A 464,473-nucleotide genomic window follows, 5' to 3' on the forward strand; every position below is an offset into this window, starting at 1 on the left:
ACATTGGCGAGTCCACACTTGGAATATTCTGTGTAGTTCTGATGGTCACACGCAGTGGCCGCGGAGCGTTTTTGGAAGTGGGGGGGAGGCTGAACGATCACTGATCACTGGCCTTGGGAGTACCCAGTAAGGGAGTGGAGTAACTGAATGGGGGGAGGATGTGGGAGGGGGCGTCCCCCCTCCCATGGTAGGGACTTTTTGATGTATTAAAATCATGTTTAAGTGCATTTAGAAGATATGATTTCAATGTTTTTTGTTTGAAGCATTTTTAAGAGGTAACTTTTTAAGGGGTAACTTTTTCCACACAAAGGGTGGTGGGTGTAGGGAACAAGCTACTAGAGGAGGTAGTTGAGGCAAGGACTATCCCAACATTTAAGAAACAGTTAGACTGATACATGGATAGGACAGGTTTGGAAGGATATGGACTCCCCCAACATCGGGAACATTTTTCCTGCAGTTACAGTAAGTGAAAATCTAGCAGGCAAGCAGGATGCTTTCTCCAACCACCCTCATTTGAGGGCCACTATCTTCCACCGCTTCTACCCAGTGCTTGGTACCTTGAGCCCCCCCCCCCCCCCCCCCCCCAGACTATACATATTACAATTGAGCTGTCCACAGTGTACAGATAGATGACAAAGAGAACAAAGGTTAGGTCTGGATCTGGATCTGGTTGTAGTACGCTGACAAGCTCTAGGTAGAGCATCACTCAACACTGGACAATTAAAAAAGATATTTTTATCAAGCCAATTAATCAAGCCAATTAACCTACAAACCTGTACTTCTTTGGAGTGCGGGAGGAAACCGAAGATTTCGGAGAAAACCCACGCAGATCATGTGGAGAACGTACAAACTCCACACAGATAGCACTCATAGTCGGGATCGAACCCGGGTCTCTGGCGCTATATTTTGCTGTAAGGCAGCAACTCTATCGCTCCGCCACCGTGACTGCCAAAATAAAATCCATTAGAATCTAAATAAAGATAGTCCGAGTGTCTCCAATGAGGTAGATGAGAGACAGGATCATTCTCAAGTTGTTGATAGGATGGTTCAGGCACCTGATAACCAAAGAAACTGTCCCTGAATCTGAAGATATGCGTTTTCACACTTCCACAATTCTCTGCAATTCCTTGCGGTCTTGGATGGAGCTGTTCCCAAATCCTGCTGTGATGCATCCGATGAAATGCTCTGTATGGCGTATGTGTAGAAGTTGGTGAGACTTTTTGGGGACATGCCAAACTTCCTCAGTCTTCTTAGGAAGTAGAGGCGTTGGTGTGCTCTCTGGGCCATTGTTTTGATATGGCTAGTCCAGGGCAAGTTGCTGGTGTTATTTACTCCTAGGAATTTAAAGCTTTTAACCATCTCTACTTTGGCGCCGTCAACCAGGGTATGTGTACCGCTTTGCTTCCTGAAGTCGATCAGTGTCCTTTGTCTTGCTGACATTGAGGGAAAGTTGTTGTCCTGACACCAGGTCATGAGGTTCTCAATCTCCTTCCTGTACTTCGTCTCGTTATTATTTGATAACGGTGGTGTATGCTGAGAAAGCATAATTGCAGGGCACTAGTGTTGCGGATTATCGTAGAAGATAATTTGTCCCCTATCCTCACTGATTGTGGTCTGTTGGTCAGGAATTCGAGGATCCTGGGAAGAGGCACACTTGGGTCTGTCTCCAGGGGCTTTGGTTTCCTCCTACAGTGTAAGACGTGAATGTTGGCAGATCAGTTGGCCACCATAAATTGTCCCCATTGTGTAGGTGAATGGTAGAATCTCACAGGGGTGGTTGGAGTGGAATTGATGGTGAGAATAAAGTAGGATTGATGCAAATGGGTGCATGATGATCAGTGGAGACTTGATTGGCTGAAGGACTTATTCCCATGCTACAAGACTACTAAAATTTATCCTACAACCTTTTCTCACTTCTATATGACTCCAAAGAGGCACTGTTTCCAACAAAGGAAAAAGGGTTCTGAAAAGCAGCGGGGACAATGGTACAATACTTTCATTTGACATTTTCTGAATTAGTTCCTACCAGTGGCAATACTAAACAACTAAATTGTTTCAGAACTTAATAGAAATTCTGTAAGAATATAGCAGATATGAAAAGACAACTTAATTCTAATGTACCACATTGTGGGTTTTAAATCTTGATATACCTGAAAATGCCGGGTCTGTTTGTGTACATGAGTTATAAGTCGCACGTTTTTGTTTTCCTGAAATATAAAATCAACAACATTTATAAGATTTATAAGAGAGAGAATTCTTATATAACAGAGGTATAGTTGTACAGCACAGGAATGAGTTATTTGACTCACCACATTCATGTTGACCTTTTTGCACATTTATACTATATCCAATTGCCCACTCTAGGATCATATCCAAAAATGCTTACCTATTTGTGCCTGTCAAAATGTCTCTTAAACAGAGCGATTAAATCCAACTCCGCCATCTCATCAGGCATTGCAAAAAACGTTTCCCTTAAATCCCCTTTCAATTATCCTTTTTCTCATCTTAAACCTACACCCTCTTGCTTTTTATACCCCTACAATGGGATAAAGATTCTAACTATCTATTGTATCAATGACACCTGAAATATTACCACGTGAAGGTCACCCCATTGGACTCCTTTGCTCTAGGGAAAACAAACGCAGCCTACTAATAATGTATTTCCCTTAACTAAAGTCCTTGAATCCAGGCAATATCCTATGATAGGATATAATGGAGAGGAACATTTATGGTTTATATTTCCAGTTATATCTCTGCTTTAAAAAAAAGGATTCATAGTACAGAAATGGGCCTCTTCAGCCCAATCTTATGTATGCTTTTGGTGTGCTGGCCTTTATAAATCAGAGCATTGAGTATAGATGTTGGGATGTAATGTTAAAATTGTACAAGGCATTGGTGAGGCCAATTCTGGCGTATGGTGTACAAATTTGGTCGCCTAATTATAGGAAGGATGTCAACAAAATAGAGAGAGTACAGAGGAGATTTACTAGAATGTTGCCTGGGTTTCAGCAACTAAGTTACAGAGAAAGGTTGAACAAGTTAGGTCTTTATTCTTTGGAGCGCAGAAGGTTAAGGGGGGACTTGATAGAGGTCTTTAAAATGATGAGAGGGATAGAGAGAGTTGACGTGGATAAGCTTTTCCCATTGAGAGTAGGGAAGATTCAAACAAGAGGACATGACTTGAGAATTAAGGGACAGAAGTTTAGGGGTAACATGAGGGGGAACTTCTTTACTCAGAGAGTGGTAGCTGTGTGGAATGAGCTTCCAGTGGAAGTGGTGGAGGCAGGTTCGATTTTATCATTTAAAAATAAATTGGATAGGTATATGGACGGGAAAGGAATGGAGGGTTATGGTCTGAATGCAGGTAGATGGGACTAAGGGAGAATAAGTGTTCGTCACGGACTAGAAGGGCCGAGTTGGCCTGTTTCCGTGCTGTAATTGTTATATGGTTATATGGTATGCTGTAGGAGTCATTCTTGCTTAGGCTAGTTACTGTTAGCATATTTTATTATTTTGTCTAGATATTTCTGGCAGAATAATCGTGTACGCTTGGGGGTGGGATTTTGACACGTAGATGGGCATGGCATACATCGGATGAGGCTAGCTAAACCACTGGGAGTGGTCAGATCGACTTGAGCGAGCAGGAAAGAAGGAATATAGTTTTTTACCAGTTCAGATAGAAAGAACGGAAAGCTCCAATTTGTATAAGAATAAAGGGGATCTGGTATGTTCACTTCTTTGTATTTACAATAACCAATTAAAATCAATGAAACTGGAAATAACGACTGCGTAAATTCGTTTCACTCCCCCTGCCTGCGTGGTGGTGACAATGGAAAAATTTGAAATTGCCATTACGCTAACTGTGATACCTCGCTGCCTTGATTCCATTTGTCTACATTAGGCTCAAATCCCTCCATGCCCTTCCTCTTCAAGTACCTGATCAATTGCTTTTTAAACATTATATTTGCAGCTGCCTCTACTACCTGTTCAGGTAAATTATTCCAGATAACCACCACCCTCTATCTGGGGGGAAAACATATCCCTCAGATTTCCTTAAATTTTTTCTCCCCCATCTTTAAACCTGTGCCCCATAGTTCTAGACATCCAGCCCAAGAAAAAAAGATTCTGACTCTCAAATTTATCTATGCCTCTCAGTTTTACAGATTCACCATTCAGCCTCCTATATGCTAGTGAGAACAAACCCAGCCCATCTAACTGCAGCACTCCATTCCAGGCAACATCCTGGTGAATTTCTTTTGCATGCTCTCTATTGCTACCATATCCTTCCTGTTATGTGGTGACAATAATTGTACACAAGAGAGGGCTAACCAATGTTTTATACAAGTCCCGACACACTCAATGGCTTGACAGATGAAGGCAAGCATACCAATGGCCTTTTCCATGACCTTATCTGTCTGTGTGATCACTTTCAGATGGGTGCTGACCTACTTCGCAAAGTGAAAAAATCAAAAACCTGCCTGAAGGCCATGTATATCACGACCACTGCTTTGCCTTCAATAATATTCTTTGCTACCATCTAAAAAAAATCATATTTTTGTTTGACAATCTGCACAAAACCATTCTGGCTCATTAAGCTGTCAGTCCTGTCCCTCTCATAGCCATATCCCAGCCATGTACCTCCCATAGCCATAACAGTTACAACGTCCCAGTCGCAAATACCTATCCACGCCTTGAGCTCATCTGTCTTACCAATCAAGCCTCTGGCATTAAAATAAATGCAATTCAATTCAATAGCCCTCCCTCGCTCCCTGACGTGTTCCTGCCTATTTTGTTCACTGAACCTCCTTTCATCACCTTACATTCCAACTTCCAGCCTCTTACCTGCCTTACTCCTGCTTGGAATGCCGCCCCCTCGTAAGAGGGAAAAATTTAATAGGAACCCGAGGGGCAACTTTTTCCACAGAGTGAGTATATGGAACGAGCTGGCAGAAGAGGTACTTGAGGCAGATACGATAACAGCATTTAAAAGATACTTGGACAGGTACATGGATATGAAAGGTTTTGGGTAAAATGGGCTATACGTGAGCAAATAGTTTAGGTGCGGTATCAGTAGGCATTGATGAATTAGGTCGAAGGGGTTGTTTCTGTGCTGTATGCATACATGACTATGTAAAATTAAGTGAATCTCCCACTGTGGGGTTGGAGGGGAGGAGGGGTGTATGTGGATGGGGGGGTGTAGGAGGGGGTGGAGAGGGTAGTGTGGGGGGAGGAGTGATGGGCGAGGGGGGTGTGTGGGCTGGGGGGGGAGAGAGTGGTGCGTGGGGGGGGGGGGGGGGGGGGGGGGGGGGGTGGATCACAAGCCTCTTACTTTCGCTTTCGCAAAGATCTCGAATCCCTGGTCAGCACAGCAGCAGCGCCATTTGGCTTACATTTCGGAATACACGACTTGTGTCCGGCACATTGCGGGGAAGAGCAACCTAGTTGCAGATGCATTGTCCAGCATCGCCATCCATGAGGTGGCTCCGGGTATTGATTATACTGCCCTGTGGGCTGCGCAGCGTGACGATGATGAAGTGCTCGCCTACCGCACTGCTATTTCTGGTTTGCTGTTGGAGGATGTACGTTTTGGTCCTGCTGGTGCCACAGTCCAATGTGATGGGTCGACTGATCAGCTGAAACCCGGTTCTGGGGGTCGTGTAGTTTCATCTGGTCGTCGGACCACTGGTTAATCGAACCCTCGTTCATCATATGGTAAGAGGCATATGTATGAGGGGCGGGGGTTAGAAAGGAAGTTGAGGGTGTGCCCTGCTTCAGTGATACGCAGTTACTCTGGGCTCAGCAACACTGCTCTTGTTTTAGTATTCTGTTTTTGTTTAATAAAGCTTGTCCTTGAGTTCACAATGTCTGACTCACTTTATCGCGCTTTAATATCATATTCTTTGTAAATCAATACAATCGTTCAAAGGAAGTAAGATGACTATCAAGTAAATCTTGCAGTTAAAATATTCTGCAAGTCAAAAGAAAAAAACCTAACATTTACCTTTCTTGGAGCATTTTTCTGTTTGTGTGCCTTTCTCACATAATATTGCACTTTCTTTTCCAAGAGCTTGTATAACTGAAATGTAAAATTAGCATAATTTAGGAATATTGTTTACTAAAAAAGCTTATTACAGCAAAAAGTTGGAAGACCTCAGAAAATGAAAACAACAGAGAAATTAGGAAAGCAAAGGAGGATATGAATAAATATCAGCAATAAAATAACAGAACATCTAACAATACTTATAAGTATATAAAAGCAAGAACATAACAAAGGAAAGAATGGAACAAATAATAGACCAACAACATAATGGACATGGAAGACATTGATAAGATTTTGTGAATCTTTTGATGTCTTCACAATAGGAGGGAGATAAAGGTAATGCTGCAATTAGGTGATTGAGAGATACGACATGGATTGTGAAAGACAATGTATTCATAGGTTTTGCATCTTGAAAAATTAGTATATCACCAGGCCCAGATGAAATATCATTGTCCACTGAGAGAAATAAAGCGTTGAGGCTTTCACTACAATTATTCAGCAGAAATGGCATCAGAGGTTTAAGATACTGCTAGCATTCCTGCTATTGCTTACAATAGATGGAAGAGATAACTAAAAAAATATAACTCATTTTGTTTAACTTTGGAGATGGAGAATTATTAGAATCTAAGGGACAGTATATCTCTTCAATTAGGAAGACACAGGTCTATCAAGGACAGTTCACACAGATTAGTCTAAGGAAGGTAAGGTCTGATTAACAAATAAATATTTTGAGTAGGTAAAATGTGTTTGATGCAATCTGCATGGATTTCATCAAGGCTTTTGTCAAAGTTTTACATGGCAACCAAAAATTGCCACGTATTTACAATGAAAGAGGAAAATTTTAGGCTGTAGGATATAGTCTGAATAATAATGCAGAAAAATGCCAAATAGAATTAATTACATCAAAGTGTGAGGCGATGCATTTGAGTAGTGCAAAAGCCAGAGAATATGTAATGGGAGGGTATTGAGTGGCATTGAGAAACGGAGAGACCTTGAAAAGTAGGTCCAGATTTCTTTCAAGGTATCTTTTTAAAGTTAGGACAGTTCAATAAAGTTGTTTCCTTTTATTAGACAAGATCCAGAATAAAAGAGGAGGGAGATTATGCTACAATGGAATTAAGTCTCGCCGATAGATAGGTGCACACCCGGAACAGCAGATACAGTAGATAAGGTTGGAGGAGGTGCAAGTGAAACCTCTGCCTCATCTGAAACGACTATTCCCTCCAAACTCCCTGGTTCACTCATCCCTTCTCACCCAAACAATCCTCTCCCCAGGTACTGCAACCGCAGGAGATGCAATACCTGACCCTATACCTTCTCCCTTGACTCCGTCCAAGAACCCCTACAATCCTTTCAGGTGAAAATATCGGCGAGACCAAGTGCAGACTGGGCGATTGTTTTGCTGAACACCTTCGCTCAGCCCGCCTGGGCCAACACAATCACCCAGTTGCCAAACATTTTAATTCCCCTTCCCATTCCCATATTAACCTTCCTGTCTGAGGCCAAATATAAATTGGAGGGATAGGAGCTCATATTTCGTTTGGGCATACTACAATCCAGTGGTATGAATATTGCATTTCTCTAACTTCAAGTAACCTTTGCTTTCCCTCTCTCTTTGCAACTCCCCCACCCTAGTTATCCTACTTGTTTCACTGTCCTCCTGATTAATTTTACTGTTTGTATGCCTTGTTGTCACCCTCCCCTCGGCAGACAATGAACTATTGTACATTTCCTCGATCGTCGTCTGCTTTGAAATGTCCTTTTCACACCATACACACTCTTTGTACCCTTCCATATCTCTAGTTTCCATCTCCATTGACTCTCGGTCCTTCCCCTCCTTCTCTATCTTTATTGTATCCTGCAGCATATAATAACAACACATCCTGTAAATATTAATTATATTGAACAGAGTCAGCATGGACTTTTGAAAGGAAACGCATTTTTGATTAATCTGTCAGAGTTCTTTGAGAACATAGCTATGAGAGGTGATAAGGAAAAAGTAGTGGATGTGGCATTTAGATTTTCAATTGGTCTCATACAAGATTTGAGCAAATGGAATTGGATGTAACACATTGATATAGAATATCAAAAGATATTGGTTATCAAAAGATAGCGAAAAGTGGGAATAATTAGTTCTTTCTCAGAATGGTGGTCTGTGACCAATGGGGTATCACAGGGTCTGGTAATTGGCCAAAGTTATTCATAATCTACATTAATAATTTGGCTGAGGTAAATGAACTATATTTGCAAGTTTTTCAGATCATATTAGATTAGATGGGGCTGTGATTGCATAGGAGCATTAAACAAGACTTCAAGGGATAGGCTGACTGGGTGGGAAAAACTTTAGCTGATGGAATATAATGTACAAAAACGTGAGGATTCTCAGTTTGGTGAATGCAACAAAGCAGCAGATCTTTTAAATGGTGAGAGAATTGGTAATGTTGATATTCAAATGGGTCTATGTGTGCTTCTACACATCACTAAAGCCAACATACTGATGTAGCAGGTGATTAGAAAAGCATATGGTGTGTTTATTACAAGAGAATTTGAACACAAGAAAATTAAGGAAGATTATTACATGATACCCTTACATAAGAATGGATATATGTGCCATTGAAGGAGTGCAAGACTCATTCCAGGTCTGATAAATTTGCCATACGAGGGAAGATTGAATAGATTAGGATTCTGTTTTCTTTACTTTGGAACAAATAGAGACCTCCTAAATTTACAACATTCTCATAGGGCTTATCTCGTTAGTTACAGGGAGGATGTTCCCCTGGCTGAGGAGTCTAGGATTGGAATTACAGGTTAAGAATAAGAGGTCAGCTGTCTAGGACTGGGATGAGAAATTTCTTGAATCAAAGGCAGGTGAACGTTTGGAATTTTCTATTCAGGAAGGCTGTGGAACCTCAGTAATTGTGTTCATTCAAATCAGAAATCAATAGATTTCTGGATATTAATGAAAATATAAATAATTGCAGGAGTATTGGAGTTCGCAGGGGAAGAACAATGGAAGTACTATAGAGACGAAATGTGTTACGGTCATATGTATCAAATGATAGATATTAAATGCTACAGAAAGATGAGGATGCCAACTGTTCATTTTGCAGACACAGCTCCATCTTGGGAAGCAAGGGAAAAATTGTGGGCTCCTGGCAGAAATATTTGTATCATTGGTAGCCCTGGGGAGTGCTAGAAGATGGGTGAATGGCTCAAGTTGTGCCTCTAATTACGAAAGTCTGCAAGGAAAAGCCTGATAACTGCAACCTAGCAAGCTTTACATAAGTGACTGAGGTGCCAGAAGTAGTAGTAGAGGCAGGTACAATTACAACATTTAATGGACTGTTAGATACGTAAATGGGTAAGAAGGGTTTGGAGAGATATGGCGCTGGCAGGTGGGACTAGCTTGGTGAAGCAACCTAATCAGCATGTACACGTTGGTATGGGATGCATATGCTGTATTGCTCTATATTCAGTTAACCACAACATGTTCAATGAAATAAAATTCTAAAACAAGTAATCATACTTTTTAAATTGTAATGATTAAAAAATGAAATGGTTGAAGATCGCTTTGTGGTTTACCTTTTTGAATCGACAGGAATTCCTCTTGTAAAGTATCAGTAAAAGAATTAAAACCTTTCAAGGATAATAACAATGTGCTCATTAATCTCCCGGATTAGCCAACATAGGTACAGTTAAATATTTTCCTTGCTAATATGATCAAAACACATTTTTCTAAATTCTGGAAAGTTAAAAAAATGTTTTTGTTTTTAAACAGTTAACTTAGTTCTAACTAAAAGACAAATATACCAGATTGCTAGTGAATGCAGATTCACAAAGGAACCTATTCACTATAATGCAAGATCAGTACTTTGCTATTTTATTATCCCCAGCTCATGACAATCTGGGGTTCTGCATTGGATATAGCACCTGAAGGTTTTCAGAGGTTCTGGGTTGACCTGAAAGGATAAAGTTATCACTGAGCTTAATATTAATTAATGAACTAGAGCTAATTTGGACCACAGGTAACAATGCAGGAGCTCCACCAGAAAGGTTTGCTATGACAGGTGCCTTTACGTCAAAAATTTGGGGGTTTTCATGTTACGTAATCTATTCCTAACAAAGCTGAAGATAATTGTCGAAATGTGACTTCACATAATTACAAAGTTTAACAATGCGTTAAGCTCTGATTTAATTTCCCTGTTCATTCACCAGGGAGGATCATAACAAATTACCAGGCCCCCTGTACACACAATAGTTGAAAAATGGATGCATTCATGATGCAGTACAGATATTACTTTCTCTGTGTATATTAGACATTATTTGAAGTTGTTTACTGGGTAATGGGATCCCAAATGACATGAACCTATGCAGCCAAATTAATTATATGACTGACATGAATAAAAAGAGTTTTGTATAATTAATGCAGAAATACAGTAAAACTTCAATAACTCACAATCCCATTATTTAGAAATTCTGCCAGTGCAGCCTTTGGCTCAATGGGTGTTGATTCCAGCACTCTCTTAGAAATATCTTGTCCATGATTTCTGCACTCCTTTGAAATTCTCCAGGGCCCCGTTTCCTGCACTCCCTTGAAACTTCTGTTTCTGTTTCCCATGCTGCCATTAATTTCGCCGACTCCCCTGTTCCCACAATCCCTTCAACTTAAAAGGTGCACATAAAAAAGTATTACACACTGTGTAATATCTTTTAAAAGTGACGAAAAAGTATGTTGCCATATAAAAGGGATTGCATCTAATAGACTGGAAAACCCGTCAGGTTTGGCAGATTAATGGAGTCTTACTGTATCACTACACCACGGATAATTCATCATGTCATTGTCAAATATATTGCACTAATGCTGCTTTCAGTTTATGCAAATCCAAATGTGCTCACCCCAAATTATCAGAATACTCAGAGAATTTGTAAATCGTTTTATTAAGAAACTGATGAAAACAGAAAAGGATTTGAGCACATGAGGAGAGACATATTCTTGCAATTATATGGAAACCTGGGCGAGAGTTTACCTGGAATATTATGGATGGGTCGCATCTCCCTACCCAAGGAAGGATATACTTACGATTTGAGGAGTGCACTGAAGATTTCCCAGATTGTTTTCTGGGGTGGAGAGTTTGTTATAAGGAGAGATTAAACAGACTAGGTCTGCACTCTGAAATAAATGCAGAAAACGCTGGGGTACTCAGGAGGTCAGGCAACATCTGTGGAAAGAGAAACAGAATTAACAATTCGGGACATAACCCTTCATCAAACTGGAAAGGTGACAAATCAAGCATGCTCTGAGTAGTAGATGAGGGGAGGAATAAAGAGAATAGGGAACGTCTGAAACATTTCCAAAGTTGTCTAGCTGACATTATTCTTTTGGTGTCTTTTACAAGAGCGTACAGAGCTGTCTGGAGGACTATAGGTGGAGGCAGATGAATGAGGTAAGGAGCAAAAGAAACAAAAATCAGACTAGAACTGTGCAATGTGGAACACAGCAGTTTTTGAAATTCTGGTTGTGGGAAATATTCAGATCAGGACAAAAAGAGAAAATCAGAGTTAATTTTTCAGATGGATGACTTCAAATCAGAACTGACCTAAACAGGAAAAGATGATTTCTGGAATAGGCTGAATTCAAAATTAAGTCCCCAGGCTGCTTGGATAGAAGATGAAGTGCTGTTCCTCAAGCTTACATTGGGTTTCACTGGAATAGGGTAGGAGGCCAAAAGCATTGTGGAGTGAAGAATTAAAATTACCCGTGACTGGAAGGTTAAGATTATCCTTGCAGTTTGATGGTGATAGTCTGTAAAGTGGTCACCCAATCTGTGTTTGGTTTCTCCAATGTAGGACGATCCATTTCCTGAGCACCAAATGCAAACATTGAATCTGAAGAAGTGCAAGTTAATTATTGCTTCACCTGGAAAAACTAGTATTATCTATCGTCTGCCCTTTCACCTTGCCCCTTCCCTTCATCTAGGAACCTAACCAGTCCTTCCAGGTGAAGCAGCATTTCACTTGTATTCATTCCAATTTAATGCATTGCATTCAGTGTTCATAACGTGGTCTCCACTACACTAGAAAAACAGATTTAGTGAACACTTTCTAGCCAATTCCATTCAGTCTGTGTGTCCCTGAACTTCCAGATACCCATCATTTTAATTCTCCAAACTAGTCCACACTGACCTTTCTGTACTTGTCCTTTAACACTCTTCCAATGGAACCACAAGTAAGCCCAAGGAACAGCTTCACATCTTCCAGCTGAGCATAATGTGGTCCTTGGGATTGAATATTGAATTCAACAATTTCCGGTAATCAACCTTTTCTATTTGTATCAACCTGGGCCAATTCTGTTGCAAGGTCATCCACCTTTAACAGTAACTCAGTTTGTTTTCCCTCTCTGCACATGCTCTCTCTTAGGATGCTTTTTTTGTGCATTCTTTTCTATTTCTGATTTCCAGTAACTGCTGTGATCTGCATCTCACACCTCCAGTGTGTATTTTTATCACTCTGCTTTCTCCATTGATCCTCCTCTAGTTACTTCCTACAGACAGATCAACTCCCTCACTGAGAAGGCAGAAAAGGCAACTGTGTCATCAGGGCAGCTTTTGGCTCCACCCTATAACAGACCTTCCCTCTTCCACCCTCTCTGAAAGTTAAGACACACTTGGTTTCTCACCATTCCAGTTTGATGAAGAGTCATTTACCTGAAATGTTAACTTAATTTCTCTCCCTTTTGAAGCTACCTGACCTGTTGCACATCTATTACAATTTCTGTTTTTATTTCAGATTTCAAGTATCTACAATGTATTTGCTTATGAATTCAGAATGTCACATGATCTCATTAAAATGCACACATTTCTTACTTTTTGATAGGGCTGATGCGGAGTTGATGTTTCTCATCGTTGGTTTGTCTAGAACCAGTCTCGGTATAGGGGTTAGTCAATCAGTTCAGAAATAGGACATCGCTTCACCTGAGAGTGTTGTATCCTTGAAATTCATTACCCAAGAGTGCTGAGGAGGCTTAAAGACTTGTGCTTAAAAAATGAATAAATCTTTGGGTAAGTAGTGGACGTGCGACTAATGCAAGTGGAAATTTCAGCCATAATCTTACTGAATGGACGAGCTGCACAAGGGGTCAAGCAATTTAATTCTGCTTCACTTTCTGAAAATAATTTTAAGAATTTGGATTGAAATGCTTTTGGAAATAAAACTACAAGCAACTTTGTAAACCATGCTGTAACTAATTTTAATTTTGGGGAAAAACTTTCACCAGTTGCTAATGAAATTCAAGGGAAATTAGTACTGTGAAATTAAAATAAATTATGTATTGTGTGCCTATAAATAGTAAGCTTATAATGCCTGTCCAGTTGCACCATGATATATTGAACCATGCCTTTGTGGAATATAAATATCCTGTTGAAAAACTGGTGCTTGAAACTTTATCATGAAAAATTGAAAAAGCACTAGAAAGCTGAGCTGGAAAACTGTTATTTTTTATCAAACTAGTCAAAAAAAACTGTTTGCAATTGCATGAAAGAAAATGAAGAATCTGTTGCAGAAATATTTGGAGTCTGATCTTTTCAAGGATTCTTGGTTGAGCTGAGAGAGAGAAATTACTATATATGACTAGACTAAGTGGGACCAGTTGGGTCCCAGCTTCACATGGGAGGGCTGCTCCCCCAACACAATATTCCACCTCTCCACCAATTCCAAGATTGCTGCCCAGTGTATGTGGGGGGGGGGGGGAGGGGCTTTCTGGAGTGCTAGCATGGGTGTTATGGGCCGAAGGGACCGGTTTCCAGTGAGCTAGTATGGACATTGTGGGCCGAATGGATTCTTGGGCTGGCAGCTCAGTTATTCAGGACTGGCAGCTCAGTCAAGCCTGGCAGGCTGGCAGCTCAGAAACTGCCAGAAAATCTGCCGAAAACAGGTGAGAGACTGTGAGAGAGAAGGGGGTGGACAATCAATTTTAGACATTTTCATCTTTTTTTACAGTTGCAAAAGGCACATAGTTGCAAAGGCACGCAGTTGCAAAAGACACACAGATGCAAAAGGCACACAGATGCAAAATGCACACACTTGCAAAACGCACACACTTGCAAAAGGCACACACTTGCAAAAGGCACATGGTTGCAAAAGGCACATGGTTGCAAAAGGCACACAGTTGCAATAGGTACACATTTCAATAGCCACACAATTGCAAAAGGCACAGTTTAAAAACACATAAAGGGCACTTACAGGTCAGTATTCTCAGTGTTCTGTAGATTTCCTTTTCAGACTGAGAGTCGTGACCGTCTCCCTCCCCCATCTTGCAGAGACTGAGCCATGCCCAAACTGCCGTGTTTTATAACTTCTCCCCCTCCCACTGAAGGGGTGTGGCCATGGCGTGATTGACAGAAGAGAGAATCGCAACATTTTTTAAACATTAATAAGTCTTTTATTTTTCATCGATGGGAAAAATCCGCTGGCCCTGACAGCTGGAGGGGGACTCTGAGTAAGGTGGCCACAAATCACGGCCGTAAGTGGTTACGTTATTTCTAAAATCAATATACAGTGCAAACAGGAAGTGGTCAAGTTTAGACTTTTAATTATATAGATGTGCAGGAAAGAACTGCAGATGCTGGTTTAAATCGAAGGTAGACACAAAATACTGGAGTAACTCAGCAGGACAGGCAGCATCTCTGGAGCGAAGGAATGGGTGACATTTCGGGAGTCTGGTCTCGACCTGAAACATCACCCATTCCTTCTCTCCAGAGATGAGGTACTCCAGCATTTTGTGTCTACTTACTATATATGATATTAAGGCCAATTTAGAACTGTAGCAACAGTGGCAAGGCTGCAGCAGGAACTTCTGCTGCAAGGGGTGCATTATTTCACAAAAGTGAGTGTGATTGTTATTTTTTATAAATTGTTGATTTAGTTGTACTTTAGTTGTGATTGTATAGACACTGAATGTCAATTCATTCCTTGTGAGCTTTTTATTAAAATAACCAAAACCGTACCCAATTATCAAAATACTAATAAAAACTGTAATAAACCTACTCTCAATGAACCAATGCAAGAAAGTCAAGCCTTAAAATAATGACCTACGACTTATGCACCACTATTTAATAGTATTTTATATGTACCTTGTTCAAATAATTCATCAGTTTCATCACGGCAAATAGCTTCTGGATCTAAAAAACATTAAATAAATAATGTAATTAGCCTGAGGCAATATAAAGTGAAATCATTTTCCTGCTTTAAGATTTGTTCACTGTCTGAAGTGATGGGGATGATATTCAACTTGCTACTCAGGTATAAAACCATGAATGCAGATCAAATGCCCATGTAAAATTGCCCATTTCCATCTCCATTTAAAATTAAGTTGATATGTTACAGAAAATTATATTCATCCCTTAACCAGGAGATTAGTTTGTATGCAAAACGCAGGATTCACATGCCATAATCACAATTTCATATGGAAGCAGTGGCCATTCTATATTGGTTATAATTTCTAACTATTTTTAAAGAAATCCACTGAATGTACTAAGCAGGCTGCTAACATAATTTTCATTTGTGTGCAGCCTGAAAATTATGAGCTGTTCTTCCATTTAGTCTTTCAACATGGGTGGCACCACTCTGTGGGAATGGAACTTTATTCCAGCGAATGTACCCTTCAGAGCTAGGCTAAGCAGGCCTGGTGCAGGTGTGGTCCAGAGAGTTCTGAAAACGTTTGCTAAACATAAAGAAGAGCTTGAGAACTCAGTCTACACCGAGATATCCTAATCTTCCTACGTAGATTAGGAAGTCTGTTTTTCAGTGGCAAGTTACTGAATGCTGGATCATAATAGTTAACACAAGAGCAATAGTTGGGTAGACCACCCATGCCTCCTACCGCTAGTAGCGCAGAAACGTTGCAGTAAGTGGGGGCTTATGATTGGCTTCGGAGAGGGGACTTGAAAGATGAGATAGAATAATGTCAAGATGCCAAGTACAATGTCAAGTCAAGTATTATGTTCGACTTGTATTAATCATCTGATGTTGAATAAGATTAACATAAACCAAAAGTATATTATGACTAATGAAATAATTGATACTCATGCAGTAGGTAGTAATAACCGGAAAACATATAGCCAAGGACGAAGTATATTTTCGTATACGCGTACCTCTAGATTCAGGGAATTTCTTCCCATCTGTTATCGGGCAACTTAACCAACCTATCACCAACTGGAGAGCAGTCACGGCCTATCATTTACCTCATTGATGACCCTCAGACTATTTTTAATTGGACTTTACTGCATATTATCTTGCACTAAAAAATTTTCTCTTTCAAAGGAGATGGGAATAGAACGGGTACATTTGATTTGCTGTGCCAGGTTCTGTATTTTTGATTGTCTCTGTGAAATTCTCATAATTTAACTGCACATTCGTCTTCCATATTCCTGAAATTATCTGGTTAACAGAAATCTACCAAATTCCTATTGAAAAATAACAATTTAACCATAACAGTAGAAGGGATGATTCTAAGTTTTAATCACCCTTTACCTACAAGTACTGTTCACGCAATGCTGCAAAGGTCAAAATATATTTTCTGAGCTGTTGGGTCCAGAATTGAATGAAATGAAGTGCTTGAGGTTTAGTTTAACCTAAGCTTTGTAAAGTTGCAGCACCGTTTCTAAAATCTTCTGTTCGGTTACAGTTGTTCTACTTCTGCTGCAGGTCACTGGGAATGCAGTGAAAAAAAGCATTTATCTGTATAAATTGAACAGTGGTAAAAGAAAGAGCGCTACAATTCCTGGCTTGATTCAAAAGAATTTGCAATTGTACTTAAACAGCCCACCTTGGCGTGAATGCATATTTTTCTAAATTATATGCAATACACTGGTTTGTTAACTAACAGAACATGATTTAAAACCAATGGATCAAAATGCTTTTAAAAACAAAACTCTTCCCTTTCGTTGATAATTAATTAACAAAAAAAATTTTAAACCTAAAATATCACTGGTTTATTTTCTAGAAAACAATATGGCAGACTAACGACTAATGTCCCACTTACGCGACTTTTTTGGTGACTGCTGGCACCCATCATAGGTCGTTGCAGGTTGTCGAAAATTTTCAACATGTTTAAAATACAGCGGTGACAAGAAAGATGCTACAACTCTTTGGGTGACTGAGGAGACTACTCACAACCATACAGGCAACACCCCGGCGACATCACTTGGGGTGAAGCCTGTATGGCCGTGAGTAGTTGCCCACAGAGTTTTACCTTGTTCTCGTCGCCACTGGATTTTCAACATGTTGAAAATTTTCGGCGACCTGCAACAACCTAAAGTCGCGTAAGTGTGTAAGTAAATGATTTTATCCCAGCTATTTGTGGATAAACAGCAATACAGCTGCCATTATAAAGGATACAGAGCAGCACCTCCTATAATACAGTACCAATGACAAGAAAATAGTTGATGTTAAATTAATCATTGTGCATCTACTGGCCTAACATGTAGACACATTTTATAAATACCTTGTTTTCTGTGAGCATCTTGAGGACCCTTTATCTCCAAAATACCTTCAATAAGAATTAATATTGTTAGTATAAACAATGGTTACGCAGCCTGCTCTCACTTTTTGTTCAGTTTCTCAATTTCTTTGAACAATAATGGTATATATTTGAACTTGCCTTCTGGGTTTCAAACTGGTTATTTAGATCAGATGTTCACTTTAAAAATCCCCATATCATTTGCATTCAATTATTCTGAAATGTCATTGTGTTTAGTTTAGTTTTGACATACAGCATGGAAACAGCTCTTCAGCCCACCGTTCGTCTGCACTGACAAACGATCACCCGCATGCTAGTTCCATGTTATCACAGTTTCACATCCTACATACTTGGGGCAATTTACAGAAGCCAATTAACCTACAACCTGAATATCTTTGGAATGTGAGAGGAAACCAGACCACCCACACACGGTCACAGGGAGAAAGTACAAACTCCGTACAGACAGCACCCATAGTCAGGATCGAACCCGGGTCTCTGGCGCTGTAAGGCAGTAACTCTACCACTGCGCACTGTGCTGCCTTAAACAATACAATGTAAACAATGTATATTGCAGCTTCACTACTAACTTTGGGGTGATCGTGGTTCTGAATTGGAGGCGACATTGATTGAACAGTTTCTTATATTGTTCTGTTCTGCCTCACCTCAATTGGAAACTTGAGGAAGCGGTAGATCATTGTGATGAGGTGCAGTCTGACATGATATTGGATCTATTGTGGATCTATTGGATCTATTGTGATTAAAATCATGGCTTGCTTTTCATCTTGAGCAAATTTATGATGATTTCCTATGAACAGCCAAAGCTGAGGAAGATACTCTACAGTCTCTCTCATCTGTCAGGTATCAAAGGCTACATTAAGTCGTTGATGCTGCTCCCAGCATTTATCTTAAAATTGTTGAAGATCATGTCCTCAGTCAAATTCTGGTGATGAACTTCCATGTGGCATGCAGCAGGGGGAGCCCTCAGCAGTTACAACAGCAGAAAATCAAAGCACTGGAGCAACTCAGCAGATTAGGCAACATCCTTCTTCAGGCCGAAGAAGGGTCCCAACAGAAATGTCTGTCTATTTCCCTCCCCAAATGTAGCTTGGGTGGATGAGTAAATACGGCAGTTTTTTTGCTCAAGATTCCATCATTTGTGGTCTCTTGTCACAGCAGTTATCACAGTTGGATATGTCTTGTTTCTTAACATCCCATGGCTAATTGGTTCATGCCCAGAGATGTATGCAGAAGGGGCAATTCCCATGCTACAAATTTCTGTTCAAATGGATAGCCATCATAAAGACATTCTTTCATAAAGACATTCAATGAATTATGATGTAATATGATAGGCTATCTGAAATAGCAATTCCACCGTATCATGTGAAGGTCACCAACAATTTCTAAAGGAACATTACAAAAACATGCCAGGGAAGAATGGCTGAAAGAGCTGGTGATTCAGAGCACCCTGGATAATCAGATTGGAGATTCTCATGGAAGTGAATCATGTGGAGGACAGAGGCACTGTACCCAATAAAGATATTGGCATCTCAAAGCTGCTTCTCCAATGGCAGCCTACTATGGAACAGGTTGCCACAAAAAAACTGGTGAAAATCAGATCTCTAAACTTCATCTTTGCTCAGCCCTACACATCTGTTAACCATCTTCAAATGCTCCCAACCATGCTTTCTGTCAATCCTCTAAAATATCTGTACCATAGTTGAAGCAACATTTGTATGCAGCTATTCCCACATTCTTGCACTGCTGTTCCATTGTCAACAGTCTCTGGTGACAGTGTTACTGTTTCTGCACTCTCTCTAGCATTATCACATACTTTTTCTAGGGAATAAAACTGAAACTTCTATTACAATATTTTAATTTTCTTGTGCACCTTCATGCCAATGTCTTACAACCTTCATACATATAATGACAAAAATGCTGGTCATATTTTCCTCAAACTTTATGATTCTTGCAGAACGCTAATTTTTATTTTTAATTTACTGAATCCAATCTCATAGTCCATGAACAAAATCATGTGCTATGTAATTTCTTGGCACATTAGTCCTAGGTGATGTCACAATGAATGTAAAGCCCATGTCCCACTTAGGCGATTTTTTCAGACTACAGGCGACTAGGCTTTCACATGGTCGCGGGGTGACGCCTGTATGGTCGTGAGTAGTCTCCTCAAGTCGCCTTAAAAAGTCGTAACGTTTTTCTGGTCACTGCTGGATTTTGAAATGTTCAAAACTTTTTGGCGACTGTGGGCTTAACGTAGCTTGCCTTCTCCTGTCGTAGGTTGTCGCCAGGGTGACGCAGGTTGTCTCCGGATGTTGACTGGTGAATTCCATTTGCGACTACCTATGTCAACCTACGTCAACCGGCGACAGGTACTGGTGACTTCATTATCTTCAGTTGTCGCTGACAAGGTTGTTGCTTATCAAAGCTTGTCACAGGTGGACGTAGGTTGACTTTGGTTGTCGTAGGTTGTCGTCTGTGTGGTCGTAGGTGGTCATAGATGGACGTCCTAATGGGTCGCCAGTTGTCGGTAGCTTGACATTGACTAGGTGGTAGGTTGTCGTAGACATTGTCGTAGGGGGGGTCCACTCGCCTTTTTCGGCGACCTGCTATGACTGTGACAGTCGCCGGCAGTCGCCAAAAAAATCGCCTAAGTGAGACAGGCCCTTAACACTTAATTTCACCAGTAGGAAATAAAACTGATTTAACTAATGAATGACAAAGGAATTGCACACTTATAATTATTCATGGAGAGACTGTAACACTCTCCTTTGTCAAACCAGTTGCACAGAAAGAACAGAGCACAGTTTCCTGGAAGATGATTAATTTTATAAATAAATAGAGGATGTAATACCAGTAACATGCAATGTAACACGCTAAATGTAAAAAGACATTTGATAATTACCTTGATGATAGCAACAAGGACCAATATCTGCAGTATGTTTACAAGTATCTTTAGAATCTAAAATATATGTAAAAAAGAATATATCAATATTAAATAAACTGGAATTACTCTTGACAAAGCACATCCTTTGGGAGTAAAGATAGAGGAAAATGTTCTCAATATAAAAATGAGTTCTGCCAGGCAATGACGTATGTCAGTACAGAATTGATGCAAATTATTTTAAGGGAAGAACGGAAGAGCCCTCAGATGAGCCTTGTGGTGTAGAGGGATTAGTGGATAAGTGAAAATCAGTAAGTGAAAATCGGTAAGCTGGAAGATGTCAAAGTGGTAGCGAACATCAGAGATGTAACAAATGTAAATCAAAAGGGACTGGAAGAGAGAAATAATGATGTCAAGGTGAGAACGAATAAGTCCTGTGGGGCAATACATTGAAACAATAACCTCAATTGGAGAGGCCCTGGTCAGTTCAACAACATTCCCCATAATTTCTGCTAACTACCCCCACCCCTTTTCCCGTTAGTATTATGAAGGAACCATTTATTCCCTGCCCAGTAAGACCAGACTCTTAACAAAATCTGTGCTGTTTGCCTTGATTAATCCGTTTTCCCGCAGATGGCCATTCGTCCTGTACCGAAGTTAAAATGAGTTACATGGGTTGATGAAGATATGCAGTTGCTGTGGTGTACATGGACTTCCATGGAAGGCTTTTGATGACAGTTAGGAACAGTTTTAACAACAATGCTGAAGTACATGGCATGAAAGAGACATTGATATCATGGGTACAATGTTGGCTATCTAACAGTCAACAGAGGCATGGTGAATGCTTGTTTTCAATTGGACAAAAATCAACCTTATTTTTTCCAGGGATCATGGGAGGGGCATTTCTTTTTTTGATCTGGGCTAATGACCTAGATTTGGATGCACAAGCCAGAGTTTCTAAATTTCATAATACCATGAATTGGAAAAAGCATTGCAGCAAGATGTAAAGGGACTTATTTATCCATATAAACAGAGCATTGTTTATATGGAGAAATGGGAAGTGATGCAATTTGGCAAAGAATAAGGAGATGCAATATAAAATCCCTCATTCCAGGAGGAGTGCAAGAGAGTGTCCCGAGGTATATGTGCACAAATCACTGAAAATAGCAAAGCAGGTCATCAAGAGTGTTTAATTGTCATATGTAACAACAATGGAAGAATGAATTTCTCACTTGCTGCAGCTTACTTAAACCAACAACACACAGATAATTATACAATATTCAGTAATACAATAATCTACAACAGTAGGTTTGTAGGTTAATCGGCTTCTGTAGATTGCTCCTAGTGTGTCGGGCGTAGAACTAGTGAACAGGTAATTGATGGTGAGCCAAAGGGCCTGTTTCCACATTGTACCTCTAAACTAAACTAATAATCAGTAGTACTAAGTAACAAGATCATAATAGTGCAAAATTGAAGTACATAGTACAATCAAAACAAAATCCATAGTAGATAATAGTTGCTGAACTAGGGTTGTGGTTACCGTTGTGCAGTGTTCAAGAGACTGATGGATGCCAGGAAGATTCTGTTCTTGAACATGGAGGATATGGTTCTTAAGCTCCTCTATCTTCTTCCAGGTGATAATTGTGAGATGAGCATGGCCAGATGTGAGTCTTGGATTATATTAGCAGCCTTTTGGTAGTGCCTCCTATAGATTCCTTTGACGGAAGGGAGTTCAGTACCAGTGACGGTCTGGGCAATGTCTACCATTTTCTGCAGCTTCCTTCATTGCTGTGTGTTCGAGTTACCAAACCAGGCAGTGAGGGAACTAGTCAATACGCTTTCTGACATATATCTGTGGAGGTTTTCTAGAGTTTCGGTGACATACCAAATCTCCTCAATCTTCTAAGGAAGCAGAGGCAGAAGATGAGATTTCTTAGCGATTGGATCGATCTGCAGAGCCCATGACAGAGCTTCAGAGATATACGTGCCCAGAAACTTGAAGTTGTTGACTCTCTCCACCACCGTCCCATCGATAAATGCTTTATTTATTTTAAAACTCTGACTCTGAGCTCTAGACTCTGTAGTCAGAAGAAATATTCTCCTTGTGTGTACAATGTGGTCACTTCTTATTCTTTTAAACTCTGTCGAAATGTGGTATAAACTACTCTATCTCTTAAATGATATTTAAGGAACCAGCATGATTAATCACTGCATTCCCTTTACAACAAGTATATCATTTTGTTTAGGTAAGGAAAACAAAATTGTACACAATACTTCAGATATTATTCCAGCTAGGCCCTGTGCAATATTTTTTTCCTGTACCTTAATCTATTAACTTTTATATTTTGTAAATAAAGACATAAAATGCTATAGTAACTCAGCAGGTCATGCAGCATCTCTGGCAAACATGTTGACGTTTCGGATTGGGACCCTTCTTCAGACTGAATGTGGTGTGGGGAGAGGGGGAGAAAGCAGGCACAGAGGTTGTAGGGAGTTCAATGCCTGGCAAGTGGTAGGTGGATATAGGTGAGGGTTTTTGATAGGCAGATGGTTGGACAGATGCCACCGATGAAGAGACAAAAAGTGGACAGAAGGGATGCAATTGTAAAACCAGCAGTGGAAGGGAACAGAGGAAGGGGGAAAGGGAGAAATGGGTGCAAATCCAGGTGTGGAACAGAGATGGGCAGGAGGGGGTGTTGCTAGTAGGTTTGTTACCTGAAATTGGCGAATTCAATGCTCATATCATTACTTTGTAAGCTACTCAAGCTATACAAGGTGCTAATCCTCCAGTTTGTATGTGGCTTCATTCTGGCAATGGACGAGACCCAGGCCAAAAACTTCAGCAAGGGAATAGGAAAGGGAGTTAAAATCTCCCAGAAACTGGGGGATCCAGTTTGACTTGGCTGACTGAGCGCAAATGTTCAGGGAAACGATTGCCTCGTCTAGGGTCTCGCCGATGTAAATGAGGCCACAGTGGGAATACCGAAGCAGTAGCTGAGGTTAGAGAAGGTGCATGTGAATCTGTCTCAGCTGGAAGGACTCCTCGGAATCACTGGATTGATGTGAGTGAGGAAGTATAGAACAGGTGTTACATCTCCAGTGCTTTCAGGGGAAAGTACCTGGGCAGAGGATGGTTTGGGATGAGTAAACCAAGGAGATTTGGAGAGAGAAGCCTCTGCAGGAGATAGAAAAGGATAGGAATGGGAATATGTGTTTGGGGTAGCATCACATTGAAGGTGGCAGAAATGTTGGATAATGGTATGCTGGATGCCGTATCTGGTGGGGTGAAAGGCAAGGACCAGGGGTATTAATTTAGTTTAAAGATACATTGGAAACAGGCCCTTTGGCCCACCGAGTCCGAACCCACACACTAACACTATCCTATACAAACTTGGACAATTTACAATTTTATTGATGCCAGTTAACCTACAGACCTGTACTTTGAAGTGTTGGAGGAAACCAGAGCACTCAAAGAAAACCCACGAAGGTCACGGGGAGAATGTACAAACTTAGTACAGACAGCACACGTGGTCAGGATCGAACCCCGGTCTCTAGCGCTGCAAGGCAGCAAGGTAACAATGAATATAAAATTTACGAAATTAAAGTTGACACTAAAGATGTTTTGCACTGCAGAATAAATTAATAGGAATACTGCACAGTAAATGGGAACTTTCTAATATTTATCCAATCGCTTACATAAAGAAAACATGAGATTGTCTTTTAGTTAGTTTAGAGATACAGCGCAGAAACAGGCACTTCCGTGCACCGAGTCCGCACCGACCAGCGATCCCTGCACGTTAACACCATCCTACAACAGGGATGATTTTTACAGTTATACCAAGCCAATTAACCTACAAACCTGTACGTCTTTAGAGTGGGAGGAAACCAAAGTTCTCAGAGAAAACCATTGCAGGTCATGGGGAGAATGTCCAAACTCCGTACAGACTAGCACCCGTAGGCAGGATCAAATCCGGGATTCAGGCGCAGTAAATGCTGCAAGGCAGCAACTCTACAGCTGTGCCACCGTGCCGCACCTTGAAATATAATTAAACTGATATACAAAGAATGATGTCAAATTAATGGCTTAAGAGTATAATGTACTAACGTATGCATACACTTTATAAATACCTTGTTGGCTGGAACCAAGATCTGTTCTAGCTTTGCAAGTGCCTTCTGCATCTAAAATATATTTAGGAAGTCAATTTTTGATAACTTATATTACTTAACATTGATAAATAACTCTTCCTGACTTCCATTTTATTTAGCCTCCCATTTTGGCTCACAGCAGCAACTTCACTTATGTAGATTAGGCTTGCATAAAATATTATTGTTGATTTTCAAGGTCATCCAGAATCAAACAAGCCACACAGACCAGCCCATTATTCAATTGACTCTACTTGAGTCTATTGAGTAAAAAATGGCTGAGACCACTGGACGCTGTAAAGGCTATGGGACATGGAAACCCAAGTAGTATTACAATAAGACGTACTGCAGAACTAACTAGACTTGACTACAATCCACCAGCATCCATCTAATAATGTAGAAACTTATGTTATCCTCAGAAGCTAGCAAAAGGGAAGATCTGTTTGCAGTTTTTGATAAATTGCTCCCATTGGTTACGTTTGGTATGTGAATGTTACTGACAAAACCAGTATTTACGACTAATAAACAATCATCTTACTTTTTGTTGGGCACTAAATCAACCAATGGGTTCATGCTTGATTCTCATTCACTTCATTTTTACCATTCACCGGGATCCACCGCCACCTCCTCTGCCTTGGAAGATGTCAGCGACTGCAGGGGAGAAAGAGGAGGAGGCAGCGGTGGTGCATTGTGGACAAAGTGACAACTGACAGGAAGAAGCAGCAACTGGTGAGAGAGGAGGGAGCCACATGGTGACTGAGTGTCTCCTGTCAATGGCAGCGGCCTGAAGAAAGCACTGTTGGCCAAGGGCTACAACATGCACTGCAACAATAGCTGTGTCAACCAGACGGTGCAGCAGCTGGTGAAGGGCCTACACCAACGGCTTCCGGACCCAGTTTGAAGGTGAAACGACACAAAGTGCTGGAGTTACTCAGCAGGGCAGGCAGCTTCTCTGGAGGACATGGTTGGGGACCAATGTTTCAGATCAGGTCGGGACCCTTCTTTAGACTGATTCAATCTGAAGATGGGTCCCGACACGAAACGGCACCTATCGATTTTCTCCAAAGATGCTGCCTGGCCTGCTGAATTTCTCCAGAACTTTGTGCCATTTTGTGTATTAATCAACATCTGCAGTTCTTTTTTTCTACCTAGTTTTAAGGAGATACTAGACCAAGTGCAGACCCGTTGGGTCTGTTTCCCCAACGGCGTTTGCGGGGAGGGGGAGGGGGGCTGCGGCTTCACACTAACCTTAACCACCCCCCAAACACACAGGTGGGGGGAGGGGGGGGGTGAGAAGAGGGGAGGGAGGGGAGAGGAGGAGGAGGAAAACGGGACCGATTTGGGAGAAAGGAGAGCGGGGTAGGGGGGGGAGAGAGGGGGTTGGGGAGAGAGATGTGGGGGGGGGGAGGGGGAAGGGGGGAGGGAGGGGAGAGGGGGGGGGGGGAGAGAGGGGGAAAGAGTGGGGAGGGGAGAGAGAGGGGGGGGGGGGGGGGGGGGGGAGAGAAGTGGAAGAGTGGGGAGGGAGGAGGAGAGGGGTAGGGGGAGTGATGGAAGAGGGACAGAGGGATAGGGGGAAGGGGGGGGGGGGGGAGAGGGGGAAGTGGGTGGGGGGGAGAGAGGGAGGGAGGGGTGGGGGGAGAGAGGGGAGGGGAGAGGGAGAGGAGTGAGGAGAGGGGGAGGGGGAGGAGAGAAGAGGGAGAGTGGAAGAGTGGGGAGGGGGGGAGGGAGGGGTAGAGGGGTAGCGGGAATGGTGGAAGAGGGACGGGGGGAGTGGTGGAAGAGGAACAGAGGGGTAGGAGGAAGGGGTAGGGGAAGGGAGGGGAAGAGAAAGGGGTGTGGGAGGGAGAGGGGGTGGGTAAGGGGAGAGAAGTGGAAGAATGGGGAGGGAGGGGTAGGGGGAGTGGTGGAAGAGGGACAGAGGGGAAGGGGGCGGGGGAGAGAGGGAAGGGGTGGGGTAGAGAGGGAAGGGGGGTGGGGGAGAGAGGGATGGTGGGAGAGGGAGCGGAGTGAGGAGAGGGAAACATAGAAAACATAGAAATTAAGTGCAGGAGTAGTCCATTTGGCGCTTTGAGCCTGCGCCACCATTCAATATGATCATGGCTGATCATCCAACTCAGTATCCTGTACCTGCCTTCTCTCCATGCCCTCTTATCCCTTTAGCCACAAGGGCCACATCTAACTCCCTCTTAAATATAGCCAATGAACCGGCCTCAACTACCTCTGTGCCAGTGAATTCCAGAGATTCACCATTCTCTGTGTGAAAAATGTTTTTCTCATCTCGGTCCTAAAAGATTTACCCCTTATCCTTAAACTTTGACCCCTTGTACTGGACTTCCCCAACATCTGGAACAATCTTCCTGCATCTAGCCTGTCCAACCCCTTAAGAATTTTGTAAGTTTCTATAAGATCCCCGCTCAATCTTCTAAAATCTAGCAAGTACAAGCCGAGTCTATCCAGTCTTTCTTCATATGAAAGTCCTGACATCCCAGGAATCAGTCTGGTGAACCTTCTCTGTACTCCCTCTATGGCAACAATGTCTTTGAGCATTGGGCATTGTGACATCACACGATGGAACGTTCACCAAGTGCTTGTGCTCCTGCAAAGGCATATATAAATGAATCCATTCTGATTGGACAAATGTGAACATTTGGCATTGTGACATCACACGATGGAACGTTCATCAGGGGCTGGGGCTGGTGCTGATTCTATGGGTGAGAAGCCAGTTTATTTTTGAAATATTGGGGAGGGGGGTGGGGGGGGGAGAAGGAATTGATTAAAAACGTGTACTTAAACACGACGAAATGTAATGAGGAGCGGATACTTAGAAAGAAAAGTGAAATCTCTACCGAAATGGAAAAGATGCCGGCGATTCTGCGTCTGGTTTCGGAGCTGCAGGGAATCAAAGGAAGAAAGGCGGCCGGCAGCCGTCCATGTAAATGATCCATTCCGATTGGACATCTGCGCGAGTATTGGGCATTGTGACATCACACGATGGAAACGAATCAAAAGGCAGAAAGGCAGCCGGCAGCCGGACGGACGGACGGCAGCCACAGACTTTTATATAATAACTAGACCAAGTGCAGACCCGTTGGGTCTGTTTCCCCAACAGCGTTTGCGGGGGGGGGAGGGGGGGGGGGGGGGGGGGGGGGGGGGGGTTGGGGAGGCTGCGGCATCACACTCACATTAACCACCCCCCAAACACACCGGTGGGGGGAGAGGGGAGGTGAGAAGAGGGGAGGGAGGGGAGAGGAGGAGGAGGAAACGGGACAGATTTGGGAGGGAAAGGAGAGCGGGGTAGGAGGTGAGAGAGGGGGATGGGGAGAGAGATGTTGGGGGGGGGAGGGGATGTGGAGGTAGGGGAGGAGGTAGGGGAGGAGGAGAGGGGTGGGGGGGTGAGAGGGGAAAGAGTGGGGAGGGAGAGTGGAGGGGAAGGGGGGGAGAGGTGGAAGAGTGGGGAGGGAGGGGGCGGGTGGTAGGGGGAGTGATGGAAGAGGTACAGAGGGGTAGGAGGAAGGGGGCGGGGGTGGAGAGAGGGGAGGGGGGTGGTGTAGAGAGGGAAGGGGGGTGGGGGGAGAGAGGGATGGGTGGGAGAGGGAGAAGGGTGAGGAGAGGGAAACATAGAACCATAGAAATTAAGTGCAGGAGTAGGCCATTCGGCCCTTCGAGCCTGCACCGCCATTCAATATGATCATGGCTGATCATCCAACTCAGTATCCTGTACCTGCCATCTCTCCATACACCCTGATCCCTTTAGCCACAAGGGCCACATCTAACTCCCTCTTAAATATAGCCAATGAACTGGCCTCAACTACCTTCTGTGGCAGAGAATTCAAGAGATTCACCATTCTCTGTGTGAAAAATGTTTTTCTCATCTCTGTCCTAAAAGATTGACACCTTATCCTTAAACTGTGACCCCTTGTTCTGGACTTCCCCAACATTTGGAACAATCTTCCTGCATCTAGCCTGTCCAACCCCTTAAGAATTTTGTAAGTTTCTATAAGATCCCCCCTCAATCTTCTAAATTCTAGCGTGTACAAGCCGAGTCTATCCAGTCTTTCTTCATGTGAAAGTACTGACATCCCAGGAATCAGTCTGGTGAACCTTCTCTGTACTTCCTCTATGGCAACGATGTCTTTGAACATTGGGCATTGTGACATCACACGATGGAAAGTTCACCATGGGCTGGGGCTGGTGTTGCTTCTATGGGTCTATGGGTGAGAAGCCAGTTTATTTTTGAAATATTGGGGGGGGGGGGGGGGGAAGGGGGAAGAAGGAATTGATTAAAAAACGTGTACTTAAACACAACGAAATGTAATGAGGAGCGGATACTTAGAAAGAAAAGTGAAATCTCTACCGAAATGGAAAAGATGTCGGCGATTATGTGTCTGGTTTCGGAGCTGCAGGGAATCAAAGGAAGAAAGGCGGCCGGCAGCTGTCCATGTAAATGATCCATTCCAATTGGACATCTGCGAGTATTGGGCATTGTGACATCACACGATGGAACAAATCAAAAGGCAGAAAGGCAGCCGGCAGCCGGATGACTTTTATATAATTACTACCCAAGTGCAGACCCGTTGGGTCTGCTCCCCCAATGGTGTGATTCCCCCAACCCAATATTCCACCATGCACCCGTCTCCTCCAATGGAACTGAAGCCGTTGCCAAATGTAAGTTTCCAGCACTCCCCTGCCTCCCTCAATTGCACCTCCCCTGCCTGCTGCAGCAAAAGTTCAGTGTTCTTGTCTTGCAACTTTGTTTCGAAGTGTGTTGGAAGCTGACAGGAAGGAGCAGCGAATCAAAAGGAAGAAAGGCAGCTGGCAGCCGGACGGCAGGCGGCAGCCACAGACTTTTATATATATACTAGACCAAGTGCAGACCCGTTGGGTCTGCTCCCCCAATGGTGTGATTCCCCCAACCCAATATTCCACCATGCACCCGTCTCCTCCAATGGAACTGAAGCCGTTGCCAAATGTAAGTTTCCAGCACTCCCCAGCCTCCCTCAATTGCACCTCCCCTGCCTACTGCAGCAGTGAAAAGTTCAGTGTTCTTGTCTTGCAACTTTGTTTCGAAGTGTGTTGGAAGCTGATAGGAAGGAGCAGCCGTCAACGAATCAAAAGGCAGGAAGGGATCCGTACTGCAGGCGGACGGATGGATTTGAGTTTTATATAAAAATAGAAGATAGATAGATAATAATAGAATAGATAGATAAGGAGGTATAATAGTCACAATTAAGAGTCTATTAGATAGGCATATGGGTATGCAGGGAATTGATCATGTTCAGGCAGATGACATTAATTTATCTTGGTATCATGTTCGATACAGACATTTGGGCCTGAAGGGCCTATTCTTGTACTCAATGTTTCCTACATCCTCAGTTCTAGGTATTAATAACAATGATCCAATATCCTTTAATTATATACAACAGAAGACAAAAATTCCCAAGTTTTATGTAATTTCAGAGAGAATGTAACAATTTAAGGTTGAAGAAAAATACTGAATTTGTCTTTGAGGTTCTCTTAAAGAGCAGAATAAATGACTAAAGCAGTGCAATCTCGTTTTCTTTACGGGGAGATAATGTCCACGCATATAACAGCATATAATGGTACTTACTTCCAATTTTATTACATTGGGAGGTCATGTTGCAGTTGTATAAGACGTGGTGTTCAGTTCTGGGCACCATGTTATAGGAAAGATATTGTCAAGTTTGAAAGGGTTCAGAAAAGATTTACGAGAATGTTGCCAGGACTAGAGGGTGTGAGCTATAGGGAGAGGTTGAGTAGGCTGGGTGTTTATTCCATGGAACTCAGGAGTATGAGGGGAGATCTTATAGAGGTATAACAAATCCATGAGAGGAATAGATCGAGTAGATGCACAGAGTCTTTTGCCCAGAGTAGGGAAATCGAGGACCAGAGGACATAGGTTCAAGGTGAAGGGGAAAAGATTTAATAGGAATCAGAGAGGTAACTTTTTCATACAAAGGGTGGTGGGCGTATGGAACAAGCTGCCAGAGGAGGTGGTTGAGGCTGGGACTATCCAATCGTTTAAGAAACTATTAGACAGGTACATGGATAGGACAGGTTTGGAGGGATATGGACCAAGCGCAGGCAAGTAGGATTAGGGTAGCTGGGACATTGTTGGCCGGTGTGGGCGAGTTGGGCTGAAGGGCCCGTTTCCACACAGTATCACTCTATGACTCTATGACACAAAAATTAAAAAATAATTCTAAATTCTAAATTAAAGAGAATAAGTTTATGCACTATAATGTACTTTATATAAAATTCATTTTATAAATACCTTTTTGAGCACGAAAAGGGGTAACACCTGTTATACATTCGCAAACATCTTCTGGCTCTAAAGTAGATTTGAAAAGTAATGCAAATCGTATTAGATAATGTAAAAAAGATGACAAATATTGTTTTACATTTTGGACAGATTCCATTTTATTAAAAAACATTAACAATATATATTTTATTAATGAATACGTGAAATACTGAGGTAGAATTTCAAAATCTGACTGTTGAAAATTTCTCATGCAGATCAGTTTACTAAAATTAAACCTCATATTAAATTTACCATATGTTTGCCTCCAGTAATATTATTGAAATGTTGCTGAAATATATTTCAATCTTTCATTAAAAGAATGATGTGCACTCACTTGTTTAAAATGTGTGGAGTAAATATTGCATGAAACCATTGATATGCCTTTGCAAAATTCCTGACAATATGATTTTCTTTTCCTATCAAATAAAATATGCTGTGCTATTCATGCTTAACTGACCTTTCATCCAGAAGTATATCAATGATAACCAGGTGGCGCCACCAGCAGTGACTGCCTCGCCAACAGTCTGTCTGTCCTTTCTTATTTTTATTATGTGTTTAAAAGTATGTTTTAGTGTTCCTTGGTTTGTTTTATGTGGGGGTGGGGGGAGTTGGAGTATTTTTTCAATCTCTTACCTCGAAGGAGATGCGATTTTTTCCGTATCGTATCTCCATCCCCACTGCGGCCTAACATTGTGGAATTGGCGGCCTTTCCTCATGTTTTTATGTGGGGGTGGTGGGAAACCGTGTCCAGTCACTACCACGACTTTTCTCCTAGTTGCATTTTTGCCCTCCCTTGCGGTCCAACAACTTGGATTGGCGCGGCCTTTCCCGGAGACTGGCCCAGAGCTTCAGCAGCAGGCACGGCGCGCACTTCTGCTCTAACTGCCGGCCTGCTGACGTTGTAAAGCCGCGGTGCTACATCGTGAAGCCGCGGTTTACGGAGCTTCTAGCAACAGGCGTGGAGCGGACATACCATCCCGGAGCCAGGGATCCCTTGCTGGGGATTGCTGGAGAAGAGCTCCGACCGCCGGCCTGCCTGCAGCCTATAACATTGAGAAGCTGCGGACTCCAGTAAGAAAGTGGCCGATTCGGGCACTCCAAGTGTGTTCCATCCGTCCCAACGTCGGAGCGTCAATCATACCGACGAGAGGGCCTGTACAATTGGGCTGTCCGTAGCGGCGACTAAGGAGGGTCAAGGCCCCAAACACGGCTGAACAAAAGGAGGATGACCAACTGAACTTTATTGCCTTTCATCATAGTGATCACTGTGGTGGATGTTTATGTTAATTTCTATAGTTCTTTTTAATTGTGTTGTGTTCTTTTAATTGTATGGCTGCATGGTAACTCAAATATCACTGTACCTTAATTGGTGCATGTGACAATAAATGTGAATGTGAATGTGAATCTGAGACCGACAGGCGCTCCAAGCAGCAGGACTTTAACATTGCGGAGCTTGCGATCGCTTTGCCGGGGATCGAAGCTCCAACCGTGGGGCTTGTGGACTTTAACACAGTGAAGCCCGTGTTCTCTGGCAAGAAGAGGCCGACTCGGGAGCTCCATGCCACGAAGAGAGTAACCGCCCCGACGAGGGTGTTTCGATCACCGCAAGGGGGGTTTCAATCGTCGGGGTTTTGATCGCCCTGTCTGCGGATGGTTTGACTGCCCTGACCGCGGGAGAACAAGAGGAAGAAGATTGAACTTTATTGCCTTCCATCACAGTGAGGAATGTGGAATTCACTGTGATGGATGTTTATGTTAACTTTTATGTGGTTGTGTGTCTTGTTGCTTTTTCACTTAGTATGGATGTTTGGTAACTCAAATTTAACTGTACCTTAATTGGTACATGTGACAATAAATTGACATTGAAACCATGAAAATTTTTGAAAGCACTTTGCAATAATTTTTAAGGAGAAAGGGTATCTTGGCTTGGTTGATAAAGTGCAGGGGACCAGAGTTAAATTGATAAAATGCACTTATAGGACAACACGGAGGCACAGCAGTCGAGCTGCTGTCTTACAGCGCCAGAGACACAGGCTCAATCCTGACTACTGGTGCTGTCTGTACAGAATTTGTAGGTTCTCCCTGTGACCGTGTGGGTTTTCTACGGGTGTGCCGGTTTCCTCCCACATTCCAAAGACGTACAGGTTTGTAGTTTAATTGGCTTTGGTAAGAATTGTAAATTGTCCCTAGTGTGTAGGATATTGTATGGGGATCGCTGATCAGCGTGGACTGGATGGCGCGGATCTGTTTCCACGCTGTATCTCCAAATTAAAGTAAACTTTTAGAGAGTGCATTTTTACAGTTGATGTTTTGTGGCCCCCTAATGTCCTAGCACATCACTGGTCGTTTTCGAAGAGGTGTCAAGTGAAAATAGGTCACTGACCAAATTAAGAGGCAGAATTGATATCAGGTTACTTTCCAGTCACAAGTAGAAAGAGGTGGTAAAAGGTCTCAATGGCAGGATTGGAGTTGGGGATGGCTGTGAAATAGAGATGTTCATTTCTTGACAGGGATTGTTCATCCCTCTAGCTGCTCCAGTTACTGCTCCAAATTCATAATCTTTCCCAATCCTGCTTCCTTTTGTCAAATCACTGCACAATTACTCACTCCTTCGTTTTAGATTTAGTTTTAGAAAACTAACGTGCGCGGAAACAGACCCTTCGGCCCACAGAGTTCGCACCAACCAGTGATTCCCGTACATTGGTGATAATTTTCCAATGTTCTATAGACTCAGGATCAGTTCCTGTGGATTGGAGGGTAGCTAATGTTATCCTACTCTTTAAGAAAGGCGGGAGAGAGAAAACAGGGAATTATAGACCAGTTAGCCTGACATTGGTGGTGGGGAGATGCTGGAGTCAATTATAAAAGATGAAATAGCCGCACATTTGGATAGCAGCAACAGGATCGGTCCGAGTCAGCATGGATTTGCGAAGGGGAAATCATGCTTGCCTAATCTTCTGGAATTTTTTGAGGATGTAACTAGGAAAATGGACAAGTGAGAGTCAGTGGATGTTGTGTACCTAGACTTTCAGAAACCATTTGATAAGGTCCCACATAGGAGATTAGTGGGCAAAATTAGGGCACATGTTATTGAGGGTAGAGTGATGACATGGATAGAAAATTTGATACAATAAATTGATACAATTTAAAATACTATATAGTTTGCATTATTCGAAGGCAAAATTAAATAGGATTTTCCAAATATTTCCCTTCTCTGCGATAAATGTAAATTTCCAGAAGCCAACCATTGTAACGTATAAAAATTCAAAATTTTTGGGCGGACATTTTAAAGATTATTTCTGAAGTTATCAATATCCAACTGGACCCAGATCCAAAATTAATAATATTAGGATTATCAGAACATAGCACAAACTTTACGATAAGTCAGAGACACTTTCTTGATTACAGTCTAATAACTGCGAAAAAATTAATACTAAAATTTTAGGAAAAAACAGCAGCCCCCAAAATTAAAATGTGGATTACGGAAATGACTGAGACCTTGTATTTGGAAAAAAATAAGATATGTCTTAATTGACAAACCAGAATTATTTGTTAGAATATGGTCTCCATTTATTGAATTCTTGAAAAAGTGAATTGGTTTAATACAAAATCAGGGTTGAAACCTGAGTTTGGGATTGGATGAATAGTAATACTCAACATTTCCTGGATCTATCACCACAATCTTGTTATTGGTAGTTTCCTTTTGCGTCTCCTTTTTTTCTCTATTAGATTATAGTTTCTCTCACCTTTTTCTCTCTATCTTTATTCTCTAAAAACATTTTTTAACTGAAACTATGTAAGAAATCTGTAATTAAATTGTCGCTTACTATTATTTGTATACATGCTTCTAATAACAATATTTTAAAAAAAAGAAAATTTGCTGGCAGACAGGAAACAAAGAGTAGGGATTAACAGGTCCCTTTCAGAATGGCAGGCAGTGACTAGTGGGGTACCGCAAGGCTCGGTGCTGGGACCGCAGCTATTTACAATATACATCAATGATTTTGATGCAGGGATTCAAAGTAACATTAGCAAATTTGCAGATGACACAAAGCTGGGTGGCAGTGTGAACTGTGAGGAGGATGCTATGAGAATGCAGGGTGAATTGGACAGGTTGGGGGAGTGGGCAAATGCATGGTAGATGAAGGATAAATGTGAGGTTATCCACTTTGGTAGCAAAAACAGGAAGGCAGATTACTTTCTAAGTAGCGTCGTTGGGAAAAGGGGAAGTACAACGGGATCTGGGGGTCCTTGTTCATCAGTCTATGAAAGTAAGCATGCAGGTACAGCAAGCAGTGAACAGAGCAAATGGCATGTTGCCCTTTATAACAAGAGGAGTCAAGTATAGGAGCAAAGAGGTCCTTCTGATATTGTACGGGGCCCTAGTGAGACCTCACCTGGAGTATTGTGTGCAGTTTTGGTCCCCTAATTTGAGGAAGAACATTCTTCCTATTGAGGGAGTGCAACATAGGTTTACAAGGTTAATTCCCGGGATGCCAGGTCTGTCGTATGCTGAGAGAATGGTGTGGCTGGACTTGTACACTCTGGAGTTTAGAAGGATGAGAGGAGATTTTATTGAAACATATAAGATTGTTAAGGGTTTGGACACGCCAGAGGCAGGAAACATGTTCCCGATGTTGGGGAAGTCGAGAACCAGGTGCCACAGTTTAAGAATAAGAGGTAAGCCATTTAGAACGGAGACGAGGAATCACTTTTTCTCACAGAGAATTGTGAGTGTGAAATTCTCTGCCTCAGAGGGCGGTGGAGGCCGGTTCTCTGGATACTTTCGATAGAGAGCTAGATAGGGCTCTTAAAGATAGCGGAGTCAGGGATATGGGGAGAAGGCAGGATCGGGTACTGATTGTGGATGATCAGCCATGATCACATTGAATGGCGGTCCTGGCTCGAAGGGCTGAATGGCCTACTCCTGCACCTATTGTCTATTAACACTATCCTACATTCACTGGGGACAATTTACACTTGTACCAAGCCAATTAACCCACAAACCTGTACGTCTTTAGAGTGTGGGAGGAAACTCACGCGGTCACAGAGAAAACGTACAAACCGAATGCAAGAACGATTTATACATGTAATACATAATATACATTTATACATTGTTAATTAACTGGTGTATATCATGTATTACATGTGCAAATCGTTCTTACATTCGGGAACATGGTTAATTAACTGATGGCATTATTTCCCTGTCACAACGGCCTTTGTTTTAGCCGGTGATTACATCGATTCCATCCCTCCCTCGAAAAGATGTGCGATTTCAATTTGAGTGCACTTGTTTGAATAGATGCAAGCAGCATGTCCAGCGTCTCTCCTGGGCGCGGAATACACAAAGCTGATGAAATGACACAACTGTCACACCAAAGATAGGCACAAAATGCTGGAGTAAACAGGCAGCATCCCTGGAGAGAAGGAATGGGTGGCGTTTCGGGTCGAGACCCTTCAGACGCACTCTGAAGAATGGTCTTGGTACGAAATGTTTCCCATTCCTTCTCTCCAGAGAAGCTGCCTGTTTTGTGTGTGGGAGCTTGGGTGCGTTCCGCAAACACAGAGACGGTAATAAATAAACCGTCTGTCCCCGCGGCCGGGGTGAATCACCTGGTGTGGGTGTCAAAGTCCGGGGGTCGGATGGGGGGGGGGGGGGGAGCACCCTGGTGTGGAGGTTGGGGTACGATGGCGGTGCATCGCGGTCAGTGACTGTGGGACGCTCTTGTGGGTGGAGGCGGAGGAATGAGAGAAGGGGGAGAGAAGGGGAGAGAGAGAAGGAAAAGAGAGTGGGGGGGAGGGGGAGAAGGGGTAGAGAAGAGAGAAGGGGGGGAGAGTGAGAAGGGGGGGAGAGAGAGATAGAGGGAGAGAGAGAGGGAGGGAGAGAGAAGGGAGAGAGATAGAGGGGAGAGAGATAGAGGGGAGAGAAAGAGGGGGAGAGAAAGAGGGGGAGAGAAAGAGGGGGAGAGAGGAGCGTGGGGTTCATTTTCCCACACAAGCCATAGGTGACTGGGCAGTCTGAACCCAAGCACCAAGTTGAAAGCGGCCGAAGGTGTGCATTCCTCGTGACAGCCCCCACTCTCCCACGGTCACCCTCTGCGGGCTGAGGATCGGGTGGAGCGGAGGATTGGGGCAATGTTCATGCCTTCACAGTGATGTGATGGACACAGGGGTCTGGAACAATCGCTGACAAATCCCGCCCCCCCGGCAACGTCAAGTCCGTTATTGGACTTTTCTGTTGAGCGGCAGTTGGTCCTTTGGCCTGTAGGCGACGCCGCCTTTCAGTAAGTTTGCTTTTAGGCGTTGCAGCCTTTCGGTTCGTTGGCTTTTAGACGTCCCGCCCTTTCGGTTAGTTTGCATTTAGGCGTCCCATCCTTTCGGTTAGTAGGCGTTTTGTCTTGGGACTCTTTCGGTTCATTACGTTTCGGCCTCGTTTCTATTCGGTTCTTTGGCTTCAGCTTCTTTGCTTCGGCTTCTTGTCTGATGGCGCTGCGTCCGCACACGGGATGAAAGATCCAGCTATCAACTTCAGGAAGGATAGTACATGCCCCAATCAGCATCAATGCTTATAAATGGGATATAATTGAGACTTCTTAGCATTTATATTACCAATAATCTGTTATGGACCACAACATTTAAGCAACAGCCAAGATGGCACACAAATACTTCAATTCCTGAGCAGACTGAAGAAAATAGGTACTTCTCCAATGACTCTGACAAACTTCCACAGATGTACCATTGAGAGCACATTGTCCAGATGCATCACAGCTTGGTTTGGGAAGATCTCTGCCCAAAACTGCAAGAAATTGCAGGGAAAGACACAAAATGTTAGAGGAACTCAGCAGTCAGGCAGACTCCCTGGAGAACATAGATATATGACTTTTCAGTTCGAGACCCTTCTTCAGACTGATTGCAGAGGTGGGAAGAAAAAAAAATAGAAGAGTGGGAAGAGAGTGGAGAAATTCCTGGATGTTTCCCAGTCCATCACACAAACCAGACTCCTCACCATTGACTTCATCTGCACTTCATGCTGCCTCAGAAAGCTTTGTTCAACCCAATCTTTCCTTCTTCTTCCCACTCCAATCGGGCAGAAGATACAGAAGCTTGAAAACATGTTCCATCAATGTCAGGAAAAGCTTCTTCTCATCTGTTATCAAGCTTCTGAATGGACTTTCCATAAGCTAGGGTAGCGTCCGATTAACCTCTACCCCATTATGGACATTGGACTTTGTCAGTGGAACTGGTGCACTACAATGCTGATATTCTGAACACCATATCTTCCTCTTTGCTCCACCGATTGTACTGGTACTTGAGTTGGGTTGATTGTATATATGTATACTATTATCTGATATAATTAGATATCATGTAATATAAAGTTTTTCACTGTACACACAACAATAATAAATATAAACCTAAACCTGATACATGATTTAAAGATCCACTTGCACTTTTACTTCCTGACTACCAATGAGATCATCAAAAAGATGACGGACTGCGGGGGTGATGCGCCGTTGTGTATGGTTGCTCCTCCTGCAGTCCGTCCTTTCACCCTTTTTTATTTTTATTTTTAGGCCTGTCCGTAAAAAATGTTTCTTGGAGGTCTTCTTTTATGTGGTGGGTGGGGGGAGGGGAAGGGGGAAACTATTTTAACCCCAGTCCTACCTGGTCGGAGATGCGGTTTTTCTCCGAACCGCATCTTCGTCCCCTCTGTGCAGCCTACCATCGAGCTGGAGCAGCGCTGGAGCGGCGTTTCCTGCCGGGACTACAGCTTCACCGGCGGTGCAGATGCTGGAACACCAACATGGAGCGGGCGATGCCTTACCGGGTCGCCTTGCGGTAAGCTCCGGGTCACTGTGACCGCCGACTGCGACATCGTTGAGCTGCGGCTACAGAGCGTCCAGCCGCGGGTGGGCGGCACTGGATTTACAGCACCGCGGAGCCTGGGATCCGAGATCGCCAGAGTCGGAGGTCCGGCCGGCGCGGCCTGTGAACTTTGGTCATTGCAGTCTTCGGGGAGGAAGCGGCCGCTTCAGTCCAAGCCGCTGAAGGATGTTCACCAGACGCCGATGATCCAGCTTCGCGGCAAGAGGGCCTGAAAACACTGGGTTGGCTGAGGAGGCCAGATATAGGCCCCGACCTCGGGTGGACTATGAGTGGGAGAACTGGATATTTTTAGTGCCTTCCCTCACAGTGAATTCTGCTGTGGGGGGACGTTTCATGTTGATTTCTATAATGTACTGTTCTGTGTCTTTTTCTCTTTTTCTCTTTTTTGTTTTGTATGGATTTATTGACATTTGATCTGTTCAATTAATTTAATCAATCTCTGTAAAGCACTTTGGTTCAAATACTGGTTTTGTTGAAAAGTGCTATATAAATAAACATTATTATTATTATTATTATTATCAGAGCCCTATTGCCATTTTAGAATTTGGCAACTGCTTAAAATGAGCATATCTGAGGTGCTCCTCAGCTTTAGCTGGAAAATTTGGATCTGGACTGCTGGTGGCAAAGGGAGCACTGCCATGGATGGGACCATGAGGAAGGAAGCATTAACATGCTTACTACTGGAAACCACACCTCTGGCTCTTCCTCCCCACACCACAGGCCTCAGTTTACAGTGAGACAGACTCCTATCCTGACCTCCCCACAAAGGACGACTAGCTCTTTGTTGTTTAAAATACATTTTACTCTCAATGTATTAATACAATACAATACAATACGGTTTTATTCGTCACATTGCACATAAAGTGCAAGTTAAATGAATTTGCCAGCAGCAGTACAATGATAAAGAACACACAGCACACAATAAAAATTTAACACAAACATCCACCACAGCATTCATCAATGTGGTGGAAGGCACAAAATTTGGCCAGTCCTCCTCCATTTTCCCCCGTGGTCGGGACCTCACCCCTCACCATATGGTGCCTAAGGCGTCGGGGGGCTGGAGGCCTTGCGGTGATTACAGGCGACTTAACGTGGTAACCACGGCCGATCGGTACCCGGCGCCCCACATTAAGGATTTCTCATCACACCTGGGGGACACTACCTTCTATTCGAATGTATAACCAGATCCCGGTCCACCCTGACAACAGCCACCATTACCCCGTTCGGCCTGTTCGAGTGGCTACGAATGCCGTTCGGCCTGAAGAATGCTGCTCAAGCGTTTCAACGGCTCATGGATCAGGTCGGGCGGGGTTTACCGTTTGTCTTAATTTATTTGGACGATATTGTGGTGGCCAGTAGTTCGCAGGCGGAGGAGGTTAATCACCTTTGCCTTTTGTTCGAGCGGTTGCACAAACAAGACTTTGTGATTAATCCTGCAAAGTGCCAGTTTGATTTGTGCTCCATTTGCTTCTTGGGGCATAGAGTCACCCCCCCCAAGGCGCCCAGCTGCTGACCGAGAAGGTCAACGCCATCCGACAGTGCCATCGGCTGCTGACCGTCAAAGGCCTCCAAGAATTCATCGGGATGGTGAATTTTTACCACCGATTCATGCCGTCTTGCGCCCACTTTTCCAGTGCCTTGCAGGTAAACTGTGGGACCTGGTTTGATTGGACGAGGTCAACGTGGCTTTTGAAGGGGCTAAGTAGCTAACGCGACTATGCTAGTGCATCAGAGGGGGTCTGCTCCCACAGCACTCACGGTCGAAACCTCAGACGTCGTGGTGGGCGCTGTCATGGAGCAGCGCATCGGTGACCGCTAGCAGCCACTGCCGTTTTTCAGCCGGCGAATGGGTTAGTTGAGCGTTTCCACAGACACCTTAAGTCGGCATTGAAGGCCCGGCTCACCGGGCCCGATTGGGTTAACCAGTTGCCCTGGGTCCTCCTGGGCATCAGAACTACGCCCAAGGAGGATCTGGACGCCTCCTCAGCCGAGCTCGTCTATGGCTCGGTTTTGCGGGTACCAGGGGATTTTCTGACCGCCACCCGTGATCAAGAGGTCCCGGCTTCGGCATATCTACACATTTTCATTTTACTTGTGCAGTGAGTTATTTAACTTACACATCTAACCTGACTACTGGTTTACAGATCCTGCCTGATCATCTAACAGTAACAGGTGTAACAGGTTTAGATGTTGACTCAACTGTAGGCTTGTCTGGCTCTGTTTTAGTACCCTGACTTTGACCAGAGGAATCTGTTTCTTTGTCTGTACTAACTAAACTTTGTGTTTCAATCACAGTGGTCTTTTCCAACTCACTTTTAGATAAAAACGCCGGGATTAAGACTTCATGCTCAGTTTTTGGTTCATCTTTGGCTAGAATCATTTGATCAACATGAACACTTTTGATCCTATCTCCAGCCAACTATGTTAAAGAAAGAACTGCAGATGCTGGAAAAATCAAATGTGGACAAAAATCCTGGAGAAACTCAGCGGGTGAGGCAGCATCTAAGGACAAAGGAAGAGGCGACTTTTTGAGTCAAGACCCTTCTTCAGACTAATCAGGTCTGAAGAAGGGTCTCGACCCGAAACATCACCTATTCCTTTGTCCATAGATACTGCCTCACCAGCTGAGTTTCACCAGCATTTTCGATACTTCAACTAAGTATCTTTTTGTTCCACACACTTCTACTATTTTCCCAAAATCCCATTTGTCTCGACTGGACTTGTTGAGAGGACTGAGAACACAAACTTGCTCATCTGGCTTGAAGTTCCTCTCCTTTTTGTGGGAGTCAAAATGGCGTATTTGACAACTGTTTTTGCTCAACTCTCAAGGCCAAATTGGGTTGAACTACTTAGGCGTATTCTTAGCCTTCTCTTCATCAACAGCTCTGCAGGTGAGTAGCCCTTTGTTGTGTGTTGTGTGGTTGTGTACTTCAGCAAGAAACTAGCCAAACGATGTTTAGAAACATAGAAAATAGGTGCAGGAGTAGGCCATTCGGCCCTTCGAGCCTGCACCGCCATTCAATATGATCATGGCTGATCATCCAACTCGGTATCCTGTACCTGCCTTCTCTCCATACCCCCTGATCCCACTAGCCATAAGGGCCACATCTAACTCCCTCTTAAATATAGCCAATGAACTGGCCTCAACTACTAGTTTCATGCTGAGCTTTGAACTACCCTGCAAAACCTGTTTCTTGAGAGCATCTTTGACAACTCTAAAAGGCTTTTCTGCTGCCCCATTGGAAGCTGGATGGTATGGGGGAATGTGTATGTTTTACACCATATCGCTGCATGAACTCTTTGAAGCATTATGAACGAAACTGAGGCCCGTTATCAGAAAGTTCCAGTAAACCATGGCATGCAAAAATTGATCTCAACTCATCTATGGTACACTCAGTAGTAGTGCTTGACCTCATATCCTTAACCTCAATCCATTTGGAATGACAATCTACTAGTACCAGAAAGAGATCATTACCCTTTTCTCAAAAATTAACAAGAACTCTCTGAAAAGGTCTACTTGGCCATGTCCAGGGTTGCAGTGATGTTTTTGGTGGATTACTCCAGCAATTTTGGCAGACGCTACATTTGCTCACCAGTGACTTGATGTCACTGTCAATACCAGGCTAATACACAAAACTTCTGGCAATTGACTTCATGCTTACTATGTCAGGATGTTCAGCATGAAATTCATTCATAATTTTGTTTCTCAAAGACTCTGGTACAACAACTCTGTAGCCCCACTTAATGCATCCCTGCTCACATGATAATTCATGGCGTTGATTATGGAAAGGCTTCTGAAGTTCAGTTCTGAAGTTTTATTCCCCAAAATGTTGCATTTGACATGCTTAGCTCAAGGACTTCATACAATTGCCAAGCACATACGTAGCTTGTTTTCAAATGCCGATCGCCTAGTTTCCAATGTCAAGAAAATCTTCCTCAAAGCACCGTCACATGTGCAGCTGTTCAAGAAAATAGCATCGGAGATTCCACTACCTCCTCAACCCGTTTTGACTAGGTGGGATGCATGGCTCTCTGCTGTACTCTACCATGCGGCAAAGTTTGAAAATAAATTGTCAACTGTTTTGAAGAAGAATCTGCTGCAGTCAGAATTGTCAGTGAAATCATGCAGAAAAAGTCCCTCCACCGCAATCTTGTGTTTATTGCTTCCAATTTTGCAAACTTCCCACAAGCTATCACTTCCCTTGATAAACTTGGCAAAATATTAGTGAATAACTTGCAGGTTTTCAACAAAGTAACTGACTATACTCGTAAAGTTCCTGGCGATGTAGGTAAAGACTTTAGTTAAAAAAGATCTTGAAGAAATACAAAACATAGCTAAAGTTCTCAAAGGTAGTTGTAATATACAAGATAGCGACATGAACATAGAGTCTATAGTTTGTTTCGGGTATGTACCAGTGACCTCAGCTGAGGCAGAAATAAGTTTTTCACAACTGAAGCATATTCTGTCTGACCGATGCATAATTTAACACCAAATAATTTGAAAAAATATGCTAGTAATTATGTGCAACCAGGCAACTTTGGTCATTGAATGTAGTACACCTTTATGATTATCATTTTTAACCATATTTTGGTGGTCGAAATAAATGCCTTTTTATACTTTTTTTGCTTTCGCAAAAGGACTTATTTGTTATTTGTTATTTCAGTTACTACTTCTCCTTCACCGCTAATCTCCATTATGTTGTTTGCCATGAAGAACATGTTTGCTCTCTCCATATCGGAGCCGAACGACTCTCTACTCTTGTCGAAAGTGCCAAGGTTTCCGATGTAGCCCGTGGACGCCGCCATCGTGTCCCTCTTTTTTTAAAAAGAGAACCCCGATTTCCAGTCTGTTCCGGTGTAGCAATTCACCTAAAACTTAGCTGTACAAAGGTTATACCAGCTTGAGGAACTCGACAAAAAAAACTCAGTCTAAAATCCTATACAACCCCATCCTCGTCACCAATTTTGTCATATTCCAGACGGCAGAATCAAGAACTAAATTTACACATTGGTTGTCTGCATCAATTGTGTTTTATTACCCAGCATCCCCTGCTTATATTGAACACCAACTCGTTAACTTACAACATGAATATGTATGAATACGTTACAAGGGGGGCTGAGCGATCACTGATCACCGGCCTCGGGGGTACCCGGCGAGGGAGCGAAGTGGCCGAGCAGGGGGAGGGTGCGGGAGGAAAAGGGTGAGGGTGTGGGAGACCAAGACCAGCCCCCTTTCCCTCGGTTCCGCAGCCCATGTACTGTTTCTTATCTATCGGAATACTTTCCAGTAAATTGCTTAGTACAAATGTTAGGCTGCATATAGTTCCAAGGCTTTTCCTCACAGCCCATCTTAAATAAAGGTAAAACATTAGCAATCCCCCAGTCTTCCGGCACCTCAACTGATGTCTAATGATGATTTAATTCAAAGCTCAACATTCCCAAAGTCTTTCATTGCTTCTTCCTTTTCTAAGCCCTGATCGATAACAACTAAGATCGTTTCCTCATTAACTTACTCTACGTGTAGCGCGTCTTCTCTACATATCTCCTATTTAAAGGTGTGCTCGAGCTGCTAAATTCAAATGCGCTGAACTCAAATGATGGCCTTCACTAATAATTTTTATACTTATGGTTAGTTATTGAAGTACATGCGAGTCATCAAGATTTCCTCCTTCACACAGACCTCTATTTTTTTCAGCAGTTTCCCTTCCACCAAACTAAACTAATACAAGATTTAATAGGACACAAAACGTCTGAAGAAGGGTCTCGACCCGAACTTTACCTCTCCATCTTCTCCAGGGATGCTGCCTGGCCTGCTGAGTTACTCCAGTTGTGCTATTTTGTCTATTAACCAGCATCAACAGTTCTTTTCCTTAAGATTTAAATCATTAGGTACAGTTTTAGACGATCCAAAACTACATTTAGAAGTCATCTAATTGTGACATCTCTGATTTTGAGACTGACATGGCAATTATCAAGACATTGTGTTCTTTTGTCAGAGTTCAAAATGAGAAATAATTATAAACAGGATGTCACCAATTATGACTGATATGATGAGAATTTCCTCAATTCAGCAGGCTGTATTTTTGTGGAATGTCCATTTAGTTCTCTGTTAAGTCAATTACAGGTTGAGTTTGATAGATATCTGAACACAAATGCTGGCAATGCTGCAAGATCTTTGAACATTCCAAATGTTTACAGAGAAGAGATGAAACATTTCTTCATGTCTTCATGTTCTTAAAGCAGTACCTAATCTACATCAGATTCAGAATGTTGTTTATTGTCATTTAAATATACAAGGTTCAAACGAAATTTTGTTCCTGCAGTCATAACAGAAAACCCCCCCAAAAAAACACACACAATTAACACAATTCCACACAAACCTCCATCACAGTGAATCTCCAAACATCTCCTCACTGTGATGGAAGGCAAAAGTCTAATCTCTTCCCAGTTCTTTATTCTTCTCCCGCAGTCAAGCAGTCAAACTGCTGCATCGAGCTGATCGAGGCTCTTGATGTTAGAGCCCCCGGCGGGCAATAGTAAGTCCCGCGGCCATTTAAGCCACGCCAGGCGATGTAAGGCCCCGCTCCTGGTCGAATTAAACCCCTCGATTTGGGCGGGCGAAGTTTGCCGTTGCGGGAGCTCCGAAAAGCGGTCTCCCACCAGGGACCCGCGAGCTCCCGATGTTACCGTCCACAGGGCCTGCAGCCGAAGCCTCCGAGCTCTGAAGTCGGGTCGCAGCCGCGCGCCACCACAACGCTCCGAAGTCAGTGAGTCCCGCAGGCTCTGCAACTGGAGCCCAGATCGATTCCGGTTGGAGGCCACCGGCTCCACGATGTTAGGCCCCAAGATGTTAGGCCCCAACGACAATGGAGACTCGACAGAGAAAAAGTCGGGTCCCCGTACAGGGAAGAGATTAAAAAGTTCCCCCACCACCCCACATATACACAGCTAAAAATAAAATAAAACTAAAACCAAAACATACACCTAACAGGCCAAAAAGTAAGAAAAGACAGATGGACTGCAGAGGCCGCTGCCGCAAGGCGCCGCCATCTCAGAAGAACATAATATGAACCTTAGGATATTGAGGTATTGCTTATCAGTGCCAGGAATAGTGACCCATCTTGCTTTGCTATATTCCTTAATGCCACTTCACTGTGTAGTTTTCCTCCCTTCAGATCCCTTCAGCCATTTAAAAGTATAATCCAGTGAATCCAATAACAATGGTTTTATTTAAGTTTTGTTCTTGTTCAGCAGTTAATAATTTGTTAGGCAATTAAATTCCAATTGTGGGCAAAACAAAAGAAACAAATATCAATCTGAAATAGAGGCCTGACCCAAAACCTCCCCCCACCCCCCTCCTCCCCACCACAACATTTTGTCTTTTTTTTTTTAATCCTACTGTAGAAGCTATAGTCAGTATTTTTTATCATGTCTGATATTTTAAGTTTTAGTTTTTTTAGGTGAGATTTGATACGGTGTGTTATTTTGTTAGAGGAGTCTGGCACAGACTCTCAGCTTAAAAATTTCAGTTTGGTGTCGGAGAATGAGGGGAAACAGTTTTCTACCATGATCACGACACACACATGTTACGAGACGACATACCATTATAGAAGAAGCTTTTATGTGATTTATATGATGTGAATGGAACAGTGATTACGAACGGAAAGTTATGAGTTATTTCTTTGTTTAGTATTACTTCAATAAAAAAAGCAATTAATCAAGAAACGACGTCTGGAAGATTCATCTTTGCTGTCTTATGTGTGTCGTGAGTGCATTAGGCACTCCAAATCGTCTCCGGTAATTAATAATTAATGGCTATCGAAGTTGGACTTTGAGAACGTTGTAAAAAGTGCCATTATACATACCATACATAAGTATAAACATTGGTGATATTACTATGAAGCTGCTACAATGTGCAGATGCAAGAAACTGCAACGCTGGAATCTTAAGCAAAAAAATAAAGTGCAGGAGGAACTCAATGGGTCAGGCAGCATCTGGAGAGAAAGGACATATGACATTCCTTCCCCAGATGCTCCATGTTCTACTGCACATTGTTTTTTACTTTAATGTGCAACAGTTTACTAACTACTTCTGTTGTGTAGGGAGGCCAAAGGAAAGCAAAATTATACAGGTGGAAAGGAACAGCAGTTGCTGGTTTATACCTAAGATAGACACAAAATGTTGGAGTAACTCAGTGGGACAGGCAACATCTCTGGAGAGAAGAAATGGGCGACGTTTCAAGTCGAGACCTGGGTCGAAGAAGTGCCTTGATCCGAAACGTCACCCATTCCTTCCCTCCAGAGATGCTGCCTGTCCTGCTGAGTTACTCCAGCATTTTGTATCTATCAAGCAAAATTGAACGTTATATTTAATAGATTTTGGGCAGGGAAGAAAATTTCAATTTCAGGAATAATTTTTAATATTTCTAAAAATAATTCCTTCTGGTTAATTTCATTTGAACCAACCAATGAAACAATATCAATTCATTTTCCAAATCCTTTTCATTCCTAAAGGTTGACATTTTTTGCTAAATGTATATAGTTTTCAGGCTGGATGTTTATGCATGTCCTTTCTTCAGGAGTTAACACCTTATCCTATAGTTTACTTTGTAGTCTCTCCAACCTATATTCCCAGCAAAATGGCTTCTAACTGGGCATAATTATGAAATTATTGATGGGCTCCCAATTATCCTAAAGTTATGGAAGTGCATCAATTCATTTTCAATATGTTCTTATGATTACCAATCTACTGAGAAATGCATTGGACATCTTACCACAAAATTAAAAATGCTTAGAAATGAAAACTGTCTTATCATCTTACTGGCAAGTCCATAAATGTGACACTAAAAAGATGTATTTAATAGAATATCAGCTTGCATTTATAAATTAAAATACTTTAAAAACATTGTTTACCCTTAGTCTTTTCAAATTCTGTTATTACTCAAGATAAACTGGTTTAAAAAAATTAAATCATACCAATAATGTAGCGACAAAGTGCTTCCACTGGTGTTTCAACTATAGGCGGTGTGAGTAATATAGGATAACTATCGTATTCCAAGTCCACAGCTGAAACAAATTTAAGTTACCATAGTCAACTCCAGATAGATAAAAACTTATACAAACTGTAATCTTGGTAAACTTTCTACTTATGTTTAGTTTTGCACAACCACAAAAAGACATAAAATAAATAGCTCCTTTTATAAATTAACAGTTAAAATGATCTAATATAATAACACAGTTGCATTTTTAGCTAATTGTTAAAGTAACATGCATCAAAACTACATTATGTCATTCAGTTGTTTAAGAAGGAACTGCAGATGCTGGAAAATCGAAGGTAGCCAACAAAAATGCTGGAGAAATTCAGTGGGTGAAGCAGCATCTATGGAGCGCAGGAAATAGGCAACGTTTCGGGCCGAAACCCTTCTTCAGACTGGAGAAGGGTTTTGGCCCGAAATGTTGCCTATTCCCATCGTTCCATAGATTATGTCATTCAGTTGTTACTCTTCGTATGCAGATGAAATGCATGAAATGTAAATGACAACTTGTGTAGGAATGAGAAATCATATTCTATTATTTGCTTAGTATCTTGGCTTGCTTGAATTGAAACAATGAAGGAAACAGATGCATGAAAAATTAGAATTTTCATTATTTACAATACAGTTAACAATTCTCATACATTCTATCACCAGAATATTTCAACACAAAATTTTAGAAATTCAGTTGAATGAGAAGTGTCATAAGGATACATAAAACATAAATTATTAATTACTATATTTTGTCACATTGTGAAAGGAGACTGCTTTACACAGAAAATGCAGACATCAAACAGTCTGTAGGGGAGGGGGGGGGGGGGAGAGGAGAGGAGGAGGGGAGGGAGAGGGGGAGGGGGGAGGGAGAGGAGAGGAAGAGGGAGAGGAGGAGAGAGGGAGGGGGAGAGAGGAGGGGGGGAGAGAGGAGAGGGGAGAGAGGAGGGGGGGAGAGAGGAGGGGGGGGGGAGGGGGGGGGGGAGGAGGAGGGGAGGAGGGAGTGAGGGGGGAGAGAGGGAGGGGGAGAGAGGAGGAGGGGGGAGAGAGGAGGGGGGAGAGAGAGAGGAGGAGGGAGGGAGTGAGAGGAGGGAGGTGGGAGAGAGAGGAGGGGGGGGGGAGAGAGAGGAGGGGGGGGAGAGAGGGGGGGGGGAGAGGAGGGGGGAGAGAGGAGGGGGGAGAGAGGAGGGGGGAGAGAGGGAGGGAGAGAGAGGGGGGAGAGAGGAGGGGGGGAGGAGGGGGGGGGGGGGAGGGGGGGGGGGGGGAGAGGGGGGGGGGGGGAGGAGGGGGGGGGGGGGGGGGGGGGGGGGGGGGGGGGGAGGGGGGGGAGGGGGGGGGGAGGGAGGGGGGAGAGAGGGGGGGGGGGGAGGGGGGAGGGGGGGGAGGGGGGGGGGGGGGGGGGAGGGGAGGGAGGAGGGGGGGGGGAGAGAGGGGGGGGGGGAGAGGAGGGGGGGGGGGGGGAGGGGGGGGAGGAGGGGGGGAGAGGGGGGGGGGAGAGAGGGGGGAGGGGGGGGGGGGGGAGGGGGGGGGAGAGAGAGGGGGGGGGGGAGGGGGGGGGGGGGGGGAGAGAGAGGGAGAAGGGGGAGGGGGAGGGAGGGAGGGGGGGGGGAGAGGGGGGGGGGGGGGGGGGAGGAGGGGGGGAGAGAGAGGAGGGGGGAGAGAGGAGGGGGGGAGAGAGGAGGGGGGGAGAGAGGAGGGGGGGGGGAGAGAGGAGGGGGGGAGAGAGGAGGGGGGGGGGAGGAGGGGAGGGAGGGGGGGGGGAGAGGAGAGGGAGGGGGGAGAGAGGAGGGGGGAGAGAGGAGGGGGGAGAGAGGAGGGGTGAGAGAGGAGGGGTGAGAGAGGAGGGGGGAAGGGAGGGGAGGGAGGAGGGGGGGAAGGGAGGGGGGTGAAGAGGGGAGGAGGGGGGGTGGAGGGGGGGGGGTACTGGGGTAGGGGGGATAGAGGGAGGCACGGGAGAGGGAGAGAGGGAGAGGGGGGGGGACGGGGGGGGGGGGGGGGAGAAAGAGGAGGGGGAGAGAGGAGGGGGTGGGAGGTAGCGTTTTCGAGGAGATGTGAATCACAGAAAAAGACAAGCAAACACACAACACATAAACATCCAAGATACTAGACCAAGTGCAGACCCGTTGGGTCTGTTCCCCCAACGTGTGGCTGCGGGGGAAGGGGGGTGCGGCATGCGGCATCACACAAACTAACCACCCCCCCCCGCACACACACACACTAACTAACCCCTCTAGATATATTAATATTATTAATTTGCTCCTTTTACCCCATAACCGTCCTATCCACTGACGCATAGCCCCCAACTTGCAGGTGCGTCTAGAGAGGGGGGGGGGGGGGGGGTAGGGGAGTGAGGGCAGAGGGAGAATGGGGAGAGACAGAGAAAGGGGCAGGGACAGAAGGGCAAGAGACAGAGGGAGAGGGAGGTGGAGGAGGGAGAGGGAGGGGGGGTGAGGTGGGAGTGTGGGGGAGGAGGGGTGAGATAGATGGGAGGAGAGAGAGGGGGAAGGAGAGAGAGGGGGAAGGGGGAAGGGAAGGGGGAGAGGGGGGAATGGAGGGGGAGAGGTGGGGCGAAGGGAGGGGGGGAAGGGAGGGAGAGTGGGGAGGGGATGGGGTGGAGGGAAGGGGGTAGGGGAGAGGTGGTGGTGGGGAGTGGGGAAGGGGGTTTGGGGAGGGGGGGGGGGGTGGGCAAGAGGAGGGGGGAGAGAGAGGGGGAGAGAGAGTGAGGGGGAGAGAGAGAGATGGGGAGAGAGAGAGAGATATGGGGAGAGAGAGAGATGGGGGGGAGAGAGAGAGAGGGGGAGAGAGGGGGGAGAGAGAGAGGGAGGGGAGAGAGAGAGAGAGAGATGGGGAGAGACAGAGAGGGAGAGAGACAGCGAAATGCAACCGTGCGTCACGCATTCAGAATGTTCTGGAAATGAAGCGTCCGCATCTCATGCACGAAAGCTGTCGGCAGCTCTATGGTATTCAGGGGAGGAACAGAACACACGCACACGCACGCAACAGGCCCGATCAAAGCTGTCAATGAAGACAGCAATTTTTTTTTTTTTTAAACTGTCTTTGAAATTAAAAGTTAATGTTAAAAATTAGTGATGTTAAGTGAGAAATAATTAAATTAAATTCAATGAAAAACAATGGAATCATCAACCTGGCAGGCTGGGAGGGGGGGGGGGGGGGGGGGGGGCAGAAAGCAGTTGGGCCAGAAAGCAGTTGGGCCAGGTGCAAAGGCATTGTGAGGTCAGCAGCTTGGCAACCTTAATTTTTTTTTAAATGTCAGTTGTGGTGATAAATATTAGTAAATATCTCGGGAAATAATCGACCAAATTTATAGAGGATTGGATTTTTGAAATCATAAGGAAATTTTCTACCAGAAGATGTAAAAATGTCACTGTTATTGTAACGTCAGCAGCTGGGCAGCGGTCAGATTTAAACAAAAGGTCAGATTGGTCAACAATTTTAATAAAAAAGTCAGGAAAATAATGTACCAATGGTACAGAGGAGTGTATTTCTAAACTCACAAGGAAAATCTCTACTGAAATATGTAAAAATGTTTCCGTTTCGGCGTCTGGTTTTCGAGGAGATACATTTCACATGCAAAATGACACACACACACACACACACACAGAGTTTTAATAGATATATGATATATGATATAGATGATATATGTAAATTATGTAAATTAAATGTGGTTTTGCAAACCAAACGGCCTACAGATCAAAGCACATCATTATTTTAACACAATCAAGTCACTTATAGATGCTATAGTGCATAAAAAGCTTTGTGTTTAAGAAGGAACTGCAGATGCTGGAAAATCGAAGATAGGCAAAAGTGCTGGAGAAACTCAGCATCTATGGCACGAAGGAAATAGGTAACGTTTCGGGCCAAAACACTTCTTCAGACTGATGTGGGGTGGGGGGGGGGGGGGGGGGGGGGGAGACGAAAGGAGAAAGGAACAGGAGGAGCCAGAGGAGCTGAGGGAGAACTGAGAAGGGGAGGAGACAGCAAGGTGGATGGGGGTGGACCAGAAATTAGAGAAGTCAATGTTCATTCCACTAGGGTGCAGGCTGCCCAAGCGGAATATGAGGTGCTGCTCCTCCAATTTCCGGTGGTGCGCACTCTGGCCATGGAGGAGGCCCAGGACAGAAAGATCAGATTCGGAATGGGAGGGGGAGTTGAAGTGCTGAGCCACAGGGAGATCAGGTTGGTTAATGCGGACCGAGCGGAGGTGTTCGGCGAAACGATCGCCAAGCCTACGTTTGGTCTCACTGATGCAGATCAGCTGACATCTAGAGCAGCGGATGCAATAGATAAGGTTGGAGGAGGTGTAGGTGAACCTCTGTCGCACCTGGAACGACTGCTTGGGTCCTTGATTGGAGTCGAGGGGGGAGGTAAAGCGACAAGTCTGGCATCTCTTGCGGTTGCAAGGGAAAGTGCCTGGGGAGAGGGTGGTGCGGGAGGGAAGGGAAGAATTGACCAGGGAGGTACGGAGGGAGCGGTCTTTGCGGAAAGCAGACGGGGGGAGATGGGACGATGTGGCGAGTGGTGGGGTCACGTTGGAGGTGGCGAAAATCACGGAGGACTATTTGTTGTATGTGACGGCTAGGGGGTGGAAGGTGAGGACTAGGGGGACTCTGCCTTTGTTACTGGTTGGGGGGATGGGGAGAGAGAGCTGTGTTACGGGGTACTGAAGAGACCCTGGTGAGAGCCTCATCTATAGTAGGGGAGGGGAACCCCCGTTCCCTGAAGAATGAGGACATTTCCGATGCCCTGGTGTGGAACACCTCATCCTGGGAGCAGATGCGGCGTAGACTTAGGAATTGGGAGTAGGTGATGGAGTCCTTACAGGAAGCAGGCTGGGAGGAAGTTTAGTCTAGATAGCCATGGGAGTCAGTGGGTTTATAGTGGATGTCGGTCAGAAGTCTATCACCTGCGATGGAGATAGTGAGGTCAAGAAATGGTAGGGAAGTGGTGGAAATGGTCTAGGTGTATTTGAGTGCCGGATGGAAGTTAGTGGTGAAGCGGATGAAGTCAGCGAGTTGTGTGTGGGTGCAGGAGGTAGCACCAATGCAATCGTCTGACTTTTATCTGCCATAAATAGCTTCAAAAAGATGTAATAGAGTCATAAGCACAGAAGCAGGCCCTTCAACCTAGTGTAGCCTTGTTGACAAGGTGCCTATTTAGGCTAGTCATACTTGCTTGCAGTTACCCATTTCTCTCTAAATCCTCCCTATCTATGTACCAATCCAAATGACTTTTAAATGTTATAGACAATAGGTGCAGGAGTAGGCCATTCGGCCCTTCGAGCCAGCACCAACATTCAATGTGATCATGGCTGATCATCCCCAATCAGTACCCCGTTCCTGCCTTCTCCCATTACCCCCTGACTCCACTATCTTTAAGAGACCTATCTAGCTCTCTCTTGAAAGTGTCCAGATAACCAGCCTCCACCGCCCTCTGAGGCAGAGAATTCCACAGACCTTTGTACCTACCACAATTCCAGTTTTGTACCTATCTCTACTTTCACCTCTGGTGGCTCTTACCATATACCTATCTCTTAGGTCCCTTTAAACCTTCCTCCTCTTTCCTTAAGTTTATGCCCACTAATTTTAGATTCCCCTACTGTGGGAAAATCTACCTTAGCTATGCCACTCATCATTTTTGTAAACAAATTAAGGGAATAGAAAATGAAGATTTCAGTTTAAAGTTTAAAGATTTGTTACAGATTTCAAAATAGATGGAAAGTTTGATGGCGATAATGGGATATATTGTGCCGAAGGAAAGATTAAAAATGGAATTAGGCTTGGTAATGTGACCTTGGCCTAATTAAAACTAGTTAATGCTACTTAACAGCAAAGTTGAAGACTGCTATTAACAATTGGCTGATAATTGGGTTAACTTGCCCTGTTGCACATCATAATTTTAGACTATAAGTTGGACAAGTCTTTCATTGTCACTGAGATGTCATTTGGGCCTGTAGCTTTTGATGTATCTTGAGCACAGCCACTTTGTAATATAACTCAAAATGAATCAAATTGGCTGAAAACAGGTATCTATGTCCCAGAAAAGGAGAGATGGTTATTTACTTACCACTTCTGAATAAACTGATTTCAATGCTTCTGAAATAGGCCTGTAAGCAAGACTGAGTAGGTAAAAATGGATAAGGATCCATTATTACTTTCTACAAGTCTCTATACCGTTTAAACAGACAAAGGAAAATTAATGTTTTTAATGTCAATAAAAAAGTATTTTTAATTCATCCCAAACAATACCTTGCAAATGGTGACAAGATCCAATGAGATCAAACTTCCCGAAAGATAAAACTGAAAAAAATATTGGAGAAAAATTGTGATCGTCAGTTTGTAAACCTTTACACTTAACCTTTGGGGTTTTGGGTTAATCAGAGATTTTCTTTGAAGGCAAGTGTCCTCCAATAAAACATAAAATTATACTTGATTAATTTTAGAAAGGTATGTGCAAATTCAACCCCAAATATACCTGTAAAATATTCAGAAGCTTCATAGAAATCCAACCCTGCATCTGAAAGACATTGAAGGATCACCGAAGTCAGCACAATTCCAGACATTTATATTTTGTTTTTTTCAGATTTTGTCAAGGTATAGATATCAAAATCAGTTTGATTTTATGAAACTGATATCATCATGTCTATGTACGTGAAGATGTGGTTCTATCCATGCTGTCTTAGCTGAATTTTATGAGTCAAATTCTTACCTTTCATTTTAATAAACCCTTTTCATTAGAACAAGGAAAGAGCCAAGTAGACAAGAAATGCTGGAGAAATAAATATAACTCCCACATTTTCAAGTCTAAAGCAAATGAGGAAAGACCAATGAAATATGACGCTATATGTAGATACCTTCAAGTAATTTATACTCAAGGCATGAACTCAATGTAACTTTTAATCTGCTGTACCTCGAAAGATTAACTTAAAAACATGCACAGAACGCTGAAGTAGATTTACCACAGTCCTGGAATTAAAAGCTGCATGTGAAAAAAGAAAAGTCCCTTTGCACCTCTGATTACAGAATCCTCTCCCCATTTCGAAAATAGTCTACATCTGTATTCCTATCCACACTTTCTTTATACTGCTATTTACTTCCTCAAAGAATTCCAACACTAGAGATCCACATCAGGAAAGATCTCCCTTTCACAAAACCATGCTGACTTCAGCCTATTTTATCATGTGCTTCTCAGTACTCAGAAACCTCATCTTTTATAATGGACTAAATCTTACCAGCCACTGAAGTCAAGCTTCCACGCTCCATCTTCACTGCCTTCTTGAATAGCGGAGTCAAATTTTCAATTTCCTAATCGTCTGGAACCACTCCTGACTCTAGTGATTCTTGAAAACTAATGCCTAATGCCTCCACAATCTCTAAAGCCACCTCTTTCAGAACCCTGGGGTGCAGTCCATCTGCACTAAGATCCTTCCCTGACTCTTTTGAATTTTCGGCACGATGTTGGTGTCTTCTACCGTGAAGACTGATGCACAAATATAATCAATTCATCTGCCATCATTTATTCCTCATTATCACTTCTCCAGCATAATTTTCCAGCAGTCCAATGTCCACTCTTGCCTCATTCTTACTGCTTATATATCTGAAGAAACTCTTACTATCCTCTTTTATATAATTGGCTAGCTTACTTCCATATTTCATCTTTTCTCCCTGTATTTTCTTTTTAGTCACCCTGTTATTTTTTAAAAGCATCCCAATCCTTTAGCTTCCCACTAATCTTTGCAATTTTACATTCCTTCACTTTTAATTCTATGCTGTCATTGACTTCCTTTGTCAGCCACGGTTGTTTAACCTGACAAAACTAGGCTGCTTGTTAAACAATTACTAATATCTCAATAAATGTGGCATGCTCATATATAAAACCAATCAAAATGTTTTTTTAGACAATTAAATGTAAGAGATGATTTTTATTTTAAATAAATAACTCTCATTCTTTTTAGCCATAAATAGAAAATAAGACAATGGCAAAGCTGAGCTTAGATGAGTGCTAACTCATACTATGATTTTATCCAAGTTGGCAGAGGGAGAAAGCTGATAAAGCAAGAAAACGATGGGACAAACACTGCAAAGTAATGGGTGACACAAGTGAGGAGGGGTCATTGGCACGGGTGGAAATGGTGATAAATGGTAGAGGTTGAGACAAAAGGGTGTCTGATAAGAAAGGGTGAAAAGTAAAGCCGGAGGGAGGGGTATGGATGAGAGGGTACAGGGGAGAGGGAAAGGAGCGGGTTTAAATGGAAAATGAGGAGCACAGAGGGGTGGGGGGTAGGAGATGAGTTGAAAGAAGAGAGCAAATCAACACGGTGATTTGGGTAGTGGGAGAAAAAGTATGTGCATTGGGAAGGGAAATGAGGGGGCCTGAGGGGTTTACTTGAAATTAGAGAATTCAACATCCATGCCATTGGGTTGCAGGCTACCCAAGAAGAACATGTGTTGTTATTCCAGTTTATATACAGCCTCACTCTGGCAGTAGAGGAGACAGAGGACAGAATGATTGGTATGAGAATGGGAAGGGGAGTTGAAATGGCCAGCAATTAGAAGCTTCACCAGCACTTGGCCTACAGAATACATGTGTTCGGCAAAATGGTTGAATAGGCCACTCTATGTCTCGCCGTTGTTGAGGCAGAAAGTATTCTTCATTTTTCATAATAGCTGTTACAAATCCGACAAAGGGACATTTCAAAACCAACAGCATAATGGACTGCAGAGTATTAAGATTACAGAAATGAATAAGAACACAAGAAAATAGTTGGAGAGTTCAGATACCTAGCCCCTCAAGCTGCCTTGCATAGTTCAATATGATTTGCCACAGGTCCCATCCCCTCCTCTGTGCTGGACCCATCGATCCATTAGTCTTTCAAAATAATTATCTACCTCCTCTCCAAATACGACAATTGATTTAGCCTCTACAACCCTCCGGGATAGAAAATTCCAGAGATCCACTATGCTCTGCAATAAATTCCTTCTCAACACTTTTAAATAATTGCCCCCTTATATTAAAACTTCCTTGTCTGAGACTCTTCCTCCATCTTCCACCATATAAATACCTCAACAACAATCTTGTGGTTCTTCCATAGGTTCTGACATGGTTAAATAAGATCATTCTCATTCTTACAAAGTTGAGAGAACATAGATTCAACTTCTTTAGTCATTCATACCAATAATTACCCTGATGAACCATTTTAAGATTGCCTCAAATACAAACATATTTTCTGAACTAAGAGCACCAAATTTATACACAGTACTTAAAGTACATCTTCCACCATATACACACATCTTCCACCACTACACCGCCCAACACGGACTTCCATTCCATCTGTATATATGTATATATGTATGTAGCGCCGCAGAATTTGTGCACCTATTCCCCCCCCCCATCTCCCTTCTGTTTTTTGTTTTTTCTGTTTCTTGTTTTTTGTGCTAAATTGTATGTATGCACTGAGTACAAGCAGCTTTCAGTTTCACTGTACATGTATAGTGACAATAAATGGCATATCATATCAAGTGTGGCCTCACTATGTACAATTATAACATAGAAACATAGCAAATAGGTGCAGGAGGCGTCCATTTGGCCCTTCGAGCCAGCACCGCCATTCATTGTGATCATGGCTGATCATACACAATCGGTAACCCGTGCCTGCCTTCTCCCCATATCCCTTGATTCCACTAGCCCCTGGAATTCTCTTTTAAATTCATCCAGTAAATTGGCCTCTAATGTCTTCTGTGGCAGAGAATTCCACACATTCACAACTCTCTGGGTGAAAAGGTTTTTGCTCATCACAGTATTATTCATGGACTGTGGCCCCTGGTTCTGGACTTCCCCAACATTGGGAACATTTTTCCTGCATCTAGCTTGTCCAGTTCTTTTATAATTTTATATGTTTATATAAGATCCCTTCATCCTTCTAAATTTCAACGAATACAAGCCCAGTCTTTCTAATCTTTCCTCATATGACAGTCCCGCCATCCCGGGAATTAACCTGGTGAACCTATGCTGCACTCCGTCAATAGCAAGGATGTCCTTCCTCAAATTAGGAGACCAAAACTGCATACATTACTCCGGATGTGGTCTCACTAGGGCCCTGTACAACTACAGAAGGACCTCTTTACTCCTATACTAAATCCTCTCGTTATGAAGGCCAACATGCCATTAGCTTTTTTCACTGCCTGCTGTACCTGCATGTTTACTTTCAGTGATTTGTGTACAAGGACAACCAGGTCTCATTGCACTTCCCTTTTACCCAATCTGACACCATTGAGATAATAATGTCTCCTTGTTCTAGCTGCCAAAATGGATAACCTCACATTTATTTACATTATACTGCATCTGCCATGCATCTGCCCACTCACTCAACCTGTCCAAGTCATCCTGCAACCTCCTAGCATCCTCTTCGCAGCTCACATTGCCACCCAGTTTTGTGTCATCTGAAATTTGCTAGGGTTACTTTTAATTCCATCATCTAAATCATTTATATTGTAAATAGTTGCGGCCCCAGCACCGAGCCTTGTGGCACTCCACTCACCACTGCCCTCCATTCTGACAGGGACGCGTTTATTCCTACTCTTTGTTTCCTGTCTGCCAACCAATTCTCTATCCATGTCAATATCCTACTCCCCAATACCTTGTGCTCTAATTTTGCCCACTAATCTCCTGTTTGGGATGTAATCAAAGGCTTACTGAAAGTCCAGATACACTACATCCACTGACTCCCCTTCATCCATTTTACTTGTCACATCCTCAAAAAATTCCAGCAGATTAGTCAAGCAGGATTTCCTCCTCATAAATCCATGCTGACCTGAACCAACCCTTTTACTGCTATCGAAATGCGCTGTTATTACTCCTTTAATAATTGACTCCAGCATCTTCCCCACCACCGATGTCAGGCTAACTGGTCTATAATTCCCGATTTTCTCTCTCGCTCCTTTCTTGGAAAGTGGGAAAACATTAGCTATCCTCCAATCCACAGGAATGAATCCTGAATCCATAGAACATTGGAAAATGATCACCAATGCGTCCACGATTTCTAAAGCCACCTTGAGTAACCTTGGATGCAGTCACCAGGCCATGGGGATTATCAGCCTTCAGTCCCATCAGTCTACCCAATACTATTTTTCATCTAATGCTAATTTATTTCAGTTCCTAGCATTCACTTACCTACTTTCAAAATCCAATCCCCTTGCAATAAAGAATTTATAATTGTTGTTAATAGTCTGTCTTACCAAAAAGTATGATCTTACATTTTCCCATATTAAAAATCTTTTGCTAGATTTTCACCCAGTTAATCTATCCATATCCTGTTGGAGAGTCCGTGTCCATCACTGCAAGTCGTCCTACCTATTTTTTTTATCATCAACAATCTTCCATGCATAAACACAGCCCTTTCTTCTAAATCATTAAAGTAGATAGTAAAGAACTAAAGACGAGGAACTAAACATTGAGGCACTCTATTAGATCCATCTAATGCAAGATCGCATGCCTTACTAACTACCAAGCAGTGGCCTTCATGATTATGAAGTACATTGAGAGGCTGGTTATGGAACACATTAAATCCAGCCAACCAAGCAACCTTGATCCATTGCAGTTTGCCTACCACAACGGGTCCATGGCTGATGCCATATCCCTGGCCCGACACTCATCCCTGGAACAGCAGGATAAGAAAGATACATCAGACTCCTATTCATAAAATACAGCTCTGCTTTCAATACCATTATCCCATCCAAGTTCATCTCCAAACTCATGGAACTTGGAGTCAGCACTCACCTCTGCAACTGGATCCTCGACTTCCTAACCAACAGACCACAATCAGTGAGGACAGGTCACAAATCATCTTTCACGATTATCCACAACACTGGTGCCCCCTCAGGGATGTGTTCTCAGTTCTCTCTTTTTCTCCTTAATCACTCATGACTGTGCAACCAAATACTAATCCAACTCAATTTACAAGTTTGTAGTTGATGACGAGATCATATGACGAGACGGAGTACAAGAGATACAGTTTAGAGATATAGCGCGGAAACAAGCCCTTTGGCCCACCGAGTCTGCACTGACTAGCGATCCCCGCATATTAACTCTATCTTACACACACCAGGGACAATTTTATACTTTACCAAAGCCAATTTTGGAGTGTAGGAGAAAACCGAAGATCTCGGAGAAAACCCACATGGTCACAGGGAGAACGTACAAACTCTACAGACAGCACCCGTATTCAGGATCAAACCCAAGTCCCTGGTGCCGCCCACTGCAACGGAATAAATATCACCAGCAATTTGTCCTGGACCAGCCACACCAACGCCTCTATTTCCTTAGAAGGCTTAGGAATTTCAGCATGTCCTCAACTACCCACTCTAACCTCTATGGATACACCGTAGAAAGCATATAATCAGGTTGCATCGCAGCATCGTTTCGGAACAGCTCCATCCAAGACCGCGAGAAATTGCCCCAGACTATCACACAAACCAACCTCCTTTCTCTTGGCTCCACCTGCACGTCACACTGCCCTGGCAAGGCCACCAGCATAATCAAGGACGAGTCTCGCCCTGGATACGCCCTCTTCTCCCCTCTCCAATCAGGCAAGAGACACAGACGTTTAAAAATGCATACCTCCAGATTCAGTGACAGTTTCTTCCCAGCTGTTACAAGGCAACTAAACTGTCCTCTCACCAACATGTTCTTCCATGTCAGGGTAGATAAAAGTGCTGGAGAATCTCAGCAGGTGCAGCAGCATCTATGGAGCAAAGGAAATAGGCAACGTTTGAAGTCTGAAGAAAGGTTTCGGCCCGAAACGTTGCCTATTTCCTTCGCTCCATTCGATTTTCCAGCATCTGCAGTTCCTTCTTAAACACTTGTTCTTTCATGTCATTTGAAACCTGCCCATCTGTTATTTTGTGGATATTTATAGCCTTTACCATGAAGGCCAATGCAAACATTGATACTGGAGAGACCATTCAGCAACCAAAGAGTTACTCAACCGAATTACAATTTTCAGCAATGGATCTGTAGGCCACAACTTTTCAAGTGCACATTCAAGTTTTTTTTTAATATCTTTCCATTTCTGTCTCCATCATGGTACTGTGCACTCCATAATATGTGGGACAAAGACCCATCATTTATTTATTTGCCTCTGTACTCCACAATTTGAGATTTGTAATAGAACAAAATCACATGTGGTTAAAGTGCACATTGTCACCTCTTATTAAAGGGAATTATTATACATTTTGGTTTCACCTTGTAGAAATTACAGCTGTGTTTATACATAGTCCCCACATTTCAGGCCACCATAGTGTTTGGGACACGTTGCATCACAGGCGTTTATAATTGCTCAGGTGTGTTTAATTGCCTCCTTAATGCAGGTATAGGAGAGCTCTCAGCACCTAGTCTTTCCTCCAGTCTTTCTCCATCACCTTTGGAAACTTTTATTGCTTTTTTTTATCAACATGAGGATCAAAGTTGTGCCAATGAAAGTCAAAGAAGCCATTATGTGACTGAGAAACAAGAATAAAACTGTTAGAGACATCAGCCAAACCTTAGGTTTATCACAATCAACTGTTCAGTACATCATCAAAAAAATAGAGCACTGGTGAGCTTACTAATTGTAAAAGGACTGGCAGGCCAAGGAAGACTCCACAGCTGATGACAGAAGAATTCTCTCTAGAATAAAAACACCTGTCTGAATGATCAGAAACACTCTTTAGGAGTCAGGTGTAGATTTGTCAATGACCACTGTCTGCAGAAGACTTCATGAACAGAAATTCAGAGGCTACACTGCAAGATGCAAACACTGGTTAGCCGCAAAAATAACATGGCCGGGATACAGTTTGCCAAGAAGTACTTAAAAGAGCAACCACAGTTCTGTAAAAAGGTTTTGTGGACAGATGAGATGAAGGTTAACAGGTCAGAGTGATGGCAAGAGCAAAGTATGGAGGAGAGAAGGAACTGCCCAAGAGCCAAAGCATTCCACCTCATCTGTGAAACATGGCCTGGGCATGTATGGCTGCTGAAGGTAATGGCTCACATCTTCATTGATGATACAACTGCTGATGGTAGTAGCATACTGAATTCTGAAGTGTTTTGACACATCCTATTTGCTCAAGTTAAAACAAATACCTCAAAACTCATTGGCCGTTCTACAGCAGCACAATGATCCCAAACATACTGCTAAAGTAACAAAGGAGTTTATCAAAGCTAAAAAATGGTAAATTCTTGAGTAGGCGTCAATCACACGATCTGACCCCAATTGAGCATGCCTTTTATAGAAACATAGAAACATAGAAATTAGGTGCAGGAGTAGGCCATTCGGCCCTTCGAGCCTGCACCGCCATTCAATATGATCATGGCTGATATGTTGAAGAGAAAACTGAAGGGGCTAGCCCCCCAAAAACAAGCATATGCTAAACATAGCTGCAATACAGGACTGGCAGAGCATCATCAGAGAAGACGCCCAGCAACTGGCGATGTCCATGAATCCCAGACATCAAGCAGTCATTGCATGCAAAGGATATGCAGCAAAATACTAAACAGACTACTTTCATTTACATTACATTGCTGTGTCCCAAACATTATGATGCCAAGAAATGGGGGGGGGGGTTATGTATAAACACTGCCTAATTTCCACATGGTGAGATCAAAATGTATACAAATCTGACGATGTGCAATTTAACCACATGTGACTTTTTTTCTATTACAAATCTCAAATTTTGGAGTATAGAGGCAAATAAATGTTGGGTCTTTGTCCCAAACATTACAAAGTACACTGTATTTACAAGACTAAATAGAAATAACCTATATCTCTTAGCAGGGTAGCCAACAGCCAGGGAACATAGATCTAAAATAACTAGAAGGATTAAGTGCAGATGAGAAAATTTTCTATCCAAAGATTGATACCAACCCATAGCCTAAAAGAACAATAGGGTCAGAGATCCTCATTACATTTAAACTATACTTGGATGGGTTCTTGAAAACCATGATCTGCAGGACTACAGAACTATAACTGAAAGGTGGTTTTAGATTACATATTCCTTTTAAGACAGGTACTGACAAAATGGACCAAATGACTCCTTTTGTGTTGTACATTTTTTGTCATCTGTGTTGAGCAAGCTCCCACAAATATGTAATGATAACCTGCTCATTTATTTCATTGTTGTTGAGTGAGAACAGAGGGGGTAAATTTCTGTCCTTAAAAGTAATCTAAGGGAACTTTTTACATCTACTTGAGAGACGAGGCTTCATTTTAACGTCCATCCAAAGGATTCCAAGTCCAACAGGGTAGTACTCTGAGTGGGATTTGAACCAGTCGAGTGCAACTACCCACAGATGACATTCAAAATGATAGCTCACAACCAGAAGATGACATTTAAGTAATGCATTTTGTTTCTGAGAGCAAAGAGGGGCAATATGTTTTTAATGGATGCAGGAACAGAATGAGCAGTGGATGTACTTATACAAATACAACTGGAGAATAAAAAGGCCTGAATGCTTAAAGATTACAAAAAAAAGACAGCAGGTACAAAAGTAGCAAGACTCAAAGAGCCAGGATTATCCTCCATAGGTCAGGGGAAATTAAAAACATGGTATAAACTGAGCACATAAAATCAAGGACCTAATTTTATGAAATTTGCCTACCATAAGTGTCGTTACTTGAGTTTTAGAAACTCAATTTTTTAGTTTCAAGGATAGTTTTCGGAACAGAAGATAAATCTAAAAAAACACTTACATATTTTATGCAAAATATACCTGCCATGGTGTCAGAAGGTCCAAAGAGAGACAATCCTGCTTTTTCTCCATCTGAAAGTCATTTAAGAGCCAACAACAGTCAACAGTTAAATTGATAACTTCTCTTGGCTCAATTCAAGTCCTACATTTATAAAAGTCTACTGTGGCTAAACACATTTTACATGTAACTATGCACTAAGAAAGATTAAGTAAGACTGTGAATGCAATAGGCAGTATTATCACCAGCATGCGAGTAAAGGAACGGAGTCATATATTCAGTTCATTCTAATCATTTCCACTATACCATCTACAATTATCAACGAAGATGAATTTATTCCAATATTTGGTGAGTTGATAGATAGAAATTGAATTTCAATGCCAATGTACAAGCATAGAGAAGGCAACTAATTTCTAATTTCACGGATCTTTGTCTTATGGTCCAAGGATGCCTTAGCAATGCTGCAGTCTTTCAAATTCCCTCAGTAGCAGTTGCGTTATATAGATATTAGGTTTACATTGCATTTACTGGCAACCTAATGTTTACCAGGATCACGGAAGAAAATGTGGCTCTCTGCTTTTGGTGAGATGTGGCCCAGGAAGCATCAATATTTAAAACTGAGTTTTAGTAATATAATTTATCTCACAAGGATTTAAGGAGGTCAGAAGTTATGCTTCTAGTCCCATTGCTTTCCTGACAAACATAGCTACCCACCTATCCCCATGTCCAGGACATGTTACCTTCCACTCCATTGGCACCCACGCAAGGCAATGATATTTTATTTTAGTATATATTAATGTTCCTCTTTCACGAAAATAATAAGAACATGATGGTGATCTTAAATAAAATAGGAAACAAGACATGTCACTGGTAATTCACGGTAAGGAATCCAAACACATGCCACCGTCCCTGCAAAAGTAGAAGAGAAAACTGACCTTGATTTCAGAATAAATCAGAATGTTTTAGAAACATTAAGCCTACTTTGTCTACTTTTACAGCAAAAATAGATATGACTATTTTGGAAAGAATTTGGAAGATTTTCAAGCAAGCCATCAACTTTGAAATTTACCCCAGCTAAATATGATGTGTTGGTTAGCCCAGGAAGACAAATGTTGGAATGGAGACAACTTGGCATATACCTGTTATTTCAAGAACCAAAGACATGATTAGAAGCCTGCTTATTAGCCCTTATATTAGTTCGACTTTAAATATAAGGAAAGCAAGTGTCAGCATGTTTTGTTTTTAGGTGGTCTCAATTGTGCACTTACCGTCTGAAATTCAAGTGATTAGCAACCCAATTTCTATATCATGTTCAAAAGTTATTAGAGCAGAATTAGGCCATTCGGCCCATCGTCTACACTATTCAATCATGGCTGATCTATATTTCCCTTTCAACCCCATTCTCCTGCCTTCTCCCCATAATCGCTTACATCTTACTAATCAAGAATCTGTCAATCTCCGCCGTTAAAATATCCATTGACTTGGCCTCCACAGCCTTCTGTGGCAATGAATTCCACAGATTCACCACGTTCTGACTAAAAGTATACCCTTTTATTCTGAGGTTATGGCCTCTGGCCCTAGATTCTCCCACAAATTGAAATATCCTCTCCACATCCACTCTATCCAGGCCTATCACTATTTGGTAAATTTCAATGAGGTCCTCCCTCATTCTCCTAAACTCCATCAAGTCCAAGCCCAGTGCTGTCAAACGCTCATCAAATGTTAACCCAATCATTCAAGATCATTTCAGTAAACCTCCTCTGGACCCTCTCCGATGCCAGCACATCCTTCCTCAGATATGAGGCCCAAAACTGCTCACAGTACTCCAAATGCGGTCTGACCAGTGCCTTAACATTACATTCCTGTTTTTATATTCTAATCCTCCCAAAATAAATGCAAGCATTGCATTTGCCTTTCTTACTACTGATTCGACTTGCAAATTAACTTTTCGGAAATCCTGCACCAGCACTCCCAAGCTCCTTTGCACCTCCGATTTCTGAATTCTCTCTAAAAGTTTATGTCTTTATTTCTATGACTAAAATGCATGACTCCACACTTTGCTACCCTGTATTCAATCTGCCCTCGCTACCGATCTGTCCAAGGCCTTCTGCCGAGTCCCTGCTTTCTCTACACTACTTGCTGCCGCCCTGCCCCCCCTTCCCCTCCCCCCGTTATTTTTTGTCACATCTGCAAACATGGCTACAAAGCATTCAATTTTAATCAATATTTGCACTTTTCCCATCGCCTGGAGTTCATCCGTTCCAGGTGACCTAACCATCGTCAGACCTTTCAGCTTCCCGAGTACCTTCTCCTTACATAATAGACAATATACAATAGGTGCAGGAGTATTCAGCCCTACAAGCCAGCACCACCATTCAATGTGATCATGGCTGATCATCCACAATCAGTACCCCGTTCCTGCCTTCTCCTCATATCCCTTGACTCCGCTATCGACAAGAGCTCTGTCTAGCTCTCTCTTGAAAGCATCCAGTAATAGCCACTCCACTAACGTCCACCCCCTGACTCTCTTGAATTTCAGGCACATTGCTGGTGTCTTCCATTATGACGACCAATGCAAATAACATATTAAATTAATCTGCCATTTCTTTATTCCCCATTATTACTTCTCCAGAATCATTTCCAGTTGTCCAATGTCCACTCTTACCGCTTTCTAATGGGCCTGTCCCACTTAGGCAATTTTTCAGTGGACTGCCGGCAGTCGCCTGAAAAACCGGGAACTAGAACAGCGACTGTCAGAGACACATCGCAAAGGCGGGGGCCAGGGCAAGCGGGGGAGCGCTGTCTGAAATTCACACGGTACAAAGCCAAGGTGATACAGACACACATCGCAATGAACAGGAAGGTTGCCGCTATAATTAAGATGGCTAACACAGTGTACAGTAAATCCTTTAAAAGAGGGGAGAAGAGGGGAGAGGGGAAGGGGAGAGAAGGAGTGGAGACAACTTTTAAGAAGCTAGACAACTTTTAATAAGCCAGAGATATACCGCTGTGAAGTTCGGCAGACATTTAGCATTACCGGTCGGTTATCCTTGGTTCTGAAAACTCCTGCTTATGTTTTTTTTCCCCAATGAGCCAATGAAAATGACCGGTCAGCAAAGGCGATTAACTGAAACTACCTATGACTACCCATAACTGCATGGTGACCCCACTACAATTGCACCTACGACTACAGGATTATCAATTTTCTCCATGGGGGTCCTGGTTCATCAGTCGCTGAAAGCAAGCATGCAGGTACAGCAGGCAGGGTAGAAAGCTAATGGCATGTTGGCCTTCATAACAAGAGGAGTATAGGAGCAAAGAGGTCCTTCTGCAGTTGTACAGGGCCCCAGTGACACCACATCTGGAGTATTGTGTGCAGTTTTGGTCAATTTGAGGAAGGACATTCTTGCTATTGAGGGAGTGCAGCGTAGGTTCACCAGGTCTGTCATATTGTGAAAGAATGGAGCGACTGGGCTTGTATACACTGGAATTTAGGATGAGAGGGAATATTATTGAAACGTATAAGATTATTAAGGGATTGGACTGGAGGCAGAAAACATGTTCCTGATGTTGGGGGAGTCCAGAACCAGAGCCACAGTGTAAGAATAAGGGGTAGGCCATTTTAAACGGAGATGAGGAAAAGCTTTTTCATCCAGAGATTTGTGAATCTGTGGAATTCTCTGCCGCAGAAGACAATGGAGGTCAATTCTCTGGATGCTTTCAATAAAGAGTTAGATAGATCTCTTAAAGATAGTGGAATCAAGGGATATGGGGAGAAGGCAGGAACGGTGTACTGATTGTGGATGATCCGGCATGATCACAGTGAATGGCGGTGCTGTCTCGAAGGACCGAATGGCCTACTCCTGCACCCATTGTCTATTGTTAAACTGACCAAGGCCTACTGGATCTCTCAGTTGCTAACCATTTTATGTGTCCTTCCCATTCCCACACTGATCTTTCTGTCCTGAACCTCCTCCATTGCTAGTGAGGCCACACAAAATTGGAGGAACAGGACCTCAAAATTTGCTTGGGTAGCTTACAACCCAGCGGCATGATGATTGAAATAACTAATTTTAGGTAACTTCGACATAGGCTCCCCTCATACGTTGCCTCGCTTTCCTTCCCTTGCGCCCCCCTCCTTCCTCCACTAAATGTCAGTTAACTAGGTCCACAATTCGCAGAGATATATCCCTCTTGAGATCACACTGTCCCTAACCAACACATTGCCTATCAGGGGTTTTAAATGTTTTCTACAAGCCTCCTCATATATAGGAAACCACTTCCCCTCATCCACATCCTCGTTCAACATCTGAGAATGTGGGTTCCTAGAGTCTTGACTATCTCCCTCTTAGTCACACAACACAGAAACAGGCCCTTTGAGCCAACTCACCATGTACCCCAAGGTGCCCAATCTACGCTTGTCCCATTTGCCCGAATCTGACCTATATTGATCTAAACCTTTCCAATCCATGTACTTTCCCATATGTCCCTTAAATTTTGGTATTGTACCTGCTCAAATTACTTCTTCTGGTTGCTTTTTCTATATATTTATTGCTCCCATGTGAAAAAGCTGCCCTTCAGGTTCTCATTAGGTCTTTTCTGATCATTTAACATATTTGAGAACATCTGTTTGTTGTTTCTGCAACAGAAGCACATGTCCCTTTTCTCAAATCTGGGCATTTTTCAGAGGCATGATTTTATTCCAGCCACTCATGCAGCAACTCGGTCCATAAGAATTTCTGACTACATGCTTGAACCTTAACAGTGATCTCTCAACATCAATGTCATGTGATTTATGCACACCCATTTTCAATTATACTCAACTTTCTCAGCCTTTGGGTTAATAGAAAGAAAATAATGTATAAAGCACTATAAATATGAGGGATAATAAGTCATAAAATATTAAAAGCATACCTGAAGAGGAATCAGATTGTTTAGCAGTCGCATTTACATATGTCTCAGATATTTCCAGTTCTAAAAGATATATATACATATATAATAATGTATTTGATTCCTAAAAATAGAAATGTTATTTTCTGCTTAAAATAATGTTAATAGTTACAGAAGGCAGTGGAACATCATAAGTAAATGGACAATTTAATAAATTGGAACTTTTACCATCAAATCACATTAAACAGTTATTAAAAATATCAAATGGCTCCTAAGGAACAAGTTTATCTCTTGTAAGTTATCAGGAATTACTAATAAATAAATAACAATTAAAGGGAAGAAAGACATGAAACTATAGGGAAGGCATGAGGAAATAACGAGTCACGTAGAAATTACATCACATAGAATTAACTTTGAAGCAATGTATGATCCAAGATTAATTTGGCCTAGAATACTTATTTTTTGTGTGATATCACAGCAGTCATTAAAGTCACACAGAATGAAAACAGGCCATTCACTCCTGGTGTCAGTGTAGGTCATCAAATATCTAATACGCTAATCCCATTCCCCAGCAGCAAATTATAGCCTTCTGTGCCAGAGCTTTTCAAGGGTTCATTGAAATGTTTCTTCAAATGTAGCTCAGAACTCCACGCTACAACTTTTAGAGAAAAGGTCTCATTCAAACTATGTGCACGGGATTTAATCGTGGCTTTTCTTATTTAAATATTCATTTTGCTGCCAACCAGAGACATGACTTGACAATTTTGTACGTTCATAAGTTCTAGGAGCAGAATTAATCCATTCGGCTCATCAAGTCTACTCCGCCATACAATCATGGCTGATCTATCGTTCGCCCTCAACCCCATTCTCCTGCCTTCTCCCCATAACACCTGACATATGTACTAATCAAGAATATGTCAATCTCCACCTTAAAAATATCCATTGACTTGACCTTCACAGCCTTCTGCGGCAATGAATTCCAGATTCACCACTCTCTGACTCAAGAAATACCTCCTCATCTACTTTCTAAAGGAACGTCCTTTTATTCTGAGCCTCTGGTCCTAAACTATTTCACAAGTGGAAAAATCCTCGCCACATCCACTCTATCTAGGCCTTTCACTATTCGATAAGTTTCAATGAGGTCCCCCCCTCATCCTTCTAAACTCCAGCAAGTACTGGGCCAGTGCCTTCAAACGCTCATCATATTTTAACCCAATCATTCCTGGGATCATTCTTGTAAACCTTTTCTGGACCCTCTCCAAAGTCAGCATATCCATCCTCAGATATGAGGCACAAAACCGCTCACAATATTCCAAATTCAGTTTGAACTGCCTTATAAAGCCTGAGCCTTACATACCTGTTTTTATAATCTAGTCCTCTCGAAATAAATGCTAGCATTGCATCTGCCTTCCTTACTACTGATTTGGCGAGCAAATTAACCTTTTGGTAATCCTGCACCACCATTTCCAAATCCCTTTGCACCTCCAATTTCCGAATTCTCTCATTTAAAAAATAGTGTACACCTTTACTCCCACTATCAAAATGCATGACTTCACACTTTGCTCCACTTTATTCCATCTGCCACTTCTTTGCCCACTCTCCCCATCTATCATTCTGCAGAGTCCCTGCTTTGTCCACACTACCTGCCTGTCAACTAATCTTTGTATTGTCTGCAAACCTGGCCACAAAGCCAATTCAGAAATAATTAAGCTGTTAAAATAAATTCCAGAGTCCACAGAGGGCATTAGAATTAACATTGTTTTCTCCAGCAGTTAGCTGTTGAGATACCCATTGAATGCGTGCCTCAGACGTATCACTACTGACAGTTCTTCATTACTGAGGATGTCATATGGGAAAAGCTGGAGACTGTGCACCAGGACTTTGGGGCAGAAGTCAAAATCATGAATGTCACAGAGCAACCCAGTTGCAGAGAGTCTTCAGAGACAAAAACCTTAACAAGACCTCTCTGAACAATTTATTCACTGGATCAAATTAACCAAGTTTGTCATAGAGAAATGTTACATACATATAAAGACATTCTATCTCACAACTAGACTGCTCACTTCATGGAGAAGGAAAATCATCTTTACTCTCAGTTTTATCACCACAGAATGATTCCAAGCAGCCACATTAATCTTGATCATTTGCTTTCAGTGCCACTTTAGCGAAGTGAACCTCAATCCATTAATTTGCAAATAGAACATATATCATAGAAAAGTACACCACGGGAACAGAACCTCGCCCACAATATCTGTGCTGAACATAATGCCAAGATATACTAATCTCAGTGAACACAGCAACTCATAAAGGGAGATGATAATTAAACAAAGTATCTGATATACAAAGGAGTATTAAGATTGTTCAAGCAAGATGCTCAGGTTGGTGTCACCATTGAGTTAGTTTTATCATATTTGTCATTTTGGTCCTTTATTTTAAAAAGCAGATTCTGAATATGGATTGTCATCTTATTATTGCCAGAGAGTTTGTCTGAAAAATGTTAATATCCTTCAACATAGAATTAAGAGCATATCGAAAACTATAACAAGGATTCTTAATATAACTTTTTAAGAGGGATGTGCAGGACATTAATTGCTGTGCAACTCATCCTCGCATCTGTTTCTGCATGGCTTCCAATCAGCCCACAATCTGTTCCATTTAGGCAAGTGATGTTTGTCTGATGGAACGTGCTGCTCTTCTCTGTTTTTTCCCCAAAAATAGTGGTCTTGAGATATAGCAATGTTGTGTGGATATAAACAGCATGTCTGTAGCATGTGGAGAAATCTCTATAAAAAAATACATTGTGGAGTCCAAGTCTGCTTCAGAATCCTTTTTTTTTACATAGCCTTATGGTGTGTTCAGTGATTATATAGTTGGTCTTTGCTTTCATGTACACATTGGTGTGCTGGGTGTGTGAAGTTATTTTGAACCATGTGTGTTGTAGATACCATCTACTTTTGTTTTAGTATGTGATGCAAAGGTGAAAAATTGGGTGAAAGTTAACTGTTGACACTGATCTGAGCATCTTTCATGAACAATCTTGATACGTCTTTGTATATCACATAGTTTCATTATCATTACCTTTAGAGCTGCTGTATAATATTGAGATTAGTATATCTTGGCATTAAGTTCAACTGCATTATGAGTATGATTTATCATTCTGTATTCATGCATAAAGAAATGCATTTGAAGCACTGTTACAGTAGCGACAAAAGCACCATTGTTAGACGAATTACGGATGATGGCGAGTCAGAGTATAGAAGGTAGATCGCCTGACCGAATGGTGCCAGAGCAACAACCTTGCTATCAACATCAGTAAAACCAAGGAACTGATTGTTAATTTTAGAAATAGAAGAGGCAGAGGATCCACAAACCTGTCTTTATCAATTGGACAGCAGTCAAGAGTCAAAAAGCTCAAATTCCTGGATGAGCATATCTCTGAAGATCTGTTCTGGACCCAAAAAATGATGCAATCATAAAGAAGCTCATCTACTTCCTTAGAAAATTGAGGAGATTTGGTAGTTGCCTACACTCTCTTGAAATCCTGCAGGTGTACAGTTGAGTGCTTATTGACTGGTTGCATTCCAGCCTAGTTCAACAACTCGAATGCCCAGGAATGAAGATTTAAAAAAGTGGTGAATACTGCCTAATCCATCACCAGTATGGGCCCCCTTCACCATCTAAGGGATCTACAGGAGTCACTGCCTCAAAAAGACAGCAAGCATCATCAGAGACTCATACCACCCTGGCCACACCCTCGTTTCACTCCTGCCATTGGGAAGAATGTATATAAGCCTAAAAACTGTAACGTCCAGGTTCAGGAGCAGCTTTTTCCCCAACAACCATCAGGCTATTAAACACTGCAACCTCACACGTTGACTTGCGGGCATGGTTTTTGTCATTGTGTTAATATTGTTTGTTTATTTAAACACTGAACTTCTCTTTTGTTTATTATTGTGTTTACAGAGTACTACGTTTACATTAGACACAAAATGCTGGAGTAACTTAGTGGGACAGGCAGCATTTCTGGATACAAGGAATGGGTGACGTTTCGGGTCGAGACCCTTCTTCAGTCTGAAGAAGGATCTCGACCCGAAACTCACCCAATCCTTCTAATCAGTGAAGCTGCCTGTCCCGCTGAGTTACTCCAGCATTTTGTTTCTGTCTTCGGTTTCAATCAGCTACTGCAGTTCCTTCCAACACACCACGTTTACATAGTTCCTGTGCTGCTTTCAAGTAAAAATGTCATTGTTCCGTTTTGGGAAATGTGACAATTAAACATTATTGACTTTTAAAATGAACTGACTACTTCCTGTGGGAGAACATATTAAAGTTATAAACTCTTCCAAAAAACTATGTATTACATACTACTCAATAAAATATTGTAAGGCTTGCAGAGAATAATAAATGCAATTTTGAAAATATACCTGAAGATAATCGAACAGGAGATGTAGAGAGTGAATCAACATCTATGTTTCCCACAGGAACTGTTGAATATAAAATATATTTAAAACATCATGTAGCAGCAGATGTAGAGACACTGTAATGTTGCCAGCATTATTGTCTACATGTCTCACTATAAAAATAAATAAATGCAAATTTGTCCTATATCCAGATTGTTAGGTCACTTTTGCTCTGTGCACTCTCATAACCCCAACAAGTGACATCTGCACCCGATGGTGATGCTGGAAAATTGATAATATCTCCAGCATATGTGGCTGATATCACAATTCCACAACACCAGCTTATTTATGTCACATCAAAATCAAAGAAATTAGAAGACACGAGGACCTGATGAAGTTGCTCCCTCTGCAACCCAATGATGATGTTAAAAAGTGAGAAATAAAAAAGTCATATCTTGCATCAAGAGATAAGTTGCTCAACAATGTGATGCCCTTTCCTCTAATCTGAAAATATATGCAAACATTCTCTTATTAATAATTGTTGAATGATCTTTACTATTCCTTGTAATCCTGCATGGAAGTCCTGGTGTGGGAACTTATCTTTTGATCCAAGACTCTTTAGTAAACCTTTTTGTTTCTCCGTAGAGACTAAGATCTCGGTGTGCAAAAGGCAGTGCTGGAATTCGGGTCGTGGTGTGTGAAAGGGAGTGTGGGAACTGGGGTCCTGCTCTTTTAGACATAGCAAAGTAACCTGCGCCCTTATGTGTGAAAGGGGGAATGGGAAAATGGGCCATCTGCCAAACCATTGGGTTTCCAAATATCAGAGTTTTACAGTATTTATATTTTGACCTGCAGCACTAACATCAATTTTTGGTTACTTAACTCACTCTGTGAGAAGCATACTGCATTGGAATAAGAGTTACTTGGATAGGGACTTTTAGATATTTGGATCAGAACTCTTAGATATTTCACAGATCATGAAGTAAATGGGCCTTTGTCAAAGGAGCCTTGAGGTAATACCCATCCAAGAAACAATAATTAGCTAATGGATGGATTTGAAACGTATTAGGGCGCCATACGATGGCTGCCTCGCCAACGGTCTGTTTTTTTCTCTGTGTTTTTAGTTTGTTGTAAAATGTAGTTTTCATTTATCTTTAGTTGTGTATTATGGGGGGAGGTGGGGGAAACTTTTTTCATCTCTTTCATCGACGGAGATGTGACTTTTTCCTGTGTCGTATCTCCATCTGCACTACGGCCTAATATCGCGGAGATGGTGACCTCTTGCTGGGACCTCAGGAGCTCCAACCGCACTTAGCACCGTGAAGCTGGCGATCCCTTTGCCAGGGATCGATCTCGTATCTCCAACCGTGGGAGCCTGCGGACTTTAACAACATGGAGTTCGTGGTCCCTGGTTAGCGACTGATTTCGGGAGCTCCAAGCCGTGGGATCTTCAACCGCCCGATCGCGGGAGCTTCGACTGGCCTGACTGCGGATGGTTCGACTCCCCCGATCGCAGGAGAAAAAGAAGAAAGAAGATAAGACTTTATTGCCTTCCATCACAGTGGGGAATGGGGAGAAAACACTGAGGTGGATAATAATGTCAAATTTTTATGTGTGTCTTGTTGCTTTTCTGGTATGACTGTATGGCAATCCAAATTCCTCGTATGTTGCAAAACATACTTGGCTAATAAATTACGATTATGATTATTTGGAATGTACATAATGGTTAAAAGTGTGAACTAAAAATTGGTGGATATACTAAAAGTGCAGAGAATAATCCAAAAATATTTACAGGTGAATTGGTTGTCCATGGAAAATTGTCATTATGTTAAAATAGTAATAATGCAAAGGCACCAGCAGGGTACAGAAGCCAGGAGAGGTTCAGAATAGTGCTGAAAACCAGATAAATCAAGGCTTGAACAACAAAGTAGTTGAGAAATCACAAGCCGTTCCATAATGTATATGGTGATAACCTCAGTTAAGACCCAAATAAACCAATTATTCAAATTAATAAATGAAAGATTGATTCCATGCATTAGTTTAAGGCTTAACTGTCACTATCTTATTTATAGAATCATGGAAATAGGTCCTTTGTCCCACAAAATACATTTCAACTATCAAGCACCTATTTTTAGGTCTACCCCAGTCCAGTTTATTTTCCCCATAGTTTCTTCAACTCCCCTCACCTGTCCAGATGCGACTGCTCAAAGGCAATTTACATTGGCCAATTAACCTACCAGCATGTTTCTGACATGGGGGGGAAATAGCTGTTGAACAATGCCTGTTATAGGATTCAGTTCATATATCCTCTACAATTCAATGAACTCCTTGTGAAAAAAAAATCTGATGATACAATTAAAATGTAACCATCAAATCTAAAGAATAAATGTACTCCTCAAAACTTTATAACATTCATAGATAAATGTTCAATCTTATTTTGAAACTATACCTGGAGATGTTCTGGAGACAAGTTCAGTATTCAAGTCAGCACCTGTACCCAATGAGGTAACCCTTATATCTAAACTATACACTATAAATTACATCACAACATACAGAAACTGTAATCTTTCCAATATTTATATTCATGCTCTGAAAAAAATGAATGGTGTCATTTGTGATGATAGCCAGGCAGCTGTTACTCTGTTTGTGTGCTGCAATATTCAACCACCACTGTAATATTTATCCTCTGCACAAAAATGATGATGGATGATCAATAATATTCTTGATTGAAGTTGTTTGGAACCATGTGTTGTCGATACTATCTACTTTAGTTTTAGAATTTGGTGCAAAGGTGAAAAAGTGAGTGAAAGTTAACTGTTGTGGAATAAAAGAATGATGACATTGATCTAAGTATCTTGCATAAACAATCTTGATACGGCTTTGGATACCAGATACTTTGAGTTTATCATCTCCCTTTAGAGCTGCTGGAGAACATTGAGATTAATATACACTTTTTCTACATTTTGTTGTGTTACAGCCTTACTTTAAAATTGATTACATTCTTTTTTTTTAATCATCAATCTACACCCAATACCCCAGAATGAAGAAGCAAAAACAGGTGTTTATACATTTTTGCAAATTAATTAAAAATAAATAACTGAAATATCACATTTACATAAGTATTCAGACCCTTTGCAATGACACTCAAAATTGAGCTTAGGTTCATCCTGTTTCCATTGATTATCCTTGAGATGTTTCTACAACTTGCTTGGAGTCCACCAGTGGTAAATTAAATTGATTGGACATGATTTGGAAAGGCACACACCTGTCTATATAAAGTCCCACAGTTGACAGTGCATGCCAAAGCAAAAACCAAGCCATGAAGATGAATAGACCTTCAGCCAAGAGATATTAGGTTAGACGAACTACGTACCAATGTCTGACTATGGGAGTGTGTAGGGGATCACCTGAAATTAATGGAATTGGGAGTCTGCCAGGTACCACCTGCTGCATGTAGTCCTGGGGGACCCCCAAGGGGCCAAAAAATGGGTGCTTAATAGATGAGTGAGGTACCACTTAAATCCACTACCATGGTGTGCTCATTGCCATACCTATATCAACAACCCAAACGGCAGACATTTTTCCGGCTGCAAAAGCCCCGCCAGACAAAGGGCCTAAAAATGGGCTAGCATATAGACGAGCAAGATACTACGCCAGACAAATAGTCCGCTGCACTACATGTATCACACACCCCAAAAATGGACACCCTAGACCCTGCTGTCCAACTAGGCTAGCCTAGATATTGTGGGTACCAGCTAAAACCCAGTTTAAATGATCTATCACACCTTGGGGGATATAAAATGACCTATGACAGAACAATTATCTGCTACTTTGGGTCTATCAGACTGCCTAAATGGGCCCTTGGTCATCTTGTATTCCCCAAGGTGAGATTGATCATTTAAAGCAAACATTTAGCCCCATGGCAAATATGTGGTCTAAAATTGACATTTTGGTCCCAAGCTCATTTGTATATAGTCTAATGTATTTTTAAAGATAATTATTAATGTACTTGTGTAAGGAATAATTCATTAAAGAATAGCAGACTCAAATGTTAACCCTACCCCTAAGGAAAATTTATTTTGTTATGCTACATAGTTACATTAAACCTTTAAATTCGAAAGATATTAACTCCAAATTGTGTAACATATTCTGTACTTCAATATGTTTACCTGAGAATAATTCTGAAAAGAAAACTGGGTCTACTGTTACTCAGTTCGTCATTATGGCCATTTCAAAACAAACAGTATGCACCAAAAACAGTCTGAAGCTGTCTGAAGCTCCAGAACAAGGGGGTCACAGATTAAGGATAAGGGGGGAAGTATTTTAGGACCGAGATGAGAAAAAAAAATTCACACAGAGAGTGGTGAATCTCTGAAATTCTCTCCAACAGAAGGTAGTTGAGGCCAGTTCATTGGCTATATTTAAGAGGGAGTTAGATGTGACCCTTGTGGCTAAAGGGATCAGGGGGTATGAAGAGAAGGCAGGTACAGGATACTGAGTTTGATGATCAGCCATGATCATATTGAATGGCGGTGCAGGCTCGAAGGGCCGAATGGCCTACTCCTGCACCTATTTTCTATGTTTCTATGTCATTAGAAAAATTGGCAAAAAGTGAACAGCTGGGACATTTTTTGCAATGAGAAAAACATTTGCTTGATAACTGTTTCTAACTTTTATATATGTTTTAATATAGATGATATGATCTTCACAACCATGTGGAAAATTTAGTGGGTTGCGCATCGAGATGTTAAGAAAAATCACAAATATGCCCCAAAATGCTCATTTTGGCATTTATTTCTAGCTCATTGCGTGCTACGATTTCACGGTAGTGTAATGGAATGGCAATTCATCATTACAGTTTACAAGTCCCTCCATGTACATTGTCTTACTAGTAGTACTAGCTAGGTTTGGTAATTTGCCCAGGATATTAGCCTGAGCTGTACTAAAAATCTTTTAATGGGAGAATAATGTGGACTAAAAATACTCTCCTTCAAAGCTTGTTCCTCCATTTGAAAGTAGAAAACTTTAAAAATCTAGGTCATCAAAGTATTTTTTTATTAGTTTGGTTCAGGGTGGTAAACCTAACAAACATAAATAACAAATTATCAGTTTGTGAATCACTAAAAAACAACAATATTGTAGCTATTATCTTCTTGATCGGTGATATAAGGTATGTAAATATTGCAAATGTTTCACTGTGATATATGATAAGTAAATAGTGCAAAAGTTCCAAAATTCATACTTACAATTTTAAACACGAGACTGAATGTAATGAATCTAAAGTACAGAACAAGTATCTTCAAATTATTTGCTGACCGTGCCACAGAAAAAAACATCCTATAATAGCACAAATTGAGCCTGACAATAAACAACATTATTGAGTTTAATATTTTAAGCATACACTCACTGCATCACTACTGATATTCCAATTATGTCCATACTATAGGATGTCTGATACGGCTTTCCGTAGTTTTTCTTAAAGACGGAAGATGACTCTGTAAGCCTATCAAATTTAAGTCCATCCCTATTTAAGATAAATCACCATCAAATAACATAATATTCCAGCTTAAATTGTACTTAGGCCTATATAGCATTGTTTATTGCACAAATTCCACAGGGCTTTTATATGCACTTGCAGATACTTGATCCTAATCACGTGTCAGTCATTGTACCTCTCGCAGCATTGCCCCATGGCAATGGTTTTAACATAAATTATCAAGTGAACATTATAACTGAATCATGCATGATATCCCTGAATTATAATAGCAAACTATAATTATGTAGTAAAGTAAAACAACTTACCTCAAACAGCCGTAAACAGTGATTCTTTACTGCAAAAACTTCCATCCAATCCGATGTTGATATATTGATTGGATGCAGCTAAGGAGAGCTTGTCACCGCATTCAGCCAAATGGCCAAATATATAGAAAGCCAAATAGGACACTCCAACAGGTTAACCTACTATTAGCCTCTTGTCCCTCTTTTCTCATTGAAATGGGTTGTTGCGGAAATGGTCGTCAAAGCAGTTAATTTTTTGACACGAGTCACTTTGTATTCACTAGCTGATGGTTGTGGTTGATCATATAAAACCGGTTCAGCTAATATCTTTAATGCCTAGACTTCTTGGGCCCAATGACATTAAGGGGGGGGGGGGGGGGGGGGGGGGGGGGTGGGTGGGGGGGGGGTGGGTAAGGTCAAGGTCAAATGGGTTATCATTCTGGCATAGGTCATTATGTATTTCCTAGGCTATGATTGATCATCTAAACCCGATTTTAGCTGGTACCTTTAATAGCTAGGCTAGCCTAGATTGGTCCAAGGGCCCATTTAAGGGGTCTGGTAGGCCCTGCTTTACTCACTCTATGCTCATGACTGCGTAGCCAGACATAGAGTGAACTCCATCATCAAGTTCGCCGAAGACACCACTGTTTTCGGATGAAGCACTGATAGTGACGAGTCAGAGTACAGAAGTGAGATCAACCGATTGACCAAATAGTGCCAGCACAATAACTAGCTCTCAGCACCAGCAAAACCAAGGAACTGATTGTGGATTTTGGAAGGGGTAGGATAGGGACAAAAGTTATTTTGTCCCAAAAGGTTATGTTAATCATAAATATTTAATTATCAATATGAGTATTTAACTTTGTTTTCACTTGATTCACAATAAAACTATTTAACCTATATGGAGTTTGTTAATTGCACTAGCTGCCTTCATATTATGTGATTGCCCTGCCATCTGTATGTCAGGATTTGAGGACAATTTCAGTAATTAGCAGAGAATTCCGTTTTTTTTAATGTCTCGATACCTGACTGAGAAGCTGCTTGCAACATGAGATTACTTTGGTGTCTTGACCAATACTTATTCTTTATTGAGCATCATAACAGAAATTTCAGGCGATTTAATTCATTGCTCTTTTTGGCACAAGGCCACAATGTTTGATATTTCAACAGAAATTTCCAATGTTACATATTGGAGGGCATTAAACAAGGAACTATCAAAGCAAGATCCAAGCAGTTTCATAAAGAATTAGATGATTACCTTGTAAATGTTCATTTTTACTTCAAACAGATTACAACACAAAAAATATTAATAAAGCATTAAAATCTTTATTTCGCCCAGGCGGGTGTGGTAGTAAACTCATACAGTATGTAAAATACAGACTATAGATTCACTCTATCCCCACACAAAGAGGTAATGTTCAATCAGATATATTTATACCCCAATAATCAGTAAGTCAGCAATACTTTATCTTACAGAGCATTGGGCAGCCTCTTGTCTGTTGGAATTGACAGGTTCTTCCGAGAGAGGAAATGTTGGCCCAAATATGGTTATGCCGAAGAAGCTTTCTGCAGATCAAGCACTTGGTTTTTTTACCGTGTTGACGCACATAACAATCTTATAGAGTAAGGAGTACCAGCCAAGTATCTGAACATTCTCCTGATGTTTATATCATAGAGGAAAACATTCATGTATTTGTGCTGTTATCTTGCTAGTGTTATGGAAGAAGGGTGAAAATATTTTTTGTTCTTATGCTGTAGCCTTGCTAGTGTAATAGGAGAATGGTTAAGCATTTCTGTTAGCCTTGTTAGTGTAATAGGAGAAAGGTTAAGCATCCATTTTATTGCTTCTAAATCAACAGCTGAATCAATTTTGTAACTTTAAAATCTTTAAACATTCTCAATCTAACATAAAGAAATGAATTTGAAGCACGTATTTACTAGTTTAGTATCAAAATATTTCATTTGAACATAACTAGTTGCTGGTGTGAACTACAAATGAATGATCACCTTCACAGAAAATGCAAAGTACAAAATAAATAAATTTACCAATCAACTAAATTGAGACCAATAGTCAACAGATGAATGAATTATTGAATCAAAAAGCAATGAAGCAAAGACTATAGATGCAAAGAAAACAAAAAAGTAGTGGAGACTGGAGGTGGCAAAGCCATTGTTGAGGGCTTCAACAACAAATTAGATAATAATTTCACACATCAAAGACCTTACACGCCCAGAGGAAGTCAGCGCTTATCTAAGAAATTCAACTTTTAGTTCTCAAAATCAACAAAAAGATGAACATGAAAAAAAGTCTCCATCAATGATAAAACAGGTTCACTCATCAATCCAAATTTAAGATTGTTTTGTCCTTTTTAAATTCCCAATAGTCTATTTTAATCTACTTAATGTACAGCATGTACTGATCACTTGAGCACCTACATTTTATTAATTTTTAATGCAGGAGGGCTGCCGTTGAACACACCCAGGAATAAAATGAAAGGAAAGGCATATTATACAGACTACAATTAGAAATTTAGTGTGTAAAGTTACAAACCGAGGAAATCATATCCTGAGAAAGTATGTTGGAAGTTGACAAAAGTACATAGCAAAAGCACAAAACCCAACTGTTCATGCATTACAGCTCGGCATTCAACACCATCATCCCCTCCAAACTGGTTAGCAAGCTCGGGGAACTGAGTCTCTGCGCACCCCTCTGCAACTGCATTCTCAACTTCCTCATCAATAGAACACAATCAGTACGAATGAGCATTCACACTTCCCCCTTGATAACTATCGGCATAGGAGCACCTCAATGGTGTGTGCAAAGCCCCCTGCTCAACAAACTCTGCCCCCTTCACCATGTAGCCACACATAATTGCAACTCCATCTTTAAATTCACTGACAAAAGCACCATTTTTGGACAAATTATGGATGATGATGAATATAGAAGGTAGATCGACTGCCTGACCGAATGGTGCCAGAGCAACAACCTTGCTCTCAACATCAGTAAAGCCAAGGAACTGACTGTTAATTTTAGTAGAAGAGGCAGAGGATCCACAATCCTGTCTTCAACAATGGGATAGTAGTCGAGAGTCAATAAGTTCAAATTCATGGATGAGCATATGTCTGAAGATCTGTTCTGGACGCAAACAAATGGATGCAATCATAAAGAAGCTCCTCTACCTCCTTGAAAAATTGAGGAGACTCAGTATGTTGCCAAATACTCTTTTGAAATTCTAAAGGTGTAGAGTAGAGAGCTTATTGACTGGTTGCATTCCAGCCTTGTTCAACAACTTGAATGCTCAGGAATGAAGACGTTTACAAAAAGTGGTGAATACTTCCCAGTCCATCACCGGTATGTTCCCCTTCACCATCAAAGGTGATCTATAGGGGTCACTGCCTCAAAAAGGCAGCAGGCATCGTCAGAGACCCATGCAACCCTGGCCACACTCTTATTTCACTTGTGCCATCGAGCCTGAAAACTGTAACGTCCAGGTTCAGGAGCAGCTTTTTCCCCAACAACCATCAGGCTATTAAACTCTACAACCTCCCACATTGACTTGTGGGAATGGTTTTTGTCATTGTGCTATTATTGTTGGTTTATTTCAACACTGAACTTCTCTTTTGCTTTTTATTGTGTTTACAGAGTAACTCAGCGGGACAGGCAGCATAACTGGATAGAAGGAATGGGTGATGTTTCAGGTCGAGTCCCTTCTTCTGTCTGAAGATGGGTCTTGCCCCAAAACTCACCCATTCCTTCTAACCAGCGATGCTGCCTGTCCCGCTGAGTTACTCCTGCATTTTGTGTCTATCTTCGGTTTAAACCAGAATCTGCAGTTCATTACTATACACTACGTTTACATACTTCCTGTGCTGCTTTCAAGTAAGAATTTCATTGTTCCGTTTCGGGAAATATGACAATAAAATTTCTTGACTTTTTAAATGGGGCGGGAGATTGCAACCTTCACGTGGTCCACTTGTTTCGACTAATGTAATCAACCCGACGTGCACAAACAAATATATCAAATAGAACAAGTTGACAACTTTAGGCTGTGCATGCCATACGCAAGAAGAAATTGAAGAGTTTTAAATGAACTGACTACTTCCTATGGGAGAACATATTAAAGTTATAAATAAACTCTTCCAAAAAACTATGTATGCATACTACCTGTACTCAATAAAATATTGTCAGGCTTGCAGGGAATAATAAATGTAATTTTGAAAATATACCTGAAGATAATCGAACAGGAGGTGTAGAGCCTGGATCAACATCTATGTTTTCCGAAAGAACTGTTGTATCTAAAATATATTTAAAACATCATGTAACAGCACATGTAGCGGAACTGTAATCTTGCCAACATTATGGTCTACAAAAATAAATTAATGCAAATTTGTCCGATATCCAGATAGTTAGGTCACTTTTGTTCTGTACACTCTCATCACCCCAACATGTGACATCTGTACCAGATGGTGACGCTGGAAAATTAATAATATCTCCAGCTTAAATGGCTGATATCACAAGTCCACAACACCAGCTCATCTATGTCAAATCAAAATCAAAGAAATTTGAAGACACGAGGAAATGCTGATGTTGGTTTACAAAAAACAAAACAAGTGAGTCACGCAATATCTCTGGAGAACAGTGATAGGCGACGTTTGGGTCAGGACCCTTCTTTAGACTAATTGTGGTGGGCGTAGTGAGAACAGACAATGTTACCTGGTCTGCACCTTTCATCCAGGGAGCAGCTTTTTCCCCAACAACCATCAAACTATTAAACACTACTACCTCCCACTTTGACTTGCGGGCATGGTTTTGTCATTGTGCTATTATTGTTTGTTTAATTAAATACTAAACTTCTCTTTTGTTGATTATTGTGGTTACAGGGTACTACGTTTACACTAGACACAAAGTACTGGAGTAACTCAGTGGGACAGACAGCATCTCTGGATCGAAGGAATGGGTGAAGTTTCGGATTGAGACCCTTCTTCAGTCTGAAGAAGGGTCTCGACCAGAAATTTACCCATTCCTGCTAACCAGTGATGCTACCTGTCCCGCTGAGTTACTCCAGCATTTTGTGTCTATCTTCGGTTTAAACGAGCATCTGCAGTTTGTTCCTCCACACTACGTTTACATATTTCCTGTGCTGCTTTCAAGTATAACAATAAAACTTCCTTGACTTTTAAAATATACTGACTACTTCCTGTGGGAGAAAATATTAAAGTTATAAATAAACTTCCAAAAAACTATGTATCACATACTACTCAATAAAATATTGTCAGGCTTGCAGAGAATAATAAATATCATTTTGAAAAAATACCTGAAGATAATCGAACAGGAGGTGTAGAGCCTGGATCAACATCTATGTTTTCCGAAGGAACTGTTGTATCTAAAATATATTTAAAACATCATGTAACAGCACATGTAGCGGAACTGTAATCTTGCCAACATTATGGTCTACAAAAATAAATTAATGCAAATTTGTCCGATATCCAGATAGTTAGGTCACTTTTGTTCTGTACACTCTCATCACCCCAACATGTGACATCTGTACCAGATGGTGACGCTGGAAAATTAATAATATCTCCAGCTTAAATGGCTGATATCACAAGTCCACAACACCAGCTCATCTATGTCAAATCAAAATCAAAGAAATTTGAAGACACGAGGAAATGCTGATGTTGGTTTACAAAAAACAAAACAAGTGAGTCACACAATATCTCTGGAGAACAGTGATAGGCGACGTTTGGGTCAGGACCCTTCTTTAGACTAATTGTGGTGGGCGTAGTGAGAACAGATAATGTTACCTGGTCTGCACCTTTCATCCAGGGAGCAGCTTTTTCCCCAACAACCATGAAACTATTAAACACTACAACCTCCCACTTTGACTTGCGGGCATGGTTTTGTCATTGTGCTATTATTGTTTGTTTAATTAAATACTAAACTTCTCTTTTGTTGATTATTGTGGTTACAGGGTACTACGTTTACACTAGACACAAAGTACTGGAGTAACTCAGTGGGACAGACAGCATCTCTGGATCGAAGGAATGGGTGAAGTTTCGGATTGAGACCCTTCTTCAGTCTGAAGAAGGGTCTCGACCAGAAATTTACCCATTCCTGCTAACCAGTGATGCTACCTGTCCCGCTGAGTTACTCCAGCATTTTGTGTCTATCTTCGGTTTAAACGAGCATCTGCAGTTTGTTCCTCCACACTACATTTACATATTTCCTGTGCTGCTTTCAAGTATAACAATAAAACTTCCTTGACTTTTAAAATATACTGACTACTTCCTGTGGGAGAAAATATTAAAGTTATAAATAAACTTCCAAAAAACTATGTATCACATACTACTCAATAAAATATTGTCAGGCTTGCAGAGAATAATAAACATCATTTTGAAAAAATACCTGAAGATAATTGGGTAGGAGATGCAGAGCCTGGATCAACATCTATGTTTTCCAAAGGATCTGTTAAATCTAAAATATATTTAAAATATCATGTAGCAACACATGTAGCGGAACTGTAATCTTGCGAGCATTATTGTCTACAAAATGTCTTACTACAAAAATAAATTAATGCAAATTTGTCCAATATCCAGATAGTTAGGTCACTTTTGTTCTGTACACTCTCATCACCCCAACATGCGACATCTGCACCAGCTGGTGACGCTGGAAGATTAATAATATCTCCAGCATAAATGGCTGATATCACAAGTCCACAACACCAGCTCATCTATGTTACATCAAAATCAAAGAAATTAGAGGACACGAGGAAATGCTGATGTTGGTTTACAAAAAAACCAAAGTGCTCTAGTAACTCAGTGAGTCAGGCAGTATCTCTGAAGAACATGGATAAGCGCCGTTTTGGGTCAGGACCCTTCTTTGGACTGATTGTGGTGGGGCGGAGTGAGAACAGATAGTGTTACCTGGTCCACACCTTTCATCCCACCAGCCACCGTATTCAACACATCATTCTCTGATATTTCCGCCACTTTCAATGTGATCTCACTACCAGTCACTTCTTCTCATCCCCGCCCCTTTTGATGCCTTCTGGAGGCACCGCTCCTTCTGCAACCCAATGCTGATGTTAAAAACAGAGAGAAATAAAAACGTAATATCTTGCATCAAGAGGCAAGCTGCTCAACAATGTGATGTTCTATCCTCTATTCTGAAAATATATGCAAGCATTCTCATTAATAATTGTTGAATGATCTTTACTATTCTTTTAATCCTGCATGGAAACCTTGGTGTGTTAATTTATCTCTTAATCCAAGACTCTTCAGTAAACGTTTTGTTTCTCTATAGAGACCAAGATCTCGGTGTGCAAAAAGGGAATGCTGGAATTTGGGTCATGGCGTGTGAAAAGGAGTGTTGGAACTGGGGTCCTGCTCTTTTAGACATAGCAAAGTAACCTGAGCCCTGATGTGTAAAAGGGGGAATTGGAAAATGGGCCTAGGTATGTTAGAAGGAGCGTGGGAATCGAGGTATTATGATGAAGGCAGGATAGGAATTAGAAACTATTGAGCCATCTGCCAAACCCTTGGGTTTCCAAATATCAGAGTTTTACTGTATTTATCTTTTGACCTGCAGCACTAACATCAATTTTTGGGTACTTAACTCACTCCGCGAGAAGCATACTGCATTGGAATAAGAGTTACTTGGAAAGGGACTTTTAGATATTTGGATCAGAAATCTTATGGGCCTGTCCCAATTAGATGATTTTTTAGGCAACTACAGGTGACTAGGCTGTCGCCACATGGTGTCACCTGTATGATCGTGAGTAGTCTCCTCAGTCACCCAAAGAGTTGTGCTGGATTTTCAACACGTTGAAAAATTGTTGGAGACAGTCGGTGACAGTGGGTTTGACGTCAATGAGCGTAGCTCGACTTCTCCTGGCGTAGGTGCTGTCGTAGTTGTCGCCAGGTTAACATAGGTTGTCGCCAGGTGACGTAGGCTGTTGCCGGTGCTGACCTTTTTTTTGTTGGTTAAGTAATGATTCTATTTCAAATCTTATATCGAAGGGGGGGTCCAGTCGCTGGTGTTTCAGCGACCGGCTACGACCATGACTGTGGCCGGCAGTCGCCTAAAAATAGCCTAATGGGACAGGCCCATTAGATATTTCACAGATCATGAAGAGTACATATGCCTTTGCCAAAGGAACCATTGAGGTAACACATATCCAAGAAACAATTAGATAAAGGAATGAACTAGAAACATATTAGTACCACCAGGGGGCGCCGTACGATAGTTGCCTCACCAGCGGTCTGATTTTTTCCCTCCGTGTTTTTAGTTTGTTGTAAAATATGTTTTAGTTTATCTCACTTAACTCACTCCGTAAGAAGCATACTGTTTTGGAATAAGGGTTACTTGGAGAGGGACTTTTAGATATTTGGTTGAAAGTATGAACAAAAAATGGTGGATACTGTGTAGGGCCGAACCACTTTGGTCTCGAACCGTCATTCGTCGTGCTCAGGCACTCGTGTGGACCTGCCGTCATCTGGGCCGACCAATCAACGCCGACCTGGGCGGGGTGCAGCGGACGATAGAGCTAGCCTTCACTTCACAGTCAACACGTTAACATACACACCTTGCCCTTTTGTACTAATTGTTGAGCTGTATCGTTTAAATATTAAACTGAGTGTATATACAACACGTGAATCTCTTCAGTGGTGATCCCGACGATCCAAAACGGCCTCTTTTGGATTTCATCATGTCTGGAGGAAACAATCCAGATCAGCAGAACCCAATTTCACTCAAACTGCCCACCTTCTGGACTTCACAGCCCCAAGTGTGGTTTGAACGAGCTGAAGCCCAATTCCACATCTGAAAATAACTGCCGACGTCACCAAGTACTGCTACAAGAAACCGCCGGGCACCACATCGATTACCTTCGCCAGCCACAAGCCGATAACAAATACGAAGGGATCAAGGACACATTCGGTCTCAGCCTCCGCAAAAGGGCGGCAAAACGCCTGCGCATGGATGGCCTTCGTGACTGCAAACCATTCGTGCTCATAAACAAAATGCTCACCCTGATGAATGGACATAAGACCTGTCTCCTTTTCGAACAGGTCTTCCTCGAGCAGATGCCTGAGGACATCCGCCTGCTCCTCGCGGATGACGATTTCACCGACCCCTGGCGACTGGCAGCCCTTGCTGTGCCAAGCCAAATAGCAGGGTGGAGCCATCATCAATCGGGTGGCAGCTGTGCCTCGACAGGTCATAGATTCCACGGAAGGAGCGGCAGTGATGTTGGCCACGAACGGCACCAGCAAGGACAAGTGGTGCTACCACCACCAAAGGTGGGGCTCCGAGGCCCGCCGATGCTGACCACCCTGCATGCATCCGGGAAACGCCTCGGCCGGCCGTCGGTGGTGGCAACAGTGGCCGGCCAAAAACATTGCCTCCACTACACCTGGGATTGACATTCGGGGTGGCGTTTTCTCTTTGACACAGGAGCGAAGGTCAGTGTTTTGCCCCCCTCGGGCACCGACACTCGTTCCGGAAAGCAAGGTCCTCCCCTGATCGCTGCCAACAGCAGCGACATCAGAACATACGGGGTCCGCACGATCCCGCATAACTTCAACTCCTGTCACTTCAATTGAACCTTTACCGTCGCTGACATCTCACTACCGCTGCTGGGTGCTGACTTCCTCCGGACGCACTCCCTGCAGGTCGACGTGAAAGGACAACGTCTCGCTAATTCTGTGACGTTCGAGTCAATCGCCTTGCGCCATTCTGAATTGACTCAGCCCCACCTCGGCTTGGTGACCTTCTCCGACGAGTATGCCAGGATTTTGACCAATTTCCCTGACATCATAACTCCCCAGTTCACAACGTCCAGCCCCAAGCATGTGCCGATGCACCATATCCCAACCACCGGACAGCCACCGCATGCACGCGCACGCAGGCATCCCCCGGACAAACTCCAACTAGCCAAAGACGAGTTCCGTAAGATGGAGGAAATGGGCATTGTGTGCCTCTCAGACAGCCCATGGCCATTCCCGCTTCACATGGTCCCCAAAGCGTCTGCGGGCTGGAGACCTTACTACCGCCATCTCAATGAGGTCACAACAGCTGACTAGTACCCTGTTCCTCACATCCAGGACTTCATGGTAAACCTGGACGGTGACAAGGTATTTTCCAAGATTGACCGGGTACGCGATTACTATCAGATTCTGGTCCACCCAGATGACATGCCCAAGATGGCCATCATCACCCAGTTTGGGCTCTTTGAATTCCTGCGCATGCCATTTGACCTCAAGAATGCCGTCGATGCTTTCCAACGGCTTATGGACATGGTGGGCCGTGGGCTGGACTTCGTGTTCATCCACCTCTATGACATCCTCGTCACCAGCCACTCTCACCAGGAAAACCGCGCACACATCCGGCAGCTCTGCAGGGGCTCAATGAGCATGGCCTGGCCATCAACCTGGCCAAGTGTCAGTTTGGCCTCACTTCCATCAACTTCCTTGGCCACCATATCAACCGGAACAGAACCATCCCGCTACCGACCAAGGTCAAGGCCATTCACCAGTTTGCCAAACCCTCTTCTGTGAAGGAACTCCACGTGTTTGTCGGCATGGTCAATTTCTATCACCGCTTTGTGCCAGCAGCCGCCAAGATCATGCAACCGCTGTTAGACCCTGGCCAACAAGCCGAAAGAGCTCATTTGGGACGACGCGGCCACGACCGCATTCGACAATGCCAAAGAGGCGCTGGCAAAGGCAACGATGCTGGTACATCCAGAGACCAATGCACCAACAGCTCTTACGTTCGACGCAACTAGCACAGTCGTAGGCGAAGTGCCTTAACAACTGATCAATGGTAGCTGGCAGCCCCTCGCCTTTTTCAGCCGTCATTTGAGACCCCCCGGGGAGAAATACAGTGCTTTCGATTGGTTACTCGCTCTCTTCCTGGCCATCCGGCACTTTTTAAGAAAGGCAGGAGAGAGAAAACAGGGAATTATAGTTTTTATTATGTCAATTATAAAAGATGAAATAGCCACACATTTGAATAGCAGTAACAGGATCGGTCCGAATCAGCATGGAATTACGAAGGGGAAATTATGCTTGACTAATCTTCTGAAATTTTTTGAAGATGTAACTAGGAAAATGGACAAGGGAGAGCCAGTGGATGTAGTGAACCTAGACTTTCAGAAAGCATTTGACAAGGTCCCACATAGGAGATTAGTGGGCAAAATTAGGGCACATGGTATTGAGGGTAGAGTGCTGACATGGATAGAAAATTGGTTGGCAGACAGGAAACAATGAGTAGGGATTGACGGGTCCCTTTCAGAATGGCAGGCAGTGACTAGTGGGGTACCGCGAGGCTCGGTGCTGGACCACAGCTATTTACAATATACAGTACATCAATGATTCGGATGAAGGGACTGAAAGTAACATTAGCAAATTTGTAGATGACACAAAGCTGTGTGGCAGTGTGAACTGTGAGGAGGATGCTATGAGAATGCAGGGTGACTTGGACAGGTTGGGGGAGTGGGCAGATGCATGGCAGATGCAGTTTAATGTGGATAAATGTGAGGTTATCCACTTTGGTATAAAAAACAGGAAGGCAAATTACTTTCTAAATAGCGTCAAGTTGGGAAAAGGGGAAGTACAACGGGATCTGGGGGTCCTTGCTCATCAGTCTATGAAAGTAAGCATGCAGGTACAGCAGGCAGTGAAGAAAGCAAATGTTATATTTTACAAGTTAATGACATTTAAAACTTTACAAAAACCTCTTTACAAAACCACTTTTCCACTTGCCCTGCAGCCGCGTTCGACGTCACAATAACGTCACAATGGGATCCCGAATTTAATTTACATTAAAATATTGCGATTTTCATTGACATTGATTTTATTCTAAAAAAAACTCCGTTAGCAGGTATGACGTCACAATGGGATATAATTTACATAACCTGTTTGTCCTGCCTGTGTTCCAGCCCACAATGACATTACAATAAGATCAGCAGCCCCCCCCCCCCCCCCCACCCCACCCCCCACGTGGGGACGATTGATTGGCTCCGTGGAGCGCCGATGCCACCCCCAAGTGAGGTTTCATTAATTTGTCCGTTTACTTGACTGACGTAAATCTTGACACAGGCCATCTGCGCGGCCTTTCCAGAATTTTCCTTCTCTTTTTCCTCGCTTCACAAATTCCATTTTACTGCTTCTCCAGCCCCCGCCCCGAGGAGCGGCACCAGACCCGCGACTTCCCCCAGCTCCACGCCGCTCAGCCCGTCCCCCGCGACATCCCCCGCCCCAAGAAGCAGCACCGGGTCCGCGACCAACCCCGGGTCCATGCCACTCAGCCCGTCTCCCCCGACAGCCACACCCCTAGAACTGAAATAATTATCTTGTGTTTACTTTTTTTTTTATCATTTCTAGCTACTTTCTTTCGAAAACATCCTTAAATATGGGACGACAGATGGCACAATGGGCTAAGTGTTCGGCTGGCGACCGGAAGGTAGCCGGTTCAAATCCCGCTTGGAGTGCATACTGTCGTTGTGTCCTTGGGGCAAGACACTTCACCCACCTTTGCCTGTGTGTAATGTAATGTAATTATGTGAAGCACTTTGGGGTCAATGCAAGTTGACTGAAAATGTGCTATATAAATAAGATTATTATTATTATTATTAAATATAATTACCTGCATAAAATATATGTACTTCATCTGTAAAAAAAAAAAAGACAAACATTTAACTTTTCAATAATCAAAATGCCAGTAGATGCAAATGCCAGAAATAAGAAATGAAACAGAATGCCAGAAACATTAAGCATCTAAAAATGGAGCAAAAGAGTCAGTATTTTAAATTAATGACAATTTATCAGAATTGAGATAAACTTGTTCTAAGTTGAAGACAGGAGGAACTACCCTTCAGAGCTCTAGTGAGCTAGATGCCAAACTAGCATGATTTCCAAATAATTGCTAATGGATTATTGGAGTACCACTGAAATAAACACCATTTAATAGTTTTTTTGAAAAGAAGTCTAAATACTTTTCTTCAAAAAAGTTTCTTGCATTTAATTAACTGAATAAAATTTATGCACACATTAATCCGTTTAAAAAAAAAAACTTTTCAACAATCAAAAGACCAACAGGTGCAAATGCTAGTACAGGGTAATCAGAATGTCAGAAATATGCTGCATTTATGAGGAGAGCAAAAGAGTCAGCATTTCAAGTCAATGACCCTTCAGAACTAAGTCAGTTAAAGGCCCAGCGAGAGGGACACAACTGCCACTCATCGTTTCAGGATTTTGATGTTTCAGAGATGATAGAGGGGGTGGGCAGAAAGATGCAGGAGTTGCTTTACTGTCAGGTGAAATGGCACAGTGGCTCTCATGGAAGACATATCGTATGATTCGTCCGCTGAGCCAAGCTTGGTCGAACTCAAAAATTTGAACGGTGCATGCACTCCAATGAGAATGTACGAGAGCCCTCCCCCCAATAGCCAGTAGGAGATGAGGAACGGAAATGTAGACAGACTCAAGAGAGTCAATGTTTAATTGTCATATGTACCAAAAGCAGAACAGTTAAATTCTTGCCTGCAGCAGCAGGTTGTACACACCACACAGTACTCATGAATAACATACTAAATATAAAGTAGGCAAATAAATTAAAACAAATATTAGTCCAATTAAAAAAAACTCCCATTCCCCCCTCCCCCCAAATAGGAAGGATCTCAAATGGGTGATCAGAGAGCCTAAGAGGGGTCACGATAGGTCAATGGCGAGTCAGATAAAAGGAAATCCCACGTTTTTTTCATATGTACACACAAAAACAAGAAGGCACCCAGGGAGAAGGTAGGGCCATTCAATAATAAAGAAGGGAATTTGTGCTGGGAATCAAGGGATGTAGTACTCAACTAGTACTTTGCATCTGTATTCACCAAGGAGAAAAACATGGAGGACTGAGAGCAGTGTGGAGAATACTAATATGCAGTTTGAGAGTAAGGAGGATGCATTGGGGCTCTTGAAGAACATGAAAGTGGATAAATCCCCAAGGGCTGATGAGAGCGGCAAGAAAGGAGAATCTTGGAGCCTAGACAAAGATCCTTGCAATTTTTCCAGCCACAGGCAAGATCCCCACCAACTGGAGAGTAATTTACCATGCAGTGTCACAATTAAAAAAGGACACAAAACACAACATAATTCAACACAGACATCCACCACAGCATTCTTCACTATGATGGAAGGCAATAGGAAGTCCTCCTTCAGACAGTCCTCCTCCTCCTCCTCCCTTGTTCACCGGTGGTCGGGGCCCTGACCCTCCGTAGTCGCCGCTACGGATGGCCCGATGTTCAAGCCCTCTGGTCGGGATGGTGGGAACGCCGACGTCGGGACACGTCGAGCACAGCCCGCGGCCCGGAGCTCCCAATCGGCCACCTCCTTACCGGAGACCGCGGCTTCCAGATGTTGTCAAGTCAAGTCAAGTCAAGTCAAGTCAAGTTTATTTGTCACATACACATACGAGATGTGCAGTGAAATGAAAGTGGCAATGCTCGTGGAACAACAAAACAACCAAACAAATTATAAACACAATCATAACACACATATTATTTTACATAATAAATAATAGAAGGAAAAACGTTCTGTACAGTTAGTCCCTGGTGAGAAAGAGCATGAAAAATAAATTAAATGAACTCCAAGTTCATCTTTGAGTAGGCATGGTTATTAGAATGGAGCCATGCCTGGGATTAGTCAAGTCAAGTCAAGTCAAGTTTATTTGTCACATACACATACGAGATGTGCAGTGAAATGAAAGTGGCAATGCTCGCGGACTTTTGTGCAAAAGACAAACAACAAACAACCAAACAAATTATAAACACAATCATAACACACATATTCTTTTACATAATAAATAATAGAAGGAAAAAAACGTTCTGTAGAGTTAGTCCCTGGTGAGATGGGCGTTTACAGTCCGAATTGCCTCTGGGAAGAAACTCCTTCTCAACCTCTCCGTTCTCACTGCATGGCAACGGAGGCGTTTGCCTGACCGTAGCGGCTGGAACAGTCCGTTGCAGGGGTGGAAGAGGTCCCTCATGATTTTGTTTGCTCTGGAGTTGCACCTCCTGTTGTATAGTTCCTGCAGTGGGGTGAGTGAAGTTCCCATAGTGCGTTCGGCCGAACGCACTACTCTCTGCAGAGCCTTCTTGTCCTTGGCAGAGCAATTCCCAAACCAGATGGTAATGTTCCCGGACAAGATGCTTTCCCCGCCGCTGCGTAGAAGCACTGGAGGATCCTCGGAGACACTCTGAATTTCCTTAATTGCCTGAGGTGGTAAAGGCGCTGCCTTGCCTTACTCACCAGTGCTGAGGCGTGTGATGACCATGTCATATCCTCAGAGATGTGGACTCCCAGATATTTAAAACAGTTCACCCTATCCACAGGATCCCCATTTATACTCAGTGGAGTGTACGTCCTCGGATGATGTGCCCTCCTAAAGTCCATGATCAGCTCCTTCGTTTTTTTGATGTTCAAGAGGAGGCTGTTCTCCTGGCACCAGAGTGCTAGATCAGCCACCTCCTCCCGGTAGGCCCTCTCATCATTGTCTGAGATCAGGCCCACCACCACAGTGTCATCAGCAAACTTAATTATTGAATTGGAGCTGAACCTAGCCACACAGTCATGTGTGTACAGGGAGTACAATAGGGGGCTGAGGACGCAACCCTGGGGCGATCCTGTGCTCAGGGTGAGGGACTTCGATGTATTCCCTCCCATCTTGACTACCTGGGGCCTGGCGGTGAGAAAGTCCAGGACCCAGGAACACAGGGAGGTGTTGAGCCCCAATTCCAGTAGCTTCCTGGCCAGTCTGGTGGGGACTATCGTGTTGAAGGCTGAACTGTAGTCTATGAACAGCATCCTCACGTAGCCCCCCTTCTGGCTGTCCAGATGGGAGAGAGCGGTGTGCAAGACCTGGGAGACCGCATCGTCCGTGGACCTGTTCGGACGGTATGCAAACTGCAACGGGTCCATGTTCCGAGGGAGGAAGGCGCAGATGTGATTCTTCACCAGCCTCTCAAAGCATTTCATGACTACCGAGGTAAGGGCCACCGGACGGTAGTCATTCAGGCAGGCTGGGGAGGCATTTTTTTGGTACCGGTACAATGATCGATTTTTTGAAGCAGGCAGGGACCACGGACTTGTCCAGGGAGAGGTTGAATAATGTAGTGAGCACTGGAGCTAGCTGCGTAGCACAGGACTTGAGTACTCGCCCCGAGATGCCATCGGGGCCTGCAGCTTTTCTTGTGTTCACCCGTGTCAGTGCCCTCCTCACGTCGTGCTCGGACAGCGAGAATGTGTGCATATTCCTCCCTTCAGCTTCGGTAGCCAGCTGTCGGTAAATACCGCTGTCGGTATTGTCGATAGTCGGCAGACCTGGAGTGGTGTTGCCCCTCTCGAAACGAGCGTAGAAGGAGTTCAGGTCGTCAGCTAGGGAGGTGCCGGCACATGCGGATGAGGGAGGGGTGCTCCGGTAGTTGGTTACAATCCGTAGCCCCTGCCACAGGCTTCTGGTGTCCTGCTGCTCCATCTGTAACTCCATCTTGTCCCTGTACCTTCTCTTTGCGTCCTTCACCGCCCTTCGCATTCGGTAGGACTCTGCCTTGTAGACGTCCATGTTTCCTGATGCCAAGCCCGAGTTGTAGGCAGCGGTGCGAGCATTCAAGGCCACACGAACAGATCTGTCTACCCAGGGTTTTTGGTTCGGGAAGGTGCTTACCCTTACCGTGGGGACGATGTTGTCGGTTATTGTTGCGATGAAGTCCATGACTGCTTCCGCGAACTCACTGACGTCACTGGAACTTGCTTCGAACATATTCCAGTCGACATCACTCAGTGCATCTTGCAGCATGGCCTCTGACTGGTCGGACCACCGCTTTACGTCCCTCGTCTCTACCGCTTCCCGAACTATCCTCTGTTTATACCCCGGCAACAGGAATATAGCAGCGTGGTCAGATTTTCCTAGGGGAGGGAGTGAAACGGCCTTGTAGCCTTTCCTGAACGGCGTGTAGCAGTGGTCCAAAGTTCTCTCCCCCCTGGTGGCACACGTGATGTGTTGGTAGAAGTTCGGCATGACCTTCTTGAGATTTGATTTATTAAAATCTCCAGCCACCACCATAGCCGCTTCCGGGTACTTGTTTTGATGTCGACATAGCACATCGTGTAGGGCCGATAGTGCCACGTCGGTGTCCGCCTGCGGTGGAATGTAGACGGCTGTGACGATCACTGAGCCGAACTCCCGGGGAAGGTAGAATGGGCGGCATGAGATTGTCAGGTGCTCCAGATCCGGCGAGCAGGAACGGGAAAGCATCTTGATATTTCCAGGGTTGCACCAGTTGTTATTGGTCATGAAGCAGACTCCTCCACCCTTGGATTTCCCAGATGCTTCTGTTCTGTCAGCACGGTGGACAGTGAAGGACTCGGTTGGGCAGATTACCTGATCCGGAATCAGTGAGGTCAGCCATGTTTCAGTCAGGCAGAGGATGTTGCAGTTCCTTATGTCCCGCTGGAATCTAATCCTCGCCCTGAGGTCATCCAGCTTGTTTTCCAGGGACTGGACATTCGCCAGAAGAATGCTGGGCAGAGGGGGAACGAAAGGCTTGGGCTCTCAGCCTATTCCGAATCCCCCCCCGCTTCCCTCGATGTTTTCTCCGGGTTTTCCTTGCAGCCGAGCTCCCTTTGTTGTTGCAGCAGCTTCTGTTGATCTCTGCTGGCCATGCTGGATCAGTGAGTAAAGAGTTTAAAAAGTCTCCGTTTGCCCTGGAGTTTAGATTTAAGAGGGTTTCCCTGTCATACTTTGTTAGTACTAGGGAGTTAGAACTTAGAAATAAGTTAAAAAGGAACATAAAAGTTAAAAACACACACAATTTTCGCGGAGCTGCCACAACGGCGACTGGACAGGGCCGCGCCATTTTTTTTTTTTTTTTTTTTTTTTTTTTACGCTGAAACTCTGGGCCCACGATGTTAAGGAACCGCTTGGACCGCCGCAGAAGCTCTGGGCCCGACTCCAGGAAAGGCCGCACCCACTGTAGGCCACAGGCTGGCAGTCGGAGCTCTTCTCCGGCATCCCCCGGCGAAGGATCGCCCGCTCTTCGATGGAAAGTCTGCTCCATGCCTGCTGCCAGAAGCTCCACAGACCAAGGCTCCAGGATGTTGTAGGCCACAGGCCAGTGGTCGAAGCACTTCTTCAGCAACTCCCGGCAAGGGGGTCCGCGATGTTAAAAGTCCCCGCTGCGCCGCCGCTGAAACTCTGGGCCCACGATGTTAAGGAACCGCTTGGACCGCCGCAGAAGCTCTGGGCCCGACTCCAGGAAAGGCCGCACCAAAGAAGCGACAAGGAAGAAAGTCACGTCTCCGTCGAGGTAGGTGCCTGAAAAACAGGTTCCTCCTATTCCTCCCTCACCACCCCTCATACAAGACATACAGAGAAACACTAAAACATACATTTGGACAAACTAAAAATAACATAAAAAGTCAAAATAACGAACCCACTGCAGGCGAGGTAGCCAACTTGCAACGCCACTAGAACTGGAACCGAAAAGTGATCAAAGAGGATAGGGGAAGAGGATAGGATGGTGAATGTCATCCACATGGATTTCAGTAAGGAATTTGATAAAGTCTCCCATGGCATCCAAAAAGATTAAGATGCCAGGATTCATATTAGCTTTGTTGTATAGATTCAGAACCGGCTTACTGCCAGAAGACAGAATGTTGTAGTGGAAGGAAGATACACAGGCTGGAGGTCTGTGACCAGTGGAGTTCCACAGGGTTCTGTGCTGGAATCTCTTGTTTGTGTTATATATATATATATATAAAATAACTTGGACATACTGTAAAATTGGATGAGTTGGTCATTAAGTTTGCAGATGGCACCAAGAATTTTGTAGTCACAGACTGCGAGGAGGGCTATAAAGCATACAGCGGGATATAGGTCAACAAAGAACTAGGTAGACACAAAATGCTGGAGTAACTCAGCGGGTGAGGCAGCATCTCTGGAGAGAAGGAATGGGCGACGTTTTGGGTCGAGACCCTTCTTCAGACCACAAAGTAGACAGAGAAATGACAGATGAAGTTTAATCTGAGCAAGTCAAGAAAGAGATAGTCAAGAGAGTTTAGAATGTTTTATTATAATATGTCCAAAAACAGAACAATGAAATTCTCACTTACAGCACCACGACAGGTATGTAAACATAATACTCAGTAGGTATCATAGAAACATAGAAAATAGGTGCAGGAGTAGGCCATTTGGCCCTTCGAGCCTGCACCGCCATTCAATATGATCATGGCTGATCATCCAACTCGGTATCCTGTACCTGCCTTCTCTCCATACCCCCTGATCCCTTTAGCCACAAGGGCCACATCTAACTCCCTCTTAAATATAGCCAATGAACTGGCCTCAACTACCTTCTGTGGCAGAGAATTCCAGAGATTCACCACTCTCTATGTGAAAAAAAATGTCCTCATCTCGGTCCTAATGATTCCCCCCTTATCCTTGAACTGTGACCCATAGTAAACAACAAGTAGTCTGGAGGTTGGTTTGATTGTCACACAAGTGTGATATCACTTGCTATATTGGTGGGAATCCCGGATCGGGAAAAAACAAAATCTCTCATTCTGGCTTAGTTCATCCAAAGACAGTGTATGTATTAACACTCAGAAAAAAGTTGTTTGTCACTTGCTTAAATTTGCATTTGGGCCATTACTCGCCAGCCAAAAAACTTTCTCATCTGTATTTCCCTTTTTACTCTGGATCAACCAATGAAATTATTTCAAGGGTGTTGGATAATTTGTCAGATAAAATAGCTTCTGGAAACTCATGGAAATGTATTAAAATTCCTTACCTGTCACTTGGAAGGCTCCAGTATTCCTTAAACCTACCCAACCAACTGCTACTTGTAAAAGGCATTATTTACCTGACGCTGATGAACGAACTTCTGAAAAATAAACATATGTAGCATTCCATGTTTTGTGTATCAAAAATGCTACCAATTATTATAAACAACACATCCGATGCTTCTCATAATTACATGCTTAATACAGATTATAATTGCGTACTCTAAATAAAGAACATAAACTGGGAGGAATCAAGAGTATAATGACAGGGAAACTTACAGCAATTAATATTACTAAAAAAAACTGGATAAAATAAGAGGGCTAAATCTAAAATATATCAATCAGGCTTTCACAAAGTACAAGCTCTTCTCACAAAGTCCAAAGGTATACAATCTAGCCCTGGTGTCCTATATATTCACAGGACTTTAATTCTATGATAATGTTACATTATATGTTACATTACAAAATATACATTTTCTGTAGAACCGAAAGCGCCACACAAAATATGCTCACTGACAGATAAAATAAAATATAATTATTCACAGCATACAGAATCTCAATATTTGGCAAAATGCTTCACTATCACTTAATTTGTTTTCTGAAATGTAAACATTTTGTAATGTGCCAAACAAACTTCATACATATAATTAGATAATAACATTTTAATGAAATAAAACGCAATATGGACAATTTACCTGATGTCAAAGAATCTTTTTTCAAAGGCATGTCCCCTTTTTTCTGACTAACATCCTCATCTGAAATATAACATAGAACTTGGTTGAAATTATGGTTTAATTGTCAAAGATGGCAATATTGTTTGAAAAATAAAACATTTTATTTTGTTATTTTTATTCTTAAGTGTGCAAACAATAGAAGCATAAATTGAAACATAATGACTCAATGGAAATCATTTTTTATAAAGACACAACAGCATTGACATCATTTCTTTTCCACCATTTTTCCCCAGTAATCTGCATTAGGGTTGACCATGCTTCAAAATCAAATGGAACTGAAAGTCAAATCCTGATCTCCCTGAGAGACAACCTCCATCCTCCATCTCCGATAGTTTCTTCAGCCTATAAATTCTTCTGGATCTCTCTCCTTGCATTCCTTTTGATCCCTCTCTATCTTTAGCAACAATCATCCACACTACTAGTTGCCTACCTTTTCAACATCTCTACTCTCAACAAAAACAGGCATTCATAAATTGTCACAGTGCAAGAAATGCACATTTTTCTGTGAAACTGAAGAACCTATCTACATTGATAACAATGTTATTCATGATACCAGGCTGCAGCAAATCACTTTGGTAATACATTTGATTGCAATGTGACAAGCAACATTCACACAAACAGAAAATTGATATGTTACCAAATAGTGACATTAGGAAATTAAGTTTACAATATTAATAATATACATTAAATTCAACCCAATTATGTTTATTTTCCTAAATAGCTTCCTTTTCAGAAATATTCAAACATATTTGGAGACAGATTTTGATTTATTGACTAAAACTCTTTCCACATTTTCAATTTTGAATTAAATTTGGAAAATAAATATAAAATGTCAGAGCAAACTCAATTGTTAGCATATTTCCCATCATAATGAACTATTTTCTCTCTATGGTACCCTGAGTTTCGCAAACCTCATAACTACAGAATCTCAACAAACTGAATACAGACCTGAAAATAAAAGTACAGATTTTTGCTGCCAGTTTTTCAGTGCAAAATCAGAAGAAGAAAAGAAAAGAGAAAATCAAGAGAGGCAGAAAAATGCAGTAGGTTTGCTCTGTTTTCATAATGTGAGGGGAAATTCTGAAGAAATTGTATCAATTGCAATGTTTTGCTGAATAAGGCAATATCCAGAATTTAATTGTCCGTGGTTTAAACAAATGCATTAAATTAGCACTGTCAATGATATTCCAAATAACAATCTTTAATTGAAAAACACCAAAACCTGTGACAAAATGGAGAAAGAAAGAAAGAAAAAAAGAAAATAATGGAGAAAGTTAAAATGAAAACAAATTATTGGAAGTGATTACAAATTTTATTTTTTCTATGAAACTGAAGAATTCATGCCAAAAAATGTAGTTTTTTTACATGACTCAAAGGTACCTGTGCATTTAGTGTGAATTCGCATCAGGTTTTCTGCAAAGAAAACTACCACACAGACCAAAATCTGATCTGAGATAATGATATGGTGACCCAGAGACAAGTGGTAACACAGAGAGCCAATTCCTATGGGACCTCACTCAGTTCACCAGAGCTCCAAAATATTGTACAGCAATCAAATAAGTGCACTCGATGTTACAATGATATATTCCATGTGTTGCGGGCTGCTCCCCAGTATGTGCTGCTACATATATTATGTCTGGGATGGAGAACACAGCAGCTGCAGGGGAGTGGTAGTCAGCTCCCACGTTCACTCAAAGGGACAGGCACGAGCAGATCAATCAGATACATTCCAGGAGCGGGTTCTGACTTTCAGAGGGTTAGAAGACTTGCCAAGCTCACCATAAGAACATGATAGATACAATATCAGTTCAGGTATCACTGTACCTTAATTATGACACGTGATAATAAAATACCCTATGAACCCTTTGAAATTTCTAGCATAATGAAGCCAATCAGCTAGAAATTTCATGTCTTTGTTTGTCAGAATGTAAGGTACGATAGTAGATCATACTCAGCGGATAGCAGATAGCAACTAAAGAATGATCTGCTCACCTTCCCAACTGATTAAGATGTTGTTGTTAACATAGATTTTTTCCCCTCACTATCTACTATAGCACCAATGTTGGTGTCATTTATAAATGTACTAATAATGTTAACTGATTCTGACTGTCTACCCTGTCTATGCCTCTCAGAATTTTATATACTCCAATCAGGTCTTCCAACAACCTCCGGTGTCCCAGAATAAACAATCCAAGTCTATCCAACCTCTCCCTGTGGCTAATATCCTCTAATCCAGGCATCCTTCTGCTAAAACTCATCTGCACCCTTTTCAAAACTTCCACATCCTTCCTGTAATGGAGCAACCAGAACTACACACAATACTCCAAATGCAGCCTAACCAAAAAAGGGGTTGTGCTGCTGAGGCCACCCCTGGTAAAATTACGTTATCATCTGGTCCACTTGCTCCTCGTTATCTTGAGGTTCAGCCTCATTATCCCACAGTTTCTATGTCAGTTTGTTGCTACCTTTCTGGCATTGGTTGCTATCTTCACTTTACATCATGCAGCAAACAACAATGAAGTTTCTACATTTGATTGGCATACCAGAGTGTACCCTGCACACGACAAAGTCATTATTTATGACACACCAATGATACTGTTTAAAGCAAATCATATAAGATGCTTTATTCATTTGCGTTATTAAAACACAGATTAAATTAATGCTATTGATATATTTAAACACAGTACCTAAGTTCTCCTGGCTTGAAACTTTACCATTTTCTGGAAGACAAAAATAATTTCCTGTTCATTCAAGAGAGCTATTGCTGATTGTTAGTTACATTTCAACATTTATTAATCTTGTGTCAAGCACATTGCAATGGAGCAATACACAGTGGAGTACCAACTTCAATTCTGTATAGATGAAATAGAATGTTATCATTTGACAGATAGTTAAATAAATTACAATTTCTAGCAATAGACCAAGTCTTTACTCATGTGCAGTATGATTTGACTGAATAGCACACAAGCAAAGGTTTTCACTGCTCGATGTAGGCGACATTAACAAACCATACTAATACCAAATTTAACAATTTGTATACATCTATGACTTGGACAGAAAGGAGAAAAAAAGTAAGATTTAAGAGGGTAGGAAAGACTTGGAACATTCACACTTTAAAAACAAAATTGTTCAATATAACTAGTGCTCAGTTACCCGATTAGAAGGTTTTACAAAGACATTTTGTAATATTTTAATACTTACGAAATGTCAGTGCGATTTGCCATAAAGGATCTTCCTTTTTCCTCTTGGTGAGTTTTAATTCAAAAGAACTCGGTTCCTCTGTAATAATTACTTCATAGAATGGCTGATTTGAATCCATATCAGTGCACTGAAATTTCATTTCCTAGAGCAGATACAAATTTTATTTGCTTCTACCAAACTGTATGATTTCAACATTTGCAGTCTTGTATATCTCTATTATTAGTAAAAACTGATAGAAATGAAAATAAGCAAAATAAAAAATGAAATTCAAAAATATTAATGTTAAATCCCAGAGAGAACAAAAAACTCTGCATATTCTGCAGAAATAGAAGCAAATGCAGTTTAACACGAGGAAATAAATATTCCCAAACATCAATTACGTGTGTGTTTTGTACAACACTGGGTATCAAAAGTGTGACATCATACATAAAACTGAAGTTCACATATAAATTACTTCAACATGATTCAGATTAATCAAAAACCCTCAGTGGCAGTACATGACAGGGGGAGGTGGTTCATGAAGTTTGAGTAAATTTGATTAATTAACAAAATTCATTATTTAACATGTGTTCTTATGTGTTTTTTTTTACACTTTATGTTTGGTTTCCACCATAACAACCATTACATGAAATTTAGAAAGCCTTTTTTTTTTCTAAAGCATGATAGCTGATTTCTTCACTTTTGCTGTTTTTCACATACAAATGTACTTTCTTGCTATAAACATGGAGTATGTGAGTACTTTCTTCTCATAATTTCATTATCTATTTTCTTCAAACTAGAACATTTTCAATCTCCTTGGGAAGTTCTTTGGTCTTAATTTACCATTGTGGTGTAACGGTGGCTACTCTAAACAGGGTGGACACCAAGAATAACCACCGTTACATTTTGAAATATGGCCATTCAGAGCACTTAATACCAAATTCATCAAAAGTTTTGCTTATTACTGTGCAACATGCATCTCTGCAAAGCAACAAACGTGAACATTTTTTGAATTATAATGAAATTAATGCAGAAATTGCCTCTTTATTTCATTGTGTCAAAGCATGTCACATTTTTGGTATCCTAAAAATTGATATTTTTGAGATATAAACTGGTTGAATCAGGGAATTAATTTAATTCCAAACGATTTTATCTCTACTATCTCTTGCACATTTGAGTAACGATCCCTGAAAAAAATAACACCATACTACTTGAAACAGTGAAGATATGACATTTTTAATGTTCTGTGCTAAAATCTCTCCAGTATTGTAAAAATACACATGTACATAACTTGAGTAAACTCTAGATGCAAATCTACCTCCTGGAAGACTCTTGAGCTGGGGCAAGATCTTCAGCTTGTTGCAGGAAACTTTACAAAGGACCACAGGTGGAAACAAGCAGAAAGTATTGAACAAGATGATGGTTGATCTCTTACCCCAGAATCACTACCTCTATATCAATTTATTCCCTTAATATTTAAAAACTTGTCAATCCCTCACTAAAGTATACTCAGTCACTGAAACCTGCCTCCATCGGATGGGGTATTAAGTACAAGAGTTGGGTTTAAGTTACAGTTGTACAAGTCCTTGGTGAGATCACACATAGAATATCATCTACAGTTCTGGTCGCCATGATAATGTGATTAAGCTGGAGAGGGTGCAGAAAAGATTTACAAGAATGTCGTTCGGACTGGAGGGCTTGAGTTATGAGGGGAGAATGGATAGCCTGCGACATTTGTTTCAGGAGCACAGGAGACTGAGGTGTGATCTTAGAGAGGGAAAGATAGATCAGGCTTAATTGAATGGCGGAGTAGACAATGGACCAAATGGCCTAATTCTGCTGCTATAGTGGGGGGAGGAGACAAATTGGAAATACAAGGATGGAGTTAAAGGGAAAGAGAGTATAGGAAAAGTTAAGAAAGACACCTGAATTAACGGGGCAGAAAGCTCACGAAGGGATAGGAGAGTCTGGCCAAGTGAAATCGACATGAAAGGTGATGTGGATTAAAAGTATCATATATGAACGCACGACGTATAAGAAGTAGTGGATGAGCTTGAGGCTCAGTTAGAGATTGGTAGATATGACATAGGATCTAGGGAGACAGAGGAATTGAAAGAAATTTGCATTAGGCGAGATTGGGTAGACTGATGAGACTGAAGGCTGATAAATCCCAGGGTTTGATGGTCTGCATCCCATGGTACTCAAGCAGATGGCTCTAGATATCGTGGACGCATTGGTGATCATTTTCCAATGTTCTATAGAGTCAGGATCAGGTCCTGTGGATTGGAGGGTAGCTAATGTTATCCCACTTTTCAAGAAAGGAGCGAGAGAGAAAACAGGAAATTATAGACTAGTTAGCCTGACATTGGTAAATTATTAAATAAGTAATAACGGCGCATTTGGATAGCAGTAAAAGGATTGGTCCAAGTCAGCAGGGATTTATGAAGGGGAAATCCTGCTTGACTAATTTTCTGGAATTTTTTTGAGGATGTGACAAGTAAAATGGATGAAGGAGAGCCAGTGGATGTAGTGTATCTGGACTTTCAGAAAGTCTTTGATAAGGTCCCACACAGGACATTAATGGGCAAAATGAGAGCACATGGTTTTGGGGGTAGGGTATTGGCATGGATAGAGAATTGGTTGGCTGACAGGAAACAAAGAGTAGGAATAAACGGATCCCTGTCAGAATGGCAGGCAGTGGCTAATGCAGTGCCGCAAGGCTCGGTGCTGGGGCCGCAACTATTTACAAAATATATTAATGATTTAGATGATGGGATTAAAAATAACACTGGCAAATTTGCAGATGACACAAAGCTGGGTGGCAGTGTGAACTGCAAAGAGGATGCTAGGTTGCAGGGTGACTTGGACAGGTTGAGTGAGTGGGCAGATGCATGGCAGATGCAGTATAATGTAGATAAATGTGAGGTTATCCACTTTGGCGGCAAGAACAAGGAGGCAGATTATTATCTCAATGGTGTCAGATCAGGAAAAAGGGAAGTGCAACGAGACCTGGGTGTCCTTGTACACTAGTCACTGAAAGTAAACATGCAGGCACAGCAGGCAGTGAAGAAAGCTAAAACCCCCTTTTCACGGTGCGACTTGACGCAAGAGGTAACCAGAGTTTGACATCGTGGGAACCTCGTGCGGTAACAGTACGGCATTCGTGGACCACCGTGGCGCTAACGGCATGTAATCGTGTACCTTGGGTACTCGGGAGAAAATTCAAACATGTTTGAATTTGTCCAAGAGAGACTTGTACACTTGTGGTTGAGCATTGCAACATTTTATGAACGAAGTGTCCCGTGCGATATCGGTAGTAACTCTTGCGGTCACCGTGGGAACTCCTGCCAACGGTGAACCCGGAAGTTGGATAGAGTGAATCCAGCCAGTTTGCTATTTACATACAAATCTAATAAAACTAGCTAAGCATTTCATTAATGTCAGTGTGTCTCTTTTTGTCTGAAAGATGGGGGTGTCTTCATTTACTGGCGGTGGGTGTCTGTCACTGAAACAGGCAGGTAAGATTTCGCATCCACCTTGTGTGTGCGTCTCTCTCTCTCTCTCTCTCTCTCTCTCTCTCTCCCCTCTCCGGGAGAGTGTGAAGAAGGCTCTCGACCCGAAACGCCACCCGTTCCTTCTCTCCAGAGATGCTGCCTGTCCCGCTGAGTTGCTCCAAGCAACTGGTGTCTATCTTCAAAGGACTGACCAGGACTGTCTCTCTCTCTCTCTCCCTCCCTCCCTCTCCCTCCCTCTCACACAGGCGTGAATGGATGAACTCCGCGGGCCAGGCAGCATCTACAGAGAGAAATGCTGGAGAAACTCAGCGGGTGCAGCAACATCAATGGAACGAAGGAAATAGACAACGTTTCGGCACCGCTGCACCCGCTGAGTTTCTCCAGCATTCGCGTGTGTGGGTGGGAGTTGGGGTGAGGGGGGGGAGAGAGACATAAGGCAGCCTGAAGAATGGGTCGTCTGTCCATTTCTCTCTGTAGATGCTGCCTGGCCCGCGGAGTTCATCCATTCATGCCTGTGTGAGAGAGAGAGAGGGACGGGGAGAGAGAGAGAGAGAGAGAGAGAGAGGCAGTCCTGGTCAGTCCTTTGAAGATAGACACCAGTTGCTTGGAGCAACTCAGCGGGACAGGCAGCATCTCTGGAGAGAAGGAACGGGTGGCGTTTCGGGCTGAAAGTTTCTTCAGGCTGAAAGTTTCACCTCTCAGTAGATCATAAAATAACACAATAATCACGGTCAATGTGAGATACAGTCTTTATTCATATTTGACAAAATAAAAAGACGACTTCTTGCACATATTGAGAGAAGGTGCATCACACCAAACAACATTTGTCTAAAAAAACAGATTATTCTTCAGCTCATTAAAGAGCTCGGGTGAAAAAAACGAATAGAGTGTGTGACAACAAAGTAACATCATTTGTGCCACGTGATTAACTACACTACAGTCCACGATGTTCATTCGGGAAAGATCGGGAGACGGACAAGTCACTCGCACAAATGACAGAATTGCCGAGTACCGTGGGAACTCTTGGTCTACCCCCCCGTTATATCGTGTGATATCGTGCTAGACCACGACCACTCCACTCTGGCTACATCTTGCGTCAAGTCGCCCCGTGTAAACTACCCATAATGGCATGCTGGCCTTCATTACAAGAGGATTTGAGTATAGGAGTAAAGAGGTCCTTCTGCAGTTGTGGTGAGACCACATCTGGAGTATTGTGTGCAGTTTTGGTCTCCTAATTTGAAGAAGGACATCCTTGCTATTGAGGCAGTGCAGCGTAGGCTCACGAGGTTAATCTCCGGGATAGCGGGATTGTCATATGAGGAAAGATTGGAAAGAGTGGGCTTGTATTCATTAGAATTTAGAAGGATGAGAGGTTATCTTATAGAAACGTATAAAATGATATAAGGACTGGACAAGCTCGATGCAGGAAAAATGTTTCCAATGATGGGGGCCAAAGTGTAAGAATAAAGGGGAGGCCATTTAAAACTTAGATGAGAAAAAACTTTTACACCCAGAGAGGGGTGAATTTGTGGAAGAGGCCAATTCACTGGATGTATTTAAAAGAGAGTTAGATAAGAGCTCTAGGGGCTAGCGGAATCAAAAGATATGGGGAGAAGGCAGGCACGGGTTACTGATTGTGGATGATTAACCATGAATGGCGGTGCAGGCTCGAAGGGTCAAATGGCCTCCTCCTGCACCTATTTTCTGTTTCTATGTTTCCATAACTTATGAATTTATAAAGACAAAGGCTGTGAGATAAGGCGCAAATGTGGTCAGAAGGGAGAAAGGTGGAAAGGTACAGGGGAAGGGGAAAGGTTGGTTACCTAAAATTGGAGAATTCAATGTTAATGTTCTGCTTGCAATCCAACTGTACAATTTCTCCTCCTCTCAAAAAAATTTAACTCTTAATGTTACCCTTGTAATGGCTCCGACATTGTAGCCATTTTTTTTACTTGTGCCATTAAAAAAGCTTTCACTTTTGACCTTTGTACCATTTTCCCCGATCTGACTCCAATTAGAAGATTGCTTGGAAATTTGTATGCCCTTATTCTTCCCGATAGACTTCGGTTAACTAACCATTTTGCTACCCTGAATTATTCCTAGTCTTTTCTCCTTAACTTTCTAAGTATTAGCAGATGAAATAAGTTAATCTTGGCACCATGTTTGGCACATACATTGTGGGCCAAAGAACTGTTCCTGTGCTTTATTTTTCTATGTCTATTTTATGGTGCAAATAGTTTGTTGGGAGTTGTCTCTGGGCTTCCAAATAGTTGTGGTCATTTTGCTGAATGAAACAAGAAATTAAAGAGGCATGCAGAAACAATACTACAATGATCATGGGCAACTTTACTTGATGATTTGTAAAATCAATTCAGCTATAAAGTGTGGAGGAAACATTAGTGGAGTGTGTACAATTTGACTTTTCAGACCAAAATGTTGAGCAACAAATGAGGGAACAGGTTATCAAAGGCTGGTTATTGTGCTTGGAGAAAAGGTTAGTTCATAATCTTGACCACTGAAGTCCACAAGAGAAGAATGATTCTAACATGTAATTTTAATTTTTGGTAGAAATGAAGTAATTCAATCTTAAACTAAGGTCTTAAATCTAAACAAAGGTATGAGGAATGAATCATTGTCATTAAGCGTGGAAACAGGCCCTGTGGCCCAACTTGCCCACATCAAGCAAAATACACGTCCCACCTGCCTGTATTTGGCCTTTTTCCTTCTAAACCTATCCTATCCATGGACCTGTCCAAATGACTTTTAAACATTGTGATAGTACGAGTCAACTACAATAGATTGTAAGGAGTGAAAGTAGATAGGGAATGGTTCATAGTTAAGAAGAAATGCAGGAACTTCAACAATTTTATGTTCCTGCCTGCTGTGAAAATAAAAAAAGAAATTAACCCAACCGAATTACTCTGAGATGTGCGAAGAAACACCAAGCTACACAAAAATTGATGGGAGTTGTCTATATGCTTGCATGCAATAGAGGTTATGTGGGGACAACATGAAGATTGAAAATTGGGAGCAGCTTCGATTTCACCAAAGAAAGTAAATGCAGAGAGAAAATGCAGAGAGAAAAAAATAGATTATCAGAGTAATCTTGCAGAGAATATATAATGATTTGAATATTGGCTTTGCTACATTTATACATGGCCTTGGTTAGACTGCACTTGGAATATTATATAGAGTTTGATTGTCTTATCATGGAAGGTTTACAACCAAGGTTCACTGGACTGATTCTTGGTGGTGTGGTCATCCATAATTATGCTGAATGACAGAACAAATTTGAAGGGCCAAAACCACCTACTTTTTATCCTATTTTTCTGTTTTAAATGTGGATTCAAGATCTATTCAAGTGAAACTCATCCCAACAGACAGCACTCCCTTAATCAGTACTGGTGCCAATGTTCCATGAATTGAAATTCATTACTTCCACACCCATCTTTCAGTCTATTCAACTCTATCAACTTGGTGACATTATAAGAATTTACTTGGCTATAGTTTTTTTTGCCACAGCCTGCAAAAATCTTTGATATGGCCACTGACAGGGATTCCTTCAAACTGTGGAAAGCTTTTGATATCTTTGGCTTCCTCTCAGAATACTAAATTATACAATGAAAAATCTCCTGGCTCATTTTCCTTCATGTGATGGGCCTGCACCCATTTCAGGTGTAGGAATGTCATAAGTGGATGTCAAATAGGATCTAGCAATGCTTAATTGATGTAGAAACCGGAACAAACTTTTTTTTTGGCTTTCTCCTGCCTGGGAAACAAACATTGCACAATCTGAACAAAGAGCAGTACTTTCACTATTGATATTCCTTAATGTTCACACAAGTAAATGCTCAGGGTCTGAAACAGCAACAAGAAAGAACCAATGTAATACAGTAGACAAGACAAAACATTTCTTCAAGACACATAATAGTGAGTTCTCAATGACTCAACATGTAGCTTATATCAGCTTGTCTATGGATTTAACATTTTACTTCCAAATTGCTCAACATAAAATACTCCCACAAAATAAAATGTTCTATAATAGTACAATTTCAACAACATGTATTGTTACTTACATCTGGCGCAATCTGCACTTTTGAATAACTTTTCACAGAATATTTCCTGCCAAAGTAAAGTGATGTTATCTGTGAAGGATGTTTAATCAATGTGGATTCAGATTCCTGCTTATGTACTGCCTGCAAAAGGGGAAGAAACTATTTTTGATGCAAAATACAATTAATAAAACGGCCTCAAAGCTATTAACAACCATCCGAATATTTAGATAATACCTGTATTACTGAGAAGTCATGTGGGACAACATAGATGTGGAGAACTGCAGCATCAGTATATTGAGTTTGATAAATGACTGTCAGACTATGACATGAGAACTGAGAAGTTTTATCAATTATGACTCCCAGAAGGGAAAATGTTGGCATCTGTAATTCAACGTGAGCCTCATGGACTTCTGATGGTTTCTGTACTCTGTAAGACTGTTCCCTCACGTAGAAAATTGCAAATATATTTTTCCTGTGTCGATCTGTAAAAGAAAAATATATGTAGAACATAATTGTAGCATTTTACTATCAAGCAGGTTGATAACAGTTAAATCTGGTCCTGAATCTCAATTCAGAAACATAACTGCTTGATCTACAATATTCCTTTGTGCTTTATATCTTGGTGTTCATTGATAGAAGACAAGAAATATGTTTTCCAATTGCCAAGATAGATTTCTGAATTGTTTATTTAATTTATTTTTTTCTGGGCATCTGCCCATCATTATGTGGTTAGTATTTATTAAACATACCTAATTTCTCTCTCTCTCTCTCTATCTCCCCCCCACCCAAATCCACTAGTTTCTCATTTTCACCCTACAAATAGCTAACAACGGCCAGTTTAATTTGTCACCGTTACTTTTTTGCATGTCTTTCATTCATTGTTCTTTATCTCTCCACATCACATTATCCCTTATCGTTTCCCTTATCCCTAACCAGTCTGAAGAAGGGTCTCGACCCAAAACATCACCCATGCCTTCTCTCCAGAGATGCAGCCTGTCCCGCTGAGTTACTCCAGCTTTTTGTGTCCATCTTCTTGCCCCTGATCTGCTCTTTTAGCTGCAGTGTTTGCATAGCTGGTCCAGTTGAGTTTCTGATCAATAGTGACCCACGTGAAGTTGATGGTGGAGAACACAAAGATGGTACAATAGAAAATCTTCAGTTTGAATTCCCTGGAACCAAGCAGTATTTAAAGATTGCATATCTTTGGTTTAAAGATATCAATATTTTTCAATCTTTAGCAGTGACATTTTTGTTTACCAAAAAACATTTTCTATTCAATTTGCTGACATGTGTGCCTTCCATTTGCTGTAAAGATTTGTTCACAATATTTTTGGAGGCAAGAGGAGCTGCAACACCAGTTTTGATTAATGGGACCTAAGCATCAGCAAATATTAAATGGGGGCAACAATTATGTGCTGCATGAATCATTTACACAGATGGCTCTTCTATTTGTGACACATACTTGAGATGAATTGGCAGAGATCATCTATCCTGCATTGGTTTATCACAGAGATTTCTTCTCGTGGGATTAATGGAAACACACATGAGCTGTTTTATGTGAGCTTGCTTCACTGATGCAGAATGCAACTATTTCACGGGTACTTAGACTAGCCTGAGATATTGTAGAGATTTTTTTTATTTCAACATGAAGTACCAAATATCTGATAACTCCTTCCAGATACTTCCTCAAAGATATCAGCATTAGTTTATCCATTTGTATACAACTGAAAACAATCTCTTTTGTGTTTATCATGGAAGAAGGTATGAAGACTGGGGAACTTGGGACATTTAATGGAAGTGTCTTGAGGATAGTCAGTACTACGGTCGAGAAGGTGCTGCTCATCCTAAGGCATATAAAGGTAGATAAATCTCCCAGGCCTGTGCAGATATATCCAAGGACACTGTGGGAAGCTAGAGAAGAAATTGCAGGCTGAGATATTTAAATCATCATTAGATACCGATGAAGTGCCAAAAGATTGGAGGACAGCTAATGTTGTGCTCCTATTTAAGAAGGGCTGCAAGGAAAAGTCTGCAAACAACAGACCAGTGAGCCTAACATCTGTGGAGGCAAGTTACTGGAGAGTATTCTGGGGAATACGGTATATTTGCATTTGGATAGATATGGGGTGATTAGAGATAGTCAGCATGGTTTGTACATCAGAGATTGTGTCTCATGAATGTGATTGTTTTTTTTGAAGAAGGAACCAAAAAGGGTGATTAGACTTCAACTCAGCATGGTAAACTGCTGTAGAAGGATAGATCGCATGGGATCTAGGGAGAACTAGCCGAGTGGATTGATAATTGGCTTCATAGAAAGAAGCAGAGGGTAATGGTGGTTAGCTATCTTTCAGCCTGTGGCTAGAGGTGTGCCTCATGGATTGAGGTAGGACCAATTGCTGAAATATATCAACGATTTGGGTGAGAATGTCGAAGGTTTAAATAGCAAGTTTGCAGATTACACTAAAGTGGTATCACAGATCAATTGGGCAAGTGAGGTGAGGAATGGTTCTTCTTCTTCTTCTTGTGCATGGCGTGCACAGCCTAAAGTTGTAAGAAAACCTGTTCTGTTTTATCTTCTGTTTGTGCATGCCAGGTTGATTGCATTTGTCGAAACAGGGTGGACCATGTGAAGGTTGCAATCTCCCACCCCGTGGAATGGTTAATAAAGTTTAATCCAGGTAAGTGTGAGGTGTTGCATTCTAGGACGTCAAACCAGGACTAGAGATTGACAGAGAACTGGGCTCTATTGGGCATTGTAGAGCAGAGGAATGTAGGATTAGGAAGCTTTTAAAAACTAACAGAAGGCAACTTAAAAAGGCAATAATTGGGAGAAAAGATTAAATATAAAGGGAAGATAGCCAATAATATAAAAGAGGATACTCAGATATAAAAGTTTCCTCAGATATATAGAGTCAAAGGGAGGCAAGAGTTTAGAGATACAGTGCAGAAACAGGCCCTTCAGCCCACCGAGTCCAGGCTGACCTGCGACCCCGCACAGTAGCACTATTCTACACACACTTGGGACAACTTATAATTAAAGAAAGCCAATTAACCTACAAACCTGTACATCTTTGGAATGTGGGGAGGATCCGGAGATCTCGGAGAAAACTCATGCAGGTCACAGGGAGAACGTATAAACTCCATACAGACAGCACCCATAGTCAGGATCGAACCATGGTTTCTGCCATTGTAAGGAAGCAACACTACCGCTGTGCCATCATGCTGCCGTGGACATTGGACTACTGGAAAATTACACTGGAGAAGTAGTCATGGGAAATAAAGAAATAGCAGACGATTTGCATATGTTTTTTGCGTCAGTCTTCACAGCGGAAGACACCAGCAACGTGCCGGAAATTCAATAAAGTCAGGGGGCGGAGGTTAATGGAGTTGCTATTACTAAGGAGAATGTGCTCGGGAAGCTGAAAGGTCTGTAGGTAGATAAGTTATCTGGACTAGGACTACACCCCAGTGTTCTGAAAGAGGTAGCTTCAGAGATTGTGAAGGCATTAGTAGTGATCTTTCAAGAATCACTGGAGTCAGGATTGGTCAACTGTAAAATTACAAATGTTACTCCACAGAACAAGAAGCGAGCAAAGCAAAAGAAGGGAAATAATAGGCTGGTTGACCTGACTTCAGTGGTAACTTAGATTTTAGAGTTCATTATTAAGAATGAGCTTTCCGAGTATGGACGCACATGAGAAAATAGGCCGCATGATTTTGTGAAGGAAAGATCTTGTCTGATAAATCTGTTGGAATTCTTCGAGGAATTAAAAAGCATGATCGACAAAAGAGAGTAAGTGGATGTTTTTAACTTGGATTTTCAGGCCTTTGATAAGGCCTTTGATAAGGTGCCATATGCGAGGCTGCTAAAGAAGATGAAAGCCTCATGGTATTGGAGGAAAGATACTATCATGGATAGGCGGTGGGCTGAATTGCAGAAGGCAAAGGGTGGGAATTAAAGGAGCTATTTCTGGTTGGCTTTTGATGACTGGCGGTGTTCCACAAAAGTAGTTGTTGGGTCCGCTACTCTTCACATTTTATATGATTTGGATAATGGAATTGATGGCTTTGGTGGCAGGTTTGTGGGTAACATGAAGATAGGTGGAGGGGCAGTAATATCGAGGAAGCAGGGAGCCTACAGAAGGACTTGGGACAGGTTTGGAGAATGGGCAAAGAAGTTACAAATGGGATACAGTATAGCAAAGTGTGCAGTCATTTAATTTGGTAATAGAAATAAAAACGTACACTTTCTAAATGGGGAGAAGATTCAGAAATCGGTGCAAAGGGACTTGAAGGTGCTGGTGCAGGATTCCCAAAAGGTTAATTTGCAGTTTGAATCCATATTAATGAAGGCAAATGCAATATAAAAGCAGGGATGTAATGCTGAAGCTTTGTAAGGCATGGTCAGACAGAATTTGGAGTATTGTGAGCAGTTTGGGGCTCCATACTAAGGAGGGATGTGCTGGCATTGGAGAGGGTCCAGAGGTTTACAAGAATGATCCTGAGGATTATTGGGTTAACATATGAGAGCCTGTAGCGTTTAACAGCTCTGGGCCTGTACTCGCCGCGGTTTAGAATTACGAGGTGGGATCTCATTGAAACTTACCAAAGAGTGAAAGGCCCAGATAGAGTGGATGTGGGGTGGGTGTTTCCACTAGTGGGAGATTTTAGGACCAGAGGGCACACACTCCGCATAAAAGGACATACCTTTAGAAAGGACACAAGGAGGAATTTTGTTAGCCAGAGGGTGGTGAATCTGTGGAATTCATTGCCATAGACGGCGTTGGCCAAGTCATAGGGTATTTTTAAAGCGGAGATTGACAGGTTCTTGATTAGTAAGGGCGTCAAAGGTTACGGGGAGAAGGCAGGAGAATGGGGTTGGAAGGGAAAATTAGATCAGCCAGTGACTCGATAGGCCAAATGGCCTAATTCTGCTCCTATGACTTTTGAACTTATTTGCGTAGGTACAGTTTCTTGAAAGTGGCATCACAGGTAGATGAGGTGGTCAAGTAGGCTTTCAGCACATTGGTCTTCATTAGTTAGGGTATTGAGTATAGAAGTTGGGATAGACACATCTGCAGTTTCTTCTTACACATAGAAGTTGGGATGTTATGTTACAGTTGTACAAGATGTTGGTGTGGCCACATTTGGAGTATTGCGTTCAATTTTAGTTACTCTGCGATAGTCATAGATAGAGGCATACAGTGTGGAAACAGGCCCATTGGCCCAAATTGCCCACACCGACCAACATGTCCCATCTACACTAGTCCCACTTGCCCATGTTTGGCCCATATCCCTCTAAACCTGACCTATCCATGTTTAAAAGATTTTTAAATATTGCGATAGTCACAGCCTCATCTACCTCCCCCAGCTGCTTGTTCCATATACTCACCAGCCTTTGTGTGAAAAAGTGACCTCTCAGATTTCTATAAAATGTTTCCCCCTTCACATTCAACTTATGCCCTCTAGTTCTTGATTCCCCTACTCTGGGCAAGAGACTGTGCGTCTACCAGATCTATTCCTCTCATGATTTTTACACCTCTATAAGATCACCCCTTATTCTCCTGCGCTCCAGGGGTTAAAGTCCCAGCCTGCTCAACCTCTCACTATAGCTCAGACCCTCGAGTCCTGGCAACATCTTTGTAAATCTACTCTGCCACCTTTCCAACTTGACAACATCTTTCTTATAACAAGGTGCCCAGAAATGAACACAACACTCTAAATGGAGCCTCACCAACGTCTTAGAAAATCTGACCTCCCAATTTCTATACTTAATACCCTGACTGATGAAAGCCAATGTGCCAAAAGTTTTTTTTACCTCCCCATCTACCTGTGACGCCACCTTCAAGGAACTATGCACCTATAGCAAGGGTATTGTTGAGCTTGAGGATCACAGCTTGAGGATCAGGGGGAAATCCTTTAAAACCGAGATGAGAAGAACTTTTTTCACATAGACAGTGGTGAATCTCTGGAACTCTCTGCCGCAAAGGGTAGTCGAGGCCAGTTCATTGGCTATATTTAAGAGGGAGTTAGATGTGGCCCTTGTGGCTAAGGGGATCAGAGGGTATGGAGAGAAGGCAGGTACGGGATACTGAGTTGGATGATCAGCCATGATCATAATGAATGGCGGTGCAGGCTCGAAGGGCCGAATGGCCTACTCCTGCACGTAATTTCTATGTTTCTATTGTTAAGCTGGAAAAAACGCAGGGAAGATTTACAAGGATGCTGCCAGGACACGTTGGCCTGGGCAGGCTAAAGCTTTATTCCTTGGTATGCAAGAGGATGAGGATACACGAGGATGATGTGGGATTTTAGAGAAATAGATAGGATAGATGCACACAGACTTTTATCCAGAATAGGGGAATCAAGAACCAGAGAAGTTAGATTTAAGGTGAGAGGAGAAATTCAACGGGAACCTGAGGGTGGTGGGTATATGGAACGAGCTGCCAGAGGAGGTATCTGAGACAGGTATTATAACACCATTTAAAAGACATTTGGACAGGTACATGGACAGGAAAGGTTTAAAGGGATATGGGTACCTGCGGGCAGGTGGAGCTTGTGTAGGTGGGGCATCTTTGTTGGCAAGGGCAAGTTGGGCTGAAGTGCCTGTTTCCATGATGTAAGACTCTGACTTTATATATTAAATATTGATACCTCAGGCATAAAGCAATCTGCAAATTTTATCATTGTATTTGGCTGGTAAATTCAGATGTCTTCGCGGTTGCCATTCTTTAATGCACCATACGAAGCATTACAATTGCATTGTACAAGAAAATCACTTAACAGCATACAACAAACATCCACGGTGCATATTTGTTGAGTGGTTGTATGAACCTTCACTTTGTTTGATATTCTGCAAGCTTACTTTTTGTCATGGAACCATCTTATATCATTTTTTTCTACGCTCTAACGCTGGAGGTTATCATCTTTTTACCTTTCACTTTGCAATACCAAGATATTTTTCCACACTAACATCCGTTCACATCTCCTTTAAACTTTGCCCCTCACATCTTAAATCTATGCCCTTTAGACTTTGACAATCCCACTCTGGGAGAAAAGTTCTGGCCGTCTACCTGATCTATACCTTTCATAATTTATACACATTTATCATGTCTCTCCTCAGCCTCTGATGTACCAGAGAGAACAATTTAGATGTATGCAACCTTTCCTTGTACCTTCAAATTCAGGCAGCACTCTGGTAAATTTCTTCTACACCCTTTCCACTTGACTCCTCTTGAAGGTGGACATAATTAAAGCATATAAATGACCTGGATATATATATATAAATGACTTGGATGTAAATATAAATGAGATTGAGTAGGTCTGCTGATGACACCAAAATTGTAAGGTGACAATGAAGAAGGCTGTCAAACAATACAGTGGATATAAATTAGCTGCAGAAATGGACAGAGAAATGGAAGCTGGAGTTTAACCCGAGTAAATGCAAGATGTTGCACTTGGGGAGTTTGAATATAAGGGGAAAGTATACAGATAGTAGCAAGACTCTGAACAGCATTGATGTGCAGAGGGATCTTGGGGGTCCAAGTTCATAGCTCACTGGATGTGGCAGCATAAATAAATAAGGTTGTAAAAAAGGCAAAAAGTATGCTTGCCTTCATTGCTAGGGGATTGAATATAAGAGTCAGGAAGTCATGATGCAGTTCCATAGGATTTTGATGAGGCCTCATTTGCAGCATTACATGCAGTTCTGGTCGCCCCATTACAAGAACGATGTGGAGGCTTTGGAAGGGGGCAGAGGAGATTTACCAGAATGCTGCCTGGATCAGAGGGTTTCAACTACAGGGAGAGGTTGTATGGACTTGGATTTCTCTGGAATATCAGAGGTTGCGGGGAGACTTGATAGAAGTATATAAAATCATGAGGGGCATAGATAGGGTAGACAGTCAGAACCTTTTTTCCAAGGATATAAATGTCCAACACTAGTGGGGGTATAAAAGGTAAGAGGTAAATATAAAAGGTGAGGGGGAAAGTTTAATGGAGATGTGCGGGGCAAGCTTTTTTACACAGACAGTAGTGGGGGCCTGGAACGCTTTGTCAGCAGTGGGGGTGGCGGCAGATATAATAGTGCCGTTTAAGAGGCTTTTAGATAGGCACATGGAAGTGCAGGGAATAGAGGGATGGATCATGTATAGGCAGATGAGATCAGTTGTAACTTGCCATCATGTTCGGCAAAAACATTGTGTGCCGAAGGAGACATTCCTGTCCTGTACTGTTCTATGCTTGATGTGATGTTCTTCCCTGACATCTAGATATGTCCTCTCTTACCAGATATTCACAATAACAAAGCACGACTTTCATTTCTTGCATTTGGAAAGTGACAGCATCTCTTTAAGAGAAAAAATAACTGCATTATTTTTACAAATAACAAGTACTATGTACAGAAAGTAAATTAGAAATAAATGTACCTTTCAAACAAACAAAATGAGGTAGATGAATTGCTGTGACAACGTTGTCCTCTGCCACAATGTTAAATAACGGACCACAATATTCTGTTTCCTTTATCACAATAATAGGGGCATATTCATTCCACGAGCAGTATCGGTAAGCAATTGTTATTGCACTTTTGATTTCCCATCTCAGTCCAGTTATAAAACATTCATAAAAACCTTCCTCAGGAAGGTAAATTCTAAACAAACATATAAGCAGTCATAAATTTTGAATACAGAATTTAAAATCTGATAATAATGCACTTTTATCCCAGTTTACCTAAAATGCAGATCACGCTCGGAGACTTGAGGTTCGACCACTCTCCATTTTGTTTCATCCTTAAACAAATAAAAATAAGAAGTAAAATGATAGCAAGAGATGGGACTGCATAAACAAGACCAGGTATAAAACCTAATTAACTTACATCTTTGAGTCCACAAATGTCGCAGGACTTTAAGCGGTTGTAACCAAGCTCTAGAAATCTGTTGTCGTGTCCTATGTTGAAAGGTCAAAAGATTCTGCTTGAAAGCTTAATATTTCAAATATATTTGAAAATATATTGTAATATTTGAAATATATGCACTATATGTATTCTTATGATTACATGATTCTACAGTAAAAAGTTTAGATTAACAATAGACAATAAAAAGTAATACACAAATGAAAAACAAAATTCCAGTGCCGAAAATAACTGAATAAAAATTTTTTTTAGATATCAATATTAAAAAAATAGTTTGATTATTTTAAACATGATAATTAATTTACTGAACTGCATATATGCTCTTGTAGTCTCAAAATGCTGGAGTAACTCAGCGGGACAGGCAGCATCTCTGGAGAGAAGGAATGGGTGATGTTTTGGGTTGAGACCCTTCTTCAGACTGAAGTCAGGAGAGTGGGTGGGACAGAGATAGAATGTAGTCAGGGAAAGTAAGACTGGTGGGAGAACTAGGAAGGGGGAGGGAATGGAGAGAGAGGGAAAGCCAGGGCTATTTGAAGTTAGAGAAGTCAATGTTCATACCACTGTAAGCTACCCAAGCGAAATAAGAGGTGCTGTTCCTCCAATTTGCACTGGGCCTCATTCTGACAATGGAGGAGGCCCAGGACAGAGAGGTCAGATTGGGAATGGGAGGGGGAGTTAAAGTGCTGAGCAATCGGGAGATCAGGTAGGTTAAAGCGGACCGACCGGATGTGTTCAGCGAACAATCGCTGAGCCTGCGCTTGGTCTCGTCGATGTACAGGAATTGACACCTGGAACAGCTGATACAGTAGATGAATTAGAGGAGGTGTAAGTGAACCTCTGCCTCATTTGGAAAGACTGTCGGGGTCCTTGGATGGAGTCGAGGAAGAAGGTAAAGGGACAGGTGTTGCATCTCCTGCAGTTGCAGGGGAAAGTACCTGGGGAGGGTGTGGTTTAGGTGGGAAGGGAAGAATTGACCAGGGAGTTGCGGAGGGAACGGTCTCTGCGGAAAGCTGAAAGGGTTGGAGATGGAAAGATGTGGCCAGTAGAAGATCCCGTTGGAGGTGGCAAAAAAATATTGGAGGATTACATGCTGTATGCGACGGCTGATGGGGTGGAAGTTGAGGCCAAGGGAAACTCTGTCCTTATTACGAATTGGGGGAGGGGGAGCAAGAGCGGAGCTGCGGGATTTCGAGGAGACCCTAGTGAGAGCCTCATCTGTAATGGAAGAGGGGAACCCCAGTTTCCTAAAGAATGAAGACATCTCCGAAGACCTGGTATGGAAATCCTCATTCTGGGCACAGATGTGACATAGACGGAGGAATTACAGAAAGCTGGATGGGAAGAAGTGTAGTCTGCATAGCTATGGGAGTCAGTGGGTTTGTAATAAATGTCGGTCAATAGTCTGTCTCCTGTGATGAACGGTGAGATCTAGAAACGGTAGGGAGATGTCGGAGATGGTACAAGTGAATTTGAGTGCAGGATGGAAATTAGTCATGAAGTTGATGAAGTCAGTGAGTTCTGCGTGGGTGCAGGAGGTAGCACCTATGCAGTCGTCAATGTACCGGAGGTAGAGTTTGGGGATAGGGCCCATGTACGCCTGGAACAGTGATTGTTCGACGTACCCTACAAAGAGGCAGGCATAGCTGGGGCCCATGCGAGTGCCCATAGCTACGCCTTGGATTTGGAGGAAGTGGGAGGAGTCTAAGGAGAATGCATATATGCTTTGCTAAAAGGAACTCAATATATTAGAATATTCTTAAATTGCCACAACACCTGAGATTGTAAGGTGATTTAAGATTAAAGGATTCAGTTGGCCAACTATTATACATTCTGGCCTTCCAAAAGAGTTTTGACCCACATCTTTCACATCTTAATAAAAAAATCACCAATAACACTTGGGAAGCACAGCAGTAACCTACCCGATGTGCGTTCGCTCTCTGTAGTGCTAGGTTCAAATGCTATCGATGTGGTCCAATCTAAAATGCATTTGAAAAAAAACTTTAGATGGCCACAATCAAGCGTCAAGTCAGAAAACAACACAACAATCCTTTTGTTTTCATCTCATATATAATGTCTAACCATATTACACAATGTCATTTAAAAATTGAGTCAGAGTTGTACAGTGAGAGGAGTCAAAGATTTGTGCCATCTCCAGCAATAGAGACCCATACACCATCCACTAATTTCACTCCTGCCATCGGGAAGATATAGGAGGCTGACTGCCAAAGATTGCTGAGCTGTAACGTTCAAGTTCAGGAACAGTTTCTTGCCTACAGCCATCAGGCTATTAAACACTACAACTTCCAAATAAGCTCCGAACTACATGGAGTTAGGGGCATTGGTTTTGTTTATTTGCACTATTATTGTTTGTTAGTTTTTATGTGAATGTTTCTATTATATATATATATATATATATTACATTATATTTATTATATATATTTATTATAGAATATATATAATATATATAATATAGATAACTTTTTCTTCTCATTTATTATATTGTTCACAGAGTACTATGTTTACATATTCCGTTCAGCTGCTAGCAAGTAAGAATTTAATTGTTCTGTCTGGGGCAGATGACAATAAAACACTTCTTTGTTTTAACTTAAAGAAAAAATGCCAATTTCTTGGTAATATTAATTTGAAATTCTGATGATTACCTGATGATGTACCTTGGGGAAACGTGCCAGCAACTATATAAAAAGAAGAAATTGAACAGTTTGCAAGAAGGTGTTCACAATAAAACACAAGATGACAGTAATGAAACATTTTATTGACAAAAATATTCTTTGATCATAATAAAAATCTCTAATATTCATTTTATTCTACTGCAGACAAGAGACAATAGGGGCAGGAGTAGGTCACCTGCTCCCATACGTTTGTCCCGTCATTTAATGCGTTTGTGGCTTCAACTCCTCTTCCACACCAGTTCACCATAACACTAAATTCCCTGATCTTGCAAAAATGTATCTGCTTTCACCATAAGTGTTTCTAAGATCTACTCTCCATAACCCTCTGGGTAGAGATTTCAGAAATTAACAATCCTCTTACAAAATAAATTTCACTGCTACTTTGGTTCATTTAACCACCCCTTTACCTTGAAACTAGGACCCTTCCTCCCAATAGACAAAGCATCATAACATCTACACTGTGCTGATCCCTCAGCATCTTATATATCCCGATATATCACCCCTCATTCTTCTAAACTCCAAAGAATGCAGGCCAAAACAGGTTCAGCCACTGCTCATAGGAAAATCCACTAATTCCTGCATCCTGCACAATTATAACTAAGCCTTCCTATTTTTGCTGTCAAATCCCTCTGCAGTAAAGGTCAAAATACCATTAGCGTTCTTAACCACTTGTTTAACAAGCCGATTAGCTTTCTGTAATTCATTGAATTTGCAATTAATTGTGGTCCTTCTTTACTCATTTGTGGGTTTGTTTTTCCATTTAGCAAAAAATCTGCATTTTGATTCCTCCTATCGAAGTCCAGTACTTCACATTTTACCACATTAAACTCTGCTTGCCAAGTTTTCGCTCTATCACTCCATCTTTCTATATTCCTTCTGCGGGGTCACAATATCTTCTCCACAACATATCCTTCCACGTATTTTTTCTGTCATTAGCAAACTTGGATTCTTTACATTTTGCCCTGTCCTCCAGGTTATTAATAGAAAGAGTAAATAATTGAGGGCCAAGAACAGATCCCAGCGTACTCCACTAGTTTGATTTGGCCAGCCCATAAAAGAGTAATTTATTACAACTCTTAATTTTCATTTTCTGCATGATAGCCATTTTTGTATTTGAACTGGTATATGTGGGGTTTTTTGTCCAAGAAATACGTTCCGCAAAATAATTAGTTATTATGATGATGCGCTATGATGAGATGATTAGATTTCTTCATAATTTGTGTGGTGCATCAGGAATTATTTTTTAGGGCAGCATTTTACAGATCCTATTTGAATACAGCCTATTTTAGATTTGATCATGCATAAAGTGGAAGGATTAATAAAAGATCTTCTTGATCTCTGAATGTGCATTGCAACTAGATAAGGTGGCAAGGAAAGTTCTGCATTGTTGCCTCAGTAGGGGAGGTTGGATAAACCTATCGAAGGTAGACAAAAATGCTGGAGAAACTCAGCGGGTCAGGCAGCATCTATGGAGCGAAGGAAATAGGCAACGTTTCGGGCCGAAGCCCTTTCTTTTCGGACAGTGCAAGCCAGCGAGGACGGTAAAATGTTCAACTAGTGAGTAGTGTTTTGACGAAGGTAGAAAGACACGCATACACACACATACATACAAGATGAGACTTTTGTAGGTATAGAGATAAATAGCACATTTCATTTATTTTAAAATGGGCATATCTACATCATCAGCATTTCTCTTTCTGGAGTATGTTTGAAAAATAATTATAAATATCGTCATGTTTTGAATGCAATGAGATACATATATTTAGAGTTATGTTATATGCACTTTCTAAATTAACAAGAAGGTAAAGTAAAACATTACTTGTGTAATCAATGGTTCCGGATCCATCTGGAGCTGTAAAACATAAGCAAAACATTGTGACCAATAAAGCTGTATGACATTAACTGATGACTGCATTTCTGATTTCCAATCTAATTCCTTTTACAAAATGTTTTGTATATTTTCATAAAATATTCAGTGAAATATTTCAAATAAAGCAGTTTGTCCAAGCAGCTCCTCAAAAACTGTTGAACTCCTATGCATGAAGTGGTTGTGTTGGGACTTCTGTTTGTGGTATACTGTATAGAATAGAATAGATTCGGACGTAAATGTCTATGGGTTGGTTGGCAAGTTTACAGATGACTCCAACATTGTTGTGGTCATGGACTGTGAGGAAGGCTGTCAAAGTAATCAAAGGAATATATATATAAGCTAGAGAAATGAGCTAAGAAATGGCTGATGGATTTTTATCCAAGCAAGTGTTGAGTGTTGCAATTTGGGTGGTTAAATGAAAGGAGAAAATATACAATTAATGGCAAGACCCTTAACAGCAGTGAAGTACAAAGGGATCTTGGGGTCAAGTCCATAACCCTCTGAAAGTGGCAACATAAGTAGATAAAGTGGTAAATAAGGCACATGGAATGCTTAAGAGACACAAAAAGCTGGATTAACTCAGCGGGTCAGGCAGCATCTTTGGGGAAAAGGAAAATTACATTTTGGGTCGAAAAGTCACCTGTTCCTTTTCCCCAGAGATGCTGCCTGACCCGCTGAGTTACTCCAGCTTTTTGTGTCTATCTTCGGTTTAAATCAGAATGGACAAAGGGGAAGTGCATCAAAAATGTAGGTGTCCTCAAATAAATTCCAGTAAATTTGTTTCCAAGCATTTGCAGCATTGTGTGCAGCACTGGTTGCCCATTACAGAAAGGATGTGCAGGTTTTGGAGAGGGTGCAGAAGAGGTGTACCCGGAACCTACCTGGATTAGAAGATATTAGCTATGAGGAGGGGATTTGGATTGTTCTCACTAGAGTGTCGGAGACTGAGGAAATGCTGATAGAATCTGCTAATAGAAATTTATGAGACACACGGATAGGGTAGACAATCATAAAGTAGAAATATGAAATTGCAGATGCTGGAAAGACATAAAAAGACACAAGGTGCTGGACTAACTCAGCAGGTCGTCAGCATGTCCTTTTAGGGCCTGTCCCACTTACGTGTCCTTGGCATGCAAATTACACGACCTCATGGTCACGTTGAGGCGCACGGGCATCATATGGCCGCGCGAAGCCGGTCACACTTAGAAGCGCAGAGGGGAATGTAGTTGTGCGCGACAACGCGCGGGGCTCCTAAATTTTTGTAGTGAACAAAATCTTCGTACGCCAACGGCCTGTCGCGGAACTGACAGCCAAAGTGGGACAGGCCCAAGACCCTGGCGCGACGCTACGTCTCACCTCCAACAGCAGCAGAAGCAGGCAAACGATCGCAGAACTCGGCCTGGGGCTCACGGCCGTTGCGGTCCGGATCCGCCCCCACCTCTACTCTCAGAGCAGGACCAAGAAAATTGAAGATAGACACAAAATGCAGGAGTAACTCCGCGGGACCGGCAGTATCCCTGGAGAGAAGCAATGGGTGACGTTTCGGGTCAAAACCCTTCTTTTCAGACTGAAGAAGAGTCTCGACACGAAACATCACTCATTGCTTCTCTCCAGAGATGCTGCCGGTCCCGCTGAATTACGCCAGCTTTGTGTCCATCTTCAAATGACGTCACGTGCTCCAGACGACTGTGCGTATGCATGTAATCGCGCCCGACCTTCGCGGGACCATCGCGGCTCAACGCGACCACTAGGTCGCGTAATTTGCGTGCCAATGACACGCAAGTGGGACAGGCCTTTTTGGCTCACACCTTCCTTTCATCGCTAACCTTTGTCCAACCATCTGTCTATCAAGAAACCACTCACCTGTATCACCCGTTACTTGCTAGGCTATCTCGCGCCCCTCCTCACTTCTAGCTTTTCCCCCCCCCCCCCCCCCCCCCCGCCCAATCAGTCTGAAGAAAGATCCCGACCCAAAACGTCGCTCATCCATGTTCTCCAGAGATGCTGCCTGACCCACTGAGTTATTCAGTATTGTCTCTTTTTTTAGATCGTCAATCTTTTTCCCACAGTGAAAACGCAGGCGGGCATAGGTTTAAGGTTAGCGGGGAAACGTTTAAAGTAGATGCTCGGTGCCCGGACCTTCACTGCCAAGGCAGAAGAGGGGCCAGATACAATAGTGACATTTAAGTGGCTTTTAGATAGGCACATGGATATGCAAGGGATTTATTGATTGCATCGGACTCACCACCTCAACTGACAGCGTCCCAGATATCAACAATTCTCAGTGTGATGTTCTCCTTAAATCACCTTTACAATGTCTTCCTCTTATCTTAAGCCAATACCATTTTACACTCCTACCATGGGATGACAATTCTACTGTCTATCCTATATTTTCCTCTTATAATTTTATATATCCCATCAGGTCATCCTTCAATCTATTTTGCTTATCATTCAGCCCATCAAATCTCTTCCCATAACTAAATTCCTCCAATCCAGGCAATATCTTGGTGAATCCCCTGTGCACACGCTCCAGCACAACCACATCCTTCCCACCAAGCCGCACGGCAGAAGGCTTACCGCCGAGCCACGTAATAGATAGCTTCCTGCTGAGCTGCAGTTGTGGCTAGCGGGTTGGAGCCCGCAGCTGATGGAGTATGGGTCAGTGGAGCCCACGGCCAATGGAGCCTGGGTCCGTGAAGCCCGCGGCCAATGGAGCCTGGGTCTGGGCCATAAAGGCCTCAGGAGGGGACACTGCAACGGTAGTGGAGAGATCAGTGCGGAGGTCAATGAGGGCACCGGTCGATGGACGAGGACGGACCACGCAGAGCGAGGACGCCGCTGCTGAGGGAAGGAACAAAGGAGGGTCTGCCATGGGGGGAACCGCTGTGAGGAAGGGGGAAGAACAAGGTCACTGGGTCATAGGGCTCGACGCACGGAGCCGCTAAATCCATCTGGAGGACATCCGTCACTTCCGCTATATGGTATTAATGCAAGAAACGCGTACTTTCCTACCTGTTTAAAACCGCCAAAATGTTGAATATCTGCGCTGAAAAAAATTGTGGTAGTCGGGGTAAGTGTGAGGGACATGTACCCAACTTCAGAATTCCAAAAGTGAAGCTAAATGAAGGTATAGAGAAGCGAGAACTGAAGGGAGAACAGCAGCTAAAGTGCCTAAACATTGGCCGTGCAGATATCGGAATTGAAAATATTGTGAATTATCGCGTTTGCTCACTGCATTTCATCAAGTAAGGCATTATTTGTGTTTTTTCTTGATTCCTTTGGTATCTAAAAATTCTCAGAAGTGATAAATCTGGCTGTAAATTTGTCTTCAGGTGCGTTTTCATTTTGTATGTAAAAACCCACTTGGGAACCATGGGCGATTTAAAAAAATTACAGCCAGATTTATCACTTCTGAAACTTTTTAGATGCCAAAGGAATCAAGAAAAAACACAAATAATGCCTTACTTGATGAAATGCAGTGAGCAAACGGCCAATATTCGCCAAGCACTCTGGCTGTTGTTATCCCTTCAGCTCCCGCTTCTATCTACCGTAATTTCTCATCATTTTTGGAATTCTGAAGTATGCTAAATGTCTCACACGCTTATCCCGATTTCCATAATTATTTACAGCGCAAAAATTGACAATTTCAGCGGTGGGTTTTAACGGGCCCGCTACGCTGGAATCAATGGTAAGTGTCTACCTGCAGTTCATCGCGTGTAATCCATTTGGAGTAGCGTAGCAACAGTATGGGTCGTGACCCGACTGCCGTGAAACCTCCCTATACATATCCAACTCCTATTTGACTTCCCAAAATAACATTGCTAATTCATACATTGCCATCAAATCGGACAACATCGTTACGTTTTATTAATTTGGAATATGTGATCCTTCCCAAATAAAACAGCCCGGAGAAGTAACCAACCAAAGGGGCACATACTTGTGTAATGTTGAACAATTGCAGACTCTGCCCGAAGTCCAGACTCTGCGACCGTGTCATCGTCGTTCAGTGGGAGGTGACCGGACGCCAAGGTGATGAGCTCGGGGCTCCAACGCCCCACCTGCCAGCTGCTGCCCTCGATCTCCGCGATCAACCTCTCCTTCACATCCTCGATCGTGTCGTCCGGCCTTACCTCCACCCTCACCTCCTTTCCATCGGCCAGCAAAACAGTTACTTCAAAGGAGTTCGATTCATCGCTGTCGTCGCTCATTGTTATTTACACCAGTAAAGAGCATTCGCTGCGAAGGAGAGGTGAAAAAAACCCGGACTGTTTGATTTACTTATGGCGCAGCGCTAAAGGACTGCCGCCGCCGCCGCCGCTGCCCATCCCCGCGCTCCCGGAGCGCACCTCGAGCGCGCGGCGACAGCAGCCACCAACGGTCGCGGGCCGGCAGTGCACGGCACGCGCTGGCTGTTATTCAAATGAAGGGGCCGCACTTGGTGGAGGCCTGCCATCTTGAATAGGGCAAATCATACATGACGGCAATAAAAGTTACAGGCAATAATAATTTAACCTTCATTGAGACAAATTGTGTTAGTTCATTTCTTCCCCTTCATCTGCTTTACACCAAAGGTTATAGAGCTCCTCTGTAATCTTGGCTTTACACCAATAGGGCGGGTTTCCTTAGAGCTGGTGAAGAGAGGTATGTGGGCAGCTCACCAGAGGTCAGAGCTCTGATTCCATCATTTCGAATATGCCCATTGAAGATGACATGTCCAGTTTGCTGCACACCCTATCACGTCCATATTTGCTGGAAGAGCACTGTTGCAATGTGAAATGAAATGTGAAGAATTGGCATGTTGCATCTTCCTGGGAGAATCACAGAGTAGCAGATTAATTCACTCTACGTTAGTTGAATATATCTGTCTTCACAAAAGACGAGTTAATAAAATAATCCAGCCAGATGATTTAGATGTCTATCCTACTAAAATTATACTATAGATTGAAAGGCCCTTAAATTATGAGATTTTAAATGTGCCAGATTTGAGTTGATCTTCAAAATACCATATCACAATGACCACAAGACAGTATCTCCCATCAGGAGCAGATTGAAAGAGGGTGTACTGTCATAATTTGAAGCACCACAGCCAATTATATGGATGATTGCCCCCTTACACGAAGAAATAGAGTGATTTTTAAAAAAGCCAGATGGCATAAGAGGCATAAGAATCAGGAAATCATTTCTAGTTTTATAAAACTTTGGTTCAGCCGCATTTGGAGTATTATATGCATTCATAGTCAAAGTTTGTGGTGGGGTTGGAGAGAGCCCTGAAGAGGTTTACAAGAATGCTGCCAGGATTGGAGGGTATTGGCTATAAGGTGAGGTTTGACAAACGTTGATTGTTTTCTCTGGAGCATCAGAGATTGAGGGATGTCTAGATAAAAATTACGAACGTCTTAGTCAGAACCTTTTTCCCAGTGTGAAAATATCATAGAGGGCATAAGTTTAAGGTCAGAGAGGGTAAGTTTAAAGGAGATCTGCAAGGCTTTCTTTTACACTGAGTGGTAAGTGCCTGAAACATGCTGCCAGGGGTGGTGGTGGAAACAGGCATAATAATGGTGTTTGAGATGCTTTTAGATAGGCATATGGATGTGCAAGGAATGGAGGGATATGGAACAGAGCAGGCAGAGGAGATTGGTTTAATTTGGCATCATGATTAGCATAGGCATTAGGGTCGAAGAGTCTTTTCTATGCAGTACCGTTCTTAAAGTGTATGACATCCCAGAGACTTTCATAAACATCTTCAAGAACCTTTAAAAAGGATCCAGTTGCTGCATCAAGGTTGATTCAGGAAACACAGAATTCATTGTCATTGTCACAGGGGTAAGACAAGGTTGCCTTCTATCCTCCTTACTGTTTATTGTCACAATGTCATGCGGAAGACAATGAACAAACCTGACTGGAATACCGTGGAGAACAGGTAGACGCCTCACAGACCTACATTTTACCAATGACATTGCACTACTAGCAGAGTCAAGACACACTCTTCAAGAGATGACAACCGCTCTGGAGAAGAATGCATCAAAGGTTGGATTAAAGATCAGCTGCCAGAAGACGAAGACCATGCAGACTGAAGACCAGCAGCCAATAGACCAACTGATAATCAATGAGGAACCTGTGGGAAAACGTCACAAGATTCACCTATCTTGGCAGCATGCTCACAGTAGATGGAGATGTAGAGATCAACATCAACTCCCGAATTGGTAAAGCTGCATCAGTCTCCAGACGAATGCAGCAAATATGGTCTAGTGGCATGATTACCAAGATGCTAAAAGTCAAGCTCTTCCAGTCCGTAGTCCTCCCTACAGTCTTCTATGCCAGTGAGACATGGAAAATCAATGTGAACATGGATGCATTCCCACAACGCTGCTTGAGGAAGATCCTAAAGACTAGCTTCAGAGACCGCATCACAAACGAGGGGATCTACTGTGAAATTGCAACAAAACCTCTCAGCCAGGACATTGAGATTCACAGGATGAAATTTGCAGGACATGTACTCAGAATGTCACCAGAACATGCACCTAAGATGGCAATGACATGGCAACCTGACGGAAGAAGGAAAAGAGGCCGACCAAAACTCACATGGAGGCGAACATTCCAGAAGGATTTGGAAGCTCTGGACGCAAGCCTAACAAGGGTGGAAGACGTTGCACATAACCGAACAGAATGGAGAAAGCTTGTTGCCCAATGCACTCAACAGTGTGGCAGGAACTAAGTCTAAGTAAGACTGTTATATGTTCTATATAATGGCATTGCTGATGTTTGAATGGTTGATTTACTGCTGCATAGTACGGAATTGGACAGCACTGTTCTTTGGACTATCAAGGAATTAACCATGAAACACAAAGGATAGTGAAAGCAATTGGATTACACAGACTTCTTCTCCAGAAGCAGTTGAGAGTTAATGACCTCAGGAAGACTGCAACGTTATGTGGTATTACATTAACAATAAGATGGTTAAATAAATTTAAAAAACAATGGATATGGCCTGGTTCAATAATCATGTTTATTTGACCAAGAAAATAAATCACTTGACAATACACATATCAATTCTCCTTGAGCCTTTAATATATGCTAGCACACTGAAGTCACTCATTATGAGGACTTTCTCCCCATTGACAATTACACAGTTTAACATTAAAAAATTATAAGAAAATCCATCTTATGAAAAACAATTATTCCATTTTGTGTTAGCTCTTGAGAATGGTACTTGGAATTTATAGACTTTGTAAACAATTGGCATTTTGATCCTGAAATTGTGGAGTAAATAACGTGAAATGTGTTTCCACGGCCATTTTCATAAATGTTTGCATTTTGCAAGGAAGATTTTCCATTTTGCAAGAGCTGAAAATTGCATGAATGCCAAAATATAAAAGCTGCAGTAGGCCAATTGACCTCTTAAGCCTGATCCACCATTCAATAATTAAATAAGACCATGGCTGACCCAATCTTGATAGCATATTATTTTCCCACTCTCACTCATAGCCCAAACTCTCCAGTGGCCTAAATGTCTGTGAAGTTCCCACCTTTATAGCTTTCTAGAATAAAGAGTTCCAGATATTCTAAACCCTCTCATAGAAGAAATTCCTCTTCTCTTTATGTATATATTGGATAGCTATCACAAGTAGCCCAACCCATAGGCTGGCTTGCCTCACAAGCACACCAACCCATTTGTCATTCTTGCCTGGTTCTTACAATCTGCAATCTCAACTTAAATACTTGATTAAATACTACCATTTAGTATAATTAATAAAGATCCATTGTACTTAAAAATCCAATGTAGAAAATAGTTTGCGGAATTAGTTTATGTTCAGTAGTTTAAAAAATCCAGCTAATTGTAAGTTTTTCACAGCAAATTCCACAGTTTCTGCAAAAGCACTTTTCTTCAAATAAAACAATTATCCATCTATTAAATGTTTAAGGAATACATAGAAAATTATGTTTGGATTTTGACAAGTCCATCATTTACTCTTTGAAGGATATTCTCTGAGTGAAAGAAATCATTCCAAGCAGACAGTGATGGGTATTGATGACGAGGCTTCATCTTCTGATTGAAGCAAGGTATGCATACCAGAACAGAGCTACTAAATTTGCAAACAGCACTCGGAACTGCAAACCAAATAGCAAAGACAAACAATAATTAAGACATGATATTGTTTTAACATTCATAATAATCATACTAAAAGCAATGCAGTACCATGAGAAACAAACTATTCCCTTTACATGGAGACACAAGAAACTGTAGATGCTGGAGTCTTGAGGTAAAAACATAAGGGCACTTTGTTTTCATTCTCATTAAATTCTGTATAAAAATCCTTAGGGTTTTCAAACCATTAACCCAATAATTATTTAATCTTCTTCGTACCAATCTCTATCTAGAAGGGTACCTGCTGAAAGTTTTGTCTAAGGAGCACCCAAAACATACCATGTGTGTTTTGTAACAGAAAACAGAACATATGTGCTTGTGTAATGCTGTCTCCCAGAAAGTGACTGCGTCTGTGTGGAGGGTTACACCATGTCGTTTAGATACCAGGAGTTAAGAGAAAAAGAAAATAATTTAAGGGTCACAATTGATCAATGAATCTTAATGAACATTGCAAAGACGGCATTTGGAAGAAAAACCTTTTAAGCCATGCCCATGTTGATTATATAGCACAAAACACTGCAGACTTTTATAATGCTTGCAGCTGCGATTTCACATAGTAAAGGGTGTGGAACTCCTGTGAATATACAACACCGCACGACCAAAATAGCCGCAAAACCAATATAAGCAGAGTACTATGTTAACATTTCTGTTGTGCTGCTGCAAGTAAGAATGTGATTGTTCCGTTTAGGGGCATTTGACAATAAAACACACTTGACTCTCTCTCTTGAGTCTTGAAATTTAGTTGTAAGGTTAGCAATGAAGAATTGGGTATCTTGTGTAAGAAAACAGAATGTAGATGGTTTATATACTAAATCCCTTTACACAGAAGATTATGATGATTTAAAAATGATGAGAGAAGTAGATTTTATCCAGCCATATCAGTTATTGACCTGGATAGGAATGGTCTGACAAGAAGACAATTGTATCAAGTTCTTGGACAAAAGATTAAGATTAAGACATGTACTGCCTTGAGCAATCCCTACAGCCACATCACCGTTTTGCTGTAAATACTATAAGACAGTTCTGGCTGTCCTCATGTCCACAACTGCACGTGCAATTATTTATTTCCTGCAATCTGCTAACCAGAACCATAGACATTACTCGTGTTGTGGCTTGCCTCATTTCTTTTTTAATCATACTTCCCTCCTCCTATATTCTTTGACCATTAATGGAAGCATAGATTTCCTTACACATTTTTAATGTTGCATTGACCTGTCCTGCCTATCTTTGGAGATCTGTGGATATGGACTCCAAGGTTTCTCTATTCTTCCACCACTCTCAATATCTCTATTCTTCCACCACTCTCAATACCTTCTCATTCATTGTGTAATCTCTTGCTTTGTTAGGGCGGCACTGTGCCGTAGCGGTAGAGCTGCTGCCTTACAGCGCCAGAGACCCGGGTTCAATCCTGACTAAGGATGCTGCCTGCATGGAGTTTGTAAGTTCTTCCCATGACCACATGGGTTTTCTCCAGGTGGTCCGATTTCTTCCCACTAAAGACGTTAATTGGCTTTGGTTAAAATTGTCCCTAATGTGTAGGATAATGTTAAGGGCCTGTCCCACTTGGGCGACCTAATTGGCGAGTTAAAAAGAGTGTCTTTGACCTTCCAGCTCGAGGGCACTCGCCTGGAAAGCCTCGAGCTGGATCGACCGTCCGCGTTGAAACCGCGAGCTGCATCGATCGACCACACACACACACACACACACACAGCGAAGGCGGGGGCCAGGGAAAGCGGAGGAGTGCTGTCTGTGCAATGAAGATGAAGGTAAAACGGCTGCACAGTAATGGTAAGGCCTTTAGAGAGCGCGGGTGGGAGAGAAGGGGGGGATAAGGAGTGGAGACACTTTTAAGAAGTATAATAATGTTTAGCGGGCATTTCACCTACCGGTCTTCCTTGGTCCTAAATGAGCCAATCAAAATGCCCGGTCAGCGAAGGTGATTGCCTACCGCTGCCCTCGACTGCCTGTAAGTAAATAGCGACCCCACTCCACTGCACTCCAAGTTAAAAAGACCCATGCCGACCAAATTTTACTTGCGGAAAATTTATCAATATGCTGAAAAATTTTCCGCGGCCTTGCTAAGGCCGTGAGTATTCAGGAAATTCCCTCGAGCATGAAGGTGAGTTCAAGCGACCTCATAGGACTTCCTAGGACCTCATGTCGACCATGCTGCGAGTTTGAGTCGAAGGCAAACTCTTCTAAACTCGCAGATTAGGTCGCCCAAGTTGGACAGGCCCTTTAGTGTGCAGCGTGATCGATGGTCGGCACGGACTCTGTGGGCCGAAGGGCCTGTTTCTGCTCAATCTCTAAAGTCTAACACCTCTCCATGTGCATTATCATATACGTCTGCAAATTAAATTCCATTTGCCACTTTTCTGTCCAGTCAACGTTGATATTCTCCTTTAATCTAAATCTTTCCTTCTCACGCAACACATTTGACATGTTCAGCTGCTATGGAAGGTTGGATCGCATGGGATCCAAGGAGAGTTAGCCAAATGGATAGAAAATTACTTCATGGAAGGAAGCAGAGGGTGATGGTGAAAGGTTGTTGTTTGGACTGGAGGCCTGTGACTAGTGCTGTGCTTCAGGGTTCAGAACTGGGCCCATTGCTGTTTGTCATCTATATCAATGATTTGGAATGAGAACATACAAGGCATGATTAATAAATTTGCAGATGACACTAAAGTGGGTGGTACTGTAGATCGTGAAGATGGTTGTCAAAAATTGAAATAGGATCTTGATCGGTTGGGCAGGTAGACTGAGGAATGGTTGATCAAGTTTAATACAGAGAAGTGCGAGGTGTTGCTTTTTGGAAAGTCTAATCAGGGCCTAACCTACACAGTGAATGACAGGATTCTGGGGAGTGCTGCAGAGCGGAGGGATCTAGAAGTACAGGTATATAGTTCCGTGAAAGCGGCATCACAGAAAATTAGGGTAATCAAGAAAGCTTTCAGTACATTGGCCTTCATCAGGCAGTTTTGATTATAGACATTGGGCTGTCTTGTGAGGACACATTTACAGTATTACCAGACCAAGTGGGACCTGGGTCCCGTCGCGCGTGGTTGCGGGGGTGGAAGGGGGCGGCCTGCGGCGACACACACACACACACACACACACACACACACACACACACACACACACACACACACACACACACACACCCACACACACACACACACACACCCACACACCCACACACACACACACACACACCCACACACCCACACACACACACACACACACACACACACACACACACACACACACACACACACACACACACAGACACACACACACACACACACACACACACACCCACACACACACACACACATACACATATAGACCCCATCCCCCCACACACACACACACACACTAACCACTCCCCACACACACACTCAGAGAGAGAGGGGGGTAAAGAGAGCGGGGGAGAGAGAGTTGTGCATCGACGCTCCCCATCCAACCAGACAGAGCTTAAGAGTACATGGGAGAAATTACCCAAATACAGATGTGCCAAGCTTGTTGAGTTATATCCAAGAAGACTTGAGGCTGTAATCGCTGTCAAAGGTGCCTTAACAAAGTACTGAGAAAACGATCTGAATACTTATGTAAATATGATATTTAACTTATTTATTTTTAATTACTTTGCAAAAATTTCTAAACACCTGTTTTCACTTTTTTATTATGTGGTATTTTGTATAGATTGATGATTAAAAAAATGAATCAATTTCAGAATAAGGCTGTAACTTGACAAAATGTGTAAAAAGTGAAGGGGTCTGAATATTTTCTGAATGCACTGTAGGTTTATGGTGAGGGGTAAAGATTCCATAGGAACCTGAGGGGCAACTTTTTTTTTTACACAACGGGTGGTAGGTACATGGAAGGAGCTGCCAGAAGAGGTAGTTGAGGCAGATACTATCACATCATTTAAAAATCATTTGGACAAGTATGTGTATAAGAGGTTTAGGGGGATATGAGCCAAATGCAGGCAAGTGGGACCAGTGTAGATTGGGTATATTGGTCGGCATAGGAAAGTTATGCCGAAAGGCCTGTTTCCACACTGTATGACTCTTTGGCACTGCCAAACATACGTCCAGTTTTTGAATCATCTACAAGCTTTTTGCCCCTGGCATTTTAATTTGAGTTAACATATAATACACATACCTAAAGACTGTGTACCAAGCTCTCTGGAACCCAATTGCAAACATTGTTACAAGAGTGCAAAGAAGCTACTACTTTCTTTAACTCTCGAGTCATCCAAAATATGCAAGCACTGTAACTAAACTGTGGGATTTAAGACAGTCGAGTTGAATATGGAGTTGCTGATGCATTACCATTCTTACCAACAACAACAAAATAGCTGCTCCGACATAATGACAGTGCTCAATGGTCCAGGCAAAACATTCAGATATCATACCAGTCGGCAAATTTACTTTACCTGAGCAGGCACGTAATTAAGGTTAATGTACTGAAAGATGGTCCAAACTTTCCAATTCATTTTCAGAGCTATCCAGTATCCAGTCTGCATCTTCTCCTTTAATGCCTTCAATTTCTTTCCCTATTTCAAACATATTTTTGATCACATTAGTTAATTTATTCGGCTCATTATAGCCAAATGATATATAGCAAAGTAAGCCACCACACAGCATCCTAAAAAAATAATTACTATTCCAGTGACTTTTGCTCATTCACAGGCAAGGTAGTATTCCACATCATTAATACACTAAACAAGTAAAACTGATTAGAGGATTTTGGGCAGAACACCTGCAAAACTCCTTGTTTTTTTACATGTAGTTCCATGGAATATTTCATAACCATGCAAGTCAATGAAACAACCAGACAAAAGCTTTAACACCACCCTCAGCAATGTAGTGTCAATGTGCTAACCTTCACTGCACTATTACACAGGATTTGAATTCACAATCTAAAGATCGCAGTGCTGTCAACTACTCAAGAATACATTAAAAAATAATTAAATATCAATATAAAAGACTGCAGATGCTGGAATCTTGAGGAAAAACATAAACTGCTGTAGGAACTCGGCAGGTTTGGTTGCAAAATGATCCAGATCCAGAACATCATCTGTCCATTTCCATGCACAGATGCTAACCCACTGAGTTAAACAAGGTTTACCTTTTTTAAACCTTTAAATATCAATAACGTGAGATATAACCAAATCTGAAGGAAACTTGACAAGGGCGACAACGCGAAAAAGCTGAAATAATTTTGCTCAATGAAAAAAATCATGTGCTCCTTCTTAAGTAATTGTTATTTTTAACAGAGGGTCTACAGCTTCACTATGTGATATCTTATAACTCCATATCATAAAGATTTTGTCAGCTAACTATTCTTTTACAACATTTGCTTGTCAAGAATGACAACTACCGCACAATATCAAGATACAAAGAATTGCAGATGCTGGTTAATACATAAAAGGACACAAAGTGCCAGAGTAACTCAGCAGGTTGGGCAGCATCCCTGGAGAACACGGATTGATGATGTTTCAGGTCGAGACCCTTCTTCAGTGTAGAAGGGTATTCTTTAAATATGAGGTATTCTTCTTGGGCAGCTTGCAACCCAATGGGTATGAACACTGAATTCTCCAATTTTAGGTAAACTCTCAAAACACACCCCATTTTCCAGTCAACCCCCACCCCCTATCTTTCCCTTCCCTTCCCTGTGACAAACCTAGACTCCCACATTTCTACCCTCCACTCACCCCACCTACCAATTTCCTCCCTCTGGCAATACAATCCGCAACTCCTCAAACCTGTCTCACATCTTCCTTCCACGCTTTTGTTTTGCGTTTGTCCCAAATGCAAGTAGTGGAGGCCAATTCACTGGATGTATCCCATATATCTATCTGGCATCATAACAATTAGTAGGACCCACCTCAAGTAGAGTAATCACTGTGAAAAAAAGAGCAAGGAATGCTGGGGCAAACATCAGTCGGTCCAGCAGCAGTCTCTTTATTTGGGAGTAGGGAACATTGGACGGAATCAATTTATCAAGATAAAGATAGAAGTAATGACTTAGAGGGCCCGTGAAGAACAATCTGAAACACAAAATGAAATGGACAAACACTTTTTTGAAGTAAAGTAACCGGAAATATTTATATTTTTTCTTATTCGTCTTTAACAATAAAAGTTTGTACAATTTATATGACAGGAAGTCGTCCATCTGTGGCAAGGAGATGCAGAGATAATTAATGGTTCAAGTATTTTCTCAACAAACAACTAAAGCAAAGACCAAACAAGATAGAATTTAACAGAAAATAAGCACCAGAGAAACATAGAAATACAGAAAAGAGGTTGCAGGAGGCGGCCATTTGGGCCTTCGAGCCAGCACTGTCATACATTGTGATCATGGCTGATCATCCACAATCAGTAACCCGTGCCTGCCTTCTCCCAATATCCCTTGATTCTGCTAGCCCCTAGAGCTCTAGATGCTACGCACTATCCTGTGGTGATGAGCTGAGATACAAATGGGTAATGCTGCAGAGGCGAAAACAACTATGTTGATGAATAGCTTTTGAAATCTAAAGCTCAGTTCAAAAGCATCGTTGTTAGTTGACGTGTTTGATGATGTCTGGAACCTCCCTGCCTGAGGTCACCTGTTGCTCCGATTTGTCCTGTTTTTCTTCAATTTCCAATTTTTTCCCACTATCCCTACTACATCAGTCTAAAGAAGGGCCCCTTCTTTAATGTGATTTTTTTCTATTACAAATCTCAAATTGTGGAGTTCAGAGGCAAATAAATAAATTATGGGTCTTTGTCCCAAACATTATCGAGGGCACTGTACATAAGATGGTCTGGAAGGCTTTTGGCTTATTCGGCTTCAGGGTTTTGAGTAGAGTAGTTGGGATGTTAGGTTACAGCTATACAAGGTGCTAATGAGGCCACATTTGGAGTATTGTGTTCAGATTTGGTCACACTGTTATATGAAAGATGTTGTTCAGCTGGAAAGGGTTCAGAGAAGATTTATGAAGATGGTGCCAGAACCTGAAGTCTGAGCTATAGGGAGAGGTTGAGCAGGCTGAGTTCATTCCTTGGACCACAGGAGGATGAGGGGGTGATCATATAGAGATGTATAAAGTCATGAAGGGAATAGATAGTGTATATGCATAGAGCATTTTACCCAGAGTAGGAGACTCAAGAACCAGAAGACATAGGTTTAAGGTGAGAGGGGAAAAACATAATAGGAACCTAAGGGGCAACTTTTTCACTCAAAGGATGATGGGTATATTAAACTAGCTGCCAGAGGAGGTAGTTGTGGCAAGTCCTATAACAACATTTAAAAGACATTTGGACACATACATGGACAGGAAAGATTAAGGAAGATGAGGGCCAAATGCAAGCAGGTGGAACTAGTGTAAATGGGGCATGTTGGTCAGCATGGGTAAGTTGGGCCGAACTTAGACTCTATGACTGTATATACCATTCACATACTTGTCATTCTCTCTTCACCCCTCTCCCGCCAGACAGAAGATACAAAAAGTTTGAAGCACGTACCACCAGATTCAGGAACAGCTTGTTCTCTGCTGTTATCAGACTCATGAAGAGACTTCTTATACACTAAGTTTGAATTCCCAATCTTCCCATCTAATTCATTGTGGTGCTTACGCTTTTTTTCCTGCACTTTCTCTGCAGCTAAACACTATAAGCTGCATTCCGTTTATCTTCACATTTGCACAACTTCGTGCACGGTATGATTTCACTGTATCTCCGTAGATGTGACATTAATAATAAACTAAAGCAGTCATATCAAGCACCAGTGATTACTTCATGTTTCATTTCACCCTGCTCTTGCATTCTTGAACAATCTCCTATTTACCTGAAATATTGACATGATACCAGATAATTTATTACCAGATCATTGTTCGTCACTGATCGTCATACATCCGCTAATTGATTATTGTAACAAATAATCTTTAACATTATCATAATTTCAGCCAGATAGCAACATGGTGACCTTGACTTTAACAACAATGTGCATGGATGGAAGAGTGTTTAAATCTGAGATAAATGAGTGGCACTGCTCTGTTACTGGTGCAGAAGGATTAAGATTAAATGCAAGAAATTTAGATCAGAACAAGAAATACTGCTTTACATGAAGAATTATAGAATTTATCAGTCTTCATGTCAATTGTCTTTAAATATAATTTGCATGTGTTGGGTAATTTGCTGGAAAACCCGCTGGCCGTTTTTCTACCCTCCTGACCTATATCTTACAATGATCTTGAAACCACCTGCAAAACAAAAGCTAAAAATGGGAATAATTCAAACATAACAATTGTCAAAGGACTGCAGGCATAACGGATATAATGGGCAAATACAAGAATGTGTATTACTGCAATGTCACAACCTACTCAGTCCCCAGGATTACCCATAACCCTAGCCACTCAAGCCAACATTATTATACATGGAATTCTGCATATGTAGTAGCATTGTGACCAAATGATAACTGCAATAAAGTTTACAATATGTCAGATAAAACATAAACGTAAATGTAGAATTGATAAATGGTGAAAACAAATCTGGAGCTTTCTTACCCAAATACTCCAAATCTGGTTGGACCTCCAAAGTTCAGATTCTTCAATATACTTTGACCCTTACTACGCTGCTCCAACACTTGAGACAAAACATTTCCAAGTCCTGACAGAATGCCACTGGAGAGAAGGGGAAAAATAAACACAATTGAGCATTTTGAAGTCCACTCTTCCTCTCTCATTTGGAGTCCTTTACTGGAAGGCAGCTGGGGGATACAATATTGAAGGCAAAAGCTTACTTTTCATTATTTATTTTCCTCCACCTAGTGAAAAATGATGACGCAAGTTGTGTTGAAATATTCACATGATGGACATAGCTCCATCTCCTTGATGGATGGACATAGCTTCAGCTCCTTGATACAATTCCACCATTCAGTCAGAACATGGATGATCTGTATCTTAACTGCAGCTTCTCGCCTTGGTTCCTTAACCCATATTCCCAGAGTAGGGGAATCAAAAAGTAGAGGACATAAGTTTAAGATGAGAGGGGCAAGATATAATAGGAACCTGAAGGGCAACCTTTTCACTTTGGGGGTGATGGGTATGTGGAACAAGCTGTCATGGAAGGTAGTTGAGGCAGGTAATATAACAGTATTTAAAAGACACCTGGGCAAATACATGGATAGGAAAGGTTGAGAGGGATATGGGTAAAATTTTGGTAATGGAACGATAGTAGGTGGGGCATTTTTGTCGCATGAATTAGTTAGGCCAAAGGGCCTGTTTCCGTGCTGTATAATGCCATAACATCTTTCTTACATCACACGTGATAAGTCCAGGTCTAATTTTTATTCCTTCTTGTAAAGGATTCAGTCACGATTATATATTTTTCTCGATTTACCCTATAAAACTTATTTATTCATTTATAGTATGTGTGCATCACTGGTAAAGAGTACATTCATTGATCAGTCCTTAATTCCATCAATTAATTGATATTGGACCACCTTCATGAACCATTGCAATCCGTGTAAAGTTATTCCCATAGTAATACCTGACAATGACGAGGAAATAACAATATATTTACAGGCTAATATTGTATGGAATTTGGAGTGGAAGGTGCAGGTGCAGGATCATGTTAAACTGCATAAATAATCACTCTTATATTTTCTTATGCGAGGAACTACAAGCCCTTTGCAAAAAGCTCACATTTTAGTCTCATTAACCACTGTATTGACAGGTCTTTGCTGCATACCTTTAAAACCCAGCACTAATTAATTCCAGGACATTTTGTAGATGTCCATAGTTTTCTGTTATTTCTCTATTTGGACAGCAAAATGTCTCCCTAGAAATGGTTTCTAACTGTTCCTCATAAAAAGTAATTCATTTTCCTTGGGTTCAAGTTGGATTATGTTAATTCACCTACCACTGTTGTGCAAAGCATTCAATCAACATCCCTCTAACAGCGTTTGATATCAGGAGAAAATATGGAAAGTGCTCTTTTCCTCATAGTGTACGTACATAAATAAAACAGAAACAATGTCCAAGCAAGATTGCTCATTATTAAACAGTTGCATGTCCATGACTAGTGCTACAAATGTAACTTTTTGAACTCAGTTGTTATAAATGTCTTCAGTGTAATAAATGTCTTCAGTTGTTATAAATGTCTTCAGTGTATTGTACTTCCGGTGGCGCTGGTGCCAGCAGCCTCCACCTTCAGCCGGGTATCTTTTTGTTTTTTTGTTTTTTTAGTTATGTTAATGTGTGTTTTTTATGATTTTTTTAATGTCTTTATGTGGGGGAAGAAGGCACGGTGCGGGGGATACCGTCCTTCAGCCGCTTCCTGGTGAGGACGCGACTATTATTCGAGTCGCGTCCTCGCCCCCCCCCCTCCCCCCACAGCGGCCTACCTACCTAGATTGGCGCGGCCTTTCCTGCCGGGATCGACCGGAGCTCCAGCAGCGGCGGGACAGCGCTGAAACATCGCGGGGCTGGCGATGCCTTACCGGGGGTCGCCGTCTGGAGCCCGGAGTGCTGGACCTGCTGCACCAACATCATGGAGCTGCGGTTTGCTGAGCTCCCAACGCGGGCGGCGCTGATCAACAACGCGGGGTCCTGCGACTCTGCCCGGCTCGACCTGCGGACTCGGGAGCTGCGGACTCCGGCTGCGGGAGGCGGCTGATCGGGAGGTCCGGGCCGCTGAGGAGGAGGATGCTCACCGTCGGGGTTCGACGTCGGCGTTCCACCAGCCCGGCGTGAGGGCCTGAACATCGGGCCACCCGGGGCGGCGACTGCGGGTGCTCGGAAGGCCCAGACCACGGATGAACATCTGGGAAGATCGGAGGGGAGGCTGGCTGGACAATGGTGCCTTCCTCACCTTGGTGCCACTGTTGTGTTGTGTCGTGGACTTTCTGTGTTTGTGCTTTTTTTTTTAATTCTATTTTATTTTTTTAATATGTTTTAATATTTATTATTTATTTATTTTTATGATACTGACTGTAAAGGGAAATTCATTTTGTTGTCTCTAATTGAGACAATGACAATAAATTTGAATACAATACAATAAGCGAGTTTGGTATTCCGACTGCACATGCCCAGGTCATAGGTCACTAGAGATAAACATTGGAGGGTACGGATCTGCTGTGTGTTATCTTTGTTTCAGACCTTTGTTTCAGTGAGTGCTTTATACTTCGTGCTGCTCCGTGGGGTCGGAATCCATGGTCGGGGTCGGGCACGGGTTTCCGGCGCCGCGGAGTCGCCGCTGGGTGTCGGGCCGGGCTCGCAGCTGGCGCGGGGGGCTCGGTGCTGGCTCTAGCCCAGCTCCGCTCCGACTCCGCTCCAGCTCCCGGGGCGGGGACGGCCGGCAGCGCCTCTCTCCCTGTCCAGTGACCGTCAGTTGGCCCCCTCAGTGGAGGGCATGTCATTACAAACAGTGAGTCCGTCTGAGCTGGGATAGGCAATCAGTTCCACTGGAGCTGCTTGTAATCTTCCGGCATCAAAGCCCTGCTGGTGGAGGGTGTTGCGATTCAGACGAAGAGGTTTGGTGGCAGTGGAGGCCGAGCGCTGGCGGGGCCGCACACGGACGCTGCAGTGGGCCAGGCAACATCTTCAGAGAAGGGTCTCGAACCGAAACGTCATCCATTCCTTTTCTCTGGGGATGCTGCCCATCCAGCCGAGCCACCGCAGCACCCCGCACGCACCCCCGCCGACAGCCGGCGCTCGGCCCCCACCGGCGCCAGGAGGGTTGGCCACTGGGTGGAGCAGGGAGTGCGGCGGCTCGGCTGGACGGGCAGCATCCCCGGAGAAAAGGAATGGGTTCCTCGAGAGTAAGACCTGGGCCGGGCTGGAGCAGGTGCCTCCCTTCCCCCCATCCCCACTCCAGCCGCGGGCCTGTGGGCCACCAGTCTGGGGTTACCCGGACGTCTCCGACCGCCCCCTGGGCGGGGACAGGACACCCGGGGTCGGGGGAAGGGGCGGTCCAGCAGAGGCTCGGCAGCGACGCTGGGGACATGAGCTCGACCCGGGCTGCGGATGAGACGCGGGTCTGTGCGCACTCTCCCCTGTCTCCCACTGGCATCTGTCCCCTCACTCTCGCTGTTACACCCCCATCTCCCGCTACCTGGCACCCCCTGTTCCTCAGATAAAATATATTTTTACACATAAATCATGAATAAAGATAAGAATTTACATATAGTTTATGCAGCCAGCGCTTTGTTCGCTTTTTCTTTATAGCGAGTGACCTTTGACAAATTCCATCAGAATATCGAACTCACTTATTGGACTTCTGCAGTCTATAACCATGAGTACTTTGTCCATGACTTTGTGGTAAATGATTAACTATAGTTATATGCTCTGAACTTTTAAGTTAATAAATCATTGGTTTCAGTGAAACTCATAATGCTATCTGCTTTAGGATCAAGCACGATTTCATAAAAATATACATGTTTCAGAAAAATTATCCCAATTGTATTTTTTTTATTTTACTGGTAAAAGTTCTTTAAAGAGGTATTGGGAACAGTTAGCAATACCATAAATATAATGTAAATACATTAACAATCTAACTTGCAGCTCTTCCGAGTTGTCTTTCAAATAAGATGTAAAATAAAAATAAAATGAAAAAAATAGATTAATTATATCACCGTTTTCCCAATATTGGAGAATCAAGAACTAGTTTAAAGTTAGAGGGGAAAAAATTACCGGTAATAGGAACCCGAGGGGTGACTTTTTCACACAGGCGACAATATGCATATAGTGCCAAAGGAAGTGATTGAGGCAGATGCAATAACAATATTTAAAATACATTGGGATAGTACATGGACAGAAAAGTTTAGACGGGCATGGGCCAGACACGGACATTTAGGATCAGCATATATGGGCATCTTGGTCAGGATGGATGAGTTGGGCCAAAAGACCTGTTTCCATGCAGTATGACTGTTGTGGATGGTTCAAGGGCCAGCAAACATACACTTACTCCAGCACTTGGTGTATTTTTCTGTAAACCGGTATCTGCGTTCCTTTTCACTGCTTTATAGTTTTGGGCAATGAATGAAAGGAAGATACCAGGAAAAGCTTGTTTTGGAGATGGTGAATATAATTTGGAACTCATTGCCTGAGAGGAATATGGAAACATCCTTCTGAAAAGGAATTGGATGGCAAGGTAAGCATTAAAATATTCAATGTGATGTACATGGCGCAGTGTATTCAAATGAAACTTAGTTGCTGAAACCCAGGCAACATTCTAGTAAATCTCCTCTGTACGCTCTATTTTGTTGACATCCTTCCTATAATTAGGCGACCAAAACTGTACACCATACTCCAGAATTGGCCTCACCAATGCCTTGTACAATTTTAACATTACATCCCAACTTCTATACTCAATGCTCTGATTTATAAAGGCCAGCACACCAAAAGCTTTCTTTACCACCCTATCTACTTGAGATTCCACTTTCAGGGAACTGTGCACAGTTATTCCCAGATCCCTCTGTTCACCTAAATTCAATTCCCTACCATTTACCATGTATTCTTCAATTCCCTACCATTTACCAAAGTATGCACGACGAAACCTCTCAAGTCATTTATGTATTTTTCCGTTTTGCATTCAATCCATGGCCAGTCTGGTACTTTAAAGTTGGTGCGTTGCAAAAATTCGAGCAATTACAGCGATTTTTGCTGACAATTCACCATCTTCTTCCGCTCATAAAATACATGCAGTTCGTGAATATTCACTGTCGTGGGGGGGGCGCACATTTTGATAAAAGCAAGAGAAATAAAATAATCTCGCAGTTGACATCTGGCAGCACTTCCCCAGGAAATGCGCTCCAGCCTCTGCTGAAACACGCCTACCTGGTAACTGACTTGGTCAATATTGGGAACCTCTTGAGCAGATGCAAGTACTGGTGCAGCAGGAGTCGATGGAAGGTTCGCTCAGGTGTGGGGTACCCCGACATCATTCTATCGAAGCGGAGCCTCAGCTGCCTGTCGTCTCGCCCTGTGATCTTTGGTCTCGCCCGAGTCGTCGCGGCCCGACACACGAATCGCTACTTCGCTACCGTAAATAATGGCACCGGAGGGCTGAATGTTGACTACTGCATATCTAATACTACACCGAAATATATCAATGTCCATAAATATATGTATATTAAATGTTTTGGCTTGAAGATAGTCCACATTACAGCTGTACAAAACATTGAAAAGGCTACATTTGGAATACCATGTACAATACAGCTTTCACAAAAATGCTGGAGAAACTCAGCGGGTGAGGCAGCATCTATGGAGCGAAGGAATACAGGTTGCCTTGCTGTATGATGGATGTCATTAAAATGGACGATGCAAAAAAGATTTATCAGCATGTTACAAGGTCTGGAGTGGCTATGTTACAAGGTTTGCGTTGGGAAGCTATTTCGGCCAAGACTTTTCTCACTGGAGTACAGGAGGCTGAGGTTGAGGGATATTCATAAAGTGAATTGTTTTCCCCATGGTGTGGAGAGTCTAAAATTGAAGTACAAACATTTAAGATGAGAAGGGAAAAATTTAAAGGGACCCGAGAGGCAACTTTTTCATATGATGAACATATGGCATGAGCTGCCAGTGGAAATAGGGGAGGCAGGTGCAATTATGACATTTAATATACACCGAGGTACATGGATTGGAAACGTTTGGAGGTTTCTGAGCCAGGTGCAGGCAAGTGAGTAGGCAATTTGGTAGGCATGGGTAAGTTGGGCTGAAGGGCCTGTTTCCAAAGTCAAGTCAAGTTTATTCATCACATACACATACTAGATGTGCAGTGAAATGAAAAGTGGCAATGCTCGCGGACTTTGTGCATAAAAAACAAACAAACAACCAAACAAACTACAAACAGAACTACAAACAGATATGGACTTTAATGGTTCAATATCAAAGTTGGTTGGAAATTGGGAAAGCATCAATAATTATGTCACTGGTAGAAGAGGATGGAAAAACAACAGAGATGAAGACACAAGGAGAACATGGATAGGTGACATTTCGGGTCAGGAACCTTCTTCAGGCTGATCGTCATGGCTGGGAGAGAAAGTTGGAAGAGAGAAGCACAAGAGATGCGTAAAAACAGGTGAGGCGGGGGGGGGGGGTTGATTAGCAGATGGTTGGAGAAAGAATAAAGATGAAAAGATTGAGATAAGGATAGAAGAGGCGTAAGGTAAAGTCAAATGAAGGAATATTGGTGAAAGGGGATATACGGAACTTGGTGTAAATCCAGGTGTGGCACTGGGATTAGAGGGGGGAAAGGCAGGGGGTGTTTGTAGGTCAGTTAACAATATTGAAGAAATCAACATTCATACCGCTGGGTTGTAAGCCCCCCAAGCAGAATATGAGGTGCTGTTTCTCCTGTTTATGTGTGGCCTCACTCTGACAATGGTAAGAAACCAGGAGGGCTTGGCAGACCGAGCCCTCACCCTGACTCTACTACAGAAGTGAGTTAGTGTGACACTAAACGCAAATTGAAGGAACATCAAGCATCTCATATTTTACTTGGGTAGCTTACAACCCAGTGGTATGAATATTGATTTCTCCAACTTCAAGTAACCTCTGTATTCCCTCTCTCTCCATCCCTCCCCCACCCAAGTCGCACCAGCTTCTCATTCTCACGCAACAAACATCTAACAATAGCATGTTTCCTTTATCATCGTTACTTTTTTGTAAATCTTTAATTCATTGTTCTACATCTCTCTACATTATCGTCTGTATGGTATATGGCACAAGCAGCCAGAGGGGGTAATTGAGGCTGGGACTATCCCAACGCTTAAGAAACAGTTAGACAGGTACATGGATAGGACCAGTTTGGAGGGATATGAACCAAACGCAGGCATGTGGGACTCGTGTAGCTGGGACGTGTTGGCCGGTGTGGGCAAGTTGGGCCGAAGGATCTGTTTCCACACGGTATCACTCCATGACTCTCGTTTCCCTTTCCCGTGACTTTCAGTCTGAAGAAGGGTCGCCCATTCCTTCCCTCAAGAGATGCTACCTGTCCCGCTGAAGGATAGACTTGCTTCCACTGGGAGTGCTGGCCCGGCTTGCTGCGCATTTACTCGGTCAATTACGATGCTGGGGGGGGAAGGGAAGTCCCGGCGGCCAATGGCAGCACTCGCCGGCTGCGGACCAACGGTGTGACGGCGTTGCTGGCGAGGTCTCGCGAGAGCGGCGGAGCGCGGGAACCGAATCGAGTGGCGATGGTTCTGCGGTACAGCGGGAACCGGCGGCGGTGGCCGGAGCGGTCGGAGCAGGGCTCGGGCTTTGCAGGGCTCAGGCTCGGGCTTTGGCTCAGGCTCGGGCTTTGGCTCAGGCTCTGGTTTTGGCTCGGGCTCTGGTTTTGGTTCCGGCTCCGGCTTTGCCTCTGGCTCGTCAGCGCATCACAGGTGTGGGGGCAGGGGGAGAATGGAGCGGACGGCAGGGGGAGAATGGAGCGGACGGCTCGGGCCCGTTGGGTGGAACAGGCAGGGGCGCCGACAGTCAATGCTGCGCCGAAGTCCTATTTTGGGGCCAGTGTTGGCGAGAGGATGGAGATCTGTGGTTGCCCGGCGCCGGTCAAACGGTTATCACAGCTGGACCAGCGAGGACGTGGGGTGGGGAGGGGGTTTGGCTCCTCCACCCTGCACCGGGACCCTCCTCCCACGTCCTCGCCACAGATCCAGCGCCCCAAAGTATCACATCTCACCCCCGCCAATGATCGCCCTGTGCTGGGTCCACTGTTGTTTGTCACCTATTTGGCTCAGAACGTAGTTGTTAGTTGGTTAGTAAGTTTGCGGATGACACCCAGGACTAACACAGTAAATGTACAGGAAGGAACCGGGGGGGTGGGTTGGCCGGCGGCCGCTGAGTGTAGCGGGTAACTGCAGATGCTGGTTTAAACCGAAGATTGACACAAAAAGTTGGACCAACTCCGCGGGACCCTATTTTTGGTCCACATTCCTTCACCCATTCCTTCTCTCCAGAGATGCTGCCTGGCCCACTGAGTTACTCCAGTTTTTTGTGTCTTAACACAGCAAATGGCAGGGACCTGGAGAGTGGTGTGGAACAGAGACCTAGGGGTACAAAGTACATGTCCCCTGAAAGTGGTGCAGATAGGTAGGGCGGTGAAAAGAGCATTTGTCATGTCTGTCTTCATCTGTCAGAATAAAGTATAAGAGTTAGGATGTCATGTTGGTGAGACCACACTTGCAGTAGTGTGCGCAGTCACCCAACTATAGGAAGAGTGGCATTAAGCTGGAAAGGGAGCAGGAAAGATGTTTGTAGTTGATCCTTTAACGGGAGAGTATGATTTATAAGGAGGGACTGCGTGCACCAGAGTTTTCTTTAATCCTGGAGCACAGGAGGTTGACAGGTGACCTAATAGTATATCAAATCAAGAAGGTGACTTGTCAAGGTATTTTTCCCAGGTTAGGGGAGTCCAAAACTAGAGGGCATAGAGTTAAGCTGAGAGAAAATATTTAAAGGGGGTGGGGTTTCAAACAGAGGGTGGTGGGAATGTGGAATGAGCTGCCAGGGAAAATGTTGGAACCGGTCGGTCCATTTATAAAGCTTAAAAAACATTTGGACAAGTACATGTTTAGGGAAGGTTTTGAGGGACATGGGCAAAAAGATCTAGCAACTTGGTCAGCATGGGCAAGTTGGGCCGAACAGCCTGTTTCCATGCCACATAGCTCTATTCTATATTCAGATCCAGTTCCCATTCGTAAGCTTTTGCTTAATGCTTCCACTATCTTCTTGAGTAATGCATTTCAGCCCACAACAATCTTGTGCTACTAGTTTCTTTTTTTGTCAAATTATAATGCTGAACACCTATATTAGATCTCCCTTTAACAGTCTTTTGTTGCGAGAAGAAAAATCTCAAATTCCCTCCCGATCATTGAAGGACCTTGTCCCTGGTATCGTGCAAGAGAATCACTACTCTTTTTTTTTCCAGTGCCTACACACGTTTCCCAAGGTGTAATGCCCTGATTTAGAAAAAAATAGTCACCACCCCAGGCTGACCACTAATTTATGAAGGTTTGCCACTATTGTTTGTATATTGCTAGTTACATTGGTTTCATTAATTTCTTTTGGGATGTTCAAAATTTGTGAATATTACTTTGTAGATTTCAGTATCAATTTGGTTATCACTGTAGCAGGGACTCTGCAGGTTGGGAGAGTGTGCAAAGAAGTAGATGGAATACAGCATAGCAAAGTGTGGAGTCATGCATTTTTGGAAGTTGGAATAAGGGTGCAGACTACTTTCCAAATGGGGAGAGAATTCAGAATCGGAGGTGCCAAGGGACTTGGGAGTGCTGGTGCAGGATTCCCAAAAAGTTAATTTGCAAGTCGAATCGGTAGTAAGGAAGGCAAATGCAATGCTGGCATTTATTTCGAGAGAATTAGAATATAAAAACAGGGATGTAATGCTGAGGCGTTATAAGACACAGCTCAAACCGTATTTGCAGTATTGTGAGCAGTTTTGGGGCCCATATCTGAGGAAGGATGTGCTGTCATTGGAGAGGGTTTCGAGGAGGTTTACGAGAATGATACCAGGAATGATTGGGGTAACATATGATGAGAGATTGACATCACTAGGCTTGTACTTGCTGAAATTTAGAAGGGTGAGGGGGGACCTTGTTGAAACTTACCGAATAGTGAAAGGCCTGGAGAGAGTGAATGTGGGGAGGATGTTTCCATTCGTGGGAGAGTCTAGGACCACAGGTCGTAGCGTCAGCATAAAAGAACGTACCTTTAGAAAGGAAATGAGGAGGAATTTCTTTAGTCAGAGGGTGGTGAATCCGTGGAATGTCTGGAGGCCAAGTCAATGGAAATTTTTAAGGTGGAGATTGGCAGATTCTTGAGTAATAAGAGTGTCAGGTTATGGGAGATGGCAGGGTTGAGAGGGAAGGATAGATCAGCCCTGATCGAATGGCAAAGTAGATTTGATGGGCCAAATGGCCTAATTTTGCACCTATAACCCTCTCCCACAAAAAAAAATCCACCTTTGTCTGTCCTGACCGCATGAGCTGAGATTCTGTCTTCAACAATCTCCCATTCCAGCTTCCCTTTTTATTTCCCATTTTCTGTTTAAAAATGAGATTTGTGCCTTCCCTACTAATATCTACATAAAGTGCTGAAATATATTTAGGTTAGCACCTCCTCTGGGCAGAGGAACCTAATTAATGTTTTGGTTTCATGAGCTTGCATCTGTTGCTGATATAATGTAGTGTTAACACTTCTTACTTAAAAACTCATTCATTGTCAGCTGTACCGCAAGACATTGACATGTATTATTAGCATTCCCTGCCAATGACAATTTTATTTAGAGTGATATTTTAAAAATGTCTCTTGCTTTTATCTGTATGTCTTTCATGGTTTAGTGTCCCAAACTGCTTTACAACCAATGAAGAACATTTGAAATGGTACCACTGTTAAAATGCAGGATCCAAGTCAGACCTATAAATCATATCTTGAAACCAAAATTACAACAACGTGTAATTAATGCTATCCTACACACACTAGGGACAATTTTACACTTGTATCAATTCAATTAACCAACAAACCTGTAGGTCTTTGGAGTGTGGGAGGAAACCGAAGATCTCGGAGAAAACGCATGCGATCACGGGAAGAACGTACAAACTCCGTACCGCCAGCACCCGTAGTCGGGATCAAACCCGGGTATCTGGCACTGAAAGCGCTGTTAGGCAGCAACTCTACTGCTGCGCCACTGTGCCAACCTGGATTACATAGTAATCCAACTATGTACTTGTGCTGGCCAATGAGTTGCTGTTAACCATGCTTCTTTGTGCTTCTGTTTCCCAGTGACGATGGCTCTGCCCTTTCTGCACTCAAGCGCCTGGAGCGCAGTCAGTGGACAGATGAGATGGATGCACGGTTTGGATTTGAACGTCTCAAAGATCCAGGAGAGAAAACGGGCTGGCTGATCAACATGCACCCAGTTAGTTGCCTTTTTGAATTCAGTTATTTCTGCTAGCAATTAATGCCAGCTCATAACCTTGGGCCAATGGACAGTAGACATGCAGATGGTACGGCCAGTATTGTTTCTTTAGATTTAATAACAGATTAATATTAGTGATCATATAGCGGACAAAATAAGATTTGTGGATTATAATGAAGCAAGTACAGGATCACCACTGATTTTCTGCCTACTGATCGTCCGACATCTCCTTTAATCCAGACAAAATTATGAGAGCGCAGATGAAATCTCCCTCAGGAGTTCCCCAAAAATGTGGCGACTAAGCTGGGTGAATTGGCTGATATCGACCTAATTGGGACTTCCACAGCTGGACATTTGATCGGCGGGATGAATTTGCCCCATGCTGTCAAGGCTCTGGAGCCCGGCCGATTTGTTCCCCTAGCTGACTTTCAAGGCTGACTGACAAGGCTGACAGCATTGCAAGCCAGCCCCCCCCCCCCCCCCCCCCCCCGCCAGCAGCCTAGGTGGACCTTTCAAGTACCGTAGACTCCTCTCGGAGGGTATAGGGTGACGGGCACACCCTGCTGACAAAGCGCCGCCTGTCCTGGGGGCAGCCGCCGATTCGACCTTCATCGGGACTTCAGTGGGCAACTTGTTAACCGCCTGCCCATGCAAGAAATGCAAGTTTTGTTGTAAATGTAATTTACATTTAATATTTGTTTAATTTACATTTCTATCAGTCCATGTGCTTTAGAGACATGGGAGGAGTGTAATTAGTGGATCAGAGGTTTATTGTTGAATCATTATTATGTGACCTCTATTCCTCCAGTAAAACAGATAATCTGGCAAGCCTCTGGAACCAAGTTGCCGGAATATCTGTGGTGGACGTTTATGTCAAAAACATAGAATCATCGAAATTAGGTGCATCATGGCTGATCATCCAACTCAGTATCCCGTACCTGCCTTCTCTCCATACCCCCTGATCCCCTTAGCCACAAGGGCCACAACTAACTCCCTCTTAAATATAGCCAATGAACTGACCTCCACTACCCTCTGTGGCAGAGAGTTCCAGAGATTCACCACTCTCTGTGTGAAAAAGGTTCTTCTCATCTCGGTTTTAAAAGATTTCCCCCTCATCCTTAAGCTGTGACCCCTTGTCCTGGACTTCCCTAACATCGGGAACAATCTTCCTGCATCTAGCCTGTCCAACCCCTTAAGAATTTTGTAAGTTTCTTTAAGATCCCCTCTCAATCTCCTAAATTCTAGAGAGTATAAACCAAGTCTATCCAGTCTTTCTTCATAAGACAGTCCTGACATCCCAGGAATCAGTCTGGTGAACCGTCTCTGCACTCCCTCTAGGGCAATAATGTCCTTCCTCAGATTTGGAGACCAAAACTGTACGCAATACTCCAGGTGTGGTCTCACCAAGACCCTGTACAACTGCAGTAGAACCTCCCTGCTCCTATACTCAAATCCTTTTGCAATGAAAGCTAACATACCATTCGCTTTCTTTACTGCCTGCTGCACCTGCATGCCTACCTTCAATGACTGGTGTACCATGACACCCAGGTCTTGCTGCATCTCCCCCTTTCCCAATCGGCCACCATTTAGATAATAGTCTGCTTTCCCGTTTTTGCCACCAAAATGGATGACCTCACATTTATCCACATTATACTGCATCTGCCAAACATTTACCCCACTCACCCAGCCTATCCAAGTCACCTTGCAGTCTCCTAGCATCCTCCTCACAGCTAACACTGCCCCCCAGCTTAGTGTCATCCGCAAACTTGGAGATATTGCCTTCAATTCCCTCATCCAGATCATTAATATATATTGTAAATAGCTGGGGTCCCAGCACTGAGCCTTGCGGTACCCCACTAGTCACTGCCTGCCATTGTGAAAAGGACCCGTTTACTCCTACTCTTTGCTTCCTGTTTGCCAGCCAGTTCTCTATCCACATCAATACTGAACCCCCAATGCCTTGTGCTTTAAGTTTGTATACTAATCTCTTATGTGGGATCTTGTCGAAAGCCTTCTGGAAGTCCAGATACACCACATCCACTGGTTCTCCCCTATCCACGCTACTAGTTACATCCTCGAAAAATTCTATAAGATTCGTCGGACATGATTTACCTTTCGTAAATCCATGCTGATTTTGTCCAATGATTTCACCACTTTCCAAATGTGCTGCTATCCCATCTTTAATAACTGACTCTAGCAGTTTCCCCACTACCGGTGTTAGACTAACTGGTCTGTAATTCCCCATTTTCTCTCTCCCTCCCTTCTTAAAAAGTGGGGTTACGTTTGCTACCCGCCAATCTTCAGGAACTACTCCAGAATCTAAAGAGTTTTGAAAGATTATTACTAATGTATCCACTATTTCTGGAGCTACTTCCTTAAGTACTCTGGGATGCAGCCTATCTGGCCCTGGGGATTTATCGGCCTTTAATCCATTCAATTTACCCCACACCACTTCCCGGCTAACCTGGATTTCACTCAATTCCTCCAACTCCTTTGACCCGCGGTCCCCTGCTATTTCCGGCAAATTATTTATGTCTTCCTTAGTGAAGACGGAACCAAAGTAGTTATTCAATTGGTCCGCCATATCCTTGTTCCCCATGATCAACTCACCTGTTTCTGACTGCAAGGGACCTACATTTGTTTTAACTAATCTCTTTCTTTTCACATATCTATAAAAACTTTTGCAGTCAGTTTTTATGTTCCCTGCCAGTTTTCTTTCATAATCTATTTTCCCTTTCCTAATTAAGCCCTTTGTCCTCCTCTGCTGGTCTTTGAATTTCTCCCAGTCCTCCGGTATGCTGCTTTTTCTGGCTAATCTTTACGCATCATCCTTCGCTTTGATACTATCCCTGATTTCCCTTGTTATCCATGGATGTACTACCTTCCCGGATTTATTCTTTTGCCAAACTGGTATGAACAATTTTTGTAGTTCATCCATGCAGCCTTTAAATGTCTTCCATTGCATATCCACCGTCAACCCTTTTAGAATTAATTGCCAGTCAATCTTGGCCAATTCACGTCTCATACCCTCAAAGTTACCTTTCTTTAAGTTCAGAACCATTGTTTCTGAATTAACAATGTCACTCTCCATCCTAATGAAGAACTCAACCATATCATGGTCACTCTTGCCCAAGGGGGCAAGTACAACAAGATTGCTAACTAACCCTTCCTCATTACTCAATACCCAGTCTAAAATAGCCTGCTCTCTCGTTGGTTCCTCTACATGTTGATTTAGATAACTATCCCACATACATTCCAAGAAATCCTCTTCCTCAGCACCCCTGCCAATTTGATTCACCCAATCTATATGTAGATTGAAGTCACCCATTATAACTGTTTTGCCTTTGTCGCACGCATTTCTAATTTCCTGTTTGATACCATCTCCAACTTCACTACTACTGTTAGGTGGCCTGTACACAACACCCACCAGCGTTTTCTGCCCCTTAGTGTTTCACAGCTCTACCCATACCGATTCCACATCCTCCAAACTAATGTCCTTCCTTTCCATTGCATTAATCCCCTCTCTAATCAGTAACGCTACCCCACCTCCTTTTCCTTTCTGTCTATCCCTCCTGAATATTGAATATCCCTGGATGTTCAGCTCCCAGCCTTGGTCACCCTGGAGCCATGTCTCCGTGATCCCAACTATATCATAGTCATTAATAGCTATCTGCACATTCAACTCATCCACCTTATTACGAATGCTCCTTGCATTGAGACACAAAGCCTTCAGGCTTGTTTTTACAACACTCTTACCCCTTATACAATTATGTTGAAAAGTGGCCCTTTTTGATTTTTGCCCTGGTTTTGTCTGCCTGCCACTTTTACTTTTCACCTTGCTACCTATTTCTTCTACCCTCATTTTACACCCCTCAGTCTCTACGCTCACACATTTAAGAAACCCTTTCCCTTTAACTCCATCCTCCACTATCCCATTCAACACCCCACCCCCCTTATTCAGTTTAAAGCCACCCGTGTAGCAGTGGCAAACCTGCCTGCCAGAATGCTGGTCCCACACCTGTTAAGATGCAATCCGTCCCTTTTGTACAATTCCCCCTTACCCCAAAACAGATCCCAGTGATCTAAGAATCTAAATCCCTGCCCCGTGCACCAGTTCCTCAGCCACACGTTCAGGTCCCGTATCTCCCTGTTCCTGCTCTCGCCAGCACGGGGAACTGGAAGCAAACCGGAGATAACAACCCTGGAGGTCCTGCTTTTCAACATTTTTCCGAGCTCTCTAAAGTCACGCTGCAGAATATTCATCCCCTTTTTTCCGACATCGTTTGTGCCGACATGCACTACCACTTCCGGATGTTCACCTTCGCCCTTGAGGATTTTCTGCACTCTGTCCGTGACATCCTGGATCCTGGCACCGGGAAGGCAGCACACCATCCTCGCATCCCGTCTGTTGCCGCAGAAACCCCTGTCCGTACCTCTCACGATGGAGTCTCCCACTACAATGGCCTTGCCTGCCTTAGGCCTTTTTGGTTTTGGCTCAACAGCCCTATTCGCATCGCAAGCCAGTCCGCCGCTCACGTCTTCTGTCCCAACAGCTTCTAAGCGGATGAACCTGTTTACAAGAGGTACACCACCGGGGGACGTTGGCATTCCATGCTTTCCTCCCTTTCTCACTGTCTCCCACCTTCTCTCTTCCAGTACCTTAGGTGTAACAATCGTACTGTAGGACTTGTCGAGGAACGACTCCGTTTCTCGTACGAACCGGAGGTCGTCCACTTGCTTCTCCAGTTCCCCAACACGGCCCTTCAGGAGCTCTACCTGGATGCACTTTTCGCATTTGTAGCAGCCAGAGGCACCAGCGGTGTCCTTGACCTCCCACATACTGCAAGCATCGCACTGAATCAGCTTGCCTGACATCTCCTTCTTTTGTCTCTACCTCTCAAGCGTATTGCGTGGTCTCCTCTCCTCGAAGACTCTAGAGCCAAAGACTCACACGGCCGCTCACTCACTGCCGCTCGCTAAGAGCTGTCCTGCTTAAATTGACTGATAAATTGCCTGATTTACCAATTTACAAAGCAAATTCCTCAGTTTTCAACTGTTTTCACCCCTCTGACTCACTTTTCTCCTCCCACTTGGGCTAGAGCCAATCAGTCGTATCTCTTGCTAATCTGCTGCTGCTGCTGTTCCTCCCAAATCTACAGCAGTTCTCAAACAAAATCAAAATCTTTTTGTTTACCAAACTAAGTGTGTACATTTTGGTTTGCAGGCTGAAATCCTGGATGAAGACAAAAGAATGATCAGTGTAGTGGATTATTATTTTGTTGAGGAGGATGGAAACAGGTTTAAGGTTCGTAACAAAATATAGAACGTACTTGCTTTTCCACTGCTTACTTGTAGGCCATAAGGCATTTCTAACTGTACCTGGTGATTTATTGAATATTTATGACACACAAGGTGATCATTTCATCTGACTATTGCTTTCTATTGTAAGAAATAGTGCTATCTTGCCTCATCACGTCCCATCAGCAGATCCATAACCTCCACGTAATCCCTTTACAAATGCACATCTGACTATTTTTCAAATAAGGTCATAAGGAATAGGAGTAGAATTAGGCCATTCGGCCCATCAAGTCTACTCCGACATTCAATCATGGGTGATCTATCTCTCCCTCCTAACCCCATTCTCCTTCCTTCTCCCCAAAACCTCTGACAACTGTACTAATCAAGAATCTATCTAACTCTGCCTTAGAAATATCCACTAGCTTGGCCTCCACATCCTTCTATGGCAAAGAATTCCACAGATTCACCACCCTCTGACGAAAGAAATTTCTCCTCAGCTCCTTCCTAAAAGAATGTCTAATTCTGAGGCTATGAGTTCTAGTCCTAGGCTCTCCCACTAATGGAAACATCCTCTCCACATCCACTCTATCCAAGCATTTCACTATTCTGTATGTTTCAATGAAGCCCCCCCCCCCCCCCCCTCATTCTGCTAAACTCCAGTGAGTACAGGCCCAGTACCGACAAACTCTTGTCACAGGTTAACCCACTCGTTCCTGGAACCATTTTCGTAAACTTGTAAATAAGATGAGGATTTGTGTTGCAATTGCCAACTGCAGCAGTGAATTCCAAACCCTATCATGCTTTGGATATTTTTCCTAATTTATCTTCCATCCCTGCAATCTTTCCGGTGTAATTGCACCCTTGATAGACTGTAGTGGTCACCCTCATGCCCTTCAATAGCGCGATCCATTTATTTGTCTATTTGTTTATTTATTTTAAATTTTAAAAAAAAAGGTTTTTTAAGATTTGTGTCAGGCTTTCATTTTCTCTGTGTATTAGCTGAATTATTGTTTCAATTATTTTATATCTGATAATGAATTTGGTCCACTGTTTAGTATCTGTTGTACCATATAATTCAAAATTTCTAACCATAAGTAATTAAGATAACATTTTGCTTAGAAGGAGAAATAAGTCCTGTCATCCTCTTAAATACATTATACCATTCAGTAAATTTGTGACTGATCTCTTTAGTTCCATTACTAATTAAACATTTTGTATTATTTGCAATTTATATCTAGTTATAATTTGTGGAATTCTTAATAGGAACTAATTGCTTTTGTAAGTTTGCGCTTTTGCAGGTTGTGGATTTGGGATTCTGCCTACAGCTGTTACTGTAGCACGGAAGTTTTATCAATTGCTAATATCATAAAATCTCGTTCATCGTAAAATATTAATTTCCGTTTTTGTTGTAAAAAAAAAAAAACACCTGGCGTGAATCTGAAATAAATACTAGAAATACTCAGCAGATCAGGCAACATCAATGGAGAGATACAAAGTTAACGTTTTGATTCAATGACTTGTTAACTTTGTCTTCCTACCCGTGGATGCTTCCTGACCTGCCAAGTATTTCCAGTGCTTTCCATTTTACCCGTTTCAGATGTGACATTCAGAACAAAGTTTCGTGTTTTGCAATCTCTATCCTGGTTGGTGTTCCTCGTAGTCTGTTCCACGTCTTTACTACCTACTTATGTTATTGGGGCTTGAATTTTTTGTGTTTACTGATAGACTTAAATGTACAGAAATATCAGTGGATTTCTCGAGTAAGCTACAATGACTGACTTTCTGGGAATTTTATGCACCAGTGATTTTTTTCTATATTTCAGAACAGCATTGACATTAAAATATTTTGCAAAGCTCTGTTTAGAAAAGACTCTCTTACATCATGCTAGTTATCAGTTTATTGTCTCTTTCTTTTTTTTCAGGTTGCTCTGCCTTTCCAACCTTACTTCTATGTTGCCACAAAAAAGGTTTGTAGAAAAAGACTAACAGTGAAAATAGTCCCAATCTGTCTCACACAAAGTTTATTTGAACTTGTTCTATCCACATATTTGGGTTACTGTTAAATATGCATATTCTGTCTTCTATTGGCAGAATACAAGTTTAGTTTAGAGATACAGTGCGGAAACAGGCCCTTCAGCCCACCAGTTTCATGCCGACCAGCGATCCCGCACACCAACATTATCCAACATACTGTAGGGCCAATTAACCTAGAAATCAGAGCACCCGGCGTAAGCCCACAAAGTCACAGCGAGAACGTACAAACCATACATACAGCACCCGTAGTCAGGATCGAACCTGGGTCCCTGTATCTGTAAGGCAACAACTCTACGGCCGTGCCACTGAGCCGCCCTGGTGCCCATGTTGAGAATAAATTGCTTTGGACAAACTGTTTACAAAATATTTGCCGTTCAAATCATTATTATTTAAGAACAATTATTACCTTAATTGTGAGATATGTAATTGTTTTAAAAGGTTATTCAAAATAAATAAAAAGCTGAGCAAGTTACAATAGAAATAACATTGGAACTTTTTTAAAATAAAACAGGGGTGTGAGCGAGAAGTTTCGTCATTCTTGTCCAAGAAATTTCAAGGCAAATTAAGTAAGATAACAACCATTCCGAAAGAAGACTTGGATTTGGTAAGATTACTGCCTTTCTCTGTTGTTTTTTCCACCATCACCAAAAAAATATGTTTGGATGGTGTAACATTATCATTAAATATATTTATTCTGCAGCCTAACCACCTCGTTGGCTTGAAAAGACTCTACATTAAGCTTGCCTTTAACACGGTTGATGATCTGCTAAAGGTTCGGAAGGAAATTTCTCCATCCGTGAGGAAAAACAAAGAGAGGGAGAAATCCAATGATGCCTATACAGTTATGTTGTCCAGGTATTTCCGTAATGAATGGTCTTTGTTTATTTGTGTCATTATGCTGCTGTTGTTGGCTTCCCATGTTCTGCAACTTTCATATTGTTTAGAAAGCTTGTGAACAATAATACTTGTGATATTTGCAAGTTTATAATGGAGTCAGGATTGACAGGATAACTTTCAACATGTTAATTGTTCTTGTTTACAGGTATTGTTTAATTTAGTTTATTATTTGTTTGCGTGCTATCCAGCCAAGGAAAAACTATACATGGTTACACTCAAGACGTCCACAGAGCACAGATAAAGGGCACAACATTCAGGGCAAGATAAAGTCCGATTTAAAGATAGTTCGTACATCTCCAATGAAGTAGATGGGAAGTTAGGACTGAACTCTAGCTCACGAGAGGCCAGTTTGGTTGCCTGATAGCAGCTGGGAAAAATTCCCTTAAGATTTGTAGTATGTATTTTCAAACTTTTTCTTGTTTTTCCTCTGAAAGAGACCTGCCCAGTTGAAACCCCTCATATCCCAATTACTAAGAGGACAAAGAATCGAGATAAATGTTGCCCACCAAGATCAGAAATTACTGGTGTCTCATCTTAGCTCACATATCAGGGATACATTTTCTGGTTTATGTACAATTCATTAGTACATTGTTGAAAATAAGTCTGTTTTTGTCAATTTTAGTCACACTATATAGGAGTGTATGGCGTTTCTTCATATGTTTAAAGATATTTGTTTTCATTGTAGTGCCTTGGCCGGAGGTAATGTGACAGAAGTGGAAGAAACGTCAAAAAAAATCTCTGATCAAATGGAAAACATTATTGACATTCGCGAATACGATGTACCTTATCATGTCCGAGTATCCATTGATCTGAAGATTCAAGTGGTAAGCACACCGATTGTATGTAGATCGTTGTTATGCATTGGACCAATGATGTCAAGTCTTTCTTTGTGATAATGGAAAGCTGTTAATTAAATCTGAAACCTAACCTGGTTCATAATTGCTCCCAATTCTATTGCATTCAATCCATTGCTGGTGTATTTCTGGATCTTGTGCCTTTTCCAATCAAGGGGTTAGCTGGTTAGGTATCCACTATTCAGACCCTCCAGTTTGATCGCTGATTGGAGAGGAGCTGTGTGAAAGAATATCTATGGCTGAAGTTCCATTGCAATATTAATGGAACTTGAGTATACGTGGCTTGACTGTACATTTAAGGTTAAGGCTGCAGTAGTCTTTTAATCTTCAGACAGATTATTTGGAATAGTTACACATATTTTGCTGGTGACTTCTCTGAAATTGTAGCCGTGGCTATTAAAAGTGGCTGTGCTTACCAAGAGATGAAAAGTTATCATTGTATTCAAAGGTAGACAAAAATGCTGGAGAAACTCAGCGGGTGAGGTGCAGCACCTCACCCGCTCAGTTTCTCCAGCATTTTTGTCTACCTTCAATTTTTCTAGCATCTGCAGTTCTTTCTTAAACATCATTGTATTCAAGTTGTTCTGTAATATGGTTCATTTTCTGCAGTTTTAGTCTCATTGCATTTAACAAAACCTATTAATTTTTATTTTCTGAATATTAAGGTGATCTGGTACTTTTTTGCAACAGAAGACAGCCATGAATTTTCATTTTTCTTTCTTTCTAGGCACATTGGTACAACATTCGAATCCGTGGTGGCATTTATCCTCCTGAAATTGTGCGTAGGGATGACTTAGTTGAACGACCAGTAAGTAATGGATAACTACATGGTTTAACCCGATTTTACAGTTATTTCTACCATCAATTAGCCATGTTATTTATTTTTAATAAACCACCAACAGGTTTTTGGAACAAGTTTTTCTTCTCACTGAATGATACAGATTAACTGTAAATGTGTGGTTATCCCCAGACCAAGAATTACCAGTAAAGCCTCAGTGATAGTCTGAATGGAACAAGATTCAGCATTATTTTGGAGTAAAGTACATTTCTAATTTGCAACAATGTTGTTTCATGTTAGAGATTTGTTTTGTAAAATTAGTCAATTGTAAATTAAAGAATCCAAAGTTTTATATTTTTATTTGTCCTTTAGTTTGGATAATTTGTTCATTATATGGATGGGTTTTTTTTTAAATTACAATTTTTTTTTTCCCCCAGGATCCTGTTGTTTTGGCTTTTGATATTGAAACCACAAAACTACCATTAAAATTTCCAGATGCTGAAAATGATCAGATCATGATGATTTCCTACATGATTGATGGACAGGTTTGTTTCTATATTTGTAACGAAAAGTGATAACTGACAATATTAACATTTAGAATAAGAAGATTATTTTATAGAATCTTTAGAAAACATTGTTGCATTTTCCTTAAATTTGATATCATCTCTGCAACGTGCCTTGGAGAATATACTGAATAATAATGAAATGAGGAAAAGACAGATTAATCTCTTTCCAACAGTCAGAACCATAGTGAATATTCCATTATGGTTGCAGTCCAGTTAAGGTTTGGAAAGATGGAAATCATTCTCTTTGACCCCCCCCATCTTGAACAATTCCCATCCTCCACTTAATCAATCTTCTGATATAATCTATTCGACACCAAGACCCACTCAGCCACCAGCTCTGTTACTTTTTTGTTTACCTCCCAGTAATATAATGCTTTAATATTCCTTTATCGTCACTCCAATAGTGCAAATCTTTTATTGTGGACGGCTTTAGATGCAATTCTCTTTTCTTTCTCAACTTTGATCTCCGACTCATTCCTCTAAAGTTGTCAGCTGTAGCTTGAGTTGGTTTGGCTCAGTTCCCCACTTTCCTCCCTATATTAATGCTCTCACCATTTTCTTTGTAAAAAAGCTTACCTCTGTGCATGTGATAATAATAAACCTAATCCCATTCTTATGCTCATAACATGTCGTAGAATATTTCTCATATTGAAGTTGTTTATATATCAGAAAATGCATGTTGTTGGAATCTTATTAGCTGCATCATATTAATGTGCAATTTCAATTTACCTAAGTATGTAAATGTTTGTTCTCTATTTTCAGGGCTATTTGATTACAAACAGAGAAATTGTATCTGAAGATATTGAGGATTTTGAGTTCACACCAAAACCAGAATATGAGGGTCCCTTTTGTGTGTTTAATGAGCCAGATGAAGTGAGTGAAATTTGTTTATCCGATGATTGATTAATCTGCTATTTTTAAGATTTATGTTGAACGATTTGGTGCTTTTCGCAAGTTGAGCTGTACTATGTGATACCATTTGAGAATGGCCTCTCATTCAAAGGTACATTTTCTGTTTGCTACACTTTGCTAAAGTCTCAATAAAAAGACTTGTTTTTGTAAATGTTGTCACTGATCTTTTAACTTCTATTTTGGTTTAGGCAAGCCTAATTCGGAGATGGTTTGATCACGTCCAAGAGAGTAAACCTAACATATTTGTGACATATAATGGTGACTCTTTTGATTGGTGAGTGATTTGTTTATTAATCATAATGCAGTCACTGTAATGCAACTTTAGATTTTGGAACAATTGATTTTTTTCACGTATGCCTAGTGATTTAATATGTCTGGCCTTTTGCAACTCTGCATTAGGGTTAGCCTTATTTTGTCTTCTTAGATATTGACGCACTTGCATCTAGACATTGATGGTTCAAAGAAGATTGTGAAATAACATAGCAATCACGATTTTAATGATTTGAGAAGCAAATTGCCTTGTTAACGCAAAATGCATTGATCTCTTTTGCACCAGGATAGAAAAAGAGGTGTCAGAATTGTAATTTTGTCTGTTTTCCAGGCCTTTTGTTGAGACACGAGCAGCGGTGCATGGATTGAACATGTACCAAGAGATTGGCTTTCAGAAGGATAGTCAGGGTGAATTCAAAGCCAGCCAAAGCATTCACATGGACTGCTACAGGTACGTGATTTGGGATCTTTAACGGTAAATAAAGAACAATTAAAGTTGTTTCGTAAGACTGAATGAATTTCCCTTTATTGACAGTCAGTATAATTAAAATCAATTTTTTTTCCAAAGACTTATTTGCATGCTTTCATGTTGCTTTAAGTAGCCCATTCCTTATGCATTGACTTCAATCAAAATTGTAGCCTAGGTTTAAAAATCTCTAATATTTCTAATCTCCAATAGTTTTAATCTCTAATATTTTTGTGAGCAGTGTCTCAGTATCAGAAATAAAACTCTGGGAATAGCAAGAATGGCAATTGAGAATACTATGTTTGTAAAAGATGGCCATGATGATTGTACAGTTCAAGCACTTGATGAACTGAGGGAGCAATAACTTTGTGGATAATGATCAGAATGTTAAAATATGAAAGGAAATTTACATTCCTTTGTTTTCTGTAACGCATGATGATGTCGCTGTATATGGGATTGGTTGATCAACTCACTTGGGACTGAGTTACCCTTGCTAAGTTTGATCAGGAAAGAGGAGCTCATTTATCTCAGGCCATGTCCACGTAAACAGTTGAAGATGTTGACGGCACAGCAGAACCTTTCATCTGAGCTGGAAAATGAAGTTGAGATAATGCAGGTATACGAGAATCAAAAGAAAGGAAAACCAGACTGCAAGAAAGCTCTAGAAGCTGTAGGTGGCCATAGGTCTACAGAAAAAAAATGGTCATATATATTTACAAACTGCAAATCATGTAGAAAACTCAACTATTGGAAGAAGATGTGTAAATGAAAAGTGCAAACATTAAACCATACCCACACGAGTAAAAGGACGAACAGAAAAGAAATGGTCAAAGTTTCCATTTCAAAGACAATAGAATTTGAGGAAACTCTAAACATATGAACTGTACAAATGCATATTGCAGTTTCCATTGAAATGATATCCACACAACAATCCAAAGAACCAAGCCACAACCAAGTTCACAATGGATATGGAACCTCCTTTAACATTATGTTACTCGGATTGTGCCGATAGACCATCGTTAAACTGGAAAGAATGTCTAGAGACAAAGCTATGTGGTGCTGACGGAAGATAGAGATAAAATTCCACCTTGGATGCACCCAAATTGCAAGAATGAACATAGGGTTGTATACAATGTTAACAGTCTGTTCTACATCACAGGTGAAAGAATCTGGGAAGCTGGATGTGAAGAATATCGAAGACAGTGTTGGGAAATGAAATCCATATGCTCATTGAAAAGCACCCTTCAAGAAGAAGCAAAATAGTTCTAAGCCAAATATACCAAGAGTATTTTGATGAAACCTTTAGTTGCTTTGAACCTTGCATATCATCAACATCCTAAATTAAACCAGTGTTTTCCCAGTCCTGAACAATATACCAGGCAAATTTAAGAGAGTGCTTGGAAAGGAATGGAGCTTAAAGAGATATAATCAGTCACTCAACCTATTCACAGGGTAAACTCCAGTATGTGGGGAAGATAAGCCAAGTGAATAGTTAAAGAAATGCTGAGATTCATAAACTTGAATATGTAAACTACTAATATGATAAGCTACCCACCCTCAAATTTGGTAAAAAATTGTTACAGCACAGGCAAATATTAAAGGTTTCAGCAAAATTGGTCAGGAATGATTATTGGAATTTAAACTGGTGAGCAAGCTTCAATGTTGCAACATGTAACACATTATTTGAATGATATAAGAAATAAGGTCCACTTGTTTGCCTTGGAGTAATCCAGGGCATATTTCACAGATGAGACTAAAATGATACAAGAGATCAGTTGATAACACCCTGATCTTGAGGGGATGTCAAAGTTCACAACTGCCATTTTTTCAATCTTTTGGGAAGAGTCAGAAGGGCCAGGCCTAGGAAATGATCAGTGAGATGTAAATCGCTGAGATGAAAGTACTAAAGCACTAGCACAAATGTGATGTAAATTATAGAAATAAAAAACAGCAGATGCTGGTTAATAACAAATTGATAAAAGTGTCTAAAGAAGGGTCTCGACCTGACACTCTCCCATCCATGTTCTCCAAAGAAGCTGCCTGACCAGCACTTTGTCCTGATCAGTAAATTATTTCATTAACAGACGTAAGGACATGATGTGTCTGAGGCAAGCTAAATGTACTGCAATTAAGAATGTAGGTTCACAGGTAGATGCCTCAAAGCATGGGAGCAGTCAATGTGCAAGCAACCATGTTGATAGAATTCAAATCGCAAAGGGCCTGTCCCACCAGCATGCGATTGCATGCGTCTAGCGCGACCAAATGTGGTGGCTAGAGGCGTACGGCCTCGCGGGGCTGGTCCCGACATCATACTCACCAATCAGCTGGTCAGGAGGCGGGCCGATTGAATTTGGATGTCGGGCGGTTACGTCATCACGCAATGGCACGCCGGGCGGTGACGCCATCCCGCAACGCCACGCCCTAGGTGTATGTCGTCAAGATGCTGCGTACGGCGTCGAGCCGCTGCGTACACCCGTCGAGGCGATACGAACGGCCTCAATGCGGCTGCGGGCTGACAGGCCGTCGCCATGTGGGATTTTTGGACAGTGTCAGTTTTATGGAGCCCCGCGCAATGTCGGGACCAGCCCCGCACAACTCCATACGGCTCCGGCGATCGAAGTGGGATCGGCCCCGCGAGGCCGTACGGCTCAAGCGACCACGTTAGGTCGCGCTCGTTGCATGCAGTCTCATGCTGGTGGGACAGGCCCTTTAGTGCTCATGTTGCAGAAATATAAGGTCATATATAGCTTTAGAATTTCCACACCTCCCTGAAGAAGTGAATTCATGGTGGAAGTATAAACTGCTAAGAGCAAATGTACAAAAGAGGGTGACCACAAGACTGCAAAAATTTATCTTGAGACTCGGGGATTATGATTTCACTGAAATGAATATTTCATTTCAATAGATACGTTATCTTACTTGCCATCACTGATATCTTGAGACAAAAGAGATCTGGATTGGTAGATAGGTCATTTTGGTAACTTGACAACAAAACTAACAAAGAAGGCTGACAAAGCTGAGCAGTTGCAGATGCTCTATGAAGAAGGATTCAAGAATGGCTTCAAAAGATGAAATGAACATAATCAGCACTAAGGTGTCATTGATCAGTTCAAGATGTCTTCTCATGGAAAGATTGTATTTGGCTGACTGGATCCAGAATCATCATTCAAAATGGTGGAGGAACAATTACTCTGGGACAAATTTGAAGACTACATGTACATAGAGTGGAATGTGTGATCAGCTGTATATGGGGAAAAAAAGTGTCAATATGCTTAGTGTACCAAAAGTATGGAAATGCACAACCAAAAAAGAAATGCTGGCTGCTGACATACAACCTTTGATCACATTGAATGGCGGTGCTGGCTCGAAGGGCCGAATGGCCTAATCCTGCACCTATTTTCTATGTATCTAACCCAAGGCAAGTTGTAGGAACTAATTCATTTGCACACTTCCCAAAATACTATCATGGAGTTGTGAACGACTTCTTCAAACTACCATGTGTCAGAATGAAACACTACAACTATCATCGCAGTTCACATCTGGTTTGTAGAACAAAGGATTACTGAGGACCTGGTATGTGGTAATGGAAGCCAACTCGTATCTATAGAATTTAGTTTGCAGACTGCATTCTGGTACCTCCTTATAACCTCAATCCCACCCCCAAAATACATAGTTTTGAGGAGAGATGTGTCCAAGTAGTCCAAAGGGCTATTATCAAATGTAGAGGGGAAAGCTACAATTAGCGTTGTCATTCAATGATACTCTTTGAGACGGGTGTGTGATCACCCACCAAGCTGTTGAACAGCAGTAAGTATGGCAGCTTTGCCAAGCAAATCGTATTCTCCTTTGAGACTAAGTAGTAGTAAAATAACTATATAATGCTCAAATGAAGCTAACATAATGACAATTCTAAATCATTATGTGGATTTCTGAGAGAGCAAGCAGTTTATTTACAAATTCCAGTTACTGAAGCCTAATACCCAGCTAAAGTAATTATTACAATTTGTATTCTGAGACTGTGTCTAGAAGATTGACCAATGCGAGGCAGAACATCTGACTTGCACCTAAACCAATGGCATCATCGAAACCAGCAGCCCTCAACTGCATACTGAATGTAATTTTTAAACAGGTGCAAACACAGTTCACAAATTCGTGATCCACAAGATGGAGCTCCAATACCTTGATACCTGAGCAAGATCATGCCTGGTATCATCTCTGATTTGAATTGCTGCGCAAATGGCAGCAATGCCTTTAGCTGTTGAACGTCTTAAATTCCATGCTCTTTCCTACTTTTATGGCTGTTTTATAAAACTTCCTTTGAGAGTTGTTGATCATTTCCCTAATACCTGTTTACAAATACTCAGTGTGTTTTGCAATGTTACGGTACTGGTATAAACATAAGTTGTACAGATAAATGAAACTCTTGACCAGACTTCCTAAAGTGAACTTGTTTAGGACTAAATTGATGTAGAAATCTGAGAATGACCAATGCTGGAACACCAATGGAATGGGGACTGCTGCTCCAGTGAATGCTGTGAACAAATGCTTGAGCTTGCCTGTATTCTATGCTCGTTATTATATGACAGTGGTTTCTGTTTCTATCTTAACTTGGGTTGGACTGAATGTCATTATTTTGGATGTTCTTTTCATCTCAGATGGGTGAAACGAGACAGTTACCTGCCTGTGGGTAGTCAGAACTTGAAGGCTGCAGCCAAGGCTAAACTTGGATATGACCCTGTGGAGTTGGATCCAGAGGAAATGTGTCGAATGGCAACTGAGGAGCCCCAGGTAACGACAGCAGAAATATATTAAAAGGGGCTTAAAAGCTTGCTTTAGTTGATTGGTTGCAAGCATCAGAATGTGGTGAAACTTGAAGAGTTGGTAAAATTAGCTAAAGTGTTTCAAAAGTAATGGTATGCTGAGAAGCAAAGATGTGATGGAAATACTTTCTGAGATGAGATGCTTGGTGTTGATGAGTATCAGAATGGAAGCATCGGAAATTGAGCCGATACGCTTAATCCTAGACAAGGTAATGCCTTTGGGCTCGGCAATGGAATTTTCAGAAACAAATGTGATGGACTCAGAAGAACTCCAAAAAATAAGTTAGTCCTTACAGAAAGGGGTTGGGGATGGTTATAATCCATAATCTGTTGGTGCAGAAGTCTAGGTGAAGCAGAGCTGGAGGAGAGACAAGTTCAGGAAGACGAGTTAGAAGCAGTCCAGTACAAGAGATGAAATCAGAGATTGAATTCAATTGATCAAAAGCTACCACTGGTGCTACCAATAGTGCTGCCACTATAACAGTTTGGCAATCCTTGGTAGAGAGCCTGTGGTTTTCAGATATTAGGTATGAAGTGCTTTCTGTCACATGCTTTGGTGAGTGAATTGACAATGGCTTGTATTGCAGAGGTCTATAATCTCTTACCATTTTGTTTTTTTCCCTGCCAAAAACGGACTTCTCATATTCTCCATTTGCCAGATTTTCGCCCATCAACTTAATCTATCTGTATCCATTGTTATCCTATTTATGTCATCCTAACTAATTAGTTTCTGATCTATCTTTGTGTCATCAGCAAATGAAGCATTCAGACTGTGCATGACTTTGTCCATCATTTACAAAACGTGTGCCCCCTACACCGAACCCATGCCATACCATTGCAGATTTGAGACGAATTGTTCTTGTTGGAATGCAAATGAGGGCTAAGGGGTGATCTTACAGAGGTTTAGATAATTATGAGGGGTATAGATAAAGGTCGATAGGCACAGTCTTTTTCCAAGGGTGGGGAAGTCTAAAACTAGATAGGGCAAAGGTGAGAGCGATAAAGTTTAAAGGGTACCGAGGGGCAGGTTTATCCACACACGTGGTGGTGTACGGAACAAGCTGCCAGGGAAGGTGGCACGGACAGATACAGTCACAGCTTTGAAAAAGCATTAGGCAGGTAACATGGATAGGAAAGGAATGGACCAAATGCAGAAAAATAGGATTAAGGGAGATGGGCATCTAGGTCAGGGTGGACAAGTCGGACTGAAGTGCTTGTTTTCATTTTGTAGCATTTTATTACTCTATGGCCACTTATTACTCCTTGTGAACCAGATAAACATTAATTTAAGCTTTTAAGAAGGAACTGCAGATGCTGGAAAATCGAAGGTGCACAAAAAAGCTGGAGAAACTCAGTGGGTGCAGCAGCATCTATGCAGCGAAGGAAAAAGTCAACGTTTCGGTCCGAAACGTTGCCTTTTTCCTTCGCCCCATTGATGCTGCTGCACCTGCTGAGTTTCTCCAGCTTTTTTGTGTTCCATTAATTTGAGCTTACTCTGTTTCTTGTTGGATAGCGAAACTCCTATCTACCCTAAAATGGTTCCTTTTAAAATCGACAAATTTAGGATGAAAGTACATGGCCTATCCTCACAATTTCTGGAATATCAATGCCTTTATTTTTTCTGTTTCAGACATTAGCTACTTACTCAGTGTCCGATGCTGTCGCTACTTATTACATGTACATGAAATACGTACATCCTTTCATTTTTGCTTTGTGCACAATCATTCCTATGGAACCTGATGAGGTAGGTGCACAAAACCTGGAGGACTGTTTTTTAAATTTAGTTCTTGATATGTAAGATTCTGGGAGGAGTGTGGGGTTATTGGGCTTTTATGCGAGAAGTGATTACTATTCTTCGTGATTGAATTCTGACACTAGTTTTTGGTATGGGATTCTAATAATGATTCAAGGCAACCAACAGGTTTATTTAATGGTGTTATTTGAGGTGATGGTGTGGTAGCCTTTGGAGATGTGGAGCCACATCGATGATGATTTGTGCCCTGTAAAGTACTCGGAGAATCCAAGGAAATATAAGGGGAAGATTCAACTTAATTAAATGTAAATCTCAGGGTATTGATTGATGGACCAATGTTTCAAGAAACCATCAATAACAATGAAATCATATACTAAACTTAGATATTTATTAAAGAAGGAACAATGTTGCGAGTTGCCATTCTCGTTATTCTCACTGGGGTGTTGCCTGGCTGTGCTGGCACTCAGGCCTGATATATTAAAGCAACAAGACAATGGCCAACTGTTTCTCGTGAGATGAAAAATATTGGTGCTCTCTAAAACATCTTGCGTGACATCCACACCCTCAGTAGTGGGAAGAAGGGCTTGTTGTTACCATTGTAATAAGAGATAGCTAGAGACCTAGGTTAAGATAATTACATATTTATTTTGGCAACTTAAACTTGGTGAGGCATGAAACTTGGAACATGACACATGGAACAGATTGAAGATGGGCAAAATGAGTTGGACTAGGACTGGACTATTTACACTTTTAGATCAAGGCAGGGATGAAGTTTGAAACACAATATTTATACCAAAACAATGTTGAATGATTGAGGTAATGTGATCTATTGGTTTTTTTTCAATTCTATTTTTTTAAATAAATAAGTTAAATTTAACTCTCTACCCAAATTATAAATACATGCATTAAAACATCATCAATCAATTAAAAAAAAATGCAAGTATCGATTATAACTTGATGTGGATGTGCTCTCAGTTTAATTATTTGATTGTTTAATAATTTTGAATAATCTGGTCAGGGTAAATTCAGCAAAACCAACAGTTCAAGGAATGGTGCTGGTGGATTGTTCAAGCATCAGTTTGGTGAAGTTGGAGAGTAGTTATTGCCTGTGAGTGGAAGATTAAGCTTACCACCGCTTGCCTGCAAGTTAGCTTATGATCACAGAGAAAGGCAGAACACACTAATAAGAATAAACTTAAAAACTGTAGCCCTGCAGGTGTTTGACAGTGTGCCAGGCTACCCACAGAACAGAGGGGCTCATAATGTCTCCTCTCTCAGTGAAAGTTTTTGCTTGTTGAATGTATATCTGATTTGTGTATTTAAAATGATCAAGCAGTATGAAAAAATGGAATAGAGAAACCATGCTCTGGCATTGGTGTTGAGGTAGAGAAGGGCATAATTTTTTTAATTGCTTCCAAAGCAGATCAGAGGTACTTTATCATGGGAAGATCAGTAAAAATGCACTAAATTCCCAATTAAACTGGACACTGGGCAAACTGAAATATTTTAAATGACATACTTTGTGATTTTATTTAATGTCTGGGAGTAAAGTGAATAAGTGGAGTTGAGGTCAACAGTGACGATGAGTGGTGGTTATGAGAGTACAGAGATGTGGCTTGAATTTGACTTGACTTAGCTCCGTTTTTCAATGCACAATTCCTGCCACAAGGTGGCACCAAGGTTTTGTAATGGCAGTAAAGTAAAATAGGGTTTAATTTAATTATTTTCATGAAGAAATCTGTTTGTACTTTTCAGGAGGGCAACTTAATTTTGACATGTAATTGAATGCATTTCTTCACTTGGTAATACATTCTTCTTTATGTCTCAGGTGTTAAGAAAGGGGTCTGGAACACTTTGTGAAGCATTGCTTATGGTCCAGGCCTTTCACGCCAACATCATCTTCCCAAACAAACAGGAACAGGTCTTTAATAAGCTGACAAATGATGGTCATGTTCTTGACTCGGAGACATATGTGGGAGGACACGTTGAGGCTTTGGAATCAGGAGTTTTTCGCAGTGACATACCATGCCGATTTAAAATGGTGTGTATTGAAAATGAATGCTGCTGTTATTACTCAAGACATGCACATCCAAACATTTTGGGGTTCATCTGGTATCTTAAGATTTCAAAGGAGTAGGGTAAACTGTTGGTTGTATGTTGCACTTTATCTTCAGATATTGTAAAATATACATTATGGTATGGGTACACATGAAATGGGATGGTTAGAAGTGGGTTACAGTAAGTTCCAATTTATTTTTGCTAATAGGTTTTCTTATCCTTAAATTCTACCAACTGTGTAAAGTTGGTGGGCTTGGAGTAAATACTCTTATTGCCTGGCTGACATTATTTATCCCAGGAGTCCCAGGGCATATAGATACTGTGCTTTGTCCCATTTTTTCCTCTATAGCCAACTGACAAGGCATTGAGGTGGCATTACTCCACAGAGTTTATCTCCCAGTGGGAGCAGTCCTTTTGGCTCTTTAGTGCAGCACTGGAATCTTGGACAAAGTTTCTAGTTTGTTCGAGTTCAAACAGAAGCTTGGTTTCAAGTGCAAGCACTAATAAAAGGATCTGTGTGAAGCTGAAGGGAGAGGCTCTTCCCACATCTGGGGGATTTTCTGAGTCAAATGCTTCTTGATGCTTGAGCTTTTGGAGGTACTTGCCTACTTGAGAGTGCATAATTCAATATATTCTGACATTCTTCAACAGGATTACTGCTGATAGGCAAACTGGTCTTATTGTGCCTCATACTTGAAAATATGGCCTCCGACTACATTGACTAGAGTATAAACATTAGTTGCAGTCATAAATAAAATAAAATAAAATAAAATAAAATTTATGACTTGTTTAGAGCTCCAAGATTCGAATATATTCAGAAGTGTTACTTAAATATTCAACTTTTCTGCTTCAGTATATTTTTATACAGGTGAACGTAGTGGCGCGGCTGATAGAGCCGCTGTCTCTCAGCGTCAGAGGCCTGGTTTTAATCCTGACATTGGGCGTTGTCTGTGTGGAGTTTGCATGTTCTCCCTACCTCCGTGTTCTCCACTTTCCTCATATGTCCCAAAGATGTGTGTAGAGAGTGGATGAGAAAGTGGGAGTATCACATAGAACTAGTGTGAACAGGTGATCGATGGGCGGTGTGACCTCATTAGCCCAAAGAGACTGTTTCTATGCTGAATCTGAACTAAACTGAAGAGCCGCCATACGAGAGAGGTATTTAGGGCCCAATTACTGATTGACAGTCTGAATTTTGAATGGCATCTAAGCAGAATTAGGGGGAAGACTCTTCTCCTTTCCAACCCACCTGCCATCTCTGAGAATCTTGCCTCTATGGTGGTGGTTCAGTCAGGAGTTCTGTTGTTTCCAGGTTTCTGGAAAGGACTGATATTTGCTATCTCACCCATGGAGGGAAACTAATTGGTCAGGTTTAGTTTACCTTATTTTATTATTGTCACGTCCACTGAGGAACAGTGTAAAGGGTTTGGTTGTGTGCTATCCAGTCAATGAAAAGACTATACATGAAAACAATCACGTCTTCCACAGTGCGCATATAAAGGATTAAGGGTACAACGTGTAAGAAAGAACTGCAGATGCTGGTTTAAACCGAAGATAGTAAAAAAAAAGCTGGAGTAACTCATGAGGGTCTCGACCCGAAATGTCACCCATTCCTTCTCTCCAGAGATGCTGCATGTCCCGCTGAGTTACTCCAGCTTTTTGTGTCTAAAGGGTACAACGTTTAGTGCAAAGATACAACACTGAGCATATAACATTCAATATTATCTTAAGTGTTCTGTTATTTTTACATAAATGTTATGAATAAAGAAATCAGTACTACTTTGGAATTTAATCTAGACTTCATAGAAATTGAGGCTGTGGGAATTGTTGATTTTTTTTTTTTTTTCCTTGACGCCTTTCAGAATCCATCGGCCTTTGACTTTCTGCTGCAGAGAGTGGAGTGCACGATGCAACATGCCATCGAGGAGGAAGAGAAGCTTCCAATGGAGCAGATCACCAACTTCCAAGAGGTAAAGAGTAGAATTGTCTCTCTATTGTGGGTACAGGGAAGAATTTAATATTTCAATTTCAGCTTCTGAGTAAAAGTTTGGGCATGCAAGTTTTTACTTCCATTTTGAGGTATTTTCTGTTTGTTTTGTGATTGTGTGTTTCATGTTCCTAAAATACCTTTGTCCAAATTTATTTTGATTTATTTAAAATTAAAATAATTTGAATTCTGAAATTACATTCCTGTTCTTGATTTACCAGCCAGATGACCAATTCCTTGGTCTTGTGGATCAACATTCCTCAACCATCAAATCTCTGGGGGCAAAACTATGTTATTACAGCTTTTATTTCTGCTTAACCCTATCTGCTATTCTGGTAATACATTCCTGGAAATAATTTTATCAGCCAATTTATCCTCGTATTGAACTGCTTTCTTTCATTTATTTACTTTCCCCCCACGCTGGGATTTAGGCAATGCCGACAAGGTGGTGTATTTATTGCCCAAAACATGACCTTGTGAAGTTGGTGATGAGCTGTTGTCTTGAACTGCTGCAGTCCTTCTGGGGAAGGTACTGCAACTGTGCTGCTGAGCAAAGAGTTTACGTAACATAAAATAATAATACAGCATGGGAACAGGACCTTCAGCCACAATGTCCATGCTGAACGTGATGCCAAGTTAAACTAATCTCTGATCCGTACCCCTTCATTCTCTGCATATCCATATGTTTAGCTGAAAGCATCCTATGTGCCACGGTTGCATCCGTGTGTACACCACCATCCCTGGCAGCATGTTACAGGCACCCACCAGTCTCTGCAAAAACAAAAAAAAAATTCCAACCACCCCCTCTCTGCCTTCTAGCCCATGACATTTTTACCCTGGGAAAATGTTCTGAATATCTACCCCACCTTAGTCTCCCATAATTTTGTAAGCTTCATCAGGTTTCCCCGCAACCTCCTATGTTCCAGAAAAAAAATCCAAGTCTGTCCAACTTCTCCTTGTAGATAATGCCCTCTAAGCCAAACAGCATTCGGGTAAAACCTTCTCTGCACCACCTCTAAAGCATCCCCATCCTTCCTGTAATGGGGTGACCATAACTACACACAATACTCCAAATGCAACCAAATCAAAGTTCTATAAAGCTGTACCACGACTTCCAGACTCTATCCTCTTTGTTAGATCCTCAGCAATCTCCCCGCCTATTTCACAGTGTCCTGTGATGGAAACTGTCAAGCCCTAGAGATTTTGCCACCTTAATGTGTGCCCATGTCTCTCTCATACTTTATCTTGACTCGGACACTTTTCCAGAATATAGATGTAACCCTCTCCAACTCTTCCGTCCTTCTCCCAATGAGATATTAATTTAGAATCCTGCTCATCCTTGGCTGCAAAATTTGTCTTCCCTTTTGGTCCCACAGATGACCTACTCGTTTCCTAGTTGCCCTCTCATTTCAAAGAGACAAAAGGTTTTGAAATTCTCCTTAATCCTTCAAGCCATGATCTCTTTCCCTTTAAGTTCTCTACTACATCCCCTAAAGCATTCAATCAGTACCTGACACATGTTCCTCCTTATTTCTGATCAAACCTTTAATTTCCTTTGTTCCAAGGTTCTGTAATTTTACCCTAGCAGGGACATGCTGACTCAGAGTTCTTACCCCCATGTTCACCACCATGCGCCAGCTCTAGCCACGCATTCAATTGTCCTATCTTCCCATTCCTATACTTGCCTATACATGACACAAGCAGTAATCTCAAGATTTCCTTTTTCTCTAATTCTGTTATATGATTCTTTTGTATACCAGACTGTTGTGAAAATTAACTGGAAAATCCTTTACTTGAACAGTTTGCATCATTGCGTTCAATTTAAATACTGTCAGTGCTGCTGGGAGCAGAAAGAAGATTGGATATCTTGCATTGTGATCATATCTGAGTGGCTTGTGCTTAATTTCAAATGTGCTTGTTTTCTTCACTATAGGTATGCGATGAGATTAAAAAGAAACTGAACTGTTTGAAAGAAGTTCCCAACAGGATTGAATGTCCCCTCATTTACCACTTGGATGTTGCAGCAATGTATCCAAACATCATTCTGACCAACCGCTTGCAGGTACTGGGATTGATGACGTGATGACAGGGGTAATTAGTCAGGGGAAGAATTAGGGATTCTGTCTTCCGATGAGTTAAATTATCAAATCATTCTTTAGAGCTTCTGACCTGTACCAATTGAAGATAGACACAAAAAGCTGGAGTAACTTTTTTTTAGAATCCTGCTCATTCTTGGATTCGGTTTAAACCAGCATCTTCAGTTCCTTCCAGACAATTGATTTTGCCTGACCCGTCGCTGGTGATTACTTGGAGCTAATTTCAACCAATGAATACCTCATCAATACCTGACTTCATTTTTGGTTTCTAATGGTTTCTAATAACAAATTTGAGCTCTAAGTAAGCTGTATGGTGTTTTCTGATTAAATATTAATGTTTACTTATCCAGAGATTTATGTCCACTAGTACCTTTGCAGCAAATGTGGTTTGCTTGTTATAATTATTCTGTAATCCATTAAAGATGGGTAAAATTTCAATTTGTATTCATTGGTAATTATCTCACTGCCCATTATCTTGTTTATAGCCATCTGCCATGGTGGATGAAGCTACCTGTGCAGCCTGTGATTTCAACAAACCTGGTGCAAACTGCCAGCGCAAGATGGCCTGGACTTGGAGAGGAGAATTCAGTGAGTATAGTTTTATACATAGAATTGAGTAAGCAATAGACACCCCATCCCTTTCATTCCTGCAATAATCCAACTACTTTGCCATTGTGTCATATTGTATAGACCGCACTGTTTAACAGATACAAGGAGTTGTCATAGTAGAGATGAGAGTAGCACAGCTCAAGAGTATTTAATTGTCATGTGCATGGAAATAGAACAAATAAATTCTTACCTGCAGCAGCACATCAGGTTTATAAACAAGACTCAATAGATAACTGTGATGCTTCTGGCTGCGGCGCGAATTTTAAATCTTCGACCGCCGGCCTGCAGCCTACACCAGCCTGAAGCCGCGGCCTCCGGTGGGGAAGAGCCGATCCTGGACTTACCTTGACTTTTACCATGTCCTTTATCATCTGGACACCCGTAGCGACGGCTGCGGAGGGTTGAGGTCCCGACCACGGGGGGAAATGGAGGAGGACTGGCCAATTTCTGTGCCTTCCACCACAGTGATGAATGCTATGGTGGATGTTTGTGTTGAATTTTTATTGTGTTTGTGTGTTCTTTATCATTGTACTGCTGCTGACAAATTCATTTCACTTGTACTTTATGTGCAATGTGACGAATAAAACTGATTGATTGATTGATAACAAAATAAACAAACAAAATGTTCAAAAAATGATTTAAAAAAATCTAGTGCAAAACAAAACAAAACCCGAAGTCCTTAGTGCAACAAAGATACGACGTAGTTTATTGGAGTTTGTGATGTTCAATAGCCTGATGTTTGTTGGGAAGAAGCTGTTCCTAAACCTGGATGTCATCGTTTTTAGACTCCTGTACCTTCTTCCAGATGGGAGGAGTGAAAATGAGATTGTGGCCAGAATGGTGTGGGTTCTTGAAGATGCTGGCTACCTTTTTGATGGTGGAGAGATCAGTAATTGTGATGGACTGGGCTGTGTTCACCTCATTTTGTAGTTTCCGACATTCCTGGGCATTCGAGTTGCTAAACCAGAGTGATGCAACCAGTCAATGTGCTCTCTACCGTACACCTGTCGAAATTTAAGAGCAATTCTCAACATACCGAATCTTCTAAGGAAGAAGAGGTGTTGATGGGCTTTCTTTATGATTGCATCAATGTGCTGGGGTCCAGGACAGATCTTTAGAAGTATGCATGCCAAGGAAAATTAAGTTGTTGACTCTCTCCACCACCGACCTGTTAATGAAGATGGTTTTGTGGATCCTCAGCCTTTCTCTTCTCAAATCAACAATCAGTTTCTTGTGTTTACCACACTGAGACCAGGTTGCTGTTCTGGTGCCATTCAATCAGACGATCGAACACCATCCTATATTCTAACACATCACTATCCCTAATTCATCCAACAACGGTGGTGTGGTCAGTGAATTTAAATATGGAGTTGGATTGTCCTATTCACAAAGTTGTTTCTTGCAACATACCAAATCTTTCCTTCACAATCCATGGGTACATCCTGTCCCATTAGCAGGAGAAAGAGTAACCATGGAAGCCTCTCATGACACAGGATCCAACAAGGGCAAGAAAACCTTCCACCTACTGTCCTTGCCCAACTGGTGAATCAGTGGTCTTCAATGTTGAACAATACTTGGAGGTGCCTTGAAAGTAACAAGAGTATGTAACCTACTCTGAATGGGTGACTTCAGTGTCTGATCATCAAGAGTGACTTTGTTGCATTGTGACTAATTATGGTAGCTGACCCCTAAAGGATCTATGTGCCACCTCGGCCCATGACACATAATGTGCACACCAGCATAAGGGGTGACTCTCCCTACCTTCAATCTCATTAGTCTACCCCTTTGTACATAGGATACATGTCATCCTGCTGTGTGGCATTGCCATCATAAGATGGAATTGGAACAGATGGCAACTCGAATCTGGGCAAATATGACATGCTCTGACCAATCTGTCTGTCATTGGCTCTGGAATTAGACCTTAACTGAAATTAGTTAAGCTATTTAAAACATCTGCAAATTTTGTATCTGCAGTGCCTGCCTCACGCAGTGAGTACCATCGTATTCAGCAGCAACTTGAATCTGAAAAGTTTCCTTCCACTTTCCCAAATGAGAAGCCAAAAGCTTTCCATGAGCTGTCCCGTGAAGATCAGGCAAAGTATGAAAAAAAGAGACTTGCAGGTAAAATTAACAATTTCTCCGTTCGTTGTTTATATTTATCCATGTTTCAGTATTTCAGTTTGGGCCATTTCTCGTAATTGCACATTTGTTTGGAATATAAATATATTGGAGATTGCTCTGTAACTTTGGCCCAGGGCTGTGAGGTGTAAGCAGATACATTAGAGCATCCAAAGTTAATCCAGTCAAAATAATTAAATTGGTGATTTCATTGTAGTGAACGCAATATCTCATATTTCAACCTCTGACTCATGTTTCTATAACTTGTCCAGTGAGTAGTGGAATTCCGCAAGTGTCAGTGCTGGGGCCGCTACTCTTCATGTTGTCTATTAATGATTTGGTCGAGGGGATTGAAGGCTTTGTGCCACAAAGTTTGTGGATGATACGAAAATAGGTGGGGGGGAAGGTAATGTAGAGAAAGCATGGATTCTGCAGAAGGACTTGACAGGTTGGGAGAGTGGGCAGAGAAGTGGCGGACGGAATATCATGTAGCAAAGTGGAGTCGTGCATTTTGGTAGTTGGAGTAAAGACATAGACTATTTTCTAAGTGGGGTGAGAATCCTGAAATCGGAGGTGCAAAGGGACTTGGGAGAGCTTTTCAGGATTCCCAATAAGTTAATATGCAAGTCTAATTGGTAGTAAAGAAAGCAAACTCAATGCTAGCATTTATTTCAAGAGGGCTTGTACACAAAAACAGGGATGTAATGTTGAAGCTCTATAAGGCACTGGTAAGGGCATTTGGAATATTGTGAGCAATTTTGGGTATCATATCTGAGGAAGGTTGTGCTGGCTATGGAGTGGGTCCAGAGGAGGTTTATAAGAATGATCCCAGGAATGAGTAGGTTAACCTATGATGAGTGTTTGTTGGCACTGGGCCTGTACTCGCTGGAGTTTAGACGAATGAGTGGGAACCTCATTGAAACATACAGAATTGAAAGGCCCGGATAGAGTGGATGTGAAGAGGATGTTTCCACTAGTGGGAGAGTCTAGGACTAGAGGTCATAGCCTCAGAATTAAAGGACGTTCTTTTTAGAAGGAGATGAGGATAAATTTCTTTAGTCAGAGGGTGGTGAATGCGGAATTCTTTGCCACAGAAGGCTGTGGAGGCCAATTCAATGGATATTTTTAAGGCAGAGATAGATTCTTGATTACTACGCGTCAGAGGTTATGGGCAGAAGGCAGCAGAATGGGGTTAGGAGCGAGAGATAGACCAGCCATAATTGAATGGCGTAGACTTGATGGGCCGAATGGCCTAATTCTACTCCTATTACTTTTGACCTTATGAATATTTGATGTACCTCTGTCTGTATATTTCAGACTATTGCCGCAAAGCTTACAAGAAAATTCGTATCACTAGAACGGAGGAACGAGTAACTACAATTTGCCAGCGTGAAAATTCGTTTTACGTAGATACAGTGCGAGCTTTCCGCGACAGGCGGTATGAATTTAAGGGTTCACATAAGGTGAGGATCTGTATTTTTGCTTTAACTTTCCCCTCTTGTTGATGTACTGTTCTCAATCAATATTTTTCCTTGATTAACAAGTCCTAAAGGGATTCATTCCTTATGGATGCTTGGTATTATTTTAGAACTTCTATAATGGATATCTCCTTTTTCCAGTTTACTTTCATTGCTCTGGCACTATATCAGTTATTAAATTTAATTTGTCCTGTCGCTGTATTTCTTTGTGTTCTCTTGAATAATGTGCCTTCATTTTTGATTTTTTTTATTTATTTTTTTTATTTATTTTTTTTTTATTAGAAGTACGGTAAATTACAATTCTACACAACACATATATCTTAATACATTTTTTGTACCGCTTCTTTTTTTTTTTTTTTTAAGAGCTTTAAGAAAAAGGTAGAAGTTAGGAAAGTAAAGAAAGTACAAGAGAGTCGTGCAGTGCAAGAGTGTAAGGAAAAGAAAGCCCCTTAGGAAAGAAGTTAGAGAAGGAAGTAAAGTGAGAAAATAGACCCTAGAAAAGAGAGAAAGAGAAAGTAGAAACAATCGCTCTATTATAACATTAAACTCCGTAGAAAGGGGACTACCAACCAAGTTTGTTTTTGTTATTTTACCTCCCGTTACCAGGTCCTGATTCCGCTTATTTATATATTTGTTTCATTTTTGATTTCAAGAGAAACTGTTAACGCAAATTTCACCTTGCCATTGGTCGCCTCTAAATTAAAGCCCTTCCTCCAAGGCTTTAAACTTGCAATTTAGTGCACTTTTGAGTGTAGTGCATTATGAGAGGTATTATCTTTCATACCGTGTTTATTCGGGACCTATCATGTTTCCCACATTTACTTCCATAGGACAACCCATTTCAAAGTTCTTGTGAAGCACATAAATGTAAGGTTAGGATTAATGGAAATCGTATTTTTTAATTTTACCATTTTCTGCCGTTACATAATTTTGTTGCACTTTTCTAGGTGTGGAAGAAGAAGTTGGCTGCTGCCATTGAGTGTGGAGATGCGACAGAAATCAAGCGTTGTAAGAACATGGAGATCTTGTATGAGTCTCTGCAGCTGGCACACAAATGTATTCTAAACTCCTTCTATGGCTATGTCATGCGTAAAGGGTTAGTACCCAATTGGGGGAAAATGGCAAGTCCTTGCTTATAATTAACAGAAAATGCTAGAGAGTGATGACAGGTTTTGCAACTGGTTTTCTTATAAGAGTACCATTTCAATATTTCATTACAACATAGAAGAGATTATTTGACCCATTAAGTCTATGCTGGCTCGCAGATAATCCCATTCCCCTCATTTTTTTCCTGTGGTATTTGACTTCACCCACACACACCACAAATTGTCCCACTGCCCATACCAGGGTTTACTTTAAGTAGCCGGCACCAGCATTGAGTCTGAAGAATGGTCTCAACCCAAAACGTCCCCTATCCATGTTTTGCAGGGATGCTGCCTTACCCACTGAGTTACTCCAGCACTTATTGCCCTTTTAACCAGTATCTGCAGTTCTTTTTCAACAATTGTAATTGTTGGGATGTGAAAGGAAACCAGATCAATGCGATAGCCCACACAAACACAGGGAGAGCACGAAAACTGCACTTAGACAGCAGGAGGTCAGAATCAATCTAATTGAAAGACATTTCATGCCAGATCTTTACAAGCATTTATGACTTAACCATAAGTTAAAGATCTGTTAAATCTCCAAATTACAAATGAAAATTGTGATTTTATCATTGCCATTGAAGCGTAATGGTGATATGGAATTTACAGTTATTCTCTTTTTAGTAATGGGGAAGTAACATTCTGGAGTGCAGGCCACCAAATTCAAATGCAATTTCATACCATTTCAAGCAGAGTGCAGGCCACCAAATGCAATTTCATACCATTTCAAGCAGAGTGCAGGCCACCCCCCCCCCCCCCCCCCCCCCCCTGGAAGGGGCGTTACCTTCATGGCGATTGGACTCAAGATTTTTTAAACATTCATCGATCGGAAAAAACCTCAGGGCTGCCTCAGCGGAGCAGGACTGAGTAAGATGGTCAAAAATCATAGCGATATATGGTAGCGTTTTTTCTAAAATCAATATATAGCGCAGAAAGAAAGTGGTCAAGATGAGTTATATCGATAAATAGATGTACCCTGAGGTGCACCTATAGTCACAGACCTCCAGTCCAAAAACAACCTTCCGCATCATCCTTTGCCTCCTGTGTTCAGCCCATTTTCAATCCAGTCAGCTATATCTTCTTGGATCCCAATACCATCTAACCTTCCAGAGCAGTCAACCATGTGCAACCTTGTGGTTAAAAAGGTTTTGAGATGTTTTGTTGAACTAGACACTTTAGGGTGCTGGCGTGCACTTGAAGCCACTATGTGGCTCTTTGTCCACATTCCAAACTAACTAATGAAATATATTTTGCAGTCAAGTGTGGTATTGGCATTTGGTACTGATTTATTCGTGTCACTTGTACAGTGGAAAAGTTTGATTGCAGGCTATCCTGTCAAATCATACTATACACAAGTACAGTTGCGCCATAACCAGGTACAGCAGATTGTGCAAAAAGAAAAACACCAGAGTGCAGAATATAGTGTACAGTTAGAGTGCAGATAAAAAACGTAGAAGGGCTCTAATCGGGTAGTTTGGAGATTTGCGCTGTGCCCTAGCTTATGAGAGGTCCTTTCAGTAGTCTGATGACAATGAAGAAGAAGCTAAATTTGAAGCCTTTGTATGTTCTGCCCGACAGGAAAGGGGAGAAGAAGTAAGACCGGGGTGTAAATCATCCTTGATTATTTTGGCTACTCTTCCAAGGCAGCATGAAGTGTCAAATTAGTTGAGAAAATATGTTGAAGTACCTTATTACATGCTTCAAAACTCTTCCAACAGATTGCTGAAATAACAATTAACACTAATATCTTTGTGCTTTCTTTCTGACAGGGCTCGTTGGTATTCCATGGAAATGGCTGGGATCGTCTGTCACACCGGTGCTAATATTATCATGCAGGCCAGAGAACTGATTGAGCAGATTGGGTAAGAAGGTTATGGTTTCCTCGTTAATTTTGTTTTTCTTAAATTGTTCTCCTTGTTTTTTACTGTTAGAGTAATATGGGGCTCAGAATACAGGAGGAAGATTGTCAATCTGATTGGGTGGTGCCAGAACAGCAATCTTGCTCTCAATGTTAGTAATTGGTTGGTTGATGACTTCAGGAAGGGAAAGCCAAGGGACCGTGCACCTGTCTTCATTGGTGGGACATCGATGGAGAGAGTCAACAGCTTTGAGTTCCTAGGTGTACACATCTCTGAAGATCTGTCCTAGGCCAGCACATAGAAGCAATCATAAAGAAAGCTCTTCAGTGCCTCTGCTTCCTCAGAGCTTTGAGGAGATTTGGCTTGTTGATTGGGATACATTGCCCAATCCGTCACAGGTACTGACCTCCCCTCCATTGACAGGATCTACAGGAAGCGCAGCCTGAAGAAGGCAGCCAATATCAAAGATCCACAACTCCCTGACCACACTGTCCTCTCGCTGCTACTATTGGGCAGAAGATACAGGAGCCTGAGAACTGTTACAACCAGACTCAAGAGTAGTTTCTTCCCAGCAATGATCAGGTTTTTAAATCGATAATTTGCTTAGCACTAACCACTGCCCCACTTCGGGCCTTACATATCTGTGCATAAGGAAAGGAGCTCTGGTGGTCTTGGCCCATGTAATCATTTAAAGGATAACATGTTTTTAAATTACATGGGGAAAAGTGCTGCTTGTTTCCAAGCAAAATATTATTTATTACGTTTGAAAGTGAACATTGTTCCCTTCCATTTAAGGAGAAAGAACTGAAAATTATTGTTTCTTTACCATAGGCGACCCTTGGAGCTGGACACTGATGGCATTTGGTGTGTCCTCCCTAACTCATTCCCTGAGAATTTTGTCATCAAGTCAAACAATCCCAAAAAGCCAAAAGTGACAATTTCCTACCCAGGTGCTATGCTAAATATTCTGGTGAAGGTAAGAATAAGCAGCTTGAGTAATATAGTTGAAGATCATGCCAGTATTCTGGCTGAGAAAATGAAATAATAAGGCTGTCTTAACTGGAAAGGTTAGGTTATTTTGAATAACCTGCTGCAACTGGCCCACACATGCACTCCAGCCGCCTTCGGGCTGTAACCATCCACTCAACACATCCTCGCCTCTCAGCAGGCTGGGCCCGTCAACTCACCTGGAATCCCGGCTCGGCTCCAGACCTCTGAAGGAGGGTCTCAACCAGAAACATTACCTATCCATGTTCTCCAGAGATGTTGCATGATCTGCTGTGTTACTCCAGCACTTTGTGTCTTTTTGTGTATTAACCAGCATCTGCAGTAACACTGTTTCTACTACTTGTGCAATGATACTCTATTATTTGGTACTCTGTTACAGTGGACAATCGGCAATAACTGACACTATATCTCTATAACTCTAGAAATCATCAATGCATGATATGCAATTGCTCTTTGGGGTGTCTGTGTAACATTGCTGAACTTGATAGCTTTAACATTTTGCTGCTACAGGAGAGATTCACAAATGAACAATACCAAGAGCTGATGGACCCTGCAACACTGACCTATGAAACTCGATCGGAAAACAGCATTTTTTTTGAAGTGGATGGTCCTTATCTGGCTATGATTCTGCCAGCTTCCAAAGAGGAAGGAAAAAAACTCAAGAAAAGGTGAAACTAACAGAGTGGCAGATTTCCTCATTTGTAAAGCTTTATAAACAATCAGATTTCCTGTTTGTGGCACTTTATGGACTCAAGCATGATAACAATATCTAATAATTGTGGTGCCATTCAACATCCAGCAGCCTTTCTTTTAAGATAGTGACATAGCTGCACTCTGTGGGGAAATAGATATATCATGATGTCAATTTCTGTGGCTGAGTGCAATAGACAATATGTGCAGGAGTAGGCCATTTGGCCCTTTGAGCCAGCACCGCCATCATGGCATGGCTGATCGTCCTCAATCAGTACCCTGTTCCTGCCTTCACCCCATATTCCTTGACTCCACTATCTTTAAGTGCTCTATCTAACTCTCTCTTGAGAGTGTCCTGTGAACCTGCCCCCTCGGTCTTCTGAGGCAGAGAATTCCACAGACTCACAACTCTGGGGACAATGGAGAGAAGGCAGGAACGGGGTACTGATTGGGAATGATCAGCCATGATCACATTGAATCACAATGGGGGTGATCAGCCATGATCACATTGAATGGCGGTGCTGGCTCGAAGGGCCAAATGGCCTACTCCTGCACCTATTGTCTATTGTCTCTGTGTGAAAAAGTATTTCCTTATCTCTGTTCTAAATGGCTTACCCCTCTGTTCTAAATGGATGACAATACTAAATGGCTTACAGAAGTCCTCATCCACGCTCTGGTCACATCCCGCATCGATTACTGCAACGCCCTCCTCACTTGCACCTCCAATAAACTTCTTCATCGCCTCCAATGCATTCAGAACTCTGCAACCCGGATCATCACCTGCACCAGATCATCGGACCACATCGCACCCATCCTCACTCAGCTCCACTGGCTCCCTGTGCACCACCGGATGCACACCACCACAAGATTTTACTGCTGACCTTCAAAGCCCTACACCACCTTGCTCCCCAATACCTCTCTGACCTGCTGCTACCATACACTCCTTCCCGGTCACTTCGATCCTCCTCAGCTGCAATTTTAACTGTCCCCACATTTAGACTCAGCACCATGGGTGCCAGAGCCTTCAGCTGCTCTGCCCCACGTCTCTGGAACACTCTCCCACCTCCCATCTATCACCTAGACACTATCGATCAATTCAAATCACAACTCAAAACGTACCTGTTTAGATTAGCATACCCGACATAACTTCCACCATGTTCACCCTGATTTTAATGACTTAAAATGTTTTGTGTATTTTTTGTTTTTAATCAACTTGATTTTTAATATTGATAAATGTATTGTGATTTTATGTCCTGTAAGGTGTCCTTGGGTGTCCAGAAATGCAAATAAAATGCATTATTATTATTATTATTACCCCTAAGGTCGACACTACTAAAGTTGTGAGAAATTACACCGGCACTGTGGCCCAGCAGGTGGTCCTCCTACCTCACTGCTTCAGTGACCTCAGTTTGATATTAACCTTCAGTACTCTGTGTGGAGTATGTACGTTCTTTGTGTGAGTTTTAGCTGGGTGGCGTTGTTTCCCCCCGATCTATGATCATCTGTTGTGAATTGCCTGGTCTCGCTCTATGGACCATTGCTGATATTAACAAATAATTATGAACTGGACCCAAAACATCACTTACAAAAATGTTCTTCAGATCACGACCCACTGAATTAATCGAGCACTTTGTGTCTTTTTTTTGTAAACCAGCATCTGCAGTTCCTTGTTTCTAAATAATGATAATGCCTGGTGATAAGGTTAGTTTGAGCTCACATGTTATTGATCCTCCTATTTAGCTTTTACTTGGTTCTGTTTCACAAATACTAGTATCCCAGTCCTGCCTCGCCTTAATTGATATCTCTGCATTATCCGTACATTGCAGAAGGATCTTTTCATCATTTAAGGCTGTTTTGACCATAGGGTTGATGAATTTCATTACTTGAAGGATAGTTATTCAGCCAGAAAACCTATTTGGATTGCATCTTGAGTTGTCAGTAGCCACTCTCGTGGATGTGTTTTTCTGAGTGATGCTGATTGATTTGTTTTGTTTCTGGCAGATATGCAGTATTTAATGAGGATGGCTCACTAGCAGAACTCAAAGGTTTTGAAGTGAAGCGTCGAGGAGAATTACAGCTCATCAAGATTTTTCAGTCTTCTGTGTTTGAGGCCTTTCTGAAAGGCACTACCTTGGAGGAAGTGTATGCATCTGTTGCCAAAGTAGCAGATTACTGGCTGGATGTATTGTACAGCAAGGTATGGTACTTGGTACTGAGGCAATGTCATCAACTATGTAACCCCATTTACATGGACATCAGTAGATGTCGTTTTTAATATTAATGTGCAGTTGGAAAAACCAGTTACAAAAACATTTTCCATTTCCTTATCGCCTCTAGTGTTTTGATTTAGAAAAATAACCTTTTGAAGGATAGCAGTGTTAGGGTAAAGATGATTTTGAAAGCAAAGCACTGGAGTGCTGGAAGAACACAGCAGGTCAGGCAGCATCTGTGGAAGGAATGTACAGACAATGTTTCGGGTTGGGATTCTTCATCAGGCTGATAAGAATTGAAGGCGTGAATCTGGCTGAAGATGAAATGGAGCCACGGTGCACGGCATATCTGGGAGTGGAAAGGGTGGTCCAGTCAAGGATGAATGGAGTATCAGTCTGAAGAAGGGTCTCAACCCGACCTGCTGCCTGATCTGCTGAGTTCCTCCATCATTTTAATATTTTGCTCCAGATTCTTTACTAAATGTGAATGTAAAAAAATGAGTAAGAATGACGCTGTTGTAGGTGTCTGTTTGGGCTTACTCCGTCGTTTTGATTTGTAGGCAGCAAACATGCCTGACACAGAGTTATTTGAACTGATCTCTGAGAATCGATCAATGTCTCGTAAATTGGAAGATTATGGTGAACAGAAGTCCACCTCAATCAGCACTGCCAAACGGCTTGCAGAATTTCTTGGGGATCAAATGGTGAAAGATGCAGGACTGAGTTGTCGCTTTATCATCTCCAGGAAGCCAGAAGGATCTCCAGTAACTGACAGGTAAGAAAAATAAGTCTTAATCATTTTACTGGAGACTCTTGTAAATTCACCTAAATTTAATTTTTGTAGCTGCGTCTTGTTATTTGTGAATGAGAAGTGAAAGAAAAACTGATAAACCCATTCAGTTCGGAAGCATTTTGAGTGTTTTAGCATGCAAGCTAATAAGTAATGAATCAAGAAACTGAGTTTTAGAGCACATTAAAATGTCACATATTGAGTGCTATAAGTGTTACTTGAACCCATTCAACCATAGCATGTTTGTGCTGATTGCTACATTGTTAAATATTTCATATATCAGAAAACACATTAATGGGAGGAAAACACAAAGTGCTGGAGGAACTCATCAGGTCAATCAGCTTCTCGAGAACGTGGATAGGCCATGTTTTGGGTTGGGACCTCTCTTCTGTCCCAAACCAAAATATAATTTATCCATGTCCTCCAGAGATGCTGCCTGCCTGGCTGAATCCTCCAGCACATTGTTTTTTGCTCTAGATTCCAGCACTTGCAGTTCTGTGTAGGATTAGTGGACAGAATTTGTTTGATTTCTCTGATTAGCAAAAAAAAACTTATCTTGCTCCTTGTATGATTGATTAATTATTAGACAGATAATTAATGATTAGACAGAGATTCATTAATTCTCAAAGACTGGAACATCTGAAGGTGTAAAGGAGTCACTATGTATAAATGCTTACTCTTTTGCAGAGCAATCCCATTGGCCATTTTCCAGGCGGAGCCAAGTGTAAGAAAGCACTATCTGAGGAAATGGTTGAAGAGTCCCTCTTTGCAGGACCTGGACATACGATTAGTAAGTTTTACTGGAGAAACCTTTTGACAAATGATTCATTAGCTCTAAATTTTGAGGTAGTTTTAATCTAAACTTGGTACATTTATTTATTACCAATTGAAGCTAAACAAAGCAGCGTCTTAAAATGCTGTGCTCTCTTTTGGGCAAACTAAAAATGGTTACATTTTAATGGTACAAAACCAAAATATAAGGATTGTGGTGTGGTGAGCTCTTCATGTCTGGTTTTAAATTGGATTGGGCTATGATTCTGGATTGGATTTGAACTTTGTTTGCATCCAATTCCTTGAATATTTTTTTTGTGTTCAAACTCATCGGATCCCTAATTTAAATATATTCAGCTGAACAGCGCATGCACCTTCGGGGAGAGAATTCCTTTGATTCAAAACCTTTTGATATTTAGTTAAATAGTATTGCCCCAATTCACTGACTGCTTTCCAGAATTGTTTACTTTAGTTTATCATTGTCACATGTACCAAGGTGCGATGAAAAGCTTTTATGTGCTATTCAGTCAAAGAAAAGACTATACATTAATACAATCAAGCTGTCCGCAGTGCACAGATAAAGGGTACGACATGTCGTGCAAGATATGACATTGAAATCCAATTGAAGATAGTTCAATGGTCCCCAATGGTGTTCATGGTAGGTCAGGACTGCACTCTAGCTGATTCAAATATCGCTCAGTTGCCTGATAACAGCTGGGAAAGACCTGTCCCTGAATCTGGAGATACAGGTTGAACACCAATTTTCCGGCACCCTCAGTTCCAGAGACTTTCTCGATTATCCATTTTTTCCAGATCAACAGAGGTCACATGATAATGAAACGTCAATAAACCCCTGGCCAGCTAATGACTGCTCCCGTGTCTCTTAAGCACTACGGAGTGCCAGAAACTTAAAAAAAAACACATATAAAATGTAAACTGAATGTGAATGGAATGACTGCTGATCAATCCCCAGCTCCACCATCACCCGGCCGTTTAGAGCCCTGGCTTCCGACCCGACTCGCAATGCACACCAATGAGCCACTCTCACCTGCTGCTGTTTCTTGCTCTTGGCCGTGGCTTTATCCGCTGAATCATTACCACTGCTGTCTGTTTCTTTTGTTCCTCTGTCCATTCCACCTCAACCCACACACCTCCTCTCTCACTGCGGCCGCCTCCTCATCCCCCAGAGTCGCTGATATACTCCACCTTGGAAGTGAGAGGGGAGGGAGCCCCACGGTGACCGGGCCTAGTTTTAAAGTGAAACGGCACAGTGCTGGGGTAACTCAGCTGACTGAATCAGTCCGAAGAAAGGTCCCGATGTCACCTATCCATATTCTCCAGAGATCCTGACCCGCCTAGTTACTCCAGCGCTTTGTGTACTTTTGTGTATCAACCATAATACTAGTTGCTTACAGTTGAAAACTACTATGCAACAGCAAAAGCAATATAAGATCAGAAGTATTGCTGAATCTCAGAACAAAACGACAAAAAGAAGTGACAAAGTTATTCCATATTTGCAGGGTGCCATTCAATCCTTAATTGAATTGTTGAGAGTAAGGATGTAAAGAATCCTAGGGCTGCTATGTGCATGCGCCCCACTGTTGACTTGGAGAACAAGTTAAATTAGATAAAATACAAATATGATTCCATTATTTCTAGATTCTGGATTGGGATTATTACATTGAACGTCTTGGCAATGCAATTCAGAAAATTATCACCATCCCAGCCGCTCTTCAGCAGGTTAGTACCTATATTTTTTGTGTAAATAAAAGTTATACTTCACCAAAATTGTACTTCACCCTCTCCCCTACTCCCCCTCATTGCCTTCTTTCCATTCACTATGAAGATCTGCCCTGATTTGTCTTCCCAAAACACCTGGTGTTTATCTTCACTAAACTCCTTTAGCCATTACTTAACCCACTACCCTGCTGATCTAGATCCTGTTGTGATATTTGATAACCATCGTGACTGTCTATGAAGCCACTTATTTTAGTGTCATTGGCAAACTTATTAATCTTCCCTTGTACATTCCCATCCAAATCATTGATATAGATGTCAAACAGCAATGGTAAGATTTTGATATCAGGTATGCAATTAACATATCTTGCCCGTTACTGCCTATAACTGGTGCCTTAGTACCAGGAGCAGCTGAAAAAACTGACAGATGATGGACACCCATTACACAACCATGTGCCCCCCCCAGACGGTTAAAATCCCGTAAGAGCGTAAACAGCGTCACCCCATTGGAAACACCAACTGAAGCTCGCCTCTAGATGTGGAAGAACAGACTAGCCACTCCCTATTTCCACCAAGATGGGCATACCAGCAGCAGAGCACTTACCACCAGGTGCTGATGAACACTGGCTGAACTGGAGATGTCTCAACCAACTGCGATCCGGGGTCGGGCGGTCAAGGGTGATATTGCATAAATGGGGCTACATCGAGGGTACAACAGCCTGTGATTATGGCACACAGACCCAGACAATGCAACACCTACTGCAATGCCCATTGCTGGATAATCCATGTACTACTGCAGACCTTGCACTTAACATTCCAATAGCGCAATAATGTGTACAGCAATGGCGAGCCACTATATAGCATAAGGACACGAAAGAAGAAGTACCAGGATATTGGCCTGAAAGAAGACGCAGATGTTGTTTGCTTGTCCTTCCTGTCACTTAGAGAAATTTGTAGAGAACATGAGGCGGTATTTTTCTCGTGTATTGTGATGCTAACTGCTGAATTTAACCTGTTCACTGCCAAGTTGGTTTTTTTTAACTATTGGTTATGACCCAAGTATACTCGGGGGTGGCACTGAACAGGTTAACGGTTACAATTGTAGTTGCAGTAAAATCTGTCATATGTCACTATTGAAAATATATGAATGTATTCTATATTTCATCTGTGATGACTGAACATCGTTCCCTTGCAGGTGAAAAATCCCGTTCCACGAGTACGACACCCCGATTGGCTTCATAAGAAATTGCTGGAAAAAAATGATGTTTACAAACAAAAGAAAATCAATGAGCTGTTCACAAACACTGGAGTCAGGCAGGTATGTGTTCTCCAATTGTCTTTTGAAGACAAATGTTTTTGAGTTCTGAAGGTGAAATTGTCATCAAAATATTTGCCATGTTGGGCTATCTAAGTGAAACGTGAATTCTTATTTTCACATCAGAGTGATTCCCTGAGCTGTCGAGAGCATCCAGCATTTCCTATTTTTATTTCATGTTTCCAAAATCTTCACTATTTCTCTTTGTATCATTACCATCATTTCCCTATCATCTCCCTCCCTCTCCCTCTCCCTCCCTCTCCACTTCTCCTCTCCCCTTCTCCATTTCTCTTTCCCTCTCTCTCCTCTCTCTCCTTCTCCCTCTCCCTCTCTTCTTCTCCCCTCCCTCTCTCCCTCTCCTCTCCCTCTCCCTCTCTCCCTCTCCCTCTCCCTCTCCCTCTCCCTCTCTCACGATTCAGTATCTTCTGTATTGATTCAATTTTCTTGTTTTTCCTTTATCAATAAAAATATATTTTTGAACATCTTTATGTACATTAATGGGAACTGATCAATGTCCCAAACCTAACGTAGTTTACATCAGAATTACAGGGACTAAGGTTGATCCCTCTTGAAGAATTACTTAAAAAAAAAAAAAAAACGTTTCCTGAAACTTTTCTAAATTTCAGGTGACATCCAATCTGCGTACAACAAGCGATCAGCATTCGGAGATTTGTGATCTGGAAGACTTAAGAACACCGAAGCAAGGAGTACAACCGGTTATCCCCATCAGTACAAAGAGAACACGTGGGAATGAGAGTCAGGAAGCATCCCAAGACCTGGAATTAACCCAGTCTTGGAGAGAGATATTGGGACCTCCACCACCACTAGGAGAATCAAAGGTATCTTATTCGTGGGAGATTAGAATTAAACAGATCCTCTTGGACACGTTTGAATATATTTGTTTTACTGTGTAAAATTAAAACACCTTGAATTGTATTTAATACAAACTATTTTTCTTCTTCTTCCTGCGCATGGCGTGCACAGCCTAAAGTTGTAGGACAACCTAAAGTTGTAGGACAACTTGTTCTATTTGATTGTGCACGCCGGGTTGATTGCATTAGTTGAAACAGAGCAAACCACGTGAAGGTTGCAATCTCCCACCCCCAAAACTGTTTTTAAAGATTACTGACAGAGGTAATAGGATGCCAAAAAAAACTTTTGGGCTAGTGATGTCATGCTTATCTCTGAATGAATGTTCATTAATGGTTTATGCTCAGTAACACTGGCGGGTGATTTGTTTTTGTAATTGAAATCTTTCAGATGCACATACAACAATGGCCCTCTCTACATGGACATATAAAAAAATAAAATTATCCTATTAAGAGAAGACTAGCACTGTTGCTGTGTTCACACATTTCTCACGATAAACACAATTTAAAACCAGATTTTTATCTCTGTGTTTCTGATCTTACTTTATGGCCACCGAGAAGTGTCCAAAGAAAGAAAACTACTTGATTAGTTTTGAAACTATTTTGATTAACGTGGATGTTTTTATTAATAAAATCTATGCTTTTTCATTCTATAAAAGCATAATGGTAGTGAAATGGACAACTATTTCTAGATCTTGTCTTGAATTTGAATGATCCAAGGCATTTAATTAAACCTCTAAAATCTACCATTAAAATCAGCCTGGCATAATTAACTTTCTGTTGTACTATTTCAAGGACATCCTCTCATGCCTTTTGCTACAGTGGGTAAAACGTGGAGTCTGTCTTCATGTGCAAAAGAACAACTTGCCAATTTGCAGCCTTGGATGAGGGGGAATTGATTTTCATTTGTAACGTGTGTTTCTTTGCTATTTGTCTTACTACTTTATGCAAATAACTAAGATTTACCATATTTTTCAATGGTGTGGTGTAATATGTGCATATCTATTTACCTGTATTTTGATTGATAGATATTTGTTCGGTGACAACTTCTGTAAATGCTCACCAAGGTTTATTGGTGGTCATGTGTATTCTTGCAGTTATGTAAAAATAATTGCAATTCTATCTAAGCAAGTTATAGCACTTGGTCAGGTGGGGGAGCTTTCTACGTTCTGTCCTGATGCAAGGTCTCATCCCAAAATGTTGATCGTCCATTAGTCTCCACAGATGCTGCCTGATCTCCTGAGTTCTTCCAGCAGTTTGATTTTTCACTTCATTCATCAACTTTTTAGGCTGTGATTCTTAGCAGATATTTAATTCCATGTATCTTTGATCTATGTTCATCATACAATTTTCACTGCAGTGAAAAGTGTAATAATTACTACCCTCAGTTGTACAAAAATGTTATCAAGAGTTTATTTCTAAAAATGTACAGTAAGCCTGTTATTTAGTAGATATGCCAGGGTGGACCAAGCACTCGTCAGTTCAAACTGACAGGATAAACCTGCCTTCCAGTACTTTACTGTATCTGAGACTTTTGGAAGTATTTTAGAAAGATACTATTGGAGCTTGGTGCTTCTGAGGAAAAATGAAACGGTACTGTTCAAATAAAAACTTAATATTTCAGGAATTTGAATCCATTTGTGAGCTGTTTGTGTTTAATTTTGCAGTCAAGAGAATCATATTAACTGTCCTGCCTCATAAAGGTTGCGGTGAAATTTATTTTGGCCTTCATTTTTTAATGTAATCATTTGTCAGGAAGCGTGTACTGGGATTTATTTTTATATGTGAAATCCTTGCATTGGCTTTTCATAATTTTCCTAATGTTTGCTGTTTATGTACTTCGCCGTTTTAAGTTGGCAATTGGAAGGCTCAAAGAAATTTTCATCAAAGCCTTTATGAGATAATACAGTTATAAATGACTCTCTTGATTGCAAAATGAAACAAAGCGCTCACAAATAGATTTGAGTAGTAATTCCTAAAGCCAGTTATGTGTCATATACAACAGCCACAGTTGGTATCTTTGCTTTGAGTATTAAACTGAGAGACCAATGTTAAATCTCCAGAATAATCAAGAATTTGACATGAAATGTTTAGCATAAATTACATTGGTCTGTTCTTTATTTCCACTCCATCACCCTTAAGGAACATTTGTAATGTAAAACCTATTGTGTCTGTTTAATTGGTACCTTTTCCTGTGGTTCTGCTACTTGGCTGGTATACTGTTCTTGTGTGCAGAAATCGTTTTCTCCTGTTTGGTTCATCCCTCATTTGTTGGCAGATTATGGCCTGTGAGTGTTTTCTGTTCTGCCAATTCCACCTAAAATAGAATGAGTTGAGAGAATTCTGTTTGTTTGGGGTCAGTTGCTCTGTAATGTTTTATGTGAGCTTGCATTGTTCTTGAGTGAGTTCTCTCATGATTCCTAACAAGTCCGTTTAACTTTGTTTAACATTTGAGCTGGAGCATTTAATGTAATTGTGTAATTAGGTTATTTATTTCACGGTCCAATTATTTTGAAATTCCAAAACATGCAACTTGATGTGTTGTACAGTGGTAGATGCTTGGTGGAATGAAAGAGGGGTTTGCATTACACAGTGCCTTTCACAACCTCGATGTCTCAGCATGCTCACTACTTTGTACCCGTAGAAGTTCGAGAGAGTTCTCGTGACATACCGATTCTCCGTAGTCTTCTCAGGAAAATAGAGGCGATGATGTGCTTTCTTTATGATTGTATCAGTGTGCTGGGACCAAGAAAAATCTTTGGAAATGTGCACGCCCAGGAATTTGAAGTTCTTGACCGTTTCCACCATTGATATAGACGGGATTGTATCCTACCCCTTCCGAAGTCCACAATCAATTCCTTGGTTTTGCTGGTGTTGAGAGACAGGTTATTTTGTTGCCACCATTTGGTCAATCAGTCGACTCACTCCTATACTCTGACTCGTCCCCATCAGTGATTCGTCCCACAACGGTGGTGTTGTCAGCGAACTTGATGATGGAGTTCCCACTATGTCCGGTTACGCAGTCATGAGTATAGAGTGAGTAAAGCAGAGGGCTGAGCATGCAGCCTTGAGGTGCTCCTGTGCTGATTGTTATCGAGGATGACACATTTCCACCAATACGGACAGACTGTGGTTTGTGGATGAGGAAATCGAGGATCCAATTGCAGAGGGATGCGCAGAGACCCAGATCTGAGAGCTTGGTAACCAGCTTGGAGGGGATGATTGTATTAAATGCCGAGCTGTAAGTAAACGAATAACAGCCTGACATATGAGTTTTTGTTGTCCAAGTGGTCCAGAGCGGAGTGGAGAGCCAGTGAGATCGTATCCACCGTTGATCTGTTATGACAGTAAGCGAACTGCAGTGGGTCGAGGTTCTTGTCGAGGTAAGAGTTGATATGCGCCATAATCAACCTCTCAAAGCACTTCATTACCACGGACATTGGTGCCACTGGTCAATAGTCATTGAGGCACGTCACCTTGTTCTTCTTGAGCACCAGTATTATTGATGTCCTTTTAAAGTAGGTGGGAACCTCAGACCTCAGAAGTGAGAGGTTGAGAATGTCCATAAAAACTCCAGCCAGTTGGCCCTCACAGGTTTTTAGGACACGACCGGGTATGCCATCAGGTCCAGGTGCTTTCCGAGGGTTCACCCCCCTGAAGGATCTTCTGACGTTGGACTCTGTTACTGTGACTGAAATACCATCACGGCGAATGGGGGCTCCCTATCAAAGCGTGCGCAAAACGCATTGAGCTCGTCAGGGAGTGATGCTTTGCTGACATTTGAGCTGCATCCTGATTTCGCCTTACAGGCATTCAAGCCCTGCCACAGTTGCCGAACATCCGTCTCATCCTCGAGCTTGGAGCAGACGTCCCTTTTGGCCTTTTTGATGGTCGTACAGAGATCGTATCTGAACTTCTTGTAGGCCTCTGTATCTTCAGACCTGAATGCCCGGGATCTGGACTTCAGAAGAGTGTGGATCTCATGGTTCATCCAAGGCTTCTGATTAGGAAACACTCAGAAGGTTTTTGTTGGGATGCAGTCCTCCACACGTTTCTTTATGAAGTCTGTAACGACTGTGGCGTATTCGTTCAGGTCCGTTGCCGAGTCTACAGGCTCCAAACAGTCCTGGAGTTGTTCTTATGTGCCCCCCCCCGACCAGCTCTGTACTGTCCTCACCTCTGAGGGTGTGCCCTTCAATTGCTGCCTGTAGGCAGGAAGAAGCAGCACTGCAGTATGGTCGGATTTACCAAAGTGAGGGCGAGGGATAGAGCGATAGGTGTCTTTAATGGTCGTGTAGCAGTGGTCGAGGGTGTTTACTCCTCTGGTGCTGCAGGAGACATGTTGGTAGAAGTTAGGGAGCGATTTCTTACGGTTGGCTTTGTTGAAGTCCCCGGCTATGGTTATAAATGCCTCGGGGGTAATCCGTCTGGTGCTTGTTGACCACAGCGTGCAGCTTCCCCAGTGCCAGATGGGCATCAGCCTGGGAGGGATGTAGACCTTGGTCAGGATGATGGATGTGAATTCCCTCAGTAGGTAGATGGAACGGCACTTCACAGCCAGGTGTTCCAGATGTGGAGAGCAGAAGTTGGATAGGACTGCCACGTCTGAGCACCACGCAGAGTTGACCATGAGGCAGATGCCCCCTCCTCTCCCTTTGCCAGATGCCAGTGTACGGTCCATACGGTGGATGGAGAAAACTTCAGGATGGAACGCTGAGTCTGGGGGGGAGCCATGTCTCTGTGAAACAAATGCAGAGCATTCCCTGGTAAAGCAGCCTTGCCCTTAAGTCCTCCACTTTGTTTTCAAGGGACTGTACATTGGCCAGTAGGATGGTAGGGAGAGGTCTTGCCTGTCGGCCATGTTTCCGGACACAATGGAGGCCTTTCCGTTGTTTCCATGTACTCTACTTACTGTACCTGCTGTTTCTGCGAACTTGCGCTGGAACAGGGATTCCCTGACAGACGGCAGCTCCAGCTCCGTTGCTCCTGGGAAATCCTGCTCGTTGACTCCGGAGGTCTTCCCGGTGTTTCCAGGTACAGTACCTATGATTCTCAGCGATCGTGGGAACATTTGCAGTCGGAGGCTCCTACAGATGTGGAAGATCGCGATATCGCTAGTGCCTTCAAGTGCACTAGCAGCTTGTCCGTTACGGCGCCGATTTCTGCCGTTTTTCTGATCCAGGTAAGTTGATTGTAGCTGTAAATAATCCTCTTCTGTTGGGCTGCGGGCAAATTGTCGCCGCAGGTAGGCGCCATCTTTATGTTGTGAGGTTTCTGGATTACAATCTAATAACTTAATTAGATGACACATCAACCTAAGGTGGCATTGCTGGTCATTTTCTCAGCACCTCTGCAGCCTTACCTGCTGATTATTTGTGGTATTTGAGGAGTAGGGGGCTGTATCTTATCGATTAAAACGCGTCTCAAGCACACAACTTGTGTCCGCTTAGTTTTTGGCTGGACTCCTGCGAGTCCCTGCTATACTTGAATATATTATTTCAGCTTGAATCTCATTCACACATGATTTTGAATTGTGTTATAAAGCAGATTTAATGTTGCGGAAAGAGAATAAAAGTGTTCATTGTATAAAACTAATATCTGCAGAGGAACAATGTTTTGGCCATGTAATTGATGGACGTTGGAAGAGAATTAGAAAACTAATAATTAAAAAAAAAAAAAAGACTTGCTAATGTGTGTTATATTTTGCAACAGAATGAACGGTTAGTGTGGTTGAGGTACCAGAAGAAAAAATGGGAACTCCAGGCAAAACAGAGAAAAGCCCGCCACAAGAGAAGGAAGCTGAATGACGGGGCAGCTGCACTAGGGAGGCCCATTCGAGACGGTCCAGCAAATAGCCTCAGCAGCTTTCTACGTCGGACTGCCCGCACCATTTTAGATATGCCATGGCAGATTGTACAGGTAATGTTGTTCAGATTAGAACTGAGTTATCGACTGAAGAACTATTCAGGAGAAAGTAATTCAGCTCATGTCGGGGCTATGTGACTTGAGCAATCCAAAATTAATCACAATTTACAATGTTTTCGGCAGAGCCCAGTATCATCCTGTGCCTCAAATATTTTATCCCTTTGAAGCTTTTCAAGCAACGACTGCACATTGCATCAGTGGTGCACTCTACAATGAACCTCTCTTCATCTATTGGAAATGTACATCAGATTAAAACTTTATCCTGGTTGCCAACTCTTCAATGCAAGTGCGAAGGGTGTATTAGAATGTGTTTCATATTCCTGGCATAAACTTAGTGAATTGCTTTTGCATTTATTGCCTCTCTGTTCAACCTTTTAGTATTTTCTATAAAGGGATGCTCAAATCTGCCGCCACAATCTTGCATCTGCAACCTGTGCCCATTCTATTGTTTGTCTTTCTGGAATCCTGTCCTGTAGACCTCCAAGAGGGATTTTCAAGCTTCGTGACTTCATGTTGTTCTATAGAATAGGCCGAGCACTCATCAAATCATACAGCATGGAAATGGGCCCTTTGGCCCAACTTGTCTGTGCCAACCAAGATGCCTCATCTTAGCAGGTCCCATTTGCCTGCATTTGGCTCGTATCCCTAATGCACCTCTTCCAGAATACCCTGCTTCCAGCTCTCTTAGATTCAGAATACACCCATTTACTCATTTATTTTTATTTTTTTGCACCAACTTTCCATTCTTATTACTGCATTTCCTCTTGGACTGAATACCTGAGCTTGCTTGGTACAGCTACTGAAAATCAATGTGCGTTATATCTCCTGCATTACTTCCATTTATCCAATTACGTCCAGTTTTTCTCAAAACATTAAAATCTACCACATTTGTTCATTTAATTTTGTTTTTGCCATTAAATATTTTGTATGTTTACAATCACTGCATTTATCTCTTGTTTATTATCTCATGATACCTTAGGTTGAGTATTATTGGCTTATTTATGCTTGGGTACATTTGCTAATGCTTGTCTACTATAACGATCCTAATTCATTAGTTTCCCATCTTGTACTTCACTGTTCAATGCACATATTCATAGTCCACTCTCCATAAACTTGCAGTCATACAACTGAGCACTTCTCTTCAGTCTGCTCAAAGCCTGAACATTGCTTGACCATTCTTGGCAAATGCTTGACCATTCGCATCCATTTTGTTTCAAATCCCAACACGGCCTTTTCATTGCCTCCTTCGGCCCATGGAGAAATCTCTGCTCATCAGTCCCTTACATATCTACCAATCTGATTCCGTCCATTCTTTGTGGCCAGCTGCTATTTGCTCTGTGATCTGCCAAGTTAGTTAAAGCTAAATTTAATTACGTTTTACAACTGTATTGTGCTTCTTTGAAGTTTTTTGAAATTAGTTTCTACTTGAACTACTGTAACATTCAAGCAATTCTCTCAATGGTTCAGATTGCAGAAACAAGTCAACCTGGCCTCTTCAAGCTATGGGCTATTGTTGGTAATGATTTGCATTGCATCAAACTCAACATCCCACGAGTTTTTTATGTAAATCAGCGGATTCCTAAAACTGAGGACAGCACTGTATACAAAAAAGTAAGTGTATTCTTTCCCTTTTGTACCACTCCAAACAAATCTTAATCTTACCACCTACCTGGTGTATGCTAGTGTGGTAGACTCGAGTATTTTCAATTTAAATAAAAGTCTGTTCAGAGAGTTGAATGGTAAACAATATTAAACTTTTTAAAATCCATTCCCATTTTTATTAACAGGTCAATCGTATCCTTCCACGTTCCAATATTATTTACAACCTTTATGAATATTCTGTGCCAGAAGACATGTACCAGGCACACATCAATGAGATCAATGCTGACCTCTCTGCTCCAGATGTCGAGGGCGTCTATGAAACACAGGTCTGAATAACTAATGATTGGTGGTATTTATTTATAGAAGGTCTAGCCTTATGCGTTGCAGAGTTTTTTCCTTAAAATGGGCATCTTAATGTTTTTGATAAACCCCTGAGGAATTCTCTACTCTTAACTCATTAGGCTTTTAAATGAGTCCAATTTGGATTTGGTCATCCATAGCTAATTGTATCCCACAATTTAAAATTGCATGTTTTCTGAATGAGTTGGCAACGCCAGCTCTCACAGTAAACCTTGTTGTGCACAATTTCTAAGGCAAAATGTACAGAGAATACTAACAATATCTGTCAGCTCGGAAGATAGAGATTTGCCTGTTGTAGCAATTCATTCAAGGTTTGGGTACGATAATTTATTTGCAATTTGCCAATGAGTAGAAGCAAAGAAAACAAAATACTATGAAAATGCATGACAGCGTTATCTGTGAGCTAATCTGCCAGCTCAATCAAAAAACAAGCAGATTTGGGAGTATTTTGCAGGAAGAGAAAGGGAAAGCTTATTTATATGTATCAGAAGGGTTCGGACAGATCTTTTAAAAATACAGAATATGACAAAACATTCTGTTTAGTTACTACATTTTGAAGGAACCATGTCTTCTGTGGGGGGGGGGGGGGGGGGTCACATATGCTGTCCCTAGATACTCTTCTCCCATTGCCTTGCCCCCACAGTTTTATTTTCCTCTCTGCTTCGTCTTTGATGGCCATTCAATTAAGCTTTGGGAATCATTGCTGCTTGGCAATCACAGAATACACATAAAATCATTTAATATGGATACCATGCCTCCACAGTATTGTAATGAATGACATTAAAAGTGTACAAATCTGATGAGAAAGCATAATTACTAAAAGCGGGGAGAGAGAGGGAAATAATTCTTCCGTTCGTAGGAACGAACATACATACTTCGAATTTTCGAATTTAATATTATGGGAATTTGTTCGTATACACTGGCGTTCATACATTGGATGCTGATAACCACAGGATGGCTTGTGCTCTGCAGTTTGTGTATATTTTCCCACAGTTAACTCCACATCACCCCACTTATTTGAATCTCTTTTCCCAAAGTTTTTGTACTATTTTTTGTTGACTATTATAATTTCTTTAATATCAAGGGTACTTCTGAGACTTATTTGAAACTTTAATATTGCCATTGTTAACAGGGTATTTTGCCTTTTTAATCCTAGGTTCCTCTCCTCTTTCGTGCTCTTGTCCAGCTTGGATGTGTTTGTGTGGTCAATAAACAATTATCACTCCATTTAGCAGGACGAGAAGCAGATACCTTTGAGTTGGAATATCTGGAAATGTGTTCATTAGCACAATTTAATTATCTGGAGCCAGGTAATAATCTGTTGACTGATATTTTATAAGAATGCCAGGAGATAGAGGTGTGGGAAAAGGAAAAGAAAGTGGTATTGAATAACTCTTGAAACTCCCATGTATTTGTAGCAATCCATTGTACAAAATTAGAGTGCAGGACAATTCCAAGGGTGGCACTGCGCGCAGAGTTGCTGCCTTACAGCACCCGAGACCCGGGAACACTTAGACAATGAGGACCTATGTTAGACTCCAATTTATCCACTATAGCTTTGCCTTCAACACCGTAATCCCATCTGAATTAGTCTCCAAACTTCCAAACCACAGACCTCAATCAGTGAGAATGGGTTTCAATACCTTCTCCACATTAATTCAGTAACACCAGTGCCTCACACGGATGCGTTCTCAGTCCCCTACTATACCACCTGCGCACTCACGACTGTATGGCCAAATTTGGCTCTAATTCCATCTACAAGCCTGCAGACCACACCACTATGATGGGATGAAACAATGAAGAGACGGATACAGGAAGGAGATAGAGACTTAGTGACATGGTGATAACCTCTCCCTTAATGAAAGCAAGACAAAGGAGCTAGTTATTTCATAGCAAAAGGATTTGAGTATAGGAGCAGGGAAGTTCTACTGCAGTTGTACAGGGTCTTGGTGAGACCACACCTGGAGTATTGCGTACAGTTTTGATCTCCTAATCTGAGGAAAGACATTCTTGCCATAGAGGAAGTACAGAGAAGGTTCACCAGACTGATTCCTGGGATGTCAGGACTTTCATATGAAGAAAGACTGAATAGACTCGGTTTGTACTCGCTAGAATTTAGAAGATTGAGGGGATCTTATAGAAACTTACAAAATTCTTAAGGGGTTGGACAGGCTAGATGCAGGAAGATTGTTCCCGATGTTGGGGAAGTCCAGAACAAGGGGTCATAGTTTAAGGATAAGGGGGAAATCTTTTAGGACCGAGATGAGGAAAACGTTTTTCACACAGAGAGTGGTGAATCTCTGGAATTCTCTGCCGCAGAAGGTAGTTGAGGCCAGTTCATTGGCTATATTTTAAGAGGGAGTTAGATGTGGCCCTTGTGGCTAAAGGGATCGGGGTATGGAGAGAAGGCAGGAACAGGATACTGAGTTGGATGATCAGCCATGATCATATTGAATGGCGGTGCAGGCTCGAAGGGCCGAATGGCCTACTCCTGCACCTATTTTCTATGTTTAGGAAGCAGGGTTAGTACATAATCCAGTCAGCATCAATGCAGCAAAATGATTGAGAATTTCAAGTTCCTTGGCATTAATATTACCAATGGTCTGTCGTGGACCAACCATGTGGATGCGACTGCCAAGAAAGCACACAAATACCTCTACTTCATGAGACAGAATATTCAACATGTCTGCAATACCTCTTACAAACCTCTACAGGTGCACCATAAAAAGCATACTGTCAGGTTGCATCACAGCTGTGTTTGAGAACAGCTCTGCCCAAATCCGCAAGAAATTCCACAGAGGTGTAGATGTAGCCAGGTCCATCACACAGACCAGTGTTCCCACCAGTGACTCCATCTACACTTCACGCTGCTTCTGAAAAGCAGTAAATGTAATCAAAGTCTTGGCCCAGCCCTGTTCTTCCTCCTCCTTCCTGCTCCCATCTGGCCAAAGGACATAAGCTTGAAAGCATGTACTACCAGACACAAGAACAGCTTCATGCCCTGTATTATTAGGCCACTGAATGGTCCTTCCACAAGCTTAGGGACTGTCTATTTGACCTCTATCCCATATGAAACTGATGCACTGCAATACTGAGAACTATATCCTGCATTCTGTATCTTCCCCTTTGCTCTATCTACTGTACTTGAGTCTGACGATTGTATTTATATATGGCATACCTCATCTGTTTGGATAGCATGCAAAAGAAAGCTTTTCACTGTAATTTAGTACATATGACAATAATAAACTTAAAGCCAAAATATCTATTCAAAATCAAATTTCTCAGTATTTCCAATTTTATCTACGTTTTGGGCAAATATTGTTGTGATTTTTTTTTTTTTTGAATGTTTTACCAAAGTTAAAAATGAGTAATTGATTGTGTATTTCAGTTTTGAAAATGAGCTAGAGTAAATATACTCACAAACTTTCAAATATGTATTTGTTCTTTGAGCAACATTGCAATCTGGTAAATCAAGTGACTAGGTTAATTCTGAGCATTTGAGAAAAGTTGCATTTGTTCAATTAATAGGAATAGTTCATTGTAACATCTGGATAATTTACTTGTTAGACGATTCTAATTAAATGGGAAAATATAGGAATTAATAAAGATTTCTTGACTCAATCAGTATACATAAACAGATAAAAAAATATAACAATCATGTAGTTCTGCAAAATAATTACCTTCTCCAGGTTTTCTTTCATTCCTCACCTACCAGCACCAACATCTCATTCTGACAACATCAAAAATAGGCTTCGCCTCTTCAGGCTTTTGATAAGTGCTTCTGCATGGAATTGATGGAGTGGTCCTTGTTACTGTTATTGGAAATTATATCTAAATAACCACCTTGGGGAAATTTAAATGTAATAAAGACTCCAGGAATTGAATTCCACAGCCAGACCATTTTCAGAACTTAAAGGATAATTTAGTTTTGTAAAATCTTCTAAATCTTTTGATGGGAATTTCAGCTAATGCATTGTCCAAAGACTGCACTTTAAGATATCAACTCTTCAGTTATGTACTGGAGTGGTAATAGTAAACTGATGAATATTAGAACATTATTACAAATCCATCATGAGGTAGTATGAAACATCTAAAATTAAATGTATTTGCTTTAAAAGGTATTTAAATAGCAGGAAACAGACTTTGTTTTCAGTTAAGTAGCTTGAGTTTAATTTTTGTTCACACGGTTTTGTCAGAACTAGCAAAGAAAATTTGAAGAACTTTATTACCATCTGGTTGGTGAGTTATTTGATTCATCAACAACATCAGAATACATTGCCTAACAGCTTACATGCACTGTAAACATTCTAATTCTCACAGCCACCTTGATTACCCTACGTCCTGTAAGGATTTTTATCTCTGTTTTAACTATCTGTTTTGATAAAGCTTTTATCCTTGTTAACATTTCAATATTTTTTCCTTCACCAAGAACTCTTCTCCACTATTCACGACTCCAAACAATGTCTGACTTGTTTCCTTTATTTCCTTTTTCACAGCCATGATAAATTGCCTTTATCTTTACCAATCTCAATATTTACCTGGTAATTGTGGCACCTTCAGCACCATTCACATGCCGCATACACCTTTTTTCAAAGTATTTTCACATCATCACCTACGATTCCTTGCCTCACCATGAGTTTTTTAAGCAGTAGTAGGTAATTATCTCCACTTTTCAGACCCTCTCATGCCCCAGGTGAGAAGCATTTTACTTATACGACTATCAACTTGCTATCTCAATAAATTTTCCTTGATAGTTGGATGATTAAATGCAGGTTAGCTAACTGCGTTGCTGAATGTCTCTATTCAGTCTGCAGATGTGATCATGAATTTCCTAGCATCTATAAAAGGATCCCATGGGAACCTCGTTATTATCTGCCTCCGAATTGATCCAATGCAATTCGAGAGTCGTGTGTTTTATTGTTATTTGTCCTGAAAGGGAACAATGAAATTCTAACTTGCAACGTAAATTTACGGTACAGCATCTTATCTTTCATTTTGACATGCGACGATCTTCCGAAGTGGACAAAGAATTCAACAATTTTGGATAATGGTTCTGCATTTCTAATTAGTACCCAACTTTTAGTTCTTGCCCTATTATCATCCCTTTTACCCATGCACATAATAGTCAAAATAGTAAGCTAAATTTGTGAATGATTGCATGTGCAATAACTTGTTACTTATTTTTGCAGGGAGTGTTCGACACATTTACTTATATCACAATGCTCAGGGAAGTAAGGCTCTCTTTGGACTGTTCATACCTTCTCAGAGAAAGGCTTCCGTATTTGTTCTTGACACTGTGAGTAACTTTAAGGAATTTGCTTTTACAATGAAGCTATAAGCAAGTATTTTGAGAAGTAATATGTGCATCATAAAATAACTAAAGTTCTGATATAAATTATATGATCAAAATAACGCATCAGTTCTCTGTAGGATCAGCCGATCTCATTTGGCCTTTATGCAGTTGGGAAAAGAAGAACAAGATTCATGAATTTTGCGCATATGCTTATGTTAACTGCCATGTGAGTGGGCAGTGAAGGCGATGTAAGTCTTTGTAGTTGAGCGTTGACACAGATACTTTAGATAAGTAAAAACTGCACTTTGTTACCCAGCTGAACACCTAGAAATTCAGTTGTTTTTTTAAAGTGTAGTTATGCTGAGAGGAGAAAACTTATTCTAACCAAGATTTTGTCTGAATAAAAGATATCTATGTATTTCCCTTGCAATGAAGTACGAGAGTTGAAGTGCAGGTAAATCAAGTCTTTTTTTATGGCTGTAAAACCCTGCACTCTCAGAATAGATACCCACTGTACAATATTTTCACACGTGAATTGTACAGGCAAAGCTTCACCTTGCTGCCATTGCTGGAGCGTATCCTGGCATGGATTAACTCCCTTTCTTGCATTTATGAGAGACTTGGTATCCGGAAGACTGTACTTATTTATTTATGAGAACTAAACCATTTGAGGCTATTAGTAATTTTTTTCTTGAATTAATGTAATTAATTAATTGTTTTAGTAGGGTAGTTTCAATAAATTTTGAATGTTGAAAGGAATTATGCATGTGAACGGCACCAAATTTTCGTAGATTCCACCACTGGGTTGGAGGCAATAAATACAATCTGCAATCTAGAATCAATTCTATTTCACAGGCTCCCCATCTTCCTGGAAATATTAAAGGGTGCTCTTAAACGTGTCAATAAATATGGAGTGTATGACTGCAATGGTTTGTGTCTGAACTTTTAGTCGGAGAGATCCTGTAATATATGATCAACAGTCAGCTGCAGATTCCATCTGCTTCCCATGTGGAGTGCAATTAACCTTCAGTTTAAAATACCCTGGATAAGCTTTGCTCTTTGATGAGAATACCACTCCCAACAACCCTATAATTATTTTGCCTCTTGATGATGCAGAGAGTTATTGTTGTATGTTTCTTTGATTCTTTAACTGACAGGTAGTTGTAGCCTGTCACTTTTAGCATGAAGATCATGTCATTAATGTGCCCATAGCATTAGTGGAAGTCCACAGTACTGTTTGAGTGTGCACATTGTTTGGACTGCAAGCTACTCTTTGCTAGGGAGCTACTTTGTTCAAAGTCCTTGCGGTTTATTGCTGCCAGCTCCATTCGAACTGCAACACTTCAAGCAGTGTTACTGGTGGTATCTGCCATTCCTAATAACTTGTGCTGGATTCCCTCATCTTGAAAGCCACTTACAAAACAATTCCACATATTCCAGCTAAGAACTTCACAAAATTAGAGCTTGAACGTTTTGCAAAGAGAAACCATGTAGTCACCTATCACTTCATCTATCCATATATGTCCAGAATGTCTAATTCCCCAATCACTGGACTGTATTAGCTTTTTTTTAACGTGTCTGCATGCCATCTCAGATTTTCTGTTAGTCTTAAGATTGGAAGCACATTATACTTGTGATTATCACAGCAGCTGCCAGAGGATGTAATTGAGGCAGAAACCATAACATTGAAGACACTTGGATAGGTACATGGAGAGGAAAGGGTAAGAGGGATATGAGCTAATCGTGGCAGACGGGACTATGGAGCACCTTGGTCGGCATGGCAAGCTGGGCTGAAGGGCCTGTTTCCGTGCTGTGTGACACAGATTCTAATTTAACACGGCCTTAATTAGTAGTGCCTGTCGGTGGTTGAATTGAGATAAAGTTTTGGTCACACAAAAAGAAATGGTGTGGTTGTATTTGGACATATTAGAGTTTAGTTTAGAGATACAGTGCGGAAACAGGTCCTTCAGCCCACCAAATCCACATTGACCAGCGATTCCCTTACACTAGCACTATCATACACACTCGGGACAATTTACAATTTTACCAAAGCTATTTAACCTACAAACCTGTACATATTTTGATTGTGGGAGGAAATCAGAGCCCCCAGAGAAAACCCATGCAACCACGGGGAGAACGTACAAACTCCATACAAATCATAGTTAGGATCGAACCCAGGTCTCCGGCGCTGTAAGGCAGCAACTCTACTGCTGCACTACCGGGCCACCCCTTTGATCCAGGTGTCTCTTTGGGTTTTGTATTGAAGGTACGTAGTAATCAGATGCCAAATCTGAGCAACCTTTATGCTGCTGAGAGGACTGCCATGCTGGAGAAATTGGATGAAGGACTACTGCCACCTGATAAACACACATTTGAAGTTCAAGCAGAAAAGGATTCAAAGCTAATTTACAGAGCAATTCAGCGGCTTCTCCTGAGCTACAAGGTAATGATTTCTGCCTTTACAAGCAACTTTTGTGGTGTTAGAAGAATGAAGTGTGATTTACAGATAAGCATCACATTATTCCTCCACTATATGATACAATATGTTCAGGCATGTTAATGTAATTTGTATGATTTATAAATAAATAACATTTAATATTTTTTAATTAGAAATTGATATTTAAGCTTCATGTTGGAGTAATTTCACGTTGAATAAGTGGGTAATATTTGAGATTTGCAGATAAGTGTGAAAGTACCTTGACTGGATGGTCATTCTGTTTCGTAGAATGGTCTAATTCTGCGCCTATGACATGAACTATTTTCAATTATCTTTTTGTTTCCTGTTCTATTTTTCTGTTTAACAGTGTTGAAACAAATGAATTTGTATAATATGGTCCCTTTGAAATTATACGTGTGCATCTCTGGATGCTTTCAAGAGAGAGCTAGATAGGGCTCTTAAGAATAGCGGAGTCAGGGGATATGGGGAGAAGGCAGGAACGGGGTACTGATTGGGGATGATCAGCCATGATCACATTGAATGGCGGTGCTGGCTCGAAGGACCGAATGGCCTACTCCTGCATCAATTGTCTATTGCATGCAAAGCTGTTCCATCGTTACAACTTTCAGGCTTCGGATGAGGGAAGTGAAAATATTGTGTATTTAATACACATTAGACTGCTCCTGAAATATCATAGCAATTCAACACTAGCAATTCTATATCCAAAAATAATTGTTTTGGAGGACAGGTTTTAATAATGAATCTTAATCTAATACGCCCAAAACTTATGAGCTTATTGCATAATTGGAATGTTGTAGTTTCTTGGTGTGGCAACTTTTTTTGTTGTGAATTGTTATGAATATTTTTCCTCCCTATTATTTTGCAGCTTCCCTGCCAACATCTTTTGCACACTTGCCTGGATTTTTTATACCGTGCCCTACATAATGTTTGGGACAAAGACCCATCATTTATTTATTTGCCTCTGTACTCCACAATTTGAGATTTGTAATAGAAAAAATCACAGGTGGTTAAAGTGCACATTGTCAGATTTTATTAAATGCCATTTTTATACATTTTTGTTTCACCATGTAGAAATTACAGCTGTGTTTATACATCGTCCCCCCTGAAATGGGACACATGGCTTCACAGGCGTTTGTAATTGCTCAGTTGTGTTTAATTGCCTTCTTAATGCAGGTATAAGAGAACTCTCAGCACCTAGTCTTTCCTCCAATCTTTCTATCACCTTTGGAAACTTTTATTTCTGTTTATCAACATGAGGACCAAAGTTGTGCCAATGAAAGTCAAAGAAGCCATTATGAGACTGAGAAATAAGAATAAAACTGTAAGAGGCATCAGCCAAACCTGAGGCTTACCAAAATTGACAGTTTGGAACATCATTAAGAAGAAAAAGAGCACTGGTGAGCTTACTAATCACAAAGGGTTTGGCAGGCCAAGGAAGACCTCCACAGCTGATGACAGAAGAATTATCTATATATAATAAAGAAAAATCCCAAAACACCTGTCCGACAGATCAGAAACACTCTTCAGGAGTCGGGTGTGGAATTGTCAATGACCACTGCCCGCAGAAGACTTCATGAACAGAAATACAGAGGCTACACTGCAAGATGCAAACCACCGGTTAGCCGCAAAAATAGGATGGCCGGGTTACAGTTTGCCAAGAAGTGCTTAAAGGAGCAACCACAGTTCTGGAAAAAGGTCTTGTGGACTGATGAGACGAAGATAAACTTATACCAGAGTGATGGCAAGAGCAAAGTATGGAGGAGAGAACTGCCCAAGATCCAAAGCATACCACCTCATCCGTGATACACGGTGTTGGGGGTGTTCTGGCCTGGGCATATAAAGCTGCTGAAGGTACTGGCTCACTTATCATCATTGATGATACAACTGCTGATGGTAGTAGCATAATGAATTCTGAAGTGTATAGACGCATCTTATCTGCTCAAATTCAAACAAATGCCTCAAAACTCATCTGCCGGTGATTTATTCTACAGCAAGACAATGATCCCAAACATGCTGCTAAAGCAACAAAGGAGTATTTCAAAACAAAAAAAATGGTCAATTCTTGAGTGGCCAAGTCAATCACCCGATCTGAACCCAATTGAGCATGCATTTTATATGCTGAAGAGAAAACTGAAGAGGCATAGCTAAAGCATAAGCTAAAGATGGCTGTAATACCATTGAATTCACCCAGAAACTGGTGATGTCCATGAATCGCAGATTTCAAGCAGTCAGTGCATGCAAATGATATGTAACAAAATATTAAACGTGACTACTTTCATTTACATGACTTTGCTGTGTCCCAAACATTATGGTGTCCTGACATGGGAGGACTATATAAACACTGCTGTAATTTCTACATGGTGAAACCAAAATGTATAAAAGTGGCCTTTATTAAAATCTGACAATGTGCATTTTAACCACATGTGATTTTTTTTTCTGTTACAAATCTCAAATTGTGGAGTACGGAGGCAAATAAATAAAAGATGGGTCTTTATCCCAAACATTATGGAGAGCACTGTGTGTCCAGAGGATTACCTCTGCAATTCAATCCTCGACTTCCTCATCCACGACTACAGTCTGTTTGAATTGGCAGAAACACTTCATCCTCAGTGATAATCTGTACGGGAACACCTCAAGGCTGCCCCCTGCTCTACTCACTCTATACCCAGGACTGTGTAGCTGGGCATAGTGCAAACTCTATTTTCAAGTTCGCTGACGACAACCGTTGTGGGACGAATTACAGATGGTGATGAGTCAGAGTATAGAAGTGAGATCGACCGACTGACCATATGGTGCCAGCACAACAACCTGGCTTTCAATATCCAAAGAACTGATTGTGGACATTGGAAGAGGAAGGTTGAGGACCCACAATCCTGTTTACCTCAATGGGACGATGGTGGAGAGAGTCAAAAACTTCAAATTCCTTGGCGTGCATATTTCCGACGATCTTTCCTGCACCCAGCACCCTGCTGCAATCATAAAGAAAGCTCATCAGCGCCTCTACTTCCTGAGATGATAATGGAGATTCGGTATGTCAAAGAGGATTGTCTTGAACTTTTACAGGTGCGCAGCATACTGACTGGTTGCATTGTGGCCTGGTTCGGCAACTTGAGCCTCCAGGAGCGGAAAAGACTGCAAAAAGTTGTAAACACCCTCAGGGCCATCACCGGCTCTGACCTCCCCACCATCGAAGGGATCTATCGTAGTCGCTGCCTCAAAGGGAGCGCACATTATCAAAGACCCACACCATCCTGGCAACACGCTCATCTCACCACTGCCATCGGGAAGAAGGTACAGGAGCCTGAGAACAGTAACGTTCAGGAACAGCTTCTTCCCTACAGCCATCAGGCTATTAAACACTACAACCTCGCACATAAGCTATGAACTACAATACACTATTATTATTATTATTATTGGGGGTTTTTTCTGAGTTTTTGCTATTATTTATTATGATTACATATTCTGTTGTGCTGCAGCAAGTAAGAATTTCATTGTTCTATCTAGGACGTATGACAATAAAACACTTGACTTGACTCTTGATTGTTCAGTAACATTGTGTTCATTCCAAAACTCGATTGTTAAAGTTAACAGGTGCAAATTATTCAGCTTCTATAATGTTGACCTATTATTTGTGGTTTAACACCCCCCCCCCCCCCCCCCCCTTAATTAAGTTAATTATGAAATTAAGTTAACCTTAATTCCTATTAGTTGCATTTTGATGGATCAGAGCGTATGTTCCATTAAATTTTAGCAGTATTTACAAGATTAGAAGGAAACTGATTTTTATTTTTATTTTGTAGGATGAAAAAAGAGGTCCAACTCTCATAGCTGTGCAATCAAAGTGGGACCTGAAAAGGTTGATCAATGGAATGCCAATTCTGGATGACTTCCCGTTGGTGCCAGTTAATGTAATTGATGACATAAGCTACGGTATATTAGATTGGCAGCGCCATGGTGTGCGTAGGATGATTAAACACTACCTCAATCTGGATAGCATTTTGTCAAAGGCGTTTGAAATGGCCAGGTAGGAACTTGTCTGTTTTGAAAAGTGGTTTGGCAAATTGCGTGTACATTATTTTAGTTTCTGTCAAACCATACCAAAGACTTAGCACATACCTGGGTGTAACACAGGCCCTCGAGTGCTGGCGACATCCTGCTGATACATCAAGCCATTACAGATGCTTTCTGCACTGGACTGCGCTAGAAGAACAGAGCAATGGATTATACAATTAGAGTCATAAGCACGGAACCAGGCCCTTTCGCTCAATTCTTCCATGCCGACTAAGATGCCCCACTTAAGCTAGTCCTATATCCTTATAAACCTCTCCTATCCATGCATAATCTTCATTGCAGGCATTGAACTTTTTGTTTTAAGTGCTGTGCTGCAATACTGAGAACTATATTCTGCACGCTGGTATCTTTCTCTTCACTCTACCTTTTGTACATGGTTGGTTTTTTTGTATTTATGTATAGTATCTGATATGATTGGATAGCACACAAACAAAAGCTTTTTATTGTACCGCGATAAATATGACAATAACAAGCCAAAATGTGTCCAAATGTATTTCCAATGTTGTTATTGTACCTGCCTCAACTACTTCCTCTGGCAGCTCGTAGCATATACCCACCACCTTCTGTGTGGATAAAGTTGCCCCTCGGTTTCCTATTAAATATTTCCCCTATCATCTTAAACATCTGCTGCCCTTGATTTCTTGATTCCCCTGCCCTCATGGAAGACTTTGTACATTTATTCTATTCCATCACGATCATACACACCTTTGTTAGATGAACCCTCAGCCTTCTGCTCTCCAAGTAATAAAATACTTGCCTGCCAAACCACTCCCTGTGACTCAATCCCTCAGTCTTGGCAGTATCCTTGTAAGTCTTCTCTCCAGCTTACTGACATCTTTCCTTTAGCTGGGTGGCCAAAACTGAAGACAAAACGCTAAGTATGGGCTTGCCTACGTCCTATACAACTGTAATATGACCTCTATATTTAATCTATACTCAATTTCCTGACCGATGAAGGCAAACGTGCCAAACGCCACCTTCGCTCCCCATCTACCTGTGACACTACTTTGGGAGAACTGTGTACTTGTACTCCTAGATCCATCTGCTAGGCCCCTACCGTTTATTGTTAAGGTCCTGGCTTGACTTTTCAAAATGCAACACTTAACTGACTTAAACTCCATTTGCCATACCTTAACACACTTACCCAGCTGATCAAGATCCCTCTATAATTCTTCATAACCATCTTCATTGTCAATGATACTATGTTATATTCTGCACTGTATCTTCCCTTTTGCTCTACCTATTGTACTTGAGTTTGATGATTGTATTTACATTCTATTATTTGGTCTGATTAGAGAACATGCAACAGCTTTTCACTAAACCTCGGTATTTGTGGCAATAAAACGGTGGAGCAGCCTTACTTGCTGCCTTACAGTGCTTGCTGTGCAGGAGACCCGGTTTCGATCCCGACTACGGGTGCTGTCTGTACGTAGTTTGTACGATCTACCCGAGATCTTCGATTTCCTCCCACACTCCAAAGACGTACACGTTTGTAGGTTAATTTGCTTGGTATAAGTGTAAATTGTCCCTTCTGTGTGAAGGGTAGCATTTGTGTGCTGGGATCGCTGGTCGGGACGGACTCGATGGGCCCAAGGGCCTGTTTCCGCGCTGTGTCTCTAAACTAAATTGAATTAAACTAAATCTAAACCACCTACTTTAGTGTCATCTGCAGACATACTAATCATGCCTTCGACATTCTCATCCAAATCGATGATATGGATAACAAACAGCATTGATCCCTGAGGCGAGTCGCAGGCTTCCAGTCCGGATAATTAGCCAGCTCTCCCTGGATCCCATGCGATCTGACCTTTCAAAGCAGCCAACCATGTGGAACCTTAGCAAAGACCTTACTGAAGTCCAAATAAACAACATTTACAGCTCGGCCCTTGTCAACCTTCTTGGTTACTTCAAATGTAATTATATTTGTGAGACGATCTCCCATACATAAAATTATGCTGACTGTCTCTCAACAATCCAAATGCGCATATATCTTACCACTCTTCTCCAGTTACTTGCCTCCCACAGAGGTTACCATTACTGGTGTAAATATCCCAGGTTTTTCTTGGCTGCGCATCTTACATAGAGACAATATCAGCCCCCTCCAAACTTCTGGATCCTCAGAATTGGGTTATTTGTACTCTGCCATTCAATTATGGCTGTTACCTAATCCCATTTTCCTGCCTTCTCCTCATAACCCTTGACACACGTTCTAATCAAGAACTTAGAAACATAGAAAATAGGTGCAGGAGTAGGCCGTTCAGCTCTTTGAGCCAGCACCACCATTCGATATGATCATGGCTGATCATCTAGAATCAGTACCCTGTTCCTGCTTTCTACTCATATCTTTTGATTTTGTTAGCCCTAAGAGCTATATCTAACTCTCTTGAAAACATCCAGTGAATTGGCCTCCACTGTCTTCTGTGGCAGAGAATTCCACAGATTCACAACTCTCTGGCTGAAAAAGGTTTTCATCTCAGTCCTAAATGGCCTACCCCTTATTCTTAAACTGTAACCCCTGACTGAACTCCCCCAACTTAAAAAAAAAAAAAAAAATGTTAATAATTTTATTTATTAGAAGTACAGTACATTACAATAGTACAAGCCACATATTTCGTATTACATTTATTGTAATAGCTTGAAGTAGCATTTGTTGGCAAAATATTAGAAAGAGAAAGTCAATACACTTGTGCAAACCAAGTAACTGTCAGGTACTAACAGAATGTGAGAATACATTAAATACTTTTTGATTCACTGAATACACTTAACAACAATATTTCTGAATCTCTACTAAATAGACCAAACTAAAATAAGAGGAATGAAAGATATTTTGGTATATTGTCAGGAAAGAAACAAATGTTATTTAGTACTGAATGCGTAATTCCATTTCAGATATTACCACATTCCCATTGGAAATCTCCCAGACGACATCTCTACCTTTGGATCAGACCTCTTCTTTTCCAGACATCTTCGACGACACAACCATCTGTTGTGGCTTTCCCCAACATCCCGACCTGATCTAGGAGGAAAAGAAGCAGATGATAATCGTTTGGTGATGGAATTTGATGAGAGATCAACAGTTGAGATTAACAATCCAGGGTGTTACTCTACAGGTATGTAGGTTTCTCAGTTGCAGTAAATGCTGCTTCACATGGATAATGTCAACTACTTTTATGATTCTTAGTTCTGTACATTCTCTTCTTTCCCCTTCACTGAAGCAGAGACCACCAGAGTAATTCAAATGATGGAGCAGTATGGCCCCTTCAGCCCACAATGAAGATGAAATTAGGTGAAGCATTGGGGAATTGTCGGAAATAAAACAATTTAACTACAACCATTATTTGTTTATTTAAAAACAAAAGATGAGTATGGCTACAGTCTGAAGGAGGGTCTCGACCCGAAACATCACCCATTCCTTCTCTCCAGAGTTGCTGCCTGTCCCGCTGAGCAAATCTGAGCCCCATATCTGAGGAAGGATGTGCTGGCTCTGGATAGGGTTCAGAGGAGGTTGACACGAATGATTCTAGGAAAGAGTGGGTTAGCATATGATGAGTGTTTGACAGCACTGGGCCTCTATTTGCTGGCATTTAGGTTGAGAGGCGACATTGAAACTTACAGAATAATGAAATGAAGGAGGTGAGAAGGAACTTTTTTAGTCAGAGGGAAGTTAATTTGAGGAACTCATTGCCACAGAGGGACGTACGTGGAGGACGTCAGTTGATATATTTAAGGCAGAGATGGACAAATTCTTGATTAGAACAGGTATCGAGGTTATGGGGAGAAGGCAGAAAAATCAGATTTGGAGGCAGAGATGAGCCATGATTGAATGGCGGAGTAGACTCGATGGGCCAAGTGGTCTAATTCTACTCCTATAACTTATGAATGTGAAATATTCTGTATTGTCCTTGGAAGATTAATAATAGATTTTCTCTCTCATCTAGTTTCCGTTGAATTGGATATTCAGAGTTTGGCGGTGAATACGATCCTTCAGTCCCATCACATCAATGATATGGAAGGAGCATCCAGCACAGGTGTCAGCTTTGATGTTATCCAGCAGGCATCGCTTGAGGAAATGATGGCTGGTAACCAAGCAGCTAATGCGTTAGCAAGTTATGATGAGACAGCATTGTGCTCACACACTTTCAGGTATTTGTGTGGGGGAAATTATCAGCAGGTCCCCTTCATCAGAGTCTGGGGGCTGATGTTCTTTTGGAATATTTTAAGAATGTCTGCAAATACTTGCCATTCATTAAGCAATTGATTTGGAGAAAGAAAGTGCCGTTGATATTACACTTCAATAAAATGCAAATTACTCAGGCTTTCCAATCGCACATATTGATGTTCCTGTGTTGACATTTGCTATCCAACTGGCCTAAAATCCATTGGGTATTGAGAAGTCGCTAAGAATTGAAAAAGTATGACATTCTTCCAATGTCTTTTACATAATCGCTGAATATCCTAAACATGCCATAACTCTGTACATTGCTATTTTCTTTATGTGGTGGTGAAACATTTAGCCCTATATTCTAAAAACATGTTGAAAAATGCTGCTGGAACTCCTGATGTTATGTTCTTTTGCGACTGACATCTGGATGATTTCTTTAAGCCGATGCCTGAAGTGCTCAGAGCATGTTGGTGGGAAACTTGTACCAACACGTTTATCTTGGTCGCCTTCCCTATCCTATCGGTTAAGTTCAATTTGGTCATTTCTCACAGAAGTGCAGTTAAGCATTTGTGTGAGTGTGGTAGATGGTCTTAATAAAATATTGCTTTTTTACTCATGCTTGCCTGTCATTGCTGCAGGATTTTGAAAAGTATGGTTGTTGGGTGGGTGAAAGAGATCACCCACTATCAGAACATGTACGCTGATAACCAAGTGATGCACTTTTATCGTTGGCTGCGTTCTCCCTCTTCACTGCTGTATGATCCTGCATTACATCGCACTCTCCACAACATGATGAAGAAGTTGTTTCTACAGTAAGTTTATAAACTGAATAATGTGAGTGATTGGAGACACAATGTTGGAGTAACTCAGCAGGACAGGCCGCATCTCTGGAGAGAGGAATGGGTGACGTCAGGGGAGTGGGTGGGACAGATGGAATGTAGTCGGAGACCGTAAGACTGGTGGGAGAACTGGGGAGGGGCTGGAGAGAGAGAGAGGGAAAGCAAGGGCTATTTTAAGTTAGAGAAGTCAATGCACATACCGCTGGGGTGTAAGCTACCCAAGCAAAATATGAGGTGCTGCTCCTCCAATTTGCGCTTGGCCTCACTCTGACAATGGAGGAGGCCCAGGACAGATTGGGAATGGGAGGGGGAGTTAAAGTGCTGAGCAACCGGGAGATCAGGTAGGTTAGGGCGGTCTGAGCGGAGGTGTTCAGCGAAACGATCACCGAGCCTGTGCTTGGTTTCGCCGATGTACAGGAGTTGACACCTGGAACAGCAGATACAGTAGATGAGGTTGGAGGAGGTGCAGCCTCACCTGGAAAGACTGTCGGGGTCCTTGGATGGAGGCATGGGGGGGGAGGTAAAGGGAGAGGTGATGCATCTCCTGTGGTTGCTGGGGAAAGTAGCTGGGGAAGGGGTGGTTTGGGTGGGAAGGGACGAGTTAACCAGTGAGTTGCAGAGGGAACAGACTGCGGAAAGCAGAAAAGGGCGGAGATGAGAAGATGTGACCAGTACTGGGATCCCATTGCATGTGAGTGATTGAGGGCTTAAGTGTGAAATATAAGCCTTGTGAATCTTGAGCATTTTTCTGAAAGAGACAAATGGCTAAGTGGTGGTTAATGCATCAGTGCTTTCCTGCAAAGATTCACACGGTTTTTTTTAAGCACTTACTAAATGAGCACCATGTTCTCTGTCAAGATCTCAAGTGGCAGAACAAGATACTTTAATTGCTATAAATGTCAAGGTTGATCATGAGAAATCCATTCATGCAGTATATTGGTATTTGAAGCTCAGGTTACATAAGCAGTAGCAAACACGAGCAGCAGATGCTGGAAATCTTAATCAAAACAGAATTTTGAATATACTTAAGTCAGGCAGCATCTGTGGAAGGTGAAACCACATTGGCAATTTAGTTGCTGAATTGTCGAATGCAAGATCATTTGCTGGATATGTTGACGCTGATTCTCGTTATGTTGCCGGAGCTGCTATACTGTCATACTTCCAGTCTGAAAACTAGGCCCCAACCCAAAATGTCATTGATCCATGGTCTCCAGAGATGCTGGCTGGCCCGCTGAGTTACCCCAGCACTTTGTGTCTTTTGTGATAAACTGGCATCTGCAGTTCTTTCTTTCTGTGCTGTCTTTCCACCTGTAGATTTGATTGCCTGACTGGCAACAGTTGTAGGATTCCCAGTATTATGGAAATTGAAACCATTAACAAAGATAGATTTCTTGTGACTCATCAAGCCAAATTGTTTTCATGCAAAGAACATAAAGATGTATAAGAATAATATCTGAAAGGAAAACTGGTGTTCTTACTAGAAAAAATCCATCTTGCTGTGCTATTCATGGATCAGAGCACCAGTTATACGAGCTTGTATCAGGTTTTAGAAAAATAAAATAAAATCAAAGAACTTGAAATTATAGAAATACTTGGCAGTTCATGAACCTGAAACTATCAGTTTCACAGTCTGGAGACTGCTCATCAATTGAGGATGTGCATTTTTTTCTTCATCAGCAGCATTTAGCTTTTGTGAAGAAAATGAAGGATGGTGACAGAGTAACACTGTCAGGAAAGATTATCAGTCTTTTGAGCAGCTATTCTGCTTTTATTTTTAAATAGGTTGAGTTAATACTGCATGCACAACAAGGAAAATGAATGCCAACAAATCTGATTTTTGTTTTCTTTTATTTGTGTCATTCCTGTTTTGCTTTCTTGCACAAATTGAATGTGGGCAATCTGCCACAATATGAAACTTGTCTCGTGACAAACTTTGTTAATCTTTTGACAGCTTTCTAAGGATCCGTTCATGCCCAGTTCCAAATACCACTTCATGTAAACATTTGCCTCTCTGTGATTTGAGAATGACTTTTTGCATACATATCTGATCATGTAACATTGGCAGAGCAACTGAAGATTTCCATCTCCAAACTTTGTGGAATTGACAATTTATTTTAGATGATTAAGCAGTTGGCTTTGTCACATCCTCTGTCTGCAATCTAAACCAAAAAACAGGTTTTATAATCAGAAGAAGCATGTTGCAGCAACAAGAAATTTAATTAAAACGGCCGCAAAGGATAAACAACATTTGAGGGAGTCGTATTTCAATAAATAATTCACTTTGCAATCTTTCAGAAAAATATATAATGAGAAAATGAGTTATCTTTGCAATGGAATAGATTCCAGGTCCAAATGGATTTTAATTACACTTACCAGAACAGCGTAGTTTTCTAACTAAATGTGTTAAATAATATCTGCTTGAATGTTCATCTTGAGTTCACATAAGCATTGTTCTAAAATAGCCAATAAGTCACTATTTCCACAGCAGTGTTGAATGGTTGTACAAATTTCAACTCGTGACAATGAAGTGAAATTGTAAAATCGTTGAGAAACAAGTCACCCACCAGGTGTCTATGCAAATTTGGTAAAAGTTATTTTTATTTTTTTCGTTCACTAAGGCTGGTAGCAGAATTTAAAAGACTGGGTTCATCTGTGATCTATGCCAATTTCAATCATATAATGCTGTGCACCAAGAAGCGGCGCCTTGAGGATTCAATAGGATACCTGGAATATATCACTAAAAGGTAATAACGCAAATAGAATTTTTTAATTCATCATGGTGAGTTTCCAAAATTCATGTGAAAGAAAATACTTTGAACAGTTAAAATAGTAACATAATTTGATTTTTTTTCCTTTTTCCTTTTAATGAGCCTATATTGTTTTAAATCAAAGATCATTGATTTTGTATTTCTGTTGCTCTAAAAATATTTAAAGTGCATGCACACTTAAAAAAATATTATTTAATTCTTCCTACATTTGCAGCATTACAGCTGCATTTTGTATTTAGTCTAATTCAATAGTAACTTGCTATCCCTCCGGCCAGTTTCCAGTTTTTCCAGTATATGTAGTTGTGATATTATGCTTGCTAGACAAAAGTGCTGGGGAAACTCAGCGGGTGCAGCAGCATCTATGGAGCGAAGGAAATAGGCAACGTTTCGTCCCAAAATGTTGCCTATTTCCTTTGCTCCATAGATGCTGCTGCACCCGCTGAGTTTTTCCAGCATCTGCAGTTCTTTCTTAAATATTATGCTTGCTTATTAGTTAAAACAAGAATAAATTATCACGGAAACAAAATGCCTGGATTCAGCTTAGTACATTTAACAATATTTGTACTAATAAAAATGAACTGCAAGTGTTGGTGTGTAACAAAGGCACAATGCTGGAGTAACTCAGCAGATGGATGTGATGAAGAGTAATATTGCAAGTTTATTCTCTTTGATTTAGACACATTCAGGAAAAGAGTTAATCCATCTGCTTTTTTGGACATTTATTTAGTTCTTCAAATAGTTATCAATGTCTGGGTATCGATTTGTTTGAGTTGTAATTTATTCTTGTTTATACTCAGCAAGAACAGCAGCAATAGTTTCAGAATCAGAATAGTACTTTATTTGCCAAGTATGTTTTGCAACATACGAGGAATTTAATTTGCCAAGTCAGTCAGCAATTGCTCTGATTTCTTATTTCATTACAGATACATCTCAGTTGAAGAAAAGCTACACTTGAGTACTTGAACTCATGTCACCGGGAAAGAAACTTGGGAAATTTGACCTTTGTTTTATATTTACAGTCTTTGTGAATTGGTCTTCATACTATGCAATGCGTGGTACTGGGGTTATTATGCTATCCGCAAAAGAAATGGAATGAGTAATTTCTATTGTTTTTTACTCACAAAAATACAGCATTCATTCCCGCGAGATTTTTCATTCCCTCTCCATCTCGTTTTCTCGCTGTTGGGAGTTCATGCTTTGGATGGACCCAGCCAATTATGGAGGCATTAAGGGAAAACTTCCATCTGGCAGTCACGTTGGAGAGGTATGTGATCTTTCTTTAATCCGCCGACATATTCGCCACCTCCAGTGGGATCCCACCACTGGCCACATCTTCCCCTCTCCTCCTCTTTCGGCTTTCCACAGAGACTGTTCCCTCCGTAACTCCCTGGTCAATTCGTCCCTTCCCACCCAAACCACCCCCTCCCCTGGTACTTTCCCATGCAACCGCAGGAAATGTTACACTTGTAGACTTACCTCCCCCCCTTGACTCCATCAAAGGACCCAAACAGTCTTTCCATGTGAGGCAGAGGTTCACCTGCACCTCCTTTAACCTCATCTATTGCATCCGCTGTTCCAGGTGCCAAATGCTCTACATCGGTGAGACCAAGCGCAGGCTTGGCGATTGCTTCGCCCAACACCTCCGCTCAGTTCGCAATAACCAACCTGATCTCCCGGTGGCTCAGCACTTCAACGCCCCCTCCTATACCAAACCCGACCTTTCTGTCCTGGGCCTCCTCCATGGCCAGGGTGAGTCCCACCGCAAATTGAAGGAGCAGCACCTCGTATTTCACTTGGGTAGTTTACACCCCAGCAGTAGGAACATTGACTTCTCCAATTTCAGGTAGTCCTTGCTTTCTCCCTCCTTTCCCTCCACTTTCCACCTCTCCCACAAGCCTACTGTCTCTGCCTCTTCTTGTCTTTTTCCGGCCCCGCAGCCCCACATCAGTCTGAAGAAGAGTCTCAACCCGAAACGTTGTCTATTCCTTTGCTCCTTGGATGTTGCCACACCCTCTGAGTTTCTCCAGCATTTCTGTCTACCTTTCTTCAATCGAAAGTCATTTGATGGACTTTGTAAATCATTTATTGTTCCATTTTATTTTCAAATGCTTACATATTATGTATTGATGTATGCATTATTGAAGATGTTTGCCACTCGAAGGCCTATTTCTCCAGACATCTTTTACAATGTTGTAATTTTAATTATTTGGAAGATTAGTTCTGATCCATGATGAAGTGAAATGCATGAGTAAATGCATTTTAGGGCAGAGTATTATCTCTAATTAATGTATCACATTCTCACCACCATTAATGGATTTATAATTGCTATACTTTATTTTACCTATATATAGTGATTTATCACAATCCCAAGCGAAAGATTTGTAATTATGCTGCTGGTTCTCATTGTATTCATATCCTGAAAGTTTTATGGGCTTGCAATTGGTATAAGAAAACACATCATAAACCAAAGCCACAAAACAATTTGAGTCTCAATGCGAATATAGATATTTCATCAGAAAGTGTAGCTGATATAGGAATGTTAGCAAAGTGGATTGGTTCAATTAGAAAAATAATTAATCCCTGGGTTGCATGTGCCGTCTCTCTTACTGAGTAATCGGTTTAGATAGGATTAGTTGAAAAGGATTTGCAAATAATACAATACGATTAGACTTGCTGTGTATCAATTAATAAACCAATCAATACTGAGCTGTTTTACCAGGCCACAGTGTAAACAGTGCAGTCCTAATGCCCCAACAGTATTGTTACTATGTCCACAACTAATGCCTTGGTCACTGCTGGTTGGTGTATATGTTTATTCTTGTTGGTCTTGAATTTGCATCCCTACATTTTAATGAAGTTACCTAAATGCTGGTTATGAAAATTCCCATAAAAGCCTGATTGTCATCTACCACGATGCGTGCACAGGTTGTCTACGGCAGCCAGTAAAACGCGGACACTTGCAGCGCCAATATATGCACTGATCTGTTGCATCATTTGGATGGTTAAGATCCCAACATGGTTGCTAAAGGTTAGTAGTGACCTTTGTGCAAGCAATGTCAAAAGACATCAGCTAGACACGAAGGACCTACTCAACAAGAGATGGCAAGGGTGGGTGACCTGGCAATGGAAATTGCTACAAAAAGTGGGAATGAATAGAATATTAATTGGTTTGTTGTGAATTAATTTGTTTCTGCTTTCATAATAAAACTCAAATATGTGATATGTATTGTGCAAAGGCTGAGAGTAATAAAGAGGCAGAGGAACGTGTTGGTGATGAAGACAGTGACAATGATATTGAGGAGGTTCATTTGGAGGATGAAGAAGGCAATACCGATGTAGAAGACCGATTAGACAATAACTGGAATATCATGCAATATTTGCCACAGGCTGCTTCATGCCAGAGTTATTTCCTCATGATTGTCTCAGGTAGTTTGTTTTTCTAAACCTTATTTTCATTGCACCTCCACCTCCCCCTGCCCTCCCATCTCCACAGCTGCCAAGTAATTACAAAAATACTTTCTAGCCGTTCCTCTCTGTCTGCTTTGTTGTATTTCTGTTGTGTCAATGGTTTAGGAATATACCACACCCTAAAAATGGCCAAATCTTATCTTTCCACTGGCAAAATGCAATGTGCACAAATCATTCCATTTTTTTCTTCCATTACTTCAGGGTTTTAATACTGCTTGCAAATCTAAACCAGATATTAATTAGTTCTCCATATTTGATATGAAAGAATCACTTCTGATCACATCATGAAATGCCAACACTATTGGGAATCATAAAATGATTGATAAAAGTTGCTAATTCTTGATAAGTATTAACGATTTAAAAATGGTGCAGTTCTTTCATTTTGGATTGCTATTATGTGGCATTGGGATTCAGAAGACCATGCTGCTTGAAATATTGTCACAAATCCTCATCTATCTCCAATGTTTGCAACAAGGTGAATTGATGTGCTGATGATTCAACCAAGGAATGCAACAAGTGTGTGCTAATAAGCATTGCCGGTCCAGACAAGTTCTGTTTACCCTGCAGATTCAGCAGCTGTACAGGAACAGCAGGTTAAACCAAGAGGATAGTAATTAAAAGGCATTTACAGACACTCTGTGCAATCTAAACATTCCTACGGTTTTATTTTTGAATATATTAATTTTAATTATATTCTGTTTGTGAAAGTTACTCCTGGATTAATGATCAAGAAACACTTTCAAAACTTTTATTTTTAGTTAGCAATTGTCATTTTGTATTTTGCACTGCTCTCCCATGGCAATGACTTCCTTACTGACCATAATTGCTGTCCAAATTCAGTTAGTATTTGCAAAAGAAGTAAAGGTTTGCATCCCATATCTTGCTGCACTTAAACCCATTGTCAACTTTAATGTGGGATAGAATTGTGGACTTTCCTTCCCTTCACTCAGTAGTCTGAGGTATTGTTCCAAAGAATGCCTCCAATCTGAAGAGCAACATCTTTGCAGAAGCTGACAAAAATCTCATTTTCTAAACCTGGCCTCTGCAAAGTGGGATTCCTTTAATTCTGAATAACGTGACATAATTCAACCACTGCAATAATCACGCCATTTCAAGCCCCTAATAACATGGATACATCTTTTACCGATGCTGAGTTTAGGAGTCTCTGATACAAAGAAAATGGGAAAAGGAGAATCTGGCTCATTTGTGTGGGGTCTTTATCTGCCTTTTAATGACCATGGCAGTATCATTGTGATTGCAGCTCACCTGTAAGCCAAATCCCTGAACCTGCAATTAATTCCCAAATACCCTTTGCTTAACAAAATTCTGAAACAAAATCATATTTAAAATTAACAGTTGACTTGACATCAATTGTTTTTTGGACAGTTGTTCATAATAGGGACCATGATAGATAAGCTCAGTTGTTAAACATCACCCTACCTTTGTGACATATTTTATAATTTTATTGCCAGAAGTCTGGTTCCAATTTTTCGATAATACCTTGCAATCCGACAAAATTTGGCGATTTCAATATTCATATTGTTGGGCCTTCTCCATTGCCAGCGTGAGGCCACACACAAAATGGAGTAATAGCACTTCATATTCCGCTCCGTAGCTTCCAACCCAGCGGTATGAAAATGAAATGTTCCAATTTGAGGTAACTGCTACAAACACCTCCCTTCTTTCCTATCCTCCCCCCCCAAACCCCCTTCTGACTTTGTATATCCCAACTCTCTTCCCCTAAACCCTGGCTGATCTTGCATTGGTTTCTTCTACCTCCCCATCACCAAAAAATCCTCAACAAGCTTTACACTTCGCAACTATGTTTTACTTTTGGGTTCACATCTGCTTCGATCCAAAAGTCTGCTTATCACCCCCTTGTCTGAAGCATTTCTTGCCGGTCGTGATTTTGTCCAGCCCCTTCTTTTCTCTCAGTATTCCCCCCATTTCCTCCCTGCACTCAGTCTGATGAAGGGTCCGACCAGAAACGTCACCTACCCATTTTCTAGAGAGATGCTGCCTGACCCATTTTGTTACTCCAGCATTTTTTGTCTATATTTGGCCTAAACTAGCATCTGCAGTTCTTTGTTGATCATAATTTGAGGTGTCGGGCACAGGAGTTGACAGGGGATAACCTTATCTCCTGGCATCTTACTGCATTCCTGTGGGGTCATGATGTCTGAGACCTTGTACAGATATAAGTAGCTGTTATTAATCAGGATTATTGTACAATACATGTGCATTATCTGTTATTTGTAGCAATATGTGTTACTTCCGACCTTGCAGAATAGCTGCTACAAATTTAATTGATAAATATTGAGTCAAGCATCCCTTATCAATTGACCAGAAGCTACTTTGAAATACACTTCAATATGTTTTTTCAATATGTTCTTCAATACTGGTGTTTCCAATATGTCTTTCTGCACTCCTCATTGAACATGGATGTGCATGCCCAGCACTCTACAATGTAAAGGAAGGGATTTACCAGGCCATGGGCTTAAAGATTGTAGCAAAACAAATTGCTGTTATTGTTAGACCACAAATCCATCTGCAAGCTGCCACTTCTATTCTAAGTTCCTCTCATTTAACACTGTGCAAGATCCATGCAATTAGAGAATGTTTTCTGTAAAGCTAGGCCATTGACAGTTGACTAGTCCAGAGGAAGACTCCAAGCCCGAAACATTGTTTGTCTATTTCTCTCCATAGATGCTGCCTGACCCACTGGGTTTCTCCAGCAGTTTGTTGTTTTTTTGCTCTAGATTCCAGGCTGCAGTGTCTTGTGACTCCACTCTTTGTGTTATTTTTGTTTAGTAGGCATCTATCCCACACGGGTTACAAATGTCTGTATCTCACCAGAAAAAAAAACCTAAACATCTCCTGCTATCTCTTGACATTTTACCCTTGAACAGACTTGTCTTGTTTACTATGTGTTGTTTGTTTCATTACTTGAACATCTAATATCCTTTGTATTTCTCCTTTTCAAACATTGCAGTAATCGTCGTTGCTATTCATACCCTGCTAACTAAATTTGCTTATCACTCATTACTCAATGTAATATTCCTCACCATAATGAAATTTATAATTGCAGCTTATATTGTAGCAGTGTACCACAGCATGAAAGAAGAGCTGAGGCGCAATGCTCCTGGATGTACTCCCATGAAGCAGCGAGGAGTCAGCCAGATCTCACAAGACCCAGCAGGAGAATCTGGTACTTTAGCAGGTGGGAAATTACAAGCACAGGGCTTTTCTGTCCAACTCTTGGAGATAAACACAACTTTTAGCCAGAATTCATCGTGCATGTCGTGGTTTCTATTCTTTGCTCCCAATTATCCATGTGAGATGCATCCAAATGACAGCACACTATCTGAAGATTTCTGTTTCAGAAGGTTAAAAAACAAAACCCAGACAGGCGCTTCTGTACTGCAATACTGCAAGTGTGTGCTTGTCAGAGGTGCTGTCTTTCACATGCACCCCATCTCAGCTGCATGCAAACATTTCTGGAGACAATTTGGAAAGTGTTCAGGAGGTTATTGGTGAAGAGTGCTTTGTCCTGCAGCAAACATTTTTATTGTAATATAAGAAAGATTGTCAGTTTATTGTCACACTATTGTTTATTGGACCTTGTTACTTGGTGGAGTGTGGTGTAGGAGTTTATTCCATGGAGCGCATGAGGTTCAGGAGTAATCTTAGAGAGCTGTATAAAATAGGGTAAATGCACTGTCTTTTACCCATATGGAAATTGAGAACCAGAGGATATAGGTTTAAGGTGAGGGGGGGGGGACACGGAGGTGAGACTAGTGTAGATGGAGTATGTTGGTCGACTTAGGCAGGCAGGTTGGGCCAAAGGGCCTATTTCCACACTATGACACTGACTCTGAATGTATGTTTGACCTCATGTAGCAACTCTTGTAGCTCTGCCCTTGGATCACAAATGTTGCTGTCAGGGACCTTGGGAGTGTATTAAATGTCTCAGTTCCTGCTTACATATTAAATTTCTTTGATCATTAAATAGATTTGAAAATGTTTAAAAGGATCTGAATCTTGTATAATGTAATACTATTATGCATTTAATTTTAAACTATTAGTTCTAAAAGTTAACTAAAATGTTACGGTAGTCAAATAAAACAAAACATGTAATTCCACATAGGTTTTCAACAAGATATCTGCCATTGCACTTCTGCCTGTTCTTCGACATCTTTCCTGACTTTGATATTGGTATGCATGGTGTTTCAAGTTGGGCATAAGCACCTCCATTGCACTGTCTAGCCAGTGGTTCTCTCCATACCCTATTTCAAAATTAGTGGCCTCAAATTTAAAATAGTCACCAATTAATCCGTCAGAAACTTTGGAGAAATCTCTTTTTCCCCACACACAGAAGAGTGGTGGGGAGCAGCAATCAGTAATCTAACGTAATCAAGAGGCCAAGACTAACAATCCAAATACCCGAGTTCAAATCTGGCAGCTATAGAATTTCATTTCAATTGGGAAAACCATAGCCAACTGCTGGAATGTCATCGGCATCCACTTAATGTCCTTTAGGAACAGAAATTTACCACATGAATGACTTGGGTAATGGCCAAGCAAGCATGTAGTTTCACTGTTGTCACCTTAAGGGGCAGGCAGGGATGGCCAGTAAATGTTAGCCTTTCCAAAAAATCCAGATCTTGGAAAATAAGGTTGATATTACATTGTATGAATGCATTTATAAGCAGCTGATTGCACACAGGAGTGGTAAAATAACAGAAAGGTAGTTTATTAACAGAGTAGGTGAACAGTTCCAGGTAACCGGATGCGTGTCTTTTTGCTCCAATTCTACAGGATTAATTACCTTCTCTCAAGAATACGTATCCAATGAGCTCACACAAAACTTCTTCACTATTACTCAGAAGATTCAGAAGAAGGTGAGCAGCAATAGACACACCACTGAATCTTCTGACATTTTCCCAGTTTTGCCAGGCTCCTATCTTCCCTTCAACAACCCAGCTCTGGAATTCATCAAATCAGTCTGCAAGGTGAGGCAACTGGATCTGCAAATTAGCCCAGTGATGCAAATATTATTTCAGATTTGCTGCTCTAGAATTTTAGACGGACAACTGTAAAATTAAAATGTGCATATTTGTTGTGGATTAATTTCATTTTTCTGAGAATGAATACGGGTTCTTTGGTCCCTGAATGGTAACTGTCAAAAGCATTGTTTTGTATTTTCACGGTGAGGGAGGAAAGATGTCCCACAAAGAGGTTGTCCCACAACAGGAACTTGTGGGACAACCTCTTTGTACAAAGGGTGGTTGGTATATGGAATGAGCTGCTGGAAGAGGTAGTTGAGACAGGCACTATCACAATGTTTAAAAAAATATTTGGACAAGTACATGGTTATGATGGGTTTAAAAGGAAATGGATCAAACGCAGGCAGATGGGACTAGTGTAGATGGGGCAGGTTGGACCAAAGGGCCTATTTCTCAGCTGAATGACTATTGTGCAATTTTAGAATTCTTACAGTGTAGGCGAAGATCACATTGGTGGTTCTGAGAGCAGCGTATTGCTCCAATAGCTATCCACTAACCGCAGTAGCATAAATGGATGGCCTGGTTATCTATGAATTATTAATCTAGAGACTTTTGAAAAGGTCATGGGTTAATGAGGTCAGGTTTAGTTGAGCAGCTGAAAACAGCATCCCTGCTGCTCCCTGTGACTGCTCCCAGTGAGTGTATAAAAGGAAGGCTGACATTACTGGAGCATCTATTGGGAGCTGTATTCAGTCTCTTTTTGTCTTTTGTAAATCTTTCTTTGGTGCAGTAGAGATGGCAGGTAGGATAGTGGAATGGTCCTTCTGCAGGATGTGGGAAGTTCAGAAAACTTCCAGTGTGCCTAAGCACGACACCTGTGGGAGGTGTGTCCAACTGCAGCTCCTTATATACCTCGTCAGGGAACTGGAGCTGCGACTGGATGTCCTTGGGATCATCCGGGAGACTGAGCTTGTCACGGATGTGAGTCACTAAGGTGAGGGCAGAGAGTAGATGGATGACCAGCAGGAAAGGGAATAGGCAGAAAGTGCAGGAATTCTCCGTGGCCATTCCACTTGAGAACAGATATGCCCTTGTTGATACTGTTTTGTGGGACGACTGGTCAAGGGAGAGCAGCAGCAACAATCAGGTCTATGGTGCTATTCCTGGCTCCGAGGCACAGCGGGGAAGGATGAAGTCAGAGAGAGGAATAATCATAGGAAATGTGTTAGTTAGGGGACAAAATGTGTCGGAAAGAACTGCAGATGCTGGTTTAAATCGAAGCTAGACACAAAATGCTGGAGTAACTCAGCGGGATAGGAAGCATCTCTGGAGAGAAGGATTGGGAGTGTTAGTTAGGGGAGACAGATAGAAGATTCTGTGGCAGCAAACGTGACTTCAGGGTGGTGTGTTGCCTCCTGGATGCCAATGTCCAGGATGTTCAGCAGCTGCAGAAGGGGGAGCATCTAGAAATCTTTTTACTCGTTGGCACAATTGACATTGATAGGAAGGTCCTGCAGAGTGAATACACTTGATTATGTAAAAAGTTAAAAAGCAGGACCTCAAAGACAGTAATCTGTGGATTATTCTCGGTGCCATGTGCCAGTGAGGGGAGGAACAGGAAGGTAGGACAGGTGAATGTAGGGTTTATGAATTGGTGCAGGGGCAGGGATTCAGATTTTTGGACCACTGAGATCTCCTCAGGGTAGAGGTGATTTGCAAAAGAGAGAGATGGTTTGCACCCGAACTTATGGGGGACTGTTGGATTAAATTGCATTTATTTCAATATGAGAGACAGGGCAGGTAAAGCGGATGAATTCAGGGCAACTGGGACATTGTAGCTGTTAAGAAATCCTGGCCAAGAGAGGGGTAGGATTGGCAGCTTTCAGAGTACAGGTTAATGTTCCAGGGTACAGGTAACGGTAAAGGTAGGGTTAAAGGAAGAGGAGTTGCTTCATTGACTAAAGAGAACATCATTACAGTAGTCGGAGATTATATTACTGATGAGGTTAAAGTTAGGTAAATAACACTGCTCTTGTGTTGATTTAAATATGTAACCTTGCTGCTATTATGTATACTTTATTCAAAAGCCATATTTGTAACATACGCTTCTCCAAACAGATTTTATCTCTGGATTCAAGCATAACCAATCAGGTTAACAAATTGAAACGGGATCTTCTGCGTCTGATTGATGTGGGGGAGTTCTCTGAAGAAGCCCAGTTTAAAGACCCTTGTCGGTCCTACATAGTGCCCGAGATTATCTGCAGAAATTGTAATTTTTGCCGCGATCTGGATCTCTGCAAAGACCCTTCCATCTCACAGGTTAGTGAAGTGTGATTCATCATTTCTGACTGTTTCAGGAGGCAGCAACTGCGAGTCTGAACTGAATTTGCAAATATTTACAAAAATAACATTTGTGGTTTGGATATTACCGATCTGTCCATCAACCAACAACATGTCCATGAACATGCTGGACAGCTTTTTAATAATGTTACAATGTTAGAACTGAAGAATTAACCTTGTTGTGCTCTGTGACATTGAAATGGAGCTCTTCACATGGAATACTCTGGGCTCATAATTTGCACTAAGAATCAAACAAAAAATGAAAAGGTTACCCAATGCTGATGAAGTTCCTAGAAATGTACAGCAATAAAAGTCCACGCTGGCCTCTGGGAAAAGTCTTAATTACCATAATCATCTTTAACATTACCCAGGGCCACTTCACAAGATTGACGATCTTGCATTTAATGCCCATAAGAATATGTATTCCAGGGGGAGACAGTGGAGAAACTGGTAGTGCTGCCGTCCCACAGCTCCAATGACTTGGATTCAATACAGACCTTTGAAGACCATGCAAATTCTCCCTGTGATCAGTTTCCTCCACTACAAATCTATCCCATATTCCAAAAACATGCAGATTGTTTGTTAGTTTGTTGCTTTAAATTATCCCTAATTCAGGTGCTAATAGCAGAATTGGCATAATGGGCAGGAAAGAGAGGTGGTTTGTGGGGAATAAGTGGAGGAAGGGGATTGATCTAGGAGCACATTCTGGGTTAATAATTTCCTGTTGTGGAGCTTCTTCAGGTGCTTCTCCATCATGCAATGGAAGATTGCAGTCCAATTAGCTCCAGTATCCCTTCAGATTCTTGAGCAGAGGGCTTGGCTTGGCTGCCTTGAGAGCGGAGTGCATCATGTATTTACTCTACATTCAAACACTGGGGCTCAATGCACATCACTGAGAGAGTGTGCAGACTCTAAACCTTTGTACCATCTCGGGTCAAGGATGATTAATTCCAGAAAGAAGGCAGGAATTCTGCTCTGCGTGTCAACACAATGTTTAACTTAAGCATCAAACAGCATCAATAACATTGATGTGAATCTCTTCAGTGCTTAATTTTATACAGCACAAAGAAATGTGGCTTTGGTCATTTGAGAATCGCTGCCTCATCACCAGGATCTTGCTGCAGTTATTCCGCAGAGATTTGCTCTTCAGCTGCCTTTCCTCCCTTGTAAGGTTTAGAGAAGCTTTTTGTCTTTATATTTCCATATTCAGCTCCATTTGCCAATCCTCAGATGGAACAACTTAACTTAACATCGAAGGTACCGAGGAAAAGCATCTCACTGGTTGTAAAACTGCAAGTGTTGAGGTGATTGGAAACTGGTGAACGTTAGGTGGATGCGAGTAAAGCCCCTGTCCTTGGCACGCTAATTACGGGACCTCGTGGTTGCGTTGAGGCGCCACGGTCCCTTGAAGGCCACGCGCGATTTCATGCGCCCGCACATCCGTCTGGTGCGCATGACGTCATATGAAGATGGACACAAAATGCTGGAGTAACTCAGCGGGACCAGCAGCATCTCTGGAGAGAAGCAATGGGTGATGTTTCGGGTCAAGACCTTTCTTCAGTCCGAAAGAAGGGTCTTGACCCGAAACGTCATCCATTCCTTCTCTCCAGAGATGCTGCCGGTCCCGCTGAGTTACTCCAGCATTTTGTGTCTATCTTCAATTTTCTTGGCCCCGCTCTGGGAGTAGAAATGGGGGCGGATCCGGACCACACATCTTTGAAGTATGGGAGCAAACTGGTACACACCCATGTGGAAACCCCATGCGGTCATGGGAAGAATGTGCAAACTCCGTGCAGACAGCACCAGTAGTCAGGATCGAACTGCGCCAAAGTGCAGTTTGAGGCTTTAGGATAGGCGTATCAATATGCAGAAAATAGAGCAATATGAATCATGTACAGGCAGAAGGAATTATTTTAACTTGCCATCATATGTTGGGATTAGACATGGTGATCTGAAGGGCCTGTCCCTGTGTTACACAGTTGTATCTTCTACTTCAGTCTCACCACGTTGATTCCAGGGAGGAAGAGGCTAGCCAGGGAAAAGTGAATGAGAGGAGTTTAAAATAATGAAAAAATGTTGTTCAAATAAGCTTGTTTCTGAGAGGGATGGGTGAGACTGTTCCCTCAAGGTGTAGTCTGGAATGAGTGGATTTAATTTAGGATAAATGGTGACCATTTAGCACCAGGGTGAGTAAACCCCTCTATGCAGAGATTTCTAAATTATCTTTCCAACATGTTTTTTTGAAGATATTCAAGCTGCAATTGTTTGATTTGTGGGCATTAGGGCACAGATCAAATGACAAAAATATGAGCTTCAGCTACAGAGTTGTCTGTGATCCTATGAAATGTTGGAGCAAGTGGTTTAATTCGGCTTTTCATTATGTACTGATAGCATTGGGATATTATCGTGATATTTGCAATGGTTCAAGCGACTTTTTCCATGTCGCCTCCTCCGTGGCCTAACATCGAGGATCGGTACGGCCTTTCCCGGAGACGTGCCTGGGGTTTCAGCGGCGGGCGCAGTGTGGACTCTCGTCGCGGAGCGGGCGAGCCCTTGCCGGAGGGGAGCACTCCGTTCGCTGGCCCACGGCAGCCTGAAGCCGTGGTCTACAGTGCTCCAGCTGGCACAGCGTCCGTAGCCTGGGATCCCTCGTTGGGGACCCGGGAGAAGAAGAGCTCTGACTGCCGGCCCGCGGCCTACTTCTACAGCGGGCATGGCGGAGACTTACCATCAGGAGCGGGGTCCCTCACCGGGGACCCCTGGAGAGGAGCTCCGACCGCTGGCCCTGCAGTTTGCGGTGCTTCTGGCTGCAACGCGGTGGGGTCTTTAGCTCCAACCGCCGGCCTGCGGCCAACACCAACCTGAAGCCGCGGTCTCCGGTGGGGGAAGCACCGATTCAGGACTTACCTGGATTTATCTGGACTTTCCCTTGTCTACACATCTGGACGCCCGCAGCAGCGGCTGCGGAGGGTTGAGGTCCCGACCACGGGGGGAAATGGAGGAGGACTGGCCAAATTTTGTGCCTTCCACCACAGTGATGAATGCTGTGGTGGATGTTTGTGTTAAATTTTTATTGTGTTTTTGTGTGTTCTTTTTTCATTGTACCGCTACTGGCAAATTCATTTCGCTTGCACTTTATGTGCAAGTGACGAATAAAACATGTTAGCCTTTTTGTTTAAAAAACTCCCAATTTTGTTAGCCCTTGCTATCTCCTCCCCTTCCTCAGCCCTCGGGCTATCTCCTCCCATCCCTCAGTCCCCGGGCTCCTCCTCTTCCTTTTTCCTTCCTTCTCCCCGCCACCCCCTATCAGTCTGAAGAAGGGTTTCGGCCCAAAATGTTGCCTATTTCCTTTGCGCCTTAGATGCTGCTGCACCTGCTGAGTTTCTCCAGCATTTTTGTGTACCTTCGATTTTCCAGCATCTGCAGTTCCTTCTTGAATAAAACTGATTGACTGATTGATGTGGCTCACCAGGGCAACTGTGGATGAACAATGAATGCTGGTGGTGCTGGAAGCACCCATATCATGTCATGATCCTTTATAACAAGACCCATTGTTTCTGTGGAGAAACGGTCACAACTCCAGTGCAAGAACAGCATTACTGCTCATTTCCCAACTTTGGCTTTGTAAAATCCATAAGAACAGAATCGATTACGTACAACAATTTTTCATGATTTCAATGGACACAAAGTCGTTTTCGGTTGAGAATATTCTTCAGACCCTTTCTTCATGATTTCAAATCTTTGAGCGTTCTAATGAATAAATTAGTTTTCTATATTTAGCAAATTTTTCTTAATATTTAAGGGGCTGTCCCACTGCGGCGACCTAATCGGCGAGTTTGGCCTCGACTCGTACTCGCAGCATGGTCGACATGAGGTCCTAGGAGGTCTTTGTGACTCTCCTTCATGCTCGAGAGTAGTACCCGAGGCCTCAGCTAGTTCATGTTGAAAAATGCCCGCGAGTAAAAAAGGTCGCCATGGAAAAAATCAATACTTTTTTTTACTCATAGGTTTAGTCGAAGTAGGTTGGCATGTTATTCGTGGGTAGTCGAATGTAATCGAAAGTAGTTATAGATAGTCTTCAACATAGTCGAAGGGAGGTCGAAGGAGGTCGTCTTCACTTTCTATTATTCGGTGTCCAATTTTCCCGAAGCTACTCTTCAACATAGTCGAAGGAGGTCTTCAACATGACATTTTTTCGAACTCTCCTCAACTCTTCTAAACTCGCCAATTAGGTCGCCGCAGTGGCCCCTTTAAACCTGAATATTCAGCTAATTATAAATGTTTTCATGCATTAACCATCTTCCTGTTATTCTGATTACATTTGCGAAATATTTCAAAACGCGGAAAATAACATTTAGCAAAAAACTCATACTTTATCTATTTGTGCTGGTGCTTGTGTTTTTGGGACCAGTGTTTAAACAGTCATGTTTTTGCTTTTGACAGGACGGTACAGTATTACCCAAGTGGTGTTGCACGAATTGCCAGGTTGCCTATGAGTCGGAAGCTATAGAAATGGCATTGGTTGAAGCATTAAAAAAGAAAATGATGGCCTATACACTTCAGGATTTGGTATGTTAAATCATCATTGTTCGGTAAAAAGCCTGTGTAGGATTCATAATTGCTTTATTGAGGGAAACCTTTTACAGCATTGTTGCTTTGTGTCCTGGCCTTGAATAAATAATTAAAAGCAAATTATTATTTCCATCATACTAATGGAACATTCCTCTATAATACAGTTATAAATCTCAATGAAGGAAACTAGTGTGTGACATGCTTGAGTCTAAAAGTGATTTTGACTGCAAAGCATTCATGTGGTTTGGGGAAAAATGTGCAAGTAATTCAGCATGGAAAATGTCTTAAATTCATAGATTGCATCTTTATAAACCTTTTAACAGTGAATCAAAAACATATGTTGAAGTGCAAAATAATAGGTCCATATGCTGTTGTGAAAATTGCAACAAATAGATATGTTATTGAGACAGTCAAGTTAATGTTAAAAGCATATTCACTTGTTTTGAATGGTCATGAAATTAAAGTTCTCTACTTTGGTTCCAGCACTTGAGTATCTCATTTGCCTCTTGATATCCACATAATAGACCAGAGCAGTGTGTAGATGGTCAGAACATCCTCTGGCCCTCCATTCTGCTTTTCTGACAATGTAAACAAGTCATTGCTACCAACACAATTAAAGATCCTAGTCATTCCTCCTCCCTGCTCCCGTCGGGCAGAAGACACATATGCTTGAAAATCCCACAGCTTTTTATACCTAATTCGAAACAAGAAGGTAACCAGGGAGAAGAGAGGATTCTCAAGGATAAAGGAGGGAATTTGTGCTTGGAGTCTGGGGGTGCAGGTGAGGTACGAACTGAGTACTTTGCATCTGTTTTCACAAGTGAGATCTGTGTGGAGTGTAGTAATATACAAGGGCAGATTGAGAAGGATGAAGTGTTGGGATTCTTGAAGAACATTAAGGTGGATAAACCACCAGGACCTGATAGGATTTATCCCATGATATTGAGAAACAAGGGAGGAGATTGCAGGAGCCTTCCCAAAGATCTATGTCTTCTTTAACTGGAGGTGAGTTCCTGGGGATTAGCAAATGTTTTGAGACACAAAATGATGGAGTAACTCAGCGGGACAGGCAGCATCTCTGGAGAGAAGGAATGGGTGACGTTTCAGGTCAAGACCCTTCTTCAGATTAGCAAATGTTCTTCCCTTATTTAAGTAGGGAAGTAGTGAGAATCCAGGAAATTATAATTTATGGGGAAAATGTAGGGTGAAAATATACAATTAAAGGCATGATCCTTAACAGTGTCGATGTAAGTGGGATCCTGATTACAAGTTCATAATTCCCTGTAAGTGGCAACACAAGTAGATAGAATGGTAATGGTATGCTTGCCTTCTTTAATCGGGACATTGAGTATAAGAGTCAGGAAGTCATGTTGCAGTCCTGGAAGTCCTTTGGCCGTATTTCGAGTATTGTGTGCAGTTCTGGTCGTCCCATTACAGGAAGGATGGGGAGGCTTTGGAGAGGGTGCAGAGGAGGTTTACCAGAATAATACAATGTGCTGGAGTAACTTAACGAGTTAGGCAGCATCCTTGGAGAACATGGATGGGTGACGTCGCAGGCCAGGACCCTGCTTCTACCTGACCCGCTGAGCTACTTCAGCACTTTATATCTTTTTTTTTATAAGCCAGCATCTGCAGCTCCTTGTTTCAATATTTTTTATATCAATTATGCCTTTCTCTGGAATACTGGAGGTTGTGGGACCTCAAAAACACATAAATTAAACATTTACGCAACTACGCTGACAGGTGCAAATTTGAGTGCGTCATTTCAAAAATACGACTCGTAAATCAGACTTTCATATTGAATGAATAAGCGAGTTGAAACGTGTGAAACTCAAGGTGTCTGCATTTTGACAAATTAATCTGGTTAAATGGTGTATTTCTATCTTGCCTGTTATTTAATGCATTTGTCAATATGTAATCTAAATCAATTACCACTTCTTCACAGTTAATGTGCTGCCTCTCTGCCTCTTCCAGAATGGCAGCTATTAAGTTCGCTTGCTTGAACCACTTGAAAATTGTAATTGTTTTGTTTCCTTTTTGTTTCACTAGGTTTGTTCAAAATGCAAAGGCGTCAAAGAAGCTAACATGCCTATCTACTGTAGTTGTGCCCGGGACTTTGAATTAACTCTTTCTGTGAAGGTAGGTTTTATTCCACATCAACATCTTGTGTACTTAATCGCTTCACTTTCACAAAAATGTGGAACCGTGTTTCTTCCTTTAAGAAGATTATTTATTTTGATCAAGTCGGTAAATAATCTTAATAGAGACCAACCTAGGTGGTGCCTTCCATAGATTCAAACAATGACACAGATTTAGCCTATAAAAGCACAACAATTTCTCAGCTGGCTTGGGGGGAATAAGTTGTATTTCTGTACACTCAATAAAATTAATATTGCTGTATAAATGATGTGATTATCTGTACCTCAAATTTCAGAAAAACTGACAATGACTGGAAATTATAATCTTAATTTCTAGTTGGAAATCAGTCTCAATTTATATTGTGATTTTTGAAGCGGACAGGGTTGTGAACATTGTTTACATGAACCAGCAAGGCCTTTGACATGATGGGCTCATCTGGAACATTAGATCACATGAGATCCAGGGTGGGCTAGCCAATTGGATGCAAAGTTAGCTTGATGGAAAGAGTTGGAGAGTGGTATTGGGGTTTTTTTTAGATTGGAGGCTTAACATAAAACAGTACTGTGCAGGAACAAGCCTTTTGGCCCACAATGTTTGTGCCAAACATAATGTCAAGTTAAACTGATTTCATCTGCCTGGACATGATCCACATTCTTCTGTGCCCTGTACTTCCGTGTGCCCATCTAAAAGCCTCTTAAACACCACTATCGTATCTGACTCCACCACCATACCTGGCAATGTGTTCCAGGACCCCACTACTCTAATGTAAAAACGAATTGCCCCGCACATCTCCATTAAACTTTCCCCTTCTCATCTTATAGCTATGAGATATACCCTCTAGTGATGGACATTTCCACCCTGGGAAAACATTTCTGACTGTCTACCCTTTATGTGCCTCTCAAAATTTTATATACTTCTATCATGTCTCCCCTCTACCTCTGACGTTCCACAGAAAATAAACAAATTATTTCCCTGTACCTGAAAACCTCTAATCTAGGAAGAATTCTGATGTACCTTCTCTGCACACTCTCCAAAGCCTCAACATCTTTCCTGTAATGGTGCAACCAGATGCGGGCTAAACAAAGCCCTATAGAGCTGCATCATGATTTCCTGGCTAGTAGATTCAATGCCCTTAACAATTACGCTATGCCTTGTTTGCCACCCTATTAATTTGTGCTGCCACCTTCAGTGAGCTGTGAACTTGGATCCAAGATCCTTATGCACATCAATGCTCTTAAGGGTCTTGCCATTAACTACCGAGATGAGAAGAACTTTTTTCACACAGAGAGTGGTGAATCTCTGGAACTCTCTGCCACAGAGGGTAGTTGAGGCCAGTTCATTGGCTATATTTAAGAGGGAGTTAGATGTGGGAGTTAGAAGGGGATCAGGGGGTATGGAGAGAAGGCAGATACGGGATACTGAGTTGGATGATCAGCCATGATCATATTGAATGGCGGTGCAGGCTCGAAGGGCCGAATGGCCTACTCCTGCACCTAATTTCTATGTTTCTATGTTACCTACTTTCTCTTTACACACAACCTCCCCAAGTGCAACACCTCACACTTGGTCCGGTTAAACTCCATCTGCCATTTCTCTGCCCATTTCTGCAGTTCATCTATATCCCGCTGTATCTTCTGACAGCATTCCTCACTGTCTGCAACTCATCCAATTTTGAACCCCACTGATCACAAACCTCCAGTCAGAATATCTACCTTCTACCATAACCCTCTGGCTTGTATGAATAAGCACTTCTGAATCCATACAGCCAAGTCATCATGAATCCTGTACATCTTAATCTTCTGGATCAGCCTACCATAAGGGACCTTGTAAAAACCCTTGCTAAAATCCACGTATACAACATCCACCGCCCTACCTTCATTAATCCTGTGACCATTGATGTGCTGCAGGAATCAGTGCAGGATCCACTGTTGTTTGTCATCCACTTTAATAATTTGGGTGACAATGTTGTTGGATGACCATGAACAGTAAGTTTACGGATGACACCAACATTGGTGGTGTAGTGGAAGAGGATTATTTAAGATTATAGTGGGATCTACATCAACTGGGGAGGTGGGCGAAAGAAATGCAGATGGAATTTATCTCTGCACAGTGGTGTAGCAGTAGAGCTGCTGGCTTACAGCGCTAGAGACCCGGTTTCTATCCTGACCGCGGGTGCTGTCTGTACAGAGTGTAAACATTCTCACTGTGACTCTGGGTTTTCTCCGAGTGCTTCAGTCTCCTCCCACATCCCAAAGACGTGCAGGTTATTTGGGTTCTGTTAATTGCACCTAGAGTGTAGGATGTGGAACTGGGATGACAGATATAGTAAAAGAGGGATCGCTGGTTGGTGCGGACTTGGGCCGAAGGACATGTTTCCACGCTGTATCTCTAAACCAAGTTAACTTTTGTAAGTTAAACTGGGGCAGGACTTGTACAGTAAATGTGTGGGCCCTGAGGATGTAGAACAGCTGCCCTGGGACTAGGTACATATTTTCTCTAAAGTGAGGACTCGGGTAAACAATGTGGTGGATAGCATATTTGGCATACTTGCCTTCACTGGTCAGGGTTCCGAGTACAAGAGTTTAAATTAGAGATACCACGTGGAAACAGGCCCATTGGGCCAGCGATCACCCGTATACTTGTTCTATCCGGCACACCGGGAACAATTTACAGAGGCCAATTAACCTACAAATCTGCATGTCCTCAGAATGTGGGATGAAACCGAAGCACTTGGAGAAAACACACAGTCACAGGGAGAACGTACAAACTCCGTGCAAACAGCAGACAAAGTCAGGACTGAACCCAGGTCCCAGACACTGTAAGGCAGCAACACTACTGCAGCAACACGTCTGCCACCCAGAAGCGACGTCGAGTTACAACTGTACAATTCATAGGCAGGATCACACTTGCAGTATTGTAGGTAGTTTTTTTGTTGCCCAACTGCGCAACTCAGACTTGAGTTTTTAAGGGGAGGCTGGATAGGATGGGAATTATCTCCCTGTTGCCTAGCAAACTGATGGCTAATCTTGAAGAAATAAATATATGAGACAATGAGGTAAATACGTTTTTTTTACATAGGATAGGGGAGTCCAAAATGAGAGGTCATATGTTAAAGTGACAGGGGAAAGATTTAAAAGGGATCAGAAGGGCAACTTTATCGTACAGGCGGTGGGTACATGAATGAATGAACGAGCTGCCCGAAGAAGCTTTGGAAGTGACTATAATTACATTGTTTAAAATATGCTTAGACAGGTACATAGAGAGGACAGGGTCAGATAGATTCTCGGCCAAATGCATAAATGAAATGGGTCCAAGGGCCGTTTTTTAAAACTTGCTGTCGAACCCTATGTCTGACTTTTAGCTAGTTTGCAGCCTTCCTTGCATTTAGATGTTAATATACTGGCTTAATTTGTTCTTTTTGCTTTTCTGTGTACATACAGGGATTTATGGAGCAAATCCAGGTATTTAGGAATATTGCCACACATTACAGCATGCCCTTCCTGACGGAGACTGTTGATTGGATGTTTAGGATGAATGCACACTTGAAGTCATGAAGGCAGAAGAATTAACTGGATGGAAGTCAGACATGTATATACAATCATATTATGGACATCACTTATTGTAGGCCTGTTGAAGAAAGTTTCAATGCCAGCAACACGCCAGCATTGCTCCATTTCAGTGGAAGAAACAACTCCCTTCTTGGGCAATTCAAAGATAATAGGTTCTTCCTGAAGATACATTTCTGACAGTGCCAGGTTAATTTCTTGAAAGAGTAAGGACATCTAACACCAAATGCATCCTGATGCATCCTTTTGATACTCAAAGTTAAAATTGAACTTGTTCCATAACGTACAGTTCACATTTGTGGATGTGTACCACATGCCAAGAAACTATTGCAGTGTAACATGCACTATGTTTACAAGGGATAAGTTTCATAAACTGTTCCAATTAAAGTCAACCAATTTAACTTTGCCTCAGACTTATGAGGTAAAATCCTAGTTTTAATTCTGTTGCTGCTATATGGTTAATTGACAAAGCATGTAAAATTTGATATCTTTTGCAGGATATTGAGTTCATAGACCTTTGTACAAATCTCTAAGTTTTGAACAACATTCACAAAATATATTATTTTCTAAAATGTTTAACGCAGGTTTATAAAACAGGAAATTGGAGTGGTCGTGCTTCATGTGTAGGAAATGATTGGGTAATTTCCAAGTAGTGTCGAATATAATTGCTCCAAAAGTGCTCTGTGCTAGCTGTAGTGTTAGTTGGTTTTATTGGCAGTCCATGCATTTCATGTGAAAAACCAAAAGAACCATTGTTAACCATTGATCTCAGTGTATTTATCAACTAAACACCAATAGCATTTGTGGAAGTTAGTGCTCTTGTGTATTTTAAATTGCGTGGTATCGTGTCAAACTTTATTTGAAATTCACAAATGATTTTTTTTACAAGCTATAAAATGTGTCACTCTAATTCTCTGTTTCACTGTATTGACATACTAAAGGTTGGAGTTTACCAAAAAAATAAAAACTGAACTAATTTGGTACATATTAAGTGATCCATGTAAACAAAGTAAATTGGGTCATAAGGATATACAAAAGTAGACTAAGCAATTGTACTTGGTCTAATTCTTTTAAATGAAAGCTTAGATTCTATGACTGATTATAGATTACAAATGTTTAATTATATCTTAGTTTTACTGTTTTCAGCCCATGCAGTAGTCCTTCCTATTTTCCAATCTTTAAGATCGAATTTCTAAATAAGTTCATAGCCCACCCTCTAATCTTACTTGAGAATGGTTTCAAACTACCAGATACATTAGGTTAAACTAAGGAAAGCATCATTTATTTTTAAATTGGTGCAGTGCATTTGATGATGATGTAGACAAATGCATATAGTTGTATATTTAACTTGTATTCAGCTAAGATGAAGGGTGAGTAAATTATGTGTCCCATACAGTGCAATTCCTCAATATATATTGACCTTCATATCTTGGGTTGGTCCCACCTGCTCCCATTTTCTTGGTGGAGATACTGTTGCAGCTATAGTTAATTACAATTAGCATATACAGTGCCCTCCATAATGTTTGGAACAAAGACCCGTCATTTATTTATTTGCCTCTGTACTCCACAATTTGAAATTTGTAATAGAAAAGATCACATGTGGTTAAAGTGCACTTTGTCAGATTTTAATAAAGGCTATTTTTATACATTTTGGTTTCACCATGTAGAAATTACAGCAGTGTTTATACATAGTCGTCGTCCCCCCCCCCCCCCCCCCCAATTCAGGACACCATAATGTTTGGGACACAGCAATGTCATGTAAATGAAAGTAGTCATGTTTAGTATTTTGCTGCATATCCTTTGCATGCAATGACTGCTTGAAGTCTGCGATTCATGGACATACTGGGTGTCTTCTCTGGTGATGCTCTGCCAGGCCTGTATTGCAGCCATCTTTAGCTTTTGCTTGTTTTGGGGGATAGTCCCCTTCAGTTTTCTTTTCAGCATATAAAAGGCATGCTCAATTGGGTTCAGATCGGGTGATTGACTTGGCCACTTAAGAATTTACCGTTTTTTAGTTTTGAAAAACTCCTTTGTTGCTTTAGCAGTATGTTTGGGATCATTGTCTTCCTGTAGAATGAACCGCCGGCCAATGAGTTTTGAGGCATTTGTTTGAACTTGAGCAGATAGGATGTATCGAAACACTTCAGAATTCATTATGCTACTACCATCAGCAGTTGTATCATCAATGAAGATAAGTGAGCCAGTACTTTCAGCAGCCATACATGCCCAGGCCATAACACCCCCACCACCGTGTTTCACAGATGAGGTGGTATGCTTTGGATCTTGGGCAGTTCCTTCTCTCCTCCATACTTTGCTCTTTCCATCACTCTGATATAAGTTCATCTTCATCTCATCTGGCCACAAGACATTTTTCCAGAACTGTGCTTGCTCTTTTAAGTACTTCTTGGCAAACTGTAACCTGACCATCATATTTTTTGCAGCTAACCAGTGGTTTGCATCTTGCAGTGTAGTCACTGTATTTCTGTTCATGAAGTCCTCTGCGGGCAGTGGTCATTGACAAATCCGCACCTGACTCCTGAAGAGTATTTCTGATCTGTCGGACAGGTGTTTGGGGATTTTTCTTTATTATAGAGAGAATTCTGCTGTCACCAGCTGTGGAGGTCTTCCTTGGCCTGCCAAGTGCTCTCTTTCTTCTTAATGATGTTCCAAACAGTTGATTTTAATAAGCCTAAGGTTTGGCTGATGTTTCTAACAGTTTTATTCTTGTTTGTCAGTCTCATCGTGGCTTCTTTGACTTTCATTGGCACAACTTTGATCCTCATGTTGATAATCATACCTGAGCAATTACAAATGCCTGTGAAGCCATGTGTCCCAAACATTGTGGTGTCCTGAAATGGGGGGGGACTATATATAAACACAGCTGTAATTTCTACATGGTGAAATCAAAATGTATAAAAATTGCCTTTAATAAAATCTGACAATGTGCACTTTAACCACATGTGATTTATTTTCTATTACAAATCTCAAATTGTGGAGTACAGAGGCAAATAAATAAATGATGGGTCTTTGTCCCAAACATTATGGAGGACACTGAAAACGATTTTTGTTTTGTGTTATTTATTGCAAAAAACACCATTTGATCAAAATATATTTTCATTCTCAACTTCTTACATTGTGTCCCAATTTTTAAAATTGATTTAGAAAGAAATACAAATTAAATATTGACTCCTTAGTACATTGGCACATACTCATTCTAGTTTGGTTTCTCATTAAAATAAACATTCTCGTGCGATTCCAGCAAGAATTAAAACTTTGAGGTATACTTATAAATATCTGAGAAGACAAATTCTTGAACATAGGCTAAAAATTCTACTTGGAACAATGAATGAATAATTCATACCAAATCAGACCGATGCTATTCCTTGATTACATCCTCATTACTGGTGCCCAAATTGATCCAGGGCACTCGGAGGAAAAAATAATCCCACTTGGTCCAAGGAATCGCACATTTCTTGAAGGATCAATTTCAATGCTTAATCATTGCTGCGGGCCGTACATAGCTTTGCTGTTGACACTGAGACTGCAGTTGCCGGAATCCTGAATTAAAAATTAAGTGCTGGAGGAGGTAATCTGTGCAGGGAACGTACAGATGACGTTTTGGGTCCAACTGAAGAAGGATCCTGCCTGAAACATCATCTAATCAACTGAGTGCCTCCATCCTCCCTCATTAAGTAATGCAAAGATGGAGATGTCCTGCAACTGAACCTCGAGTGGTAGTAGTGCAAAGTCCATGAGACTGCTAGACTTTGCGCTACTCTGGTTGCACTGTGGCAGTCTGGTTTACTGAGAATAACTGGTCTTTTATTGCATATTGTTATTGTGTTTAATATGTCTGGAAAGCTGCAGTCAGTAAGAATTGTATTGCTCTAGTTCAGGATAATTAAATACCTTTGAATTTGAACTCTTGAGGTATGTGAGTGTTTAATGTGTGGCATAAACTTGGTGGTTACACCACAAAAATCTGATAGATTTGGCATTAACTCGGATTATGTAAGGATTGACATCATATTTAAGGTCTGAACATGCAATGTTTTCTGCTCTGGTTACTTTTGTAGATAACATGAATCACTGCAAAATTGTACTGCAAGAAATTCAAACCAAATCAGCATCCTGTCAGATCCATTTTTTTTTTCAACCTATATTTCCAGCTTCCACAAATGCCAGGAATTAAAAAAGGCAATGCTTAAAATACAGGTTGATAACAATAGAATGAATTTGAATAATAGGATTAGTTTTCTGATCTAGTATTTTTAGTAGGAAGCCTAGGATTTAATGCATTAATGTTTTATCCATCTTGGAAATTCTCCTTCATGGACTGCTCAATCCTGGAAACATTGATATGTGACTTACTCTAAATAAAGGAGATGAGTATATTGTATAATTAGAATGTTGTAAAGTCAAATATAACATTAGTTTGAATGCTGAGGTTGCTCACCTCCAGCTTGTGGTCTCCCGTTGAAGTGTGAATGCTTTCCACAAAGGTCTGATGCAGGTGCAGTTTCATGCAGCTGTGATATGCAAAGAAGAGGTGCCAGTGGGTACGTTCTTATGGTTTGTGGAGGTAGTAAAATTGAAAGCAATTTGTCCTTGTTTATGAAGGAGTAAAAAGTCCAAGTTGAGTTCATTCTTGATCTTTAATTTTCAAAGTAGAAATGAAAATGTATTATTTTCCCTTCCCAAAGTTAAGAACCATCCACCTTGCTAATAAATGAATCTCGTAATTTAGAAAAGTAAAAAGTCAAGTTACGTGCAAAGAAAATATATGTTGCTTCAAAAATGACAAAATATTGAAATCACATGTATTCTAAAAGCCACAGTATGTTCAACCAGGATCAGTAGTTTAAAATAAATCTTATACTCTTTTTCTTGAGGCTCATGTCAAGCTTCTGGTGTCTTGGGTTTCATGTGTGAGCCTCCATGGTAACGTTTAGGTTGGTTCTCCCTGAGAAGAAACACAAATAACTCAATGTTGCTCTAAACCAACATACAGATAGTAGAAACAATAATTTCAATAAGGAATCAAATGGACAGTAATTAAGAGTTAGATCCGCTTTGTACCACAATGTATTAAAGTCAATGGAAATGCTCAGACTGTCAAACCAACTTACTCCATGCAACCCAAACATGATTCTTTTTCATTCCTGCTCTAAGTGGTATATTTCTTCACTAACTCTCACATTTATCCACTGACCCTTATTAGCAAGCCATTTTGTTACTGCAATACATTCCGTATTAACTAAACTTTTTTTTGTTCTTCAACAACCTTCTGAGGAATTTTCACCACTGTCAACATTAATGAGGAAGACTTCGAGGTTTAAAAATAAATTCTGATGAAAAATAATTAAATATTGGTGCTGTTTTTTTTTAAAGTAATAATTTACAAAGAATTCTTTATAGGAATACATCATGTTAAAACCTCCAGCAGAGTGGAACCCTACGTAGACACAAAATTAAAAAAAAAATTATCATTACCTTTAAAACATCTGTACTTTTTCCCTTGTTATTAGCGTCATGGGCTCATATAACATAGAAACAGGCCCTTTAGCTGACCATATCTATGCTAAACATCAACCACCCATCTATAATAATATGAACCAGTATTTGGACTGAAGCCGCCTTCACCTTGAGGATTCTAGTGCTTGTCCAAGTAGTTGTTGAATGTTGTGAGACTGCCTGCTTCCAACAGCCTCTCAAACAATGTAATGCAGTTTGCAATCACTCGCTGCTCTGTGCTCCACCTGGACTCGTGCCTATTTCTCCCCTCCACCTACATTCCTTCCTCTAGCTTCACAATTTGCAACTATTCAATCCTTTTGTCTCACACCTGTCTTTTCATCTCAGGTTTTTGTCCAACCATGTGCTTATGAATAATATCTTTATTTCGAACAATTCGAACGATACATAAATACATACACACATACACCTATATAACTTACCAGCACGCAGGCCATCTCGTCCTACAAGTACTTCCTCCCCTTAGTCCACCAGCTTTACCATAACCCTCCATTCCCTCTCATCCATATGCCTATCCAATTTATTTTTAAATGATACCAATGAACCCGCCTCCACCACTTCCACTGGGACTCACCACACCGCCTCTGGAGAAGGGTTCTCTGACCCCTAAACTTCTCAGCTTTGCATGTTCTCCAGACATGCTACTTGAGCCACTGAGTTAGTCCGGCACTTTGCCCTATCTTTGTAAACCAGTACCTGCAGTTTCTTTGTTTCTACATTAAATACTTTGTGGTAGTTTCCAAATATTAAAATTGTCCCTTTTAAAAAAAAGTAATGTCTAAAAATATTTCACAAGATATGGGACCAGTGGCTATTGTAGACGCATTATCATATTCATTACTAAATGCACGGTTCAGCAAACGACCATAGGTGAGAGACCTTTTTCACTCTAAACTTCTTGACATGTAGACTTTGGAATCCTGAAAACACCCCTCCAATCTGCATTTTACTAATCCAATTTACCACACCTTCAAGATCATTGAGATACATTAATACACATTAGACTTTTGAAAGGGATAGGAAGCACTTATGATAGACCTTACCCCCATGTAATATAAAAAATAAACTAAACAGACAATTCAACTAAAACTACTCCAATCAAGCTATTAAGCAACCCCCATCATCTTCCCCCTCCCACCTGTATCCACCTGTATTACCAGGCCTTGTCCTGTACTTGTAATGTTATCAACAATGTTTGCAATTTTGTGGTAGTACTGGTCTCACTTCTTGTTCTGTAGTTCCATTTTCATTATGTGTTGCTGTATTTCCAGTCTTTATTACCTGTGTAGTTTTAAAAATGGTTTCATGAATATGTGTTTCCCAATAAGTAACCAGTGCAAATGGAACCATTGCAAGTGTAGGGAAAGAGTGTCATCTTATTCTGGGTGCAATAGTTCTAGTTGTCACTTGACATTTTTTGTTACAAATTTTAAAAACTTTCAAAAGTATTCAAACTTTAATTGTATGCCTTTGAAATTCCCATGCTGCTGTATAAATTCAAACGTGGACTGTTTTCTCTAGAACACTAGAAGTTGAGAGGAGACCTAATAGAAGTATGCCGTTGATGAAATTATGAGAGGCATAGATTGGGTGGACAGACCCATTTTCGCCCAGGGTGGAATTGTCAAAGGTAAGGAGGGCATAGTTTTAAGGTATGGGGGCAAAGCTTAAAGGAGATGTGTGGGGCTTTTTTTTTTTTTTTTTTTTTTTTTTGCTTAGAGGGTAGTTGTAGCCTGGTATGTACTACCAGGTGACGCAGTTACGATAGTGGGATTTACAAAAGACTTTTACTGTAAGTAGAGACATGGATGTGCAGGGAATTAAGAGGTATGGATTATGTGAGGCAGATCAAATTAGTTTATCTTGCCATTATATTGGGCACAGACAAATGGCCTATTCCAGTGTTGTACCTTCTACGTTCTAGCTAATAAAGGGAGATAACTGTATACATTATTTATTTTGTGCATTGGCCATAATATTTTGCAGTAAATAATTCCAATAGTTTACATTCTTCAGGCATGTTGTAAGCTTTCTGACAATATAGCATTTGAAGTTTGCAGCAGAAATATGTACCCGCATGGTGCGCTATTTTAGTTCTCAAATTGCAACCACAACATCAAATGTATGTAAAGATGGCCCATTTTGCGTCCATCTTTCAATTTAGAAATTAAACTGAAGCCTCATTTACCAACTCAGGTGGACACAAAGATCTCTTTCATACCCCCTGATGTTATGATGATCTGCTCATTTTGTCCTCAAGACATTCAAGGTACTGTATAACCAATCAACTACTTTTGAGGTACAACCATTTTTTTTCATGGCATAACAAGATCCTTTGAAGAACAAATAACTAAATAATTATTTGTCTTGGTGTTTGGTTAGGTGAAGAACATTAGCCAATCCAGCCAAAAATCTCCTGATATACTAAATATGCATTAGGGTTAGGGAAACCCAGGCTAGTTCAAATTATATTTTCAACTGGAGGTTAACATTTCTGTGGCACGTTTCATTGCTAAATCAAAATTCTATTCTTTGGCAACTAAAATTTCAGTTCTGATATTGGCTGCAATCAGTTCATTCAAGTACATTTGCCATCTCATCAAAGTAAAACTGGACAAGTGATCTGCAGAGACCCTGGATTAGAACACACAATCTTTTTAATTAGAGTAGATAAAAGCAATATGTATATTTGATCTTTCACCTCTTCAAACTTCTTTTCACTGTAAACATCATTCTTGTTCATGAAAGTCAGCAAAATCCAGTCACACAGGAATGATCCCTAAATACAGGGAAGACAAATTAATTAATGAAATTACATGGACAGTGGCAAGTCTCTACAAATTGTAGCAGTTCACGGGTGAATGTATGAAAATTGTACAAAGATAAGAGGAATACTTTCAAGGGTGAGTTAGATAGGGCTCTTAAAGATAGCTGGTTGGGATATGGGGAGAAGGCAGGAACGGGGTTCTGATTGGGGATGATCAGCCATGATCACATTGAATGGCGGTGAGGGCCGAATCAAAGGCCTACTCCTGCACCTATTGTCTATTGAATAGATAAAACCTCAAGGCTGTTTTTATTCATTATGATTGTGGCTGATCTGTGAACTCAAGTTCAACTTTTCCATCTGCTCCACCAATCAATTGATTTGCTTTAAGTCCAAAATATATCGATCATACTAAGCTAAAGGAAGAAGGTAGATGAGAAAGATCCTACTATCAATCATCCTGTAACTGAGTGTTCTGAAATTGGAGCTTTTCCATGAAGCGTAATCACTTGGTAGAAATATGGGAGAGAAACCAAGACCTCATTTTTCAAGTCTTCTCAGAATCTTGTCTTTCATTGGACCTGATCAAATACTTCATTTCACTTCTCACAGGATCCTCATGGTCAGGTCTGTCCTTCATTGCTTCATGGTTCTCAGCCATCCAAGGATCTTGCTGCTATGACTGTCCCACAGGGCAGAGTGGTCCACAATCAGAAATCGGCTCCAGGAGGCACAAGCTGAGGTACCGCCCACAGACAATCCTGATCACTTAATGACAACTTACACTCTCGCTGGGATTTGTTGGTTATGATGTGTCCAGTTTATCTGTTATCTAAAATCGCCCTTTTTGAAAGAAGCCTTCATTATTTATAGATTTATACTTTGTCTCACGGTAGAGCTACCAATGGGTGACACAAGTCTCTTTAGTCACCTCATTTCTTATTCAAACCCAAACTGATTCTACATCATTCCTCACCATTGCCATGGTCTTATCCTTTGTTTAACAGAGCTATCCCCTTTCATATTCTCTCCTGCCTCTCCTTCTGAAAATATAAAATTTCCCAAAATATAATTTCCTCGGCTTGGTCACTTTGTAACCACACCTTTATCATGTCTCTGAAATCAATTGGATATAATACATTTTTTTATTTTGAAGTTAAAGAACCATCTTTAGGAAATCGGCATGCACCAAAATAGTTGTCTTGGGGAAAAAAAGCTTCCATGTAGCTTCCCTGAAATAAACAATCACCTTGTATCTTATGAACACAGTCAGAACAAAACTTGGCAATTCATAGGTGGATACAGGTGAGGAGGAGGTTGATTGTCGGATGGGTGGACACAAGCTAGAGATGAAATCTCTGGTCTTTGTCCACCCAACTGCCGATTAAACCTCTCTCACCTGTATCCACCTGTCACTGGCCAGCTTTGTCCTGTCTCTACCGTTATTCCAGAATTCTCCTTGCTACTACAATCAGTCTGAAGAAGCATCTCGAACCGAAACCTTGTCTTTCCATTCCACAGATGTTGCCTATCCCGCTGAGTTACTCCAGCAGTTTATGTTTTACTCAAGATTCTATTATCTGCAATTCTTTTGTCTACGCTCTCAAGAACACACCAGCTGTATTCACTGCAGGAGACCATGAGTGATCACTTCTATTGACACGTGCAATGAAACTCAATTAAACAATGTAATGTACAGCCTTGAGTATTTTTAACAGCAACAAAATTAAACTTGTTATTAAGTTTTTTCATTTTTATAAATCCTGCGGGTAAAAATAATCTTGTTTATACAAGTCCATAGCCCGTAACCACCTTCTCACCATTGACAGTTGTTTTTATAACATGATTGACTATAACACACGGCTTCTTTGGAATGCAACTATTGTGTTGTAGCAGATCTACTTGCACACACTTGTGTTAGTACGCTCTACCCTTTCCTGACTGTTTTTGTCAGCCACATGCAGTCATGCACCATTGCCTTCTTCCTCTCTGCCTTCCTACAAACCCTTTCAACTAAACTGCTTCCTTCTATGTCCAGCCTAGCTATCCTCTTTCCCAATTTTCCTCTGAAGCACAAGCAAAACTTCTCAAGAGGACATTGGTCCCATGTCCACTGAGTGCAGTGTTTCTGATTTGAACAGTTCCTATCCACCACCCAAGCCATGGCCCCAAAAGCTTGGAAATGTAAAGCCATTTCTCCAGTGGTTTATCCATCTGCTCTCTCCTGTTGTAGGGTGGTTGCGGTACATGTTTCAGTGCATCTCAAATATCTTTGATCAAATATATTTTGAAGCAGTTGATCAGCATTAAAACATTTTAAAAATGTTTTGAATAAATATATTTAATAATCAGATATTTTGATCATTAGGATCTTTCCTGGTGCAGAGGTGACCTGTATAAGAGCAGGTGACTTGAATGGGAACCAACATTCTTGCAGGGTGTCTTTGCTAATGCTACTCGGGAGGGTTTAGAGCGGCATAGGGGGAGGGAACGAGAGTAGTTTAGATACAACATGGAAACCTTTACCCCACCATGTCCATGCCGACCATCGATCACCCATTCATACTAGTTGTATGTATCCCACATTCTCATCCATTTGCTACACATTGGGCACAATTTCTAGGAGCACCCGAGGGCAGGATGGAACCCGGATCTGCGCCTCTACCAGCTGCACCTCCGCCCATAGCAGGTCAGAAATTGGAAGGAGTAATGGGAAGGTAGAGGTTAGGAACAGTAATTCTCAAAGGAAGGGCAGGCAGGGAGATGTGAAGGAATGTGGTGAAGCTGATGACCTGAATGAAGTGTTGCACTTTGGGAAGTTGGATGTTAGGGGAAAAGACATAATTCATGACTTGACCTTGTCAGCATGATATGTGGAGCGATCTACAATACAAGTCCATAACTCCCTGAAAGTGACAACATCAGTAGTTAGAATGGTAAAGAGATGATATGGTATGCTTGACTTCATTGGTCAAAAAGTTGTATTGCAGCTCTATAAGACTTTGGTTCGGCCTCATTTAGAGAGCGACGTGCAGTTCTGGTCACCCTATTATGTGAAAGATGTGGAGGCCTTGGAAGGAGTGCAGGGAAGGTTTTCCAGAATGACACCTGGATAAGGGGATATTAGCTGCAGGGGGAAGTTGGACAGACGTGGATTGTTTTCTCTGGAACACTGGAGGTTGCGGGTGGACCTGATAGAAGTGTATAAAATTGTAAGTATTTATAGGGTAAGAAGTCAGAATAGATAGCCATCCATTCTCTGCCTGTTCAGGTACCTGTCCAAATGCTTCTTAAACATCACAGTATCTTCTTGCATCACTTTCCTGGCTGAATGTTCAAGGCACCTTCCACACTTTCTTAAAAAAACCTAACTTATTAATCTCTTTGAAACATTTCCACTGTCATCTGAAAGTTATAGTCTTCAGGATCTGACATGTTCGCCATGTTCCTATCCCTAAGAATCTATCTTAAGTAGATCCTATCCCTAAGAACCTTCTACAATCATTTTCTATCACTGATGTAAGGCTCACCAGTCCAGAATTTCCCGTTTATCTCCAATTTCCTTTCTTAAACAAAGAAACAACATTCTTTGAAAAGCACAATTTCTCAACACCATCTACAATTTCCAATCTATACATTTACCTACAGCAATTGAATACTGCATCACTCATTCTTAATGTCATCGCAAGTACCATTGCGATACATCAGAATGTGGGATGAAATTCCTGTAATTGCAAAGATGTGCATACTATGACTTTGAGTAATACTGCACTTGATTCATCAGTGTTAAATATAAACAAAGGTACTTACAATCCCAATGGATGTGAGAGCTGAAGCGACATTAATTATCGTTGGAACGATATTAAATTTTCCTGCCTTGTAATGGAAAGAAATACTTTAGTTTTCTATTTACTTCAATTCTATGTACTTAATTTCCTTTTTATTGCAATAAACATTCTAATTACAAAGCATGCATCTTTGACAGGCACCATTGCAGTGTGAAACTGAAGTCATTCGGATAGTGCTTTTCTAATCCTTTATCCTACAAATCTTGGATATAATGCAAAAGATATTTGGGCTTTGCTTGGCATCTTTCAAAGTAGAGAGGTGATACTTCCATGACAAATCCTTTCTGTGCACGTTTAGGAGGTTGCTTTAACCAATGAAAATGGTCACTTGTGCCTGGAAATTCAAGATCTTGATATTCTAAATGTTTCTGTTAATAGGCAGGTTAATAATTGTATATTATTGACAAGAATTTGTCATACTGCAACACGTCAGATTGGCCAGTGTACTCTGAACACACGGAAAGTGCTACAAAGCTCGTTTGTATTCTTGCAACTGATACATTATTAGTTAATTAATACACTGATTTAAACATTTGAAGTTAAGAATATAAGAAACAATAAAACCTCCCAAATAAAACTCCTGCTAGAATTAGTGTGTCAATATTACAAATTCATTGAGGCAGATAGTATCACATTTAAAAGACATTTGGACAGGTACATGGACAGGAAAGATTTAGATGCAGGCAGGTGTGACCAGTGTAGATGGGGCATCTTGGTTGGCATACGCAAATTGGGCCGAAGAGCCTGCTTGTTTCCTGCTTCACGACTACACTCTGGCCACAAAGCTCCCGACACATTGTAATCTCAGTCACGGAGGCCGATGTCAGAAGAAACTTCACGAGGATAAACCCTTGTAAATTGTCTGACCCTGATAATGTGCCTGGTTCTGTTCTTAAAATCTGTGTGGACATACTGTTTTTGCAGACATCTTCAACATCTCAATACTAAGGTCCAAGGTTCCCACTTGCTTTAAAATACTTTTTTTTAAACTCCCTCTGCAGTGCTGCTCAGCTTCCAGGCTGGAAACCAACTTCATAAGCAACACGTGAGTGACTTGATCAAAAGACCTGGTCAAACAAAAGCTTGAATATTATTTTAGTTTATTAATTGCTTTTTTTTTTTAAAGATTAGGGCAATTCCAGCAATCACTGCATTTATTGCCTGTGTGAATTTGCCCTCGAAAGTCGTGGTGAGACTTTTCCCTGAATGGCTACATTTCTTCTGGTGAAAGTGCTCCCCCAATGGGTAGGGAAATCCCTGAGCTGGGTGCAGCAATGATGATGAAATAGCGATGTACTCCCGAGTCAGGATGGTGTATGAGTTGGAGTGGAACAGTAAGAGGTGATGTTCTCACACACCTATCTTCTGTGTCAGTTGGCAGTCGATGTTATGAGCAGACACCAGAGAACAAGACACTCCAGCATATTCACGGCCTGTTAGGGTTGGACTCAGCCCACCAGTATGGAGTTTAGGTGAAACTCAGTGAGAAGAATGAGTTGCCGAGCATGTGAAAAGCAAGAGTTGAGGAGCTCAAGAAGCACTTTGTTGGAGCACATCCATTTGTCATGATAAGAACACACGAAACAGGAGTAGGCTATTCCATCTTTCGTGCCATCTCGACCATTCAATAAGATCATGGCTGGTATTTTCCCTCACACCTTTTCCCTGACTAACCATATATGCCTTGATTTCTTGAAAATCTGTTGATTTCTGCCACGAAATAGTCAATGAACAGCCAAGGTCCTTTGGAATAGATAATTTCAAAGATTCATTTCCCTTTGGGTTCATATGTGATAGGAGCAGTAATTAGGCCCTTTGGCCCATCACGTCTACGCTGCCATTCAATCATGTCTGATCTATCTTTCCGTCTCAACTCCATTCTCCAGCCTCTCCCCAGAACCCCTGGGTTACAAGATCTCGGGTCAGTCTTGAATAATCATTTGCTTATTTTGAAACTGAAAGTAGTTCTGGTCACTTCAGCCAAGTGAAAAAATTAGCCTTGCATCATTCCTGTACAGGGGTTATCAATAGAGAAGAATTTGAACTGGTCAGTGGGGAAAAAAATAATATTTGAGCTATAGATTCTCCAGCCCATCACGTCCGTGTATCCTGGCACACTGATCCTTGTAACCCTCGACACTAATCCCGATCTCCAATTATGTCGGTAATGATGATGGGAACTGAAATGGAGAGAAGCTGTGGGATCCTTTAAAGCCTTAACCTACAAGCAGGACTACTCACAAAAAAAATTACACATTATATGAACATCAGTGTTATATTCTTTTTTCAGATGTTTACTAAACTATAAGCAGTTATTTTATTCAAAATACATAATAATATAAAACTGAGTTTACCTCACCGTGGACGATAATGTCAATTCTTAACCCAAATACTTTAGTCAAGGTCCTATATTCAACACCGTTCTCCATGAAGTACTTTGTATGCCTAGCAGTCAGATGAAAAATTACAAGAGGAAAAGAACAATTATTGTAGCTGCAGGGCTTTGTTTGATGGTCACACCTAAATGCTTTTAGCAGTGCAGGGGCATCTGGGTTACACATGGCCTGGTTCACAGGAAACTGATTTTATGCTAATCCTGCCAGCATTTTTCAAGCTCACAATATAAAATAATAATAATGTAACATCCCATCTGTTCATTCAATGAGTTTAATTATGGACAGCGACGGATTGATAATTCAATTAAATGAAATCATTGTAGCAAGTGTATGTGGTGTAATACAGTGGGGGTTTATGCAGAAGAATCTCATCATATTTTTGACGCAGAAATTGTATGGACAGTTTTAGGAAATATCGCATCACACGGAATTTGTGCAGTGTAGATAATCCCCGAGTTACACAAGTGTTCTGTTCCTGAGAACTGTTCATACAATTTCTGCGTGTGTAGATAAACTGCAGATGCTGGTTTAAACCGAAGATGGACACAAAAGCTGGAGTAACTCAGCGGGACAGGTATCATCTCTGGAGAGAAGGAATGCGTGACGTTTTAAGTCGAGACCCTTCTTCAGACTGGTTAGGGTTAGGGAATCGAGAGATACAGACAGATGTGGAGAGATAAAGAACAATGAATGAAAGATATGCAAAAATGTAATAATGATAAAGGAAACGGGCCATTGTAAGCTGTTTGTAGGGTGAAAGTGAGAAGCTGGTGCAACTTGCGTGGGAGAGGGATAGACAGAGGGAATGCCGGGGCTACCTGAAGTGAGAGAAATCAATATTCATACCACTGGGCAGTAAGCTGCCCAAGCGAAATATGAGATGCTGTTCCTCCAGTTTGCATTTAGCCGCATTCTGACAATGGAGGATAGAAAGGTCCGTGGGGAGAAGCAGTTTCTACTAGATTGAAGGGTCAGTAACTGAAGCACACAAATATAAGATTCAGCTTCTATGAAGCAGAATGGTTGATGGTATATTTGTTTTTGTTACTTTTGATGATCTGGAATTGACTACTCAAAAATAGTGCTAAAGTCAAATTTAATAGTCACTGTCAGAAGGGAATCTGAACACAAAGGACTTGCAACATAGGAAAGACATCCACGGTAATTAAGGGAATTCAACAGAAACTTGATCAGAGACACAGGCTTTAACGCATCTCGTAGGGAGACAGTGAGGTAGTGAAGTGGAAAGAATAAAGAGGGAATTTTAAGCCTTTCCTCTTGGCCGTTGACACAGACATAAACAAATAAAATTGGGCAGCTTAATAAGTCATAATTGAAGCATGGCTGAGTCTTACAAAAAGAATTAGAGATAATACGGTTCGAGCACCATATTGAAAAAAAGTTTTTTGTTAAAATAAAATGATGGTAAAATGGGAACCAATGATACCAGGAGAGTTGTGCGAACAGCACAGTGCAAATCAGGGCAGATATAGAGTTTGTCAAGTTCACAGAAGGTGAAATGTGGGACGTGAGTCAGAAATGCTTTGGTAGAAATCTAGGAATCATGGAACCCCATGGAACTATCTTAGTGAAAAAGATTGCAATCACTGAAACCCAAGTTTCCATGTTTCCATGAATATTTGCAATAGATTTTTAATTATTATCCTGATTGCGGGCCACTAAACTGGCCATTCTCCAGAATGAAACAAATGTATTTTGTAATTTCTACGAATATCTAATGCTTGAATGACTTTTGGACTCAAGAATTCTTAATATATTTTAACATGTTACTCAGTGCTGAAGCTCACGGGTTCATGATAACTTTGCACAGGTAACACACAACTGTGGAGGCTGCAGAGACTGCATTTTTAGAGCAACCTGAATGCTAACGTAGCAACATGAAGCAAATTTACACACATTGAAGTCCTGAAAATCAAGGATGAACTGACCTGAAGTTATATCCTGAATTCAGTTTTCTAAAGGAATATTGAGGGTTGCATTCGGAAGCATCTTTATCCAGATCACACACCCAGTTTATAATTACTCCCAGAACTCCTCCCTGCAGTGTACAGAAACAAACAGGTTAAATCCAGTTTAAATACCATTTGAAATATTTTGGAGGACCAAGAGCCAAGGTAAAGTCAATTAGATCAAAGCATCAACAAGTATTGCTCTCCCATTTAATTGTGATGATAATTCATAATACACATGTTTTGTGCCACTTGCCTAGAACTACTACAACGTAAGCTTTTCATGAACTGACTAATGATTGATTTACATTCTCTTGTTAAGGTTGTTTTTTCTTAAGTTGAAAATGTTTCTCCATTATACCTTTGTGTGAAACACTACCATCGGTTTCTCTCTCGCTGACACACACCCTCACACCCGCATATTGTGTCTTCTGCTCTGAATATTCAAAAATGTACTTCTTTAAATACACTCAATGATTGAGCTCCACTGAGGTAGAGAATTTCAGAAAATTCAGAAAATCAGAACTCTGCAATAAGAAACTTATATGCACCTCAATTTTAAATGACCACCCTCTAATATTGTAAGTATACCCCCTTGTTTGAATTCTTCCCAATTATGGGAACATCTTGGCATCTATCTTGTCATGTCCCCTCTGGATCATTTGTGTTTTAATAAGATCACTCTTCATTATTCAAAACTCCAGAGAACAATGCAGGGTGATCGCTTTCAATTCTATCCTATCCTTTCTTAGGTCAGGGGACAACAACAGTATTCAGTTCTTGAGATGTGGCCTCACCTGCACCCTGTACAACGTAATGCAAATGACCCATTTCGCAACTCCAACCCTCTTATGATAAAGGCGAATATGCCATTCACCCTCCATACACTTGCTGTGTTTGCACCCTGCCTTTTGTAATTCATGCACAAGCGCGCCGAGATGTACTTCACTTATCTGCAATCTTTGCCCATTTAGATAAGTCTATCCTAGACTCCCCTTATTGAAGTGCATAAGTTTACACTTTCCTACATGAAACTGCATTTGCTGAGTTTTTGCCCAATCGCTCACTTTATTGCAGTCCAGTTGTAGATTCCAAATATCCTTGTTGCAACATTCCTTACCATAAATTTCCTTTTCACCCTCTCATGTAACTACCTTACATGTGAGCCATTATATGGCCAGTTACTGGACAACAGGTCAAACTAATTGGAGTGGGGTTTAATGGAGAGAGGGGGGTAAAACCCTCCTGTTGGTAATTCTGGCTTGTATTTGACTTTGGGAAAGGAATACAAGAGGGTGAACTTGACTGGGCTGCCCTTCAAAGCTTTCTGACAATTGAAGATATCAGAAACCAGAGAGTGAATGTGTAATCGCCAAACTTAGTTTAGTTGAGATAAGTATAAGATGTTACATGTTCAGTGGAAGGAGGAAGTCACATCGAAAATGTGCAAAGTGGAAGACCTAAGATCTCGGGGTATAGTGACACAAATTACCAGAAGAAATGTAGGAGCATATAAAAATTACATGTGATGCAGTCATTTCTAAGAGGATAGGAGGATAGAGCACGTTGCCAACATAGGAACAGTCTCATCTCAAAATAACATTGTTTTTTTGTATTTTATTTTAACAGTCACACACACGTTATTCAAATACACTGCCATAAAAGTAACGGGAACTAGAGATAATGTGTGAGAATTCATAAAGAGAAATGACACAAGCATAGAATAGTAGAAGACAGGAACAGGCCCTTCAGCCCATTGTGTGTATGGCCAACCATGGTGCTATTCTAACTAATGGCATCTGTCTGTACATGGTCTGTATCCCTCTATTTCTTGCCTGTTCATACATCTGTCTGAATTCTTCTTAAACGTTGCTTTCGTATCTGTGCTTCCACCATCTCTCCAGGCATTTTGTCAGCAAATGTTTATGGAAGAGTTAACATATTTAAATCGTCGTACCTTTTCGCGGAGGTTATCAAAACTCTCTCCGGCTTTTTCAGCAATGAAGCCAATTGGGAAAATGGGACAGTAGAGGTTGGTGTCCTCATCAAACGTGCAATTTAGTTTTGAACTTTTCTGAATATTTCCTCTGGGAATAAATATGTGAAAAGGAGATATAATATGATTGAATAAATAATTTAATACTACCCATGACAAACAAGTCTGATGGTATCTTAAAATATTACTTTCTTCAATAAATGAAATAAATTGAACATCCTTTCAACTCTTAAATAGTGTTCATTGCTTCATATTATCCAATAACAAGAGCTCTATAACTAAATATCAGAATTCCTCTTTTTAAACTGGGAGCCCAGGTTAAATAAATAAATGCACCTGGCATTGTCTGAGAGACAATATCAATTATCCACTTTAACTTAGGAAATACTCATATCCACTAACAAAGCTACAGCAGTAAACTAAAATAACCCTGGATGAAATTCCCATCAATATTCCTCAATGATAGCCCACATGTATATAAAATTCACCTGCATGTACCCCTCATTAATCTGGAAACATAAATACCAGTCAATAAAATCCCATTCCACATCTGCATGGTGAACATGCCTTTCAAAGGTATCAAAGGTATTTTATTAGTCACATTCACATACACCGAGGTGCAGTGAAGTGAAATGCTTTTTGCCATTTTGCAGCACACAAAAAAAAGAATACAGACATAACACCAATGAGAGTCTTAAACACATAGAACATCCCCCCACAATGGCTCCCACCATGAGGGAAGGCACAAAGTCCAGTCCCCAACCCCAGTTCACCCATAGTCGGGCCTATTGAGGCCTCCACAGTTGCCTCTACGGAGGCCCGATGTTCCTGGCCGTTCTCGCCGGGTGATGTTGCTCCGGCGTCGGGAGAGTCCTCCCAGCGGCCTGGGAACCCTGGAATGGCCGCTTCCGTACTGGAGGCCGCGGCTTCCGAAGCTGACAAGGCCGCGCCAGTTGGAGCTCCACAACTGGCGATCTCGTCGCGAGATCCCAGGCTCCCGATGTTAACTTCGGCGCCGCCGCCCGCAGCTGGCCGCTCCACAGTCCCGCAGCTCCGCGATGTTTTACCCGGCGGTCTCAGCTCACCGGAGTTCCAGCGCGGCGACCGGGGCAAGGCATCGCCCGCTCCGCGATAGCGCTCCAGCGCTGTGCCGCCGCCGAAGCTGTGGTTCTGAGCGGTCCCCGACAGGAAACCCGCCGCGACGACGGGTCGAAGCTGCAGCCCGGAGAAAAGCTGCCTCTCCGACCAGGTAGGGACCCTGAAAGGTAGTTTCCCCCCTTCTTCCCCCCCCCCCCCACATAAAAAAAGTCTAGACCTCCAACAAAACACTTTAACTAACTAAAAATAAAAATAAAAAGATGAAGAGACAGACAGCTGCTGGCTGGGCAGCCGGGCACAGGACAGCGCCCCCTTTGCTGTCTTCCTTGCTGAACATCAAGAAAGATGATCAACGTCTGCCACTAATTCCTAAATGCACAAAACATCCCGAGCCTGCAATACATGTCACAGCAACAAGTTCCACCTTACTTTGAGAACCCAAACCTCGGGAAATTAATGCTGTTCTTGATGAACAAAGTAAGATTCTGTACTCCTTCCAGTACTGAGTCTCTGCAAGAAAAGAGAAACCTGGTTTTAGAACACAATTACATTTTCTAATAGAACAGCTAACTTACAGTAGAAACAAGAGAAATTAGAAAACTGCTTTGGCAATTTCTTTGTGTTGCTGTCGACCTCCAGCAAAATCAAACCATGTTTATGATCAAAGAAATTAATGTTTAAACCTGAGTTTTATTTTGTTGATGTGCAGTGTGCCATTGGACCAGAAAGATCTCCCTCAAAGTGTATTTTGAATTCTACCATGTGGTGATCCTTGCTTCCTCAGGACCTTTAACAATGTGTTTACCCTTGTCCCGCTTTTCAATTTTGCCCCAAGCTGCTCATTATTGCTCAGCAAAACTTTCCTCCCCGTCCGATCTATGCAGCTATGGACCACAATAACAGGATTCTCCCCTTTCCAATTCTAGGTCCTCTCCAGCCGAGGGGATTGCCAAAATCCTAGCACTGGGCAGATCACACATCTTTCAGGACTCCCTCTTTACTTTAGATAACACTGTTTGTTCTCCTAACTATGCTGTCTCCCATAACTATTTTCTCCACATACTTGAATGGCTTCTGGCACATGGGACAGTTTGCAGTCCCAATCCCCATTCCCATCAAGTCTACCTCATTGTCAGAGCAACAGTGGGAGATAGCAAAAGACAGACGTTGGATTGGTTGAGTGATCAATATTGGCTAATTGAGCAGCTAATAAAAAGGTAAGGCCAAACTTGTAGAACTTATTCTAAGCGGCGCGACTGCCATTGGCAACATAATATGCAGGTAATTCTCCCCCTCTCTGATGTGTCACAGATAAATTTAGTCTCCTTCTCGATCCTCAGCTCAGGATCCTTGAATCCAAAACATTCTGTAGATGTGATCCCATAGTGGGGTCCACCAATGTTGGCATAAAACACAGAATAGTATATTACAGGGACAGGTCCTTTAGCCCAACTGTTACCTGCAAATTGCAACTACCATCTGCCCAGCCATCTCAGTTCCATCTTGTTAGTTAATTTGATTGGACTGGATTTAATAGTCTTTAATATGCTCTCTTTCTCTTTAATTTATCTCATTAACCAATCAACTATTAATTAATAGGCTATCGCCATGACAATTCTTGCCTCAACCTTTCAAAAACATTTCCTTTGTCCAATCCATTATTTCCTCCATTCTTTCTGCAACTTAACTCTATGTTTTTTCCTCTCAACCAATTCTGATGAGAGATCTTGGACTGAAACCTCTACCTGTGCTTCTCCTTCCACAGATGCTGCCTGGCTTGCTGAGTATTCCCAGCATTTTATGAGAGAGGTAGGGTGGAGAGGGAGGGGAGGGGTTAGAGAGGGAGGGGAGGGGTTAGAGAGAGAGGGGAGGGGTTAGAGAGAGAGGGGAGGGGGTTAGAGAGAGAGGGGAGGGGTTAGAGAGAGAGGGGAGGGGTTAGAGAGAGAGGGGAGGGGTTAGAGAGAGAGGGAGGGGTTAGAGATTGGGGGGGGGGGTAGAGAGGGAGGGAGGTAGAGAGATGAGGGGGGGGGGTGCGAGGCGTTACAGGGGAGGGCTGGTTCCTGAACGCAATACTCCACCACTCACCCATAGGTCCCAATATTCACCACTCCCTAGTGAGGGGGGGGGGGGGGGGGCAGAGGGAGGGAGGGGGGGCAGAGAGGGGGGGGGAGAGGAGAGAGGAAGGGCCCCCTCCCCCCCCCCCCCTCCTCCTCCCCCCCTCCCCCCCCCCTCTACCCTACCCCCCCCCCCCCCTCTACTCCCCCCCCCCCCCCCCCTCCCCCCCCCTCCCATCCCCCTCTCTCCCCCCCCCTCGCTCTCTCTTTCTCTGCCCCGGGAGGGGGAGGGGGGGGAGGGGGTAGAGGCAGCACAGCACCTACCAGAGCAGGCCTCCCCACCAAGCGCCGGGCCCGAGCTAGGCTGTGGCTGGCGTGGACCTTCAACATCTCATTGTCAATGATGGCTTTGGCCCCACAACTACAGCAGAAAGTTTTTTCTAAGATAGTGAGCAGTCTAGGGATCAGTAATAAGCAATAACTATGAAGTATTTTACAGAAACCTCATGTTTATTTCATTCTCCGCTGGGCACCACGCTTCGACCTCGCATGTCTTATTCATGTCACGGAAAATTACACATCTCCCCGTTTTAATTCCTGTACAGGAGAAGCATTTGAGAATATTAGTTACAGCAACAAAAACTTAATTTTGTTTACAGAACAATTTTTGGTAAAATGACTGTTCAGGAAACTTGTTTCACTGGACACCTTGCGTATAATGATGTTTCCAGCATGTTGATGTTGGGGAGTTTGAACCTCACACTTCATGGTGAGCAGGTTATTGAATCTCCTTTGCAAAGCGAACCATATTTTTTGCAAATAAGACCAGCAAAGCCTCGGGTAATTACTGACAATAATTCCAAACTCCTCCTAACCTTCCCACCCCCCCCAAAGGAAAATTGAAGTCTGAGTTGATGGAGTATGAGAATAGTAGCAACGATATTTTGAATTTATATTGTGTCCAAATAAATTTAAACCATTTATTTTAAACCATCCACGGTCACAAATCTTATGAATTTGACACTTTGAGCCAAATGAGAAAATATTACAAAGAGTGATAAAAAATCTTATTCAGAGATAGGATGTAAAAGATTTAGGAAAACAGAAAGATACGGCAAGAAAATTTCACAGCTTATGTCCTGGGCAGCAGAAAGAATGGTCTCTAATGATAGGCACAACATGCTGGAGCAGCTCAGCGGGTCAGGCAGTATGAATGATGATTGAATGAATGAATGGACGAATGAATGAATGAATGTATGAATGGATGCTTGAATGAATGAATGAATGATGATTGATTGAATGAATGAAGGAATAAATAAATGGATGAATGAATGTATGAATAATTTTATTGTCCAAGTATTCACATGCAAGGAATTTGCCTTGGTGCTCCACCCACAAGTGACAACATGACAACAGTGACAGTTACGTATGATACATAAAACATTAAACATTAATAATCTCTGGAGAAAAGGAATAGGAGACGTTTCGGGTCAAGACCCTTCATTATAAAATGGAACTTGCAAAAGACAGGAACAAATGAAGAATGAAGATCTTGGAGGTTATTGGCCTGAGTGAACACAATGATGGGCACTGAGAAACAACCACTGGTAGGCAACAATGGTCAGAATGGACATGAGTATTAGGTGTACGAAATTTGGTACAAATTAGGAATTAGGTAACGGAGCTTTATATGACATTTGGAGTACAAACATGGGTCTTTCAGATTAACTAATTTGAATGTTCAAGATTGTTGGACAAAGGCGGGAGATGAAAAGATGGGTATGAACCCAAAAGGATAAATGCAAAGTGTGAAACTCAAGGGTAGAAAAGTTGTGATTTGTGTAGATGATGGAGGAATGCAGGATTCAGGGGAGAACCCAAGGTCAGCCAGGGTTCATGGGAGAGGAGTCTTTTACCCAGGATAGGGGAATCAAGAATCAGAAGGCATATGTTTAAGACGAGAGGGGAAAGTTTTAATGAACATCGGGCCACCCGGGGCGGCGACTGCGGGTGCTCGGAAGGCCCCGACCACGGATGAACACGGAGGGGAGGCTGGCTGGACTATGGTGCCATCCTCACCTTGGTGCCATTAATGTTATGTTATGTTGTGTCGTGGACTTTCTGTGTTTGTGCTTTTTTTTAATTCAATTTCAATTTTATTTTTAATATGTTTTAATATTTATTTTTTATTTATTTATTTTTTAGGTGATTTTTTTATGATACTGCCTGTAAGGGAAATTCATTTCGTTGTCTCAAATTGAGACAATGACAATAAATTTGAATACAATACAATACAACACAATTAATGGGAACCTGAGAGGCAACTTTTTCACTCAGAGTATGATTTGCAAATTGAAATAGCTGCCAGAGGAGGCAAGTACAATAACAACATTTAAAAGACACTTTCTACTTGGATAGAAAAGGTTTAAAGGAATCTGGACTAAACGGGGGCAAATGGGACAAGCTTAGATGGAGCATCTTGATTGGAATGGACGTTGGGCCGAAGGAGCTGTTTCTGTGCTGTATGATTCTGAAAACATTGACAGTTGGCTTAGCTACAACTTGTTTTAACCAGCTATCAAAGTGCCAAATGTTTATAAAACAATCATAATTAAACAAAAAAATTAAATTATTGTTTACTATACTGACGACGTGACTAGAGGGTATTAGCTATAAGGTTGGACAAACCTGGATTGTGTTCTCTGGAGCATCAGAGGCTGAGGGGAGACCTGATTGAAGTATGTAAACTTATGAACGGCATAGAAAAGGTAGACAGTTCGAACCTTCTTCCCAGAGTGGAAATGTCAAAGACTACGGGGAATAGCTTTAAGGTGAAAAGGGGCAAAGTTTAAAGGAGATGTGCGGGGCAGTTTTTTTACACAGAGCGTGGTGGGTGCTTGGGGTGCGCTGCCAGGGTTGGTGGTGGAGACGGATATAATAGTGGTGTTTAAGAGGCTTGTGGATAGGCACATGATGTGCATGGAATGGAGGGGCATGGATCATGTGCAGGCAGATTAAATTAGTTTGCTTGGCATCAAGTTCGGCACAGGCATTGTGGGCTGTAGGGCCCGTGTTCTTGTGCTGTTTTTTTCTAAAGTGTTCTGTGTTGAAAGATTTAAAATATTAAATGAACTTAAAATAATATTTTAAAAACTTAATCATTAACCTTGTACCTTAAATAAAAAGCTGGAGATTTGTTCCAAGACTCCGTGAGGAGCCCAGCCTGACAGCAGAGTGATGGCAAAGCTCCTAGACTAGACTGTGGAACAGCATCCCCCTTCCCATCAGAACTGCCCCCTCCATCGACACCTTTAAGTCAAGACTAAAAACTTATCTATACTCCCAAGCCTTTCCTGACGTCCACTGAGCGAGGGCTATATGTATATATGTATGTAGTTTCTCTCTCTCTAACTAAACACTATGTATGTAGTTTGTTTTGTTGTGCTATTCTTATAACAAATGTAAAGCACTTTGGCCGACGAGAGTTGTTTTTTAAATGTGCTATATAAATAAATGTGACTTGACTTGACTTGACTTGACTTGACTTGAATGCTGAAAGGCAGCTGGTACGTCAGGACCTCCAGAATCATACACACCTGCGTGGAAATCCCCAACTTGCTGGCATGTGGTTCCCTGCAAATTTACACCCAATTTTCTCTATCTGCAAAATGTAATGCTATAATAGTGACACAGATTTCTCCCCCCTCTTCACACCCTTTCCTCACAACCTGGTCACTTCACACTGTACCATTTCCAAGTTGATCCATTTCTCCAGCCTCACAGTCCAGGTCAGATTTGCATTCAGATCCGGGAACATCATCACTCTGGGGAAAGATTTAAAAAGAGGTAAATGTTTTTGTTAAAATAAATAATTTAAAATCAGTGAGACAATGTAAGCCCACAATTAAACTGCATCCATTAATATTTGTTCCAATAAACATTCTAAAATAACATTATAAGAAAATAATTCAGAAGTGTTATGATAAATTTGAAGGAAAATTTGAAGAAAAATGTGAAGGAAAAAATCGCAAGTAAATTAAAAACGGACATATTGAGGATGAGGGGGAGAAACAAAGAAGCTTGAGGGCAGATCTTTGTAAATATATGGCTAGACATGCTTCATTCTTCTTTAATAATGTACTGCAGAACTAGATAATAATTATGTATGAAGTGATTTATGACTGCCCCAAGTTGATTGATGCTGAAATAATTACTGATGCATATAAACTGTATGCTGTTGTGTTTAGAATATTGCGTTGATACCAAAATGGCAAGGGATTGGATTTAATTGTAGTGTTGGATGTTTCTATATCTAATAACTGAAGGATGTATAATCATAAGAATGATACTTTTCAGGATCAGGAGAAAGCTACTCGAGACACAGGGGTTAATGATTAAACACCACGACAATAATTGATGAATGATAAAGCATGATAATAGGCGTGTAGTGCGTTCACTCACTCCTTGTGCACCACCCTTGCTGGTGTATGAAATGCACATAGTTTTCATTAAAACTGCTGTGTCCTTTGTCTGGTGACAGTTGAGATGCACCATACCTTGAACTATATTGTTTGCTGGTGAAGATTTTTGACCTGTCATCACAGATAAGGATGCCCGGCAGACCTCGTACCCATTGAAAGGGGTATTTTAGGGAACATCTTCATTCAATCTTACCTCAGGACACGTGCTCAGTCTCTGAAAAGGGGTTGTCATAGTTCGCACGGTAATGCTGAAAATATCTCCACCCTGGAAAGAGAATCATTGTAGAATTGAACTTATGTTGGTGAATTTGGATATTTCTAACACTAATAAAATTGACCCATTTCCAGAACACATGTTAAAGTAGCATGCATTCAACGTGAGCGTAATGCTAAAACTAGTTTAAGTTCTTTATCCAGCGTATAAGAAAACGTTACCCAGAGTAGTGGATCATGAACCAAGAGGTTTAGGGTGAGAGGGGAAAGATTTAGTATTTGAAACGAGCTGTCAGTGGAAGTAGTTGAGGCAACATTTAAAATACATTTTGAACAGGTACATGGGTAGAAAAGTTTTAGAGGGATATGGGCCAAACACAGACAGGTGGGACTAGTGTAGATGGTGCATCTTGGTCAGCATAGACAAGGGGCTGTTGACCTGCTGTATGATTCCATGACTCTCTAAGTTCTCCTAATTAAAAGTCACAATTCTGTGAAAAGTTCTATGAACAGTCTACCAGCACATCTGTGTCAAAATAAGCATAAATCTTGTGCCTATGTTTGTCAAACATGCTTTCACGGGGAAGGTTGTCAGATCATTTGTTGTCAGATCTAGGATGTCAACAAAATAGAGAGAATACAGAGGAGATTTACTAGATGCCTGGGTTTCAGCAACTAAGTTACAGAGAAAGGTTGAACAAGTTAGGGCTTTATTCTTTGGAGCGCAGAAGGTTAAGGGGGGACTTGATAGAGGTTTTTTAAATGATGAGAGGGATAGACAGAGTTGACGTGGAAAGGCTTTTCCCACTGAGAGTAGGGAAGATTCAAACAAGGGGACATGACATGAGAATTAAGGGACTGAAGTTTAGGGGTAACATGAGGGGGAACTTCTTTACTCAGAGAGTGGTAGCTGTGTGGAATGAGCTTCCAGTGAAGGTGGTGGAGGCAGGTTCGTTTTTATCATTCAAAAATAAATTGGATAGTTATATGGATGGGAAGGGAATGGAGGGTTATGGTCTGAGCGCAGGTATATGGGACTAGGTGAGATTATGTGTTCGGCACGGACTAGAAGGGTCGAGATGGCCTGTTTCCGTGCTGTAATTGTTATATGGTTATATGGTTATATTTATATCTTGGAGATGAGCTCCAAATGCAACCGCAGACTGAAGCATACAAGACAGGCATGATATGAGGGCACAAGTGGGGAAAGAAGGAATGGGTGATATTTCTGCTTTGACCACACCACCCTCATTGTGACAGTCTGCCCTTTTGGTGTCCTGTACTAGTGGTGGGCCAAACAATAATACATTTGCAAATACATAGAAACATAGAAAATAGGTGCAGAAGTAGGCCATTCGGTCCTTCGAGCCTGCACCACCATTCAATATGATCATGGCTGATCATCCAACTCAGTATCCTGTACCTGCCTTCTCTCCATACCCCCTGATCCCTTTAGCCACAAGGGCCACATCTCCCTCTTAAATATAGCCAATGAACTGGCCTCAACTACCTTCTGTGGCAGAGAATTCCACAGAATTCCACTGTGTAAAAAATGATTTTCTCATCTCGGTCCTAAAAGACTTCCCTCTTATCCTTAAACTGTGACCCCTTGTTCTGGACTTCCCCAACATTGGGAACAATCTTCCTGCATCTAGCCTGTCCAACCTCCTAAGAATTTTGTAAGTTTCTATAAGATCCCCCCTCAATCTTCTAAATTCTAGCGTGTACAAGCCGAGTCTATCCAGTCTTTCTTCATATGAAAGCCCTGCCATCCCAGGAATCAGTCTGGTGAACCGTCTCTGTACTCCCTCTATGGCAATAATGTTCTTCCTCAGATTTGGAGACCAAAACTGTACGCAATACTCCAGATGTGGTCTCACCAAGACCCTGTCCAACTGCAGTAGAACCTCCCTGCTCTTATACTCAAATCCTTTTGCTATGAATGCCAACATACCATTCACTTTCTTCACTGCCTGCTGCACCTGCATGCCTACTTTCAATGACTGGTGTACCATGACACCCAGGTCTCGTTGCATCTCCCCTTTTCCTAATCGGCCACCATTCAGATACCTTGAGAAAGAGGCTGACAGATACTTTCTGCCACACATATAACGATCTCAGTGGGGGTGGAGTGGGGATAATGCTCACTGATTATTTTTGTGGCTCACAAACAGTCATTCTCCTAATACACCAGGATCAGTTTTGGTCAGTAAATATGGTCCTGAACTTGTTACATAACTGCATGCACATCTGAAGCAGCATAAAGGTCAAACCTGCCATCATGGATCTTGACCAGATATGTCCTGTCCAGATCCGGCAGGTGTTATAATTTCACCCAGATGATAAGCTGCTGAAATCATTCATTTTTACAACATTTAACTCTGAACGTATAAGTGGTGGGAGCTCCAGTTACTGGGCGTATGTTATACATTTTCTTCCATCTTATTAATGAGCTTTGCAAAAAGAACCTGGTTTCCCTGCAGTAGATGAAGCACCAGGATCCCATTAGATGGTGAGAATTTCTGCAGCATGCAAGAAAATTCAACATCTTTGCACCAGTTGGCCCTTACCTCTGGAGGTTTGATATATTCTGCAACATCCCATATTTTTCTTTCCAAGGAGGAGTTTGTGATTGCAATTCCTTTGACCTTAGTGATGACAGAACTCTCAGGAGCGCTCTCTCTTTCTTGGTATGATTTCTCAATGATGAAAACATACCTGTACAATTCAGAAGCGAGAATTATCCACTTCAATATTAAATGAGACCATTTTTGCAACTTATATATTTCTTCTTCCATGCAGAGCTTTATTTCTAAGATGAATTACCCCAATACCATGTACGATTGACACAACTACCTTCAAAAACAGCCTTCGCTCTACTTGTTTCATTGTCAACTGACTACTTACCAAGTATCAAAGGTTAATTGTTTCATTCCATCTTTTGCTTTTCTTGCACGTACCAAATTCTGCAATGGTTCGTGTGAACAACACAAATGTTCCAGTTTACGAGTTTGACAATTTTTAATTCTTACTCATTTTCAGCTTGGATACACAAATTAAAACTTAATTAATTGTCCAATAGGAGCTAACTTTTTGGGATGCACATTTCAAATGTGGCAAAGTATTCAAATAACTGACTTGCCAAGATTCAAGATTCAAGATAGATTTCATTGCCATGTACAAGAGCTGATATATTACGGGCAGCCACATATAAATGAGCGCAGTCGATACAGTGTCCACCAAAATATTTGAAATAACGCATGAAATTATTGGATGTCCACACAATATTATTTCTGGTGGTGTTTTGTGATGATGGATAACTTTTGACAAAAGGTCTCTGACAATTGAGCCTCTCATTGGTTGGAAAATCCAGCATTTATCAGTTGCAATTGTGGTCTTACAGACGTTTTTGGATTTTTTTAATATCTTTTCTAGGTGCCCAGAAAATAACTCAGATTTCCAAATTAGCTACACAAATTCTTACAAAGTATCAGTGCAACTAACTTGTTTTTCAAATGAGAATTTATTTAATGGCGGACAATTTATAGTTTCTCCAATATTTAAAATAATATATCAGACACAAGTTATTCATGACTCATGCTTGACTCATCAGTAAATGTGATTCGGCTTGATGTTGACTGGTGCATTGCCATACACATGCTCACAACGACAAGGAATTTGTTATCCTGAATGTATATACACCCTATGAATGCCATCAGAATGAGGATGAATATTTAAATAGACTTGCTTTCATCTATTCTTTCATTCAAAACAATAATTATTGTAGTGTATATGTCATTGGGGATATGAATGCAGATATCAGAGAGTGGTAGCGGTGTGGAATAAGCTTCCAGTGGAAGTGGTGGAGGCAGGTTCGTTGGTATCATTTAAAAATAAATTGGATAGGCATATGGATGAGAAGGAAATGAAGGGTTATGGTATGAGTGCAGGCAGGTGGGACTAAGGGATAAAAAGTTGTTCGGCACGGACTTGTAGGGCCGAGATGGCCTGTTTCCGTGCTGTAATTGTTATATGGTTATATGGTTATATCTCAGATAGGAACTCATTATTTGCCAATGATATGGCTCAGTTCTGTCAAGATAATAATTTAATATTGTCAAGCAAAGTGTTTTTACCTACAGATAGCTATACTTATATTAGTGAGGCCTGGCACACCACATCATGGCTGGACCACTGTATTAGTACATGCCTCATTGCGGTATGAGCATTCTGTACGGGGCAGCAATGACTGATCATATACCTGTTGCTATGACAATAAATGATAAACACATACCTGTGGCATCCAGTGATAGAAACAGCTTTAATACAGAAAAACTGGACTGGTCAACGCTTACAAAGGAAGACATCCTAGCCTATTATGCCCATACAGATAAATCCTTAAGCAATATTCATCTACCTAAAGATGCAATAATATGTAGTAATGTTAATTGTAAAGATATGAAGCATAGGAGAGATATCTGCTCTATGTATAATGATATAGTAAGCGCCTTATATATAGGCAGTAAGCCCTACTGCAAGCATAAAAATAAGACACATAACATCAGACCTGGCTGGAATAAGTATGTAGCTGAGTATCATACTGAAGCCCGTGAAGCCACCAAATCATGGGCTATGGCAGGTAGACCCAGACAGGGGCCTGTGTTTGAGCACAAGAAGCTCACTAATGCAAGGTATAAGTATGCTGTTCGCTTCATCTGTAAAAATGAGCAAGCTATGAGGGCTGATTCCATGGCTAAGAAGTTGCTAAGTAACAATGCTACAGATTTTTGGAAGGAAGTGAGAGCTCTTAGCAGTTGCAAAACATCTCTACCATGTACTGTAGATGGAATCTCCGGAACAGCTAATATCGCGGAGTTATGGCGACAACATTATAGCACTTTATTCAACTGTGTCCAAGGTGACTTGTATAGGGTGGACAATATTGAGAGTAATGACTCGATGGTGATTATGTCACATGAGGTGTATCATGCCACGAACAAGCTGTCCAACAACAAAGCAAGTGGCTTGGATCATATCTCTGCTGAACATCTTAAGCATGTGAGTATGAGGATAGCTCCTCTCCTAGCTATTTGTTTTACTGGCTTTATGATTCATGGCTTGTTACCAGACTCAATGTTGTCTGTCCTGTTAGTGCCGGTCATTAAGGACAAAGCTGGTAAAGTAGGCAGCCTAAATAATTACAGGCCCATAGCTTTAGCCAGCATATTGTCAAAAGTTTTAGAAAGAGTTCTGCTGGATAGAATAAATGAGTTTGTTAACTCCACAGATAACAAGTTTGGCTTTAAAGCTAAACATGGCACTGACTTATGCATATATGCCCTAAAGGAGATTGTAAACAAATATAGAGGCAAAAACTCTTCAATCCTTTTGTGCTTTATTGATGCTTGACCGTGTTAATCACAGAAAGCTGTTTGGTAAAATGAGTCAAAGAGGAGTGCCTGAATACATTGTTAGAATTCTGGCCTACTGGTATGCCCACCAGACTATGCAAATAAAATGGGGCAATAGGGTCTCAGCCCCATTTGGGGTTAGCAATGGTGTTAGACAAGGGGGAATTTTGTCCCCAGTCCTTTTTAATCTATATATTGATGATCTGTCTAAACAATTGAAAGCCTGTAACACTGGGTGCGTGATTGGTAATATTTTAGTGAGCCATATAATGTATGCAGATGATCTTGTGGTCTTTAGTCCATCTAGCGCTGGTCTCCAGCAGCTCCTTACTATATGTTCTGTGTATGGTGTGGAACATGACATTAAATATAATGCTAGTAAGAGTGCTGTTATGGTCTGTAGAACCAAAGAGGATAAATGCCTAAAATATCCTGATTTTAAATTGTCTGACAACAATCTTAGTGTCTGTAATAAGATAAAATATCTAGGGCATATTATTACAGAACAAATGACAGATGATGAGGATATTTATAGGCAACGACGCATGCTGTATGTACAGGCGAATATCCTCTTGCGTAAATTTGGTGCGTGTGCAGATGTGGTGAAGATGTCACTATTTAGAGCATACTGCACACCCCTCTACACTGCGCACCTGTGGTCGAACTATTTAAAGACAAGTATGCAGAGACTAAAGGTGGCATATAATGATGCCATGAGAACACTGCTAAGGCAACCTAGATGGTGTAGTGCCAGTAATATGTTTGTGGCTGCAGGAGTCAGTACTTTAGAAGCTATCCTAAGACACCACATGTATAAATTAATTTGCAGGATAAATGACTCTTAAAAATGTGCTTATTGTGGCCTTGACAAACATAAGGGTTAGCACTACATGCTACGAATCCCAGTTGTGGAGACACTGGTATCGTTGTCTCGTTGTAGGACATTGATCATCTTTTTTTATCTGGATTTTTAACTTAAGTATTGTGTTTTTTAAAAATATAAATTATGATGTTTTTATGTGATATACCAAGATTTTATATGTATTTATGATATTTGATATGCAATGCTTTTTTAATGTAATGTTGCCCCTTGTCTGGACCTTGAGTCCGTAATAAAGTTTATTACTATTATTATTATTCCTAACTAAGCGTTGCCATAGTCTGAAAGGGGCCAAAGGAAATCTTGAGGAGTTAAATAACTTAGATTGCTTCAACTCCAGTTAATTTCTGCTCCTCCAACTCCACCTTCCACTCATCATCCACCCCTCCCTATTCTAGATCCTTCACTGCCCCCCCTCCCCCATCCTCTACCCAACCCGTCCCACACTCCATTCTGTTCTACACACCATCTCTCTCCGGTTGCACAATTCACTCCCCACTGTCATTTCTCATCATTTGCACGTCTACTCTACTCATTACCTCCAGCCTTGGTTAATATCTCCATCCTGCTCTCCCCTGCCTGACTCATCTTCCAATCAACCCTTCCTTATCTGTCTCCTTTGTATCCTGCGGTTCTGCTGTCACACCCCCACTACCCCCCCCCCCCCCCCCCCCCCCCCCCCCCAGACAGAACAAGGATAGAGTTCTCCTGGGCCTATCCCTTCACCCCCACCATCCTCCACATCCAACACATCATTCACTGACAGGAACCACCTACAATTTAATCCCACACATGTCACATCTTCCCATCCTCACCCTTATCTACTTTCCTTGGAGACCACCCCCTCTGCAACTCCTTATGCCCCTGTCCCACTTAGGAAACCTGAACGGAAACCTCTGGAGACTTTGCGCCCCACCCAAGGTTTCCGTGCGGTTCCCGGAGGTTTTTGTCAGTCTCCCCACCTGCTTCCACTACCTGCAACCTCCGGCAACCACCTGCAACCTCTGGGAACCGCACGGAAACCTTGGGTGGGGCGCAAAGTCTCCAGAGGTTTCCGTTCAGGTTTCCTAAGTGGGCCAGGGGCATTAGTTTGCTCATCCTTTCCCACCCAAATCATGTGCTCCCCAGCTACCTTCCCCAGCTAGGAGTCAAATCCAAAGTTATGACTATAATGTTTATCTTGCATACTTTTATTCATTAAATACTATGTTTCTCGTGGGAGTTATTTGTCATTTAAATAAAGGAACAAATTAAATTTTAAAGCTGCAACTAACCTTAGGTAAATAGTTATGCACCTCCCTGTGGCACGTTACTAACACTTCAATACTTGCTGCAGGTGGGGTCATGATGACACAAAAAAATCCCTTTACTGATTGAGGTAGTGATGATAACTTTGTTAAAGAATACATTAGTTGGTTGGCGAAGGGAAACTGGAACAAGGGGATAGAGAATCCAATGGAGAATGAGGGTTTTTGAAAGGTAAACAGTATTGCACATGGATTGGGCCGAGGTACTGTTTCTGAGTGGCACCTTTTATGTCGTTGCATATGCACGACTGCTCAACAGAAACAATGCTTTAGATTTACATAGCACCGTCAGTTTCAGAAATACACCATGATATTTCTCAGGGTGAAAACAGATAATAAACCCAAATGGGAAAGATTAGATGAGGATAACCAAACGTTTGGTGAAATGTGTACATTTACTGGGGGAATTTGTTTGCCGTTTTAAAGAAAATGCTATCCTATTCTTTATAAATGATCCAATGACGGTGATGATAGCTAACAAACAAATTCCCCATAATGCCTTTGATGCTGTGTACAATATAATTACATTTTGTGTAATTAGATCCCTAGAATATCAGGTGTAATTGTTATTTGCGTAGACATTAAGGCTGTCTGGCGGTGATCATATATGACAAAATGGCAGCTTTGCTGGCAATTTACAATTACTGTTTCATTTATCATGAACAATTACATATCAATTTAATTGGAATTCAACACAACAATTTAATTTTCAAATGAATGGGATGACAAAATGTTTTAAATTGGTTAATGCTCTCCTCAATGTGTTCTGACCAATGATGTAGACCAGGAAGTTGCATATCCCATGACGGAGTCATTTGCACAGATTTTAGACTAATGTTACAATGGTAGGTTGGGAGATTCATAATATTCAATTTACTGGCATGCATCCCTCTGAGGTACCTCAGAACAATGCACTTCATTAAAAGCACTTTATAAGAGTCTAACTTAAGTGCAGGGGTAAGGGGACCTTGAATTCCTTAACACACACGTAAATTACTTAATGGTGTGCAGCATGCAAATGAGGCTTTAAAAAGGGACTTTAATGCACTTTATTTTAAATAATGCACTTTATTTTATTTAAAGGGAATTTAAAATCCATTTTAAATGGAATAAGAACCACAACACAGAGAAAGAAATGAATAGCCAGGGAAAGGGATGAGATTCTGCAATGTTGGGAGTTTCCCAGATTAAAAAGCAGGACCCTGAGAGTAGCAATCTGCGGATTACACCCAGTGCCACCTGCTGGTGAGGGGTGGAATCAAAAGATAGGACAGATAAATGAGTTGTAAAGAAGGCATAGTGTATGCTTGTCTTCATTGGTCAGCGCAGGTTTTTTATACAGAGGACGGTGAGTGCCTGGAACACACGGCTGGGGTTGGTGGTTATATAGGCACATGGATAGGCAGGATATGGATTATGTGCAGACAGATAAGAGTTGGTCTTGGAATTATGTTTGACATAGATATTGTGAGCCAGAGGTAGTAATTCAGCGGGACAGGCAGCATCTCTGGAGAGAAGGAATGGGTGACATTTCGGGCCGAGACCCTTCTTCAGAGGGTTCAATCTTCAAAGGTTGTGAGCCAGAGGGCCTGTTCCTATGCGGTACTGTTCTTGTCAATCCACTGATACTGCCTGATCTGCTGAGCATTTGTTACTGCCCACGATTCTTTACATATTCCTTTCCCACACTGTCCCACTAAATGCAAATCTGATGGCTTCATAAATAGCTCATGATAACAGCAACACTAACCTAAGGTTATTAGAAGCATTCCTCTGTCACATCCATCCCAACTCCGCCCTCCCAAAACTAATTGGGTTTCTCTCCTCCCCCGTCTTGTTGAAGGGTCTGTTTCTGTTTTAGTCACATGAGTATAACGTATTATCTTCTTCTTCCCCCCTTCCAACAATAGCAATAATGTCTTCCCTCAAATTAGGAGACCAAAATTGCACACAATACTCCAGGTGCGGTCTCACCAGGACCCTGTACAACTGCAGTAGGACCTCCTTGCTCTCAAACTCAAATCCTCTTGCAATGAAGGCCAACTTGGCTTTCTTCACTGCCTGCTGTACCTGCATGCTTACTTTCAGTGACTGATGTACAAGCACACCCAGGTCTCGTTGCACCTCCCCTGCTCCTCATCTGACACCATTCAGATGATAATCTGCATTGCTGTTCTTGCAAGAAATGAATACCAATCTAACAAGTCTTTCCTGCCCTTGGCTATTTTGCAGTTCTACCCATACCGATTCTACAGCATCCAAGCTAATGTCTCTCCCTGCTATTGCATTAATCTCCTCTTTAACCAGCAATGCCACCCCACCACCTCTTCCTTTCTGTCTATCCTTCCTGACTATCGAATACCTCTGCATGTTTAGTTCCCAGCCTTGGGCACCCTGGAGCCATGTCTCCGTAATTCCAACTATATCATATCCCTTAACTACTAACTGCGTACACTTCCACGTTGTTGACTGGCCGCTCCACTTTTTAGTTTAAACCCACCCGTGTAGCACTAGCAAACCTGCCTGCCAGAATGTTGGTCCCCTTCCAATATAGGTGCAACCTGTCCCTTTTGTACAGGTCAGGTCAACCCTGCCCCAGAAAATCTTGAAATCTAAATCCCTACACCAACTGTTCTGTCACACATTCAGATCCCCTATCTCCATGTTCCTCCCCTCACTAGCACGAGGTACTGGAAGGAAACAGAGATAACCACCTTAGAAGTTCTGCTTTTCAGCCTCGAACCTAGTTCTCTATACTCACAGATTCAGATTCAATTTTAATTGTCATTGAAATTGCAGAACCTCCTTCCTCTTCTTTCCAACGTCATTTGAGCCTATATGCACAACTATTTCCGACAGATCCTTTAATGCAAAATAAATAACTAAAAATGAAAAATGCTGAAAATACTTAGTAGGTAAAGCCACCCGTGTGTAGAGCGATAGGGAATTCATATTTCGGATTTAAAAAAAAGCCTGTATCAGAACTAGGAAAGTACGAAAACAACTGATTTGTGCAGATTGAATATTGTGCTAAACTCAAATTATTCAATTCAAATTTAATACAAACATTCAGAGTTCCAGGATATACTTACACGACAAAGTACATGATGATGACAAGTTGGATGATTCTGTAGATAATTCCTAAATTTCTGTTTTTAACCACCACAACTTTCGGAGTTTCATAATTCCAAAAATCTTCCCAGCATAAACCACACGTTTCTTTGTCGCCCATGACTTCAAATCCTTCTACAATCCTTTTGGGCTCCGGAAAATTGAATCTCGCTCGGTCTCTCGTCCCATTACATCCCGCGCTATGCGCTTGCCTCGCCCGTTTGACAACTGATCCTAGGAACCTCCCAAGATAAACACAAGGAAACTCCCACCTCTTTTCACCCTCGTCCTGCCCCGCCACATTCCCGCAGATTACACCGAGACTTCATCTGGTCTTCTCAAAATGTCTTTATTCTCCAAAACAAATAGTGACAAGGGACATTATTCACTCAGCCTTTAGCTTTCCCGGGAGATCCTGAATGTCCAAGACGTGATATTTAGCCGTTTCTTGAGTAATTCCAAGGCTTTCATCTCATTCAGATATTGACCATGCTGACTGTGGAGAAAAAAATACAGCTTTCAATCTTAATTTGAATTGCATTTGTTCCAACTTGCCTTCCTGTCCGCGGGCAATTTAATCTGAAGCGATTATCATAGTTTATGTTAACCATTTCGAGTCCTGAATACTTCCATGATGTCACCTCTTGCCTGTGTTTGTGCTCTGCAAAAGTCTCCTCACAACTCGATTTATTTCACCTCTCCTGCCGAGTGAGACTCAGTTTCTTTCTTTAAAAACCATCAATGCAGCTTCCGCAGTCCAACATCGATACACTTCAAACATGTCTCACTGTCTGTAAATACACCTGTTTCATGCTGTGATTACATAAGCGCCACCTCCCCCCCCCCCCCCCCCCCCCCCCCCCCCCCCCCCTCATCTCATTCTAACCATGCTCGAGGTAATGGGTAGTCCGGCTCCAACAACGCGAGTTCGATCCTGATCCCTGGAGTTTGCACGGTTTCTCCCGTGACCGCGTGAATTTTTCCGGATCCGAGTTTCCTCGCACCTCGCGAACTTTAGGTTGACGAGTTAATTGTTTGTTGTAAATTCCTCCCAGAGAAGGCGAGTGGCAGGAAGATCGGGCTGGACTGGATGGGCATGAGTAAGAACATGTTATAAGGAAATCAGTGGGAAGAATGGGGTTTCTCTGGGAGCTGGCAAAAACTCGATGGGTCGAACTGCGTCCTATTTTAGGGAAATATGAAAGAAAGTTCGGTTATTAATCAATTTATTTTTGATTGTCTTGCGTTCACTTTGTAATGGATCTGCTCCCCCCCCCCCCCCCCCCCCGAAATCTTTAGACATCACCTCGACCTGCTTTCTTTCAAATCGAAATGTTTTGATTTTTTTTGTGTCTTTGCTTATGATTGCTTTGCATACCGTGCTGCCTTTACCTATCCATCTCTTTGTGCTGCATGCAGTTGTTGTAGTCTACCAGGACTTCGGTAAGACTTTGACAAGGTCACACATGGGATAACGATCCACAATATGAGGGTAGAAATGCATGTGCCCTCATACGTTCCAATTGTTCCACATGCCTGAATTTATTTCAGATTATTTTGATGAAAATTGGAAATGTGGACCAATAATTTGTCTGAATGAAATGGTACATCGTGAGGGGGGGGGGGGCGTGTGTATGCTTTTCTCTGCAGCAAGGCAGCAAGGAGCAAGGAGCAAGAGGCCCGAGTAACATTTCCTTTGGACTAGGTTGTTGGCGGGCCAAAGTGGGCTGCTTTTAAACGTGTGACGGTGAAAATTCAAGTTATGCATGTTCCTGTTAAATTGCTGCAGTGGAACTTGGGAGGTGCAGGGAAGGAGAGGAAGAGGCTCCTATGGCAATGTTACAGGAACAAATTGTTAGGACTAACACAGGTTATGAATCAATGGTAAGATTAACTAAATACCTATTAAGAAATAGAAATGGAAAACAAATAACTTAATTACATTTTAAATAATTTTGTAAAATTTGAGCTGATAAATCCCCTCCCCTCAATACCACAACAGTTGACCTGATTTTAAAAATTCCTTATCATTCTTATATACCTGCAATGGACACTCCACCTGATCAAAAAATGTATCGACTTCTGCCTTTAAACAATCGTTCCCTCCTCCATTGTCCTTCGACAATCATTTTCAGCCACTCATCCAATTCATCCTATTTCACAAACTGTTGGATCCTTATTTGTAAATACGGATTTCCTGTAAATTCACACACACCAGGAAACACCTGCTTCACATCAAACCTGTCAATACAATTTGGAAACTTGTTTGGGGGAAATCTCATTTCCCCTGGACCATTTGAATGTGTCAGGAAATGTCATTTGTGTCCAAGCCGCCTGTTGTCTAAGATCGCTTAAGATCGTTTAAGAAGGTTGTGCCTTGCACGGTCCGATGTGCGTTTTTGATGCCGCTTTTATTGTGAAGATGTGGTGTCGACTAATGTCCTCATATTTTAACTTTAATGCAAGGGCGGTGATAGTCAATTATGCTAATTACTCTACTCTTGCCAGCGAACGTTCACACAGTGAGAAGTCTTAAAATTATAGGAGCCTGGGGGCGTATTTGAAAATGAATGCCGCACAATCTGCCATAGACATCAGCGTGGGTCGGAACAAACTTGCCTGAACTGATACATATAATTTACAGAGCATTCGTCTGTCTTTGTAAATCGGTTGCAATGGTATCATCTGGAAGGGCAAGAGACGCGCTCCGAGCGAAACCCTGAGTAATGAACTCCTCGAGCATCTTCTGCTTTAATTTGTCCTTTTCACACCTTGCCCGACTATATCTCTCGTTTCCATCTCCCCTTCCTCTCAATAGAAACATAGAAAAATAGGCGCAGGAGTAGGCCATTCGGCCCTTCGAGCCAGCAACCCAATTCAATATGATCATGGCTGATCATCTAAAATCATTACCCCGTTCCTGCTTTTTCACCATTTCCCTTGATTCCTTTAGCCCTAAGAGCTAAATCTAACTCTCTCTTGAAAACATCCAGTGAATTGGCCTCCATTGCCTTCTGTGGCAGAGAATTCCACAGATTCACAACTCTCTGGAGACATTTTTCCTAAATGGCCTACCCCTTATTTTTAAACTGTGACCCCTGGTTCTGGACTCCCCCAACATCGGGAACATTTTTCCTGCATCAGCCCTGTCCAATCCTCTAAGAATTGTATATGTTTCTGTAAGATAACCTCTCATCCTTCTGAATTCCAACGAATACAAGCCCAGTTGACCCATCCATTATTCATATCTCAATCCCGCCATCCCGGGAATTAACCTGGTGAACATATGCTGCACTCCCTCAATAGCAATAATGTCCTTCCTCAAATTAGGAGACCAAAATTGCACTCAATATTCCAGGTGCGGTCTCACCATGGCCCTGTACAACTGCAGTAGGACCTCTTTGCTCCTAAACTCAAATCCTCTCGCAATGAAGGCCAACATGCCATTAGCTTTCTTCACTGCCTGCTGTACCTGCATGCTTACTTTCAGTGACTGATGTAGAGCACACCCAGGTCTCGTTGCACCTCCCCTTTTAATAATCTGACACCATTCAGATAATAATCTGCTTTCCTGTTCTTGCCCCCAAAGTGGATCTCACATTTATTTACATTATACTGCATTTGCCATGCATCTGCCAACTCACCCAACCTATCCAAGTCACCCTGCAGCCTCATAGCATCCTCATCGCAGATCACACTGCCACCCAGCTTTGTGTCATCTGCTAACTTGGAGATATCACATTTAATTAGCTCATCTAAATTGTTAATATATATTGTAAATAACTGGAGTCCCAGCACCGAGCCTTGCGGCGCCCCACCGTTCTCTGCCTGCCGTTCTGAAAAGGACCCGTTAATTTCTACTCTTTGCTTCCTGTCTGCCAGCCAATTCTCTATCACTACCCTACCCTCAATACCATGTGCTCTAATTTTGCACACTAATCTCTTGTGTGGGACTTTGTCAAAGGCTTTTTGAAAGTCCAGATACACCACTTCCACTGGCTCTCCCTTATCCATTCTACTTGTTACATCCTCAAAAATCTCCTCAAAAGATGAGTCAAGCATGATTTCCCCTTCATAAATCCATGCTGACTTTGACCGATTAGACTATCAGCCTGAAGAAGGGTCTCGACCCGAAACGTCACCAATTGCTTCTCTCCAGAGTTGCTGCCTGTCCCACTACTCCTGCATTTCATCTCTATCCTGAGCAAAATGTTCGTGCAGAGGTTCATCAGCAGCAGCAAGATGATGTCTATTCGGAAGAAAAGTGAAATGTTTAAATCAAGTTTCAAAATGAACTTGGGGGATATTTTGAGCTGCGAAGCCCCTAGCCTCGAGTTGACCAGGCAATGGGTTAATAGCTGGTTTGCGTTTAACATTCCTCCCCATGCCCAAGTAAATGCGACAACTAGCTGTCAAATTTCTACTGACCTCTCCTTTCCCCCGTCCTTTCAGACATTAGCTCCGGTTTATCCTATTTTTTCCATGTGACCTTTTTTGTAAATGATATTCTTTCTTCCACAACAATCTGCCTCACCCGGACCCCAATGCTGCCTGACCTGCCGAGTTACACCAGCACTTTGTCCTTTTGTGTATTAACCAGTCTGCAGTTCTTTGTTTCTACCCATCTATCATCTTTCGCCCATCCCCTTTCATCTGGATACGTTGTACTTGCGATGTTACTTGTGCCCAAACCATATTTTGGGTAAACATACTAACTGTAGCAAAGACTGTTGGCTGTTCCTGAACCTGACATCTCATGTTTGTGGTAGTTTGTTAGCCATGACTTTACAAGCCCATGGAACTCTACTTTGGCCATGGCTTTTCAAGTAAAGGATTGTGCAAGTGAAAGGCATCTAGCAAAGTTTTGTTGCCATTTTCGTGCCGATTAGCCGGGTATTATAATTGGGAATGCAACAAGCAATTTTAAATGTTTTAGAATAGTGATTGTTAGCATTCTACTTGATAATAAAACACTCTTGACTCTTGATATAGAAACCATACAGTGTTGTATAGTGCAACTAACATTGTTAAACTGCTGGTGAGGTAATGGTTAATGTGTAAATGTCATAATTAAAGCTTGTTTATTGTGAATTCTCACGAGAAAGGACCCTTGTTAGGTGACAAAGCTATTTGTCATGTGTATAAATTCTTTGTCATTCATAAAGTAAACTTCTTTCGACTGGGCGGTGGTGCAGATGAACAAAACTGATATGCATGGATGCACTTGCAGTATCAGCACATGGAATAGCAGAAGGTATGTGAGCATTGTTATAGAAACCATACAGTGTTGTATAGTGCAACTAACATTGTTAAACTGCTGGTGAGGTAATGGTTAATGTGTAAATGTCATAATTGTTTATTGTGAATTCTCACGAGAAAGGACCCTTGTTAGGTGACAAAGCTATTTGTCATGTGTATAAATTCTTTGTCATTCATAAAGTAAACTTCTTTCGACTGGGCGGTGGTGCAGATGAACAAAACTGATATGCATGGATGCACTTGCAGTATCAGCACATGGAATAGCAGAAGGTATGTGAGCATTGTTTTATTTTCCAACATTAAAGGTAGTGCATTTATGGATAGTAACTTGGCATTGATTTTGCTTTGGGGCGATGAAGGCGTGAAACTCTCTGCTTTATAAAGTAAAAGCGAGTAACATTACAAGAGGCAAAATAGATCTTGATGTCACAGCTTTATTGTTGCTATGCGTTTCTCATCGAAGATCCACTGACTTCGTCAGGACCTGGTCTGCGATTCATTTAGACATTCCCTTATTGGTTTTGAGTAACGGCAGGGTGCCACTCTGCTGCGTACAAACTAACCATCTTAGCGTGCAAAAATGTAGGAGCACAGTTAATCTTTAATCTTATCACTGAATATTCTGTTGTGTGTTCAGCAATGTCATTGCCCTTATTCTCAACTTTCATTAATTGAATGTTACTGCATTTACCGTTGACCATGAGATCAAGAGCATTTTCCCAATGATATTTATTGGCATATATCCACTCTCTCAATTTGTGTACAAGCTTTCAATAGTGACATCTGTGAGAAAGAGGGAGGGGGGTGGGGGGTGAAGTCGATGAGCTGATTCAACTGTAGGGTTGTGTATCCTTGACATAAATGGTGCCTGAGAGTTGAGGATGGAGTCAAAGTACTGCTCTACATTCGTAAAATTGCTACTATTGTTTAACCAGTTACTATCCAAATGCTTTTGAATTTGTGACTATCGAAACTTGGAGTTGCTCCTTGCTTGGGTAATTTCTGTTTGACTATGAAGATAGACTGGAGCAAAATACTGGAGCAACTCAGCGGGACAGGCAACATCTCTGGAGTGAAGGAATGGGTGATGTCTGAAGATGGGTCTTGAACTGAAACGTCACCCATTCCTTCTCTCCAGAGATGTTGCCTGTCTCACTGAGCCTGAAGAAGGGTTTTTGCCCGAAACGTTGCCTATTTCCTTCGCCCAGTCTGAAGAAGGTTTTCGGCCCAATACGTTACCTATTTCCTTCGCTCCATAGATGCTGCTGCACCTGCTGAGTTTCTCCAGAATTTTTGTGTACCTTCGATTTTCCAGCATCTGCAGTTACTTCTTAACCACTGAGACAAGGAATGTGAGGCCCCAAGGAATGGGTGGCATGGCTCATTAAGGGCATGGCTTTTGGGTGAGTTGGGCAAATGTTCTAGGAGATGCATGCTGCCTGATGCACTAACATGGGTGATGGTGGAGTCTGTGGCATTTAAAAGGCTTTTGGATAGGTACATGCATATGTGGGGAATGGAGTGTGATAGGGATCAAATACAGGCTGACCTTGGTTTAATCTGAGTTTGGTTTAATCTGGCATGTTCCACATGGATATTGTGAGCCAAGGGGCTGTTCATTTGTATTATTGTGTTCTGTTGGGGCCTCACTTTCTTTGTGAGGTTGAACTTATCCTTTACTGTGTACGTCCTTTCAGTGGCTGGTGCTGTTCTCAGGACATTCAATTTGGATTGGGACCTCTTCACCCTCTGTCCAGTTTGAGGATGTGATGAGGGGTATGTCAGTAGACCTCAAATTGAAATGATTTAAATTTAATTTAATGGATCACTTTTTGAGATCTCTCTGGATCTGGCATTTACAGAGTGTACAAAGGTAAGGCCCCTGTTTAGAACCATCTCTTGGGTTCTGACGGGGATAAATGTTTGGGAAAGATTCTAATTCTAATTTTGGTCTCTGCCTCTTGACTTGGGATCCACATTAATTTAAAGACAGGATCCACCCTCTTCTTGTTGTAACTTTATTCCAAGGTTAAATTTGTGCGACCACTGCAGGTGTTGGTGTCTCCCCAGAGCGAGTGGGGACCCCATTGTATTATCTTCTGAACCCCATCCCCAGCCCACATCACCCCCTGTCCCTGCCTTGACTGACAGCTCCAGGTACAGGCAGAAACTCTGGCTATTCCAGACACCCAAAGTACACAGCAGTGGTCACCAATGGACACTTTAAAATAGGGCCAGACCACAATTACAGAGAATAAAGGTGTAACAATAATCAGAGGGTCTTTAAAGTGAACCCCAAGCCAAGAGAGCCAGAGCCCACAGTTAGGAAAAACATGAATCTTTCCAAAACAATAGGGGCCTTGCCCTTTGTACCAACTTTATAAACATCAGAACCTGAAGACTTGAGGTTGTACAGAGAAATTACATTAACGCATCAAAAAAATCTGAAATTCACTGCCACATCCTGCATACTGGTTCAAATATTTGGTCTTTATAGAGATGGTATGAAGGGAAGACCCTATTTAGAATCCTCTCGGATTTCATGGGGACAAATCATTGGGAGAGATTAACAATAGTTTTGCCTAAGTTAGACACAAAAAAGTAATGATGATAAACAGGCCATTGTTAGCTGTTTGTTGGGTGAAAATGAGAAGCTAGTGCGATTTGGGTTGGGGAGGGATAGAGAGAGAGGGAATGCCGGGGTTACTTGAAGTTAGAGAAATCAATATTCATACCACTGGTCTGTAAGCTGCCCAAGCGAAATATGAGATGCTGTTCCTCCAATTTGTGTTTAGCCTCACTCTGACAATGGAGGAGACCTAGGACAGAAAGGTCTGTGTGGGAATGGGAAGGAGAATTAGTACTTAGCAACCGGGAGATCAGGTAGGTCCAGGCGGACTGACTGGTGAAGCAAAATGATCGCCCAGTCCACATTTGGTCTCGCCGATGTATAAGGGTCCACATCTTGAACAACGGTTACAGTAGATGAGTTTGAGGGAGGTGCAAATGAACCTCTGCCTAACCTGAAAGGACTGTCTGGGTCCCTGGACTGAGTCGAGGAAAGAGGTATAGGGACAGGTGTTGCATCTTCTGCAGTTGCAGGGGAAGGTACCTGGGGAGGGGGTGGGAAGGGATGAGTTAACCAGGGAGTTGTGGAGGGAATAGTCTCTGTGGAAAATGGAAAGTGGAGATGGGAAGATGTAACTAGCGTTGGGATCCCGTTGGAGGTGGCGAACATTCGGAGGATTTGGTGTCGTGTGACGGATGATAGGATGAAAAGAAGGACGAGGGGGATTGTCTCTGTTGTGACTAGGGGGAGGGGGGGCAAGGGCGAAGCCGCAGGGTATCGAGGAGACATCTATGATGGGTGAGGGGAACTCTAAAAAAGTGTTCCCTAAAAAATGTGGACATCTCGGATGTTTTGCTTAATTTTTTTAGGTAAAGGTTCTGATAATTCCGTGTTGTAACTTTGAGCAAAACAGTGCTGGAGCAACTGAGTCCGACAGCATCTTTTGAGGAAATGGGCAGATGTATCGGTTGAAAGCCTTCAGACTCGAGTAGGGGGGAAAGCTGGAAAAGACTTGGGGGTGGAGCAAAACCTGGCACCCGGTGGGTACTGGTGAGGGGGTGAAGGTCCTATTTCCACACTGTATCACAAGTCTAAAGAAAATAAATACAGCCTATCCTGTCTCTCCTCATAACCAAGGCACTCCATCCCAGCTGACATCCCTGTGCATCTCAATAAACAATAGACAATAGGTGCAGGAGTAGGCCATTCGGCCCTTCGAGCCAGCACCGCCATTCAATGTGATCATGGCTGATCATCCCCAATCAGTACCCTGTTCCTGCCTCCTCCCCGTATGCCCTGACTCCGCTATTTTTAAGAGCCCTATCTAGCTCTCTCTTGAAAGCATCCAGAGAACCCACCTCCACCGCACCTCTGAGGCAGAGAATTCCACAGACTCCTCTGCACCCTGTTCAACTCGATCACATCTTCCTCTAACATGCTGGCCAGAATTCCACACAATTGTACTGTGTGGAAAACTGTGACCCAACAAGTGTTTTATAAAGTTGTACTGAGAACATGACGGCAGGCATCCTTTGGTAAGCTTCTTTTGTACCGATAATTATAGAATCGTTTGTATGCGAGAAGGTTTACCAAATTAATATGCCGAATGTCTTTGGAAATTTTTTCTCGAGAGCTAGTACTGTGCAATGAAAACCCCACATGCAAAGTTGTTTAATGGTGAAAAGCACACGAATGCTATCAACAAGGCGAGCAGAACCCGATTTAGAAAGACTGATTAGGTAAGACGTTTGATTCAATAGCACTTTATTGTGAAATCCTTTTTTTTTACATTCAGTAAAAATACTTACTGTACATGGGGACAATCATACTTAAGTACAGCGTTTGAAAGGTAACACTTTGTCACGAAAAGGTCAAAGAAAGAGATGGGGTGAAATAAGATCAGTGAGTGGTATTTCTGTGGAAAGAGGGTTGAGGTAACGTTGAAGGGAAGACGGCCTCCAGAAGGCTGCAGCCGATGGTTCTGATGCTGAGGGGAAGATGCAGAAGCTGAGGAACTATTTGAAACCAGTGGCGTGCGGCTGTGATGTACATGATCCACGCAGCGGAAACTGACACTAGGGAAATGGCAGCCCCCAGGGAGCGGAGACTCCCCGCGGGACGTCCCCACGTGATGGGCTGGCCCGATTGCAGCGCCGGATCCGAGCAACATTGGCTGCCGGGGCTGCGGCTGCCGGGCAACATGTGGGCGATGAGTGTGGCCGCGCTATTCCTTTGTGCCAGCGTCCTTCCCGCTCCCAGCGCGGAGCAGCGTCAGCGCCAGCGACGGGTAAGGCAAGCGGCTCAAGCGCATGGGGAAATAAAAACAGTAGCATTCAGACAGTCCACACTGGCTACTCTGAGCTGCGGGATGATGGGGAATGCGGCTTAGAGAGATTACACTTCTGATGCCGTTATTAGAACGGTGGAAAGCGGCAGCGAGTTCGTTGTGTACCTTCCCTGCCCGCCCGCCCAGTCCCGGTCCCGGCGCATCTTTCCCCGCCACTGGCTCCCACTCCCTGTTCTCCCGGACTTTGTCGTCCCTGACCGTAACGCACATCGGCCGTTCTTTGAGACACCAGAGACATGGATGCTGTCCTGGAGCTAAACAGACAAAGTGCCGGAGGAATTCAGCGGGTCACGCCACATCTGTCGTGACGAAGGGTCTCGACCCGAAAAGTCGACAATTGCTTTTTCTCCACCCGCTGAGTTACTCCGTTGGTTTGCTCTTTTGCGATTTGCTCGGCCGTTCTTTGTTCCTCTGTTGCTTTTTTTGCTGATGGAAGCACAACTTTGAGTGTGGGCTCCAGGAGGACAAGTGTCGACATGCTCCCTGGTATTCAGCAGAACATGCAGGTACAGTGAAGGAAGAGACAGCGGTTCCCGCTGACTTTGTCCGACAAATGCGCTGCATTTCTGCTGAACTCAGCGCTGCGCTTCTCTAGCAGACTCGGGCAGACTAAGCAAGGCATCTCACGGGGATCTGCAGCATAGAAGGTTCCCATAGTGGGGTGAGTGGTGTGACCTCGCGAGTGGTCCTGAGTGTGAGAGTGGTGGGTGTGGGAGGGGCTGTCCCACTTGGGCGACTTAATCTGCGAGTTTAGAAGAGTGTCTTCGACCTTCGAAGCATGGTCGACATGTGGTCCTAGGAGGTCCCATGAAATCGCTGGTACTCTCCTTCATGCTCGAGGGTAGTTCCCGAATACTCGTGGCCTCAGTTAGATCGCGGAAAAAATTTCAGCATGTTGAAAATTTTTCGGCGAATAAAATTTGGCCGGCATGGTCCTTTTGACTCGTAGCGCAGTGGAGTGGGGTCGCTATTTAGTTACAGGCAGTCGCGGGCAGCCATAGGCAATCTCCTTCGCTGACCGGACATTTTTATTGGCTCATTGGAGTTTTCAGGACCAGGGAAAACCTACCGGTAGGTAAAATGCCCGCTAAACTTTATTATACTTATTAAAAGTGTCTCCACTCCTTCTCCTCCCCTTCTTTCCCTTTCTTCCCCCCCCCCCCCCCCCCCCCCCCCCCACGCTGTCTAAATGACTTACCGTACACAGTGGCAGCCGTTTACCTTCCTCTTCATCGCGCAGACAGCGCTCCCCTGCTTTCCCTGGCCCATGCCTTTGCGATGTGTTTGTTTGTGCGTGTCTGTGTGTGTACGGTTGGTCGATCCAGCTCGCGGTTTCAACGCGGACGGTTTCCAGGCGAGTGCCCTCGAGTTTGAAGGTTGAAGACACTCTTCTTAACTCGTGGATTAGGTCGCCCAAGTGGGACAGCCCCTTTAGGTCACAGAATCAACAGCAGAAGGACGAGGCCTGTGGCGCACCATGTCTATGATGAGCACCACCAGATCTTTTTTTTGGTAAACTAGCATCTACAGTTCCATGTGACCACACGCTACGTGCAAACTCTGTGGACCAACTAGGGTGAAAGGTTTGGTACCATTCACCCTATCTGTACTCCTCATCGTTTTGTACATCCATCAAATCTTCCCTTAGCCTCCTGTGATCCATGAAATACAAACCTCTCTCATACAAACCTCATAACTGGAGCAGGCTGGGTTTGGATTCTAACATAACTCAGAATCAGCGTCATCTGTGGAGGCAGGGAACTATCGGCAATCTGGGTGCAATATAGAAACAATGAAGAGCTGCAGATTCTGGAATCTGATCATAGGTTGGATGATAAGTGGAACCATATAAGAGAGGGATGGACTGATGGAACCAGTGAAGGGAAACTGTGTTACGTTTGAGTGTCCACTCATCACCTTCCAGCCTCTGCCTCTTTGTTTCTGTATTCACCCACCCTTCCCACTGCTTGGCTCCATCTCCCCATCATTCCCCTCATCATCTGGTTTCATCTATCAGCTGCCAGTTCTGGCCTCATCCACCCTCTCACTTTTTATACTGGTGACCAGCCCTCTCAGTCCTGATGCTCTCTTTCCAAAACCTCTACATCCTTCCTGTAATCGGGTGACCAGAACTGCATGCAATACTCCAACTGTGGCCTAACCAAAGTCTTGTAAAGCTGCAACTCGATCTCCTGACTCTTATACACAATGCCTTGACCAATGAAGGCAAGAATACATTATGCCTTCTTTACCACTCTTATCAACCTGTTGCCACTTTCAGGAAGTTCTAGTCTTCGACCCCAAGATCCCTCCATACATCAATGCTGTTCAGGCTCATGCCATTCATTGTATATTTCCCTCCTTACATTTGTCCTCCCAAAGTGCAACACCACATTTATATATTTCACAAACAGTAGAGGTCCCAGCACAGATCCCTGTGAAACTCCACTGGTCACAGACCCCCAGTCTGAATGTTGTCTTTCCACCACAACCTTTTCTCTACAATTAGTAAGCCATTTTTGAATCTACTGTAAGTACTTCTCTTTTCACTCTCATCATCTCTTGATGCTCACTTGATCGTGATCCCCTCATTACTTTTCCCACTGCCAGTGCCTTTTTATTTCTTCTATTCAACCATTCTACTCAAATCCTGAATCAAACTAAATGTTGACCTCTTGAACTTTTTCAGGATTGGCTGCAGAAGTTGAATTTCCATTTTCCAAAGCAGAAGAGTGAGAGAAAGCAGTCGCTGTCATTGGTCAATGATCTGTTCCGGTCGACAGTTCCTATATTCCGTCTCAGTGCTGAAGAAGGGACAGGTCTGCAGAACCCTCTCCGATGTGGTGTCCCCGATCCACCCCCAGGGAAATATGGCCGCAGATGGCATGGCAACACCAAACGGCGGAGACGATTTGTAATTGCAGGAGGAAGATGGAAGAAAACTGACCTGACCTACAAGTAGGAGATTACTCGGATTCCAGGGGCTTCAGGAATGCTTTTGTACATTAGAGTAATCGTTATAAGCATTTCTTACTGATGTGCCAATATACTAACAATAGATGTTTAAGAAGGAACTGCAGATGCAGGAAAATTGAAGGTACACAAAAATGCTGCAGAAACTCAGCGGGTGCAGCAGCATCTATGGAACGAAGGAAATAGGCAACGTTTCGGGTCGAAACGTTGCCTATTTCCTTCGCTCCATAGATGCTGCTGCACCCGCTGAGTTTCTCCAGCATTTTTGTGTACCTACTAACAATCGATGTCAGCCTTCCAAACAGTAGTCCTTCCAAAGTTGATTTCTTTATACTTACCGAGAATAAATTCCATCTGCAATTTCACTTATTCATCAATGTCAATTATGATGATCCTCCTCAATAACAAAAATGCTCCTGATGTTTATGTAATCTGCAAAGATATTAATCATACAGCATATGACCAAAGTGATGGTTGCAACTCCAATCCCTTAAATGTTCACAAAAGCAACCATCCATTAGCACCCTACGAACACATTTTGGATCCAATGTGCCATAAGTTGGAATCTTTTGAAACAGCTTTCCATGTGGGAACATCAAAATCCTTGTAAACAACATCAGATGTCTCCATCATTGCTTCAAAAATCCTTCAAACTGGTCAAGCAGAATCTCCCACTCACTACGTATGTTGACTATCTGATTAGTCCCTGTACCACCAAGTGAATTTCAATCCTGTCCCTCAACGATTTCCAATAATTTCCAGACTAACTGATATTAACGTCAACATACCTGGCTTATTTCTGCTGCACTCTTTGAACCTTTCCCCACACACCATAAAACTATGCTCTGGGAAAGAGACTATGACCATTCAACGTTTGTGTATCCAACCGTGTACTTTTCAGAATCTTTTTCGCCCCTTTGGAAACTGTAATTTTTTTCCCCCCCTCAGAATTGTACGTTTTCCTTGGCAACTCAATCAAGTGAAAGTAAGGCGTATTATTGCTGAAGCAGTGAGCGTGTGGAGTGATGTAACTCCCTTAACATTCACAGAGGTACAGGATGGAAGTGCTGACATCATCATTGAGTTTACAAGGTAAGCCAGGAGATTCTTCTTATCGAGTCCACACACAAGATTAGAAGTTGTTCAGCCAGAGCTGGACACACTTCCCGGCATCTGCACACAATGGTGTCTGTCTTGCGCTTCTTGTGCGTGGTGGCGGAAAGATTGGTGGAAATAGGGCCGCGACGTGAACGCTCTTTCCTTGACCCCAGTCGGGAGCAAGTTAATTAATGCTCATGATAATTTATATCAGGCTGATGAAAACCCTTCTGCCAAGTCTTTAGTTTCTATGAGTGATCAGTGGCATGATTCATTCAGAGCTTAGAAGTAAGAAGGGTGCAAGACCTCTGAATGGGATTGTATTACAGGTCCCCAATAGCAAGTGGAAGATAGAGGAATAGATATGTAGACAGATTACTGAAATATGTCAAAGCAAAGTCTTGTCTTGGTATGGTGAACTGTATCCAAGAGGGTTGCCTAAAGTATGTGGATAGTCCAATTTGAGAAGGGAATATATTGAACCTTGCGTTGGGTGATGAGCCTGGCCCCGATTACCGATATTTCAGTGGAACTGCATTTTGGGGAGAAAGATCAAAATTCCAAAGGTTTAACATTATGTTGAACAGGGAGAACCTTGTGGGAAGTGGAGCAAGGCAAGCTCCAATTAGGCATTAGATTGGGTGGGTATACTGGGAGCAGTTGTTATTGGGTAAGTCCACATATGACATGAAGTCACAAGGGTAACATACAAACTCCACACAGACAGCCACTGTGCCACCATTCAAAGCAGTGAGAAGTAGGCTCTTTCTGATAACAAACCTAATTTTCATACATAGACCTTTGAGTATCATTCACTCATTTCACTCACCTCCTTTCTAGCTCCTTTCTAGTTCTTCTTCCATACTGAAGCAGGAAAATAATCTATTGTGGCATCTTTTCAAACACATCATCTTATCCTTACTTTGGAAGAGGAGCTGTATTGATTTATATCTCCAGAGCACTGTCAGAAATGTGTGCTGGCCATTCATCCCTTTATACCTGTTTCACCTTAAATCCAAACAATGCTAATCTGTGTTTTAACTCCATGTATCTACAATGGGGATATTCTGTTTAATGGCCTCATTGAATCACAGTACTGCAGTCTCTGTGCTTTCCCCATTTTAGTGTTGGAAAATTGTTTCTCTGCATCCCAAATGAATAACACCAGGTTCTCCCTCTTCACATTGCAGGTACTGGCATGGAGATCACCTGCCGTTTGATGGCCCTGGTGGGGTCCTGGCCCATGCCTTCTACCCTCAAACTCCTCAGGCAGGAGAAATTCACTTTGACTATGAGGAACTGTGGACCACTGACAGTGACAAGGGTAGGCAAAATCAAAAAGCATCGCAATGCATCCAGATCTACACAAAGATCTGTGGTGGGAGTTCCAGTCTGCCCAGGGTAGCAGAGGTAGGTTGCGGGTTCTTCCCCCTCCTGTAGCCGCCTGATGCAACCAAGCCTTGGCTTGGCTGCTCTTGCTTCAGCAGAAAAACAGCCCACGCTGACATCTGCTTCAACTTAAGGCATAGCCTTAACTTAAGGCATAGCCTCTCTTGCAGTGGGCTCATAATGTGAGGATATTTGTAGAAGAGATTCACCAACATGCTACTTGGGATTGAGTGTTTCGATTATTCTTTAGACCAAATTTACAACATCTGATCATCCATTGTTCCCTTACCTTGCCGTCCTTATCCTTGTTCTTCCCCTTTACTGGAATATGCTGGTCCTGAACTTTGATGAGCTGGCCTTTAAATGTCAGATGTGGACTTGCACAATAACAACAGCTTCCAATTTACTCTCCCTATCTCCTGCCGAAAAACATTGCAATCGGCCTTTCTCCAAATTAGTACGTTCCTACGAAATCCAGATTTATCTATTCAAAACAATCTGAGAATGTATGCAGTTGTGATCATTATATGTGAGGGCTGTTCTAGAGTCTGACAATGGGGAAGATGCTGTTCTTCTATCTCGTGGTATCTAGATTTTGTATTTTCTGCCTAATGGGTCAGGGGAGAAGAAAAAATGATGGGTGTGTGAGCAGCCTTGATTATGTCGGCTGCTTTCCTGAGGCAGTGTGAAGTATTGATGGAGTCAATGGGGAGGAGGCTTGTTTGTGTGATGTCTTGCAGTCGTGGCAAAGTAATTGCCGTACTATTACCAATTTCTACTGTTGCACCAAAGAAAACAAGGAAGCATCCTACCCAGATACATCTGAAAGCTTTCTCGCTTTCTGTGGTGCAACAGTAGAAATTGGCTAAAGTAATTGGATACATGCCATATTTCCTTAGCCTTCTAATGATGTTGGTGCATTTTCTTGACCATAGCATCAATGTGGTTGAACCAGGACAAATTGTTGATAATTACAACTAGAAACTTGAAGGTCTTGACCATCTCCACTCCTGCATCATTTGTACAAACTGGGGCTATCTCTTCCTGCTACCCTCTTCCTGATATCAATGACCATCACCTTTGTTTCGATGACATTGTGGGAGAGGCTGTGGTATTGACACCATGCTGTTAAGCTCTCTCTCTCCTTCTTGTACTTCATCTCATCATTATTTGAAATCTAGCTGACTTATTTCTGATAGGCAGAATGCAGGGAGGCTTTCCTTGGAATGGTGGGGTCAAATGCAAAGCCAAATTATTTGGTGATGCAGAAAAAGACATCCACGAGTGAAATATACAATAAGAAACATAAAATGCGGGAGTCACTCAGTGGGTCAGCAGCATCTCTGGAGAACATGGTTAGGTGATGTTTCAGGTCGGGACCCTTCTTCAGACTGATTGGAAGGGGAACAGAGAGGTGGGACAAAACAAATCCTGACGAGTGATATGTGGATATAGAAGTGGGGGGGGGGGGGGGGGGGGGGGGGTTGATAGGCAGATGATTGAACAAAGGCCAGAAATTTTTTTTAAAAGGCAATAGGTGTGAGATGGCGCCAGAAGAGTTCGGAATTGTGAAGCCAGAGGAAGGCATATATGTGCAAGTGGAGGGGGAAGGGGGGAAATTAATGTAATTCTATGTGGGGACGGGGAAGAGTGGGGGGGGGGGCGTGGGTATGTTGTTTGCAAGTTAGTTATCTAAAATTGGAAAATACAATGTTCATACCATAAGCAGAATATGAGAGAGAAAAATGTATTCATTCAGCTGAGTCCGTAGAATTTTCTACTGCAGAATGTGGTGGATGCCAAGTCGCTGAATATTTAGGGGGAGGATATAAATTGCTATATGTCTTATGGTATACGAGGAGGCAACGGGTGTGCAAAGCGACAATTGGGTAAAGGTATTGCTCTTGGATAAGCTGGGGACTTGAGACGAGGAGGGCTGGATAGTGCTGTAAACATCACTGTACATATCCTAATGTGACCAGACCTGACACTCTTACCTCTGTTCTATGGACAGGTATTGATCTCCTGCATGTAGCAGCTCACGAGTTTGGCCATGTCCTCGGTCTGCAGCACTCACAAGACTCAAAATCTTTGATGGCGCCTTTCTACACTTTCCGTTACCCATTAAGGTTGGCAGAGGACGACAAGCAAGGGATACAGTACTTGTACGGCCGGTCTCACCACACAGGAGTCAATTTCTTCAATCCGGACATTGAAATCAATGAGTTGCCTAGTCTTCACCCTCTGGGAAAAGAGGTACAGTGGGACAAGCCTTACATCACCCAAGACTTTTCTCTTCCCCACCATTCATTTAGGTTGTCCTTTACTGACCCCATTACTTACTCTTGCTTCCCCACCAGCTCCACCAAAAAGCTCTATTGAACTCAGTTTTCAATTAGCTCCCAGTAACCACAGCTCTTGTGGTAGCTCCACATTTCTACCAGGGGTTGTGTGAAAAATGTGCTTCTCAATTTGACTTTGTCTGTCAGGCGGAGCCACATGTTGCTTAAATTACTCCAGTAATAATCCAATGGTACGAGATCAACTTCTATTATTACAGTGAGATAATTTCAATTAATTAATCCAGTTTAACAAAAAAATGGAGCCAGTTATAGGGATCAAGAAGCTATTGCATTATAGTCAAGCATTTAACCTATGTGAACCTGGACCACTTTCACACATGTATGCAAGCTCCCACACACTATGCAGTTGTATCAAAACACTTGAGTGAAACCAATGGGACTAACCATGTCAACCAGGCACTAAATACTGACATCAATTTGCTCTGAGTCCAGTCAACCTTCCAAACAGCTCTGTACAGATGTCTGGGCTTGATGTCTACATTGGGAGGGCAGTGCAATAGGCGAATCAAGCAAGTTAGAATAGTCACCATCTCAGAATTATGCCTGCAGACCACTCATCGGTCCCCACCATCACAGTCCCTGACTGCATCATATTGCAAAGCTGGACACCACGGAAATAAGTTGGAGTTGCCCTGATTCCAGATTTCTTGAGATATCATTGCATCAGGTCAAATGTGGGCAGTGAAATCTCCAACTCCTCAAGATGATGAATCTAAGCTTGACCTTGTTGAACAATACTCAGGAGCAGTCAGGTCTCTGGGCGGGGAATTGATGTGAATCATCATGTTTCAGACCAGCAGGACCTCTGAATTTGGGGAAGGTCGTGAGTAAAACCTATTGATGTGATAGCTTTAGATAGGAACTTAAGAATAAGGGGTAGGCCATTTCGGACTTTTTCACCCAGAGAGTTGTGGATCTGTGGAATTCTCTGCCACATAAGGCAGTGGAGGCCAATTCACTAGATGGTTTCAACAGAGAGTTAGATATGGCTCTTTGGGCTAATGGAATCAAGGGATATGGGGAGAAAGCAGGAATGGGGTACTGATTTTGGATGATCAGCCATGGTCATATTGAATGACGGTGCTGGCTTGAAGGGCCAAAAGGCCTACTCCTGCACCTATTGTCTATTGTCTACAAGGATATCTGGCAGAGGGAGAATTTTAAGATAGGGCGAGTCCAGGACTAGTATGTTCCATACTAGCGAAGAGCTGCAAGATTAGGGAAACCTGGTTGCTGAGGAATATTGAGGGTCTGGTCAGGAAAAAAACAGAAGCTTTATGTCAGCCAGACATAAGCAAATTCCTTGAGGAGTGTAAGAAATGCAGAAGTACAGTTAGGAAAATCGGTAGTGCTGAAATGTCAGTGGGCGAGCTCTTTAGGAGCAGTGACCACAGTTCTATTAGCTTTAAAATAGTTATGAATGAGGAAGGGTCAGGTCCACAAGTTCTAAATTGCATCAAGGCCAACATTGATTTTATCACACAGGTACTTGCACAAGTTGATTGGAGTAGGGATGTCCCAAAAGTGAATGCTTTTAAAAATGTGAGAGTTCAAGGTATGCGTTTTCCTGTAGGAATGGAGGACAAGTCGGGTAGAAGTAAGGAACCCTGGATGATGAGGCTTTTCAAGGTTCTGGTCAGAGACAAGAAAGAGGCTTGGGTCAAGTATTGGCAGCTGGGATCAAGAGTATCCCTGGAGGTAAGAGGGTGATTGGGGAGCATAAGAAGGAAACCAGGGTGGCATAAAGGAAGCCTGAGATAACTCTGGCAAATGAGATTAAAGAGAATCCAAATATATTTTTTAGGTACATTCAGAAAAAAGGGGTAACTAGAGAGAAACCAGAAACCAATGTAACCATCTATGTGTGGAGTTGCAGGCCAGAGGCAAAGTGCTCGATCAATAATTCTCTTCTGTTTTTACCACTGAGGAAGAATTTGGGTAAATTAATGGCGATACCTTGAGTCTATTGCAATCGAGGAGATGCTGAATATAACCATATAACAATTATAACCATATAACAATTACAGCACGGAAACAGGCCCTCTCGACCCTTCTAGTCCGTGCCGAACACGTATTCTCCCCTAGTCCCATATACCTGCTCTCAGACCATAAATATAACCATCAGCCATGATCATATTTCCCAAGAGACATATGAAGCAAGATAAATCTCCTGGGGATGTGTGTGTGTGTGTGTGTATGTGTGAGAGAGACAGAGCGCCTGTTTGCACTAAATTGATTGATGAGATCAGGGGATCACCCTCTAATGAGGCATTGAGTAGACTGTCTAGCTAGAGTTTAGAAAAACAAATATTGATTTAATTAACGTAAAAATGTTTAAGGTACTTCATTGATGCTGGGGGGCTGCTTTCCCTCGAGGGGGAGTCTGGACCCAAGGAGTGTAGTGTAACTGAGAAAGGCTCAATCATTTATGACTATGACTTGGTAAGTCAAACCAGGGCAGGACCTTCACAGAGAATGGTAGAGTCCTGAGGTTCTCCACACAGAGGGTGCTGGGTATGTGGAATGAGCTGCGAGAGGAAGTAAGTAGTTGAGGATAATAGTATAAAATTATTTAAAAGCCAATTGGACAGTTGCATGGATTGGAAAGGTTTAGGGGAATATTGACCAGATGCAGGTACAGTAAATGGGTCTGGCTTAGATGGAGCAACTTGGTAGGCATGGATGATTTGGGCTGAAAGTCTTGTTTCCATGCTGTATGACTATATTGACCAGGATTGCAGTTCCAATTTGCAAGCTATGCCGGAGTGTGAAGGCACTTGATGTATCAGCCAGATGCTGAGTATAACTTGCATGTGATGCTCCCTGTGATGGAAGAGCCTGGTATCTTTTACAGTTTCAATTATATCTTTGTGACCCAGCAGATTGGCCATATTCCTACTTGCTAACTGGTAAGGATGCCACATCTCTTGTTCCCCTCCCGAATTTGGTAATACAGAAACCACTGAATTCAGTGTGGTGAAGATCTCCCACCTGCTTTCAGATCAAAAATCCAGAATACTGACCAGGTGAGGTTATGAATTTAGCAAGTACAGTCAAAGAAGTACAGTCAAGGCACTGCAGTGTTTGGTGTTACGTTGATGATACACTGTGGTGATGATGATGATGGAGTGAAGTAGAATGTTCAACCTTATTGGAAAGATAACAAACAAACTGCTGAGCTAGATACTTCTTGGGAAGTCTGAATATCACCCAGCCCAACCAAAGATGCGCTGTTCTAATTCAGTAGCCATTTCATGAGGTAACCGTGCTGATGAAGGTGGATTTGAACTGGTGTTGTTGATTTTCCCCTGGTCATTGCTTTGAATGTGTTGATGTGGTGTGTTTATCATTGTGACTCTGGCTGGAGACAAGACGGCCAGAGTCCTAATGAAGTTCCTGGGTCTTGTGATGATTATTGACTGATTATTTTACCTCTTTCATTGTAGCCAGCTGCATGTGAGACAGACTTTGATGCAGTCTCAATGATCCGTGGGGAGCTCTTCTTTTTTAAATCCAAATATGTGTGGAGATTGAGAAATCGACAGCTTCAGCCCGGCTACCCAGCGCTGGCCTCCCAGCATTGGTGGGAATTCCCTGACCATATCAACGCAGGGTTCGAGGATGCCAATGGCAATTTCTGGATCTTTCAAGGTTCAATATCCTTTGTTTTTTTTACGTCTTCTATTCTAACCCTTCAATTGACTGCACCAGACCAGCTGTTGGAAAAGAAAGTGGGGTAACTATTACTTTTAAATGATTGTGTTCCACCACTGATTAGCAACGGACAGAGAGCCGGTGCTAAACAAATGAGTTTGTGGTGGAGGGCATGGAAAGCGGAACAAAATGAGGGAAAACACAGAATGTAGAAACAAAGAACTGCGGATGCTGGTTTATACCCGAGATAGACACAAAGTGTTTGAGTAACACGGGTCAGGCAGCATCTCTGAAGAAAAAGGATAGATGATTCGGATCGCGACCCTTCTTTAGGCTGAAAGTAGGGGGTGGAGGGAGTGAGGAGCTGGAGGCGAGAAAAGACCTGGACCAATCAAGATCGGCCACAAATGACCAGGCAGGATAGTGCCCTGGTAGGTCCATGGTCCATACAGATGGGGGCGGCCATTCTGGACAGAACTGTGATGAGGTTTTGGTACCCAAAGGGTGATGAGACTTTGGACCTTAACCAAATAGGGCTGCAGAGCTTTTGTTGCTGCGTATATCAAGCAGAAAATCAACAGTTTTAGTAGTTAGAACAGGAAAGTGCAGTTAAGGATCACCCATAGTGGGTCATAACAACATTTAAAAGACATTTGGGCAAGTACATGAATAGGAAAGGTTTAGAGGAAAATAGGCCAAACACAGGCAGGTGATGTAGATGGGGCACCCTGATCATCATGGGCAAACTGAGCTGAAGTGCTTGTTTTTGTGCTGTATGACTAGGATTCTAATCTGTTTGAACTACAGAGCAGGCACATGGAGCTGAAAGTCCTACTTTGCTTCAACCTGTATCCTGTCCCCCATTGTCCAGTCCCTACCCACTTACATGTGGAACATCTACCCGCTCTTCACCATTTCAATAACTTCCAATTCCTTGGGCCCATTGTCTCAATGTTTACCATTGGCATCCTGTCCTTTTAATAGACAATAGACAAAAGGTGCAGAAGTAGGCCATACGGCACTTCATGCCAGCACCGCCATTCAACGTGATCATGGCTGATCATCCACAATCTCCATCTTTATCTGGTAGGCCTCAGAGCCTTCTATTTCATCCTTGAACAGAGGCCTAATCAGTTCCCCTCTACCAACACTCTCCTCTGTCTGGCAGAACCTGCCTGCACCCTGAAAGATGTACTTTTTGAATCTGGCTTTCACATGGGGCCAGTTACCCTCTTAATTATGACTCGGATCAGGACAGCACAAAAAGAAAATCTCGTAGAGCAATGGGGAGTTTTTCCAACAAGTTGGTTTATTCACAGCCTCAACAGTATATACTGGGAAGCATTCAGTGGATCCAGAGTGCTTGATTGATTCACAACACAGGCATTTCATATCTATCGCAATACAATGGTCACATGCAGATTTAATTCACCAGCATTTCACATTTGTTTGTAGTCTTTGATTCTTGTTTTATCTCTTCTTGGGGTTGCCTCTAGCTAAGTGACAGCTCGGACTTTTCTTCTTGTTTCGAAAACCATTCCATTTGTCCTGCAAATGGATGTCATTAAGTGACTCTTCTAATAATCATTTTTTTTGCCCTCAGCCTGGTTTACAACATCCAATGTTTATCTTTGCTCCATCTGCTATGCCTTGCAGTCTAAACATTTCCTAAATATATTTAATGTCTCTCCAAACATAACCTTAAAGTTACCTTGATTCTAGTACCCAGTAGAAGTCAAGTGTATAGATTTATACAAATATTATGAGATTCAAGAGGTTCCAAGCAAACATCTGGTCTTTAACTTTTTCCCGTTTTAAGCTGGGAAGGCTTTAACCCTGTCACCAAAGGTAAAAGTCAGTCTCCCTATAGACTCTATTTGCTTGTAATGTGCAGTATTCTTAACAATTTTACATAATTGCTCATTCTTTTCTCTTCCAGGCTCCAATTACTGGATCTATGATGGAGAAAAGAGAGTACTGGGCCCCAGGTTGATCTCCGACTTGGGACTTCCTGTGAGAGGTGTGCAGGCTGCTCTGATGTGGGGTGAAGAGCAGAATAAGATCTATCTCTTTGAAGGCAATTATTATTGGAAACTCAATGTCAACACAAATTCTGTGGAGAGTATTTACCCACACAGTACCAGTGATTGGCAAGGTCTTCCTCCCAGCATTGATGGGGCATTCCAGGATAAGCACGGTGAGTTTTCTCCAGGGGTGAAGCTGGAATTCTTCTGGGAAGCTTTTGGCGCTGGAGGGTGCGACCGTGAGGATAAATTCTTTAATGTGATTCTTATTTGCCTTCTCTTAGGAGCTGGCTCATAAAGGATTTCTAACAGAGTTTAAGAATATAAGAAATAGGAGCAGGAGTGGCCCTTGGGCACTTTAACCTGCACCATCATTCAACAACTACTACTGATCACCCACTGCCATTTTCATCATTATCCTCAGTTCCCATGATTCCCTTAATATCCAGAAATCTATCAATTTGTTTTTTATTGAAGACCTTGACTGAGGTTCCACAGCCTTCGTTGTTCAAGGTTCACCACCCTGTGAATGAAGAAATGTCTCCTCAACTCGCTCGTCAATGGCTCAATCCAAATTCTCAGACTGTGTCCACATTTCGAATAGGCATAGTCATACAGCTTTGAAACAGGCCCTTCAGCCCAACATGCCCCATTCTGCACCATCTGCCCGCATATGGCCCATTTCCCTCTAAGCCCATTTTCTATCCAGTCAGCTATCTCTCCTTGGATCTTGAGCAATCTAAACTTCCAGAGCAGCCTACAATGTGGTGACATATAGATATGCAGGGAATGGAGTTATGTGCAGGCTGATATGGTACTGGTATCATGTTTGGCACAGATATTGTGGCCCAAAGGGCCTGTTCAATGTACTAACCCAATTCTACTAACTCTGATGGTACACCAGCTGGTGGAACCTCTTTCCCCAGAGCAGGAAACCCACTCCTTCCTTCATGTCTTGTTCGTTCCCACAAAGGAATTTATTTTTCACTCTCCTAGGGCAACATAAATGTTTGCACTGTCACCAATGAACACATCAGCAAAATGATTTTAAAAATGGTATTGGTGGGGGGGTCGCAGAAGAGTGGTGTCTGATGTCTAACACTTGCAGAACTATATCTCACGTGTGTTAAATTCTAAACAGTAGGAAAGCAAAGCAAAGAAAATTGAAACATAGAATTGATGTTTAAAAGAGCCCCTGATGAAGCAGGAATCACAGTGACAAGGGAGTGGACTGGGTAAACTGTGCTGAACTGAGTAACAGAGAGAAAACAAATGTAGCCTGCCCTCTGCCATCAGATGAAGAAAGTATTGGGAAATGTTGATCTTGTGATATGCATATTTTTTAAATGAAACCCTAATGCAAATCAGATTAGAGAAACCTTTAGGGGGTTTTTTTTGTATGCTAACTCTGAGCCCTTTGTTGACAGGCTATGCTTACTTTCTTCGAGGAAGGAATTACTGGATGTTTGACGCTGTTCAAGTTAAGATACAAGAAGACTACCCAAGGCTGATAGGCCAAGACTTTTTTGGATGTCCTGCTTCATTCGGTTATACACGTGGCTCTTCAGTTTGAAGCTCCCGTGTCTGCCTTTCCAATACTGATCATGAGCTTCCTATTTACTCTTCACTCTGGATGTTTCTATTCCCCACTTACTTTTCTGGGATTTGTTATATACAATGAGCCAAATTAGATTGACCCTTGTGGTTCAACAAGATGGAAGGAGGATTCAGTACAATTGAATGTTGGAAGGAAAGCTCACCTATGTAAAAGAGCTCTCTTCATTCTTTCCTCATCCACCCACCAAAGTACAAAATCCACAGTTCTGACTGATCTCAAGTTTGCCCATCAAAAAAAAAAAGAATATCCACTTGATAATTTTTCTCTTTTTTCCCCAGGGTGGAAATGTCCAACACTAGATGGTACAGCTATAAAGTGAAAGGGGAAAAAGAGTAATGCAGATGTGTGGGGCAAGTTATATATTTTTTACACTGAGTGGTGGGGGTCTGGAACGCATTGCCAGGGGTGGTGGTGGTGGATGCAGATACGATAGTGGCGTTTAAGATGCTTTTAGATAGGCACATAGAAATGCAGGAATTTGAGGGATATGGATCTGTAAAGGCAGATGAGATCAATGTTCATCATGTGGCATCATGTTCAGCACAAACATTGTGGACCAAAGGACTTGTTCCTGTATATGTACTTTAGACTTGAGAGATACAGTACAAACAGATCCTACGGGCCATTGAGTTTGTGCCGACCAGTAATCACTCCAAACACTAAAACTATCTTGCACACTAGGGACAAGTTACAATTTTACTGAAGCCAATTAACCTAAAGCCTATATGTCTTTGGACTGTGGTAGGAAACCGGAACACCCGGAGGACTGTTGTTCTATATACTGTTCTGTGCTCAAACTGATAAATAATTTAATGATAGGCCTCGTCACCTTAGCGGCACATTATACATCAACTGTACCACAGAGGGTCTTGCAGCAGGGGAAAAGGCCTTTAACCCACTGAGCTTGTGCTGTCCACCAAGCCCACATTGCACAAATACCATTTTATTTTCCATACATTCCCAACTAGCCCTTTATTCGACCACTCACCTACATACCGTGAGCGATTTACAGTGGTCAATTAGCCACAGAACGCACACAAATTTGGATTTGGGGGAAATTAGAATAACTGGAGGAAACCCAAATGGCTACAGGGAGAATGTTCAAACACCGGGTTCAATCCTGAGCCATGCTCTGAGGTAGAGGCTACTGTGTTGCCCCTAATGTTAACATTATTTTGGTTCTGGAGTAACATTCGTGAGGGAAGGACTACACTGCTTATGTAAAGGCTTAAATGTGATTTAGAAGATACCCATCTTGGTCCCACCACAAGGGCCTACACAGATACAGGAATGATGGGAGGAACGGACTCGCCTGCTGAGTGGTCAGAAGGTCAACGTGGGCTACTTTGTCGGATTGTCAGGTGGGAATGTTCAAAAAGCAGAATTCAAATTGCGTTTGGTCAAATTCTCCTCTGAGATCAGGGCAGGGCTATCAGAAGATAAGACACAAGGTTGGTCCACTGTATTTTCTTGCAAACCCTCCAGCAACATGACTGCTACTTAAAATGTAATGATTTAATAGGAGTTTCATGGGAACCTCTTGTTTCATTCAGTAGTTTCTACCCTCCTATACTAAGCCGCAGAATTGGTACAGGACTCAATCTAAGCTTTGCATGTGTCATCCAAAATTTTAAAAGTTGTGCTTTGGCAGTGAACCAGGAGCAGCATTGAGAAACATCACAGTGCAGGTGTTCCCTCACAGAAAAGTGACAAAAGGTTAGAAAGTCCAAACCCCCCCTCCTATAATCCGGACATAATTACGAGAGCTCAGTTGAAATTCTATCAATGGCCACAGGTGGCATTGCCCATGGCGAGCACACTTGGATAGTGTCTGTCCGTCGCAAAAGAGTTATTTGTTTACATCTAAATAAAATATTCCTTGGCCTAGTTTAATTCTATCTCTGCTGGTTCAAAGATTTTTGCGTTTCAACTCTGCCGGGCTCTACGCACCTCCACAACCCTTCCTCCCACCATTCTGTTTAATTTTCCCCATACCTTCTGGAACACAGAACTTCCTGTCAAGCCTTCTCCAATTTACTGGGCACCTTTAAAAGGCTGCTTCCCAAAATCCATTTTCAACTGTGATCTCAATCTTTGCTCCTAACTGTTGCGCAAAGACAATACACTAAACCCTCATTTTAACACATTACTTAGAGAGCCCCGGCTTTCCATCCCACTCCTGATTCGCAAATATAAAATCACACACATCAAAAAGAAGTGATGATAACTATCTCACACATCAGTTGAGGTTAGTGGAGTCCCAGATTAGACACAAATGTTTCATGTTCATAGACTATAAGGAAATACATTTTATAGAGTTTTAAAGGGTAGGAGTAAACGGGTCCTTTTCAGAATGGCAGGCAGTGACTAGTGGGGTACCGCAAGGCTCAGTGCTGGGGCCCCAGCTATTTACAATATATATTAATGAATTGGACGAGGGAATTAAATGCAACATCTCCAAGTTTGCGGATGACACGAAGTTGGGGGGGGGGGGGCAGTGTTAGCTGTGAGGAGGATGCTAGGAGGCTGCAAGGTGACTTGGATAGGCTGGGTGAGTGGGCAAATGCATGGTAGATGCAGTATAATGTGGATAAATGTGAGGTTATCCACTTTGGTGGCAAAAACAGGAAAGTAGACTATTATCTAAATGTTGGCCGATTAGGAAAAGGGGAGATGCAACGAGACCTGGGTGTCATGGTACACCAGTCATTGAAAGTAGGCATGCAGGTGCAGCAGGCAGTGAAGAAAGCAAATGGTATGTTAGCATTCATAGCAAAAGGATTTGAGTATAGGAGCAGGGAGGTTCTACTGCAGTTGTATAGGGTATTGGTGAGACCACACCTGAAGTATTGTGTACGGTTTTGGTCTCCAAATCTGTGGAAAGACATTCTTGCCATAGAGTGAGTATAGAGAAGGTTCACCAGACAAATTCCTGGGATGTCAGGACTTTCACATGAAGAAAGACTGGATACTCGGCTAGTACTCGCTAGAATTTAGAAGATTGAGGGGGGGGGATCTTTTAGAAACGTACAAAATTCTTAAGGGGTTGGATAGGCTAGATGCAGGAAGATTGTTCCCGATGTTGGGGAAGTCCAGGACAAGGGGTCACAGTTTAAGGATAAAGGGGAAATCCTTTAGGACTGGGATGAGAAAAACATTTTTCACACAGAGAGTGGTGAATCTCTGGAACTCTCTGCCGAAGGTAGTTGAGGCCAGTTCATTGGCTATATTTAAGAGGGAGTTAGATGTGGCCCTTGTGGCTAAAGGGATCAGGGGATAAGGAGAGAAGGCAGGTACAGGATATTGAGTTGGATGATCAGCCATGATCATATTGAATGGCGGTGCAGGCTCGAAGGGCCGAATGGCCTACTGCACCTATTTTCTATGGTTCTATAGTCCCATATTATAGGTGAGATCCAAGGTGAAGCACCAAATCACAGAAATTGGGCCTTTCACATCTCTGCCAAAGAGTAAAAGATTTTCCAGCTTCATCCCCTCCACAGATCACAGCTCGTAGTTATAGAGTCATACAGTGTGAAAACAGGCCCTTCTAGCCCATGCCGACCAACACTCTTCATCTACACTAGCCCCACCTGCCTGCAGTTGGCCCATATCCCCCCCAAACCCATCATATCCATGTACCAGTCATAATGTTTTTTAAACAATGTAAGAGACAAGACAAGAAACATTTATTGTCACATGCACCAATTGGTACAGTGAAATTTGTGGTCACCATACAGTGACCACATATGTGGTGACAGTACCTGCCTCAATTATCTCCTCTGGCAGTTCGTTCCCTATACCTACCACCCTTTGTGTAAATAATACTTGATCTTCAAGTTCCTATTAAATCTTCCCCCCTCTTTAAAGGACACTTTAAATCTATGTACTCTGTTTCTTCATTCCACCTATGGATAAGACTCATTTACCCAATCTAATCCTCTCATGATCTTCATGACATCTCCATATGATCACCCAGCATCCTCCTGCACTCAAAGGAATAAAGTCCTCGTCTGCTCAACCGCTCTCTTTAGCTCAGGCTCTCGAATCCTTGCAACATTCTTGTAATTTTTCTCTGCACCCTTTCCAGCTTAACAACATCTTTCATAACAGAGTGAGCACAAAACTCTAAATGTGGCCTCACCAACATCCTGCACAGCTGTAACATGGCCTTCCCTTCCAACTTCAATATGCTGACTGATGGAGGCCAATGGGCTGAAAGCCTTCTTGACCACCCTATCTACCTGTGACATGACTTTCAAGGAACTATGCACCCACACTTCTAGATTCCTCTGCTCTACAACTCTCCCCAGAGCCCTACCATTCATTGTGTAGGTCCTGCCCTGGTTAAGACTTCACACCTCGCTCTTCTCTGTATTAAATTCCATCAACCATTCCTCAGCTCATCTACCCAGCCGATCAAGACTTTCACTACCATCTTCACTGTCTCCAATACCACTCCCTTTACTGTCATCTGCAAACTTACTAATCATGCTGTGTACGTTCTCATCCAAATCATTGATATGGATGATGAACAGCAATGGGCCCGGCACCGAACCCTGAGGCACACCACAAGTCGCAGGGATCCAGTCTGAAAAACAACCTTCCCCCTTCACCCTGTTTCCTTCAATGATGCCAATTTTCTATCCAGTCAACTAACTCCTTGGATCCCACGCAATCTAACCTTCCAGAACAGCCTACCATACCGAACCTTGTCAAATGGCCTGCTGAAATCCATATATATACAAAATCTACAGCTTTGCCTCATTAACCTTTTTGGTCACATCTTCAAAAAACTCAATCAAATTGGTGAGATGCGATCTCCCACATACTAAACAGTGCTGACTATCCCTAATTAGCCCATGACCATCATAATTATCTCTTCTTGTCCCAGACGTGGTTGGCTTGGACTCGGTGGACTGAAAAGTGTATTTCCATGCTGTGCCTTTCAAACGATCAATAGTGTGCAATGATCAGAGAAAATCTTTTCACACAGAGGATGGTGGGACTGGCAACCAGTTGCCAGAGGAATTGATTGAGGGAGGTACTCCACTACTTCCAATCCGCCAGCCTGAAAAAGATACATTTAGTCGAACTCTTTGTTTTCTAATGGACAGCTAGATTTCAATCCATTTTAACACAATCCTTCCATTACCAGACTCATAATTTATACACCAGCCTCCTCTATGACACCGTGGCAAAAGCCGTTTGTAAATGCAAGCACAGAACACACACAGGTTCCCTTCTGTCAACTCTCCTTGGTTCAGAGAAGAATTTGGGTGAACTTGTCGCACACAATTGAACTTTAATAAAACCACACCAAATAGGTTTCATTGTATTCATCTTTCCGGAATGTTTAATTATATCCACTTTTGAATATTGATTCTGGCATCTTGCCAACATTAGATGTTAAACTAGCTGGCCTATAGTTTTTCACCTTCAGTCTTTTTGAACAAGGGAGTCACATTGTAGTTTTCCAATTTTCCAACACCTGGAATTCAGCAAATTAAAAAACAAAAATCAGCAATCTCTGCAGCTTGTTGTTTAAAACCTTTGGGTGCAGGTCATCCGCTTGACTTGTCTGCTTTTAGCTCGATGAGTTTCATTAATGCTTTGTCCCTAGTGATATCAATCTTTACAATTTCCTGTTTTTTATTTGAAATTAGCCATTCTGTTATTTTAGAGATTTTGTAGTATCTTCCAAAGTAAAGTTTGATTAAAATGTTGATTTATCATACCTGCCATGCCTTTCCTGTTATTAATTCAACAGCCTCTTTCTTTGGAGGTTATCTCATTTATTTGTGCACCTTTTTCTTCTTCTTGGAAAAGCCATAGAATTTCATCATGTTAATTTTGATATTTCACAAGTTTAGTCTCGAGATACAGCGTGGAAACATGCCCTGCGGCTTAGCGAGTCTGCACCCTCCAATTATCAAAAGTACATTAATTCTATGATAACCACGTTTCGCATCCGACACACTAGGGGCAATTTACAGAAGCCAATTAACCTACAAGCCTGCACGTCTTTGAGATGTGGGAGGAAACCAGAGCAGCCGAAGAAAACCCATGTGGTCACAGGGAGAACGTACAAGCTAGTTGATCTTAAAAACGTCTTCAAGTCTACTGGTCTACCACCAGGCCTTTAGCGTTTAGAGATAAAGCATGGAAACAGCCCCCATTAGCCCACCGATGTCCAAGCCAACATCCATCACCCATTCCCATTTTTTAAAATGTTCTCTCACTTTCTCATTGTTAAACATTGATCACTTATTCACACTATATTATCCCACTTTCACATCCACTGCCTACACACTATGGGCAATTTATTGAGACCAATTAACCTACAAACCCACACATCTTTGGGAGATTGGAGTAAACAGGAGCACCCAGATGAAATGTGCAAACTCCACACAGACAACACCCGAGGTCAGGTCTCCAGCGCTGTGAAACAGCAACTCTACCACGTGCGTTACTGTGCTGCCATAAAATACTTTGCCAATTTATATACCCTAGCTTTCAATTTAGCATTATGCTCGACCTCCTTCTCTCAAAATCCCTCCTAAGAGAGTGAAGGATTGAACCTAGGGATATATCAAAGATATATGCTTCCAGTCTGGAACAAATTTAATACCATGTTCAATCCATGCTAACAATCAGTCTCCAATCCATGCTTACACAATCCCCATCTCAGTGCTCACCCCCAATGCAGTAAGCTTTTGTGCATCTGTCTTTTATGTGGACTCTTATGAAATGCCTTCTGGAAATCCAAACAAGTTCCGCTCTATCGATTCTGCCTGTGGCATTCTCACAGGATTCTGAATACTTTGTCAAACATGATTTTTCTTTTGTAAAATATCATTTTGACACTGTTTAGATTGTAACAATCCTACCTAAACGAGTAGTTATTTCATTTATTTTTTCTCACTTTCTGCCTCCCTCCTATCTTGAATTTTCCAATCCACTGTTGACCTCCTGGAACTCCCCGAGTTTTCAAAAATGTCAACCAACTTCTCCATCATCTATTTGCAGTTACTTCCTTTAAACCTTAGAGGTGTACATCAGGTCCCGTTTTCATACCTGCTTTTAGTCCCATCAGTTTTCCAGTACAATGTTTCTCGTGATCAGTACTGTTCCAAGTTTTTCCTTCTACTTGAAACTAACTCATCAATTATCTTTGTGATGTGGACAGAGTCCTTGTTCGGGAAGGAACCCTTTAACATTTCCTCTTTAATTGGGTTATCCTATCCAATATTTCACACTCATCCTCCGTAACAACAAAATCGACAACTTACCTTCTTAGATCAATGTTATCATTGCCACTGCAATGTATTAATTGAAAACCTCTCACACCCTCTACCGTTTATACTCAATCCAAGTATTTCGTTAGTTAAAATAACACAAAGTGCTAGACGAACACAGCGGCTCAGGCGGGATCTCTCCAACCCGGGACATCCCGCATCGAGATCCTTCTTCAATCCCGGACCTCCGGGTTTGTGTTCCGCCCGAACCTGTGTTCCCTACGTCTTTGTTCCGGCCAGTCCCGTCTCCCCCGGTTGTGTATTCCGCCCTGTCCAGCGTTACCAGGAACAGTCTTCTGTCCGGACCTGTGTCCCCCGAGTGTGTGTGTGTTCCTGGTGTGTGCGTGTCCCGTGTATGTGTGTGTCCCGGGTGTGTGTGTGCCCCGTGCATGTATGTGTGTGTGTGTCCCGGTGTGTGTGTGTGGCCCGATGTGTGTGTGTGGCCCGGGTGTTGTGGGTGTCCCTGGTGTATGTGTGTCCCGTGTATGTGTGTGTGTGTCCAGGGTGTGTGTGTGTGTCGGGTGTTGTGGGTGTCCCGGGCAAAGATCCTAAAGGCTCCTCTATAATCTTTGGTCCCGGGTGTATGTGTGTCCCGTGGGTGTGTGTGTGTGTGTCCAGGGTGTGTGTGTGTGTCGGGTGTTGTGGGTGTTGTGGGTGTCCCTGGTGCATGTGTGTCCCGTAAATGTGTGTGTGTGTCCCGGCTATAATCTTTGGTCCGGGTGTTGTGGGTGTTCCGGGCAAAGATCCTAAAGGCTCCTCTATAATCTTTGGTCCCGGGTGTTGTGGGTGTCCCCCGGGTGTGTGACGAGAATTAAATGTAACATCGCTAAGTTTGCGATGACACAAAGCTGGGTGGCAGTGTGGGCTGCGAGGAGGAAGGTATGAGGCGACAGGGCGACTTGGATAGGTTGGGTGAGTGGGCAGATGCATGGCAGATGCAGTATAATGTGGATAAATGTGAGGTTATCCACTTTGGTGGCAAAAACAGGAAGGCAGATTATTATTGGGGGTAGGGTACTGACGGATAGAACATTTGGTTGGCAGACATGAAACAAAGAGTAGGGATTAACGGGTCTCTTTCAGAATGGCAGGCAATGACTAGTGGGGTACCGAACAAGACTCGGTGTTGGGACCGCAGCGATTTACAATATACATCAATGATTTTGATGAAGGGATTAAAAGTAACATTAGCAAATTTGCAGATGACACAGAGCTGGGTGGCAGTGTGAACTGTGAGGAGGATGCTATGAGGATGCAGGGTGACTTGGACTGGTTGGGTGAGTGGGCAGATGCAGCTTAATGTGGATAAATGTGAGATTATCCACTTTGGTGGCAAGAACAGTAAGGTAGATTATTATCTGAATGGTGTGAAGTTAGGAAAAGTGGAAGTACAATGAGATCTGGGTGTCCTTTCTCATCAGTCACTGAAAGTAAGCCAGTGAAGAAAGCGAATGGCATGTTGGCCTTCATTGCGAGAGGATTTGTATTTAGGACCAAGGAGGTCCTACTGCAGCTACACAGGGCCCGGGTGAGACCGCACCTGGAGTATTGTGTGCAGTTTTGGTCTCCTAATTTGAGGAAGGACATTATTGCTATTGAGGGAGTACAGCGTAGGTTCACGAAGTTAATTCCCGGGAGGGCGGGACTGACGTATGATTAAAGAATGGGTCCACTGGGCTTCAATTCGCTGGAATTTAGAAGGATGAGAGGCTATCTTATAGAAACATGAAAAAAAACATGTAAGATTGGGATGGCTAGATGCAGGAAAAACATCCCCGATGTTGGGGGAGTCCAGAACCAGGGGTCACAGTTTAAGAATAAGGGGTAGGCCATTTAGGACTGAGATGAGGACATATGTTTAAACCCAGAGAGTTGTGAATTTGTGGAATTCCCTGCCACCGAAGGCCAATTCATTGGATATTTTCAAGAAAGTTAAATTTAGCTCATAGGGCTAAGGGAATCAAGGGATATGGGGGGGAAAGCAGGAACGGGGTACTGATTTTGGATGATCAGGCATGATCATATTGAATGCCGGTGCTAGCTCGATGGGTCGAATGGCCTACTCCTGCACCTACTTTCTATGTTTCTATGTGTGTGTGTTGTCCCCCCCACCCCCCCGTCTCTGTTGAGCTCGTGTGCCTTGGCGCATGCGCGCCAGTGAGCGCGCAGGGAAGATGGCGCTGAACAAAACGTTCGGGCAGAAGCCGGTGAAGTTCCAGCTGGAGGAGGCGGGCGAGTGGTACATGATCGGCTCGGAGGTCAGTGCGAGACTCCGGCATGCCCCTCCGACACCGACCAACACCGTCCTCCCCTCACACGGCCTCTGCCCTATATCCCTCCACTCGCCCCCTTCTCCCATTCACTCCAATCCACCGTCGCCCATTCAATGCAACCACACTCACTCCTCCCCCACGCACCCCTTCCCCACCCCCCAAACCGTTCCTTCACTACACCCCCCTCCTTACCCCATCCCCACCCTCACTCTTTCCACCCCCACTCTCTCCAACCCTCACCCAACCACTCCTCCCTCCATCCCCTACTCCTTCCCCCTGACCTCCCACTCACTCCTTCACCCCCACTCACTCCTTCCCCCCCCATTCACTCCCCCCTCTCACTCCATCCCCCCTTACCCCACTTGTACCCCTCGCCACCCCCCCTCCGTCTCCATCCCCCCCACCCCCCCTTCCCCCCCCCCCCCTGTACCCCCCCACCCCCACCCCCTCTCCGCCGTTCTCCTCCCCCCCCCCCCCCCGCGTTCCTCTCCTCCCCCCCCCCCCCCCGCGGTTCTCCCACCCCCCACCCCCCCCGGGTTCTCCTCCCCCAGCGTTCTCCTCCCCCCACCCCCCCCGCGTTCTCCTCCCCCAGTGTTCTCCTCCCCGACCCCCGCGTCCTCCCCCCCCCCCCTGTGTTCTCCCCCCACCCCGCGCTCTCCTACCCCCCCCCCCCGGCTCCCACCCCCGCCCTCTCCTCCCCCCACCTCCCACCCCACCCCCGCGCGCTCTCCTCCCCCCACAATTTCATTGGGATGTCTCTCGGGACATCCTTGGCTTGTAAACAGTCTTTCAGATCTGTCTGTTTCTCTTTATTCTTGCCTTGCTTATGGATGAGCTAAATTCCTCTCTGTTTTAGGTGGGTAACTACCTGCGCATGTTTAGGGGCTCACTGTACAAGCGGTATCCATCTCTTTGTCGGCGACTGGCCACTGTTGAAGAAAGGAAGAAAATTGTAGCATCTTCACACGGTAGGTCTGTGACACTTCGTCAACAGCAGTAGTTGAATTGCAATGCTGACCGTTACAGTGAATGTTACTGAAAGAGCTGGAGTCAGTTGTTCTGGTTGGAACAGCTTTGCTACATTTTTTTATTTATTCTCTCCATTGTCCTCCACCCCCCCCCCCCTCCAGAAGATACTGACGCTATGAAGAATAGTGTCCTCTGAAATCTAGCAAGCTAGTTCTATGTGTAGGAAATATGCAGATGCTGGTTTAAATTGAAGGTAGACACAAATTGCTGGAGCAACTCAGCGGGACAGACAGCATCTCTGGAGAGAAGGAATGGGTGGCGTTTCGGATCGAGACACTTCTTCAGATTGTTTCTATGTGTGAGTTTGTTTAATGTGCCATGTCCTAATTCAACAGTTACGTCCTAACTCCACTCCTACTCTCACCATGCACCAACATTCTCAAAGAGATGTCATTAAACTTCCACAGATGAGGGAAAAATAACTGCCTTGGGTGCCTTAAAAGGCTTTAAGGTGCCTTAATAAAACTGAAGTCATTGGGAATTCAAGGAGGAATTCTGCTTGTTGACTGCTCCACTGGGCAGTGGCACTTTAACTGCTTCAAATAAATTCATCCCCTTGAGACTGCTTTGCCAGTCAATGGGTTCTTGGCTGGTCCAACATTCTTGAAGTCAATGTGCCTGCCCTTTCCCCATTACCCTTGATTCTTTCTCTCCTCAATTTTAAATGGGCATCTCCTAATTCTGAGACCATGCCCTCTGGTTCTAATCTCTCCCACGATATGTGAAGTAAAAAAGTGTTTTTTTCTCTGTTGCATGATTTAACATAGAACAGCACCAGGATGGGCTCTTCAATCCATTATGTTTGTGACAAATGTGATGATTGCATATGCTTGATATCCCGGCACATTAATGTGTCTCTTAAATGCCACTATCATATTTGCTTCCACCACAACGCTGTCATGGCTTGCACCACTCCCTGTGTGTAAAAACAAAAGTTGTGCCGCACATGTCATTTAAACTTTCTACATCTGATCATATGCCCTCTCGTATTTGACATTTCCAATCTTAAGAAAAATATTCTGACTATCTACCCTATCTATATTCTCAATGTTATAAACTACTATCTGGTCTCCCCTCAACCTCTGGCCCGCCAGAGAAAACAATCCAAGTTTGTCCAACCTCTCCTTGTAGCTAATACCCTTTAATTCAGGCAGTATCGTGATGAACCTCTTCTGCGCCCTCTTCAGAGCCTCATTAACTTGTCTGACACACTAAGGGACTTTGCCTGACACACTGTAACCTTTACTAGAGTCTTTATTATAGCACATGGCACACACGTCCTAGCACTGGCTGCACCCAGCCTTCAGGCGTACCAGGACAAAATGGGAGGAGGAGAGGGGAGGAGATCATAGTTATACTGATATGAGTGGGGCGTGTTAAAGGTGATGAGGTAGCTACATTATAGGTTGCATGCATAAACCATCTACAACTTGGAAGCTGGTTAGTGTCATAAAGCAAAGAAACAGGGTCTTTGTCACACCATGTCCATGCCAACCATCAGAAGCCCATCTATACCAATCCATTTACCTGCACTTTGCCTCTAACCTATATGTTACTGATTTTAGAGCTCTTGTAGAAGCTTCCCATGTTATGATACTTGCTTCCAACAGCCCTCAGACAGCGATCCAGATTCTAATCAGCTTTTGATTGCAAAAATTCTTCAGAACCCTTCTGCACCTATTACCACTTGCTCTAGACTCATGCGTTTGAATACCTTTGCAAAGTTGCACAGTAACCACCCATTCGAACCCCCACATAATTTTGTAAAACTCTCTTGCTGTGCGCCAAAGAAAACAGCCTATTCAGTCTTTCTACATTATTGAAACATTCCATTCCAACATTAATGTGTATTGCAACCTTCTGGTGAATCTCCTCTGCATCCTCTCTGCTGTAATTATGTCCTATCTATATTGTGGTGACCAGAACCATGCGAGGTACTCCACCTGTGGCCCAATCAATGCTCTATAAAGTTGTTCCAAAATCCCCCACAAGTTCTTATGTGTAGGAAGGAACTGCAGATGCTGGTTTACTCTAAAGATAGACACAAAATGCTGGAGTCCTGCCTGTCCTGATGAGTTCTTCCAGCATTTTGTGTCTATCCCCCCTGCTCTTAAATGCTCTAACCCCGCTAATGAAAACAAGTATCCCATATGGATTCTTTACCATCATAGCTATCTATGCTGTCACTGTCGGGGATCCTTGAACATACACTTGTTCCTCAATACTCCCTCAGGTCTTGCTATTCAAAGTGTATGTCCTATCCGTATTTGTTCTCCAAACGTCCATCAGCTCGCACAGGTAGTTCTGCTGACAATTGCGTATCTTGATTAACAATCATGTATCAAAATTGTGTCAATGGGGGATAAAGCGAGTTTATGGTGTGAATTTCAGACTCGTAATATCAAAATTATTTTTCTACAGGATTTTCAAAAATAAAGATGTTTTATAGCTATGTTTATTTTTTTTGGCCACAAGCTTGAAATACTAAAGGTTGTATGTTACATTGTTCATAGAGTGGTTGCACGAGTGTCAATAGAAGTGGTTGCTTGTTAATTTTCGTTGGCCTGCAGTGAAACTTGCAGACTGTGTTCTTTCTTAAGAGATAATGATATCTGATCACTGTGGGGAGATTGCATGGTGACAGGGTTTTTTTGCGACTTATTTCTCGAAGACAGTTTTTTTCTGCTTGTCAATTTCCAAAGTAACTATGGTGTTATAAATAGCTTTATAACCAACACAGCTTGTGTGATCCAAATGGCGTTGCTTTAGTCATCAGTCGTGTTCTATCCAATTTGTGTTATGGAAACGTGCATTATGGCAGAACTACCTGTTTATTTTAGTATAGTTTAGAGATTCATCGTGGAAACAGGCCCTTCGGCTCACCGAGTCCACGCCGACCAACGATCACCCATACACTGAATCTATCCAATACACTAGGGGTAATTTACAGAGGCCAATTAACCTACAAACCTGCACGTTTTTGGAATGTGGGAGGAAACCCATGTAGTCACAGGGAGAACATACAAACTTGGTACAGAGAGCATCCGTAGGCAGGGTCTCTGGCGCTGCCAGGCAGCAACTATACCGCTGCGCTTCTGTGTCGCCCTACCTACATTTACTAAATTCCATTAGCCATCGCTTAACCCATCTTACCAACTAAAAGAGGAGGGGGAGTTGTTTTATTGGTTAAGGGGAATGTCACAGCCTTACTGATTGAGATTACTGATGGTTTGTCCAGTGAGGTTATATCGGTGGAGTTATAACAATCACCTTGTTGGGAGCGTATTAAATAGGGGTAGAGTGGTATGCATCAGGGATCAATGCTGGGCCCTTTGCTATTTGTGGTTTATACCAGCGATTTGAATGAGAATGTATAAGGCGTGATTTGTAAGTTTGCTGATGACACTAAAGTGGATAGTATCATAGATAGTGAAGATAATTATCTGAAATTACAGCAGACTGTCGATCAGCTGAGCAAGCGGGCTGAGGAATGGCTAATGGAGTTTAATGCAGATAAGTGTTGCATTTTGGGAAGTCGAGCTAGGGCAGTACCTTCGGTGAATGGTAGGGGTTGTTGTAGTGCAGGGAGATCTAGGAAATACAGGTATACAATTCCTTGAAAGCAGTATCACAGGTCGATAGTGTGGCCGAGAAGGCTTTTGGCATATTGGCCTGCATTGGTCAGGGTGAGTTTTGAAGTTGGGACGCATTGTTTTGATTGTACAAGATGTTGGTGAGAACCAACTTGGAGCACTGTGTTCAGTTTTGCTCACCCTGTTATAGAAAGGATGCCATTAATCGGGAAAGAGTGCTGAGCTACAGGGAAAGGTTGGACAGGTTAGGACTTTGTATCTGGCAGCACAGGTGGCTGAGGGGTGATCTTGTGGAGGTGTAGAAAATCATGAAGGGAATAAATAAGGGCGAATAGTATAGGGGAATCGGAGGTGCCATAGTACCTGCCAGTGTTGAGGCAGGTACTATAACACCACTTAAAAGACATTTGGACAGGTGGATAGACAGGAAGGGTTTAGAAGGATATGGGCCAAAGACAGACAAATGAGGCTTGCTTAGATAGGGCACCTTGGTCAGCATGGATGAGTTGGACCAGGTGTAGCTCGGCGGCTCAGATACCCTCAAATTCACTTGGGCTATCTCCGATCCCTCTCCCTCTTTTCTCGATCTTTCTGTCGACATCGCAGGAGAAGACTATCGACGGACATCTATTGCAAACCCACTGACTCTACAACTATGTGGAATACAATTCTGTCCAACTTGCTTCTTGCAATAATGCTCTTCCCTACTCGTAATTCCTCCGTCTCCGCTGCATCTGCTCCCAAGATGAGATGTAGCATACTAGGACAACTGAGATGTGCTAATTTTTCAGGGAACGTGGGTTCCCCCTTCTGTCATAGATGAGGCCTTTGCACGTATCTCCCCTGCCTCCCATCGTACTGCCCTCCCTGGGTCCTCACCTTTCACCCCACCAGCCTCTGCGTCCAACAAGGTGGCAAGGACTGCTCCCTCTGCAACACCTTGGTTAATTCATCACTTCACACCCAAACCACGGCCTCCCCAGATACTTTCCCCTGTGACTGCAGGAGATGCAACACCTAGCAAAATCAATAACCCCACTCTCACCATCGACGGCACCACCGTCTCCCCATCTCCCAAGGCCCCCAACCTTGGCGTGATCTTTGATTCCACCCTCTCCCTTGAGCCTCATATCCGCCATGTCATTAAAACCTCCTTCTTTCATCTCCGCAACATCGCCAAACTCAGACCCTCCCTCACACCTCCCGCTGCTGAAAGACTCATCCATGCCTTCATCTCCTCCCGACTGGACTATTGCAACTCACTTCTCCTTGGCATCAGCTCCACCTACATCAACCGACTCCAACTGGTCCAGAACGCAGCCGCCCGACTCACACACCCACACCAAATCCTGGCATCGCATCACTCCAGTTCTCAAACAACTTCACTGGCTTCCCATCTCCCACCGGATCACCTACAAAATCCTGATCCTCGCCTACAAAGCCCTCCACCATCTGGCCCCCCCATATCTCACTGACCTCCTCTCCCCCTACCAACCCTCACGGTCCCTCAGATCCACATCAGCCGGTCTCCTCTCCATCCACAAGTTCAACCTCTGCAGTTTTGGGGACAGAGCCTTCTCCAGGGCAGCTCCCAGGCTCTGGAACTCCCTCCCCCAACTGATCGCAATTCCGTGTCCCTCACCATCTTCCAGTCCCGCCTCAAGACCCATCTCTTCACCTCTGCCTATCCTTAGCCCCACGTCCCCCTCCCTTTTCATCTGTGCATTAATTGCCTCATATTGTGTTTTGAATTGAATTCTGTCTTTACTTTGTGTACTAGTCATGTCTACTCTTTATTTCATTCCCCTTACATGTTTTTCCTCTACCTGCTAAATTTTTGTAAGGTGTCCTTGAGACTCTTGAAAGGCGCCCATAAATAAAATGTATTATTATTATTACCTTATACCTCCTCCTTCAACTCTATCCTGGGACCCTGACGTCCATTCATGTTAGACAGAGGTTCACATGTACCCCCTCTAATCTCATAATCTCATCTACTGCAACCGGAGTTCCCGATGTGGGCTCATGTACCTCGGTGAGACCAAATGTAAATGCTGCGACTGTTTCGCTGTTCACTCACACTCGGCCCGTCTGGGCATACGGTATTCTCCTGGTCGCTAACCATTTCAACTCCCCTTCCCACACCCATACTGGCCTTTCTGGTCTGACCCTCCTCTATTATCAGAGTGAGACCACGCACAAATTGGAGGAACGGTGCCTCATATTTCACTTGGGCAACTTCCACCCCTGTGGTATAAACATTGAATTCTCTAATTTTAAGTAACATCATCTTACACTCCCCTCCCTCGCCTCCCCTCCCCCTACCCCCTTGCTCGCTTCCTCCATCCTTGTCGTTTAATCAATTCCACAGTTCTCCACCATTATTTGTATTTGTCACACATTCCCTAACCAACAATGGACCAACCAGGACGTCCCTGCCCAAGGTCATTTGCGGCTGCCCCTGATTGGCCCTGATCTTTAATCTCGCATCTGGAACCCTGGATGCAGCTGGAGGCCACACCCCCCCCACCCCAAAGCTTCAGTCTGAAGAAGGATCCCGACCCAAAACGTCATCCATACCTTTTCTCCAGAGATGCTGTCTGACCTGCTGAGTTATTCCAGCACTTTGTGTCTATCTTTGGTATAAAGCAGCATCCGCAGTTCCTTGTTTCTACAAGAGAGGGATGGTGGCAGATGAGAACAGTAGGGGAGAGGAAGGAAACTAGGTTATTGGAGGGGGTTGATTTGGAAAGGAGAGGTGGAGTGAGAGCACTTTGTTGGAGCAGAAGAAAGGGAAAGGAAGAGGGGCAGTGTGAGGAAGATGGGAAAAGGAACATGTGAAGGTGATCCACAATCTGAAACTGGAGAATTCAATTTTCATGATGCTGGGTTAAGACTACCCAAATACACAAGGTGCTTTTCATCTGGTGTGTGTTTGGTCTCACCCTGGCAGTGCAGATGGCCAAGTTAAGGCAGCCCGGTTGCGAATGGGAAGGAGAGTTGGAATAGCTTGCAACTGGAAGTTCAAGTTGTCCATGGTCAACAGAATGCAGATATTATAGAAAACATTTGCCTACATAATCTCGCTGACCTTGAGGTGGTCACATTGCCAGCACCTAATGCAATAGATAAGCAAAAAGCTAAGTCTGAAGAAGGGTCCTGGACCAAAACATTGTCTGCCCATTTCCCTCCACAGATGCTGCATGACCTGCTGAGCTTCCCACACACTTATTTTTACTGAAGATTCCAGCACCTGCAGTTAGAAACATAGAAATTAGCTGCAGGAGTAGTCAATTCGCGCCTTCGGGCCTGCACCGTCAGTCAATATGATCCATGGCTGCTCATTCAACTCAGTATCCCGTACCTGCCTTCTCTCCATACCCCCTGATCCCCTTAGCCACAAGGGCCACATCTAACTCCCTCTTAAATATAGCCAATGAACTGGCCTCAACTACCCTCTGTGGCAGAGAGAGTTCCAGAGATTCACCACTCTCTGTGTGAAAAAAGTTCTTCTCATCTCGATAATAGAGAAGGTTGGATGAGATGCAGGTGAATCTCTGCTCAGCTGCAAGGGCTGTTTAGGTCCCTGGATGGTGGAGCAAGGAGGCGTAGGAGCAGGTGTTACACCTACGGGAATGGAGAGGAATAAAGGGTGGGGAGAGGAAGATGTGACTCGTGGAGGTATTGCATTGCAGCTGGTGGAAATGACAAAGAATGATGTGGGGGATGAAAGGAAAGCACAAAGGGAAATGTCCCCCTGTTCTGTCTGGGGGACAGGGTGTGGTGAAATGGAGGTGATGCAGAAGTGGACTCTATCAATCACAGTCAAGGAGAATCCTCATTTAAAAAAATTAAGACATTTCAGATGTCCTTGAACAAAAAACCTCATATATGCAATGGAGACAGAGAATCTGAGAATTACTCTCTGTTCATCAACATTTTTAGTCCCCTACTATTTACAGTATAGGCCCTACCCTATTTAACTTCTCAAAATGCATCACCTTGCACTTTAAATTTCACTAGCTGATGCTCCACCCAACTTTACACTTGATCTTTATCCTGCTGTAGCCTTGGATAACCATCCTCACTATCGACAACGCCATCATCTTTTATGTCATCAGCAAAGTTAGATGGGTGTAGAGTTAGCATCATTGACGGAGACTGGAAGTGAGGAGGCTGTAAAAAGTTTTGAAACAATGGGAATTTTGAAATCATGCCAAGTGCATGGTGTTTTTACAAGTGAGATCACAAGAATGAGTGAAGCTGGCCAGGAATACACTGGCAGACTGAAAGTTAAAGGTGACAAGGCATGAATGGTGGATCTGCACTTGGTGATGTGAGGAAAGGGTGGGGTAAGATGTCATATGTTGATAGAATGGAGTGGCTTGGCTTGTATACTCTGGAGTTAGGATGAGAGAGGATCTTATTGAAACATATAAGGTTTTAAAGGGTTTAGACAAGCTAGATGCAGGAAACATGTTCCCGATGTTGGGGGAGTTCAGAACCAGGGGCCACAGTTTAAGAATAAGGGGTAAGCCATTTAGAACGGAGGTAAGGAAAAACTTTTTCACACGGAAGGTTGTGAATCTGTGGAATTCTCTGCCTCAGAAGGCAGTGGAGGCTAATTCACTGCTTTCGAGACAGTTGGATAGAGCTCTTAAAGATAGCGGAGTCGGGGGATATGGGGAAAAGGCAGGAACAGGGTACTGAGTGTGGATGATCAGCCATGATCACAGTGAATGGCGATGCTGGCTCAAAGGGCCGAATGGCCTACTCCCGCTCCTATTGTCTATTGTTTATTGTCTATATCACAGATACAGATTGGCAACCAAGATGAACTGGTGGAAATGTAGCTCGACTCTGCATAAATTGTGACACTGAGAATGCAAGTACTTTGCTGCTACCCTTGGCCACTTATCCACTGCTGCCAGGGAACAAAGGAGCACCACAGATGGGAGTTTTGCAGAGAGGATCATTAGGGAGACTGTCACTGTTGTCGGTTGCACATTTTGGAGTGCTCAAACCTTGAAGCAGGACACGCTGTTTATTCTGAGTCACTGAAAAAAGGCATTAAGCACACGAGGGATTGAAATCGCCATCTCGACAAAACGTTCAATTTTAGAGCTTTAGATTAAAAGGTGCATTTCAAGTATTTATGTTGTGTTTTTTTAATTGATCAGATCATGGTTATACCACTTTAGCTACCAGTGTAACGCTTCTTAAGGCAGTGGAAGTTGAAGAAATCCTGGAAGGTAATGATGAAAAGTACAAGGCGATCTCAATCAGCACGGAACCCCCCTCCTACCTCAGGTACAGCTGGTATTTAACATTGTCTACCCCATCTCTATCCCAGGTAGTCTCTGTCTGAAACATTATCAGCTCTAATCTTGGTGCAGCCTTGACTGAAACATCTCAGTTGCTGTCCCCAACACTACCACAATATGGTACATTGGCCTTTCTCAAATACCATGTCATCCAATAATATTGTTGTACATCACACACCCAATTGTGCCTATATACCTGGGATAAACACAAAATGCTGGACCCAACATATGCAGGTGTTCCTACATATTTCTTCTATCCTGGGGATTTGTTTAGATCTGGGGAGTTAGATGTGGCCCTTGTGGCTAAAGGGATCAGGGGGTATGGAGAGAAGGCAGGTACAGGATACTGAGTTGGATGATCAGCCATGATCATATTGAATGGCGGTGCAGGCTCGAAGGGCCGAATGGCCTACTCCTGCACCTATTTTCTATGTTTCTATCTAGCACAATCCCAATACAGACTGGTACATTACATATGATGTATCAAACGTTACTATCGTAACGTTTAAGAAACGTTTCGACGGGTACATGGATAGGACAGTTTTAGAGGGATATAGGCCAAATGCAAGCGGGTGGGATTACTGTAGGTGAGATATGTTGAGTGGTGTGGGCAAATTGGGCCGAATGACCTGTTTCCATGCTGTATGACTCTATAACTATATCTCATGCAGTGTTTGTTCGAAGCACAGTCTTACTTTCTCCACACAGTGAGTGCTGCTCTATTTCAGGTGATGTCAGTGTCTAACACTGTCCGAGTATAGTATACATACACATAGACACAATCCCATTTCCTACTTCAAATAATTTCTCATGCATTTTCTTATACATAACCCCTTATGGTATGGAAATATCCCATTTGGCCTATTGAGTCTTTGGTGGCTCACAGAGCAGCAGCATAAATCTCATTCACTCCTCAATTGGTTTTCTCTTGCCCAGCATATTAAATCTTCTTTCTGATCTAATAATAATAATAATAATGCCATTTTATTGTCACTATACACATGTACAATGAGATTAAAAGCAGCTCCTACTCAGTGCAGACATGTAATTAATCAAAAAACAAAGACAAAAACAAAGGGGGGGGGGGGATAAGGTACACAGTTCTGCGGCGCTATATACATATCTATAAAAAGACAATGGATGAATAGAGTGAATAAATAGGATCAGAATAAATACTATCCAGTATCTTGGGATTATCTTGTACAGTGTCCCAGGGCAATACACTGATTCACACACAATGTTATTCAATTTAGCTGCCTCTGTAAAGGAAATATCTAATACAAATAATTTGTCTTGCAATTCCTTGTATCTTACACTTACCCATCTTGTCTGCCTGGAGAATTGTCCATTTTTGTTACGAGCCTGCCTGACTCCAATCCTAATGCGCCTGTAAGTGTGTCTTGGGTTTGGGTCAGTTTTGAAAAATATTGCATGTTCTCTGGGCAGTTAGCTAGGCCTGATCTACATAAGTACGCCAATGCTTTGATTTTTCAAAGTACACATTGGCATGTTAGCCAAAGATTGCACAGGGGACACGCATTACTGTTAGGCGGGTGCTTACTGGCTGTGTGTATAATTTGGGTTATAAAGAAATGGTGCTGGTTAGGTTAGGGTTCAAACGTCACCGGCTTGGGTTGAGTGTTTACTCCGTACTCGGATTCCCAAGACAGTATATTATTATGATCCACATCAGTTTGTGTCTCTACGTTCCACTGTACCAGACATGCATGTGGCCTAACATCAATCTTGAATATTGTCTGTTTCCAACAGTTGTTTCCATTTTATATTTGCTTCATATGCAATCTGCCATGCTAACCAACTCATAGACTTATCAAATACCACAGTGACGTCCCCTCAAATTTTTGTGGCACAATTTTCTATTTTGCCTCCAATAAACTACATACATAAGGAAACTATTCCACAGAACCAATTAAACCAATTGTTTCCTGTCTGGAACTCAGATGATGCAGCTGGTAGAGCTGCTGTGTCATTGTGCCGGAGATTAGGATTCAATCCTGACCTTGGGCGATGTTTATGTGGAGTTTTTCACATTTTCAGTGAATGCGTCGGTTTCCTCTGGGTTCTCCAGTTTTCTCCGGGTGCTCTGGTTTCCTCCCACATTCCAAAGATATGCATGTTTGCAGGTTAATTGTCCTCTATAAATTGCCCGTAGTGTGTAGGGAGTGGATGAGAAAGTGGACAACTGAATAAGTGTGAATGGATGATCTAGGATCAGCCAAAGAGTCTGTTTCCAAGCTGATCAATCACAAAAGCTTATCCCATTGCAACTTCAGCAGTTTAGTTGCATTACTTGTGCTTTGATATATATGACGGATACAAATGCCGATGGGTTAGTGAGTAAGTTTGCTGATGACACCAAAATTGGAGGAGTTACAGAGAATGAAAAATGCTGTCAGAAGATACACTGGAATATAGATCAGTTGCATAAATGGTAGTAAAAATCGCAGGTGGAGTTTAATCCGAGCTAGTGTGAGGTGTTGCACTTTGGGAGGATGAATGTAAGGGGAGAGTATACAGTTAATGGCAAGGCCCTTAACATCAATGATGTGCAGAGGGATCTTCAAGTCCAAGTTCATAGCTCACTGAAGCTGGCAGAACAAATAGATAGAGTGGTAAAGAAGGTGTATGATAAATTCAGTCCACGTTTTCCAGGGTTCATCGTAGAAATTTATTATCAGAGAGCTGTGTTGCACGATTGTTTTAAAGACATTGAGTGGAATGCATGAAATGCTTCAGTGAACAAGTCAACATTGACAGAGCTCAACCTCCCAACACATGCATACACAAGCTTTATTTGCAGAATAGAACATTGAACAGTACAGCACAGGAACGCGCCCTTCGACCCACAATGTTTCCGCCGAACATGATGACAAGTTAAACTGATCCGTATCCCTTTACTCCTTGCACTTTTATGTGCCATCTAAAAGCCTCTGAAACACCACTATTATATCTACCGCCACCATCACCACCGGCAATGTGTTCCAGGCCCCCACTACTCTCAGTGTAAAAAAAAAAAAACTTGCCCCGCACATCTCCACTAAACTTTCCTCCACTCACCTATAGCTATGCCCTCTAGTGTTGGACATTTCCACCCTGGAACAAAGGATCTTACTGTTTCCCCTATCTATGCCATTCATAACTTTATACACTTCTATCGCGTCTCCCCTCAACCTCTGTCAATCCAAAGAAAACAATCCAAGTTTATCCAACCTCTTCTTGCAGCTGAAACCTTCTAATGCAGGCAGCATTCTGGAAAACCTAGTCTGCCTCCACATCCTTCCTTTGATGGGGCGATCAGAATTGTATACGATACTCCAAATGCGACCTAACCAAAGCATAATACAGCTGTATCATGACTTCCTGACTCCTTTGCTCAATGCTCCTAGCAATAAGGACAAGCATACCGTATTTACCAAACGTACTCCCCAGCCCATCTACATTTACGTGCAGTTGTTTAAGAAAGAACTGCAGATGCTGTAAAAATCGAACGTAGACACAAATTATTTTAAATTCTTTAAATTATGTACTTAGTGCAGGCGAGTACTGACAGGATTTATGTAGGGCTGACTGGATATTTTCTTACTAGATTTAATTCGTTTTGTAGTCATTAGTTGGGTTAAAGGTGGTTAGTATTCTTTCTTGCATAAAGAATGAATCCTCACACGGTTACATATCATAAATTCTATGGATAATTACCTGGATAATTCTTGTTCCCTCACAATGGGAATTCTCCCCTTTGTGCTTGTACAGAGAACAAAAGGCAAAACGCAACAATCAGTGGGTGCCCACCCTGCCCAACAGTTCACATCATTTGGATGCAGTGCCATGTTCCACAACTATCAACCGAAACCGAATGAGTCGGGATAAGAAGAGGACATTCCCTCTCTGGTGAGTATCAATCGACTTTCCACTGAGCATGTCAAGTGCTTGAGTTGTTTACCTGTATTATCGTGGCTTGGTTCTTCCGAACATGAAGCACAAAGGTCTGTATTTAAATTACGCTACACAACTTATGATTCTTAAAGTAAGTTGGTAATTTGTAAATGGCTCAAGGAAGATGGCTGCAAGGATTCTATGAGAAACCCATGTAGATAGTACCATTGTTTGGAAAAATGGAAGCTGCCCTGACCCGCCTTGACACAGGTGATTGGTTATTTAAGATGTTGTAGCAGGACACTGAGAAAGAAACTTCTTAAAGATGTCATGTCGGGAAACTCAGAAAAATGACACGTAATTAGATGAAGTCAACATAATTTTGTTAAAGGGAAATCAGGTCTGACTAATTAACTAGAATTCCTGGAAGAAGTGAAGTGCTGTGGAAAAAAGACAAACTACGCATAGATTTCCAGATAGGGGTAGCACATCAAAGGATTTTGTGGAAAATAATAGGAGGTAATATATTGGAATGGATGGAAGATTGGCTGAATAACACAGAAAAGTGAGCAGGCTTTAATGGGTCTTTGGTGAGTAAAATGTAACTAATTGTGTGCTGAGGCCTCAGTTTTTTATAGCATAAAAATGACTTGAAAGCACAAAGTGTGATCGCTAACTTTGCTGATGACACAGGGATAATTTGGATGGTAAATATAAATAGGAAGTGGTGGAAGTACTCAGCAGATCGACTGGGCTTATATTCACTGGAATTTAGAAGGATGAGAAGGGATCTTATAGAAACATATACAATTATGAAGCGATTGGACAGTCTAGATGTAGGAAAAAAATTCCTGATGTTGGGGGAGTCCAGAACCAGGGGGTCACAGTGTAAGAATAAAGGGTAGGCCATTTTGGACTGAGATGAGAAACGTTTTCACCCATAGAGTTGTGAATCTGTGGAATTCACTGCCACAGAAGGCAGTGGAGGCCAATTCACTGGATGTTGTCAAGAGTTAGATATATTTCTTAGGGCTAACGGAATCAAGGGATATGGGGAGAAAGCAGGAATGGGGTACTGATTTTGGATGATCAGCCATGATCATATTGCATGGCGGCTCTGGCTTAAAGGTCTGAATGGCCTACTCTGGCACCTATTTTCTATGTTTCTATCACACTCATTTGGGTAGCATTTAAATGGAGGTAAGATGTCAATATATTGCCAGGTCAGCATGGCGTCAAATTTTAGACTTTAGAGACAGAGAGTGTTAACCCCTATTCTATGTTCCTATTATACCTTATTTAATCCCTTCAGTATATTATACACCTCTATAAGATCACCCCTCATCCTCCTGCACTCCAAGGAATAGAGTCCCAGCTTGCTCAACCTCTCCCTACAGCTCATGGCCTCGAGTCCTGGCGATATTCGCGTAAATCTTCTCTGCACACTTTCCAGCTTAACAACATCTTTCCTATAACGGTATACAAAACTGAACACATGACTCCAAATGTGGCCTCATCTTCTTCTTTCGTGTGGCGTGCACAGCCTAAAGTTGTTGGACAACTTGTTCTATTTGATCTTCCATTTGTGCACGTCAAGTTGATTGCATTAGTCGAAAGACGGCGGACCACGTGAAGGTTGCAATCTTCCACCCCCCGCCTCATCAATATCATGTAACATAACTTCCCAACTTCTGTATTCAATTCTTTGATGAAGGCTAATGTGCCCAAATCCTTCTTAACCACACTATCTACCTGTGAGACCACTTCTAGGAACTATGTACCTGCACTCCTTGACCCCTCTGCTCTGCGACAATCCCCAGTGCCCTGCCATTCACTGTGAAAGGTGTTGGAGGAAATGAATGTTTAGGAACATTGAGTCAAGCAGCGCAGAAATAGGTGCTACGCCCATCGTGCCCAAGCTAACCAACAAGTACTTATCAACACTAATCCCATTTGACAGCACTTGGTCTTTACCTGTCTCTTCCTTGGCTATTCAAGTGTTTGTCTGAATACTTCTCAAATGTTGTGAGTGTTCCTGCTTCCTTTGCAGTGTATTCCAGATTGCAGCTGCTCTTTGGGTGTAACAATTCTTTCGCGGATGTTGCTCGGACTTTATTCCTTGGAGCGCAGGAGGCTAAGGGTGATCTTATAAAATCTTGAGGAGAATCGATAGGATGAATGCACAGTCTTTTACCCAGGGTAGGGGCACCAAAAAAACAGATGGCAAAGATTTAAAGTGAGAGGGGAACTTGAGCGGCAGCATTTTCACTGAGAGTGGTGTTTATGGACTGAGTGCCACAGGTACAATTACATTTAAGATACATTTGGTCAGGTACATGGATAAGAATTGTTAGAGGGTTGTAGGCCAAACGCAGGCAAATAGGACTGGCTTAGATGGGGCACCTAGGTCAGTATGGGCATATTGGGTCAAAGGGTCTGTTTCTGTATAAGCCGATGACTCATTCCCTCCAAACCTCTTTCTACTCACCTTAAACCCAAGGTCTCTACAACTCTTCTGCTGTAAGAACATATTTTTTTCACTATTTCTTTTATCTATGCATCTCCTAACTTTTATATCTCTATCAGGTTTCTGCCTCTCTCCTCTGCTCAAAGGAAAGCAAATCCAGCCTATCCAGTCTCTCCTCGTAACTGAAATACTCATCCAAGGTAACATCCTGGTGAATATCCTTTGCATCCTCTCCAGTGCAATCATGTCCATCCTGCAGTACAACATCCATAATAATGCACAAGTCTAGGCAATGTTTTATAAAGCCGTAACAAGATCGCCCCTCTTTTATACTATATCCCAGCTAAGAAAGCAAGCATTCCACATGCCACATCTACCTGCGCTGTCACCTTCAAGGATCTTTGTCTGTACACTGGCCGTTGCTCCTCAATACTCCCCAGGGCCATGCCCTAGTATTTGGCAGCTCTTATCAGATCCCTCAAAATGATTCAACTCTGACGTATCACGATTTCCATTTTCTTTCGTCCTACTCAACTTGAAAGAGGGGTATCAATCAGATGGACTGCTTATTTAACATTGATGGAGCTGCATTCATCCAGGCAGTTAGAGAATATTTCACCACAATGCAGATCTGTGCTTCAGATTCAAACGTTATTGTCATTGTGCAGTGTACAGTACAGAACAAAAAGCAGTTAGCATCTCCCTAGAAGAGCGACAAAGAATATGAGCAATAAATAAATATATTTACGTGCATACAGTCACAGTAGTGCAATTATTATTTTTTCCTGGTGGAAGGAAGGAGTGTACGGGGGGGGGGGGGGTGATTGGCAATCACCGAAGTACAGTGTTAAGTAATGTAACAGCTGCAGGGAAGAAGCTGTTCCTGGACCTGCTGGTCCGGCAACGGAGAGACCTTGCTTTGGACAGACTCAACGGAGGGGAGTGAGGAACCTCCAAAGAAGGAGGGAGAAAGCAAGGACTATCTGAAATTAGAGAAGTCAATGTTCATACCGCTGGGGTGTAAACTACCCAAGCGAAATATGAGGTGCTGTTCCTGCAATTTGCGCTGGGCCTCACTCTGGCAATGGAGGAGGCCCAGGACAGAAAGATCGGATTCAAAATGGGAGGGGCAGTTGAAGTGCTGAGCCACTGGGAGATCAGGTTGGTTAGGGCGAACTGAGCTGAGGTGTTGGGTGAAGCGATTGCCGAGCCTGCGCTCTGCTCAGTTCGCATTTTTCTCTGCATCGGCGAGACCAAGTGCAGGTTCGGCGATCGCTTTGCCCAACACCACCTTTCAGAGTGTTCACATGCATCTTTAATCTCTCCCAACTCTGTCTGAGGCACCCACCTGCTTCAAGAAGACCACTATTGTTCCGGTGCCAAAGAAAAGCAAGATCTCATAAGATCATGTGATAGGAGCAGAATTAGGCCATTCGGCCCATCTAGTCTCTGCCATTCAATCATGGCTGATTTATCACTCCCTTCTAACCCCATTCTCCTACCTTCTCCCCATAACCTCTGACACCCGTATTAATCAAGAATCGATCTCTGCCTTAAATATATCCACTGACTTTGCCTCCACAACCTTCTGTGGCAAAGAATTCCACAGATTCACAACCTTTTTCATGCCTCGTGCCTTAACGGCATCTCATGCCTTAACGGCTGCTGTCCATTGGCCTTGACATCCACCACCATGAAGTGCTTTGAAAGGTTGGTTATGGAACGCATTAAATCCAGTCTACAAAACAACCGTGATCCACTGTAGTTCGCCTATCATCACAACAGGTCTACAGCTGATGCAATCCCCCTGGAACTACATTGATCTTTGTAACATCTGGAGAATTGAGACACCTGCATCAGACTTCTATTCATAGACTACACCTCTGCTTTTAATACCATTATCCCAACCAACCTCATCCTCAAACTTGTGGAACTTGGAGTCAGCATTCACCTCTTCAACTGGATACCCGGCTTCCTGACCAACAGACCACAATCAGTGAGGATTGGGGACAAATCATTCTCTATGAGAATCCTCAACACTGGTGCTCCACAAGCATGCATTCTCAGCCCCCTTCTTTACTCCTAATACACCCATGACTGCAGACAAATACAAATCCAACTCAATTTACTAATTCGCAGACAACACTAACTACCAAAGTGGGCCAGATATCAAATAATGATGAGATGGAGTACAGGAAAGAAAATGGGAAACTCGTAACCTGGTGCCAAGAGAACAACCATTCCCTCGTTGTCAGCAAGATAAAGATTGTGATCAACTTCAGGAAGCAAAGTGGAACACATACCCTGGTATACATTGATGGCGCTGAAGTAGAGATGGATAAAAACATTGTTTTTTTGGTGTAAATATCTGGACCAGCTATATCAAAGCAATGGCCAAGAAAGCACACCAATGCCTCTACTTTAGAAGGCTTAGGAAGCTTGGCATGTCCTCTCAACAACTTCTACAGAAAGCATTTTATCAGGATGCAACACAGCATGGTTTGGTTACAGCTCAATCCAAGACCACAAGAAATTGCAGAGTTGTGGATGTAGCCTGGACCATCACCCAAACCAACCTCCCTTCCATTCTCTTCACCACTCTGCCTCAGCAAAGCCATAAGCATTATCGAGGATGAGTCTCACTCCCCCTTCTCCCCTCTCCCATCAGGCTAGATGTACAGAAGTGTGAAAATGCATACCTTAGATTCAGGGACAGTTTCTTCCCAGCTATTATCAGGCAACTGAGACACTCTGACTTTTTTATTGGACTTTACTGCACTTACCATTGTTCTCTTTATCCTTTGGACGGCTTGATTGTAATCATGTATAATCTTTTTGCCGACTGGATAGCACACAACAAAAAAGCTTTTCACTGTACCTCGGTACACGTGACAATAAACTAACAATTAAATGAACTAACGTCTGTGATAAATTTGCCTCCTCGGGTTCCAAATAAATCTTTCCCCTCTCACTTTAAACCTATGTCTTCTGATCCTAGATCCCTCTGCTCTATAACCTTCCCCAGTGCCCTGCTTTGACTTCTAAAAATGCAACACCTCACAGTTATCTGCATTAAATTCTGTTAACCAGTCTCAGCCCAAGATCTTTTCTACTGTAGTTTACTACTGAATGTTCCATTTGTGACCATACACTGAGCAGGCATTAGGTTCTACTTGACGTGTCTCTTGCATTATTCTCTCTAATCTTCTGTTTACCACCTCTTCCCCCAGTTTTGATGACCATGATCCAGCAGTCATCCATGAAAATGCCTCTCAGTCTGAGGTGCTGGTTCCCATCCGTCTTGATATGGAGATAGATGGGCAAAAATTGAGGGATGCCTTCACTTGGAACATGAATGGTGAGTAACATTGGGGTAACTTCATCTGTAAATCCTGCAGTAATGAATGTCCTGACATATCTTTCTAAAAGTATTTTCTTCAAGCTTTTATGCTCCTGGGCCTCCTCATGTTCATGTGTATTGGGCTTAAGTTCAGTTTAACCAAAGGTTAACCACGTTTGTTCTGATTTCCTATTTGCAGTCTAAAGGGGAAGTTAGAGAAGTAGAGTTTAGGGTCAACGTGTTCCTATTAGAGTGTTAGTATTATTACTATTAGTTATTATTATTATTATTACTATTAGAGTTCTTATTAAATATTCCATTTGGAATATTTTGGAGGACCAAGAAACCAAGAACCAAGAACCAAGAGTGAAAGACAGGTTGGCAGGATTATGAATATTGAGTCACTAGTCAGGAAAAAGAAAGAGGCATAAGCAGCTTGAATCAAGCCGGTCCCTCTTGAAGTATAAGGGATTTTGGAGTACACTTAAAAGGAAATTAGAAAGACAAAAAGGGGACATGGGACATCCTTGGCAGATAAGGTAAAGAAGAATCCTAAAATATTCTATACATTGGCTGCTCTGGAAGGTTAGATTGCATGGGATCCAAGGAGAGCTAGCTGACTGTAACCAAACGCAGGCATGTGGGACTAGTGTAAAGGAAGAGGTTGAGCAGGTTAGGACTTTATTCCTTGGTCCAGGAGGATGAGGGGTGATCTTACAGAGGGGTATGAGATCATGAGGAGAATAGATAGGGTAAATGCACAGAGCCTTTTACCCAGAGTTGTGGAATCAAGAACATAGGATATAGGTTTAAGGCGAGAGGGGAAAGATTCAATACAAACCTAAGAGGCAACTTTTTCATGCAAAGCGTGGTTGGTATGTGGAACGAGCTGCCTAATGAGGTAGTTTAAAGGATATTTGGACAGCTACCTGAATAGGAAAGGTTTAGAAGGATAGGACCAGTGTCGATGGGGCATCTTGATTGTCGTGGGCAAGTTGGGCCAAAGGGCCCGTTTCCATGCTGTATGACTCTATGAACTCTAAGTATAAAAGATGAAAATAAAACTTAACGAGTCATGTATTAGTTGTAAAACTTTGATTATTATATAGAGAAAGGAGGTGGAGAGTTTGGAGATGGTACACAAGAGGTTTGCAAGAATGTTGCCTGGATTTGAGTAAAAGCCAAAACGGGTGGTTGGACAAACATGGATCATTTTTTCGGGACTGTCGGTAGCTGTGCGGCATCCTGATAAATTTTGTATAAAATTATGAGAAGCATAGATAGGGTAGCCATTCAGAACCTTTTTCTTGGGGTGGAAGTGTCATATACTAGAGGGCATAGATTTAAGGTTTAAAGGAGATGTGTGGGGCAAGTTTTATTTATGTTCAAATAATAACTGTAACGCACTGCCAGGGTGGGTGGTGAAAACAGATACGATAATAACATTTAAGGAACATTAAGATAGGCAAATGAACAGGCATCAACATGAATGGATGGATGTAGACCATGTGACAGAATGGGTTAGTTTAATACAGTCATACAGTGTGGAAACAGGTTGTTCGAACCAACTTGCCCACACCGACCACAAGTCCCATCTACACTGGTCCCACCTGCCTGCATTGACCCATATCTCTCTTAACCTGTCCTATCCGTGCACCTGTCCGAATGTTTCTTAAACGTTGCGATACTACCCGTCTCAACAACCTCCTCCGGCAGCTCGTTCCGTACGGTCCTGTGTGAAAAATGTACTCATTTTAAAAGCAAAATGGTAACTAATGAGGCAGTCGGCCCCCTTAAGGAGTTGTGTGATTGTCCATGTATGGACCAATGGGAGATGACAGTCTAGTTTTACTTGTATATAGTTTGTATCTGTAATTAGTGTTGAGATGGCCATGGAAGCTATTGAGTTGGGAGAAGAGTGATATACTGAAGCATATTGACATTACGATAGAGGAAGTGTTGGCATTATTAAAGTGCATATCTCTGGATAAATCCTTTGGGTCAGACTGGATATTGTGACAAGCAAGAGAAGGAATTCCTGGGCATTAGGTGGGAATGTGCAAAGGTCGATTGGGAGAGTCTGCAGGAAAGTGGATGGCTGGCAAGTAGGAGTAACTGAAGAATGGAATCATTTGGACAAAAAGAAGACATGATATGGATCTGGCAGGCAAGATAAAGGAAAGCCCTGAGAGATTTTACATTACAGGTAAAAGAGTGGCCAGGGAAAGAATAAGTCGCTGTAAACATCAGTTTGACCGTCTTTATGTAGAGGCACAAGAAATGGGGGAGATGTTAAAGAAATATGTCCATCTTTTTTAACTGAGATGAAGATCACAGAAGCTAAGGAATTGAGACATCTGAATCGTGATGTCGTAGATCATGTACGAATTAGCAAAGAGGATGTATTTATGGTTTTAAAGCACATTAAGTGGTTAAATCCCAGGGCCTAATCAAGTACATCCTCAGACCTTGTTGACTCTAGGGAAGAAATTGCAGACCCTAGCATCATCCTTATGAATATTGGAATATGGCTAATGTTGTACCATTATATAATAAGGATAGCAAGAACAATAAGAATAATAATAATAAGCATAGCAAGAACAAGCCAGACTATCAGTGGTGGGAAAGTTGTTGGAGGGGTTTCTTAGGGACTGGATCTACCAGCATTAGGTTGGGAATGGACTGATTAAGGATAGTCAGCATAGCTTGGAGCACAGTTTATGTGTCTCACAAATTTGACAGTTTATTGAAGATGGCACCAAGAGGATGTTTGCGGGCAGGAAATTGTATGTTATCTATATGCACCATAGTAAGGTCTGGAAGGTAATCTGGATTAACGATTTGGATGACAATGTAGTTAACTTTGTTAGTAGTTTTGCAGATGATTGCAAAATTGGTGATTTAGTGACCAAATGCAGTAATATGGAAATGGAAATATCTTAGTTAGACATCTTGGTCGGCATGAGCGAATTGGGCTAAAGGACTTGTTTCTGCACTGTATAATTATGAATCTAGTTCTGCCTTCCCAGGAATACGTCTGGCAAATCATTGCTGCACTCCTGTACGGCAAGTGTTCTTCACTGGGGAAGGAGACCAAAACTGTGCACAATTCTCCAGGTGTGGTCTTACATCATGCAATGGCAGCAAGACATCCTTGTTCGGTGCTCAAAATGTCTTTCAGTGAACACCATCACATCATTTTCTGTCTTAACTATTTACTGCACCTGCATGTTTGCTTTTATATGCTTTATAAAACTGTACCATAACATTCTGCTCTTATTTTATGTGCCCTTGCTAATGAAAGCAGTAGTCCTGCAAGGCACCTTCACCATTTTATCTACCTGTGTTGGCACTTAAGAAGCCCTGCGACATCTACACAGGAGTCCTTGTATTTGTCCATACTCCATCGAGTCCCACCGTTGTATGTGAAAGCCCCACCCATTTTAGTCCCAACATGCATCATCTCATACTTGTCAGGATTAAATCCCATCTGTACTTGCTCCGCCTAGTTTACCAACTCGCCATTATCATGCTATGTTATGCGATTAACTTTCTCTTTTTCATCACCACTAAATTATGTGTCATTTACAGACTTACTAATTATACCTCTTGTATTCAGTCAAATCATAAATGTATATTACAAGCACTGAAGCACATATTGAAGGTCACAGGCTAACAATCACAGAACAGCCTTTCACCATCACCCTCCCCCTCCTATTACAAGCCAGATTTGATCAGGTTTGTCAACCTTTTGGACCAGTTACCAGTTCCTTTGTCAAAGGCCTTGGTGCAATCCACATGACTCATTAACTGCAAGTGCTTCTTCATTACATTTTTTTACCATTGAAAAATTCAATCAAACTTTAAGACAGAATCTCCCTCTAACAAAGTCATGCTATTATTTTTGATTAATCCCTACATTTCTGAATGTACATTAATCCTGTCCCTCAGAATTACAGTGCCAAACATTGTGGAGGGCACTGTATTACCATTAACTGTATTACCATTAATTTACCTACCCTTGATAGTAGACTTGCTGATATCTATCTAATAACTAGTTTAGTTTAGATTAGAGATACAGCACAAAACAGGCCCTTTGGCCCACCGAATCCACGCTGACCAGTGATCCCCGCACACTACCACTATCCTACACACACTAGGGACAATTTACAATTTGACCACATCAATTAGCCTTCAAGCCTGTACGTGTTTGGAGTGTGGGAGTTTGGAGCTTCCAGGGAAAACCCACATAGGTCACGGGGAGAATGTACAAACTCCGAACAGACAGCACCTGTAGCCAGGATTGCACATTGTAAGGCAGCAAATCAACCTCTGCACCACCGTGTTGCCTTTGATGGCATCCTGCTTGCCATTCTTGAATATAGAGACTGAGTTTGCAACTCTCTAGTCACCTGGCTCCTGACTTGTGCCCAGTGAAGATTTTTTAAAGCACCAGTCCCCCCCCCCCCCCCCCCCCATGCCTCTACGATACATCTCATCAGGTATTGGGATTTATTAACCTTCAAACCCACTCGGATATCTAAGCCATCTTTTTATCTGTATCACATGAACACAGGAGAATAGGAGCAGCAGCAGAAATAGGCTACTTGACCCCTCAACCCTGCCCCCCCCCTCCCCCCATTCAATATGATCGTGGCTGAACAACATTGGCCTCCACTCCTTTTCTGTACCTGTTCTTCATAATCCTCAACCTTTCAAATTTTTATCAGTTTCCACTTTAAATGCATCCAACGATCTGACTTCAGAGACAGAAAATTCCTGGGATTCACTACCCTCTACACAACTCAGTTTTGCATAACCAACCTCTTATTTTGTAGCGATGTCCCTGTTTCTGATCCTCCCATGAGTAAAAAAATATTTCAACCTCTACCCTGTCAAGCCCCTTTTCTCAAGATTGCAACATCTGCAATCCCTTGTGTCTAAAATATCAATATTTCTCTCCATGAATGCTCCAACGACAAGCCCTTCGATCCACCTGCATGTGCCAACTCATTTTTAAAGACCTATGCATTGTCCAATTTTCCTGCAGTTTCCCTAGAACTGTGCAAATTATTCCTGTGTACTAATCTAATTATCTTTTAAAATTTGTGATTATGTCAATTTTCATCCTTTCAGCCTATCTACACGATATTGGATTTATTTTTTCTGAGAGAAAATTCCGCAAAATGCGTTACTTGATAATTTGCAATTGTAACTCTCATATTGGATGTAAAATCAGTTGCTCAGAAAACTATGGTGATTCAGTTAGATAGCAGTGCCCATCTTTCTTGACAGCATTTAAAAATGTGAAAGATTGAAGATTTGAGGATTATGAGGAACTGGTACAGAAAAGGAGTAGAGGCCAATACAGATCGAGTACATGGACAGGAAAGACACAGAGGGATATGGGCCAATCGTGGGCAAATGGGACTAGCTTATATATGCTATCTTGGTCAGCATGGTGTCTTGGTTTCTATGCTATATGACTACGACTAATGGGAAATTGCACAAAACTTATTTTGAGTGGATTGAAGTTGACTTTCCCCAGTGTGTGTGTGTGTGCATTCTTTGGAGCTTTGTGCCTTTATACACTACATAGCCGTTCCACTTGCTTTCTCCGTGTTCACATTCTTTCATTCCCCTTTCTTATCATTGCCATCTCAGATCGATTTCATTTGTGTATAGTAAAACGTTTGAACAATATGTGTAGAAATGTCTATGTGCTGCACAGCTTTCAGCTCTGCTTCAACTTGTTCCTGTTTTGTTATGGTTATGAAGTGTGTACAGATGGCAAGGGTGAGATGCGGATGATATGTGTTGCTGTCTTCACAAAATGCTGCCACTGTGGGAAGAGAGTGAAATATTGGACAAGATAATCAAAGTGAAAAAGGAAGTATTATAGGGTTTGAGCTTCTTGGAATACAGATTTGAATGGGGCGGTCACGGTTACAGCAAATGCAGCGCCGGAGACCCGGGTTCAATGCTGACTACGGGTACTGTCTGTGCGGAGTTTCTACGTTCTCCCCGTGACCTGCGTGGGTTTTCTCCGAGATCTTCGGTTTCCTCCCGCATTCCAAAGACGTACAGGTTTGTAGGTTAATTGGCTTGGTCAATGTAAAAATTGCCCCTCGTGGGTGTAGGATAGTGTTAATGTGAGTGGATCGCTGGTCGGCCCGGACCCGGTAGGCCGAAGGGCCTGTTTCCATGCTGTATCTCTAAACTAAAAAAACTAAACTAAACTAAAAAGATTGCTTGGCCTGGATTAATATATCCCACCAATCCTTTCAGTCCTCCTTGCCCCTGAATTGAAAATCTAATGTATTCTTGTTGTTTAAAAATGGAAGCAGATATTAACTCAATAAATGTTGGGCAGTTAATTTGATATTAATAAAAGCAGAGACCAGACTATTTTCCAGAGCACCTTTGTTCTGTGTTCTGTCCACTACAGCACTCTCGAACCTCAGGTTGCATGTAATTTTAACTTTCCTTTCCACTCTCCCAAATGGAAATCTGTGTTCTTTGAGTAAGCCAGTCATGAACCCAATGTGGGTTTCCTGAAACAGAATGTGGATAGTCAAATTCGAGGAGATCATACTGGACCTTGTCTTGAGGAAAGGGCCTGGTGAAGTATCTGATGTTTCAGTCGAAGAGCATTTTGGGAACAGGGGCATCTCAAACTAGAGGGAATAGATGTAAGGTGAGAAGGAAAAGATTTAAAATAAATGTGAAAGGCAACTTTTTTACAAAGAGGGTGATGGGTGTATGGTGTATGGGTGTATGGTGAGCTGCCAAAGAACTGGTAGAGGTAGAAAGAACTTGGACAGGTATATGGATAGAAAAGGTTTGGAGGGAGATGGGACAGGTACAGGGCAAGGATCGGAAGGAGGGTCTCGACCCGAAAAATCACCTACACATGTTCTCCAGAGATGCTGCCTGACCTGCTGAGTTACTCCAGCACATTGTGTCCTTTTTACGACTAGCTTCTTCTGGTAATTTGGTTGGCATGAGTGAGTTGAGTTTGAGTCTGCTTCTTGCTGTGTAGCACTATGACTCTTTGTGCCAAACATGATGCCAAATCAACCTAATCCCTTCTGCCAGTGCATGATCCACATCTCACCATTCCCTGCATGTTTGTGTGCCTATCTAAAACCTCTGTAACACGACTTCCTCCATCACTCCTGCTCCCAAGATGAGGCTTTCCACTCTTCATTTAAACATGGATTCCCCATGCTGTTGTGGATGGAGCCCTCATGTCACCTGTTTCCTGCAGTTCTATTCATACTACCCCTCCCGCAGGCGAAACAAGGATAGTCCCTGGTAATCACCTTTCGCCCAGCAGTTTCCACATGCAACGTATCATTCTCTGACATTTCTGCCACCTTCAAACATGATCCCACCACCAGTCACATCTTCCCATCCCTTTCAGCTTTCCGTAGAGACCACACTCTCGCAACTCCTTGATTTCCTCGTATTCACACCCAACCTAGCGCCTCTCAAGATACTGTCCCTGTACCTTCTCCTTCACCTGCATCCAGTGACCCCAGCAGCCCTTCCAAGTGAGATAGAGATTCAGTTTCTTGAGAAGCAGAGGGTAATGGAGGGAGGTTGTTTCTCAGGCTGAAGACCTGTGATTAATGGTGTGACTCCGAGATCAGTACTGGCCCCATTGCTGTTTGGCACTTTCTAAATATTTGGATGAGAATATACATGGCACGATTAGTAAGTTTACAGATGACACTAAAGTGGGTGGTATCGTAAATAGCTTAGTTTAATTTAGAGATGCAGCATGGAAACAGGCCCTTCAGCCTACCGTGTTCGTGCTGACCATGAGCACCTGTAGTCTAATTTCTATCATACACACTAGGGACTATTTACAGAGGCCAATTAACGTATAAACTTGCACATTATTAGAATGTGGGAGGAAAGTGGATCACCCAGGGAAAACCTATGAGGCCACAGGGACAACATACTAACTTCGTACAGGCAGACCCTGAACTCAGGATTGAACCAAGATAGAATAGAATAGTTTCTTTATTGTCATTGTAACATGGACCATGTACAACGAAATTTAAAATGTCAGCCAGTCAGTGCAGCATTCAAACATTTCTAAAAGCTAACGAAACATACACGGTAAAATAATAAAGATAAACAACTAAATAAATATCACGAACACAGCACGCATGCACACCCAACCCTCCATCCTTCTGTCGATTTCACAGTTACCACAGTCCCTTAGTCTGTATCGCCCCTGCGTTCCTTGGCGGCTACATTTAGTGCCTTTATAGCAGTGGGGTAAAAACTGTTTTTGAGTCTGTTTGTCCTTGTCCTTGTAGATCTGTACCGTCTGCCTGACGGCAACAGTTCAAACAGGGAGTGTCCGGAGATCCGTGCTGTGAGGCAGCAACTACTAGTTGAACTTTAGTGTCATCTGTAAACTTACTAATCGTGCCATGTATATTCTCATCCAAATATTTAGAAAGCACAAACAGCAATGGGGCCAGTACTGAACTCGGAGTCACACCATTAGTCACAGGTCTTCGGTGTCGGCCTCTGTCTCCACAACCTCTCCCACAGTCTGAATCGAACCCGTCTCTGACACTGAGGCAGAAACTCTACAGCTGTGGTACTGTCCCGCCCTGTTGTCCTGACGGTGGCACTGGGTTGGATATTGCATGGGTCAGTTTGGCCAGATGATTTGTCAAGGTCCTCTAACACTGCTCCACCATTCCATCCCACTGCACGACACACGTGTCTGGCATGCACAACTACTTGGAGGGGCACCCAATCTAATGGAGCCCTCGGCTCTAGATGGTTAGATTGCACGCGATCCAGGGAGAGCAAGCCGATTGAGTTCATGGAAGAAAGAAGAGGGTGATGGAGGAGGGTTGTTTTTTGGACTGAAGATCTCTGACTAGTGGTGTGCCTGTCAGCACACATATCCTTTAACTATTTGAGGCATAGCAAAGATGGTTATCAAAAATTACAGCAGAATCTTGATCAGTTGGACAAATATGCTGAGGAATGGTTAATGGAGTTTAAAGCAGATAAGTACGAGGTGGGAGGTCAAACTAGGGCAGGACCTTCACAGTGAATGACAGGGCTGTCGGGAGTATTGCAGAGCAGAGGGATCTAGGAGTTCCTTGGAAGTGGCGTCACAGGTAAAGTGGTCATGAAAGGCTTTTGATACATTGGCCTTCATCAATTATTGTATGTAGTAGTAGAAATTGGGATGTTAAGCGACAGTTGTGTAAGATGTCGGTGAGACTGCATTTGGAATATGGCAATTTAATAAGAACCTGAGGAACAACCCTTTCGCACAGAGGATGGTGCATATATGGAATGAGCTGCCAAAGGAGGTAGTTGAGGCAGGTATTATAACAACATTTAAAAGACATTTGGGCAGGTACATGGAAAGGAAAGATTTAGAGGGATACAAGCCAAATGCATGTAGGTGGAAATAGTTGTAGAAGGAGCATCTTTGTCCACATTGACAAATTGAGTTGAAGGGTCTTTTTCCATTCTGAATTACTCGATGATGTTGAATTACAGATTAAAATCGCCACAGTGAAAGTTCCATTGTTCTCCTGAATAAAGCTGCAGGGATTTTGTTGCTTGCCTGAGAGCAATGGCAGAGCCAGAAGTGAGGGTGAACTGAAGGAGCAAATTGCCTGATTATTTATGAAGTATTAGTAGTAAGTTTTGGGTTATGGGTTTCCTGTTCACAACCACCTGCTTGTCTCCTTTGCAGAAAAGTTAATGACCCCAGAGATGTTTGCTGAGATTTTGTGTGATGACCTGGATTTGAATCCTTTGACCTTTGTCCCTGCCATTGCTTCAGCGATTCGCCAACAGATTGATTCCTATCCGACGGATAGTTTACTGGACGATCAGTCTGATCAGAGAGTGATCATTAAGGTGCGTGAGTGTTTCTGAATCATTATGCCACCATGCATGGAGTGATGTGCGCAGCTCAATTCTCCAGGCTTTGGAAAATGTCCAATTAATGAAATTCCATGTCGTGTTTCAAAGCTCTTTGGGAGCTGAATGTCAACACTAAACAGCAAGTGAAGATTGCCAGGATTTGAGTTGTGCAGCATGCAAACAAGCCCTTAATCCTAGCTCATTCATGCTGACCAAAGTGCCTTCCGGTGCTAATCCCATTTGCCTGCATTTGGCCCATATCCTTCTTCATCTTTCCTATCCTACCACCTGCCCAAATGTTTTCTGAATCTTATAATTGTACTTGCCTCTACCACTTGCACTTGCACTTGCAGTTTATTTTATATACCCACCATTTTCTGTTTGGAAAGCTTGTACTGGTGCCTTTCAAATCTTTCCTCATTCATCTTAAATCTATGCCACTAGTTATAGACTACGTACCCCGAGAAAACAAACTATTGCCAATAACTGTGTTCCCCATGATTTTATAAGCTTTTGTAAGTTCACTTACTTCACTCCATGGAAAATAGACCCAGCCTATCCAACCCCTCCATATAACTCAAGCTAGCTAGTCTTGGAAGTGTCCTTGTGAATCTTTTTTACACCCTGTCCAACATAATGACATCCTACCTATGATATGGCGATAAGAAGTGCACACAGTACTTTTGGTGCTGGGTCACCAATATCTTGTACAGTTGCAACATGACACTCCAAATTTTCTATTCGTTGCTCTGTATGATGAAGGCACATGTGCCAGACGCTGCCTTCACCATCTATTTGCAAGCCTGTTTCCTTGCATGAGCAAGAAGGCTGCAACCCCTTCCAAGGTTTATCTCAGCATGGACTGAAGTACCGAAGTTCCAGTCTATGCTTTCACTTACTGGAATTAAGGCAGGCAGTCGGAATCCCTTTCCTAAGATGGAAATGTCAAGGACTAGAGGCATAGCTTTAAGGTCAGAAAACTGAATAAAAGAGACATGTTGGGGGATAACTTCGCGTGCTCTTGGGGGTATTCTGGGTAAGGTGTGAGAGGCCCCGCAGGGCATGGAGGCTGGGCGATGGTAGCTGGAGAAGAAGGTCAGCGCATTTATGGGCCGATGTTGAGGAGACTCCGGAGTGGTTGAGTCGCTGCATTGGGCCGCTAGAGGCCCTGACGTAGCTTGGGGTTCCATTAGATTGCGCTCTGCTCCAAGTGGCTGAACACACAGAACAGCTGTGGCCTACAGTGACACGGAACGCGGGGTAGCGATAGAGTATATCAACAAATCCTCTGGCCAAGCTGACACCCACAACTCTGACCCAGTGCCACTGTGAGGACAACAGGCCTTTAGAGCCAAGTTAAGACTCTTAATGTTTATTTCTAAATTTCAGGCTTGAAAGGTACAGGATGACGCCTAAAACGTGGCGATGCTTGTGTACTATGATGTACTATGTCCTTATGGAGGTGTATAAAATCACGAGGGGAATAGATAAGGTGATTACAGAGTGTTTTTCCTGGGGAAAGGGAATCAAGAACTAGCGGGCATCAGTTGAAGGTGAGTGGGTACGACAATAGGAACCTGAGGGGCAACTTTTTCACACAGAAGGTAGTGGATATATGGAGCGAGCTGCCAGAGAAAATAGTTGAGATGGGTACAATAACAACATTTAAAGGACATTTGGACAGATACATGGATAGGAAATTGTTGGAGGGATATGGGTCAGGTGTAGGTCTTGGGTGGCAGGGACGAGATGGGCCGAAGGGCCTTTTCCATGGTCTATGACTTCTTGACTGTTTAGTTGTTGACTAGACCATAGACTTGGTTGGAATTGCTGCTCACCACTTGAAGCCTGTGTTCTGGTCACTGGGTTGTTATACACACTCAGTCTGCAGGATGAGACTCCTTGAAGCCGTGAACTGATTGAATCTGGATAATAACTGAACTATTGCATTTGTACAGCTCAACATCCATGTTGGAAATATATCTCTGGTGGATCAATTCGAGTGGGACATGTCGGAGAGGGAGAATTCACCCGAGAAGTTTGCTCTGAAGCTGTGCTCTGAGTTGGGTCTGGGAGGAGAGTTTGTCACCACCATCGCTTATAGCATCAGAGGCCAGCTGAGCTGGCATCAGCGCACATATGCTTTCAGGTAGGCCTGCTCTCCACTGACAAAGGTTGATATATTTAAATTGTATTTTGCACTTGTTCACGGACTCTTAAACTTCCCTGTTCATGTTTATGCAAGATGAGTGACCTGAACAATCCATCACACTGAAGTTCAGCTGCCATTATTTTACCCTCTGAATCATCAGTGCCCTTTGAGGTGTTCTGTTCTTATCTGTATTGTGTACTGTAACACCCAGATTATTGTTATCAACAAATGTGGCTCAGAACCTTCATTGAAGTCCCTGGTATTGCCTGGGTTTCCTCTGGGTACTCTGTTTTCATCCCACATCCCAAAGACGTGCAGGTTTGTAGGTTAATTGGCCCTTTAAATGGTCCCTAGTGTGTAAGAGGTGGATAAGAAAATGAGAGAAGAGAGAACTACTGCTAATGAGTGATCAATGGTCAACATGGACTTAGTGGGCCATAGAGCCTGTTTCCATGCCGTATCTAAACTAAACTGATACCAAAGAAAGCATGTGATAAGCTTGCCTTCATTTGTCAAGGCATTATGAGAGTCAGGAAATATGACGCAATACTTTGGTTAGGCTGCATTGAGAGTATTTTGTGCAGTTCAAGTTAACCCATTACAAGGATATGGAGACGGGAAAGGGTGCAGAAATGGTTGATCTAAATGTGCCTGGATTATAGGGTATTAGCTACAAGGGGAGGTTGGACCAGCTCGGATTGCTTTCTCTGGAATGCTGGAAATTGAGTGGAATTCTGATGGTACATAATATTGAGAGGGATAGATATGGTCGACAGTTAGAACCTTTTTCCAAGGATGAAAAGATCAAATACTAGAGGACTACCATTAGTAAGAGGAGCTATTTTTAAAGGAGGTGTGCAGGTCAACTGAGGGTGACGTGCTGCCAGGGGTGGTGGTAGAGGCAGATACAATAGTGACATTTAAGATGCTTTTGGATAGGCGTAGACATGTGCAGGGAATGGAGGTATATGGATCATGTGCAGGCAGAGAAGAGTATTTCTTGGCATTATGTTTGGCACAGATATCGTGCCGAAGGACCTGTTTCTGTGTTTGTTTTATGTTCTATGTTCTTACATGTGGCTGAAGATGATACAAATTTCTCTGCCAGGACTCCTGCACTTTCTTCCCTAGATTCCCACACATGTCCTATAATATACTTGGTCAGGACCTAGAGATTTATCCACCTTAATACTCTTTATGACTACCATTAATTTCGTAATGTGGATATGTTTCAAAACACATTTAATATCCTTAATTCCTTAGCAGTTCCGCCCCGCCATGACTTTCTCCATGGGGAAACATGCTGGAGTTTCAAGAATTGTAGAAGTAACCCAGTCCATCACGCAAACCAGCCTGCCACCCCCACCCCCCCTCGACTTTCAGGGCCTCGGGAAAGCACTTACAATCCGGGCATTCCCTCTTCTTTCCTTTCCCAATGGACAAGAGACTGCATCTTATCCTCTGCAAATAGACTTTTGAATGGCCTTCTTGTATGCTTGGGATGAATTTTCGATCTGCCAATTTACCTAATTGCAGCCCTTGCCATTAGGTAAAAGTGACATTGTTTTTTTGTGCTGCAGTGAGAATCCCCTGCCCACGGTGGAGATCGCCATCAGGAATACAGGTGATGCAGACCAGTGGTGCCCTCTCCTGGAGACACTGACAGACGCGGAGATGGAGAAAAAGATTCGTGATCAGGACCGAAATACCCGGTAGGTTCCCTTGTCCAGCACATGGACGTAGTGATGATACAGCTCGCTCGCCGTTCACAATCGATGCACACTCCCATCGTCCCTGCCCAACAGTGATCAACCCTCTCACCCTCCTCACCCACACACAATGCACATCTTCCTAACCTGTCTACACCGACCCCCTCCTTTCCCTGCACATTTAAATTGGGTAAATGTATAAAATGAATAGGAAGGAGATGTGTGTGGCCTGTAGATTTGGACCATGTACCTGGGTATCTAGTTCTACCTAACTATTTGCAATGTTTTCTTGCTTTACAGGCGAATGAGGCGTCTTGCAAACACAGCTCCGGCCTGGTAACTGATCCTGTTATTGACGGTCTGGTAACTGGTCTCATGTTCAGTTTGCCTCCAACTTGCTAACTGATCCCATGCTCAGTCCGATCGTGCATCTGGTACCCGTCCGTATGCTCTATGTGCCGGGAGCCGCTCGTCTGCTCGGTCCTGTCTCCAATGTGAACTGATGCCGTGTGCGGCCCCATTTCCAGACTGGCCAACAGTCAGGTTCAGATGATGACAAGTGGATAACCATTGCAAGTGCTAGTTCTGAGAGAAAATAGACATTCCCCACAGTGGCCTTGTGGCAGACTTATGCAGGTCCTCACACTGTGTATTAAGACTGTGCTCATCAGATGTTTTCATGTGCAGGCCCATTCCCTACAGTCAGTGCACAGGTGTCTTGCCTTAATCTGTTTTTGTATAGATGCTCATTGCACTTCTAGAGCAGTTCTTTTTTTTAAATAAAGGTCTTAATTTTATCTATCCTGCAATAGCTTTCAATCCTATCTGATTTGATTGTCTGGGGGTTGGTGGGGTGGGGGAGTTATAAACCACATACTGTATCTTTCTCTCAACCAGCGCATCACTCAGGAGGGTATGAACTATAGTGGCAGGGGAGTGGGAACCAGAGCAGTGAGTCAGAAATTGGATAGAGAGTGATGGGAATGTAGAAGTTGGGTCAGTAATTCCCAAAGGAAAGAAAGTCAGGAAGAGGTGAAGCAATGTGGTGATCTGGTGGGCTGAAGTGTACTTATTTCTATGCAAGGAGTACTTTGGAGAAAGCAGATTAATTTAGAGCCCGGGCCAGTGCTTTAGGTCGATGTTGTGGCCATTACAAAAGCATGGTTGCAAGAGGGATATGACTGGCAGCTCAATGTTCCAGGCTTTTGATGTTTGATGAAGTTCATTCGCCATACCTGTTGGGCCCCAACAATGAAAGCAATGCAATTTAATCCAACAATCTTTCCTCTCCTCCTGCCGTGCTCCTGCCCGTCCTGTGCACTGAACGTGATGTCACTGACTTCTCTGTCGACTTCTAGCCCTCCCACTGCCTCACTACTTCTTTGGATCTTGTCCCCCCCCCCACAGTCCAGTTTACACAACCAGCACGTAAGGTGCAGCCCGTCCACCTTGTACATTCATTGGAGAAAAGGAATGGCATGTGATTACAGTATGAAGTATGGAGCTGAAGTCACAAGCTAGACGTGACAATGGACTGCACCTTTTCCTTCCGCTGTAGTCTGCATTTAAAAATTGATACTTATAATTAGAAGGTAACTAGTACCAAGAAAGAGGAAGAGTTATTTTTGTTATTTTTACAGTGTGTATTGTTTTGCTTGTCACAAAGTCTCGACCTTAACTTAAGTTAAGTCTTTATTAACAGATGAACCGGAGTTTCCAATCATTTCCAGACAAGATGTACAATAGAGAAAGGCAATTAAGAACTATTCCACAGGAATAACTAGATGATTAATCTCTGTCCGTTTTGTCCTCTACCATCCAGTCAGTTGTGAGATAATGGTAAAGCTATTGCTGCTGGAAAAGTACAAGTCTCTCAAATTACCACTATTACCATAGTGATGTTCTGTCACAGAAATCTAATTACCATTTCAATGCTGCTGTCTCACTACCAAGGTTGTTCCAATGACTGACCATTCACATAAATAAGATTAGCTGCGATGCTTTTATAAAAACAATGGCAAACTCATGATGGGGTCTTGTCTGAAGTGTTACTGTTGCATCAGAGGCAGTGGAACTATCAATTGCAGTTCTGTCGGTAATAATGCGCAGTGCACATAGACTGAAATCCAGAAGAATGCAAGCAATGATCCTTGAAACAAATGAGTGAAAGTGAGAACAATCCAGGAGACAGCAGAATGAAGAGCAAAGGAATAAGGACAGTTTTGAAGTGTGAGAAGCTGGCAAAAGCAGAGATTGCGAGCTGGACAGGTATGCTCATAACGACAAAAGCATCAGCTTTGCAAGGTATTCATGTTCATTCCTGATGTTGTGGGCAACCAAGAATGGAGATCTCCAACATTACATTTGGGGATGAGTGTGGAAAAGCAAAGCATGGGAATAAAGGAGACCTGGGGCCTGGCAGTGTTGTAGAGCAGAGGGATCTAGGAGTGCAGGTACACAGGAAAGTGGCATCACAGGTAGATAGCATGGTCAGGAAGGCTTTCAGTACATTGGCCTTTATCAGTCAAGAGGCGTTTAGTTTAGAGATACAGCGCGGAAAAAGGCCCTTCAGCCTACCGAGTCCGCACCGACCAGCGATCCTCGCACATTATGCTACACACACCAGGGACAATTTTGCATTTATACTAAGCCAATTAATATTCCATTGCCATTCCATAAGATGATGATTTATCTTTCATTGTCAGTACCCAATCCTACACGTTGCATATCTCTTCATTCCTTTCTTATCCAAAATGAAGTATCAGATACCTAAAATCTTCAGCAACAGCTGGGAGTAAAACTTTTGTTTCTCCTTCACTTCATTTTTCATTGGATCTTGGGACCCAATGTGAGCTCCACACCACTAGCTCTATAGGACTTTGGTTGGTCCGCATTTGGAGTATTGCGAGCTGTTCTTGTCACCCCATTACAGGAAAGATGGAGGAGCTTTGGCGATGATGCAGAGGACGTTTACCAAAATGCTGCGTGAATTACCGGGTTTCATCTACAGGGAGAGGTTCGATAGACTTGGATCGTCTTCTCTGGAACGTCAGAGGTTAAGGAGAGACTTGATAGAAGTATATAAGATTAGGAGAGGCGCAGATAGACCATCAGAACCTTTTCCCCTAAGGTGGAAATGTTCAACACTAGAGGGCATAGCTATAAGTTGAGAGCAAGTTTAATGGACATGTTCAGGGCAAGTCTTTTTTTACACAAAGGCTGGTGGGGGCCTCTAACTCATTACCAGGGTGGTGGTTCAGGCAGATACATTAGTGGCTTTTAGACAGGCACATGGATGTGCAGGGAATAGAGGGATATGAATCATGTGCAGGAAGACAATATCAGTTCCACTAGACATGTTTGGCTCAAACATTATGGGCCGGAGGGCCAGTTCCTGTACTGTTCTATGATCTACATTCAAAGGTCAGGACAACTGAAAGCATCGCAGCTGGTGTACAAACTCCATCTCACAATCAAATTCTTTGAAATTGGATCAAGCTACTTGCACCTTATTGTCTTGAACTGGAGCTGAGTTTTCAGCGGACAAGATCAGATCATGCAAAACCCCGACTGCTTATTTTTTTACTCTACACTTGCGCTTGTGACCTTTACCAAATACCACTGAACTACAAAATACTCATCGTGGTTTTCAAACTATTCATAATCTTACACACTCGTATCTTTATAACCTTTTCTAACTCCACGATATCCACACTCTAATTCAGGCGTCTGTCATAGTGAGCAATTATTGTACCATGAGCTCCAGCCAAGAATCTAAGCACCAGGAATCTCCTCCCTAAGGCTCTTTCACCACACCACCTCCTCTTTCACACATACCCTTTCTGCCTGTGCTCCTTAAATCCTATGACAAATGTAATTCTGCTTTCATGTTTTTGTGGCTGTATGCCACCGATTGTTTGATTTGACTCCCACAAAGCACCTTCTAACCCATTGCTGTACACCACGTTAATACACTACGCAATACTACTGTGGATTTCAGAAGAACTATCTTCACCTGGAAGCCTGCTGCATCCACACCACACAATTGAGAAAATGGTTCTCTTGGAAATTATAAGAGCTTGGTATATAAACTTATTCAAGACTCTCAATAATTCTCAACAAATATTTTTCACTTTGATGCTGATGATAAGAATTGAAAACAATTATTACTTTTAATTACTACCTTTGTGAAAGCATCTCAGTCACTATGCAAAATAAAATGTAAAATAAATTTACTCCATTTCAGCAACATCCAGTCTTACAAAATACGAAGTATCATTGGTGAGCATCGGGGTTCTGTTCATTCTGATCCCCAAACCTTTGTTCACGGCCCCAGTTGAATCCCACAGGCCGATCCTCAGGCAGCATGTTGTAATTGGGATCCTCCTCTGCAACGTCAAATATTGCCTTCCTGCAAATCAGAGTGAGCAGAGGTAATTGCAACTTGTGTGAATTACAAAATGATCTTTACAACTGCTGCGAGTTTCTAGTGAACGCAGGTTCGAGCCCTGGGGATTGGTGAGTTTTTACAGAGTGAGCTAGAATGAAAGGGGTCGACAAGGGGAAAAAAAGGAAGGGTGGCAGTGGGGTGAGGTGGGGGAGGGAGGAGTAGTGCATGAGAAGAAGACATCATGAAGTGCAGGAAGAGGGCTGATGAGGCAAATTAATTTTGGTGCAACTTGCAGAGCAGCTGAAACAAACAAAATATCAGACTGATAAGGCAGTGATTGCAGGATCTGGCCAATCCCAAATTACATTATTCAGTAGACACAAAATGCTGGAGTAACTCCGGAGAGAAGGAATGTAGTGACGGGGAACTTGTTACCCAAAGACAGCTTTACAAACACAATCAGTGGCTGGTGTAACTAGGAGACGCAAGGAATTGCAGATGCTAGTTTACCAAAGACTCCCAAGAGCTGGAGTACAGCATCACTGGAAAACATGGGTAAGTGTGTCTGTGGGGGTAGGAAGGGGCAAGAAAGTTGGGATGGCTGGCAGGAAAAAACTGATTGGTGGACACAAATTACTGGAGTAACTCAGCAGGTTAGGCAGCATCTCGGGAGAACATAGATAGGCTAAGTTTGGGGTCATCTCCATGCCCAAAACGTCACCAATCCATGTTTTCCAGAGATACTGCCACTTTGTGTCATTTTTTTTGTAAACCTACATCTGCAGTTCCTTGTTTCTACTTCTAATAGGTGGATACAGGCGAGGGGGGTTGTTAGGTAGATAGATTAAGGCCAGAGATAAGGATACAAAAAGTATGATATAATGCAACTTATCAGGCACCACAATCATTCTGAAGTGTCCTGACCCGAAATATCACCTATCCATGTTCTCCAGAGATGCTGCCAAGTTAACCTGCTGAGTTACTCCAGTAATTTGTATCTTTTTTTTAGCTGCTATAATGAGTAGCCTCTGCTCAAAGGAAATAGAGAGAATCCAGGAAAGTATAAGCCAGTGAGCCTCAGGTCAGAAGTATGGAAACAATTGGAGAGATTTCTTCGTGATAGGATTTACTCCCAGTCAGCGTAGCTTTGCATAGGGCAGGTCATGCCTTACCAACTTGACCGGGTTTTTTTTTCAGGTGACAAAAGTGATCGATGAGGGTCGGATGGCGGATGTTGTCTACATAAAGTTTAGTACGACATTTGATGAAGTCCCTCATGGTTGGCTGATACCAAAGATTAAGATGCACAGGATTATCAGTGACCTAGTCATGTGGATTCAGAACTGGCTCACTGATAGAAGGCAGTGTTGTGGTGCAAGAGCAATATTCTGGCTGGAGGTCTGTAACCAGTGGAGCTCTACAGGGATCTGTGCTGGGACCTCTGCTCTTTGTGATATATGTAAAGGACATGGTTATAAACAATGAAAGCCAATATGGGATCTAAGGTTTCATAAATATGAGGTTTGGAGTACAAATGTTCTGCTAAAACATCACAGGTTAAGATCACAGGTTAGGTCACAACTCGAGAATTTTAGGTTTGGCCACAGTAATTTAGTAAGCGTGCAAAAGTCTTGGAGAGAACGTACAAGAGATCTGGAATGGTTCAGGAATGGAATGGTTTTAGTTAAACACAGTCTGGAAAAACGAGTTCTCCTTGGAGCACAGGACATGAGTGTGCATGGTTGTAGGTGGTTTTGATAAGGTAGTTGGAAAAAAAAAAAAGATGCTCCTATTAGTTCATGGTACCAGTGAACAGGTTTTGGTCAGGAGATGGGATGGAAGAGTAGTGGTGCAAGGTGAGGACAATCTTCAAGTAGCAATGTACTCACTGGAGAAGGAGAAATAACCAATGATTTTGAAAATTAAATGATCAGCCCTCAAGACAAATGAACTTGCATGCTGAAGATTCTCCACCCCAAGCACATCCATCCATGTCCCTGCATCAAGCAAAGGCCTTTAGAGACTCAAATGTTCCAACAGGTACATGTTAGGAATGAAAGAATATCAAGCAGAAGACAGGATGATGGCCAGCAACGGAGAATATTCCACTCAGGCAGAGAAGATTCCACTCAAACCTGTTCTGTACATGGTTTTAACAAAATACCTGAAGAGGCAAGACTTACAGAAAGCCTGGCGTCACCAACAGTTTCATTCCCCCAGGTTGGTTTGGGAATATATCTTCCAGAAAATAATATATATGGCCGACCACAATCCCTGCAACAAGGGAAAATCCAGCTGGTTTATTCATGCTTCTCACTGCTGACCTCCACTGGGCAGTATTATTTCAATGTGGAAATGGACACGGAGCATCTACAAAGTTGTACATCATCACGCACCAGCCCCTTGCCCATATTCACTCACTACCAGCTGAAACAATATTTTGCGCTATTAGAAGTACAATATATTTAATACATTCTATGCCTCAACTACCACGCAAATACTACCAGTTTCAAACAGCTATGATAGGTATTCAGGTCCTCACCTGACATAATAACACACATTTGTGAGATCCTAAAAATACAAAACATAAGATATATAACGTAGATAATATATTAAAGAAAATGAATGTATTGCGATTATAAATGGCTGGTATACAACTTTAATCACTGAGCGATGATCAAACAATTGAAAAGTATTCAATATAAATGTGGGAGTTATTCAAAGGCTAATTGATAAGTGTTCAGGACTGACATGTTTCAGCAAGGTGGGACAAGAAACCTTGGATGACCAGATTCTAAATTTGATGAAAAAGGCAAAGAAAGCATTTGTAAGTATGAATAACTCATGAATTGGAAGGGCCAAGAGGGGTATGAAATGCCATTTGCAAATCAGAGTAAAGAAAACTTCAAGATTTTTTATAATTAGGGAAAAGGTAGGAAAGAAGAAGTTAAACACAAAATGCTGGAGTAACTCAGTGGGACAGGCAGCATCTCTGGAGAGAAGAAATGGGTGGCGTTTTAGTAAAGACCCGAAATGTCACCCATTCCTTCTCTCCAGAGATGCTGCCTGTCCTGCTGAGTTACTCCAGCATTTTGTGTCTATCTTCAGTGTAAACCAGCATCTGTAAACAGTGTAAACAGCACCGAAGCTGTGGCGGCGGCGGCAGCGGAGACCTGACTCGGCCTCTGAGCTGTGGCGAGGCAGCGACCACCCGCGGAGTTTGAACCGTCGCCTCGGCACAGAGGGAGAACAAAGAGGGAAGAGCCAGAGACTTTAAGATTTTGCCTTCCACCACAGTGAGGAGGTGTTTGTTGAACTCAGTGTGGTGGATGTTAAATTTGTGTTGATTGTGTGTTTTGTCATTGCAAGGATGAACAACCTTGGAGTCAGAGTATGTGGGCATGGTAATAAACAAGCTCCTTGCATCTGTATTTACCAAGGACAGTGAGACATGTGTGGGATATACTAGTACACTAGGGCAGTTTGAGATCAAGGACGTGGTGGTGTTGAGTCTCATGAAGAGCATTGTGGATAAATCTGCTGGGCTCCCAGTTTATGAGAGAGGCAAGAGATGAGATTATTGCGGCATTGACAAATATCTTGGTATCGCCGTCCCACAGGCAAGGTCCTGATGAACTAGAGGGTAATCAATGTTGTTCCTCTGATTGAGAAGGGAAGACTAGGCAATTCAGGAAATTATATACCAGTGAGCCTCACAATACCATTCTGGAAGCTATTCTATGGTATAGGATTTACTTGCATTTGAAAGAAAATGGAAAATTAGGAACAATAAGCATGGTTTTGTCAGCAGCTGATCATGTCTTTCTAACTTGATTTAAGTTATTTGAAGAGGTGAAGAAGATGATTGATGAGGATAGGCCAGTGAATGTTGCCTACATGGATGGCATTTGATAATGTTCCTCCAGCAAGGCTGATCCAGATGATTACGACTTCATAGTTTGACGGTGGTTTTGATTCCTATAGAAGGTAATGTTGGAAGGGTGCCATTCTGGCAAAATGTTCAATTTAAATATTGTCATGTATGGCACAGACATTGTGGGTTAAATGGCCTTTTCTGTTCTGCGTTCATCAAAATGTTACCAAATAATCATCACCTCTTTCACAGTTCATCTTAGCTATTTGTAATTCAATTAAAAAAAATAAAATAAGCAAAAAGGTTCCCAAGCTACTGTTGAAAGAATTTTGGATTACCTTTTGAAATATGCATTGAATATCGTTGATTTTTTTGGTCAAATCCACTCTGACCAAATTAACGATATTATTATCTTCAAAAATTAAAGGAAAAAAAAATACTTTGAACAAATTATAGTCGAGTTTGTTGGCCAAAGAGGAGCAGGATTTCTAATGACTGGATTATAACTGCACCTATAGTCTTATAATTCTAATATGTAACAGGATGGATTACAATTGCTTCCCACTGAGAATATTGGTGACAATGGCAATTGATTTATCTGAACTTCTGCAAATAATGCTTGCATTTTATCATCAGGCTTCAGACAAGTTGCAGGAACAAGAAACTGCAAATGGTGCTATCAGAAGCAAAAAAAAAAGATCAGCTGAAGTAATTCAATAAGTCAAGCTGCAACTGTGAAGGGAAACGGACAGTTGATGTTTTGGGTCAAATTGAAGGGTCTTGTTCTGAAGCGAAGTGGCTCTTCTTTTTCGTTCAGATATGTTGAAATTTGTTTTTTGGTGGGAGAACGCAGAACACAGAAAAGCACAGTATAGCAACAGACCCTTCAGCCAACAGTGTTTGTGCCAAACGTGATGCCAAACTAATTTTATCTGCCTGCACTTGATCCATATCTCTCTATTTCCTGCATATTAATGTAAAAGCCTCTTAAACACCAGTAACAAATCTGCCTTCACTGCCGTTCCTGGCAGTGCGTTTCACTCGCCCATCAATTTGTGTGAAAAAACAAGCCCTTTACATTAACTTAGCCCCTCTCACGTTAAAGCTATGTCTTCCTGTCTTTGACATTTCCATCCTGAGAAAAGGACCATCCACCCTATCGATGCCTCTCAACATTTATATCCTTCTATCAGGTCTCCCCTCAATCTCTGGCGTTCAAGAGTAAACAATGCAAGTTTGTCCAACCTCTTCTTGTATCATCTAATCTAGGCAGCATTCTGTTAAACTATGCAGCATTCTGTTAAACTATTTCTGCACCCTCACCAAAGCGTCCACATCCTTTCTATAATGGCGTGACCAGAACTGCACACAATAAAAGGCAAGATTAGACGGTAATGCTGATATATCATCATCATGTGCAAGGACTAATCGCCAGCATTTGTCTGTGGGCAGGACTGAAGAATGTTAAGACATTTTAAGATACAGAAAGGACTGTCGTAGCGTGTGTGCTGCAGCCACAATAACAAATTAGATTGTATATTTATTGTATTGTCACTCAAGGACAAAAAACAACGTGACATTAAGATGTACCCTTAGCTCTCTAGTGGCTCTCATCAATCCGATTTTAACCCATTTAAATGTCAATGAACATGGAACGATTCAGCAGAATTCACACCCATTTACACACACCCATGCATGATAGCTATAACTTACCCAACAAGTCAACGATGACAGAGTTTCCCAGAAGCAATGAGAATCCCATCAACACCCACGGCAAAAAAGGAGCCTGGAAGTTCAGCAGCCCAAAAAAATTCATTCGTACAAAGGGGTTTCTCCGGCTCCAGATGTAAACCAGCATGATGGTGAAGGCCTGCCCCAGGAAGAACAAGCTTGCAAAGATTCCAAACAGCTGAATGCTCCAGAGTCAAGGATCATAGAATGCTCCAAGGATCATTAGTTCCCCTGCAGTGAATCAAAGCAGGCCAGTTGGCTGCCAGAGGTGTCCACACACACACACACACACTCGGCAGTACGCTCTTTCATTGCTCTCTTCAGTATTTAAACAATATATCACAATCTAAAGATAGACACAATGTGCTGGAAACATAGAAAATAGGTGCAGGAGGAGGCCATTCGGCCCTTCGAGCCAGCACCACCATTCATTGTGAACATGGCTGATCGTCCCCTATCAATAACCCATGCCTGCCTTCTCCCCATATCCCTTGATTCCACTAGCCCCTAGAGCTCTATCTAACTCTCTCTTAAATCCATCCAGTGATTTGTCCTCCACTGCCCTCTGTGGCAGGGAATTCCATAAATTCACAACTCTCTGGGTGAAAACGTTTTTTCTCACCTCAGTCTTAAATGACCTCCCCTTTATTCTAAGACTGTAGCCCCTGGTTCTGGACTCGTCCAACATTGGAAACATTTTTCCTGCATCTAGCTTGTCCAGTCCTTTTATAATTTTATATGTTTCTATAAGATACCCCCTCATCCTTCTAAACTCCAGTGAATACAAGTCTTTTCAATCTTTCCTCATGTGACAGTCCCGCCATCCCAGGGATCAATCTCGTGAACCTACGATGCACTGCCTCAATCACAAGGATGTCCTTCCTCAAATTAGGTGACCAAAACTGTACACAATACTCAGTAACTCAGTGGGTCAGTCAGTATATCTGGAGCAAGGGAATAGGGGACGTTTCAGGTCAGAACCCTTCCTTAGACTGATAGAGGTGGGGAGGCGGAAAAATGCCAGAACAAAAGAGGGCCGGGAACAGATGACCTTGGGAAGGGTGGAATTCATAATGGCCCATTGTTGGCTGGGGAAGATGTGCCACAAACTTAAGTGAAAGCAAATAATGCTCGATCCCGAGGGACTGCCTAAGATTTATGTCAGCGACGACAAAAATAACACTTGACAAAAGGATACTGTCATTAAAATACCACCAAAAATAAACATGAGCAGAAAATCAGCCGTTCTTCCCCTGAACGATCCTTCTTCCAACATTCGACAATATCTGTATCTGGAATACTGGTAAAAGAAGATAGCATGCAATTGTGTCTCTGATCCAACCCAACAAGGGTTTGGAAACCAAACATAAACCTTCCAGTTACCCACACAGCAACCAGGTACAGGGATTTATATACCACCAGGTGGCGCTTCGCAATCAATCACAATCACAATAATACTTTATTAGCCAAGTATGTTTTGCAACATACGAGGAATTTCATTTGCCAAGCCAGCCATCATACAAATAAAAAGCAACAGAACACACAAAATACATTTTAACATAAACATCCACCACAGTGACTCCTCCACATTCCTCACTGTGATGGAAGGTGAAAATAAGTTCAAATCTCCTTCCTTTGCTCTTCCGTGGTCGGGGGCCTCGAGCCCTCAGTTGACGGGATGATCTTGACTCCTGTAGCCGGCGACAGACTCTCCTCATCGAGGTGATCAGCTCCTGCATTGGGGGGGGGGGGGGGGGGGATGTCAGCTCCCCCGCGTCGCTAGCGGGTGGTCGAACCCCGTGTCGGGGCTGGTCGAGCCTCTGCGTCTTTGGAGCTTCCCTACATGGCCTCTCCCAAGACTAAAGTCCACAGGCTGCGGTTGGAGAGATCCCAGGCAAGGGTTCGCCCAGATGCAAGTCCACGCCCCGTTCTATCGATGGTAGACCGCAGAGTGACCGGAGAATGCGATTCGAAAGTTAATCGCATCTCCGACAAGGTAAGAAATTTCCCTTCCCCTCCCCCTACATAAAACAAACTGGAGAACATTTACACAGACTTTTAACATACACTAAAAAATTAAAAATTAAAAAAAGACTGCTGGCGGGGCTGCCAATCGTGCAGCGCCCCTAGTGGTAAGTGCTGGTGGCTTTGATGGCAGCCTCGCCTAGTCTGTCTGTCCTTTTCATCTTTATTTGTTATTTTAGTGTGTTTTAAAAGTATGTGTTAATGTTCTCTGGTTTGTTTTATGTGGGCGGGGGGAACTTTTTCTCAATCTCTTTGTTTTCCGGATCGTACCTCTGGTCGCTCTGCAGCCTAACATCGTGGAGCTGGAGGCCTTTCTCGGGACTGACATCGAGCCCCACCGCGGGGGACGTGGACTTGCCATCCGAGCCGATCCCTTGCCTGGGATCGATGCTCCAACTGCAGCCTGCGGATTTCACCATCGAGAGCTCGCAGTCTCGGGTTGAGACCGGCGTCGGGAACCTCCAAAAGCCACATGAGATTCGACTAAACCCGTCCCGGGGTAGATCGCCCAGCGCGGGGGAGCTGAGATTCCCCCATGATGCAGGAGCTTGATCGCCCCAATGAGGAAGGCCCGCCCACCAGCTACAGGAGCTAAGATCGTCCAGTCAACTGAAGGTTAGAGGCTCCCACCCGCAGCAGAACAAAGAAGGGAGAGATTTAACTTTTTTTTCACCTTCCATCACAGTGAGGAATGCAGAGGAGTCACTGCGGTGGATGTTCATGTTAAAATATATTTTGTGTGTTCTGTTACTTGTATTGGTAACAGCATGGCAAATGAAATTCCTCATATGTTGCAAAACATATATGATAGTGCTATTGAACAGGATTTTGGATAGCCAGAGGGGATTAATTTGGCATCATTCAGTACAGACATTATGGGCCGACAATGTTCCTTTGCTGCATTGTTCTACATTTCATCTTTTTGTTTCATTCACTTTGTTAAGTTCTGCACTGTTATTTTATTTTCTCCACCAGACTTCATTAAACCTTGTCGTTTATTTATGCAAAAGACCACCCAAGGCTTGAATCCATTTTTGGATTGTATTCAGGAGTACTTCTTGTGCCAGTACATAGATCGATTTATAAGGAATGGGGCAGTTGTATACCTAATCCTGGGGAACTAAGCTGTTCATAGTCACAGGGTCATACAGCATGAAAACAGGCCCTACAGCCCAACTTACCCACACCAACCAAGAAGGCCCATCTGCCACTCGCCCCACCTGCCTGTGTTTGGCCATAGTCTCAACTTTCCTATCCATGTACCCGTCCAAATGTCTTTTAAATTATGTGATAGTGCCAGCCTCAACTACCTTCTCTGGCAGTTCACTCCATAGAGGCCTGGCAACATCCTCCCAAGTCTTCTCTGCAACCTTTCCAGCCGATAACAGGGTGACCAAAATTGAACACAATACTCCAAATGGGACCTTACTAAAGTCTTGCATAACCGTAACATAACATCCCAACTTCTATACTCGAGGGCCAGAGCTACAGGGAGAGGTAGAGCAGGCTAGGACTTATTTTCTTGAAGTGCAGGAGGATGAGAAGTGATCTTATGATCAGAAAATTGGAGAATAGCAATGTGGTTCCTGTATTGAAGCATAGCAAGGACATGCCAGGTAAGTACAAGTGGTCTAACATCAGAAGTAGAGAAGTTATTGAAAACTAAAATCAATATATACTTACAAAGCCAAGAATGATCAGAGATAATCAATATGGCTTTGCTGGTGAGAGATCGTGTCTGACATTTGATTGAGATTTTTGTAGTTGTATCTAAGTATATAGATGAGGGCAATGCAGTTGACGTAGGCTGCATGGACTTTATTTAGCAAGGCAGATAGTTCAGGTTAGTTTAGAGATACAGCTTGGAAAGAAGCCTTTTGGACCACTGAGTTTCTGTCGACCAGCGATCACCCTTACACTAGTTCTATCCTGCACACTAGGGAGAATTTATAGAAGCCAGTTAACCTACAAACCTGCACATCTTTGGAATGTGGGTGGAAACCGGAGGAATCCCATGTAGTTACATGGAGAATGTACAAACACCATACAGGCAGCAACCATAGTCAGGATGAGAATGATTGTGGAAGGCTGCTTTTATGAGTGCAAGCCAGTGAACAGGAATTTACTGTACAAGGATAGGTGCTGGGACCCATACTGGGTAAGGCGGAGGAGCAGCCTGATAAAGGTGTACAAAATTATGATGGGCATAGATTACGTAGAGTCAGAAATGTTTCCCCATGGAGGCGTCTAGAATCAGTTGGTGATAAAATAAGGAGAAAGAAGTTTAGAGGAGATGGAAGGAAGACTATTTTCACCCAGACAGTGGTTGGAGTTTGGAATACACTGCCTGGTAGAGTGGTGAAGGCAGAGACATTCACAACATTTAAGAAGTCTCTGGAAGAGCATGCAAATTGGATGAGCGTAGATAGGCTAATAAATTGGCAAGGATATGATTGGGCCTATTTTTATGCCGTATAATTCTATAACAATTTTATTCCAGAGGATGAATACCCAAACATAATTTAAATCTAAATATCTTCATAGCCAAAATTGACATGCATATATTTTTTAAAAAATCTATAAACTGTACACTAAAATATGACCTAGAATAGATTTATAGGTTAAAACACCTACAATGGTCTCCTTTAAAAGCCAAGGGTGAAAACCACGTGGTCCTGAGAATTTGTCACTCATTACACCACTAGTATATACTGAAAGCAAGCATGCCAAATCTTGGCCAATACTGTTGTCATTCTCCAAATATCAAAAGTAGGTCTGTTAACTTTGCAACCCCTTGTAAGCATTTCACATTCAGTTATCGCAGCATTTCAGTTTGTTACTGTATCTTGCTGCTGGCATCTCTCTCAAATGCCATGTGCATTAGTGTTTGCCTTCTGTATACATCATTTTTAGCTTTATCTTGCTAAAGGGCCTGTCCCACTTGGCGATTTTATCGGCGACTGCCGGCATCATTGACTGGTGTATCAGGTCACCGAAACATTTGCAGCGTGATGCGGCGTGATGACGTGCGGTGTTTTTTCAAGTGTCGCAACATTTTTTTTGTCGCCGTTGGATTTTGAAAGGTTCAAAATCTTTTGGCGACATTGATATGACGCCGGCAGTCGCCGAAAAAATTGCCAAGTGGGACAGGCCCTTTACTTACTTCTTCTTGTTCATGACTGGTTGCTTTTGCTGCACTGCACTTGAACAAAAGGTGTGTGGACAGATTTTATACACCTCCCACTAAACATTGACATTTTACTGATTAACATCATTGTTCAATTTACATCGACATGAAGAATTAAGGTATGAAGATTCCTCAAATGCCTTGTATAAATTCTTCAATCTTAGTAACCATTATACGTTCTGCCTTTTAAACATTATACTAAATTATATTCTAATTTCATGATGCAAATGTTCACTGAATGTTGGGATGTTTACTAAACTTGGTTCAGAACTCATTACTCAGTTTATGGTGTAGTAAAATATCCTCTGTGATAGAACTAAAACCATTGTTGTACTGTCTGCAAGACTTATTCAAGCCAAATTCGTTTGACATTCCCATCCCATAATTCACAAAAGGATACAAAAAAATCATATTGAACAGAAAGCTAAACCCCAGAGGGCCAAAGAAAAGAAAATTAGTTAGTAGTCTCCAAACCTGAAAAACAAGAGATTAATTAATTAGAATCACAAATAGAATATTGATTCAATTTAACCCAATCCCTTAAACCACAGCAGCAAAGAGATGTTCAGTGAGGTGAAGAGGTTAGGTGACATTTTTATTTTCAGTGGTTTGATTTAATAAATAAAGAACTACAAGATTATTACTAGCTTTTGGGAATTATTACCATTGTTAGGTAAATGGTGCCCCTTGGTACTAAAGGTGAAAGTAAAGGTGGGGCATGGAGGGGGAACCAATGAACTCTAGTCCAATCAGCCTTTTACCTGCCGTAAGAAATTATTGAATTATTTCATGACTGAGTGAATTAATATCTTAAAGTGTTCAGTTGACATAATGGCATGGGTTAATGGGCAAGGTATAGCTGATGAATCAGATAGAACATTTTGTACCCGACATATTGACCAGGGATCGTCCATTGATATTATTTACATTGGTGTGTGGTAGGTCCTGGCAAGAGATTGTTTAAGTTGAAACTCGTGGAATAGACATATTGTTATCCTGGTTAAAATGGAAGCAGTGATTATAATGTGTCTTGGGTGCCTCAGTCATTCTATTCATTTAGTAAGGACTTAAATGAAGTAATAATAAGCCACAAATTCAAGTTTGCAACTTCCAGCAGTGTTTAGGAAGGCAGCAAATGAAAAATATTGACAAATTGAGTAAATGGGCAAAAATGTGGCAATGGGTTTTAATGCCAAGTTTGAACCTAAATTGAGACATAATTGAGACAGTACCTTGTAAATAATTAAAAACTAGAATCAGTGGCAGTTCAAATTAGATTTTTTTTTTAGCATACAGCATTTAACCACAATAAAAGAAAATAAACAAAGCCTCATGAAGTGCTGGCTTTGGCAGCCAGAGGTGGAGACACAATGGTTAAGAAATGGTTAGACTAAACAGAGTATGGTGAGCAGTTCCTGGTACTATTACATAAGGAGCATAGCATGACTCAAATTCAAGATGCAAGAAAACAACTATTAAAATATAAATCATTGCCACTTGTGGAGGGTAGGGCTCATTGGGTTGGTATTGGTTTGGTAAATTATTACTGTCATGTGTACAAATGCACAGTGGTTTGACCACCACTAATCATTTGAACCAAGCCTTTAGAAGATAGAAACCACAGGAATAAACCCTTTGGCCCACAATCTCTGATGTCAAATCAAACTAATCTCCCCGGCCTGCACGTGATTGATATCCATGTTCTTACCTAAAAGCTTTTTAAATGCTACTATCAGGAGCAAATATAGGGAAAACATAACTGCAAATGGCAGGTCGGCAATCCCCTTCTAACAATGTCCAGGTCAATTATTACATTAACTCTGACAAACATTTAGGAATATGGGGTAGACAAAAGGAATTTGCCAATATCTCAACAAATGGCAAACTCAAGGTCTTGCATTTCCTTATGCTTCTATACATTAGAGCCCAAAAGATCTAATCAAAGCTGGGCAAGTGGAGCCAAAATTAGCATATCCAATTAGAGGTGGTGAGAGAATTGTGTTTTTTTTACTGGATTGTGTTTTTTTTACTGGATGCCCAAGACCAGAAGTGTAAAACAAGAGTTGGTGTTGGGAACTTTGGTGTTTGTGATGTACCTTAATGACTTGGATGCGAGTGCAAGAGGTGTGATAAGTAAGTTTGTTAATGACATAACAATATATAGTTGAGAGTGTGGAAGGTTGTTCAAGGATACGGCATGAAGCAGATTTGTTGGAAAGATGAGCAGAGCAGATGGAATTTAATCCCAAAAAGTGCAGGTAGATCAATTTAAGGAGGGCAATTAAAGGTGGGATACATACAGTAAATGGTATCACCCTGGGGAGTGTTGACGAACTAAGGGACATTGGATAAAGTCCTGAAAGTGACAGCATAGGTGGAGAGGGTGAAGACGGCATATGGGATGTTTGTCATTTTTACCCATGACATAGAATATAGCAGCTGGAATGTCACGTAACAACTTTAGAAAATATTGATTAAGCCTCAATTGGAATATTATGGGCACTTCTGGTTGCCACAGTATAGGATGCGATTGCGCCGAGGAGCTCCACCAGGATGATGCCTGGAATAGAGCATTTCAGTTCAAAAGGAGAGGTTGAATGGACTAAGATATAGACAAAATGCTGAAGTAACTCAGCGGGTCAGGCAGCATCCCTGGAGAAAATAGACAGGTGATGTTTCGGATCAAGACCCAAAACATCATCTATCCGTATTTTCCGAAGATAATGTTGAGTTACTCCAGCATTTTGGGTCTATCTTTGGTATAAACCAGCATCTGCAATTCCTTTTTATTACATTTTGAATGGACTAGGCTTGTGTTCCTGTAATAGATGAGCCTGAGGAGCGACCATTTAGAGGGTTACAGGGTTATGAGGGGGATAGGTCATGTAGATATTGTGTTTCTATTGTGGTGGGGATGCCTACAGTAAGAGGACACAGATTTAAGGCGAGAGTTTGGAATCTGGAATGAGCTGGTGAAGGTTCCCTCACAACGTTTAAGAAGCATATAGACAAGCACCTAGGAATAACACATGGTTATGGATCCAATGTGGGTAAATTGGATTAGTACAAATGGCTGCAGGGACATGGTGGGCCAAGGCGCTGGTTTCTGAGCTGTATGACTCTAAAATATGTTGGAGCAACAGGCCATTCAGCCCCTCAAGCCCATTTGACCATTCAACAAGATCATGGCTGACCCGATCTTGACCTCAACACCAATTTTCAGTCGGTCGCCTGCTTTAGTTTAGATTGATTAATAGGACTCTGGCGCTGGTAAATAAATTGAGGAATGTGGAATGAAGAATTTTACAACTTACCTGATACTTCTTGACGATCAAGTCAGGATTGAAATATAGCTGAAAAGGAGTAATGACCTCCAATTGCTGTGAAAATAGCAAGCAAGAACTTAAAGCAGCAAGCACCATCTCACCATATGACACAGCTTTTTGAACCAAAGTCCAAACAAACAAACTGGCTCACAGTACACAGTAGACTACAGATAGGTGGAGAGGGACCTGGGACAATTTACAAAGGAAATAGGTGGAGAGGAATTAGACACTGTTGGAGGTTGTGCTTCATGCGTTTCAAAGAGGCCAAATTTGATATGGGTTATTAGGTTTTATCGGGTGCATAGTTTGAAGCAGGACAAGTCAAAAGATCCTCAATTTTCGTTCTTAGTTGGAGTTCATAATCTCAACCCATGCCTGGACTCTGAGTGAGTCGATGGGGTACATCAAAATAGCACCTGTTGTGTTGGAGAACACACATGCATGACAGGAAAGAGCAACTACAGCTTTAACATCCCATCAACTCTACAAAGAGTTGTGGCACATAGTGGACAGATGAAGTACCAGCACTCTCTGGTTTTATATTATTTGTCAGCAGTTGTATTCTAGTTTTGCTTTTGTGTAGAGATACAGCGTGGAAACTGGCCTTTAGCCCACTGAATGCGTGCCAACCAGCAATCAACCTACACTAGCACTATCTTACACACACCAGGGACAATTTACAACTACCAAAGCCAATTAACCTACAAACCTGTGCGCCATTGGAATGTGGGAGGAAACCGGAGCACCCAAGGAAAACCCACACGGTCACGGGGAAAACGTCCAAACTCCATACAGACAGCAACCATAGTCAGGATCGAACCTGGGTCTCTGGTGCTGCAAGGCTGCACTCTACCACTGCACCACTTTCTAGCTGAAATTCATTTCTTATTTAATATCAACACAGTAAAATTCCGTTAATCCACCAGTTTTTCTAAAAACCCAATGTTTCAGCATCTGTCACATAGATCAGTACAACACAGGAACGGGCTCTTCGGCCCACAATGTTTGTTCCGTACATGATGTCGAGTTGAACGGATCTCATTTGCCTACACGTGATCCATATCCCTCCATTCCCCGCCCTTCCATGTGCCTGTCCAAAAGCCTCTTAAACGACACTATCATGTCTACCACCACCACCACCCCTGGCAATGCGTTCCAGGCCTCCACCACCCGCTGTGTAAAAAAATGTCACGCATATCTCCATTCAACTTTAAACCTTAATCTTATATGCGCACTAGTGTGGGACATTTCCACCATGGGGGAAAAAAGGTTCTGACTGTCCACCCATCTATGCCTCATAATTTTATATACATCTAACAAGCCTCTCCTCAACCTCCGAGCTCCAGAGAAGACAATTCAAGTCCATGCAACCTATTCCTGTAGTTGAAACTCTCTGGTCCAGACAGCATTCTGGTAAGCCTCCTCCGCACACTCTCCAAAGCTTCTACATCTTTCCAGTACCGTAGCAACCGGAACTGCATGCAATACCCCAAATGCAGCCTAACCAAAGTCCTATAGAGTGGCAGCATGACTCCCTATATTCAATGCCCATAACAAAGAAGGCCAACATACTATATGCCTTCTTTATCACCCTCCCTACTTGTGCTGCCACCTTTCGTGAGCTATGAACTTGGACTCCAGGATCCATCTGTACATCAATGCTCCACAGATGCTGCCTGGCACACTCCAGAGCTTTATTTGTTGCTTAAGATTCAAGCATCTACAGTTCTATGTACCAGGACTTCATATTGTATGCAAAGGTTCTGAGGGTGCTGGATTAACAGAGCTTTATTGTACTTGGCCATGCTGCTCCAGCAGCACTTCCAAAATCTGTTGCCTCACAACTCAGAAGTACCTGGGCAGAAGCATGCCGTAACATCTCTTACCACGCTCCCTCCACCTACACGAGTCCTCTCACACAGTGACCTTTCCATCTAATTTTCTCCTCCTTTTGTTTAATCCTCCCATCCTCTTCCCCCACCTGATTCCATCTGCTCATCATCTCCTACTCATTTGGCTCCACCTATCAGCCTTACTGCCCCCCCGCCCCCCGATTCTCACTTTCCACTATGCATGGAAACTCTTCACTGATGATGCTTGACCCACTGAGTTCTTACAGCATTGTCTCTGTTCCTGATTCCAGCACCTGCAATCTCTTTCATTTTCACAATTAGAATGCTGAACGGTATGCCATCAAAACCACATAGACAGATGGCATCGGACATCCTCCTCAATAGTTATTGGACTTCCTTCCTCCTATCAACATGTTACATTTGGCTGTGGTCCACATGTTTTTGGATAGTGAGAGAAATAAGAATATGACAGATGAGGGGAGTGGGCAGAGCTAGTTTGAGGCATCAAATGGCCTTTTCTCCCCACCACTATTCCTCATAATTGATTGTTGGCAAGGAAGAATAAACAAAAAAAGTTTTGCCCTACTTCTCATCTTAAACCCAACATAAAAAAAGGACATTGTGCCCTTAAATGCAACAGTTCAGATGCAAGTCCCAACATGTAGATTCACACAATAGGACTCTGAACCTACGTTTTCTCTATTTGGAGACAAAAGGGACACAGATGCTGGAAATTGAATGAATACTGCTGGAAGAACCCAACCATTTTGACAACATCTATTGAGGCAAATGGACAGACGATGTTTCAGATCGGGACTCTTCTTCAGGCATTAAAAACTTGAATTCTCCATTCCATTTCCACACTGACCTTTCTGTTCTAGGTTTCCTCCATTGTGAGAGTGAGGCTAAACGCAAATTGGAGGAACAGCATTTCATGTTTTGCTTGGGCAGCTAACAGCCCTGTGGTATGAATTAATTTCTCTAACCAAGTAACCCCGGCATTCCCTCTCTCCATTCCTCCCACACCTAAGTCGCACCAGCTTCTCTTTTTCACACACCAAACAGCTAACAATGGTCTTTCCTTTATCATCATTACTTTTTTACATATCTTTAATTCATTGTTCTTCATCTCTCTACATCATCATCTCTATATCTCTCGTCTCCCTTTCCCGTGACTCTCCGTCTGAAGGGTCTCGACCCGAAACGTCACCCATTCTTTCTCTCCCGATGTTGGCTGTCCCGCTGTCACTCCAGCTTTTTGTGTCTATCTTTGGTTTAAACTAGCATCTGCAGTTCCTTCCTACACAGTAACACAACATCCCAATTTTTATACTTAATACACTGACTGATGAAGGCCAACGTACCAAAAGTCTTCTTGGCCACCCTATATCCCTGTGACGCCACTTTAAAGGCACTATGTACCTGTACTAGATCCTTCTACTCAACAACGCTGCCCAGGGTGTTGTCATTTACTGTGTATGTCCTGCCCTGGTTTGACTTCCAAAGTCATTTAACTGTAAAGCTTGTCAGGAAAGCAAATACCAAAGGAACTGCACTCTCAGCATTAAGCATCGCTGCTGTTGCTTGAGCCACTATTCTCAACGCTGACGAGTGGTAATCGATATGAAACAGTCCCTCTCTCCACAGATGCTATCTGAGTTTCTCGAGGCTGTTTCAGTTCTCGCAGCTGCCAGACAGGGACAGAGTGAGTCCGCGAGCGGAACAACACGCATCAGCTGAGCCAGCCAGATGCCCGACCAGCGGATTCTGCTCGCACCTGGCGGATTCCCGCAGCCTGGTGATACACGCGTCCTTCAGGGGACGTGGAATGCTTACTTACCACGGCGGCAGTAGTCAATACGCAGGCAGTAGTGTAGGCTCGGGTCACCACGGGTATGTGGCGGTACTCCTGCAGCAGGCTGTGGTACGCCATGGTCCGATAGACCACCTCTCCTCGACTCCGCGTCCCCAGCTCAGCCTCGCCGCCCGACTCACACGCCGCTCCTCCAATCACCGAACCAGGAAGCTGCGAGCAACCTATCAGATGGCGGTATTACGGGAGGCGGCCGTAGTTGGAGCCACGTACCCATTGACCGACCAATAGGACAACGAATGATCATCATAGTCGACCAATAGGAACGGCGTAATGCAGTTTGCCCGGTGAGCTCCTTAGCGGGGAGGCCGTGTGAGGTGCTGCAATGTGGCTGGGAATAAGCGGTCAGACGGATTGTGGAAGATCATAGATAGATAGATAGATAGCCTTTATTGCCATAGCTGCAGATGCGGGTTTACACAGAAGACACAGAATGCTGAAGTAACTCAGCGAGACAGGCGGCCTCTCCGGAGAAAAAGGAATAGGTGACGTTTCGGATCGGAACCCTTCTTCAGTCCGAAGACTGGGAGCTCCTGTTTTCACCCTCAAGACTTACCCCTTCTTGGGTCTCGCCAAAATGGGAAACTGTGTCTCTGCGGATCTGATCGTTTTTTGAAGCGATCATCAAGAGGATTGATGATGACAAAGTCTCGCAGGGTAGACTAGTTTGGCAGGTTATATAGTATGAAATCCAACGTAAGCTAGCCAATTGGACTCAATGTTGGCTTGGAGGAGGAAGTCAAGGGGCAGTTTTTTTCTGATTAGAACCTTGAGACCAGTGGGGGTGCTGCATGGGTTGGTGATGGGTGCACAGTTGTTTGTTATTCACATTAACAATTTGAATGGCAATGTTAACATTGTTAGTAAATTTGCAGATAACATCATCATTGGTGGTACAGTAAAAAGTGAGGAAGGGTATTTAAGTTAGCAACAGAATTTAATTTAGTTGGGAAGGGGGTCCATGGAATGGCAAGTAGAATTTAACTCTGACAAGTGTGAGGTGCCACACTCTTGTATGTCAAACCAGGGCAGGACTTGCATAGTAAATGGTAGAGCCCTGGAGAGTGTTGTTAAATAGAGAGATCTAAGAATATATGTTCATGGTTCCCTGAAATTGGTGGTTCAGATGGAAAGGGTGGCGGAGAAGATATTTGACATGCTTGCCTTCATTGGCAAGTGTAATGAGTACAAACTTGGGAAATCATTATGGACCTGTACACGTTGAATAAACTCAGCGGGTCGAGCAGCATCTGTGGAGGCACAGGAGAGTTCATGTTTCTGGTCAAGACACGTCTTCATGGCTGAGAATGTATTGGAGATAGCTAGTATGTAGAGGTCAGAGGGAGTGGTGAAACAGAAACAGGCAAGTGATAGATGGATCCAAGTGAGGGGTTGAGGGGCAGGAATGTGAAAGAAGTGTGGAGATGGCAAATAATGTGGAAACAGCAAACAGCTAGTTCTGACAAGGAAAGTGATGAGAGAAACCAGATGGAATTCAGTATGGATAATGATGAAAGAATGGTCAGTGGACAGAATTGGCAGGAGTGGGTCCAAAGCTCATCTCCAGCTCATCCCCGAAGACTGGCAAGTGGAAGGAGGAGAGAGTTGTCTCCACCGGCTGATGCTGGACAAAGGGGTAGTAGGAGGAGGAGGTCCGGTGGTGTCTAACCTTCCACGCCTTCAAGGTCGGCTGCGGGAGGTGCCCCCCTGTGACACGAAGGCTGAAGGAGTGGAAAAGAGAGGGACAGCTCGCTGGCGAACCATTTTCCACCGAAAATAAATAAGAGGGACCCGGCGAATGGGAGAGAGGGGGGGGGGGGGTAAACAAAGAGGGACCATCAGGACTTTAATGAGTACTTTGCAACTTTATCAGCACCGGATATATGGCAACTCTTTGTGTACTTTGTGTATTGTATGCAAAACAAAGAATTTCACTGTAATTGTGACTGACATGTTGTAGCATTAAGAGAGGGACAGAACCGACAGCTTAATGTTCCAAAGTATATGTGTTACAGGAGAGGTGGGGGTAAATGAGGAGGGGTTGTTGCTTTATTGGTTAAGGAGAATGGAGAAGGAGCACGGCAGCACTATGAGATGGTTCATCCAATGAGGCAATAAAAAGATGCTGATCAATTCGTTGGGATTGTACTACAGGCCCCCAAATAGTCAAATGGAATTAAAAGAGCAAATATTCCAGGAGATTTCAGGCAGCTGCAACACTAATCATGTTGTCATAGTCGGGAATTTTAACTTTCCCAATATAGACTAGAACTGACAAAGTGCGATATATTTAGACAGGGTGGAATTTGTCAAATTTTAGTTTAGAGAGACAGCGTGGAAACAGGTCCTTCGGCCCACAGAGTCCATGTTGACCAATGATCACCCAAGACATTCAAGAGTTCAGAGTCTTTCCTTTGAACATCACAGATGACACTATCAAGGTGTCCAATTTTAGGCCAACATAAACATTACAATTCGTCAGTATAAAAATTCTCATCCTATCACTGATGCTCACAATTTCACACATTAGTTCGATCCTACACACCAAGGACAATTTTACAAGGTCAATTGGGAGGCACAGTGGCATAACGGTAGAGTTACTGCCTTACAGTTCCAGAGGTCTTTGGAGCCTAGGAGGCTCAGGGTACCATATTGAGATGTACAAGGTCATGAGGTGCATGGATCAAATGAAGGCTCTATTTTTTTCCCAAGGATAGAGGATTCTAAAACTAGAGGACTTTGGCTTGACAAAGGGGAGGGATTTCAGTGGGACATCTTTTTCCACTCAGATGGTTGTCTATATCTGTATTGAGCTGCCTGAGGAAGCCATGGATGCAGATAAAATTATGACTTTTAAAAGACATTTGGACAGATATATGGATAGGATGAGTGTAAAGGCCTACGTGACAAATGCAGACAACTTGGACTAGCCCAGGATGTTCAACTTAGTCACCGTGGACAAGGTGGGCTAGTGGGCGTTCTGTAATGTATAGTCACTCTATCACTCTTAACTGCAATAACAAGACTGAGTTTGTACCACAGCCACCAGATGGCACAATATACTGCAAAGCACCATGCGTTTTTCACTGCTTAGTCAATGTAACCAGTGCAAGGACAACAGAAAGCCCGATAAACAAGGAACTACAGATGTTGGTTCACAAAAAAAGACACAAAGTGCTGGAATAACTCAGCCAGAGAACATAGATAAGTGATGTTTTGGATCAGAACCTTTCCTCAAAACCCAATAAGTTATTGTTCATTTTTTTAGGTAATGTTTTACAGTTTTGTCCCCTTTCTTGAAACGGCTGATTGCTGCCATGATCCAGGTACAGAGTTGCTTGATGGCTTGCACACCAGGGGTCTTAAGAACACTTGACATTGATGTATTATTACAAGGGAATCTGATCCCGTTTCAACCAAAAAGATTTTGCATTTTTAGGGCAATATTGCTAAGGTGTTGTCAGAAATTATAGCCCTAATGAGACCATCTACAGCCTTCACATCTTATTTAAACTACATTTGACAATTGGGCATGCATTTAGATGGATAAGGTCTGATCAGGAATAGTCAGCATGGTATTGTACGTGGAAGTTCGTGTCTCAGAATCTGATTGTTTTTTGAAGATGTGACCATATGGTCACATTGCATAAGGTCTCTGAACTATTTCTATACATTTTATACTTAATCTGGGATTGTGTTTATGTATAGTAATAATTTATTGAACTGTATGCAATAAAAAAATTTCACTCTGTTTCACATGTGACCTCAGCTGGGATAGAAAGAAGTTTTTCACAACTGAAGCATATTCTGTCTGACAGACGGCATTGTTTAACACCTGATAATTTGAAATAAATGCGAGTAATTATGTGCAACCAGGAAAATTTGGTTATTTAATATAGTATACCTTTATAATTATCATTTTTAACCATATTTTGGAGCTGGAATTAAATGCCTTTTTTACGCCTTTTTTGTCAATAAATGTATTTTTCGTGCCTTTTTTGTAATTTTATTATGCCTTTTTGCTTGCCTATTGCAGAGATTTTTTAGCGCCTAAATATCCTAGCTCTAGTCCTGATCATATTGAATTGACTCGAAGGGCTGAATGGCCTACTCCTGCACCTATTTTCTATGTTTCTATGAAAGAAGGTGTATGTTATGTTTGCCTTTAACAATTGGGGCATTGAGGATAAGAGTGAGGAAGCTTTATTGGGCTTTGGAAGGCTCATTATAGGAAGAATGTGGAGGCTTAGGAGAGCATGCAGGAGGTTAACCAAATTGTCTGAATCAGAGGGTATTAGCTACAAGGAGAGGTTGGACAAACTTGGATTGGTTTCCCTGAAGCATCGAAGGATAGAAGTATATAATATTAGGAGAGATGTAGATAGGGTAGATAATCTGAACATTTTCCCATAGTGGAAAAGACCTTAAAAGGGCAAAGCTGCAAGATCAGCAGCTGAGTGTTTAAAGGTGATATGCGGGGCAAGTTTTTTGTTTACAGAGTGCTGGATGCCTGGGACCCACTGATAGAGATGTGGTGAAAGCAGATAAAATAGCAGCGTTTAGAATTTGTCAAATGTGTTCAGGAAAGTTTCCTCGGGCAATATGTATTGGGAAAGGCTTGATCTATCTTCGAAAAGGGCAAGTGACTGACGTGTTCATGGGTGAGCATTTTGGGACCATTGACGAGTGATTAGCTGTAAGATAGTTACGGATAAAGACTGGGCGGGCCCACAAGTTATAATCTGAATTTGGACAAGGCCAATTTTGATAGTACGAGACAGGAACTTGCTCAAGTGATTGTTGGAGGTTTGCAGGTAAAGGAACAACTGGAAAGTGGGATGCTTTTAAAAGTATGATGGCAAGAGTCAGGGCATTCATTCCTGTTAGAATGAAAGCAAGGCAGATGGGCTTAAGGAAGCTTGGAATGATGAGAGAAATTGAGGCTCTGGGATGGAAAAAGTGTATCTCTGGAGGAGTTTTGGGAACAGAGCAACATACTTAAGAAGGATGGCACAAAGGGGGCAGGGGATCGCTCTGGCAGATTAAGGGAAATCCAAAGAGTTTTTATGTAGATTAAGGGAAATGGGGTAACTAGAGAGACAATAGGGCCCCACCGAAACCAAAGTGGTCATCTCTGTATGCAGCCCCAGGAGGACCACAAAGTTCTCAACGAGTATTTCTCCTCTTTTAACCCTGAAGAAAAACATGAAGACTGGGGAACTTGGGACAGTTAAACAATGTCTTGAGCTCAGTCAGTATTACAGTCGGGGAGGTGCTGAACATCCTAAGGCTTATGACAAATCTCCTGTGCCTGATCAGATATATCCAAGGACACTGTAGGGAGCTAGAGAAAAAATTGCAGGTGCCCTAGCTCAGATATATGAATTATCATTAAGATACAGGTGAGCAGCAGGAAGACTGGAGGATGGCTAATATTGTGTCCCTATTTAAGAAAGGATGCAAGAAAGAGCCTAGGAACTGTAGATCAGAGAGCCTAACATATGTGGTAGGTAGATACAATATGCTGGAGTGGGTCAGGCAGCATCTATGGAGAAAAATAATTTTCTCCAGAGAAGTGTAGGGAGGAACTGCAGGTGCTGGTTTAAACTGAAGATTGACACAAAAAGCTGGAGTAACTCAGCGGGTCAGGCAGCATCTCTGGAGAAAAGGAATAGGTGACGTTTTGTGTCAACCCATCTTCAGACTGAAAGTAAGGAGAATGGGAGATAAAGACGGTACTTAGGACATGAATGGAAGATAGGAAGAAAGCAACAATAATCAAGGAAATGCAGAGCCCACAATGGTCCATTGTTGGCAATGGGATAGGTGATAACGAGTTAGTACAGACAGTGAAACTTAATATTCATACCGCTGGGTTGCAAGCTGCCCAAGGGAAATGTGAGGTGCTGTTCCACCAATTTACATTTGGTATCACTCTGACATTGGAGGAGGCCCAGGACAGAGGTCAGTATGGGAATGGGAAGAGGAGTTAAAGTGTTTGGCAACTGGGAGATCATGTAGGCCGAGGCGGACTGAGCGAAGGTATTCAGCGAAACGATCGCCGAGTCTATGTTTGGTCTCAGCAATCTATAGGATTCCACACCTGGAACAGCAGATAAAGTAGATGAGGTTGGAGGAGGGCAAGTGAACCCCTGCCTCACCTGAAAGGGGTCCCTGGACAGTCGAGAGAAAAATGCTGCCTCCAATGATGCTGCCTGACCTGCTGAGTTACTCCAGCACTTTGTGTCAATCCTTGGTATAAACAATAACCTGCAGTTCTTTGTTTCTACATATGTGGTAGATATGTTACTGGAGAGTATTCAGGGGTTCATTAGGAATAATCAGCATGCTTTTGGGAAGTCTTGTCTCACAAATCTGATTGAATTTATTTTTTTTGAAGTAACCAAAAAGGTTGATGCGTGCAAAACTTTAGACATTGTCTATATGGATTTCAACAAGGCAGTTAATAAGATTCCACATGATAGGCGGCTCTGCACTAGATAGACACTTGGCTTCATGCAAGGAATTCAATATTCAGGAAGAATAGACAGAAAGGAAGAGTAGGTGTCATAGACAGTCAAAGGTTGATAGTGTGGAAACAAGCACTTCAACCCAACTCGCCAAAGATTAGTATAGCTGGGACAACAATGTCCCACTTGCCTGTGCTTGGTCCATATCCCTCCAAACCTGTCCTATCCATGTACCTGTCTATAACTGTTTCTTAAATAATGGGATAGTCCCAGCCTCAACTACCTCCTCTGGCAGCTTGTTCCATACACTCACCACCCTTTGTGTGAAAATGTTACTCCTCAGATTCCTGTTAAATCTTATCCCCTTAACCTATGTCCTCTGGTCCTTGATTCCCCTCCTCTGGGCAAAAGACTCAGTGCATCTACCTGATCTATTCCTCTCATGATTTTGTATACCTCGATAAGATCTCCCCTCATCCTCCTGCGATCAATGGAATAGAGACCCCGCCTACTCAACCTCTCCCTATAGCTCACACCCTCTAGTCCTGGCAACATTCTTGTAGTTAAGATGGTTGTGAAAGATTGCAGCAGGATCTACAACATTCTTGTTAATCTTTTCGGAACCCTTTCAAGCTTGACAATATCTTTCCTATAACATGGTGCCCAGAACTGAACACAATATTCTAAATGCGGTCTCACCAATGACTTATACAACCGCAACATGACCTCCCAACATTTATACTCAATACTCTGACTGATGAATGCCAAGGTGCCAAAAGCCTTTTTGACTATCTGCGATTCGGCCTACAAGGAACCATGCACCACTACTCCTAGATCCCTCTACTCTACAACACTACCCAGAGGCCAACCATTTACTGTGTAGGTCCTGCCCATGTTCGACATCCCAAAATGCAACACCTCACACTTTTCTGTATTAAATTCCATCAACGATTCCTCCGCCCACCTGGCCAATCGATCCAGATCCTGCTGCAATCTTTCACAACCACCTTAACTATCAACTAACTTTTGTAACATCAGCAAACTTGCTAATTTTGCCCTGTATGTTCTCATCCAAATCATTGATATAGATGACAAGCAGTACCGGGCCCAACACCGAGCCCTGAGGCACACCACTAGTCACAGGCCTCCAGTCTGAGAAGCAACCTTCCACCATCACCCTCTGCTTCCTTCCATGGAGCCAATTTGCTATCCATTCAACTATCTCTCCTTGGATCCCATGCGATCTAACCTTCCAGAGCAACCTACCATGTGGAATAAAAGGTATTTCATGTATTGCTGTAATTTCAGGCAAAAATAAATCTTCAAATAGTAAACTTCAACAATGCAAACCACGTCTTGCATTAATTTCATGGGTTTGTTTTTGTTCTGAATTGTTTTGCACAATCTTCTTTATTTTAAAAACTTTAGCTGTGATTTATATAGAACTTTTTGTGTGTTTGTCTGAGTCTAAGTGCCTGAGGTCTGCTCCCTAGTTATTGTTAGAATGGTTCAGTTGCCTGATAATAACTGACCCTGTATCTGGAGGTGTGCATATTCACATGTCTATAACTCTTGCCTGATGGGAAAGGGTAGAAAAGGGAGTGACTGGGATGAGACTCGCTGGTGATGGCCTTGCTGAGGCAGCGTGAAGTGCAAATGGAGCCAATGGAAAGGAGGTTGGTTTGTGTGATCGTCTGGGCTGGGTCCCCAATTCTCTGCAATTTCTTGAAGTCTTGGATGGAGCTGTTACCTAGCCTACTCCAAATTGGTCTGAAGGAAGGTTGAACCATTTCCCTCCATTGATGCTACCCGACCTGGTGAGTTCCCCCAACAGTTTGTTCTTTTGTCCAAGATTCCAGCATCTGTCATTTCTTGTATCTCAATTAAGTTGAAATAATAATAATAATAATAACTTTATTTGTTAAGCACCTTAAAAACAACCAAAGCTGACCAAAGTGCTGTACAGAAAAAAGAAAACAAGCAAGACATCATAAAACAGGCAGAACAACAGAACATACCTAACACGAGGCGCATATAATTACATTCCAAACAATAAATGCTAGCAAACCAAGCAAATAAAGTTAATAAACAATTCAACACCTCACTGGTCTACAAAGGCCATGGTGAATAGATATCCCCCACACTAGAGAAGGGGCCTGTTTAACGTGCAGAGGCAATTCAATTCCACAATCTCGGAGTCCAAAAGGCATTCCCCTCTGAGCTTCCGCTTATCTTTGGCTCAATCAGGAGCAGCTGATCATCTGACCTAGAGAGCGGGAGGGGCGCAATAAGGGTGAAGAAGCTCAGATAGGTAGGAAGGGGCAAGTTAGGGATTTAAAAGTAAATAAAAGTTTTAAAACGAATCCTATACTCAACCAGGTGAGAAACATGATCATGATGCCAAAGAGACGAACAGCTGCATTCTGTACATTCAAATTAAGTTCCGAATGGCAGGGGTCATTTTTACAGTCTGCAGGTTTGAATAAAAGTTTTATCCCAGCTCTCATGAAAACAGCCCTGAAAAATCTAAGCTCAACTTTAATCCCAGGTTTGTGATGTTAGGTTTGAGATATGCAGACAAAGAGCCTAGATCACCCACCAAAGATCATTGGTCTTGTCATCATTAAATTTTTAAAAAAGTTTCAGTGACATCCAGTCACTGTAACAAGAGGCCGACAGAGTGTACACCCCCCTTTCCCCCCAAAATAAAGCTGACTGTCATCAAGGCAGGCGACAATCCCGTGCTTCCTAAGGATGGAACCGAGTGGGAGCAAATAGCTAAAAGAGATTCCCTGAGCCCTGTGGGACCCCACACGAATGAAATACTGATTATCTGTGGACAGCTGTTTACGAGTACAGTGCTCCCTGCCCACCCACTGTTGAGATCAAAATTTTTCTGCGAATAAATTGGCAGGGGTCTTTTGTCTGACAAACATTTTTTATCCTCATTTCTCAAACAGAAACAATGATTGGGAATCAGTCGTAACAGTAAAATATGTAAAAAAACATACTGAAAAAAACAGGGATTTCAACGAATGAAACTGATTATTGTATCCTGTTTAAGTACATTGATTTGCAATAAATTGGGACATATTTCCTATAGCAATGCGTGGGTAACGGGCCCACATTCTGCGTGGGAAATTTGCCCCCACGCCGACCAACACGTCCCATCTATACTGCCTGCGTTTGGCCCATATCCCTCTAACCCCGTCCTATCCATGCACCTGTCTAACTGTTTCTTAAACGTTGCGACAGTCCCTGCCTTCTCCGGCAGCACGTTGCATACACCCTTTGTGTGGAAAAATGTACCCCCTCCGATTCCTAATAAATGCATAAAAAGCATAGGCTGTGAAAAGTGTTGTTTAATAACCAACCAGATTCTCACATGAGATGACGAATGGGAGGGTTTCTGAACCATAGGGTCCGAGCGCCAGGCAAGCAGGCAGTTAGTTGGCGAAGGGCGAGCGACGTGAGGCGATTCCTGCTCTTTCCGATGGGAAGGGGAGAAGGTTGCTGGCAGTTCATTGGCAAAACGTGCTATCAATCAACTCGGCTTTCCGCTGCCCGTGAGGTGTGGGTGGGCGGGCGGCGTTTTGTTTGTCGCGCAAGGAGAATGGAAGCGGGCAGTGGAGCGGCGGCCGCGCGGTTGGGCGTCTCCAGCAAAGGCACCAACGGTCGCCCCTAACTGTCGTGGTGGTGGCGGCGCGCGCTGCCCGGCGGCGCCCGGTGCAGTTGTCGTGAGTGCGGGAGGGAGGTCGAGCGAACGAGCTACCCGGTCGGTTGTGGTGCCGAGTCTGGGTCATTGTTCTGTGTGTGCATGAGTTGCCTTTGACCCCGTTGCTCGGCCATTCCCATGGTATGAAAATGGTGGAGCCGGTGGGATTCGCGGAGGCCTGGAAGGCGCAGTTTCCCGAGTCCGAGCCGCCCAAAATGGAACTGAGGAGTGTTGACGACATCGAGCAGGAGCTGGAGAGTTGCAAGTGTAGCATTCGGAAGCTGGAGTTGGAGGTAAACAAGGAACGGTTCCGCATGATTTACTTGCAGACATTGCTGGCCAAGGAGAAGAAGAGCTATGACAAGCAAAGATGGGGCTTCAGGAAGTCTTCGGTGTTTGTGGAACAAGTGGGCACAGATCAACCGCTGGAAGATGCCTCGGGAGAAGGGGAGGAGGGGGAAAGAACCAAGCATCTTCCTGCGGAGGATCATTCGAAGAGGCACTCCGCGAGTGAAGAGTGGCAGGTGGATGCTCGGGATGAAGTCGAAAGCTCACCAGCCAGGCAGAGGGCATCTTCATTGAGGAAGGCAGTGGCAGTGCCAGACAGGGATGCCCTGCGAGGTTTCAGCCAGGATTGTGAACAGATGGACAAGAAGGACAAAGCCACAGTTGGCACAAATGTAGCTGCATTGAGGTCCAATTTTGAAAGGATCAAAAGAACCAATTCCCACTCCTCTGGAGATGGGAAAGGTATTGAAAAGCCTCTGTATGTCAATGTGGAATATCACCATGAGAAAGGATTGGTGAAAGTCAATGACAAGGAGGTATCTGACAAGATTAGTACAATTGGCAGCCAGGCCATGCAGATGGAGCGGAATAAGTCATTGCATTTTTTGCCAGTCACTGCAGAAACAGCAGAGTATCATATGCCTGTTTACAGAGGGAGGTCCACAGAAAGCAGCTGTGGCTATGACCCAGAATATGATGATGTGGATCTTAATCCAAGGTTCTTGAAGGATAATCTTATTCATACCACTGCCAATGGAGGCAAACCAGACAAGATACCATGGCAGCAAGAATTTCAACCGTATGAAAGTGTTTTTATTGGTGGAGTGCTGCGTGATAATGATGGTAAACCATGTAGTGACTTGCGAGACGCTGGGAAACTCCAAGGTACAACAGATCACGAGAAACATCTAACGTGGCCTCGTAGGTCCTATTCACCTGGAAGTGCCGACGATGTTGGTGGAGGGTATACTCCAGATTGTAGTTCTAATGAAAATTTAACTTCAAGTGAGGATGACTTTTCTTCTGGTCAATCAAGCCACGTTTCCCCCAGCCCCACCAGCTACCATATTTTCAGAGAAAAAAGTCGGTCTCCCTCTCAAAATTCTCAGCAGTCATTTGATAGTAGTAGTCCACCCACACCACAGTCACAAAAAAGACACAAGCACCACGTTACCGTACAGGAAGCAACGATAGTTGGTCTCCGGAAGCCGGGACAGATTTGGGCAACTGAAGCTGACCTTGCCCGTCGGAATACTGCAGTGGATGGTTTTCACGGAGATCCAGGTAACCATCTGTTTTGTTTTTATTTTAGAAACGTCACCACAGACATCATAAAAATCGTTTTGAAGGATATGCCTTGGTCACGGTTTTGCAGATACCATATAAGTTTATTTTTGCTAACTAGATTCTTGCACCATAATGGATGATGCACAACCAGATTCAGCATGCAGGTTGTTTCGAAACGAAAGTTAAAGCTCAACTTTCTAATTATAATTCCTTCCTGTGAACTCAGAAAAAAAGAGATGGTTGCTATTCAAATTGCAATGTATTTGAATGAAATAAGAATTGAGTAATATATATTTTAACATGTGATTAATACAACACGTGTTGATTATTACTGTGGGTTTCTTCATATTAATGCGAGCATAGGTGATTTAATAAAGCTACAGCTATAAGCAGAACACTTGGCAATGAAGGTAGTGACTGTCAATTGGGCTGATATTTCAAGATCATACCGCATGCACTGATGATAGACATAAAATGCTGGAGTAACTCAGCATGTCAGGCGGCATCTCTGGAGAAAAGGAATAGGTGATGTTTCGGGACATCCAGCATTTTGTGTCTATCTTCTGTGTAAACCAACATCTGCAGTTCCTTCCTACACATTATACATGGACCATTCAGTTCTCAAAGACACAGTAATATATAATCAAATATTTTCTGTGCTATCCAGGCAAATCATACCATACATGATACAACATGTAGTGCATAAAGACAAAGTAAAAAGAGAGAATAATATAGTCTTACAACTGCAGAGAAAGTGCAGATTAAATAAAAGGTGCCAGAGCCACAGGGATAGATTGTGAATGCATCCTTAGCATATCAGTGGTTCATTCAAGAGTCTGATAATAGCGGGAAGAAGCAGTTGTTAAATCTGGTGGTATGTGCTTTCAAGCTTTTGACTGGTTGTGCTTTCCCGACTGGGGAGGGGAGAAGAGAGAATGGCCAGGTTGTAGGTGGTCCTTGATTATGTTGGCTGCTTTGCAAGGCATTGATGGTGTTTTGATGGTGGGGGAGGTTGCTTTGCGTGTTGGACTGGGCTCTGTCAACAACTGTTACAACTACAGTTTCTTATGATCTTGGGCAGAGCAGTTGCCATGCAAAGCTGTGAAAGCATCCAGATATATACAATGATCTGTAGAAATGGGTAAGAGTCATTGGAGACATGTTCCGAGCTTCATTATGTCAGTAAACACTATCCATTTGCATCTAGCAAGTGAATATCCATTGTTGGAATAAGGGGCAATCCTGCATACAAATGCCTGGATTGTTTTGATCTTTAGTCTTGCCACTGCTAAGTTATTCTCTGCTTTTGGTATGGTGCATTATGCCTGATCCTATTGGAGCAAGAAATGTCACAAAACTGGAAGGGCATGGTTTGCAAAGACTGACCTTGGAACCTTTAGTGCATTCTGCAGCGAATCTGTCGGAACCGTTCCAGAATCCATGAAATGTTAAAGTTGATATCTTATGCAACCCTTATCTCTATAGCTTCCACAAATCTTAGGACTTGTTTCATCAGGTTTTGGGGATTCATTGTTTTAAATTAAGTCTGTTAATTTTTCCAATATTAGTTAATTACTAAGGTAATTTTCTTTGAGCCACATTCACTCTGTCATAGTTCCATAGAATAGGCGCAGCATAGAAGGAAGCCATTGTATGAGCCAAATAACAGATTAACTAATCTGTTCTATATTTTTGGCCCATTCAGTGTCATCTTGCAAATTTTCCCTCAACGCAGATTCCAGAAATGTAGCAGTTTAAAACGTTTTTCCTTGTGTCACTGTCAATTCCCTGTGCCTTTTACATTTTGATTGTGATTTCCAGTCCTTGATGCCTATTAAAGCTTCCTGCAGGTTTTCCCTCCAACAAATGATGGTCCTGCCTTTTAAATCTATTTTTGAAACTATAATCCCTTATTTAAAAAACATTTGGACAGTTACAAGGATAGGAAAAGTTTGGAGGGATATGGGGCAAACACAATCGGTTACGACTCGATGGAGTATTTTGGATGACATGGGCAAGTTGGGCTGAAGGGCCTGTTTCCATGTTGTATGACACTTTCCCTAGAATCCTTTAGGACACTTTTTTTAATAACCTCACATCAACAATTTAAATCAAGCCGTGTTTTGTGTAGATTCAGCATGACTATCTTGTTTTTAAATTGATGTCGCCCTGTGTAGAGTTTGTTAGCCATTTTCACAACCAACACTGCCATTTTCAATTAACGTTTCAATGCATTTGTACTTTCCGGTATGTCTGTAACTATACTCCTATTGGAACCCTTTCCTTTATTCTGTATTGCCTCTCCTTATTCTTCGTACCAGGATACATATCTTCAAATTTATCTACATTAAATCTCATTTGCCACATTCCTGCTTTTATTCATCAGCCTGTTTATATACTGCTGAAGTCTTTCAATATTCTCTTTGTCCTTCACAACCGCCATGTTTCTTGTCACCCACAAAGTTAAAAATTGCAGCTTGCACCTCCAAGACTTGGCTGTTAAAGAAGCAATGTCCCCGATACTGATCTTGGGCAACACCCCTATCTGCCTCCCTCTTGTCTGCAAAATAATTGTTTTCTGTGAACTTAAAGCAAGTATTTTGAAAGAAGTATGTGAAGAAATTGGGGAGCACTGACAATAATCTTCCAATTCCCTTTGGGTACGAAAATGGTGCTGAACAACTCATAATTATTACTTCCTTGTTTTTAAGTAAAAGACCAAGGATATGCCCGTCATCTGCAGGACAGTCAGTGGCAGGAAAGCTTTGAAAACATCTGTGGCAGGATTCATTGTCACCCAGGCAAAAATCTATTCATTAAAAGGAGCCAGCATGGATTTGTTATGGGCAAATTTATGTTTTACAAATGTCATAGAGTCATACACCATGGAAATGGACCCCTCGGACCAACTTGCCCACACAGACCAACATGCCCCATCGACACTGCCTGTGTTTAGCCTATATCCCTCTAAACGTATCCAATCCATGTACCTTTCTTTCTTAAATGTTGTGATAGTACCTGCCTCAACAGCCTCCTCCGGCAGCTTGTTCCAATACACCTGTCACCCTTTGTGTAAAAATCAATAGTTGCCCCATGGGTCCCCATTAAATCTTTCCCACATTACCTTAAACCAATGTCGTCTAGTGCTCAATTCCCCTACTCTGGGGTAAAAGATTCCGTGCGCCTACCCGATCTACTCCTCTCATGATTTTGTGCTCCTCTATAAGATCACCCCCTGTGCTCCAAGGAGTAAAGTCCTTGCCTGTTCAACCCCTCCAGTAGCACAGGCTCTCAAGTTCTGGCAACATCATTGTTCATTTTTTCTGCACCCTTTCCAGTTTAACAACATATTTCCTATAAAAGAGTGACCAAAACTGTACACAATATTTTAAATGTGACCCACCAGTGTCTTGCACAACTGTGGCATGACCTCACAACTTCTATACTCTGATGAAGGCCAGTGTGCCGAAAGGCGCCTTGACCACCCTATATACTTGTGACATCACTTTCAAGGAACTATGTACCTGCACTCCTAGATCCCTCTGCTCGACAAAACTGCCCAGAGCCCTGCCATTCACTGTGTAGACCCTGCCCTTGCCTCTAGTCTGAAAAGCAGCCTTCCACTGTCACCCGCTGCTTCCTTCCATGAAGTACTTCCTTCCTCCAGAAGTAAGAGGACAGAAAGTTTAACAAGGGATAAGGGACTAAGGTCAGAGGGAGGAAAGACTAAGGAAAGATGTAAAATCGGGATCAATGTGAGAAGAGGTGTGGTGAATCCCAAACTAAAGGTGTTATATTTGAATGCACATAATATACAGAACAAAGTGGATGAACTTGTAGCGCAGTTAGAAATTGGTAGGTGCCTTGATTTGGGCATTATGGAGACGTGGCTGAAAGGGGATCAGACCTGGGAGCTGAATATCCGAGGTTACACATCCTATTGAAAAGACAGACAGGTGGGTAGATTGGTTGGGGTGGCACTGCTGGAATGGAATGAAATTTGGTCCTTAGCAAGGATAGACCTGGGTGCAGAAGATGTAGAGTCCTTGTGTGTAGAACTAAGAAACTGCAATGTTTAAAAAAAAATAACCCTGATGGGAGTTATTTCCAGGCCCCTGAACAGTAGCCAGGATATAGAGTACAAATTACATCAGGAGGCACACTTTTAAAAACATCTCTTTTCCAGATGAAGATAGACACAAAAAGCTGGAGTGACTCAGCGGGACAGGCTCTCTGGTGAGAAGGAATGGATGAAGTTTCGGGTCGAGACCCCTCTTTCCAGACATTCCTTTTACTTTAAACAACCTGCTCCAATCAACTTGAACGAGTTCCTGTCTAATACCATCAAAGTTGGCCGCACCCCAATTCAGAATTTTAAGTCATGGGCACGCCCTATCTTTATCCATAACTATCTTAAAACTAATAGAACAGTGGTCAATGGTCACAAATCAGTTATTTGCGATTCTCAACTTTTTCAAAGTAGATCAAGTGTTATCCTCTCCTGTGTAGGGTCCTCTACATATTGCTTGAGCAAACTTTCCCAAACACATTTGACATATTGTGCCCAGTCTAAACGTTTTGCACCATGACTCTCCCAGACAATATTGGGAAAGTTAAAATCCCCTACTACGACAACTTTAATGGTCCTGCAGCTGCCTGCAATCTCCTGGTATATTTACTCTTCTCCAATTCCCATTGACGATTTGGGGGCCTGTAGTACACTCCCAACAAGGTGATCATTCCAAGGTGATGAACCATTTGTGATAAAGATTATTGGGTCGATGAAGGTAATGCATCAATGAAGTGTACATGGGTTTGCAGAATGCTTTTTGTATCAACAATGCCGAAACAAGTGGTATAAGAAGGAAGTAATTGCATGGATTAAATAAAAGTGGCCATGTACCAGGAACAAAGCATTTGTGTGAATGGGTAGTTTTCAAAATGGAGGAAGGTTAAGAGTGGGTTCAGTGCAACCTCCCGTATATACCTTGGGAACCTATCGAGCAGCGGGTTTCTCAGCACATCCCTTCAGTGCCTTGTCTGTCTGCCACAGGGTTTGATCCTAGATTGTTTGACCTAAACAGGACACCAAATAGGTAACCTGCCTCTCATGGTGCCTCTCATCAGTCTGAAGAAGGGTTTTGGCCTGAAGCGTTGTGGAGTACAGAGGCAAATAAATAAATGATGTGTCTTTGTCCCAAACATTATGGAGGGCACTGTACGTATAAAAGCAGTTAAGTATGGAGAGTGAAATTACATTAAGGTTGAGTTTCTTGCCTTTTCAGCCAGTCTTTGAATGTGTTTTAAGCATTGCACCCATGTCCAAAATTGGCTGCTGCCATTCTATCCCAGTCCTAGTGATCCTTAACTGTTTTACAATGTGATGTGACAAACCTATTCTAAGAATTATGAATTATTACTGTATTACAACTTATTGTTTCTAAATATTTTAACTGTTTCTAATCTTGGCTGAGTTGGATCCTTCTACCGTAAAAGAATCGCAACACTTAATCCCCATTTGCCTGATTTTTGGAAGGAGCTATTTCTAGTAAATCTACCACATACCAGATGCTGTGCTTCAAAGTATCCAGCTGTGATATATTTGAAAGAGCCTTTAAGATGGAAATAATTTTTGCGACAAGTCCAGAACATGTGGCATAATCTTAAAATCAAGGATGACAACAAAAAGCAGGTCATCACATAAATTATGGAAATCTGGAATGCTCTTTTCCCCAAAATGGAATTGAAACGGGTCCATTGAAAATTTCAAAACTGAATGGTAGCAAGGATATTATGTTTCGGGAATTTGGTGTACAATTGGAATTAGCTGTATATCAGCCATAATCTGTTAATATCAGGGTATGCTTGATGGAATTACTTGTCCACTTATGTTCCAATGATGACTCTTCTGATCCAGTGCCACATGCCTTCAATGATAGGAGTTCCCATTTTCATGATTTGCTTACTAAACAAATGACCAATTTAGCAACTAATTAGCACAATTAAATTGCAGACCTCTAACAATGTGAGTATTTGGTGAAAATACTGAGATTCCTGAAAAGGAAGCCCGCATTCTAAGTATAGAAATGTTTTATTATATTCGACAGCCTTAAGAAATTCCAAAACATTTAAAGGAAATTGAGTTATTTTGGGATTTAAAAAGTAGAAACCAGAGTAGCCGGTTCAGCCCCTGTTGTTTTCTTTGCCTTTCATTAGAATTAGTGCTGCTTTCATGCACGGCTTCGGTTTTCTCAGTTCCTACATCTAAAAACGTGTCAACCCAATCTTGGCTTTATTTTGCAAGCAGGCCTCCCTCGCCCACTTGGGCAGAAACTGCAAAAGATTCGCCACCATGTTATGTGAAGAAATGTGTGTGAATTTCTCTCCTGAGTGGCCAACCCTGTACTTTGCCCAGAACACAATATTCTAGCAGTTTCTTGTGTCTCCTTTACATTGACTCCTGAATAGACACCCCAGCCAAAAGAAACATCAACTCTGTTTTTAACTTGTCAAGAATTTAGTGTTTGACCTCAAAAGTATTAACCTAAAAAAAAAACTTGTGTAGGCCCAACCCGTTTGATCTCTCCTCGTGTGACAAACCTACCATCCCTGGATTCGAGCTGGTGTAGTTTGGCTGAGCTTCCTCTTTTGTAAGCATATTCAGAGATGCACTTAGATGCAGTGTCATCAAGGCTTGATGTAATTGGAGTAAACCACGGTAGGAAATGTTGCAACAAATTACTACAAATAGCTTTCGTCGAGAAGTTGAGTGTTATTTGTCATATGCGCCGGATTTGAACTGGAACAATGAAATTTTGACTTGCTGCAGCTATACAGACACATTAAATGCAATGATAACAACATGTAAACACAATAAATGATCAGTTATTCCCTGTAAACCAGACAATGATAGTACATGGATAAACCATTGTGGTGCAAAGTCTGTGGTGGTATTGTGCTGGTGTGGTTTTAGGGAAATGTACAGAGGCCAAATAATCTATAATTAACCAGCATGGAGATGCAAGAAAATGCAGTTGCTGACATTTTGAACAAAATTCACATTATACTTGAGAGACTTGGCAGGTCAGGCAGTATCTGTGGAAGGAATGGGCAGATTACCCTTCAGATTGGGAGAAATGGCCTATAGTTCCCAGGCTCTTCCCTGCAGCCCTTCCTAAATAGATAATAATAATAATGGATGGGATTTATATAGCGCCTTTCTAGATACTCAAGGCGCTTTACATCGCATTATTCATTCACTCCTCAGTCACACTCGATGATGGCGAGCTACTTCTGTAGCCACAGCTACCCTGGGGCAGACTGACGGAAGCGTGGCTGCTAATCTGCGCCTACGGCCCCTCCGACCACCACCAATCACTCACACACATTCACACGCAGGCAAAGGTGAGTGAAGTGTCTTGCCCAAGGACACAACGACAGTATGCACTCCAAGCAGGATTCGAACCGGCTACCTTCCGGTCGCCAGCCGAACACTTAGCCCATTGCGCCATCTGTCACCCTCCATTCTTCCAGCACCTTAAACATATTTAATGATGACTCATAAATGTCAGCCAGGGCATCTGCAATTTCCTCTCTAGCTTGCCACAGTGTCTGCAGATATATCTGGTTAGGCCTGGGAGATTTATCTAACTTCATATGTGTTGGGACCTGTAATACTGACTGCCCTGAAGACACTTCCATCGATTGCCCCAAGTTACCCGGTCCTCGTGTCTTTCTCCACGTTAAGGATCTTTTTTCCACATTAAGGACCTTGGCCATCTCATGTGGCTTCAGAGTTAACCACTGATTCCCGAGGGGCCCCAGTCTCTCTCTGGTCACCCCTTTTTCCTTAATGTATTTATAAAATCTCTTGGGATTATCCTTATTATTGTCTGCCAGAGCTATCTCCTTCCTCTTTTTTGCCCTCCCGATCTCCTGAAATTCTTCCAGGGTGCACTTGATCTCAGCAGCCTATTCATGCCCCTTGCCTCCTCCTTATTCTTGACCCACGCCTCAATTTCATTTGTCATCGAAGCTTCCTTATGACCACCTGCTTTGCCCTTCACTGAAATAGGAAGAGGCAGGTCCTGGACTCTTGTCAGCACACTTTTAAAATCATTCCACCTTCCCGATGTTCCTTTTCCTACAAGCAACCTGCTTCAATCAACCTGAGTGAGTTCCTGTCTTAATACCTTAAGTTGACCTTGCTCCAATCTAGAATATTAACTCGTGGGCCAGCCCTGTCTCTATCCATAACTATCATAAACCTGATAGAACACTGGTCCCAAAATGCTCATCCACAAACACTTTATCCATTTGCCCCTCCCAATTGTGGGAGATCAAATGCAGGAGAAAGTGTACAGTAAATGATAGCATCCTGAGGAAGATTTATGTACAGAGGAAATTTGGTGTGTAAATCCATGGCTCCTAGAAGGTTGCACACAAATGGATAGGGTGGTAAAAAATGTACATGGCACACTCGCCTTCTTTGGTTGGGGCATAGAAGATGGATGGTATGTAAAGTGGCAGCCTTATAAAACGTTGGGCCACATTTGGATCACTGTGCAGTTCTGGTCGACAAACGATATGAAGTTTGAGGGAAATGGGTAGGGCAAATGTACAGTCTTTTATTCAGAGTAGGAGAACCAAGAACCAGGGGACAAAGGTTGAAGGTGAAGAGGGGAAAGAACTGCCAGAGGAGGTAGTTGAGGCAGGCACTATAACAGCATTTAAAAGACATTTGGATAGGTACATGGATAGGAAAAGTTTAGAGGGGTATGGTCCAAACGCAGACAGGTGGGACAAGTGTAGATGGGGCATCTTGATCAGCATGTGCAAGTTGTGCCGAAGTGCCTGTTTTGGTGTTGTATGACTATGTCGTGGCCAAGGAGATGGTGCGGAGAGGGTTCACTATGAATTTCCCTGGATTGGAGAGTATTAGCTATGAAGAGGGGTTGGAGTATTGGAGGCTGAAGGACACCGTGATAGAAGTTGATAAAATCATGAAAAGGTTAGATAGGGTAGACAAATCCTTTTCCCCAAGGTTCAAATGTCATATACTGGACGACATAGATTTAGGTGAGAGGAAGTCATCTTTTTTTGAAACAGGCTGGTAGGTGACTGGAAGATGCTGCCACAGGAGGTGTCACAATGGCAGTATTTAAAGAGGCATTTTGACAGGCACATGAGCAGATAGCGAACAGAGGAATACATTCTGTTTGTGGGCATTTGGGATTAATTTAGATAAGCATCCTGGTCAGGGCAGACACTGTGTCCCAAGGAGCCTGTTCCAATGCCCCTTCTTTGTTTTATGTGAAGGATTGTTTGAACATTACAGCAAATGAGATCACCCCAGGATGTTCACTGTTAACATCTACAGTGCAACCTGAAATAACAAATATGCAATAAATTTGACTTGTGTGGTGGTGGTAGTCATATTTGCCAGAGGCACACAAGTAGTGTACTGAGTGGAAGCTCAAGAGTAAGAAACAGCAGAGAAGAGGTCACAAATTATGTTAATATTACAGGATTCCAGTGAGATTGCAGCTGGAACGTGGTGCACAGGTGTCCTTTCTCTGTAGTGAGTGAGCTGCTGGGATGAAGAGGAGCAGCACGGGAGATTTAATTGCAGCGTTACTGTCTTGTGATTACTCCTGGTGATGTACCTAAAAGGAAGGAAATCACTAGCAGGGTGGCCATTTGGCAGCGGACATTTTATTTGGGGTGAGGCTGTGTGTTGAGGTGAGGTGAAGTGCTGTGGTTGAGAGTAAATATTGAGGCTTTGCCTGGAGGATTTGACTGGAGGCTAAATTGAGATAATAGGTAAGATAAGGCATGATTTTTTATTTTTTTTTTTGTAAAGGGCAAGATCTTTTTTGTAACTCCTCTTTAGTCAGTTGGGATGGCCGTTAGGGCACTGGTATTCCTCTGAGTAAATTCAAGGCAGAGATCAACAGATTATCGGATATTAAGGGGAGAAGGCTGACCAAGTGGCCTATTCCTGCTTTTATTTCTTATGTTTTTAATCGTACGTCAGAAGGTGATGACAAAACACTTTTGCAAAGCAGTTAGTGCAATATTTGCCAAGAAAATGAGGAAGGTCTGTGTTGCAGTTGTATATGCATCTGGTAAAGGCAAAACCAAGCTTGCCAATGAAAGCAGTATTTGGTCAACTAGCAAACAACGATTTATTATTTTCCACGATCATTTCTGGTGTTATAAATATTTTTGGACGAGCGCCCAAAGGGCATGTTTTCTCATCTTGTACAATGCTCCACCACTTTGTTTTCAGCCACTCCCATTCTTGGAAAATATTAGAGGGAGATTTTTTGATAATTTCTACCTATAAATATCTTAGTCGTCCATTTCCCTTTTCATCGTTTTTTTAGCTCAATTTTTGGGGAAATAATCCACTATTTCTTGCCCCCCACTTCTCTCCCTTTCCCCCTCCACCCTCTCTCCTCTCCTCCCCCCCCCCCCCCCCTCTCCCTCCCCCCCCCCACCTCTCCTCCCCCCCCCCTCACCTCTCCTCCCCCCCCCCCACCTCTCCTCCCCCCCCACCTCTCCTCCCCCCCCCCACCTCTCCTCTCCCCCCCCTCCTCTCCTCCCCCCCCCCCCACCTCTCCTCTCCCCCCATATGCTCTCCCCCCCCCCCTCCTCCTCTCCCCTCCCCCTCCTCTCCCACTCCCTCCCTCTCCCTGCTCCTCCCCCCTGCTCTCCCCCCCCCCCCCCTCCTCTCCTCTCCCCCCCCCACCTCTCCTCTCCCCCCCCCCCCCTCTCCTCTCCCCCCCCACCTCTCCTCTCCCCCCCCCCTCCTCTCCCCTCCCCCCCCTCCTCTCCCCCCCCACCTCTCCCCCCCCCACCTCTCCTCTCCCCCCCCACCTCTCCTCTCCCCCCCCACCTCTCCTCTCCCCCCCCACCTCTCCTCTCCCCCCCCACCTCTCCTCCCCCCCCCCCCCCCTCCTCCTCCCCCCCCACCTCTCCTCTCCCCCCCCCCACCTCTCCTCTCCCCCCCCCTCCACCTCTCCTCCCCCCCCCCCCTCTCCTCTCCCCCCCCCACCTCTCCTCTCCCCCCCCCACCTCTCCTCTCCCCCCCCCCACCTCTCCTCTCCCCCCCCACCTCTCCTCTCCCCCCCCACCTCTCCTCTCCCCCCCCCTCCCTCTCCTCTCCCCCCCCCACCTCTCCTCTCCCCCCCCACCTCTCCTCTCCCCCCCCCCCTCTCCTCTCCCCCCCCACCTCCTCTCCTCCCCCCCCACCTCTCCTCTCCCCCCCCCCCCCTCTCCTCTCCCCCCCCACCTCTCCTCTCCCCCCCCACCTCTCCTCTCCCCCCCCCCCCCTCTCCTCTCCCTCCTCCCCTCTCTTCCTCCCTCTCCCCCCCTCTCCTCCCCTCCCCCCCCCCCTCCACCTCTCCTCTCCCCCCCCACCTCTCCTCTCCCCCCCCACCTCTCCTCTCCCCCCCCCACCTCTCCTCTCCCCCCCCCCCCACCTCTCCCTCCCCCCCCCCCCCACCCCCAAACCACGTGAACCCCCCCCCCCCCCCCCCCCCCCCTCCCCCGCCCCCCCCCCCCCCCCCCCCCCCCCCCCCCCCCCCCCTCTCCTCTCCCCCCCCCTCCCCTCCCCCCCCCCCCTCTCCTCTCCCCCCCCCCCACCTCTCCTCTCCCCCCCCCACCTCTCCTCTCTCTCCCCCACCCCTCCTCTCCTCTCCCCACTCTCCTCCCCTCCCTCTCCCTCCCCTCCTCCTCTCCCCCCCCCCTCCCCTCTCCCCCCCCCACCTCTCCTCTCCCCCCCCACCTCTCCTCTCTCCCCCCCCCTCTCCTCTCCCCCCCCCACCTCTCCTCTCTCCTCCCCCCCACCTCCTCTCTCTCCCCCCCCCCCCTCTCCTCTCCCCCCCCACCTCTCCCTCTCTCTCCCCCCCCTCTCCTCTCTCCCCCCCCCGCCTCCTCTCCCCCCCCCACCTCTCCTCTCTCTCCCCCCCCCCTCTCCTCTCTCTCCCCCCCCACCTCTCCTCTCTCTCCCCCCCTCCACCTCTCCTCTCTCTCCCCCCCCCCCCCTCTCCTCTCTCTCCCCCCCCCACTCCCCTCTCCCCCCCTCCCCCTCTCCCTCTCCCCCCCCCACCTCTCCTCTCTCCCCTCCCCCCCCCCCCTCTCTCGCCTCTCCCTCCCCCCTCCCTCTCCTCTCCCCCCCCCTCCCCTCTCCTCTCCCCCCCCCCTCTCCCCTCTCTCTCCCCCCCCCCTCCTCTCTTCTCCCCCCCCCCCCCTCTCCTCTCCCCCCCCCCCCCCACCTCTCCTCTCCCCCCCCCCCCCACCTCTCCTCTCGCCCCCCCCCCCCACCTCTCCTCTTTCTCCCCCCCCCCCTCTCCTCTCCCCCCCCCCCCCCCACCTCTCCTCCTCTTTCTCCCCCCCCCCCACCTCTCCTCTCGACCAGAAAAACTGTGGAATACATCTCTTCTAATTCTGAAAGCATTACAAGTGTATTGTTGTACTGTGTACATGATTCATATTTTTTTTCAAAGTTTATCAAGTGACATTTTTATGTTATGCTGACAATATTTGTTTAGGGTCAGAGGTCAAATATGACTGGTCACGTGTGTGACCTCACACGGAAGCGTTTTTTAAAAACTCAGTTTTATCTTTCAAACTCTGAATTTGAAAAAGCTAGAATGTTCATATCTTTAACAGACATGCATTATAGTGCTGTAGGTAGGAAAATAACAATGAATAAGATTAATCTCTTACAAGAATTATTTAATGTATTACTTTATGTGCTGACATCTGGTCACGTGTGACATTTTGGTTCACTTTCCAAAGAATGGGGCTGGTGAGACCAAGCGCAGGCTCGGCGATTGTTTAGCTGAACGCCTCCGCTCAGTCCACCCAAACCTACCTGATCTCCCGGTTGCTCAAATCTTTAACTATCCCTCCCATTCCCACATTGACCTTTCTGTTCTGGGCCTCCTCCATTGTCAGAGTGAGGCCCAGCACAAATTGGAGGAACAGCACATCATATTTTGCTTGTGCAGTTTACACCCCAGTGGTATGAACATTGACTTCTCTAACTTCAAGTAGCCCTTGCTTTCCCTCTCCACACTCTCCCTCTTCCCAGTTTTCTGACTATCACTGTCTCAGACTACATTTTATCTCTGTTTAAGAGGGAACTGCAGATGCTGGAGAATCGAAGGTTACACAAAAAAGCTGGAGAAACTCAGCGGGTGCAGCAGCATCTATGGAGCGAAGGAAATAGGCAACGTTTCGGGCCGAAACCCTTCTGTTTTATTTTATCTCTGTTGCATTTTTGTTACCTTCTCCCAACTAACAATGATCTATTCTACATTTTCCTTGATCTTCATTCCCTCGGCCCTGTTTTCACACCTTACACTTCCTTATCTATACACTTATCTATGTAACCCACTCCCTTGACACCAGTCTGAAGAAGGGCCTCGACCCGAAACATCAACCATTCCGTCTCTCCAGAGATGCTGCCTGTCCCACTGTTACTCCAGCATTTTGTATCTAGCCTGTCAAAAACCTCGCCTCACCTGTGTCGGCCTCTTACCTGCCAGACTTCGCCCTTTCCCTTCTCTTTTTCCTGCGTCCTTTCTTCCCTCCCACCCCCACCCCCCCCCCCCCCCCCCCTAAAGTTCCTCCCCCATCACAATCAGTCTGAAGAAGGATGCTGACCAGAAACGTCACCTATCCATATTCCCAGAGATGCTACCTGACTCACTGAGCTACTCTAGCACTTTGTGTCCACCCTTCAAAATAAACTCTTGATTTGGCAGAGTATATTCATGACTTACTGCTTTTGATTACTGAAAGTCAAATGAGGCCAAATTGCCACATCTTCCGACAAGGCCCGACTTAGAGTTGATATTTCAAATTTGCTTTGGCTCGGGTAACATGATGAAGAACATACAGTTCCAGAAAACGGAAAACTCCACCGCAACTTGCTTCAATGTGCAGTGTCCTCCATAATGTTTGGGACTAAGACCCTGTTTTTAGTTATTTGCCTCTGTACTCCACAATTTGAGATTCATAATAGAAAAAAAATCACATGTGGTTGAAGTACACATTGCCAGATTTTAATAAAGACCATTTTTATGCAGTTTGGTTTCACCCTGTAGAAATTACAGCAGTGTTTATACATAGTCCCCCCCCCCCCCCCATTAAAGGGCACATTAATTTTTGGGAGTTACGGAGGGAGCGGTCTTTCCGAAGCCAGACGGGGGGAGATGGGAAGATGTGGCGAGTGGTGGGGTCACGTTGGAGGTGGCGAAAATGACGGAGGACTATTTGTTGTATTTGACGGCTAGTGGGGTGGAAGGTGAGGACTAGGGGGATTCTGCCCTTGTTCCGAGTGGGGGGATGGGGAAAGAGAGCAGTGTTGCAGGGTATTGAAGAGACCCTGGTGAGAGCCTCATCTATAGTAGCGGAGGGGAACCCCCGTTCCCTGAAGAATGAGGCTTCATTCATTGGCTTCAATACCCCGCAACACTGCTCTCTCTTCCCATCCCCCCCCCCCACTTGGAACAAGGGCAGAGTCCATGATAGCGGTCTTCATAAAGCCGGTGTGTTTCATAAAAATCCAGTGTGTGCTGTGCACTAATTGTCGTATCTCCCATTGCATTGACATTAGGCTGTTTAGTATTTACTAATTCTCTAGAAACACTCTACAACAATATGCCACAAGCTGTATTATCTCCCTTTGCATTGATGTTTGGCTGTTTGCTGCTTCCTTATTTTCTAGAAACAATCTACAACAATATGCCACCAACCTATTCCTATGATGCGGATCGGATTGGGGAAGATCCGACCAGGAACCGGGAAACCATGCCCTACATAGATGATTCACCTTCCTCATCACCGCAGCTCAGTTCGAAAAGTCGAGGCAGCAGGGACACTGTATCATCTGGATCTTTGGAGTCCAGTAAATCAGTGAGTTGATCTATCGTGAATCAATATATCCTGCCTCTGTACACAGACAAGAATGAAAGGATGTGAAGAAGTTCTAATTGTAATTTGAGTTATTGCGAGTTACACAGCTTTGTAAAAATGCTTTTACATAGGCATAGATTACAATTCCAGTGGTGCTGCATTGTGGAGTTATCAGGACAGACAAAGCTGTATATATAGCAAAAGTTCACGCATTGGTAATATGCATGATGAAAGTAACTGGATTCATAAATTGCAAAAGAAAATGAAATGGCTTTGAATTGTCTCCATTACAGCAGGATATTGATCAGTGGGCATGTGTACTGAGGAATGGTTAATGGAGTTTAATGCAGTGAAGTACGAGGTGTTGCATTTTGAGATGTCAAACCAGGACAGATGTGAATGGCAGAACCCTTCACAATGCAAGTACATAGTTCACTGAAAGTATTGTCACAGGTAGAATCATCAAGAAAGCTTTTGGTCCATTAGCCTACATCAGTTAGGGTATTAAGTATAAACTTAATACCCTAACTGGGCGGGGTGGGCGGGGACAAGAAAGGAAAAAGGAGGAGGAGCCCGAAGGCTGGGGGATGGGAGGAGACAGCAGGGGGACTGAGGAAGGGGAGGAGACAGCAAGGACTAACAAAATTGGGAGAATTCGATGTTCATGCCTCCAGGATGCAGACTCCCCAAACGGAATATGAGGTGCTGTTCCTCCAATTTCCGATGCTGCTCGCTGTGGCCATGGAGGAGACCCAGGACAGAGAGGTCGTAGACGGAGTGGGAGGGGGAGTTGAAGTGCTGAGCCACTGGGAGGTCAGCTTGGTTATTGCGGACCGAGCGGAGGTGTTCGGCGAAACGATCGCCCAACCTCCGCTTGGTCTCACCGATATAGATCTGCTGACATCTAGAGCAGCGGACGCAATAGATGAGGTTGGAAGAGATGCAGGTAAACCTCTGTTGCACCTGGAACGATTGCTTGGGTCCTTGAACGGAGTCGAGGGGGGAGGTAAAGGGACAAGTGTTGCATCTCTTGCGGTTGCAAGGGAAATTGCCCGGGGAGGGGGTGGTACGAGAGGGAAGGGAAGAATTGACAAGGGAGTTATGGAGGGAGCAGTCTTTGTGGAAGGCAGATATGGGGGGAGATGGGAAGATGTGGTGAGTGGTGGGGTCACGTTGGAGGTGGCGAAACTGACGGAGGATTACTTTTTGTATGTGACGGCTGGTGGGGTGGAAGGTGAGGACTAGGGGGACTCGGCCCTTGTTGCGAGTGGGGGGATGGGGAGAGAGAGCAGTGTTGCGGGGTATGGAAGAGACCCTGGTGCGAGCCTTATTTATGGTGGAGGAGGGGAACCCCCGTTCCCTGAATAATGAGGACATAACAAATATATTTATTTGTTGTGGCAATTTTATCAGGTTATAATCTTGACTTTGTGAAGATGAAATTAACTATTTTTATATACACAGGGCTTTGGAGAATTGACATTTTAATTTTCTTATAGAGTGAACCTGATTTGGAAAAAGGGTTGGAGATGCGAAAATGGGTTCTTTCTGGAATCCTAGCCAGCGAGGAAACTTACTTGAATCACTTGAAGGCTCTTTTATTGGTATGTATGGTGTGCTCTTTTTCTACAAAACTAATCCACTTGATATTCACTCAACCACGCAATATAGTCCAGTTAAGTAGGAATGAGAGACGTAAATGATCACAGATGCAGGAATTTAGAGCAACAAAAAATCTGCTGGAGGAACTCTGTGGGTCGAGCAACATCTAATAATAATAATAATATATTTTATTGTCATTGCACATCAGTGCAACGAGATTTAGTATGCAGCTTCCAACCGATGTAAAAGAAAAGTAAAATAAATAAATAAGCTGTGTGACGTGACCATCCGAGGGAGACAGTCCAGGGGGGATGGGGGGCACTCAGCAGGGCCGGTTCAGAGCCGATATAGCTCTGGGAATAAAGCTGTTTCTGAGTCTGGAGGTTTGGGCGTATGAGGCCTTCTAATGTCTGCCGGAGGGAAGTAGTTCGAACAGTCCGTTGCAAGGGTGTGAGGAGTCTTTATGGTTGCTGACGGCCTTCCTGAGGCACCGTGTGTGGTAGATGCCCTCCAAGGCTGGTAGCTGTGTCGCAATAATCCTCTGCGCTCTGTGGACGACGCGCTGAAGAGCTCTCCTCTCCGCCTCCGTGCAGCTGAGATACCACACAGAGATGCCATATGTTAATATGCTCTCTGTGGTGCAGCGGTAGAAGGTTGTCAGCAGCTGTTGGGGCAGACCAGTCTTTTTTAATGTCCTCGGGAAGAACAATCGTTGCTGTGCCTTCTTGACCAGCGCAGCGGTGTTGGTGGACCATGTGAGATCCTCCGAAATGTGAGTGCCCAGAAACTTAAAGCTGGACACTCTCTCCACACTTTCCCTGTAAATGGAGATTGGGGCGTATTCTCCATTATGGGACCTCCTGAAGTCAATAATCAGCTCCTTGGTCTTGGAGGTGTTTAGTGACAAGTTGTTACATGGAAGGGAAAGGAATTATTGACATTTTGGGTCCAACCCCTGCATGAGGATTAAGATGGAGAGGAGAGAAAGCCAATATCCATTAGAAAGAGGAGAGGGAGAGTGGTGAGAAGTGGTGATTGATGGACTGAGAACGTGTGAAAGATAATGGGCAGATGGAACCAGGTCGGTAAGGAATGGATTTGTGAGATAGATGTTTTGAGTCGGGTCCCTTTGTCAGACTTCAGGCTGGAGGGTAATAATTGGGAACAGAATGCTACCAGTACTGGAATCTGTGGTACATAAGGATGGTGATGATAGAAAAGAACCATTAGGGGAGAGATGAATGAAAGATGCAACTGGAACAGGTGGGGGGAGGGGGCAAAAATGGGAGGACTGGAGGAGGATCAGATGGAGGGAGAGATAGTGGAGGGGGTGGGGAATGAGGGAAACTCACTGCAAGGCAGTGTTACCTAAAATTAGAAAGTACAATGTTCATTGTTGTATTTATTATAGATTACCCAGTCAAATATGAGGCGCCATTCCTCTAGTTAGCTTTGAGCCGCAGGTCAGTGTGGAAGGGGAAGGGAAAGTGAAATATCATTCAAGTGGGAGCCTGGGATGGCCACTGCGGGGATGCTCTGCAAATCGGTTGCCTAGTCGGCTGCCTTGTCAATGGTGAGACGGCCACATTGGGAGCATAGATGAGGTTGGAGGTGCGCGTGAATCTTTGCCTCACCTGGAAGGGCTTTGTAGGTACTTCAATGGTAGTGAGGAAGGATGTGTTAGAACTGGTGTTGTGCCTCTTGCAGTTGCAGGGAGAAGTGCTAGGTGTCAGGGAGAGGTGGTTGGGGAGGGTTGAGCAAACTACTCTCATCTTTCAAAGCTTTAAATCTGACTATGGTGGAATTTTTGTTTGACGTTTGTAATATTTTAACTTTTTTACTATTCAAAGCAATGATTATAGTAGCTGGAATATTTTTTTTAAATCAACATTAGAAAATACAATCACAGTATAAGAGATTCTCTTAAAATTGAATTACTTTCCTGATCACCTTTGCTGCTGTTTGCATCCTGCATTTTATTGTTAATGTTTCTATATTTTTGAAAGTTTTATGTAGGATAGAACTGCAGGTGCTCATTTACACCAAAGATAGACACAAAATGCTGGAGTTACTCAGCGGGTCAGGCACCATCTCTTGAGAAAAGGAATAGGTGACGTTTTGGTCTGGCTGGCTCTGACTTATTCTGTACCTTTTCATACCTGTAGTTTCCCTCTCCCTTGACTCTCAGTCTGAAGAACAGTCTTGACCAGAAATATCACCTATTCCTTTTCTCCAGAAATGCTGCCTGAACCGCTGAATTATTCCAGCAATTTGTGTCTATCTTTGGTTTGAACGATTGTTGCCCACAAGTTTATTAGTACGAAAGCCGACAATTTATCCTTTATCTTGTAGCCTATGAAGCCTCTCAAAGCAGCTGCCACTACATCTCAACCCGTTCTCACCAACCAACAAATAGAGACCATCTTCTTCAAGGTTCCTGAGCTTTATGAAATACACAAGGAATTCTATGATGGCCTGTTACCCAGGGTTCAGCAATGGAGTCACCATCAATGTGTTGGAGATCTTTTTCAAAAACTGGTAAACTTTATTAGCCTCAACTACATAATTGCTCTAAAAGATGTATGTATGTTATACAAATTTGATTTTGACGGGTTGCCATTTTTTTTTTTAGCTCAAACATTTTCAACAAATTTATGAGGCTTGACCTGTGATATCAAAACATTTGTGGAGCTTTGCACTGCTTAGATGGATATCTAAATTAGAAACTAATATAATCTAAGCGTTTCCTTTGCTCCATAGATGCTGCCTCACCCGCTGAGTTTCTCCAGCATTTTTGTCTACCTAAGCGTTTTCTAATATCTGTGATAGGTTATATGAACCATAATGTTATGGCCACTTTTGCTTCCCTGTCAACAAAAGGTTGTTGGCTTGAATTAATAAACAACTTAGTGTTTATTCAATTAAATAAACCATTTTTACCATGGACTGCTATTCATAACATGCAGATTGAATGAATCTATAAAGAGTATTTGAAATTTATGTTTTGAATCACAGTTGTAAGTAATGAGAGATTTGAGACGTATTGCAAATATTGTAGGAATTATGTTAATTATTGATCATGCATATTTTCCATTTCCGTAAAGAAATCTGTCAGGAAATATTGAAACATACACAGACAGTTGGGAGCTAGAATGCCCAGGCATAGTGCATCGTTTCATATGTTCATTAAAGAAGCATATTATCCTGAATTGTGAGAGATTACAGAGCTGTGGATGCAGTGGGATCTGTCTGTCCTCGTGCATGATTCACAATAAGTTATTGTGTAGGTATAGCATGCAGTTAGAAAGGTTAACATAGTGTTGTTGTTTATTGCTGGGGAATTGAATACAAAAGTAGGGAGTCCATGCTTCGGTTATCTAGTGAGACCACGTTTGGAGTCCTGGTCAGTGTTCGTACAGTTTAGTTTAGTTTATTGTCACGTGTACTGAGGTACAGTGAAAAGCTTTAAGTAACAATGTTAATAGAACATGAAATAGTACATCATAGGAACCAGACCCTTCTGCCCACCATGTCTGCACTGATCATGATGCCAATCTAAATAAATCCCATCTGCACATGGTTCGTATAGTTCTGTTCCCTGTCTGTTCATGTCTTTCTTATTGCTTGTATCTGCTTCCATCTACTCTCCTGTCAGCAATATATAGTGGATCTCGCAAATCTTCTTTAAACTTTCCCCATCACCTCAAGTATTAGACATCTTGGGTAAAGACTCTTGACTATCGACCACTGACTATCTATGTGTGCCTCTTAGAATTTTATAAACTTCTTTGAGATTGCACATCAACTTGTGACGCTCCTGAGATAACAATCAAATTTAGTTCAAAATCTCCTTATAGCTAATGTATTTTAATCCAAGGGTGTATGCATTGGAAGCAGTATGGTTTATTGAACTGATACGTTAAATGGGTGGGTTATCTATCTTATGAGGAATGATTGCATGGATTAAGCTCATATTACAAAGTGCTGGACTAACTCAATGGATCAGGCAATGTCTGACCAGCTGAGTTACTTCAGCACTTTGTATTTTACTAAGGTTTCCAGCAACTGCAGTTCCTTGTGTCTCCTAGGCTCATATCAACTGGATTTTAGAAGAATGTGTTGAATGAAACATTAAGACCCTAAGGGGCCTTGACAAGGTGAATGTGGTGAGAATGTACCTATATATGCAGGGGTATTTGATATTCAGGAAGGATAGACAGAAATGAAGAGGAGATGGGGTGTCATTACTGGTTAAAGTGGAGATTATTGCAATAGCAAGGAGAGACATTAGCTTGGAGGTTGTAGAATCGGTATGGGTAGAACTGCGAAATAGCCAAGGGCAGAAAACGCTTATTGGAGTTGTAGACGGACCACCAAGCAGCAGTAGGGAGGTTGGGGATAGCATCAAGCAGGAAATTAGGGATGCATGTAGCAAAGGTACAGCAGTTATCATGGGTGACTTTAATCCACATATAGATTGGGCCAACCAAATTGGTAGCAGTGCTGAGGAGGAGGATTTCCTGGAATGCATACAGGATGTTTTTTTAAACCAACATGTAGAAGAACCGACTAGAGAACAGGCCATCCTAGACTGGATATTGTGTAATGAGGAAGGATTAGTTAGCGATCTTGTTGTGCAAAACCTCTTGGTCAACAGTGAGCATAATTTGGTGGAATTCTGCATCAGTGTGGAAAGTGACACGGTTAATTCAGAGACTAGGTCCTGAACTTAAAGAAAGGAGACTCTGAAGATATGAGACGGGAATTGGCTAGGGTAGACTGGCAAATTATACTTAAGGGTTGACGGTGGATATGTATTGGGAAAGATTTAAAGACCGCATAGAAGAACTCCAAAAATCCCTGTCCGGCAAAAAATTAAAACTGGGAAGGTGGCTCAACTGTGGCTAATGTGGGAAATCAAGGATAGTGTGAAATCCAAGGAAAATGCATATAACGGGTCTGTCCCAAACATTATGGAGGGCACTGTATATTGTAAATAACTGGGGTCCCAGCACCGAGCCTTGTTGCACCTCACTTGTCACTGCCTGCCATTCTGAAAAGGACCTGTTAATTCCTAATCTTTGCTTCCTGTCTGCCAACTAGTTCTCTATCGATGTCCATACCCTACCCCCAATATCATGTGCTCTAATTTTGCACATTAATTGGCTGCTTCCTCTGGCCAGTTTATTTGCATTAGGGTGTAAAAGGCATGCTCAATTAGGTTCAGATCGGGTGATTGACTTGGCCACTCATTTTTTAGCTTTGAAAAACTCCTTTGTTGCTTTAGCAGTATGTCTGGGATCATTGTCTTGCTGTAGAATGAACTGCTGGCCAATGAGTTTTGAGGCATTTGTTTGAACTTGATCAGATATAGGATGCGTCTATACACTTCAGAATTCATTATGCTACTGCCATCAGCAGTGGTATCATCAATGAAGATAAGTGAGCCAGTACCTTCAGTAGCCATACATGCCCAGGCCATAACACCCCCACCGCTGTTTCACAGATGAGGTGGTATGCTTTGGATCTTGGGCAGTTCCTTCTCTCCTCCATACTTTGCTCTAGCCATCACTCTGATATAAGTGAATCTTCATCTCATCTGCACACAAGATCTTTGTCCAGAACTGTGGTTGCTATTTTAGTACTTCCTGGCAAAGTTATGGTAAGCCTAAGGTTTGGCTGATGTCTCTAACAGTTTTATTCTTGTTTCTCACTCTCATTATGGCTTCTTTGACTTCCATTGGCATATCTTTGGTCCTCGTGTTGATAAACAGCAATAAAAGTTTCCAAAGGTGATGGAAAGACTGGAGGAAAGACTCGGTGCTGAGATCTCTCTTATACCTGCATTAAGGAGGCAATTAAACACAACTGAGCAATCACAAATGCCTGTGAAGCCATGTGTCCCGAACATGATGCCCTGAAATGGGGGGGACTATGTATAAACACAGCCGTAATTTCTACATGGTGAAACCAAAATGAATAAAAGTGGCCTTTAATAAAATCTGACAATGTGCACTTTAACCGCATGTGATTTTTATCTATTATAAATCTCAAAGTGTGGAGTAAGAGGCAAATAAATAAATTATTTGTTCAATAAGTTTTAACTGACTATGCCTTATTGGTACTTGTCATTCTCAGGTTATTGAGGCCTTGTGATTTAAGTAAACCAATAGGGTCGTTGACATGACAGTAAATGATCAAATTCAAATCATGTTCTACACTTTTTTTTTAATGTCTGTACATTGTGCCAGCGAATACCCTCAAACTGGACACATTGTCTTCAGAGGTTTTAAAGAATGAACAGAAATGGAAATTTGCAGAAGCAGCATCAAACCTGATGGTTCAGTGTATCGTGTGCATTAATGTAGTGTCTTTCCCCATTTCATTAGAGTCATCTATCTCAAGTGGTGTTTGGAGTGGGCAGTGGAGCATATCAATCTGTCGTGCCTCTGTAATAGAACATAATACAAGAACATAATAAATACAAATAATAAAGATACATTAAAAATAAAAAATACAAATAATAAAGATACATTAAAAATAAAATGTTTATAGTGTACAACTTAATATCTTTCCTATAGCAGGGTGACCAAAACTGACCACAATACTCCAAATGTGATCTCACCAATGTCTTGTACAACTGTAACATAACATCCCAACTTCTGTACTCAATACCCTGAGCCGAGAGCTTTCTTGACCATCCGATCTACCCGTGACATCACTTTCAAGGAACTATGTGTCTGCACTCCTGGAACCCTCTGCTCTGCAACACTTCCCAGAGTCCTGCCAATCACTGTGAAGATCTTGCCCAGGTTCAACTTCCCAAAAGACACCTTGCACTTTTCTGCATTAGGCTTCTTTAACCATTCCTCAGCCCACTTGCCCGACTGATCAAGATCCCACTGTAATTTTTAATAACTGTATAACCATATACAAATCTAAAGATCTCTGAAGTGGTTAGCATGGTGAAGATGGCACGTGGGATGCTTGCCTTCATCAACAGGAGCCGATTATAAGAACAGGGAGATCTCTGAGTAAAATTATAAAATTTTGTTCAGGTCACAGCTGGAATATTGTATTATATGGAACCCACTCGGCCTCTTAGGTTCAATTAGAATAAATCCAGCCTATCCAATCTTTCCTTATAACTACAGCCCTCCACTCCAAGCAACATCCTGGTGAATCTCTTCTGCACTCTATTGCTACCAATTCCTGTAGGGTAGTGACCAGAATTGTACACAATACTCAAGTGCAGTCCAACTAAAGATTATATAGCTGTAATATGACACCCACCGTTACACTCAATGACTTGACTTACGAAGGTATGCGTACCAGATGTCCTTTTCAGTAAACTATCTACCTGTGTCACCACATTGAGGAAGCAACAAATTTGCACTCTCTGCACATCAACACTTAAACCTAGCTCCTCTGGTTCTTAATTCCCCAACTCTGGATAAAAGACTCTGTGCATTCACCCTTTCTATTCCCTTCATGACTTCATGTAACTATAGATTACCCCATATCTCATATGCTCTGCAAGTCCTGGCCTACCTAACCTTCCCCTGACAACAGTTAATTTCATAAGTGATAGGAGAAGAATTAGGCCATTCGGCCCATCAAGTCTACTCCGCCATTCAATCATGACTGATTTATTTTTCTCAATCTTAACCCCATTCTTCTGTCTTCTCCCCATAACCCCTGACACCTGCACTAATCAAAAATCTATCTATCTCTGCCTTAAAAATAGCCATTGATTTGGCCTCCACAGCCTTCTGTGGCAATTAATTCCACAGACTCACCACCCACTGCCTAAAGAACTTCCACCTCATCTTCCTTCCTAAAGAAACATCCTTTAATTTTGAGGCTATGATCTCTGGTCCTAGACTCTCCCGCTAGTGGAAACATCCCCTCCACATCCACTCTATCCAGGTCTTTCACTATTCGGTAAATTTCAATGAGGTACCCATCATCCTTATAAACTCCAGCGAATAGAGGACCAGTGCTGTCAAAAGCTCATATATTAACCCACTCATTCCTGGGATCATTCTTGTAAACCTCCTCTGGACCCTCTGCAGTGCCAGCACATCCTTCCTCAGATATGAGGCCCCGAATTGCTCACAATTCTCCAAATGCAGTCTGACCAACTCCTTCTAGAGCCTCAGCATTACGTCCCTGTTTTTGTATTCTAGTCCTCTCAAAATAAATGCTGGCATTGCGATTCCCTTACTACCGATTACATGCTCACAAATCTTTCCGATCCTAGGGTGACCAAAATTGAACACTTAACTTAAACTGAAAAACTTACCACCACCGTGTATGTGAATGAAGTTTAATGCCTCACATGGAAAAAAGTAATACTTTAAAATATTTAACTTCCACCTCTCATTGTCAGTAGCCTGAACTATTGAAATCTGGAGAATTTGTTGTATTGTCATTTGGTAGATCATGATTTCCAGCGTGAAGAATTTATAATCACACTGTCTCGTTTATATCATTGTTTCAGTCCACACTGGTAACTGCTGGGATTTGCACTGCGTCCAGAGAAAATAAAAATGTTTTAAAGTATTAGCAGAGGCTTAATTGAAAAAAAAAACACTGTAGCAACTATTCCAAGTACAACGATTAAATCCCACCATTTTATCCTTGCAGGATGAGTGTTGCGTTAGATTTGTTAATATGTTCCATTTCCTCTGCCTTCATTTACTTGCCTGTGTATATTTTTTTAGTCTTTTTCTGTTGCCCACTCTAATATAGTCTTGATTGAACGTAACACACATATGAAACATCTGTTTTTATTGTGGTTGATTTGTTCTAGTGTGGAACATGGGAAATTATTATCATGTAACCTGGAAAATGTGGAAATAATTTAAATTCTGTGAACATGTTGATTCTGTGCATGATTTATTCCTCATGATTTTATACACCTCTATAAGATTACCCCTCATCCTCCTGTACTCCAAGCATGTTCATACCCCACCACCCCATCCCCCTTAAAAGGTTTATATCGCTGTCTATCAAACCAATCAAAGACCCAATTTTTAATTATTTTCAAGAGGATGCAATATTTCAAATGGATGTGGCTAGATCTATAACAATAACTTGTTGAATAATGAGTTATTTGGTAATCATCATCCCAGGTGAGAATTAGTCTAGTACTAAACACTTTGATTTTCACTGCTTTGACCAGGTGGGCAATAATAATCATTTCGACGATTTCAATAATGAATTCAGAAATCCACAGAAGGATGTCATCATCCGCCCCTCTCCAGCGATGACCAATGCTGTATTGCTGGAGATTTCATCATTTGCGGGGGGAAAAAACTAAGCTGATTAATTTAGATCAACATTTAAAAATCACATTTCTCTTTCTGAGAGACTTCCCTCTGTGTTCTCAGGCAACATTCCTCTACTAATACCAAGACGGGTAACAGTTCATTCATTCACCTTTTCCATCTGTGGGATTGTGTTCATAATCTAAATATAGTATCTAAATATACTTTAGCCACCACATTTCCCAACAGAGCAGAAGTAATTTATTTCAAAAGCGATCCATTGATCGGCAAGTGTTTTGAATTGTCAATAATTACATTACATTCTATTTTCTGACTGACACATTGTGAAAGCAAAAGCAGCTGATTTATTAATTATTGCTTATTTATTGCAGGCCAGCCAGCTTGGCGTGTATCGAGCTTTTGTCGATAACTACGAAGTCGCCGTAGAGACAGCAGAAAAATGCTGTCAAGCTAACACACAATTTTCTGAAATATCAGAGGTATTTCAACTAATTACTTGATAAATATACAAATGAAACTATGTACACATGCAAATAAAGTTGTTTCTTGAGATGAGAGTAAAATGTTTAGCACAGAATTAAATGGTTGTCTTTCTCATCTTTACAAGTCCTTTAGAAAAGCAGTCTATAACATTAATCCCACAGCCTTCTCACTATCAAATACTCACACAATATGATCGACTTGATATGATTGATTCTATAGTCAGTGATCAGAATAGGCCAGAGCACGGCAGGGAGTGAAGAAGGACTATTGGATTGAAGCGTACTCATTTTAAAGCAAGAGGTTTGACAGATAAGGCGGATGGACTCAGGGCATGGATATTGTAATTGCTTGCCACTTTAATTCTCTCTTCTATTCTGACTTTAGTTATATTAGTTTAGAGATACCGAGTGGAAGCGGGTTGTTTGGCTCACCGAGTACGTGCCGACCAATGATCACCCATACACTAGTTCTATCCTAGACACTTGGGACAATTTACAGAGGACAATGAATGTTCAAACCTGCATGTATTTGGAATGTGGGAGGAGCACCTGGAGAAAACCCACATGGTCACAGGGAGAACGCTCAAACTCAGCACAGACAGCATCTGTAGTCAGGATCACACCCAGGTCTCTGGCGCTGTAAGTCAGCAACTTTACTGCTGTGCCACTGTGCCAACTCAAGACTCTGTCTACAGGCGATGATGTTACGCCTACAATGCCCAATGTAAACTCAAGGAACTTTGCATACAAGCATGTTACAATTCTCAGAACAATACTGAATTCAACAACTTTAAATAACCGTCCTTTGTCCCCTCTCCACAGATGTGGAGGTAAGTTTCTGGGTTTTTTTTTTGTCACTTCTATCTCCAAATTTTAAATGAATAATCCTGACCAATTTGGTCAATATCCTATTACAGAACATTCCCTCTGTAATCTCCAACCATGACCCTTTGCAGCTGAGACATGTTTTCTCATTTTTCCACTTTTGGTGAAGGACCCGTGAGCTAAGATATTGAATGTTTCTCTCTCCACCTTGGGTTCTGTCTGTGTGCACATTCTTCCTGTGACCACGTGGGTTTCGTCTGGGTGTTCCAGTTTTCTCCCACATCCCAAAGATGTGCGGTTTATAGGTTAATTGACCTCTGTAAATTGTCTCTAGTGTGTGTATAGGGAGTAGATGTGAAAGTGGGATAACATAGAACTAGTGTGTATTAAAACCAAAAGGATGAAAAAGGTAGAGAAGAGATAACTAGTACAAAGAGGTGAGGGAGAGGAGTGAGATAAGGGCCAAGTGATCAGCGAATCTCCAACTTTGTTATTTAGTGCTACTTCAAGGACCCAAGCAGTCTTCGTTTAGAGATGCAGCATGGAAAAAAGCCCTTTGGCCCACTGAGTCCACACTGACAATTGATCACCCGTTTGCACAAATTCTCATCCACTCCTGACAGACTTGGGGCAATTTTTATAGAGGCCTCCAAACCTGCATGTTTTTGGGATGTGGGAGGAAACCAGAGCACCCAGAGGAAACCTCATTCACATGGAAAACATGAAAACTCCACACAAATGAGGTCAGGATCAAACTTGGACCTCTGTTGTGAGGCCACAGCTCTACCAGCTGCGCAACTGTTCTGCCCCCTGACGTGCCCTCTTCTGCACTGCCGAGACCAAGTGCTAGACTAGGCGACCAATTTATAGTGCTGTCCGAAATGGCCATCTCAAGCTCCCAGTTGTCTTGCCATTTCAACTCCCTTTCTCTTCCCACACCATTCTGTTTATCCTCAGCCTTCTCCACTGGGAGGATAAGGCCTAACGCAAACTAGAGATTCTGCCCGGTTTGTAGAGCCCATTTACTTCCCACCATCCAGCCCCGCATCACCCATTTTCATCCTTCTCCTTCCTGGTTGCAACCACCTTCTACCCATATAATTTCAGCCACTGGATTTCTTTCCCTGTCTGGTTCTCTCTGCCCTTCATTGCTCCCATTGTCATCATCCTTACTTATCAGCTTCCATCACTGGCAAGCCTTTGTGTTCCTGCTTATCACCCTCTAGCTCTGCATCCACATGCTGCCCCTACCCACCTGCTCCATCAACGTTGCTATTACCTACTGGCCCGCCTCAACCTCCCTCCTCTCCTCTTTAGACTGGCCATCTTCCCTCTCCACTGTCCTGATTCAGAGTTTAGTTTATAGATACAGTGTGGAAACGTCCACGACGACCATCAATCACCCATTCACTAGTGCTATGTTATCCTGCTTTTGCTTATTACCTACTTGGGGCAATTTACGGAGGCTAATTAACCTACAAACCTGCATGTCTTTGGAATGTCAGAGGAAACAGATGCAGTCACAGGGAGAATGTTCAAACTCCACAGACAGCACCCAGATTTCAGCATTTGTGGTCTCTTGTGTCCCCACTGTTAATGCTTACATTTGGAGTTGTCATTGTTCAAGTATCAACCCTCTACATGTTCACAGGTGTGACCCATTTAATGTGGCCTTACTTTCTATTTCAGAATTTAAAGATCAGGAATACAAAAGACGTAAAAGATCAGAACACAAAGAACTCTCTCGAAGGTAGGACATTCCTGATTGTCAAAGAAGAACAAGTGGTTTACTACTTTGAAAGTTACATCACACTTGATTTTTTTGCTTTGGAAGCATCCGGGAATCTATCAGTTCCCTTGTCTTTTAAAACTCCAATAGAGAAGGTAGACAGAAATGCTGGAGAAACTCAGCGGGTGAGGCAGCACCTATGGAGCAAAGGAAATAGGCAACGTTTCGGGTTGAGACCCTTTAGACTGATGTGAGGGGGGGGGGGGGGGGGGGGGGGGAGAAAGAAAGGAAGAGGCGGAGACAATGGGCTGAGGGAGAGCTTAGAAGGGGAGGAGAAAGCAGGGACTACCTGAAATTAGAGAAGTCAATGTTCATACCGCTGGGGTGCAAACTGTCCAAGCAAAATATGAGGTGCTGCTCCTCCAATTTACGGCGGTCCTCACTCTGGCCATGGATGAGGCCCAGGACAGAAAGGTCATATTCGGAATGGGAGAGGGAGTTGAAGTGCTGAGCCACCGGGAGATCACGTAGGTTAATGCAAATCAAGCGGAGGTGTTGCTCGAAGCGATCGCAAAGCCTATGCTTGGTCTCACCGATGTAGAGCAGCTGATACCTAGAGCAGCAGATGCAATAGATGAGGTTGGAGGACGTGCGGGTGAACCTCTGCCGCACTTGGAAAGAATGCTTGGGTTCTTGAATGCAGTCAAGGGGGGAGGTAAAGCGACAAGTGTAGCATTTCCTGCGGTTGCAAGGGAAAGTGTCAGGAGAGGGGGTGGTTTGGGTGGGAAGGGACGAATTGACCAGGGAGGAGGGAGCGGTCTCTGGAAAGCAGACAGGGGAGGAGATGGGAAGATGTGGCCAGTGGTGGGATCCCGTTGGAGGTGGCAAAATGTTGGAAGATTATTTGTTGTATGTGATGGCTGGTAGGGTGGAAGGTGAGGACAAGGGGGACTCTGCCCTTGTTACGAGTGGGGGGGATGAGAAGTGAGAGCAGAGTCACGGGGTATAGAAGAGACCCTGGAGAGAGCCTCGTCTATAGTAGAAGAGGGGAACCACCGTTCCCTGAAGAATGAGGACATCTCTGATGCCCTGGTGTGGAACATCTAATCCTGGCACTTTCCCTTACCGCCCTTTCATAAATGATGGTACAACATTAGCCACCATGCAGAACTTGCGGCTGAAGAAGCTGCAAATATCTGTGCAAGAGCACTTGCATTTAGAGTCATACTGCATGAAAACAGGCGCTTCGGCCCAACTCATTCATGCCTACCAAGATGCCCCAGCTAAACTAGTCCCTGTTGCTCATGTTTGGTCCATATCCCTCTCAACCTTTCTTATGCTGTCCGAGCTTAAATGCTATAATAGTACTTGTCTCAACTACCTCCTCTTGCTGCTCATTTCAGATACCTTCTAAGTGAAAAAGTTTCTCATCCGGTTCCGATTAAATATTACCTTGAATAAAAGATTCTGTGCATTCACCCTATCTATACCCCTCATGATTTTACACCTCTATGAGATCAATCTATGAGTTCAGGCCCTTGAGTCCTGTCAATATCCTCATGAATCCTCTCTATTCTTACCAGCTTAATGACTTATTTCAGAAAGCAGGGTGACCAGTACGAAACACAATACAGGTGCACAACCTTTTATCCGAAGATCCAAATAACGAAAACCTCCGAAAAGCGACATTTTTTCAGTCCTTGAAGAAAGGTCCTTGAAAACGTTCACCGAGGGCGGCCCGCAGAGGTGACAGCAGAACCTCCGGTCGGTCCTCGAAGAAAGGGGAACTAAAGCCCCATTCATAAAAGAGAAGGTGAGGGTATATTGCGCGGGAGGGTTAATAATTGACAATCTGCTGCTGCCTGCCCGCTGAGGTTAAAAAGTTCCCACGGTAGACTCACGATACACAGTGTATCGTGAGTCTTGCGTGGGAACTTTTTTTAACTCAGCGGGCAGCAGCAAATTGTCGCTCCCTTCAGTTTCACCCCACCTACACCCCTCTGCTTCCCGGCCATGTGTGTGACCCCTTCCCTCCCCTCTCCAGCTCCCCGCGCATTGCACCGGCACAGGGGCTTTGCACTGTCTTCACGTCGGAGCTAGTGCCAATCACCGGAGACGTCAGGACCAACGGGACACCGGCCCCCAGGCCCACTGCAAGCACGGAGATCCCAGAGACCCACAGCCAGCAGCGGCCCAGCCCCGCTCCAATTCCAGAGGAACACGCTCTCCGCTGTCCCCGTAGGGACAGAAGCTGATGGCTCGGGCTGTGACGTCTCCAGCGACCCCCCTGTACAGGAGCTGAGACTGGGAACTGATATTTCTGGACTTGTTTGCAGTTGCAGAGGGAGGGGGCAAGGGCGGTACAGTTCCCAGTCTCAGCTCCATTCCAGGGGGGTGACCGGAGACGTCAGGACCAACGGGACACCGACTGCAAGCACGGAGATCCCAGAGACTCACAGCCAGCAGCAACTCTAGCCCAGCCCCGCTCCAACTCCAGAGGAACCCGGGGTGCGGATGAGGGGGCGCAGCTCGGGCTGTGCGCGAACTGCCACTTGTCGCTGTAGCGGCGCATCGGGGAGCGGGTTCCTGTTGGTCCTGACGTCTCCGGCCGTCCCCCTGGACAGGAGCTGAGAGACGTCAGGACCACCAGAAGCCGCTCCCCGATGCGCCGCTACAGCGACAAGTGGCAGTTCGCCCACAGCCCGAGCTGCGCCCCCTCATCGGGACACCGACCCGCAGGCCTACTGCAAGCACGGAGATCCCACAGACTCACAGCCAGCAACAACTCTAGCCCAGCCCCGCTCCAACTCCAGAGGAACCCGGGTTGCGGATGAGGGGGCGCAGCTCGGGCTGTGGGCGAACTGCCACTTGTCGCCGTAGCGGCCCATCGGGGAGTGGATTCCTCTGGAGTTGGAGGGACAGGAAGACACAGCGGCTTTTGAGAATGGTGGGCAATCACTTCCAAAGTTCTGCCCACACAGTCAGTACACCTCTCCTACACTTGTCTCCCGCGCTAAGATCATCTCGCAGAGAAGGATCCCAGCCTAACCCTCCCTATTCTCACCTATTCTGCAAGAAAAACCTACATTGAAGACTCAAACTCGCGATCGAGTAACTGCCAGGATCGAGGCGCAAACTCGCGACCTTACGGATACGAGCCGAGCACTCTACCACTGAGCTAGCTGTTAAAATCTACGCTAAAAATCTTCCATTCCGAAAACCGAAAAATTCTGAATTACGAAAAGTGTCTGGTCCCAAGGCTTTCGGATAAAAGGTTGTGCACCTGTACTGTGCTACAAATGGGACAGCACCAAGATCTTGTACAACTGAAACATAATATCCTTCTCTTGTGTACCATTGTAGCCTGGAATACAGTTCATCACATCCTGTTGATTTATCCACTTTTAAGGCTGTTGAGACATCTCGGAACTCATAACTTTTGATGGGAATTTGTCAAAAATCACACGGTTACCCCTCATCCCACCCCCACGCCCCCCAAGTTGACACCCGAGCTAGTCCTATTACGATAACAGAATTTAAAAAACACTTGGATGGGTACATGGATAGGAAAGTTTAGAGGGATTTGGGCCTAATGCAGACAAAACATGACTAGCTTAGATGGGGCATCATGGTTGGCATGGATGAGTTGGGCCAAAGATCCTGTTTCCATGCTGTTGGACTCTATTTTCCTGAGTTTGGCCCCTATCCCTTTGAATCTGTTCTTTCTCCGTACCTCCAAATATCTTTTAAAAATTGTAAATGGGCCTGCCCCAAACGCTTCCTTGTTCCACATACCCACCACCCTCTGTGTGAGACACATACCCCTCAGTTCCCTTTTAAATCTATCTCCTCTCACCATAAACTTATGTTTTGTGGCTTTATTCCCCTACCTGAACCATTCACCTCATTTCTGCCTCTCATGATTATATATATTTTTGAATGGCTCTTATGCAAAAAATATTTAGCCTATCTACTTTCTCCTTGTAACTCAACCCCTCCAGTCTTGGGTCCTTCTGTTCTACCATGGCCCTACCGTTTACGGTGTACTTCCTGCCCTGGTTTACTTTACCAAAATGCAACACTTCGGACGTCCGAGTTAAACCCCATCCACTATTCCATGGCCCATTTTCCCCGATGGTTGCTTTTTTGTATTTTTTATGAAATAATAAGCATAAAGTGAAGGAGAATATCGGCAGGTCTGGGAATTGAGAGAGAAGTTGTTTAAATGTTTCAGTATGAAATTGGAACCTTTGCTGTTGTTTATTACATTGTTGTTTTCTCTTTTTGCAGCTCTTCTATATAAGCCTGTTGACCGTGTCACCCGAAGCACACTTGTTCTCCATGTAAGTGAAGTATCGCCGTATAATAATTTGCCAACAGTAAAAACTTGGATATTCTTAATCATAGTTTTGAACCCTTTTGAAACTTTGTACACATTTAAAACACATGAATAGGAACACATGTAGAAAGATACCAAAGCCACAGAGGTGTTGCAGAAAGATGTAGTAAAAAGGTTGTAAATTTTGTCAAAAAGAGAAAAGCCAGTGTAAGATTTAGAAGATGAAATCCGGCAGGGCCTTTGAATAATATAAAGCAAGCAGGAAAGAACTCAAGCGGGCAGTTAGAAGAGTCAAAAGGGTCATGAATGTCATTGGCGAGGTTGTTTAAATAACATTTTGATTTTATATGTGTATTGTGGTGTCAAGGACGATACCGGTTTGACAATGACTATACCAATGGTAGGGTGATCTTGCGTGATGTTTATTTATAGACAAGAAGGCCCAGGTCCACGTGGGGGCAAACTCCCTCATCGTCTGTGGGATCTTCCAGATGGTGGCTAATGTTGTACCATAATTTGAGAAGGGCAGTAATGGCGGCACAATGGCTCAGCTGGTAGTGCTGCTGCCTAACAGCGCCAGAGACCCTGGTTCGATCTGGCCCTGGGTGCTGTGTGTGTGTAATTTGTGACTCTGTGAGTTTCTTCCAGGTTCTCCGGTTCCTCCCATATCCTGCAGGTTGGCAGGTTTGTAGGTTAATTGGGGTGATATTGTAGAGCTCTATCAGTACATGAGGAGGATAGATGGAGTACATGGATGGAGTCATTTACCCAGAGTAGGGGAATCAAGAACAAAAGGACATGGGTTTAAGGTGAAAGATTTAATAGGTACCTGACAACTTTGTTCACAGAGGGTGGTGGGTATATGCAACAAGATACCAGAGGTGTAGTTGAAGCAGGTACATTCAAAAGACATTTCAACAGGTACACGGATAGGAAAGGCTTAGAGGGATATGGGCCAAGCGCGGGCAGGTGGAACAAGAGTAGATGAGGCATCTTCTTCAGCATGGGCAAGTTGGGCCGAATGGCCTGTTTCCATGCTGTATGACTCTCTTACCCTGTAACTCGGAGCTTCTTTCCTATCCATTTTTTCTGCCAGGTGGCTCATCCAGTTTTATTTTACTGCCAGAGCACATCAGAAGGCGCATCTTTCTTATCCATTTAAGATTTATAATCGCAGCACAGAAACAGACCCTTCAGCCCACAAAGTCCGTGCCTACCATCAACCATCTATTTACATTCGCATTTTACTCTTTCCACATTCCCATCAATTCATCCTAGATTTTAACATTACTGTAGGTCTAGAATCACACTTGGAATTGACTTGATGAGGATGGCATGCTTCCACCCCAGGAAGACTAAATGAACCAGACGTTTTTACAATATAGTTATTATTACTCGTGCATTTTTTTAACTTAAAATATGTTAATTGAATCGAAACCCCATCGCTAATCGGCTTGTAGGTCATGATTATGGATTGTTGATCCAGGCTTCTGTATCTGCAGTTGTGTAACTTAATTACAGTGCTGGCCATCCAGTTCTTTTGCTATAATTGTTAGAAGTAGAAAGCACGGAAACAGGTCCTTCAAGGTCATCGGGGATCTGTCTGTACTCATCCCTTTTCCCAGAATCGGCCGATAACATTCTGCAGTCCCCTAAATACTGCTCCAATTAAAGTACCATCCTCCTCAGACAGAACGTTCTAGATTTCAACCTCTTTCAGTGAGAAACCTTTCCTCAGATCCCTCTTTCCTCTTTACTTGAAACTGTGCATTCTTGATTATCCATACCATACCCCTTTTCATGTTCTCACTTAACCTTCTGCCCTCCAAAGAAAATAATCCCAGTCTATCCAGTCTCATCTCAAGCCATCCCAGGCTACATCCCAGTAAAAAAACTAACTGCCGGAGGAGCTCTGAGGCACATGTGGAGAAAAGTGGCCAGATGACTTTCAGGTTGAGAACCTGCCTCAGACTTATGGAGTAAAAGGAGATCGCTGGTCGAAAGAAGTGAGAGGAAGGAGTGAGGCAAGAGCTAGCAAGTGATAGCCAGATGAAGCAGGTGGGGGAGCATATCTTCTTATCTGGATCCACCTATCATTTACCAGCTCTTGCCCACCCCTTTATAGGCACATTTATAGCACAATGCAAAAATACAAATAAAGATACAATAATAGAATAATAATAATCAGTTATTACTTGATAATCAGGCTGTAATAGTGCAAGCCAATGTACATGGTGCAACATATACAAAGTCTATAGTAGTTGTTGCTGAGGTAGGGATATCGTTACATTTATGCAGTGTGGTTCGTGAGCCTGATGGTTATTGGGAAGAAACTGTTCGTGACTGTAGAGGTAACGGTTGTCGGGCGTCAGTACTTCTTCCGGTTGGTAGCAATGAGATGAGGGCATGGTCAGGATGATGTGAAGATTTGATGATATTAGCTGCCTTCTTCGAGCAGCAGTTCCTGTTGATCCCATTGATGGTGTTGAGCTCAATAGCCATGATGGACCTGACAGTGTCCACCTCCGTCTGCAGACTTTCTGCAACCACCTCCATTGTTGGAGAATTGAGTTACTCAACTAAATTATGATGGAACCAGTCCCTATGCACCCCTGCTGTGCACCTGTAGAAGTTTGATAGTGTGTTCAGCGACCTGCTGAATCTCCTGGTGGATCTATGCTGGCATTCATTCTTTTCAGCAGCTCCCCATAACCATTAATTCCTTGATAATTCAAATATTTATCTATCTGCACTTTAAATTATCTAGCCTCCACCACCCTCGGGGGCAAAGACTTCCAGAGGTTCATTCATTCCCTGGAGCTGTGATTAAAAACTGAAAATTTGAAAGTGATCAGTAGATCAGGTTGAATCAAGGGAGCAAGAAACAAAGTTAAATGTTCACGTTGTAGACCTTTTATCAAAACACCATCTGTGGTTTAATTAATATCTTATAGTTGTACTGTAAACACCCTGCTACTATATTCTGTGCCTCCAGCTAATGAAGGCAGGCATCTCAGGTGCTTTATCATCCACCTTATCGACCTGTGCTGCTGCCTTCAAGGACTTGTAGAATGGGAACTCTCTTTCTCAGTCACTGCCTTTTGTGCAAAGTACATCATCTCACATTTTTCTGGTTTAATATCTGTCCACCCATCTCCCTTTCTCATCAACACGTCAATCTTGCTATGTAATCAAAGTCTTCCCTCTGTACTATCAACAACACACATCTTTGCGTCATTTCCAACCTTGCTTACCATGCCTATTGTGAATCAATGTCCAATTCGGAGCTTCGATCGCCCTGACCGCAGATGGTTCGACCCCCCCGACCGTGGGAGAATAAAGAGGGAAGAAGATTAGACTTTATTGCCTTCCATCACAGTGTGGAATGTGGGGAATCCGCTGTGGTTGATGTTTATGTTAACTTTTATGTTGTCTTGTATTTTTAGTATGGCTATCAAGTTTCACTGTACCTCAATTGGCACATGTGACAATAAACTGACCTTGAAACATTGAATTCCTTATTGAGTAACTTTACTGCCAAGAAATTGAAAGGCTTTCAAGGAATGTCACCACTACACACACAGGAAGTTAATTGATGCCAAATGCACAAATGCACATCCCTCCTTTTTATATATATTCTACTGGATGAGAATAGAAGAAACAGGTGCTGGAGTGGGCCAGTCAGACCCCTGAGCCTGCTTCACTTTTCATTAGGTTGTGGCTAAAACAATCTTGACCTCAGTATCACTTTACTACTTTCTCTTCATATCTCTTGATGTTCCCTACATATTAAATTATGCCCTCCTCAGCTCTCTAGTGCTGTGTATTGCAAAGATTTTCAAACCTCTCTGATGAAATTCCTCCTTGCATCTTTCTAACATTGCAATGTCATTCTGAAGCATTCTAGATAACCTCATTCTAGTTAACACCGGTGGGGAAATATCCTCTCCAATTCTGAATAATATGCTTTGTCATTCTTCCTTCCAAAGTACATAACCACATTGTGCCACCTCTTGTCAAGTTGTCCCATGTCTTTATCTCTACAGATGTAGGAATATACTCATTTTAGTGTATCCTCATTCATTTGACTTTAATTGTCCTTTAATTTCACTTAAATTTAATAATGAATGAATGATACTTTATAATCACGTGTCATATCACAGTGAAAGTCTTTGTTTTGCATGCCATACACAAAGTATACAAAGAGCCGCCACGTATAGACAAAGCTGCAAAATGTTCAAATAGGCTGTGGGCCGAGGAGCTTTATTCTGCAGTTTAGTGACCCAAGTCACCGAACGACATTAAAATTTCATGTAGTTTGGTGACTTGGGTCACAAAATCCTATTTCTAGACACATTTTTGATGCTCGGCCCACAGCCTAAAAGTGGTCCCAATGGTCCCTTTCTGGTCTCAGCAGCCCCCCCACCATGCTGGGTCCCTCTCTGTTCTTGGCAACCCACACCGGGTCCCTCTTTGTTCTCTCGGTGGTGCATCCTCGACCGACCTGCGGCATCCACCGCAGGCATGTCCGATCTCTGGCACTCACCCAGGCCTAAACTACGAATACCACAACCCCATTCTGACTCTGCACCTCTCTGTGTGAGTCAACTTTGGAAGAAACTGTCTTGATGCACCTGCCCCTACCTCTCAATGGATAATGGATGTTTCCTGGTTACTTCCACACACACTGACCAATCTCAGCTGCATAATTTCCAGAATATGCTTTACTGCCTTCACTGCAAGAATTATGTGCGGAGCGTCAAGGAATTATTTGTTCCAATTCCCACTCATTTCATCAGGGAAATTTGTTCCTTCTTGTGCTCTTGTCACCTATCCCTTATACTCCTAGCTCCTTTTATGCACATATATCATGTTACTCCCTCCCTGAAATAGTATTATTAGTGGGATCTACTTTGCATGTCAATGAAAAGGCTAATGTGCATGTTGAAATTGTGTTACCTTCTGGTTCAGTTCGTGCAAATTGAACAATTGTCTCATGTTTCTGCAGGATCTATTAAAACACACTCCAGTCAATCATCTCGATCATCCTTTGCTACAAGACGCTCTCCGTATTTCACAAAACTTCCTGTCCAGCATTAACGAGGAGATCACTCCCAGGAGACAATCTATGACTGTAAAGAAAGGAGAGGTGAGATTGTCTGTTTGCTTATAAGGTTAATATATAACTTAATTTTCAGAATAAATTCCAGTTGCTCATAAATAGAAGCATGTTTTCCTTTGGGTTTTTTTGTAAAAGAACTATCCTGATCTCCATTCTGTCAATTTTAAGTAAGTAAGTAAGTTTTATTTATATAGCACGTTTTAAGTCAACTCGCATTGACACCAAAGTGCTTTACATAAAATAGATAATAAATTTCCATACAAACCATAGAAAAAGGTTAACAAAATAAAGAAAATGGACACAACACATTATAGAGTTCAACACAAACGTCCCCCCCCCCCCCCCCACAGCAGAATCAAAAATTTCCACTGTGGGGAAAGGCACCAGAAAGTTGTCCTCTTCCTCTGTGAAACACCCGAGGTCGGGGCCCATTTGTGGCCTTCCAGCCAGTCCGATAATTTTCAGGGCCCTCTTGCCGTGAAGATGGAACTCCGGCGTCGGGTGAAAACATTCCTCAGCGTCTTGGAAAGTCTGGAGCGGCTGCCTCAAGACACTACGTATACTTTTAGGAAATATATACCTGGGGGAGAGTTAGCATTTCCAAACATAAATTACATATATTACATGTTCGGTTAAATAAAGCTACCATGTATTTTTTGGTGTTAAATTCATCTTAAATTATTAGATGTTAACCGTGTTTTAATGTGACAGGAGGGAACAATTCATAACGGAAGAACAGAGCTGCAAATAGATTTAAATGAGGGAAAAAATGGTTAGAAGTTCTTAACCTGAATGCAAACAGTATTTGTAACAAGATGAGTCAATTGCGTATGTGGAAATAAACAAGTGTGATCTGATCACCCTTGCAGACATAGTTGGAAGATAGCCAAGGCCAGGAATTCAGAAGTTCCAGGCTACTTGATGATTTCATAACTTAGGCAGAAATAAATAGAAATAGCCTGTTTAATAATGATGAGATCAGTACAGTTGGGAGAAATGTTCTTGACTCAGACAGGCTTGAAATAAGAAACAAAAAGGCAAGAAGTGGCCGATTGCAGCATTCTTTAAGCCTCATAACAGTAGCTAAACCAGAGGACAATGGCTAAATTAACAAATGCATGGCTTGTTAAAAGAGATTGTCACCTTCAATTATTACAATGTCATACAACTGGGACAAATTAACTTGGTAAATGTATCTTGGAGGATGAGATTCTAGTGAATATAGGGACATTTTGGTAAAACAATGTGTTGGGCTGGCACACCCACCTCACAGACTGGTGCTTTTTTTTTCCTTGATTAAAGGAAAAAATAAAAGATTCAGATTCAATTTAATTGTCATTGTCAGTGTACAGTACAGAGACAACGAAATGCATTTAGCATCTCCCTTGAAGAGCGACATAGCAAACGATTTGAATAAATAAAAAAATAAAAAATAATAATAAGTGTCCGGGGGGGGGGGGGGGGGGTGATTGGCAGTCACCGAGGTACGTTGTTTAGTAGAGTGACAGCCGCCGGAAAGAAGCTGTTCCTCGACCTGCTGGTTCGGCAACGGAGAGACCTGTAGCGCCTCCCGGATGGTAGGAGGGTAAACAGTCCATGGTTGGGGTGAGAGCAGTCCTTGGCGATGCTGAACGCCCTCCGCAGACAGCGCTTGCTTTGGACAGACTCAATGGAGGGGAGCGTGGAACCGGTGATGCGTTGGGCAATTTTCACCACCCTCTGCAATGCCTTCCGGTCGGAGGTCCAAGGACACTTCCAAATGGATAGAGAAAGATTATGTGTAAAGAAGAAATAAGTGAAATTAAAGACTTTTTCAAAAATGGTAATAGAGTTCCAACCAACAGCACTAAATATTTTTCCTTTCAAAATGCTTTAAGATTTCTCCACATTATACTTCATCTGCTGGTGTTTGCCCTTTCTACCATTCTCTTTTTATCCAGCTATAGTAATCATTATCCTCACGTTTTGTGTACTCTGCAAATGTTGAAATTGTGCTGTAGTTTGGAATTGATTTGGAGGTTGTATTGTTTAATAGCCTGATGGTTGTTGGGAAGACGCTGCTCCTGAATCTGCTCCTGAACCTGGACATAACAGATTCCAATACCTTCTTCCCAATGGCAGGAGTGAAATAGGAACATGGTCTGTGTGGGGTAGGTCTCTGATGACGCACACTGCCTTTTTGTAGATCCTTCGATGGCACTATCATGATAGTACCCGTGATGAACTGGGCAGTGTTCACCATTTTTTGCAATATTCTTTGTTCCTGGGCATTCAAATTGTCAAAGCAGGCCATGTTTTAACCAGTCAATGTGCTCTCTCCTGTACACCTGCAGACGTTCAAGAGAGTATTTGTTGACATACTGTAGACCAGTGGTTCCCAACCTTTTTTTGGCCATGCCCCACCTAATCACCTCTAAAATCCTGATGCCCCCCCCCCCCATGTGGTGATATATAATTCTTATCATTTAAAAAGTGAACTCCGTTTCAGCTGAAGAAGCTTAAAACGCCAATACCTTGGTTTAAACAAGCTTCAAAAGAACATGGCATCCATGAAAAAGAAAAATGAAATAAACAAAAGACAGTTAAAGTTCTGAGCAAGAAATTACTAAAAAATTGTAAAAAAAAAAAGAAAAAAACATTAGGTGGTATTAAAATAATAATAATGATATGTTTCCCTGATGGAAAATCCAAAAAAATAAAAATCGAAAATTTGGACCCAGACCTCCTCAGTCGCGCTCAATTGCCCCCCTTAAAAATCAAATTGCCCCCCTGTGGGGCATACGCCCCACGTTGGGAACCACCGCTGTAGACAGTGAAGATAGTTATCAAGAATTACAGCAGAATATTGATTAGCCTAGGGGGCCAAGGAATGGCAAGTAGTGTCTCATTCAGATACATTTGTGGTATTGCATTTTGGGAAGTCAAACACAGCATGACCTTCACAGTGAACAGGACCGTAGGAAGTGTTGTCGTGCAGAAGGATCTAGGAATACAAGTACATTGTTCCTTGAAAGGAATTTGTAATTAGATAGAGTGGTGAAGAAGGCTTTTTGTACGCTGGCCTTTATTAGTAAGGATATTTAGTATAGAATTTGGGACGTTATATTACAGTTGTATAAGATGTTGATGAGGCTATATTTGAGTATCGTGTTCAGTTTTGGTCACCCTGCTATAGGAAAAATACAATTAAGCTGGAAAGAGTGCAGAAAAGATTTATGCAGATGTTGCGGGACTCGAGAGTCTGAGCTAAAGGGAGAAGTTGGGCAGAAGCTGAAAGGGGTTTTCCCACTCAGCAGGTGGGATATATGGAACAAGCTGCCAGAAGAGATGGTTGAGGCAGGTACAATAACACTTGGAAAGGTAAACGGATGGAAAAGGTTTAGAGGGATATAGGCCAAACCTGGGCAAATGGTTCTAGCTTAGATGAGACATCTTGCTCGACAGGGACGAGTTGAGCCAAAAGGTCTGTTTCCTTACAGCATTTTGTGTTTTGATATACCTTTCTATGTTCTATATGTCCTTTGATCTCTTATTACTTCTGTAAGTCCTGCCCTAAGAGACATTTAGATGGGTACATGGATAGGAAAGTTTTAGAGGGAAATGGACCATACACAGTCAAATGGGATCAGCTCAGGTCAACACCTTGCTTGACATGGACAAGTTAGTCTGAAAGCCTGTTTTTGTGCTGTTTAACTATACTATATGGATTCATTGGATGGTGGATTTTTTCAAATTAGATTAAGTTGATTGAGCTAGTTTGGAAGAAAGGGAGCTGATCTCACTAAACATAAACAACCTCGACAGGGTTTAATAGTGTAGATGCAGGTATGATGTTTCCTTAGCTGGGTGTCTCAACCCAGAGTTACAATTTAAATATACAGGATTGACATTCTGGTCAGAGGCGAGTAGGAATTTGGAGACATAAGAGACTGCAGATGCTGAAACATTGAGCAAAAAACAAAGTGTCATGCAGCATCTATGGAGGGAAAGGGACAGATGATGTTTTAGGATGGGACCCTATGCAGACTGATGGAGTTGGAGAGGGAAAAAACTGTACAAAAGAAAAGGTATGGAGCAAAGCTTGGCAAGTGACAGGTGAATACAGGTGGGTGATGGGCAGATATGTAGAGTTAGTGACAAAGGCTGGAGGTAAATATCAAAAGGTGTCAGATAAGGAAAGAGGAGTAGTAGAGAAATGTAAAGCCAGAGGGAGGGATATGAGTGAAAGGGGACAGGGGAAATAGGGAAATGGGCGACTCGGAGAAAAGGGGAAAGAAGGAACAGGAGAAAAGTGTGCGTACGGGGGGAAGGTCGGGTGGGGAGGGAAATTGGGTTGGGGGTATTGGAAAAAAGAGAACAGGAGGTTGTCCCTTTCCTCCTCCTCTCATGTCTATCGAGGGACTCCCAACATCCCTCCCGGATTACAGATGTTCACTTGTATCACCTCCAATCTTGTTTATTGCTATGTTTAGTACTCCCGATGTGGGTTTCACTACATCGGCAAGACCAAGTGTTGACTGGCATCCGTTTTGCTAACCTCAGCCGGGACCATAGGGAATGGCAGAATTGGCACACATGATTTAAGTGGACTGCTTCTGCTCTCATTTCATATGTTCTTGGTTTGAAGTAATGTTCCAGCCAGTCACTGAATTGAAAACCATTTAGTTAAACTGTTGACTTGGAAGCAAGTAACTGTATGCCTGTTCTCTTACTCACGGCTCACTTTGACATCAGACTTGGATGTACAAGTAGTTTTTAAAAATCTTGCTTTCCTGTTCTTTTACAAGTTGCTACATCCAGTATGGATTTTATTGTTGTATATTGTATGTTTATGTATCTATAATTTTCTGCATTTGACATGTTACTGGTGGGGTTCAGTAAATATTCTCAGTGGTGGAAAAGTGGTTCAATCACCAGGATGATTAACATTTCAGGAAGGGTGGAATCACTTGATGCAGATCCAACTGAAAGATTTTATTACCTCTGCTTTATTTCTATGCCAAGAGAAAATGTTGTCATTACTCACTCACGGAAAAACAAGGATTAAAACAGTGAAAATGTGAACATATCCTGCTCATAACGTATCATAACTATATTAATTAATATAAAACAGTAAAACAATTTAAACATACATGAAAAATTGGGAAGTTTGATAGTTAATTCACTGGGATCACACAGGAAAAAAGTGAGCAGGATACCGTAAGGAGAGACTAAAAATGAATCAAAGAATTTAAGAGCATGAGAATACTGGATGCTTTCCTAAAATAGGTGAAAGGGTATTTAATTTTCTGCACATTCATAACGATAGAGAAAAACTAGATGGCACTTACCTTTAAATGTGCATTTTTCTATTTATAAATATTTAAATAGCAAAATGCTGGATGTACACAGCAAATGTGTTCACATTTGGGATTAGTGAAGATGAGGTAACATTTTCACAGACTATTTATTTAGCAGCCGTTATCAGGCAAGTCCACATTTGATATGTTAAAGACTATTTGATCAGAGTTCAGCACTGGCAGATTCAGATTTGCAGCTGAAAGCAGGTAGCATCCCCGAATGACTGCTCATAGGATGTGTATGAACAGGAAGTCTGCCCTATCTTTGCCATTACAGGAAAGATGTGGAGGCTTTGGAGTGGGGGAAAAGAGGTTTACCAGACTGCTGTCTGGATTAGAGGGTTTCAACTACAGAGAGAGGTTGGATAGACTTGGGATTGTTTTGTCTGGAACATTGGAGGTTGAGGGGAGACTTGATATAAAGTAATGAAAGACTTAGATAGGGTGGACAGTCAAAACCTTTTTTCCCCAGGGTGGAAATGTCCAACACTAGAGAGCATAGATATAAGGTGAGAGGGGGGGAAAGGTTTAATGGAGATATGCAGGGCAAGTTTTTTTGCGCAGAGAGTGGTGGGGGCTTGGAACAAGGGAATGGTGGTGGTGGATGTAGGTACGATAATGGTGTTTAAGGGGCTTTTAGATAGGCACATGAAAGTGCAGGGAAGAGTCGGATATGGATCATGTACAGGCAGATGAGTCCAGTTAAAGTAGGCATCCTGTTCGGCACAAACATTGTGAGCCAAAGGGCCCATTACTGTGCTGTACTGCTCTATGTTCTATATGTTCTAATACATTCCTGGGTACTGGGTCAGTCTGCTATTTAGGACATTGTCAAACATGTTATTAAAATCCACATGTACCATATTGAAAGCTTTACGCTTACTGGACACTCTTTATTCCCTCATTAGAAATTCAATTTAGTTAGATACAACCTTTCCTTTAAATGTTCAATATAACTGTTTTTGTCCATCTACGGTGTCCTCCATAATGTTTGTGACAAAGACCCATCATTTATTTATTTGCCTCTATAGTCCACAATTTGAGATTTGTAATAGAAAAAAATCACATGGGGTTAAAGTGCACATGGTCAGATTTTATTAAAGGGTGTTTTTATACATTTTGGTTTCACCATGTAGAAATTACAGCTGTGTTTATACATAGTCCCCTCATTCCAGGGCACCATATTATTTGGGACACATGGCTTCACAGGTGTTTGTAATTGCTCAGGTGTGTTTAATTGCCTCCTTAATAATGAATAAGAGAGCTCTCAGCACTGAGTCTTTCCTCCGGTCTTTCCAGCACCTTTGGAAACTTTTATTGCTGGTTATCAACATGAAGACCAAAGATGTGCCAATGAAAGTCAAAGATGCCATTATGAGACTGAGAAACAAGAATAAAACTGTTAGCGACATCAGCCAAACCTTAGGCTTACCAAAGTCAACTGTTTGGAACATCATTAAGAAGAATGAGAGCACTGGTGAGCTTGCTAATCGCAAAGGGACTGGCAGGCCAAGGAAGACCTCCACAGCTGATGACAGAAGAATTCTCTCTATAATAAAGAAAAATCCCCAAACATCTGTCCGACAGATCAGAAACACTCTTCAGGCGTGGATTGGCCACTGTCCGCAGAAGACTTCATGAACAGAAATACAGAGGCTACACGGCAAGATGCAAACCACTGGTTAGCTGCAAAATTAGGATGGCTGGGTTAGTTTGACAAGAAATACTTAAAAGAGCAACCACAGATCTGGAAAAAGGCCTTATGAACAGATGAGATGAAGATTAATTTAAATCAGTGATGGCAAGGGCAAAGTATGGAGGAGAGAAGGAACTGCCCAAGACCCAAAGCATACCACCTCATCTGTGAAACACGGTGGTGGGGGTGTTATGGCCTGGGCATGTATGGCTACTGAAGGTACTGGCTCACTTATCTTCATTGATGATACAGCTGCTGATGGTAGTAGCATAATGAATTCTAAAGTGTATAGACACATCCTATCTGCTCAAGTTCAAACAAATGCCTCAAAACTAATTGGCCGGCGGTTCATTCTACAGCAAGACAATGATCCCAAACATACTGTTCAAGCAACAAAGGAATTTTTCAAAGCTAAAAAAGGTCAATTCTTGAGTGGCCAAGCAATCACCCGATCTGAACTCAATTGAGCATGCTTTTTATATGCTGAAGAGAAAAGTGAAGGGGACTGGCCCCCAAAACAAGCATAATCTAAAGATGGCTGCAATACAGGCCTGGCAGAGCATCACCAGAGAAGACACCCAGGAACTGGTGATGTCCATGAATCGCAGACTTCAAGCAGTCATAGCATGCAAAGGATATGCAACAAAGTACTAAATATGACTACTTTCTTTTACATGACATTGCTGTGTCCCAAACATTATGGTGTCCTGAAATGGGGGGGCCATGTATAAACACTGCTGCAATTTCTACATGGTGAAACTAAAATGTATAAAAATGGCCTTTATTAAATTCTGTCAAATCACAGATGACTTTTTGTCTATTATAAATGCCAAATTATGGAATACAGAGGCAAATAAATAAATGATGGGTCTATGTCCCAAACATTATGGAGGGCACTGCATGCCTCTTTAAGTGCTAATTCATGTCTTCCTTCAGAATTTTTTTCCAGCAATTTACCCATTACCGCCCACGAATTTGCCCATCAGTTAATTACATAAATTGTAAAGCTAGTGAAATAGTGATCATAAAAGCACTAGATTATATGCAAAACTAATCATCATGGAAAGGAAACATGCCATTTTTATCTTGCTTGGATTATATGTAACTCTGACCAGATGAGGTTGATTGTTGCCCGAGCACAGACAAAAACAAATAACAATGATAAAATATAATTGCACATGTGGAAGTCTGAAGAATGGTCTCAGCCCGAAACTTCACCTATCCTTGTTCTCGAGAGATGCTGCCTGACTTGCTGAGTTACTCCAGCACTGTGTCCTTTTGTGTATTAACCAGCATCTGCAGTTCTTTGTTTGTACATGTGGAAGTAACCCAGGTATTGATATGATAAGGAACAATGTTATACATTCAGTCAGAAGATCTCAGGGTAATCTCAACATTGATTCTGGATCATAGCTTTTCAAAACGTCGTTTCAGAAATGGACAAGAAATTATCCCACTGATTAACACTGGGCGCCCTCCCTCGGTATCACTACTTTTCTATGTTGAATGCCACTTCAAAGAAGCACTGAGTAGCAGGGTGCATAATTCTCTGTGAAGATGCAATTAATTATTAATGCCATATGTGACTGCAGCTCCATCTATGAAAAAGTTAGTGGAGACATGGAAGACTGGGGTTGAGAGATACTAAGAGGAAGGAAAAATCTGCTTGACCTCAAACCTCATCGGTTCAACTCCCACAGTTGCATCCATCCACATCAAACCACAATCCCTAGTTGAGATAAAGCCTTTATTTAACAGTGAATAATCATTTAGTTTCTAATTGTTATTGATTCAGGAAGCATCTAATTAACTAAAATGAGCACGCATGAGATGCTTTGTACTATCAGCAGCAGTATTCCACAACAAACAGGCCTCCTAACCTAGCATATTCTCCACTCTTGACAATACCATTATGTCAGGGGAACCACTTCACTTAGTGAGGAATGTAGAAGATCATGCCAGACAATCATTCAGCAAATCTAAAACCGTTTCAGCCTGCATTCAAATGCACTCATTGTAGCAAAAGCATCATGCTATACATAGAACTACATGCTATCTCTGTAGCGTCCAGTGATTCTGTAAACAAGTAACATCAATCCACTTCCATTCATAACAACAGATTTCGTCAAACTACATTGTTTAACTAATGAACTATTTTGGAGCATAACACATGACTGCAAAAGGCAAGGCTGAAACTCTTAAAACAACCTTCTGCCAGATATGCTGACTGTTTGATTTTCTCATCTTTGTCCTTGAGTTCCTACTCATACAACTTCAGCTGGTTCAATGTATTTAATTTGATAGTAAGAAGTGGCTCTTATTTTACTGTAATCTCATGCTTGTTACAGTCATATATTCTGAATTATTAGTATCGGCATTGATTTGAAATTGAAAAGAAAATGCATGTGAAGATTATAGTTTTGCACCAGCAAGGGTGGTTTGAGTCTGGGTAGCATTCTTTGTTTGGAGGATTTGTCGTTTAGTTTCGCTCTTGTCTGTGATATCCACAGTTTTTTCTTTTGAGGTTTGCTGAATGTCTGTTAAACCCATGGGAAGATCATGGGATCAGATAGAAATCTTTTGGAATGATCGTTTGAATGTTGAATGTCTTTTGCATTTAACTGGGGATGCATTGAGCCTAAACCTTAAACCAACAAATAACACATTCGTAAAACCCTTCCAAGGAGGTAAATAGTTAAAATTACATGCTTATGTATTTAAACAGCTGAAATGTTCACAAAGTAGAAATAAAGCCAAGAATCCTATTTCTCAAAATCTTTCTATTTTGCAGCACCGACAACTCATAAAGGACGGCTTCCTGGTTGAACTTGTGGAGGGTGCAAGGAAAATTCGACATGTTTTTCTCTTCAGCGATCTCTTCCTTTGTGCAAAAATGAAGAAACAAATCGCAGGGTAAGAAGTCAATAAATTAGCGTGTGCCAGTTCATATTTTCTCTACTTTTGTGTTAAAAACAAAGAAAGTCTGAAAATAGTTTTATTTTGCATGAATAATTTGACATTGAATAGACACGATACAATATGAAGGTGCAAAATAGATGGTCTTGCTTTATGACTTTTTCTCCTTTCACCCTAACCCTAATCATAATTCTTTAGTGACTCAAATTTAAAATCCCTAGACCCAAGATTCCAGATGTCTACATGTCTCCAGATCAAAACTTCAGGCCATTAGATCATAGCCGAGTAACTTAATTACAAAATAACCATACCTGGTGGTGATGGTAGCTGACGGGATCTCATCAAACACAGAATACTACTGTGAAGCTATCACAGCTTTCATGCATAGATCATGTGCTCATTTCCCCTTCCTCGATTAGTTGTAACATCTTAAGTAATGGTCTGTCTGTGATTAATTAATTCATACACGGCATTGTGCCCAATTTTACTTGGTCTGTTTGGTTTAATACCAAGTAAATCAAGGTAGCAGGAGGCATTGTAGGAGGAGGGTCCAGAACAAATATTTCTTCAGGAAGAGCTCCCAGATACTTGCATCTTGGATGTTGATGAAAATATACTGTAGGATATGATAAAGGTACGCATAAGACAAATATGCACAGCTTATTCTGCAGGTAAAAAAAATGAAGGCAGGGAAGATGTACAATAAAATATTGGCTGGTATAACTGAAGAAGATCCAAGTTGTTAGATAAATCCATCGGGAAAAAGTGGGTCCACAAAGGGTCCTAAATCACTGACTAAGTGTAGTGGTAGAAGAAATGTTTACTTCTAAATTAATACATTATTCTTCAAAGAAGAAAATGATATAATGCCAATAGAGTATTTCTCCTTTTTTATTTCAGATATGCCTCAGTAGACCTACCCTCTAGCTTGTCTTCTCAGAGTACCGCTGTGACATTCTGCCTGAAGCAACTCATCCACCTCGTATCCCCCTTCACCCCCATCTCTATCGTCTCTGAAACATTAAAACCCGGGCACGTTGAGTGGTCAATCGTGTCCCTCTCGTAACTAGGTTTCCGTAATGGCCACAACACCACAATTCTAAGCACTGATCCGGATTCTAAGTTCTTCAGCTTTACCCACACACTTCACTATCCCCGTATTCATGAACCTCTCCATGCCTATCCTGCTTTTGAGACTTATTTGTCATGACCTGCACTTTCTCATCAGTCTTTCCATTTACTGACCTCCTGCTCCGGTTCATTCTAGTTTAAACCCCCCTGGGTAGCACAAGCAAAACTCCCTGCAAGAATATTGCTGACCCTCCAGTACAGATGCAACCTGACCCTCTTGTACAGGCCACCTCTGCCCCAGAAGAGATCTCAATGGTCCAAAAATCTGAATCCCTGTCCCCTGCACCATATCCTTAATCACACGTTCATCTGTCCTCTCATCTTGTTGCTATCTCACTAGCACATGGCAGCGGTAGTAATCCAGACATTACCACTCTTCAGGTCCTGTATTTTAACCATATGCCTAACATCCTATATTCATCCCATAGGACCTCATTTATTGTCCTATGTATTTTATTTGTAATAACATTCACAACGACTTCTGGGGTGCTCTCCATCCCCCTTGAGAATGGTCTGCAGCAGCTCTGGGACATGCTGGCACCAGGGAGGCATGTCAGTGTGTGCAGCAAGTCAACTCAGGTCAGCATGTTAGTATGTTGGCTGATGACAATGTCACTGGAGCAAAGCACTTAACAATTCCAAACAGGATAAATATTAAGAACATAGGTGCCTTCATGTTGTCATTCTCAGCCCCTCTTATAGGAATATTTTTTCTTTATATCTTAGGAAGAGCCAGCAATATGATTGTAAATGGTACATTCCTCTCGCCGATCTGAGTTTTCAAAATCTAGATGAAACAGACTCTTCATACATTCCATTGGTACCAGATGAAGAATTGGACACTATGAAAATAAAGATCTCCCATATCAAGAACGAGATTCAAAGAGAAAAGGTAAGTTGAAACATAAACTTTTTTGAGATAATGCCTGCTCTCTTTCTATCTCTCTCTCTCTCTCTCTCCCCTTCCCTACCTCGGTCTTTCTCTCTCTCTTTCTCGTATTCTCTGGTCCAAGGTACACAGGAATGCAGGGTCCGGATTATTGTTCTTGTCTACGGTAGAGCTGGAAAAATACTTGTGATGGAGCAGGTTCTTCAGGTCCTGCATTCTGTAGTCCTTAGAAACCTATTAAATTCAAATGATTATCAAAATCTGAAATGCAACCTTGTTGTGTCGGTTTGGGTTAATGTTAAGAAGGGGATGAATTAGGAATGCTTTCTCGATTGCTATGTTTTTGGCCTGGTGAGATTTTGCTGGATCTGTTTCAGGAGTATTAGATAAGCTTTAGATTCGTAATGTATTCATCTTCTCCAGAGCTGCCTGACCCGCTGAATTACTCCAGCATTTTACGTCTTTCATGGTATTGTTTGTTGTGCAGCTTCATAATTTAAAAAGACTCTTCCATCCTCAGCTGTCCGTTCTACAGCACACTGGGGCTAACTACAACGTACCACCAAGGCTTCTACTGGCCTCCACTGTCATATCACCATTGTAAAATGGCTGTGAGGGTGAGAAGTTTTGGAACTGGACTACGTAGGGACCTCGTTAGGAAATGATAGAACTAATCAGCACTGAAGAAGACCTATTCTCTAATTAGACAGGTACCCACAATCCAATCTAACCAATGGAGAGTAGTGTCTATGACATCTGAGCTTTAATTAGACTGTTGTAACTGGGATCTGTAACATATGCACCCTCAGCTGCAGGCCCATCCATACAGCTAAGATCAAATGTCACTAAGGCAAAAAGTGCTGGTGATACTCAGTGTGTTAGGCAGCATCCATGGGGGGAAATGGATAGGCCAAATTTTGGGTCAGGACCCTTCAGACTGATGGGGTAGAGGAAAGATAACCACTAAAGAGAGGTGAGGGGAGGAGTGGGACTAGCAGGTGATAGGGGGATACAGCTGAAGAGGGTGATTGCAGGTGGATGGAGATAGCAACAAAGGTGAAATGGAGGCAAAGGTAAGGAAGGAAGAGGAGGGGTGAATTGCAAAGCGGGGGGGGGAGAGGGATCTCACTGGAGTCTGATTTTATGCGTTGTACTACTGTTAATGTCATTTTGACGATGTTTGAGATGAGCAGATTAAGGGAACTAGCAAATCTTGCCCCAAGATGACCGTATGATGTGAACATTTGGCAGTAACACCCAGAAATATACACATTTATTTTTCACCTCTGTTTCTAGTATTTCTGGGTATCATCTTCAAGTTGTGATGATTAATCTAGTATTTTAGATTACCCTTCCCAAATTACACAATTCATTAGTTCCCTTTCTTGCACTGAATAGTTTGCAAAATATTTGCCTTTTGCATTAAAGTGAAGGTTACACAAAAACGCTTTATTTGGTATAATATTTTTAGTAAAATATATTAAACATTGAACATTAGCTTTTCATTTTGGTTAAAGACCTGGCATCAGGTTGAGCATGGACTTTGTCAGCCGAAGGGCTATACTGTTCTAAAGAGAAAATAAAATATAAATTTAAATGAAACTCACTGTACAAATTATAATTTGACAAATCCTATTGCTGCTTCATTGTGGCAGCTCTCCTGGAGGAGTAAAGGAGTGATTGTGGTAGATGTGTTCCCACCGCAGGGAAGATGGCATTCGCGATGAAATGGGTGTGAGGCACAAGTGAGGTGTATTGTATGTGCAGAATGAAGTCAGGACTTTTAAATGCTTCTGTGCCAGAACCCGACAAAATAAATATTGTGCAGATATGCTGCAGCTGAATCGCATGACTCACGTAGCTCCTTGCCAACACAAGCAAAACCTCTTGGAAAATTGATGTTTGCAGCTTGAAAGCTGCAGTGAGCAACAGTGAGCAACTTCTCTGTTCCTCCCTTGCTTAAACTGGAGACTAAATTAATGTTGCCCACTCATAGCAAATCTCTGAAGTACTTTCCCAGCACTTCATGGAAGCATAAAGCTGTTCTGTCAGTATAGGCATTGTTCTGTCATCCAGTTCATCGCTATGGTCTTCCAGAATGAAAATGATGTGTTCCTGGTGCTACACAATCCCGCCATGAAACCTTTGATATAACACAGTGATTGGCCTAGTGACACAGCAAAAAATGACAATGCTTAGAATCTTGGAGCATGTTGTTCTCAGAGTGCCCTTTGATGGACACTCTGGAAGAGCCGGGTTTTATTACTAGTAATTAAAAAAAATACACATATTTGTCCTTTGCACTCCCATCAGCCCTCCATCTCCCCATCTCTGGCATTAATTCTGTCAATTTCTGATTCCACTCTTAGCCTGTTTCGTGCACGATTATGTTTTGAATTTTATGATTACCTTGGTGGCAGGACTCAGAGGGTGGTAGTGGATGGTTTATTTTCTGATTGTGTACTACAGGAATCAATGCTGGCTCACTGTTGTTTGTCATTTAGATTAATGATTTGGATGAGAATGTATTGACGTGGTTAGCATGTTTGCAGATGACACCAACATTTGTGAAATAATAGACAGTGAAGTTAAGATTACAATAAAAGCAGCTAGATCAACTGGGGAAGTGAGCTGAGGACTGGGAGATGGAATGTAGCCCAGTAGGAAGTGTTACATTTTGGGAAGTTAAACAGCAGGACTTGCACAGTAAATGGCAGTGCCCTGGAGAGTGTTGTAGATCAGAACCACCAGGGGTAAAATTGCACCGTTATGTGAAACTGGCAACACAAGTAATAGTGTGTGATGAAGAAGGCATTTAGAACATTTGCCTTCATCAGTCAGGGCATTGAACTTAATGGGACATCGCTGGTGACGTGGCTATTGGGAGGATGCCATTAAGCTGGAAAAGGTGCATCAAAAATTCACAAGGATGTTACTGGCACTGGAGGGGTTAAGGTATAAGGAGTGACTCGATCGATGAGGGCGGCACAGTGGTGCAGGTAACACTGTAAGAGTTGCTTCCTAACAGCACTAAAGACACGGATTTGATCAGAACTGCGGGTGCTTCCTGTACGGTCTTTGTACGTTCACCCCACTACTGCATAAGTTTTTTGCTGGTGCTCCGGTTTCCTCACACATCCCAAAGATGTGCAGGTTTGTATATTAATTGGCTTCTGTAAAATTCTCCCTAGTGTGTAGGATGTGAAACTGGCATAACATAAAACTAGTGTACAGGTATTTGATTGATGTGGACTCGGTGGGCCAAAGGGCCTGTTTCCACACTGTATCTCTAAACTCTAAGCTTTTTTCCCTGAGCATGGGAAAACTAGAGGGCATAGATTTGAGAAGAAAGATTTAAAGGTAACCTGAGAGGCAGATTATTTCCACACAGATGGTGGTGGATATGTGGAATGAGCTGCAGGAGATAGTGGTAGTGGCAAGCACAGTTACAAGATTTAAAAGACACATGGATAGAAAAGGTTTAGAAGGAGTGACAAACAATCCGCTAAGGGAATGTGGTAGCATCAATGTGGGAAGAAATTATCGACAGTTCCAGCATTTCCAATCTGTTGTGCCGCCATGGTTTTGAAGGAAATGGACCAGATGCAGGCAAACGGGACAAGCTCTAGGTCGGCAACTTAGTCAACATGGACTAGTTGGGTCGAAGGGTTTGTTACTGTGCTCTGTGACCCTATGCTACAAAACTCTTATTCTGTCTGCACATGTTGTTTGAATAAGATTGACAGACGGGCCAGCACAAGCAATTGAGGTAAGGTAGAGGTGAGTCACCAGGGATTTTCGTATTATTATAAACTGATTTGTGAATATTACTTTCTTCCTATCAATGAGCTGCAGTTCTGAAGGTACTGATCTTATTTTTATTCTTTGTTTTTGTTCATAGAGAGCAAACAAGGGCAGCAAAGTCATTGAACGACTGAAAAAGAAATTATCAGAACAAGAATCATTGTTGTTGCTAATGTCTCCGAGCATGGCCTTCAGAGTTCATAACAGGCATGGCAAAGTGAGTGTCCAGTCACTGCGACTATTTCATACAGACTTTATTTGCACACAAGTTGAAGCATCCCAGTAATATAAAATGATTTTGAACAACAAAAAGGCTGTCCTTCCAACACAACGCTAATATCAAGAAGTCAACCTTCTCTCTCTATTGCTATTAAACCACTCACTGGAATGTACTCAATTAGTCTTGGAATGTAGGTATATTTTCTTTGACTGAAAGCAGGGGTACTATATTATTTTCTACACTGCCAATTAGATGAGAAACTCAGCACATTATTGGCATAATCCATAACCCATCACAGTCTAAAAGTCAAATTTGCATATAATTAATTGGCTGAGCCTGGAGTTTTCTAAATATGACCCCACAGCAGAACAAAATTGAGATCAATTGAAATGGATAAGGAAACACGTGAGAAAAATTCAGCAAATAGCATATTCATTTCCTCATTCTATTTCACCATTTCACATTTGTCTCCCACATGCTGGGCATTCTCTTTCCTGAATAATGACTTTTGTGTGTCTGAGTAAACAACTCTGCAGTTTTGCCTCTTTCATATGTGGAAATACTCTCTCAAAATTTGAATGTGGTAAAACTGTTCTCTTATCTCTAGAGTTATACATTCCTGATATCATCAGATTATGAAAGAGCTGAATGGAGAGAAATCATCCGAGAACAACAAAAAAAATGTAAGTGATTTTATTTTATTGATCTAAGATCAAGTCAACGTCTTGATCTTATGCAGTACAGAAACAGGCCTTTTTGTCCACCTTGATCATCGTTTCTATGTTTACCAGTGCTTGATCCCTAGCCTTCTATGTCTTGCTGTCCCAAGCATTTCAGACTTCAAACACCTTCTTGGTAAAAAATAAACTTCCTCAAGTCCCCTCTAAATCTTCTATGCTCTCGGGATATGGTGAGGAGAGGACGTTCACACCATGTCCATTTTTTACAAATTTACACTGGTCCCCTTTTGATCTCAGCAGCCCCCCACTGGGTATACTCCATTGTTTTTGACGGTCCACCTCGCTCTCGACACTGCACCCCACTCTCTCATCCTCACCCTTGCCCTCATCCTCGCCCTTTCCCCCCCCATCCTTGCCCTCTTCGCCCACCTCTTCACCCATTACTTGTTTCCAATGACCACTCTTGGGACTGTGCAAGATGAATGAAAATAATTTTGGCATGAATATTTACAGCTAGAATATGCTGCAGTAGAGCAGAAGATATATATCAATATCTCTCTGCTCAAAATATATTGTCCCGTAAATTGTTGGAAGTGTGATCTGATAACAGTCTGGGCGGGGTGTTTGGCACTAAAGTCAACCCAAGTTGTCACCTTAATTGATTACGTTTAAAGAATAGAGATTAAAGACTAAAGAGAATAGTGCATGACTTTCACTTCCACAATAGTTAATGGGGATTTAGTACAAAAGGCTTAGACAGGACAGAAATTGTTAGGAATATTCAAGAGGGTTTCAGTATGTGGATAGAACTAAATCCAAGAGGAGCCATATTGGACCTTGTACTTAGAAGCAAGCCTGGTCAGGTGACTGGTTGAGTAGAGTGAGAGTAAATTGGGAGCACTTGTTATTTTGTTAATCGATATCTGATATGTGGGAATTGTTTAAATGCCAGCTGACCAGAGTTCAGGTCCACAATGTCCGAGTGAGGAGGAAGGATAGGATGGCAATGTAAGGGAACCATGGATGACCAAGGAAGTTGCAAATTTAGTCAGAAAGAAAAAGGAGGCATATGTAAGATTGAGAAATTACCACAGACAGAGCCGTTGAGGAATATAAAACAAACAAGAAAGAACACAAGTGGGCATTTTGAAGGGCCAAAGGAGGTAATGAAATGGCATTTATGTCGGATTAAAGAAAATCGCAAGGCTTTTTATATACATTAAAAACAAGATGTTAACCAGGGAGAAGTTAGGTCCACTCAAAGATAAAGGAGGGAATTTATGCTTGGATTCAGAGGATGTAGGCAAGGTACAAAACAAGTACAGCATTTGCATTCAGTGAGGAGAAGGACATGGAGGACAATTAGATCAGTGTGGGGGGGGAATCCTAATGTGCCAGAGTAGTTTGAGATCATGAAGGAGGTGCTGTTTGGGCACTTGAAGAGTATTAAGGTAAAAACCTGAGCAAGTGTAAGATGTTGCACTTTGGGAGGGCAAATATATGAGAAAAGAGTGCAATTAATGACATGACCCTGAAGAACATTGATGTACAGGGGGATTGGGGGATGGACCAAGTCCATAGTTCCCTGAATGTGGCAATACAAGTAGAAAAAGTGATAAGGAAGGCAAGTGGTTGCTTGCCTTCATCAGTTGGGGTATTGAGTACGAGTCAGGAAGTCACACCACTTAAACTTTGACGGCTGCATTTGGAGTATCCTGTGCAGTTCTGTTTGCCCCATTACAGGAAGGGTGTTGAGGCTCAGGAAAGGGTACAGAAGAGGCTTGCCAGAGGCTTCGGAGAAACCTGATAAAAGTATATAAACCTGTGAGAGGCATAGACAGGGTAGACAGCCAAATGTTTTTCCAGGAATCATCCTTACAGATGGTGGCGACGAAGAGAGGAGAATATCAGAGGCAGTGAGGGGGCTGCAAGTTTGCCGCCTGCGCCCTTGGATGAACTGTCATGGTTCCAGTGTCAGCTACATGTAACCCGGCGGTGCACAGTACGGAGCAGCGGCTGCGGGAGTCGAGAGGACGGCGAGTTCTCGGGACAAAATGTCAGTACAGGAAGCTGCTAAAACCTCTATGGCAGCTGGAGGGTTGCGTGGATCAGGCGCAGCTGAAGGTCCCACAGAGATTGGACCACAGGTTGTGGTCACTGTCATTGCTCACAAATGGAGACTGAGATTGAGCAACCACACTAATATAGCCATTTTTCATCTGCTATCAACAGCTCGGGACATGGTTTGCAGATTAAAAACAGATGTTCCAAGAGTTCTGAGAAACAGAAAGTGATGTGATGCTCAACCAGGTGGAAAATCAGTGCTCCTTATTTGGCTTCTCAGTTCCTTCTCTATTCAGAAATAATTTGCTCTTTGAAACTTGTTATTTTATCCTTTTTCTCTGACATCTACTACCTGAGAGATGTATATGTTGCTTGACTATTTCAACAACATTTATTTTATTCATAATGCACCCACAAGAAAGATATTTTTGCTATTTTTCCAAATCTTGCCACTAATAATATGTTGAATCTAGTGAATAATATGTATTTCCTTTATTTCAGGCTTTAAGAGCTTTTCTCTGACTACTGTTGAGCTACAAATGCTCACAAATTCATGTGTAAAGCTGCAAACTGTCCATAACATTCCATTAACAATCAATAAAGAAGGTAAGCAGCAAGTATTCTGTTTGTGGTACAATGTCTGCTTTTGAATGACATATTTTCTCCCAACAATTTTCTCTCATCAGTTCCACAATAATGTTCCACCAGTCTTCACTCTCATTACTAAAACCTGTTAAAATAAGTTTGTAAATCATGCTTTTCCGACATCCTAATTGGGTTGATGGTGCTAGCTTCATTTGCAGCATGTGATGGCAAGTATTACATTTATACTTCCCAACACTAGTCTCTACCTGGTCATAATATCCACTCTATATTTACCCTTTTCACTCTCTCGGGTGATTCATACTTTATAATTACAAATTTGTATTTACAAAATTGATGAATATTGCACGGTGATCTTTGTTCCTACTTAAATAAGTGGCAATTGATTTTCAATGGAACAAATACTAAGACCAAACTCGTACAATTCTTTCATATATTAAGTACGGTAGACATCTGGAATTTTACTTCTGGAGCTTGTGAATAATATGTATTTCCTGGAATTTGGCACGCACATTGGCTGCTCAATCTGTCTCTCTCATTCCAACAACAGAATCAAATACATGGCTCTGTGCTCCTTTCGAACTAATGGAGCCAGGGGCCGCAGCTGACTACAGATTCCATTTTTCTCAAACCTGCCCCAAGTATTTGAATGTATAGAAGTATCCTGTGACTATTAACACCTAGATTAACGAGCTTAGTTGCAAATCAAATAATAAACCTACACATTAATTCCCTTTGCACTGAGCCATCCACAATTGTAGTTCAGTTATTTGCTTAGATTGCTCCAAATATCAACCGGAAGAGGGCAGCACCACAATTTGCAGGTTTCCTCTCAAGTCATACACATCCTGACATAGAAGAGAGATCTAGGTGTACATGTATGTAGTTCCCGAAAGTGGTAATACAGGCAGACAGTCAAGAGTTAAATCAAGATCCTTTAAGTGTCATATGTAACGACAATTCTTACCATCAGCCGCATAATAGGCCTCTAAACAGAATTCACATTGATATTATATAAGAAACAAGAATTCAATGAATTTATAACCCCGTTACGAGTGCAAAAAAAAACAACCCATGGGCCTTTCATGCAACCAAAGACAGTCCATGGAAGTTCATGGTTGTGGTTAGTATGGTGAAGTGTTCAACAGCCTAATGATTGTTGGAAAGAAACTATTTGTGAGCCTAGTGGCCATGGTTTTCAAACACCTATACCTGGTTCACGATGGTAGGAGTGAAATAAGTGTGTATCTTTGACGATATTGGCGGGTTTTTTGAGGTGGTGCCTCCTATGGATCACTTCAATAGGCCAATATCCATGGTGTACTTTAGATATTTGGATTACTGAGATTGCTTCAAAGAAATCTGGGATCAGTGCAAACTGTGGGGGTTGCACCTGAACTGCACTAGGTTTAACATCCTTGAAAGGAAGGTTTAGTTAGTGCTGTTTGGATGGGTTTAACATAATTTGACTGGGGAATTGATGTGCAGTTTGGAGGAATGTGCAATCTAAAAGAGAAAAAAAATTCAAGTCGGCCAAGTAAGCAGAGCAAACGTGGGTGTGATAAAGCTCATGGGAGGAACACAAGGCTATGTTGAAAAAGTCTGGTGAATAAGGCAGATAAACAGAGTGTTGATGAACACGTGGAAATGTGATCCTGTTACTATCACAGACACATGGTTGAAAGAAGGGTAGGAGGGGGGCCATTCAACATTCCAGAATATGGAACTTTCAGATTAATAGGAGAGTAGAAAAGGTCCAATGTTGATATCATGCTTCCCTAAGTAGCCTGTGAGCTGCTACTTACAGGTAGGTCTACACTGACAAGTGGGAGTCATTCAGAAGTTAAATAATGAGAATTCAGGGTGCTGGTTCAAGGAACCCTGGGTTTTAAAGACTGGATAAAGAAAAGAAAGGCATATGGCAGATATGGAGAATCGGAAACACAGAGGCCCTGCAGGTGCATGGAATGTGTAGAAATGAGCAAGGGAGGAAGGGGTGTGAAATTCCAGACCAGGTTATCATTAATAAGGAGGAGATATTAGATGTCTTAGCTGAAAGGTGGATACATTTCCAGGGGCTGATGAAATTTGTCCCCATGTGAGGCAAAGAGGAGATCACAGAGGCATTGAGAAATTCAAATTGCCCGTGGCCGGAGAAGAGATGCAAGATAACTGAAGGACAAATTAATTACAGGCCTGCGAGGCTCAAGTAAGTGGATAGATGCTCTGCGGTTTATGATCACTCTGCATTTGGAAAGCAGCGATTAAGCAAAAGTGACCAGAATGGCTTTGTTTGGAGGAGATTGTGTCTGACCAATTTGACAGAATGTTTCAGACGAAACAAAATATATTGATGAGAGTAGTGTGGTTGATGTGGTTACCTGGACTTTGAGGTCTTTAACAAGGTTCCACATGGCACCAGAAGGTTAGAGCCCTTGGGATCCAAGGCAAATTGTCTAATGGCCTGTCCTGCTGAATTACTCCAGCATTTTGTATCTATTTAATTTGTCCTAAATTGGCTTGGTAATAGCAGGCAGAGGGTGATAATGGGGTGTTGTTTTTGTACCAGTGGTGTACCACTGGGTCCCTTATTGTTTGTATTAAATAATTGGATATGAATGTAGGAAGTATGACTAGTAAGGTTGAAGGTCGGGTCGGGGGGAGTTTCCCCCCCCCACCACGGGTACCATGTAATCCCATGCTACCTGCTCCATGGTCGGATAGTCGGCGACTAAACCGTCTCCCCCACCTGGTTTGCCAGGTGAGGAGAGGGCTGTGGACCCCCAGCAGGACCAAAATCAAGACCTGTCAAAGGGTGGGGGAGCTTCTAACGAGCCAACGGCCATCCACACTTTAATAGAAGTTGCGATCACTGTCGTATTTAGCATTGTAAGGAATGATGATAAAGCACACACACCTAAATCCTATACTTCCAGTGGCGGAAGTCCGCAGGAACTGGAGGACAGAGATGTGTGGTGCGTCCATCACCATTCCCGTTGGAAATCAGCACCACTGCGTCGCTAATGATGACTAGTAAATTTGCACATGAATGAAATTTAATAGTGTTGTTGACAGTGGGGAAAATAATCGTAAACTAAACTTTGGGACGTCGGGATTTGATTGGAAGTTGACCAGTTAAGAAGGAACTTTAGCAGTATAAGTAAACTTCATAAGTTTGACTGAAACAATGTATTTTCTCTGTATGGCCTGAAACACGTATATATCCACAGTGAAATGATTGAACTATACTTCATTAGGACCATAATAAATAGGAACAAGCGTAGACCACTCAATCCTTTGATCCTTCACCCCTACCGAGGATACTTGGTAGCATAGACAGCTGACAAATGATCCAGTATCATAGCGCTAAATTATTTAACTAGATGATTTTGTGTATTTAAATAATAATGAAAGTAGAGAATTGTTTATCTGTTTGTGTACCTGTGGTGTATCTGTTTTTCGTGTCTCTCCAATTCACTTCATTGTTAATCTGTTGCTCACAGATGATGAATCTCCTGGCCTCTATGGGTTTCTGAATGTAATTGTTCACTCAGCCACTGGATTCAAACAAATTTCAAGTGAGTTATTCATGCTTATGCTTTACGTAAATCTTAAAAAAAAATATTTTAAATAATGGGCTTCCTCTGCTTGTTTACGAGACACACAGTCCTGTCAATAACAAATTCCAGTAAATAGGAAATAATGAATGTTGTAAATTTTAATGTACATGCATGCTAGTGAGAAATTAAAACATTAGTTTTTTAAACATTTGCATGTGCTCCTGATGATCTTTAGGTTTCCTCCCACATTGCAAAGATACATCTCGGTAGGTTAATTAGTTTTGTTTAGTTTAGAGATACAGCGTGAATACAGGCCCTACAGCCAACCAGGTCCGCGCCGATCAGCAATCACTCGTTCACTTGTTCTATCCAGCACACCAGGGACTATTTTACAAAAGCCAATTAACTTAAAAAACGCATACATATTTGGGATGTGGGTGGAAATGAGTATGTGGAGAAAACTCACAATCACAGGGAGAATGTACAAACACCAGGGTAATATACTGGAGGGTAACTCAGTGGTCAGTTTTCATTCCATAATTATTCCAGTCGTCATCCCGCAATTGATGGGTGCACCTTTTGAAAGTCATGTGGATGAAAGAAATATATGGCCTGAGTCATTGACCTTTAAGAGCAGTTCAGTGAACATAAACATCTGTGCCAACCATGCATTGTAATCTGTAATTATTAGATAAGAGTGGGAGAAGAATTGGGTTAATGAATACTGAATGAGTAGATATACCACATCTATATCTATTGTGTAGCTGATTTTGTAAGGGGTCAGTGAAAATTTTACATACTCTCCATTTCACCTCTCCCTGGTGTGTATATTACAAACACGAAAGAGGTTTGTTTATGAGATTGCATTTTACAGTGGGTCTAACGAGAACAAGTTTGCTTGACTGACTTCTCTTTTGTATTTTTACAGTATGTTTTGTATTTTCATATTTCTTATGCTTGTTTTTTGCTTAAATGCTTACAATTATTTCTGGATCTGTTTTTGCTTGTTTCTGAACAGATTTATACTGTACTTTAGAAGTAGATTCATTTGGTTACTTTGTTAACAAAGCAAAGACAAGAGTCTACAGAGACACACTGGAACCAAACTGGAATGAGGTGAGTCTTCACTGAAAGCTCTGTTCATCAAGCTTGACATGGAACTGACAATTCCATCGAGATTGTAGTGGATGCATGCGGTTTTCTTACACTTCACAGAGGGAGGGCAAATTTCATTCACATAAGAAGGACCTGGCAAAGGTAGATTGGGAGCATCTTACTTACATGTAAGTCTACATCTGCAGAGTGGGAAGCATTCAAAGGAGTTCAAGGCCATCATGTTTCTGTAAAGGGCAAATGTCAGGAATAACAAATGTAGCGATCCCTGATATTGACAATTCAATAAAGAGAAATAAAGAAGCATATGATAGGTATAGGGAACTAATGGAAGGAGGGGGTTATCATAAATAGAAAAAGGGAGGCGCTTCAAAATAAATTAGGACAGCAAAGAGAGGTCATAGAACAGTACGTAGAGCAGGAAGATGTATGGGATACTGAACTTCATTAGTTGGGGCTTTGAATGCACAAGTAAGGAGGTTATACTCCAATTTACACTGATAATTTGGTCAGATGGATAAGATAGGCCAAAGTGCCTATTTCCGTGCTGTATAGCTCTGTGACTCAATGACTTGGTGTAATCAGACATATCAAAATGGAAAAATAGTATAAAAATTCATTTCCTACACTCCAAACATAGTTTTCCTTCTACTTTTATAATTTTGTTTACAGGAATTTGAGATAGAATTAGAAGGCTCTCAGACTCTAAGAATTCTGAGTTATGAAAAATGCTACAACAAAACCAAGTTCCCCAAAGAAGATGCAGAAATTACAGATAATATCATGGGGAAAGGACAGATTCAGGTAGGTCCATGTTTTCTCAACCGCAGAACTATGTTTCTTTGAATGCTTGGTAGGTTAACTGGAAATCTTCGCATTCTTGATCGTCATGTATCCATTTTTAATGGGCATTTTCTGTAGCTCACAGAGCTTGTAGCAATTAATGACAGACTTGAATGCCATTACTGTGATTATACTATAGTTGTTTAATAGCTGTTGTATTTATGTCAGATTTTCATTTACAGTATTCTTCCCCAAAATGAACTGCAATTTTATTTAAAATTAGCTTAAAAACTTTTTATGATTATGATTTAAACTTTTGGCTGTCATTTTTAAAATAATTTTCACTTCCAAACTTAACTTTTCAGCATCTAATTTGCATGCTGTTTAGTTTAAAGATACAGCATGTAAACAGGCCCTTCAGCTGATCAAATACACGCCAGCCATCAATCACCCATTCACATTAGTTTTATGTTATCCCACTTTTCTCATCCACTCACTACACCCTAGAGGCAATTTTACAGAAGCCTATTACCCTACAAACCTGCACGTCTTTGGGATGTGGGAGGAAACCCAAGCACCCGGAGAAAACCTGCGCAGTCATAGGGAGAACTTGCAAACCCGACCAGCTCTATCAGCTGCGCCACTGTGCCACCCTCTGTTTGTTGTTATTTTCACTCAGTTATAATCATGCAACTTGCAATGCGAAGATCTGCATTGTCCAGGATTCAGCATGCTGCCCAAACTTTCCAGTTACGGGGCCTGACCACACGCCAGTTACACACGTACACACACACGTACACACACACACTGTTAAGTAGAATGGTAAATAAAATTCTTGTCTTGTTTTCAGCTAGAACCACAAGCATTGCAAGATAAGGACTGGCAGAGAACTGTCATAGGAATGAACGGAGTAAGTTGCAATGTTAAGCTGCGACACAGAGATAATGTATAACATTTTGTATGTTTTTCTGTGAAATATAATCTAACACAATGAAGCAAGATGTTATTGATGCAACTTTGAAGACAAGGTTTCATTTGGTATTGGTTTGCACATTTCTATCAGATTAGACAGATTTAATTAGTTTTATTCAAGTTTAGGGGAGTCTAAAGTAGATTTTGCTGAAATGTGTTGAAACAAACAAGTAAACATGAATTAAATTGAGAAATGATAAAATTGGCCAAGTGTTTCTAGTTCCAGCAGCTTGCCTGGCAGTGTGATCTGGGCACATCCCACTCTGTTTAAACAAACTTGCCTCACCAATCTCCTTTAAACTTTCCCCCTCTCACCTTAAACCTATACCCTCCAGTAGTTGACATTTCCTCCTTGGAGAAAAAAGACTGACTACCTACCTTATGTATCCCTCTCGTATTGCGTATTTCTATCACCCCTCAGCCTCCTGACGTTCCAGAGAAAACAATCAAACTTTGTCCAACTGCACCTGCAGGGAATACTCCCCAATTCAGACAACATCCTGGTGAACCCCTTCTGCATCTTCACCAAGGTCATAAGTGATAGGAGTAGAGTTAGGCCTTTCGGCCCATCAAGTCTACTCCGCCATTCTATCATGGCTGATCTATCTCTCCCAACCCCATTCTCCTCATAACCTCTGCCTTAAAAATATCCACTGACTTGGCCTCCCCAGCCTTCTCTGGCAAAGAATTCCACAGATTCACCACCCTATGACTAAATACATTTCTCCTCATCTCCTTCCTAAAAGAACATCCTTTAATTCTGAGGCTATGACTTCGAGTCCTAGACCCTCCCACTAGTGGAAACATCCTCTCCACATCCACTTTATCCGAGCCTTTCACTATTCGGTATGTTTCAATGAAGTCTAACTCCAGCAAGTACAGGCCCAGTGCCCAAGGTATCCACATCCTTTCTGTAAGGCAGCAAACAGAAAGGCCAAACCAAAGTTTAAATACAGCCACAACATGACTATCCAACTTTTATATTCAGAGCCCCAACTAATGAAGGCAAGTATGAAGGCAACCTTTGTTAACACCATATATCATCGGCAATTTGCCTTTGACCAGCCACATTGAAGCTATGGCCAAGAAAGCACACCAATGCCGCTACTTCCTTTGAAGGTTTAGGAACTTCAACATGCCACAACAACCCTCACCAACTTCCACACATGCACCGTAGAAAACATTTCATCACGGCCTGATTTGGGAACAGCTCCAAACAAAACTGCAGGAAATGACAGCGCGTTGTGGACATAACGCAAACCAACCCCACTTCCGTTGACTCCATCTACACTTCACACTACCACAGCAAGGTCATCAGCATTATCAAGGCCCTGTCTCACTCCCTGTTCTCCCTGCTCTCACCAGGCAAGAAGTACAGAAGTTTGAAAATGCATATCTCCAGATTCAGAGACAATTTCTTCCCGGCTGTAATCGGGCAACTGAACAGTCTTATCAGCTGGAGTGCAACGCTGAACTCCCTTCTACCTCATTGGAGACCTTTGAACTATCTTTAATTGAACTTTATCTCTCACTAAATGTTTTATCCTATATCTGAGCTCTGTGGAAGGCTTGATTGTACTCATGTATAAAGGAATAAAGTCCTAGCCTGCCCAATTTCCCCCTATAGCTCAGGCTCTCAAGTCCTGATAACATCCTTGTGAATCTTCTCTGCACTCTTTCCAGCTTAACAACATCCTTCCTATAGCAGGATGACCAAAACTGAATACTCCAAATGCGGCCTCACCAATGTCTTGTTACATCAATGCAGACCCTGTTAATCCAATATTTCTTAAAGAACATAGAATATGGAATTTAATTGAACAATACATCAGCCCTGACTAAATATGCAGCGTATGTTTAAATTTAATTTGCCCAATGTTCATTCCTTTTGTTTTCTTTCTTAGATTGAGGTGAAGTTATCAATGAAATTCACTAGTCGTGAGTTCAGCTTGAAACGTTTGCCGTCCCGTAAGCAGACGGGGGTCTTTGGTGTGAGCATTGCAGTAGTTACCAAGTAAGTGAGCTGTTTATTGTCTCTTGGTAGTACAGTGCGCTAAATGACAAAACTGCACATCCCGGATAGATCATTGAATAAATATCTCCTGTCATAAAGATCACTGTTGAATGTTCGTTTTCTGCACTATGATTTAAGCAAAAGCGTCACTACATTCCTTATGTCTTCAACGAGAGAAGAGCAATTTAATCTGCAGTTCCCACTCCTGAAAAGCATTTAATATCAAATGGTTAAGAATTCCAAATCCGACCTTTCTGTCCTGGGCCTCGTCCATGGCCAGAGTAAGGCCCACCATAAATTGGAGGAGCAGAACCTCATATTTTGCTTGGGTAGTTTACACCCCAGCAGTATGAACATTGACTTCTCCAATTTCAGGTAGTCCCTGCTTTCTCCTTCTTTCCCATTCCCAGCTCTCCCACAGCCCACTGTCTCCGCCTCTTCCTTTCTTCTTCTCGCCCCCCCCCCCCCCCCCCCCCACCCTCCCCCCACATCAGTCTCAAGAAGGGTCTCGACCCGAAACGTCGCCTATTTCCTTCGCTCCATAGATGCTGCCTCACCCGCTGAGTTTCTCCAGCATTTTTGTCTACTGTTAATATCAAATGATGATGTGTTTTAATTTGGCCATTAGATGATAGTGAACATAAATGGCTGTGATGGCCATTCTTTGGGCCTAATTACAAAGACTGACTAGCTGGGGTGAATCTCGCTAAAAAGAGAAGAGGAACAAAGTTCAATTCAACAGTAATGTAAAACAAAACATCTCCAGCCTTCATAGAATTGCTGGAGAAATTGATAATAAGAGGCAGAATAATGGTGGTGGCCTTTTTCTTTCAAGTAGAATAATTTAATGGAATTGTCTTAACAATTTCCTAACAGAAAATGTGAGTAGCATGGCAAGAATAATTATGGTTTATGTATGTAAAAAGACAAAAGTGCTGAAGTAACCCAGCAGGTCAGGCAGCATCTCTGGAGAACATGAATAAGTACACATTTGAGGTTGGGGCAAAAGATGTAAGATAAGAATAGAAGAGATGTGAACCCTGAGGAAGGAATATTCCAGGATTCCCAGTTGGGGCCCAACCACGATTTCAGGTACTGACACTCAATCTACCGCTTCACACAATGGCCCTTCTTCCGTGCCCTGTGTTCTTTACTCCATGCGCCATCACCAGCAGGCCCCCATTCTGTATCTCCTGCAGCTTTAGACCTCACTCATTCAGACCTGCAATGGATCTCAACTATACTCCTTCCTCTGGATTCACAATTCCTACCTCTTCTATTGTTATCTCACACTTTTCATCTTTTGGCTTTTGTCCACCTATCTGCCTATCAAAAATGGGGCAGCACCGTGGCACAGCAGTAGAGTCTTACAGCGCCAGGGACCCAGGTTCGATCCTGACTATGGATGCTGCATGTATGGATTTTGTATGTTCTCCATGTGACCCTGTGTTGATTGAAACAGATTATTTGAAAGAAAATGGATGTTAGGAAAGTAGGATGCCTTTAAAAGTGGATGCTAGCAAGAGTCCAGGAAATGCATGTTCCTGTTAGAGTTACGGGCAAAGCAGGTGAGCGTAAGGAAGCTTGGATGATGAGGGAGATTCAAGAATCAAGAATCAAGTGTTTTTGTCATGTCCCAGATAGAACAAATACATTTTTACTTGTAGCAGCACAACAGAATATGTAAACATAGTACTCTGTGAACAACATATTAACTGACAAAAAAAAAATTCCGAGTGTATGCTCATATACACACACACACACACACACACACACACACACACACACACACACACACACACACACACACACACACACACACACACACACACACACACACACACACAACACAAACAAATAATAATAGTGCAAAAGATCAAATCCAATGCCTAAGTAGAACATGTGAATATAAAGGGTTAAAAGTGGCTCTCGTGTAATCATTTAGCTGTAAATCACAAAACTTACAAATGGTGCTGTCCAGTTTTAGACAGTGTTTTTCCTCACCAGGCGAGAAAGGTCAAAGGTTCCTTACATTGTACGACAATGTGTGGAAGAGATTGAAAGGCGTGGATTGGAGGAAATTGGAATCTATCGAGTATCAGGAGTTGCCACAGACATTCAAACCCTCAAAGCTTCCTTTGATACTAGTAAGTATTCAGACGTCGTTCCAGGCAACTCATTTTTCAACTATTTAAAATTCTCTGTAAATATGAAAGTGGGGCACGGGGCAGCTGTGAGTGTGTGATTGCTGCTCATGCGGCATTACCGGGAACAGTGTACAGGTTGAACACTGATTTTCTGGCAAATGATGGTCTGCCCTTTTTCACCCAGAGAGTTGTGAATCTGTGGAATTCCCTGCCATAAAGGCAGTGGAGGCCAATTCACTGGATGGTTTCAAGAGAGAGTTAGATTTAGCTCTATGAGGGCTAAGGGAATCAAGGGATATGGGGGGAAAGGCAGAAACGGGGTACTGATTTTAGATGATCAGCAGCCATGATCATATTGAATGGTGGTGTTGGCTCGAAGGGCTGAATGGCCTACTCCTGCATCTGTTTTTCTATGTTTCTATCTGTGCTTGCTCATTGTTTAAGATTTTCATGGTTTAACTCCGCAAGGCCCCCACACACCGCCCCACAACCCCTCCTCCCACCATTCCGCTCAATTTTCCTTTTCCACTGGAAATCTGAACATCCTGTCAAGCCTTCTCTAATTTACTGGGCACCTTTAAAAGGCTGCTTCTCAAAATCCCTGTTCAACTATGCTCTCCTTATTCTCTCCTGTTTTGCAAAGGTAATACCGTAAACCCTTGTTTTAACTTATAACCAATTTTGGATATGGTGGACGGACTTGAAGACCCATCCCCGGCTCCCACCACCTCCCCACCATTTGGAGCCCTGGCTTCCAACCCACTCCTGACTCGCAAGGTGCACCAGCGAGCCCTTCTTCGCCCACCGCATGGTCGGGTAACACGACTGGTGTTGCGGCTCACGTTGTAGCCCCCTGGGGACAGAGCTTTCTTCGGACCACCGATAGAATGGCTTGGTCACCGTGGGCTCTCTTCCCTCCCACCTGCTGCTGTTTCTTGCTGTCGATGGTGGCTTTGTCCCCTCCCAACATCGACTGCCACTGCCTGCTTCCCCCAGTCGCTCTATTCAGTTGTCCCCTTTCCCACCGCCTCCTCCTTCACTCCCGGAATCGCCAACATAACTTTGGAAGTGATAACAGGAGAGAGGGGATAGAGCCCCATGGGGAACGAGCACATCGTCGTTGGCAAAGGCCTGAAGAAAGCGCATCCTGTCAGAGATTACAACATGAGCCGAAACAACAGCTGTGTGAACGAGTGAAGGTGCAGACCGATGGCATTGGCATCTAGTTTTAAAGTGAAACGACACAAAGTGCTAGAGTAACTCAGCTGGCTAAATCAGTCTAAGGAAGGGTCCCGATATCACCTATCCGTATCATCCAGAGATACTGACCAGCTGAATTACTCCAGCACTTTGATTCATTTTGTCGATTAACCGTCATCGTCAATAACATACAACACTCCCTCTGCTATGGTCTGTTTGCAGTAAAACCCTCGTTATAAAAGACCGTAGTGGACTGAGTGGTGTCCGTTATTGCCAATTGTCCGATATAACCGAGTAAGACACTATCATCGTATGTATTTGAAACAAAGGAGTACAGATGATGGCTATAACACAAGAGTGCTGCAGTAGCGGGTCAGAATCTCTGCAGAACATGGATAAGTGACATCAGAACCCTTCCTCGGATTAATTCAGTCGGCTGGCTTACTCCGGCACTTTGTTGTTTCATTTTAAAACTAGACGCCTCTATCATTGACCTGCTCCAGCGAGCCCTTCTTCACCGGTTCACACGGCTGTTGTTGCAGCTCACGTTGTCGCCCTCCACAGGATGCGCTTCCTTCAGGCCGCTGCCAACAACAAGATGCGTCACTCACCATGGGGACAGCGCTTTCTCACAGTGAGGCTCCCTCCCCTCTCACCTACCGTTGCTTCCAAGGTGGAGCATGCTGGTGACTCCAGGAGGGAAGGAGGAAGCTGTAGTCAGGGGAGGTGGGAGGGTGGGTGGGCGAAGAGGCTGATTGGACTGAGTGACAGGAGCAGGCGGCGGCGATCAAGCCTGGAAAGGACAAAGCCACCGCCAACAGCAAGAAACAGCGGCAGGTGAGAGGGGAGGGAGCCTCATGGTGATAAAGTGCTGTCCACAGGGGCTACAATGTGAGCCACAACAACAGCAGTGTCTCCGGACCGTGCGGTGGGTGAACCTTGTGAGCCTGGAGTGGGGTTGGAAGCTGGGTCCCAAAACGGCCAGGGAAACAGGAATGGGTCGGCAGGTAATTTCATTCACATTCAGTTTACATTTTATATTTCATTTAAGTTTCTGGCACTCCAATGTGCTTTAGAGACATGGGAGGGGTGTCATTAGCGGGCCGGTGGCGTATTGTCGGTTCATTGTCACATGATCTCTGTTGGTCTGGTACATTTTCTGTGGTTACTTCATACATTCATGTTCAGATTATTTAGTTGTCTTAAATGTATTTAAATGTGTAATGTATTACAGACAATAAAGACGTCTCTGTGATGATGAGCGAAATGGATGTTAATGCCATCGCAGGAACATTAAAACTTTATTTCCGAGAGCTGCCAGCTCCTCTTTTCACAGATGAGTTGTACCCTAACTTTGCTGAAGGAATTGGTAAGTCACAAGGAATATTTTCTCCGTGTCTTAGAAAAACTGATTTCTAACAATGTTACCTATTTTGGTTGGTGAAGAAAAAAGGGAAGCACTGAAAAGGGAAGACCCTTCAGGAGTAAAGGCGGCTGCCTAAAAAAAGTTGGGCAATTGGTGTTATTTTAGCCTCGAAAATCTCTATTAAATTGTGAAACATGAACTCCCCCACATGAACAAACCCACATTGACTCCTCCTTGCCTTTCCAAGTGACCATAAATGGTATCCTTCAGAGTCTTCTGCAGCAATTTCCTTCCCGCTGAAGACTAATTTTCTGCTGCCTCACCCAAGACTAACAAAGATGTAAGAATCTCCGCCCTTGCTTCTCGTTGCATCCTGGGATAGAATCTATCTGATCCTGGGGGTTGATCCATCCTAATGTACTCATGTGCAACATTTTAGGCACTTCCCCCTTCCTGATACTGGCATGCAAAGTTCCTAACCTTGGCCCATTTTCCTGCACTTGGCTTGTCGTCTTCAATGCCGTGGCATTTCAAACGCTCGTCTAAATATTCTGTAAATATGGTGCGAGTATCTGCTTTCATTAACTCCCCAGGGAGTGTGTTCCAGTTTCTAACCCCTTCTGGATGAGAAAACTCTTTCTCATATTCCTTCTGCATCTCCTGCCCCTTGCCACCAAACCTTTGACCAGTGTGTGGACGCCCCTACTATATGGAAAGGTTTCTCATTTTATCGTGATTTATGTATTGCCTGAGTTGCATGTATCTGCATCGGGTTTCTCCATTCTCCCTTCTCTGCACCTTCCATTCATGGGATATATTCTAGCTATATTCGTCCTTCCAAAATGCATCATCTCACATTTATTGGGATTAAACTCCATCTGCCATTGGTTTGCCCATATTATCAGCCGATCAATGTCATTCTGTCACCAAAGACCACCTCCTCATTATGGGATTAATGCAGATGAGTAGCCACTGGTGTGGACATGGTGGGCCTGTTTCTATGCTGTATGCTCCATCTATGACATTTCTCTCAGCAAAGCGATTGCCCTCTTTTTCTTTCCAACCATAACACACATTTCCTTATTTGAAGAATCTTTTAGGATTCTCTTTTAAATCCCCTCCTTTTCACATCTGAGGATTCTATACTCTGGAATGTTGAGCTTCCAGTCCAGCACATCTTGTGACCACAACTCTGTGAAAGCAATAATACCATGTTTTGTTGTTCATATCACCTGAACAGCTACGACCTGTTCACTGTAGAATGTTGGAGTGGTGATCTGAAGTGATGAAGCTTATATTTATATTCATTTTCAGCGTTGTCTGATCCGGTTGCTAAAGAAAGCTGTATGCTCAACCTCCTACTTTCTCTGCCAGAACCCAATTTCACCACTTTCTCATTCCTGTTGGATCATTTGAAGAGGTGAGTCAGAGCAAATTATCGTCACCAATACTTCCTCTACCACACAACCAGCCGTGTGAATCTAAAATGTATAAATTCCTGGTGCCTGAACGGTTCAATGGCAGTAGTGAGAGAGTATAGGCAGTGTAAGCTGCAATGAGGATGCTATGAGGCAGCAGGGTGACCCGGATAGGTTGGGTGAGTGGGGAGATGCATGGCAGATGCAGTATAATGTGGATAAATGTAAGGTTATCCACTTTGGTGGCAAGAACAGGAAGGCAGATTATTATCTGAATGGTGTCAGATAAGGAAAAGGGGAGGTGCAACGAGACCTGGATGTGCTTGTACATCAGTCACTGAAAGTAAGCATGCAGGTACAGCAGGCAGTGAAGAAAGCTAATGGCATGTTGGCCTTCATTGCGTGAGGATTGGAGTTTAGGAGTAAGGAGGTCCTACTGCAGTTGTACAGGGCCCTGGTGAGACCGTACTTGGAGTATTGTGTGCAATTTTGGTCTCCTAATTTGAGGAAGGTCATTATTGCTATTGAGCGAGTGTAGCGTAGGTTCACCAGATTAATTCCCAGGATGGCGGGACTGACGTATGATGAAAGAATGTGTCGACTGGTCTTATATTCACTGGAATTTAGAAGGATGACCGGGTATCTTATAGAAACATATAAAATTCTTGAAGAATTAGACAGGCTAGATGCAGGAAGAATTTCCCAATGTTGGGAGAGTCCAGAACCAGGGATCACAGTTTAAGAATAACAGGTGGAAAATTTCACCCAGAGAGTTGTGAATCTGTGGAATTATCTGCCACAGAAGGCAGTGGAGGCCAATTCACTGGATGTTTTTAAGAGAGAGTTAGATTTATCTCTTAGGCCTAAAGGAATCAAGAGAAGAAGGATCTCAACCCGAAACATCACCTATTCCTTCGCTCCATAGATGCAGCTTCACCCTCTGAGTTTCTCCAGCATTTTTGTCTCCCTAAGAGATATGATGTCATATCCAATATTTCAGATCAAAACTATGTCTCATATAATTATGTGGAATGTTAAATAAAAATAGAAAGTGGCAACTCCATAAATGTACCTTTAGTTCAGTTTAGTTTGATTTGTCATATATAGATTAACACAGGGTCAACGGTACAATGAAATGTGTTAGACAAGACAACGGGCCACCTCGGGTCCTGGTGGAGACCAGTACATGAGTTCAAATAGTGCACTGAAGCATCTGCAAATATCTTCAGCCTTAAGTGCTAAAGGAGTGATCTACCTCAGATTTTTTCACCATTATGGAACCCATCCACTATGAAACAATGGGCAAACCACTGCTCTAGTGCGTCAGGCAACATCAGACAAATAGGTGGGCAACATTTCAGGTCGAATCCTACGCAAGACCCGAGTATATAAAGTTATGAGAAACATAGATAAGGTACAAGGGCAGAATAGGGGGCATAGCTTTATGGTGAGTGGGGCAAAGGTTAAAGGAGATGTGGGTCGAGCTTTTTTACACAGAGAGCGGTGGGTGCCTGGAACACGCTATTGGGGATGGTGAAGGAGGCAGATACAATAGTGCCAATTAAGAGGCTTTTAGATATGTACATAGATATGTAGGAAATGGAGGTGTATTGATCATATTGAGGCAGATGAGATTAATTTATCTTGGTATCATGTTCAGTGCATACATTGTGGTCCTTTGGGCCTGTCTTGTACTATTCTATCTTCCTCCCTTGGAAATAATATTTCTCCTACCTTTGTTGACTTAGCTCAAAATTATGGAATTCATTTTATTTCCAGGATGGAAGAATCACTTTTTACTCTTGGCTTTCCATGTGCTTTGTGGTTCTCAATACCATCCAGTGCTCCATCTCCACTTTGAACAGGAATGAGTCAGAAATTCCAGGAATTTGTAGGGATGTTGCATTTCCTCAAGGAGGATTTGAGGACATGATTGAATATTTTCCTCTGTCCACCAGATTATTTCTCCCTGTGACAGAATCTTAATTATTTTTTTCTCTTAAAGTTATACATTGACCTAGCCAAACTTGTTTCTATTTGTAGTAGCCATGGAACTGGAAATAACGTATTTAAATAAGATCTTAAAAGTGATTCCCCAAAGTGAAAAGGAACGCTATAATTGTTGTTGTCAGTCAGTTTGGATGCTCACTCGTTTTTCTGCCACAGGGTGGCAGAGAAGGAACAGATCAACAAGATGTCTTTGCATAACTTGGCCACTGTTTTCGGACCCACTCTGTTGAGGCCCTCGGATAAAGACAGCAAAATACCCACCAATCCAACCCAGGCAATCACAATGGCAGACAGCTGGTCATTGGAGGTGATGTCACAGGTAATATCATCAAAATTCAGAATTTTATCTTGTCTGTTTTCATCCATAACTATCGTAAAGCTAATTAAATTACAATTTAAAAACAGCTAAAGCTAATTAAGCTAAGTAAAGCTAATAAAACAGTTGTCATTGGTCCCAAAAGGCTCACCCATGAACACATCAGACACTTGCTCTTCCCAATTTCCTAAGCGTAGATCAAGCTATGCCCCCTCCCATTTTAGGTCCTCGACATATTGTTAAAGAAAATGTTTCTGAACATATTTGTTAAATTCCACCCCATCTAAACTTTTTGCACTAAGACAGTCCCAGCTGAGAAAGTTAAAATCCCCAACTATGACCTTATTAGTCCTGAAAGCCAACAACTTTTTCTGATGGGGCTGAATTATGCCATAATATCCATTAATTATACCAGCAGTAATACCTATCATATTAACAACTTGAAATATTAGACAAATTGTGTAATCAGAATCTCAGTGCTTGCTGACGTAATGTCAGAATTTCACCTTATGATAAAGATCTGATAAACTTGTCTCTGCGATTAATTTAAGAATTTCTATTTTCTTGCAGGTGCAAGTACTGCTCTACTTTCTGCAGCTAGAAACTATTCCTACTCCAGACAGCAAACGACAGAGCATCCTCTTTTCAACTGAAGTATAAGAGGTATTGGCCAAGTGCAATTGCAGCAGAAAGCCATTAACACAACAAAATAGTGCTCACCTCCATCACACATTCAATGTGATATCCAATCATTGTTCCTTGTGCTGATTGATCTACCGTCTTTGCTCTGTGTTTTACGGCAAACCTGAATATGGAAAGCATGAGTACAGTTTATTTATGAACCTATTACAAGCTGAGGTATTCATTTTCATTAGGCAGTTAAAGGCACTCCTTATACTATAAGGATCTATAATGAGGTATACAAGAATGAAGGAGATGGAAAATCTAAAGGTTTTTTGTTAATTATATGCCCCTTTATGAATAGGGACACAATCACCGTTTCCTGTTCAGTTTGCGACCTGAAATTAACAAATGTGGATGGGACTCAACCATATTTAAGTTGTGGGCAGACCATTTCTACAGAGAAGCTCCTCGGACAAATATGCTGCCCGAGTTGTATCAGTGCATTAACTAACTCAAGCATTCAGTTGTAAAAGTTTGATCATTTGTTTTATGAATGCTCTTGAAAGCCAGAAGTGTAATTCATGTATTTTATGTTCTCTAATCTATTTAGGGCAGCATACAGGTTTAAATAACGGCAGAGCATACAGCACAGTGCCAACAGTTGTGATTCCCTTTGTGCAGTTGGTTGTTGTTGGAAAGCAACTTTCTTCTACCAACAGCACCAATTTCTTGCCAGATTAAAACATTCCAGTCCTGTATCAGTGGTGACAGTGGAACTGTCAGATTGTCATAAAAACTCATCTGGTTCATTAGTGAACTTCAAGGAAGGGGATTTGGCCTTCATATGACTCCAATCTCACACCAGCTGGGCTGATCTCTGCAATGGCCTAGCAGGCCATTCAGTTTTAATATACTGTTATTGTTTAGGTTCAAGAAGATGGCTCACTACCACCAAGGGTAATTAGAAATAGGCAGTAAATACTAGTTTTGCGCTCATAATAAAAGAAAAAGAGTTAACATGCAGGCATGTTAAATACATTTAGATACTAAAATTCCTGCTATTCATTTCTGTTATGTTTTTTTCTTGAAGCTGGCTTTATCAGAATTTCTGATGAGTGAAACTTGTTCGCAGATAGGACTGTGGAGTTGATATTTTCCTACCAAGTAATCAATCTGTAAAGATGAAAATCTGAAAAACAATACTCCTAACCATTCCAGTCACTGATGTTAAATCTGAAGTACCTGATTCAGGAGATATTTATGAAAATTGAAATATGTTATCTTCATAGATGCACAGTAAACATTTGCCACATGCCCTCTGATAGCCACACATTTCTGATTGAGATGCATGGCCTTTCAAATACCAATCTCCTTTTCCACTTTACAAACTGACATTGTTTCAAGTTAGAGGGTCCGCATTATTTCAACCACCAGATGGCAATTGACTGAGAAGATGCAAGACATTTGCTGTGAAGAAACAAAGAGATTACCATTTTACAGTAGCTGTTTATGAAAATTGTTGTCAATTCTTGCTGGTGTTCAATTCCACAGTCCACCAACCATCTGAGATCAGCTCCCTGGTGCAACTTCTCATGGACGACTAATTTATTTGCACAGATTTTAATTCTCACGGGAGTTTAATTCTCCCCCCCCCCCCCCCAAAAAAAAACCACACACACACACACACAAACAGAACTGATTTGGTGGGGTCAATTCTACAGGCACATTCCTTCACTGGGGGTTTTCCATGGAATTTTGTTTCTCTTTCCACAGATGTTACTGAACCCTGTTGAGTATTTCCAGGGTTTCTTTATGTCAGTAAAAGTTTGTTCTAGTTGGTTCAGTTCCCTTTGAATATTTCCCAATGTATGTAACCAGATGTAGTTAATTTCACTATTTTTAATCTGGTTTCACAGTCAGATCAGTCATGAGGTAATGAATTCATTCCATCATGAACAAATTAATGTTAACTTGTTTGGATCCATGTTGAATATATTATTTTTTGGGACCAATTGTATAAGAATCGTCATTCCTGCAGGAGACTGCCTGCAAGTCTTAACAATTTGATTTTATTTGAATCTGCTTTAAATATGGAATGTACATCACTAGAAAACACTGCCCTTATTTCAGGAGCAAAATGCACCAATATCCATTTCAACCATACGTTACATGAATGTATGAAACATGTCCTCCTCAGCAGTAAAATTGCAAAATATCTGTTCTTGCAACAGTTACTGCTTTCCTGGCAGCTCTATGTCCTGGACTGCAATTTCCAGGCCAAAAATCTGTGTACCTTGGCCTTGAATATAATCAATGACTCTGCCTCTCTCCAGAGTAAAGAATTCCAAAGATTCATGAACAACTGCATAACTCCTTATTCTGAAACAATGCCTCCTAATTCTTGATCCCTCATTAAGGTATACATCTTCTCAGAATCTTATCACTACTTAGTCTTCTAAATTCCAATGCCACAATCCGTTCAACCTCTCTTCATAAGACGACAGCTGCATCCCAGGCATGAACTTAGCATAGTTTCATTGACCTGTCACAACTGGAAATATATTCTTCGCAAATATAAAAAAGAAAATCTGTATGTTGTACTCCAGACTTCGGGCATGTTACCCTTCCCCTCATTTCCCCCCCTGCTGTACTCCGAGTAGGCAGAGGTCAGTGAGATGGGGGAGGGAGAGATGGGCAATGTCACAGGGTAGTTGGAAAGTTGTTTCGATTTAATCATCAAAAATCACAACAACAGTGGGACCCGTTCATCTCACATCTGCTCAAATATCAGAAAAAGAATTGTGCATAATAAGGAGACAATGTTTGAGAAAGAAATTCAGACGACAGTAGAATAAATGGACATCAGTGGATCTCAGAAGAGTCAAGACCTGAAACAGAAAAGCTGATGTGTCAAATATAAATCAGTTTTCGTCCAATCTCTGTTGTGAAATATTTTGTTAGTGCCACCGATGTCCAAAGTCAGATGCAAATATATACTACAATTCACTCAGCAGCTTCAACATGCCTTTCTTAAAATTTATGTTCTCGCCTTCAAATGTGTGTCTATAGCCGTGTCCTGCCCATATATATTTTGCTCCAAAATATCCATGTCATGCCACTTTTGATCATTAATTTTTTTTAATGGAAAGGTGAAAATCCATGCTCAGCTATTGTATAATTGAAGTGCCTCATGACATGAGTGCAGAAATTAAAGCTACAAATATTTAAGACAAACAACAGCACTCTTCATATTGTCAGTATTGTTGAAAGAGCATTTAGAAAGTAATGCTGGGATTAGTAAAACAGGAACATTTATTTTGAAACCTGTTTGCATTCAACAGCTAAAACCTTGCAACATTTATACGCCAACATAAATGTATTTCGGGTGAGTTCTAAATATTCAGTAAGTTCTAAATATTGATATTTTTTGGTGTTAAACATTTACTGGCGATTATCCAGTGTTGTTACTTTTCAACCTGACAGCGGTGATCTAAAATCAACAATGGGAATTTTATCAGGCATTGTATGAAAGACTTGCCAATAATTTAAAAGTTGTAGAATGGGAAATCAAAGGTTGATTAAAACATTGTATTATATTGTTAAAAGACATGGTTATCCCCTTCATCAAATGACTGTAAACCCGTGTTACCCACTCTTGATGTATTGTAATTTTTCAGACACCTGCTCAGTTCAGGAATGTGGGTTAGAGTTATTTATTAAAATAATCAAGATTAAATTATATAATTAGTACTTACTCACGTCTTGTGTAGAAACCAATGGTTCCCAGCATTTTTGATTGTCAGTTGAATTGACAAATTTTGTGAGTGTATTCTGTTAGAGTTGGTTCATCCTACAGTAGCACTGCTTACTATGACTATCTACTCTTTGTTTCATGTACATTTCTTCTAATTTTGAAGGATTATTCTGTATGAAATGTGTTGTCCCACCGGTGGTGGGAGTGGGAGAAGATGGAAAGGAGACAGGCAATTTTGATTTCTCTTTCAACTGTTGATTTCAGTTTCTGTCACTTTCCAAAGGTGGTTAGCCATGAGGGGGATGTGTATTTGAAGAAATCCCAAGGCATTTGTAACCCCTGTTTGTACACAGCAATGAGAAATTAAAAAAAATCTATCTATATTTTTGAAGTTTTGTGGTAATTCTCATTTAATCCCAATTTAATCAACTGCTGGTGAGTGAAGAAGAATTGTTGTAATGTTACAAAAACTGTTCCTGCACTCAGGTCAACTAAGTACTTGCACAGCAAAGATTATCAACATGGATTTGTGAAGAAATATATATGCTTGGATTGTAATATATGCTTACATTAGGCTTTTTTTAATCTGAATCCCCAAAGAATATTTTGTAATACCTCATAAAATGGCATCCCCACACTCGCCTAATAAAAAAATTCTGTCTGGTCAGTGGCCCAAAGTAGAGAGTAACATTTTAATCTCCTTCAAGTACTACAACTGCCCAGGTGATAGAGCTCGACAGAATGGAAACAGGCCCTTCAGCCCAATTCATCAATGCCAACCAAGTTGTTTAACCAAGCTAGTCCTGCCTGCATGTGCAATACCAATATTTCACCAAAGGTTTCTATTCATGTATTTGTCCCACTGTCTAATTGAATTGAATACATCTTATTAGCCAAATATGTATACATACAAGGAATTTGCCTTGGTGCTTTGCTCGCAGGTAACAACATGATATACAGTAGACAATCAAAAATAAAACATAATTTAAACATGTGAAGAATTCAATAAAATACCAGAGTACAAGGAGGCTTTAGACTTTTTGCTGTTGAGTAGAGCTACTGCTCGTGGGAAAAAAAGCTGTTTTTATGTCCGGCTGTGGTGGCTTTGACAGTCCGGAGTCGCCTTCCAGGGGGAAGTGCTTCAAAGTGTTGGTGGCCAGGGTGAGAGGGGTCAGAGATGATCTTACCCGCTTGCTTCCTGGCCCTTGCAGTGTACAGTTCATTGATGGGGGGAAGGTTGCAGCCAACAACCTTCATGGCTGATCGAATGATGCGCTGAAGCCTCCGGATGTCCTGGATGTATAAAACTGGACCATCATTGCCTGTGGCAGATTGTGTTTTTTCAGCTGCCGCAAGAAGTATATCCTCTGTTGGGTCTTTTTGACTGTGGAGTCGATGGTGGCTTCCCATTTAAGGTCCATGGAGATGATGGTTCCAAGGAACTTAAATGACTCCACAGAAGTGACTGTGGTGTTGTTGATGGTGAGTGGGGTAGGGGAGCTCTCCTAAAGTCTGCAATCAATTCCACCGTCTTAAGAGCATTGAGCTCCAGGTTGTTACAATGGCACCAGGACGCCAGCTGTGTCACTTCCTGTCTGTAGGCAGATTCCTCCCCATCCTGGATCAATCCAATCATAGTTGTGTCGTCTGCAAACTTGAGAAGCTTGACAGAGGAGTCTGAGGAGGTGCAGTCGTTGGTGTAGAGAGTAAAGGAGAGAGGAGAGTACGCAGCCTTGCGGCGCTCCTATGGTCAGGGTCTGCAGGTCTGAGATGAGCTTTCCCAGCCTCACATGCCACTTCCTGTCTGTCAGGAAGTTGATGATCCACTGACGGAGGGGTTCAGGCACAGTCAACTGGGAGAGTTTGGAGTGTAGTAGCTCTGGCACAATGGTGTTGAATGAAGAACTAAAATCTAGAAACAAAATCCTTGCATAGGTCCCCTGGCAGTCTAGGTGCTGGAGGATGAAGTGCAGGCCTAGGTTGACTGCACTGATCTATTTGCCCGGTATGCAAACAGCAGGGGGTCCAGCTGGAACTATTAAATGATGTTACTGTACCTTTCTCTACCACTTCCTTTGGTAGCTTGGTCCATACATATATCACACTCTGTGTGACAAACTTGCACCTCAAGTGCTTTTTAAATCTCGCCTTAAACCTATGCCACATGGGAAGCATATGCCAGGTGCAGAAGACTGGGATCAATCAAATCTCTAACAGGAAATGGAGGAGTATACAAGAGGGAAATCAGGAAGGCAAAAACAGGATAAGAGGTAAGATGGTGCCTGGCTGTGGCGCCCTGTTGCAAGCAGCAAACAGAACAGAATCAAATATAGCTGTTCTGAGCTTATCTGGATAAAAGGAACCGCACAAATTGATGCTGCAACTGATAAGCTGCTTGTCCATTTAAATGACAACCAAGCTGCCGACTAAGGGAATACCCGATCGCAGTGGAATCCCCAACCCCGCAGAGGATCGCAGGAAGCATGAGTGCAGTACCTGGAAACACCAGGGAGGCCTCTATTGTGTCTGGAAACGTGGCTGACGGGCAGGATTACGTAAGATTGAAGCACAAGAGAAAACCAACCCTTCCCCATCGGGAATAAAGGGCTAGGCTGCTTTATCAAAGGGAGAGGAGGAAAAGCTGTGTGCTCCGTTTCAGAGACATGGCTCACCCCCAGCTCCCCAGACTCAGCTATCCAGCCAAAGGTTTCTCCATCCATTGCATGGACAGAACGTAGGCATCGGGGAAAGAGACAGGCAGTGGCGTCTGCTTCACGGTCAACTCTTCGTGGTGCTCAGACGTGGCAGTCCTGTCCAAGTCCTGGTGTCTGCACCTGGCGGTGAAGTGCCGCCCATTCTACCATCCGAGGGAATTCCCCTTATCCTACCCCAGACGTCCACCAAGCACTGGAGGAGCTGCTTACCATGGTCAACAAACACCAGTTGGCATAGCCTGAAAGGCTTTACCATCATAGCCGGGGACTTCACTAAAGCCAGCCTGAAGAAATCACCCAATAACTGCCACCAACCTGCTTCCTGCAGCACTAGAGGATTAAACACCCTCGACCACTGCTCTACAACCATCAAGGCTGCCTATCGCTCCATCCCCCTCGCCCTCACTTTGGGTAATTCAACCACTTAGTTGTGCTTCTTCCGGCATGTAGAAAGAACACACCTCCAGTGGTGAGGAGAGGCAGAAGAATGACTACGAGACTGCTTGGAGTTGGTAGACTGGACATTGTTCAAGGACTCCGCAACATACCTGAATTAATACTCCACTGTTGTTACAGACTTCATAAGAAAATGTGTGGACCAGTGTGTTCCTACGAAAACCAACTGAGTGTTTCCCAGTCCTAAGCCTTGGATGAACCAGGAGATCTGCATTCTTCTGAGGATCAAATTCTGGGCATTTGGTGAAGCAGAGGTACACAAGAAGTCCAGGTATGACCTTGATAAGGCAATCAAAAATGCTAAATTGGAATTCCGCTCTAATCTGGAGAATGAGGTGGATGTTCGGCAACTGGCAGGACTTGAATGCCATCACTCCCTATAAGGTGAAATTGCGGCATCTCAAGCGACAGCAAAGTATCACTCCCAGATGAGCTCAATGCGTTCTATGCATGCTTTCCAGCCAGCTTCATCAGAGACCCACACTGCACTGGCCACACACTCATTTCACTCCTACAATTGGGAAGAATCGAAAGAGCCTGAAAGTCTAAAAATGACCCTCAATAAAGATCTGGAGGAGCTGCATGACTCCCTTTCCCCTTTTGGTCTCATCTCTATCTTGCATGCATATCTGGAACATTTAGGTATTTGTCCCTTAGGGCGGGTTTCTGTAATGGCTGCGTCATCTTAGTCCTGTAACTTTCCATGCCTTGATTCATCCGCTTTAACCGTCATACCTCGAGCATTGAAATAACTGATTTATTTCAAGATTGTGAATAAACTTGGATTGTTTCCTTTGGAGCATTGGTGGCTGAAGGGTGAGCTGATAAATGTAAATAAAATTATGAGAGGCATAGAAAGGGTAGAACCTAACTCTCAGGGTGGAAAGGTGAAGTATTAGAGGGTATAGTTTTAAAGATCAGAGGAAAAGTTTAAAGATGTGCGGGCTATGTTTTTTACGCTGAGTGGTGGGTGCCTGGAACCAGATGCCGAGGGTGGTGATGGAATCAGATAGGATATTGGTGTTTAAGAGGTTTTTAGATGGATATACTGGGAATTGGGGGAATATGGACAATGTGGAGGCAGAAATTTGTTTAACGTAGCATCATGTTCGGCAACCTGAGCGCCCTGTAGACCTTCCGACGTCTCAGCGATACGGGGCGGCGGGTCTGCAGCCATTATTCCCGCTGGAGAAATGGTTATTCAGCTTCCGTGCCGCGTCTGCAGCCATTATTCCCGCTGGAGAAAAATGGGTTATTCAGCTTCCGTCACCGCGTGGCAGTGTTTGTTGTAAGTGGGTACCGTGGGTTTGGTTTTCTGTGCGTGAGGTACACAAAAAAAAGATGCTGAGAATTACAAGAAACTCAGCGGGTGCAGCATTTGCCGTGGTGATTTTAAGATCAAAATCTATGCGTTTGCTCGCGAAGGAAATAGGAAATTCAACAAACGTTTCCCGATATTTTGGATCTTAAAATCACCACGGCAAATGTTGGCTGAAACCCTTCTTCTTTTTTTTGACTGAAAATGGTCGCTGTGCTTCATGGGGA

General features: G+C 42.4%; 8 protein-coding genes and 1 long non-coding RNA gene across 17 annotated transcripts; 4 read left to right on the forward strand and 5 right to left on the reverse strand.

The window, feature by feature from the left end:
- Window positions 1–9,616: 9,616 nt before the first annotated feature.
- Window positions 9,617–128,031, reverse strand: LOC129709482 (uncharacterized). 3 transcript variants are annotated; one of them, XM_055655903.1, is made up of 30 exons: window positions 127,346–128,031; window positions 123,358–123,390; window positions 121,509–121,541; window positions 120,768–120,824; window positions 118,813–118,883; window positions 118,668–118,726; window positions 118,367–118,587; window positions 110,175–110,422; window positions 109,962–110,081; window positions 102,392–102,533; window positions 101,878–101,910; window positions 99,152–99,211; window positions 98,537–98,557; window positions 91,273–91,296; window positions 85,030–85,098; window positions 83,942–84,010; window positions 82,854–82,922; window positions 72,873–72,932; window positions 68,473–68,532; window positions 63,582–63,632; window positions 54,312–54,353; window positions 54,086–54,136; window positions 47,773–47,862; window positions 30,887–30,943; window positions 24,580–24,630; window positions 20,473–20,529; window positions 17,541–17,585; window positions 14,279–15,216; window positions 11,121–11,259; window positions 9,617–9,676 (listed from the first exon to the last, which is right to left on the reverse strand). In XM_055655903.1, the coding sequence occupies exons 1-28, from the start codon at window positions 127,614–127,616 to the stop codon at window positions 15,134–15,136; spliced, it is 2,247 nt and encodes a 748-aa protein (XP_055511878.1). In that variant the 5' UTR covers window positions 127,617–128,031; the 3' UTR covers window positions 9,617–9,676; window positions 11,121–11,259; window positions 14,279–15,133. The 3 variants fall into 3 exon arrangements, with proteins under 3 accessions (XP_055511878.1, XP_055511879.1, XP_055511880.1); XM_055655904.1 differs by having other exon boundaries at window positions 15,169–15,216; window positions 127,346–128,030; XM_055655905.1 differs by lacking the exon at window positions 127,346–128,031 and adding an exon at window positions 124,765–125,047.
- Window positions 128,032–130,394: 2,363 nt separating this feature from the next.
- On the reverse strand, window positions 130,395–145,589 carry pxmp2 (peroxisomal membrane protein 2). Its single transcript, XM_055655919.1, has 5 exons — window positions 145,380–145,589; window positions 140,106–140,222; window positions 137,447–137,609; window positions 135,993–136,112; window positions 130,395–131,517 (listed from the first exon to the last, which is right to left on the reverse strand). The coding sequence occupies exons 1-5, from the start codon at window positions 145,484–145,486 to the stop codon at window positions 131,449–131,451; spliced, it is 576 nt and encodes a 191-aa protein (XP_055511894.1). The 5' UTR covers window positions 145,487–145,589; the 3' UTR covers window positions 130,395–131,448.
- A 2,135-nt stretch (window positions 145,590–147,724) lies between these two features.
- Window positions 147,725–242,421, forward strand: pole (polymerase (DNA directed), epsilon). Its single transcript, XM_055655901.1, is given in 50 exon segments — window positions 147,725–147,804; window positions 147,806–147,925; window positions 151,344–151,479; window positions 156,704–156,784; window positions 158,700–158,744; window positions 159,323–159,415; window positions 159,512–159,666; window positions 160,394–160,532; window positions 161,290–161,370; window positions 161,778–161,885; window positions 162,669–162,779; window positions 163,007–163,092; window positions 163,420–163,539; window positions 168,210–168,342; window positions 170,005–170,118; window positions 171,956–172,168; window positions 174,048–174,155; window positions 176,106–176,234; window positions 176,754–176,856; window positions 178,852–178,998; window positions 180,313–180,458; window positions 181,421–181,569; window positions 183,388–183,480; window positions 184,309–184,453; window positions 184,996–185,153; window positions 187,177–187,372; window positions 187,946–188,160; window positions 188,863–188,965; window positions 190,606–190,686; window positions 191,879–192,001; window positions 192,625–192,837; window positions 198,580–198,786; window positions 200,260–200,403; window positions 200,580–200,720; window positions 201,911–202,064; window positions 205,944–206,050; window positions 208,314–208,490; window positions 212,306–212,529; window positions 215,466–215,686; window positions 216,515–216,719; window positions 217,377–217,550; window positions 220,196–220,321; window positions 221,477–221,609; window positions 223,582–223,771; window positions 226,902–227,033; window positions 228,632–228,825; window positions 230,938–231,138; window positions 235,603–235,728; window positions 237,781–237,870; window positions 241,311–242,421. Coding segments are annotated over 50 exon segments (6,969 nt in total). The 5' UTR covers window positions 147,725–147,739; the 3' UTR covers window positions 241,425–242,421.
- Window positions 242,422–248,142: 5,721 nt separating this feature from the next.
- LOC129709486 (P2X purinoceptor 2-like) lies at window positions 248,143–279,595 on the reverse strand. The gene is given in 14 exon segments (XM_055655910.1): window positions 248,143–248,252; window positions 249,673–249,750; window positions 253,549–253,614; window positions 255,941–256,031; window positions 257,932–258,041; window positions 259,910–260,039; window positions 261,476–261,556; window positions 263,604–263,697; window positions 266,849–266,924; window positions 267,775–267,846; window positions 270,365–270,512; window positions 278,485–278,804; window positions 278,806–278,999; window positions 279,390–279,595. Coding segments are annotated over 13 exon segments (1,389 nt in total). The 5' UTR covers window positions 278,833–278,999; window positions 279,390–279,595; the 3' UTR covers window positions 248,143–248,156.
- Window positions 279,596–288,146: 8,551 nt separating this feature from the next.
- LOC129709487 (SWI/SNF-related matrix-associated actin-dependent regulator of chromatin subfamily B member 1-A) lies at window positions 288,147–347,598 on the forward strand. 5 transcript variants are annotated; one of them, XM_055655911.1, is made up of 11 exons: window positions 288,147–288,150; window positions 313,243–313,353; window positions 314,225–314,336; window positions 323,171–323,300; window positions 327,086–327,223; window positions 332,906–333,033; window positions 336,031–336,132; window positions 342,764–342,930; window positions 344,895–345,085; window positions 346,669–346,800; window positions 347,098–347,598. In XM_055655911.1, exons 2-11 carry the CDS (start codon window positions 313,243–313,245, stop codon window positions 347,135–347,137), a joined length of 1,251 nt encoding a protein of 416 aa, XP_055511886.1. In that variant the 5' UTR covers window positions 288,147–288,150; the 3' UTR covers window positions 347,138–347,598. The 5 variants fall into 5 exon arrangements, with proteins under 5 accessions (XP_055511886.1, XP_055511887.1, XP_055511888.1 ...); XM_055655912.1 differs by having other exon boundaries at window positions 323,192–323,300; XM_055655913.1 differs by having other exon boundaries at window positions 313,252–313,353.
- Window positions 288,182–305,685, forward strand: mmp11a (matrix metallopeptidase 11a). 2 transcript variants are annotated; one of them, XM_055655906.1, is made up of 8 exons: window positions 288,182–288,618; window positions 291,368–291,636; window positions 292,600–292,743; window positions 293,940–294,073; window positions 296,153–296,394; window positions 299,948–300,152; window positions 302,095–302,352; window positions 303,607–305,685. In XM_055655906.1, the coding sequence occupies exons 1-8, from the start codon at window positions 288,376–288,378 to the stop codon at window positions 303,750–303,752; spliced, it is 1,641 nt and encodes a 546-aa protein (XP_055511881.1). In that variant the 5' UTR covers window positions 288,182–288,375; the 3' UTR covers window positions 303,753–305,685. The 2 variants fall into 2 exon arrangements, with proteins under 2 accessions (XP_055511881.1, XP_055511882.1); XM_055655907.1 differs by lacking the exon at window positions 288,182–288,618 and adding an exon at window positions 289,028–289,184 and having other exon boundaries at window positions 303,607–303,933.
- Window positions 301,444–311,657, reverse strand: LOC129709491 (uncharacterized). Its single transcript, XR_008725514.1, has 2 exons — window positions 311,090–311,657; window positions 301,444–301,703 (listed from the first exon to the last, which is right to left on the reverse strand). It is a non-coding gene; the product is annotated as an uncharacterized LOC129709491 (long non-coding RNA).
- An 878-nt stretch (window positions 347,599–348,476) lies between the features above and the next one.
- LOC129709488 (derlin-2-like) lies at window positions 348,477–369,220 on the reverse strand. 2 transcript variants are annotated; one of them, XM_055655916.1, is made up of 7 exons: window positions 369,024–369,220; window positions 365,319–365,384; window positions 362,405–362,478; window positions 357,991–358,084; window positions 356,775–356,970; window positions 353,371–353,461; window positions 348,477–351,208 (listed from the first exon to the last, which is right to left on the reverse strand). In XM_055655916.1, exons 1-7 carry the CDS (start codon window positions 369,114–369,116, stop codon window positions 351,073–351,075), a joined length of 750 nt encoding a protein of 249 aa, XP_055511891.1. In that variant the 5' UTR covers window positions 369,117–369,220; the 3' UTR covers window positions 348,477–351,072. The 2 variants fall into 2 exon arrangements, with proteins under 2 accessions (XP_055511891.1, XP_055511893.1); XM_055655918.1 differs by lacking the exon at window positions 357,991–358,084 and having other exon boundaries at window positions 362,405–362,428.
- A 9,486-nt stretch (window positions 369,221–378,706) lies between these two features.
- On the forward strand, window positions 378,707–460,137 carry si:dkey-91m11.5 (PH_BCR_vertebrate and RhoGAP_Bcr domain-containing protein). The gene is made up of 23 exons (XM_055655902.1): window positions 378,707–380,813; window positions 395,560–395,747; window positions 397,247–397,351; window positions 399,702–399,887; window positions 407,014–407,121; window positions 409,639–409,699; window positions 413,969–414,021; window positions 419,026–419,166; window positions 428,966–429,087; window positions 430,948–431,113; window positions 435,012–435,131; window positions 435,742–435,817; window positions 438,380–438,484; window positions 441,985–442,059; window positions 443,060–443,157; window positions 443,827–443,958; window positions 444,788–444,847; window positions 446,814–446,923; window positions 448,931–449,070; window positions 451,505–451,639; window positions 452,951–453,056; window positions 455,221–455,383; window positions 455,951–460,137. Exons 1-23 carry the CDS (start codon window positions 379,385–379,387, stop codon window positions 456,038–456,040), a joined length of 3,969 nt encoding a protein of 1,322 aa, XP_055511877.1. The 5' UTR covers window positions 378,707–379,384; the 3' UTR covers window positions 456,041–460,137.
- The last annotated feature ends 4,336 nt before the right edge of the window (window positions 460,138–464,473 follow it).

This window comes from Leucoraja erinacea, chromosome 25 (assembly GCF_028641065.1).
Source record: "Leucoraja erinacea ecotype New England chromosome 25, Leri_hhj_1, whole genome shotgun sequence".
Taxonomy (NCBI): domain Eukaryota; kingdom Metazoa; phylum Chordata; class Chondrichthyes; order Rajiformes; family Rajidae; genus Leucoraja; species Leucoraja erinaceus.

Coding starts and splice junctions, on each gene's coding strand:
- LOC129709482 (XM_055655903.1), bottom strand. CDS start 127,616: ATGAGCGACGACAGCGATGAATCGAACTCCTTTGAAGTAACTGTTTTG. Junction 121,542..123,357: donor CGGAACCATTGATTACACAA/GTAATGTTTTAC, acceptor CTTTTTATATAG/TTGCTGGCACGTTTCCCCAA. Junction 30,944..47,772: donor ACTTTGTCGCTACATTATTG/GTATGATTTAAT, acceptor AATCTACTTTAG/AGCCAGAAGATGTTTGCGAA.
- pxmp2 (XM_055655919.1), bottom strand. CDS start 145,486: ATGATGTCGGGGTACCCCACACCTGAGCGAACCTTCCATCGACTCCTG. Junction 140,223..145,379: donor TTGACCAAGTCAGTTACCAG/GTAGGCGTGTTT, acceptor CCTTCTCTCCAG/TGGCATTCTGTCAGGACTTG. Junction 136,113..137,446: donor CAGTGATTACTCTACTTGAG/GTGGGTCCTACT, acceptor TGTTTGAAATAG/GGAAAGAAATTGAAGGCATT.
- mmp11a (XM_055655906.1), top strand. CDS start 288,376: ATGTACATGATCCACGCAGCGGAAACTGACACTAGGGAAATGGCAGCC. Junction 291,637..292,599: donor AAAACTGACCTGACCTACAA/GTAGGAGATTAC, acceptor TCCCCCCCTCAG/AATTGTACGTTTTCCTTGGC. Junction 292,744..293,939: donor ATCATCATTGAGTTTACAAG/GTAAGCCAGGAG, acceptor TTCACATTGCAG/GTACTGGCATGGAGATCACC.
- LOC129709487 (XM_055655911.1), top strand. CDS start 313,243: ATGCGCGCCAGTGAGCGCGCAGGGAAGATGGCGCTGAACAAAACGTTC. Junction 313,354..314,224: donor GGTACATGATCGGCTCGGAG/GTCAGTGCGAGA, acceptor TCTCTGTTTTAG/GTGGGTAACTACCTGCGCAT. Junction 346,801..347,097: donor GATCAGGACCGAAATACCCG/GTAGGTTCCCTT, acceptor CTTGCTTTACAG/GCGAATGAGGCGTCTTGCAA.
- LOC129709488 (XM_055655916.1), bottom strand. CDS start 369,116: ATGGCGTACCACAGCCTGCTGCAGGAGTACCGCCACATACCCGTGGTG. Junction 362,479..365,318: donor TGATCGTCAAGAAGTATCAG/GTAAGTTGTAAA, acceptor CTTGTTTTTCAG/GTTTGGAGACTACTAACTAA. Junction 356,971..357,990: donor TTGGTGGTATTTTAATGACA/GTATCCTTTTGT, acceptor TGGAGCATTCAG/CTGTTTGGAATCTTTGCAAG.
- si:dkey-91m11.5 (XM_055655902.1), top strand. CDS start 379,385: ATGAAAATGGTGGAGCCGGTGGGATTCGCGGAGGCCTGGAAGGCGCAG. Junction 395,748..397,246: donor CTTTGGAGTCCAGTAAATCA/GTGAGTTGATCT, acceptor ATTTTCTTATAG/AGTGAACCTGATTTGGAAAA. Junction 397,352..399,701: donor ACTTGAAGGCTCTTTTATTG/GTATGTATGGTG, acceptor TTTATCTTGTAG/CCTATGAAGCCTCTCAAAGC.